Source organism: Eubalaena glacialis, chromosome 17 (assembly GCF_028564815.1).
Source record: "Eubalaena glacialis isolate mEubGla1 chromosome 17, mEubGla1.1.hap2.+ XY, whole genome shotgun sequence".
In the NCBI taxonomy this organism is placed as follows: domain Eukaryota; kingdom Metazoa; phylum Chordata; class Mammalia; order Artiodactyla; family Balaenidae; genus Eubalaena; species Eubalaena glacialis.
Window position 1 is genome coordinate 84,814,754 of NC_083732.1, and position 576,716 is coordinate 85,391,469.

A 576,716-nucleotide genomic window follows, 5' to 3' on the forward strand; every position below is an offset into this window, starting at 1 on the left:
GCTCTCCTTTCTCTCCTGACTCCTCTGAAGCTGGTTTCTACACCGTCCATAATTCTTTCTCCTGCCCTCTTCTTTATTCTTCCTACAGGAAAGAATCCAAAATGCTCTAACTGGTGAGTCACATCAAATCTCATGAATTCAACTACAGTCTTCACACCAATAACTCTTGTATTTCTATCTCCAACCCAGATCTCTCCCAACGTCCACAGACTCCATGGGTATCTCATAACGAGACACCATATTGCAGCTCTAAAAACTTGTCTTGGTCCTTCATTTTTCTATGTTTGCAAGTAGCATCACTATTCATCCTGTCACCCAAACTAGAATCCCAGAGTCATCATCCAAGATTCCACATGCTTCCTGAACACCCAAAGCCAATCCGTCACCAAGATCTGTCGATCTGAAACCCACAATAGTTCTAGAATTCGCCTGCTCTCTTCTCCACTGTCCCAGCCTTAGTTCAGATCCCACCATTTCTTATCTGGAAAACAGAATACTGAAAACACAAAATGATGATGAGGAAATGAAGCAACAGGAACTCTCATTCATTGCTGGCGGGAATGCAAAATGGTACAGTCACTTTGGAAGACTATCTGGTAGTATTTTATGAAACTAAGCATACTCTTACCATACAATCCAGCAATCCCGCTCCTTGGTATTTACTCAATGAGCTGAAAACTTATGCCCACACAAAAACCTACACACTGATGTTTATATTTATAGCATCTTTATTCATAATTACCAAAACTTGTAATCAACCAAGATGTCCTTCAGTAGGTGAATAAATTCGTAAAGTATGGTATATCCAGACAATGGAATATTATTCAGTACTAAAAAAAAAGCTATCAAGTCATCAAAAGACATGGAGGAACCTTAAATGTATATTATTAAGTGAAAGAAGCCAATCTGAGAAGGCCACATATTGTGTGATTTCAACTATACGACATTCTGGAAAAGTCAAAATTATGGAGACAGTAAAAAAGGTCAGTGGTTGCCAGGGGTTAGTGGGAGAGAGGGATGAATAGACAGAACGTGGAGCATTTTTAGGGCAGTGGAACTATTCTGTATGACTGTAAAATGGTATTTTGTCATGTCATAATAAATTTGATACATGTCATTATAAATTTGTCCAAACCCACAGAATGCACAATACCAAGAGTGAACCCTGATGTAAAATATGGACTTTCGGTGTTAATGATGTGTCAATGTAGGTTTATCAGTTGTAGCCAATGTACCACTGTAGTACAGGATGTTGATACTAGGGGAGGTCGTGCAGGTGTGGGGCAGGGAATATATGGGAACTCTATACGCTCCACTCAATTTTTCTGTGAACTTAAAACTGCTCTAAAAATACAGTCTATTAAAAATAAACAACAAACAAACAGCCTCCCATCTAGTTATGTGGGCCCATCGTGGCCCTATCTCATCAATCCACCACAGCCTAGAAGTTATTTCTAAACAGAAAATCTGATCAAGGTATCCACTACCAAAAAACCCTCCCAGGCTTTTCAACAGCTCACAAATTAAAGGGCTCTGGGCAAAGTGTTAGAAAATGTCTTTCCCTTCCTGCGTTAAGAATCTGACCACCAGATAAACTTTCTAAGTCTGTTTCCCTGGAAACAGATAAGGATGGCGTGTGTGCGAACTGTATTGCTAAACAGTATTGCTTACTGTAAACTGACTTCTGCTGGGGAGACTGTCTCTGGACTGGGGGAGCTATAGGTATTGGATGGGGGTGCCTTGTTTTGGACTTCCCTGAACTTAGAGACTCCAGTGCTGAGCATGTGTTTTCAGGGGTCCTATGCCTATGGAGTTTCTACAAGACAGAAATGGTTCCTGAAAGGCATGAGGCTCTTAAGCCAGGGTGAAACCTCCATCATCCAATGTGGGTTGTTCCTCTTTGCACATAGGCTGGCTACTGCAAGTATTCCTGCTGCAGAGGAACACCTGTGGTTTCTGACGAGGCAGGTACCAAGCGTGGTGTATGGCTGTCCCATGAATCTGAATGTCTAGTTGGGACTAAGAAGACACCCTGGTCGCTCCTTGCCTCTCTTTCAAGCATCACATCCTACTCCCCCCTTCTACCCTCCTTTAATAGAAGAAATTATTTACATTTGCCAGTAAGTATCGTGTGATCTCTCTCCTCCAAGCCATCTCACATGTCCTACTTCTTCTTTGTCATCTACCATGTTCTTCCTTCAGTCCCTCCCCATAGTCACCTCCTCTAGGAAAGCCTACCCAGACCATGTCCCACAGTGGGTAAGAGCTCCGTCCTGTGGCTCCCACATCACTCCTAGCCTTCCTCACTCTATCTTATTATCATCTGTTTGCCTACCTGTTTTTTCACTTTGAGCCCTCCTTGAAGGTCGTGGTTGCAAGATCTGCCACTTGATAGCTGCCAAAGCCATTTCTGTAAACATAAGCTGATCGCATCACTCCCAGTGGCAGGTATTTCTGGTTTCTTATCCAAAAAACATCGTCCCTTTCTCTCTAAATGGAACCTTGACTTAATCTGGCTCAGCCGCATAGCAAAATAGGCACCTCTCCAGATACCCTTTTGGTCAGTAGTGGTCACAAGAGCTAGTTGAGACCAAGAAGATGTTAGTGAAAGCCTGTTGGATGGGATTATGAGAAAGCCACCTTTTCTTTAACAAAAAGAGATAAACTTGGTTGCCATAAGTCTTTCACTCTTCACCCTTCCTGCTTCCTATACATCTGAAATACGGACACCATGCCTGATGGTAGAGGAAAGATTTCACGCCATGAATCTGAAAAAGAGAGCCACATGCTAAAGATGGCTGAGCAGGAAGCTTGGGCAGAGCATCAAGCTGTGTTCTTGATGACTTTCTGCAACCAATGGTAGAAGCCAGACCTGTCATTACAAGAGAAAAATAAAACTCCATTTGGATAACCTACTGTCGTTAGGTTTCTATTATTATAGCTAAGCCCAGTTTGAGCTGACACGCAACTATATGTAATTCATCCTCCAACAGGATAAAATCTCAGCCCATTGCCATGACACCTCTTTCCATCCCAGAGCCTGCATACCTTATCACTCTCACCTCCCACGACCTCCTCATCACCACATGCTCTCTGAGTCCCAATCATTCTAACTGGTCCGTTAGCAAGTCCCCTGAAAAACCCATCTTTCTACAGGTCCTTGTCTTTTCACAAGTCCTTCTGACTTAGAATGGCTGTTCCCCACCAGCTTCACCCAGAGACGTATAACTGGTCTACGAAGCCTGGAGTACACATCACCTCCTCTATAAAGTCTTCCTTGATTCCATCCATAGTTCCTCCGTTCCCTGACCTTCCAGAGAGCACCCCATGGCTGATCTATGCTACAGCAATTAGTGAATTACTTTCAAATTATTAGTGTAATCATCTGCCTCCTCCTCCAAAACATGAAACCTGGAGAGCAGTGATCTCGCCTTATCAACCATTCAACACATGTTTAAGGGTGCCTCTAAATCCACGGCCTCCACCTACTGAAGCTGTGACCTTGAGCTTCTCTAAGTTATTTATTAAAATAATGTAGAAAGATAAATAAAGTAAAGATAGCCCTAGGGCCATCATATAACCCAACTCCAAAGGATTCTGTATTCCAACAAGTGTCCCATCCTCAGGTGTGTGCAGAATAAAATGCTAATGGCATCCCTGGATTTGAGCACTTTACAGATTAAAAGCAATAATGTATGAAAAGTGCTGCTAAATAAGTTCAATAAATATTACCTATTGGGGGGGCTTCCCTGGTGGCGCAGTGGTTAAGAACCCACCTGCCAATGCAGGGGACACGGGTTCTATCCCTGGTCCGGGAAGATCCCACATGCTGCAGAGCAGCTAAGCCCGTGAGCCACAACTACTGAGCCTGCACTCTAGAGTCCGCGAGCCACAACTACTGAGCCCGCGAGCCACAACTACTGAAGCCCGTGCACCTAGAGCCCGTGCTCCGCAACAAGAGAAGCCACCGCAATGAGAGGCCCGCACACCCCAATGAAGAGTAGCCCCCGCTCGCCGCAACTAGAGAAAGCCCGCGCACAGCAACAAAGACCCAATGCAACAAAAATAAAAATTCAAAGAAAAAGTTATCTATTTGGGATGATAATGATTGTATCTTTGCATCCTCAGCCCTGGACTTGGCCCAAGGTAAGTGCTCAGTAATATTTCCTGGTTGTAGAAATAAAATGAAATCCAGGTTTATTCTTGGTTCTAAATTATAAAGCACTCTGAAGTCCCAGCCTAAAATAATACAAAAATCATAATGGCATCCCTTGGTATCTAATATTTCCCACCAAAATATATCCTGATATTTATCCTCTGGAGCTTACCCCATTAGGCAGACTCAGTGCCTGCCTGAGACAGTCTGTTCCCAAGCACAGTGAGACCGTGGGGCAGGAACTTTCTGAGGAGGCTCTCGGTGGAATCAATTGTGCTGGAAGGACCGGGATAACAATAAACAAGGCTAAACAATGTGGCTAGTCGTTGGAACTGGACGTCCTTGGGCCTCTGGGAGTTTGGCTCTGGATCTACCATTCTTGAGAATTTAATCTTCCTGTGCAACTTCCATGGGGGCTCTCCAGACAAGTGAGGGCTGGAGAGAAGTGAATGGCCATTCACAGTCAGTGCCGAGCTCAGGGGAGCCTGGCTGGGTGAGAAGCTCTCAGCCTGTGCTGGTGGCTCAGAGGGAACCTCAGAGCTTCCGTAATTCTGATCCAACTTGTTCCAAAACATTTGCACCTTGACATAATAAGATCACGCTATTTCTGTGGGTTATTGCACTAGGTTGTAAAATAAAATCCTAATCGAATGATTAAATGATATAAGCATTTAATATATACCTATGGTATGAAAGCATTGAGGAGAGAGATGGACTATGAAATAGATTCAGTCTTCACGCTGCGCACAGTCTAAAGGGAAAGAAAATCATGTATGCAAATGCCTCTACTAAAAGAAAATATAAATAAAGCATATAGGAAAGAAATAAGGGGAAAAAACAAGAGAGGGTCTGAGAAGGAACAAATTTAAAGGAAACTTGAAATTATCTGAGTGGAAGAAAGCTCAACAGAAATAACATTGGGAATTATCTCTTCATCCCTTCTTACTTTAAAAATAGGGAAACTGCAGCCACTATGGAGAACAGTATGGAAGTTCCTTACAAAGCTAAAAATAGTTACCGTATGATCCAGTGATCCCACTCCTGGGCACATATCCAGAAAAGATGAGAACTCGAAAAGATACATGCACCCCAATGTTCATAGCAGCACTATTTACAATAGCCAAGACATGGAAGCAACCTAAATGTCCATGGATAGATGAATAAATAAAGAAGATGTGGTATATACATACAATGGAATATTACTTACTCAGCCATAAAAAAGAATGAAATATTGCCATTTGCAGCAACATGGATGGACCTAGAGATTATCGTACTGAGTGAAGTCAGACAGAGAAAGACAAATATCCTATGATATCATTATATGTGGAATCCAAAAAAATGATACAAATGAACTTATTTACAAAACAGAAATAGACTCACAGACATAGAAAACAAACTTATGGTTACCAAAGGGGAGGGGGGGGGAGGAATAAATCAGGAGCTTGGGATTAACAGATACACACTACTGTATATAAAGTAGATAAACAAGGACCTACTGTATAGCACAGAGAACTCTACTCAATATCTTATAATAACCCATAATGGAAAAGAACCTGAAAAAGAATATATATATATATATATATATATATATATATATATATATATATATATATATATATATAACTGAATCACTTTGCTGTACACCTGAAACTAATACAACATTGTAAATCAGCTATACTTCAATAAAAAATTGTTTGTTTGAATAAAATAAAATTTCCCCAATAAAAAATGGGGAAATTGAGTCTAAGAGAAGCAAGTCAATTTGTTCTTGTTCACATTGCTCTGTGAGTACTCTACCTGCATTTCTATTTCGTAACTCAGCCTCAGGAAAGAACTTCGAGTCAGAGCCCCCTAAGTTGGAATTTGGGTTCTGAGTCTGATCATCTGTGTAATTTTGGGCAAGCTACCCCATCTCTCTGAGCTTCAGAAACTTCATTTGTGAAAATGGCCTAGAAAGAATCCTTTTAGATCATAAAACTGTTGTGAAGATTCCACGAGAAAATCCACGTGCAGTGACTGGTTCAGGGAAAGCGTTCACATACTTGTTGAAGGCATGCATGCATGAATAAATGAATGAATGAGTGTTTAAGTGAACGGTCTGGAAGAAGGAGGAAAATAAAAAAAGAAACTACTGCCTGGTGGGTCTGGCGTCTCCCTACTCTACCCACTGGAAAAATATAAGTCCCAGGAGAGAAGGACCAAGTGTGTCTTGCTCTGAACAGGATCCCAGCATGATGCTTGGCACATAATATGTACTTGATTAAACTTCTTTTACTAATAAAATAGCTCTTCTTTCTCAATTCTTTTGCTCTGTGTCAGGCATTTTTCTAAGTCCTATGCCTGTAGTGGGTATATCATTTAATAGTCCAGGCCACCTATAAGAAAAGTGGCCTTACTACCTCTATTTGACAGATGAAGAAACAGATTCTGTCCCAAGAAAGAGACAGAGAAGGACTTAATGTTTGAAGTGCAGACAGTAACGTTTATTGGGTCTTGCAATATGCCAGATACCATTCTAAACACTTTACTTTTATTTGTTCTTTAATCCTCACAAAAACCTGAAAGAAGTACTATTTTATTTTTTTTTTTTGGCCACGCCGCTCAGCCTGTGGGACCTTAGTTTCTGGACCAGGGATCGAACCCGAGCCCCCTGCAGTGGAAGCGCGGAGTAAACCTCTGGACCACCAGGGAAGCCCAGATGTACTATTTTTTAATCCCGGTTTTATAAATGCATAAATCGAACTGCAGAGAGGATGAGTAATATGCCCACGGGCACACAGCTCAGCAGTAGCAGAGCTGGGTTTTGAACAGAGCGTCACTGTCACACTCAACAGCCTTGTAGGGTTTGATGCTGTGGTCAACATAAGTCAGGCTGATGTGGGAGGCCAGACAAGATGATGGATTCAACATCCAGAGGAGTGGGGCAAGGCTTTTCAAAACAGATGATGACTGAGGTGAATCTGAATCAAGGAAGAAGTTGCCCAGATGAGGATGTGGCAGGGGTGTGTGTGTGTGTGTGTGTGTGTGTGTGTGTGTGTGTGTCTGGAAGGGGCAGCAACACATTGTGCTAAAATTATAAATGGATCAACCAGCCCCCTCTTTGGGGACACCTCACTCTCCATCTCTCCGGCAACCACAATCAGGACCCCAAGATTTCCTGCAAAGGAAACCTCAAGCACAATGCACACTTCATTCCTGCCATGACTCACATTGTATGCCACTGGGAGCCAACTCAGCCTCAGTTTTAACTTGAAGTGAGAAGCATCTTAAAGCAACATATTGATTTTAAGTTTAGATGTATACAATACATTATATTAACATCCCAGAAGTTTTGACACGTACGTTAATCACTGAATTTCGAATGAGAATATCCAGGGGGCATGCGATTAAACCACACAAGCAAAGAAGAAAAGACAGATCTGCTATTTCAGTAAGTGTTTTTTCTTTCATTTTGGTTGGAGATAGACAATAAAGTACAAAGTGGAAAGGCAAACACTTGAAATTTGGACTGCTTACCTGAACAACTAGGGAAGACATAGACTGTCCTGGATTTCTTTTTTTTTTTCTTTCTTTCTTTTTTTTTTAAGCCCTCTAATTCCATAAAGTGTCTTTCAAAGTAAACACGCTGCAGTCTTTCACGCTTAATCCAGAATCAAAAGATGCTGGAAGCAGACCTGATATTAAGGGTCATCAAACAAACCCTCTCCTCACTCCCTTCATATTCCAAGTCAAACAGAAGCTCAATCCCATTTCCCAAGTTTAAACAGCTGAGTGGTTAAAAGCCAAATATTTTGACTGAGTAGAGTTTTTGACTTTATTTTTAGTCTTATACTTCGTTTTGTTTTTATCATCTCTAGCTGAATTTTAAATGCCCTCCACAAGGGACCCCTACAGGGTGGCTGAGAAGGAATAAGCTTTGGGATCAGACCAATCTGAGGGTCAAGTTCAGTCTTCCTCTCTTGCTGTCTGTGGAACTGTGAGCAAATTATTTCCCCTCTCTGTGCCTGGGTCTCCTCAGCTTTAAAGACCACTAGTAACACCTCCTGCGCGAAGGTTAAATCAAAGTATCACCAGGGAAAGTACTTACTGCAGTCACCAGCACATAGTAGGTACTTAGAAAGTGTTTCCTTTCCCTCTCATCTGTACTACACATAATTCAATCCCTGCCTGTCACTTCAAAAGGACTTATGATCATTTTTTGTTTACAATAAATGCATGCTTTTGGAAAGAAGGAGGAAAAGAGAAAAGCAAGGAAATCTCATTCTGATATTCAGAAGCAATTACATTAATATTCATTTTATTCTCCCAAATGGCTCACACCAGCCAGCATGTTAAAATATAGTGCTTGATGAATTCTACCTTGGGCACAAGATTCCAAAGATAATCTTATCTTTAAACATTTCCTCTAAGCAAACTAAAAAAGGCCATTTATTCTTCACGGCATTTTATATTCTGATTTAAAGTCAATAAGGTTTCACAAAAACCACCGTTCAGTCATCCCCTCTTTCCCTGTAGTAATACCTCAGTTATGATGGTGTGTGCTCAGAAATTAATTTTTGAGATAACTTATACCAAATCCTTTAAATACCAAATACTGTTATATTTAATTTTAGCAATTTTGATGTAACTCATTTTAGAAATTATACTCCCATGCCTTCTTTCAGCAGAGTTTACAGACTGTAATTTAGTTCTTCCTTGATGACTCACTGTCACACTTCTGAACATAAGTTATCGCTTAGTGCTATTCTGCCTTGATGCTCTCAAAGACCCCTGAAGCCTGAACAACTCCAAGTTCCTTCACTCAGGATCCAAAGGCTCCACCTAATGGATATCCCTTGGTCCACCCCATAGAGAGGTTCCATTCAAAGGAGAGTCTCATTCAGGTTCTTCAGTTTTCATAGTAGAATGTCAATCTCACTATCCTCTTAGTTGACATTAAAGTACACAGATGAGTCTTTAATCAGAATAAACTAATCATCTAGTATGTGGCAAGTATTGCAATAGATTGTGTTGAATTTGCTTTCTTTTTATTTTTTCATTTAATTTTCATTACAATTTTCTTATGGGTTGCCTATGATCGTTGTTTCAGAGTTAAAGAAACTAAGATCAATACAGGTAAAGTAACACACTGTATCCTAGAGAGAAGTTGAGATTATGACAGGGTTATCAGAAAAGTGTTGCTGAAATTGTATACCATAGACCCCATGTGGAGTTAGGAGGGGAGTTACAGAAAAAGAGGGCTAATTGATGGACCTAGAGATGATCATACTAAGGGAAGTAAGTCAGAAAAAGGAAGACAAATACCACATGATATCACTTATATGAGGAATCTAAAATATGACACAAATGAACTTATCTACGAAACAGACTCACAACATAGAGAACAGACTTGTGGACGCCAAGGGGGGGGGGCAGGGTAGGGATAGAGTGGGAGGTTGGGATTAGCAGATGCAAACTACGATATACAGGATGGATAAACAACAAGGTCCTACTGTAGAGCACAGGGAAATATATTCAATATCCTGTGATAAACTGTAATGGAAAAGAATATGAAAAAGAATATGTATATCTGAATCACTTTGCTGTACACCAGAAACTAACACAACACTGTAAATCAACTATACTCTAATTTAAAAAAGAGGGCAAATGGATTAAAAAAGGAGAGATCATTGACCAGAGATTTCTGTGAAGTCAAAGAATGGCATTAATCGGAAAATCTAGCAAGGAAGCTAAGAGAGGAAGCTGAGTTCAATAGATTATTTGGTGCATATATAACAAGTGTGATGCGTGAATGAATGTATGGCTGAGTAGAGAAGAGGAAAAGCTATCCCAGCTGAGAAGGTGAAAGCCAAGGTGCTGTAGGGGTCATTTAGCTGGGCTTGGAAGGCATCCAAGATAATGGCAGGACTTGGGGTGCGGAGGAAAACAAGACCCAGGTACCAGAATGACCAGTGCCTGGAGAGCAGTGTGTGGGCAAAAGACCAGTACATGACTGGTCAGGCCGGTAGGTACCAGTGTAGCTGGCACCCCATTGCAATTTTCCCTGACCAGTGATGCTTTTAAGAGATGAGCAGGAGAAGGTGTGGCTAAATGGGGAAGTGGATCCACAGCAAGGCTCCTTGGGTTCTAAGCATTACAAAGTTTGGGGAGATCCTTCTATAGTATGTTTTCATGACTCCCTTATGGGAACAGACATTCTCAGAGGATCAAAGGGTTGTATGGCTGAATGTCATAAGCCCCCAAGAAGCAGCTGTGGAGAAATTTGTTTGTCTTAAAGGAAGACTTGGAGGGGGCTCTAATCAAAATAAGTGGAAATATCAATTAGAATGTAGTGGATGCTACTGGCGCTTCACCCTGCTCCCCTCTATCAGGCTGGTGTGCCCATCACTGAGTTGCTGTGTTGGCTGATAACAACCCATCATTTCTCTGTTCTCCTAAGAATTTTCCTCAGCTGACAGGAGCCGCTTTGCCCAGAAATACTTGCGTGGATATACCTCTCAGAGTTGGAGCCACAGAAATGGCCTTGCTTCAAGGTGGAAAACACGTGTTCCCTAGAGCTCCCTGTGTGATCAGGCTGAGATTAGATGAAGCTGCACCCACACCTGTACCTATGCCTGTCTTCTTCCCTGTCTATTTCTGCTCTCCTCACTCCCTCTGAGGTTTCAACTGAAAGCACCCTCTCAGTCAATCACCTGTACAAGAGCCATCTCAGGATGTAAGAGGTAGGTCTACATCGCAGAACCTGAGACAGGAAGCAGGTAGGACCACTCCATGGGGCCAATTAACTGTCCAGGGTCACTTGACTAATAAATATCAGAACTAGGATAACCATCCAACCTGGTTTGTCTGGGACTGAGGGGGTTCAGTCTGAGAAGACTCTTCGTTTTCAAACTGGAACAGTCCCAGGAAAGAAAGAGAGAAGCTGCTCACTCTAGTCAGAACTGGGATTCAAACCCAAGTCTGCGGAATTACCTGGTGGTCCAGTGGTTAGGACTCCACACTTTCACTGCTGAGGGCCCGGGTTCAATCCCTAATCAGGGAACTAAAATCCCACAAGCCACACGGTGTGGCCAAAAAAACAAAAACAAAAACAAAACAACAACAACAAAAACAAACCCAAGTCTGTCACATTCTAAATGGCATCTTTCTCTAGACAGTGCTCTTTCATTTACATGAGTGTTGCCTCATGTATAACCTGGGCACCTGCTAGCTCAGGCACCACCAGAAAATACGTCACCACATGGTGCCCACAAAGGGATGTCTGTAGGCTCTGAGGCAGCCCCATCCCTCTCCTAGAAATTGTACTCTTAGTTGGGGTCCATGGGAGGGCTTCAGGTCATCTATAACCCCTCTCAAAGGGTTGTTCTTTCTTTTCCTTTTTTTTTTCTTTTTTTTTCTTGAAAATGACTGTAGATTTCATCAGATGGTCAACGTGATCCTCGACATAATTAAGGTTAAGAACCATCGTCCAAGAACACATAGCTCTTATTTCCAGATTAAGTTGAACAGTGGGGCGCTGTACTTCTGTCTCATACTTACTGGTCTCAAGCAGAGCTGTTTCCCAGTTCAATGGCCAAACACCCACCTCGCATTCACCAGAGCATAGTGGGTAGAAGACATCTACCTCAATCCTCAGGCTGTTCTCATCCTAGTCCTGGGAGGAAATTTTCTTTTTTTATTTAAACTGAAACTTGAAAGACATTTGTCAGGGTTGGCTGAAGAGACAGGAAGGGGAGGTTGTCTCAAGGAGTGGCTATAACAGGGACAAAGAAGCATGCTTCACCATGTCCCTAAACAGGACACCAACCTGCTGACCAGGAGCTCTAAATGGTACTTAAACAGGATTGTGGTTATTTGTTTTAACTGAAAAAGTGTTATTCTATTATTGAAGATTCCTGGCATTAATTCTTCTGTATGTGCTTTGATAAATATTGGTTGCATGCTCATTGAGTGCCAGGAAATCTTCTAAGTACTTGTGCAGCTATAAACATGACAAAGTCCCTGCACCATGGAGCTTACCATCCTGGAAAGGAGAGAATTAATTTTTTTTTTTAAAGTAAACCAATACATCTGTAATAATATTCAAACAGTTATATAGTGATGAATGCTATGGAGAAAAAGAAAGCAAGCTCTGAGGCTGGAGACCAGAGGGGGCTATTTGACTAGGGTAGCCCAGGGAGACCTCTACAAAGAAAAGACTTGGATGAGGGGAGGGAGGGAGCCATGGAAATATCAAGGGGTGACTTTCCTAGCCAGCAGTGTGAAAACAAAGCAAAAAGCCCTTAAGGAAAGAGGAAGCTATAGAGTGTGTGTTTTTGTATTGTTTGTTGTATTTTTTGAATGGGTTGAATGGGCAGCGCTATCGACCTTGTGAGTCTAAAAGAACATTTTTATTTCCTCATTCTATATATTTCCCTGGGGGTGATCATATCTACTCCCATGCTCCCAATTAGCATCTATGTGCTGATGATTTTCTAAGTTCAGATTCAGTCAAGAATTCCTTTCCGAGCTTGACTGATATCTCTAATTGCCTAAAATGTACATGGATTTCCTCAGAGACCTAAAAATCTACTTATTCAAAATAGAAGTCATCATTTCCCCCTCAAAATCTGTTCTTTTCCTTGTGTCCCCAGGCCAATGAACGGCAACAAGGCCAATCCATCAGACCAGGTCAGAAAACTAAGAGTCATCCTTGATATTTCTGCACTTTTAGATACTGTATGTTAAGTCATCCACACTTCCCACTGCTCAAGTGCCTCAATGTCTCAAGTTTGTTTTCCTTTCTTCATCCCTGTTACCTTAACCTTGGTTGGGACTATCACTACTTCCATACAGCCTGGGTTTCCTGCAGTAGCCTCCTATCATGTCTCCATGCTTTTTGGCTTGCTCCCCTCCCATGCATCCTCTCTAGTGCAGCCAGAATCCAAAATGACTATCTGTAGCTGTCATTTCCCACTTTAATATCCTCCCACTGCTGAACAAAGCTGGAGGCATCACATTTGCTGATTTCAAATTATATTACAAAGCTATAGTAATTAAAACAGCATGGTACTGGCATAAAAACAGATACACAGAATAATGGAATAGAAATAAACTCACACATATATAGTCAACTAATCTTTGACAAGGGTGTCAAGAATACACAATGAGAAAAGGATAGTCTCTTCAATAAATGGTGTTGGGAAAACTGGATACCCACATGCAAATAAGTAAAACTGAACCCTTATCTTACACCATGCACAAAAATAACTCAAAATGGAAAAATGACTTAAACATAAGATCTGAAACCAAAAACCTCCTGGAAGAATACACAGGGGGAAAAGCTCTTTGACATTAGTCTTGGCAATGCCTTTTTAGATATGACACCAAAAGCACAGGCAACAAAAGCAAAAATTAAATAAACGAGACTACATCAAACTAAAAGGCTCTGCACAGCAAAGGAAACAATCGACAAGAGTAAAAAGGCAACATACGAAATAGAAGAAAATATTTGGAAGCCATATATCTTATAAGGGGTTAATATCCAAAATATATAAGGAACTCATACAACTCAATAGCAAAAAAATAAAATAAAATAAAAAATAAGTGTTGGCAAGGATGTGGAGCCAAGGGAACTCTGGTGCACTGTTGGTGGGAAGGTAAATCAGTACAGTCATTATGGAAAACAGCATGAAAGTTTCTAAAAAAAATTTAAAGTAGACCTACCATATGACTCAGCAATCCCATTTCTGGGTATAGGTCCAAAAGAATTGAAATCAGGGTCTCAAAGAGATACCTGCAATCCCATGTTCACTGCAGCATTATTCACAATAGCCAAGACACAGAAATAACCTAAATGCCCAGCTATGGATGAATGACTAAAGAAAATGTGGTATATACATCCAATGGACTATTACTCAGTCTTAAAAAAAAAAGTAAGGAAATCCTGTCATTTGTGACAATATGAAAGGACCTGGAGAATATAATGCTAAGCAATATAGGCCAGACACAGAAATTCAAATATTGTATGATCTCACTTAAATGTGAAATCAAAGAGAGTCAAACTCATAGAAGCAGAGAGTAGAACAGTGGTTACCAGAGGCTGGGGGAGGGGCAAACAGGGACACAAGGGGTCAAAGGGTACAAAGTTTCAGTTCTGCAAGATGAGAAAGTTCTGGAGAGCTAATGCGTAGAATGGTGACTATAGGTAACAGTACTGTATTGCATACTTGAAATTTGCTAAGAGGGTAGATCCTAAGTGTTCTCATCATGTCTGATTTTAGTTTTACCAAGATCTCTCTAGCTGCCCTGCGTCAAGAAGCAGAGATGAGGCAGGGATGTCCATTCAGAGCCTAGTGCGCTAGTTCAGGTAGATGAAGGCGCTGAAACCAGAGTGAGTGTGGTCAAGCTGGAAAGAAACCCCTGAGTGTCACCCATGACCCCTCCCTCCTCTTAACCTACATCCATAGTCAAAAGTCCCTAGAGTGTTCCACTGATATTCTTCTGATAAAGGATGCAGTTTGTTCATTTATCTGACGCTTCTCCATCTCTCCCACCTTAGCATTCCTTCCGTTACTATTTCCTCTCCATCACTTCTCTTCATCTCAACTCTCCTTCTTGAATTCAAGACTCTTATCTGAAAAGTCTCCTGAGAGGCCATCATATTTAGTGCTTGAACCATCTTCTCAAATCCAACCTCTATTCTGAAGCGAGGGACAGTGTTCTGTCCAACTCTAAACCTTTCCATGGTTCCCAAGACCTTCAGGTTAGAGGACAAGCTACTTAGTCTGCCTCAAAAGACTCTCAAAGATGTGGCCCCTATTAACCTCCCCAGCCTCAAGAGATGCCACTTCACTTTTTGTGTTCCAGCCCTGCCCATTCACGTCCCTTCTTTGTTACCTCCTGAGTCCAGGGCTTTTGCATGTGACTTCCTCCTGCTGAGTGCCCTTCCCTCCACTTGGAAATTCCTGCAGATTTCTTTTAGGCCCTCTCTCTTTTCTGTGAAGCCTTCCTTGACAGCCCCTCCTAGGAAATGTATCAAACGTCTCTTCTCTTTGCTCTCCAGAACCCTGCCTTGCCTGATTCATTCTTCTGTTTCCATGCCTGATCCCTCTACTACAGGGGGCAGGGCTTTGCCTTGTTCACAGCTGAATCCCCTGCCCTGGTGTGATGAGTGACAAATGGCAGGCCACTGATTCAGATTTCCAGTCCTGGGCACACACAGCGCTTCTCCATCCACACCAGAGGTGGACGGCCACGGGAAAGAGCCCTGGTCCACAGAGCTCATTTCCTCTGTGATGCTAAAACCTCCCTCAGGAATCGCTCCTGAGATCAGTGTGCAGCCATCTAGAAATGATTCATGTTTGAACAGAGACATTTGACGTTGCTGAGCACCCAGAGTCTGGGAAGCTCAGTGAATATTAGAGATATCCGTGAATCCCCTCCAGCTCTTGCAGGTAAGACAGGGTTTCCTCCATACAGTTTCTTCTATTTTGAATGAAAGAGATCTTCCAGGATGGACAGAGCAGCAAAACCTCTTGCCTGAGGTCAGATAAGAAGTGGGGTGACACAAGGAGAGATAGCAGGGTGTATTCAACACCTGCCTAAGTCCCAGGGTCATCTTGGGGACTCTAGCCTTCTAGACTGGGGACAATTCTAAAAGAGGAGAAATATGGTGGGGAGGATATGGGTATATAGTGCATTGAAATGTAACGTTTAGACAAGTGATGAGTTTTGACCAAAAGGACAACCTGTAAGGCCACAGAGGTAACCTTGGCGAGGAGAAACGTTAATTAGCAGATGGAAGCACTGAAAACAGAGTGAGATGGGGCCATTGAAATCACCCAGACAGTTTATTGATGAAGAAACTGAGACCCATAAAGGTGAGGAGGCCAGGTCAACAGTCCTGTGAGCGGTTAGGTTCAGAGTTGGAGTGAGGACTCAGCCCCAGGATCTAAACCTTGAGCTTATTCTACTTTTTCCTGGTATCTCATGTGAAAAGAGGGTTCTCGGAAACTACCACTATCTTCTTATTAGTAATTTCTCTCTCTCTCTCTCTTCCTCCCTCCTTCCCTCCCTCTCCCTCCCTTCCTCAAAAAGGTAAGTGAAATAGAGGGATAAAGAGAGACAATGCATTTTGGGACATTTCCCAAAAAAGTTGGAAACTTCTATTATGGGCAATTATATCTGTCATTTGGAAATTACAGATATAATATATTATGTGTCGGGCATGACACTTTTCTTAACATATGTCTTCCCAACTCATCTTGAAAGGTAGCTGTCATTATAATGGTACGCAAAGAAGGCAAATGGCTGAGGGGGCAAAATGATGCACTGAAGGTCCCACAGAGCTAATAAGTGGAGGGGCCAGTACTACCAGCTCATCTTGTCTGATGCTGTGTAATTAGACGTAGAGATTTTGCTCATTTTCCAGGACAAAAAAAAAATTGAAAGAAATAATGTATTGGGTAGGGTAATTTACAGTTTATGAATTGCTTTTACTGCACAGCTTTCCATTCACTCCAAGCACTTGGCATCTCTGTGAGATGGGGATCACCATCCACATTTAACAAATGAGAAAACTGAGGCACAGGAAGACCAAGGGTCCTAGTCCTAGGTCCTCTTAGAACCAGGATTTCTCAATCCAGTCTACGTGTGTTTTCACTACATTGGAGCTGAAATCAAGGGAAAAAATGGAAGGGAAAGAAATACGTTTTCAGTTTAAAATACTCCATCAGATGTTTCCAGCAAATGTTATATGAAGGCCATTCAACACCAGATTACCATTATTCTAAAGTACCCACTTGAAACAAAATGAGCATTTTTAAGGCAAAATACGTTTGTTCTCCTTCTCTCTGCTTCAGTGGCTTGACCCTAAATAACACAAAACCACCCAGCAAGCATCCTTCAGGCTTCCTGCACAGGCTGAGATGGGGGAAGGCAGCTCGGCCAGCCTTTGTGCGGGCCTCTTCCAGTGCCAGTGGTTATGCTGCAGGTAAGGCTTGGGCACACATTCGACAACCACCCATCATGGCAATCACTATGCCAGGTGCAGGGGCCACAATCGCGGTAGAATAAAACCAAGTTCCTGTCCTCAGGAAGCATGAAATCTAGAGAGGGGGCAGCATGTATGCGAGCGATGACAACACGACCCAGCACAAACTGTCACGGAGCAGGTCCAAAGTGCTGTGGGAGCACAGGGGAGAGCCCAGGAAGGCTTCCCGTAGGAAGGGGCATTTGAATTGGGTCAGGAAGGGAAAAAGGAAGTGAGAAATGGTCATTCTAGGCAGAGGCCAGCATGAGCAGTATCAGGGGTAGAAAAGAGCAGGGAAGAGTATAAGACAGTGCAGCCATTCCATCAAGCTGTAAGCCTTCGGTCAAATCGGGCAAAAATTTGGTAAACACTTGGAATTACGGAGCACAGTTGGATGAAGGTGAATTTTGCCCCAAGGAGCTCACAATGTGTCTGATGTATCCATTTAACCAACATTTAAATGAGTCCCCTCCATGTACAAATCCCTTTTTACGCCTTAAAACGCTTAGTCCAGCTCCATGGTGAGCAGACCTCAGGGTCCCCAAACTAGATAAGTACCGCATTTGAGGTCAAAGCCCTTGACCTTCAACATCTGTAAGCAAGGATGACATGCTGTGTTTCCTCCGATAAAGCCCTCTTTATATTTCCCTGAGTGTATCTTGGACCAGACTACAGCATTTCAGCTATGAGTCACTGACCAATATTTCTACTCCCTTTTCATAGCTGATGCCCGTTGAATGATTTGCTGATCTGAGGAAGGGGTTTTCTTTAGAAAATGATGATAATCCCTTTTATTTGCACTAGACATTAGGTTTTGAAAAGTCCCTTCCCATCCATCCTCCCCATCATGCCCTGGCAAGCTGCAAGAATTGTTAGCATCCCATTCTACAGATGAGAGAAGGGAGTCTCAGTGAGGTGGGGGAACTCAAGGTCACACAGCAAGTGTATGAAGGAATCAGAGCTCACATCCATGTTTGACTCCCAAATCATGTCCTCCTTTCTCTACCCCTTACCATCTGCCTGGAATACAATAATATCATCCTCATTATGACACAAATCCCAAATGAAATGCTGGTCAAATCACATCCCCTCAGGCAACACAACTACAGCATAAATTAAAAACTCAATTAAAGAACATGGCCTCTTAACTAGGGGTTATCACTGTTCCCTGAGGCCAGAGTATAGAGAGAGGGCCTATAAAAGTCAATGGCTGCCCATCTCGGATATTACCCAGAGACCCACTTACCCATATGCAAGAGACTTTAGACCCAAATTATTCACCTAACTTTATCTCCCTCCTGTACGGTCTTCTGAAGCCCTGGCCCCTGCCGAGCTGGGTTTGGAATCATGCCCAAACCTTTGCCCCTCTCTCTGGCCTGTAGACGAGGTTAACAGTCCATCACTCTGTGGGAACAGCACTGGTGCCTCTCAGCTGTGACACATCCCTTAATATCAGGAACCTCAGAACCTGATGGAAAAACAATGCCTCCCTAGTTCAAAAAGAGAACTGAAGCTGAATTCTCTGGCTGTTTGAAAGTGGGATGGTTTGCCAATGGCTGGCGTCCCCTTTGGCCAAGGGGACAAAGAGTGTTGTTATAATGCATGAAAGTTTTGTTTTGCTGACAATAGTTGGGGGGTGGCTAGAAGTGAGTTAAGGAAATAAAGAGGGGGGATTTTTGGCTCTTAGTTTATAATTTTGTGTCTATTCTCACTCCACCCCTTATAGCCAAAGGCAATAATGTGATAAACTTGAGGGATACCCCTGGGTTCAAAAATGGTGATAGTTACTACTGCCCTTGTCTAAATATCCCTTCCAGTTGCTGGGTTTAAAGCTGACTTTACAAAGCAAGACATGTTGTGTGCTCTGGTCCCTTTCCATGTCAAATGTCCCCCACCCTTGTCCCCAGCCAAGCCACAGGGTCAGCCTGGACCACAGAGAATCGCTACCACTGCCCCATTTCACCCCAACATGGTCTTCTCCCCAGCCTGCTCTGGGTCAAGGGCTCAGAGAACCTGCTTGCAGAAGGGTCTGGATGTGCCCTCTCAGCCTCCACCTGGGACTTCTGCAGGGACCACCCCATTAACCCAGCGTCTCCCCACCAATCACATCAGATTTCCCTTCTTGTCCTCTCAAGACGTGCCCAGATGTGCCTTGAGACTAGAGGACAGAGAGATTGGGGGAGACAGAAGGAGATAAACCACATTTCGCGGCAGAATCCCTGTTAAGTAATAGAAAGCCATCCAACTAGCAACCACGCTTCCAGAAACGTCACTGCCACAGAGGAGAGAGTTTTGCAGCTGCCGACCCCGGAGTGCTCTCACCTACCTGTCTCCCACTGCAGAGCTCCCCTCTCTCTCCTCCTGGGCCACTGCTCCTGGGTCCCTCACTCTGCTCTTTTTTGCCTTCTCCAGCCGCCAACACTTGCCGCGGCAGTGGGCGGACCGCGGAGTCCGGGCACCTGCGAGCTGGGTCTCGGGTCCCCGCAGCAAGGCTGCCTGGAGGAGGAGCGAGAGGATGCTGCCCGCGCCGCCGCCGCCGCCGCCGCCGCCGCGGTGGTGCCGACGAGGTTGCTATGGTTATGGAACTCCGCAGCTGCCCCCTCTCGGCGCAACAGCTGCCCGGCCGCGGCCTCCTCTGGGCAGCCCCAGGGAAGCGGGCCGGGTGGCAAGGCTGTCAACACGGTGAAAGGGACTCACCGCCACCCCTGAAAAAGGGAAAAGACCGAGTGCCTGCGCCCGCGCCTCTCAGCTCGCGCCCGCTGGCTCTGCTCACCTCCGCGCCCTTGCTCCTCTCCTTCCCTCGCCGGGACGCGGCCAGAGCCCGGCGCACGGCGCGCAGCGCGCCCTCGCGGCCTGGAGAGCCCTTCCTGCCGCCGCCGGCTGGCCCGGCTCCCCGCAGCCCTGCGCAGCGCCCTGAGGCTGCGCGTCCGGCTGGGAGGCGCGGCGCCCGCTTCCCCAGCCTCAGCCCTCCCCGCGGCGAGTCGGCGGCGACGGGAGCCCGGGGGCCAAACCCCGCCCGGCCTGCGGGGGCGCCAGCAGCCCGACCCGACGCCCACCGGCCCTCGCCGCCAGTCCTGGCCGCGAGCATGCTCAGTCTCCGCGTCGGAGGTGCCCTCCCGAATTGGAAGACGGGGATGCAGGAGAAATAAAAAGGTCCTCTCCAGACCTTATCCCCGGGGGGGCGGGGGGGGGGGACAGATGACCGGGGATGAGGGGGGTCGGTGGCGGTAAACTTTGAAGAGGGACCCAGAGGCAACACAGTAGATGCCTGAGAAAGGGTTAATGCCCTAAGCAATCAATATCTTCAGTATGGTCAGCCGTGGCTGTCAACGAACGGACTGACGCATCATTTGCTAGTCACCTACTTCATGCTGGACACTGAGGGTTCAGAGATGTCTAAGATTCGGTCCATCGAGGAGGGGAGAAAGAAGATTGTGGCGGGTTAAACCGACCCCCATCTACTGAGCATCCTTCACCAGGCACTACACACGGAGAGGTCTCTAATTCTCGCCACCACTATGTTAGGCAGGGCCCCTGGCACTCATGATGAAGTTGAGAGCCTCAGAGACAAAAGCCAAAATTGAGACTTCGGAGACCAGTGCTTCCTCCACTACACTGGGCTGCACTAACTCTCGGTCCAAGAAGAGATGTGGATTGTAACCCAGCAATTACAACCGGGGTGACTACCATCTAACTAGTTAGGGAGGGTGGGAGGGGAGGCAATCAGGGAAAGGCATCTGAAAGAAGAGGCAAATGGAGAGAAGGAGAAGGGGGTAGAATGTTCCCTGCAAAATGAGAAGACCAAGTATGCAAAGGCCTGGCGGCAAGACAGCCAGGACTGGGTTTTGAGCCCCACTAGGGATCCAGGAGAGCTGAAACTGAGTGTGCCAGGACAGGGGAAGCAAGTAATGAGGTTGGAAGAGAAGGAGCTGCACATCGAGGGCCTTGGAACCCAAGAGAGGGGGTTGGAATTTGACCCTAAGGACAATAGGGAGCCATTGCAGGAAATTAAGCAGGGGAAAGGCTGGGTCATCGTGTTGGGACGTTCTCTGTTGTTAAAGGGTATGTGGCGGGGTAAGGTGGGTATTGAGGCTACAAGAAGGAGTGTCACGAGTTGCGTGTTGCTGCAGCCTGGCCAGGGCAGAGGAAGGATGCATTCTTCTGCCGTTTGTCCTCCCCACAGCACCCAGCCAAGCCCCGGACAATGCATGTTCTCAACGTCTGCTGAATGGCAAACACATGAATGTTTAGTTCTCCATAGAGAAAAGGGGTACCTGTCTTTCACAATTTTGGTTCTTAAAATGTGGTTTAAATCACGTGACATCCTTTTGCTACGAACATTCCATTTTTATGCAGTCTTATTTGTGAAAGGCAGTGCGAGTCTCCACTATTTCCTCTGAGTCCCCAGCAGGGAAGACATCCCAGTAGCACAGGGTTTTCTTGTACTGGGATGTGTTTCCATTGCCCTGAGAGAAGATCCCTGGGATATACTGTGAAGTGAAAGAGCAAAGTGCAGAATAGTGTTCATAATAACTCTTGTGAAAAAGAGAGGAGACACAAGGGTATATTTGTATTTGCTTATATTGGCATAAAATATACTGGAAGGCTATGTAAGAAACTTGTAGAAGTGGATATTAGCTATGGGGGCGGGGTTGGGTGCAGAACTGGGGGACAAAGGCTGAGTGGCAGTGAGACTTTCAATGCACTTTTATAAAACTTTTTGATTTTTGAATCAAAAATAAACTACATACACCTGTATGTGTATATATATAAAACATATATATAATATATATGCACATGATCTATATAATGTATTACCATCTGTGACTAGGATCTTCATGAACCTTGAGATAAACTTTCATGCAAGATACAACAAGTCCCAAATGAATGTGCCCCAAGACCTACTCTTCCCACCCACCCCCAATTCCCTATGTGGCAAAATAGCATTATGACTTATTACTGTGAAGTCTTCCTCCTCAATCCCTGCCCTGCTCATGGATTGGAGATAAGGAGAGAAGAGGAAGCACAGACATAGAAACTGAGGCCTCCGGGAGGCCAGGAGTAGGCAGCTGTGCGGACATGACCCATGTGTCAGGACCCAGGGGTCTCCCCCTAGACAACAATCACTGGTCCCTGGTGGCCAACATGGCACCCCAAAATCAGGCAGCTGGAGTGATGCTCTCTGGGCCCAGAGGTTCCCTCACCCAATGCCCTCCTGTGGACAGGCATTGGGTGCCCCACTCCAAACTGGTGCATTCTCAGCCCCACTGGGTGAAGCTCTGAACAGCCAGGGGACTGCAGGAGATCTGCAAGGAAAGCCCTGACCACTGCCCAGGGTGGGCTTAGGTGGAACCGACTGAAAAGCAGAAATAATCCTCCACTGTTATCCCCCCAGCCAGAAAATGACCCACCATCCATCAAATCACACAGACCTAACATCATCCTGGGCTCCTGGGCTCCCTGCCTCCTTCTCTCTACCCCCCTCATCCCACACACATCTACTTAAATACTAATGTTGGTCAATTCCACCAGGTAAACAGCTCTCCAAGTTGTCAATAGCAGGGGCTCCCCAGGAGATTTTTTTTTAACGTCCTTCAGCAAGAGGCTGTGAGTGATGGTGTCTAGAGAAATGGGTGTAATCTTAGCTTTATGTTTTGAGGTGATCCGCTCCAGATAGGACAGGAGGACATTGGTTCTGGGACAGAGGCAGAGCCTGATCCAGCCCCAGCTGGAAGATGACACCCTACGTGGAAGAGCTGAGAGACACAGCTCAGCATGGGGTGCTCCTGGCTGAGTCTGGCTCTGGGGGAAGGAGGTCGCCCTTCCTCACAGGGCCACAGGGGCTCGAGCCCCTTCAGAATGAGGGAAGAATCACAGCCGAGTGGACTGGCATTTTCTCACTTGGTTGCAGAAAGCAGGTTTTCAATGGTGACATCCTGTGGCATGAAGAAGCAACTGTCTTTCCATGTGCCTGTTGGTCATCTCTGTGTCTTCCTTGGAAAAGGAAGATCTTCTGTCTGTTCAGATCTTCTGCGCATTTTTTAATCCAGTGTTCATTATTATTATTATTGAGTTGTATGAGCTGTTTATATATTCTGAATATTAACCCCTTATCGGTCATATCACTTGCAAATATTTTCTCCCATTCAGTAGGCTGTCTTCATTTGGACAACAGTTTCCTTTGAGAAATGCAAATAAAAACTACAATGAGGTATCACCTCACACTGGTCAGAATGGCCATCATCAAAAAATCTACAAACAATAAATGCTGGAGAGGGTGTGGAGAAAAGGGAACCCTTGTGTACTGTTGGTAGGAATGTAGATTGGTGCAGCCACTATAGAAAACAGTATGGAGGTTCCTCAAAAAACTAAAAATAGAACTACCATATGATCCAGCAGTTCCACTCCTGGGTATATATCCAGAAAAAAACGAAAACACTATTTTGAAAAGATACATGCACCGCAATGTTCATAGCAGCATTATTTACAATAGCCAAGACATGGAAACAACCTGCGTCCATCAACGGATGGATAAATTAGATATGGTGTACACACACACACACACACACACACACACACACAATGAATACTACTCAGCCATAACAAAGAATGAAATTCTGCTATTTGCAACACCATGGATGGACCTAGAGAGTATTATGCTAAGTGAAATCAGGCAGATAGAGAAAGACAAATACTGTATGTTATCTCTTGTATGTGGAATCTAAAAAATAAAACAAATGAATGTATGTAACAAAACAGAAACAGACTCACAGATACAGAGAACAAACTAGTGGTTACCAGTGGGGAGAGGGAAGTGGGAGGGGCAAGATAGGAGTATGGGATTAAGAGAAACGAACTATTATGTATAAAATAGATAAGCAACAAGGATGTATTGTACAGCACAGGGAAATATAGCTATTATCTAGTAATAACTTTAAATGGAGTATAACCTGTAAAAATGTTGGATCGCTATGTGGTACACTTAAAACTAATATAATAGTATATATCAACTATAATTTAAAAAAAAAAAACAGAAGAAGCAACGGTCATGAGATGCTTATCGGACTCCATGCACTCCACGGGATGGGGAGGAAGCTGGGGAGCTGGAATAGCCTTCCCTTTTGACTGTATCAACCCCATTGTTTTAGGACAGTTTGGGGCGGGGGGGACATTTGCTAATAGAAGAACACAGACTGGGGCAGCTTGCCTGGCCTTGAAATCAGGCTTTGCTACTCTCTTTAACGTGTGTCCTTTAAGATGTAACTTGACCTAATTGTACCTTCAGTTCCTTTCTGTAAAACAGAAATGATAATAAATGTATCTCATATGGGTTTTTTTGGCGAGGATTAAGTGGATTAAAATTTAGATGGCTTTAAATGGATTAAAGCTTGGACCTCGTGCAGAGTCAGGGCTATGTACCTGTGAGCTAATTTTTTTTTAAATTTATTTATTTATCTATTTATTTTTGGCTGTGTTGGGTCTTCGTTGCTGCGCGCGGGCTTTCTCTAGTTGCGGCGAGCAGAGGCTACTCTTTGTTGCAGTGCGTGGGCTTCTTGTTGCGGAGCACGGGCTCTAGGCACACACGCTCAGTAGTTGTGGCACACACGCTCAGTAGCTGTGGTGCACAGGCTTAGTTGCTCCCGTGGGATCTTCCCAGACCAGGGGTCGAACCCGTGTCCCCTGTATTGGCAGGCAGATTCTTAACCACTGCGCCACCAGGGAAGTCCCTGCTATTATTATTTTTTAAATGTTGGAGTGAGTTGGGGAAATAGGAAAGGTGCTTGGGATGCCATATTTATCAGGCATACTCTCTTTTCTACCCACCACCTGTGCACAGATCATCCTGTTTCTTATCTAAAATACCAGAGTATGCAGAAAATTATAGGACACTGATGAAAGAAATTAAAGATGATACAAATAGATGGAGAGATATACCATGTTCTTGGATTGGAAGAATAAACATTGTGAAAATGACTCTGCTACCCAAAGCAATCTACAGATTCAATGCAATCCCTATCAAACTACCACTGGCATTTTTCACAGAACTAGAACAAAAAATTTCACAATTTGTATGGAAACACAAAAGACCCCGAATAGCCAAAGCAATCTTGAGAACGAAAAATGGAGCTGGAGGAATCAGGCTCCCTGACTTCAGACTATATTACAAAGCTACAGTAATCAAGACAGTTTGGTACTGGCACAAAAACAGAAATATAGATCAATGGAACAGGATAGAAAGCCCAGAGATAAGCCCACGCACATATGGTCACCTTATCTTTGATAAAGGAGGCAAGCATATACAGTGGAGAAAAGACAGCCTCTTCAATAAGTGGTGCTGGGAAAATTGGACAGGTACATGTAAAAGTATGAAATTAGAACACTCCCTAACACCATACACAAAAATAAACTCAAAATGGATTAAAGACCTAAGTGTAAGGCCAGACACTATCAAACTCTTAGAGGAAAACATAGGCAGAACACTGTATGACATAAGTCACAGCAAGATCCTTTTTGACCCAGGTCCTAGAGAAATGGAAATAAAAACACAAATAAACAAATGGGACCTAATGAAACTTAAAAGCTTTTGCACAGCAAAGGAAACCATAAACAAGACCAAAAGACAACCCTCAGAATGGGAGAAAATATTTGCAAATGAAGCAACGGACAAAGGATTAATCTCCAAGATTTACAAGCAGCTCATGCAGCTCAATAACAAAAAAACAAACAACCCAATCCAAAAATGGGCAGAAGACCTAAATAGACATTTCTCCAAAGAAGAGATACAGATTGCCAACAGACACATGAAAGAATGCTCAACATCTTTAATCATTAGAGAAATGCAAATCAAAACTACAATGAGGTATCATCTCACACCGGTCAGTATGGCCATCATCAAAAAATCTAGAAACAATAAATGCTGGAGAGGGTGTGGAGAAAAGGGAACACTCTTGCACTGTTGGTGGGAATGTAAACTGATACAGCCACTATGGAGAACAGTATGGAGGTTCCTTAAAAAACTAAAAATAGAACTACCATATGACCCAGCAATCCCACTACTGGGCATATACCCTGAGAAAACCATAATTCAGAAAGAGTCATGTACCAAAATATTCATTGCAGCTCTGTTTACAATAGCCAGGACATGGAAGCAACCTAGGTGTCCATCATCGGATGAATGGATAAAGAAGATGTGGCACATATATACAATGGAATATTACTCAGCCATAAAAAGAAATGAAATGGAGGTGTTTGTAATGAGGTGGATGGAGTTAGAGTCTGTCATACAGAGTGAAGTAAGTCAGAAAGAGAAAAACAAATACAGTATGCTAACACATATATATGGAATCTAAGGGAAAAAAAAAAAAAAGAGGTCATGAAGAACGTAGTGGCAAGATGGGAATAAAGACACAGACCTACTAGAGAACGGACTTGAGGATATGGGGAGGGGGAGGGGTGAGATGTGACAGGGTGAGAGAGTGTCATGGACATATATACACTACCAAATGTAAAATAGATAACTAGTGGGAAGCAGCCGCATAGCACAGGGAGATCAGCTCGGTGCTTTGTGACCACCTAGAGGGGTGGGATAGGGAGGGTGGGAGGGAGGGAGATGCAAGAGGGAAGAGATATGGCAACATATGTATATGTGTAACTGATTCACTTTGTTGTAAAGCAGAAGCTAGCACACCATTGTAAAGCAATTATACTTCAATAAAGATGTTTAAAAAAATAAATAAATAAATAAATAAATAAATAAAATAAAATACCAGAGTAATTTCTTAAATACCAGAGTAATTTCTTAACTCATCTCCCCAATTCCAGTTCCGTCCCCCTTACCCCATCTGCTGTACATGGCATACCGATCTTCTAAAAATGTAACTTGAGCCTATAACCCTGCCTCTTAAGATCCTTCAGGAGTGGTTCTAGACTCTCAGAATGAGTTTCAAGCTCCGTGGCCTGGCATTCAGGCCAGCTAAGGTCTGATTCCTGTTCATCATGAATCCTGGCTCCATTTGGCCCAAGCAATACCAACCACCTGTACTTCCCAGAAAGCTCCAGGATGTCAAGTACATCCACGAATGTGTCCTCATCCTTCAAACCTGTGTCTACATATTGCTGCCATATGAAGCCTGCTAAGATCTAACTTAGAGTTCATCACCTCCTCCTCTGAGCTGCCTCTGAACCCCACACATACTTGGAAAAGGCACTCAAAGCTTTGTGGTATAATTATTTACATCACAATGCATTTCCCACACTAGACTGAGGAGTCTTTGAAGAAAGTTCTTCCTTTTTCCCCTGAATAGCAAAAACAATCTTGAGAAAGAAGAGCAAAACTGGAGAAATCATGCTCCCTGATATCAAACTGTACTACAAAGCAACAGTAATCAAAACAATATGGTGCTGCCACAAAAAAAAAAAAAACAGGCATATAGATAAATAGAACAGAATAGAGAGCCCAGAAATGAACTCAAACCTATATGGACAATTAATCTATGACAAAGGAGAAGTCTTTGAAGAAAATTCTTAAGAAAGGGTCTATGTCTATCTTTCTCTACCCAACCCATAGCACAGCATCTGGAACATAGAGATGTTTGATACATCTTTAAAATTTATTTGAATAGATTTGGGGTTGATTTTCTTCTCATGTATTTGTCTTATCTTGTCCTGCCAACCAAAAATCAAAAGTTTGCTTTAAACATCTTTGCACTTATGATAGGTGCCCAATTACTATGTTCAGTTTGACTCACAGGGAAGTAATGTTCACCTAAGAGCCAGATCAATTGGCACTGGGGTGGGAGGGTCCTCAGGAGAAGGCCAACCTTGTTATGCCTTGGGATGGGTCTTCAAGGGAACGACTTCTCAGCAGCACAGCAGTTCAACCCACAGAGCGTCACGTTTTTATCTTATCTCATTCTCCTCTCATTGCGTTATTGGAGCACATGTAACTGTGATTGCAGCAAACCCATACGCAGTTGTGTTCTTACTAGGCACCAGGCACTATTCTAAACTCATTTTATCTTCACAACAACCCCATGATAACCCTCTTAGGAGGAAACGGAGGCAAAGTTGCAGAACTTCACTGAAATCACACAACTAAAGGGGGCTAAGCCTGGATTTGAATGGTCAATCCCAGCTCCTTATGACTAGGCAACACTGCCTATATGCTCTGTTATGACCATGGTTTACATTATCTCTGTCATTTATGTTTGTAAATTATATAGGGATCCTGCATCATCATCTAATGCAGAGTTCTCAACTTGGCATTATTGATATTTGGGGCCAGGTGATTGTCATGAGGGCTGCCCTGTGCATTATAGGATGTTCAACACCTTCCCTGACCCCTGCCCATTAGATGCCAGTAGCACCCTGCCCCCTACCAACACCCTCAATTTTGACAAACCAAATGATCTCCAGACATTGACAAATGTCCCTGGGCTGGGGGGAGGGTGGAGACAAAATTATCCTATATTGAGAACCACTGATCCAAAAATAGACTTAGGGTAAATTTTATAACAAATGATAATGAATGTAAACCCAATTTCAAATAAAATTACTGATATTTTTTAAAAATAGGCCATTATTTGTTAGGTATGATCAGATCAGCTTTGTTTTTACTCAAAGATTGGGCTGGCCAAAGCTTTCTTCTGGTCAAGGTGCTTGCTTGACCTTTTCTTCTTGTTCTCTCATATTTCCATTATAAGTACCTCTATCTTTAATCCATGTGCATGTATTTCAAAGGGGTCTTTTCAAGTTACTTGAGCAGTTTGTGAGGACCAGTTTAGTTGAAACACTTATATGATCATAATTCAATTAACTAAGCACCAATAGGCAGTAGCGTTTCCCATTACACTGAATGGAAGGGACCACTGTCAAGTACTACTTGCCGTGTGGTCCTCGGAACCCTCCTTCAGAATAGTGCAAGGCAGGTGCCCAGCAACACGTGGACTGAGGGCATCCTCATCCATCCTCATATTTAACATTAATGAAACAATCATTTTTTAAAGACAGAGTTCAATGTAGATGAACACTTCGATATATTCTGGCTGTACATTCTAAAATATGGATCATCTTGTACCTGCCCCCTCCCAACTTGGAGATCTGCAGTTTTTTAAAGAATCAATTAGGGACCCATTAGAATCAAAGAGATCCAGTGTGACCCCAACTTCTGCCACTTCCCACCTGTGTGACTTGGTGCATAGGACAGAATCTGCCTGATCATCAGTTCCCTCATCTGCAGGTTTACATGTATCTAATACATATAGGAAAAGGCTCTAACCTCTGACCAGTTATGGTAGCCATTCTAGTTCATTCTGATTCTTTGCAACCACCAAGCTGCATTTGTCAGCCCTCCTCGTAGCTGATGGAGTCCTCACCAAGTCAGATGAGCAGAAGTGATATGACTTCCTGCGGGAGGAAAAAGAGTGGGTATGAGTTACACACACACACACATTCACATAACCTTTCTTCTATCTGTGCAACTAAAAAAAAAACAAAAAACAAAAAAATGAATAAGCCCAAACAAGAAAATGGCCAATTTCAAAATGGAGACAGATCAAAGGTTGCCTCTGAAGCTCCTGATGGTGGTGGCCTGACCTGCATCAGACTGTGATGGGGCAAAAATTAACTTATGTACATCACTGAGATTTCAGAGTTAATCTGCTTATGTAGCACTGAGTAGCCAACGTTGGCTAACATGAGTAGAGAAACACGGATTTCCAAACCACTAGATAATCACCTCAAAAACCACACCAACAGTTCACATGGCCACACCAGGAGATGAGTGCTATTACTGCCCAATTTTTTCCCAGATTAGGAAACTAGACACAGGTAGCTGTCAACTGAAAAAAAAACGCACAACCTAAAAGTTGAAAATTATGTTTTACTTGGATTTTCTGAGGATGGAAGACCGCCTCTCAGGTCGCTCTGAGGGACCACTCCGAAGAGGTAAGAGAGGAGCCAGGATATATAAAAACCAGATAGTGGAGTTCCCTGGTGGCCAGTGGTTAGGACTCCGCGCTTTCACTGCCGAGGCCCGGGTTCAATCCCTGGTGGTGAAATTAAGATCCCGCAAGCCACGCGGTGTGGCCAAAACAAAACAAAACCAGATAGTGGGAACATTAGAAAATTACTGTTTATTAAAGAAAACCAAGTATCTCGAGTTAATGAATTTAGCGCTTTTCTAGAAATGGGAAGATGCAAGAGTCTGGGCTCACTGAGATCATTCCTTAACCATCTAGGGCCAGTATCCTGTTCTTTCCCACCCTGAGTCCCCTCGGGGTGCACCGCAGTGGCTGAGGGCTTGTCTGTCTCCATCCTGAGATCCCTCAGGGCTCATCGTTAGGGTGATGGTTTGATGGCAGAAGCATCCTTTGTTTGCTGATAAGGCAGGCAACATTTTTCCATCCACAGAGCTAACAGGACTTCTCTGAGCTACAAAGCAGCAGAGCCAGGGTTTGACCCTGATCAACCGGTTCTAGGGTCTACACACAGGGCTTCTACTCTGTTGGTTCGAAACCTGGGGAGCTTCCTGGGGTGAAATCTGAAATTGGCTCTCAGAAGATAAGGAGAGACCAAAGAAAAAGGCCACTCCAGATGGGTAGGTGGCAGGTTTAATAAGCAGGGGACTTACATCGGAGGCTTGTCTTGAGCAGCCACGACACAAGTAAATCTCCGAACACGCCAGCCCGGATCTCCAAAGTTTATAGAGAGGACTTAATGGGGTTCAGTCACATGTAACCATCCAGATGGTCCCAACTACTGTTGCGTTCTCAAGGCTGAGTCCTTGGAAAGGGCTCCCACTGTAGGAAAAGTGGGTGGAGCTTATATTCCAAGGACAGGGAGGGGGCGAGGAGCCTCCGATTGCCCTGGTCAGCTCTGGGATCAACTGGCAATCATGTCTTCTCCATGACCTCCTGCAACAAACTCTGGGACATCTCAAGAAAGTTTTGTGCGATGAATGACTGATGGACTGCCAGGCACGGATTGATGTTTACTTATCACATTTTAATGACGTTCATTACTTTACTGCTGTGGAAAGCTAGATTCACTACCAAAAAAAAAAGTTAGTTGGTAACAAATCATTAGTATCTTTCAGAAATCAGCAACTTTGAAAGAAAGGAGGGGGAGACTACTGAGTTGATAGTGAGGATGATGACATTAACAAATAAACACTCCTACTAAATTGTAAGGACACAGCTTTTCAACTCAATATGTAACCGAGCAGAACCCCCCTCCCCATATCCTCTGATTTAGCGCCTCTCTAAAGTACCTAGATAATAGTATCTCATGCATATTTCCTGTGTTTTTCAGATGCTAAAACCACCACCAAATGGAAGAAATTAACTACTTGATGATCTTGAGCATGTAGCCCCAGACCTTCTGGCGCCTAAGGATTGATCACCACCAACCAATCAGAGAATTGTGCCCGAGCTGATCACAAATCCTGGGACACCCCTCCCCCTCACCTGCAATAAACCTTTCTCTGCTCCCAACTCTGACATTTTGGTTTGTCTGGCCTCACTGTGCATCGGGCACACGAACTTGCCTTCTGCGACAAATAAAGGATATTTGTGTTTTATATATACATATTTTTTAAGTTGGTGAATCATTAAATTAAATGACTACAGTAGTACTGTGGGGACAAATTCTTCCTTTTAGAAAGGACACAGCCTTGAGAGGTGGCCAGGACCTTCTCACTTCTCATAATCGAAGTGTCTGGGACGTCAGTATCGTTCCTGTCTGCAGAAACCCCAGGCCCTGTTCCAAGGCCTTCCCTTGGTGAGTTATAAAGGGGAAGAATTTAACATGAGCCTGTCTCTATGAAGTAGGATATGAACGCTGCCCCTTGTGGGATGGTCCTAGGGATTGAAGGACCCCAGCATGGATCTGACACCTAAGGGGCCCCCAGTACGTCTTAGGCCCATTCCTCCCTGACTCCTTTGTACTCTTGTGTTGCCTTCCCAGACGCTAGGACTTGCAGCTCACCTTCATTCTCAGATGCCCTGTAAGGGATGGAAAAGACTCAGTGACCAGGTGATAACCTCCTAGGAATAATATAGCCAGGGAGCCATGAGCCTTGCTTCTAGTACTAGAATCTGCTACTAACCAGCTCAGTGACCTTGGGAAAGTTACTTTGACACTTTGAGCCTCGGTTTCCTCATCTTTATAATGGACAGGATTTACAAGAAGAGCACTAAGGTCCCTCCTAATTTGACGGTTGTGGGTCTCCAGACCTGCGCTCCATTCCCTCTATGCCTCTAATGGCTCGTGTGACAAAGTACCAGTTCAACCTGAAGCTCCTCTCAATACATTACTTTATTTGATATCAGTGTTTTCTCCCTTAACTGAATGTATTTCCTATTGTCTTAAGGTTTTTTCATTATGAAATAGATGAAACAGATAAAGTAATATGTTTATACATATATATTATACACACATAGAGAGTGAGCATACTCGTACATGTTCGTTAAAAATATTTTTTAAAAAACCAGGTGCAATCAATTCAGTTTAAGGAGAAGACCATGTCCACACCTCTGATTTGTCATGTGTGTCCTTTTTTTTTTTAACATCTTTATTGGAGTATAATTGCTTTACAATGGTGTGTTAGTTTCTGCTGTATAACAAAGTGCATCAGCTATATGTATACATATATCCCCAAATCCCCTCCCTCTTGCGTCTCCCTCTGACCCTCCCTATCCCACCCCTCTAGGTGGTCACAAAGCACCGAGCTGATCTCCCTGTGCTATGCGGCTGCTTCCCACTAGCTATCTATTTTACATTTGGTAGTGTATATATGTCCATGCTACTCCCTTACTTCGTCCCAGCATACCCTTCCCCCTCCCCATCTCCTCAAGTCCATTCTCTATGTCTGCATCTTTATTCCTGTTCTGCCCCTAGGTTTGTCAGAACCAATTGTTTTTTTTTTAGATTCCATATATATGTGTTAGCATGCGGTATTTGTTTTTCTCTTTCTGACTTACTTCACTCTGTATGACAGACTCTAGGTCCATCCACCTCACTACAAATAACTCAATTTCATTTCTTTTTATGGCTGAGTGATATTCCACTGTATATATGTACCACATCTTCTTTATCCATTCGTCTGTCAATGGGCATTTAGGTTGCTTCCATGACCTGGCTATTGTAAATAGAGCTGCAATGAACATTGTGGTACATGACTCTTTTTGAATTATGGTTTTCTCAGGGTATATGCCCAGTAGTGGGATTGCTGGGTCGTATGGTAGTTCTATTTTTAGTTTTATAAGGAAGCTCCATATTGTTCTCCATAGTGGCTGTATCAATTTACATTCCCACCAACAGTGCAAGAGGGTTCCCTTTTCTCCACACCCTCTCCAGCATCTTAGAGGAAATGGTTTCAGTTTTTCACCATTGAGAACGATGTTGGCTGTGGGTTTGTCATATATGGCCTTTATTATGTTGAGGTAGGTTCCCTCTATGCCTACTTTCTGGATGGGTGTTGAAATTTGTCAAAAGTTTTTCTGCATCTATTGAAATTATCATATATGTGTGTCCTTTCCTAATTCTGATTCCATTCTCTTGGCGTTTTCCCACTGGTTGGCATTATTGTGAATTTTGTGTTATTAAGCCCCATGCTTTCTTTTTATAATAATAGAAAGATGCATTGTTTAGTTATTTGGGTAAAAGGAATTAAATTGCATGTGTTCTTCTGAGACCTGTTTTTTTTCCCTCACATGTTTTTGAGAGTTAGTCATGTTAACTCAGGTAGGTGTAAATTCATTCATTTCTATTCCTGCATAATATTCCATTTAAGAATACAGTGGAACTCATGAAAGGAATTCTACTATTAAGGGATATTTGGATCATTTCTTCTGTGTGTATGTGTTCACTGTTTCTAATAAGGATGCTATGAATATTCATCTACCCATGAATAGCCATGAATATTCAGGTATGCACCTTCTGGTACACCTGTGCCAGTTTTTCTTTCTATTTAGAAGGACAATTGCTGAGTTATAGAGTACATGTGTTCCAATTTACTGGGTAGCACCACATTATTTTCCAAAACCAGCACATCACTTCAAACTTGTATCAACAGGGAACATGAGTTTCCATAGCTGTATATCTTTCCAACACCTGGAAGATCAGACTTTGATTTTGCCCATGTGATGGATTGGAAATGGCATCTCATTCAGAACAGGTTTTAATTTGCACATTTCTGATGACTAATAATGCTCAAATCTCTCTATATGTTTACTGACATTCACATTTCCTGTTCCCCGAAAATGCTTGTTTGGCTGATTTTTATTGTTGGATAATTTATCTGTTTCCTACGGGTTTATATGAATCTTTCATATGTTTATAGCATTTCTTAGGTTTGTGTGTTCAGATATTATCTCACAGCTTGCAGGTGTTGTTTATCCATGTCTGTGGTGTCTTTTGAGGAGTAAACTTCTTTGTATTAATGTCAATTTTACCCACTTTTCTCTTTTTTTAAAAAAATAAATTTATTTATTTTTGGCTGCATTGGGTCTTCGTTGCTGCCTGCGGGTTTTTCTCTAGTTGCAGTGAGCGGGGTCTACTCTTCGTTGCGGTGCGCGGGCTTCTCACTGCCATGGCCTCTCTTGTTGCGGAGCACGGGCTCTAGGCCCGCAGGCTTCAGTAGCTGTGGCACGCGGGCTCAGTAGTTGTGGCTCACGGGCTTAGTTGCTCCGCGGCATGTGGGATCTTCCCGGACCAGGGCTCGAACCCGGGTCCCCTGCACTGGCAGGTGGATTCTCAACCACTGCGCCACCAGGGAAGCCCCCCCACTTTTCTCTTTATCTTCGCTCTCTGCTGATGTGACATATTTAGGACCACTTCTTTATCTTGAGGACATTAAGATCCTCTGCTATACTATTATTTCTTAAATTGTAAGTCTTCGCTTTTTACCTTTAAGTCTTTCGACCAATTCCCTCCCACTGTTCATTGTCCAGAGCACCCTCCCCCCAGTAATCTTCAGCACCAACTCCGTCACACAGATGAGGCTGTCACCCATGGAGGGGACTGGCTCTGGATTCTCTATTTTGCTCCATTAATAGAGGGGTTTTTTTTCCTCTTTTATCAGCAATATGCCACTGTGTATCATGTTCTAGTTTTACAATGAATTTTTCTCTCCAGTAGGTTAATGCCACACACCTGGTACTTCTTCAGGTACATCTCAGCTATTCTTTGCAACAGGAGACTGTAGGAGTTTGGAAGGAATGGGACTAAAGTTTCTTTATTTACATTTTAGAGAAGGTTTTGTTAAGTTTCATGACATTTAGGTTTTTCTCTGAATCCATAGAGCAAACTGACATATTTATGAAAACAACTATACATGTATTTCAGTCTTCTAGTGCAATAAAATGTTATAATTTTCTACTTAAACTGCTTACATATATTTTGTTAGATTTAGACCTAGGTACCATTTATATATGTGTTATTAGTTTCAATGTATCCCTTTGAAAGTTGCTTTTCTAACCATGGGTAGCTAGAAATGCAGTTGACTACAGCATTGTTTGCTGGAGAGATCCCTCTAATTGCTTGCTAATTCTAATAATGTGTCTATAGATTCTTTTGGTTTCTTATGTAGAAGAACTTGTGTTATCTATGAATAATGAGAGTTGTAACTTTTACTTTTCATATTTTATACAAATTATTTCTCTTTCATGTCATAGTTCCCTGGCTGAGCTCTCCTGAAGAAGATAGACTAGAAGAAGCAATAGTGAGCGATCTTGCCTTGATCTTTTTTTTAAAGAGAGTGCTTTATAACAATTCAATATTGTTCCATTATTTTATCTGTAGATACTCATTAGTTACCAGTTCAAATAAGTTCTTTTTACTCGTATATACTAAACTTTTACGATAATGAACAGTTATTAAAATTTTATCAACTATTCTTTTCTATGTCTATTAAGATAAGGTGGTGTTTCTCTTCACTTCCGTGAATAGAGTAGATTACATTAATGTGTTCTATAATGTTGATGTGAATTTGCATTCCTGGAATAAACCCCAGTTGCTCACAATGTACCATCTTTTTGTATATACGCTCCTCTTCAGACTGCCAATATTTTATTTAGAATTGTTTCATTATGCTCATTAATGAGATTTGAATATAATTTTCCTTTCCTTTACTCCATCAAACCTTGTTTGGTGGTAGAATCAAGGCGACTCCACCCTCTTAAAATAAGTTGTATGGTAGCCTCTGTTTTTCACTTCTTTGAAAAAATTTATGCAATATTAGCAATAATCAGTTTCTTGAACATTTAACTCAACTGTAAAATCATTATGGGTCTAACGTTCTCTTTGTGGGAAGAGTTTCAATTATTGATTCAGTTACTAGATGGAAAATAGAGTTACTAGGGGGATCTCCAGGGATGGAGGAGGAATATTTGTTCAGGATTGAGCCTGTTTATAAACTGAGAGGAAAGAACCATCATGGGGGAGATTGCAGATAACAATTTGCAATTGTTAGGAAGGGATGGAAGTAGAGGGAGACCCGTGAAAGACTAGAGTAGGTAATTCCAATCTAACTGGGGGCTTGGGCAGGCCAGTGGAGCCAGCTCTGCTCTTAAGAGACAGGATGGAAATAAAAGACAGTGGAAAAAAAAAAAAAAAAAAAAGACAGTGGGATACATCTGAAGGTGAGAAAGGGCTGACGCAGAAGGAATACTTGTCTGGTGGGCTTTATTTTCTTTGGGAAGTAGAAAGTAGGCTTTCCTGCCTAGAGAGGAAGAGTTGGAATTAGGGCTTGAGGAAAATAGAAACATGGATCAGTGGAGGAGAAGAACAGGTGAGGAGGGACAGGTGTTGGCTTCATGTGATGTGAGAAGGGCAAGTCACTGGGCTGGAGCTTGAATTCCTGGGTCTATAGCAGGAACAAAGGGAGCTCAGGGGCTGTGAATTAAGGGCAATTACATGAAGTTGGTTGAAGAGATGGGTCATGATAGACTGAAAGAGAACAAGAGAACTGGGGAGTGGATGTCTGTGAAGTTAAAAAAGAAAAAAGAAGTGTAGTAGAAGAATGGGAGAGAAAGAGGGAGCAGAAAGACAGATGCTGTGATCAGAAATGACAGGTCAGAGGACTTCCCTGGTGGTCCAGTGGTTAAGACTCTGCGCTCCCATTGCAGTGGGCCCAGGTTCGATCCCCGGTCGGGGAACTAAGATCCCGCATGCCACGTGGCTTGGCCAAAAACAAAAGGACAGGTCAGAATTTATGCTGGTCAAGTTGGCATTTCCAGGTTTGGGGTTGGGTTAAGGATCAACCCAAAGACAATCCTAATGACACGATGGGAGGGAAATGGAAGGGGACTTCCAGGTAAGAGACAACAGAGCCAGGGCTGAAAGACCAACTGCAGTGATAGTCTTCCTTTATTCTGCCCTTACCATTCGCTGCAGAGTGTTAAGGAATTTACATAACATCATGTAATTTAATCCTCGCACAGCTAATGAGGGGAGTCCTGATACTATCTCCAATTTGCAGATGAAAAGCTGATGCTCAGTTAGGGCATTCCTCAGATGGCATTTGAATGAAGGTCTTTCTAATCCAAAAATCTTTACATTTAACGGATATCAACACTGTTAAAGAGGCCAAGAAGTGGGATGAGTCATTCCTGGGAAGTAAAATCTCACAGTAATAGCAGGACTTTTGGTGGAGAGAGCTTTTGAGTCAACAAACGCCAGAGTGAGAAGAGGTGAAGGGTGGGAAAATCAGGAACCCCGGGTCCTACGCCTTCTCATCCATCAAAAATGGGGGTTCCTGGGGCTTTGCAATGTTTATGGACACCGTGCAAGGCATAGTGGCATTTGTGGTCTATGAAGACGATCTTGATTTGCACAGTTACACAGATACAATTTAAGAGTCTCCCCTCCCCTTCCCTATTCTTCCTTTCTCCAAAACAAGCAAGCCTCCTGCTGACCCTTGGTGCCACATACTTCCCAAAATTGGCAAGAGAACCGAGTGAGGCATTTCACACTTAGCATCTTTCTTGATCCCTAGTGCCACCCTGGGAGTTAGATGTTATCATCCCCGTTTAACAAACAACAAAATTGAAGCACAGAGATTGAAATTTGGCTCGGTACAAATGTCCCTTGCAATTGCAGAGCTTTTTGAAAAAACAAATCATTTACTGTATGATTTTGTATCCATGTTCTCCTCTTGATTTTTGTTCTTGCCAAAATCTCCTGGAGGAGACAAGTCCTGTGATCCCCACTGGCAGAGAAGGAGTGCTTCTCCATCCAAGTCTCATAACCCATGAATGCTGCTGCCGGGACTAAGCCCTAGCCTCTTTTGTCTTGCTCTCCTGTGATCTTTGCAAGAGGATCATGGTACTTCTTCCAGAATCAGAGACAAAGGGCCAATCTCCAGACTCAAATGCCTGGTGAATTTCATCAGTTTGGCTCAGGGCTCCCTGAAGACCTTGCTGAGCCTGGCACTCATTAAAGCTCCCTTGTCCTAAATCATCTGGTCTTTAAGGGACAACTGAGGGACCACTAAAGCATTCTGCAGAAGTCAGAGCACAGGTCAGGGGAGTGAGTGCCGAGGCCCCTCATCCTAGATGTTGATCAGTTGGCCCAGCTCCAGGGTTGAATTATCTGTGTTAATTTCTAGTTTAGCCACTTACTAGCCGTACGCTCTTGAGTAGGGTCTGAACATCTCTGTACCTCAGTATCTCCATTTTTCAAAGCTCACAGCAATAGTCATACAATAGAGGATGGTGACAAACGATTCTCAAATATAAGCATTCTATAACAGTTTCCTATAATATTAATGATGATGATTATTATTGTTATTTAAACACATATGAAAACTGAGGCCCAGAGAATGCAAGAGAACTTCCAAGTTCCCACACTGAGCCAGAAGCCACAATTCTGTTTTGTTTTGTTTTTTTAACCTCAGCATCCTTCTTCCCTTACGAGGATGAATTGGGCTAATATGGGCAAAGTACCATTTCTGTCAGCTAGGGCTGCCATAACAAAGTACCTCAGACTTGGTGGTTTAAACAACAGAAATTTATTTTCTCTCCATTCTGGAAGCCTAAAGTCCTAGATCAAGGTGTTCATGGGGTTGACTTCTTATAAAGCTTCTCTTTGGCTTGTAGATGGCTGTTTTCTCCCTGTGTCTTCATAGGGTCTTCTCTCTTTGTGTGTCTGTGTCCTAATCTCCTCTTATTATAAGCAATATGGGATTAGGACCCATTCCAGTGATCTCATTTTAACTCCATTGCTTCTTTAAAGACCTTTTCTCCAAGTATAGTCACATTCTGAGGCTCTGGGGGGGAGGGGGGATTAGGACTTCAACACATGGATTTTGGAAAGGCGACATTCAACCCCTAATAGATGCCGATTACAGATTCTGACAGAGAAAAGTTACGCAGGAAATAGTAAGTGTTATTTTCACGGCATGGTTACTACTGTGCCTTATCTCCAGAGTTTGATGGAATTCCCACGTTGAAAATGTGTGATGTCCACAGAAAAGCCCCTCAAACAGCCCTTTGTATGTGCCCCACAGAGGAGTTCACACCGTTCCAGGAGGCTGCTGTGTGCCCACAGGACCCTTCTGAGGAAAGAGAACTCATGCAACTTTCTCTGCATAGAGTTGCTTTGGCTGGAGCCCATGAGCCCTGAGTGGATAAGCCCTACCTTCCTGCTCACCGGACCTCGGTCAGACATCAGTGCAAGTTCAATGCAACCACGGATGGGCCTGTGAACACTGACCCTCAGTGTCTGTGGTATGGGCTGGTACTCCAGCCAACGGTAAATGTTATATAGTTTGGTGGCTAGGAAACTTCTACTTGGGGACAAGTAGACAAACAAACCGGAATTGAGTTTGATCTCATGTGTACCCACTGCATGTAAAAAGAGAAATAGAGAGAGAGAGCGCCTCTGAAACACTTTGCTTTGTTTTCTCTTGAGTTTATAATTCACAATCCTTTCATTAGATAGAGTCTTTTTATCCCCTGTCATTTTCCAAGATCTTTCTTCACCCTCTTCTTCCCAAGCCAACCGTGTTCCTTTCCATGAAGTGCCCTTCTTACTCATAGCGAAAATAGAATTACAGATATCTCATTCAATCCAGAGAAAATGGGCTAGGTGTGAGGAGCTGGAGTTCCTCTTCAATACCAGAAGCATCTGTGGTCCCCTTTCTAGGACCAGGGACTTTGTAACACTGGGTGCACCTATGAACGAGGGGATTGCATAAACTATGTGTTAAGGTCCTTGCCGGCTCTTATGACCTGTGATGCAATATATGGTCCCAGCATCTTCTGGGGTGCGTACACCTCTGGCGGTCCCTTCTTCCCTCACACTATAGCAGAACCAAAGCCTCAGAAGGCAACTCTGGTCTCTGCCTCTGCAGGGAGAGAGACTGGGGATGATGGATGGAGAGGGATTTGACAGGTTGATTTCAGTGAGTGTGTGTGGGAGTGTGCATTTCAGCTTAAAGAACGCAGGAGGAAATACCACATCCATGCACTTGTTTATCCCTGTATCAAACAGCTATGCTCTGGCCTCTGCACTGTGGTCGACTCTGAAAACACAGGAGACCTCAGCATCTCGGAGACACCACCAACCCGTGTACAGATCATCAATCGAACACTACAGGAAACCCACCTGAGAGCAACTCACTGGGCCTGTGTTTCAGAATGAAGGGGCTTTGGTCATTTATTAGCTTGTAACCCTTAACAAATCCTTCACAAAGCACGGCTGGGAGAATCATGAGAGTTAAGGAAGAGCTCTATGAACTGTGGATTGCTTTACAACTGCTAATTATATTAGGAAGGTGATTGCCCTGGGACATGATCAAGTTCAAATTACTTAGTATGACAGCCAAGGTGGCTAAAACTCTGACTCGTGTTATGCCGCCCCTGCAATGTAGTCAATGCTCCAGATACATGGTGCAACTTGACATTTCTCAAATCATCTGCATCTTGTCATGCGTTCATGCCTTTGCTCCCCTCCTGCTTGCTGTTTGACAGATAATTGCTTATTTATCAGAATTAAAATCTCAGATCATCACCCCCACACACACATGCATACACACATGCACATAGACACAAACTAAGCACCATTAGCTATTCTCTCCTGGGCAAATTGTTTCATCTCAAGATAAGTCAGGAAAGACCAAATTCATTAAACAACCCTCAGTCCCCTTCTCAAGATGTCCCCAGATTCTGATAACCCAGCGGGTGTGAAAGAGCTCTAGCTAAGGTCTTCTTTTCCTGAGCTGACCTGTGAATTCTCAATCAGAGTGAAGCACAATGTAGTGAACTCGTAGATAACCTTTCTCCTGCAATACAAGGATGTCCATCCCTGCGTTGTTTGCATTAACACAAACTGGGGAAAACATTTTAATGGCTAACAATGGTGGGGACTGGTGGAATAAAATAAAAGATAATAAGCTATTAATCAATCATTAAAGTGATGCTTTATTTTAAAATAAAGGAAAATGTTCTATTACTTGGAAAAATCAATTTTATATGTTTTATGTTGTGATTCCATTTTTTGTACAAAACTAATAAGAAAAATAACACCCTGAAAGTGTGTAAAACCAAGATAGGCTCTGGGAGTTGGAAGTGCAGGTGATCGTAGTTCTCTCCACTGTGTTTTGCTACATTTTCTAAATATCCTATAAGAAATAATTGTTTATGTCATCAGGTAAAAATAAGTGTGGTTTAATTGTTTTTTTGGTTTGGGGTTTTTTTTTGGCCACCCCGCACGGCATGCGGGATCTTAGTTCCCCAACCAGGGATCAAACCCGCGCCCCCTGCAGGGAAGTCCCATGGTTTAGTTGTTTTAATCACTTGGATTCAAACAACACAAAATTTTGAATTTTAGACTTTTGCGTATTTTTAATAGTTGCCCATCCATCCACACTTCCATCCGTCCATCCATCTTTCCTTCCATCCATCCACCCTAGGAAAAAAAGGGACAGACTTGGAAAGGGCTTGATACATGTTAGTTCTTACTCACTGGCTCTGTGACCTCCAGGGAATTGCTCAAACCCTGTCTTCAGTTACAGCATCTGTAAGTGGGGCAGTGACCTCAGCATCACCTGCATTTCTGGGTTATTTTTAGCAACAAAAGGACTCACAGATGTGGAAGCCCATCCAAAGCTTCCACTCCCTACATGTGTGACCTGAGATTTTCAGTATTCAAGCAGGTTTCATGCTAGCCCACTTCAGTTTGCAGAAACCCAAACCATTCCACAAATAACAGTTTTCACATAAATGCATCTTTGGAAGCTCTAAAGGCTCCAAATAAGATTTTGATGTCTAAAAGAAAATGCATGCCATCCCTTCTGATGCAAAAGTAATTGACTTACTTCCTACACAAAGGATTCTTTTCATTTAAATGGAGAAGCAATCTTAATAATAGATGATTGCTTTATGAATATGAAAATTATATATTCGTTGCATAATCAACCGTTTAACTGACACATCATTGCAGCCCCTGTGGAGTGTGTGGAACAGATTTGAAACCACGTGACCGATTGTTCCAATTCTTCTTTTAGAAAACAAGAGGCCTGGTATTCAGCTCAGGGTATAAGGAAATAGCAGATTCAAATCTGCCGTTACTTATTAAGCACCTGCTGTGTGCAAAGAGTGACTGTTGCAAAGTTTACATTTTTCAGGAAGGTATCACGCCCCCCCCCCTCCATTGTGAAACTCAAAAATGAGATTACTGGGATTAGCAGAGGCAAACTATTATATACAGAGTGGATAAACAACAAGGTCCTACTGTATAGTGCAGGGAACTATATTCAATATCCCATGATAAACCATAATGGAAAAGAATATGAAAAAGAACATACATATATATAGGGCTTCCCTGGTGGCACAGTGGTTAAGAATCCACCTGCCAACGCAGGGGATGTGGGTTCTATCACTGGTCTGGGAAGATCCCACATGCCGCGGAGCAACTAAGCCCGTGCGCCACAACTACTGAGCCTGCGTGCCTAGAGCCCGCACACCACAACGAAGAGTAGCCCCCGCTAGCCACAACTAGAGAAAGCCCGCGCGCAGCAACAAAGACCCAACGCAGCCAAAAATAAATAAATAAATTTACAAGAAAAAAAAAAGATTCCAGGGCTTCCCTGGTGGCGCAGTGGTTGAGAGTCTGCCTGCCAATGCAGGGGACACGGGTTCGAACCCTGGTCTGGGAGGATCCCACATGCCGCGGAGCAACTAGGCCCGTGAGCCACAACTACTGAGCCTGCGCGTCTGGAGCCTGTGCTCCGCAACAAGAGAGGCCGCGATAGTGAGAGGCCCGCGCACCGCGATGAAGAGTGGTCCCCACTTGCCGCAACTAGAGAAAGCCCTCGTACAGAAACGAAGACCCAACACAGCCAAAAATAAATAAATAAATAAATAAAATTAAAAAAAAAAAAAACTGCTTTGTTTTAAAAAAAAAAAAAAAAGATTCCAAGTAGGAGCAACCTCAGAGTGCCAGGGCATTGATAAAGGCTCCCCAGAGCAAGAGGCATTCCAAGGGGACTGAAAAGGGACAAGGGCAATGGGATAGGGGTAAAGGGTAGTCCCCGTGGAGGCCGTGAGCATGAGATGAGGTCCCTGCATGGGTTAGTACATATAGAGATGCCTCAAAGGTGGCTGGGAAGCAGGTTATATAGCAAACCTTGGTAGCATGCACCTTTGGGGCAGGGAGCTCTGAAGCCCCGAGGAGGATGTAGCCGATGGCAGTTAAAGAAGAAGAGAACATCAAAGGGACTCCGAAGGAACCCCAGGATCCAGCCTTCTCGCCAGTGTAAGGTTGCCAGATCCAGCAAATGAAAAGAAGGATGTCCAGTTAAATTTGAATTTCAGGTAAACAACAAATAATTTTTGAGTAAAAGGATGTCTCAAGTAGTGCATGGGAAACACTTCTATTAAAAAGGTGTCTGAAATTCACACGTAACTGGGCATCCTGCCTTTTATCAGTTCATCCCGCCCAGAAGAACACACACTCTAAGGGTCCTAGTCAGTCTCCCTGCAGAACGGGCCCCCAGCCCTGCGGAACCAAAGCCCACGCCATCTGCAGCTGGCTGGTCTGCAGCGGGGGCTCCGGGGGTGCTGCGCAGACCCTCAATAGAGTACCTTGCAGCCAGCTTGCACAATCACTAAGGGCTCTTTCCAGAATCTGAGTGTCTGCCACGGGCCCGTGAGAAATACCAAAGAGAGGGCAGGCGTGGAGGAGAGCGGGAGTCAAGAAAGGGACAAAAAAACCGTGTAATCACTTGAGTTGTCTTCAAAGAAGGACACAGACACCAAAACTCTGGAAAGGAGAAGTCAATTTCCTTTTATCCTGGTGTTGCCTTCCCTTCCTCCCATTCAACAAATATGTATCGACTTCCTAGGATGTGCCGGGCACTGTGAACTGCAGTTATAAGATGAGTGAGTTATAGTAGGCTTGCACACTGGGTTTCAGACACTGGATTTCAAACGCTGGCTTTGCCACTTACAAGCCGACCGATGTTCCATTGATCCTCAGTTTCCTCATCTGGAAAATGGGTGTAACAGTGCAGCCAGGAAGATTGTTGTAAGGATTCATTTAAATGATGTAAGCACAAAGTAATACTCGCGAAAAGCCAGCTTCCTCTCCCTGACCTCATCCTCATTTTCTTATCACAGAGAAAGAGACATGATCTCATAATCACGAAGTAGTGAGCAAGTGATACCATGTTTTCAGAGCCCAGAGGAAAGAGCAAGTTCTTCACAGAGGAAGGCATTTGGCTGCATCCTGAAGAAGGAATGAGATGTGCTACACAGAAGCTTTCGAAATTTAAATCTGCCCAGGGTTCCTTCTTAGAGGAAACCACCCCTACCCCATCCTTAATCCCACTTGGTCCATGAGGTTTGCTTGGGGCTCCTCTTGTTCCCAGGGCTGGGCCATCAGAGTCCCCTTGTGTCTACTGCAAGAGCAATCAGCCCAGGCTCTTAGCCCTTCTCTGAGATCTGGAACCCCCAGAATTGCAGAAGCCTAAAGCCCCCGGAGCGTTCTGCAGTCACCCAGAGAATCACACCTGAGAGCAAAGGCAGGTCTGGTGACATAGTTCAAACATCTGCTCTATGTGTGAAGCCAGATCTGCCCGTGGCCTCACCCATCTCATTTACCAACAGAGGCTGCTTTTTGCTTAAACCAGTTTGGTTAGAGGCTTCATCACTAGTAATTAAATAGCTCCCATGCTGGGTGACATCTTACATTAATTTCTCAGATGCTCAGTGTTGCCTTTGCTACGTAATAAACCAGCTAAAAGCTATAGTTTAGAGAAAAGCAGTAACCAAACCCTATTAAAACGTGTGATCCTTTTATAGAGAAGTTGTTAGCTCACTATTGGGATCTGTATCACCGATGTTTATAAGGTGGGACGTCTCCATTTTGTTACCGAGTCCAAGCTCGCTCTGCTCGCCACACGACAGGCCAATGAGGCGGAGACGAGGTGTTGAGGAATATGACTTTATTGGGAAAGCCGGCAGACCGAGTAGACAGCAGACTAGTGTCTCTGAAAAACCATCTTCCCAGGGTTTGGATGCCAGTTTCTTTTATAGCACAGAGAGGGGGAGGAGATGAAGAAGTAAAGTAAAAAGACCATAAGTTTTGCAAATATCCCCTGGAATGGCCAGCCTCGGGGAGGAGATGTGTTAATTTCTTCTTTCTTGCAGCCATCCACAAGTGGACAGGGTCCGGATGTTTCCCTGAACAAAGGCACTTTGGTTTAACATTCAGGCAGAGGGGAGGGGTTCCCCGAGGCAGGCCATTATGTATACACAGTATCCTTTTAGTGAACAAAAGCAACGAGAAGCAAAGGTTAAAGTAAAAGAAACAGATGCAACATGTAGTCAGATTTGGCTCTTCCCTGTTACAATTTGAGTTTGATTTTGAAGGCGGAAACGTCTTCAGATATTGGAAAATAATAAAAAAGCAAACACCATGGTTACTTAAAATACAAATTAATTTCCATTTATGTACTTTAAGAAAGTATGAATAGTCCTACAGATAAAGGATAAGTTCTAGATTGTGGCAAAATGATAAGAAGACACTCTTGCCTGGACGAATATTTGTAGCCGCAAACTGAGCTTTTAATGCAGATTGCAATTCATGCTAAACTGTATCTTCTCCTTGCAGTCTTAAAACATCCCTGAGTTAGCTTCAGTACGATTTTTTTTTAATCCTAGGGTATGTTGGGGAGGGAAAAAATTTCCCTTGCACTTCTTGGTTCTTTGGACTGGTCTAATCATTAAATTGGCACAAGGCAGATTAACAAGAGAAAAAAAATAATTTCATGCATACAGAGGTCCCATAGATATGAGACCCAAGCAAACTGTTTGTATACCTTTTAGACAAAGAAACAATAAATTTGCGAAAAACTGACAAGACAGAGAAACTTAGGTTTGGGTAATAATTAATGAAGAAACTAAGCAGAGTGTGTTTACACAGTCTTTTGGGCCATGAATTCCCTGTTCTCGGTGATACGGACATCTCTCTACCTCTTGATTCAGGGAGGGTACCTTTCACGTGGGAGATTTATTCCCTGCTTTCAGGGTGACAGAGGAGAGTCAGAGTGTTCTTCTTGTACAAGCTGTTTCTCAAGTAACTTTAATTCAAAATAATTAATATGCAGAGTGGCACATTGTGGGGTGTCCTGCTCCGAACCCCATCAGGCACTTAATGTATTAGAAGTTCAACTTTCTTATTTTCTGGGAATTTTAGGAATAGTCAATACTTGCATTTACATAAGCATTTTTATAGCTTAATAAATCAATCAGAACAGAGTACCTTTAATTTGAGACTTTATTACCTAGTTTTTTAATACCATCTGCACGTCAGAAAATATCAGCCACTCGCATAATAATAGTTAAAGGCCTTTTTGAATAAAGACATACAGGGACTGAGAGTTTTGAATTCCAGTATTAGCCACAAACCAAGAGACACCGAAACGCAAAGCTCAAAGATCCAGAAATCAAGAGCAGGTCTCCTTTCCAATGGGCACAGAATTCTTTTTTTTTTAAAGTTTTATTTGTTTGTTTTTGTTTTTTTTCCATGGATTTTATTTATTTATTTATTTATTTATTTTTGGCTGTGTTGGGTCTTTGTTTCTGTGCGAGGGCTTTCTCTAGTTGTGGCAAGCGGGGGCCACTCTTCATCGCGGTGCGCGGGCCGCTCACTATCGCGGCCTCTCTTGTTGCGGAGCACAGGCTCCAGACGCGCAGGCTCAGTAGCTGTGGCTCACGGGCCCAGTTGCTCCGCGGCATGTGGGATCTTCCCAGACCAGGGCTCGAACCCGTGTCCCCTGCATTAGCAGGCAGACTCTCAACCACTGCGCCACCAGGGAAGCCCGGGCACAGAATTCTTAATTTGATCTGAGCCCAAGTAGATGAATAGACACACAAACAAACAAACAAACAAAAAGACTGAAAATTGGATTCTCTGTTGGCTCACAACCAACAAAGAATAGACTTTTATTCTCCAGCAGTCCTTTTACAGAGATCACCAAGTGGTCAGACCATGAACCCAAATCCCCAGTCACCACTGCCACAACCAAGAAATAACCTTATCAGCTATCAGTAAACCAAAACCAAAGAAAACACCATTAGAAGAGAAGAAATTAAAACAAAAGGGTGGGCAAAGCTCTATTGCTGCTGGGAACTCCCCTCTGTAAGCCAAGAAAAGATGCAACTGGGCCTAAGCTGTTCTCTTCCGGCAACACGGTTTACCTGCCTCTGTCCAGTGACTCCATGGGCAGCTCAGTGGATGACTTCCCGAATTTTATAAAAAGATACTATTCTTGAAAAGATAAACTCATCACTTTCATACAAATCTAAAGTCAGCATATGTCAAAAGATTTCATTTAATTTCTTAAAGAGTATATATGTGTAGGGGAGCCAAATTTGGCCACCCCAAAATGTGTCTCTTTGGCATGAGGATAATTTTGGGCTGATGATCTTTTTTTTTTTAACATCTTTACTGGAGTATGATTGCTTTACAATGGTGTGTTAGTTTCTGCTGTATAACAAAGTGAACCAGCTATACATATACACATATCCCCATATCCCCTCCCTCTTGCGCCTCCCTCCCACCCTCCCTATCCCACCCCTCTAGGTGGACACAAAGCACCGAGCTGATCTCCCTGTGCTATGCGGCTGCTTCCCACTAGCTATCGATTTTACATTTGGTAGTGTATGTATGTCCATGCCACTCTCTCACTTTGTCCCAGCTTCCCCTTCCCCCTCCCCGTGTCCTCAGGTCGATTCTCTACGTCTGCGTCTTTATTCCTGTCCTGCCCCTAGGTTCTTCAGAACCAGTTTTGTTTTTTTTTTTTTTTTTACATTCCATATATATGTCTTAACATACAGTATTGGTTTTTCTCTTTCTGACTTACTTCACTCTGTATGACAGACTCTAGGTCCATCCACCTCACTACAAATAACTCAATTTTGTTTCTTTTTATGGCTGAGTAATATTCCATTGTATATATGTGCCACATCTTTATCCATTCATCTGTCGATGGACACTTAGTTTGATTCCATGTCCTGGCTATTGTAAATAGAGCTGCAATGAACACTGTGGTACATGACTCTTTTTGAATTATGGTTTTCTCAGGATATATGTCCAGTAGTGGGATTGCTGGGTCATATAGTAGTTCTATTTTTAGTTTTATAAGGAACCTCCATATTGTTCTCCATAGTGGCTGTATCAATTTACATTCCCACCAACAGGGCAAGAGGGTTCCCTTTTCTCCACACCCTCTCCAGCATTTATTGTTTGTAGATTTTTTGATGATGGCCATTCTGACAGGTATGAGGTGATACCTCATTGTGGTTTTGATTTGCATTTCTCTAATGATTAGTGATTTTGAGCATCATTTCATGTATTTGTTGGCAATCTGTATATCTTCTTTGGAGAAATGTCTGTTTAGGTCTTCTGCCCATTTTTGGATTGGGTTGTTTGTTTTTTTGATATTGAGCTGCATGAGCTGCTTGTATATTTTGGAGATTGAACCTTTGTCAGTTGCTTCATTTGCAAATATTTTCTCCGATTCTGAGGGTTGTCTTTTCATCTTGTTCATGTTTTCCTTTGCTGTGCAAAAGCTTTTAACTTTCATTAAGACCCATTTGTTTATTTTTGTTTCTATTTCCATTTCTCTAGGAGGTGGGTCAAAAAGGATCTTGCTGTGATTTATGTCATAGAGTGTTCTTCCTATGTTTTCCTCTAAGAGTTTTATAGTGTCTGGCCTTCCATTTAGGTCTTTAATCCATTTTGAGTTTATTTTTTAATTATTTATTTATGTATTTATTTATTTATTTTTGGCTGTGTTGGGTCTTCGTTTCTGTGCGAGGGCTTTCTCTAGTTGTGGCAAGCAGGGGCCACTCTTCATCGTGGTGCGCGGGCCGCTCACTATCGCGGCCTCTCTTGTTGCGGAGCACAGGCTCCAGACGCGCAGGCTCAGTAATTGTGGCTCACGGGCCCAGTTGCTCCGCGGCATGTGGGATCTTCCCAGACCAGGGCTCGAACCCGTGTCCCCTGCATTGGCAGGCAGATTCTCAACCACTGTGCCACCAGGGAAGTCCATGGTGGGCACTTTAAGTGTTGCTTTACTTCAGGAATCTCCTGTGCCCTCCCTTCATTGTCATTGATGGGACACAAATTACCTGTACTCCTTCCACAGGTAATAATACCCCTTCTCTTTCTCTTGCAGCAGAAGCCACCTACTCTCTTTGTATTTCTGTGACTAAAAGAGAACATTCCAGAGATTTTTTGCAGCATGATGAAGATCTGATTCATCAACAAGATGTCTGACTCTTGTTGGGAAGTCACTGATGACTTACCTTAAAAAACACAACAATAGGCTCCTCATAAGTCCCCTCCCTCAGAGTATCCAGGAAAATTCAGACTTGCCAATAAACAATGCCCCAACCTCAAAAAAAAAAAAGCAAAACACTAAAAGAACCTGCCATACTTAGCATACTTAGCATCTTCTGTAAGAGTCAAAAGTCATTATTCCAAGTGCCCAACTTAAAATAAATGAAGAAAAAATTTTAAAAAATAACACTGCAAATAAATCAACTGGGAGGTATTGGCCCATGTAACTGGGAAGCCCCATATACAGCCAATCCCAGATAAAACTTAATTTTGGTTCTGTTCTGTTTGCCGCTACTTCACCACATTCATCAGAGAAACTTTCCCCATGTGCTGGGCAAAATGATCCCCAGGAAGTCCAGCCTGAAATAAACTGTCTGCAATAGAAATGAAACTGGTTAGTGTTCTACAGGGTACTAAAACCACAGCCCTTGAGGTTATCTTCTCTACTGGGCAGAAAGAATTTGCGTCATCACTAGAGAAAGCTGAGAAGTGAACGGGAAACGTCACACAGAAATGTCAAGTTTCAAAATGAAACAGAGGGAAATTCCCCTAGATAATTAAATAATCTTTGAATGTACGTGTTAAACAAAGCCCCACTGTGACATCATACGGATTCCCTGCTCTCTCTTGGTCTTATTTTCAAGTTTTGGGTATGTTTGTCTAATCAAATATAATGTTCCAACAGAGAAGTCAAAAACAATAAAATGTAATGATAGAAGAAATTATTCAATGTAGAAAAATAAGATTTTGTACTATTGTGTCAATAACCTTTACTTACTTTTTCCTAGCTTATTCTAATACTAGAAATAATGCTTTCAAATATTGTTCAATGTCATACAGGTCAATAAAATCTTAAGCTTTGTGGTTATTTTCCTTTCTAGGAAGAAATAATTTACATTTCTTCTGGACAAAAACCTACAAATTAATATTCAACTTTAGAGTCTAGACTTTAATTGGTAGTGAATAGTAAGTCAAAGAAAACATCCTTGGTGGTGCCTGATAGGCAACTTTCCCGTGTGACATTGAAAAGACGTGGGACTTCCCTGGTGGCACAGTGGTTAAGAATCCGCCTGCCAATGCAGGGGACACTGGTTCAAGCCCTGGTCCAGGAAGATCCCACATGCTGCAGAGCAACTAAGCCCGTGTGCCACAACTACTGAGCCTGCGCTCTAGAGCCCACGAGCCACAACTACTGAAGCCCGCAAGCCACAACTACTGAAGCCCGCGTGTGTAGAGCCCGTGGTCCGCAACAAGAGAAGCCACTGCAATGAGAAGCCTGCGCAGCCCCCGCTCGATGCAACTAGAGAAAGCCTGCGCGCAGCAAGGAAGACCCAACACAGCCAAAAGTAAATAAATAAAAAATAAGTTAAAAAAAAAAAGATGTGCCATCATTCTTTGCTTATTTCTAAGTATTGGAAAATTGTTTTCTTAATATTACTCTGGTTTGGATGAGCTTGAATTAATAGCATTTTATTATGCCAGGACTTCCTTTGAAGTCTATCCAGAAGGTTGTAACTGCTAACTTTAAAGGTACATTATGTTGCCATGTGTTCCCTTAATTTTCTAAGAAACTACAAGTAAATTTAGAATGCATGGCTAGGAAACTCAACTCCCTGCCATTATTTCTAATCAGACTCCTACCTCATACTCCCTTTTTGTCCATTTGCAAAGAATGCTTTTCAATTAAGCTGCTTCACTGTGTGAATGAAAATAGAAGCCCCTGGTTTGGCTGAAATTACATCACTCACCAGCCCCTCTATTTCTCTGAATAATGACTGGTCCAATCTTTGCTTGGTTGTCTGTTGCCCAAATTTCTTTTGAGAACAACAGCAAGTCGTGGCTATGTTTAAACACAATGAAGAAAGTGGAAAATTGACACAGTTATCCCAATCATTTGAGCTAAAAGGAAAACAATAATTGAGTGGGAAGTAAGACATCTTCCAGCAGACATGATACAAATGGGCTAGACTTATTAGTCAAATTCAACCTCCTAATGATTTATTTTATGGATTCTCTCTAGTGGGTTTCATAGAGAGTTTATTGTACATGACATGTGAGTCAGTTTGATATCTATTTGCTCATGAATAGATTCTGGTGAAATCTTTGCCATATTATCTGTGGAGTGAAAGAGAATGTGACTTAATTTGGACAGACCCAGTTGTAACCCCAGTTCCATTCTTTTTTTTAAATATTTATTTTATTTATTTATTTTCCTTTTTTTTTTTGGCTGCATCAGGTCTTAGTTGCGGCATATGGGATCTTTGTTGAGGATCTTTCGTTGTGGCACGCAGGTCTTCATTGCAGTGCGTGGGCTTCTCTCTAGCTGTGGCGCGTGGGCTCCAGGGCATGTGGGCTCTATAGTTTGCAGCACGTGGGCTCTCTCGTTGAGACTTGCAGGCTTAGATGCCCCGTGGCATGTGGGATCTTAGTTCCCTGACCAGGGATCAAACCCGCATACCCTGCATTGGAAGGCAGATTCTTTATCACTGGGCCAGCAGGGAAACCTCCAGCTTCACTCTTTACTAGAGATGTCACGAGGGCAGATGTCTGTACCTCCTCTCCCTGCTCCATCCAATGGAGGTAACAATGCTGACATTCCAGGTTACCATGAGGAGTAGATAAAACTGTCTATGAGGGTCCCCAGTAAATGCATCCCCACATCCCTGTCTCTTCCTCTTCTAGGAGGTTGTGTTGCAGGAAGATGGGGTCAGAGAGGGTAGGATATGGGTGCAGAGTATGGTCAGAAGTGTCCAAACTCTCCTGGCGCTAAGAAACCCTATGAGTACTTGTCAAAAATGTGAACGAGCTCCACCCCAGACCCTCTGAATTAGATTCTCCAGAGGAGAGGCTGGAGCTGAGGGGCTGCCCAGTCTACAGAATACTTCGTGGAAGAGATACTATTCAGTCTCTGAATTAAAGAGACTTTTATAATCTCAGAGCTGTAGGTAACCTGGACAATTGACATTTCAAACAACCTTATTTGTTTCCATTGCAGGACTCTTTCTTCAAACAAATCTAAACTGGAAGTAGAATATGGGAAACAGATGAAGTGGAGCTCTCTGGTTTGAGTCAGAGAATGAATGAGAGTTTCCTTTGGAATATATGTGCTGTGGTGGATAGAATAATGCCCCTCACACAGATGTCCACACCCTAAAACCCAGAACCTGTGGATAGGTTACCACTGATGGCAAAAGGGACATCGCAAACATGATTAAATTAAGGATGGGGGGATTATTTCAAATAATCTGCGTGGTACTCATGTAATCTAAGGGTCCCTAGAAGGAGGTAGCAGGATGATCAGAGCCAGAGAAGATGTTGTGATGGAAGGAGAGGTCAGATTGACGTGGGATCATGAGCTAAAAAATGCAGCTGATCTTTATTGACTAGAAAAAGCAAGGAAATAGATTCTTCCCTGGAGCCTCCAAAAGGAACACAGCTCTGCTGACTCATTTTGGACTCCGGCTTCCAGAACTATGGAATGGCTTCCAGAGAATGGATCTGTGTTGCCTTCAGCCACTGAGTTTGTGATAATTTGTTACAACAGCAATAGGAAACTAATACATAAGCTCACACACTCCTCTGACCTCAGCTAAAAGCCATTAAGATGGACAGTAGACGTTCTCTTAGGAAAAGGTCTGCTGAGATCAGATTCAATTAAGTGGAGGACAAAACTGACCAGGGTCACAATAGGTCATGGCATCAACATTGACACCCCAGCCAAACCTAGGAACCCCAAGTTCTAGGTCCACTCCACCACCCCCAATGCCCGAGGCAGTGTCAGCAATTGTTAACAGCAGGACAGCAATGACGAGAGCTCTCATCTACTCAGGGATGCTGCCTATGGCCACAGAGGTCATGACTTGCCCAGCTCTGGGGGACACATTTTACTCGGCCTGTAATAATGAGTGGCAACTGTTGGAGCTGAGCGGCCTTCAACTTCCATGACCTTTCATGGAAATCTTGGCACCAACATCAATGCTGTGCTAGGAACTAGGGATGCAAAGATGGGTAACAAACAGTTCCTGTCCCAGGGACTCAAAGAGCTAGTTGTCTATGTGTGTGTCACACCGACTAATTCTTGAGCTTCTAGATCTTATGCATGCCCAGCCTGGTCTTAGAGATGGGATATGCAGCCTAGAGTAAGCGGAAGGCCAGTGGACCCTCTCCACCATTGTGAAGACCTTGAGCTCCTTGAGAGGCACACAGGTGCGTTATTCACCACCAAGTTATCATTTAGCTCTTCTCTAAAGTGAAAACTGTTTCCAGCTCACATAGAGGTTGAGAGAAGACAATACAAAGCATGTAAACAATTCAGCCTGGAGGTTGGTGCAGTGAGCTCATCATGAAGAAAGGAAACAGCAAATACAAGGTGATATTTCTCCCCGTTAGACTCTCGGCACCCCCGGAGCAACAGCCTTACCTTCTTCAGGAAGCGGTTAAAATCCTTCTTGCCCTAAAAGTAAACTGCACCCCAGACCTATCTTGAAGACAAGTGGCCTGATTTGCTCCATGTGCCTGTATTCATAGGACAGTCAGAGCTCCTGATGGGCTGTTTGCTACGTTGCTTATTAAGCTTCCAGGAAACCTGGAGGCGAAAGCTCACACCCAGGAGGGGTGATTAGCCTTTGCAGACTCCTGCAGCCCTGTGCTTCACGTGATACTTCCTGCACCCAATTCTCCCTCAGGCTGACCTGACTCACGGCAGACTCTACAGTGAGTGAGGTGGGCCTTTGCAAGCCCTCAGGACCTGGTGAGCTGGAAAGGAGTTCTCTCTGCAGCTGTATTTTGGAGAAAGATTGGGTAGCTGTGTCTTGGTGTCAAAGGGCTAGGAAAGGACAGGAATGGAACCAAGAGAGGCACAAAGGGACATGTGTTGAAGACCTACTCTTGCTACAACGTGCTAAGTGACACACACACAAGACCTCCTTAACTCCTCCAGCATCCAATGGAAGTAGATCTCACCATACCCATTAACAGATGAGGAAACTAGTCTCAGGGAATGTGAGTGCCTGCCCAAGGCACCCAGACACTAAGGGTAGAATCTGTCTCTGTGGCCCCAAGGTTCTGAATCTTGCTACTATCACTGCCCTACATCTGAACTGCCTGAGGAATGAGTGTCTCGGCCAAAAGATATCTTCTCCATTAAATTATGTCCTCCTCTTCACACACAGAAACACAAGCTGGGAATGAGGAAGTAAAAACAGAAAACTGAAGAATCTCCAATATCAAATCTGGAAGTAATCTTGTTTAAGCTCGTTATTCCCCCCCAACATTTGGTAGGTGTTTAATGAGCATCTCTTATGTATCAGACACTGTGCTCTCCCAACCCTCCACAGTATTTATGGGCTGTGGTGCGAGATTTGAGAATTTTATTCTTAGTGTCACAGGAAGTCCTTGGAAGATGTTGAGCAGGTGAGTGACATGGTCTGGTTTATTTTTTATAAGGAGCACAGGTATGAAAAGTGAGTCCGAGTGGGATAAAGAGACTATCCTTGGGCAGCACAGGGAGTTAGAGCCAAACCCAGGTCAGAGGGCAAAGCAATTTCAAAAGGGGAAACAGAAAAAATAAATAAATAAATAAAAAGAAAAAACTGAAAAGGAGATTAGAGAAAATAAAATTAAATACATATATGAATGAATGAATAAAATAAATAAAGACAAGTCCAAGAGGGGTAGAGATGAAGTGAGTCCACTCTTAACCTTGCTGGGATACAGCTCCACAAGACGGTAGATCTTGCCTTTCTTGTTCATAATTATGTCCCCAAAGCCTACGCAGTGATATTCTATAAATACTTGTTCAAGAGTGGAAGTAAGGAAAGAAGGGATATTATAAAGTATTAAGAAAAAATGCAAATGCAGTTGCTGAGCTGATATCTGGAAAATCATGAAAAAGAGGAATGTCTAAAGGGCAGAGGTAGACGAAATATCATTTTGATTTGTAAAACGTCTGAAGAGGCAGATTCTACAAAACATATGCTGTGAGCCTGGCTTCACTTGTGTGTTAGGATTAGTTTCAGCTGTGAGTGAAGGAAAACCCAAAACCCAGTGGGTTATGACCGCCAAGATTATTTCCTTCTTGACTTCACGCGGTTGTGAGGGAAGCATTCCAGGGCTGTGGTCCTGCTCTGCTCCACAAAGACCTCAGGGATCCAGGCTCCTCCCAGCTCACGTTCCACCTTGGCTAAGGTGTGGTGTTGTCCACGTGGTCAAGAGGGTGGCCTTTGGAATGGACCCTGCCACTATGATTTCCACAATCTCGTCAGCTGGAGTTTTACTGCACGATCACATCCAGAGAGGAGCTGTCAAACAAAGGTAGGCTGGCGGCTTGTTCTTATAAATAAAGTTTTATTCGAACCCTGCAACCCCCATTCCTTCACGGATTGTCTATGGCTGCTTTGGCTACAGTGACAGCGTTGAGTAGTTACAATAGAGGCTGTGTGGCCCACAGAGCCTTACGGATTTACCCTCTGACTCTCTGAAGAAACAGTTCGCCAACCTCTTATACAGTAGAAGACAGAGAAGAAGGCCACCCGGGGATATCCCTGGTTGGTGCTATAGAACAAATCACCAAAGAGATGCAGGTTAAGGACCTAGAGGAGGACTATAATTTGGGGAGCCAGAAGGAGTTCACTGAAGGGGAAGAGGGTGGTCCTGGGGTCAGGAAAGCCCTACAAAGTGCTCTGTTTGCCAGTACATTTGCTTTGTAGGTGGCAGTTTCCTGTGCCTGTCTGAGTCACAACTTTCTCACTTATAAGAAGGCATCAGAAAAACATCTTTTTTTCTTTTTCTTTAATTTATTTTATTTATTTATTTTTGGCTGCTTTGGGCCTTCGTTGTTGCACATGGTCTTCCTTTAGTTGTGGTGAGCGGGGGCTACTCTTCGTTGCGGTGCATGGGCTTCTCATTGAGGTGGCTTCTCTTGTAGCGGAGCACGGGCTCTAGGCTCACGGGCTTCAGTAGTTGTGGTGCACAGGGGCTTCAGTTGTTGTGGTCATGGGCTCTAGAGCGCAGGCTCAGTAGTTGTGGCGCACGGGCTTAGTTGCTTCACAGCATGTGGGATCTTCCCGGACTAGGGCTCAAACCTGTGTCCCCTGCATTGGCAGGCAGATTCTTAACCACTGTGCCACCAGGGAAGTCCCAGAAAAACAGCTTTTAATGCAAGTTATGAGGATTACATGAGCTGAGGAGTCTGAAGTTTCTAGCACCCGGACTGGCACATAGCATATGTTCAAAGAACAGACAGTGTTAGGATTCCCAAGAGTAAGTCTTCACAGACCGACCTCACTTCCTTCCTTCCTCTATAGGATCTTTAGAGGGTGCACCAGTGGGCAGGTGACCTAACATTCTGGGTCTTAATGAGGTCTTGGAGACAAGCTCTGGCCAATGTGCATGTGTGTGTGTGTGTATAGGTTGTGTGTGTGAATGGGTTGTATGTGTGAGTGAGAAAGAGAGAGAGAGAGAGAGAGAGAGAGGGAGTGTGTATGGACTGAGCTACTTTCTTAGGCAACAAGGAAAACAATAAATTGAGGAATTATACTGAAAAGTTTGGGATTCACCTGGGTTGAATTACTCAATATTATAATAGCACTAGCCTCGTGCTTGGGATACCAGGCGAGACATTAAAAATAATTTTTTTAAAAGCTCTTTTGGAAAGATTTTCTATGTGAACGCTCTAAAATAGCAGCAGAATGAGAACACATGGGACTTCTTTCCATTAATTTGATGGCGTATTACTGTTTCTATTTTAATGCCATGTGAAGCAGTGTCACATTTTCAGTGCCTAGACCCTTCCCAGGTCTTTGTCCGGGGCTGTAGCGGGATGGATATCAATGCGGAGGATTCGGTGGCAACGTGCTGTGTAACCGAGTCAGTTCTTGGCAGATGTAGGCAAGGACCCCATAAAAAACAACCAAGATCACATTTAAAAGCTTCACATGTAAGACCAGCGGTCACATTCCCTCAGGAAGCAAACAAACAAACGACAATTAAAACCACACTGACGAGAACAAGCCTGGAGAGCGGTAGCTCTTATTATATCAGGGTTGAATCTCAGGAAGATCAGAAATGTGGAATCAAAGTGAAGGCTGCCCTAGGCTGCCTCCAGAGAGGCTCACATCAGTCTTGGCCTATGGGTCAGTGGTCACAGGACCCTGGAGAGTGAGTGTGACTGGGCCACCTGGCATGGAGGAAAGTGCAGCGGCTTTGCAACTGGCAGATTTGGGCTCTGGTAACAACTCTCCCCCTTAAGGGCCACGTGACACTGCACAGGTCACTTTGCCTCTCTCAGCCTTGATTGCTTCATCTATAAAATGGGGATGATGCGTATTTTGCAGGGCTGTTGACACAATAAATGAGTGGGTGTAAAGCGTTGGCTTCATACCTCGCCCACCGCAGGCACGGGAGGACCTTCTTATAGAGCATGTGAACATCCTGCTAAGTGAATCTAGTTCTCAGCTTTAAGGGAGCTCCAGGAGTCCCAGGGGACCCACACCACGGACCCTTAAGCGTGGGTTATGCTGAGCTTGCAGTGATGCACTTCCTTGTGAGGCTCAAAGTCATTCCCATGTGTGACCTTGATATTTACTAAAGGTACCTTTGAACAGTGAAAGTCTCTAAGGACAGGGACCACAGTGCTAGTCAGCAGTGCCCTGTTCTACTGCCTGTGGAAGGTAGACACTCCCAGCCTGTGTCAAGACAGGTGTCTGAGCCAAGCCACCAAGACTGGCTCACGCTTCACCGAGCACTTCCCTTGACTGTGTCATGCCGTTCACACAGCTGCCAACGTGCTAAGCATTCAACCCTTTACAACAGGGGAAAATGCATCATTATACATGAAAGAATGATGGACGGATAAATGAATGAAAGAATGAATACATGAATGAAATAAGACAAACGTCTGGATTCAAATTCTCATCCCGCAACTTCCAATTAGCTTCGTGACTCTGTCACTTGACTCCCGTGAACGCAGGTCTGTTCTCTATACACGTGTCTGTTGTAGAATTGGAGGAAGTCTTTAAAGATAACGCTTGGCATAGACCCTGGGACATGAGAAAGACTCCAAATAAGGTAGTTACTATGGTATTAAAAGAAGGTTAACTCCACAGGGACAGTGTGACTCAAACGAGATAAGATGAAGAACATCTATTATTCAGTGACAAATGCTAGTGATTAGAATTCTAGCTCTGAGTGGTGATGAATCTGTGGCAGGAAGGGGATTTATTTTCTTGGTAAAGGAGGTACAATCTTCAATGAGTCAGCCTAAGAACACCAAGCTAGAGGATCGTGCAGAAAATATTCGCTGTATACATCATAATAAGAAATCTTGCAGGGATTTCAATGGGCTTATTATTTGTTCCATTCCAAAAGCAATATATACTCATTTAAAAGGATTTGGAAATTATATTAAAGCAGGAAGAAGAAAATAAAATTACTCACCTACCAGCTAGAGACACACTCTATTAACATTGTAATATGTTTCCTTTTACCTTGGATTTTTCCTCTTTACAGATTTTAACAAGAAACTTCAGAGAATTTATTTTTTAACCCAGCGGTGAAAACAGAGGATACAAGATTTAGCATTTTATATTTTCTTCACTTTTCTTTATAAGATAAACCTTTTCTCCATCTTTGCTTAGGTTTGTGAATACAATCGTTACTGCCAGCAGAAGATCTCAAACGTATATGCCCGTTCTTCTTAATCTTCCCAGTTAAATGGTTTCCACTCTTTATTGCCCTCAGTAATGATGGGGTGAACATCTTCGCATGTAAAGTTTTCTTTTTAAACTTTAGAAAATCCTTTGCATTTGATCAACATTTTATTGGTTGCAAAGGTGGTTCATTTTACCCATCATTTGAGAAATATTTATTGAGCCTCTACCACTTGCTTGGCACTGTTCTAAGGACAAGGAGATTCAGCGTAGAGCAAGATGGTGGCAGATTCTAGAGAGACTGTGGACAGCAGCCCACCAGCCACTACATGAGCCCAGTGTCGCAGGCACTAACCACTATTACCATTTTAGGGTATGAGGAACTTGCAGGTTCAGCTGGCATAACTTGTCTGTGGCAGAATGATACTAAAATGGATTGTTCTGGAGGTAGGTCCAGAGTGCTTTCCTGCCTTCCCACCCCTCCACCCCTAACCTATACAAGGAGAAGTGATGGCTGGTCCTTTGCCTTTACTGCGGGGCCAGCAGCATAGCCTTGGGTTTCCATATGCATAGCTGTCAGCCCCCTGGACTCTGAGAGCTCAATAAACGCCAGCGTGTGGTCCTCACCTCTCTAGGTCCCCGCTGCTCAGCTCCCAAGATGGCATTCAAGAGATGTCTAATGGAAAACTTAATGATTTTGTCTTCTTTTCACCTTCCCAGTATCTATTATAATGAGGGTGCCCCATTCATCTGTCAGCAAACCCCATTTCCTAAGCCCAGCTGTGAGCATGTCACCTGTCCAAGACTTTGACTTTGCTCTCACCACTGGGTAGTACACTGGGGGGATGGCACTCAATCCCCCGGCGAGTTCCAGAGTGCTTCCCAGACTCAAGCTGTGTGCCCTCGTGGGGTCAGCAGTGAACGCCCCAGGAGGTGAGGGTGGGGGACCAATTCAAGCGAGGCTGCAGACAAGGGGAGCGGGGTTTGATGAGAACAGTGGGATACTTTCCATCTGGGCGTGAAATGGAGTTTTTTTCTGTGGTTAATGAGAACAGCCTGTTTCCAATTTGACTAATGTCTTCCATTAGAGCTTTGGCTCAGCCCAGCAGAGAGGCGCGATTGGGGGCTTTGCTGTCATTTCTTAAAAGCCAGAAACTGCTTTGTCATTCAAAACATTCCTTTGGTCTGCCCCAGAATTCTAAGGCAAGATTTATGGAGGCAGATTTGCAAAAGAGCCCTCTTCCCCACGTGCCTCTTGGCAAGGATGCCCCACCTCGCTGAGCTTCAGTTTCCTCTTCTGTAAAATGGGGGTGATGACACCTGTCCAGCCTGCTTCCCAGGTTCATTGTGAGGATCAGATTTTGAAACAACAAACAGCAATGACTACAACAATGTGTTAATCCCTTCATTTGCACCAGACACTCCAAGACGTGTTACCCTCAACATCTCGTTTGGTCCTCACAGCAATCCTGGAAGATGTGGTAGATAAAATAATGGTTCCCCCCAAAGATGGTCACATCCTAACCCCTTGAACCTGTGAATATGTTAAGATTACACAGCCGATGGGGAATTAAAGTTGCACATGGAATTATGGTTGTTAATCAGCTGACCTTAAAATAGGAAGATTTTCCAGGTAGGCCCAAAGTAAGCACAAGAGTTCTTAAAAGTGAAGGAGTCAGAGAAAGAGGCATCACCATGGACCCAAGGTCAGAGTGATCTGATGTAAGAAAGACTCCACCTGCAGTTGCTGGCTTTGAAGTTGTCGGAAGGGGCCATGAGCCAAGGAATGTTGGCAGCCTCTAAAAGCTGGAAAAGGCAAGAAAATGGATTTTCTTTTAGAGCCTCCAGAAGAAGAAAAGAAAAAACACAGCCTGCTCACATCTAGAGTTTAGCCCAGCGAGACCTGTGTTGGACTTCTAACCTACAGAAATGTGAGATGATAGACATGTGTTGTTTTAAGCTCCTAAATCTGAGGTCATTGGGCATGGCAGCCATGGAAAACAATACACTATTATTTTTCCTTTTCTTTCTGTTTATAACGAAGGAAGACACTGAAAATCAGGAAAATGAATGTTTTATTCATGATCTATCAACTATAACCAAGCAAAGACTGTGATTTTTAAATCAGTCTCTAAGGGCACAAAATGATTATTGGGCACAAACTTGCTTCCTGGTACCGGCTTAAATCACATTTTTGGGAACCTGTACATTTCTAGATGCGTAGTGCAGCTGCTGTCACCAAAGGCCAATATCTTTCTTTGAAAGGTCTAGTTATTATGGCCCCCTCCTTCTAACCTGCACTGGGAAATGAGCTCCTCCTTTTCTCCTCCACAATGGAAGGACTGCAATGGGATGGCGTATTACTTTTCTACTGTTGCATAGAAAACTACCAAAAACTTCGAGGCTTAAAATCACATTCATTAATCACCTCCCAGCTCATGGGTTAGTAGAATGGGCATAGCTCATATCCCATAAGACTGAAGTCAAGGCTGGGCTGCCTTCTCATCTGGAATGATCCACTTCCACATCCCTCAGGTTGTCGGGAGAATCCATTTCTTTGCAGCTGCAGAAGTCACGGAGGCTTGCTTCTTCAAGACTAACAAGAGAGCAAGTCTCTAACATCTAGACCTTCCTCTAAAGGTCTTACTCGATTGGGTCATGTGCACTCAGGATTATCTCCTTTTCAATTCACTTAAAGCTAACTGATTAGGGACTGTAATCTCATCTGTGAAACCCCTTTCCTTTTACCAAGAATGTGACACAGTCATGGGCATGTTATCTCATCACCTTTGCCATATTCTATGGGTTAGAATCAAGTTGCAGACCCCCTCTGCATTCAAGGGGAGGGGATTGCACAAGGCCATGGGTCTTAGGGTGGTCTTGGGGATGGGAATTCTGCCTACCACAAATGGAGTGGTACGGATGGGATGGGATATTCAAGCAGAGAGTCACTCTAGTGACCGTCTCATCCAATTCACTTCCTTTATAAATGAGGAAACTGGAGTCCAAAGAGGTAGAAGGAATGGCTTCTGGTTCATTCCACACATGGTTACTAAGGCCTCCTGATCCTGGAGCTGCTCTTGGTGCTAAAGATGCAGCAGTGACCAAACAGCAGACGAAACCAAATTCTGGGAGATGGGGAAAGACAATCACTGAAACAGTAAGAAAAAAGGCTGGGTGAGCCTTGGGGCTGGAGAAGGGACCCATGGGTGTAGATGGTGAATCATTCCTGGGGGAGGAAAGGTTTCCCCCCACGGGAGAGGCTCCTATATTACCGGAGCTCTAAGTTTCCGGGTGCTTTGCCCATTTCCACCTCACGGCAGCTGTGTGGAGTTTGTTGGGCGAGAGGTTGCCTGGAGACGCAGCCTAACCCAAATGCCAAGGAGGCAAGCGGGGTGGTGCCTGGGGGCAAAGGGCAGGCTGAGAGAGGGTGCCCATGAAGAACCTCGGGAGAGGACAGAAAAGAAGCAGAGGCAGAGGCAGGAAGGTGGCCCCAACTTCCCCAGGAATGTCTAAGGAAGACCATCATCCGCTGTGTCCTCCCTGGCTTTGCTCTCCCTGGCTCTCAGTATCTCTGTTTCTCGTTGCCCTCTTCCTCTCCGCCCCACTCTCCCTTACTTTCTTACTTCATCACCTCATTCTTCATGCCTCCTTTGCTACCTCTATTTTTTAACTGAAGTGTAGTTGATTTACAATATCATATTAGTCTCAGGTGTACAGCATAGTGATTCAGTTGTTTTTTTTTTTTTTACAGATTACACCCCATTAAAAATTATTACAAGATAATGGCTATAATTCCCTGTGCTGTAGAATACATCCTTGTTGCTTATCTCTTTTATACATAGCAGTCTGCATCTCTTAATCCCATACCCCAGTTTGTCCCTCCTCCCTTTCCTTTCTCTTTTGGAAACCACCAGTTTGATTTCGACGTCTGTGTCTGAGCCTGTTCTGTTTGGCACGTGCATTCATTTGTATTATTTTTGGATCGCCCATAGAATGATGTCACGCAGTACAACCGACAATCTCCCCGTCGTCTCCTCCCAGCTCTCTCGCCTCACTTCTCCTGCCCCTCTCCTAATCCTTGCCCGGCTCCTCACCCCCTTCTCGTCTCACTTCTCTCTCCCTTCCCCCGACCTCTTTCCCTCCTTGTGAAAGGCACATCCCACTTAAGTTCCTTCCAACATCTGGCCTGGAGCAACCACCTTCAGACTCTGAGATTCGATTTCCTCTTCCCCCGTTTGTAATAATTAAAGGAGAGAATGCGCTAATGCTTAATCATAAAAAACTTTCCATGACTGTCTGCTTCTCTTCCCTGATCTCCCTTCCTTTCATTACGCTCTCCCAGTGACTTCTCACTCTTTTACTCTTTTATTCTCTCCCCGCTCCCCTTTCCTACCTCCCTTCAGTTTGCGGGGGTGGGGGACATGAAATGACTTATTCCTGGCTGAAAATGTTTTCATTTCTGGTGTCCTGGCTCTTTCAGAAGATACACTGAAGTCTGAAGACAGTCTACTCCTTCTACCCCAGCTCACTGCGTGTGTTCTCCATTGCACCTACCGCCATGTGAATCGTCTGGCTTATTTCTTTGGTGACTGGTCCCCATCAGAATGCAAGTTCCCTGGGACAAAGATCTTGCCTCCCTGCTTCAAGGTTCCACTCACAGCCCTCGAGTGGGGTCTTGGCAGGAGAGGTCCTCCACAATTATTTGAGTTTATTAAGTGGATGAATAGATGAATGGATGGGCCAATAACTAGATGGATAAATGGAGGGATTTTTAATAAAACGAAATCAGGTCAGAGTCCTGGGAACATGTAATGGAGCAGTAAATATAAAGGGAGCCCACAGAGATGACCCCGATTGGAATTCTGGTAGCTGTAGCTGGCATACACTCCTGCTACTTGCCCCTGTGGGTATTTCTCCTACTAAAGTGCTTTAAAGACAGCGAATGCCTTCTGGAAAAGTGGTCAGCCTCCAGTACACTATCCAAGGGGCACAGTCTGAGTTCTGCGCTATAAAATGATCCCCACCTCCTCACTGGAGCAAAACTCACCTGAAGGAAGCCCCAGCCAGCCCACCTTCCCCGGGGGCGGGTTCTAACAGATTGAGTGCAGACAGGCTTGCATCCCTTTTGAGAAAAATGCTGGTTCCTGAGCCAGATATAGCCCTGGGGGATGTTTATAGACCTGCTAACTTGTTTCAGAGCCAAATTAATCAGAAACATAACAGGGGAGGGAGGTATTTTTCATTTCTCAAGTTAATGAACAAATGGATTTCCTATTCATTATTCATTGACTTTGAAGTTTAATGAATAGCTCAGGGACAACCACTAAATTTTGGTATTTATAGGAAATCAGCACAAGCCAGATTCACTACGCATCAAGTAGCAGTTTATCATACATAATGAGTTTCGCTTATTACTTTATCTGGTATTTATCAACTTTAAATTTTTAAGGTACAGAAAGCAATGAATTCATTAAGGATGCCCTCGCTCTTCACTCTCGTTTGGTTTTATTCCTTTGTGAGAACCAGATGAAAGTTTCCAAGAGCCTGCATTGCTTTTCATCTGTGTCTGTGTTCTAATATTTTTTCTGTTTCCAGGAGAACTAATCTTCCCCTTGACATTCATCAACTTTTTCCATTCATTTCTTCTTCTGCTGGTAAAATAATACCTTTCCTCCTCTTCTCTCCAGAAAAAAAAAAAAAAAAAAAATCAGGGATCTCACGTTTAATATTAGAGTAAATAGAAGAAAAGACATTTTAAGACTCATGCTGTGTGATAGCCTAAAACCAGCAGAAAATCTATAAGAAAAAGAATAAAACTCCATCTCAAAAGCCCACAGCCATTCCCCATAGTCTACAACCATAGACATTTGAAGAGAATAAACTTAGGGATGCTTTCAAAAGGAAAAAGTAAAGGGAATTCCCTGGCTGTCAAGTGGTTATGACCCTGCACCAAAAAAAAAAAAAAAAAAAGGGAAAAGGTAAGAGATCGATATTACCAAGCAGAGCCTCTTGATCATTTTTATCATAATCAATATCATAATCATTACGTCTTTATTTTAGGCCTAAATATGGTGGAGGCAGAAACAGAAAACTGTTTTACTTTTCCAGTAATGATCACCAGCTGTGATCTGTGAAAATCTCCCTTCCCATTGGAGAGTGGTTTTCTTTAACACCTAAGTCTGACCCAATGGTATTTTTAGTTATCTTCCATTTTTGAAGCCATCTTGCTTAAGTTACTAAGGCTCATGCGGTCATTTTCATACTTCTGTTCCATATCCAACTCAAGGTTCCCTGCATCCTGACCCTACCATCCCAATACTTGTGCAAGCTAATTGGTGCTTAATCAGTGGCCCTAGAAACCTGACAAAGTGAGCAGAGGATGTGGTGTTCTCTTCTCACCTCCTTCTTCCCAGCCCTACCCCCTGATTTGGGGGGAAAATAACACAGAGAAGGGAGCTCCGGAAGTGACTGCCTTTGATAAGGTTGATGATGATGGATGGGATCACCATGCCCCCTTTGCAAGGGACTCCCTCTCCATTGGGCCATGCCTTCCTGCTGACCTCTCAAGGCTGACCCTCATGATGTATTGTACTTCATTCTTCTGCTGCAAGAACGTCTTAGCTCCATGTGTGCGGGTCCTTGGCCAGTCCGAGTCTCCCAATCTCACACCACTGTGAACACAAACTCTGGGACCTGTGCATGGAGAGGGTCTATTTTTATAACTCTTGGGAATGGAAACATGAGGAATATGGTCTCCTTTTTCTGCATGAACGTGTTACCAGACTCACCTTCTCCAAAGCTCTGTTGCCTGCTCCAAGAAGATGAGCCAGGTCAGCAAGCCCAATGGATAAAGGACACCCAACTAGGGAATAATACAGGCTCCTCCTCTTACAGAACTTCCCGATTTATCCATAGTTTTATGAGTGGCTCTTTGGCGACCTCCATCCTTTGGTTTAGGTGAAGAAGAAACTTCTCTAGGTCCTCCATCCTACAGCCATACCCTTTACAATAAGACTTTGCAGTGGACACCTCCCATCTGGAGATGGTGGCTACTCCCCCACCCCTTCAATGAGGGCAGATCTTGCAACTTGCTTGGACCAACAGAATGAGGTGGAAATGATGTGCTACTTCTGAGCCTTGACCTTAAGAGACTGTGTGCACTCTTGTTTACTCTTGGAATTCTCCCCAGCACTTAAGTAACAGTTTGCAATTATATTATTATTTATGTAAAATTTTATCCAACCCCTAAAATGCATTGTCAATTTCGTGAGAACAGGAAACTTGCCTATTTTGTTCTTTACTGAATACTCATCTCCCAGGCCAGTGTCTGGCCTTCAATGGCACCCAAAAATATTTGTACTGGGGGAAGGATGAACCAAAGAAGAATTTCTGGATGGAAGATGCTCAAAGATAATATTTTAGAACTTAAATACCTACTTTGACTTTTTATGATGTATCAAACAATGTAGGCCTTTCCTGTCATCACTATAAACCTCCCCACCTCATATAGTCAGTAAAGTCAATTCCTCTGATAAAGTTTATTGTGTGTTTGAATTTTGTGTATTTTTGTTTCCTTGAGGAGACAGACGAAGGGATTAGAGTCACATCTGAATCAATGTGGTGAAGAATCAAGACCGAATGCAAGGAAACAGAACCCAGGGGAACATGAGATAAAAGAAATGAATGTCTTTCATAAATTTGGGGGAGATTTTTGGATTTCCATGGGCTGTGGAATTTGAAACACCAAGTCAATTTCACCAGGAAAATTGCAGAGATGCTCCATCTAATATCTGGATGAATGAAGGTGAATGAGATATGGTTCCTGACCTTGAAGAGTTTATGATCTGGTCATATCTGACCCTATGTGCACATTGAGTTTTCATGGTCAAGTATCTCCAAGGCTCAGCTCCTCCAAATGCTGTGCACATCGCAAGGGAGAGCATGGGTCACAGGGACGTCATTGAATGAGAAGCCAAAGGGCCTGAATGCTGACCTCGACTCTGGCACTGGGTCTCTGAGTGTGCCAGGCATGAGCCTTCCCCTCTCTGAGGCTCAGTTTGTGTGAGTCAAGGAAATACACTGGGAATACCTACTCTCCGTAAGTTGACTTGGATGGGGTGTGACCTTATGGAGTTGTGCTTTCCTTTACTTTTCCACCTGATGTATTATTCATTCTTCCCCCAGGGCCATTCACTGAACACTTTAGGAAGCAGAATCATCAACGCAGGAAGAGCACACATGGCAGAGATGAAATAAACTCAATCAGAGAGAGACTTGCTAATCAGTAACAGTCGCTGTGGCAGGATTTGCTTCCCTAATGAAAGCTGGAAAGAGGGACAGTGAGATCAAGGTCCTGAACCACTAAACCCTCCCTTTTCCTCAAGCAGGATGGAACGTGTGTTTTAGTGACTGGGTAATATTTGAGGGGAAAAAAAAATAGGATAGAAACGTCAATGGTTGCTAGGCACCCTGAAGACTTTGCAAAATAAATATATTAACGTCTAAAGGTCAATCTTTCTTAATATTATTTCTTTCCACCCTGGCAGGGCTGTGACTCTGGGGGATGCCAGGGCAGAGTTATTAGCAATCATGAACTCTGGTCATTTGGAAAAGGTTGACAACGAACAGATTTTTAAATCCTGTTTCAAGATGTTCCCCTCATTAAACCACACAAAAGGTAGTCACTCAATTTGAGAGTCAGTTAATACCCGCTGAGCGCTCTATGCTAGGCATGGAGCTGGACACTTTAACGTAGGTTGTCTTTATTTCATGCTCACCCAAACCCTTGAGATAGAAATGAGCAGGCCATCTGTAGATAATGCAGCCGAGGTCCAGGGAAACAAATTGAGTTGTTCAAGGACAGAATGGGGGCTGGAATCCCATTTTCCTGATGCCTGGTCCGATGCTCCCAGTCAAACTTTGTGTCCCAAGATATAATCCGAACAAAATGTGAAATTTTTTTAGTCTTAATCATCACAATGTGTTTCTTTTTTCTTTTTCCTATGTGTGAGGCATTGTACTTTGTGCTTTGTTGCATTATTTCATTTGATCATTGTCAAAAGCATTTGCGATAGAGATTATTGTAAACTATTTTACAGCTGAGACTCTCACGGAGATAAAATAAGTGGTCCGAGATCACTGAGCCAGAGGGTGGCAGAGCCAGGATAATGCAAGACTAGATCCATCTGCCTCCAGGGCCTGCCTGTCACTTTTGGGGCATGACACCCCCTAGAGCAGAGTTTATATCCCAAGTCCGTCTGCCCTTCTGAACATAGTGAGCTGTGCTAGATTTTATTTATTTATTTTATTTTTTAATTTTTCAAAATTTATTTATTTATTTATTTATTTATTTGTGGCTGTGTTGTGTCTTTGTTGCTGCGCGCGGGCTTTCTCTAATTGCGGCGAGCAGGGGTTACTCTTCGTTGTGGTGCACGGGCTTCTTATTGCAGTGGTTTCTCTTGTTGCAGAGCACAGGCTCTAGGCACCCAGGCTTCAGTAGTTGTGGCTCACAGGCTCTAGAGCGCAGGCTCAGTAGTTGTGGCGCACGGGCTTAGTTGCTCCGCGGCATGTGGGATCTTCCCGGACCAGGGCTTGAACCCGTGTCCCCTGCATTGGCAGGAGGATTCTTCTTTTTTTTTTTTTAAAGAGCTCCTGACTTATTTAATTTATTTATTTACTTTATTTTTTTGGCTGTGTTGGGTCTTTGTTTCTATGCGAGGGCTTTCTCTAGTTGTGGCAAGCGGGGGCCACTCTTCATCACGATGAGCGGGCCTTTCACTGTCGTGGCCTCTCTTGTTGCGGAGCACAGGCTCCAGATGTGCAGGCTCAGTAGTTGTGGCGCACGGGCCTAGTTGCTCCGCAGCATGTGGGATCTTCCCAGACCAGGGCTCGAACCCGTGTCCCCTGCATTGGCAGGCAGATTCTCAACCACTGTGCCACCAGGGAAGCCCCGGCAAGAGGATTCTTAACTACTGCACCACCAGGGAAGCCCTGTGCTAGATTTTAAACTAATGCCAAGCTCCCTTAAAATCCTTAAGTCCTTCCTGTTATTCACATTATCTGCAACTCTGACTTTTATCCTACGCCCTTATCCATTCCGTCAACAAATGCTGTTGGCTCCACTATCAAATGCGTCCACAAGCCCTCACTTCTCGCTGTCTGCAGGTCACCACCCTGGAATGAACACGTGCCCCCATCTCCCAGCTGGGTTATGACAATGGCCTCCTTTCTGGTCTCCCCACTCATGTCCTTGACCTCCCTGGATTCTATTTTATATACACAAACAGAGGGATTCCTGTAAAATGCAAACCAGAACACATCACTGCCGTCTCTCAGGCCTGCAGTAGCCTTGCATCTCATTACAATGAAATCCAGACTCCTTCCCATGGCCTTCAGGGCCCCGCGGAAGTGGCCTCCAGCTGCCCTTCTGGCTGGTGTCCTCCCCGTCTCCAGCCACAAAGGTCCCTTCACTGTTGCTGGAAAACAGGGGGTGCACCAGCCCCATCAGAGCCTTGGTATTGCTTGTTTTCCATTCCTGGAATGCTCCTCCCCTGCTCGGTGCTTCCCTCCTCATCCCATTCATTCAGGTTTCTGCTCAGAAGCCAACCCTTGATTCCATCCCCTGAGATACTTTGTTCTGCTTTATAGAATGTTTCACCCCTTGACATTATATTAAACAGTTTCCTTTCTTTCTCTCCTACTATAAACTCTATAAGGGCAGGGATCTTTATTTTTCTCACCAACATACTCCCTTCCCCATTGCCTACTATGTACCCTAGCACATAGTAGTTGCTCAATAAATTTTTTGAATGTATGAACAAAATCATGAGATTCCTTTCCCTTTTACTCAGAGCAATTCTAGAGAATTTGTCCTCTCTTCACTAGATTACAAGTTTTTCAGGAGCATGGACCCTGTTCTTCGTGCCCCCAGTTGTACAAGTCTCAAAGAAAATTGATTGAAATTAGTGGAATATGAGGAAAGCAGATCTAAATTGTCTATGTGGATAATAGCTATCTACCAACAACAAAACCAAGATGTTATGCTTCTAGGAGCACAAGAAACGTTCAGCTGACCAACTTTAAAATTCATTAATCAAAGTACATGCTGCCAATACAATAGAAATAGCTCACACTAAAGGAATTATTGTGTGTGTGTGTGTGTGTGTGTGTGTCTTTGTGGGTTTCTTTCTCTTTTATTTCTTTGTTATATTAGTGGGGCTTCTGGAAGGAACAGAAATAAACTCACATATTCAATCCTCATGGTCAACAAGAAGTCCATCACATTCTTCCCAATGTCCTTTGAAGCATCATTTAGATGGTTAATTAGTATTCCCAGCTCTTCAATCACTCTGCTTCCTAAACAAATGCTTCCTAATTTTTTCAAGTCTGAGGACCTCTTTTCAAAATCAAGTACTGTTAAGCTCCGGAATCCACTGATTGAGAAGCTGCATAAGAGACCAAGTTTCCTATGGGCTTAAACCTGTGCCTGGCAGAGAATTAATAGTGAATAGTCATGTATCAAAGTAAGTAATTAATTCGATATTTGTTGAATGAATCAATTCTGTAATCATCTCGAACTCATCTATATATTTGATATGAATCACAACATATACATATGTATCTGACATGATTGCTATAGTAGGGAACTATTGAGCGTAATGTGGAGTTTGCATTTGCTCATGTGTGATTTTGTTTGGGAGAGACACGAGGTGAGTGTAGAAAACTGCTCCCAGCGGAAGCCGGCCATGTAGGAGTACACAAAATACATACACCTCAAACCTCAAACCTCCAGGAGCTGCCTTCTGTCACTGGATGCGTTAGGGGCCACAGGCATCCACAGGTGGTATCACAGCCCTTCATCTCCTATTAGATAACCTTCTCTCGACCCCTCCCCAATAATTCACAAGCTGCAACCCTTCTGATGCCTGTGTTCACAAGCAAACCCCACGTCTTTTTCAACGTAAAACACCATATTTATTTTAGTAGTTAGGTATTATTTCATTCTTTTTTACGGCTGAGTAGTATTCCATTGTATACCTATAGATAATCATACTAAGTGCAGTAAGTCAGACAGAGAAAGACAAATATCGTATGATATCACTTATATGTGGAATCTAAAATATGATACAAATGAACTTATTTAGAAAACAGAAGCAGACTCTGAGACATAGAAAACAAACTTTTGGCCACCAAAGGGGAAAGAGATAAATTAGGAGTTTGGGATTAATATTACACACTACTATGTGTAAAATAGACAAACAGCAAGGTCCTACTGTATATCACAGGGAACTATATTCCAAAATCTTGTAATAAGCCATAATGGAAAAGAATATGAAAAAGAATATATATGTACATATATATGTATATGTATATATGTGTGTATATATATATATAACTGAATCACTTTGCTGTACACCAGAAACTAACACAACATTGTAAATCAACTATACTTCACTAAAAAAATAAGTTATGTATTTCTTAACAATTTTGCAGGTATAAAAGAATGCTACTGTTTTGATTGTTTTTTTTTTTAATGTGTCACTGATGACTTTTTTGAGTGCTGTACCCCAGCTCCATTTTCCCATAAGCCTGTTGGGTTTTGTTCCATGGTTGTAAATAGCTCAGTGATTTTTAGGAACATATATATTGCATTCTAGCAGAACTAACTATGCACGTATGTATAAAGTACATTAATTATTTAGTCTACTTTACCTTTTTATAAGCTCATGGATCTAGGCATGGTGTAAATGACAGTCTTAAAGCTAGAATGTAGTAATTTATTTGGTTTTGTTTTTTAACATTTCTGAATCAGGGACTTTGTGTCATTCAAGATTTGGCCAGAGAAGCAGAACGCCAATAAGTAATAGATAATAGGGATTCGTTGCAGAGATTAGACCTTAGACTGAGTGGTGCTGGTGGACAAGTTCATGCAGGGCTGTTGTCTCAATGACCGTCACTATAGCTCACTCGGGCAAATAGCTGGAGATGAAGACTAGGCCTGAAGTAGGACAGAATAGGGACAGACTGAATCTATGAGGACATCCCGTCCAAGTTTGATGATCCAATGACCTGCAGGAGAGCTTTGCCGAAGAGGTGCACGCATACCTGGTGAAGATGCAGAGGAGCTGAAGGGGAGCTCTGGGGGGATCTGAGGAAGTTATGGGCCTAGGTTCTGCCTCTAGAAATCTTTGAGGATGTGAACAAGCTGCCCAGGAGACCGGTGCCCCTGCCGACCTTCAGAGCATACCAACAGCTGCCGTTTCACTTCCTCCTTCCAATCGTGAAGAGGTTTGGCTTTTAAGAGAGTAAAAGTTGGTGCAGTCTTGCTCAAATTTGAGATCTCTCAGACCCATCAGAAGACATCTGCTTATGTCCAGAGATTCCCAGACCCTAATGGGAAAATACTGCCTTAGAAGCTAAATGCTAAGATTTAGGCAAATCCATATAAACATGAATACCAACACAAATGCAATCTCAGAAAATGATGGGTGTCGTTTCCTAAACCCAGGTGGCTCAGAATATGTTCCTGTTATTTTTAAATTAAATTTGAAATAAAACTTTTTAAACATCTTGTAGAGAACTTCTGGAACCCGGAATCTATAATCCTAACTTGAGAAACTCTACATGCAGTGGTCAAAAATTGGCTTGAGAACCAGAACTGCTTCTACCATTTGCTTTTGACTTTGGGCAAATGCCTTTAAATTCTCCGAGACTCAGATTCATCCCATATGAAGTGGGGCAAATAACAGTAATTATCCTGTCGTGAGGATTCAATAAGATATTAGGAGGTATTTAGAGGGGTGCGGGATGCCCAAAGTGTCAGGAGAGAATGTGAGCTCTTTCCTGGTTGTTCTCACAACTGTCGTCACCATCATCCTCATTAAAGTTATTATTTCTATTATTTAGCCAGTTCCCTCTGGGATAAATAGCAAGGTCTAATTATGTGAAAATTGGTCTCTGAGAAGTTGAAGGCAAATCTGAGCTTGATGCACCTGGATTCAGAATAAATGAAGACAGAAAACGGGTTCTATGACCCGAGGTGTCTCCTTCTGCACCAGTTATGTGTTCTCACTTGGCAGTGAGCACAGCTTTCATCGCCTGGGGAACGTGTTTAGAGAAACTATGTGATGTCTCACCACCAGTAGACCTGAGCCAAGCCTCTCTCTTCTTGGCCTCCGTCTGCATGAAAGATGGCAGAGGAGTTATTAAGTTAAAACCCGAGGTCAAAAACGGGTGCTCATAGGCCATATCTTTGACCCACAAGCATTTTGCAAAGCTTTTGATCAGAAATCAGAAACATACACATGAAGGCCTTGATTTTCTAAAAACAAACACACAAACAAAAAGATGGTGGGCAATCTGACCCTTCTACTTGCTACTCATCTGCTTCTGGTTGACGATGGCCTCCACAGGCCACCACCCCTCCCCCCACTACATCCCTGACCAGGGGCTGTCTCTTCATATTTGTCATTGTCTTTGAAGGGATGCTTTCCTTATAATACAGATATGTTTTTCTCCATCTGATTCAAACCAAACCAAGGGAGAAATCGAAAGATGGACCTCCAGGTCCTTGGATTTTGAGAAAAACGAGCTCGACCATATCTCTTTGTGACAGAGAAGTTTATTTCTGTAAGTTGGCATGCGGAGCCAATGTGTGTCAAAAGCTGCAACTTTGGATGTCATTGTAAAACAAGTCTTCGAGATTAAGACCACTAAACCATCTCCAGTGTTTGCTCTTCATTTCTCTGTTAATAGAAATGCCCAAGCTTTGGCTCAGGACACGGTAAACCCATAAGTGGAAGGGCATCTCTATTTCACATCATGTGTCGGGGAGGTCTACACCTCTGATGAGGCAGAGCAGCAATTTTTCAGGCTTTCCAACAGCAGGCCCAGTTGCGATGGAGCAATGTTTGAGGGTTTGTCTCCCAGCAAGATTGTGCTTTTATAATATTATTTGCTGAGTTTATAACTCGGCGTAGATGATGGGAAGGCAGGTCTGGGGCAGATGCCCCGATCCCCTGGATGTGGACTGCATGGTGAGGGTTAGTCCGGAGCTGAAACTCGGAGGTCCAGGAAGGATGCTGGCTCTTGGGAAATAAGTCTTGTCCACGCCCTCTCCCACTGTCTTTGTGTCTGTCCCCTCTGGGCAGCGCCCCAGGACGTGGGGTTCCAATCCACCACAAGTCCAGGGGATTTTGCCTCCTAAATATCTCTCGTGTCCACTTTCCATGAACTGCCACTGACCTCCACCACGCTGGTCTAACTTCCTTCCCCTTGAAGCCTGTGTTACTGAAACACACTGTTCTCCCTTCTCTGTTCTCCCAGCTTCAGTCTTAGTCTCTGCCCAATCCATTCTTCTAGCAGCAGCCAGAGCCAACTCTGTGAAATGCAAATTTGATCCCCTGTAAAACTTTCTAATGGTTTCTCACTGTTTTAGAACGAAATCGAAAAATCTAAGCAGGGCCTCCCATGGCTGGACTTTGCTTAGCTTGTCAGTCTCAGCACGGATCTCACCTCTGCCTTCTCTGCTCCCTCCAGGCATAGGTTAAGTCCCTCCAATGTGCTCCATCCTCTATAGGTCCATTGTGCATCTGTGTTCTCTAACTGTAATTCTTCTCCTCTCCTTTAACGCCTGCCCTAATCCTTTATACCCGTCCATCACTTCCCGGGGAGCCCTTTCTGTCCTCCTGACTCTTTCAACTCTCACCATCCAGTGCTCCCGTAGAAGCCCGCGTCTTCTCAGCACTTGACGCAGGTTGCACGTTTTTTATGTGATTCCTTAGTGAATGTCCCTGTGGTGGCCATGACCATGCACATCACCATCCTCTAACGACAGGGAACGGAACTGACAGGGGGTCCCAGGTCCTGGGCTTTGACCTCCATCCTTGTGTTTGCAATAAGGCCACTCCTCCCATGGGCCACTACCAGCCAGTGAACGAGCGCAGCAGGGACACCAAAGCAGACTTGTTTCCCAGAGACCGGGTTCTCCTTGGACAGCCAAGTTTGGCTGCAGGATTCCTAGTCGGTTTGTTTTTTTTTTAACATCTTTATTGGAGTATAATTGCTTTACAATGTTGTGTTAGTTTCTGCTGTATAACAAAGTGAATCAGCTATATGTATACATATATCCCCAGTTGGTTTTGAGAAACGTGCCTTAGACTACATGGCCGTCTGGGAAGCTTCTACAGCCATCTCTCCCTTTCCCTTTCCCTCAAGTTCATTCTTGCATCACATTCTGACTACTTTCCAACCCCTTCTGGCTCCCTCTCTTGCTTTTATTCAAACAAGCAATGCCCTAATTACCTTATATGCTTAGTTTAACACTGATGTTTTCCTTTGAGAGGACCTGGACTAATACAGTCCTTTTTCCTGACTATATGTTAAACTTCACGAGGGTAGAGAGGTCACATCCCTTTAGGACACCACTGGCCCCAGGACCTCACACAGTGTCTGACATACACAAAGTTGCCAACAAATTACCACTAAGTAAATGAAGAATTTTTGCTTTTGAGCACACCTTTTTCTCTCCTTGGAACACGCCCCTGTGGGTCTTAGCCACTCATCCATCGTAACTCACCCACCAGCCTATGAAACCTTCACCAATATCACGACTCAGTTATCTATTCCCACTCCAGTGCTCTCATTTAATATTTCACATTCTTCTATCACAGTGTTTGTCACTATCTGAATTTCTAAATCAGACTTTACCACTGATTTTGAGCCCCTTGAGTGCAGAGATACTATTTTGTATTTCTTCATTTGTTTCATTGTCATCTACAATGATTAATCCATTTTAGATGATCATTAAACATGGGAAGGAAGGATGGACGGAAGGAAGGAAGGGAGGGAGGAAAGGAGGGAGGGAGAGAGGAAGAGAAGAGAGGAGGGAGGGAGGAAAGAAAACTGGGAATACAGTTTAGTTTCAGTAATTATTCATTTCTTCATCTTTAAAAGGTTCCAGCTATCCCAAAATGTTTACAGGAAACACAAGAGAAAATAGACAGGCTTCATACATCCAAAATTACTTTTTAAATAGAAGCAATTCTAGAGGAGTTTGCCATCGTGGGAAGGACATGGACTCTCAAATCTCTCAGTTCTGGGTCCAAACCTCTGTGTATGGCATGCACCTCTGTGACCCTGGGAAAATCAGCTTCCTGCTCCCTCATTTCCCCCACCGTAAACCAGGATCCAGTAAATGTCATGAGGCAATGCCTGCAAAACCCTTGGCACATAGTAGGAGCTAGAGAATTAGGAGCCATTGTTTTCTTTAAACTTCAAGTCCCGGGGCGCAGCCTGAAACACATGACTGGGGTCAAGTTTTTAAAGAGAAGCAGCAACCCTACTGCAAAAGAATATATATTTGTGTCCTGGCAGCCAGAGTGATTTGAGCCTCACATCACAGACAATTGTCAGACCAAAATAATCTTCACCAGGATTTCAGCTTTAAAATATGTGTTTTTTAAAAATCTTGGCTCCACATGATTTGTCAAGCTCTAGTTTTATATTTTTATTGAGAAAAAAAAAAGCCCTGTCATTTCACACTTGCTTGTTACTGTTTGCTACCTTCTGACAGCTTTCACTGCTTGGATTGGAATTCTGAGTTTGTCATGGAAAGACGAGGTGAGACATTTTAAAGATGCCGATGTTCTCAGGGACCACAGATGGATTTACATAGCCTTGTGCTTTAATTTCCCACCTCACCAGTTCCACGTCCTGCAGCCCCACTAGCTCCTGGCGAAGGCTCCCTTGGGCCATGCTGTCACCAGCCTCCTCTTTAAATATCCTTAAATATTGTCACTTATGCCTAGAATACCTCCCTACCTCGCCTACCTTCTCTTACCTCATCACCTTCCTGAAGGTTTCCTTTACCCAGGCCGATCTGATCTCTCTCCTTGGCACCATCACTGAACATGACTTTCTCATCTTCTTTTGTGTGTTCACTTCAAACATTCATCCAGTGTCCACCATGTGGCAGATTCACAGAGAAGGACCGAGGGTACAAAAGTGAATAAAACGGACACGATCTTCCCCAAGTCCTGGAGCACATAATTTGGCTGAGGAAATGAATAATTGGATAATTATGAGCCTGTAAAGTGCCACAAAGTAGGCGGCTGTCCATGATGGTTTGACCAGTCAAAAGGGGTAGATGACATTGTAGTACCACCACCAATAACAACAACCCTATTTCAACATAACACAAGTAACATAACTATAATAGTTGTGTATTGCTGTGTTGTGAAATACCACAGACTAACAGTTTAAAGCAATACTAATGTATCACCACACTGAGTCTGTGGGCCAGGAGTCAGCATGCTTTAGCTGACACCTCTGTTCAAGGTCTCACAGGCTGTAACTGAGGTGTCATCCGGGGTCATGAACTCATCTGGAGGCTTGACTGGGAAGATCCGTCAGGTTGTTGGCAGAATTGATGTCCTGTGGTTGTAGGACTAGGGTCCACATTTTCTTGCTGGCTGTCAGCCAAGCCTACTCTCAGCTTCCAGAGGCCACTCTCTGGTCCTTGTCATGTGCCCCCCCCACCATACACCCTCTCATGCTTAGAATCATTCCCTTCAGGAAGGGTCCAGTCCCATTTAAGGGCTCACCTGATTAGGTCAGGCCCACCAAGGATAATCTCTCCTTTTATTAACTCAAACTGACCTGGGACTTTAGTCACATCTGCAAAATCCCTTCACAGCAGGCTTTACACCATTGTTTGATTGAATAAGTGGGAGAAGGTGTGTACACCAGGGGGCAGGAATCTTGGGGTAAGTATATGATGGCAGGTAGAGTTCTCTCTCACTTTACGAGTTGGTTGTGGGTCAGTGAGGCTGCTCTGCACGTCATAGTCAGCCGGGGACCCAGGCTGCAGATGCTCCGCCTCCATATGTCCCTCTGCGATCACCCCAAGAAGGGGGAGTCAGCAAGGCTAACCTCACATCCCCTCTGTGACATCAGGACTAAAATTAAGGCTCAACATTGCATGTGGCCTCGACATCTGGTGAAGCTGGGCAGGCCTTGAGCAAGCTCACCACGAGTCCCCCCACCTGTGGATAAGGTCTCCTTATCAGGGGGTCCACGTGCAGTTCCTGCTTATCCCCGAGTAGCAGGGTTTGGTCCCCTGGCAGTTTGCGGAAGTATTCAAATAAGGCAACCGCATCTTCCCACAGGAACCAAGGAGACACCCTGCCTTCTTGACACTACAAAGTTGGCCTCCTAGAGTATCTCCTTGTTCACTCTGTTCCCAAGTGCAACCCTGAAATGGAGCAGGGCCCTATGGTCCTCCCCCGACCTCCATGTCCTCCACCTGCCTTTTGTCTGTGGAAAAACTTTAGCTAAAGAATAAATTTAATCAGAGAAGTGAGAAAATGCAGAAACAAAGGAAAACAGTCCAACAAGACTAAATAATACTAATAATTTAGTCCTTAAGCATAGCGAAGGACCTTTAGTTCCTCCTCAAGGGCTATAGATCATATTCTGAACCCTATCCTGTAAGCTGTCTTGTAGATACTGAAACCGCCACCAGGTGAAAGAAGTTAACTCATGATGACCAGACTGTAGCCATGACATATGCTGCCGCGATTCCAAGAATAAGCCTCAAAGCAATGGGAACAAACTGACCCTGGAACTGAAGACTAACTGTACCTAAAACAATCAAGGTGATGCTGATCAGACCATCGCGTGAACAATTTCAAGATGACTGTCAGAGGTGACTGTGCTCTTTCTGCCTGTAGCCCCCTCCCTTCACCTATAAAAGCTCTTCTCCACTGATGGTCGGGGACTCCCTTTGGACAGGAGTCCACCCTCCCCCTCGGTTGCCCGCATCCAAAATAAAGCAAACTTTCCTTTCCACCAGGCTTGCCTCTTTATTGGCTTTTGAGCAGCCAGCAGCCGGACCCCACTTTCAGTTACAACCCCCCATGTTCCTGCATGGTGTGCAGTGTCCTCACCCGCCGGGGTGTGGACATCTGTAACTGATGAACTGCCGTTGATCTCATCTGTCTGGTGTCGCGTGCTGTGTGTATGGTCATCCCCAGACCTCTAGGGTGGGGATCCCTTGTTACCAATGGGGTACCAAGAGGCCATTAAAACACTGAAAATACCACCCCAGGAGTAACACGAGGTAATCCTGTTTATATTTCTTTGGCCAAAGAGAATCCTTAACTTCAAGGAATTTCAAAAAATTATAACCTGTGTTCAAAAAAAAGAAAAATCTGAAGTCTTTAGAGACAGCAGTTATGACCGCCCACCATGGTTAAGGATATAGACTCTGAAATCAGGCTCTTCCATTCGTGAGTTGTGGAATTTGAGGCAAGTTGCTTAATTTTTCTCTGCCTTTGTTTGCTCTTTTATTAGTAAAAAAAAAAAAAAAAAAAAAGACATTAACTTAGTGAAACCTAACTCAGAGGTTTTTCATGAAGATTAAGTTAATGAATGCGTGTCAAGTTTTAGATGTTTGGAACAATACCTGTTCTCATTACTCATTAGTTGTGTTAGATAATGAAGAATTCCTGACTCTGCTGCAGTACTTCCCGACTGATTGAGGACTTGTTAACCAGCATATGGGGAATCACTAAGTTATATATTCATCCTATGAATATTTGCTGAGCCCACATGTGCTCCAGAAAATGTTAGAGGCCCTGAAGATTACGCAGTGATCTCAACAGACAAAGTTCTGCCCCATGGAGTTTACATTCTAGAGAAGGGAGACAGACAACACTTGTGTTAGATGGTGTTAACTGCTATGGAGACCAAAAATAATAATAATAATAATAAGGTAAATAGGAATCTGAAATCAGGAAAGAGGGTCATTTGCATAAGATTCTCATGGAAAGGCACAAGACAAGTTGACATTTATGTAAAGACCAGAGAAAATGATACAGGGTCATTGAGCTACCCATGGCAAGAGGTTTACAAAGGAGACTGCATGTGCAAAGGTCCTGGGGCAGCAGCCTGCCTTGTATATCTGAGGCCCATTAAGGAACTAGTGTGGAAACAGAGTGAGCCAGAGTTGGGGGAAGTAGCTGGGGAGGTGGAGAGGAGCAGGGAGCGAGGATGGAGTAGGGGGGGTGCTAGTGTGGATGATGTAGGGTTCTACAACTCATTTAAGGAACCAGATTTTTAATATGAATGAGAAGGCAAGACAGTGGTGACTGGGATGGAGTTATTGCAGTATCTGACCTTTAAAGGATTTCTTAGGGTTTGGCGTCTTTTCTGAGTCTAGATAATAAAGCTCTGAGCTCTGGGCTGATGTATGGCTCTTGACTCTAAAATCTGGGCTTCTCTGACAGGCTGCCCTGCAGGGGTCTGGCATTCTACCTGTCTCCTGCTTCAAATCTCTTCCCCCACCTTGGTCCTGTTGCAGATGTTCTTTTATTGTTTTTGAACCGAGAGCTCTGGATGGATAGGGCGCTCAGGAATTTCCATTGGCCGTCCTCTCCTTGCTCACCCTGCTAGAGAGCATCCCCTCGGCTGGACCAAGGACAGCTCCCGGCCCGGTTTCTCAGCAGGGACTAGAAAAAGCCATGTAACCCCTCCACTCACATGGATGTGAAATATCACTTGGTCTTTACAACCAGGGCTGGTGTAGCGGATGATTGCATTTCTGAAGCGAACGCCATAGGTTATAATGAGCGCTGGGTGGGAAAAAAAAGAAACATTAACCATGATTCATGCCTCAGACTGAAGGTAGGACAAGTAGTTCTTGAACATCCTGATTAGATTTTCATCTTGTTTTAGCAGCAGCAGCTCAAGTTAATGTTTGCTCAGTGCAATCACGTCATGTGGATTGACACGTAGGTAATTATGCTATTTATCTTCTTACAAAACTCTCTCAACTGGGGAACTATGATAATTCAATGCTTGAGAAGGTTGGGGACAAAAGTCACTCCAGCAAGCGAGGGACAGCAAGAAGTCCTTGGTGATCGGGGATGGTGAAGCCTGAGAGGCGTCCTCCCAGTGGCAAAGGCGTCTCTTTCCCCTGGGTCCCCCCAGCACGCGCCCGCCTCCCCAGCTCTCATATCTCCAACTCAGGCCCCTCTTCCTGCTCTCAGGAGGCTCCCAATGGTCCTCTCCCCTCCATCCCGCCCCCAGGCTGCTGTCAGAGTGGCCTGCTCACCCTGCCTTTTTTCCCCTTTCCCATCTCTCGGGATTATTTCCTTACTAAAAAAAAAAAAAAAACTCAATCTCTCCCTCTCATTTAAGCAGTGGTACGTGGACCTAACATATAATGAACAACCAATTTTCTAAAACCCAGGCCAAATCACATCACTCATCATTTTTTAAAACTAAAAAATTTTTACTGGTTCCTTTTTACCTGCAGAATAAAAACCTCATACCGACCTGTATCAAGATGCTCCGTGATCAGCCCCCATTTACCTGTGAGGAGCCCCTCGCGGCCTCACTTTTCAAGAGACCTAAACTCTGTGCATCGTCCACTCACCCCCTTCTTCATTTTGCTGTGGCGCACGGACCAGGGCATGGGCGTGTGACAGGTCCTGCAAATATAGGAAGCCCTCATTCACCCTCACTGGTAAGAGCAAAACGGAGGGACAGGGCTTCCCTGGTGGCGCAGTGGTTGAGAATCTGCCTGCCAATGCAGGGGACACGGGTTTGAGCCCTGGTCTGGGAAGATCCCACATGCCGCGGAGCAACTGGGCCCGTGAGCCACAATTACTGAGCCTGCGCGTCTGGAGCCTGTGCTCTGCAACAAGAGAGGCCACGATAATGAGAGGCCCGCGCACCACGATGAAGAGTGGCCCCCACTTGCCACAACTAGAGAAAGTCCTCGCATAGAAACGAAGACCCAACACAGCCATAAATAAAAAATAAATATTAAAAAAAACAACAAAAAAAACCCGGAGGGACAGGCACCACATCTTGGGGAAAAAGTAAGGCTGGAAGCACTGAAGGAAGTGAAATTGGGCTCCTAGATCTTAGATGTAAATACTGCACTGGCCAAAAAGTTTGTTTGGGTTTTTCGTAGGATTTTACAAAAACCGGAATGAACTTTTTGGCCAACCCAATACATTTAAATTTATACATATAAATTTACAAATATAATTTAGATGTAAATATAATTTAGATAGATATAATTTAGATACAGATAAATATAATTTAAATGTATATAATTTAGACAGGTATATTTGGATGTATACTTACAGGTACAGGTAGAGATACAGATACAGATGCATCCAGGCCACATCCCTCTCTGCTCTTCTTCCCGGCAAAATTGCTCAAGGAGCTCTCTGTACTGACGTCTCTACACCCTCACTTCTGATGTGTCCCCAACCAACTGGGTTAGGCACTCAGACCCATCACTACTCTGAAATTGACCTGAACAACTCTACGAGTCACTTCCACCTGACTCCAGCCAAGAGCCCATCCTCTGTACTCACTTTACCTGGCCTTTCAGCAGCAGTGGGCATGCCTGACCCCCACTTCTTTATGAAAACTTCTATACTCTGGGCTTTCTTGACACGAACCAGGCTGGCTTTTGCTTACTTTACTGCCTCTTCCTCAAGCTTTCCTTGGACCCCTGCTTCTCTAGAAACTCTAGGAGTCTCAATACGCTGGACTCAGCTCTCTTCCTGGAGGGAAACGCACATGGAGAAGAGGGCGTGTTCATTGCTATAGTTGGAGATACCGTCTCTACATTAACGACTCTCAAAGTTATGTCTTTAGCTGCATCTCCTCTCTGAAATCCAGGTACATAATCCAGGCCCACTGCTGTCTCTTTTAGGAGTCTTCAGGCATCCCAAGTTAACCTTTGTAAAACAGAACCATTGGTCCCCCCACTGGATCGCTTCCCAAATTCTCCCACACTCATGATATCTTCGTTTCAGCCAATGTCTCTTTCACCAGCCAACACTTGAACCAAGGTATGAGTATCCCCTCCCTCACTCACACCTTGCATCAGTGATGTCCTTCAGCAGTGCCTCCAAAACATTCCCCAAATAGCCCCGGTTCCACCACCTCTACAGCTGCCACCATGCTCCCAGCCCATCCTCCTCACCTGGACTATTGCAACACCTCCTACCTGATCCCTCCCAACCCCCATCTTCCTCCCCTAAATTTGCCAAAGTGACATTTCTCAGGACCCTTGGTTTTTCATTACTCTTAGAGTAAAAGCCAAGCCCTCTATCCAGTCCCTGTAGGTCTTATTGAGCAGGTTCCTTCCTCTCTCTCTGATCCCAGCTCTTCATTCTCCTCCACAGACCCTCCATTCAGAATCCCTCAAACGTGGCATCCTGCTTCCTGCCACAGGACATTTGCACATACCTTCAGCTTGGGATTCCCTCTCCTCCATCCCAGACCTATGCTCAGTTGCCTCCTTTCAGCTCAAATGTAATCTTATTGGAGATTTTTCCTCCAATCTCCCTGAGACAGGTACTCTACCATATCACTCGTTCTATCTTATTTGTGGTTCTTTTCAATATCTTTATATAGCGTGTATGTGTGTGGCTGTGTGTGTCCTTCAGAGTTACGTTGTCTCTCTATATCCCCACTAGAATAAATCTTTCTGAAAGGCAGGAATAATTACCCTTTAACTCCTGTATCTCTCGTACCTAAAATGGTGCCTTGTGAAGTTACCAACTGCTCTTTGGTAAGTTATAGACCATAAATATATAGACGGAGCTGCAGCCCCAGGACATCATGCCTGGCTGTAACCCACAAAGCCAGTTGGAAAAACTCAGCCCAAATATATGTTCAGCAGTAACCACAGATCCATAAAGTAGTGTATCCTCTTTCTGTGCTACTGTCAAGTGTGAGTGGTTAAATGATTTTCAGTCACCATCAAATGTTGGGAAATAAATGAAAAATAAATTTAAGAGCAACACATTGCCTGCAGAGAAAAGTCATTCCGCCTCCATTTGAATCCTCTGCTGACTGGCCCTGTGGAAATGGGTAAAGTCCTTTCTTCTTTAACATCTAACATCTCTGAGCCCCAGTGTTACCATCTGTAAAACGGGGTGACAAGCACATCTATCCTGGGGCTTGACTATGAAAATTATATGTATGTACGTGGTTCAGTCGCAGGCGTGATTGCCTCTTGCCTTCACTTGTCCTCTGAAAGACGTGAGGTTTCTCTCTTTGGTCTTGAACTAGGAGGACCCAGGACACTGACCCCGTAAGAAAGCCCCGCCCCTCTGCCACCACCTTTGTGTCCTTTTCCCCAGAGGGCCCTTCCAGGAGGAGGTCAGGCAGCAGAACAGAGCTCAGAGCTTGTTTCAAAAGCAGTTTCACCCTCTACTGCTCCGCTCTGCTCCTAACAACTCCCAGAACCCACCACGGAAGAAAGCCCTCCTCTGGCATACACCTTGGGGAGGTGGATGTGTGGTCTGGAGAAGAGAAGGCTTCAGGGGGCCCCACCTGATCATGGCCCTCAGAGATCCGAAGACTGAAAGTAAAGGACTACCCCGGCCAGGGAGGTGGCCGGCCCGGAGGAGCCAGGCCGTGTGCATTAAACCCCAGCTCCACCACGTTCCGGCTTCCTCTTCTGCACAGTGTACGTGTGGCCTCGTGGAAGGGACGGTGTAACAGTGTCCCTAGTGTGACCGCGGGAAGGGTGGGCGGCGCAGCCCTTTAGCAAACAATTGTGCTGCTGGTGGCCAAGCACACACGTGGCTGCAGAGGGACATGCCGCTCAGACCTTCCCATGGGGGTGGAATCACACAGCCCAACATAGACAGGCCACTTGGGGTGGCTTCATCGTCTGTCCTCGTCTGGACTGCTAGATCCTCTACAGCAGAGACACAGTCTGAGATTCTCTAGGGCATGGCTCAGAGCTGGGCGGGGAGATGGAGCTCATTGGTCCACAGAGGGAAAAGTGGAGAGAGAAATTTCCCCCTGGCTTATCTCCTTATTTTCATCTGTCTTAAAATCAGTCCGCATCACCTTAGGTAAACAGGCTGTTCCACAAGGCAGAGCTGGTGATGTGACACACCGGGCAGGTAGGCATCTTCCCAGGAGCGGGGGCCGCCCTCCCTCCACCGGGTCCTAACAGAAAGCTCTGGACCAGAGCCAGACGCTTGGATCTGTTCCAGCTCCTTCTAGTCAGCGTTTGCTGCAGCCTCGGCAAGTCATTTCACCTTTTCAGCATCTCCATCCTGTACGAGTTTACAATGTGGCTGGAAGAATTAAATGAAGAGTGTTTGCAAAAGACTCCAGCAGAGTTGGGCAAATGCAGGGGCTGGGAGAAGGTTGGTGCCTGGAGGGTGCAGGTCACAGAGGGTTGTTAGGAAGTACTGTTCCCGGGAGTGGATTCTCCAGCATCATGGCTTCAGGATGAGCACGCTGGAGGCGGGAGGGGAGGACGGCTGGGGCGGGGAGACCAGAGAGATGACGCCGGTGCCCATACTGGCAGGAGATAGCCAAGACCGTGCAGAGCAGTGGTTTGGGATGGATGGAGGAGGAGGATGGGAGAGGTGTCTTTATTCTAGTACCTCAGATGTTTCCACATTTCCAAGGAGGACAATGTGTCCAGGAGATGACCATCACAGGCAGACCCCAACTGGTGGTGAGAGGAAGGGGCAGAAAAAGCCAGACAAGCCGTCAGGGTCTGGGGTGTAACTGATCTGAAGAGAAAGGACCTCAGTGGGAAGATCCCATCTTTGATCCACTTGCATCTTCTGTTTCTGGTTCCCCTTGGTCCCTCGGTGTTTGGTCAAGTGGCGCCAGGAAATGTTCTCTTCTCCCAGGAGTTTCAGGAAGTCCTGAAGAGGAACGCACTTCACTGTGGGCAGAGGTTGGGAATGGCACGCTCCCAGCTCCCAGGCTTGGGGAGGGGAGTGGAATTCAAGGAGGAGACCCTGCGGGGAGGGCAGAGCTCCAGGGAGACAGAGTAGAGACAGATTTTCACCAGCCCGCCCAGGGTGGGTCTCCATCAGAATCCGGGCGGTCAGGCAGCTTCGTGGGCACAGAAAGGCCACTGTCTGAGTGCACTCACTGGTGGTGCTTTACGATGGGTCTGTTTGGATCCTCAAGGAATAAGCACCCTGCTGGGGTAAATGAGAAAGGGTCTTGAAGACAGGCAAGCAGAGATGGCAGGCAGGGTGAAGGGGCATGCCCAGGGTGGTCAGAGCCCCAGCGGGTGAGGAGGGCAACCGTGTAGGGGGTGAGGGACAGGGCAGCTGGCTCGGGAGGCCAAAGCCGAGGCAGGTGGGGACCCTTGGTAGGGGGCTCCGGGGGACGGAGTGTCGGGGCTCCGGGGGACGGAGCCTCAGCGCCCCGGCGAGGTCAGGGACTTGACAGCAGTGGGATTGAGAACACACAGGGGGCTAATCAAATGAGTAAATAAATACATTAGGGACGAGGGTCCCACTCCTCAGTGCTGGAGGAGAGAGTTACAGGTGTGGAAAGAGAAAACTAGGGAGAACTGGGTGGTGCTGGACTGGAGCTGGCGGACGGGTTGGAAGTCGCTTTCCATCTGCAGATGTATAACAAATCAATACAGATGCAGCACGGCATGACGAATCACTCTCCTCCACGGTAAACAATACCGCTCAATGCCCAGGGGTCCCACGGTGCAGTGGGGATTTAGGGTCGCCTCCCCGATGTATTTAACCTGAGCCTGACTCGGCCCGAAGCTCCCCTGACTTAGAAGGGGACATGGAGCCAGGGCCCTGGTGGGCGGAGGCCACTCCCAGACTCTCACTAGCCCACCTCTCCCCCTGCGGCTCCCCTCAGCTCCATCCACAACCACCTCACCCCTGCCCCTCCTCTGGTCCCCCCTCCTCCTTGCTGGGCTCCTGGAGTCGGTTGTCCGCCAGCTGTCACTCCTCCCGGCCTCACTGCTGGGTGGAGGGAAGGGAGGCCCTGTGGGTCCTGGTGGAGGGACCAAGGGGAGCCTCCAGGGAAAGGTGCTCTGGCCTGAGGACTGGGGTCCACAGAGCAGCCAAGCACACACCCTCTGACCCACGCCCCACAGCGCATCGCCAGCACCTGTCATGACGGGTGGGGGGCGGGGGGGTGTGGCAGGGAAGGTAGGCGGCTGGCTCCTTGCAGCCTCCTGTTATATGCTGACAGCTAGCTGGCCTCAGGAGGAAGCAGGGAGGGCAGGGGACACAGAAAAGCTTTCCCGACGTGATGTTAATAATGCTACTGATGATGACACCAGCTTGTGGTTTTTGCATACTTAATATAGGCCAGATATTATTACAAGTACTTTTCATAGAATAATGTAATTAAATCCCTTCAGGGTCTTATCAAGGAGGCGCTGTGCTTGATCCCATCATAGCGAGGAGGAAACCAAAGCGGAGGATGCTTCTGAGACTTGCGGCAGCTGCACACGTGGGAAGCGGGGAGGGACTGGAGTCCGTGTGCATCCGCGTCGGGAGAGCCCGCCTCGCCGTGGGGTCAGCAACCCCTGCCGGCCTGAGCTTCCAGCCTCTCCCAGCGCCCCTGAGGGTGTGGCCGACTCCATGGCACTCCAGTGGAGGCTCCAGGCACCAGTGAAGCCTGAGTGGACCCTGAGGACAGGCTGGGGGGACCTGGTTGAGGGGGGAGAATGGAGTGGGCGATGCCGGGGTGTCCTGGCAGAGGGGCACCCTTTGCCGGCAACAGCAGGGCACTTGGGTCTCGAAGGTCTTGGGTGTGGCTACTGGGGAAGGCCTGGAAGTCTGTAATCCTCGGAGTTGGGGCCAGGGAGGCAGCGGAGGCCAGACCTCGACCGCCTGCCACGCCATCCAGAGGAGACCAGATGGCCGCACGAGTGGAAGAAGCCCTGCAGCTCCAGAATCCGGGAGTGTGCTCAGAAAATTCCGGACAAGGAGCCTGGGAGTTGCTGCAAGACAGAGCTCAGAAGGACAGGCCTCCTCACTGGGGGAGGGGGTGGCCTCAGAGAGGAGGAGGCTGGACCCACTCAAGATGGGGAGGAAGCCCCATCTGCGTCCCTCAGTCCTAAAGTGCTTGGAGAAGAAAATCAAGTCCATTAAAATTCCAGACGCAGAAGATGTGTCTGTGAATGACCAGCTTTGCGAGGCTCCCTAAGCAGAAGCGCTAACAAATGGATTCTAAACAGAGAAAAGCCCGTGACAAGCATGCACCCAATCAAAGGCAAGAGCCCCGCTTTCGCCTAGAGGGCAAGGAAGCACTCGCCTAACCCCGCAGCAGAACTAGCTCAGACTTCAGGGGGAAAAGCCAATCGTGCAGCCGCAGGCTGGAAAGGGATGTATTATGAATCTCACATCCTTGGGCGATGAACAAGAGGCCGTGGGGCAGGCCAGGTGTGGAGGGCTCAGGGGACTCCACACTCCTCCCCAGAGGAGAGCCTCTGCCTCGGGCTGGGAAAGCCCTTCCCCACCCCGCCCCCCCACAATGAATAAGCCCCTGGGCCATCGCCACCACCGCCCGGAAAGCTGAGGCTGTTTGGCTTGCATGCCAAGCATCCAGGAGTGGAAACTGGGCCCGGAAGCTGGACGCTTCCAAGATGGGCAGCCCTGGAGGAGCTTCAGAATGAGAGCAGGGGTGAGGGGAGGGGCGGGTGCTGGGGCTCAGAGGGGAGAGAGGCAGGGGGAGGAGAGAGAGAGGCAGGGGGAGGTGGGGGAGAAGAGTCCAGGGAGGGCTAAGCCAGCAGTCTCAAAAGTGCAAGACTGAAAAGGTATAAAATAGATGCAGGGAGACAGAGAAGGGCAGGGAGACAGAGAAGGGCAGAGAGACACCAAGAGAGGCGAAAAGGGAGGGAGACAGACTCTCGGATCGGAGGACAGAGGCGGGATTTGTCAGAGACAGGGGGAAGGACAGAGAGAGAGAAGGAAGACAGACAGAGCTGTCAAAGCCAATATCAGTCACTTACAAGGTGATCTGTAACTATCACTTCTCTCCTCTCCCCACCTCACCCTCATTCCTACCCAACTCTGACCTAGAAGATTCTTTCTGACACGGTCTTGTGAACTTTTCTTTCCAGTGTCTCTCCTGGTAACCTGTTTGGTACCTGCATCCTCTTCTCATTGTCCTCCCATAAGGAAGCCCCATCCCCAAACCCCAAGCCATGACTCCCACAAAGCCGGCACAGTTTTCCCATCTTGACCCCGGGCAGTGGTATGACCATCCCCCCGCACAGCACCTGGAAGATTCTCATCCTTCAGGACGGGGCCCCCTCTCCTTGGGCTGCTCTGTAGAAATGGTTTCATGGAGCCCAGGTGACCACCGTCATCTTCTAACTTGACTCATCCCTGCCTTTCTTCCATCTCCCTTCAGGCGCCTGGATTCAGCTGTGAGGCCCCTGCATTCTTCCCTCCAGGTGAAATGTCCCCAGTTCTTTGTACGTCACAGTTGAGGTCCAGACCGGTGTTCTCTGATGTGATGCTATGGCTCTCAATTCCTTCTGAGCGGCCCTCCCAGCCCCTCACTGTGGTCTGGCAGCTGGGGCGTCAGGTGGGGCTGTGTGTCCTGACTCCGCCCCGTGGGACCCACCTTCCCCAAGGGAACCCATGCCGGGAGGGGGCGGGTGTGTCTCTCCTGCAGGGCTCCTCACATCCTGAGGCGGCTCATCTCTACAGACTCCCGTCCAAACCATACAACTCTTGTTTCCTGAAATTTGATGAAAAGTAGAACCCAAGGGTCCCCAGTGTGGCTCAGGAAGAAGTGCCCGCTGGCTGAGAGAAAGAGTGAGGATAAAGAGGAATCTCCAGGGGCCCAGGCTCGCTGCACGTCTCGTCCCTTGGGGTGGCCGGTGAAGGGACAGGGACCCCACAGAGCCCATCTTCGCATCAGGACCTGCCTGCCTGCTGCCGTGTGACCTGGAGAGAGTCACCACACCTCCCTTGTCACTGTGTTCTCACCTGTAAAACGAGGCTAGAAACACCTGCCCCACAATGGTTGCGAGATAAACTGTGCAAGGCTCCAGGCGCACGGTGGGCAGGATCATTGGCAGATGATATTAGTTTTATTTTTATTGTGGAGCCTTCCACAATATCTACAGATTTCTCTTCCATAGCACGGATCAGATTAAATTGTAAGGCTCTGTTTCATGTGTGTCTGTCTCCCTATGTGTTGCCCAGAAATAGTGTCGTGGAGTTATTTATATACATATGATTATATATAATTATATTAAATCTCTCTAGACTGTGACCTCCATCCATGAGATGGGCCCGTGTCCTGTTCGGCTTGCTGTCCCCAGCGCCTGGCACCACGTCTGCTCGCTTAAACAAGCCAGCATCCCTCTGAGACTGGACACTGGTCCTCCAGCCCCGTCTCTGCCACGTCCTTTGTCTGTTGGGTTCCCACCCGCTCAGACCATTGGAGGCCTGTGCTGAGTGGCAGCTGGCTCAGTAATTCCTGCCAAGTTCTCCATTCTTCTCCGACTACAGGGAACATGCCAGAAGGGAACCAAGGTGAGACTGGGACAGACCACCTTACCGATGTCTCCATGGCAACAGCAACATTCCCGTTACACACAAAGGATCTTGGTTCATTATGTGGTCAAAGGTCAAGGCCTCCTTGCCACTGTGCCTTTCAGAACAGGGCTGGCCTCCTCGTTCACTCCCTCTCCCGAACCTCAGGGTTATAAGAGGTGAGGACAGGAGCCAATGATGCCTCAGGAGGAACGGTTGTCGAAACGTGAAATCGGCCTGGCAGCCATCTGTGTCTGGAATTGCCTTGTTTTATGCACTTTTCCAGGTCTCCAATGTCTTGATGACAGAAACACCCCTCGCTTCACGCTCTCTTTCCCTTCCCAGGTGAACCTCCCAGCCAGATCCATGGTTTTCAGTGGCTTTAATAACTTACTATATATAGGCACACACTCTGGCTTCATAAAATAGCACCACAAAAGGAAACTGAAGATAGATGTTCCCAGTGGAAAAGAAAAGTAGAGAAACAAAATGATTGCCCTGAAATAGCACCTCCCCAACCACAACAAGATGAGCCAGAAATGCCACCCGTCTCCTAATAATTGAACAAGTGGCATCTCCTTTCCCTCACGGAAGTGTTTTTTAAATGCACATTTGGAGCTCGCCTCTGCCTAGAGCCAGGAGAAAGCAGTTACTCATGAGAAAGCACCATGGGAAGCAGACAAGGCGACCCAGACCGAGGCTGCTGTTTGCCAGCTCCCTGGACGCCTTGGTGTGATCCCGCAGTGAGCTGGGGACGTGAGCTGTGTGTGTGACTTGGGGCAGGTGGGCTCAACCCTCTGCCACAGTTTCCAAATTACCATGGGGACAAAGAACCATGCCCCGCCCCTCACAGGTGTGTAACAAGGAATAAATGACAAAACCTAAGGGAACATGCTTTGAAAAACATGTAAAGCAAATATTTGGTTTGAAAGGAAGGGTTTCTCTACTTGGATTAGAGTAAACAAATAAGCAAAGTGGACTCAATCGCACTTAAAGGATGACAGAGATGTTGGAAAGGATGGATCCGTGTGCCCTGCATTTAGGTATTAACTCACCTTTTTCAGGTCATCATTTCACAACATATACATGCATCAAACCATTCTGTTGTACACCGTAAAATTATACCATTTTATATGTCAATTATATCTCAATAAAGCTGGAAGAAAAAAATGATCCTCATACAAATCCTGTGAAGTACATGTTAATTCCACTTCACAAAGGAGGAAACGGAAACGTAGGTTATTCAGTTATTCAGCTGACATCCTCAGGCTGGCACAGCTGCAGTGCAGAGGGCAGCAGGGGCCCTTCTCACCTGGATAGCTCATTAGGGACCAGAAGTGAAGGAGGCTAATTAACAGCTGACCAGGGGCAGCTCAGCCCTGCAGCTGCGCCGAACTCAATCCGGGGAAGTTCTTGCAAATCCTGGCTCACAGAAGCCAGGGGTTGAGGGCTGCTGATCAAGGAGCCTCCAACCTGCCTTCAGTATAAACCAGAGTTGTGCCCCGAGTGGAGGACAGAATGATTCTAAGCCAAGACCAGTACAGCAGAAGTCACTCCTTCCCCGGCCGCTGGCTGGAAGAGAGGTGAGTTTTTATTAGTGGTGCCACACAGGAGAAGCCCAGGTTCTCCGACACAGCCCGGAGTCTCTGGGAAGCCCGTGGTCTCAGTCATTGTTTAGCGAGCATCTACTGTGAGTCTCCAGAGCATCTGTGCCAGGACCAGGCCTTCTCCTTCTGGGGCCCAGAACCAACTCTCCTGCACCGCCCTCGGGGCATCCAGGAAAAGAACAGAAGCTTACAGAGATGGGTCCTCGGGCTGTAGCCGTTGGCAGGCAGAAAACAAGAGTTGGCTGGAAAATGCCAGAGACAGCAGGTTGAAGCCCAATTCTCTGGGCCACTTATGCACACTATCTGTCCCTTTCAAACACGCTGCAGCATCCTCAGACTCTAAGGAGGAAGCATCTCATCTTTGCAGGTCTTAAAATCTGCAGAAGCGTCGGAGTCTGGCCAAATTCTGGGTTTGCCTCAACTCTGAGCTCCTGGGCTTGGGCTGAAATAGATATTATTCTCAGGAAAAAGGGCAGCATGAGGCAACCGGGCTGCTCAGCCTGAACGAGGAAGCCAAGGATGGTTTGAGGGTAGGGCAGAGATTCCTGGGGGACAGCTTTTCAAAACATGTTAATACCATCCCCCAGAGATCCTGATTCAGTAATTCCGGACTAGACCCAAGAATCTATCAGGTTAAAAGCAAAGTTTCCCTGTAAAATTTGATCACGGAGCCTAAAGGGAACTCACTGAAGAAGTGAGGTGAGCCTTTGCACCCAAACACTGGGCCGCATAGTTTATGATCTTGGGAAAATCACTGTATCTTTCTGAGTCTCATTTTCCTGTTTGTGAAAAATAAATCAAGGTTTGGGCTACACCAGGGGTTCCCAGATGTGGGAATTATGAACTGGTAGTTGAAAAAACAAATCTTGGGAACCAATATGAAGATATTAGACCAGATCTTTATTTTGACAAGTCGGATTATAAAGAAACAAATATACAAATAAGTATTACTCCCCCTGACACACACACACACTCCTTCTCTCACAGTATGAGACATTTTAAACCCTAAAAAAATTAGCCAGACCTCAGTCTCAGAATGAAGGATCATCCTTCAAATGTGACGTTTCGGGTTTGCCCTTCTGCCCTGTTCACCCATCTCTAAGCCTCGGACCCACAGAGCCTGGACCAGAGAATACCTTGTCCTGGACCAGCAGTGGGAACCCCCGGGCTTGACCTTCTAAGGATGCTCCTGGTCCTTGTTTGGAATGCTCCCTCACACTGGAACATCACTGCCCTCTGTGTTTCAAAATGCCCCAGACAGGCTTAAACTCCACTCTCTCCGGGACCAGAGCCCTCCCTGCCACACCCCATGGCCCCAGGCAGCTCCCGTCTGGGAGACCAGAGCTACTGATCCCACCCAGGAGCCTACTGAGGAGCTTGTCCGTGGCCCCTTGTGCTGCGGTGTCCGCCTCTGTGGCCAGATGATAGTTCCTGGGGGCAGGAACTGGAACAGAGATGCACTGGAAGTTCCCTGAATCTGCTGGTGTTTCTATGATCTGGAACCCTCCGTCCCACTCTCCACCCACGCTGGGGTTTCTATTCGACCATCTCAGTTTAACGTTAACGGAAGTGACTTCGGTCTTCCCCTTCATTCACGCACTGGGGCTTCATCCACATGTTAGGTGAAACTGAAGCCAAGGGGCTCTCAGAGCCACGCCAAAGGAAGAAAAGCCCAGTGATGCTGTTGGGCCCTTTCACGGAGCTCTGCACCCTGACACCTAATACGTCACACTCGCCGCACGCGGCCTGGCCCCAACGACGCCTTCAGCATCCGAGGACCCAGGAGGCAGACTGGGCGTGGACCGTCAACTCAGAGACCCTGAACCCAACCTGACCTCGGCCCCTCCCGTGGGAGGCACGGACACCAGAGCCCCACGCAGTCACCCTGCTGAGGGATGCCCCCCCAACTGTGGCTTCTGGGTTTTATATTTCGGGAAACAGTACAACCAAAATGCAGCAGTAACCGCCCCTGAAGAGGTTGGGGGAGGAGACGAGACAGGTGCCCGCTGCCACCTGCTGACAAATTCTCAACAGGCCGCGAGAAAGAGGAAGAAACAAACATTCTCGAATTGAAAAGGGAGTTCCGATCTCAGAAGCAGAGACCTGGCAGAGTGTCCTGGAGGACGGTGGGGTGGGGAGAAAGGGATGCCCTGCTGTGTAGACCAATCCCCCACTTTCTCACCTGAGCTGCCCAGGATGACAGCTGCCTGTGTGGGATGCCCGGATCCCAGCGCCGTGACCTTACGTGAGGCTCCGCAAGGTGGTCAGGTGCAGGTGTGAGGTAAGAACCGGCTCCGGGGGCGGCTCCCTACCCTGCAGGCTGGGCAAGCAGCTTTCACCGTGAACCAGCCCCAACCTGGTAACAGCTGAGGGCAGGTGAGGGCGCCCCTACCCTGGTGGTCCTCAGGTACCTGGAAACGGCCCGCTGAGGTGCCCCCAACCAGAGCTGTAGACAGGGATCCTTCATGCCTCTCCCACGTTTGCTGCGAGCACGTGGGGCAGGCCCGTCCCCCTTGAGGCCCCAGGGTCCTTGTCCCCAGAAAATCTGCACCGGCTCTGAATCCCGTGTTCGCGAGGGCCCGTCTGCGGAGACCTGTCGCGGTGGGGTTTCCCTGAAGTGGAGCCTGATCCTGGGACGCGGGCACAGGTTGTTTGGGGGTCTGAGCCGGGAGCAGGGACAGCCATACCGACGCATCATCGAGCCTGTCCCCCTGCGGACGGTCTGAGCAGCCATACAGGTTGCACTTCAGAATGTTCTCTCCAAAGTAAGGGAGGACAGAGGCCTTTCTCCTGCGGTTCCCATACCCCACTGGCTGAGGGCCACCCCGAGGGGGCGTTAAGTCCCCTGCACTTCTGGGCAAAAAGCCCTCCAGGGCATTAGAGAGAGCCATGAGGCCAAAAAGCAGAGAAACTCCTCGAGGGATGCTCAAGGTGGACCCCTGTCCCCACACACAGGGCTGCCCACTCCAGGGAAGTGCCACAGGAATGCAGGGCGGGCATGGAAAGCATGTGCTACGTGCCCACTGCACAACAGGAGCAGTCTGAACTTCTCTGGCTGGGGGGCACTGGAGCCCACCCGTTTGCACCCCATCTCCTCCTGGCTACTGGCAGGGCCCCTCCAGAACCCCCCTAGGGCTCTCGGTGGTTTAAAAACACTGCTGTGATGTTTCTTTCAACCTGTGACTGACTTTCTCTAGTTCTCAGGCCAGACGCTATCAGCATCATCCGCGTGACCAACACATCCACCCTCAGAGCCCCTCCGGAACCAGGCCGCGGTCTTGGAGGCGCTTCCCCGGAGAAGGAGCTGCCCTGTCAAGGCAGATGGAAACCACAGCGCGCTGTCCTCTCGGTCCACTCCCACCCCCACACCCCTGCACTTCCCTGCCTATCATTTTCATGTATTTTAAGCTGGAAATTACCAAAATACTCAGTGCTGCTGAGGTAGTTGTCTTTATTTCCAGAAACCCATCAAGCTCTGTGCCTGGAAAGGACTCAGTACAGTCCACGAATTCCCCCAGCTGCCCACAAACGCGGCCACTCCCAAGCCACACGGGGAGCTGGATGACTCCAAGATCCTCAGGGAAGGAACGCCCCTGGCCCCTCTTAATACCCCACCCGAGGGTCTGAGAACCCCCATAATCAAAGAAGTCTGTGGACTCACCCAAATCATTCTTTCTCTTGTATAAAACCCTTCTTCTTGGTCCAGATGATGGACGGCTTAAAATACAGAAGCAAAATGAACTGTGAAGAGAAAAAAGATGCTCAGGGCATCAGAGAACTGGATTCTACACAAGGCTTTGCGCCCGAGACAGGCTCTCTCTGTGCCTCAGTTTCCCTCTAGACCAGAGCACTGTTCTTCTGACTGTAGGTTGCAACGCACTGGTGGCTCATGGCATCAACTCAGTAGGTTGTGATGAGCATCTTTGTAATGAAATAGAATAGTAAACGTTACAGGGCCTTGTGGTCAGGATAAATATCGTTATCACTAAGCTCTCCTAGTTTTATATTTAGGTATGCATACACTGACTCACAAAGAAATCGTATTCTTGCTGTGGGTCATGGTCAAATTTTTTTTAAGTCACTGGATTACAGGATATCTAAGGTCTTTGGGATTGTTTCTTCAAACAGAAAAGGATATTAGAATAACGCCCTTGTGTCTTTTACGGTTGTGTGAATAAACTGAGATGGTAGACGTGCAAAGACAGGAAGGAGGTCGTCTCATCCTGCACCGACAGGCATTGCTTCCCGAGGACCCTGACACCCACTGACCCCCAGATTCAGCTCCAACCAACTGGATGAGAGAAGTAGGTCTTGGATCCTATTTTTAAATTGTGGCAATAATATTTCTCTACATATGGAACCTTCTGACATCTTTGGATGTCTGTACTCCGGGTTCCTGAATTGATTAGAGGCATCTAGCACACAGGTGATAAAAAGGAGGTGCTGGATAAGTACGCTGTCCAGGAAGCGGCACGGTCACGCGCACTAGCTCACCCACGTGTGCACTCAGCACGGGCACTGGACCGTGGCTCTGGGCTGGGCCCCCCGGGGAAAATGATGCAACCCCGGCCTCGAGGGCTTTACGCAGGGGCAGACGCTGGCGATAAGAAAGGAATCGTCTCGGGAAACCGAAGAGAAGGAAACTTGGATTTATTGAGCACCTGTTCAAGCTGGGCATGTCATTTACACACACACACTCGATGCCATTTATTTCAGAGCCAGAAGCTGGAGGCACACATTTCCCAGCTCTGGCCAGCACCCCGGCCAATTGCTCACCATCAGGAAAACATACGGGAGTGGTCTCTGGACCCCGTTATTTCAAAATTAGAGTGAAACCAACAGTGAGGGGCAGGGAGGAGTTCTGTCCACGGCTCAGAAGCCAAATTAACACACAGGGCCTACTCTTTCCACACCGGCTCCCGCATTTTTGGTGCAGACGTGGGATTCCAGGAAGCTGCTGCCAGCCACGCGACAGTGTTTCACTTCCGCAGGTTTGAAACACTGAGATGCTGAGTTGGCTCCCAGAGGAGGGATTCTGTGCTCTTCTGCGTGCACTTTCCATCAGGAGGAGAGAATGTTCTTCGTGTCTGCAAATTCCTTCTCTTCCTGCTTTACTTATCTCTCCTGGGAAGTAGCGACTGGTGGATAATTTCTCCCTGGGCGACCTCTGGGCACAATCAAGAATAGAAGCCCATTGCCTCATTTTCTTAAAGTTTCCTTTTGAGGAAAGAGGTAAGTTTGGCAAGTGTCTGGTCGGGGTTTATAGCACCGAGAGTTTCCTTAAAACTGGCAGCTACGCTTCAAATGGGGGCTGTCAGAAGAACGAGAAACAAACAATCCCCTGCCCCACGAATCAAGTTTTCCCAACTTGAGAGGAGAGGGGAAAAACTCGAAAAGCATTACCATATGAAATAATAATAATAATTAACAACAACAACAATAATAATAATAATCTGACCGACCGGCAGCATCTGTTGGTTTTAATAATGTTGAGGTCTCTCAAGAAAATAAGACAAAAACAAATGATAAAAGAAAGAAAGAAAAAAAATACAAGGCTGAAATGTCTCAAGACCTCTGCTTCCCATCGGGCTCTGCGTTCAAGTTTCAGAAATCCACCGCCGTCTCCTGGCATTCGGGACTCTTCTAGGGGCCCTTCACATTACCAGGTCTAGCAGCAGCGAGGTTGGCGAAGTAGGCACACTGGGAGGGGTCACACTGGCCAGGGGGGCCGGGGGGTCCTGGGGGGCCAGGGTGTCCAGCTGGTCCTGTCTCCCCTTGAGGACCGGGACCCCCGGGCAGCCCATCTTTAGCATAGCCAGGTTCCCCGGGTTGACCTGGCCCAAGGAGCAAAAGAGACAGAAGGTGGTTCAAGTTCGTTCTGCAGCAAATGAGCCCTGATCTCGCTACTTCCATTCAGTATGAACTGAAGACTCAACAACCTCAGAACACCCCATGGTCTGGGCGCCCTGCCTGGAGAGATCAGAATGGTCCACACGGACACCAGGTAGCAGGAAATGTGGACACCTTGCTTTGCAGGACAAGGGTTGCCTTAACGGTTTGGATTAGGACAGTACTCAGGGTGCCAGAGGAGAGAAATAAGCAAGGGGAGAGGGAGGCCAGGTAGGGAACGCATCCTCTGTTACAAGGAAAAGAGAAACCGGACCGTCTGTGTCTGGTTCTAGGAGATGCATCTGAGTTGGGACACCAAGTCCTCACCATTAACCATCAGCCGCAATTCAAGTACCCTTGGAGATACCTCGTCACATTCCGTTAGCCAATATCTAAATGGTGCCATTTATTCTGTAGTTTCTAGGCTTTATCTATATGTTAAATTTGAACCACATACATGGACTCCATTAAACTACTCTGCAAATCAGAGTCAAAGACAATGTAAGTAGGAAGTAAGTAACTGACAGCCCAAAATTTAGATACAGAAAATACTACCTAAGACAAACTTTCTCTTTTTGTTGGTTAAATCTTTTTTTTTCTTTAACTTTTAATTTTATATTGGAGTACAGTTGATTAATAATGTTGTGTTAGTTTCAGGTATAGAGCAAAGTGATTCAGTTATACATATACGTGTATCATTTTTCAAATTCTTTTCCCATTTAGGTTGTTTACTTAAAACAAACTTCTATGCCTCCATTTTATTAAGCATCATAATATCATAGGTAATCAATCTCCCTTTTTGCTTTGGCAACTGGGAAGCTCAGTGCTAAGTGTCGTAGTTAACCTTAACAGTGATATTCTTCCTTAAGTCTTAGTAATCACCTTGTTAGAAAATCTGAGTCCCTCCATAAAATAAACAAAAAGTAAACTTTTCCCTTTAAATGATCTTTGGACATTGCAAGAATTCTGTTCATGCTTTAGTAGCAGTTATTTAATTTATTGTATTCCTGCCTCGACTGAGTTTTGAGCCAGCGGTGTTGTTCATTCCTTCAGGTGGGAACCACTGAAATCTAGTCATCATCTCAGCCTCACGATGGTACAATTATCTCCCCCATCACAATGTTTTCTGTTCGGCCTTGTAATCTTTATTTGGAATTGCCTTATTTTTAAAGTATTCTTAATATTTTAAGCTATTGAAAAGTAGGCAAGCTATCACAAATATGTATAATGTATGTCTAGTTATCTTCTCTCATGAGAATAACAATACATTTCCACCATAGGAACTTTGGAAAATCAAGCAGATATAAGCACTAAAAATAAAATGACCTGCAGGCCTAATATTCAGAAATGACCACGGGGAATCATATAAAGTAAAATTAAATAAAAATAGAAGCCTCAATGAGGTGGAGTTTGATAACAATTCAGTCTGAGTTCTTCCACACCTCATCTTGGAATGCGATACTGCTGTGTTCTAGAGTTAGTCCCATACAGCCATTAGGTAGGGTGGCCAGCTTGTTCAGGTTTTAAAACTCAAAGGGCCATGTCCCAGGAACCCCATAGCCCCAGAAAGGCCAGGACGGCTGGCCACCCTGCCACGTGGCCAGCATTCTCCAAAATGTGTTCTGAGAATAGTAACAGGGTATTAAATTACATAGTGAAAGAAAAAGCATTCTACATTCAAGTGAGTTTGGAAAATGTTGGTTTAACTGAAATAAACATTATTTTTTTATGCAAGGTCCCTTAGCACTGCACCAAAGAAGTTAATTTGTACTAGGAATGTCTGAAAGAGAAGCACGGCTCCCAGCACTGTCCTGACTTATTTAAGGCCAAATCAGTTTTCTTCAGGACCATTTCACAGGACTTTTAATTCACGGGATACACCTCAAGAACTCATGGGATATACTACAGTTTGCATAGTGAGCCAAGAAGCTGACGTTTTAGAAAGATGTAATAAAACAAATCTGGGTTCCGCCTCGTCAGTAGTTAAGCCAGCCCTTTCTCCCAGCTGCTCCCAAGGCCCCTGGCGATGCAGGATGGAGGGCTGCCCCATGCGGCTCACTCCCTGCTGGAGGGCCCTCCCCCACCTGAGAGCCCAGCGCCGGCTCCTACCTGGGATCCCGGCGGGTCCCACCTCGCCTCGGAGGCCAACTCCAGGTTCACCTGGGTCACCTTTGGCTCCTCGCTCACCTGGTGAGAGAAACATGCATCTTTGATGGTAGAGACCCAGGATGGTGGCAGAGAGAGGGAGCCCCGCCATGCGGGGGGCAGGGCTAGCACTGCTGGTGTGCTTTCCATGGCTTGCACGCCCCTCACACTCGGACCCCTAGCTCCCGTTCACACACTCACATGCACACTCAAGCACACACTCGCACCCCTAGCTCCTGTTCACACACTCACACGCACACACCCGCACTCAAACACACACTAGGACCCCTAGCTCTCGTTCACACACTCACACCCACACTCAAGCACACACTTGCATTCAGAAAGACGCCCATGTGAACACCAAAATAATTGGACACTCCCTCCAAACATTTGCTCAAATACACATATATACACGTAAACATTCACTCAAGTGCGTAACTACCCAATTACACATACACATATGTACATTCACACATATATTAGCAAAAATATGCATACACTGATAAACACATCAAACACAGGCACCCAAATGCTCACACCCACACTCTCTTGTATACACATATTTCCATACACATCCACTCACATATGCCTACTCTTCACCATGTTCTAAAAGCATTTTACTTGAACCTTTATCAAGGAGGAGCTGGGTGACAAACAAACCTGCATGTACATAAGACACAGCTCTACTCTCAAGAAGCTTGAATTCTAATAAGACAGATGAAGCAGGGCACAAAGAACATTCTAATGTGAAGCAGAATCAGATAAGTCCTAATAATCATAGGAATTTAAAATCCTAATAGATGTTCAGAAGAAAGAGGGTCCATTCCCCCAGGAGGATATTTGACATTATATTTGGGTTAATACTATACAAACTTGATTAAACTGTCTCTCTCAACTTGTTTTTCATCATTCCTTTTTTTTTTTTTTCTATGTTGCTTCCAGAATATTTCCTGTATGCAACATATGATATTTTCTTTTGTAATCCAAATTGAAATTTTGCTAGTTCATGGAGATTTTAGGCCACTCTTATTTATTGTTATGATTACTACATTTGGTCAGTCTTTTGTCATAGTCTGATGTTTTCTATGCTTTATGTTTTCTTGTTGACATTGATTTCATGTATTTTGTTTTACGAACCAAAAGAAGTAGGACTTGGACACAAACTTAACAAAAAGTTCAGTAGGAGAAACATTACAAGGAATAAATCGATGAATAAAGAATTAAGAGGGAATTCCCTGGTGGTCCAGTGGTTAGGACTCTGAGCTTTCACTGCCTAGGGCGTGGGTTCAATCCCTGGTCGGGGAACTAAGATCCCGCAAACCTTGCAGCAACCAAAAAAAAAAAAGAATTAAGGAATGGAAGATTGAAAGAGGAAGATGTTAGGGGCATGCATTCCCCCCGCCTCAGTCACCAAGTGGCAGCTGAGATCACAGCACCGCTTCTTCCCCACCCCATGCTTACTCCTTGCCAGAGAGAAAGGGTGAATGATCAGGTTGGTGAGTTTGGGCTCACGTCCTTTCCTGCCCTTTCACATCTGTCTGCCTGCAAAGAGAGTGCCTTCCGACCCGCTTCCACAGTGCGCTGTGTTAAGTGGGGCAGGCGCTGCCCCTTGAAGGAGAGACTCCCTGTTGCTGGGAGCAGCTGTGTCCGGGTAAGGCACCTCTCTGAGAGCAGGAGGGTTGGCAGCCATGCCCAGCTTTAGCGCAAACCACTTTATTCACATGTAAAGCTGGTGTTTAATGCCCATTTGCCTGGAGACTAAATGTCTTATTCCTCACTGACTTCCCAACTCGAAAGGGGAAAAAGAAGGCATTTTGTGCTACTCCCTGGAACTTGCGCAGTGGAGACAGAGAGAGAAAAGACAGTAGGAGGAAACAGACTCAATCCTCCTGGCAGAAGCATCATTTTGCAAAAATGTCAAGTATGAAAACCTCTTCTGCATATGAAGAAATTACATGATGCCACAATGCAGGGTGTTGGCAGGCTGCAGGAGAGAAGAACAGGCTGAATCATGCATATTCAGTGGCACGCATGCCACGCACCCTGGTTCCTTCTCAGCCCTCGTGTCGTGTACAAAGCACATCTTCCTGGGTCCTCACTCACCTTTGGGACCTATGGGCCCAGAGGGTCCCTCCAGACCCCCCTGCCCTGGCCGTCCTGGCTCCCCCATGGGGCCTTCCCGACCTGGAAGCCCATCTTTTCCAGGGGGCCCTGGGGGCCCGGGTCTGCCTTGAGAGGCCTTGGTGTGCGCTGAGGGCATCTGGGCCAGGAGGTAGGCGAGTTTGGCTGTGGAGTAGGAAAAACAGAGAGACACTTCATGAAGGAGGGATAAAGGACCAAAGACAGGATGGCAGCTCACTGCCAAGCTCAGCCCTGGGGAGACAGTAACAGCTGCAAAACAAGAGCAAGAGAAACTACATCAAGAGCACACTGCACGGCACCTGTACATACAGCCACGGCACCTGTACATACAGCCACGGCCTCTGGAGCCAGGCAGCCTGGGCTGGGGTCCCAAGGCAGCCACTGCCGGCTGCGTGGCCCTGGGCGAGCTACTTGACCTCTCTTAGCCTTCGTTGCCTTTTCTGCAAAATGGATGCAATGAAATAACCGCTACCCCACTGGGCTGGTGTGAGGATGGCGCAGATGAGACAAGGCGTTGAAACTGCTCCTGGAACAAGCTAAGTGCTGCGTGGACATCGCTGCTGTGATCGAGGTGCCACTGACAGCAGTAATAGCAGCAGCAGCAGTTGTTGTTGTTGTAATTGTCAGTTTGGGGAAACTGAGGCCGGTGGGGGTGGGTGGGATTTAAGTGGCTTACACAGAGCAGCTTAGGGACTCCTCCTCTCTAAGCGTTGAATTCCTCATCTATAAATGAAGGGCTGGGTATGACATCACTAATGATCCTTAGGCGTCTGAAACGTGAAGATTACAGAATTGATTCAAAACCCCCAGAGGTCCAACTGCCGGCCGCCACGCCCTTCCTCTGCACTGGGCATACAGAGCCCACCCGAGGGCCACCAAGGGCTTCTGCTTTGTTGGCCATACGGTCCAGACAATCAGGCCAAGCCCTTCATCTTGCAGGGCGTGTGACCCAGCCCAGAGAGGCATGCTGACACCCTCCCGGTACCTTGGTGGCAGAACCAAGGCAGAGTCGGGGGGCTTCTGACAGCCCGCTGGGCTGGCTTCCCACGGCAGCCCCTCCCCGGCGTCTCACACACGGGTGTGGGAGGGTTGTGCTCTAGCGCTGAGAGCTGGCCTCGCGCTTCACTTCTCTGAGCCTTGATTCTCTCATCTTGAAAGTGGAGCTGATGTTTCCTCCTCAAAAGAGTATTTGGAAGAAAGGACTCAGCCCAGCAGACGCTCCAGTTAAACTAGTTCAAAACAGGGCTTGTCTCTGCCCAAGGGCTGGAAACTCCTCACAGGCGGAGGCCCTTCTTGTCACCGATTAATCCAACCCTCGGAAGGCAGAACGTGGGGATCGCCACGCGGGAGCCCTCAGGACCCACCCCGCCGGGTGGGAGTCACCATGCCAGCCTTTGGTTTCCTTTCCACCGACCCCAGCTCTGTGCTGTCCACTCCGGGGCATCGTCTTTGGTTCTCCTGCGTAGGGAGACAGACCATGCTCACCTGGACACCCCAAGAGGGCAGGGAAGAGGGTCATCTTGTTCAGTGCTGCGTCCCCTACCCCACTTAGAGTCTGGCATGTGCCAGGTGCAGAGTAACTGTCTGAGACACCACCCCATGAATAAACACGTCCTTCCCGTTTGTCCATCCGTGCCTGGGAATAGCAGTGGGTTTCCGATCTTCCTTACTACAGAGTTGTCTGTGACTTTCTTCCCCTAACAGTTTCCCACACAGAGGGCAGTGGGGATGGTCACTGGTCGAGAGAAAGTGACGGTTAAGAGCCTGGATTCTGCAGCTCGGTTGCCTGCATGCAAACCCTGGTCAGACACTTACCAGCTCTTGGGCCTCGGTTAAGTTCCTTAGCATCTCTGATCCTAACAATCATACACGCCTCACAGGCTCACCGAGGCTTCTACAAGTTAACATGCGTGAGTGCTGAGGACTCCACCCGACATAGGGCCGGCCTTGCATGCTGGTGTTATTACTATTACCTTCCCATCTCTCTCCCTTCCTGAGCACCTGCTGTGTATGGGGCTCAGGCAAGACTGGGATTTCACAGTAAATCCAGTGCAGTAGGATTAAGAGGATTCTAGTTCCTTGAAGGCACTGTGTGTTCAGGCCCCCCTCAGGGTCTCTGCACATGCTGTTCCAAAGGCCTGGGATCTTGTCCCTGCTTTCAGCTCACATGGCCCCTCCTCCGGGAAGCCCTTCCTCACCTATCCGCCCCCTGAGCTATCCTAGGTACTTTCATCCGTCCTCTTCAACACCCCCTGTGCCAAATTATACCACAGGAATTTCTCACTGTACTGAAGCCGCCTTGTCTGTTTATGTCTCTGTCTCTTCCCCGGGCTGTGAGTTCTAAGAGGCCCATTGCAGGCCTGTCGAAGCTGCTTCCTCATTAGATAAACAACTGAGTGCACAGAAGAAATGATCATGAGAAGCTTGTTCTGTAGATGGTGAGCTTCCTAGAGGTAATCAAGCAGCGGCAATTCAAGCTTCCCTGAAGAGAAGCTTGGAGCAGGATCTGTGCCAGATGAGGCTGGCTGGAGCCTGCAAGGTGCGCCTCGACCCTGATTGCTACTGGAGCCGCTCTTAAGCTGCCTTTTCCAACCAGGCTGCAGAAGTCCTGAAGGACTGCTTCCTGGGGCTCTTAAAAGCACCCAGGACCCAACCTACAGGGCTGTGATAAAGCCCAGCTACTCACTTTCCAGCTGCTTCCTGGGGCTCTTAAAAGCACCCAGGACATGACCTACAGGGCTGTGATAAAGCCCAGCTACTCACTTTCCAGCTGCTTCTCCACTTCCTCTCGGATGAGCCGCCGCAGGATGTCCATGGATGGAGACTCCCCCTAGGAGGGAGGGAAGGCGGAGTTGTTCATCTTCCCAGGAACCCTCGCCTCCTGAGACCTCCGATGGCTCGGGAAGCCACGACGGTCACAGCTCCCTACACCACAGCTCCCTAGTTCAATCCCTTTTACACCCAGAACCACCTCCCCGCTCCCCGCCATGCAGGCGGCGTTATCCCGTCATGTACGGTGACCTGGACCCCTTTCTCTCTGAGGCCCCCGCTCCCCCTCCTTCCTGCACAAACCCCTTCCCCAGCTCTGGTCCCGGGAGGTCTGCTCTGAATCTCTCCCTGCCAAAGCGCCATCTTCCTGCAGGACCCGCTCACAGGCTGCCTCCTGCGTGAAATCGTGTTTGATTTTCTCCCACTGGTCACTTGGCTGCTCTGGTCCCCAGGGTCTGGCTTGCCCTGCTCTGGTCACAGAAACTGATGGGTCAGGGGTCAGAGAAGGCAGGCGCCACCTCCAGGCGCCCATGGCGACGTGCGATTCTTAGACGGATCCACGAGCAGACCTGCTGCCACACCGGGCTCCCCCCTCGTCATCAGAGCCCTTCAGGGCGGTGTCCACCCCCAAGGCTGGGGGCCGTACTGTGCTCATCTCTGCAGCCCCAGCGTCTGGCACAGCGTGAGATGGGTTCCGTGTCCTTATTCTCGTTTGCCTTTCTGGCCAATAATCTTTTAGGTTAGTCCCAGAATGTCCACCGCTACCCACAGCAGCAGGAGAACTTGGCAAAGACTCAGAGGAGGGGTGGCGGGCTTCTGGAAGCCCACTGAGTCCGCCAGCACCCACACTTGGCCGAGGGACAGGATCTGGCTGCCTGGCCTCTTTCACGGTGGTGGAAGCTCAGGCTGGCCACAGGCGCCCTGGCAGGGACAGTGACACAGAAGCTCAGAGCAGGCGGGGGCACTGAAGACCATGTAAGCCTGTGCTCTGAGGAACCGGAGGGTCCCCCGAGGGCAACGCGGGCTGCAGAGGTGGGGTGGGGAGGTCACGGGGACCTGGCAACCAGCCCCCACTGACACGTTCACCAAGCTCTGCCTTTATCTCTCTACAGCCAGTGTGTGCCGATGCTACAAGTCTGTGAAAAATAAGAGGTCTGCCACGAGAATACAATACGTTCAAAGAAAGAAAACTGCTCTAAACAAGCCTTTCCTTTTACATTTGGGAAAAGCTAGACCCAAAGGGAAGAACGAGTACCCCAGACAGGCAGACAGGAGAGAGGCAGACCCGGGCACCGGATGGACAGCCAGCTGTCCCCGCGGGAAGCTCTGGTCACTGAGATCTGGCTGCATCTTCTCAGTGGCCTGCGGCACCAGGTCCTGGGGCAGAAGAGCGCGACAGCCCGAGGAGTGGAGCCTTGGGGATGTAGGACACTGAGAGAGAGGGACGCTACGCTGGAGCCCTTCGTAAGCCATGCACGTTATCTCCTTTAACCATCACAGTGGACCGTCGGGAGGGAGGTTCTCCTCACCCCTTTCAGCAGATGCGGAAGGGCAGGCTCAGGGAGGAGAAGTAACCTGCCCCGGGTCACGCAGGTTACTGGGATCTGTAACCTGGTCCCTCTGAAGCCCACACACCTCGCGGGCTTCCCCTTCAGTCCCAAGGAGCCCCAAGTTTGAGGCATCACCAATATCCTTACCCTCAGTCCTGGAAATCCTGGCTGGCCCGGGGGCCCCGGCGGCCCGGCCGGCCCGTTCTCCCCAGGTAGTCCCTGGGGGCCCATTAGGCCTGTGTGACCTTTGTGGCCTGGGATCCCAGGGTCTCCAGGCTGGCCCTTCCCACCGGGAGGTCCTTTGTCACCTTTGATGCCGGGATCTCCCTAGGGGAGGAAAGAAGCGCTTCAGTGAGCAAAGGCCTAGGAGGTGCCCCCAGGCCAGACAAGACGTGCGGCTGCAGAAGGGACTCTCCCGGCCCTTTGCCTCCTCAGCGTGGAAAGGAGACCTCGGCCCTGGCAGGCCCATGACTCAAGTCTGATGGCACAGACCAGGACACGAGGGCCCAGAGAGACAAAGCTACCTGCCCACATCACACTGGTGGTCTGCAGAGGACAAGACACGAGCTCTGATTTCCAAATCCCAATCCCGTGCTCCGTCCCCGTAGCGCAGCTCCACCTGCCTGGCTAGAGAAGGCCAGCCGCTGAGCCCGACTGCCGGAGCTGCTGGCCCACTTCAGGCCCAGTTTTGTTCTCCGTCAGCTGGAGGGATGGTGGCACTCGTCAGCCAGAGGTGTCTCACCCACAGGGAATCTGCCCCCTCCTCTCAGCCCTAGGGGGCCCGCAGAGGATGACACTGCCTGGGACCCCTTTCTCCCCATCGCTGGCCCAAGGACTGAAGTCCTCGATCAATGATCTGGGAGCCATGGCAACCACGGGACGGTCCAGTCCTCTGCCCTATCTGCTACTGGGTGTCTGACGAGCCAGCCTCAGTGGTCGGAGAGTCTGAAAATACGGCGGCCACGCTAACAGCCTCAGGGTGTAAAAACTCCACCGCTTGGAGGCAGCAGAGGGGGGGAAACAGCAGGATAAAGACGAGCCACAGATGGTAACCGGACATGGGACATGGCTATGGGTGTGACCTAGAGCCACGGAAAAGGAAGACGGTGCAGTTATGAGACCATCTGCCGCATACACGCACGAAAAATGAAAAACAAAAAGAGCAAAACAGTGGGAAAAGTCTGATATGTTGCAGGGGATCTAGTAATACGCATGTTGACACGCACACCCAGTGGTTCTGCGCGCACGGACTAGGGCAAGATACAGAGGACGTGTACAGCGACCGACCTGGGGAGGGGACGGGGACCAGAGGGCCTGGTGGAAGGGCACCGAGTCTTCACTGCAGCCACTTTTCTGCAATTTGTATTGTTTAAATACATGTCTGTATTGCTTTTTCAACAGTAACAGAAAGAGCAGTGAATTAAAAAAGGCATTTAGCCAGATTTGAGGGGGTCACCTAAATTTCTCAAAGGTGATGCATTTCATGGGGACATTGCCATCGTGGGTAATCTCAAATTTAGGGGTCTAGGAGAGTCCTGGTGCTTCGTGCACCTCAATGCCAAGGCCTGTGGTACGGCATTTCCTATTCTTTAAATGTTTCAACATCCCTTTGCCGTGAGAGGACTTGTCCCATATTTCAAATGTTCTCTGGAGTCCAAGGCACGGGGAACCTGACCGCTATCTGGCAACGTTCCACGAAACAGGGGAAGGCAACTTAACCGGGGAAGGCAACTCGCCATTACTGACTCGGTGTTGGAGAAGATTCTATGTACTGATTCGGTATTCCAGAAGATTCATACTTGCCGTCTGAATTCCCCGGCTCCCAACCAAAACTCCAGCCACGCCCCGCACACAGCAGCTCCCGGGGGACAGCTGGCCAGCTGCTGGGTGGCAAGACCCTCAGTGCCTTCCCACCTACAGCCCCTCCCCTGGCTCCACGCTCAGGAACCAGCAGCCATGGGAGTGAAAGTCACTGGGAAGGGAGGAGGGAGAGAGATCTGGGGGGGATGAGAATCCCTGACACTCTCTGCTTCCATTTTGCTCTGGCCTGCAGGCAAAGCCAGCTCCTAACCCATCCAACGTGCAAGGAAAGCAGAGAGAAATTCTTTGCAGGACCACAGAAAACAAACGGAGGGTCGGAGTGGGGTAACGGTGCCGTCCGTGTCGGGCAACAGTGGGACGGAGTGACGGCTGACCAAGTGCAGGACTCTGGGCAGACGAGATGTCTAATTTCCCTGGAGGGAACAGCAGCTGTCAGCGGTGAGAGAACGCCCCCTCCCCTCACCGGCGTTTTTTCCAAAAAAAAAAAAAAAAAAAAAAAGTGATTTTTTTTTTTTTCCCCTGTTGTTTTTTGGAGGAATGCAATGTAAAGAAAGGCTTTCTGAGCGCAGCGCCAAGGCGATTTATTATGGGAAAATCTGTTCCCTTGTCACCTCCAGGAACAAATCTGGCTCCTGGCAAATTGGCACTTTGGGCTCCAAGCGTGTCACACACAGGCATTCGCACACGGAGAGGAGAGACGGAAATCTGTCAAAGTCTGGGCATGCTTGCCTTTGAATTCGTAATTGCGGTGACTTTACTCCTTAAAATAACAACCAAAAAACCATGACAAAAGCCAACATCACTGACTACAACCTCGGGGAAAAGCCTCCCGCTGGGGGCTCACAAATTTCCGGGGGGAACAGAGAGCAGAGAAGCCACCACAGGAGCCGCTCCCCAGGCCAGGCTGCTTCCCAAAGCCTTGGACACAGTTCCCCTGCCCCACTTACCCTTTCTCCTCTGGGTCCCGGCTCTCCCGGCTTCCCAGGGGCCCCCTGCAAGGAAACCAAAGGAGGGTGGTCACTCAACCAGGGCCATCCCATCTGCGCGGGCATCTCTCTCTCTGCCCTTCTCGGTTCTTCTCGGATCCTGTGTGCTGAGGGCAAGGTGTCCTGGAGAAGGCAGGTCCTCCAAGAGTCCTGCTCCGGCCCTGGTCACGCCCTCCCGCTGTCTACACGCCAGTCACCCTGGCCTGGTGGCTCCTGAAACGTGCCTTCCCACGCCTTCTCCTGCTCATCCTGAGGTCTGGAAGTGACCAGGGCCGCAGCATCTCTGTTGACAGAGCCAGGGGAGGACAGAGCCGAGGCTTGAACTAGAAACTGACATGATCTCACGTTTGTTCTACGAAGGTCACTCTGGCTGGTGAGTGGGGAAGGAGTGGGGCGGGGGGGCAGGCTGGACACAAGGAAGCCAGTTAGGAGGTCACTGCAAACGTCCAGGTGAGAGATGATGACGGTCTGGGTTAGGGTCCAGCGTGAGAGATGGAGAGAGACGGACCGAGCTGGGAGGTATCGTGGAGTCAGAATGGACAGGACTTGTTGATGGAGTGGGTGCGGAGAGCTACAGACAAGTGAGAGACATAACACGATGGCACCCCTGGACCGGCTTCCTAACTGGTGGGCCCTATGCAAAGTGAAAACGTGGACCCTCATTCAGAAAGCATTAGGATTTCCGGACAGCAACAGCGGAACACAGAAGCGAGTGTGGGAGCCCTGCTAGGCCCAGCGCCCCGTGACACAGCACGTGTGGCCCGCCCGTGAAGTGAGCCTGTGTCTCCCACAGGAAAGGTCACCAAGAGAGGGGTGCACGGTACTTGCCTCCTTGCCTGGGACTCCCTTCTCTCCCGGCTCACCCTACGACACAGAACAAAATATCAGTGAGCTCTGCCGCATCGGCACGTTGCAGATAACACGACTGTCTTGAAAACACACATTTTCACCCGAGTCACGCTCCAGCAGGGACAGCGATCAATGGGCCAGCCGGGGATATGCCCCAACAGGGTTCTATGCTCACCTGCGGCCCACTGGGACCCAGGAAGCCAGGGAGCCCTGGGCTGCCGTCTTCTCCTCTGGTTCCCTTCTGGCCCTGCAGAGGGAAAGCAGGGCATTAATTTTTCAAGGTCAAGTGCCAACTCAAGAAGATTCAGAAAGATTCAGAAACCTCCTAACCCCTCTGTACTCTGAAGGCCTGGCACGTGAACAAAACAGAAGACGACCCCTTTCCTGTAACGGAGGGGCTGGGTTAGGGAGAGACAGGGGATACCGTGAATACCCCATGGGGTGCAGGAGAATCTCCTGTAAACAGTCAATGGCTCTCCCATTCAAAGCGACAGAAACAAAATGGGACAAACATTAAACAAAACACCTTGCTGTGTATGGGGCCCCTCCAAGTAACCTCCTGAAGAGGCAGTGTCCCTCTTCCCCATCGGCCAGCAAGTCTTATGGTCTGGCAGGCTCACTTTTGGGGAAAGGTGTTTGGGAATTTTAGTTTTAACCTTTCTGGGCAGCCACCATATGTGGGTCAGCTCTTCTGGGGTCAGCTCTGCACTGGGGATGGATCAGCCTCAGGACCCAATCCTGTCCTGTCTGTGACGTCTCAGCAGAGGTGACAAGACTCCCACGATGGTTCCTAAGGAACGTCACTACGTGTGCTGAGGAGTCAGATGCCTTAACACGGCTGTCCCTGGTCCAACAGGAAGATGGGGTTCTATCAGGACCACCAGATGCTCTGTTTGCCTGGGAATGATGGGTTTCCCAGGATGCAGGATTTTCAGTGCTACAACCAGGAAGGTTCCTGGGAAATCAAGGCTGACTGGTCACCCTCATTTCCACAGTGACAACAGTCAGCTGGCCAGACTGTTCTGCCCATTACCCCACGTACCTGTTGCTTGAACAACACACCATAAAGGTGGCCTTCTCAACAGGGTTGCCAATTTTACCAAATAAATATACGGTGAGGCTGGGCTGGGAGGAGACTAGCGGACAGGCTTTCACTTATCCACCCCTAGACCCCATCAAGGACCAATCTTCCCCCCCATGTCTCCCCATCTACCAGACCTGAGCCCCAAATCCTGAACCTGCTACCCAGTGACCAGGACTCTGCTGATTACTCATGCCACCCTCTTTCTACTACCTACCCACTGTTAGCTCTTGCTATCACCTCCTCACCAGCAGGAGGACCCTCTTCAGCCGAACCTGTGTTACACGCGTCCCCACGATGCACCCTTACCCTGTCTGAGATGGTAAGGGTCAGTCAGCCTGACCTTGTCCTTCCATCATCTAAAAACATCAATCAACTACCATGCAACCTTACTACACATTTGTTTTTTAGTCTTCAATAGTTTTGTCCTGTTGGATGTCTATGGTTGTAGACAACAGAGAGCCAAGTGCATAATCATGTATATTTTAAACTTTGAGAGACGTCCTTCACGGCTCCTCTTGCCTCCAGCCTATTCCTGCCATCCAAACACCACATTTTCCCACTGAGGCTTCTGGAAACAGAGACCAGACAGTCTGTGATGTACACCACACACCCTTTCAAAGCCTGCTCTGATTCCATCACAGCAGTGGGACAGTACTCACGGGCTTGCCTGGAGTGCCGTGGTCTCCTGGAGATCCAGGCGATCCGTTCTTACCCTGGCGGAAGAAACAGAAGAGAGGATTCTGCCAGGATGCTCTGCCAGGACCTCACAGAGCAGGACAGTGGAACAGAGAGACTGCTGGATGTGGAGGGCCTGCTTTCACACATAGAGCTGTTACTCAGAGCAGCGTGGCTCCAAAGCCATTACTTAGAGGATGTTTCTCGGCTTGTAAAAGGAGCTTGGGATATTTAACTCGTAATAAATAATAAGTAATTAAATGAGTTCGTGCGCGTGAAAAATCCTGGGCTGGTGATTGATGCCCAGAGCCCAGGCACAGTAAAGAATCATGACCACATCGTTCACTTATCCATTCATCCTCCCCACTCAGATGCTGACTTAAGGAACAAACAAAAGCGCTCACATCACCGCGGGCTGTTCTCAGCTTGGGATGCACATCCCTACCCTTATCCCATCCTCCTCCTCCATGATGGTCACCACTGGGTTGAACAGATAAAGATATCGAGACACAGAAAAGTGGCTGGTGCAGAATCACACGGCTGCTGGGTGGAAGGTCCACTCACTCCAGATTCCAGGACAGACTCACATCCATAACACTCTCTAACTTGATGGGTATTTTGTGCCCATTTGTAATTTGAATAAATACATTTAACCAGTAAGATCCTTGGTAGCATAAAAATCAGAAAGTTCGAGAATGCTCCTAAGCTACAGACAAATTCCTAGTAAGCCCAAAACCCACAGGTCAGCTTCAGCCGAGCTGGTCACGCCCCCGCCCTCACTTTCCTCCCGCTCAGGACCTTCCCTGCCGGACGGCTGTGTCTTTCGCTGGTTCTCTTCCCTGCCTTGTCTGTGTCCATGCCCAGCATCTGGCACGTGTCACCCACACACAGGAGGCGGGCGCTCTGCTAGATGAATGAACCAAGAACGTCACAGGAGACCACGCTGCACTGATCCCTGAACCACCAGGCACCAACGTCCTATAATCTGTGAAGCACACGTTTACAGATGAGCTGGCTTCCTGGAAACAGGTGACAGTAAAAAGTCGCTAACACTGCCGGGCGCTTCCTACGTGCCAGGCTCCACACGCATTAACTCACTCACTGCTCACGACAGAGCAGACATCGCCATTTTACACATGGGGAAACTGAGGCACAGAAATGCTGAACAACCTCCCTGAGATAGAAAGGAAGGGGCTGAGGTTTGAACCCTGGCGGCACCGCCCCCACCCCATGTTCATTAAAGGTATGGCTTGCTGGGGATCATAAACAGTGACCATAAACAGGGCTTCCTCCTTGTGCCTAAAACGTGCACGTGTGATCGTGGGTGATTCACGTGCCTCATCTCACCAGACCCTGCAGGAATCGTGCAGCGTGCACGGATGCCTTTACATCACAGATGAGGAAACCGAGGGTCGGAGAAAGCACACGACCTGCCTGGGATCGCAGGGCTAGGGAGTGCTGAAATCGGAGAGGCCAGTCGGTGTCTGTGACTGCGCGTGATGTCCGTCCAGGCACAATGGCGCTGCCCTGCACCTCCCCGCACCCACCCAGCAGCCCATCTGCGTCGCGCTAAAAATATGTGCTCTGGCTCATCCCGATGGCAATTATATCTCTCCTCCTCCTCCCTCTGGTCCTCTGTTCGCCTAGAGAATAAGGGCCAAGACACATTAACACGGTGCCAACACAGGCGGCCGTGCACAGAGGGAGGGGCGGCTCTGGGCAGGCAACTGTCACCTGTCAGTGCGCTAGCGGCTGACTGGGGCTGAGACCTGCTCCCTCCTGGGCCACAGGCCTCCTCACGTCCCATCTGTCCTCATGAAGCCCCTTTGGTGTCTGTGCCACTCAGAAATGGAGGCCACAGCTTTCCCTCCCCAACGGCTCTGAGCTCCAAACTCCTGCCCACTCCTTGCCACCAGGTGACCTTCCTGCTGAGGGACTCCAGCACACACGGGCCAGGCGGCCTCAAGCTGCGGCTCTTGGACCAGACTGCTGAGTCCAAATGCTGGCTGTGTCGCTCACTTGCCGTGTGGCCTTGGGAAGGCGCTCGACCTCCCTGCGCCTCCTTCTCTCCTCTGTGGGCAGGACGTCAGAGTGCCGGGCCCAGGGTTTGGGGAGCTCAGGCAGTGAATTATGGCCATGGACTGGACTCCGCCCACACTTCCTGGAGGCCCTCCACACGCACTCAGGGCACTCAGGGTCTGGTTCAAGGCCGTGTGAACTGGCTGAGGTGGCCAGGAACCTTCTCTTCGCTCAGGAAAGCATGTCGGCTTCAGGTGAGTGAGAGTGACTGTCAGGGAAATAACCTGGAACCTGGTCGTACGTGTCCAAGAACACACGCATTTGGGAAACTTCAGCAGCTGACTGCTGGTTACGGATGCCTTGGGAGGTTCCTCAGGATTGAGGGGAGCAAGTTAGAAAACCACAAACCTGCCTTTGGGGGCCTCAGGCCTTCAGGGCCAAGCCCGCCTCCTGCAGGCTATGCCTGAGGCTGTTCGCGGCCTCACCTGGGCTGCGACCGGCCTCCTGTCCTGCCGCACTCACTGTTCCCAAACGCCGCTCCCCTCCCCCTCCCATCTGCATTCATCGGGGTTTACTCTGCGCCCTCTCGGAGGGAGGCCAGAGCCAAGAGCCAGACGCCCCCTCCAGAAACAGGGCCGCGCAAGGCCCGGTGATGGTCACCTCCCGGGCGCACCCTGAGTGCTGGACACGGTCCTGTCGCTTCACTGGATTAACTCGCCGGTGCTCACAACTTCCCCCACTTTACAGATGAGGAAACTGAGGCCTGGAGAGGTGAAGAAACACCCAGTGCACGTGACAAGCAGGAGGACAGCCAGAAACCGAGCCCAGGGGGCTTCACTCCAGCCAGAGCCCAGATGTGGACGCCGCTCCCTGGTGGCTTCTCCACCCTTCTGTTGTCAGCGCTCCCGCCCAGGTGCCCACTCACAGTTCTTCCCTAACTGCTCCATTTGAATTTAACGCCACCGCCATACCATGTATCTACTTCTGTTCCATATGCATATCTGTGCTTGACACTAAAAAGTAGGAGCTTTCGGCACCCCAAGAACCAACATTTGTCCCCTTGGGGCAAAAGCACCCACACTGGGGACGCACGCCCCAGAGGGCCTGGGCTTTGGGGTTTTTGTCACGGCCGAGGGGCCCAGCTGGGGGCCGGTCTCCTGTGTGTGCCTACGGGGATGGCATGATGCCCCCAGGGAGTCCCCGGGTTGCCCTCACTCAGCGGGAGAATGGATACAGGGCACCGGCCATCTCCTTGCTCTGCGCTGATCCCACTGCCTGCTCGCTGAATGAACAAACACCACTTCCTAGGAAGAGGAGAGGGCATGTCAGACAGTGAGCTGCTGCTGGAGAGTAGAAAGTATGAAGCCAAGCGGGTGGGCACTCCTGAGCAGGGATGCTACCCTGAGGCGACGGACAAGTGGCCAGGCCCCCAGTGCACTCGGCTTCCATCACTATGCAGACCACAGGCGGGTCACCTGCCCAGAGGACCGGAGGCCCAGGACAGCACAGGGCCACCGGGCAGCACAGGCCCTGCGCCCTGATCAGAAGGCTGTCCGCGCCCTTCCTCTGGCCACTGGGGATCACAGACCGCGGGCACGGAGGGCACCCTGAACCCTCACAGGCCGCCGACTCAGGATGGGAGGCTGGATTTGAGTCATTATGGCCCCATCAGGGAAGAGTGGGGCTCCCCCTGGCGAGTCAAACACATGTGACCTGCCCCCCACGTTCCTTCCGTAGGAGCCTGAAGACAAAGCTCACGGCCACGAGAGGTGGAGAACATCGGATATGATGTCAGAAAGTCCTGGGTTTAAATCCCCCCCCGGAAGCTCTTGCCAGCTGCGTAACCTAGACCCAGGAAGCCCATATATCTGCCTTACAGGTTTACTCACTCATTCATTGATTCCATTACTCATTCAAAATATACGCACATGCACACAAGCTACGCAAAATAAGCAAGTTGCAAAGATGAAGTGTGTAACAAGCGTGCATTCTGTCTATACGCTAGTAGGTGTATTGAAAATATTTTCAAAGATACACAAGATGCTATTAACAGTGGCTCCCTCTGGAGTGTGGGATGAGGGGATAAAGAGGGAATTTTCTCTTTACTTTGTAACATTCCATCCTGTATGAGTCCTCGCACCATTATCATGGGTCACATTTATGCTCATATATACAGGCATATATTATACACTACAGCAGCCCCTATGATAAGGGCCCTGGGTTAAATGGGATTAGGCAGGTGCTTCCTTTGGCACAGAATCAGGAATGTAAGTATCTATCTTCCACATCCTTCTCCCATATTCGCTCAGGCTGCTCTTGGATAAGAGAAAAGATTCACTTAAGTACATGTAAGGGCAGAGATAATACTCAAAATATTTATTAACCACATGGCGTGTTATGAGTTAAATTGTGTCCTCCCACCGCCAATCCATATGTTGAAGTCCTAATCCTCAGTGTGTCAGAACCTGAACGTATTTGGAAATAGGGTCCTTGCATACGTAATTAATTAAGATGAGGTCATACTGGAGTAGGATGGGCCCCTTATCCAATATGACTGGTATCTTTACAAAAAGGGGACATTTGGACCAGAGACACGTCCTCAGGGAGAATACCATGTGAAGATGAGGGCAGAGGCTGGGGTGATGCTTCTACGAGCCAGGGATGCCAGAGATTGCTTGCAAACCACCAGAGGCTAAGAGAGGACGATTCTCCCTTACAGCCCTCAGAAGGAACCAATTCTGCTGGCACTTTGATCTTGGACTCCTAGCTTACAGAACAGTGAGACAATAAATATCTTGTATTTCTAGCCTCCATACCTGAGAGACAATAAATTTCCGTTGTTTAAGCCACTGCGCTTGTGGTTCTTTGCAATGACAGCTCTAGTGAACTCACACAGAGCATGCCCTGAATGCCAGAATGCCCTAAAGCTAGAGCATGATTGGAGGGGAAGTCCTACAGCGCTCCTGCCATGCCGAGTGGCACCTTTTAAGTTTCTGGGTTGTGGGTAGGCGGTCCCAGAAAAGAGTCTGGAGAGTGTGCCCTAGGCCACTCGGGGGGCTTAGGGCAGTGGCTATTTACCAACTGCTAAGACATTCTGTCATTTTTTTAACAACACATAGGGCTGTACCAGGATGAACCAACCAAATATTACCATGGTAGCAGGTCCTGCCAAAGCATGGAGCAGGTTAGTCTCAAAGCAGAACTCACCGGTAAGCCCCTCAGTCCTCGGGGACCTTGTGGCCCTGTGGGTCCAATGTCACCCTGGAACAGAGAGAGATCACATTATCCAGAGTCGCTGCATGAAGACGGCAGAGACACAGTTTCAAATGTGGACCAAACTTCACCCAGTTACCCAAGAGGACCAACAAATGGTACCCAAGCCGTCTCATCATCAGTCACCAGTTATTCTGAATACGGACAAACTCACTTCCTGCAGCTGAATAAATCCCTGTCCCCACGGGGATTTCGGGGGGCTCCATCTGGAACTAAGGCAGGTAACAGGGAAGAGAACTTCTCTTGGTGTCCTCTCCCTGAGTCACTGGACAGTCACCTGGGGCCACTCCTGCCTCAGTCCTCACAGTAAGAAAAACTCCACCTGGAAGGTGTAGAGAACCTTCCAGGGTGCCAAGCAGTGGGGATTCGCCACCACCACCTACGTGGTCTTCCAGGCAGCCTCCGGACAGGGCTGTAATTCTCCCCGTGTAATGAATGAAAAAAACAGAAACTTGGCCATGCTCCTACACAAATTAGACTGTAGAACACCCCAGAAGATGGAGTTTTTAAATTACAAGTCAGAGAGCTGAGAAGGGGGGAAGAAGGCATTTGCACCACGGGCTGGCATCCTGGGCTCCTGTCCCAGCTGCAGCCTGACCTGCTGGGTGAGCTGAATCCCAACCACCCCCCTGCCTGGGGAGCTCCCCTCGTGCCCTGTACTGTAAACTGAAGTGAGCAGGGTTGGCAAGACCAGGATTTTCAAGCTGCCCTTCCGCGCCTGAGAGGCATCTTTGGGGGACAGGCTGGGGCGAGGCCTTGCTTGGGGTCAGTGCAGCTCTTCCGCTTTGAACTTAGTGCAGGGCCTACACACACGAGGCTGGGGTCGGTGACCTGGATCCCGCTCAGGAAAAGCACGAGAACGAGATCGGATTTCTGCTAAGACCCTTCCCTGCTCCATCGTCTCATGACAACAGATCAGCCAAGGAGACAACACAGGACAAGAACCAGGGGGCAGAGGGCACTTCGCCAGGGGTAAAAGGCAGGTCCTGAAGGATGCAAGGGGGCGGGCATGGGGCCGCCTTGGACCTGAGGACCGTATGCCCGTGCTCCTGACCCAGCACCCACTCCCGGGAGGCCAAGCTGTGTCCGCACATGTCAGATGGCCCTGCAGGCTGTCACGTCCCAAGGCCAGTGCCCTGTGGGGATGCGGAGCTGGCAGATCTGGACTCCACACTGCTTCCTCCTGCCTCTGACTCTGCGTGACCATGAGGAAGTCTCCTGACCTCTCTGGGTCTTAGTTTTTCTATTTGTATGACTGGGGTAAAAGATGGTTCGTCCCACCCTGACTTGACCCTGAGTCAGTGAGAGCAGGTGAGGGGTACACAGCGGTGCCGTGATGGATCCATGAGGCTACAGAACACTGGAGATGGAGAAATAATCTGGGGAGACTCTGAAACGCCACTTGAGTCCACGTAAGGCCAGATCCAACCCGCGCATCATTGAGGTCAACAGACAAATCGTGACGGATTCAGCAGAGCCTCCTTATCTGTCATATGGCATGGGCACCAACCCTTTTAGCCGGAAGCCCAGACCCGGGGCCTCCTCGGGACCCCAAGGAGAACTCATGCAGCCCGTGGTGCTGGAAGGTGAGGCATCACCAGCAGATTCCTAGAATTCGCCGTGACTCTCTCCACAGTGGCACCAGCCCCCCAGTCCAGTTCCTGGGCATCTCTTGGTCCTTCAGTGACGCACGTCCTCTACACCTCCTCCTCCCACAGGCCCAGGCCCCACAGGACACCCACACTCACATCTTTTCCTGGTGACCCTTCCCGGCCAGGGGGCCCCATGGCCCCAGGCTCTCCCTAGAAGGGGAAGCAGAAACAAAATAGCTGCCGTTAGGGAGAGAGATGCAGAACGCCTGCTGTCCCAGCCGCAGTGGTCTCGGAGCATCTGGGAGGGGGAGAGGAGGACGGCCCACCCGAAAGCACCCTACTGAGTCCCGGCCCCAAGCGGGGTCTGCAGTGTCCCCAAGGCCAGCTTCGAGTCCTGGGCCTGCTCTGCCACTCTGAGCTGCAGGGAAGCACCTCCTGACAGATCGGGCAAACCGCTGGGGATTCTGTCTCCTCACCTGCGGACCCACCGGACCCTCTCTGCACCTCAGCTTTCTCCTTGCTGTACAGAGCAGTGGGGTTAACTGGTGGCCCCCTGAGGGTCCTTCTGTTTGGGGCACTTGGAAGAGATGGGGGAAGGTAAAGGATAGGAAGACAGGGCCCAGGGTCTTCCATCTGGGCTAAGCCGAAGCTTTCCACATGTTAGCTCTGGGACCTCGGGAAAACCACCCACATCCTCTGGGCCTCAGTTCCCTCCTCTGGAAAGTAGACCTAACGACAGCACTCGCCTCCCCGGACCCAGGACAGCACAGTCTGTGGGCGGCACAGCCGGCAGTGACCACACCTGACTTCAGGCTGTCTTGGTCAAACTGGTTGTACATCAGCGTCTGGCCCCCAGAAGAAATGTCTAGAAACACCTGACCGAGGAGGGATGATGCTTCCAATGCTGTCACTGTCCTCTCTCAGGTGACACGGCACTGCCCTGCCTGCAGGGCCCGGGAGCCCTCCACCTAGAAGTGCCAGCTCAGCTGCACGGGGACGACCTGATGGCGACATGTCCACTTACCCGGGGGCCAGGGTGGCCAGAGTCGCCTGTGTGTCCCTTGAAGCCCTAGAAGAAAGAGAATGAAGTTATCCCACCAAAAGGAGCAGGCTGGTAACGCAGGGCAGGGCAGACTCCAGGGAGACGGTCCAGCACACCCTGACCCCTCTCTCTGTCTCACCCGATGATAGGTCCTGGGGCCCTATCCTGCTGCACGTCCCGCCCCACCTGTGGCTCCTGCGGCCGGCCTCACGTGTTCACTGCTGTTCCCTCCTGCTGGTGCGCACTTGCCCGTCGGATAAATCCCTCCCCGTTACAGGCCTTGCTCTCGGCCAGCCTCCCATCCCAACTCCAGCATCTCACCCGCCCCTCCCACTGTCACCATCTACCGCCTTCCGGGCACCTTCCTCTCTGTGCGTCACCGCCTCACGTCATCGCTGCCAGAGCACTGCTCTGAGTGTCCTGCTCGACTGAGTCCCCAGCCAGTGGCTGACACAGAGCGATGCCCTTGTACGAGGGCTGATGCCTGTGCACAGAGGTCAAGGTCAGAGGGTCTGGGGAGCACCTGGGATGGGGCCTTGAATTTAATTTCACTTGTCAACACAAGCCCCACCGACAGGGGCTGCACAGCACAGGAAATCGTGCCCATCTCCGAGCAGTGAGGCGGCGGCCTCACAGTGAGCGGTGAGGTCCTGTCCCAGCCTCTCACTCGCTGTAAGGAAGGAACGAGGCGGGGAGAGAGGAGCAGGAATGCAGCAGGGGAAAGAGAGGAAAACCCCATCTGCAGAGCCCCTACTGCGTATGTGCTGCAGCCATGGGACACGCTCCCATTTCAGTGCAATGAAGTCCTGTAAGATGGGATTTATTTTCCCCACTTTATAGAAAAGCAGCTCAGGCCGATCTATCACACAGAGAGTAAGCGGTAGAGCCATGATTCAAACTGCATGATTCAAAGCCTCTCCAGTGCCACACTCAACTCTGGGAGGCAGCAGTGTGTGGCCAAATAGGGCCCTCTGCGGCCAAGGCCAAATGCCTCCCAGCTGACGCCACCAGGCCCTTCTCAGACCTTATCTCCTGAGTTTATCTCCTGGTTTCAAAAAGCAAGTGAAGATGCTACTGGGGAGAAGACAGCCCTCTGGCCTGGCCATCTGATGAGAGCTATGGCCTAGCAGCCCCACTGCTGTGTAGTTGTGCTTGGTACCCTGGCAACGCTTTCTCTTTCCTGTTCCTCACCACTTGGGGGATAAGAATGGGTGGCCTTAGGAGGGAGGCTCTGAAGGTCACTTCCCAGGCCGCAGGGTGGTGCAACAGAAAGGGAAGCTCTCAGAGCCTGGGAGGAGCGGGGACGGCAGGAGGAGGAGGAGATGAAGTCGCCTAGATCTGACTCCAGATTGAACCACTGTGACCTCGGAAAAGTCAACTTACCCCTTGGAGTCCTAACATCACCATCTATGAAATGATGATAATAAAAACACCCACCTGGCAGAGCTTTGCAGGATTAATCTATGGAAAGGGGCTTTCCATGTTATTAAGTATGATGGAGCAGGGCTGACTTTGGGGTCAGGCCTGGAACTGAACCATGGCTCCCCACTTTCTAGCTGTGGGTCTTGGGTGCTTTACTTCTCTTCACTGGGAGTCAGTTTCCACATCTGTAAAGTGAGGGTAGAACCCGCTTCTGCAGAGTTGCCGTAAGGATTGAAAAAGAGATAAACAGTGCTCTCCACTGTTCAAAATAGGCCAGTTCCCTTTCCCTGGGGAGGGACAGGGCCTCCTGGGGCCCAGCATCTTCCCCAAATCCAGCCAGCGCAGAGGCAGGGACCCTGGTTGCTCTCCTCCCAAATAATCATGGACAAAAGCACCAGCTAAGGGAGCCACACACAATGTCCCAGACACTTGGCTGGGAATTTTACATGTTTTATCTTCTCCTTTAGTACTCACAACCACCCTATAGAAGTGGGAGCTATTCTGATGCCCATTTCATAAAAGAAGAAACAGAGGTTCAGAACGGTCCCCTGACCCAGGTCACAAAGTTAATAAATGACAAAGTGAAAGCTGAGCCCAGGTCTGTCTTATTTCCAAGCTCACGCCGTGCCAGCCAGAGGAGGTGGTGTTCTTTCAACTGCCTGGGTCTCTAACCTCTGTCCCTGCACTGAAGGAGGATTCCTTACAACTCTCTGTTGAGAGGTGGCTCTTGCCCCAGCACACTTCCCAGCAAATGGATCTCCGTGGCTGAAAAAAGAAAAAAAAAAAAAAAAAACCCTCCCTCCAATAAACCAGAAACGACCTTAAAAAACAAATCACTAATTCTGTGTTTTAATCCCTGTAAGAGGTGGTAGTCCCCATCCTTAGGTTTCTTCTCCTGATGCAAGCAGGTGAAAAGCAAGGAGAGCTGGGAAAAAGGAAAGTATTTTTTGTGTTTTATTTCCTCCTTATTGAATACTAGCCAGGTGAGTTATTGATTTTTTTTTTTTAACAGAAAAACACATTAAGGAAATAGAACTAGCATTTTGATCTCCTACTTCTTGCCAGATAATTGGATTTTAAGATTTTCATTGAACATCATATTCGTTTCCAAAGAAAATTTAAGGAATTTTGTAAACAATTTTGAAATTATAAAGGAGTAAAGCATTTAGCGAAAAAAACCCAACAACCCCAAAATACATAGAGTTCATTTTTATAGGTAGGAGAGAGTGAAGACATGCACTGAAGGCTCTGTCAAGCACGAGCCTTTTCAACAGGCTGTGGAGAAGCTTTAAAACACTGACGATCAAGGCAACCTCTTAGGCCCTATTTTGGGATTCCTCTAATTACCATCTAAAAGCTAAAAAGTAGGAAGTCTCTTCTTTTTCTCATGGAGTTTATAAAGTTATGAAGTCTCTTCTCTCTCTTGTGGGCTTGCTTATCTTCTTTCATAGATCGCTCTAAGTCCAACTCCTTTACTTGCAAGGTATGTTTCTTTCCTGTTCTGCTCTGTTGTGGATCTTTTATGCATATATACAAATAACAGTATACCCCTCCCTACCTCGACATCCCTTCAACATATCCACTGCTAACTGCTCATGCAATCTAAGCCATTGGCATTGGGCTGGCCATCCTGACATTAAAATGGGATCCAAGTTGTTGAGTCTTGTTTTAGACCCCTGTAGAAAACCATGGGGCTTAAAATGAAATGATGATGTGGGTTACATGTGTATATCTATTTGTCCAAATGATACAGTTAAGATTTTTTGATGTATGTAAATTTTATATCAAAAAACTTGAAAAGTATTGAGTAGGGGATAGGAAATGAGTAGAGGTAGACATGAAGCAGAATAATGATGATTGAAGCTGAGTGACTGGCACATGGGAGTTCATTTCACTATTCTGTTTACTTTGTGTATGTTTGAAATTTTATATAATAAAAAGATGAAATGGTGGTTCTTAAAAAAAAAAAAGAAAAGGTGTCTGTATATATGTATAATAAATAGCTCGACAGCTAGATACAGATTTAGATATATAAATGATAGATGTAGATTTAGATATATAAATGTTGGGTTTCGTACATAGAAAAAAAGACTAAAAAAGCATACTAGAACGTTAACAGAGCTTTACTTCTGTGTTGTAGAATTATAAGTAACTCTATTTTCTTCTCTATAACATTACTTTTCTTATTCTTTCTCTTTTATTACCATCATCATTTGTTATTGTTATACAATGAGAATGAGTTACTGTTATAACTGGGGAAAAACCCTTTAGCTGTGAAAAGGGTTCAGAATGAAAATTGAGACTCATTTTTAGGTTCTATCATCCAGAGGAAGTCCATTAAAATTATAATAAATAGGATAAGAACAAAGAAAACTTACAACAACAAGTAACAATGGGTGCAAGTTTGAAAATAAATTTTACAGCAATGGCATGTGAAAGGCCTGGATTTACTGCACAGAAGTACCAAGGTCTTGGAAGAGAGGTACTTCTGGAATCCATGGCCAGGCAGTCTCAGAGGACCCTACCCACGGTGTCACAGCCAAGTGACTGATGGCTTTATTCTACTGTGGACAACACACACACACACACACACACACACATACACACACACACTCAGCACTTACAGGGGGACCGCGGGCACCCTCCGGTCCTGGCAGACCTGGCTCTCCTGTTTTGCCCTGAGAATAAAGAATAAAAGAAGAACTTGAGGACAACATTTGCAGGATCTTCCTATTCTCAGCTGCCGGAGCTTCATAGCATCATATTTCCACCAGCCAGTCTCTGCTCCCTGCCAACCCTACCCTCTGGTACTGTGGTCCATTTTAGTCCGTAGAAATCTGCACAGTGTAGCCCTGCCTATTATGTTCTTGGCTTTCCTGGGACGGTGCTGGTTACACAGGTTTCATCTTTGAAACACCCGTTCACAGTGCCCCTTCTCATCCTTGGAAGTGTTCTGGTCTGGATGAGAAATTATGTAGACGCCCAAGTTAGAAACTGCTTTATACCTACTCACAAAACCACCCCGAGGCAGCTAGTAACGATTGCATGGTACAAATGGGGACCTGAGGCTCAAAGAAGTTATGGTTTCATTGAGTTAACAAACAGCCAAGCCAGACTGGACCCCAGCAACACCCGAAAGGAGGCTCTCCTCAGCCTGGCAGCAGTGCCTGCTGACAGGGGGCCTGCAGTTTACTGCTGAAGTCCAGATAAAGTGGTGAGAGGTGAGGGAGGGTTAGGGTGAGCCGGGAGAGTGGGTGAAGGGGCACGTGTGCTTGATGTGGAGATGGGCAGCATGCTGGCCCTGCCTCCATGGTAACAGGAGGGCCTACTCCCCCAAGTCCCCCTTCATTTTCACAGCTTATAAACCTGGAGGGCCAGAAGGGGTCCATGGCGGGGCATGGGAGAGGGAGAAGAGCACCCGTGGATTCAGAGTGAAAATTACAGGGGAAGGAGGATGGGGCACCAAGCTCTGATTGCCCAGTTTGTTTCTTCTTCTGTCCCAGCTCGTCTAAGTCTAGCCGTGTGACCTTGGGGGTCATTACCCTTCCCTGGATCTGTTTCTCAGTTGTAAATTCAGGACAGCCTCCCAGACGTAGGTCTTTGTGAGCGAGCCTGGCTCCTGCCCCACAGTCAAGTGGGGCAGCCATCACTGGCCCAAGCTGCCAGCAGGCAAAGGGTAACCACCAGCCACTGCTGAGGGTTGTCCACGCGCCAGGCACAATGCCAGCGCTTCACACAACAGTGTCGAGTCCTCACTATAACCCATGAGGGAGGCACTTTGGTTCTGCCCCAGGCAAAACTCCAAGGCACAGAGAGGTTAAGCGACCTGCTCAAGGTCACACAGCTGGGGTTCTAATGCAGGCGTTTTGGCTCCAGAGCCTCTGTACTTCACCCTACACTGTAACTAACACTCCAATGCCTCCTATTAAAAATGACGAAACGGGCAACTCTAAAAGCTGCATATCTACCCATCTATCTGTGTATCTATCCACACATCCGTCATCTGTCTGTCTACTGTCTGTCCATCCATGTCCCCAATGTATAGGGACTTAAAGGAATAAGTCAAAGTAGAAATTAACCACCCACTGCCAGTAGCCAGTGCTGCTGTTTCCCAGCCACCCCCGCTGGCTCCCCGGGAGGGCTCCTGTCACTCTGTTGATCAGCCCCCACTCAGGCAGAAGGCCGTGCCCAGAACAGCCTTTGGGGCACTTGACTCCGAGGTGTTGAAGGCCCGAGTGTGTGGGAGTTCACGCCCCAACAAGCAACCCCCAGGCAGAAAGGCTGAAGTTGATGCAGAATAAGAATACCCCAGCCTCCTGCTCCCCGGCACGGGTGGGACCGGGGAGGCCACGTGTGCTCCTCACACATTCTCAGCTGGTCTCCGGGGGAGTGGACCCGAGGTGCCCACTGGACCGTCTGCCCACTGGCCTGCCAGCAGCTTTCCTTCTTTCCTCGTTCCATTTCCTCACTCTGTCCGTGCTCCTGGGATCTCCTCCAAATACCCTACCCGCCCCCCATCCTGGTCTCCAGGTCTGCTCTCTGGGGACCTCTGGTGCCCCCATTCCTCTGCCAATCTCCTCCCAAGCAGCTCAGAGTGATAAAGGTCAGGATGGCCACAGGCTGAGACCCCGGAACGAACTGACAGGTGAGCTCTGGACCACGTGCTGGGGAGAGCTGCCGAGCCCCCTGTGCTTCCAGCAGAACCGGCCTTGCCTTCCATGCACTGACTTAGCCACTGCTTACCCAGGGCAGACCTGGCCTTCCATACGTCCACACCCAGCGCCTGGCACAGGCCTATCTGGAAAAGGCATTCCACAAACAGACTGAGTGAAGACCAAGGGCCTCGGTTATCCTGTACTGTCAGTGACAGCCTCTCAGGATAATACACTTTCTGCAAAAAAGCTGATTGCCTGCTCTGCGTTGACTGAGCTCTGGGGTCAGCCTTCAGGGTGCGGGTCCCGGATGCTTCATTTACCAGCGGTGTGACCTCGGCCAGCCTATCTAACCTCTCTGTGCCTTAGTTTCCTCATCTGGGCCAATAATGATACCCACACCCCACAGAGGTTTCCTGGGGCTTACACTGGAAAATGTAATGAGGCGCTCAGTACCCCCTCGGTGTGCACACGGCAGCTGTCAGCCACGGTGGCGACACCTGTCCTTCTCGCTCCCTTGCCACGTCCTCAGCCTGGCTAACCGCCGCTTGCCCACCAGGGCTGCGCTGCCGGACATCAGCCTTCAGCAGCTTAGATGAGTTGTTTACTTTGCTCGCTGCCCTAAGCTCTTACTTTCCCCTCAGCAGTGAGTCCTGGTCTCAGCATCCGGCAAGCAGTGAAAAGTGATAAAGAAGGTACTTCTGGCAGGTTGCGTAAGACGCGGAATGAGTCCTAACAGTTGCGGCCGCACAAATTAAATGGAGCACAAGCCTTGCTCTGGAGACGGTTATGTAACTCCACTTACTGGTTCTCAAGGCTCTGAGGTTCTAACCTCACCAGGAGTTAAAACTAGAGCAGTTGGAAAAGTAACTTACTAAATTAATTAACAGTTAGAGAAGCCTGATGCATTTAACCAATTTCTCACCGCATCTGATTCTCCAGCAACTCCAGCAAGTTGCTACTATTATTCTCATTCTATTTGAAATGAAACTGAAGCCGGGAGATGCTCTTTGACTCAAGCCAGGTCGCAAAGCCTGTAGGGAGTGAAGCCAGCATCTGAAGCCAGTTTCTTCTTCTGGTTGTGGTTGTAATTTTGGCATAAAATATTTTAATTTAATTTTATCAGTAAGCACTGCACACACGGCTCCAAAAATTAAAAAGATAATAAAATAACATACTACGGACCAAAAATTGACGTCCCATCCCTCTGTCCCTTCTACTCAGAATCACCCGTCCTCACTTCCCTCCATGGATGGAAACTACTTCTCTTGGTGTTTCTGGAGTCTCCCAGAGTCCCTTTATGTAAATGCTAGATAAATATACACAGACCCATTTTCATACAAAATAGGGCAGGCTAAACACACTGCTCTGCGCCCTTGCTTTTTTACTCAACAATGTATCTTGGAGAAGTCCCATGTCAGTATCTAGAAAACATCCGCAGTCTTCTGCACAGCTGCTTGGTATTTACTGGGTGCACCCCATCCCCATCATTAACTGTCTCCTGCTGGTGGGCGTCGGGAGAACCAGGTCTCTAAGCCCCAGGGGCCACCTGCCATCTTCCCCTGGGTGTTGAGGCTGTGGAAGGGCTTTGTGAAGATAAAACTGCTGCTAGGAAATGAAGCTTCAGCATCATCCCTGAGCCCAGATCCACACTCAAGAGGGGCTGACCGTCCTAAGGAAGGACAACTCTGAGGTCATGGAGGCGGGTCTGAAGAAATCACTGCACACTTCCAGCCAATAGCTGCTGGGGCCACAGAGACGGACGTCCTCAGCAGCACACAGCCCATCTCACTGTGTGGCCCGGCAGCTGACATTAAAGATAAAGGAAAAAAAAAAACTCTATGCCAATGTCGAAGAAAGGGCAAACTCACATCCCCTAGAGAAGGCAGGTGAAGCTCAGGTTTTCAGGGGTTTAACAGGCTTTTCGGATGTCAGGTTTCTACTCCAGCCAATGCTCACCTGCCCAGTTCCCTTCCACATCAATAGGATGGAGGCTGCAGAGGCAGTTAAAAAAAAAAAAAAAAAAAAAAGGCAGAAAGGGAGGGACAGGAGCCCCAGGATAGAGTTCACTCCCCGAGACTCAGTTTCCTCAGCTGTAAAATGGGGACAGTGGTGTTTACCTTGCAGGGGTCTCAGGAGAAGTAAATGAAGAAATGCACAACAAATAACTCTCACTGTGCCCGGTTCATAGTAGCTCTGGACACAGAGTAGTTGCTTCTGAGAAATGGCTGATCTGGCGTGTAAGTGATAAGAACCTTAGAGTCCCTTACCGGCTCTCCAGGGGGCCCTGGTTTTCCATCTCTGCCTTCTTTGCCTTCTTCTCCCTGCAACGTAAACTCAAATTGGTTATCTGTATGAAGATGCTAAGAGGGAGGAAAGGACAGACGCCTTTTTGCCTGGTGTACAGCTACATTCACACACACCAGGCAGAACTGGCTTCATTTTTCATGGTTTCTCCCCCAACACCACGCTTCTGGCTTGGATCTCTGGTTGGCAGTGCCTGGCACACAGCGCAAAAGCAATAAATTGCATTATTATTGCTATAGATTGAAAGAAGCCCCTACTGGACATTTTCATGAAGTCAAACTTCGGACAATATGGGCTCATCTCTGGGCCTCCTGGGTTGACCATGGCGAGGGGGAGGCGAGGAGGCGGCTTCTGAGGAAGGTGACAAGGACCCCGAGGGGCCTGCAGCGGAGCACCTAGCTCCTGCAACACAAGCGGGCGAGGTGAACGACAGCCAGGGCCATGTCCGGGCTACAGGAAGGCCACGAACACGTCACGTTTCTTTCCATGAAATCAAGCTACAATCCCCCACCTGCTCCCCACCTCCTACTAGCCCACCTCCTGCTCTCAGTGAGACACTATAAGCCTCATGTTTCATCTAAGAGACCATTCTTCTTCAGGAATCTCTGCAGATCAGGACAATGATTACAGCATCACACAGACTTAGGTTCCAATCCTGGGTCACCTGGGATCAGGACAATGATTACAGCATCACATAGACTTAGGTTCCAATCCTGGGTCACCTGGGCTGGGCGGGTTCTGGGGAAAGAAAGCAACCGGCAGCAAGGCAGAGGGGAACCTGAGTCACACCGGGCAAGGTTTGAATCCCACTTGCACCAACTATGCCTATGATCTTGGGTGAGTTATTGACATTCTCAGCTCGCAGCGGCCCCTCTCCTAAACACAGATGACAAAACCTGTCTGGCAGAGTCACGAGGGGGCTCAGAATCAACGCCACCACCTGCAACGTTTAGCAAACCAGGCATCGGTAAACGGCGCCAGCAGTGTGGCTGCTCCCGCTGCGGCCGACACGCACGAGATGGTGCATCGTTCCTCATCAGTGCCTTTACCGTCAGTGCCCGGGCGCTGGCAGGAAGCACTGAGGACAGTAATCTAAGTTTACTGACCATCCGGGCCGCTAGCCGATGCTCCACGTGCGCCCGTAACTCGTTAAGACCCTGCTCCTGGCATAACCATGGTAACGCCAGGTACGCCAGCTTGGCTGACTCGGAGGCCCCGCAGTACTGATCCTCTTTTCAATTAAGAGTTTAACTCCAGAAACCGTTTCTCCCATGCACGGAGCAGCGGGGGGAGGGTCAAGAGACCCACGCACAGAAGAGAAAGCCAACGTACCCAGGTGAGACATGCACAGAAAGGAGAGCAGCCGAGGCCGGAGGCTGGCAGGAGACCCCAGGGGACGCCTGGGGCAGACACCTGGTTCCGGGAAGCAGCAGGAGCGCCACTTCAGACAACGCCGGAGAGGGCTGAGTGTGGCCTATTGAATCACCTGAGAAGGAAATGTGGCTTCCAAGAGAGAAAGACCGCTCTTGCTGACTGCATTGCTGAGCAATCCGTGAGCTTCTCAGAGCCTCACTTCTTCACCTTTAATAAGTTAAAGGGATGTTGACACTTACACTGCAGGCGGAGGAGCTGTAAGGCATATATGAAGGGTCTTTCTTGCAGTGCACGGCACAGAGCTGGCCCTTAATCACGGGAAGTTTTATAATTTTATTTCATGGAAGTCGAATGTCGGTGCTCAAAGAGTGTTAGTGAAATGTTACACTGTATCCCTCACAGCCCCTACCGGACATGGAAGCCACTTCACATTTTAACGTGTCTTACAGTCGGTCAGTGTAAGTAAACAGACCCATGTCTTTTTGCAGGTTGCTCCTTCTACCTGAAATACCTTCTTTGTGACCCCACTCAACTTCCTCTGCCTGGATAACTTGACCTTGAATACTCATCTATGAGTGTCACCTACCCCAGGCACCCTTCCAGGCCTGGCTTTCCCATTTATCTATCACACTATGCATCACGCTCTGTGTCAATGGTTTCTCCCTTTTTTTGTTTGGCTTCTCCATGAGACCCTTCCCCTGCCAAAAAAAAACCACTCCGCGCTGGTTGGGTACATCCGGTTCCTCAAATGCCGGCATACATAGGTCAGAAGCGTGCTGTTCATTCATGGATCACTCATCCCTCCTGCCCTGCACTCAGCCCAGATTTAGGAAACACCGACTTGCCTCTGTGATGGGGGAGGGGGTGGGTGGAGGTGGACAGAAAACCAACAGGTATTTATGATTGTAAATCCCAAGTGCTGCAAGGGGTTATGAAGGAAGTGCTCTTAGAGCACAGCTCTGATTCCCACCTAACCCCACTGCGGAGGTTCAAGGACGTCTCCCTGGAGAAGATGATGTCTAGCCGAGACCTCGGGATGAACAGAGGAGTGGGGTATGGTGAGGATTATGCATATTAACACGTGGAAAGCTCTCTGCACTGAGCCCGCCCTGCGGTTAGCACAATGTGCATGAAAGCTGTGATGATTCCTATTGCCCGGGCAGAGGGAGAGGAAGAGTTTTCTACATAGGGATGACGTGGAGGAAGGCAAAGCTGTTTAGAGTGGCTGGGAGGAAGCGGTGTGCAGCAAGACTGGAGTGTACAGGGACAGGGCTGAGACAGAGACAGAGAGGAAAACAGGGTGAGTTCACGAGGTGCCAGGGAGGTCGATGCCTCGGCTTTCCTCTGAGGATAAGAGGGAGCAGGGGTTTGCACTGGAGGGAAAGAAGGAAGGAAAGAGGGAAGGTGGGAGAGAGGAGGGATACTACTAAGAAAATCGCATACTCGTATCTCAGGTCATTTCTCTCTTCTCCAGTACCCTAGGACTTTGATCATAAGGGTCTGGCAGAAAATTCAAACTGGAATTTTCTCTCCTTAGCTTTATTATTCCTGGAATTAAATCAAGTATTTCCTAGCTGCTATGACACACTAGGCTACAGCGTTGCAGTTTATACCAACCGGGGTTTCACATCCCAGCCTGTCTTTTAAGATCTGTGCGCCCTGGACAGGTTACTTAACCTCCGGGGTTGGGTGGTTGCAGTGACGGCTACTGGTGATGCCCCAGAAATGCCTGCTCGACCCACAGTAGCACTTATCAGACACTCAAGGAGGAAGGGCTCTAGGAAAACAATTCACACATCCACATACTTATTTAAGTAATATTTGCCGTGTGCCCACCACGTGTGGGGAACAAAAGCCTGGTCCCATAGAACCCACAACCCGGAACATAACCCCATGATTACCAGGCACTCTTCTGTTAGGTCCCCAGATCCAGCACCCAGTAGGTGCCTAATCAGTGCGTGCTGAATGAGCAAATCAATTAGTGAATAATGGTGGAGGTGGTCACTAATCAAACCATTACGCAAATAAACATGTGACTACCAGCTGAGACAGGCACTTAGGAAGAAAAGAAAAAGAGACTAAGAGAGCCTATCCTAGCCTGGGGGGCAGAGGAAACTTCTAGGAAGTGATGCCTGGGATGAGCTGGAAAAGATCAAAGGCATCAAATAGTGAAAGAGTGACAAGAGGGCATTCTGGGTGGACAGAAAGGCATGTGCAAAAGCCCTGTGGCCTAGAGAGGAAAGGGTGCAGAGTGTTCCAGAAACCAAAAGGAAGCCAGTATGGTTGGAACAAAAGGATGCCCCGTGGAGGGCAGGGGTGGGGCTGTGTCCAGGAGACGTCCCAGCTACAGGCACACGCCAGACGAGGAGCCACACAAGGATTTATTCTCAATGAAGAAGGCAGCACATGGCCTCTCTGGACCAGCCTTATTACTAACATACTGGAGAGTCTGACCCTATTGAGAAGTATATTAAATTAAAAAGTCTGGAACAACATTTGTGGAAAGTAATTTTGCAGTATGTATCAAGAACCTTAGATATTATTGTGCTCTGACCAGTAGACTCCACTTTTGGGCACCATCCTATAGAAATAAAATAATCATCTAATGTAAAACAGTAATCTAATGTAAAATAATAACCTAATGTAAAATAATCTATTGTAGATTTTTAAAATAGTTATAAGACTTATGAGGCAATAGAAGAATAATCATATATATTATGGTACATTTATTGGGTAGAATGTATGTAAAATTTATGAGCATTTAATACCAGTGTGGAAAATAGAAAATGTTTATATTATCACAATTATCACAGTTATGTATGTATGTGTCTGCTGATTGATGTGTGTGTGGAGAGAGAGAGAGATGAAAATTTTATTTACATAAGTAAACAACAACAAATACATAAAGGAAGAATGAGACTAAAATTGGCTTTGGTTAGTATTATTTTTCTTCTAATTTTCTATAATGCCGAAAATTTCCCTAGTAAACATGCTTTGTGTCAACAATGGTGGAATATAGTTTTCTTTGCTTATTTTTGTAGTAGAGAAACTAGATTTTTAAAAAAATGCCACTTACTGGGATTCCGGGTAATCCAGATGGGCCTTGGGGGCCAGGAGGACCTTCTTTCCCCTAAAAGATCCAAGACACGAAACACCATTAAATTTCTCGGATTGGCTTTTCTGGAGGTAAATGATCTCACCCAGAATTGCCTTCGTGGGTTGGAAGGAGTCTTTAGTGAGGAGCAATGGATGCCTCTGCATCTGCCTCATCCACCTGGTTCCTTTCCAGGTGCTGCTTCCCTGCAGGGCAGGGAGGGGCCCTGGACAGAGCACAATCATGCAGGTTGGTGTGCAGACCGGAACTCATTTTGGCCTTATTACATAGACTCGGGGAATTAGTGCTTGGAAGGCGTACTGGGAAGAAGTTTAGGGGTCCACAAGACCTGGGTCCAGATCCAACTCTGCACTTTGTCCCCAGACCGCCTCACAGCACAGACCATAGCACCCGCAGGGCTTCTGCATACAGCACTCAAGACAAGTAAAGAACTGACCAGCTGACCAGGGGCACAGTAACAGATGGTTTTGTTACTGCCACCGTCTTATCCAGAGGTCCCCCAACTCTTTACCATCAGTGCTTGCTTTTAGTATCCCTTTCCCCCATGAAACAGACCTTGAAAGATTGTGTTTACCAAGGTGCATTAATACTTCCTTTCTCATTTTACTCAGCAAAAATACACATCACTGTCAACTAGAGTTTCTAAATCAGATGAGGTAATCAGTGTTATCATTTTTATTCTAATGTGCATATTTATATCATCCTGCATCTCTACCATGAGTAGTTTGAAAGTCCTGATAACTTTATAATTTCCTGCTAGTGTTTCCTTTGCAATAAAACACTGATGTCTGGCTTTACACTCTGATCCACATTCCACAAAAAATGAAATATTCTTAAAGGTTGTGATGTTATCCCCTTGGAAGAAAAGCAAAAGCAAAAATATTTTGATATTTATTTCAGATTCATAGAGATTTAATATACTGTCATGTAAAGTGTTCAATGAGGGGACCAAAGCACACTTTCTTTAGTAAGTACTAGTTAAACTCAATAAAAACTCAATAACTGACTTTCATTTCCAAATCTGAAGAAAATGAAAGATACCAGTGTCACATCATTAAGATACTGAGGGACTTCCCTGGTGATGCAGTGGTTAAGAATCTGCCTGCCAATGCAGGGGACACAGGTTCGAGCCCTGGTCTGGGAAGATCCCACATGCCGCGGAGCAACTAAGCCCGTGTGCCACAACTACTGAGCCTGTGCTCTAGAGCCCACGAGCCACAACTACTGAGCCTGCACACCGCAACGAAGAGTAGCCCCCACTCGCCGCAACTAGAGAAAGCCTGCGCGCAGCAACGAAGCCCCAACACAGCCAAAAATAAAATAAATAAATAAATTTATTAAAAAAAAAAGATATTGAGAATTTTTTTTCCTAGACCTTCGGGAACTAGTGAAGAATGAACAATGTTTTAGGTTCACTACTGGTTTGTTAAAACCTATTCTCGAAAGTATTTACACTCAAAAAAAAAAAAAGTATCTACACTCTACCTATTCATGATGGGAGGTTACTCTTAGCTCTTAAAAAATGAAATGCTATGTTTACACATTTGCATTGATAACAATTTGGCATGACCTGCATCTCTGTAAACTTATGTTGCGTGATATTTTAGACTGTCTAGACATATCACCACTTACACCAATGCAAAATAATAACAATAAAACAAAAAAAACATTCACCCCCTCCCCATATCACGACACCTACAAACATTAACAAATAAAGTGGGTGTTTTGGTCAGCTTGGGCCAAATATTCACCCTAGTTAGGTATTTTTACATATTGATAACAGAGCTTCCTGGATTCCTTCTTGGACGCTTATTATTCCCAAGACCCTGCTATGAAAGCACTAGTGATCTAGGACAGGAGTCAGCAAGCTCCCGCCCTCTGCTTGTTGCTGCAAATAAAGTCTCATCCGAACGCAGTCTCACTGCTAGTTTACATAATGTCTGTGGCTGATCTCACCTGACCGTGGCAGAGTTGAGGATTTGCAACAGACACCGTATGGCCCTCAAGACTAAAATATCTACTATTTAGGGTCTTTCTGCTCCAATCAGGTGAGTCGAAGACTCAGTAAGGAGTCAGTATGGTTGTTCCCAAGCCTGTTTTCACCACTTGTTGTTTGCTATGGAAATTACACAATTTAATTGTTCATTAGGTTACCCAATGAAATTTAGGTGGAAAAAGAAAAAGAATGATCTTTTTCGCAAATTAAGATGTTGAAAATATTTGATAAAGATGAGACATTCACTGTCTAAATATATAGCTGATAGCTGTACCACAAGATAGCTATAAAAGATGTGCAAAAAATCCTAACAAACTAGGATCCTACATTCAACTTGCTTCACAGGTGTTGTTATACACCCAAACCACTTTTTAAAAAATAAATTTATTTATTTTTTATTTATTTATTTTTGGCTGCATTGGGTCTTCGTTGCTGTGTGCAGGCTTCCTCTAGTTGCGGCAAGCGGGGGCTACTCTTCGTTGCGGTGCGCGGGCTTCTCGTTGCGGTGGCTTCTCTTGCTGAAGTGCACGGGCTCTAGGTGCACGGGCTTCAGTAGTTGCAGCACGTGGGCTCAGTAGTTGTGGCTCATGGGCTCTAGAGCCCTAGACTCAGTAGTTGTGGCTCACGGGCTTAGGTGCTCCTCAGCATGTGGGATCTTCCCGGACCAGGGCTCAAACCCGTGTCCCCTGCATTGGCAGGCGGATTCTTAACAGGGAAGTCCCTCAAACCACTTTTTAAAAAGGCAACAAATAGTAAATGGGTGGATGTTCTTTCTACAATATAATGACAAGAGACTCTATTCAGGGGAACAGAAATAAAAATGAGGGCCTTCATCCCATGTCAAAAAGATTGGCAAATGGTTTATATGTTTTAACTCAAAATGCAATAGAAATGTTTTAGATTTCTCTGTGTGTATATATATATTTTTAACTATTCCCTATTTAACTTTCTTTATTTCTGTTTTTTACTACCAATACTCATTATTTGTGCTAAGAAAACTTCAGCTGTTTTCTGGTTTGATGTTTATGTGGAAATACCAAGACCACGGGCAACTTCAAGCACAGGTATAACTTGCCAGGACAGAATCAATATCTCATTTAATGTAGTTTAATTTCTAGGATTTACATCTGGGACCCACATCTTATTCTCCTCAGGCAAATAGTCCATTAGTTTTTATGGGGGAAATCTTTTTCTGTCTGAGAATCAATAAAAAGCTTCCTGCAGTATGGTTCATATTTTATTCATCCTGGGACTTCTCGGTGGGCTGCTTCAAAAGGATTAGCTAGATGATGATCATAAAAAGAACCATGTGGCTCTTATTTTTCAATCTCGACATCCCTCCTGCCCCTACCCCGACCATCCCACACAGTGGGTCAGCGTGGAGTAATAGAAAGAATGCTGAAATGGGTATTTTCAAACTGACTTAATTCCCAACTTGGACATTAATTTCCTGTATGACCTTGGATGAGTGACATCACCCCACTGGGCTTTGTCTTCCTCATCTGAGGAGGAAGTGCTCCTGGCACCAGAGTCCAGAGGTACCAGGGCAGGGTTGACCTGCTTGCTAGCAATAGCCCTACCTGGAACATGACACTGAGATTTCTGTAGAGTGGGGTTTGCACCCAGCTCTGAAATTTCCTCACCATGTGACCCTGAACTGGTAGTTTTACTTCTCTTATGCCCACTTTCCTTACTTATAAAATGGAGACAATGATTCCTATTGATAGGGCAGTCAGATGAGATAAGGGTATCAAGGGACCGTAATTTCCTTTAAGTGAATATACATGTAGTGACTACGAGGACAGTGCCTGCTAAACGGAGGTTCACCTTTGCTTTATGGTGTTGAAACCAAGAATGGTCCCGGCAGCTTCATGCAATGAATATAATGCTGGTGTTTGAGACAAAAGTCTTGGATTCCAACTACCTCCACCTGTGTAGTTTTAGGACCTTGACCTGTGACTTCCGCTTTCTTAATTTCACTCTGCTTTTTGAACAACTGGATAACAGTAGCTACCTCCTGCCTGACATACCACCTGGCTCATACCACAGGCTCAGGACGGGGTAGCTCCAAGGCTTTCTCCTCCCCTGTGCCTCTTCCAAATAGAAACCAAGCCGAAAAGGAATAGAGAGATGGGGCTAAACCTTGAACTAGTTTGAATTGGTTGTAAGCTGAATTCTGGAATCACAGATTGCCAGGTCATTTCATCCAAACCCTTAATTTAGAGGCGAGGTAACCAGGGTTCTAACATAAAGCAATTCCTCCTGTGGTCGACCAGTAGTGAACAGACCTTTGGAATGTGAGCCACAGGAGTTAAGGAGGACCCGGGCAGGGCTGGCAAACACTTGGGGTTCTGGGAAAGTCCAAACACAAACTGAAGGCACATCCTCTCCAACGAGGAACTTACCGGGGATCCTTGGATTCCTGGTGGTCCCGCAGCTCCGGCAATTCCATCTGCCCCCTAAGGGTGGTAAAGCAGAAAGCCAGTTTGCTGTGTATCTGAACAGAGGTCATCAGCACCTCCTCTTCGTGCATGAGGCAATGCACAGACCTTAGATCCTGTGCCCCTTCCCAGCTGTCTGAACTGTAAGTGTTTCAGAGGTGCTTCTGCCTTCCCCATCAGGCTGGGATAGCCTCTGGGAATACAAAGATGTCGGGAGGACAGCAGCCGCATTTCAGGAGAGGCCAAAGCATTCACCAGCTAATTATCCATAAGATGAGAGTAAATGGTCTCACTTCAGAGTGGACATTTTCAGCTAACATCAGGGAACATTTCAGGACAAAAGACAAGAAATAAACAATTGGATTTATCTTCCAGAGAGCTAAGGAAGGCAATTGCCTGTATCGACAATCCAAGGATGAGGAGATGCATAGATGGATAAAGGGAAGGGGAGCTGTACACAGGTAAGTGGTGCAGAGTGAACCCCAGACAGGCTTCTGCCCTAGGGTTACTGCACGTGCTGTCCCTTCCGCCTGCAGTCCAAACCCCCATGTGTCAGAGCTCAGAACCTGCCCTCCTCCACACCTTGGCTCAAGTATCAGCTTCTCAGTGAGACATTTTCAGCCTACCAGATCCAAAATTGCAAGTCCCTGCTCCTCACCACCCCTTTTCTGTTTTTATTTTTCTCCAGCCTTTGCGTCCATCTGACATCTTAGTGTTTATCGCCTTGTTTACTGGGAATGAAAACAGTGCCTTGGAGATAGCAGACACTCAATAGTTCTTGAATAAATGAATGAATTAGGAGCTGGGCTGGCTGGGTGATAAAGGTAGAGGTTCTTTAGACTAATCGATGCATTGCTTCTTACTGGCTTTGATGCTTCAGTTTCCTTATCCGCAGAAGGCAGAAAGTGATATTGCCCATGCCATAGGGAGGTGAGGAGTCAATGAGGCAATGTTTACAACGTGCTCAGCACAGAACTGAGGGTACCAGTTAGGAGTGCACCCTCTCAGAGCCAGAGTTCCTGGGTCCATGTCCTGGCTCCCCACTGACGAGCTGTATGGGAAGTTACTTTACCTCTCTGCATCTCAGTTCCTTTGTAAAATGGAGAAAAAGGAAAAAAAAGAAAAAGACAGCACTGACTTAACTTGAGTTGTTGAGAGAACTGAGTAAGGTGATACGTATAAAGAGTTAGCCAGCCAGCACCAGGTACATACTAAGAGATCTCCATAAAGGGCTCTCTGTTATCAGAAGTCTGATGAGAGTGGTCTTCTTCTGTGCATGTCTGTTGGCCAACCCAAGACCAGGAGTACTGCAGGTAATAACTAAGCATGGGATAACAAATAAGCAAGGGCTCACAGTACTTTACTGACACCTTTCCAGCAGTCTTTATTTAGTCCTTTTGCATACATTTATTGGGTGCCTATGTCGTACCAGGTGTTGGCAAAGTTTTAGGGATACAGAAATGGCCACACCATGGTCTTGGACCTCAAGGAAATCTGACACAGTTGTAGAAGGTGTGTCTTATTTTCCGTGTAAGACAAATCCTGGAGACAAGCTGCAGTCTGATTTGTCTCCACGTCTTTCACCAGGTGAGGACCCCGTAAATGTTCACGAAATAAAAAGATGTTGATAATATTTAGATAAACAGCCTAAGGTTCATGCTCCCCTGCATCTGGGCTGCTTCAGGGGAAAATTACACATCTAACAGAATAACTGCGTTTCTACTCCAAATTTGGATTCTTCTACATAATTTTGCTGAAAGCTTTTGGCATCCTAGACTCTGGAATCTAGCTAAGCTAGCAGGTTGGGAACAGGGTAAGGGTTTTACTGGAAGAAGAATGCTAACAGAGCACCAGAAAATAAACTGTAAAAGTAAAGAGCTTTGTCTTCTTGGTATCTATATATAACATCATGAACACTCAAAAAACAATGCAGGATCGACCAGGAGGGTTGGCTGCCTGCTCTTGAGTTTCTGCTGCATGACTGGCCCCTAAACCTGAATGGGCAGCTGGCTCAGCATCCATTCCCAAAGGCAATGAACAGTCCAAGCCACGGCACAAAGTGGAGGCTTAATAAACACCTGCATGGTGCTGGATAAACTCACAAATCAGCTGGAGACAGACAAGCAACCTAGACCAAAGGGAGGTAAATTTGCCAAGAAGAGCATCAGTCAATGTTAGCACCACAGCTACTGGAAGAGCAAGGAGAACATCTGTTTGGAGGGGGAGGAGGGTCAATGGGAAAAAATGGGATGATATTAAAGGCTGTTGCTATAGCTAGACCGATAACAAGTGCCTTAGAATGACAACGAATGAACTGTTGAAAATAGTAATAATACATAGTAATAACTTGCAGTTATTATTATCGTTATCAATTACAGTAAATCCAAGAAAGTCTGGGTTTGCACAGACACTCTGTGATTCCCTGAGCCTCTCACCATGGGACAGTTTCCTACGGAAGAGGGAAAGTTGCTTCTATAATACATTTCTTACTTAAGAGCCTAACCTTGGAATTATCCCAGGCTTCCCACAACCCGAGCTGGATGAAAAACGCTAAGTGGAGCCTGTGCATCCCTGCCAATGGCCCCTGTCCCAAGAGCATTCTGACTACACTGTCCCTCAACGTAGCCAAGCCCCTCTGAGCTCACCCCAGATGCCGCCGCGACCTACATTTCACTTCACCCCAGACACCTTTGGTGTCAGCCCACTCTTTAAAATAAGCGGTCTGTCCATGTGATACCACCTCCAGGGAGTATGGAAGTATGCACAAATGACAAGGCCAGACGAGGAGGAGATTCAAAATAATTACTTACCGGTGGCCCAGGGTTCCCTGGGGGCCCCATGAAACCTGGAACTCCTGGATGACCCTAGGAAAACACAAGGCAATTATTTTAAATGATTCCCAAAAAGTTGCACTTCATGCAACTACCGAATTTCAGACAATAAGCTAGAATCCATCTTCTAACTCAGATAAAAATTCTGGATATAGATATACATATATGAACATATTTATATATATATAAATAGGTGGTTGAGGGAGTATCTAATAATATTTACAAAAACAAATCTATCCTGTAACTGGATTTGCTTCAAAATAATGTGAAGGAAGAAAGATATAGATGAAAACAAGAGTGGCCAAATAGCTGGAAGATATTATGACCAGGTGATAAATACAATGGGGTAATTTTTATTATATGCTCTTATTTTGATGTATGTTTGAAGTATCCCATAATAAAAATTTAAAAACAAATAAATACATATACACACAACTTATACCCACAATGGAAATAGCTAGATTAACTGAATTATGGCATCTATGACAGTATTACAGTCATTTTAAGACAGAGATTCACGTCGCCATGTGGCGAGGAGTCCATGTGTATTATAGAATGAGCTAAACCGGTTATGGTGCCAAGTGTATTGCATCAACATTTATTTAGTACAGCAATGTTATCAAACCAAACAAACCACCGTGAACGAAATGATCTCCCTGCCCTCCTCCTTCACCTCCTCCCACAGGAAAACACAAACTGTAACATTCGGTGTAGAGATCACTGCCATTGACAACTCATAAGAATAATCCAAAAAAATCTTGTCTTTCAAGATACAAGTGGAATTTTCGCTGAGTATGTCATTCAGACCTTTAGTATAGCTCTTATCTCACCGCTTCTGGATTCTTTGCTCACATGCCTCACCCTGTCGCTGAATGAAAAGCCCTGTGAGGTTAGGGATTTGCCCATCACTCATCCTGTATCTCAGAGCCTGGTGCGGGGCCTGGCACGGAGCTGGTTTACGATGAGTAGTGACCGAGAGACGGACAGAAGACTTAGAAGGAAAGGGGAAGGGCAGGAGGGAGAGAAAACAGGAAAAGAGGGAAAAGAGTGACAGCAGCAAGGCACAAGCAGAATAGCCAGTTTAAATGGCTTAAAGGTTGTTCGAGGCTGAGGACTTGAGAGTGCAGGGCGAGCTGGTAGCCCTGGATAGGAGACGAATGGGAGACAGCGTTCAGATCCACATGGACACACCCTTACAATGCATTCGGAGCAGTGGCCCAGCAGGGCTGGATGGGCCCTGAGCAGAGAAGGGGTGTCTATGAAGCATTTTAGCTCACACAGTGAGAGTCATACAACAGAAGTGGTGGGTGGGCAGGAAGAAAGGAGGGGGCGTTTTGCATTTTGTAATGAATGACTACCAGTTCAGTGAGCAAGAAGCACTAAAAGTAAACGAGTACAAAATTTTAAAATACGTGTTTTTAAAGAAAAGAGAAGGTAGGCTCTTCGGATAATCGGGGAAGGGGAGTGTGAATGAACCCAGGTGGAAACCATGGAAACATGATGTAGAAGAAAATCCTACCAAAGGCAAAGAAGAGACAAGAAATGACTGCAGAAACGGTGGAATGACAGTTACCTAGGAAAAATAGTGATGTTTCTTCAGGGCGAATGTTTCACTGTAAAATAAGTTTTTACCTGATCACCTTTCTGTCCAGTCTCACCATCTGCACCACGGTCTCCTTTATTTCCCTTAGGAGAAAAAAAAAAAAAAGAAAATCACTGAAAATTTTGCTAGCGCTACGTTGCAAAAGAAAAATTTTGCAATGCATTCATTCTTTCATTCTTCATCAATTTCTTATCAAGTTTGTGCTGCAGGCCCAAACTAGCTGTGGGACCTTGAGCAGGTCATTTAAACTCTGAGTTGTAGTTTTTTTAATCTACAAAATAGAGTAATGATTGCCCCCCTCATGAAATGTTGGGAGAATAAAATCAAATAATACATGGAAAACACTTAGCATAGAGCTCAGGATATAGTAAGAGTGCAATAAATATAATTATTATTTTTTACTATTTTGTATTTGAATCCTGGCTTTGTCATTTACTAATTGTGTGTCTTTGGGCAAGTTGTTTCAACTCTCTGTTTCCTACTTCTAAAATGAGGATAACAGCAGACTCATGGGGTTGTTGTGAGGATTACATGAACTGAAATCTACCAAGTAGACTAGCGATGGGTTCAGTGTTAGCTCTCAGTAAACATCAGCTATCATCATTCTCATCGTAATTATCACTATGATCATTATCACCATTATCACCACTGTCGCCATCACTGTTGCTGTCATTATGACATCATCACCATCACAACCACTATCTTCTCCTCAAATCAATCATCATCATCATCACCACCGTCACTGCAACGTTCACTCCTGGCACCTCCATCATTCTCCTCCTCCTCCTCCCTCACATCACCATCATCTTCATTATCATGGTCACCAAGACATAGCCTGCGACCTACCAAAAATATAGTTTTACAAACTAATCCTGAAAGTAACATTCAAAGGTTCCAATCTCTCTTAACTGTCACCTCTTTGGCCCTGTGTTTAGAATGTTAACAAGTATATTCCAGTAAAATGTTATTAAACAAAAACATTTCAGTTCCTTTAGAAGAATGTATTATGCAGTAAAAGAAGTCGTTGGCAATTAGTCAATCTTGGCTGTGTTTCCAGGCCTGTCCTCCCTTATCTTTGCATCTTTCAGAAGATCATGTCCCTTCTTTGCTCTGTTTATTCATTCAGTAAATGAAGGATGCGAGGGGGCAGGTCAATCTACGAGGGTCCAGGTCCAGAACCCTACAACTCTCTCACTGAAACATCACGCCCAGTCGTCTTCCTCTCCAGACTGTTGTACCACATCAGCAGTTCATTGATGACAATAACTACCTAATAACACCCTGGCTGCCTCCCTTGGGTATATTGGGAGGGTTACGTGATCTAATGCCTGTAAAGTGCCAAATGCTTTTGGGTAGAGGAAAAAAAAATAGGTTCAGAGGGGAAGAGCATTTGTTCCAACATTTTTGCATGTAATTATGTCTACTGTTTTAAAATCTATAAAGCCAGCACTGTCTGCAGGCCACTTTATAACCTCAATGAAAAGAAGTGACGGAATAGCACACCGCTTCTCCAACATTTAGGACGACTGCCTTAAAAGTAAATGGTTTCCTTTCAATTTCCAGTCCTCAGTCTGGGCTTAGAATGGTTTCAACCCTCATCTCACAGCAACTAAATGGCAGCAGCTCAAGGATCTCCACAGTTGTCCTTGTCTCCTTCTCCGCCGCAGCTGGGGATCAAAGCAAACACAGCCACCCCCAAGCCTGACTCACTTTCTTCCAGGAAAGAGGACTGACATTTACAGAGCCCCTACTCTGCCGGGTGCTCTTCCAGGGCGTCCACATGAGATCCCACTTCACGCATTTCTTTGTGTATATCCTGAGCTGATGCAAAACAGTATTTAATATGTCTACATTATCTAATTTAGCCAGGAAAACCACTCAGTGAGGTAGGGGTTATTACCAGAGCGTAGAGATAAGAAATCTGAAGACCAGAGAGGTGAAGTGATTCGCCTGAGGTCACACAGGTAATGAGAAACAAGATTTGGCATCTAATCCAGATCTGTCTGTATCCAAACTGCCTCCTCCTGACCAAGTTACTTTCCTGGTTATTTTCCTAGGTCGTGTTGCCTTGTCCCATTGGTTTTATAATGTCAAGAGCACTAGATTTATAGTCTAGAAGCCCGACTGACCTTGCCGACCATGTTCTGGGAACCTTTCTATGCACCGAGAATACAGCAATCAAAAAAACAGATTAGAAACAAAACAAAACCAAAACACCACCTGCCCACCTGGAGTTTACATTCCAGGGACATTATGAGTTTACTTCTTTGCTAGCTCAGCTCTCTTCAGTACATGTTTATTGAGGGTCCAATGGAAGGGTTTCATTTTTCCTGTTGAAAAGAAGGGAAGAAACTCCCACCACAACCCCTTTTATTAGAGCATTCACTTCAGAAAACTTGACACTGTGAATTCTTTCTCTGTCTCTTTGAAATGTATGTAAGTCCTTTTCAAAGCTGAATAAGCCTTTTGCCAGCTCTAGGACCCAGGAAAGTCTTTCTCAAGGACCTGGGAACACCCGTTTGAAATGTAATCAACAAGGAAAATAAAGCCCCATCTCCCAGGTTCTAAAGGAAAGTAGGAGTCTAACTTCGCGGTCCCTTGTTCCAAGCTGCAAAGAGAAGTTTGATTTTCTTTTGTACAAAACTAATTCACTAAAGCAGAAGATCACTCCGATCACCAGGTGAGTTAGGATGAACATGACAAATGGTGCTACTTGGTCCTCTTACACGAGAACTAGTTATTGCTCATCCTGAGGACGCACACATCATGGGTCATAGCTGCTTGGCCATAGAAAAGGGTGAGATTTCTTTGTCTTTACAATCTCTTAGCAAAACTGCCTGTGATGCCTTATAATACTCTGGCTTAATGCTTGTACAAAAATAAAATTACTTCCCTTCTTTTCTTTGTGGACAGGTTTTCTGGTTTGGGAGAAGATTCTGTTTAGTTTTTAATTATATTTCCTCAACACCATCATTTGCTAAGTGCATAATGTAACAATTATTTAGAGGTTATGTTCCTAGCAGAGGCTGCTCTAAGGATGCTGGCTTTTGTGAATCCATCAAACAGGTAATTCTCTCCAGGAGTTTACAAACTGTTGAGAGCAGGGCCTAAACTTTCTCAAATTAGTTAAGTCTCTGCTATTCTCAGAATAAGCCCTGTCCCTGAAATTTTGCCTGCTGTTTCTCTGCCTAGAAAACTCTTCCCCAAGAATGCCTGGCAAAGCACTGCCTAACTTTCCAATGCAACTAAAATCCCACCTCCTGCTGCAGGTGGCCTTCACAGGTGACCTCTGCCCCATGGCATTATTTTCCTTAAAATCATTTAACTCTTCTCATGGAAATTTGTTACAGTTGTTATTAACTCAGATGGAGGAACAATTATGAGGACCTCCCACAGTTACACGCATCTCACATTTCCTACGTGCTGGGCACCATGCCTGGTGCTTTGTAAATGTTTCCTTGTTTTAATTGTCACATCCTCTCTGTGAGATGAGCCACTAGTTTTTCTTTTACAGATGAGGGACCCCAGGTTCAGAAGAGTCAAAGTTGCCCAAGTCTTACCATTAGTAAGCACAATTCACTCAGCTACTAAGAGGCAGAACTGGGTTGGAGAACCCCTGACCTCTCACTGCTCTCGGTGGCCTCGGCCCCAGTCTGATTTTTCTAAGAGTCATGACCCTGTAGATCTTTCTTCTCCAACACATCAGGCCTTAGAAGGCATGGCCCATTTCTGACCTACCTCTTCCTCCTGACTTGGAAGGGAGCTGTTTAAGGGCATGTGTGGTGAGAATCTTTCAGGATTGAGGCAGCTGTGGGTGAAAAGAGACCTCTCCTGAAGACAGCAGGGACTAAATGGCTCTGGGTTGCCTTCTGGGAAGAATGGGATTCCAGGGCCTTTTCTGGCAGTTCTAGTAACAGCAGAGGAGGTATTATCCCTGCTCCCAGAATCGTCCAGAACCTCCAAGGCAGTGGGGGGATGGGGGTGGGCAGCTTCTGCTCACTTAGCATCTCCAATCCCTGCAGTTCCCATTACATGATTGGTGGACACGTGGACGAGAAGAAAACCATGTTTTTCACGAAGGATAGAATAAGCGGCACTTCCAAACTGGAAGGCGCTATTGCATCTGACTCTGCAGAAAACCTCGTTTCCAGAAAATCATGTTCTGATTACCATCTCGCTCCTTTTTCCTCTACATGGTCTGTAATCATAACAACAGCCACTGTATCTCCAGACCCTACCCCTTAGAGTCAGTGTCTTAGGCAGTTCGAAAGCTCCAGACAATGAAGCTCTGGATTTGACGGTGTCATTAACCTCCCCAGACCCAGCAGCCAAAGAGAGCAGCTGCAAATCTGCGAGAAAAATCCTGGGGAGGCTGATTTCCCAGACGCTGGATCACCATTGCACGCAATGAAGCAAATCAAACCTTCTTGATGACGCACGTGACCAGTGAACGCCCAGGGCCTTTGGTTACAGAAGGACGCTAACAATGTCCAGAAAGGCTCCACTGTGGGCAGCATTTTCAATTTATAAATTCATCCTGGTGTCCACAGGTCTGGCAGAGATCCTGTTTGATAACTGCGGCTCAACAGAAAGGAAATGAAACAATCCTCTGTTCTGTTTTCTGGAGAGTGGCGTGGGATGAAGAGCACAGAGACAGGCTTGAATTTGAAGCCAAGAACCAGGGCAAGCCTGTGAGTCCTCAGATGAGATATGTAAATCCTCTGCAACTCAGCTTCCCAGCAGTAGGTGGTGGCAGGGGGAAGCTATTACAGGGGCGGTACCGGAGACAGTGTAGGTAGAAGCTAGGCTCCCCCGTGGGGAGCTGTCCTTGGTGCTGCCGGTGGTGGTAGCATTACTGGGGGTATAACGGCATACTAACTAGTGCGGGTCCTGGAGTTGGACGAGCAGGGATTCACCTTGGCTATACCACCTACTAGTTTTGTAATACTGGCATTTAATCTCGCTCAACCTTAGTTTCCTACTCTGTAAAGTGGAACAACACCTCTACTTCCTAGGACGACGCTCACCATCGCAGGAGACAATATTGTCAAGCGGGTAAGCTGGCTCTTGGCCCTTAACACAGCAGGTACACTGTCTCCTGCAGTCCCTGGGAGTAGCTCATTCTGTAGTGCGGACCCTGAGAACTTCTCACAGTCACCATGGACTTCCAAGGGGGGCAAAAAAACCCCGTCTTTCAGAGGCAGCACTAATTTCTGTCCTTTTTCTGGGTGGAAGCTTTCTTTGGCTTTCTCTGACTCTGTAAAGGAACAAACCCTCCCTTGAAGGGAATTATAAAAGAACAAAGGCAGAGCACTTGTCCCAAGACACCAACACTTCAGGAGCAGTTGGGCTGATAGAGAAAACAATTCCTACTCAGTGGAGGGAACTCCTATCTGTTTCATTGATTGGCTTTTGTTTCTCTGAATAAAGGTCATTCCATGGCAGAGGTAGCACCCAGCAGCTGGCAAGATGACAACAAGGGCCGCATAGTGAGGATCAGCTGAAACTACCCACCGCAGAATCCTCCAGGCGACGAGTTAGCCACTGTTTATGACCCCAGAAAAGAAGGGTAATCCTCAGCAAATAGCGCAGAGGATGCTAGGCTGTGCTGGTGTCTCTTAACCTAACACTGCTCCCGGGCAGAATCTCTTGTTCCATCTACACTGAGACCTGACATCTATAGTTCCTGAAGCAGGAGTCTTAGGTTTGTCAAAACCCTATAAAACTTCAATGTCTCTGGATAACAACTAGATGTCTAACCTGCCAGCCAGGGCCTGGGAGATCTGGCTGTTTTCCATCCTGATACCCCACAGGCCCCTGGCTTTGTTGTCACACCACCATATTTCTGTTTGCTTCCTTGCCTTTTAATGGTAATAATAATACCTCCAACCCCATTTTCCAGGGCTGTGCCTAGGGTGAGGGAAGTGAGCACTCACCTGGGGGGCAAAATGTAAGGGGCCCCGGGAAACCTCAGGATCCAAGATAAACAATATTTTAGGGCCATATTTTTATAAGTCAAAATTAATGCAAAATAATCCAAGATGAACAAAATATGAACATGTAATAAATACAGGGCTCCAAAGGGGCAAGGATTAGGGGGAGGCAAGGAAAGTGAGGGATTCATGTGTAGGCTGGGTCTCGTCTTTTTTTTTTATATAAATTTATTAATTTTATTTATTTATTTTTGGCTACATTGGGTCTTCGTTGCTGCGCACAGGCTTTCTCTAGTTGCGGCGAGCAGGGGCTACTCTTTGTTGCAGTGCGCGGGCTTCTCATTGCGGTGGCTTCTCTTGTTGTGGAGCACGGGCTCTAGACGCCCAGGCTTCAGTAGTTGTGGCACATGGGCTTCAGTAGTTGTGGCGCACGGGCTTAGTTGCTCTGCAGTATGTGGGATCTTCCCGGATCAGGGCTTGAACCCGTGTCCCCTGCACTGGCAGGTGGATTCTTAACCACTGAGCCACCAGGGAAGCCCTGGGTCTCGTCTTTATTTAACATTTTGATATTTTGTTCCTTATGTATCTACTGCACTCATTTTAAACATTTCATAATACCGCATTAGAGTCTCATTTATCTGGGTTATGGAGGATTTTGGCTTCCCCTTACGTTTTCCAGCCAAGTCCTCACCCCAATCCTGGCCCAGGGGCTGACAGAGCATGAGGGCTAAGATTGACAGATGGCTTACAATGTGACAGGCTCTGGTGGGGGCATCTCATGAGCGGCCGTCAGGGCCAGAGCCTGTAAGGTCTCTGCTCTCACACTCTCTAGGGTACCAGGAGGAAAGGGAAGGGCAGAGAGGTAAGAAGCTAGCCCAAGGTCACTGCTGAGACTGGATTCCAACCCCAAAGGGCTTGCTCCTGTGGTCTCTCTCCTACTGACAATTTCCTGCTGCATCTCCCATCAGATGAGCCACACCGTGTTCCAGCCAGGTCACAAGAAGAGACACAGTGACACATGTCCCTGAATGTTGGGGCAGAGCAGTGCGTAGAGTTTCCAGCAGCACAGAGGTGACAAGGGGGTCAGAGAGAGCCCCCAGGGCAGCATCGATGTCAGGGGAAGTGGAATAAGGCTGGGAAGGTCAGAGCTCACCCGCTCCCTGCCTGTACGCCGCACTCACACACTCTCTTCCCCTTAGAGGTAAATACTGTCACCACCCAGAGCCCAAACAGCCACAGCCCAGACACTTGTTCTGGCAGCCAGAGCTTCGCAGCCTGTTCTACAGCTGCCATCCCAGCTCCTTCCTCCCAGGCCAGTCTCCCTGGCTTTGTGAAACTACAAGCTATCCTGCCCGTTTTAGATGGGTGTCTTGTCATTCATGTGAGAGTTAATGATACTCACTTGCGTTTGTATAGCTCCTTCCTAATATTTTTATTGAGTGCCAAGTTCTTTTTATGTATGATATTGTGCAACTCTTCCCTCTCTCTGAAGTTGTTTTTATTTACATCGTTAGTGGGTGGAGAAATTGAGGCCCAGAGAGGTCAAGAATTTTGCCTAAGGTTACACAGCTCCAAAGACTCAACTCAGGGGTGGGACTCGAGTTCGGAGCTATCTGACCCCAAAGCTCATGTCTTAACCAGCACTACACATTCCTATCTGGTAGCTCATCTATACTTTCAGCCACTCGAGTATTTGTCTATGAGCAATCTGAGACTCAACAAGTTCACGGGCCCCTTCCCATGGTCACTGAGACAGTCAGTGCTAAGGAGAGAACCTGAACTTGGATTTTCTGATTTTAAAATCATTGTTCCTTTCCACTGGACGTCACTCTTCCTCAAACGTCGGTTCACCAGTGAGATGAGAATAAACGCACATGATTTTTATGAAAGCTCACTGACCTGTGGTCCGTCTATTCCTGGGGGCCCTGGGAGGCCTCTGGGCCCAGCATCTCCCTGCAGCAGGAATAACGGGGAAAAAACAAAACAAAACAAAACAGTAAGAATGAGTGTCTGGAGCCCATGCCCACAGTCATCGGCAAGCCATCCTCTTACACAGGCACTCACTGACTTCCCACCGGCTTCCCTGTCCCCTGCCCCACCCTACTGCGTGTCTGAGCAAAGGGTGTAGGTGGGCGGCGGTGCATTCATGGCCGTCACCCACCACCAATGTGGCAGCTGGTATGAGAGCCAGTCCCCAAGGGCCCCCATGGCCCTACCTCCCGCTTCTGTGCCCTTGCGTAGAATCCCCCCTTGTGTCCCCGAGACGCGGTGCTGAGATCTCCCAGGTGATGTATTCCATTACAGTGACAAAAACTGTTTCCCCTTTTCTCCTTACCTTTTTCCCTTCTGTGCCTTCTCTCCCTGGCTTTCCCGGGAGACCTTTGTCCCCTTTAAAACCTGGCAGACCATGGAGGCCTGGGGGACCTGGGGGACAGTCACTGCACACATCCTGAGAAAAAGAGCAAAAACAGTACAGTTACTTATAAAACAAAAGGTGGCCCATGGCTCCTACCTTTCCAGACAGGAAGAAGCCAGCAAATGATGAAAAGGAAACAGGTGGATTGAGTCACTACCCACATAGCTTGTGTCAAACTTTGCATTTTTCTCTCTTGGTCTTAAATTAGATTTCAGCACTGATACATCTGATATATCTGGATTATTACCGCATTTCTCCCTACTTCTGACCAGACTGCTGAAATGTAGCCCAAGATGAAGATGTCGAAAGCGAAGATGTACCAATGTCTGTGAGCGTCTAAAAACATTCACAGTACAGATTTAAGGCAAACATTTAGTACTGTTAAAGATAGCATGCTCTGTCCCTAAGACTAGAGACAAGACAGAGCTGGGAACTGCATTCTCTGTCTGGTGGGTTTGCCCAAGAGGTTTCTGAACAAAGCAGCAAAAAAAAAAGAAAGCAACAGGCACCCACCCTTGGGACTCTCTTGCTGTGACACACACCAAATCTCACCATGCCTGGCATTATTCTTTGTTCAAAGTAGGCATTTAATAACTGTTCCCCAGCATGGAGCTTTGCTCCACTCCTTTGAGGCAGGTAAGTGCTGTCCCTGGCGTGAATGTAAAGTTCTCAGCCCAGAGGACAGGTTCTCTAGCTTGTCTGCGTCCTCCCCAGATCTTACATTTTGGAGCACAGTGAACACCAAATAAAATTCACAGGCTTGACCACACTCTCATCCACGTCACACCCCAGGGTCTTGAGTTGCTCCTTCCACGCCCTTCTCTCTAATCCTCACTCTCTTCCTGCCCTATTCTCTCCCTGCTATAAGGGTTAAATGAGATAAAACAAAGAGGTCTCTCAGAAGAGTGGCAGATCATTCCCAGTGCTTTTGGCTATTATGAATTCATATATCTACCCAGCAGCTCCCTCGCTGTTAGGCACTGCTTTTCTGCTTTGAGACCACAGCGAGCACACGTCTTGAAGGGCTCATGGTTCCATGTACCAACTGACACAAACGCACGCATTAACTAGGGCTTCTGGGATGCTCCACTGGAGAGATCGGCAAAGACTTGTTCATATTCAATGAGGTGATGCTTCAGGTGGCTTGGCATTCAAATCGGTCTCTAATTCAGGATGGAAGGGGTTTCGTCATCAAAAAAGCAACTCTGAACAGTCCACCTTCCTTTTAGGTACTTACTCCTACTCAATATTTGAAGATTCTTTAGAAGTGTCCTACTCCAAGAAGCCTTCCTGATGGCTTCACACTGGGGATATGTTTCTGCTCCCACGGACCCAGGAATTCCTGCTATGGAAGCACCTGTCTCACTATTGAGGAGATCTGTTTATAGCTCCAAGCCCTCCCCACTAAGCAAAAAAGTGTTAGCTCTCCGAGAACAGAGGTAGAGTTGCTCTATCTTTGGATGTCCACTTCGTAGCAAATAACCTTCCGCAGAGCATGAGTTCCATAAATGAGGGAACCAGCCGACCCGACCAACCACCAACCAACTGGCCACTGACCTTCTGGCACCCAGTGTCATCTTCCTTTAGTGGTGGTTTCAGATGCTGGTTGAATGTTTTTGGAGGATGAGGAGTACCAAATGTTGGGCTACATGAAGAAATGGCAGATGAGAGAAGCTGAAGGATACCGTTTCCAGTTGTTGTTTTTTGTTTGGAAGAGTGGCAGACTTGGGAGGAACTCATCTATCTCGTCTATTCCTAGACCTTCTCTATAGTTCGTTAAAATGAGATACAGCCATCAAACATGGCAACAATGCACACAGGATGAGATGTTTTGGACTTGGTGGGTGCAAGAGTGATTCGGAACCATTCTTCGCAGCAGGATCCACAGCATAAAGAAATTGTATCTGAGCAATACAAAATGTCACTACTTTCCAATTTCTTTTCCATTTGTGGCATGGGTAACTCAGCCTGGGTCTGTCTTAGTCGCATATTCTGTGTAGGATTGTTCCCTGATGACCAGAGCAGCCCCCAGCAGCCCCCAGACTTGCCAGTGAGGGGGCTGGATCAGGTCCTGGAATCCAGTGAGCACAGGGCAAGACCAGCCCCCCACCTGCGGTCCTAACAATGCTCACTTTGGCTCCTGTGCTCCTGGGGCCCCCAGCCCCTGCTGACCTCGGCTACCGGAAATGCCTTGACACTAGTGCTGGGGCCCAGGGTGGGCTGCCCCAAAATGTCTCAATAGCATATAATTTTGAACTAAAGATATGTAAGAAATGGCCAGTGCAAGAGGGACACTGGCCCTTCTCTCTGTCTCCCTGAAAGCAAGAAATAAACCTCTAATGTGAAAAGTACCCTCCCTGCATTTGGAGGTAGAAGAGCACCTTTATCCCCGGAAACAGGGATTTCAAGGCGGAGAAGCCTGTATAAACCTTTTTAAATTTACTACCCTAAGTCCAAGCTCTGTTTAGGTTCTTCACTAATTAAGGACCCAAAGCCTAAGTTTCTTTGCCCTGTCAATTCCTCACAAATGTATTGCTTCTTTACCCAAAAAGTATAAAAGCTGCCTGTTTTGGCCACATCTTAGGTCCCATTTCTATGAGACCTCCATGTGCACAAATTAAAATGTATTTATTTTTCTTCTGTTAATGTTGTGTGTCAATTTTATTATTAGTCTGGCCACAAGAACTCGAGAGGGATTATAGGGGGAAATTTCTCCCTCCCCGCCACTAGCCAGGGTTCTGCTTCCGGCTAGACGGGCTTGCCCAGACCACACCAAAGCCTCTGCCCACTTGGGATCACAGCTTCATCTCTCCAAGCCTCAGTCCCTTATCTGTGAGATGAGAACCTCAGAGTCTGGGGAGAAATACATGAGATAATGAATGGAAAATGCCTGATGCCATGCCTGGCACACAGTGACAGCACAGGAATTTCAGCTGCTACATGTGTCACTGTGGTTTCAGTTGTTATTTTCCTCCCTAAATCTGTTGCTTTGTCCCACTGGCAGATCAGATGCCCCTGATCATCAATACTGACTCCCAACTTTTCCACTTAACTGAGTCATCTCAGGCAAGTCACTTAGTCCCTTTGAGTCTATTTCCATTATCTGTTAACAAGGATCGTTCTCCTACCTTAGGAGAGGGATGTGAAACTGAAATAACACATGTGAAGCATCTAGCACGTTGCAGGGTTCCAATCTGTAAGTACAGACTCCCTCTGGCCTCCATCCCCTTCCTTTTTCCTGAGACATTTTCAGCAAACCCAGCTGGCTGTGTCACTGTATTTGGTGCGGGACCGTATATCAAGCAAGCGCTCAATCAAATGTGTACAACTGGAGGAGTGCTGCAGTCTCTGCCAGGCATAGGAATCACCTCCAGATCAGCTCATGCAAGTTCTTGCTGGATTCCTGAATCCTCACTGCATACTCCTACCGAAGGGTTGTGGAGCCTACATTTCAAACCTCTAGGTGACAGGCAAGAAACTCACTACCTGCCTGTCCTTCGTCAGGTAGCTGTCAGGAAGCTCGGACGCATGCGAAGATGAAGTCGGAGAGCAGAGGGGCTAAGAGCACAAGGGCGTGGAGTCGGTCACACTGGGTTTGCGTCTTCGCTCTGCCGCCATCCAGCTCTGTTGCCTTGAACGAGTGACTGACCCCTCTGTGCCCAATCTCCTGCTCCGTAAAATCCAGCACATAATAGTACCCACCTGCTGGGTTGTTGGTGAGGATAGGATGAAGTAATATTTATCCCAGGGAATCATCTAATGGAGAGGCCCTGAGGATGACCTCCCTGGGCACAGGTCCAACTATGGAAGTTCATTAAACAGGAACTCTTAGAAGACAAACTTTCTAACCAGGCAGTTTTCCAGCTATCAGAATGAGGCAAATTTTCTGTAATAAAAGATACCTTCTTAGCAAGAGAGGGTCCTGTCACCAGCCCACCTGGACCAGATCATCATTAAGATGGCAGCAGGTGATTATAAAACAGGGAGCTAGGATAGCTGACTTCACAGACCTGGGCAAACCCACAGAGCCCAGGCTCTTGTCCACAGGGTTTCCAGGCAAAGAACAGCTCTGTAGGGCCAGGGAGTCTCAGGTGCTTCCCTGAATGTAGGTGCTCACATTCTCTCTGCGGTTCCTGGGTGCTCTGAGGAACACAGCTGCATCCTTTAGCAGCTAGGAAGTATCGATTTGACTAAATACCTGTCTTAATGCTGTAGCCGTAAAGCATTAACCCATGCAGCATTCACCCCTATTATCATTGCCATCAGGACTGGGACACCTTGAGGTTGAAATCCTTGGTGGGGCTGTGGGGTGGGGAAGACAGGGGCCGATGCAAACCCAGGGCCTTCCAGCGGGACGCAGTTAGGAAAAAATGATCAAGAACGTAACGCCTGTAATAAACAAGGCTGGAATCAATAGATAATGAATTCTTGCCATGTCCTTGTTGTAAAAAAAAAACAAAACAAAATACCCTCTTGTCAATGAAAATCAGGAAAGATTGCTCTATTACTACTCATTTTCCAGTAAAATGTATACTTTTCCATCAAGGCATCTCAATGTATAAAGAGATGAAAAGGCCCAGGCTTCTGAGAAGGATTTCTTTTCCCTTTTGTTCTCCTCCCTTGCTCTCGTGCAAGAACCAGGTATTTTCCGACACCTCCCAAGTGGTTTTTAGAATACAGGAAGTGAGGGAGAGGGTGGTCACACAAAATCCAAGGCCAAGCTTCACCCGAAGTTAAGACAAAAGCTTGGAACAGAGGCAGCAAAGGGTCCTCCACACGCACGGCCGCAGGACTGCTCTTCCTGAAACACAAATCTTATCCTGCCTCTGTCTTGCTCACAGCCTTCCCCAGTTCTTCTCTTTAGGAGCCGAGGTCCCTGGCCAGGCTCCTGGGCATCCAGCTTTCCGTGCCCTATCTCGGCAGAGCTGTGCTGAACTCGCGTCTTCTGCCGCTCGTGGAGAAGGTGCACGTGGTTCGGACCAGGAGCGCAGCGCGTGCTCCCATCTGGACTCAGCCTGGCTAAGGGCCCGGCAGCCGGCTCCACCTCCCTGCACCTGCACTCTGGACCTCGCACCAGAAGAAACCCCACCCGGCCTGTCTGACTCTGCCCATGCGTCCTCTCAGAACTCCAGGATGCTCTCCTGTGTGGGGTCAGAGGTCAGCCTCTGGAATCAGTGAGGCGTGGACTCTAGTCCCATAAAGTCACTGACCCTCACAGTGACTCAGGTTTCTAACAAGCAAAACAAGAACATAAATAGTACCAACATCAGAGAGTGATCGGGGATATAAAACAAGAGACACGCGGGAAGCATTTCGCGTAGCACTGCCTGGGAGGATTTCCTGTGGTGATGGATCTCACTGTCCAATAAGATAGCCACTAGCCACAGGTGGCGAGTAAGTACCTGGAATGTGGCTAGTGTGACCAAGGACCGGAATTGCTAATTGCATTTAATTTTAATTAACTTACATTTAAATTGACACACGTGGCCAGTGGCTGCCACACTGAACAGCGGATTTTAGCACACTGCTGGCACACAGTGAATTCTCAACAAATGTTGCTATCACTGTTACTATTATAACATAGTTGTTCAGACAAAAAGAAAAGCACATATTATTGAGATCTCCAATCCCCCCATCACCATTTTCAAAACGCATGCACATTTATTTTATGCTCTTACCTTAACCAAGAGATTTATGTCCCCTGGAGACAGTAGTGGAGAGGGGCCCTGTCAAAATAAAAATCAATAAATACAGACATACACACATGCATGCACACTGCATACTCCATGCTTCTTTAGACAGCACGCAGCCTTCAAAATGTAAGCTGTAACACATGACGAAGCTGTGCCAGGCACAGGATGCCAGGCGCCCTGCCTACGCCCCACGCTTGGGAGCCATAGAAAGACTTGGCAGCCCAAGTGCACGGGCTGTCAGTCCTGAGTCTGACTGACATCAGCCTTTCTGGTCCCCGGTCTCCTTCTTCTGGCCCTTTCTCTTCTCCTGGTGGCCTCTCCTCCCCACTTCCATCAAAACCAATAGGTCCCATGGGTACTGTGGAAGACAAAGGGGCGGACGGCCCTTTACTCCCCAGATGGGTAGTAGCTGTCACTATCATTCACAATCTAGCATTATTTTAAAGCAATTTCCTCAGCTTTTGTAGGTGAAATAGCATTTTAAACCTCATTCGTCACTATGAGTTGGAAGTCTCTAACTTCAGGAAGATTTCAGAAATTGGGAGTAATTACGAAGCCTCTGAAGGTGTGTAGGAGACTGTGGGACACTGACTTCACATTCAAACCCATGGTGAGTTGGAACATGGCATGTGATGATTGTGGTCAGCCCGGAGCCCAAGTGGAGCAGAGGCGGGGTTCACACTGGGGTTCAAGGAACATGAAGCTGGGAAGGAAACGGAAGCTCAAAGGCAGACACCAAAGTGAGGAAGGGATTCTTAGGAAAGAATTGGGAGACTGGTGTGCTACTTTGCAAACTTCTAAATTTTGCAGTGGAAAAGCAGTACCAGAGAATCCACTCTCCAGAGGGAAGGTGGCAGATTTTCCTCTAGATTTTCCACAGATTTTCCTCTGTGGCCACAATCGGACTTGTGGTGGCTGATTCCTTCTGATTAAGTTTGACTTTGGGTTTATAAATTATGAATCCAGTCTAGCCTCTTAATGAGACAATTTCCCTGGCTACCACCTCCTCTCCCTGGCCCCATGGGGTTTCTGCCACATCCTGTGGCTACAGAAAGCCATGTGACAGTAGCATCATATATGTTTGCATAGGATAATCTTGGCAGTGGCTGGGCGTATGCCTGTGTTTTCTGAGTTGAAATGCTCAAGTATTCTATCAACGCTCTGGTCTATTTCAAGAGGACACCCGAGAGAGATTGGGGTTGGACTGACTCAGATTTGGAGGTTTTGAAGGAACTACTAGCCTGCAGGGAGAGCTCACGTGGGTGGCATCTGCTGAACAAAGCCGAGAACGTCCTTAGTTTCCTGAGACGGACCCTCACGAGGAAGGCCAACTTGTGCCACGTTAATTAAAGCTTTAAAAGGGGGAGAGGGGTTTTATTTTGATGCCTTATATTTTCCCCTGGGAAGTTAATAACCTAAGATTCCTATTGTTCAAATTGGGACATTTTCACACTGCTGGCCTTGTATTCTTTGGAATATTTTTCTGCTGTCATTTGAGCCCCTTGTAGAGTTAGAATGAGCTCTATTAGACAGCATGGCTGGGCATCAGTTAGAAAAGGAGAGAGAACAAGGAGTGAGTTTTCTGTCTAGGTACAGCGTGGCCTTGGGGATAATTCAGTTAATGTCCTGTTGTGGCCCATTTCTGTGGGTCTCACAAGATAGGTCTGAATACACAGGAGAAAGGCCGTTGTGGGGTGGTGGCCTCCTGAAGGTGGACACAGGACGCATCAGAGATTGCCATGTTCGCTCTGGAGGAATTGGTTGTTGATGGGATGAGAGAACAGGAGTGGGAAGTGCTGGGGTATAGGAGACATAGTCTGTGCCCTGCTTAGACCCTCCTTCCCTCCTGGTGTGCCCAACCACCAGCTGCCAGGACGCTGGCTGGAAGGTCACACAGAGACGTTACACAGTCAATGATAAGCTGACATGGAGGTGAGTAAGTGCGGCCTCCTGACTCGAGACGGGCCAGCTCTGCGGCGCTGCTCGCTCCCCGTAGGATCAGCATGAGCCTAGATTCCAGCTGAGCCCACGACTTTGACTGCCTTTTCCCCACCACGCCCCGCTTTCTTCAATCCTGGCAGGTTTCACCTCAATCAGTTGGCACAAGAATCCTCACCAGAGGCTCTGCTCCCAGAGAACCCAAGGCTAGACAGAGGGATTCCCAGGACAGGGATTCTGGGGGTGCAGCGCTGGAGAAACACTGCAGGCCCCGCTCTCCACCCCCTGAGGGATGATGACTGTAGGAAAGGCTTAGCTCAGCAGGCCTGGGTTGTCCAAAGCCTGCACATTCCAAAGGGCCGCCCCTGGCTGGCTCCTGGGAGATAACTTCTAAGTCCTTGCAATGCCCTGCCTGATAAGAGTGCCTTTGTTTACCTAGGGTCTTGGGCCATGCAGATAACTTATGCTAACCATGTGACCTATGGTGGGGTCCTTGGGCCACGTGGGAGGGCTGGAGATGGTGGAGTAACCAAGACCAGCCAGGGAGGCACACCACACCTACAAGGCCTGGACACCAAGGTTTGCCTGAGCGTCCCTCAGTGGCAACACCTGCTGCATTTCAGAGCACTCATGGTCACCCACGTGCCCTCTGATTACACACGACTGCTGGGAACACTGAGTGCTGGGAGGGGACACCTGGAATCCCAAGCCTCGTCTCTCAGGGACCCTGCCCTGTGCATCTCCTCCCTGCGCTGCTCTTAATCTGTATCCTTCCCTGTAATAAACCATCAATCATCGTGAGCCTAACAGCTTTCCCGAGTTCTGGGAGTCCTTCTGGTGAATCACTGAACCAGAGGGGAGTCTTGGGGACCCCTGAAAACATGAGTCATCTGATGAGCGAGATCACAGAGACCAACAGCTACCCAGTGGTACTTGGGACCACCTGGCGGGGGGTGTGTTCGGTGAATTTAAAGGCAGTCAAAAAGAGACCCATCCTCTCTCAGTCTCTCTCTCTGCTCTGCCGCTGACCAGCCGTGGATGTCACAGTCAGTCCACCTTGTCAGCTAGACTCTGCTGACGTAATTTTCTCTGCAGACGTGTCAAGGTCTGGATTTGGGAGAGGTCATCTGAACCCCCTTCAGCCTTTGGCCTGAACCGTGCTCTTTCACCCACTTCACCTGGGACTTGCACTTGGGTACTGGGGTGGCTTCTGTGCGGTTTATTTGGCTGCTGTAACTCTGACTCCATGGAGGAGGAGGAGCTTGTGAATAAGCCCCCCTCTAACCTCCAGCAAGACTCTTCACTCATCCCACTGGCAGGGCTTCAGTGAAAAGTTCCTGGACCCTTCTAGGCAGACCAGGTACCCCTCCAGATCTCTGCTGTGCCCAGCAGCCCGGATTCGTCAGGGACAGATGTCCACGCCCTCAGGGGCCTCCAGGCCTTGGGTCCTTGCCTGAAACTTGTAGCAGGTCAGGCTCACAGAGGAGAAAGATGGCCTCTCCGACCCATCCTGAGGGGCAGCTCCTGCCCAGGGGAGCTTACTGGTGTCTGACACCAGCCCTGAGGCCTGAGATTCCCCAGTTGCAGCTGCCACTGGTTCTTCCATCTTGGGTAGTATCTTTCGATGGACTCATTTCTCCTGCATCTTCACCGCTGTCGCCCCACTCACCCAGACCTGCTCATCTTCACTGCTCCTTCCCTGGAGGGCCCACTCGTGGCCTGGTTAATTGGCTAAGCCTTTGGGGCTCCTCTGGCATTGGTAGCTTAATTGAGAGGGGGTTCGCCAGAAGGTGAATATACAGCCCATGAAGGAAGCCTGCAGGAGCCTTGGGCTGGAGTGCGGATACACAGCCCAGGACCAGACGCTCAGGACTGTCCACTTCTGCTCAACCTCCTCTCGCTGTGAGAGAGGAAAGGAAGTTTCTTCTACTCCTAAAAGGGGGAAGCCAGGAGGTACTGACGTTACTGAACACAAGGGCAGGACACGGGCCAGTGAGGAACTTGCCGTGAATGCGGCTCTTGTCCGTTTGCTCACCCCCAAATCACCGTTCATCCTTCTCTGTCCTGCTCCAGGCCCGGGAGGCTGCACCCTGGGGATGTGTCGGGGGACTCACCTGCCTGCTGGCTCTCGGGTGAGCTGGACCAATAGGAGGCACATTAGGAAACTGGAGTGGGGGGGCGGAGGCACTGCTCCCTCCTTGCCTCTGGCCAGGCTTCCTGGCAGTGGCTTTGAACCCACAAGGACAGCCCCCATCTTCCCCACCAGCCTCGCTTTCTCTTGGCTCTGAAGAGAAGCACAAGGTGGTACTGGCTTCCCTCTGTGCTTTATCTCTGGGTGCCACAGCATCTCTGCTTAGTTCCCTCTGCCCACAGCTTTGTAAAAAGCCCCTCCTTCAAGTCTCTCGAACCATATGAGTTGCATTTTATTCTGCCCGAACCCCTGACTGATGATCAAGATTCATCCAGAACAGTTAGATGACATACTGGTTTGCCAGGAGGCCCCCTTTCTCCTGGGTTTCCAGGTACACCCTAAGAGCAGAGAGAAGGAAAACATTAGTTCTGCTAAGCACACAATCCCGATCTGCCCTGCACACCCTCTCCCCCAGCCTCTACAATCTGCCAAGTGTAACTCAGTAGAAAAAAAAAATCACCCAACCGTAAGACTGGCACCAATGAAAATTCATGGTTTCCAATCTCAGCTGAATACCCTAAGCTTCTCAGGAAATATTCAACTGTGACAAATGTTCAAAACAGTAAACTACCTCTCCTATAACTCCTTTCCAAAACACGAAACTGAAAACCACTCATGCATGCAAAGTGTGTACGTGTGTGTGCACGTGTACACACACACACACACACACACACCCCTATCTTAAATTTCTGCCATCCTTTTCCAAACAGAGGCGGAAGGACCAGCTTTGAAAAAGAGGAAGGCTCTTCTACTGAACTGACTTTAAGGATGTAATATTGAGAATGGAGCAGATACAATAAATTCAAGTATTTGGAGACAGGAATGAGAGGGTAACTTTCTTCTCTGAAACAGAACCCAAGGAAGGGAAGAGGAGGGTGATTTATCGTTCCTGCTTATAGTGAACCAAAACTACAGACATGGAAAGATGCGGGTCTAAGCAATAAGTCTAGCACTACTGGTTAATGGTGCTAGACCTCTGCTCCAAGAACTCATGGTTGTCTTTTATCCATTTGGTCAGTAAGTCTGTATCGAGTAACATTTATGTGCCTGTCATCCTGTTAGGCATCAAAGACCTAGAGATGCATAAGACACATGGTTCCTACCTTCTTGGAGCTCAGATCTATCTGAACGAAAGTCAGATCACAGAGATAAGAGACGATTATCATTGTCACAAAGTGGGAAGAGATACAGCCTCAAAGAGTATTAGGTAAGTCTGTAGAATTCCCTTGAAGGGAGAAAGCCATTACATGGATGAGTTAGGAACAAGTCCATGGAGAAGATGATACCTGATTTGGGCAGAACTGACCAGCTAGGTACAAAAGAAAATTGACAAAACAATAGGAGGCATTGTATGGGATAACCAGGAGCTTACAAGTTTCTGAAAGCATCACACAAAAGCAAAAGAAGTGAAACTAGACAATGCAAGCTTACAGGGCACAGGGAATAGAGGAGCAAAAAACATTAAAAATGTTCATGGGGGAGGGGGGGCTAGTGAAGATGACCAGCTCCCATGGGGGCATCCTGGTCAAGGGAGGCCGGGAGAGGCTGGAGAAGGGTTCGGGAGACAGAGCCGGCACCCTTTGCCTTTACTTACATCTTGGCCAGCTGGTCCTTGGGGACCGGGGAATCCAGGTGGGCCTCGAGATCCCTGAAGAAAAAGAAAAGACATCCCGCCCACAGTTTAAGCAAAATAAAGTCCCCCTTTCCTGGGGTCGGTTCTCCTTGTATAAAAGGCCTGGTGCTCTGAGGACTCTCTGATGGAACGTGGGTGCCTGACAGCCGCCTGCTCAGAGCTTACGCATTTCACTGCGCTCGTGGAGGTGGATGCATTAAATACACACAGAAAGGATGCTCGGAAAATCTTCCCTGTGAGCCTGACTGCCCAGGCCCCCCTCGCAGGCCCCTTTCTTGAGTGGACAGGGCAGCTCCTGCAGTGAGACGGGCCTGAGCTCACCCCGGGTGCCGTGTGGATAACCAGCCCCGGGTGCTGGCCGGCTGGGTAGATTGCCCTGTGAGAGGCCCAGCTCAGAGCCCAGCACTCAGGTGACCATCACTATTTTTTATTGGAAAGTCATTCCCATTCTGCTGAAAATTCCTAGACAGTATCAGGAATCAGCACAAATCATCTCTCAAGATGGATCTCACTTCCTGTAGGAATTTTCCTGTGTCTTCCACCCATCTTACAGATTATGAGAGAGCCCTCACTTGCTCAGGGCTATGTGGCCGGGGGTGTGAAGCCAGGATTCAAAATTAGTTCCTCTGGCAATTTGATTAAATTTGTTAAACCACGGCTGTCCTTTTGGGAAGCAGAGACAGCAGAAAGCAAAGGCAGCGTCAGTCTGCCCAACGATCACCCGTGCTCACTGCACTGGACAATGCCCCACCCCCTCCTACTCCACCATTCCATAGGTCAGTGCTTATATCTTGGAGAGTTTGCACTGTTTAACATTAAAGATTTTTTGAAACTATTTTATTTTCTGGCTCCTGCAATTTGAAATTGCTTTGATTGCATAATTTCTCCCATCAAAACCCAACCCTTTATTTAAATCATACTGTACCTGAGGCCCTTTTTCTCCTGGTGGTCCAGAGGGGCCCTAAGAAACAAACAAACAAACAAGCTAATGAGAAGTGAAATGTTTATTTAAACATGCTGTGGTGTTTATTTCTAAGCTAGGTCTTTAACTGTCCTGAAACGAGAAGCTGACTTCCCCCATCTTTAAGACATAGTGTCTCACCCTCTCACACCACCACTATCGTTGCACGTGGGAATATTCCTGGAACCTTCTCCATTTGCCCCTGAACTAGTGCCACCCCATCCTGGCACCCACTGGATGTCTGACACTTGAGCCCATCTCTAGCTCTGGTGTGGAGTGGAGCCAGCATCCCAGCATCCTCATGCTGAGCCCCCTTCCTGCTCGGGCAGCACAGGCCTTGGAGGGGTGGGTACATCCACAGCCAGAATCCCCAGAGTGGCCTGCTTGGCTGATGCTGCAGTGGTGTCCCTCCTCACTCCTACAGGTGCGTGTGCGTACACACACACACACGGGTCTGCCATCCTGCAAGTGTGACCAGCCTAGAATCTGGCTTCCCATGTTGCACTGAAGATGCGTCCCTTGCTTGAGGCATTAGTGTCTACTTTCAGGTCCTGCAGTGAGCAGAACTGTCCCTCAGCCCTGAGAAGACTCTGCCCTGCCTTTCTGCCTGGACATATTCTTGCCACACGCTGGTTTTCAGTTTAGATGTCAGCACCCTTGGAAACCTTCCCTGGCTTCTCCCAGGAGGCTTGTTAGAAGTGGTCCCCAGCCCCTGGGTGCATCCCGTTTCAGACGTGTGGCCTAGTGCTGTCATCGCTTCGGGGCCCGTCTGTCCTCTCTACTGAAAGGACTGTGTGCTGTCTTGGGGGCGCTCGGCACGCTCTCGCCAGCGCTCAGCACGGCCCCGGGTGTGGTCAGGACACAGCAGAACACAGCACACGGCACTCTGCTAAAATTAACATTTTATGGTATGAGGAGAACTGGAAAATCATGTGTTATCATCCTTTTCATTGACGATCAAACTAAGGCCCAGAAGAGACAAAGAACCAGCCCAAGCCACATCGGGAGTCACTCGCCAGGTGGGTTGAGTCCTACCGCCTGTTCTCAGTCCCGTGCACCTGTGCACCCCTGCAGCAGCGCCCATGAGAACTTCCAAGATATCCCAAGAGGGAGAAGAGACTTCACTCAGAGGCATAGGTTTCTGGCAGTATGACAGACCAGGTAACCTAAAAGCCTGCCCACCAAATATGTCCCAGAACTGCCTGATAAAATAAAGTAAGCATCATTTTAAGTGCAGAATTGAGCACTAAAGGAAGTAGGGGAAATCTCCAGAGACCTAAGCCAAGAGGGCAAGTTGAGCAGGTAAGACAATGGACTCAGAATCCCACCTGGGGTCTACCTGACTCACAGGTCATTCTCCCTTCATTAGCTCTCACTGCTGTCAAGCTGTAGGTCAATGGTACACATGGACCAATATATACACATCCAAATTTCGTTCCTTTCAAAGTAGTTCCTTACTGAGACTGCACACTTATTCTTCAAGGAAAGGGGTTAGGGACAGTTTATTACTGGCCTGGGGAATGCTGTCAGATTTTAGAGGCACCTTTTGTTTCCAAATTAAACTCCATGATCCACCTCAAGCATTTGACTTGTCCATTAGACTAAGCTCCGAATTCCTCTCTTCCATCATTTAATATGAAATCTACATTTGAAGCACGGATTTTGTCATCAAAAAGGTCTTCATTTCAAATCTCAGCTTTATCAATTATTAGTCGTTTGACCTTGAGCATGTTACTTAGTTTATCTGAGCTTTAGACTCCTCAACACAAATACAAAGCTAGGTGATCACCTTGCCTTGTGTGATCAGAAACAGAAGATCCTCTAAGTAGAGAACCAGACCGGTGCCTGGCCCATAACAGGCATTCCCACGCTATCTTGCTAGTATACTTTTTTTTTTTAATTAACACTGTTGTATGTTATTTATTTATTTATTTATTTATGGCTGTGTTGGGTCTTCGTTTCTGTGCGAGGGCTTTCTCTAGTTGCGGCAAGTGGGGGCCACTCTTCATCACGGTGCGCGGGCCTCTCATTATCACGGCCTCTCCTGTTGCGGAGCACAGACTCCAGACACACAGGCTCAGTAATTGTGGCTCACGGGCCTCATTGCTCCACGGCATGTGGGATCTTCCCAGACCAGGGCTCGAACCCGTGTCCCCTGCATTGGCAGGCAGATTCTCAACCACTGCGCCACCAGGGAAGCCCGCTAGTATACTTTTAAGAAACAGAAAAGCATGTTGTGGAGGAGGGATTGTATCATGACTTCCCAATGTCATTCCTAAATCTGAAGCCTAAACGTGTTCAACAATGACCCTCTTTTCCGAGATTATGCTCTCTGATGGGTTTGTTCAAGAGTCACTTTACCCAAAATACATATTTTGGCCTTTGACACCATTTTTCCAGTAAAAGGAACTCCAGCTCCTTGGAGAAATGACTGATCCCAGATCTGGGTAAGGAGTATGTACAAATCTGGAACATCCTGTCATTCCAAAGAGCAAGGAAACTACCAAAGACTGCAGGGTCAACTTGAATAGTCTCCTATTTGCATAAAATAAGACCATTTGAACAGCAAAAGGAAGAATAACTGCAATACATTAAAACAAGTCAAATGTGTTTAAATCCATGGGTTCAAAATTATTGATAAAAAAACAAAAACACCTCATTGATCATCTCTGCAAGATGCTAGGGAACCAAGTCATTATTTGAAAATGATTAAAGGGAAAGCATTTATATTCTGCCTTCCATGTGAGCTCTTCCACTGGGTATCCGAATTGTGAACGAGGGAACATCTCTTCATACAGAAGTATTCTAGCTAACACATAAAAGAGGACTGACTGAACCAGAATAGCACCAATTTGCAAGCCCTGATGTGCTAACTGATCTACACCTTGGCTATCAAAGGGTGTGAATGTCACAGCAAGACACCACTGGGCATCGCATGCCTCCTGATGGCCGCGCACACCACCTGTGAAGTCTTGCCAGAAAGATCAAACCTGAATCTGCTCCAGCCTTGACGCCCAAGTACGGGCGTATAGGAAACACAGGGACGGAGCAGTGCGAAACTGTTCTATGAGCAAAGTCCAGACGGTGGGAAGTTCTGAGACCAAACAATAAACCTTGTCTCATCAATTAAAACACTGCCATTTATATTTATATAAATTTGAAATTTGACCCCCTCTCCCTCCCTCCGCCCACAGATGTCTATTTGAAAACACAGCACATTTTATTCTCCATCATCTTTTATCTGAAGGGCTCATGGGTACCAGGCTGGGTGCTGGGCTTGCCTTTCATCAGCCCGGTGAGCCAGGCACACTGTCTGAAGCTCTCTGAGCCTCAGTTTCCTCATCTGTAAGCTGGGAACAATCATAGTTCAGGCTCCCAGGACCACTACAAAGACCGAGGAGGGTAGTGCACGTAAAGGGCCTCCCACTGGAGCCTGGCCCACTGTATGAGTGCTCAGTATGCCTTAGGAATCGTTACTAGGAACAACAAAAAGCCTTGTTGAGATTAGAAAGGAGAGTTTTCAACCAGAAGTGAGAGTAGAAATTTATTTAAAACCTTTTTTTTTTTTTTCCCATCAAGAGAAGAATCCCCTGAGACAGTGATCTAAAAAGCCAAGATTGGGATATTCAGCTCCTGGTTATACAGGGAGCCCTGGGGTCTGGGGCGGTGCATTGTCGGTAGGGACCCTCCCCAACCCCTCCTCTTCTGCCCACGGGACCTTGCTCCACGCACAGTGCAAGACGAGAGCGCGTGGCCGGGAATGAAGCCCTGCAGAGCCTGTCCTGGGTGTCGGCTTTCAGGTACCTCTCAAGAAATGCCTGGTGTCCCCAAGTAGCAGCCGGGCAGATGGGGCTTCCTGGCTGCACATGCTCGTTTCGAGGGGCCACAAGCCAGTCTAACTCTAGGACAACAGGAGTGGCTCTGTGGTTCTTAGAACCAAAGGAATTGGACTAAACCAGCAGATACGACATACGAACAGAAACAACTGCTAGACTTGCAAGTCAATAGTTCGGAAGCAGTAACGTACGTGAGAAGACCCTGGCACAGGAAGAGACAATGTAAATGTGAACTTCTGTTCCACCACTGCCCTGCTTGGGCATCTGCTTGGAGCTGGAATGCTGGCATCCAATCCCAGTTCTACCACATCCTAACTGTGACTTCAGGCAAGTGTCACATCTCTTAAGTGGTTTCCTTTATTTGTAAAATGAAAGGGAGAACAAGGTCTGCCTGGAAGGGTGGCTGGGAGGATTGAATGAGAAGTTGTCCACGAGATAAATGAGAGGATGGGTGTGGGTGCCCTGCTCATGCTGGACCCTGCCAGTAGGCAGGCCACGTGAGCTGCGGTTATGACTGCTCTAGCTTTTAGTGGCTTTCATTTCTATTCTTATTATATTACTCCCTGGAAGAGGGGGAGCAGAAAAAAAAAAACCACCTTCCAGTTAGGACACTTGACATATGTTTTTGCACACAATCAGCTCCATGCTTCCTTCCCCTATCACACTGTTGGTCTATTAAGGGCTGTTGAGCTAGTTTTCTTTGTATGTGACCCTCAGCGCATGGGCAAACAGGCGTCAGAACAAGTGACTCCAGAGAGGGAAAACTGAAGATGTAGAGAACGGAGACGCAATTTCAGGCAGCGAAGGCTGAGAAAGACGCCTGGGAAAGGTTTTTATGACCCCGAAAGGTCCAAGGCAAGGTTCCAAGTGTTATTACCAATACACCACGTTGTAATCCGCCCAGCACCCCTGATCCATAAGGAAACTACTGCTCAGCACGGAGTCTTGGGGTGCGGGCTGCCAGCGGGAATCCCGCCCTTGCAGGCCTCAGGCACCGAGGCTCAGTGAGGTTCAAGAGCACTTTGATCTGCCCTCAGACCCTGCAAAAGGAAGATCAGAGGCAACCGGAAGATTAAAGGAATTTTTTTGGTTAATGTCATGAAGGGAGAAGCCAAGACCCCAAACAACCGGCTCCCCATCCACCCCCCCCCCCGCCCCACGATGTGCAGAGGTCGGCAGAGAAAGTCCCGGGCTCCTTCCAGGGGTCAGCGCTGCTCCTGGACGCCAAAGGCCTTGGAGCTCAGTGCCACGGAAGGAAGGACGAGAGGAATCCAGCCTTCACGTGAGCACGTAATGGAAGCGAACAACCCTGCCCACCCTGCCAAAGCCACAGGAGAGCTGAAGCAGAGGAAGAGAATTGGCTTTGGAGGATGTGGCAGTGATCTGCACCCTGGCCCTGGCCCTGGACTAGCTGCTTGACATTGGCCAAGTCACCTCACCTCCTGAGCCTCAGACTGATTACCTGGAAAACACTGATGAAGCAGGCACCTTCCGGGCCCCTCTCCAAACCCCCTGGGCACGCACCCACCTGGCAGCTCCTCGTTGCAGGTGCCTGCCCCGGGCGCGTCTGTAGCCATAAGGGGATGCTCGGCCCGAGTGCAGGGCAGCTCCCTGGGAGCAGCCTTCCACCAGAGCCCAACAGGAGTCGGTCTGCAAACACCCCGTACCCCATGGTCTCCGAGGGCTTGTTAGTGGAGGCTGCCACTCCCTAAAGGGTGATTTCCGAGACAATTTCCCAAATAAACTCCTTGCCCTTGAACCCTGTTCTAAGGAGATGCTTCTGCAGAATCCCAGCCTTCACCAAGGGATAAACCAGCTTTCACGGGACTGAAGGGCTGAGGATGTGGCCGCTTCTGGACTCAGCCCAGGACCAGACATGGACCACTCAGCCAACGGCAGGGCTCCTGTAAAGCACAGGCGTGTGAGGGGTGAACTCGAAGCCTGTCAGCACCCCTGCTCCACCCTCTCCGCACACCCGCTCTCAACACACCCCTGAACCCTCATCACAGACAGCCAGGCCATTAGGAAGGAGCGTCAGCCAAAGACAGCATTTATGAAAATTCAGTAACGTTTCACCCACCACGGAAGCTTTTAATAAGTCGAAGTGGAGGAAGGACACTGAATAGTTGATTTTCGGCCTCTTGGCTGGAAGCAGCCAATTACTTTTCAGGTGGAATCACTTGGGTAGTAACGATTTCCTGGGCGATTTCATGGCTCTGAAGCGGGAGGTGGGGCGAAGAGTGCCCGCCTCTGCTGCCTGGCTTTCTGATTAAGGGCTTGATATGATGAACCCTGGGGAGTGGACGGGGCATGGAGAGACCCGTGAAATGACGGAGGAACCACCCAGGTTACAGCCCTGCAGTTCCTCTTTCAGTCCGTTTCTCTCCTAAGGGGCTAATTCCTGCATGATTCAGAATCCTAACTCTAACAGAGCAGGCCCTGTGAAAAGCAGGATTGCAGAAATAAGGAAGCCTGAGCTGCTATGTTTCTTCAATACATCTTTTGCCATGTTGTTCCTTCTGGTCACCAGCAGATGAAAAAAAATAGCCAAAGACAAAAGATAAAACTGATGTAATAGAGGGTTTTGTTCATCAGAAATTTTAGCAGAGAATCTCTTCTAAGAAAAACAGACTAAAACTGGACATTTCCCAGAGGATACCACCTGCCTTCTCCCTGGTTTCCGGGGACCTTTAGGAAGACACAAGGCCACTGGTCTTCCTACCACCTTGAAGGTAGCCCCGTTGCTGGGGGGTGGAGTGGAAGTGAGGTGGTCATTTCTGGTACGAGGCACACTTGGGAAGGGGTGGTCAGAGAAGAGAGTGCCCCGGGGAATTTCAGGGACAAAGTGAGAGGCCCAAGACCAGCCCTGGGGTGTAAGAGCACCACCGGGGGGAGAAAAGGGGATTTTAATTTAAAAGTGGTATTGTGGGTAATACACTGGATTTCCTCTCAAATTCTTTGAGAGACAAATGAGGAATGAATGGAATTACTTTATTTCTTGAATGCAAAACCAAGCAGAGACTGGGTCATGTACTGCTCCAGTTTATATTCAGATTATATTTAATGGGGGTGAAGTTAGATTGTGCTTCTGGGTTACGATAATAATGATAACAACAATATCAACAATGATACATGGGCAGTTTGGATATTAAGAGGCTTAGCAACAGTATCTGAAAACCACTGGGTATTGGAGCTTCCTTTAAATAACAGTAAGACAAGTGCTACAGACTGCATGTTTGTGTCTCCCCAAAATTCATACATAGAAACCTTAACCCCCAATGCGATGGTATTTGGAAATAGGCGTTTGGGGTGATTAGGTCATGAGGGTGAAGCCCTCATGAATGGAATTAGTCTTTCTAAAGAAACCTCAGAAAGCCCCCTGACCCCTTCCACCCACCACATGAGGACATACCAAAAATAGTCATCTATGAACCAGAAAGCAGGCCCTCACCAGACACTGAATCTGCCAGCACCTTGATCTTGGACTTCTTAGCCTCTAGTACTGTGAAAAGTAAATTTCTGTTGTTTTTAAGCCACCCAGTCTAAGGAATTTTTGTTACAGCAGCCCAAACAGACGAAGACAACATGGCTGCCAAAAAACCAGTAAATGGGGGCTTCCCTGGTGGCGCAGTGGTTGAGATTCTGCCTGCCAATGCTGGGGACACGGGTTCGAGCCCTGGTCTGGGAAGATCCCACATGTCGCGGAGCAACTAGGCCCGTGAGCCACAACTACTGAGCCTGCGCGTCTGGAGCCTGTGCTCTGCAACAAAAGAGGCCGCGATAGTGAAGAGGCCCGCGCACCGCGATGAAGAGTGGCCCCCGCTTGCCGCAACTAGAGGAGGCCCTCGCACAGAAACGAAGACCCAACACAGCCAAAAATAAAAATAAATAAATAAATAAATTAAAAAAACAACCAAAAAACCCCAAAAAACACCAGTAAATGCAATTTTAAGGCACATGAATAAGGTACTGTGTCTTTAGCAAAGAAGGGACTAAACAGAAGATAAAACCCCAGGATTGAAAACTGGTCTTAAGTTCTGAAACTCATCATTCAGTAAAAGGGGTGCGGATGCAGGGAGGAGGTGGGCTCTTTGTGGTACAAAGGGAAGAATTAGAAGCAACGGTAGAAGATACAGACAACCATAATCCTACACTCTCTGGAAAGAAATTCCTAAAAAATGTCTACTCTCTACAGAAATACTGTCCAAATATCAAATCCAGATGTACTAGCTTTGAAAGAAGCGTCTTCTATTTCTGGAGGTCTTCAGGGTGTGCTGGCTGAAGACGTTCACAGCAATCCTCAACTTGGATGGGGCCTGGGGGTCATGGATCCTCATGAGCTCTCACAGCTCTAAGGTTTCACAGTTCTTACAGTTACCACCTCCAGGGAGCCTGCCAGCTCACACCCGGAGACCGATGCGGATTATTCATCAAAACCACCAATCCAAAGACCACTTCCTAGATTTTATTTTGGAGATAAAAACCTTCTTGATTCCACTTACGTTCTCACCTGTATGTTAATTGGAGGAAGAGGGGTAATGAACCCATTTTTGCCTGAAATACATGAAAGCATGCTGTTTCTCCCACATCACACCCCTTTCCCAACCAATTCACTTTCACTGGCTATACCTCAGTTTTTGCAAAGTTTGGCCAGTGAGCACTTTTTTTTCCTTTTTATTTTTTAGTGAGTTTTGTTCTCTCACTCCTCTTTGAATGAGACAAGTCTTGGTCTCCCCAGAAAAGCCTTATTCCTATAAGAAATACACCAAGTGTTAGAAACAGTGTCAGTCACGGCGGACAGACCTACAGCCTGGCTGGCCCAGGCAACAACGACCCACTACCAGGTTAGCCGGGAAAGGCGCGTCCCTGCTGCAGGGCCTGAGCCGCACAGTCTCCTGGGAGCCAGCAGGGGCCGGCTGTGTGCCAGGGAGCAGGGGTGTGCTGGGTAGATGAGGACTCACAGGAGGGCCAGTGACCCCAATGCCCGGGTCTCCGTGGTTGCCAGGAGAGCCGGAGATCCCAGGTGCACCACGGTCCCCCTGGAAAGAGAAAACACAAGGTCAAGAGGTCAGCTCTGGGCAAGAGAGAGCCAGGGTGCAGGAGAATTATGCTCCTCCCACTGTCCGATCACACTCTCCAGCCAGCACTTCTGCCCCAACCCGGATTCCGAGTGCCCCCCGAAGTTCATCCAAGCTGCCATCATCCCACCTAGTCCAGCACACGTGGACCACAGCCACTGACCGTGACCATGCACCTTTCAGGGCTGACCATGCCCCAACCCTGACCATGGCTCCAGATGTGATTATAACAATATGACACCCACCCCCCGCAACGTGACCACAATTCCAAGTTTTACGGTGCTTTCTCCAGACTTCACCTTGCCCCCATCCTGGACACATGACCATGTACCCACATTTCAGCTTAATCCCCACATCACCAATACATTAATCCATCATTTCACCAATAATTTGCCAAGTACCTACATTTTGTGGGTCACTTTTCCAGGGGGTGGGAGCGGGGAGAATGACTGAGATATAACCTTTGCTTTCATGCATGGTGGTTAATATAGTGTATGTTTACGTTCTGCCTTCAGCACTTAGTCACTGCTTGCTTAAGAGGGCGACACGTTTCCTGAGCTTTAGTCCTTCATTTACGAAGGGCAGGTAATAGCAGGAGCTGCCAGGCCTGCAGATGCCGTGCCTATCAGGAGATCGTGCCTGCATGGTGCCTGGTAGAGCAGTCAGTGCACGTTAGCTGCCATGGTCGCTGCTGTTCTCAGGTGCCTGTCACGCTGGACGCTGATTGGAAGAGTCGAAGGGGAAGGAAAGAAGAAGAGGGAAGAAGTTCTGCTGGCCACTTTCCGTAGAAGGACGCTGAGACAGTCATGCCTTCTTCTGCATAATTTCAAAATCCTCCACCTCTGAAGACAAGTGCTTATCCTAACTCAGATGGCAGCCAAAGCTGACTTGTACTGACACAGGCTATTTACAGTCTTTAGACATCTCGTTTTGCATGGATGCTTACACATTTCTGTTACATCAATATTAATGAGTCTGATGAGGAAAGCTGCCCCACACACCACAGTAAATGCAATATATGTTGCTTGCAAATTATTACCTTTCTAAATTCCAAAATAAATTCAATCCAAAGCACACAGGGCCCCCAGGATTTTGTGTAAGAAACTGTGCACCTCTGTTAGGTCAGCAGACGGCAGCCAAGCCTGATACTGAAATGGGGGGTGACCCCGTTGAAACCACTTAACATCTCCAGGATGAGTTAACTTGTATGACAAATGGAAACAGCCTTAGGAGGTCATTATGAAGAGCCGATGAGATAATGTGCAGCACATTTATTTCAGGTAGAACCTGGCGTTGCTAGGCAACACTGCTTTATTAAGGTTTATGTTTTTAAGCATTAAAGGAAAATCCTATTAATCATCAGCTTATCCTGTAACCACCATCTCAATTTGAAAACTTTACATTTTGGACCTTTAAGAAAAGTCACGCTTCAAGATGATTTGTTTTTCTTGCAGTATGACTGTTCCTTGGATGAGTATATAAGTTATATACTCGTTCAACTAATGTTGGTTGTTTTTTCATTGCAAACCGCAGTCCAGACTCCAAGACCAAAGATGACTCAATCATGAGCCCATTTTCAATACTCCGTGTTAAATTCAGAAGAGAAATCTAAACAGCGCTTGTGAAGTTCTCACAAAAGAGATGAACCACAATCCAAACCTCTCACTAAACTCTGGTAACACTGTCTCTTTCTCTCCTCCCTCCAGGTGGACGGTGGCGACGTGTCCTGAGAGCCGCGGCATCCCGCTGCCCCGCCCTCACTTCTGTAAACAGTCCCCAAGAAATCCTCTTCAGAGCCCCAGATGGTGCATTCTGTTTCTTTAGAATAATATGATATGGCTGATTCTGGGAAGTACAAGGTGCTTGGGACTGCCAGGAGATCTGATTTGTATGCATGGGGAAGGCGGGGAAGGGAGGAAGTCAAGAAATAAAGCAAATATGGGAAAAGTGTAATGAACTAAGAATGAATATGATCAGTGCCGTGTCCCTCACCAGCACGTTGTAACAGTGAGAGGATGAGGCAGAAGAGGTCAAACTGGCCGTCAGGTGATGACAAGTCCAGTCTTAGGACTGAAACCGAGCTCCCCTAAAATCTAGTTCCCCTGTGAGTTGATGGCTAACCTCTCTATCCAAAACTTTATTCCCGTTCTTGTCCTGCCCCTGTGCCTCTCAGGACTGAAGAGTATCAAAGGAAAGGCGGGACTGAAACTGAACAGGACCCTGTACCTTCCCCGGGACAACCCCCTCCAGGTCGTGTCCTCGCTTCTTTGGCCTTCACTGAGTTCCAAAGAGCAGACTCAAGCAGTTACCAATTAGGGAAGAGAGGGAAAGCAGACACAAAGGAACAGCAGTTAAGCAAGAAAAGCTATGGTAACCTAAACAATAACTGAGCAATAAATCAGAGTCTCAGCACTCCTAGCTCCTCCTCAAGGGATATGCGTAACAATCTGACACGTACCTTCGAGCTGTTCTGCAGAAATGAAGACCCCCACCCACTAGAGGATGCTGACCACGAGCATGTAGGCCCCAGACTGGTTGGAACCAGAAGGGTGATGACTGAGATTCCCAAACATCACCCTGTCACCTCACCACCAGCCGATCAGAAAAATGTCCGCGAGCTGATCACACACCCTACGACCCTCACCTTAACGCTGCTTTTAAACCCTTGTCTGAAAGCCATCAGGGGTTCAGGTCTCACTAGCCGCCCATCCTCTTTGCTTGGCCCGGCAACAAACACTACTTTCCTTCACCACAACCCAGTGTCTGTAGACAGGCTTTGCCGCGAATCAGGCAAGTGCGCCCGAGCTCCGTTCGTAACAGAACGATGTCAATCTGGTCCTGTGACTTTGCATAAAATCCCATAACCTCTCTGGCACCTTAAGACCCTCATCAATTAGGAAAAAAAAGAACATTCTACCAAATTCCCATGTATCTTCTGTAGACTCATTTACAAGGTAAGAAACTATATAACATCGAGTATTATATATATATAATTATATTTCATCAGCCGAATCAGGAGACAGAAAATAAACTAAGCACACATAAATGTCAGAAAAATCCATGTTGTTTTGCACCACAGTTTCTCTTTAAAGTGGTTAATGTACATCTTCTTCCTATTACTTTGTTTCATCGTGGCTTCCCTCTTCTTCCCAAGGCTCTATTTCATGCGCAGCACAAAACCCTAACCACTGAAAGCTAAATCACACCAACGGTGGAATCTGTATTTTTCCATGCTGTCTGTTCACACCCCTGCTTCTTGCACCAGCTGTTCCCCTCATGGGGATGTTGTTTGATCCAGGTTCTAAGCTTCCAAACACTTACCCACCAATTAAGACTCAGCCCAATCATTCCATTTCCATAAACCCACCTCTGCCTGCCCTCCTCTCTGCCTTCTGGAAGATATTCGAATATATCTTCATTAATCTTAACACACTGTCCTCCCATTTTGTCTGTCTGACCCTCTGACCTCTGTGTGTCTTAAAGGAAGAAGAAAACTATCCATTCATTCCTTTAACCATTAATCCAACAAATATTTGTAAAGTACCAAAAATGAGTCAGACCCTATGTTGGGTACAATATCTACACACTTTCGCATCCACAATGGCCAGTGTAGGGCCTGGAATAGCCCTTTAATAGCAAATCCCTGAATGCCCGAATGAATGAATCTCTCATCACTCACATTTTGTCCGGTACTAAATTTTGCTTTTGACCAAAATCAACTTTTTACCCAGGAGGGAACATGATGAAAGACCTTTCCCAGCCCAGCCCAGATCTGAGTCACTGATTGATCTCTGCTGCAGGGTAGCCAGGCCTGGCCCTGGTATGTTTATGGCCCTTTGTGATGCTAACATTTACCCCAAGCAACTACACATCACAGCTTAATGGACTGAAACTTTGAGAAAGTGGCTTCAAGAAAAGGGCAGAAGACCTTAAAGCTCGGTCAGCAAAAGCAAGAAGGCTCCTGATTGAGAAAAAAGGGGCATGTGAGCTATAATCTGTAATACTGACTGGAGTATCTGTTTTGGCTGCAAAACATTCTGGGCCAGTTCAACAGTGTTCAGGGAAGAAATGTGTGAGGTCATGAAAGGAGAATGACATTTACTGAACATCTATGTGCTGTGAGATCACTTATCCACAGGAGCCCTTTGGGGGTTAACTATGCTTTACTCCTTTATACAGAAAAGGAAGAGAGTCTCTGAAAGAATAAGCCATTTGCCCTTAAGTCATCTATCTTGCAAGTAGCTAAGTTGGGATCCTAACCCAGTTCTGTATGAAGGCAAAGTCTGTTCATTTCGCTAGAAATAAGTCCACCCAAGAGAAGGAAAGGCATCTTTAAGAGTCTTCCTGTAGTTGTAAGTAATTAGGAAGGGTGGAGGAGGTGCCCAGGAAACCCCTTATACACTACAGCACCCACCCTTAAATCCCCAGGGGTTTTCAGTCAGCACCAGGAACCAGGGACAGCGCCTGGGCAAGGCACAGGGCTGAACACTCCCTGCTCCCTCTCTCTCTCTCTCTCTCTCTCTCTCTCTCTCTCTGTGTCCCCTTCCTCCCTCCTCGTCCTCCCCATGGGCCCCCCATTCTACAACTAAAGACCTCTCTGAATTCCAACTTACCTTCCCAGCTGACTAGGGAAACCTTCATTCTAAACTACATTCTAACTTACAAATATATATTATACAATATTAATTAACACTGAAAGGGTCATCTGTATATGCATCTCACATTTGAAATAGGAGGATGTGTTTGGCCAAAGGGACAGCACGACTTACCATGGGTCCCATGGAGTTGAAACTGGCTGGTCGACTGGGCCCCAGGGCAAGGCCCCCTGCACTCCTCACGCCCCGGGGTCTCAGCCTTCCTCTCTACTCCTCACTGCTGCCTCTCCCACTTCCACTTGGGCTCTCTCTCCAGCAACTTGCCTACAGGTCCCCCACCTTCGTGCTGCAGCCCTGAAGCAGACTCCGCAGGGCGATCTAATGATAAGAGTCACTAACATCTATAGAGCATGTACCTGTGACAAGCAGAGGCAGACAACTATTTTTATTTGCATTATATCATTTTTCCCCAAACTGCATGGGAGATAGATTTTATCAACCTCATAAATATCACAGATTTTATCAACCTCGTAAATATCACAGAGAAAAGGACATCTTAAGCCATTTTCCCCATCTCCCATTTCTGGTGCCCTTTCCGGTGCCCTTGCCTTCCTTCCAAGAGGCAATCAATTTCTTCCAGGTCCTGAAGGTCCTCCTCTAGGGGGGGAACTGAGAGCACAGGAGCGCTGCCAGTCAGACGCTGGGCTCACAGCATCACACCACAGCATCACAGCATCACACTCATCCTTCAGTTGGCTGTTAATTCACAGGGCGTCCAGAGTCTCGTCCTGCTTCCTGCTCCTTTCCGCACACTCCCACTGCCCCAGGCACAAGGAACTGTCTTATATGCCCTCAAATTCAGGCAAAGTTGTTTCCAACTTTTATTTTTCTTCAGAAACTGGGGAGTTGCCGAATATTTGCTCAGATCACTCAAAGAACTCTCTCGTTTTTTCCCCTTTGATCACGAACTACAAAATCACTATTAGGGGAATGCACATTAGCCTACTATGACCTCAATCAGTGCAAGCTTAGTACAATTACAGAGGTCACCTGCCTGAATAGCAGAAAAAATCACGAAGCAAGAAAGTTTAACGTAGACACCGCAATTATTCCTGAGGCCTCAAATTCCCTGTCCTGGTTATTACTGTAAACAAGCCTCTTACACATAATAAATACAACATACTCTGTGGTTATGTTCCTCAGATCCCAAAGACACAACTATAGAATAAAAGGAAAAAAAAAAAAAAAAAAAAAAAAGAATGGGTATCTGGGCCTTGAGATAAAACTTCCAGTAAGAGCAGCATATATGGGTTCCCAATGTGTTATATCTTCAATAAGTTGACTGGGATGGATGGTGGCGTGATTTAGGAAAGTGCTAGCTGACTCAGAAAGCGGGTCTAGGGATGATAGGCCATGACACCAAAGGCACGTGAAAAGAATTTTTAAAACTTTGTTTTCATAAATATATGTAAGTGGATAAAAATATCATAATTATACAGTAATTCTTTAATTTATGTGATTTTGAATATATGTTAAACTAAAGCAAAAAATAAACATTCTAATGTCTATCGTTGACTATGTCACATACGTTCTTTTTGTACATAAGTTCTAAACTTTACTGTATTTTATTTAATTTTTTACTTATTAAATTTTATTTAACTATTTACAGAATCACTTAGCCAAAAAACATGGAACGCTTCACGAATTTGTGTGTCATCCTTGCGCAGGGGCCACGCTAATCTTCTCTGTATCGTCCCAGTTTTAGTATATGTGCTGCCGAAGCGAGCCCTGTCACACGCATTCTTAAGTTTATACATTTGAGCTGGTCAAATGACTGCTCATTGGCTGTGGGTACATTTACAGCACACGCTCTACTCTGAACACATTCTATCTCACGCTCCCATGGCCTTCTCCCACGTTAGTACCCTGCAGAGAACTCCTTCCTCATCTTCCCCTTCCAGTGGCTACATGCACTTTAAAGTCAGGAGAAACATCACCTCCTCCAAGAAGCCTTCCACAGTCAAACGAGGCTGGGTCGGGAAGCTCCTCTGAGCTCACTTGTGCCTCAGCCTCCCTGTATCCCAGCACTTGTGAGTCTGCTTCTCCCCCGGCTCCTGAGCTGTTAGAGGGCTGGGAACACGTGACACCCATCCCTGTCACCCCACAGCCCACCTCCAGGTCCGACACGCGGCAGAGGCTCAGTGGATATGCAATGGAGGAAATAAGAAGCGTATTGTTAATTGATGCATTTGACTCAATGAACGACTGTTTCGGTGTGAAAATAACTCCAGGAAAACTTCCCTAATCACTCAGGAAAGTTCTCTTAAGAACACTCCCTGATGGGCAAAGTCATCTTTTCTGAGCTGTGGCTGCAAGTGCACTGAACAAGAGATGCCTGCTGTTTGCCAAAGTGTCTGCCTTCCCTCCCAGGGCCCAGCTAGAGGACAACCGCCCCTCCCCCGTAGTGTCAGGAGTTTGGTGGAAATGAGTGATCACCTCCAGGCCTGGCCCACAAAATCCTTCCACAAGATCCTCTACCGTCTCTTCCCTCATTTGCCACCGCATACGGAGGCTCTGGGAGAAGACACTGAAGTCCCAGAGGAAGGGATGGCACTGGCCTGGAGGAACGTGGGTCCCTGGATGGCTGTGTGGACGAGGACTCCTCACCCACCACAGCCACCAGCATGCTCGCTGTGAATGAGGAATAAACTTTTACTGTGTTCATCATCTGAAATTTGGGGATCGTTTGTGTCCACAATTAAACTAATAATACAAGATAGATCTGTTGTTCTGCCGGTTGAAAGCATCTTTTGCAACTTGATTTCACTGCAAACATTTACTAAGCAACAATTATGTGGCAACTACTTTAATGTCACAGTTCAGAGTCACAGAGCCTTTAGTTAAGTGGAAAGTGATGAACATGCAAGTAAACTGAGGTGACCAGAGATGCTGACAATTAAATTTTGTTTGGCCCCTAAGTGCAACCCATGGCATCCACAGTTCGCTAGATAAACCTACCTTAGTTCCTGGAGGTCCAGGTGGTCCAGGTGGTCCAGGAAGTCCCTGGGAAAATGAATGGCACAAAGATAACCATGGGACCATGAGTGAGCATTTACCCATCTACCCTGTGCCGTGGGGGGCCACAGGTGGACGGGACGCTCATCGTGACCTGTCTTGTACAAAGGAAAGGTCCCTGTGTCCTCATGTAGTGTTAAGGGCTGAAAGCCACTGAGATTTCGGGGTTCTTCATTACTGCAGCAAAATTTACTAATACATCTCACTTCGTGTCCGTGACACTCTAACATGTTTGTAAGTCCCCATGCACACAACGCCCTCATGCGTTTCCACATACAGTTTACCTGTCTGGAACACCCTCTCTGTGCTGTTCTGCCTAAAAAATAATTTCTTCCAACTTTCACATTTCGCACAAATGCCACTTCCTGTGCAAGGTTTCCCCAGACTTACACACACCAAGAAGCCCTTCTTCAGGATGTGCACTCCAGGACTGCCTGAGCTACGGTTACGTTTGCCCGGCTGTCTCATGAGCATCTCAACAGCACAGGCGCGAACCCACCTCCGTGTCTCCAGCGTCCGGCCTGGAGCCTGGTACGTGGCCAGCAGTCCCCGGGGGACTCTGCTGCACTGGCCTGAAGTGGGCAGGAGCAAGGCGCTTCCCCCGCCCAAGACCCCTTCCCCAGCCCACCTGCTTTCACTGGCTATGACTCCGCTGCTGCAAAGCTTGACCAGTGAGCCTTTTTTTTTTTTTCTCTTCTAATTCCAGCCTGATCGTCATGGGCACAGAAAGCCTGGACCCGACACTTACCGGTTCTCCATCTTTCCCTCTTGCGGGCGGCCCCGGGAGCCCAGGGGCACCAGGATCGCCCCTGGGGCCACCTGGCCCTGGCCTTCCTTCTTCTCCCACCGCTCCCTGGAAGGAAAAGTGGACAGTGTCCAGGATCAGTGACATGCGGAGAGTAAGCTTTTCAGTGGTGAGCCAACCTGAAGGGGGTTGGTGGGCTTCCTGGTGATGCCCTGCTTCAGAAAGCCCACCCCTTCTGAGGGCATAGAAAGACGGGCTGTATAATGTGTCCCCCAAAATTCATATGCTGAAGCCCTAACCCCAGTACCTCAATTTAGAAATAGAGTCTTTGCAGATGTAATTAGTTAAGATGCAGCCATACTAGGGTAGCACGGACCCTAATCCAGTATGAACTGGTGTCCTCACGAGAAGGGGACATTTGGACACAGACATGTGGAGAGGGAAGTCAACGTGAAGATGCGGGGAGAAGACAGCCATCAGTAATCCAAGGAGAGGGGCCTGGAAGAGATCCTTCCCTCACAGCCCCCAGGCGGAGCCAATCCTGCTGACACCTTGATTTAGGACTTCCTGACACGGTGAGAATGGCGAGACGGTAAGTTTCTGTTGTTTAAGGCACCCAGTTTGTGATACGCTGTTCCAGCGGCCTTAGCAAACTGTACAACGCGGAACATGGGAATAGGAAGGATATAGTAGTCTTCTAGTCCAACTTTTCTCCCACTGCAGGAAACCATCATGTGTGCCTCTTCCAGGCAGTCCTCCCATTTCTGTTTGGACTCCTTTGAGAGCAGGGAGCTCACCACCTTCTCAGGCTGTTCATCCCTTTATTGGGCAGTTCCATTACATAGTGTGCCTTTATATTCAGCCAACCCTCTCTGAAATCTTCCAGATGTTTGGCATTCAACCTTGGAGCTCTACAGATGAAATCCAATCCCTCTTCACATGACAGACTTTCAGTGATGTGAACACAGCCTGGGGCTCCAAAGTGGGGAGAGAGAGAGACAGACAGCCAGGATCTAATGAGGGAGCTGGGCTTGGAGTTTGCTCACCCTTTCTGACCACAAAGCCAGGAGCCCCGAAGCAGCCCCGGCTGTGGAACGCTGGGGGGGAACCACGTGAGCGGCAGGAACTCCCTTTCCCAGGCAGGGCTCTCTCAGGCCTAGGCTGCAATCTGACTGCCCCTGACATTTGATGCAGAGGTGAGGTGAGGTACGATGTCCCAAGGAGGGGCAAAGCAAGGGATGGAGAGGACCTGTCTCCAGGCCCAGGGCGGGATCAGCTTCCGCAAGCCTCAGGACAGCCACTGGACAGTGAGAGAGAGAAAGCACATCCTGCTGTCCGGGATTTTTACCACTTCGCAGAGCACCGGAGGGAAGTCCCCTTCCTAATGCAGCCCTGGGTCTTGGACCTCAGCCCAGGCTTCTGCTCAGACAAGCAGAAGTGTTTGGCTCCCCCTTGAGGCTGAATGAGCCAACAGCTCTCAGGTTTTCTCATCTTTGCTCAACTGGTCCTCAGAAACCTCTTCTAATCCCCTTCTAAGCTCCTTCTCAGTTGTCAGTGCCCCACTTAAGTCCCCGAATAGAGCCTAATCCTTCAGACGTGGTGTAATCAAGGAAAACCCGACGGGCCAGGTTGTTTTCCCTCGCTTAAGGATATTTTCCACAGGTGGGTGGATCATTTTTCTCTGCAATAAATCATTTTCCTCTCTAAAGTACGTGTTTTAAAACCGAGCCTTCCCACCAAAGTGTAAAAGTTTGTTATTTATCCTTGTTACATTTTGCCAAAATAGAAAAGATAAAATGATCACTCCTTTCAAAGGTCCCAGGTGGAGTGGACGTGAAGGGACTTGCATCAAGTTCAGACACTGGAGTGCCGGAAGGGGGCCTCTGAGGAGGAGGCATCGGGAGCCGGGGAGACGCTGAGACACGAGAAGCCTCACGTGGCGGCTCGGCGCAGCGAAGCGCCGTCAGCCCTCCTTGCCGGCCCTCTGCCGCATCAGTGCTTCGGCTTCTCCTCACCACCTGCGGTCAGCGTAGGCTTGTCTCCATTTTACAGACGAGAACACGCAGGTGTCAGAGGGTGCCTGCAGTCCGGGCTTCTCAGCTCTGGCGCTGCTGACATTCGGGGCAGGTGATCTGTGTTGAGAAGGGGGTGCTGTCGTGCGACAGTTTAGCAGAATCCCTGGTCTCCACCCACTAGATGCCAGTACAGTAGAAGTCAGGAGTACACCTCGGAGACGCTTCCTAAAACGCAAGGTCAGGAAACGTGGCGTGGGATCTCGAACGTCCATGGGACCTCCTTCTCTGCCCCCGGGGTGTTGGCGTTTTGGGGGGACACCGTGTCTCTCTTCTTCCTAATAAACAAAGCTCTTTCTCGTAACTCAGGAAGGTTTAACTGTGCACACAAAGGTGTGGGAGGGCTAAGTTGGTGCGCTGAACTGAGAGAAAATGGACTTAGAGTCAGACTGACCAGCTCTGTGGCTCACCAGCTCACGGGATGTAGGAGAGCTGAATTAATCTCTCAGAGCCTCGGTCCCCACCTCTGTCAAATGGGGATCCCCCTCCCCTATGGGTCCGCCGTGAGGGTTAAATGAGACAACTGCAGGGCTCCTGCCGCCCCTCTGTTTAGGATCCTGGGTCCTAAACCAGGTCTGAGCAGAGCGGGCTCCTGCTTCCCTGCTTCTTAAGAAGCTGAGAACAGCTGCTGTGTGCAGAGATCACACTGCATCTTACCTTCTCACCGCGCTCCCCGTGTTTCCCAGGGGGGCCTCTGGTGCCCGGGGGGCCCTGAAGAAAGAGGGGTTATTGACAAGGTGAAGTTCAAGAGGGCCCGCAGCCCCCAGAGAAGGGCGATCAGCCCCCTTTCAGTTAATGATTACAGCTCTGTCCCCACTCATTCCCCCCCCGACTTAAATTCCTCGCCGCCATCTCCCCCCCGCCTGCCTTAGCTGCTCCTCCCCTGGTCTGTCACTCAGCCCTGAACACGAGACCTCTAACCACGCAGGCATGTGTTTCCTGATGCCCTGCCTGCCTTGGGCTGCAGCTCTCAGAGGGGACCTCGGGGAGGACGAGGGTGACCTAAGAACACAGCCTTGGCATCATTGACCTGCTCCACCTGTGTCTTCAGAGTCCCCCAGAGGTTGACTTTTTGAGAGAAGGCTCAGGTGCAGGTGCTCCACGGAGGCACCAGTAGGGACGTGAGAAAGAGGAGGATAGGCAGGTAGTGACACGTTCGTGTAACTGGAGCTCGGTCCTGCTGGGGGCTCTGGGGGCCAACGCGGGACACACATTCAGAGTGGCTCCACCAGGAGTGGAGAAGCTGGGCCATTTATACACCCATCAACCGGGGATGCTTCTGCTGGTGGTGGCGCTGCTGGCCACGTGTCAGGTGGCTGCACAGTGAGGTCTCTAAAAGCCACAGAAAACCCTCAGACAAAGGAATGCAAGGTTGGCTCCTGGAAGTCTGTGGCTGGCACTGCAGTGGGGAGGGTGACATGATACAGGCAAGGGTCCAGCAGTATCCATGGCAACCACTAACCACATGACTCAGTCTCCCTGTGCCTCGGTCTCCTCCTGCATAAAGTGGGGGCTATACTAATATCCACCTCCCAGGGTCCCGAGGAGTCAATGAGCGAACTCGTGTAAAGCACTTACAACAGTGCCTGGCACACATACATGCCCACATTTGTCCTCTGAACTGCTATGATTATTAACAGAAAGGTTGGTGACTGAACGGGACTGGCCTCAAACTCTAACAGTAACAGTTAGTCAAGTAACTGTAACAGTTCTCTGTTACCCTTGACTAGATGCCATTGGGTGTTTCATTGCACACGTTGCAGCTGAAAGCAACGTTCAGGTGGACTTTAAAGCTGGGGTCCTTAAAGCAGACCCCTGGGGCCCCCACAGGGGAGGCTGTCTCCCTAAGTCAAGTGCAGCAGGAGGTTAAGGGTGAACCTGCACAGCCCGCGCTCTCCATCTTGAAGATGAAAAAGCAGAGGCCTCCAGGAGCCCCTCACAGAGGCCTGACAGCCGGTTAGTGGCAGAGCTGTGGCCAGACCCTGGGCAGCCCAAAAGTCAGGGCCTCCTCCACTTCTGTAGGTTCATTTTGTTTCTTCTAAGGCAAATTCTGACGCTGACTCCAACATCAGTGATGCTCACAGCTTTCTGCAGTTAAAACAGTGTCATTTACCACCCGGAGATCTCACGAGTTACCGAGAACCTCAGGTTGGTAACTTTCTAGGTGACTTTGTTGGAACATCAAGTTCTTCCATCTGTGAAATGGGAGTAAGGATGCCTACACCCCTGAGTTTCGTGGAGGGTAAATGAGTTAACTCGGGAGATGGGCACTGTGGAGCCACAACCAGTGTTGGTGTCCCTGCCCTCTCCCCCAACCCCGATTACTCACTGCACTTCCTGGGGGGCCACGGGAACCAGGGGGACCTACAGGTCCAGGAGCGCCCTATTCAGAGATGGAAGAAGGTTAGAAAGGCCCAGGGTATTGATTATAAGCAGCTCCCCCAGTTTCCCTCCAAACCTGCCTTCTACTCAATCCTCCCTGATTTGCTGGAAACGTTTCTAACCTGAAACTCCCTGCACAGATAAGATGAACCTCCCGCCCGGGTGCACCCCAACTCGCCAAGCCTCCAATGAGTGGGACTGCGGCACAGAGGTGGGAGACAGGAGGACAGAAGCAGCCTAGGACCTTCCTTGAGACCACGGCACGGAGGCGGCAGAGGTGGGAGTGTGCTGGGCGGGGTGGGGTGGGCAGAAAGGAAGGCCAGGTCCAAACATGCACGTGTCTCGGGTGGGGTTTGGCCTCTATCCTCAGAGCATGGGGGAAAGGGAACCCCGAAAATGGGACAAACTCTTCAGACCTGCGTCGCAGAGAAGCATGCTCTGGTATAACGCAGGCCGACCGTAAGGGCATGAGCAAGCCTCGGGGACCAGAGAGAGGACACGTGAAGCAGCCGTGGGTTGGACAGAAAGAGGCATCCCTGGAGAAGGTGCCAGGAGGGACGACCTGGGCTTGGCGACCGACCGCTGGTGGAGGGCCGAGGGGGAGTTCGCGGTGCGGACGGTGGCAGAAGCCTCGGCCACGCTGCTCTCGGTCTGGCTCCCTCTGAAGGTGCCGGTGCTGTTCACGGAACAGGGGCACCGAGGGGGGAAGCCTGCGTGTGTGTGTGCGTGCGTGGGTGTGCCGGTGTTGCACCTGACTGGCCAATCAGGGCATGTTTCCCGGAGGAAGTGGATTTGAACACCGATGGCTGGACGAGTGCATGGCGGGGGAGGTGGGTGAGGACACTCCAGCTGGGGCACCACCCGGGAGACGGGGACCCGGGGACTCCCAGTACTGGAGCCTCCTCACACTCCTTCTGCCCCCACGCCCCTACACTCGGCCTCCCCCCCCCCAGGCTGCGCTCGGGCGGGTCTCCCTCCAGGAGCAAGGAGGACTGGCCGCGAGCCCCTGCTCTGCGACATCCACGCCGCCAGCTCCCGGGGCCGACCCCGTTCCCGCTAAGTCCCAGGCGCGGCGGGCTGGGCGGTGCGAGCAGACTACAGCCGGGCACATGGGGCCTGCGGTCCTGCCCGCCTGGCACTGCTCCTGCTCTGATGCCACCGCCTCTCCTGGGAGTCCCCGCGGGAGTCGGCCTTGTCCTGCGTCCCGCCAGCTCCCCGGAGAAGCCTGGGCTTGGGGCTCCGCTCCGGTAGACACAACGCTAGTCAGAGCTCAGGGGCACGAGGGCCGACCCACGGAGATTCTGGGCCTGAGGGAGGCGAGTCAGGAGCAGCGAGCGCGTGAGGGTACACGTGTGCTTGTCTTCCTGGAGTTGCTGGAACTGCATTTATACGTGTGCACGTCCTTATATGGGGTGTGCATCTCGGTTTCCAAACGTGTGGATGTGGATGTGCACGTGGGCGTGCTTCTCAGAGTGACAAACTCGTCTGCGTGTGTCCATGTGTGCGCCACCCACGTGTGTGCAGAAGGAGATTCCTTTCGGGGCTGGCATGTGGACGAAGCCCTGGGATGCTGGGGACGTGGCAGAGGTCGGCACGTCTCCGGTCCTGGCTGCTCAGGCGGCTCCAGCCCCGGCCAGGCCCCCAGCGTGGACGGCGCTTTCCCGGCCCCCTCCCCACACTCTGCTGAGAGCTGGGAGCCCGCCCAGACCCACTCCTGTGGGGCCCGGGAGGACTCACGGGGCTCCCAGTTGCTCCGGGCGGCCCCTGCGCGCCTTCCTGCCCCTTGGCACCCTGCATGGGAAACAAAACCGGGAGGTGAGAAGCCACAGGCAACGCCGTCCTCGGCCCCACGCGGGGACGTCAGGGCACCTTCATCCTCAGAATTAGGTGATCCGAACTGAAGGACCGGGAGCGGGTCTAAAGGTGCAGAGATGGCAGCTCCTGGCCTCCGCCATCGTACTCCGTCCTCACCACCCCGGGACAGCAGCACCCACCCTTTATCTTGACGCAAACAACGTTCAGAGGGACAGGCCAGCCCAGGGCACACAGCCAGCCGCGGCCCGTGGCATCCGAGCCCAGACAGGCCGCTCCCACGGAACTCTCCGAGAACACGGACAACTGCCCAACAGAGAGCCAGTTAAGAAGCCGAACCTGAGGGAAATGCGATCAAAATGCTACCACACACCAGGTGTCATGTCACCTGGAGCCGCCAATCGGGGCTGGGAGGGAGGAGGGGACCTCCCGCAGCTGAAAAGCCTCGGGGACCCCTGGTCCCCAGCACGGCTGCCGGCTGCACAGAGTTGGGGAGGGAGAGCGTGGCGGGAGCCCAGCTCACCGACACCGACACTTCAGCCACAGAGCAGCGACATCCTGGGCCCCAGAGGTGGGGCCCGCCCCCGGGGGCTGCATTTTGGGGCGCTTTGTGAGGTCCTCTCTGCCCCAGGGCACTGTGGCAGTGCCCCCTGGTGGACACTCCCGGAATGCCAGGTGAGAGGGGCCAGCGAGGGACGGAGGCGCTGGCGGGGCTTTCGGGTCTAGGAGCCAACAGGTGGACAGACGGTTTTCTTACCGGTGGTCCAATGGGTCCCCGAGGCCCCAGTTCTCCAGGATGACCCTGTGATCCCTGAAATGAAACAACCTATCAAGGGACTAGGTCACACCCCTGCTCCGGGCAGATGGGGGAGGTGTGGGCAAGTGCAATGGGCATAATTTGAGATCCACGGAGGGGCGTCCTTGGACCCCTAAGGGAGGAGGAAGGGGCCACATTCAGTTCAGGGGGCTCCTGTGCGCAGTTCAGAGCTGCAGCCGCTCAGCCCTCAGACGTCCCATCTAACCAGCCGCCCAGAGTGAGGGGCAGGGGCAGGGGCAGGGGCGCGGGGTGCAGAGCCCAGGGCACTCACCGCTTCCCCAGGTGCGCCGGGATTGCCCTTCTCTCCTTTGGGCCCTTGTTCTCCCTGTCGGTGGAGAAGCAGAGAACAGCAGACATGCTCAGCCCACCCTCAGGTCAGACCGCACTGACCTGCCTGTCCTGCACACGCCCCTTTCGTTGGAGGAGAAGCCAGCACAGCCAGCAACTGCCCTTTGCAGGTTCCACGCTGCTTTCTACTCACGCATGGGCAGATTTTGGAGACCCTGCCCCCGAGGCTCCTGCCTGCCCTCCCCCAAGCTCATCACTGATCCCCGAGTTAGTGTCTGCACGGCCCTGGGCTGGGGGCGCCACTCCCTCTGCATCAGCTGTTGAGTGGAATCGGCACAGTACACCTCGGAGAGCCTGGATTAAATGAGGTTGCTCTTGCAAAGAGGTTTTCAACAGATGCAAGCTCATTCCTTCTAGAATCTCCATTTCCCACCAGCTCAGAAGAACGCACTCTGGCTCCAGTCACCAGACAACAATACCCTTATTTCTAGCATGGTTTCCTCCTACAAAATTTCCCGTGGGGGGCTGGGGGATTTGCAAAATTCTTTTGTCTGGTCCACAAGTCACTGGAGATACAATGTGCAAAGATGAAAGGGCTTATGGCATGGATTCAGGTGATGCACAGGGAAGGAGTCTGCACACGCTTTCTACCAGCTGGGGGAAGGAAAAGTGCGTGGCAGGAAGCGGGCTCAGGAACCAGGAGTGGTCAGGTCAGGACAGAGGAGAGACCCTGGGGACTCACAGGCAAGATGCTCAAGGCATTTCTACCCAGGGCCTGAGAGCCAGGAGGCAGAGTCTTCACTGCAGGGGTGCACACTAGGTGCCCATCAGTAGCTGCTGAATGCTGAATGCAGGAGCGTCGTTCTCCCCCAAATGCCCCCTTGGTGATGTCAGCCAAGCCAAATCCCTTCTCTGGGCTCAGCAAACGCAGGGCGCTGGCTGGGCGTCTGGGAATCCTTTGCAGGCTGAGGGGGTGGAGTCAGGCTGCCTTCCCGAGGTGGCTGCTTCTAAACCAGTTACAAAGCCTCACTTAAGTTCTTAACGGCAATGTCTCCAAGCCTGAGGCTGCCTGGCCCTCCCTCCTCCAGCTAAGGAATGGGCTCCCTTCTCCTCTCTGACATCTCCAGACCTGCTCACCATCTAACAGCCCCTGCTCTGTTCTCCACAAACTGCCATCACCACGCTACCTCGAGGCCTCCCCAGCTGGGGTCCCTGACGTCCCCAGAAGGTTTCTCAATCCTGGAGCAGGAGGAAGAGGGGCTTCCCTTCCAGCCCTCCTCCCCCTCTTTATTCCCCTTCTTAATCACGCTGCAAACTTTGCCGCCCCTCCGAATTTTGCAGCCCCTCCCCGTGTGCACACAGCTGAGAGCAAGGAGAAATCAAACAGAAGAACATCTTTCAAAACCATCAATACAACACGGTTACCATGGCAATGTGGCAGCCCCAGAGGGATTCATGCAACAATACACAATGAATCTTTTTTTTTTTTTTTCATGGACACAGATTCCTTGATTTGCATCTGAAAGTGACTTCCTGGTTTCTGCACAGCTCAGACCCTGCAGGAAGGTGGCACCACTGGGATTCAAAGAGGAGGCTGGGCAGACCTCTGGCTCTCTCTCAGTCCCTTCCCATGGGCGCACCTTGGAAATCATCTTTTATGGAGCAATTCCTTTAAGCAGAGGCTGGATATGCAGGTCTGCCTCAAGATTTGGGGACTCAGGGTGGGTGTGAGGGAGGGAGACCCAGATGCATTGGGTAGGTGGATGTGGTCCTGGAAGAGGAAGACGGTGGGGCTCGGCCAGGGCCTCATGGCTGACAACCAAGCCTCAATTGCTAAGTCCAGGAAGGCCCTTTGCAAGGTGCTTCACTCCTCCAAGCCATGGGCCATCCCTGGGCACAGGGACGGTCACAGCGACGCCTGCATTGCACCTGCCGCGTTCGGGGCTCTGCTGCCTTGTCCCTTTGAGCCCTTCCTTTGAGAGAGGAGAGGACCCAGCCGGAGGCCCAGCCTGCTCTTCCCCCGCGTCTCCCAGCACTTCTGCAGCCCGCACTGCCCCGTGACGGCCCTCCCGCCCTCGCTTCCTCCCTGTTCCTCCTCCAAAGCAGCTCAGAATCCTCCTCCTCCTTCCGCAATGATTCCGGTGCCGACTCAGCCTCTCTCTCTCTACTCTGTTCTTTTCCATCAGATACAGGGTCCTTTTGAGCTTCTTAAGTCATAGCTACTTAAGAGTGGAAACAGGGAGGTGGATCCTCCACACAAGCCCCTCCGCCGCCGTGCGTGGTGCAGCGGGTCAAATCCTAACAGCGGGAGAACCACGTCCCTGAGAGCAAAGGAACCAGAGGAGGCCATTTGCTGACCTCAGGGCAGGAAGAGACCCTGAACACGCTCATTTCCACGGGGGCTGCTCATGGAAAGAGGAGGGAAAGGTTCCTGGAGGCTGCGGCCATGGTGAGCATCCTTTTCGGTCAAGTGTTTTCATCTTCACAAGAAGCCACAAGCTGTCCCCCTACCAGCCACACCTCCACGCAGGCCGGGTCCCCTCCGCCCTCCGAACTGCCCCTCACAACCTGTCCCTTCGAGGCCCTCCAGGCCCGGGGCCCCTCACTGCGGACACCCACTGAACTGCCTGCTCTGCCCTTTGGTCTTCTGTCAGCCCACATGACTCTGTCCTGCTCAGAACCACCGGTCACTCCCTGTGTAGTGAGGAGGTAACTTTACCCAAAGAGAGGGCTGGCCTTCGCCCTTGGCTACTGGCAGGCAGCCTCCAGGCCCCTGGAACCTCCTGTCCGACCCTGGAGCTGGTTCCTCGCAGGGGCCGTCCCCACTGGCTGCCAGGACAAGGTCAGGAAGCCCAGATGCCTGGCAGCGACCGGGACGCAGGGGCTGAGAGTTAGGACACAGCCCGGGCCCAGCTCCCAGAGCCCCCGGGGATATCGCGAGCCAGGCTGGGGGACACCGTGCAGCACCGAGGAGTCGCTGCTACTTACTGGCATCCCTGGGTGCGGTGTGAACAGGGACGTCTGACAAGGAAACCACAGAAATGAGAAGGACGTGAATCGACGTTAACAACCTGCCTCTGACAGATTTACCGAGCAAGAGAATACAGCCCCGAGGCCTCCTTTAACGATGACGATGACTAGTTTTGACAGTTAGGATCCCACTCTCCTTTCAAGTCCCCGAGCGGGTATTAAGTCTGGAAAGCACAGTGGTTAGCTGTGGGCACGCTGGAGTCCCGCAGCCTGAGCTCAAAGCCTGTCACCTCCACCTTAAACTGTGTGACCTCGGACACCCGCCAGCTTCTCTGCTCTCATCGGTGATATGGGCTGACACATTCTCCTCTCAGGGTACGGCGGGGCCGAACCGGAAGAATCCATGCGAGTAATCAGAGCTGTGCCTGGACCGCTGGATCCCTCCAGCAGACTCCGCTCCTCACCGCCAGTGGCTACTGGCAGTGATGCAGGTGACAAGGAAGCCAGGCTGTGGGACTCGGCTCTGGGCCCAGGGAGCCCAGCTGATGCAAACTCTCTGTCCCAGCAGCTGAGGACCCCACAGACTGGCCCCCGCACGGCCGTCCCTCTGCGTTGCATGAATACTTCCCAGGCGGCCTGCTTTCTCCCATCTCAAAGCTGCCGCACCCGCCGCTGCCCTGGCCTGGAACGCGCTTCCCTTCTCCTTTACCTGACTGACCGAGCCCACCCTTCAGAGCTCGTGTTTGAACGTCCTGTCTTCAAAGATCTGCCCCCCGTCCCCACTCAAATATAAATGAGGCCCCCTTGCTATGTACCCTGCTCTTTGCCTTGACAGCATTTACTATGATCTGCAGGATCTGTGTGTCTGGGCCGCCATGTGACTAGAGTTTATCTCCCTGACGAGGCAGTTTAAGGTCCACAGCAGCCAAACTCTGCCAACATCTGGCTCACAGCAGGTGCTCAAATATAAGTGAGTGGACAAAAGGACATCGTGGACGCTAGTCCAAAAATGCAATGAATTCAACAAGGAAGGAAAAAAAGGAGACTTCCTACGCCGTGCCCTCCATGTCTCCAAATCCCAGTCTCGTCCCCAAAAGAAACCACTGTTTTTCAGTTTAGCATATTTTAGACCCATTTGTATCTATTTGCAATTGCAATTATGAACGTATAGGAATGCACAACTTTGCACGAGAGTTATACAAATAAGAACAGCAAGCATTGTTATTTATGGTTGTTGATATGTATTAACTCATATATTCCTCACAGTAAAAGAAGCAGTTTTATCTGCTTTTGCCCTGCTTTTATACGTAAGAAGATTGAAGGACAGAGAAAGAAACTTCTTAATGAAGTTCACACAGCCAGTGAATGCTGGACATCACGTAGGTGGGCTGCAGAGTCCGTGTTAGCCTTCACACATGCTGTAATTCATAAATTAGTTTTTCTACTTAACTTTGCTTGAATATTCGCATCTTTTTAAAGCCATATGCGTAGTGCATGTGTGTGTGTTTAATTTTTATGAAGTAGGATTCCATGATACACATATTCCGTGGTTTAGTTAATTCTCTGCCTCTGGTCATGTAGGTTGCCTGTAATTTTTCATTATAAGCAACACCACGATGTAAATCCTTGTACGTGATTTTTTAAATACACACAATGCAAATAATTCTTCAGGCTAGATGCCTAGGAATGGAATCTCTAATCTAATGGTTAGACAGACACTTTATGATATGTTAAGACCAAGTAACCTCTCAAATAAGTGTTACCAATATGCCTCCCACCAAAAGGCAGTGCTCATTCCCTGCAAACCTGCCTACATTAAATATTACCAGTCTTAAACAACAATTTTACACGGCCAGTTCTGACTCTAAATTTGATTCTGAAATACTTGCTGCGTCTCATTTTGAGGGGCAGGTGTGTGGGGAGAAAACAGTGGTAGCATCATGATGTAACATACAGAAGACCACGGAGGACGCATCTTTGTCACACTGCAAATGGGATTTCTGGGTGTCCAGGCTCTCTCATCTCCTGCCCTCCATATGAGGCAGTCCCCTGTTGTAGCTATAAATGACCAATCCCTACGTGCCCCGCCATGGCCAGCATCTGGAGCCATGTTCACCTCCCCCGAAATCATCCAATCAAAGCACAGAATATCAAGGCTGGGAAGAAACATTCACATGAAAAAAAAATGCAAACTATATTCCCATATTTATATAGCCTTCGTTTTTTTTTATTTATTTAGTATTTATTATGTACCAGAAACTGTGCAATGTACCTTGTATTACTTCAGTTAATTTTCACTACAAATGTACAAGATAGCTAGGTATAACATTTTTTCTTAACAGATGAGAAGACCAAGTCTTTTTGTCATTAAATAACGTGTCTAAGACCGCAGTGCTGGTGAATGGCACAGCCAGGATTCAAACCCACTTTTTTTCTGGCTCCAAAGCCCATGCTGTTACTCACTACTCATCCCGAACTCACAACGCCCATCCTCAGACATGCGAAGGGTAGAAGCATGAGTCATGGCTGTATATCTGTGTTGTAGTCTTACCCTGGACAAACTGCTTCTTGTCTCTGGACCTCTGTTTTCCCCACAGGCAAGAGGTGGATATGGATGCTCAGTGTCTAGCCGGTGTTCTAATAAACAGTGACTGTGCTTGCTGAATAAAATAAATCAATAAGCACAAGGTGGTTCCTAGTGAAGCTTATGCATTTTTGGATTACAGGACCTAGGGATAAGTCTGGCTATTGACAAACTCCCTTAAAAAGATATTTATAACTAAGTGGTATGTGTGCAGAAGGAGAAAGGGTTAGAAACAGAGTAACTTACAGTTCCAGGTAATCCCGGGGGGCCTGCTGGACCCGTTTCACCCTGGATGAAGAAATGGAAAATAAATTACCATTAACCCTCTGCCAACTCTGCCTATCCTGGGATACCTTTCCCAAGACAACAGAATCACCCACCCCACATCTACCTTGATAGATAGATAGATAGATAGATTCCAAATTATAAAATACTTCAGACATATCAGAACTTTATCTTGAGGAGTATCTATGCTGGTATGTGTAGCTGTAGATCGTTTATATCACTATATACTATTCCATGGTGCACATGGAAGTAAAGTGATCCATGATCCATCTTTTCTTTAAAGTATAAAATACTTCTTTTTTATTTAAACATTTAACAGATAACCAATTGTTTAAAGCAAAAACAATAACAATGTACTATAGGTGTTAAAACACAGGTAGAAGTAAAATGTATGGCAACAATGGCACAAAAGCTAAAAGGGAGAAATGAAGGTATACTGTTACATGGTTCGTATATTTATATATGAAGTGGTATAATAGCACTTAAAGATTTAATTGTGGTAAGTTAAAGATGTCTACTATAAACTTTAAAGCAATCACTAAAATAAAACAAAGGAGAGATAGAACTAATAAACCAATGAAGGTAATAAAATGGACACGATCCATCTTCCTGTTGATGACATTTACGTGATTTCCCACCTGCTGCAGCCATAACCGTGCTGCAGCAAACCTCTCCACGCTGTGCGCTGGAGCCCAAGGGCTTGAGCGCCCTTAGAAACTCCCCTGGGCCCTGCCCCACCCTCTTCGAAGGGGACAGGCTCTTTTCAGGGGCCTGACGGGTGACTATAACATTCCTGTAAACAGCACAGGCTTGGGAGCTGAATCACCTGAGCTTGAAACCTAATTCTACCATTTTATATATGTTATTTTACTTAACATCGGCTCGTCTTCCTCTGTGCAAAATAATGACGATAGTACATCCAGCTCACAGCATCATCTGGGGGCTGACTGAGATCGTCAGCGAGGGCCCACTGAGGAGGATATTGTTATTACATTTGCCCCGAGGAAAAGAGGTCACTGGCTACTCCACCAGGAGGTGCGGTCCCCAAAGCCCGTCATTGCATGTGAGCCACGATGGTGTCAGGACACGGATGTCGAGGACCAGGTGTGTTCCAAGCAGCCCAGGGTCAGGCCTGTGGCAGGCCTGGGTCCACTCATGGTTATTAGCGGACAAATGAATGAATAAAGTTGGCTTAGAGAGAGGCAAGGCTGCTCTTAATAACAACAATAATATGATAATAAAATGTAGTTATACTGTCTTCTACGATTATTTCTATGGTTATATAGGATTTAACTGCAGGTACGACTTACTTTTCTACAGGCATTAACGCCTCTAATCTCCGCCTAAATGCCTGTTAACAGAGATGCTTCCGTATTCCCATTCCACGAAAGCAACCACACTCATTCACCTGCCCAAAGTCACACAGCCAGCAAATGGCTCAGGCTGGTTTTAAACTCAGAATCCAAGCCCTGAACTACTCACTGTGCAGCATTTCCCTGACTAAAGTTCCAGACGCTTCAGAGAGAAAAACCCTTTCTCAGCGCTATTTGCATTATCCGAGTTTACCCGATTCTCTTCTTTTTTTATAAATTTATTTATTTATTTATTTATGGCTGTGTTGGGTCTTCGTTTCTGTGCGAGGGCTCTCTCCGGTTGCGGCGAGCGGGGGCCACTCCTCATCGCGGTGCGCAGCCCTCTCACTGCCGCGGCCTCTCCCGTCGTGGAACACAGGCTCCAGACACGCAAGCTCAGCAGTTGTGGCCCACGGGCCCAGCCGCTCCGCGGCATGTGGGATCCTCCCAGACCAGGGCTCGAACCCGTGTCCCCCGCATTGGCAGGCGGACTCCCAACCACTGTGCCACCAGGGAAGCCCCGATTCTCTTCTTGACACTGTCGACCTCGTGCTCCAAAACCAATCTCATCCAAACCAATTTACCCTCCATTAAAAAGTCCAAATGACCAAAGCTGAGCGTGTCCCAGTGGAACGTATGAATAGACATAAACAAGAAGAGGGTTGGAGGGCGTCTCGAACCCCGAGAGCCTCAAGGCCACCTTTCTGGAAAAGCCTCCCCCACCCCCAGGGCTGCAGGGTGAAGGAAGGGCCAGTGGGCCAGTGGGGCAGAGCCCAGGCAGCTCTCTGACTTAGAGGAAGATGCTTGGCTGGAGAAGGGTCTTTGAGTTTTGTAGTTAATGTGACCGGCCTGGGTTCCCATCCTAGCTTCTCCATAGTTTAACTCTCTGAGCCCTAGCTGACACAGAGGCATTATCACTCTACTTTCCAAGATGCCCTGCGGTCAAAATTCTCACAGTGGCTGGTGGGGAGAAAGTGGACCAGAGAATTGAGGCAGGGATGCTCAAGGCACAGTCAGAAGGGGGCAATGTTGCCTGAATGTCTTATTTTAGATTTTTTTTTGACCAGAATTGTCTGTTATTACATATTTCTCTAGGGGAAAGAAAAGCAGGCCAGACTGTTCGGAAGCTTGAATGTGATTCTGCTGAGGCCCTGGCAATTCTGCCAAATCAATAAAACGGGCTTAATGGTCTCGCTGAGTCCTCTGCATCCTGGAAATGAGTTTCTCAAATAAAAACTGCATTTCTGAAAAATCCAGGAGAGCAGCAGGCCTGAATGGCTTACCTACCAAAGCTCTTTCCATTCCAGGATCTCTATTTATAGATCGCAGGTCTGTCCAGAACAAAGCCCTCAGCCTTCAGCCCGAGAGAGGGGGATGGGAGTTGAGAAAGGTCGATAGCAGGACCTTGGAGGGGAAGAGCGTGCAAACTTGGGAGAACAAGGTGACAGCACCGTGCCGGAGAGGGGCACCAGGGCCCCTTGGGGGTCGTGGCCACTCCTCAGGTTCCCCTCGGGCCAGGCTGGTGTGAGGTGTGGACCTGGTCAGAGCCAGGACGCAGGGTCCAGACTGAGGTCAGGTCTTGACTCCACCGCCCTCCATTCACGCAGCCCTGGGAAAGCGGCTTGGCCTTTCTGTGCCTCAGTTTCCTCCTTTATAAACTGGGGGTGTTGCTGATAACATGATCCCTCTCCGGTTGTCACGAGTGTCACCTAAGTCACTACATGTGCAGTGCTTCCCACGATCCTGGCGCACAGCGGGCCCCGACCCCCGCGGGCAGGCTCCTGAAGGCTGACTGTATTCATTATTCTCCACCATTTCGTAGAACAGACTCGAGCATCCACCGATTTCGGTATCCGTGAGGGCTCCTGGTACCACCTGCCCACGGATTCGGCTTGTGTCAGCATCACACAAGGGAGGCAGCAAGGCGGCCAGCAAGGAAGGCACAAGGAGGTCAGAGAAGATGCTCAGAACCACACACCGTGTAGAACCAGGACTGTAAGCCAGGCCACCACTTTGACTCCAAGGAGTTGCCCTCTCCACTGAACTGCAGGCGACGCACATCAACTACAGAGGGAGGTTCTGCGACTCATGGACCGGACGACCAGGACAACAGCAGAAGCTCCTACCTTTGCACCTCGGTCACCTTTCGGTCCCGGGAGTCCCAGTTCCCCTTTCTCTCCCTGCAGAGAAAGACAAAAGTAGGAAACATTAGCGCTCGCCTGAGGGTAATGGCCGCCTCTTCCAGGCGAGAGCAAGGGGACCTTGGGCAAAGTATTGTTTATTTCTTCCCAACCTGCCCTGCCGTGGTGAAGACCAAGTTCAAGGACAGCCTGTCAGTTGCGTGTGAAGCACCGAATTCTGCACCTGACAGATAACAGCCCCAACCGTTCCCATGAATTTCATCTGAAGCTGCTCCACTCTTTTCAGAGAGATCCCGCAGCCACTGTCCTTTTGTTCCAGCCCACGGACCAGAGCGGCCTGATCCCCTTCCTTTTCTCTTCCATACACACCGAGGAAATACGCTCTAATCCCAGCCTGAATCACCACCCATCCCCCAAGGGTCAAAGACTGCAAAGGGGGCTTCCCTCCTCGGGCACAGGCACGTGGCCCTGTGGGAAGACAAGGCCGCCACTCACCTGTTCTCCTTTCTCTCCTGTCACGCCTGGGAGCCCTGCCTCTCCCTGTGGAAAGAACACGGCGTCCCTGTTCAGTGGGCTCTCAGCAAGGGGGCTCTCCCGTGGTCCAGGGTGAGGGAACTGTGCTCTCTACTGCCTGCCGTCCGGCCCCCCAGACACCTCGGCTTAGTGGGGGTAACGTGGAAAGCAAGTTCTAGAGAGTCTGCTCATGGGGAGTCCCCACGTGGTCCGCACTTCGCTACTCTCTCTCCCGGGAACCCTTGTTTCGCCTCTCTTGCTGTCCGACTCCTCATTCCTTTGGATCAGCCACGATGTCACCTCCTGGCCACCTCTCCCGACATGCCCCAAGTCTGAGCGAGAGGACCCCTCTGCCCCCCCTCACCTGCATGGCACCCCTCGCTGCACCTGTTCAACTGCTCTTGGTCAGTGGTGGTGACCCCAGTACCCACCACAGCGACAGATGCGTAGGACATGCCGACCGTCATGGGGTAAGTAAATGAGTGCACGACGGGAACGTCGTGAGCTCCAGGGAGACAACTGACTGACACAAGGCATAGCGCATACTAACAAACGAACGCACTGAATGAATGGAGGTAGAACAGACCTTCTCTCCAGGTCGGCCTGCCAGGCCCTGCTCCCCAGCTTCACCCTGGAGATAAAATAACAGACACCCCATCATTTTCCACTCGCATTACAGAGATGGCTGTCGTCCCAGCTGGTCCCACACCCTCAGAGCCCCCGTCAGCCACAACCCTTGATTCTCACACAAGCAGGACAAGCGTCACAGGCTTTGAAGACCCGAGTGGTTAGCATTTCTGGAAAGAGGGCGTCCACACTCCCGCACATTGTCTTTTGCTTCCCTCAAAAGAAACAGCTTCCGGAGTCGCCCTGACAGCATTTCAACAGGTTGAATCCACTCGTCCTGAATCTAAACACTCACAGTTCAAAACAACGAGGAGCTGAAATCTGTGAGTCCCAGAGGCCCCCCCGACTCTGAGCTCTGTGGCCCTTCAGGGAAACCCAGAGCCCAGGCCGGGTCCAGTGATGGAGAAGCCGTTGACGAACCTGTCCGAGCTGACGGGCCGTTCCGAGGTTGTCGTGCAGACTCACTGGTAAACAGAGGCGCCCGAGGAGGAGCCCACGGGCAGGTGCGAGGTCTATTTCCCTCTCGCATGGTGTGTTACAATGAAGGCCAGTCTTGGGTGAAATGCTGTTAAACATGCAAACTTATATCGAAAGCAAGCCCCCAGCAGGGATACACCGGTTCCAGTAGCGTGGATGAAGTTTTGTTCCCGACGAGCATTTTGTGGTCACGGTGAAGGAGGAGGGTGCAGGACCAGAGAGGCCTGTTCCCTGACACCACGGCACCAGGCTGCTGTGCTTACCAGGTCCTGTAAGTCACTGGTGCGAAGAGGCAGCTGTTGAGTGGGTGGGTGGAGGGCCTGCAATTTCTAACCAGCCATGTGTCTTAAGAAACACTACCTTCTTGAATGACAGTTTCTTCCTAAAATTATTATGGTACTCAGCGAAACCTTTATGTAGGTTTCCATAAGGAAATGTGGTTTTCTGGTAAGTAAATGGACACATGAACGAATGAACAAATGAATGAACGGGTATGTACACACATAAAGATTTTCCCTGCAGCTATGCCAGATTCCACTGGTAGTGAAGGCTGTACCACATATCAAAGAGGAAAAAGAAAGAAAAGAAAGCAAAGAAACTAAAAGCACTGTTTAGCATGAAGCACACATTCTATCCTGTAGCTCTGGTGCCACCGGGGTAACTGGTGTCTGGAGTCAGTGCAAATAGAAATTCTAGACGCACTCCAGTTTTCCCATCAATTCCCAGTGTTTACAAGCACAATTAGTAAGAACTGTTCTAACCGGAATTGTGCAAATACTTGCTATGGAAATTGTCACTTTAAATCTGCTAGGACGGTCACACCTTTGCAGTGGGAAAGGCGCTGGGGGGCTGAGTTTGGGTAGAAAGCGTTTTGAAGGCCATCTGAAGTGCTTCCTGAATCCTAAGCCAAAGCACAGCCCATGGAGAGCCGGGCAGCATCCGGAATTCTTGACACGAGCCAAAGAGGTGATGCATCCGCTCAACCCACAACCAGTCCATTCTCTGGGCAGACTCAAGACCCGCCGTCCAGGACGTAGCCATAATCTTCTTCCAAGATATTTATCTTTAGCTGGCATATTGTCAAGATAAAGTAACTAGGACTCCTGCCAGGTCTCCTTTAAACTACAAAGTATGTTCTACAAGCATCATCACCGCAGAAATTCACAATTTTGAACTTTCTAGAGAAATTTTTTTAAAGTACCGCACTAGAAATCGTACAAAAATGACACGTGAGCTGTAGTAACAGACCTCTCTGAACCTTTCAGCCATGAGGGGTGAATGTAAATACAAAACATGGAGAAGGAAAGACGAAAGAAACCCCCGAGGGCACCTCAGTTTCACCCCGATACTTCTGACTGATCACCTTCATCCACAGAATCGTGCACAGGGAACTCGATGGGAACAGATTCTTCTGAAGACTATTGAACGGAACGTGGAAATTCACACGGTGTAAGCCCAGAAGGGTGTGGCAACTCAGAGATTTGAGGAAACACAGCTCTAAGGTACAGGTGACTCCATAAAACCCACGGAGTCCAAAAAGGAGAGTAACAGGGAGTGATGGAAATGCTGCAAGTTATTCTGGGAAATGCCTGAATTTCAGCCAATCACTCAGACCCTGGAAGGTGGCCTTGCTGCTTATAAGACCACGTGATTCACCCCTAACCGGCACCTCAGGGCAGGGCATGCCTGTTTTTTCCATGCTGTGACAAAACACAGCAAGTCACACATCATTACATTTCAATCACTGGGGATCATTATACATGTTTTTTTAAAACACGAATGTTGAGTCTTAAAACACGAAGGGCCGCTGCGCTCGCAGGTGGCAGCGGCGGCTCGCTGTGTGCCGATGGGGGCAGGGGCCAATAATCAGAATCTGGGGTCCAGGGCGGGCGGGAGGCTCCTGGTGGGCACTCTTTGCACACGGAGTCCAGCCGGCGTCCTTGAGACAGCTGCGGTGCATTATAGCCTGTGGTTTCCACCTGGTCTGAAGAATGCTTGCTCCTTGAAAAAGCGAGGCAGCAGGGAACCCAGGGCCCCGGGATTTGCCAATCAGCCCTTCACTGGCCAGCGAGGTGAGTCCAGGCCACAGCTGTGCCCTCGCTGGGCAGTTTGTGACCCACCCTCCGTCCAGTGAGCCCTCGCCGAGAGTCCGCCAGGTGCCTGCCCGTGGGCCGGGGGTGGGAGCTGGTGGCCGAGAGCGGGTCACCGTCTTAGCTAGTGCTTAACCCAGTAGACTCGGAGGCCCTGTGACCGGAGGGAGAGGGCTCCCCATGCGCTCTCCTGTGTGGACACACGCCTCTCCGGAAGCAAGGCGCTGTGCACACGCACACACCGTGTACACACCCCCACCACACACGCACACACACCCCATATACACAGATACACATGCACACACATACGTACACCACACACATGCTACACCACATATACATACAGATACACACACACGCACATACGTACACCACACACACACGCCACACCACATATACACACGCACACACACCCCATATACACAGATACACATGCACACACATACGTACACCACACACACGCTACACCACATATACATACAGATACACACACACGCACACACGTACACCACACACACACGCCACACCACATATACACACATACACACACACGCACATACGTTCACCACACACACGCACATACACACACGCCACACCACATACATACATACAGATACACACACACGCACATACGTTCACCACACTCACACACACACATACATACACGCGCACGCAGAGTCCAGCCCTCTCTCTTCTGTACCCACTGCACTCTGAGCCCAGGCCACATCTGAGATGCTGAACTCTACAGATGAGCCCAGCCGAGCTTCCTTGCTTCTGTAGGGGTCAGGGGTCAGGGAGCATCGGAGGGAGGGAAAAGCTTAGGGGACAGGAGAGAGAGAGAGGAGGGGGTACTGACCGCCTCGCCTCTTCCCTCCCAGGACGAGCCAGACAGCGATGCTGGCCTTCTTCCCAAGGCTCCCGCTCTCTCGGGGGCTCTCTCCTCCAGCTGCACGGCTCCCGGGCTCCAGGAACGCACTGTCCCCTTTGCTCCTCTGCCCCAGGGGTGGCATCCGTTGTCGCCAGTCCAGGGTGTGTCCCCACGGACCCCCCGACCCTGCCCTCGGCCTTTCAAACAGCCCCTCTGCAATGACCCCGGCTGTTTCCTGCCACACCCCAGCTCATACAGACGCTGGGCCCTGACAGCTGAGGTTCACACACAGCCCCAAACACACCGTTTAGAATGACAGACGTGATGGGGAAGGAGTCCCTACCCGCGGGCCAGGCTGTCCGGGCAAACCGTCTGCCCCTCTGTCTCCCCGGTCTCCCTGTAAGGAACACAAACAGGAGTAAACAGGAGGGGCTGGTCTTGGAGGAAACAGCCTCAGGACTAGGTCCAGGCTGGAAGGAAGAAAACTGCTGGGACTTAAGTGTTACTGAACCTCTTCAATTCTGTGTGACCAGAAACAGCAGCTCAAACCACCTCCTAGATGCCATATTCAACGGCTCTGCTTTTGATTTATAAAGACATAAGTGAATGGAAATGAGGGATGTAGAGTAGGGAAGATATCGCCTAAGTGCTTTTGAGACTACAAAATACTTGGCTAGTCCTTATCTTTTGTCTTGAAAGATGAGAGAGGAGGATGGAGAATATTTACATGAAATGCCCATAAAATTAAGTTGAATCCATACTTATTCTATATCTTGTCATGAAAAAGTTAAGCTTCTAAGTCTGCTTATGGAAAAGGATGATGAATTTTCCTATAATATCCAAAAGTTGCCTTTCGAGGGCTGTTGACATTCACCCTTGAGCTTAATGCCTGTTATGAAAAGGTGAAGTTCACTTGTTAAAATTTTGGCTGTATGCTTTTTTAATTGTCCATCTGAAGTGGGTAAACTGTGAACTTGCTTCCCAATTTTATGATAGTTAACGTCTGACTCTTTTCTTAATGATCTTACTGTAATGAGCCCCACCAGAGTATTTTTTAAACTGAAGTCTCTTATTATGTAAGAGTATCTGAAAGGTTTTTCTCCTTGCAAATAAAATACATACATATTTCTAACAGAATAATTTTAAAGTCCTAGGCCTCCAAATCTTTCCCCAGTTACCTATGTAGGAATAAGGGGCTCGCCCATATCTGACCTTGGAAATCCAAACATTTCTGAGCCCGGCATGACTCGGAATCCAAATGTGATCCAAGGCCCAGGCAACCAACAATCAAAAATCTCTTTGGCTTCTGTATTTTGGGTTCCCAACTCACACCAACCTTGGGTCCTGGCAGGCCTGGGGGTCCGTTCAGCCCATCCTTTCCAGGAGGTCCCTGGGCCAAGAGGGAAAAAAACAGACCAACATGAAAGGCACGGTTAGGGAAGCGCTGCACTGAGTTGCTGCCAGCCAGGAGCAGCTTCTGCAGCCAGAAGCTGGTCGGCCTGGTAGGCGAGACACGCAGGACTGGTCCTGTGTTCCAGCTCTCCGGCAGCGCTCTCGCTGCTGTAAAGTGTTTGTGGGTGAAACTGTGTGGACCACGTGTTCAGGAACGTCTGTGGGTGACAGTTAACCATGCGTTCCAGGTTTGGACCCGTTCGCCTGAGAGTGGACGTCATGGCCCTGAATTTACGTCGAGAGCCTTAGGCCTGGTACCTGGAGCTCAACAGGGCCGAGCATGCTGGCATCCAGCAATCACGTCCCTTCATCTACAGCCACCAATGGATCTGTGGTCCAGTGACAAGGGGACAACCACCGTGTGCTGCACAGTCGGATTTCCCTCTGTCACCCTTTCTCCAGCGTCCTGACCCCCGTCAGCTCTGTGGGTCGCACAGGCTTTCTGTATCCACAGCCTTCCCCTCCTCTGTTGGCCCCATCAGAGAACCAGCGTAAGGAAATCCCTTCCGGACGAGCCGAAGCCTCCTGAGGGCCGTCACCGGACCTGTGACGGCCCATCACGGTCACAGGCCACCCCTACCATCCTGCCCTGAAGAGCTACAGGCCAAAACGGCAGGCGACACCCAGCTTCAAGCTGCACCCGCTTCCTTGTGTGGAGACATTAAGGTTCAATGAGCTCTACCCTCAGGACTTAAAAGGAATGAGAAGGCCCAGATCCCTAGGATCTTTTGGTTGGGAAAGAAGAAACACAATCAGCATAGTGACGGGAAGAGCTCTGCCACATCCTGGACCATGTCTCACGTCTCCTCCTCCATCACTTCTGTGACCCTCTGTCAGTGTCCCTACAGACGAGAAGCCACACTTTAAACAGCAAAGGACTTTCGAATGTCCCTTTGAGGTACAAGAGCACAGGTGGTGGCCTAGGGAGAGGGTGCTCCAGTCTGCATTCTGGCTGGGGCCATGGGGGAGTGGCCCCAGGAGACAGGGCACATACGCGACAGGCACCACGGAAGGAAGAAGGCAGGCTGGGTACCAGGGCCTTGGTCCCCGCTGACAGGGAGGAAAGGGCATGGAGCGTCACTCGCTGGAAAGCGGCCTGGGTGGCAGCTGAAAGGGCCCGGCCACTCCCGTCACAGAGGATGGGAGAGACGGGACAGTGCAGGGAGGGATGCTCTGGTCACTCACCGCCTGCCCAGGGTGCCCAGGTTTTCCTGGGAAGCCGATCTCTCCAGGCAAACCCTGAAAAGGGAACCAGAGGGGAACCTTCAGTCTGACCTCTTCCGAGCATCAGCTCCCTTCTCCCAGCACCTTTCCTGGCAGGAGCCCAGGTCTCCAGCTCTGACAAGGGCACCCAGGGGTGGATACCCCTCGGGGGCATCTGGCTGTCCTTGATGTGGGCCACGGTGAGACGTGGAATCGTCACACCTCCAAGGCTGGCCGGCGCAGGGTTCGTCTGGTCTGCAGTCAGGGCCACCGGCACCTTCATTCCCGCCTGGAGGGATGGGTGGAAACGCCTCCTTCTGCCCCACCCAGCGGGACCCCACCCCTCCGCTTGGCCTACAGGGAACTTTCCCAGAGGGCTCCTGAAATGCGGGAGGGGAGACAAACCACACGCTCCTGAAAGACCTCAAAAGGACGACCCCAGCCCAGTGTGCCCCTCCCCCTGCGTCTCTAGGAGCAGCCAACAATGCGCTGTGTGAGCTCAGATGCTACTTCCAATCGAAGGGGCTCCAGGGCTGGCTGCTGGTGGGGCCCTCCTTGCTCACGCCTTTGCTCTGCTCTCGGACAAAGAGCGAACACGTGGCTCTGCACCATGATGTCCCTGGCTCCCAGGGCCACGAACCCTCCATCTAAGTGCCCTGGGGAGGGAAAATCAAAACCAATCTCACCGGGGGGCCTCCGGGTCCAGGGGGGCCTGGGACGCCAGGTGGTCCTGGGGGGCCCTGCAGAGAAAGAGCACAGCCTGGGTTACAAACGCGCGTGGAACAGCCTCCTGGTGACACTGTCCTCTGAGAGGGGAGAGGGATGGGGACCAGTGAAGGGGGGCGCTGCCGCTTTACTTGAAATACCGTATGTTTTCAACAAAAAGGAACGAGAGCAAAAAGAAAAGGTCTGAAGTAAAATCTGCAAAATGGTACCATGTGTACTATCTGGGTGGTGGGATAATATAACTGTCTGTTATATTATCTATTCCAATATATATTTAAAATATTTGAGCAATTAAAATAAATACGTACGCGCATGAACACACATACACACGATGGGTTAACCCGTTAACAAAAATCTTCTAGAACAGTGGTTCCCAAGCATTATTCAGCATCGAATCACCTGGGGTCAATCAAGAGATCTGTTCAAACCCTCTCTCTCTCCACTACACACGTTCTAGGAGATGCACCTCTGGCCTTTGCTTGTCCAGGTGTCTCTCCAAATATGCCCTCCCTCCCCTGTCTCCCTGCTCGGATGGATGTCTCCACCTTTCTGAAATTTTCGGCAATTCCCCATGCAGAATTAATCGCTCCCTCCCCCAAGCCGAAGGCCAGTGTAACAGTTCTCATCTGACCCCCGAGCCCCCGAAGGCAGAGCCCCCCCTCTTGCATCCCCCCGCATCTCATCTCGCACAGCAACAAGCCCAGGGCTTGGAATAGAGCAGGTGCTCAGTAAGTGTTTGAAGAAGCCAACTGCATTGAACACAGCTGAGGAGAGCGCTGTGCATTCCGAGAGAACATCACATCGCCACTGGAGGGCGATAAATGCTAAAAAATGGCCAAGTTTGCCGCTTCCGCGGACAGTTCCCTTTTCTCCCTCTGGGGGCGCTGGTGAGTCAACAAAGGGCAGAGAAAGGCGACGTTTACAGAAGAGAACTTTTTGGTGGCACCTGGACCTAGTTTTCTACGTAGCTCACTCCGTGCTGGAGAGCCTTTGGGGATAACGTCTACTTTTATTAGGAGACATCTGCTTGGAGCTGGAGTAACTGAATGGCCAGGCAGAGCTGGACAGTGGCCTGGGTGGGTACCGATGCAGGGTCCCCCTAATGGATGAGGACGGAGGTGGGGGAGGGCACCAAAGAAGGCTGGTGACCTCACCCCTATCGTGGCTCAGTCCTGCTCCACCCGCATCTGCTCCAGCTCAGCTCCGCTCACCTCCCGGCAAAGCAGGAGCCCTGCAGGTGGCACTCCCAGGACCCACCCCTCCATAAGGCATGTTCCAGGTGACCTTTTTACATCATCCTGACCTCTGAGGCTCTCACAGCAACCTCAACCCCACGGAACTCATCCAAGGCCCCTTCTCACCTCATGCAGCTCTCTCTCTCTGATAGCGAATGGGATACACTTAGCTTTCGTCCCTCCTTACGTTCCCTGTGATGCTGACGGCCCCTGGAATGCGCTGGCCTCTTTCAAAGTGATCGTTCCAGGAAGCTGGCCTCCTGACCTGCTCATTACTCTGACCTTGTTTCCCCTTCCTCCTCCGTCTCCTGCAAACGTCCCTGCGGGCTGCTGCTGTTTGCTTGTTTCACTCTCACAGCACGTTAGGGGAGACAGATCTTTAGGGATCCTCTACTGGAAATGAAACTTCCTTGTTTAACAATAAAGAAAACTGAGGCTCAGAGAGGGTAAGGGCTCCATCTGAGGTCACAGAGCCATCGTCTCCAGTGGATCCTGAGCAGTCCAGCTGCTGCAGAACCACCTGGAAAGCTCGTCGTAAATACAGGTAAACAGGTCCCTTGATTGGACTCTAAGGCACAGGTCTGGGACAAATTTGAGGGGCCAGTGACTTCGGAACACTCCCCAGGTACCTGTGGAGAGCAGCCAGGTCTGGGAATTACCTGTGTGGACCAACTCCATGCAGCACCCTAACTACCATCCTCACTGCTGGTAATACTACAAGCCCAGGGTTCCAGCAGGGACCCCTGAAAGGAGGGAGCAGGAAACACAGATGTAGGAGAAGGCCGAGGGGGCGGCACCCTCCATTTAGGGTTCACTCTGCCCTGAGCTACGTGCATTTCACCTCATCTTAATCCTCACGCTAATCCTTTCAGGCGGGCCCTGTTCATCCCGTTTTGAAGATGAGGAACTGGAACCTGGAGGAAAGTGAACCGGCATTAGACACGGTGGCACCCGGCACAATGTCCCTGGTCCTTCAGCCCCTCCCTTGTGAAGCGTCTGCCAAGCTCCCCGCCCGTCACAGCCAATCCACCCTTAAACAGCCTGATCTCCTGAAAGACTGTCTGTGCATTAAATGAACTTGGGGCTTTCAAGCCCAGCTCTGTGATCTCCGAGTCCACCACCTTCGTAGGACCACAGCACCTGGGTCGTTTCTCTGCATGCGGTACGGGTTAATAACTATCTGCCTGTTTGATGCTACCAGCTCAGGACCGAGAGCAGAATCCCACACGGTCATCAAATAACCACCACAAGGGCCTTACAAAGAGGAGCTGGAGGGGGCAGGACAGCCGCTCCAGACACGGCCACACGAGGGGCTGGCCAGTGGCCTGCGGCTTCCTTTCCAGCCGGCCGGGGGCGACCTGCAAGTCCCAGCGGGAAATGTTGGGGTGAGGGGTGGACAGCAGTCAGGACTCAATTCCAGCCAGCCTGCCCTGTGGACGCTGCCCCGGGGCCACACTGTGCCGTGTGACGGCCACACAGGGACACGGAGCGGCCGCCTCCCAGGAAGGCTGCGTCCAGCCCTGCCAGGTCAGAGGGGGCTCAGCTCCAGCGAAACTGTGTGCTTCTGATACCACCGCCTCTGCCAGCCGGGGGCAGGGAGTGCTGGGAGGATGTGGGTGCACAGGCCCATCAGCCATCTGCACCTGGCGCCCTCAGCCGGGAGGGAGCAAACGTGACTCTTAGGGCGCCTGCCACACGCTTGGCCTTCTCCGAGGTCTCTACACACGGGGCGCCATGACCTCGGTGGTCCCTGACTCCCTGGCTGCGAGCCCCGGCACTCAGGGTCCACACGCTGCCGCAGCTGATGGTCAAGGACGCGAGTGGAACCCCAGGTCTGCTGCCTCCTATCCACGTGGCGAGCTCCTGGCCTTGCGGAGGTCCACTTCCCCGGGCTCTGCAACGGGGGGTAGGAATCCTACAGCCCCAAGATTGAACATGATGATGCAGCAGGACAAGAGGTCCGGGCCTGGTTGCTGAGGGAACAGAGCAGTGGGGTGCATGCCCCATGAGGTGCACCCCAATTGTCCCAGGCTACGTGGCAGCCTCCGTCCTCTCACGGCCTGCATGTGAGAATGTTCTAGAGAATGTTCTCCCTCCCCCAGGAGGCTTCAGAGGCAAGGAAACCTCGCATCTGTCACCCCCAGCCAAAGTGCAGCGTGTTCATGAGTGAGAAGCATCATGGAGTCTGGGGGCACAGGAGCCCCGGGTGGAAGATGAGGTGTCGGTGGGTGACGGGATGCTGGCAGCACCCGCTGATGCCATGGAGGGGAGCGGGGAGCGAGCAGGCAGAAGCTTTGGTCCTTACATCAGAGGCCTCTGCAAAGTCCTGGGGTCTCTGGAGAAGCGGCTCCTGGAGGCCAGGATGGCAGGGGTGGAGGTCCTCCCTCCAGTCTACAAGTATCGGGCACCTTCCGTGTTCCCTCCGGATCTCCAGGTGACCCACCCTCCCTTCCAGAAGACTGCAGTCTTGCAGAGTAAATAAAATGCAAGCCCGTGACCTCCTGGGAAAGCCGTGGGCTTGGCATCAAAGGCAGATGGTTAAATTCCGAACAGCTGTTTGACTCGAGGCAAAGTATCTGGTTTATCCAAAGCCTGGTTTCTAAACATACAGAGTAGTAGGTACAATAATACTTTCTTTTCATAGTTTTTGTAGCAAACCCCTGGGTCCTGGCACATGGAAGAACTCATGAGATATTTGTTGAATCTAATTAAAAATACAGAAAATGAAAACAAAGAAGAAAGATGCTCTAAATGCACAGAAATCAAGTAAAGGCATAGTGGGGAAATCAGGGATGCATCTCAGAGGGTAGGGTGAGTTTGGTCTTCAAGGGCCAAGTGGGGCCTTGGCAAATGAAGGGGGGTCGAAGAGGGCGGGCACCACATGTGGACGGAACAGGATAAACGGGAACAGGCAGCTCGGCATGACTGGGGTGCCCAGTAAGAACAGGAAGCAGAGGCCCCTAAAACGAGGCAGCAAGTCTGGGGTCTGAAAAGTCCGGCTTTGTCTTTGAGGCAGCTCAAAATAACAGAGGTGTTCTAGAAGACAGACACAGTCAGATCTGTGCTTAGGAAGATATTCTGCTGTCCTTAGGATCACTAGGGAGAAGGAATCCTGGAAGAGACAGACCAGGAGACAGTGAAACCACGGTGCAGGCAAGACGCCAGTGAGGCTGGGCCCCGTGTAAGTGGATGGCGGGGAGGGATGCAGACCAGGGGATGGTCTGCACGGCAGTTCAGCGGTGACAGGTGAGCATCTGGCGGGGGTTGGATGCTACCTGAGACAGTAAAAGGAGGAGAGGCTTTTCCAGGAAATCGACTCTGCAGGGGAAGGAAGAGTTGTGGGGTTGGCGTGGGGGGATGGGTTAGTCTGGGATGTGAGTTACAGGCCCTTCAGAGCCTCAACTAGAGAGAGATTCCTATGGGGTAGCTGGGGGCGTGAAGAGAGTGCCGGAACCCAGTGATGCCACTGGTGGAAGGCTCTGGTGAGGCGTTTACCTCCCGGATCCTAGCGCAGTCCACAGAGCTGAGCATAACATCAGCTGTCTTGGATGGTGCATATGGCACTTCAGAATCTTCCAGTGGCCTTGGGGACCTTACCAGTGACGGGCAACAACTACTGTTGAGACTGGACTAATCCCCCCGCCCAGACTTCTGGTGGACTTTAATTAGTACCCTCACTTTATCTTCTCTTTCTCCTGAAAATAAGTTAAACAAAACCCCAAACAGAAAGGCCATCTGAGTCACTTAGTTGGTAAGTTTCCAAATGAAACTAGATGGCTCATTACTAAATCAATTTATGAATTTTCTATTTTGTTCTGCACATACTGGCATTGGGATTTTTAGGCACAAAGAAGCTGCCTTCCTCCCACCAAAAAAAAACAAAACAAAAACAAAAACAAAACCCTGCTTGCTACAAGCTTCACTATTCACAACAGCCATGACATGGAAACAACCTAAATGTCCATCAACAGATGAATGGATAATGAAGATGTGGTACATACATACAATGGAATATTACTCAGTCATAAAAAGGAATGAAATAATACCATTTGCAACAACATGGATGGACCTAGAAATTATCATACTAAATGAAGTAAGTCAGACAAAGACAACTATATGGTATCACTTACATGTGGAATCTAAAAAAAATGATACGAATGAACTTATTTACAAAACAGAAACAGACTCACAGACATGGAAAACAGACGTGTAGTTGCCAAGGTGGGGGGAGGACGCAGTGGGAGTTTGGGGCGAGCAGATGCAAACTATTACGTACAGGATGGATAAACAACAAGGTCCTAGCACAGGGAGCTGCAGTCAGTAGCCCGGGATAAACCATAGTGGAAAAGAATATGAAAAAGAATGTGTATACACATAACTGAGTCCCTTTGCTGTACAGCAGAAATTAACACAACATTGTAAATCAACTCTACTTCAATAAAATAAATTTTTTTAAAAAGCTGCTTGAAAGCCAAAGACTCTCTGCACTATTATGCCTCTTTCGTAGGTGAGGATATTGGGGTTTCAGGAAAGAAACGTGGCTAAAGGAAAGTCAAGACTGAAAGGCAAGTCTCCGGGTGGCCAGGGACTCTCCGAGGAGCCGGAGGCAAGTCACCCTCCCCTCGTCACTGACGCGGATGTTGTGCGCGGACCAGGCGGAAACCAGGGTTCCAGGGACTGGCGTTCGGAGGCACGTCCTGTGTGCGTGTTTTGAGGGAGACTCTCCTGAGCTCCCACCTTTATGTCAACCAGGGGAGCTTTGCATTTGTCTAGTTCATACGTGTGGCTTTTATTTTTAAAAAGCAGCTGTAAAAATTGGACAAACTGACTGCTAAATTTTCTCCCAAGCTTTAGGGATAAAGTATGAAGAGTGGGAAATAACTTCAGAAAACAGAAACAGGGAGTGTCCAGCATTTTCCCACTGGATTTTAAGGCCCAGGAGGGCAGAGACCGTGTCTGGTTTCGTTCACCATTTTATTCCCAGGGCACAGGGACGATGTTCAATCACCGATTACCGAGGGAAGAATATTAGGAGCGGAGGTAGAAACGAGGAGGAGGGAGATGGCGGGGGGCAGGGGGGATCCTCAAGTCCTGGGCCACTGCCCGCTCTGGGCAGGGCGCTCCCACAAGCCAGGATGCAGGATGTGGCTTGTCGGGCCCTGGAGGCGTTAGAAGCTGGTGAGGGGGCTGGGAGGACAGAGAGAACAAGTGTGGAAGCAAGGAAGGCACAACTTTGGGGACCGGAAGTCCTAGGGATGAAGTCACCGTGACTGTAACTGAGGGGCCGTCCTAGCTGGGGCTGGTCCAGGCAGGCCCCGCAGAAGGGGCCACGCTGAAGCTGAGAACTGAGTGGCCAGGGAGTCCGGGGAAGGGAGAACAGTGGGTTCAGGGGCCTGAGATTGGACGGACCGCCGTGCATTGGCAGGACTGACGGGGTCAGTGTGAAGGAGTAAAGTGAGCAGGGGACGGGGACAGGGCCCCGGGGAAAGTGGTGGGGTGCCGCGGTGGGAGGGGCAGCTGGGAGGCGGGTGCGCTGCTTCAGGGCTGGGGGCCAGGATGGCTGGGACCTGGGCTTCACAATCGGGACAGCGAGAGCCGGTCTGACTTGGTTGTATTTGGAAGGAGAAGTGCACAAGGCTTCACAGCAGGTCGGGTGTGTGGAGCGAAGGGACGAGGACGACCCTGAAGGACTGGATAGGTGATGGGGCCCTTTGCCGAGGCGGGGACACTGCGGGGGGGGGAGCGCACCTGGACGGGGTGGGCACCAGCCGTCCTGCTGAAGAAGGCTGAGTGCTCGATGCGAGTGTCTGAGGCACCGGGTGGAGCTGCCCAGGGGCTGGAGCTTGGGGAAGGGCTGCTGCAGAATTAAACGCAGACGGGAGAGAGTGATAAAAAAAGAGGGGTGGCCTCGTATGGCTGGATTAACGAAGGTGTGCGTGACACCAGCTCAGCTCATGGGAGGTTTTCACCCTCTTCTCTTTTGATCATCAATAAAAATACCTAAATAACCCATTCATCTAATTATGAAAGAGAGTGACAAATGAGCCAATAGATCTAAATGTTAACAACAAAATAACTGCTTTAATTATTACTAATAAAAAAACTAAGTAATGACTCTATCAATTAACCAATAAGTCTAACTATTAATAGAACGTTTGATCCTTCTTAATACGATGGTGACTAAACAGCTATTTAATGTGCTCAGTGATTACAGTGATGATGTATAAATAACCAATTAACCCAATTATCATTATTAATAACGGAATGGCAAATAACTATTCCTAATAAACACCAAGCTCCAATTGCAGTAGATTTATAAAACTGGATGGAATTTGAAGATGAATGAAAATTACTCGCATAAATTAGCACGGCAATCACACTCCCTGCGTGACTTGGTGATGTTGGTTTTTTTCGCAAGTTGTTCCTAATTGTGAGTCCTCCTCTCAGTATGTAACTCCAGGGGCACAATGACTGGCCCCCTCAGGAGGGCTCCTGTGTAGAGGCCCAGGACCTCGAACCCACTCAGCCTTCTGGGGTTGGCCCCTTCCCTGGCTGTGTTCCCACCAACTCAAGAGGCTTCCTGCCATCCTGACTGCAGCACTGTCTTTGCATAAACAGTTGCCCAGACCAGACACAGATTTCCACTTTTCCTAAAAGGCTGCCAGGATACAGGAGCCACCACGTAGAATGTGTATACTGAGTCTAAAACATTCCAGCGGGTTAGAATTTCCATCTTGAAAAAGAGGCACCGAAAGCATCTTCTAGAATGCCAGCCGCCCTGGGGTTTGGCTCACTCTGAGGTTGCGGTGCTGGCTCTTCCGTTACAAGCAAAGCTAATTAAACTCTGAGCTCAATTTCTTTAGATTGTAAATGGGCTAAGCATTGCTTTCTCACAGGTGGTTATTACAGGTGGTTATATACACGATTATATACGAACACCAAGGACAGTGTTTGACAAGCGCAGAAACTAAACATATGTGCCCTCTGCCCTCTTCTCATCAGAGCAGGAGACCATGTGACTTAGCTTCTGCTGCAACAGAGCCAACCCTGATTTTCCAGATCAGCGTAGGGACCCTACTCTGGGCCCGAGAGAGGCAGATGACCTCTCCCCCAGAACCAGAGCTCTGATTACCCCTCTCCCAGCACTCAGCTCAGAGGACTGTCAGACTCTATGTGCATCTCTTTCTGCCCCATTACATCCGGCTCCTCTGGGCACGGACAGTGGCTGCCAGGTTTCCCATCGCCAGAGCTGCATCTGCACACAGTGGGTATTCAGCAAATACCTGCTGAATGAGTGAACCAGTGAACAAATGGACAAATGCACGGATGGCAAGCAGGAGAAAACCGTGGCCAGGCCCAGGGAAGGTGAGTGTTCAGATGTGTCAGGAAGGGTGAATCACAGCGATGGGCAGTGACCCACCAGGGAGACACCGCTCTCAGTGTGGGCGTGGTGGGCTTGAGTGCAGCTCTGTGTCCCTCGGGTGGTGATCCAATGCGGGGCGCCAGGTAGGACATACTATACACTCTACGTTGGTTCTGAACCACTGAGGTCCCCGAATATATCGGGCGCCCTATTTCTGGCAAAACCCCTGCTGTGGGAAAGCTGATCGCGTTTTCATCCACAGCACCCAGCTCAATGCCTGGCATTCAGCAAAGATTTGCTGAAGGAAAATGGTTTCAAAATTAAAAACGAAAGAAAGGAATATATTTTCCAAAGTAGTCAACAAAAAGTTATAGGGAAAAAATCTGTAACTTAAAGCGATTTGATGGAGCTGGGTTTACGGTGAATTTTTGAAACACACAAGCTTTGCTCACTGGAAAGCAAGGTCATAAAACAAATGCAAAAACACTCTATCTTTCACTATGAACATCAAAATGCCACAGTGAATGTGGAATCTTTAGAAGACCGTGAATAATGGCTGATTTTACAGTCCCTTATCCCGGGCTGTAGCCTGACCCCAATGCGAGGGACTGAAATGAAGCCCGAGATTTGCGTGCGGGGTGCCCATCACACACCTCCTATGTCAGCGTGGGAAAAGTGGGTTTTGCAAGTGCAGTGAGCAGTGTCCTCTGGGGGGTGCCTCCCCGACAATGTCAAAGGACAGTGCAGTCAACACCATGGGACTCGGGCGTGGAGGTGGAGACGGCCCGGGACAGGCGGGCGCCAGAGCCGACCATTTACCGCAGCGCGCGGGGGGGGGGCCCGTGGCCGAGCCCTGAGTGATCCCACCTGCCTGCCTGCCTGCGGCCACCACACCCAGGAGGACAGGACAGCACCCCGCCCGGTGCTCTCTGTGCCTCCGGGACCCCCCATCACCCGGGTCACATCCCCTCATCTTCTCTCCGAATCGCCCTCCCCTTTTACTTTTCTTGGTATTTGTTAAAAATGATGAGGCTGAAGTTGAGAAGGTAAAGTGACTTGTCCGAGATGCCACAGCCGGAAAGGGGCCGAGGGCCGGAACTCTAACCTCCTAACATCCCCCCCGGCACACTGCCTCCCCCCCGGCACACTGCTCTCCCCCGGCACACTGCCTCCCCCCCGGCACACTGCCTCCCCCCCGGCACACTGCCTCCCCCCTCCCCCCGGCACACTGCCTCCCCCCCGGCACACTGCTCTCCCCCGGCACACTGCCTCCCCCCCGGCACACTGCCTCCCCCCTCCCCCCGGCACACTGGCTCCCCCCCGGCACACTGCCTCCCCCCTCCCCCCGGCACACTGCTCCCCCCGGCACACTGCCTCCCCCCTCCCCCCGGCACACTGGCTCCCCCCCGGCACACTGCCTCCCCCCGGCACACTGCCTCCCCCCTCCCCCCGGCACACTGCTCCCCCCGGCACACTGCCTCCCCCCGGCACACTGCCTCCCCCCCAGCACACTGCCTCCCCCCTCCCCCCGGCACACTGGCTCCCCCCCAGCACACTGCTCCCCCCCAGCACACTGCCTCCCCAGGAATTTACCGACCCTGCTCCAGGGGAGGCTGGGGTGGGGACTGGGTGGCGAGCTTTGGTGCAGGGGGCAAAGGGAGAATGAAGGGAGGTCTGGACACCCTCCAGTGCCAGGCGCCTTGCTCTGTCCACACTAAGGCGTGTGTGTCGGGGGCAGGGGGTGCTCACAGTGACACACACTCACAGATAAGGGGGCCTGGGAGGGAGGGAGGGAGGGAGGTGTCTGCTGAGCGGCGTGTGGCCCTGAGCGAGTCTCTGTGCATCTGGGAGGCTCACCCCTCGTCTGTGAAATGAGGATGGTGACCCCGAGCCTGCCCACCTGGCGGGGTGGCTGTGGAGGTCCACAGGGGGCCACAGGGACAGCACACGTGAGGCTGTGTGGGAGTGGGGAGCTGGACGAAGCCTGGGGCCAGAGGACATTACACCAGAGCTGAGTCTGAAAGCGGAGGGGGAGGAAGGCGAGGAGGGGGAGGGGGAGGAGATGAGGGTCTGCCCTCCTCCAGGCCTAAACCCCTCCAGGAGACCAAATGGCCATTCTCCCAGCACCTGAGATGGGAGGCAGGGGGAGCAAGGGACAGAGGGAGGGCAAGTGTCCCACCGAGCATTCTTTTTAATGCTCTGGTGCGGTGACCATGCAAGATTCTGGGTACAACCTGAGAATCGTTACCCCATCATTTATTTAACCAGAGCAAGCAGTGTTGCTAAGGAAGAGGATTTAAAGATAGTAGTTACCTGCTGCCCCAGCAATCCAGGGATTCCAGGAGGGCCGGTCTCACCTTTCTTTCCCTGAGGACAAAAGAAGCAGCCAAAATTAACAGGCAGGCAGCGCCCGGAGCCCGTCTAATGGCACGTCTGGGGCAGACTCCCTGATAACAGCCCGTCCCCCTCGGGATGCCCTACGGGGAAGCAGTGTGGGATTGGGAAGAAGTCTGGAGTCAGGGAGGTTCCCCTTTGGATGCCGGCTCTGTAACTTGGATGATTTTGGTAACACACGGCCCCAAATTCAAAAAGTACAGCAAGGTTTACCCGAGAAAAATGTCCTTATCCTGTCCCCTGCCACTCAGTCCCTTTCCTTGAAAGCAACTAATCCTACCAGATGTTGGCTAATCTTTCCAGAGGCATTTTATGTTTAGGTAAGCTTTGCACACACACACACACACACACACACATTCTCTCCCTCTCCCCCTTTTTTTCTTTACAAACTGTAGCATATCATTCAATCTACTGATAAACTTGGCTTTTTTTCACTTAACAATTTAACCTGGACGCATCCTGTATCAGCATGTGGAGAGCCACTCCATTCTTTTCCTCAGCTACATAGTTTTCACTGTAAGGATGAAACGTGATACATTTCAACTCTGGGCAGGTAGGTCATTTGGACCATTTCTGCTCTTCTGCTGTTAGACTCCACACTGCTGTGCCATCCTGTGGGAGTGACCTGTCCCACTAAGCCTCAGAGTCTACCCCTTTGAACAGGGGTGAGGTGTGTGCTGGTCAGCTACACAGCACACGGCGTACATTATATTACAGGGGTATGTGAATGATGGAAGGCCCGTCTGTTTGCTTTCTTGCTCACAGCTGTTCTCATGAGGTCAAAGCACTGCAATCAGAAATGAAAAGTAAAACAAGACTCTGAATAAGAATCGTATTCCTTGAGTACCTGTTTTGTGTCAAACGCTCTTTTGGGGTTTCCCACATTTTCCTTACATCTTTACTCTGCAGGACGCCCCTGTGATGCAGGTGTTCTCAGTCCCACTGGGAGGTGTGGAAACTGAGGTTCAGCGTCAAGTCTCTCACGTGACATAGCTAGAATGTGATGGGGTTAAGATTCAGCCCCAGATCTGTGTGTGCTGGAGCCTGTACATGTGACTCTTACCTCCCAGGGCTCTGAAGATGACTAAAGGATATAAGTTCTACAAAATATCTCTGATAGTCTAGACCGCTAGATTATAGGAGCTGGACGACGTCAGCTTCTTCTCTCTTTCTGAAACCCTGGCCCTCTCCTGTCTCTGCCACTGGACACTCTGGTTTGTCCCCGTGTGCTCCCCCACCCCCAGAGGGAAGGTGTCTTTACGACCTTGGACTGTGCCAGCCCAGCCCTCTGGGGTCCTGTGGATCCCACCTTTCTCCCTCCCCTCCCCGCCACCACGTTTCGGGAGCGCGTAGTCAGTGCTGAGCCCAGGGAGCGGTCCCGGGGCACCTCCACCCACAACCTGCCCCAAGAGGCCCCTTCCAGGTGCTTCTGCCTGGAATGCTGGTTCCACATGGCTCCATCCCTCAATTCCATCTCGTCTCTGCCAGACGTCCCCCTCACCCGAATGCCTTCTCTGACCGTGGTCCCCATCCCACCCTCTCTCCTCGCCCCGCTGTATTTCCCTTTGTTTCTATCACCACCACATACACCGTTGACGTTCATGTCTACCAACTGCCCGTCTACCCACTGGGATGCTCATCTGAAAATGAGGACTGGCTCTACTTTTCTTCAGTGCTATATCCACAGGCCCAGAACAAGGCCTGCCGCATGGTGGAGACTCAATAAACATTCGCGGGCTGGATACGTAACTTGTCCCTTCGGGACTGATGTGGTCCTGAGCCAGGACAGTGGCAGTGGGAACAGCAATGAGAGGGTAGAGAGACGGGCCGTTAGGGAGGAAAGCCGTTGGCAGACTTGCAGAGAGAGAGAGGTGGTCTGATTTAGAGGCCCCTGGATCTGCACCCCTTGAGTTGGAGCACATCAGCCTGGAAGGTGCGATCAGGTCTAGGTCAGAATGAGTTCCTCGACACTTGTCAGGTAAAATTCAAAATGCAGTCACAGATACCTTCAGAAGGGAGCCGAGCCTAGGAGGAGTCCTGTCTGTGCCTCCGTCCTGCTCTGATTACTGAAAACATCAGGGAGCTGACCATGAGAGAGCTGAGAATGGCCAGCTCCCCTTCCTCAGGAAATGGAAACCAGGCATCTTCAATTTTCTATCTAGATAGACACCCCCTCCACTTGCTTCCAAGTTATGCCACAGCGTTATTTACAAGATGGATAAACCACTTCCCTTCGAGGTCAGCAGAACGGCCTGGTGAGTAGTCATCAGAATTCAGAACCCAGGCCAGAGACGTTTGGAGGAAAGGCTGAAAGAAATGAAGGGCTAGAACACTTAATGGTTGATAAGCAAGGATCAGATGGAAGAGGAAGGGATGAGAAGGTCTGGGCTGTGACTGAGCAGTATTACTAATTACAATGCCAGTTTGCTTGGGGATGCAGCTTCAGTTTCCCTCTTCCAGAGGCTCCACCACTGTTCGAGGGATATGTGAGCTCTCAGCAGCTCCTCGCTTTGCTGGAGCGTGGGGATTGTATGCAATGACATACTAATGCTCAGAAGATGAACACCGAAGACGATAAGGAAATGTGCAGAGGGCATGGAGTCAGGAGGTTCTCCAATGCCAGGGAAGTCAGTAAAATTGACCTGAAAAAGGAGAATTACGGGCAGGTCGGAGAGGTGTGGTAGGAGATACAGAAATGCAAAGCAGTGCATCCAGAGGAGCAGACATCCCGAGTGTTAGATTTTCAGCAAGAAGGAAAAAAGCAAGATGATGGCAAGAGGCCAGAGGAAGAAAAAAGCATCAGAGATTTGTGATCGCAGCAGTGTCACGAGGCAGCCTCTCCCCCAAGAAAGGCATAGGGTTCGTGGACCATCCATAAAGGGGCATCACCCGGAGAAACATCATGGTAACGGCTCTGTCCGGCTCCAGCACCTGCGTTCACATCTCCTCTACCCACAGTGTCCGGAGCTGCCCCGGTGCCTCTCAAAGCTCTCCTCCCTCCCCTCCTGCAGCCACAGCCATGAGAGCTGACCCTGTCCACGTGCCCTGCCCCTTCCCTCCAGACTTTTCTAAGCCAACCTGTGCTGGCAGGTTATTCTTCCACAAGGAGGAAAGAAGCTCTGTCCAAGTTACTTGCCACCTCCTTATCTAAAAGACGTAACGTCCGCGTTTTATTTGGAAATTGACAGACCACGTGATTCTGACATGCCTTTTCAGTCTAGCATCCAGTGGCCATGCTCCCAACCCTAAGCAACAGCTCACGTGGGCTGCTTAGCCTGGCCCCAAAGACCCCAAGGACTCCTGGCCTCTGGAACTTGGCCCACCAAGCCACCTGTCTGTAGGACGCATGCTCCATCTCACCTTGTCAAAGTCCTAGCCCAGCCCAGTGCCACCTCCTCCATGAAGTCCCAGCAATGATGAGAAATAATGGCAAAATAGGGCAAAAGCATATTTGTAGACGCATTCCCTGGTGTCACCCAAGAGCTCATGAGTTAGAATCGCCAGGGATGGGGCATAAAGCTCTAAGTAAGTAGTTGCAAGGACTTGGCCACTCATTGTGATCAAAGGGATTCTCTATGTTCTTTTCCCAACCCCTTTCCTCTACATTATAAGAAAAAGAGTTCTAAATCTGAGGTGGAGGAGGACGGGCAAGCCATTTAAAACTTGCTGAATCTTAGTTTCCTCATGTGGAAAATTATAATCATTGTAATTATCTGAAAAGACAGTAGCAGAAGAAATAATTCAATATTTGAGGAAGTGATTTAAAAAGCATAACAAAGCATCATGCAAATGTAATAGATAGTTATGAGAATGAGAAGGAAGATGATGGAGACTCTGATGAAGAAGAAATGGTAATAGCAGAATTCTGGCTCTTCTGAGTCCCTGGCATGGGTGAGAGACCGCATGTCAAGCAGAGTTGGTTTCAAAACCACTACCTCCCAGCAGTGCCATGGAGGTTAAATAAGATAATGTCCACAAAGTGCTTAGCACAGGATCTGACATTAAGAAACATGTAGTGGTGATGGTGGTGATGGTGGTGGTAGAGGTAATGGTGGCGGTGGAGGTGATAGTGATGGTGGTAGTGATGGTGGAGGTGTTGATGTGTTGATGGTGGTGATTATGGTGGTGATGGTGGTGGTGGTGATGGTGGTGGTAGAGGTAATGGTGGCGGTGGAGGTGATAGTGATGGTGGTAGTGATGGTGGAGGTGTTGATGTGTTGATGGTGGTGATTATGGTGGTGATGGTGGTGGTGGTGATGGTGCTGATGGTGGTGGTGGTGATGGTGGTGGTAGAGGTAATGGTGGCGGTGGAGGTGATAGTGATGGTGGTAGTGATGGTGGAGGTGTTGATGTGTTGATGGTGGTGATTATGGTGGTGATGGTGGTGGTGGTGATGGTGGTGGTAGAGGTAATGGTGGCGGTGGAGGTGATAGTGATGGTGGTAGTGATGGTGGAGGTGTTGATGTGTTGATGGTGGTGATTATGGTGGTGATGGTGGTGGTGGTGATGGTGCTGATGGTGGTGGTGATGGTGGTGGTGGTGATGGTGGTGGTAGAGATAATGGTGGCGGTGGAGGTGATAGTGATGGTGGTGATGGTGCTGATGGTGGTGGTGGAGGTGATAGTGATGGTGGTGATGGTGCAGGTGCTGATGGTGGTGGTGGTGATGGTGGTGGTAGAGGTAATGGTGGCGGTGGAGGTGATAGTGATGGTGGTAGTGATGGTGGAGGTGTTGTGTTGATGGTGGTGATTATGGTGGTGATGGTGGTGGTGGTGATGGTGGTGGTAGAGGTAATGGTGGCGGTGGAGGTGATAGTGATGGTGGTAGTGATGGTGGAGGTGTTGATGTGTTGATGGTGGTGATTATGGTGGTGATGGTGGTGGTGGGGATGGTGCTGATGGTGGTGGTGGTGATGGTGGTGGTGGTGATGGTGGTGGTAGAGGTAATGGTGGTGGTGGAGGTGATAGTGATGGTGGTAGTGATGGTGGAGGTGTTGATGTGTTGATGGTGGTGATTATGGTGGTGATGGCGCAGGTGCTGGTGGTGGTGATGGTGGAGTTGATGATGGTGCTGATGGTGATGGTACTGGTGATGGAAGTGGTGCTGATGGTAATGGTGGTGGTGGTGATGATGACAATGTTACTGGTGGTGATGGTAAGGTTACTGGTGGAGTAGCAGCAGCTGTGCACCCTCTGCGTTTGCACCTGTACTTGGTTGTGGGGATTTGAGATGCGCTGCCCAGCGCCAAGTTCGGCAGCAATAAAGAACTGTTTATTAACAATAAGCCTGTTCCTTGTCGTTTTCCTTTTCTTCTCTTTTAAATTGCTACCCAACACAATGTCTGGATAAACGTTTGTAATTTATCACGAGGGCAGCTTTTTCAAGCCATTCTGGATGCCAGGATGCTGAGCAAGACCAATATTTCTGAGGCTGCCTGTCTGTCTGTGGAGAAGAGGGGAACCTATAAATTCAAAGGAGCAATTCCCTCCCAGCCAGGACAAGTTAACACAGCCATGTGAGGGGCCATCATCTGATGAAAGGACTGCTTGTGCAAGTGGTTCTAATATGAGCCGTATGGTCTTTTTGCTCAGTCCCTGTTCTCCGTGCCTCCAAATGTCAAAAGAGATTATTTTCTACCGGTTAGAGCTGAAACCAGGTGCTCAGAGAAAACCTAGAGGGTCCTGAAATAAGCCTGGCTGCACGCCACGAAAGGCATCCAACAGTGGCCTGCGATCCAAATGATGCCATTACCATCTGGCAGAGCAGAGGAAGGCGAGGAAAAAGGCTTTACATGTTGAAAAGTAAAACAAATTCAACCCAGGCTGCCACTTACAGAAGACCGCTGGTGTTTCCCTCTCTCAAATCTACTAGAAATCAGGGCTGATGGGCCTGATCGCTTTCAGCCATGTGAGACCCTCGGCTCCAAGGGCAGAAGCCAGAGATTAAAGCGACAGGCGTTCAGGGCATCCTTCAGAACAGGCACTGGCAGTTATAAGGGGTCCTAGACCTCTCCAAGGCTCCTGCCGAAAGGACTGCTAGTGTCCAGTTTAGAATTCTGGTGTGTAAGTGGACACAAACACACCATTCTAAAGCAAAAACAGGAAAGGTTTGGAGCCAGGACAACCTGAGTTCTAATCCCTGCCTCACCATTTATAATCTGTGTGACGCTGGATAATCTGATTTATACCTTCAAGTCTTGGTTTCCTCATTTGCAGAATGGGATTAAAACTGCCAGACTTCATAGGATCCTTGTGAGAATTACGTGAGAAACATGCGTGCAAAAAAACACACAAAAAAACAAAAGAAAACACCTAAGTGCCTGCTATGCAATGACAATTCAACCAATATTATTTCCTTCCTACCTTACATTAGTTCTACACGTGTAGAGGTTCTGTTTTTAACATATGTTTTTAAAGCAACTGACACCATCGGGCCCACCAAGAGACATTTGGGGATCACTCTGTCTCTAGGAAGAAGAGGAGCAGCATATTTGATAGTGTCACTTCTTCCGTTCTCACCTCTTGATAAGAGAGAAGAAAAGGCAGAAGATACTAAGAAAATGATCACAGGAACCAAAGAGACTTTCCCCAGCTTGTGGGAGGGGCAGTGACAAAGCCCTGAGCGACCTTGAGCAGTTAGGTCATTTAATATTTCTGGACATTAAATTTCTCACTGTCGATCTCAGAGATTCCTTCCACCATGACGATTCTCTAGCTTAAACATTCCAAATTTTACACTGTTTAAATGTCTGACAACACAGAATTTTCTTAAGCAAAACTTTTTTTCCCCTCCTTTTTGTCCAGAGAGGAAAGAAGATATCTAGATTATTTTAGGTGTGACTAGGACCACAGAGCAAGATAAAGGCCAAGTAAAAGGAAAGGTACAGAAGAAACCAAGTTTTCTTCTTTAAAACTGAGCATTCTAGACGTCCAGATGACCAACAGGTACATGAAGAGATGCTCAACATCCCTAATCATCAGGGAGATGCAAATCAAAACCACAATTAGATGTAACCTCACACGTGTTAGAGTGGCTATTACCAAAAGACAAGGAATAACAAGTGCTGGAGAGGGTGTGGAGAAGAGGGAAGTCCTGTGCACCATTGGGGGGAATGTAAATTAGTGCAGCCACGATGGAGAACAGTATGGAGGTTGGTCAAAAAAAAAAAAAAAAAGGAACTACCACATGATCCAGCAACCCCAATGCTGGGTATTTACCCAAGGAAAATGAAAACACTACCTTGAAAAGACACATGCACCCCCATGTTCACTGCAGCATTATTTACAATAGACAAGCCATGGAAGGCCCCTAAGGACCCCGGGATGCAACAATGGATAAAGAAATAATGGTACACATACAAGAGAATAGTAGACAGCTATAAAAAGAAGGAAACTGTGCCATATGCCACAAGGATGAACCTCGAGGGCATCATGCTAAGTGCAATACGTCAGACAGAGAAAGACACATACCGTATAATCTCATTTATGATATGGGATCTAAAAAAAACTGAGCTCATAGGTAGAGAGAACAGATTGGTGGTTGACAGAGGAGACAGGGGTAGGAGGTGGATGAAATGGGTAAAGGTGGTGAAAACGTTAAAAAAACAAGTTGGACGTTCTCTGTCACGGGTCAGAACCCAGGTGGCCAGATGTCCAGTCCTGGGTCCTGTTCTCCCCACACCACCCCAGTGTGTCAGCCCCCAGAGAGCAGACTCAGGTGTTATCCATTCATTCTTGCACCCTCATTGTATCTGATGCTCATGAACGACACTATACCTTTATGCATATTTTACATGCTTATACATATTTTCATATTTATTTTAATGCACATATAAAAACATATGTTTTTATAAATGTGAGGCACTCCTCTAAGTGCTGCAAATACAAAAATAATGTTCTCACAGACTTAACATTTTAGTGGTGGTAACAAAAATAAACAAATTCTCAAATAAGAAAAATATAAGTCCTCTACAGAAAATTAAAATAGGCTGGTGTGAGAGTGACAGGATGTCTATTTTGGGGTGGATGATTAGGGCACAAGAGATTTTTTTTTTTTTAAATCAACCTCGTGCAAGCTTTTGAGTGTCCAAGCGCCTCAGTGTCCTGGAGCCAGGCTGGTTCTGCTTTGGATCATTCAGGGTTCAGATGCACTTGTAGCAGTGCCCGCTCCAGCCGAGAGACAGCACTCCCGGACCCCAACGCCCCGCTCAGACAAGCAGGAGGAAATCTGAACCTCAGGAAGGCTTGAGTACCTTCTCTACCTCCGTCTAAAGCAGGAAGCAGCCGGGCAATGAGTGCCTAACATCCCCCTCAGGGGGAAGCAACCATCTCCCAGGGCTATGGGCTCTGCAGGATGGGGATGAGGATGGGGATGGGGAAGGGGGTGGGGAAGGGGAAGGGGGTGGGGATGGGGAAGGGGAAGGGGATGGGGAAGGGGGTGGGGATGGGGATGGGGAAGGGGTGGGGATGGGGAAGGGGAAGGGGGTGGGGATGGGGAAGGGGAAGGGGGTGGTGATGGGGATGGGGGTGGGGAAGGGGGTGGGGATGGGGATGGGGGTGGGGAAGGGGGTGGGGATGGGGATGGGGGTGGGGGTGGGGGTGGGGATGGGGGTGGGGAAGGGGGTGGGGATGGGGATGGGGGTGGGGAAGGGGGTGGGGGTGGGGATGGGGGTGGGAAGGGGGTGGGGGTGGGGATGGGGGTGGGGAACGGGGTGGGGGTGGGGATGGGGGTGGGGAAGGGGGTGGGGGTGGGGATGGGGGTGGGGAAGGGGGTGGGGGTGGGGGTGGGGAAGGGGGTGGGGATGGGGGTGGGGAAGGGGGTGGGGGTGGGGGTGGGGAAGGGGGTGGGGATGGGGGTGGGGAAGGGGGTGGGGATGGGGGTGGGATGGGGAAGAGGGTGCCTGGCTCCTGACTCTCCCCTTTCACTATGTCATTGTCGAAAAATACCAGCTTTGTCCAAAATGAATGCATTCACCTCGCCACAGATTACACTGTCTGCCGGTTGCTAATCTCTAAAATAAAGGGCCCAGACCCCTTTCCCCACCCCGTGCTTTAGTCTCAGTATCTCAGTTCCCAGGTCCCTGTGGCTTGTCACTGTCTCATCTCTTCTCTTGTCACAGCCTGAGCGCTGACATTAGCAGCTCTCAGAGTGACGTTTCAATTGAAGCAGGAAGCGGCAGGTCACCGTGTGGGAAGGAGAGGGATCCTGTTTTGAGTCAGTCATCATCCTGTCTCAGGCCTTCCTGACTCAGCCACAGGCTGACTGAACAGGAAGCTGCCCCCAGCCCACGCCACCATCACCGTTTGTCGTCGTCCGTCCACAGGTAAAGCCACTGAGGAGCAACACCCCCGGGATGGCGCAGCTCAAGTCAGGGGATCACCAAGGACACCGGAGGGACGGGGTCCCCAAGGACACGCTTGGCCATCGCACCCCATTCACTCGAGGATGCAGGACGCGGGAGGAGCCCTCCTCTGCCCCGGCACACCCTCTGTTAACACCTTCACCCCCCCGCCTTGCAAATCTCGGCTCACCCTCCCCTGCTAGACACTGGGTCTCTCAGGCCACGGGCTCTGCCTCTGTTCCAGCGTCCCGCCTGCCTGGCAGACCACCTGGCCCAGGACGGGTGCTCCTCCCAGCCACACCCACACCCCCCCACCCCGTCTGGGCCACGCCCTCTTCCCTTTCTCTTTTGGTCACTGCCATCATCTCCCTCCCAGTCGGTCTCCTCCTGCTGCGGTCTGTTCTCAACACGGTGGCCAGATGGATGCGTTTAGAATGTAACCTGGGCCACGCCACGCCTGCACCCCAAATCCTGAATGAACAAATTGCAACCAGAAATGTATGAGACAGTCCAGGAAACGGTGAACCCAAAATGAATACACGAAGAAGCTTTTTCATAGATTTAGGTGGGATGACGGTATTGTTTTGTTTCTTTTACGTACGTGCTGAAATATTTAGAGACACAATGTGATGCTGTTTGAAATTGCTTCAAACTAACCCAGCAGTGGGTGGAGGTGGGTGAGGTGGGCGAGTCACCCACTGGCCAGTGACTTGGTAAGTGTTGAAATGGGCTTGGGGGATAAGGGGGTTTACTTCACTTTTCTTTCTATTTTTGTATATGTTTAATTTTTTTCATAATAAAACATTTTTGAACACACTCAATAGCCCCACATCACTCACGGTAAAAGCCAAGATCCTCACAATGGCCCACGAGGCCTGACATGAACCTGCTCCCAGTTTTAGGACTTCGCCTCCTCCACGCTGGGCCCTTGCTCGCTCTGGCCACATAGGTCTCTGTGCTGACACACAAGCATCCGCCTGCCACAGGGCCTCAGCTCTAGCTGTTTCCTCTGCCTGCTCTGCTCTCCCCCCAGCTACCCGTACAGCCAACTCCCTCACCTCCTGAGAACCCGCCAAAACAGGACTTTCTCCATGGGTCTTCCAGTATTGTTTATTTAAATGCTAATTAGTATGATTCTTTTCCTTGCCTACCAGAATGTAAGCATCTTGAAGGCAGGGATCTTTATTCTTCTCACTGAAGGATCCCACTTGCCTAGAACAATGCCCATCACCCAGTAAATGATGAAGAAATATTTGCTGAATGAATGAATTTGTGGAAGGAAGGAAAAGGGAGCAAAGAAGATGCAGGGATGGGAGAAGGGCTAGTAGAAGAAAAATGGCAGAGATGGGAAAGGACAAGAGAAACAGAAAAAGAAGAGATATCAGTCCAGGGTCCTCGTAGGATGCTGGCAGAGGTTGAAGTAAAAGCCACGTCCGTGGCCCTTTTACTTACAGATGCCCTTCCGAGCTGGAGACCAGGGAGCCCGGATAAAAGCAGATGGACATGAGCAAGTGTCCAGAGGCAGGACGTCCTCTCGGGCGGAGGGGGGACTCCCTGTGTCTGAATTACTCTCTTCAGTGTCCCCATCTGTTCCTGCTGAAATCCGCTCACTGCTGCGAGGCTGCCTCAAATACCACGCTCCCTGTTCCCAGCCCCATGGCCTCTCTCCACTGAGCTCCCTCTGTCCTCTCTACACTTATAGTCCTTATTGGTCCCCACGGAGGCATCTGGCTTCCCTGTTCATGTGTCTCAAGTCCCACAGGCTGTGAGCTCCGGGGGAGGAGACCATAATCTCTTCAGGGATCCCAAAGCATTTAGCACAGCACCTGTGCTTGGTCAGGGCACTCGTGGGCTTTGCTGGCTGACTGATGCATGGAAGGAAGAAGGGAGGAAAGAAGAAGAAGGCCCTAGAGACACACGGTCCTGTGTGTGCGTCCCTGAGAGGCACTGGTGGCTGAGCCTGCTGTTCGTCCGTGGCCAGAGGGACGGCAGCCCCTCCCCAGCAGTGTCAGGAGGCCTGGTGCTTAGACGGAGCTCAGCGACTCAGTACGTGCGTCCCTACCCCCGTCCTACCCTGACTGCTTCTCCTAGACAGAGCTCAGCGACTCAGTACATGCGCCCCTACCCCAGTCCCACCCTGACTGCTTCTCTTAGACGGAGCTCAGTGACTCAGTATTTGCGCCCCTACCCCAGTCCTACCCTGATTGCTTCTCTGGGTCCCCCTCTTTTACTCCTCAAATCCCCACTCTTGGGGCACACGTCCAATCCCCAAGGCCCCTGGCCGGTGTTAGGTTTGGACCAGGCCCTGCCCCGCTGCACGGGCGGCTGGTACTATCACTCTCAGGGGTTAGAGGTGTTTCTGGGAAGGACAGCAACCGTCCCTGGGCAGCACATGAACACTTTCTGGGGTGCCAGGAAGTCATGGCCAAGGAAGCGTGGCCTAGACAAGCAAGTCCAGGCAAGATTTGTCCCCTCTCCCCTTAATAAGAGCCAATTAAATAAAGATATAGATTTAAAAAAAAACACAACACCTTCGCAGTCATCCTTGCATCAAGAGTTCCACTCACCGTCTAACACTGTATTAGGAAAAGTAACACTTGGAGCACTTCAAGGCAAGATGAGGTAAGGGTCATCTAAACGTCAGTCACAGAAGGCACAGGATTGCTGTTTTCTCCTAAGACTGTGCATGAGTGTGTCAGGAGAACAAGCGCCGTGACAGCTGCCACATCCTGCTGCCCACAAAGGGCCCCATGCTGGGCACTTTTCTCACAACAACTCAGCCGGCTGGGTTGCCTTCCCACCATAACAAAGTAAACAGGCTCAGAGAGGTTGGGTGTCTTAAAGGGTCACACAGCTGCTGAGAAGTAGAGCTGAGCTTCAAACCCAGGTGCATCTTGCTGTAAAGTCCAGGATCCTCACTCCATACAGAGGCAAAGGCAACCCAGCTTTGACCCAGCTGACAGTGAAACAGGCCAGGGCTGGTGACGTTGAGTGGGAGGTGACATATCCAAGGTGTTCTAGTAGGATAAGTGACTTCTCCCACCCGCCCTACCTTCATGACACCCTGCCATGCTTCAGAGCTAGCCTTCACAATAAGCTCCTCTTAGAATCTTGAGATTTCAAGATTGTTACAGGATGCAGAGGTGCCTGGAAACCAAAAGAGGAAGTTCACTGGTGGGTAAGGACAGGCTGGAGTCCGTGCTGAGTCACAGGAACAGGTCAGCCCACTTCAGAACTGAGGCGGTACAGTGTCATCAGTGGGCCCAACCACCTTAGACAGAGTGAATCCCAGCACACCTGTGACACCATCCACTTCACTGAGCTACGGGATCTCCAGGCCATATGTGAAGCCATACACGGGACTGCGACACCTCTGCCAGGTGCCAGGACCCTCATTTCCACCCATCTGTCAGGTCACCTGGCCTCTGAACTAAAACCTCCAAGGGCAATGAGCTCACTACCACCAGGGGCTGCCTCACGGTCTCTGGATGCTTGTGCCCTGGGGCTGTTTTCTTAAGTGAACCAGTAAAAGATGCTACAAGCTTCACTATTCACAATAGCCAAGACATGGAAACAACCTAAATCTCCACTGACAGATAAACGGATAAAGATGTGGTGTATACATACAATGGAATATTACACAGCCATAAAAAAGAATGAAATAATGCCATTTGCAGCAACATGGATGGACCTAGAGATTATCATACTAAGTGAAGTGAGTCAGAAAGAGAAGTACAAATATCATATGATAGCATTTATATGTGGAATCTAAAATATGACACAAGCGGCTTCCCTGGTGGCACAGTGGTTAAGAATCTGCCTGCCAATGCAGGGGACATGGGTTTGAGCCCTGGTCTAGGAAGATCCCACATGCCCCAGAGCAACTAAGCCTGTGCACCACAACTACTGAGCCTGTGCTCTAGAGCCCGTGAGCCACAACTACTGAGCCCACGTGCCACAACTACTGAAGCCCACGCGCCTAGAGCCCGTGCTCTGCACAAGAGAAGCCACCGCAGTGAGAAGCCCGCGCACTGCAATGAAGAGTAGCCCCTGCTCGCTGTGACTAGAGAAAGCCCGCGCACAGCAACCGAGACCCAATGCAGCCAAAAATAAATAAATAAAATAAATTTATTACAAAAATAAATAAAATAAAATATGACACAAATGAACTTATCTACGAAACAGACCCACAGACAAAGAGAACAGACTTGTGGTTGCCAAGGGGGAGGAGGGCGGGGAGGGGATGGAGTGGGAGTTTGGGGTTAGCACATGCAAACTAGTATATATAGAGTGGATAACAACAAGGTCCTACTGTAGAGCACAGGGAATTATATTCAGTATTCTGTGATAAACCATAATGGACAAGAAAATAAAAAAGAATGTATATATATGGATAACTGAATCACTTTGTTGTACAGCAAAAATTAACGTTGTAAATCAACTATACGTGAATAAAACAAACTAAAAAAATATGTTACAAGCTTAAGGGCTCGAGGTCAGGAAATGTGAGTTGAGTCCTTACTCTGTGCCAGGCACCTGCTGGGAACTGAGGACAGAGCTGAGGTCAGTCCCAGTTTGCTGTGAGGGCACTGAGCAGAGAGATGCCACACCCTCTACCTTAAAACAGTGTCAGGAGCTGTGCTGACTGGTGGATTCAAACCCATAAGATGTGCACCGTCTGGATAAAAAGACAAGGGCTAAATGAAATGAAATGAAATGAAATACCATAAGAAATTATGATATGGCATTCAAAAATAATGTAGATGTTTAGACTGGAGTAGCTAATAGCCTACTGGCAGACCTCTATTCTTTCACTGCTGTTTTTTCTTATTCTTTCCTTAAGACTTAGCTCAAACATTACCACTTTCAGGAAGCCCTGACTGGCCCCCAGGTTGGGTCAGTTGCCCCTTCCCTGTGTTCTCTCAGTACTGGGCGTCCTTCTACTGGGGCTCTGATCACATAGAGACGTGAGTTTCTATATACATGACTCATGGCAGACCACAGACTCATCTGCATGAGATGACCCAGGACCCAACTCAAGGCTGAACATGTAGCCCATCCTCAACCACTGTTGATGAACTCAGTCTAACCCTTCAATCTGCTTCCAATATTCATTCCAAGCTCCCAAGACTGGGGCCATCTCCTCTGTCTGAGCAGCTAAAATGGGGGGTGGGGGCAGTGTGGCTGAGTTGGGGCACCAGAAAGGAAAGACAGTTTACTTACTCGGAGACCTGGCAAACCAGGAGGTCCATCCTTGCCTTCTGGACCCATCAGACCCTTTAGAAGGAGGAGAAAGGGGAAAAAACACGAGAGACAGACCATGGTAAATACCGAGTAAAGACCACAGGATATACTTCGCCCTGTCACTCTCATTGGATAGGAAAATACCATCCCATTCCAGTGGGGAAACTGGGAGGTTAGAAGGGAAAAAAACATCCTATTCCCTCAAATCTATAACACTTAAAATATGTGCATCTATCTGATGTAATTAAGTGTGATTAACAACCAAGATGTAGGCACCATCATTCACACTTTAAAGATGAGTACAATAAGGACCAAAGGCCTTGCATCAGTGCTTTGTAAAAAGTGCACACAAAAGAGGTGCCTGGAATCCAGGTGTCTTTAGCTCTAAGCCTGGTGCCTTTGCCCCTGTATCTTGCTAGTTCGGCAATAACTGGCTTGGGTTATCTGACTCTCCATCAACTGCGATATGCAAAATGACAGTCTGGATAAATAAATGAAATCATCTGAGAAAGATCAATTTCCACAAAGCAAAAAAACACAAACAAACAAAAAACAAAAAACAAACTGGTGCAGGAAGAGGTCATACTGACCTAAGTAAAATCCTGCCCCCTAACACCTCACTAGGTACCTGCTGCCTGACCTCAGACAAGTCACTGGGCACCTGTGGACCTCAGTTAGCGCATCTCCAACGTGAGGATAATAAACTTTCCTACCGAGTGGTTGTTAGGACCACATGAAGGATGGGTACAAAAGCCCTGACAAAGCACCTCCTGACAGTACCCTGATTTATACCCAAATGTATAATGAGGTCACGTAGAATACGGCATGAAATGTGAATGGGAAAATGAAAACTTCAGCTCTAACTGTGACTCTTATCACCAACTTTACGGGTGAATTTGGGCCAGAAATTCCCTCTCTGTGCTTCAATTTCCTCATCTTCAATAATATGATTATCATGCAAACAGCTACTATTGCCACATTTTGCGTAACTATTAAGTGACGGAATTGTATTTAGGTCTGAGGTCTTTTCCCTTAATAACACCATAAAAATGAATACATGAATGGACAAACCATAGTAATTAAAGGTTTAAATCTCTCTTCCTCACAAGGATTATTGCAGTGAGCTCAGGGCACACATCAAGGGAAGGAAGACCCTGCAGAAGTGAGTTTTCATTAAGCATCAAGAAATGTCTCACATTTGGTCTGCCCAGCTGGCCCTTCTTTATTACACTTAACCAAACATTGCTAAAACTACCAGAACTGTTTCATCTTGGGGAAAGAATCAAAGATGCAAGCCTCCTCAACAAGGATGGAGAATGCTGCACACTTTCCATTTAGAGAATGGGATACATTTTCCTCTTTCTGGGATTGCTAAACACAAACTCAAAATTTTCCATTCTCAGCAGAAGTCACTGAAGCCAGGTTCTCGATTTGATTCAATCCAAAGAATACTTAGGGAGCAACTGCTCTGAGGAAGGCCCTGGGCTAGGTGCTGGTGGGGATTCAAAAAAGACAGAAGTAACAACTGATATCAGTATTGGGCTTAATAAGGCTTCACAGAACAGTGCTTCCTACATTAACTCACTTAACCCTCACAGCACATTTATGTAGGAAATGATGTCGATGACGATGATTTCCAACTTAGGAAAGCAGAAGAGGATAAGAGGGGTAGAGTTCAAAAACCCAAAGCTACTTGGTGGATGAATTGGGACATGAAACCAGATGCTCTGGCTCCTAACCCCAAGTGCCTTCCATGGCCACATTGCTCCTTGTGAGCTCAGACTGCAATCAGGTCCCACTCTGATGTCCCTCTTGAATATCTGTCATGGGGGTCACTCCTTCATAAGCATGTATTAAGTTCCCACCATGTGATAAACATGTGGATTTAGAGACAGGAGAGATATTGGCTGTGGCCTTAAGAACCTCCCACTCCTGGTCTCTCATCACTGCTCCCCACTTTTCACAAGGTCTTTAGGTAGGCTGTTGGGTTTCTGAACTCCTTCCAAGGGAATTTCATCACCAACACCATGCACTGTACTCAATCCCATTCTATCAAGAGTATCTAGCCCAGAGGACCTCTTCAGGACCCTGGACAGCTCCACGGGGCTGCAGGATTGAGGTATTCTGGTGTTTGCAAGTACTGAGGGTTCAGGACCCTCTCCTTGTCCTATACAATGGGTCACAGGAATGACACATGCAGAGAATTCTCATTAATCATCTAGAGATTGCAAGTGTTTACTCTCAATTATTTCTTTTTCACACTCCTTTCACGTGGATCAGTCCACGTGCTTTCATCCCTATATCTCCAGCCTTAATATTTCGATTGATATAAAATAAAGTACGTGACCACAAGTGTTTGAGGTTTCTTCCTTCTCTCCCTCCCTCATTTACCATAACAAAGTTTACATGAGGGGGAAGGACTGCCCATTATTACATCCCAGATCCCAGAGTGAGAGATCAAGAAGGCTGCCTCATGAATTAAGCAGGGCTGAGCACTCTTAGCTTCTTATCCCTTAGTGGGAGCCACTAAGTAAAGGAATTCTCCTTTGTGCATCTCAGAGGATATATTGCTGCATTGTGCACTCAGGAGTGAAAAGAGCATGGACTAGTCTGTCAGACAGATCTGGGTTCAAAGCTCAGTTCTGCTTCTTAGCTGTATAACTTTGTGCAAGCTACTTAGTATCTCTGTACCAATGTCTTCATTGGTAACAGTAGAAAAATAACTTCACCCTTGCAAACTTAATATGCATATGTTTGCATGTAAAATATACTACAGTACAGATGGTCAGTACTTGCCAATTATGATCTGAAATATATGTGCATATATGCACAGAGAGCTGAATACTGAGAGCATACTGCATTACCTGCATTATCTACTTTAAATCTCTCAACAGTTATAACAATGGTGGAGAGCTCTGGAAACCAAGCCTTGGAAAGGTTAAGCAAGGTATCTAAGGTTATAGAGACAGAAGGGAGCTTTTCTGACCTGAACTTTTCGATATGAAATTGTTCTAATTATACTGGAATTAAAAACATCTTCTAAGTTTCTTCTAGTTTTGTCCCAGCAAAAACATATACATTTATCCTAATGAGGAATGGGCCTTATTATAAATCCAATTATAAATCTGATTTATGGACATTTCAAGATAAGAGTTGTTTTATTTCCTTCAGTAAAACAGTCACTTGAAAGAAGCAACAGCATGTTACCAGGAGGAGCGAGTTTCAATCACTGACCTGTGGAATTTACTGTATTCTTATTAATTATCCTTAGTACCTGAACTCACATCAAAAATGATCACAGAGTCCCTTTGAATGGCCTCTTCCCAAATGGTTATTTACACATCATTAAATTCTTAACAGAGGGAGAAACCGAAGGCTGAAGTGTTCCAAACCACTGCAAAGTCAGTATTAATCAGAAACATGCGAAAAGCAAATGTGCACTGGAAATGATTCAACTGGCACTGAAGTGTCCAATGTTTTTATTCCACTTTATCTGAAAGGAAACTAAAACAGCAGACTGAACACCAGAAACCCCAATCCTGGCATGTTTGGGACTGGGGGCTCTGAAGGCAGGCTGCCTGGGCTTCACGTCCAGTTCCACACTTGCTAACTGCATGATCCGTGCCCAGTGACTTCAGTCTTCAAGGCCCAGTTTCCTCCTGTGCTAGATGCTGACAACAACCCCTATCACTCAGGGTGATGGGATGAGCTTCTGAAATAACGCAGAGCTCGGAAGCGAGAATGGCTATGATTTTCCAGACCTAGAGGTGTGGACCCCGGGCTGGGGAGGGATGACTTACCGGAGCGCCTGGTGGGCCAGGAGGGCCCTGATGACCTCGTGGTCCCGGGGCTCCCTGGTAACACAAGTCAAACTAGAATTAGCCATGACTCCCCGTCCTTATGCCCCGGGCCACCACCCATGACCCTTTGCTGACTCAGAGTTTTCTTCCCAAGTTCCCAAAGGGGACCCAGAGACACAGGGTGGGAATCTGCATTCTTGGCAGAGTCAACTTGACCTGTCTCTGAAGGGCTCCACCTGAGCTCAGCAAGCAGTGTCACCCCACGCCAGTGGCCTTCCTATTTCTGCCACCACCTAAAGCCCCACGATGAGAGGACCCACATCCCTCTTACCTGCTCGCCCTTCAGGCCCTCTCTCTGCACCTGAGGGACAAACCAGATGTCAGCAAAGCTGGTGGCACTTTCTTAATAGTCACCCTCACTCCACTTCATGGTGTGTAGGCACACAGCATGCCGGAAGGCAGCAATTTCTGACTTGTCTCTGATTTTACCCCATTTTCAGTGGGCAAAGCCTTGTATCCAGCTCATGTCATCAGAACAGTTCTGCCTCATTCTCAGAGGCAACGACTCTCCCAACTACACAATCCTATCAGTGTCTGAGTCCGTGATTCCAACCACTGGTGACTGCATCACTTACCACCGACCCCGGTACCCCGGGAGGTCCAGCAGGCCCCATGGCACCCTGCGGAGAAATGACAAACGTTCCAACAGAGGGTACTTTGTTCCCTTTGTGCATATACATACACATACATACACACACACGTGTGTGTGTGTACGTATATATAGATACACTTTCTTTTTCAGATTCTTTTCCATTATGGGTTATTACAAGATATTGAGTATAGTTCCCTGTACTATACAGTAGGCCCTGTTGTTTACCTATTTTATAGATAGTAGTGTGTATCTGTTAAGCCCAAACTGTTAATTTATCTCTCCCCCCTTTCCCCTTTGGTAACCATAAGTTTGTTTCCTGTATCCGTGAGTCAATTTCTGTTTTGTAAATAAGTTCATTTGTATCATTTTTTTTTAGATTCCACAAATGTGTGGTATCATATGATATCTGTCTTTCTCTCTCTGACTTACTTCACTTAATATGATAATCTCCAGCAATCCCACTCCTGGGCATATATCCAGACAAAACTCTAATCCAAAAAGATACATGCACCCCAATGTTCATAGCAGCACTATTTATAACAGCCAAGACGTGGAAGCAACCTAAATGTCCATCGACAGATGAATGGATAAGGAAGATGTGGCACATACATACAGTGGAACAGGACTCAGCCATAAAGAGAATGAAATAATGCCGTCCGCAGAACACGGATGGACCTAGAGAGGATCACATTAACAGAGGGTACTTTCTGCCACCTGCTCCTGCTGGTCCCCACACCCCCAAGGCCCCCGCTTACCCATGCACGTCCTCAGGACCACCTCCTTCTCTGTGCTCCAGCACACACGCCATCATGTGGGCTGACTGACTTAACAATCTCAAGTGTTCTGTCTCATTCATACCTCTGCATCAAGGTTGCAGGAGCCTTGCTCTCACTTAGGTACCCAGTGCCTACATCTGGCTGGCGCTCTTCCCACCACTTTCCTGCTCAACAGCATCCCTTGCTCCACTGTTCAGTGAGCACCTGCTCGCAGCAGGCTCTGCATTACACACATCAAGAGAGTGATTACACCCTATGGTGCGTCCTCTGCGCCCAGTCACGGGTTCAGCACATGGTCAGCGCTCAGTAAATACTTAGCAAGTAATAACTACCACAGATGCTGTGATGAGGCCTGTCCATTTTCACCAGATCATGATGTACAGAAGTTTTGTTTTCTGCCTCCTTCTGCCTTACCGCCAGGCTCTGATGGCTGTGGCTAGGTCAGGTTTTCCAGAGCGTGGGCTACATCTTGGTTCTACATGGGGCGTATCTGTCGACAGAAAAACCTTCACTGTTATTACCCTAGTGCTCTATAGCTAAAACGAGGACACTGTTTGTAGCTAATATTCCCACATGTAGCTTGGAGATATGACTGCATTTTCCCTAGAGGCTTGCTCAGGGAGCACAGGAAGCCTTGAAAAACTACTGTTGAATAAGTTGGCAAACAGTAAATGAGTTGCTGGATAAATAGGAAAGCATCTATTAAATCCTAAGGCCGAGGATTAAGAATGAAGGACTCAGGGCACGTCTGTCACCCTTCATTGCATTTGAGGTTCTATCTTATGGACAGGACCTGTTTTCTCTGACTGGTGCAGTTACAATTCTGATGGTCCCACTGCTTTCTAAGACTTGGAAAAAATCACATCTCTTTACATAGCATCAGGTGTTTTTCTAAAATCTCAATTAAGAATGTCTTTTTAAAACAGACTATTTTTAGAGCAGTTTTTAGCCACACAGTAAAGTTGCATGGCAAGTACAGAGTTAATGAGGAGTGTCGATTTGCCTTGCTGTACCTGCCTTTCTGTCTCTCACATGCAATAACCGAGTCCTGCCTCAGAAACGTGTTTCCATTCTCGCTTTTCCTTTCCATGACACCACCACCCACATACACACGGGTGCACACACATGATCACACACGGCACTCTTTATCACCCTATATCCTCTCGACACACTTGCACGACCTGGACGCAAGCCCAGCTGCACGCAATCAGAACCCAGCTCGGGTGTGTCTTCTCCATTCCCCCATGAGCCTTCTTTAACTCTCCCAAGCAGAAGTCTTTTTTCCCTACACGCCCCCAAACCTTATTACTATTTTGCCAATATGATTGTTAGAAGACATTCTGAACTATACTGTAATACTTTTGTGTGGCTGTCTTAAATGTACAAAAATATAATATATATAAATATTGATATATATAAAATATATACATAAATATACATTATATATAAATGAGAGAGAGAGAGAGCTTTATGTGGCTGAATAATGAATCTTTTGAGGTTCATAACTGTATCTTTCTTCTTTTATTTACACCCTACCTCATTATTACATTTATTTTTGTCTTCATTGTTGCATTTCTCATCATCATTACACCACAAAAGTGAACTTCAATGATAGTTATGAAATCAATTAATCAACACATGTTTTCTCACTTGCATAGGTAATGTTACAGACTATGAGATCAAATGTATTAAATCATTATTAAGGAAAACTAAGATCCTATGGTCCATCCATAAGAATTGTGTATGTATAGCTAATAGATATCGGATCCTTTTTAAACGCCTGGCCTTGTTCCAAGGACTTGACATGAAGTAAATCTTGTCCTCTCAGATACTACCCTACCTTAGAGATGAGGACGCTGAAGCACAGAGATGTTCAAGGTCAAAAAAGCTCGTCTGTCCTTGAATCACTTTCTTTCCACCACGTGGGTGCCATGGTTTCCAAAGATCTATTTTATCCCTGGGGGCAGTCAGCCTCCAAGATGGCCCCCGCCTCCCGGGATTCACATCCTGCGCAGGACCACACTGCACCACTGCTCATCTATGTGGCCAGTAACGCGCAGCAGAAGTCAGAGGTACTGCTGCAGGATGAGGTTATAAGACATGACTGTGGATTCCCCCTGCCAAACCCCAGTCTCAGAGCGCTCACAACGCACTCTAGGGAAGTGATTTTCACTTCTGTGAGCAGCCCTAGGGAGAGGCCCGTGTAATGAGGCCAATGGCCACCAAGGAACCGAGGCTTCCAACCACCCTGTGAGTGAGCTTGGAAGTGGATTCCTCAGATGACATAACTACACCCTGGCGACAGCTCGGCCTCCTGGGAGACCCTGAGCCAGAGTAGCCCAGCCGTGCTGCTCCTAGATTCCTGGCCCTCAGAAACTGGGCGAGACCACACTTCTCAGGTTCAGGATGATTTGTTATGCAGCAGAAGATAACTAATATAACCATGGAGTCAATCCATTAAAACTCTTAATACAGAATAGGTAGAGCATCCCCTGATATTGAGGTCTGTGGTGCATCATCGTATGGGCAGGTAGATCTATACACCTTGGTCTGTAGCCACTGTGGCGTCTTGAACAAGACACCCTACTTCTCTGGGCCTCTGTTTTCTCATCTGTAAAGTTAGGGAGTTTAAAAGATCAGCTCTATGGTTCCAATGACTTTCTCAAATTGTAAAGCAGCTAAGATTTGTCCCAGTGATGTTCTCTCAGAATGAGCTGAGACACATTCTATCACCTGAGAACCACTGGTTTCTCGACTCTTCCAATGAATGCCCCATATCATATCATGACCCTTGACCGTGTCTTCCCATTTCTGCTGCATTCATCATAATAAGCAATGTACAACTCAGCTGCTTACCAATCAGGAGGGGCCAAACACCTCTATAAATGAAGTGGAAGGTTGGAATTTATAACACACACAGACACACACACACACACACACACACACACAGTATTGGGAAAGAGTTGTCACCTAGATCCAAACTTTAAGACACATTCTCTCTTCAGGACTTGAAATAAACTATTTATTTTAGGATTTAGCATCCCCTATCAAGGAACTGCAAGAATACATTAAAACCCTGACACTAGGATAACATAACAATGTAAATCTCTCAACTCTAAAAATACTTCGAGAGAGAATAATTAACTCAGCTAGAATTGAAGCCCAAGTGAGCAAGTTTGGAAGAGATCAATATTCTCCAGCCACCTTTCCTAAACAGAGGCTTTTTTAGCTTGTATATCTTTTTATTTATTTATAACTACACCCTGTCTGCTTCGGTAAAGAGTCAGAGCAGCCTTTTTCTTTTCCTTTATTTTCAGCATGTGCTGAGAACTCGTCTGGATCGGGCAGTGACATTCACCTGAACTCTGCAGTGTGACACTGAGAAATGCTGCATCCCTGGTCTCACCCTCCTTGGTTTAGCTGGATTCCTCCTGCTGCCCATCTCTCTCCTAGCTGTTCTCAGACCCAAAGTCTGATGTATTTCCTAAGGGCCTAAGATCTGGAAGAAAATCTTTCTCTTGTACTCAAATGCAGGGCTGTATTTCATCACTCCTCCCACTATAATCCAGAACACAGCACACCTTCTTAGTTTCCCTCTGTGACCCTGAATGCCTGGGAAGGTTATTATCTTCATACAGTTTCAGAGCACTTCACAGTTTACAAGGAAATTTTACATGCAGTTCTTTCTGTTGAGATACAGAAATCCTAAGCAGCAAATGCACTGAGTTAAGCCTTGTTGTGAAAATGTTCTAAAATAGATGACCAGCAGGATGAGATAAAACCTTATTTTATTTATGAAATATCTAGCACATTTTCAGGAGTATAATTCTGGTTAAAAAAGAAAAAACAACTAAATGTTGCAGAGGAGAGAGAAGGAGAAAAGGAGAAAGAGGAAAAGGTGTCTGTGAGGATTTTTTTTGCATTTGTTCATATTCTGCGTTAGTCCAAAAAGCCATTTAAGGGCAGCACAATATTTTAATATGTCCGGATGTTATATAATAGGGATTTTCGTTTGTTTTTTAAATAGATTTTTATTCCTAAGAGTAGAAAAAAATGTTTAAATACAATAACCAGAAATTTCTTGTAGGCTGAGTTCTAATGCCTGACTCACCACCTTTGTCTGCACTTTGTTCCCAGAACTCCAGCCTGGGCCCTCCAACACACACACCCCAGGCCCTGATTTGTTCAGCTCACACACCTGCTTGTCAAGAGCCATCTGTCACCCCAGGGCCTGGCTTACCTTTTCTCCCTGGGGCCCTGGCACGCCAGGAGGGCCGGGTCTTCCCTGGAGGAAAGAAGGAAAGGAAGGCCGTCAGGGGCAGCAGTGGAGAAGGAAGAGGCTGAGGGCAATGCGCCTCCAAATCTGTACCTGGCCTTTTCCCCAGAAGGCACCGGTCCCCCTCGACAAGGCTTCCCAGACTGCACTTATTGCTAGAAAGTTCTTCCTCAACTAACCCAATGCCACATCTCCATGTGGTCCCCTTGGGACTCATAGATGCATCTTCCCACACCATCCTACACTTGCCTTTATTTTCCACTTAACAGTGTATCTCAGAGAATATCATATCAGGACATTAGAAGCTCTATTAATTTCCACATTAATTTTATATTATTCTCCTGTATCTATTGATGAGCATTAGGGCTGTTAGTAATCTTTTACTCTCGGGGACAGGACTGCAATGAATACAGCACTTTGAACACGTGTGCGTCGCCCATGGCCTTTACGTTAATGATCACGTGTCGTATTGCTGAGGTGAGAATGGATTTAACGTGGTGCGCTCTCTGGAATCCCTCCACTCTGGCGTGGAGGAGTCCACGTGTGGCCGTAAGCTGGGGGCTGGTCGCTAACCCTCCTGGAATCCCCAGCCGAGCAGGACAAAGGCCACAGTCCCCAGGCCCTACGAGCTCTGCACAGGTCCCAGCCCCGTACAGCCCCCGGAGCCAATGTCTGCCTACCTGCTTTCCAGTGTCCCCGTGCTTCCCGGGGAATCCATCCAGGCCTCTCTCCCCCTGGCAAAAGAAGGAAAGAGGAGAAATGAAGAACAGAGGGACATCCCCAGGGTCAATGTCATAAAAAAGGAAAGGCAAGCAAAGGCCCTTAGTTCCCGAGCATGCTCTGTTCTCCACGAGGCACCAGGAGAGCCAAACACACACACACAGCAGCCTAGAGTTTACGTGTATTGGGGGTCAAGGAGCATAAGTTAAAGGTCAGGGAAACCACATTCCCATCTCTGCTTCTCATCTAAATCTGTGACCAAGTGAAGACCACACAGCCTCTTGGAACCACACAGACTCCTTATCTCATGGGTCTACATGGGGGTCAAAAACAATAATAAATGCATGGGGCTTGTAATGCAGCTCATAAAACTGTGGACACATTTTACACGTCATTCATCCCTCCAGGAAGTACGTATAAACGTCCACTGTTTGCAGTGCATGGTACAGACCTAAGAGTTAATTGCTGGATCACAGTGGGCTACCATCCACACAACCTCCACCCATCAGCTTATGTTCACACAGGTGCGAATCTCTTAATAGCTCTGGAATCTTGGGCAAGTTGCTTCACCTCTCTGAGATGTTTCCGTTGACTGTGTTTCCTGGGGATGAAAATTGTCCCTTCTTTGAAAGATACGGATGACTAAGGAATGAGATGACTTATCTAGAACACCTGCTTATGCCAGCCAGTGGATAAATACCAATGTTCTCCTCCAAGCCATGCCCGTGATGCTGGTGTGTTCCCCTCATGGCTGAATCCTCGGGTCCAGTGTTCCTTGCTGGTGTCCTTCTCCCAGCTGGGCCCTAAGAGCTCGGTTGATGGAGAGAGATCACTCCAAAAGGTGGGTTCATGCTGGTATCAACAGCCTATGACACAGCTTCCAGCAGCCCAGGCTCCTTCTTTGAGGGCCTCAATTACAGCAACTTCTCTCGTTTCCAAGGGCTATGCTTGCCTTTCTCTCTGCTGGCTCCTCGGTGCCCTCAGGGCTCATGTAAATGTCACCTCTTTGGCCTTTTAGTCCGGATTCGATGTCCTGTTCTTCCCCAGCATGGTCTCATATGTGTCTCCCTCACAGCTCTGAATCCAATTTGCATTTATTCTCCACGTGACCACCCTTCTCTCCCCTCCCCCAGGAGGACCGGGCTGGGTTCACTCTTTTCATTGTTGTGTCCCCGGAGCCCCGCCTGGAGACGCGCAGTGTGGCCCCAGCTGACACTACTGAATGGCTGCAGCACTGCACAAGAGAAGGATTCTGAGCTCTCCTTCTACCTCCCTGTAACTTTATTTCTTAAGTTATTTCTTTCCTTCTTTGTTGTTTTACGGTTGGTGTGTCTTCCAGGATGGTGTCTTCCTTTGCATAACTGAGGAGTCTTGGTTTTCTGCACATTTTTGCTCTGCCAGTCCGGGGTGCCTGCCTGCGGATGCTGACTCTGTGCACCCGGCCCACCCCTGGTGACTGCAGGGTAAGGGGGGGGGCTTCTTTCTCTCAATCTGGGGGCAAAAACTGATGCTCCCCACTGGACAGTTCAAGCAGAGGTCAGGGGAGGAGATGCCCAGCTCTGCCGCTCTAAGGGCGGGGCCTCAGTGAGTCACTGACAACCGTCCCCGGATCCCTTGGCTCCCCACGTCCACTGACTTAGACTGCGGATCGTCCCAGCGCCTCTCCCCGCTCCGCAGGCTGCACTGTAGTTTCTCTCCACTTTGCATCTACGTAGACTGAACCATGTATATTTCCTATCCTTCAGAGATGATTTTAAAATCCTGGAACAATGATGTACGCGTTTCTATTTCCAAGCACTCATATATTAACTCTTTTAAAGTCTTTCCATCACATGAAGTTCGGGCTGAACAGAGAGGAGAGCTGCCTGCAGTGTCTCTCTCTGCCAAGTGATTCCACGTGTGCTACTGCATCTTCTTTTCCTCCAAACGCTATGGGGTTGGCAGGTTTGAGGATGACCCTGATGGGGAAATGGAGGCCCTGATGTAAGCCACTTACCCCAGTGAGGTGTGACTGCATTGGCACCAGCACCTGGATTCTCCTGACCCTCAATCTTCTACGTCTACCACCCCGTGTGGTCTGAGCAGAGGCCCCTGGAGGACCACAAGCATCTCTTCCATTGATTCCCAGAGCAGGTGATCTGGCAAGAACGCCAACCCCCTCATTTTACAGGTGAGGAAACTGACAACCTTAGGAGGTATAGCTTGTCCAAGGTCACACAGAAACTTAGCGATGGAGCCAGGACTGAAGTCAAGGCCTCCTGACTTCCATTCCAGAGCTCTCCTCGTGGCAGGCCAGCCTACTGAACGTCCCCCGGGGCACTTCCACAGGGCTCAGCAAAGGAAGGAGTGTTGACCACAAGTCCTACCTCGCAGCCCAAGTCCCTATTTCTTAACAGCCTTGCACTTACTCATCAAGGTCAGTGGAGCCCGGAAGCAAGACTTCTCCCAGCTGCCACTCAGGACAGCTGCAGGGTGCAGGGCTCGGGCTCGGCTGGACGTGGCATCCGCGGTCTCTCTCCCTGGTCAGCACACAGAGAGTGGGGCAGGAGGGATGCGACTGGGGTGCTGATAGGTGTGTGTCTCCATGAGCAGGGGATGAGAGAGGGAGGGAATGAGCAGGAGAGGACGGATGAGGGGCAGAGATGAGCCGAGGGACAGCAGAGACAGGGACAAAGAGGCAGAGAGATGTGGACAGGGACAGAGCCGGAAGACAGAAGACGGCATTCTGAGAGCGGGTCTTTAACTGCAACACCTTCCGAGCCCTACTGGGACAGGAGGCGGGGCGGAAGTCACAGGGAAGAATGGGGTCAGCGTTCAAACTAGCGCGAGCACGGCCCACCAGAAGCCTGGAATATGCAAATCAAAGCAGACTCAATCCGCGTCTGTAGCATCTTCTGGGTACCAGGAGCTGAACACACACTATCCCATTTAAAATTCACATCAATCCTATGACACACTGTCCCTGCTTTCAGTAAAGGAAACTGAGTCTCAGAGATTAAGTGTGCCATCCTGGCTCACACAGCTCAAGAGAAGATCTGGTATTCACTGTCTCAGTCCTGGGGGCTTGCAGTGAAGGCAGGGGGCGGGGGGGCTCCCCCAGGCCAGGTCCACTTGCTGTTCTAGGTCTCCGACAGCAGAGGGCACACACAACCCGCTTAAAGCACAAAACCCGCACACAGCCCCTGCCATCTAGGCTGCCTAGTCTGGAGGACCCTGAAATGTCCGTGTTCCTGTGCACATTTAATGCGGGAGGGGGTGTGTGGTGTGCTTCCCCACTGGGCACTTGCTCCATAAAGATTTAACCACACGCACCCAGCACACAGGAGAAAGTCAACAAATACTCATCCCAGTAACACCTGGTGGGCAACGCTGCCAGCCCTTCCAGAGCCACGTGGATTGAAGGCCATGGTCTTACTGACGACTCAGCGTAAGACAGAGTCGGGGGCTGGTGTGGGCGGGATGCACCATGGCCACAGTCCCTTCAAAACTCCCACTCCCTTTCGTTAAACGTTCAGGGGGTGCCTACCGGGTGCTAAGTCCTGTAGTTGCTTTCACAACTAATTTCATCGGATCCTCAGGGTCACTTCCTGAGACAGATGGTGTTACCTCTAGATGTTAGATAAGGACACAGGTCAGAGAGACTAGAAGCTGGTGTGAGGTCCCAGGGCTGACAGAGGCAGGGCCAGGGTGAGACTCTGGTCCTGCTGATTCCAAAGCTGGTGCTCTGACCGTTTCACTCCACCCCCAAGGCCTGGGCTTCCCTAGTCCCAAACCAGGGCGGGCAGGACCCCTGGGACGTCCTCCCTGGGGCCTCAGGAGCTCGACTGCCACACCCACCCGAAGTTGTGTGGGGAGCACGGTTTTCCAGATAGAAGAGCTGGGGCCGCCGCGTCCAACTTCTGGCCCCTAGGGAGTGGACTCCTCTCTTTGTGACTAACTAGATACACTGTACCATTCGCCGACTGTCCCAAGCCTAAAAGCCCCTGGACAACCCATTCGGGCCTCACTGCCCCTCAATCACTAGGAGGTCCTTGTGCCTACAGAGCCTCCACACCTCGCTGCGCCTGCAAGGCACCTTCTGGAAGATGCTTGAGGCAAGGGCTAACTCCCGGCCCCCGCCTCCCAGAGAAGGCCCTGCCAGGTGGCTGGCGGAGGTGGCCTCAGTGATGCATGGCCACTGGCTCTCTCTGGCCCAGCTCCACGTCTGGCCAAGCCAAGCAGCGGGATGCGCCTGTCTCAAGGGGAAATGGAAACTTCCTTCTTGCTGATTTAAGAAATCTGAGAGGTTCACGAGAAAATAAGCTGTTTTAAGTACTCATCAGATATAAGAACTGGAAAGGAGCCTAAGAGATCATGCAGCCCAGGCTTCTTGTTTGACAGATGGGAAAACAGAGGTGCAAAGAAGGAACCAGCTCTCCCCAGAGTCACCGAGAAAAGTTGGCAAGGGAGCCAGAGCTCAGACCCAAAGCTGAGCTCGCAGGGCTCAGGTTAGGCACGCCCCCATCTTTCTCTGTCCTGCTGTTTCTATACTCTCCCTCCCTCCATCTCGCTCTCTGACCCCCACCCTCCATAAATGTGGCATATGTTGCCCGGCACTGCTCTAAGCGTTTTGCAGATGCTCACTGAATCCTCACGGTAGCCTCACACAGTAGATATTTACCCTCAGCACTGAGGAAACCCGAGACTCAGAGGGTAACTAAACTCTCCAAAGGTCACACTGCTTGCAGGTCCCAGAACTAGGGTTGAAAACGCAGGCAGGCTGGCTCCAGAATCACTGTGCGGGGCTTCCTCTATGCCACGATGCTGCTGCCTGGTGCAGCCTGGGGAGACTGACGCTGATGGGTCACCAGCTGGACTTCCTCTCCTGGGGCTCCCCTGCAGGTGACCCCCCACTCCCCGAGCTTCCCTGCAAGGTGGCGCCTGCAGCGGGCAGGGCTGTGGCCTGTCTGAAGAAACAGTCCCCAGGGAATGTCGACTGTTCAGCCCCGTGTGTCCTGCGGGGAAAGCCCAGATGGGGAGCGAGACGTTTCCAGCACCTGCTCTCCTTACAACGGGCCGCATCAGGAAACACATCGCCTCTGGGCTCAGTTTCCCCCTCTGGACAATAACGGGAGATCTCCAGGGTTATCTATGGTCCTTTCTAGATCTGATAATTAGAATTTTGACAGGAATGTATTTCTTGGCTGGAAGAAAAGTCTTAAGACTCCAAAAGCTTAATGGACAAGCCGCCCAGCATTACACGGGAAAAGGCTGTTACTTCAAAACAGGACTTTGGGAAGAACCAAGCACTGAGTGTGCAGACTGAGTTTCCCCCTGAAACACAGGTGGGAAAGGACACGGATGTCTGTGGATGTGTCAGTTATGTGCTGGACACTTTGATTCTGTGGTCTTATCCAAGGTTCCAACAGGATTCAGGGAGGCTGTGCATGTTTCCATTCCGCAGACGAGAACCTGAGGCTCTGGTACAGCAAGTGGCCGGCCCAGCTCCTCTGGGGCAGAGCTGGCTCCCCCTAGGCCCGTGAAGCGTCCTCAGCTCTGTACTTCAGTCTCGACTGAAACCCTGGGAAATGCAAATTCCTCAGCAGCTCAGCTTAGACTGCCGCAACCAGGGAGCTTAGGGGACCGTCTTTCGTCGGTGCAGGGCTCCTGCTCTGCTTTCTGTCGGTGACATTTCCTGGCTTCCGTGACGTGGTCCATGCAGCTTCCTGTTCACCATTTCATCCACTCCGGAGGCTGCACTGAAGCCTAAGTGCTAAGATGCATCTTCTAAATCCATCCTACGCATCTCTAAAAAAGTCCAAGTTCACACACCTGTTACTGAAGGTCCTCTGTAACCTGAGTCCGATCTTGGCTCCTGCATCACTTCTCACCTGGTGCCCAGCGCATCGGTAGATGAGGCCTGGCCAGGTGCTCCGTGTCAGGTACCACCCCAGGGCGTGAGGCCCCAGAGGTGTGTAAGGTGAACAGGGTGTGAGAGCCGTGCTCAAGTTGCCAGGGGGCTACAGGTGTGTGTGCGGGGCTGGGGGTGAAAGGCAAACAAATGTGATACACGTGACCCATGAGGGTGAAAACCACAGGGGCTCCAGGGGCACGGACGTGCAAGCTCTGGGACAGGCCTGGGGACCGAGGAAGACTTCTGAGGAAGTGGCGCTTGAGCAGAGAGTTGAAGGAGGTCGCACAAATATTTAAAATATTTGTAGCTGGGCGCTGGGGGGTGGGTACGTGACTGGGGAATGAATGGATGAATAAACTAATGGATGAATCAACTTAACTTTTCACAAGCTCCCAGTCCGACTGCAGGCTTCTTAAGGACTGAAGTTATGCTTTTACTTTTTTGGGTTCTTTCCAGCATATTAAAAAAAAAAAAAAGCACTTAAAACATAGCTTCAACTGGGAGGATTCCTTCCATATTCTTTCATGAGGCAGAAGACACTTGTGGGAGGTGCGTCCGGAAACCCCAGGCACTGAGTGTGAACCAGATGATGGGCAAGGGCTGGGGCCAGGCGCCTCACCAGCTTCTGGCTCAATCCAGAGCCCACCGCGATTTTATAATGCAGGGGACTGAGGCCCAGTAAGGAGGCGTCTTTCCTTTCCTAATTTCCTTTTGCACACTCCGGATCAGTGCTGCGCGGCATGAGCCCACATCTCCCGGACCCCAGGGCGTTTGGTGGCACGTGGTCCCCACATGAAGCAAAGCAGAGTCCTCTGTGGGCGGGGGACCCTCACGAGCTCCTGCCCGTGGGTCCTCAGATGCCGTGACTGCAGGCCTGGCCCAGCCCCGGGCCTCAGGCAAGTGGCAAAGCCACAGCCTTGACCCCTCTGTGTGGGGAGCCCTTCCCAGGGGATCAAGCGTTGGGTGTCCGCGCCCTGCAGTGCTGTGTCAGTACGGCACCTGGATCTGATGGCCAAGGTCCCGGAGCTACCGGGGGGCTGCACCCACCTCCTGTCCTTACACGACCAGCCGTGTCCACGCTACTGTCCTTTGCTTCGGTTCCCACACCTTCGATTCACCAGTTATCATTCTTATGGGGGTCTGGTCTGAGGACACAGGACTCACCTGTTATTCGCTGACTGGTCTGCCCAAGGCCTACGGAGGGCTATCCACGCTCCAGGCTGTACACTGGGCACTGCGCACCTCACAGGACCACGAAGCGAGTTGACCCTGTGAATCCCTGTGGCCCACTCAACTCCTGGGGCCTCGAAAGCAGGGCCTGTCCTCAGTCTTTGCTGGCGCTGCCACCGTCAGCGCAGGACATGAGGCACCGGGCACTCAGTAGTGGCTGGCGGGACACTGAAGGCCTGGAGGCCAGGGCACGGGCCTGGGTCTCTGATCGTGCCCACAGGTGACAGCCAGGGGGATGTCTACACACCTGGGCCTTTGGCCACGGAGTCTCAGGGTCCCTCTTGCTGGTCTGGAGCTCAGCCCTACTGCCGGGTCCGTTCCCCAAACCCTGCCTGCTCCCACGGGGGCTTTCAAATGAGACCCTTGTTCCCTCGTGCACCAGAGCTGCCCATCAAGCCCTGTTCCTGGATTCTCAGTTATCCCAAGTGTCACTTTCAAGACTCTACCTTATAAAGGGAAGGAGCAGAGGGCCACAGAGAGGCGCTCTACCTGTAACCAAATACACGGAGCCACATGAAATCTCTCGAAAGAACCAAGAGACACAACTCATAATGACCACGGGGTAAGTAAGGTATTTCACTTTTTAAGCTACAGTGATTAAAATTTAATATCCAAACAAACAGAAACCATGCTTTGGAGCTGAGGTGGGGCGTTATGCTAGCCTCTGCCCCCTCTTTCCTTCTGAGGAGCCTTCTGGGAAGCCACGGGGCCACGTGTTTCCAGAGCCACACAACACATCCGTTTCCTTTGACTGGAGCCTCCCTTCTGGGGGAGCAGCCTAAGGAAACCATCCTAAATTTGAAAAATAAATAAATAAAGCTATCGGTGCAAAATTGGTCACCAAAGCAGTGTTTTTAATCATGAAAAACTGGAAACAACCCTAAGTGATCAATAATAGGGGAACGGGCACATAAATCACGGTCTAGTCACACAATGGAACGCTGTGCAGCCATTTAAGATAAATCATAAAAGTCTACGGCAGCATGGGGGGAGAGGCTCCACGCAGGAACAAGAGACAAGACGGGATGCAAAGCAGAACATGTCACGTGTGACTACACAGGAAGACACGGGACACACAAGAACAAGTCCTACAGGGAACGTGCCAAAGTGGCCACCGCAGTCGTAGCAGGATGGTGGAATTAGAGGCTGGTTTTTCACTATTTTCCAAATATACTGAAATAAAATTAAGTTCCTTAATAATTTAGACATTCCCTATAAAACTAGAGTAACATGTACTCTAGGAAGATGGAACAGGGTAGCTGCTGAAAACGGAACATGGCCAATTTCTAGCTCTTGATCTGAAGGAGCCCCATGAACAGATGGGCCTGGGATTTCTGAGAATTCGACGCCAGCTGCTGTCTGGAGAGGTCAGGGAGGATATGCGGTCCTTACCCCCACCCAGCAGAACCCCGAGCCTTCTACGGCCTTAGCACCCATAGAAGGATCTGGTCTGAGGATTACCTGTGACCCGGCAGCCTCGCTACGAAGGCACGGCCAGCCTCAGCCCGCCCTGACCACGTCACCTCGGTGGCAATGTGCGTTTACGAGTCTCAGCTGAGGTCAGGTCACACCACTTGATGCATGAGGCTAAACGTGGGTCCCCAAGGCCACGACTGTCACCACGCTCCCTCCCTCCGTGGGAGAGTCAGGTAATCGAGGTGTGGAGAACTTGTGCAACTTGCCGAGGGAGATGTGAGTCCATGGCAGCAACTGGAACTGAGTCCGGATCCAAAGGCTCTTTCAAAACCTCTCTGGCCAGGAAACCCGAAACCCTGTCTCTGCGAGGGGACTACAGCCCCCGCAGGTACTGAGCCCACAGCCTTCTGGGCCCAGAGCTTACTTTCAGAAGGCTGGGAAACTAATGCCTCCTCTGCACCGGCCTTCACCTGCCAGCGCGCACACGCATGCACGCACACACACGTGCACACACACATTGTCTATGGAAAGCTGCACTGATTGACTGAAGCAGATTGGAAATACCTTTTCTCCTCGGGCTCCCTTTTCACCTCGTTCTCCATGGAGACCCTGGAGAAGAGGGGAAGATGAGTAACAGGACAGCCCCGTCCAGCTTCTCTGGGCTGAGTCTGAGGCCCGTGGGCAGCCTGCCTGCCTGGGATGGTGGTGAAGGTCTGTCTCCCGTGCAGCCTCACTCCGCACAGCGGCCTGCACTCCCCCCTCAGGCCTGGGTGGCGAGCTGGGTCCCCCCCTGTGTGAGACGTGAGCTCCTGGGGCTGGTCCCCCCGCCTGGATCATCCAGGTCCTCCCTGTTAAGACTCGAACCCACCCTGGTCCCTGAGCTCATCTGGTCAAGCGCAGGAAGGTGGCCTTGGAATCAGTCCCCGCTGCCACCCAGAGCCTGTGATGCCGTCTGATCATGGAATGGCGGAGCAGCCCAACCCTGAACCTGAGACTCTGGTCCCCTTTAAGCCACATTCCTCCACCTCCCCCAGGGACAGGGCCGCTGCCCCTCCCTCCATCCACCCCACCGTCCTCAGGAGCAACACCTAGAACCTGCACTAAGGACTCCCTCCCCTCTGTGAGCAGACGTGATGGAAACGCCAGCCAAGGTGTTGGCTTCTCTGACCACAGGATTCAAATTACAGTCCCTGCCCCTCCCGCCTACCGTCCATCCTCTTCACCAGGCTTCACTTTCCTTGAGCACTCAGCCCCACAGGACACATCCTTGGCCTCCCCCAAGCAGAATGCCAGCCCCATGAGGGCAGTGCCTCCTTTCCTTCAATACCGTACCCCACGGTCTGGAAGAGCAGCTGCCACTTGATGTCCATAAACACTTGTTGAATAAGTGAGCCAATGAATGGCTACACAGATCCCTTGGTTTGCACAAGAATCTTGTAGAAGTTCTACCTGAAGCCTACTGCCCCACATTACAGTGCAGAGATCAGAACGTACGTGTGTCTGCTCCTCTGAGATGTGTAGGGTGTGCAGTGAGCTGCCGGGTCACCAGCACCCCAGCTGGTGGAAGCACGGCTTCTCCCGGGCAGGAATGCAGCTTGGTGCATGGCCCTGCTGGAGAGGCCTGAGTATGTCCTGTGTTACTAGGTGAATGCCCTGTGTCCCCTCTCTCTCCACTCCCTTCCTGGAGAAGGGACCCTTGGACGCTCTATGAAAAAGATGTTAAAGGGGGAAGAGACTACCCAGGCCTGCTTGTGGATTCCAGGAATAATACATACATCTTTGGTGCCTGGAGAAGAGGCACAGGGCCAGAGCACAGGATGCTCTCCCAGAAGGCAGAGGGTCTGCGGACCACTTAGGCCTTCGGAGGCAGCTGGATATACAGGCCATTCTAATTCCATCCAAATATTTTGGCCAGATACACAGAGATCAGAGGTTCTGAATGCCCCTGAAGCAATGCAGGCTGCCTTGTTTGAAAACGACCTTTAACACTGCTTCTTTCATTTGGAGATCATCTCAAATCTTTCTTAACAAGAACCAAGAACAAGGTTAGAGGCCCAAGAAGACACTTTGCTCCAATATACCATATCTACTTCTTCATCGCTTTATTCATGGGGCACTTGGTCACTAAACATCCCATGTGTCTGGCACTGTTCTAGGGGCTGGGAATTTATAATAAAGACTCCAGCCCCTTCTGGGGCGGCTGACTAGACAGGTTGGTAAAAATGGCTTCTTTAGGTCAAGTGTCAGAAATACTTGGGCTGCTGGGTAAAAATGCAGAGTCCTGGGCTCCACACAAACCTGTTGCTTTAGCTGGGAATGGGGCCCTGGGAACGTGCATTTAAACGTGATCTCCAAGAGATCCTTTAAGTACCATAACGTGTAAGCATTTCTGGTCTAAGAAGAGTCACCCATGCTTCACTGCCATGTCCTCCGTGTACAGACGTGGGATGGGGACCTGTCAAGAGTCTGGGTCCCAGTCCCTGGAAGAGGCGACAGAGCCCCTTCCGCACAGCTGCCTCTACTTACAGGAGCTCCGATGGGGCCGGGAGGTCCGGGAAGTCCAGGAGGTCCTTGGGGTCCCTGCAGAAGAGTGTTCACAAAAAAAAGGTTGGGAATGGCAAGAAGAGGCAGGAGCAGAGGCCACACTCAGTCAGCAACCATGTTCAGGGCTGAGAGGGCTGCTTCTCACCCACCACGTGCCACCGTGCTGCCCGCACAAGGTCTCCCCGAGAGACCCCTCCACCTCCGCTGCTCCCCGCCCCACGCAGAGCTCATGCCATCCCCTGCCTGGTGGAACCAGGATTCACACGCAACTCTGCTCGACTTCGAGGAACAGGAAACAGCGTGCTGCCTCTGAGCCATCGTAAGGCCAGTGCGGCCGTCTCGCTTCCACGTGCCCCGCGGCCCGCGGCCATGCCACGATCTGGCCAGGACGTGTGCACAGCTCCCGGTCACATGACTGATTCCCTCAGCGCATCACTCACACTTTGCCGTGGGGCCGGCACAGCCGAGACGAGTCCTGACAAAGCCCAACAGGAGTCTGCAGGGCCTGGAGGCCCCTCTGCTGCCTGGACCATGGGCTGCTATGGTTTCTAGGCTACTAAATGGGCAATATGTGTTAAAATCTATTAAAATTAAAATGTTCTTTTCCTCAGCCAAAGGTATCCCAATTTTTGTCATCTAGCCTACTGAAATAAAAATACAGTATACGTAAGAGAAACGTGTGCACGTGCACACACGTGTGTACATTTATTGATTTTAGTGAAAAACAGATGAAATTAGAAATAACCTTGAGGGCCACAAATAAGAGGAAAAGTTAGTAAATTACGACACATCCATATCATGGAATAATATGCACTGATTAAGAGAATAGGTGGTATCGATCTGTACTGGTGTGGAAAGATGTGTCTCTTGTTAAAAAAGATAAATGGCAGAGTACTGTATGATTCATTTTCTGTAAGACTTTAGGAAACATCATGGATGTGTGGACATACACACATGAGCCTGGGTGTGGTGCATGAGGAGCGTAGGTAGGGAACCCATTTGGGCATCACCTCTACACCTAAGGAGATGTTACCCAAAAAGTTCGTTTTGCATCAAGATCTGTGCACCAGGAACATGAGGGGAATAACTCGAAGCAACACTTACCCGCATGCCCACCTCCCCAGGCAGCCCCGGCTCTCCTGGCTCTCCTGGCTCCCCCTGCACACACAGAATAGCATGTGGTCACAACCCGGGGGACACAGGCCCAGGCACCCGGGGCATCTCTTCCTGGAACTAGAACTCGGCACGGAAACGATGTAACCACTGGTGAGCGGAGACCCAGCTCCCCCAGAGACTCTTTCTACAAGCAAAGGAGCTGATCTTCACTGCGGGTGTTCATCACCTCAACCCCCATCCACTCCTGCTGCTGGTCCAACAAAACTCAGCTGAGACAGAACAGTGGAGCAAGCATAGCGGCTCGCGTGCCCATCAGGCGCCGCCAAGAACCCGAGCCGACTTCCGTTTGGGTTCTTGCTGGAGAAGAGGACCCCTTTATCCTGGATCAGACTGACCCGCCTGAGCTGAGATCACTTTTTGCCTGAGGTCCTAGAGTGTGTTCCAACTCAGAGGCTGCGGGTGCAGAGGTGGAGTCGGCGTGCCCCCCAGAGGGAGGCCGGCTGGCCATTCAGGCTGCTGCTGGGGTCTCACCGACTCCTTGAGCTGTGAACTGGGGACTTGGGAACCGAGTCCCTCAGCTTGGACCTCGACTTGGTTCCAGGTCTAGGCACTGGACAAGACCTCCCATGCAGGACTGCTTGTCAACTAAGTGAGAAAACAGCTCTCAGGGACACACAGGTGATGCCTGGTGGCAACGGCTGCTGCTGGTGATGTTATAATTATCAGGCTGGCCTCCGGGGACCTGGGAAGATCCTGGTACAAACAAGCCCCAGCTCAGGCCTGGCCCTGGCAAAGGCCACCCCACTCGAGGACAGGGGCCTCTGATCAGGAGGTCCCCAGCCCGGTGCTGCCCCGTGGGAACAGACGTACCCGCATGCCTTTGCTGCCGTCTCTCCCAGGGGGACCCGGCAGGCCCAGGGATCCCTAGGACGAGAGAAAGAGAACAGCAATTAGGACAGGGTGAGGACAGCACTGGAGACAGGCTCTCAGGATGCTGGTGCAGCGGAGAAAGTGCCAGACACGACCTGTGGCCAAGATACCACTACTCAGAGGGCAATTCACAGACCTGCAGCCTGGGCGCCTCCTGGGAGAGGGTGAGAAATGCAGATTCTCAGGCTTCACTGGAGGCCTGTTGTATCAGGGTCCATGTATTAACAAGACCCCTCAGGGGGTACGTATGCACCTGACAGTGGGAGTGAGACGCCCTGCCCCGCCCTCCCCTAACTCGCCGTGTGGCTGACCCCCTCCAGGACCGGGGTCACACGTGTCAGCACAGCAGCAGGCCGGAACAGGGTTCTTGAGCTGGGCCCCATCAGCACTGGGCTGATGATTCTTTGTTCGGGGGTGGGGAGGCTGCCTTGGGTGTTGCAGGATGTCCTGCAGCATCCTGAGGTGCCAGTAGCACTCCCCAGGTGTGACAACCCAAAATGCCTCCAGATACTGCCAAACGTCCCCTGGGAGGTAAAAATCACACCAGTTGAGAACCACCGGGCTAGACCAGGTATTAAAAATGTTTCTTAAGCTGGGGCAAACTCCATTCTAATGAACTGTGCAGAAGCATGTGACAGGCACGCTCATGGAGCAGCTGTGGGGACCCGCTCGTCCCCCCCAACCATGCCTCCTGGAGATGGACTGGGGGCAACTCAACAACAGGGAAACCCAGGAGCCCTCCGCTCCTGTCCAGCTCCCACACCACCTGATTCAAATCAAAGGATTCCACCACGACCTTCATCCCAGCTGCCCCCTCCCCATCAATTTTCCGTGGGACACTGAGCAAGTCAGTGCCTCTTTCTGGGCTTTTCCATCTGTGAAATGACGATGCTGGACATTCAATGAATGACTGAACTGATGAATCTATAAGTATATTTAGAAAACACTAAGGGCTGGACCCTGTAGGATGTCTTCATACATTGTGTTATTTAGTACTCATAATAAGCCCTTGAGACAGGTCTTATTTTCTGAAAGACACAACACACATTATACATTTCTAGTTTTTATCTATAAATTAAAATGCAACCGTGTATGTATGTATGTACACACACACACACACACACACACACACACACTTTTAAAACTTCTACAAAGTGCCTTCCATGGTCTCAACGTTCTAAGTTGTGATATTGGAGAGAAAAACAGACAGACAGACATCTCTGGCCCAGCTCTGCACCTTTCTAGCTGCGTGACCCCAAAGGCAGCCACTCTGAAAGGTTGTGTGGTGCTCGCCCCTTGTCCAAGTGTGGAGGGTGACACCAGCAGGGTCGCTGGGAGGATGAGGTGGGGCTGGGGCAGTAAAGCACACCCCTGCTGGGGGGACACCTCTACCCCCGGCACGCTGTCATCATGGCCACACGAGGTGCCCTCTCCTGCCGTCACCCAGCAATTTAATGGTGCCCACAGGGTGACTGTGCTCCCACGGAACACTGATCTGCTGGGAAGTGGTTTCTGGTTCTTAAGCTTGGGGCCAGGAGCGTCTAGTCCTGGACACTAAGGAGATCAGTTAACCTGAGTGGAACCTTCCAGAGGGGACGTCGCAGGCAAGGCAGCCTGGGGGGCGGGACTTCAGGGTGTTGGCAGGCTGAGTGCAACCTTGGTGCTCCTGCAACCGTCCCTTAGAGAAGGGTGGGCCAGTTTGGACAAATTACTTGATCTCAGAGTCTCGGTCTCACTTTCTGTAAAAACGGAAACAACTACAGACACCGTGGAGCTTGCGTAAGTATGAAGTGTCTCCGCGGGGGTTCGTATAACATTTCCAAAGCTGGTCTGGACGATACCTGTTTGATTTGTAGTTAACGTGTGACGGGGTGGGGGGAAGACTGCCGGGTTCTTGGGTCAAATAAGCTTGTGAACTGCAGTTAAATAAAGTTAAACAGGCTCCTTCACGGCAGGTTGTCTTGAAGCCTTAAACTTGCTCTGTGGGTGGCGGTTCTGCACAGTGTCCTTGCCCGCCTGACCTGCCCCTGGGGCGCGTGCGGGGACCCTGCACCTCCTCGGGGGCAAAACCGAGTCCTTCACCCACGTGCGTCCAGGGGACCAGGCTGCCATCAGCAGGGGTTCAAAAGCGTTAAAAGGGAGTTAGTTATTGAGTAAGAAGAAGAAAGAGGGAGACAGTCTCTGATTGGCAAGCCTTGTACTCAGGTGGGATTTCCGAAGCGGAGAGACTTTCTCGTTGGTCTTAGGGAACGTCTGACTCTCCCTGGCTGGACACAAAGGCAGGCGAACAGTCTGGGTATTTTCACAGAGGAAGGATTGTTCGATATCGAGGGCCCAGGGTTCTCTGCAGTGGCCGTTTCCTCAGAACAGGTGGGAGTTGATGAGGTGCTTTCTGGGGTCCAACTGTCCCCACTGTCCCTGTAAGGGCGGGGCAGCTGTGGCCGGAGATTTCTCAGCCTCTGTTTCCACACCCACACAGCAGGCATGAATGCCCTGCCTGCCTGTGCCTCTATCTGACTATTGTGAAACTCAACCGAGGTTGAAAGAGGCAACCAGTACAGATGCAAGTGATTTCTGCAATACAGAGTGACAACCAGACACCAACTAGCATCGCTATCGTTAGCGCTAATGGCAGAACCAGCAGTAATATTAACGGGATACTAAAGATAACGTTAAGGAAATATTACAGACGTGCTGCTGGCGGCCAGTCTTCGCTGCACGTTCACGACCTGCCAGGTTCTGAGCTCTTTACCCTCATCGGTGCACTCGACCCGTCCTCACAACAATTCCACAGGGAGATGCAACTGCTACCTACGTTTCAGAGTTTACGACATGGAAACACAGGGATTCAGTACTCTGCAAAGTTCCAGCGTGTGTAGTGGGAGATCAGACTTGGGGGCCCCGAGTCTGCCTCGTCGTCTGCACAGCACTTGGCACTTGCACGCACGGCCCTGCTTGGATGCTCGGCAACCCTGTGGGCTAAGCGTTCCATGCTGTCTTCACATGCAGCCCGTGAGCACAGAGGGACCCTGACTTTCTGGCGGCTACCCAGCAGCTCCATGGCCTGGTGAGCAGCTTGGGGCGGCTGAGGCCTGGGCGCCCAGCCTTGCTCTCCCTCCCCAGGGATCAAGGTCAGCCCCACTCAGCCTCAGCCAGCCGTCCTTCCCTGGGAAAGCATCAGAGCGTCCCCAAAGGCCTCGCAGGAGGCAGGAGCTCTGCCTCAAGCCAGGATGCCGGGGGTCAGGGACAGAGTGGGCTCAGCTCCCCAGACACCCTGTCTCCAAGGCCACGTTTTATCTCCTGCCCCATCCTGCTCTGATCTTAGCAAAAGGCTGTGTGTTTCCAGATGGCAGGGACCAGCCTACTTAACTCTGCTTCCTTACAACACTAGGGATAAATTCACAACTTCCCAAAAGGAAACGCTTCCCATAGTGCCCTCCTCTAGGATCAGCCCTCCTGGGGTGACGCGGTGCGGAGCTTGCCCCAGGGGTGGGTTACCCAGTCCTTGAAAGGCCAGCCCGTCTTCTGGCTGCTGCAGGTGGGGGGTCCCGCAGCTGCAGGCAGGGAAGGGGGGTCTAGGTGGGCTCCTGCCTCAGGAATACAGCGGGGAAAGCAGCAGGGCACGGAGTTTCCAGGACCATCTAATAAAGGAAGCCAGGGAGAAGACCAGAGACAATGCCAGAGGGAACTCCAGAGAGTTCTGGAACCTCCCGTGCCCACAGCTGTCACATGTCCAGCTCTGTTGGCACTTTCCAGTAGATGCCCAACAAGTATCTGTGTGAGTCTGTCTCATCACAAGACGGGAGCTCCATGAGATGGGAATCAGGGCTCCGTCACCTCCGTGTGAGCCGCGCCCACGTGGCCCCAGGCCCCACAAGTGTTCCCTGTGCTCTAACTCCTTCCCCAGAGCCCTGTGGGAATGAGCCCTGGGGGTATGAAACCCCCAGGGACAAAGGGAACAGCAAGCTCTTATAGGAAAACAACAGTCTCAAGAGCCAGTAAGTTGCAGCTTCAAATCCTGCTCCGTCGCTCAGTACTAATGGCCTGGGTCAAGTTAGCGAAACACTGTGAGTCTCAGTTTACATCTGTAAACTGTAGGCGTCATAAACTTCCTGCAGGATTTGTGCTTCCCAAGGACGGGGACAGCTTGGCAAGTTGGCTTTAGAGCACTGGTAGTCAAACAAACTGAGCCTCTTTAGAGATGAATATTTTCTTTGTCTGAGAAGGTAACATCTTTTTTCTTTTTTTAATCTTATTTGAATCATGGTTAGGATAACCAAGCTGGCACTGCAAACAGACACATTCTGAGAAATTTCCACTTTCAAGTCATGATGCGGTCCAGGCATTCCATTAGATGGGTTCCTGCCCTTGAAAACTGTGTCCCCAAGGAAAAGTCAACATGACCCGCATATTTCATGTTTCAGTGTCACCTCATCTTAACATCACAGAACACCACCATGCCCCCGTGACACACTTTCCAGAGTCCTCTACCTGGACTCAGCTGCCTGCAGATGTTCTGAAGAGAGAGAGTTACAGCCCTAAGCCGTCCGCTGACATCCCAGCAGGAAAGTCATGCTGCCACTCTGAACCTCAGTTTCATCTTTCCTAAGATAGAGGTTCATGCTGCTTCCAGATGAGAAAATGAGTGTGGATATAACTGGTAGACTATAAAATATTATTAAAATGCCCATTGTTTATATTCTGTTGAGAACTAAGAACACTTTCGCAAGTCCATAAGGTGGGTCAAAGAAAGGAGTGGGGAACAGACTGGAGGTTGCCCTGGAACTGGAAAGGTCGGGCACAGGGAGATCTTTAAAGGGAATATGTGTAGCTCAGGATCCACAGTAAAGTACAAAAAAACAGGAAAGTGGAGGGAGGGAGGGAGGAAGGTAGGTAGGTAGGAAGGAAAAAAAGGAAGGAAGGGAGGAAAGAAAGGAGAGAGGGAGGGAGGCAAGAGAGAAAGAGAAAGAGAAAGATGAGAGAGAGGGGGAGGAGAGGAGAGGAGAGGAGAGGAGAGGAGAGGACCAGACTGGAGAGGAGGGTCTGGATTCGCGTGAAGCCTCTGCTGCCCGTTAGCTGAGCAGAACAAGTGACTTCCCCTCCTGGGTCTCAGCTTCATCGTCCATAAACAGGGTGATGCAAGGAGTAATAGTACCTCTGGCCCAAGGTGGTTTGTAAGATGCTTTGAGACAATGCTTTGGAAAATGCTTTGTACACAGGGAAATTTGAAAGAAGCATCAAGTTCTGTTAGTTGGAGTAAACTATCTGGAACCTCTGTTCTTCACCTGTAAAAAGGAAATCACTCAGCTTAAGAAGATGACCATATACATATATACAATGGAACACTACTTAGCCATAAAAAATAACAAAATAATGCCATTTGCAGCAATGTGGATGCAACTAGAGATTATCATACTAAATGAAGTAAGAAAGAGAAAGACAAATACCGTATGATATCACTTATATGTGGAATCTAAAATATGACACCAATGAGCCTATCTACGAAACAGAAACAGACTCACAGACCTAGAGAACAGACTGGTAGTTACCAAAGGGGGGGGGGTGGTGGGGGAGGGATGGAGTGGGAGTTTGAGGTTAGCAGACGCAAACTATTACATATAGAATGGACAAACAACAAGGTCCTACTGCACAGCACAGGGAACTATGTTCAATATCCTGGGATAAACCATAATGGAAAAGAACATAAAAAAGAATGTATATATGTGTATAACTAAGTCCCTTTGCTGTACAGTAGAAATTAACACAACGTTGTAAATCAACTACACTTCAATAAAAAAATTTTTTTAAATAAACAAAATACATTTTGTTTCATCTTTATGATATATCACAGTCATTATGGAATTGAATTAATAAAATCTGGATGAAAAACTTAAAAAAAAGAAAATGACCATAGATAATGCATGTGAAACCCATTACAGACGAAAACCAGGGCTCGGGGAAGAGAGGCTTTCCCCCAGTTCACACTGGCAGCTGTGACTCAAAATCGGGGCCCTGATTCCAAGCCAAGGCTCTGACCTCTCTTCTGGCCACCCCCTCATGCACACACACATTGCCTCAGTAATCTCACTGGGAGCCCCCGGTGGGTACCACGTGGCAGGAAATTATCCACCCATATGCCCACATGTCAGAACCAGAGCTCTACGAATTACCTGGTTACTTCACTGGGCAAAACAGACAAGAGAGAACAGATTATTTCCCCTGTTCTTTCGATTAATTAAATATCAGAGCTTTCCCCCGAAATACTGACGAAGACATTGCTTCGCTGAGAGAGGTGCCATGTTAGTACCCCTCTCCTTCCACTGGTAGAGCCGGAGCAGGCCCTAGGGTGGGGCTGAGGAGTCCTCTGGGCAGTGGTCCTCTGGGTGTGGTTCCCGGGCCAGAAGCGTCAGCATCACCTGCGCCTTGTCAGAAGGGCAGATTCTCTGGCCTCACCACAGCCCCACTGAGTCAGACCGACCGGGAGCGGGGCCTGGCACAGTGGTTTAACAAGCCCTCAAGGGGGTTTGGGCGCCTGGTCAAGTTTGAGAACCACTTCTCTGTGATGTCAGAATACATGAGCTCACTTCCTGGCTTGGCCACACAGAAAGAGAAAGTCACTTGCACCTGGTCACACGGTTAATAGGCCTGTAAAATGAGGACAACCATCTCTACCCCAAAACTGAGTAGCTTGTGTGTGAGTCAGTCCTGGCAGACAGTAGTAGTTGTAAATATGGGGGACCGTTATTATTCTTAGATGCTCTGCAAATTATTTTGGATGAACTGAAGAAAGGAAAAGATACCTTACACCTCTACGGCAGCCCACCTGGAACATGCTTTCTAATAACACTCCCCAGGCTCCCTGAGGCTTTGGGAGTTACAAGTCCTCCTTGGGGGAGGCAGGGAACACTGACATTTCCCAGCTGTCAGCCGGCCCTGGGGATAAGACCTCATTGATGCAGAGGACGCAGAAGATGTCACTTGGTGTAAAAGGTGGAAAACTATGCTGGTATCACGGTAATTATACTTAACATTTATGAGCACTTCTTACAAATGTAAGTCATTTATTTTCATTAGTTCATTTCATCCTCGTTGTAATCCTCTGAGGCCAGTAGAATTATAGTCGCCAATTTATAGGTGAGGAAAGCACGGGTTGCAGGGGTTGAGTAACTGACTTGCCCAGTGTCCACAGTTGCTAAGTGGCCGAGCTGGGATCTGAGTCCAGCCGGTCGGTGTCTAGGGTGCATGCCCTTGGCCTCCCCTGCCCTCCCAGCCCAGCTGCCTAGCAGTCCAGCATTTACCCTCCCATAAATGCTCTCCCCTCCTGTATGAAGCCCTTGGCCCTGTGGCTGGGCCACGAAACTTGGCAAGAGCCTGAGTGTCAGACAGGGCTGGAGAAAGTGCAGACTTTCCTATTCCAGCTCTGCCTGGGGCCGTGAGAACCCGTGAACTCAAAACTTCCCCAACGTGTCCTGCAGCACCACGGACAGGGTCTGCGGCATCTTTATTCTAACTCCCAGCATTTTGCCCCAACCTACAAGGCTATTTGAGGGCACATAAGCAGCTGAACCTATTTTCCCCTAAACCCTTTAATTATGATAAAAATAGAAGGCACTCGACCACAGTTATCCAAGTCGATAACCATGAATAATGCACATTAAGGCACAGGCTAAGAATAGGAGTTGGGGGCGCTGATTAAGCCAGCTGTGAAAAAAGAGAATGAGACCCAGAGCCAGAGGCAAATGGCATAAATTCATCTTAGAGGTTTCACACATACAAGCACACACATATAATTTATACTTTATGGCTCAGAGGCTCTATAATGTAGTCATTGCATAAAATAAGTCGATTCCTACAAGGTACATGGGTTTCGAGGGTCAAGAATTCTCAGATAAAAGCATCCCTTTTGGGGGAGGGCAGGGAACCGGCATTGTCCAGTGCAGTGGTTAGGAATGGGGGGTGTAGGGTCGGACAGACACAACCTCAGCCCCTCACCCACCACTTTGTGCCCTTGGGCATGCTCCAGACTCCTTCAAGGAGCTGCAGGAGGCTGATACTCATAAAGTGAACAGCTGGCAGATATCAAGTGGTCAATAAAAGGCTGATGTCATGATTCTTTCCACTGCAAGGCACCTTCTTTGAGACAAAGTCACTCGACTGTTGCAGACAAAATCACCAAGTGCTGGCCACAGAATTCTCCATGGCTGCCACTGCTAACGCCCTCACCCATCCCTTCAGACAGAATCTGCGAAGTAAGTGTGTCCATCATCCCCTGCAACGGCACACGTCTCACCTACACCAGAACCCCGTGCTATGTAGAAGCACCTTACGCTTTCTGAGGGCGTTTCTTGGTCACTGCTCTGGAAAGGAGGCACTGGGAAGAAAATCCGTATGTAGCAGACCCCGCGCTTCACTCCCCACCCACCTGTACGGTCCATCTCCACCTCCACGAAACCCTCTCATCTCGCAATTTCAAGTACAGCCTGCCGTTGAAAGACACCAAAGAAAGAACTAACTCAGGTGGGAAGGACTCAGTCTTTCACACTGTGGATGGCACAAGGTGTGTCTGTCACGTTGAGATCAGAGAAGTCTCACTGTGAGAGCAGGTCTGACTGTCCCATGAAGTGGGACATGCACTGCGGTGATGCTTCACAGGAAGGGCTCTCAGCCAGCTCAGACCTCAGGCCGCGGGCTAATCAGGACCACGGGAGCGGGAGCGTCCCCGCCAGCCACCTCTCTGCCCTGTGAGCTCTGCAGTGATGCAGGTATTTTTCTAGACGCTCTTCACCCTCCACCCCTCCACCCGCCTTGACTCTCAGTGCAGATGGCCGGATTAATCCTACTCCGAAGCTCATGTCCGTCATTCTGCTGTCCTTCTCCAGCCCTCCAGCACAGGACTAGATCTAAATTGGGTAGGTGTTACACTTTTGAACAAACCAGAGCTCACTATAAACTACTTCGTCCTCTTCCTATAGCTTCTACAGTGAAAACGTTGATGTGTAGGAGCATTTTCCTAAGTCTTAGCACGCTTTTCCATGACGCGATGATGGTGACACCCTCCACCTGCCCTCACTGGGAGGCCCGGGTAAGACAACGACTGTGGAGCCACCTGGCTCCCGGCTTGACGCCCCGAAGGTTACTGCATCAGAAGCCTCTCCAGGATTCCACAGGAGAAGGGAGCGGTGGACGTGCGAGGAGAAGGAATCAAGGCCGGGGAGGTGGAAACACGGACCCAGAGATGGACCCAGAATTGGCAGGAGACGGAGATGGGGCAGGGTCGCTCGGGGCCAACACGCAGGGGACTTGACCCTCCAAGTACCACAGAGCGGCTGAGCAGGGGTCTGTAGGGAATGCTGTGACCACAGCAGCATTTAAAAATCAAACGCAAATTCACGTGCATTTGCATGTTTCAAATAGGACAGCGAGAATGAACCAAAGGAAGCCATCTGGAGCTGAGGGATCCCAGGCGCCCTGGCCCACCACGGGGCACATGAGTCCCCAGCGCTCTTCAAGCCACTGCCTTTCCTGAGAGGCTGGACCTTCAGGTCCACAGCAATGCCGGGGAGACTGCTTTGTCCAATTTCAAATCACCAGAGAACAGGAGGCACCGGGCTTCTCGGGGGCCTGGTTTGGAATACGCATGTGGGGAACCTACTTTTCTCAGACCTGGGGACCAGCCCACCTCAGCTGACAGCTCCGAACCTGGCCTTCTAACAACCCTCCTTAGTTCCATCAAGATGGCGGTGGCCTCTTTCCTCGGTTTTCCAATCGGCACCTTATTTGTTTAACTTCATGGTGAACCAACCCATAAGGACTTCCCCCATGATGACCTGCACTCGGCTCCGGCATCCGCTGCAGGACATTTGGCTGAAGTTTCTAGAGACAGCATCCCAGGAAGTCAGAACAGCCTCTGCTATTTGTCTGGCTCAGATTCCTCTTTCCCCGTCAGGTTTATGGTCCCCATAAAAATGGAAGAAAGCCATAAAAGACAAGGAACCGATGTTTGCGTGACCTAAAATTCTGTCTGCTACTGAGTCAACCAGCCCAATAAAATTCAGCTGAGTTCCTTCTATTTGCTCGCATAGTTTTTCTGGGGCACCGCACTGTGAAATCCGAGCACAAAATCCATACAAAGTTTTATATACTGCCATACGGATTTCTGTGAAAGTGCTGAAGAAAGGACTTTTTGGTGGTGGTTGTTTTGGTTTCTTCCCCCCCTCTACCAAGTGCTGAGTACACAGTTGCTGACCCAAGCATGGCTTTACGGGACACTTTGCCACAATTCCATCCCCTGTGGCTCCCAAGGGCCCCCACCATCTACAAGGTGTGAGCCAGACTTGATGAGGGGCTGCAAGCCCTCTCCCTGCCCTGTCCTCTGTTACTCTCCACTCGAGGGAAACGGGGGGCAGGGGAGTCTCCTCAGCACCAGGTCTAGGCAGGTCTCTACCTGAGGGCCGCCTTCTACATCCTATCCCAACTCTAAATTCGAATATTAATACCAGCAGCTGCTCGTAAAGAAAGCAAAGAGCCCCGGTAGGAAATGCATTGCCCTGTGTATCTGAGCAGTGGGCGATGCTGGCTTAGGGGAGCCGGGACTCCGCTCTGCAACGTCATCTACAAGGGTCCACGCTGGGCCCAACCTGTGTGTGTCACCTTTGCCTTACCCCACCTGGCTCATTGCATGGCTGCAGTGATATCCGGGCTCTCACCGCACAGCCCCAGGCCCTGGGGGAAAGAACACCGTCCCCGGGCTTCTAAGTGAAAGTACTGAGTCTGTCGTTCTGTTTGGACTAATGTAGATAATGTGTCCGAATTGACCATCACGCTCAGAGAATCCAGTGCCCGGGTGGCTTAGACCTGATTCCCGCTAATGCTTTCTGATCTGCCAGGTGCTCTGCTAAGTTCTTTCCGTGGATGCAATCACTTAACCCTCACTTCAGTCTTACAAGAGCCTATTATTGTTACTATTATCTTCAGTGTACATATGAGAAAACAGGCACCGAGAACTGTAATGACCTTTCCAAGGTCACACAGCAGGACAGGGGCAGTGCCAGGTTCCCAAAGCCTGACCCTCAGCCGCTGCCATGTTCTGTCATCTGGGACCAGCTGTCACAGCGTCCAGGACTCAGCAAATGCCCCATGCTGGGAGAGAGGGCTCTTCCCTCCAAAATAATACTGCTTTTGGATTTCATGCATGAACAACTGTAAATATACTATTATTTTTTATTTTTTCATCATATTAAGTTTAAGCTCTAGTTGTTAGTTAAATGTTTATGTTTTGCAAAAGTACTAATGTTATAGCAACATAAAGAGCAACTAACAAGGCATGAAATATCCCAAATCCCACTACCCCAGTGCACTGGCTATTCTCGCTGCACACGCATTTTGTGTGTGAGCGCATATGGCTTCCTATTCTACCATTTCATTTACGCCATGTTGCATGCACATCTACATATATAAGGGCTTCCTAATTTTCACTTATGTCCTTCTGGTTGAAGAAATGCAGTTTTCCATCAGGTTGTTTCCATTTTTTGCTGCGGTTGGTCATTGTTAAGAGTACTTATAAAGAACAGAGTCAGCTTGAGGTCGTTTTGTTTCTGTTTTTCCCTTCATTGGAACTCTGCTTACGATAACTTCCTAGGTATTTTTTAGTTTCATTCTCTAAGCACCCCCAGCAGTACAACACCGAGTGTCCTGGGAAACCCTCAAGGTGCTGATGTGACCGGTGTCCTAGGCAGGGTCTCCTGACAGCGTCGTCACCCTCTGAGTGTGTAACAGGGTGGAGGATGGAGGTGGCACAACAGACTCGATTAAGGACCAGGAAGAAGAAGAAACACTCATGATTAAATAACCACGTGACCAGAATGTGTGTGCATGTCTCCTCTGCTGAATTGGTGAGTGAGCCTCTGGGGGAGGCCCAAGCCATGTTTTACAGCTCTGTGAACCCACCACTCTCCCACGTACTAGGTACTTGAATGCTGTTTACTGAAGAAGCACATCTGTCACTCTTTTATGGATTTTAGCAATAGCTTCTAGCAGACAAAAGAAAGGAATAAAGATAAGGGACAGATTTTTACATGCACTACCACGTGCCAGGGACTAAGCCAGGTGCTGTCACAGGCACTGCCAACCTCCTATAAGCCCCACAACAGCCCTAAGGGGTGGGCATCAATGGCCCCACTTTACAGATGAGGAAGCTGAGGCTCAGAGAGACACCACCCAACGCTCACCCAGCCACTGCAGAGCTGGGATCCAAACCAGGTCTGCCCAACTCCCCGAACCTGCTTTCTTTCCATCACCTGAGCCCACATTTGAGCACAAAACGAAAGCTCTCTTTGCCCTCGTCCCCCCAGGTGCTAGATTCCTAAAGGAAAGAGGAACGCCCCCAAAGGGCAGAGATCTCCCCAGTATCACACGGACCCCTGCAGAGGAAAACTGGAGCGACGCTCTGGCTTCCAGACACCAGAGGGCGCTGTGGGTCCAGGAAAGGACGACAACGCAGCCTCTCTGTGGGGTTCCTCCCCTGAAGGCTCTGGTCCCCCAGAGCAGAAGGGCCCTCGGGATGCGAAAGGAAGCTCACTGGACACCACGCACTTTGGCCTTGTTTTTGTTGTTTCTGAATTTTTTTCTACCGTGGGGCTCATGGACCACATCTCCATGGAAAAGACTCAGTGTCCAGCCATAGGAAACCTTATACCAACATCTTCACTGTGCTTATTAATTTATTTTGTCAACATGGAAGGACCAAGGGTGGGAAGGGCACGGAAGTCATCACCCCTCCCTGCTCCCCGACTCCCCCCAAAACTGGTCTGAACCAGCCCATCAGCATTGGTCCAAACCAGCCCATCCGCATTGGTCCAAACCATGATGATGCTGATGATGATACCCTCTCCTCCTCCTCCTCTATCATCATCCTCATCACCAAGACAGCACTGCCAACGATGATGGGGCGACAAGAACAGCAGCACCACCCATCATGAGGGCTTGCTACGTGGGGCACTGGGTTAACCTTCCCAGCAACCTCACATGGTAGGAACTACTATCATTCCCTTTCTCACTCTTACAGAAAAGGAACCTGAGGCTCCACATGAAGTGGAGCCAGAATTTGAAGCTGAACCTTTCTGACTGCAGAGTCCGTGACCATTCTACTGGCTCTTGGTCCTGGATGATGGAGGTCCACACTCCATCCATCCATTCACTCATTAGGCAGGCATTTATTTAGTGCCAGCTGTCTTCCAGACGCTGTGAAGGAGGGTCCATGCCTATCTCTCTCTCCTTCCGTGCCCCCAACACCTGGGCTATGTGCAGATCTTTTCAGGCAGCCCCTAAAAGCCTGCTTCCCCCTTTCCCTAAGCCCGATTTCATACATATTAAAACACTGAGGGAGCTTTGTCCCAAGAACCCGTGGTGAATGTGGGGTGGAACAGGAACCAGAGAGAAGGCTAGCTTCCAAAACGAGGGGCAGAGGCAGCCCAGGAACAAAGCACCACACAATGGTCTTGGGCATTTGGTGGGGGGCGCTGGGAAAGTCAGGAGGCCAAGAGCTCTGGCAGTGTTTCAGCTGTGTGACACTGGGCCAGTCACTCACCTTCTCTGAGCCTCAGTTTCCTCAGCTGCAGGAAAAGGAGTAATTCAATCAGCCTTCCAGCTTCCCTTCACGAGTGATTGTGTTTTCTAGCCATCTTACTAACTGTGACCTTGGGCAGGTCACTTGACCTCTAAGCTATGTTCTCTCATCTGTGAAAAGGGCATAGCCGTGCCTTCCCTGAAGCACTGTCTTAATAATGAGACATAAAGCATGGACACAGCTTACACGGTGCCTGGCCCTCAGACAGGCCAATGCACGTTGTCACAGTGGCTGATTACATCACCAAAAATTAAAAAAAACAACAACAAACCACAGCAAGATTCAGCATCACATGATTTCTGGACACATCGGGCTCCAGTCCGTCCAATCCCCTTGGTGCTCTGCGACTGCTTTCGAGAGAACATTCAAGCAAAAAAGCCAGTTTGTTAAGCTCTGTCCAAGTGCATGAGTCACCAGTGGCCTCCTCCCTTCTGTGGATCCTGTTGTCCCCTTGACTCTCCCTGGCCTCGCTGCATCGTGGAGGGGAAGCAGAGACTCCAAGTTACAGAAGACAGCCCCAGGGACTCAGGCTGGGGGTGGGCTGACGACCAAGTCTCAGAACTGCCACCTGCAAGGTCCCTTATGCATCATCACATCCCACCCCTTCGTTTCTACAGATGAGGGAGCAGAGACCCAGAGACGGAGGTGACTCATCCCGAATCACATAGCTCAGATGTGGCACAATCTAGACTCAGACTTTGCTAAAAATGCCCAACCGCAGGAGAATGTCAACCAAAGACAGAGACAGGAGTGTCGGAGTCGATCCAGCTACGCGTCTCTCCTGCCAGCACCGGATGTGTGAGGGGGTCTCCCGGCTGGGACTGCGGCCCGGCAGCTTCAGGTCCTGAGCGTAGCACTGCAGCCTGGGCTTTGGGGGCACCGGGGAGGTGCCTCCAGAAGCAGAAGGCCGCCTGCCCTGAGCTCAACCAGAACAGACGGGGCAGAGACGCAGCTGCTGCTCATGCTCATGGGAGAAAGGCGGCCTGCCCGTTGCTCCTGGTGGCACCAGCACGTGAGGACAGCACGCCACTCAGAGGACGAGCCGGCCCAGGGGCTGCACGTTGGTCTTGCCTGGGAAGCACGGCCCAGGCTGAGCACCCTGACTTCAAGGACTCTGACAGCCCCAGTCCTGAACCCGAGGAACACGTGGGTGTCCTGTTAATACCCTGTGCCCGGGTTCTGGGCTCTTAGGAACCGAACATGTTGCCAACTATCAAAGCTGAGCGCCTAGGTTCCAGGCGCTGTGCTTTGAGACCACACAGGAATCGTGGAAGATGGTGGCGCCGGTCCTGCTGTAGGGAGCGGGAGACCCAGACTCAGATGGCAGAGCTTGGGAACAGCCTCGACTGACCCAGGTCTGCCTGGGGCAAAGCTCCTGTTACGCTGTGTGTCACACTGTCTCTCAAATGGCTTTGTATTCCTGTGCAGTAGTTACTACGTGTGCGTGTGTGTGCCTGTGCTTTTAACAGAGGTTAAAAAAGAGAAGTTCATTGTGGAATAAAGGAAGACACAAAGAAAAGTAAGGGAAAAAATAAATACTCTCATAGTTTTGCCACCCACAGACAACCAGTGGTTAACAATGGGGGTTTGGCCCCAGCATCAGCCTCCCTCTCTGAGTCTCACACACACACACATAAACACAACCGGGGTCATACTGTATAGATATTTTGCAATGTGTTTTAATTAAAAATTAACAAAATGCTATCTTCATTTTCTGGGTCATTAATTATCCTTCTAAATGTGATTCTGTGTCCCTAAATGCCATTGTATTATTTAGCTGTACAATAACTCATGTTACCTTTTGCCCACTGCAGAGCATTACAGTTGTTTCCAGGCTGGCTTATAAATCACGCTGTAATTACGAAACGTGTGGGTATGTACTTGTGCACAGCCTTGATTTATCTCCTTAGAGTAAATCTCTAGACATGAACGGACTAAATAAAAGGTGCTACACGGAGAGAACGAGCTGGGCACATGAAAGCTCTGTTTCCATAGTAACTTGACAGAGTGGCACCTGCTTTATACCATCAGCCCTACGCAAGGGGTTGATGTGAGCCCCCCTCTGAGTAACGATATCCTTCTGGGGTCCAATGCCCTGCATTCTGAGTCTACGAGTACCTAGACTCCGGCAAAATAACCAACATAAATGTATGTTACAAAGTATTGTGGCTGCCTCTCCTGGGAAATGGGAGATGTACTTTTAATCTCTGGTGTGAGTGGAAAATGGCATTTTTAGTGACTGCTTTTTATTTCTCCTTCTAGGCTGACACCTTAAGAAAGCTTTCCTCTTTAGAAGGAATCCCCTCTTTCCCAGGATCTGTCGAGCTTGTACATCATCATCACGACTGATGAAGGCTAAAGAAGATGCAACATTCATATCCAGGGAGAATGTGAATAGGCCTCCATTCCTCTGCCTGTCTAGTCCTGCGGCCACCCTTGACTCTGTCCCTCATCATCTTGCCTTCGTACTTCTGCAACAATCTCCCGACTATTCCCCAAGTTCCTCTGGTCTGCCCCGCTCTCACGTCTATCGGCACCTGCTATCCGAACCTTCTCAGCATGTCTGATCACGCACAGACCGTCCAAGGCCTTCCCATCACTGCAAACAAGGCCTGAACACATTTTGATATTGAATGCCCCGCATGTTGGTCCTCAAACCACGTCTGCAGCTCTGCATCCCAACTTCCATGAGCGCCATTAAGTACCCTCTGCTCTAAGCACTGTGAACCATCCACGTCCTAAACAAGCCCTTCCCTCCCACTTCACACACTGAGGCACTCAGCCCAGGAAACCTCTTTCCCTCCCACCCAAATTCTTACCAGGCAGCACCACGGCAGCACATAACTCTCCCGAACCCCAGTCCCCCATCCTGTTCCCGGGCCACATCCACGGCCCTTGGAGGAGTCAGACAGCAGGGAGGTGCTTACCTTTTCACCCTTTTCTCCTTGGACAAAAGGTCCTCTGCCCTGGAAAAGCAAAGCAGAAGGCAAAGGTTTTCTACGAAGTATCTCCACGGCATGACATCACCCATGGCAGATGTGCCCTGGGATTCAAAATGGTGGGCTGCTTTCTCATGAGCCCTGCCAAGGAGCCTCTAAAAGACACTATCATTTACTGAGGGTAGATTCTCGTCAGTTTTATCTCATTTAATTTTCCCAACAACTCAATATTATGGTACTATTCTTTCTTCCACATCAGCTTTATTGAGATATAATCTACAGAGCACATAATTCACCTATTTAAAGTGTAGGACTTCCCTGGTGGCACAGTGGTTAACAATCCGCCTGCCAATGCAGGGGACGCGGGTTCGAGCCCTGGTCCGGGAAGATCCCACATGCCGCGGAGCAACTAAGTCCACGAGCCACAACTACTGAAGCCCGTGCGCCTAGGGCCTGCGCTCCACAGGAAGAGAAGCTGCCGCAATGAGGAGCCTGCACACATCCGCAACCAGAGAAAGCCCGTGTGCAGCAACGAAGACCCAACGCAGCCAAAAATAAATAAATTAACTAAAAATAAAGAGTACAATTCAATGGCTTTTTAGTACATTTACTAAATGTACTAAATGTGGTGGTGCAACACCAGCACAATCAACTTTAAAATGTTTTCATCACCCCAAAAGAACCCCAAACCCATTGTGGTCACTCCCCTTTTCCCCCCACCCCCCTGCTCTGGGCAAACATAAATCGGTTTTCTGTTTCCATAAATTCACCTATTCTAGACATTTTATATATATGAAATCATATATGTGGGCTTTTATGACTGGCTTCATAGCCCGTGTTTTCTTAGCAAACTGTTTTCAAGGTTCACCCACCTTGCAGCATGTATCAATACCTCATTTTATTACAGAATACTATGCCATTGTATGGCTATGACACACATTTTATTTATCCGTTCATCACGTGATGAACATTTAGATTGCTTCTACTTTTCCGTTATTATGAATAATGCTGCTATGAACATCCATGAACAAGTTTTTGTATGAACACGTGTTTTCATTTCTTTCAGTTACACACCTAGGAGTGGAATTGCTGGGTCATATAATTCTGTGTTTAACCCTTTAAGGACCACCAGACTGTTTTTCAAAGCAGCTGCATTTTACACCAGCAATGTATGAGTTACGATTTCTCCACATTCCTAGTTGTTCTACACACTATTAAAGTGGGGTGTTAAGTCTCTCATTTCAATTCTCAATGTTTGCTTCATATATCTGGGGGCTCTGTTAGGTGCACATATGTTTATAATTGTTACATATTTTTAAAGGATCGACACTTTTATCATTATAAAATGTTCCTCTTTATTTCTATAAACTTTTTTTAAAGCCTGTTTTGTCTGATACTGTTATAGTCACTCCAATTTCTAATGTTTTCTATTTGTAGAATGTGCATTGTCCGTCTTTTACTTTCAACGTATTTATATATTTGAATCTGAAGTGTGTCTCCTATAGACACAATACAGTTGGATCTTGTTTTTATGTCCAGGCTGAAAATCTCTGCTGTTCAACTGATTTGTTTCATACATTTACAGGCAATGCTATTTTTGATGTAGGTAGATTTACATATGCCATTTAACTTTTTGTTTTCTATGTCTCCTGAACATTTTCTGTTCCTTTATTCCTCCTTTACTGCTCTTTTTTGCATTACATGAGTTCTTTTCAGTGCAACATTTTAACCTCTTTAAGGATATTTTCACCATATAGTTTTGAATTATTTTCTTGGAGGTTGCTTGAGGTTTACCATATACATCTTATCAGGATCTACTTAAGATTTACCCTAACTTACTTCCAGTGAGATTTAGAAACATACTCCTACGTGATCTATTCCTTCTTCCCCATTTTTGTGCTATTGTTGTTACAAATATTTCTTAAATACCCAATGATACACTGTCATAATTATTACTTTGAACTTGTCACTCCACTGCATTCTGGCCTCAATTATTTTTGGTGATGAGTCAGCTGATAATCTTATTGGGTTTTCCTTGTACATCAGGAATCATTTTTCTTTTTCTGCTTTCGATTTTTTTGCTTTGTCTGTTAGCATTTTTTACTATGATTTTTCTAAGGATGGACCTCCTTTTGTTTTTCTTGATTGGACTTCCTGAGGCTTCTTGAACGTGTAGATTACTGCTCTTCATCAAAGTCGGGATGTCTTCAGCCATGATCTCTCTGAATACTTTCTCTGCTCCTTTCTCTCCGCTCCTGGTACCCCCGTTATGTGCGCACTGACGCACTTCACGGGCCCTCACACTTCTCTGAGGCTCTGCTCATTTTACTTCATTATTGCTTCTCTCTGGTCTTCAGATTACATGATCACTACTGATCTGTTTTCAAGAATGCTGGCTCTTTCTTCAGCAGTTCAAACCTACCATCATGCCTCTCGAGTGATTTTCCTTTTCATTTCAGTGACTGTACTTTAAAATTTCCATTTAGTTCTAGAATTTCCATTTGGTTCTTTTTAACAATTTCTACCTCTTTATGTTCTATATTTGATGAGATAATGTCACGATACTCCCCTCTATTTCCTTCCGAATGGCTTCCTTTAGTTCTCTGGATATAATTACAATGGCTACTTTGCAGGCTTTGTCTGTGAGATCCGACATCTGTGCCCTCTCACAGGCAGTTTCTGTAGCCTGGTTTTTTCCTGTGTATCAGTAAAATGGGTGTTTCGCTAGCCTTCACCTCACAACATTGATCTGAGGGTTAAATGAGCCAGAAATCTGTAAAACATATAGCACAGATCCCGGCACACCATGAATGCTGTTTAAATATCAGCCTCTCTTCCTAGTTCCATGTTATTTTGCACAGAGCAGGTGCTTCCTACCTCTGCACAGGAGGCAGGTGTGTATGGTGTGGGTGAAAGGTGTAGCTCAGCAAGTGAGCACAAGACTCAGATGAAAATAGATTCAAATCCTGCCTCTGCCACACACAGGCAGAGCACCTGATGTGATCACGAGCGCATCACGCAAGTCTGAAAATTCTGTATGCTTCCCATCCGTGAGTGATGAGCCTAAGTTTAAGAAGCTGTTCTAAGGAGCGAGGAGGGACCCACGTGAAGCCCCTGTGAAGAAGGGCAGGCGGTGTAGCTACAACCATGAACTCTCAGATGATGGCACGGGGTATCTGCCAGGCTAGCTCTTCTAGGGGAGCGGCTCCGTCTTGTCGTTGGGTTTCCCCTGAGCACTGAGAACCTAAAAGGAACTGATTATACTCACTCTCATTCACTGACCTCCTACCGCGGGCCAGGCATTTTATAGACAAAGTTGTTCTTTTCTTTATTCTGCTAATGGAGCAAACGAGGTTTTCAGAGAGGTTAAGAAACCTGCTCACAGTCACACAGCTAATGAAGACTGGAGCCAGGGACGATTACTGAGGTCCACCTGACTCCGAACTGGTGCTATTGGTGCTACAAGATGCAGTTTGAAGGATGGGTTTAGTGCTTCCTCCAGCCCAGGTAACAATAGAGGAACGATAGCATTTACTTTGCTTCCGCACTGTTACAAACTGTTTACATGTGTTAACTCGTTTAATCCTCATCATGCAACTCGACAGTTAATTTTATCCTCCCCACTTTACAGATGAGGAAACTGAGGACAGAAAGGTTAAGTATCTTGGTGGAGCCAGCCTTTGCTTCCCAGCCATGTGGCTCCTAAGCCCTGCTCTGCACCATGAATCGTTTATCTCTGTAATTCTTCCCTGACCCACCATCCACTGTGCTCGCTCATCAACCGAAGGATCCATGAACACAGTCTGTGCTGGGCCAGATGCTGGGGATGCTGGACCGACAAACCGCAAACCAAGGTATCAGGGAGTCAGCTGATGCGGGGACTGACAGGCACCAGGGATGTGGGAGCACTGAGGGGGTGTGTGAGCCAGACCTGGGGTCGCAAAGATACCCTGGAGAACTATGCCTGGTTGAGTCTGAAAGGTGCGAAAACGTGAGCCAGGCAGGAAGGGGAGGTGAGGGGCAAACGGGGGTGGACAGAGGGCAAAATGATTCCCGGTAGAGGAAAAACCATATGCAACGGCCAGGGTGAGATATGACCAGTTGGGGGAGTCACCACTGCCAACCTGGAGCACAGAATTCGGGGGGTGAGGGTGGGGTGGTGCAGGGCGAGGCTGGAGCGGCCGGCAGGCCTCCTGTGCCCGTGCAGAGGGGTCCCCCACGCTGGCCACGCGGAGGGGCCTTCACTCACCGTATCTCCTTTCTCTCCCTTGGGTCCAGGAGCTCCAGCCGGCCCAGGGGCTCCCATGTCCCCCTGAGGGGTGGAAACCAGAGACAAGCGTTGGGTCGGGTCCTCCGACCAACCTCTCCCACACCAGCTTCCCGTGGCCCACCTTGCCCCAGTTTTCTGGAAGCAGCCGATTTTGTCATTGCCAACTGCACCATGAGGCCAAGCCTCCCACCCCCGGAGAGGGAAGGAGCATCTGAATAATTTTCTCAAACTCCTAAATCCCGGAACGAAGGACACCTGGAGAAAGCAAGTGGGTGACAGCATCGCACGCTTGACCCTGGGAATGGGAACGGAAGCTCCTATGCATCCTACTGGACCCAGCTAGGGCGGGGCCTCCCAGGCATCCTGGAGCCTCCCCAGGAAGCTTCAGGGCCCCCCTCCCAGTCCCGCTCCCCCCAACCCAGTGTCCCACCCCCTGTCATGCCTCTTCCTGCTGGCTCTGAGTCCGGGGATATGGCTCCCTGGTATGTCCCTGCATCCAGAACAGGCCTGGGCACCCAGGATCCACCAGGCCATGCCTATGGATGTGACCTGAGTTACCTCTAGGTAAACGGAGCCACTGGAATCAAGGTGTTTACCCAGCATCTTAACCACGAATGGGCTGGGACACTGGCTAAAGGGCCAGGACTGCCAATCAGCCACGGGGCAGCCAGGCTTATCTGCAGGTGGTGGGACCTGTTTCCCTCCCTAGAATCCCCTCCCTCCCACCTCATCTTCTCTCCCAGGGTCAGGGGTCGGGTTCTGCCGTCCGCACAACCCCAGATCTGTCCGACCACAACACAGCTCGGTCGCTCCGCGAACGGCCACTGCTTCAGACAAACGTTTTCTACTTAGAGGTTCACAAACCCCCAAACAGCTTTGCTCTCTTCTTCCATCTGACAGCCCAGGAGCTGAGGTTACAGCCCAGGGGCTGCTCAGCAAGGCAGAAGCCCCTGCTCTCTTTCTCGCAGCGAACACCTGGCACCCTGGACCTCCTGTGTGTGTGCGTGTGTCTGTCTGTCTATTCTCCCCATCCTAGCACACTGGGGACAGAGGGGAGAAGGGCGAGAGAAGGGGAAGATGAAGGAGGTACACACAGAGGAAGGAAAAAGGGAGAAGACAAAAGGGACCTTAGGAGATGTTCAATGGTGATGCACTGAATGAATGTGAACGTAAGTAATACAGGTGAGAGGGAGGGGGAGAAAGAGGGAGAGAGGGCGGGACAGAGGCAGGGGGAGGGGGAGAGGGAGGAGGGGGGACGGAAGGGAAGGGGATGCAGTCATCGCTAGGTGTCTGCACCATCACACTCAGTCCCTTTCGAACACCAGACCAGGTCATGGCCACTGGGCAACGCTGACCTCTTCCCTCAGCCTCTGTGTGACCCCGGGCAATGCACACCTCTCTGGGTCTCAGCTTTCCGGGACCGAAACAATGATGCGAGACGACAGCCCTGTCCAGCTCCGTAAATGCCATAAACCTGGGCAATGGTGGACAGAGAAAAGGCTGGTCCACGGCTGAGGAGGGAGGAGCCCACAAGGAGGCACCTGGCCTTGAGCAATTCGTGAGTTTGGAAAACGTGTACAAAAAGAATTTCACGCACGTCAAGCAAACAGATCGTGCGTCCTGAACAAATAGACTCTTTAAAGCGCAACCCCCGAAGTTTCTGGAATATAGAGGCCTGAAAGGATTGATGCAGAGTTAGCTGACCACGGAGGGCCGAGCCTGTTGGAGCGAACAGCACCTGAGCCCGGGCATGCGTGTTCTCCTTTTCGATCACACGCTCAGGCTGAGAAATGGACGCTCTGAACCGTGAAGGGACTCAGAGGTTACGGACTTTATGCCACTTGCTCTAGCCTTCCATCTCAACAAGCTCAGAAGCAAAACCCCGCAGCACAGTAATCTAACACACCATTGTTTGGGAGTTTTTTCCTCCTTCTTACAAAGAGAGCAAATCAAAGGACCTCACGCTCTAAAGGGCTTCTCTGCTGGCTCCGGTACTGACCTTTGGGCCGGGGAGTCCCACTGGACCATCAAAGCCCTTTTCACCCTAAAGGAAGAAAGACAAAAGAAATGAGTAAGGTTCTGTTTTAATTTCCCCCTTTCTCTCTTTACTACTTGGTTATCCCCTCCACCTGCTCATAAGCCAGTCCCTTAGTAAGCCACGTGCCGATCAATAAGTTGGACAAAGTTCACTGGAGCTGAGCACCCGTTCTCACACTGCCAACCTACATGGGGAACTCGGATGTGGCCTCCAAATACAGCCACTGGTGGAAAGATCATCCATCAATTTATAAATGCCAGCCTCAAACTCTGGGTGGCATCACCCAATAAGCCATTCCATCCATCCTTCATACCCTGGGTCCACTTATCCATCAATTCAACCATTATTTCATATAGTGGCTGAAAATACAGACATGGAAAGATTCAGTCTTCACCATCTGGAATTTATGAGCTTATGGAAGTAAAGACAAGTAGGCAGTTTTAATCCAATGTGGTAATTGTTATGGTCGATGGAAGAAGAGGAAAAGAAAGGGTCATAATGTCCCAAATAGCAGGGGCTAAATGAGTAGGTATTGAATGGATGGATGTGAAGAATGGAAAGAAAGGAAGGAAGGCAGGCAGGGAGGAAGGGAGGCGGGAGATCATACAGACAATAATAATGGGATCAGAAAAGGATTCTTTGCGGATGTCTTGAAAGAAGAACAGGCATTAGCAGATTAAAAGGGGTGGCGGGAGGGAAAAGATGTTTTAGGCAGAAGATGCTACATATGCAAATTCCAGAAGGCAAGAAAGATCATGACCTCGCAGAGGAACAGGACATTCCTGCCTGCCTAGAAATTGGGAGGGGAAAGGGGAGTGAGATGAGGCTAGAAGGGCAACTAGGACCCACCAGGGGCCACACAGAGTGGGGACAGGTTGGGGAGGGGATCTGTGAGCCAAGCTCAGGAGGTCAGTGGCGATCCAGCAGGTGTTTGTGAGTTGGAGAGTGAGAAGGTGGGCGGGAAGAGAGGATGGAGGCCTGCTTGACCCCAGACTTCCTCCCGAGGGGCCCCGCCAGGGCAGGGCTCCAGGGAGACCATGAACTGGGCAGAGCTAGCATCGGCCGCCCTCCCTGGCACAGTCTGCAGGCTAGTGGGCCAAGCCCCACGCTGCTGCAGTTACCCTTTCCGTTTGGGGTTTTCAATGGAAAACAAGAATTCAAAAGGATTTGGGTTTGGACAGTTGCTTTCGTTATGACATTGATGGGTGAGAACCGGATCAACACGCTGTCTGTGGACCGCCTGAGCCTGCCAGGGGCGCGGATGAGGATCCCTGCCCAGCGCCCTGGGTGCACCCACCCTGGCTCCCTCTCTGGCTTCTCCCAATCCTAACCCAGCACCAGGCCGGAAGCCCCTAACTTCACCGACGCCCCAGACAAAGCCTCAGCTCGCAGCATGACAGAGCTGGCTCCTCGTGGCCTCCCAGCCAGCTGGGCCATGGTTGGACAACCCCACTTGACTGAGAGCTCCTTGGGAGGGGGTCTCTGGGTGGAAAGAAGAAAGGAGCATGTGAAGGAGAACAGAGGAGAGGGAAGAAGGGAGGGAGGAGAGGCTGCCAGGACAGGCGGTTTATTGACACAAAACTGTTAGGAAATTCTTAAAGTGTGTCCACCCCAATGAACGTGAACCACGATTTCGTATCTTTGTCTGTGTCTCCCAAGGCCCTTGCAAAGCTGGGGAGCACCTCCTGTGTGCCGGCCCTGAGCTGGGAGGGGCAGGCAGAGCGATGGATACACTGAATGCTGTAGACCGAGGGCCCTGGGGCTACCAGTCGAGCAGATCTTCACGGAGACCATCTCGATTTCGTCATCCTCACATATCTGTTTATTCTGCTCAAACAGTGGAAACTTGTTTCTTGTTAAGAGGGCTGTTCGTCCACAGAAAAACAGATGAAGGCCTCAGGCACTTGAGGAGACATTTCATCTAGGCTAAAGGGCGGTGGTGGCAGTCAGAAACATACTAGGTTTTAAAATTAGTAACAAGAGGCATTCAACTCTACTCATATATGCATTTAGATTATATAGTCCAGCTAATTACAGGGAACATTGAGAAGAAAGGGATGAGGGTGCGTCCCGCAGAGCACACCTAAACCCTCAGCCGCTGCCCATGCAGAGTCTTATTCTCGAAGCAAATCTGGCTGGTTTAGTCACACACGAGTGAAGAGGAGACCGGGAGGAGCCAGAAGCGCCTTGGGAAGACATTATGAACTTCAGGAAGATGTGCATCACAGCTGGGTCTGAGCAGCTCCCCTCCCAACGTGCACAGAAATCAAGAAGGGAGAAGCCCAAGGAGCAAGGACAGTCCCCTGACCGGAGAGTCACCTGGAGCCTGGGGCCACCCTGCCCTGGCAGCCCACGTGCATGATGGGAAATTCCCACCTCCACTGCCGGTTCTGCTGACCACCCTGCCCCACTCAGCTCTGGGGCCCTGGGCTGGCGGCTGAGGGTGGACCGTGGATGGTACCTTTTCTCCAGCTGGGCAGGAGCAATTGATAGTCTTCAAAAACCCGATCTGTTCACTGCCGGAGGTGGGAGGCGGCTGGGGCGGGGGTGAGGGCTCCGTCAGCACGGTCACCTGGCACTGGAAGGAAAGCACAGTGGTCAGAACCTGGCTTCTTGCCCAGCACCGCTCCCTGGAGCTTCCCTGCACAGGCAAAGGGGAGCCAGGAACCCTGAGGACACTGGAGCCTGAGCAGGGAGGGCAAGTAGCGTCTGACCGCAGGTCCTGGCACCCTGAGGCCTTGGAGTCAGACTGGCGTGGGCCAACGGTCTCAGCCACTTCACTGGCCTCTCAGCAGCCTGTGGGAACCACTTAACCCCCCTGAGCCTCGGTGCTAACCTCTGCAGAATGGGGACAAGGGCATTTCCATCAAAATGCAGTGAGGAGGAGTTAGTGGGACAGGAAGAAAGCATCCAGTTCAGAGTCTGGCACGCAGGAACCCAGCAGGTGTGCCCGTAATGACTTATTTCCTTACCCTCGCCAGCCCCCTCCCTCCCTTCTTTCTTCCCTTCCTCTCCCCGCCTCCTTCTTTCCCTTTATTCTCTCCTGCTCTTACCCGTCTCCTTCCCTTTCCTTTCTCTCCTCTCTCTCAACAGTCAGGCTCAGCTGACTCCGAAGCCCCAGCCCTGGTAACGACCACCCCGGGTGCCTGTGCCCCCGCCTTGTCCTGACACAGGACACGCTGACCGAGTGCTCACTGCGTCCGGGGCCCGCGCCCGCCAAGTCCATGGATTTCAGCCTTCAACTCTGGGCGGCAGGACTATGGAAGCACCCTTGGAACTGGTATTTGGTAAATGGAGGGGGAGGGACCTGGACCGAGGCGGAGGTGGGGAGGCCCTGGGAGAGGCAGAACTGCGCCGGGGGCCCAGGAGCCTCTGCCCGCCGTTCCTGACCCCGTGTTGCCTCCTCCTGTCTTGCTGAGCAGCGCAGAGCATGGCGGCCTCCCCACTCTGAGCGCTGGCAGCAGGGATGCCATTCCCTCCTGCCAGCCTCTGCCCCGTGCTCCCCAGAGCTGGGCCTCATCGCTCAGCTGCAGCCCCGGGGGCTGTAGACCAAGGCTGGGACAGACCTGCATGACCCGCTCCCCCAACCCACGCCCGCCAGACCAGGAAATGGAACCCTAGCGATGACCACCGGGCTCCCTCCCAGGGCGCACTGTGATGGCGGGTGTCCCCTGATCCCACCCCGGGGCCCAGGACGTCCCCTCCCTCGGGAAGCCAAGGACCCATTCCCCCCCCCCCCCACCAACCCCTCCATGCAGAGTCTCTGCTCACCGGGCCCGAGGGGATGTCACAGCACGTCTCCAGTTCCGAGTGTCGGGAGTCACAGTAAATCACGATCCGCTGTAGGTCAAACTGGGAGGGAAAGCGAGGACAGAGAGTGAGTTTTGGGGGCTTTGGAACCCAGATCCTCCCTGGTTTCAGGTAGGCCCTGCTCAGGGATCAGGCCCACTTCCTCCTCAGGGTCCTGTGTGGTCTGACCCTGAGCTGAACTTCAGAGGGAGCCTAAGTCTCATCTACAGACATCCCGTCCCTCTCCCTCCAAAAGTGCGAGCCCCAAGCGCAAGGTGACTCAGCACAGACTGGGGGCAGCGTTTTCTCCTGCTCTGAATGTGCTACAGCTCAAGCCTCTCACACGCCTCCTCCCGTCCACAATCCGTGGCCACTGCATTCACTAAAGCCCCTGCCATGGTGCTGCCACCAGCAGTCTCCAAAGGTTCAGAGTATCCCTGTTTTCAACTCTCTCATGTCCATGTGGTGGCTTAAGTGAACTTTTTTATATTAAAAATTTGCTTCTATCAAATAAAAGCAAAAATAAACAAATGGGACGTAATTAAACTTATATGCTTTTGCACAGCAAATGAAACCACGGATTGTCACGTCCATGCCTCTGCACGTGGTCTCTCTTCTAGGAAAACCCCTGAAAACTAGCAACCACGCTGAGGCATCCCCTCAGGAGTTGTTGTAAAAATACACCCACAGATCTTTTGATGCTCCTCCAAGAGGTGGAGCTTCATTCCCCTCCACACCCCCAAGTGTAGGAGGGACCTGGTCACTGGCTTCTAAGGAACAGAACATGGCAGAAGTGATGGCGTGTCACTTCAAGATCAGTTATAGAAAGACTGGCTTCTTTGTGTGTGCGCACACGGTCTCTCTCTCTCTCTCACATCACGCAGCCTGGGGGTCATCAGCTGGCACGCAGGGAGCTGCCCCACGGAGAAGCCCACATAGGGAGGAACCAGGGCCGCTGTCAGCAATCCAACAGCAAGGAACTGAGGCCCTCGGTCCAACAGCCCACGGGAGGCTGCCAGCAACCACCTGCATGAGCTTGGAGGTGGTCTTTCAGCCCTGTTCTAACTTCAAGATCACAGCAATAGCCAACAGCTTGACAGCAACGTTATGAGAAACTCTGAGCAAGACCCACCCAGCTCAGCCCCTCCCAGATTCCTGAACCACAGAAACTATGAGACAATAAGTGTTTGTTGTTTTCATCCCTCTTTTTTGGGCAGGGGTGGGGGGGATATTTGTTATGCAGCAACTGATAACTGATACACATCCTCTACTGTCAAGAAGAGTTCACGGGGTCTCTTCTCCACCACTTGGCTCCTTGTACATACAGCTAATACTGAATATACCAGCCTGCATGGTAATTATACATTTGTGTGTCCATCTTCCCCCTGGGCTCCCCATCCTGACCCACAGCCCTCAAACACACTGAGCTCTCTTTTCCCAGCTGCTTTTCCCTCCTGCTCCTCACAAGGCTGGCTCCTCTCACCTTTCACCTCTGTAACCACCCATCAGAGCCCAGGCCCTCCCTGTCACTTGTCATCCTGTACATCCTCATAAAAGCAATGACTACAATGCCTCCTTTGTGTGCATTTCTCAGTTTACTTTTTAAACTGTGTTTCTCCGATTAGAACAGCAGTTCTGTGAGGCAGGCCTCTCCTATCTCTTGTGTTTCTCTGTACCCCCAGCCCCAGAGCACTTCCTGACATAGCAGATGTCCCGAGGCATAGAATGAATGGTTCAGTGGATACATGCATGCACCACGCATGGACAAACATTTATCGAATGGAAATTGAGCTAAATCAACGGATGCTTATTTTATTAACACCAATGTTGAATGCTCCCAGCCTTGCACCTCCCCTGTGCCCTTCTGCGGTCTGTGCTGCATTCGAAGGCCCTGAGCAAGCTGGCCAGGCAGCTTGACCTCACTCTCCTGGCTTTGGGACAGGCCCCGGCAGGTGTAAGCCCTCACCCCACAGACTCGACTCAGCAGAAACAGTAACAATTCCAGTTGTCTGTCTGTTGTATTTCCTGTAGAGACACCAGCCCACAGACAGGAGAAAATGACAAAACACAAAATCACGCTTTGGAACAAGGCCTATTTTAAAGAGAGGGTCCTGCTTTCTACATTAGCAAGCGTACATGCTCAGCGACTGGGTCTGTCTGGCAAGGCCGCAGGGACAGAGGTGGAGAAGGCAAGGTCAGGGTCAGGGAGGAGCACAGGTGGCCTGGGGCCTGCACAGGTGCACTCACGGTGGGCGGCAGGGCCTGGGAGCCAGGAGGGGTCCCTTCCAACTGCCTGGAATCCCACCATTCCCTGTCCCACCTTCTTCCCTCTCCCCTCCCTCCACCATGTCAGGGAGCCCACCTCCTGATGCCCCTCTGCCCCCACCCCCTGGGATCTCTGCTCCCGTTTACACCCTCAGCAATTCCAGGCTGAACTACTGCAGGGTCCTCTCTCCAGCCCCAGTTTCCCTCCGTGTCCACCATATGCAGCTTGGTGACCCTTTCCTGGCTACAGTGTGGAAACCAATCAGGGTGCAGAGAGCTTAGGATCTGAGATCAGCTGGGCCCGGGTCTGAGCCTCAGCCCTGCTCTTCTCTCAGAGCAGCTGGTCAAGGCACCCAATGCCCTGAGCCTCGGTCTCCTCTTCTGTCAGATGGAGATGCTGCCATGACTCCTAGGGCACCGTGAAGACCAGGTGAGGCCAGACACAGGCGTCCATGGCAGGTGGAGCTGCAGGGTGCCGTGGTCTCTCCCCACCGTGTTCAAGCCTGAGCTACGTGGTCACAAGTGCCCCAGCCTACGCTTCTGGAAGGTTTACGAAGGGGTGCAGGGTTCATTGATCCTCCCTCCGTGTAGTTCATCAGGATTCATTTTTAATCTAGAAACCCAGCACGAAACAGGAAGGGGGCACAGTATTCCTCTGACAAACGTCAGGTTCTGGGATTCCCTGGCACTGGGTACAACGTGGACCCTCAGCTAATGGCAACGGGCCAGAGGAGGAGAGAGTGGGAGCCAGCCCAGACCCCAGACTCCACACTGTGGGTTAAAAGGGCCCAGTTAAGGGCCCAATGTGACCATCGAATCTGAGAGGCAGCGCGGGACAGGACCTGGAGGCCCAGACTCACAGTACGGGCAGAACTTCCAAGCAGACGGTGAGGTCTGCATCCCCGTCTGCTAGTTCTGCCACTTTGAGTGAGTGAGTCAGTCTCTGTGCTGAACGTCCTTACAGAATGGGGACAGTGCGGTGAGTGAGGTCACAGCCTGCAACGTGGAGGAACTAGTCAGCCCGTGAGAACTTCTGGGAACACGGTGGGTGGCACAGAGCAAGGCGCTGGTTGGCGCCTGCGGCTCTGACACCCACCGGCGCCCCCTGCTCAGACTCTGGGTGGGCTCTGCGCCTGCCCCCCGCCACTACCGGGGCGGAAGGAGGGCAAACGCGGCCCCAGCCCCCTTCTGCCCAGTCGAGCCTGAATGCTCTTGTCTCTGGAGGACTCTTCTTTACCCAAAACTGAATTGCGGCTTTGGGGCTGGTGCAGAGCAGCGAAGCAGGCAGCCCACCAGCTCCAGGGCACTGAGCAGTGGAAGGGGCGCCGCTCTGGGTCTGTGCTGCTCAAAGCGAGAGAGTGGGGGCTGGTCCCGAGCGCGAGAACCAGCCACGCAATGAACCCAGAGTGCTGGAGGGCATCAGAAATTAATCTCTCTGGTTCCTGAGAGGGGTTATGGCTTCTCAGCGACCAGCTCCATCCCCTGGGATTTGGAGCTGGGCAGGCCTGGGACACAGGAGCGGGAAACGGAGGGAAGGCTGGCAGGGCCTCCGGGGAGTCACGTGGGAGGGGTCCCAGCATGGCAGGTCCCAGACCAGCTTGACCCCCAGAGCCCAGGAGCACCCCTTCCCGGCCCCGGGCCCCAAGGGTTTGAGTCTCCTCTCCCCGCAGCTCGGAGACGGGCTCCCTGCCCATCAGCCTAGATGCCCATTGACTTCCCTGGCCATTTCTCTTGCACGTTCCTCAGCAGAGAGTCACCCGGGAGCCAGGATCCCCAGGCCAGCCCCCAGCCCTGCCCCCTTTCCCAGCCCAGGCCCTGGCCTCTCACCTCCTTCCCTAACAGGGCTCACCCGCCTTCTCCTTCCATCCACCCTGCTCTCTGCAGCCCCAGGGAACGTCCTCCAGTACAGCCCTGAGCTCTCCCCACCCTCCTCAACCTTTGCTGCCCCTTCACCTACAGGTGGAGCCCAGGCCCTGTGCACTAGAAAGGCCTGGCCCTGCCTCCTGCCCCGCCCCCCCCACCCCCCCACCGTGCTTCAGCTCCCGCCACCTCCCATCTTGCGTGCGCACAGACAAATCCAATTCATCCTTCCAGGCTCATCCCAGAAGTCACTTGCCTCCAGGAAGCCACCCCTGCCCACCCCCTCCTGTCTTCCCCCATCCGCCTACCCTGTTCGTCTAGGTCGGATGCCTTTCCTCTGGGTCCCGTAATACCTGATGCTTACTGTTATCAAAAAAGTAATTCAAAGAGACTGAAAAGATCTCAGTGTGATCCTTTCCTTTTATATGAGACCATAAGTGGCTTAAAGTCAGAGTCTTAAAGTCTTTCTCTATTCATTAAACATAGTGTTGAGACACAAGACGGAAAGAGCAGTCACCACCCACTGGGGCGCTCCTATCCACCCGGGACACTCAGGCAGCACCCGCTTGATCACATGAACCCCACAGCACAACACGAGGCACTGGCATGAGCCCCACGGACGCTGCCCACACGGACCGGAAGGGCCAGGCCGCAGGTTTGGGGCAGCCGGTGCGCATTTACCGCTTTCCATCCCTGGCATATACATGTGACAGAACTCATCAAAATACGTACTTAAGATCTGTGCATTTCACTATATATGATTAGGCCTCAATAAAGAATAAAATGAAATATGTGTTTATTGAGTGAATTAATTTAGCCTCACTGAACCAAAGCTTATTTAAAAATAGGAACAGTCTACAAATTTCACGGGTGTTATGAGAATCAAATTAGGTTCTATTTTTAGTACCTGGACCACAGTAGGTGTGCATATAATTAATATAATGAACAGTGTTATTCTATAATTAAATATGCATAACTAAAGTACAATAGTAATACTACTTACTAACATTTATTAAGTACTTATTGTGCATATGGGCTATTTGAAATGTTTTACTCTTCCTATATCTCTTAATCCTCTTAATAATAAATTTCCTCTAAGCAGTAACATTTCACAGACAGGAGACTGAAACTCCCAGGCTCCGCCCTTGCCAAGGTCACCCAGCCCATGAGCCTGGCTGACCACAGAGCAGACACTCAGATCCCCTGCCCTGCACTCATTCATCCCCTCCCTCCCCCCAGCCAGTTTCTCAGAGGTCACCCCCAGCTCAGGATGAGCTGATCTCTGTGCATTAATTCACCCAAAACAAGGCCAGGTCTGGTGAGTCGCCCTCCCAGGAAAACCCTCTATCCCGAACTGTGAAGCCCCTGCACTCAACTCGCCTCCGTTCTACATGCCCCCAGGTGCAGGCACTTGACTGTCTAAGCCCACGTTGTCTTCCTGGAAAAAGTTTCAGGGGAACATCGCTTCCACACAATAACTGAGACTCCAAGGCACAGAGCATGCAATCCACCGGATGCTCAGCAAACCAGAACAAAATGACCCGTGGCGGGTCCAGACCAAGGTCAGAAGAAGACTCGGCACAGAAGCTGCAGAGAGCAGGTGAGAGGGGCCGAGCTCCGCATCAGGGGGACCTGCAGGAGGAGGAGTGGGGGGGGAAAGGGCCAGGTCACGGGGCTCTGCAGAGGAGCCCAGAGCACAGCAGCCCCAGTGATGCCTGCGTGGGCACCTGTGCCCTCGGCCCACCCCTAGACCGTATGATCTCTGAAGCACTGGCCACCTCTTCACCCTCACTTTCCGAATAGCTGATACTCTTCACAGGCTTAACATGTGCCGACACTGTGCTGAGCTCCTGACGAGGATCACTCCGTCCCATCCTCACAGCCTCCATGTCACCGGGTGCCATCACTGCTTGCAGGGTGGCCATCATCCCGTTAGAGTCAGGGAGATACTCAGCATCTTTAACAACCAGTAAGCACAGGCCCTGCAATCAGAAGGGCCCTGACGCTGCCTGCTTCAGGCCCTTCCTTACCCTTCACTTGCTAGAGAATGGGCCACCTGGGGCGCCCCAGGGAAGGATAAGCGCCAGCAGCTGAGATGGAGACAGGGTACTGGGTGTGTGTGGGGGGCTTGGGCAGCTGCTATTTACCAACCAGCATGAGACTATTTCAGTATTTTAGCAACCAGCGTTAACTACACTCATGCACACAAGCTGCAGTGCAATCCTGGTTACAAAACCACCACCACAACAAAACCTGAGGGTTTGACATGTAAATGACATTTCCAAGGACACACAGACACAGAACAAGGATCTGAACCCAGGCAGGCTGGCTCCAGAGCCCACCTTCCTAATCACTGGGCTCTATTGCCTTTAACAGGCCTGAGAACTCCCCACGTGCCAGGCACCATTAGCTGCTCTCTATGCATTAGTTATCGCACCCAGTCCTCACAACCACATCGACAGGGGTGAGTCATGGTCTCCATCCTACAGAAGAGAAAACAGAGGCACAGACAGCTGCAGTCACTGGCCCAGATGTTTTAGTTTCGTTTGGTTTAGCAGACCCAGACACCTTTATTCAAGTGAAAGTAGTAAGTTTGTTTTGTTTATTTATTTGGGAAGTACTAGTACCAGAGTTGGGAAATGAGTTAGTCAGCAAAGGGTTATTATCAAGGACACTAACACTGTGGGCAAGTGCAATTTAAACCTGCCGGGGAGCTCTGAGGGAGCCAATGGATAAAATGCAACTTAGGGTGCTGAGAGGTGTGGGAGCCGGGGTATTGATACCCCAACTGCCACCAGCCCTTGGCTGAGGGCTGCTCCTGGGGTGTGGATAGCTGCTTGGTGTGGGCAGTGCTGTGTCTGGCCTGGGGGGTGTAGGTGGGGCGATGACCACTTCTCCTACCAGGGCTAAGTGTGTGGTGAGAGACGGTGTTTACAAGGAACCCAAGTCTGATCCCTGATCCCCTGCTTAGCACTCAGCTATATAACACAGATGGGTGCCTTAGAGGGTGTGGAATCTAATCACTTTCCTGCTTAGAAAAGATCCCAGTACCACCAAGATAGCGTAATGGTGACGGTGGTGACCATGTTCCTGATGATGACTACCTCTTACTGAAAACCTGCAATATCATAATACCATTTCTTGAATCTTGATGTAGTCAAACTTACTCATTTTTTTTAGTTTATGGTTTGTCCTTGACAGATCAGGAAACAATATTTGCAACACATATACTAAATATATTATATAATAACTATGCAATTAGTATCCAGAGTATATAAGGATTATCTAGAAATAATTAAGAAAAGAAAAACAGCATCGGGACTTCCCTGGTGGTCCAGTGGTTAAGACTTCACCTTCCAATGCAGGGGGTGCAGGTTCGATGGAGCCAGGGGGTTTGGGTTTTTGGCCAAAAAACCAAAACATAAAACGGAAGCAATACTGTAACAAATTCAGTAAAGACTTTAAAAAAAATGGTCCACATTAAAAAAAAAAAATCTAAAAAAAAAAAGAAAGAAAAACAGCATCATTGTAAAAACAGGCAGATGCTATGAACTGGCATTCACCAAAGTGGAAATCAAGTAGGCGATCAAGAAACACACAGAAGTATTTCTGAGCTCAGTGGCAATCAGGGAACTGCAGACAGAACCACAACAAAATACCATCGTATGCCCATCAGATTAGCAAAACAACAACAAAAACGTTAAAAAAAAAAGTCTATCAATGTGTTGGTGAGGATCTAAGAAAATGGGTCTTTCATACATTGCTGGTAGACACATAAATGTTCTGTCACTTTGTTGAGAAGTTAAAATATGCTGGAAAGTCAAAAATTGTTTACCCTACAATCTAATCATTGAATGCCCCAGAGAAACTCTCCCAACTGGTATATATCTCCAGCCTCAAAGGCACGTGTTACCCTATTTTCTTCATGAGGAAAGCACATCTGGAGATGTGCCAGCACGTTCAAGACCCAAGACTTGCTGGTTATGATGGTGAAACATCAAAACAATCTAAATATTCACTAACAGGAGAACAAATAAGCAAAATGCACAATAAAATGAAGTATTATGCAGCAGCTAAAAGAAATAAAAGCTTAGACACATAATTTTGAGAGACAAAAAGCAAGACGTGACTATACGTGCTGTACATTATTTACATAAATTTCAAAATACCCAGCACACATCCAACAATCCTATATTTGATAACAGAAATACATATATGTGTAAATAATAAACGAAATGGTTTTGGAAAGAGCTATCCCAGATCATGATTTGGTTACTTCTCGAGAAGCAGGGGACGCTCCCAGTCGGAAGGATCAAGCTGACTTCAGTTTGAAGACAGCACATAAGTGTACATGTGCTACGTGTGCGCATATTCATGGTGTGTGTGTCTGTGTATATAGATGTGGGAATGCATTTGTAGAGGAAAGAAAGATACATTAAAGGAAAGTGAAAAAAAAGAAAAAAGAATTAAGGAGGAAAAAGAAAGGATAAAGAAGGAAAGAACGCTGATGGATGGAATGGTGATGGAAGGACAGCTATTACCAGCCACTGAGTCTTCCCCAGTTAATATCCCTGGTTGGTGAAATGAGGATGATTTTTACTTATTTTCCATATACTTTCCTATATTTTCCAATTTTTTTACAATCAGAGAAGAAGGGAAAAGAGTCTAAATTTACAGGGAACTGTGTAACTAATTTCTCTGCCCATCAATTTGTCTACATATACATGTAGATATATGTCCCGTGTCCCCAGTGCAAAGCACAGTGCCTGGCACACAGTAGGTGCTCAATATATATATGGTAAATGATTAAGTGGCTAAATAATTAAATGAATGAGTGATGGTGATATGGCAGTTTTCTGAGTCAGGGTCCTCCCTCCTAAGACAGTGCGAGGTGACGGCTTGATAAATGACACAGGCAGGTGTAGGGGACGTCAGGAGCACCTGGCTCCTGAGGCTTCTCCCTGGTGAGCCCAGGACCTGGGCTGCGGAAGGCCCGCCAGTACTCACGTCGATGGGCACGCTGTCATAGAGGCGCTTGCCGATCACGGTCTTCCCCTGGATGTCGATGTTCTCCCTCTCCTCGATGGGCAGTGTCTGCACCAGCGCACAGTCTATGTACAGGGAGACGTTCTGGGCCTGGATGCTCAGGGCCAACTTGTGCCAGTCCCGGTTGAAAAGGTCATGGACCCGCGGACCTCGGAAGACCACCCTGACGGCATCCGTCATGGCACCCACAGCGTTGTACTCCACGGCCTTGTTCTCGCCGTCCAGCCGGATGGACACCTGGGGAGGAGAGGACCAGAGGCCCCTTGAGCTGCATGGGACCAAGGGAGGAGAGGGCAACTGGGGAGGGGAGATCGCAGAGTCAGACCCGATAAACCTGAGTCAGATCCTGGCCGTGACCCTCACCAGCTGGTCAGCCTTGGGCAAATCACTTCCCATCCCTAAGCCCTGGTGTCCTCCTCACTACAGTGGTGTTACCGACATCTACCTTACAGGCTGTTCTAAACCCTGTATTAAATGGAAGATCTGAGCTCACACGTTAATCCAGGGGTCAAAATCTCAAGTACCCGAGGGGCCATGCAGGTAAGAGCACCTTTGTGAAACTACAAGGGGACTGGTGAGGAGGGGCTTGATCTGTGAGACCGACCAGAAACCCTGACTGGTTTCAGCTTCTTTTAAAACCGCAGGCGGCAAAACAGAATCCGTCTGTGTCTAGATACCAGGTGCCAGTCTGAGACCCCATCCACTAACCCAAACTCTCTCTCACCTGGAAGATAAAATTGAAGCCCTGGTAGAATAAAGCAATTCGGTGGCAGGGACCTTGGCTGTCTTGTTCACTGGATTACCCTCCAGCCCTTTGCAAAATGTCTTGAAAACTCTGGAAGAAAGTTTTACTTTCCTCTGCGTTTTAAGAATGAATGAGGGGCTTCCCTGGTGGTGCAGTGGTTAAGAATCCGCCTGCCAATGCAGGGGACACGGGTTTGAGTCCTGGTCCGGGAAGATCCCACATGCCGCGGAGCAACTAAGCCCGTGCGCCGCAACTACTGAGCCTGTGCTCTAGTGCCTGTGAGCCACAACTACTGAGTCCCTGTGCCACAACTACTGAAGCCCGCACGCCTAGAGCCTGTGCTTCGCAACAAGAGAAGCCACCGCAATGAGAAGCCCGTGCACCGCAACGAAGAGTAGCCCCCGCTCGCCGCAACTAGAGAAAGCCTGCACGCGGCAGTGAAGACCCAACGCAGCCAAAAAGTAAAATAAATTAAATAAATAAATTTTTTAAAAAAATGAATGAAGTAATGAATGAATGTATGCTCATCCATGTGCTTATTTTTTCATCCCTTGCACGATACTCACTGAACATCCTCTGTGACAGGCAAGCAACCTGCTAGGTGCCAGGAGTGCAGGAGTGGGCAAGATCAATACTCCCTCAGCGCACGGAGGTGGGGGACATAACGTGGCATAGAAAATAGGTATTCACTGAGCGAATGGATGGATGGGCATATTCTTGTCCAGTCTCCATGGGGTTAGTCTCCATCTGCCCTGATATCCACGCTCCACCTCTCTCTACCTGGATCTGGACTCCCAGACTCTGACCTTTGACTTCTTGACCTGGGCTCCGATGCCCTTTGGCTTCCAGTTAGTCTGGCCCACGGGAGTGGAAATCCAAGAGCAGGAAGAGAGAGGGGTCTGGTATTGACTCTCCTGCCCTCCCAGCTTCCCTGCGGCTCCAGATGGCCATGTTCCTCCACGTGCCAGGGCCCTTTGGGAGCTCTCCCTCCTCCACGACTCCAGAACACAACGTCTCCGCTAACCACCACCCTCTCCCTGCCCAGGCCATCCAGGCCCTGGGCAGGAGCTTTCTGCTGTTGCTAATCCCAGGACACCACGATATCTTTCATTGGTTTCCTTAACCCTGACCCTTAACCTCATCAGCTCCCTTACCCTGAGACACTTTACTAAAACACTCTTCAACAATTTGGGTTGTCTATTGCTTGCCCACACCCAAACTGGCAAGTCACTTTTAAGCTGTGTGACCTCGGGCAGGTTTTTTAACCCCTCTGTGCTGTTTCCTCATTTGTAAAATGGCACTGACGATAGTGCCTACTTGATAGAGTTGTTATGAGAATTAAATGAATTTATAGATATGTAAAACACTTACACATCAGGCACTGTTCTAAATATTATCTATAATAAATGAAGCAAGTTCAAAGACATCACCGCAGTGAAGCCTTCTCTGACACACACGTGTAACTGGATTCTAACCTGGTCATTTGCTCTCACATCCTCAGGCATGTGGATTTATTTATTTTTTCATAGCATTTCGGGTCAGTGTATGAAAGCATTTTGGGTCATTTATTTCATCCACCCGTTTCTTGCCTGCCCCACCCCATCCTTTTAAGCAGGCACCCTGTCTCTACTGCTCATCTCTTTAACCCCAGTGGCTAGGACAACACATGCCATATAGTAGGACTCAACAGAAAGGGAATGAATGAATGAATGAATGAATGAGAGCCCCGAGGTTAAAGGAAGGAGCCCACTGCCCTGCAGGAAACCAGCCACAGTGTTTATGACACCACCCAGGTGTTCTGGTTTCTCTGTCTCGGGTCTCCACATGGCTTCAGCACAGCCAAGGGGAACCTAAAATTTATTTTTAACTGCATTGTCTGCTGGTATGTTACGGTTAGGATGAAAAACAAAACTATGAACCCCTGACTAATAACCTGAAACTTCTCGTAAGCATAATCTAATAATCATGATTAAACCTGGTCTCTTTCTTGAAATTAGTTTCACCTGTTTGAGCCCTGTACCCCTGAGCCACCTGGGGAGCTTCATGAGGACATGGGTTTTTCTCCAATGTTTCTATTTCTCCCAGCACCATACAGAGCAGAGGAAGGCCCGGCAGGCCCGAGTCCAAGCTGGGGGGGCCTCAGGAGGGCACTCCATGGCTCAGATCCATCAGCAAACCCTGTTGGTTCTATTTTCAAACTACATATCCAGAATCCCATCATTTCTCCCCAGTTCCCTATGACTACTTGGTCTCAGTATCACCCTTTGCCAGGAGGACCACATCGGTCTCCCAGGCTCCCTGTGCCAGGCCTGCCCACCTCGCAGAGCCTACTCTCCAGTCCCTGCACTGGCCTCCACCCTGTTCCGAGTGTCACCTCTACCCCTCCACCCTGCTCCAGGACTAGCCTCCTCCTGGCCCTTTATCAGAGCTGGAATGAGTGCCCCTCAGTTTCTCCAAATGACACACGGGGAAAATGCCAACGGTCAGGGTGGTTGTGAATTCTCTGTGGGGTCATGGATGTAAAAATCTAGATCCTGTTATTACAGGGCTACGGGACAAAGAGCACGTGAGAAGGTGGCTCACACCAGTCTGCTCACAGGCCATCTTCTACGTGGCCTCTGTCCCTTTCTCCTGTGTCCAGTCAGGACTTCCCCGAGGCGTGGGGCGGCCTCCACGTCATTTTCAGTGACGGGCACGCCCCAAAGCTTGTCCGGTGCAATGGGACAGCCAGGTGCCTCTCTGAAAAGGCAGGCTCTGTAGGATTCCAGCCCAGGGCTCATTCCGGCAGAAGGAGGGGAGGAGGCCGACACGGCCCTGCAAACGCCATGGAGGAAGAGGACCCAGACTGAGGGGTGGTGTGGGCTCGCCCCATAGGACTGCCGTGGCAGGTGCCCAGGCCCACGGCACAGGACCCCGGGAGACTGGAGACGTGCGCGTCTGCAGTGGAGGTGGGTGAGGGTCACGACAAGCTGCCTGCTCTCTGGAGAAGAGTCTCACCTCCTCCAGTCGGCCTCCCACACTCAGGAAATCAGGCCACTGGGCAGTCAAGCCTGACCATGGTTCTGCATCTCAGTTTGACCAGGGATGCTGCGGGAGTGTCAATCGACAGGACTAATGGATGGGGACCAGAGCCAGCGGGGCACAGTGGTCAAAAGACAGACTTGGAGCTTGACTGCCTGGGTTCAAATCCCACCTCTCCCCCTCACGACCTATGAAAACACGGGCAGAGGTCTAAAGCTTGCTGTGGATCAGTCTCCTCTCTGTAAGACGGTGACAGGAGAACCTACCCATAGGGTTGTTAGGACTGAGTTAAGATTTGTGAAGCACTCGGGACAGTCCTTGGCTCCTACTGACCGCGTGTGAGTGTGGATAAGACGTGCCCTCGGGGTCAGGGTCCAGCTTCAACCATGGGAAGTGAGTTCACTGCCACGGAGGAAGTCGCCTCTGAGGGAGGAGCCCATGAGTGTGGCTACCGCAGTCCAATGGCTTGAGCATGCTTTTATTTTATTTCAACCCTAAGTGAAAATATAGTCAGCGTCCCCCAGCTGAAGATGAGTAATGTCTCTACACAGTTCATTCTTCAAGAGAGGACAAGGGTAAACGACAGATACGGTTGGTCCATGAACTCTGAGAACAAGCAGATCGGGATTTGCATCTCAAGTAAGTGTATGGTGTTGATGGCGTGGGTCTGAGATAGGTCTTCCCTCACTCGGCTGCGTGCTGTTCATAGGTGGTCCTACCTTCATAGGGACTGAGAGCCAGAATGCACCAGACATCGGCAAAGACGAGCTGCAGAGCTCCATTCAAGGTAAAACCAAAGACTACCATAAAAAATTGTATCACACATCAGGCAGCGTTCTAGGTGCTTTAGAGACATCATTCCACATGGTGCTTCCACTAACCATTCCTGGGAGGTTTTCTGTTTTCCATTTTCCAGCTAAGAACATCAAGACTCAGAAAGCAAACGTGGAGATTGGTTCAAGATGGCAGAGGAGAAGGACGTGCGCTCACTCCCTCTTGCGAGGGCACCGGAATCACAACTAACTGCTGAACAACCATTGACAGGAAGACAATGGAACTCACCAAAAAAGATACCCAAAGATATCCAAAGACAAAGGAGAAGCCGCAGTGAGACGGTAGGAGGGGCGCAGTCACAGTCAAATCAAATCCCGTAACCGCTGGGTGGGTGACTCACAAACTGGAGAACGATTATACCACAGAAGTCCACCCACTGGAATAAAGGTTCTGAGCCCCACGTCAGGCTTCCCAACCTGGAGGTCCGGCATCAGGAGGAGGAATTCCCATAGAATCAGACTTTGAAGGCTAGCGGGATTTGACTGCAGGACTTCAACAGGACTGGGGGAAACAGAGACTCCACTCTTGGAGGGCACACACAAAGTAGTGTGTGCATCGGGACCCAGGGGAAGGAGCAGTGACCCCAAGGGAGACTGACCCAGACCTACCTGCTAGTGTTGGAGGGTCTCCTGCAGAGGCGGGGGTGTGGCTGTGTCTCACCGTGAGGACAAGGACACCAGCAGCAGAAGTTCTGGGAAGTACTCCTTGGCATGAGCCCTCCTGGAGTCTGCCATCAGCCCCATCAAAGAGCCCCGGTAGGCTCCAGTGCTGGGTTGCCTCAGGCCAAACAATCAACAGGGAGGGAACCCAGCCCCACCCATCAGCAGACAAGCAGATTAAAGTTTTACTGAGCTCTGCCCACCAAAGCAACAGCAAGCTCTACCCACGACCAGTCCCTCCCATCAGGAAACTTGCACAAGCCTCTTAGATAGCCTCATCCACCAGAGGGCAGACAGCAGAGGCAAGAAGAATTACAATCCTGTAGCCTATGGAACAAAAACCACATTCACAGAAAGACAGACAAAATGAAAAGGCAGAGGACTATGTACCAGATGAAAGAACAAGATAAAACCCCAGAAAAACAATTAAATGAAGTGGAGATAGGCAACCTTCCAGAAAAAGAATTCAGAATAATGATAGGGAAGATGATCCAGGACCTCGGAAAAAGAATGGAGGCAAAGATCCAGAAGATGCAAGAAATGTTTAACAAAGACCTAGAAGAATTAAAGAACAAACACCTAGAAGAATTAAAGAACAAACAAACAGAGATGAACAAAACATAACTGAAATGAATAACTGAAATGAAAAATACACTAGAAGGAATCAATAGCAGAATAGCTGAGGCAGAAGAACGGATAAGTGACCTGGAAGACAGAATGGTGGAATTCACTGTCGCAGAACAGAATAAAGAAAAAAGTATGAGAAGAAATGAAGACAGCCTAAGAGACCTCGGGGACAACATTAAACACACCAACATTCACATTATAGGGGTCCCAGAAGGAGAAGAGAGAGAGAAGGGACCTGAGAAGATATCTGAAGAGATTATAGTCAAAAACTTCCCTAACATGGAAAAGGAAATAGCCCACCAAGTCCAGGAAGTGCAGAGAGTCCCAGGCAGGATAAAACCCAAGGAGAAACACGCCAAGACACATAGTAACCAAACTGACAAAAATTAAAGACAAACAAAAATTAAAAGCTACAAGGGAATAACATACATAAGGTTAACAGCTGATTTCTCAGCAGAAACTCTACAAGTCAGAAGGGAGTGGCATAATATATTTAAAGTGATGAAAGGGAAGAACCTACAAGAAAGATTACTCTACCCGGCAAGGATCGCATTCAGACTCAACGTAGAAATCAAAAGCTTTACAGACAAGCAAAAGCAGAGAATTCAGCACCACCAAACCAGCTCTACAACAAATGCTAAAGGAACTTCTCTAAGTGGGAAACACAAGAGAAGAAAAGGACCTACAAAAACAAAAACAAAACAATTAAGAAAATGGTAATAGGAACATACATATCGATAATTACCTTAAATGTGAATGAATTAAATGCTCCAACCAAAAGACACAGGCTTGCTGAATGGATACAAAAACAAGACCCATCTATATGTTGTCTACAAGAGACCCACTTCAGACCTAGGGACACATTCAGACTGAAAGTGAGGGGATGGAAAAAGATATTCCATGCAAATGGAAATCAAAAGAAAGCTGCAGTAGTAATACTCATATCAGATAAAATGGACTTTAAAACAAAGAATGTTACAAGAGACAAGGAAGGACACTACATAATGATCAAGGGATCAATCCAAGAAGAAGAGGTAACAATTATAAAAATATATGTACCCAACACAGGAGCACCTCAATACATAAGGCAACTGCTAACAGCTCTAAAAGAGGAAATCTATGGTAACACAATAATAGTGGGGGACTTTAACACCTCACTTACACCAATGGACAGATCATCCAGACAGAAAATTAATAAGGAAACACAAGCTTTAAATGGCACAACAGACCAGATAGATTTAATTGATATGTATAGGACATTCCATCCGAAAACAGCAGATTACACTTTCTTCTCAAGTGCATACAGAACATTCTCCAGGATAGTTCACATCTTGGGTCAAAAAGCAAGCCTCAGTTAATTTAAGAAAACTGAAATCATATCAAGCATCTTTTCCAACCACAACGCTATGAGATTAGAAATCAATTACAGGGAAAAAAATGTAAAAAACACAAACACACAGAGGCTAAACAATACTAAATAAACAAGAGATCACTGAAGAAATCATAGAGGAAATAAAAAAATACCTAGAGACAAATGACAATGAAAACATGACGATCCAAAACCTATGGGATGCTGCAAAAGCAGTTCTAAGAGGGAAGTTTATAGCAATACAGTCCTACCTCAAGAAACAAGAAAAATCTCAAATAAACAATCTAACCTTACGCCTAAAGGAACTAGAGAAAGAACAAACAAAACCCAAAGTTAGTAGAAGGAAAGAAATCATAAAGATGAGAGCAGAAATAAATGAAATAGAAACAAAGAAAACAGTAGCAAAGATCAATAAAACTAAAAGCTGGTTCTTCGAGAAGATAAACAAAACTGATAAACTGTTAGCCAGACTCATCAAGAAAAAGAGGGAGAGGACTCAAATCAATAAAATTAGAAATGAAAAAGGAGAAGTTACAACGGACACTGCAGAAATACAAAGCATCATAACAGACTACTGCAAGCAACTCTATGCCAATAAAATGGACAACCTGGAAGAAATGGACAAATTCTTAGAAAGGTATAATCGTCCAAGACTGAACCTGGAAGAAATAGAAAATATGAACAGACCAATCACAAGTAATGAAATTGAAACTGTGATTAAAAATCTTCCAGCAAACAAAAGTCCAGGACCAGATGGCTTCACAGGTGAATTCTATCAAACATTTAGAGAAGAGCTAACACCCATCCTTCTCAAACTCTTCCAAAAAACTGCAGAGGAAGGAACAGTCTCAAACTCATTCTATGAGGTCACCATCATCTGATACCAAAACCAAAGATACTACAAAAAAAGAAAATTACCAACCAATATCACTGATGAATATTGAGATGCAAAAATCCTCAACAAAATACTAGCAAACAGGACCCAACAACACATTAAAAGGATCATACACCATGATCAAGTGGGATTTATGCCAGGGATGCAAGGATTCTTCAATATACGCAAATAAATCAATGTGATACACCATATTAACAAACTGAAGAATAAAAACCATATGATCAACTCAATAGATGCAAAAAAAGCTTTTGACAAAATTCAACACTGATTTATGATAAAAACTCTCCAGAAAGTGGGCATAGAGGGAACCTACCTCAACATAATAAAGGCCATATATGACAAACCCACAGCAAACATCATTCTCAATGGTGAAAAACTGAAAGCATTTCCTCTAAGATCAGGAACAAGACAAGGATGTCCACTCTCACCACTATTATTCAACATAGTTTTGGAAGTCCTAGCCACGACAACCAGAGAAGAAAAAGAAATAAAAGGAATCCAAATCGGAAGAGAAGTAAAACTGTCACTGTTTACAGATAACATATTATACATAGATAATCCTAAAGATGTCACCAGAAAACTACTAGAGCTAATCAATGAACTTGGTAAAGTTGCAGGATACAAAATTAATGCACAGAAATCTCTTGCATTCCTATACACTAACAATGAAAGATCAGAAAGAGAAATTAAGGAAACAATCCCATTCACCATTGCAACAAGAAGAATAAAATACCTAGGAATAAACCTACCTAAGGAGGTCAGAGACCTGTACTCAGAAAACTATATGACACTGATGAAAGAAATCAAAGATGACACAAACAGATGGAGAGATATACCATGTTCTTGGATTGGAAGAATCAATATTGTGAAAATGACTGTAATACCCAAAGCAATCCACAGATTCAATGCAATCCCTATCAAATCACCAATGGCAGTTTTTACAGAATTAGAACAAAAAGTCTTAAAATTTGTATGGAGACACAAAAGACCTTGAATAGCCAAAGCAATCTTGAGGGAAAAAAACGGAGCTGGAGGAATCAGACTCCCTGACTTCAGACTATACTACAAAGCTACAGTAATCAAGACAATATGGTACGGGCACAAAAACAGAAATACAGATCAATGGAACAGGATAGAAAGCCCAGAGATAAACCCACGCACGTATGGTCAACAAATCTATGACAAAAGAGGCAAGGATATACAATGGAGAAAAGACAGTCTCTTCAATAAGTGGTGCTGGGAAAACTGGACAGCTACATGTAAAAGAATGAAATTAGAACATTCCCTAACACCATACACAAAAATAAACTCAAAATGGATTAAAGACCTAAATGTAAGACTGGACACTATAAAACGCTTAGAGGAAAACATAGGAAGAACACTCTTTGACATAAATCACAGCAAGATCTTTTTGACCCACCTCCTAGAGTAATGGAAATAAAAACAAAAATAAACAAATGGGACCTAATGAAACTTAAAAGCTTTTGCACAGCAAAGGAAACTATAAACAAGATGAAAAAACAACCCTCAGAATGGGAGAAAGTATTTGCAAACGAATCAATGGACAAAGGATTAATCTCCAAAATATATAAACAGCTCATGCAGCTCAATATGAAAAAAAAAACCCAATTAAAAAATGGGCAGAAGACCTAATTAGACATTTCTCCAAAGAAGACATACAGATGACCAAGAGGCACATGAAAAGCTGCTCAACCTCACTAATCATTACAGAAATGCAACTCAAAACTACAATGAGGTATCACCTCACACTGGTCAGAATGGGCATCATCAGAAAATCTACAAACAACAAATGCTGGAGAGGGTGTGGAGAAAAGGGAACCCTCCTGCACTGTTGGTGGGAATGTAAATTGATACAGCTGCTATGGAGAACATTATGGAGGTTCCTTAAAAAACTAAAAATAGAACTACCATATGACCCAGCAATCCCACTACTGGGTATACAACCAGAGAAAACCATAAATCAAAAAGACACACGCACCCCAATATTCACTGCAGCACTATTTACAATAGCCAGGTCATGGAAGCAACCTAAATACCCATCAACAGACGAACGGATAAAGAAGATATGGTACATATATACAATGGAATATTACTCAGCCATAAAAATGAACGAAATTGGGTCATTTTTAGAGACGTGGATGGACCTAGAGACTGTCATACAGAGTGAAGTAAGTCAGAAAGAGAAAAACAAATATCGTATATTAACGCATATATGTGGAATCTAGAAAAATGGTACAGATGGACCGGTTTGCAGGGCAGAAATAGAGACACAGACGTAGAGAACAAACGTATGGACACCAAGGAGGGAAAGTAGGGGGGCGGGGGGTTGTGGTGTGATGAATTGGGGGATTGGGATTGACATGTATACACTGATGGGTATAAAATAGATAACTAATAAGAACCTGCTGTATAAAGTGTAAATAAATAAAATTAAAAAAAAAAAAAGAAGAAAGTGAACGTGTCTCAGAGCCCACACCAAGAAAGGACTAGACACGAGGTCTGAACCCAGGTCGTGCTGACTCTGAGCCAGTTTCCTCCACTACATCATGAACGTGCTGCTAAGAGAGCATGTGCCATAGGACAGCAGCACTGGCTGCCACCTCCCTGGCTGGGCTGAGGGTCCCTGAGACAGGAACTGGGCGTTCTGCCCCACCAGTTGACAGGCGCTTGACCGTCCAGGGAGAAGTGCAGCCCTCTGGCGGTCTGCCAGCCCCTGCAGCTGCCCTGCGCCTCTATGGACACCAGACCCTCCATCTCCCAGGACCAGGACAGAGGGCCCAGGACAGAGACCCCAGGAGAAAACACGGTGGTTGATGCCAAGCCCACGAGAAGGAGAAAGAAATCTGCACTGAGACAAGGCGTGCTGCTCCCACCTGCGGGATGCCGTACTGGTCGATGACCTGCCAGATATACCAGTCTTCTTTCCGAGACATCTTCCGGAGCCGGAAGGTGGTGACAAAGGCGTACTCATCAGGCAAGCCTTGCGGGAACACATCCCTGGAGGGAGACAGAGACAGATGGCGCCGGGCTGAGAGAAGAGGCTGCAAAGGAAGCCCACGCACGCCGGGGTCACGAAGTCCTGCCACTCTGACCTCCTAGGGTTCTGACGTCCACCTGCTCGCCTGCCTTCACTGCCTCTTCCTTCAGTCAGGGCCTCCACACAACCCTCTGCTGACCCTCGCCGTGGCCCCTTCACTGTCCCGCTGGACCCACCCTCAGCCCCGTCAAATCCACCCCGCAGTGCTCGTCTGCTTCCATCTCTCCAAAATCAATGATAAATGCTAAACTGCCACCCCGCCGCGCGGTCAAATGCGGCTGAGTGCTGCAGCCCTCACCTCTCCCTGCCTGCTGCCCCTCAGCAAGGCCACACTGTCACATCTTAGCCCGCTTGGTCCCTGCCCCACGTGCCAGGACAGCCTCCGTCTCCACAGAGCACTGGTTTCCTGAGCTCGGGGGACCAGCCCCTCCAATGGGGGGATCCCTCGACCCCTGCAGCTCCAGCCCAGACAGCCCTGCACTGCCCTTCCCCCCTACAAATTCAGCATGCACGTTGTTCCTCGACAGAAGCTACGGGTGTACGGTGTTGTGAGGCCCCCGCCCTAGCTGGGGCGGCCAGGCTCTCACGGGGTGACTCCTGCACCCCGCTGCTCAGCGGTCGAGCAGAGGCTCCCCTGCAGACAGCGGCGGGTCTCCAGAGCTCTCCTCTTAACCGCCAGCTGTTGCCTGGCACACCCGCTCACGGCGGGCCAAACCCTGCTCTGGGGGCAAAGAATGCAAGGCGCTGCCTTCTGCACTGGAGGAGTAGGAAACTGTCTGGCCAGAGAGCCAGGAAGGGAAATGAGGAGGCTTCTGCGTTTCTGGTTCTCGGACTCGTGGACCCTCAGGGACCCTTCGTTTGGCTGTAGAACCTGTGAGCCAAGACTGGTCCTCCCTCTGTGATCTCGGTTCACAGATCCGAGCCGGGAGTTGGTCCAGCCGTTCAGAGTCGTTCTCTGAGCTGGGATTTCACCCAGGATCACATCCAGGCACTGGGAACGGTGCCCTTTACTCCCTCAGGCCTTCCCAGGATTCAGGGACGTCCTAGGTCACTGCCACACAGGAGGGATACGGGGTTCCCCACCGCTCTGCACGGACACAGGCTGTGGAGCCTCAGATGGACACTGCCCTTCAATTTTTTTTCTTCTTACTGCATTAATGAGGCCATCTATGCCGCTGTTGTTTTCTAAACACACTTACTTCTCAACGCACATGTATGTATAATATACAAATATGCTATGTATCTAAACACACCATATCTATATATTGATCACTATATTTATATTTATATCTCTATCTACAGGCACACCTCGTTTTGTTGTGCTTTAGCTTTACTGTGCTTCACAGATACTGTGTTTTTTTTAAAAATTGAAGGTTTGTGGCAGCCCTGTACCAAGCAAGTCCATCAGTGCCAATGATATGTACACTGTTTTTTAAGACGTAATGCTGTTGCAAACTTAAAAGACTACAGTATGGTGTAAACATAACTTTTATACACACTGGGAAACCAAAAAATGTGACTCTCTTCGTTTTGATATTCACTTTATTGCAGTAGTCTGGAACCAAACCCACAATATCTCCGGGGTGTGCCTCTATCTCTCTCTCTCTCTATCGAGAGACTAATACTTTTTCTTAGGCTGTGTATATATACAGATATACAGGAGAGGGTAAAGGGATTGGAGCTGAAGGACCTGAGTTTGAGGCCAACCTCTGCTTCCCGGGAACTATGAGATTTTGAACAGGTCACTGTCCCATTTTGAGCCTCAAATGTCGCACCAGATAAATGCTGAGAATAATCCAAGCCTTGCTCCCCCCATTTTACTGTGGTGAGAAATAAGTTAGATAAGGTGTGTAAACTGCCCTTTAAATGTTTAGCAAGTAAGAAAAATACAAATATTGAAAGTGACACCCCTTTTCATTATGAACAAAATTAACCCGTACATTAAAAATTATACGTGTATGTATGTATCTGCGTAAATTGCATTAGAAATGAAAGGGATGCTATTCTCACTCAACACGTCAGAGCTCTGTCAGTTTGATTGTTTCTGGTGTTTTGCCATTAAAACAAACTCGAAACCATGCAGAAATTCCTTCTCAGGACGACTCAGCATAACATGAGCCCAAATCCATTTCCCAGAAACACTTCAGCCCCACGTCCAGAGAGCAGAGTCCAAAGCCATTGTGCTGCTTGCTCCAAATGTCCTGATAGAAAGACGGCATCCTCAGCAAGTGGGAGGCCTCTGCTGGGCTCCCCACCACATTTGCGTAACGTGTGCTTTCCTCCCTCTGTTTTGTTCTTTCTCTATTACACGTTTGCTTTATTATGATGATGATGATGATGATTTTTGGCCGTGCAGCTTGCAGAATCTTAGTTCCCCCACCAGGAATCAAACCTGGGCCCCCTGTGGTGGGAGTGTGGAGTCCTAACTGCCAAGGAATCCCCTTGTACGTTTGTTTTAAAGTGAAGTTGCGTGTGATTTTTTTTTTTCTGTTTCTAAGTGGTATGGATGAATTGGACAAGTTAGGCCAAAGAAGGGGAGTTAAGTGGGAAATGGAACCTGGATTCGGTTCATCCCTGTGTGGCCCCCAAATAAAAATGGGACCAGGTGATTAAGATCACCCAGCATCTGTATCTCAGCCCCTGTGTGGACAGAACAACACCCACAGTCAGGAAGGCATGCCTCCCTTAACGGTCTGCTGACTGTGATAATGGTCTCCATCACAGGGTGAGGAAACAGGACCCAGAGAGAGAAACTGACCTGGCGTTTCCTCTTCTGAACCAGCACTCTCCTGGGATGCTGGCACTGTGAGCCATGGAGGACGTTAGGGCCCGATACAGTCCTGGTGCAAGGCTGGCACTCAGAGAACGCCCACCGAGCTGGAGAAACGATTGCATGCCTGCAAAATGCAAGCTCTGAGGCCTGATGTGCCAAGCCCACCTTTGCCAGGCTAGTATCTAACAGAGGCTTCTCACTGATCGTGGACTGATTCATCCCCTCCTCCAGGCAGGGCTCAGCTCCACGCTCGGACTCAGCAGAGACCAGACTCAGGCCCTTCCAGGAGCTTCTCCCAGAGCAGGGGAGACAGTCTGCAAATGACTCATTGCACAAGCGAGTCGCTGGCTTCAATGTTGCTACATTTTATGCAGGAGGACAGATTGTGAGGAGAGAGAATAAGGGGAGGCCTGGCTTAACCTCAGAGTTCGGGGGAGGCATCCTTGAAAGCAGGACAGACGAGCTGTACTCTGAAGGACAAGCAGGGTCCCAGGTAGAGGGCAGTGTGGACAGTGACAGGCCAGGGCGAACCTGACGCCAGAAAGGCAGCACGGGGCTAGATCACACACAGGGTCTTCCCAGCCCCTTGGCTTAAGAACACTCAGAAGTAATTAAAGAGTTTTAAGAGGAAGGATAATGTCAAGATAAAATATCACTTTTCATTTTCAGAAGATCATTCTGCCTGGGAGGAGCAGAGTGGAGCATTTATTCTGGTGTCATCGTTAGCCCTTGACTCGAGACCCCACAGGTGTCAGACCCTGGACTAATCTTTGCATCATGATCCTCTCAAACGATGTTGCAAGGCGGACACATTCATCTCAGGTGAAACAGATGCCATGACTGGGGCACAGGGACCTCCAATGACTTGTGTAAGGCCAGGCACCCAGCAAACACCGACCTGGGTCTCCACTGGCCAAAGCGACTACATGGCTCTGGGTGGTGCTCTGCCTGCGTGTCATGCAGTGGCTGGTCCACAATAGGTGCCGTGGATCTAAGCCATAAATGACAGATGTTTGTCGCTTACTGAACTAATAGAAAAATGCAGGCATGAATGGATGGAGGATGAAGACCACACCTGTACGGATAGGTGAGTGTAGAAGGACCAGGGGACCAATAGCGTCAACGGTAATACATGGTTAAGAAACAGGCTGAATTCCTGGGTCAGTGATTCGGCTGCTTCCTTTCAGGGCGACCCCACCAGGCACTCTGTGGGCGAAATCCCTGCCCAGTGCTCAGTGAGCAACCGTGCTGAGCAGCGCCTTCCCACCCTTGCAGAGGCGTCCCGGGCAGCTCTAGAAGGAGAAGCAACCACTCACTCAGTCCTTTGCACCACAGGGAAGGATCCCATCCGGACGTAGGAACTCTGCGCCCCGTTCTCTCTCTCCCCCAAGATCGCCTTCACACTGAACAAATCCATCAGGTCAAAACCTGTCCAGAGAGAAGAGCCAGGAGTGAGTTTGGCCAGAGGAGCCCGGGAGACAGAGGAAAAGCACATCTGCTCTCTGGGAAGGTGGCCAGCCCGGCCTGCCCTGGGGGAGCGGGTGTGGGATTTAAGCGGAGGGAACTGTGCAAATACATCTCCCAGGTGAAAACAGAAACAACAGAGGGAGGAGATGGACAGCTTCTGTGTCCATGGCCAATTGCAGGAAACAGGCAGAGACGCTGGGGTTTCCGATGAAACATGAGCCTTCGTGAAAGTCCTGGATCACAGGCAAGCATGAAGTAAGCAGTCGGCCACCATTCTGGCCGTGTGACTAGCATTCAGGGAGCCCACGTGGGGACCCCCGGCTCACACAGGCTGGCTCTGCAGGCAAAGTGGCAACTTCGGCTTTCCTTCTTGCAGCCACATTTCCACAATTCATTTGGACTTTGCTTGAGTTATAATTTAGCAGCATTTAAAGTGCATGATTTTAAAGAGCGAAACATCAGAGAGAAGAAGACTGTTCGTGATACTGCATTAATGGAAAGGCGTATTTCGTTTTGTTTTGGCTCTGAGAGAGGACCTTGCTCATTGGCCACACGAAGTAATGGAAAAGACACGAACTTTGGGCTCAGGGGAGCTGGCGGGACAGGGGGTCATCCAGCTCAGTCACATATTTGTGTGATGCTGAGCGGGTTACAGAACCCGCAAGAGGCTCAGTACTTGGTTGTGACAGAAGGCTTGACACCCGCCACCTTGGCTGTCAAGAGAATCCCAGGCGGTCGCTCAGCCGTGGTAGGAAACCGACTCAGCAGGTCAGTTATTCACTCAGGATTCTCCACCATCAACAGCACACACTTATCCATGACCCCCTACGAAACCACCTGGACCGGTCTGGGGGGGCTGCCTTGAGTCCTGCAGCTGGGGTCCTCAGAGGAGCCCGACCACGATGCCCACACGGAGGCAACGGTGGGAGGTACCGGCCTGACACTGCGTCCCTGGGGAAGAGGAACCTCGCGGCAGGTGAGAGGAAGCCGCCTGCGGGTGGGCACCAGGCCTCACTTGTCCTCGCATCCCCGGGCTAACACACCACTCGGCATCAGTGGCACCTAACTCACGAGACTTCAGGAAGGTCCTTGCTGTCTCCAACATTCTGAGATGCTGCCATGGAAAACAGGAAACGAACTTGCAGGGCTCACATTAAGATGATTAAAACATCTTCTAACTAGATTCTGTCCTAAGAGATGATTTAGTCATTCAACTTGTATTTTGAGAGCCTCTCTGTTCCAAGCCCTGTGTAAGATGCTGCAAGGACAGAAAGGAATTAGCATCAATTGAGAGTTTCAGCAGCAGAGTCAGACAGGCCTGGGCTGTGTTCCTGACCACCAGGTCCTAGCTGTGTGACCTTAGGCAGGTTGCCTGACATCTCTGAGCACCAATTTCTTCATCTGTAAAAAGCGGATTGTCTTTGCACCTCATAGGATTGTGGTGAAGCTTGAATATGATACAAAGCTCTTCGTACAGAGCCTGACATAGAGCGGAAGACCCACAAAATAATTTTCTTACTAATTATTTCCCTTTACAATGATTACAGCCTCTTCTCCCACTAGATTCTATCCATGGATATCATTTATGCATTCAATACATATTTTTTGAGATCCTGCTCTGTGCCAAGCATGTATGAGCACTGGAGACGCAGCTGGGAGAACTGGTGCCCTAGTGGGAGACCAATAATAAGCAAATGTAAAGGACAATTTCAGGCAGTGAGGAATAATTAAACAGGATTTGATGGGAGGTGAGCAGGGGTGACCGGGCAGGCCTCAGGGGGCGGGCCACCTGAGCAGGGGCTGTTCCAGGCCTGGGGCAGGGCCCGCGATGGTCTGGGAAGGGATTCCACACAGAGCAAGGCTGTGCTGAGATTGAGGCCCTGGGGGACTTTAGGCACCGGCCCCTCCCCAGCCCCTGCCATTCTGAGGTTGCCTAGTTCTCAGAAAATGACTAAGAGTTGCCATCATGTCATTTCTAAACAGCATCTCACACACCAGCGAATTAACAGAATTCTCGGCACAACGTTAAATGAGACTTGGTCCTTAAGGTAGAAAACATGTGCCCAGAAGCTCCCATGGATGAAGACGGCATACCTTGGAACAGTGTGCACACTGAGGCAAGCGATCTAGCCTCCCCAGAGATGGTGGGGCCCCCCCAAGGGGCAGGCACCCCCAACGTCATCACTGGCAGCTCTGGGTTTAAGGCCTCACAGAGCCCGGCAGGTCCAGCGGGATCAGCTGGTGGAACGCACTGGGCCACACGAGGAGGGATCTCGTGAAGATCCAAAGGGCCGCCCGTGCACTGGGGCCCTGGACCTGGAAGTGACCCGTGGGGCTGGGAAGCAGAGGACAGTGGGAGGGGCTGGTGCCTGGGAATGGGGTGACTGGCCCACAAGGGTTCCATGGAAGGGACACAAGCGGTAAAAGGCCCGTTTAGGCTCAGATTCTGTTCCCAGGAAAGGCAGAAGAGGCGGGCGCAGGTTTTGGAGCCACTCTGCCCTGGGTGTGAAAGCCGGCCCAGCGCCGGCCGGGGCATAGCCCGCATCCTCGCGTCTCCTTCAGCAACGAGGCAAGGGTAAGGTCCCGACTTGCAGGCTCGACGCCTCGGGGCCTCGGGGCGTCCCTGCCATCTCCCCCTGCGGGAGCAACTGGGTCCCGGCGGGCTCTCCCGTTTGTCAGCACTCAGAGGCTCTCAGCGGCCTGGGAGCAAAACCCCTGGAGCGGTAACTGCCTGGACATGGGGTGGGCTGTCGCTCCAGGGAAGCAGCCACTTTCATTTAAGGAGGGAAAATGGGGACCGGAGAGCATCTCAGTGAGACACACCTGGGCCCTCCCTGCTCCGTGGACTCCGCAGCTCCACGACTCTGGTGCAACTACTCAGCCCCCGCAAACTCCCACTTCACGGGGCTGCCCAAGGTCCACAGGGATGCGCGGGCCCCGGGGGCTCCCACTGAGTGCTGGCTCTGACTCAGAGAGCGGGCTCAAGATCCGGCGGGCACGGGCCCGATGCCACCCACTAAGGTGTCAGGCAGAACGGCAAAGAGGCCTGCTCCCCCACTTCACAGCTCCATCCCTGTCACTGGAAACCACCACCTTAAGCTGGGCTTCCTTGTAGCAGTTATATGTGGGAGAATAAAAAATAGTTTTAAAAAAGCAAACATATGCTCTACTTTCTAGTTCCACTTTCATTGGCGTCCATGGATAAAAACAAAGACTTAAACACCACAAAACTCCGAACAACAAGCAATTAACTAGGAGGCAGCAAAGGGCACCGAGAGAAAGATGAATTGCCTGCAATAAATAAAGGCCGGGAAGGAAAATGAAAAATGTTCCCGAGGTAAGTGGACCCTGATGCGAGCGAGGCACCACGAGATAAAGCGGCGATTGTTTAATGTAGAAACTGCAAGGGTGCACCTCCCCGAAGTCACGGACTCAGCTGAACCAGGTGGTGTCGGGGACACCGTGACGATCGCCCAGAGTCCTTCAAAGGTCCGTGCTAGACGAAGCTTTGCCGGACCCCCAGGCACGGAAGTTACTCCCGGGTCTTTCGTGGGTCTGGCCAAGGTGCACACGGTTTATGTGTCCCCAGGAGAAGGTGAGCAATTTGAAGGATGGGACCTGATCTGACTCATGTTTCCATCCCTAAAAAAGTAAGAGCTCTGGTTGTCGTTCTTAACTGAGGCACCGTCAGTGGAAAGAGGGAAGGAGAGAAGAAAGGAATTCACTAAACCATTAAGGGCCTCCTCCATCTTAGATGCCCTGTTGGCTGCTCCAATGATCAACAGGACAAAATCCCAGCCCCAACCCCCAAAAGTTTAGTGTCTACAGGGAAACAGGCACAGAGAGAAGCTGTGCTGGTATCACGGGTAAATGAGAAGGAGGGGGAATGGCTGGGCTTGTATAACAGCACATGGAATATTTTCCCTGCCCAGCTGAGGAGTAATCAGGGAAGGCTTCCCAGAGGAGGCAAGGCCTGGCCTGAATTTAAAGAACAAATAAAATCTGGGCAGACACAGATGCAGGGAAGAGCATCCAAGGTAACCGGATGTGCAAAGGTCACCGGACCTGAGTCACCGAGGTTCTTTCTGAGAATCCCACTATTTTGGGATGTCAGGAGCCATGGTTAGGGGAGTGAGCTAGGCAGGGGCAGATCAGGCTGGGCTCTGTCGGCCACGTGAGGTGGTTTGAGTTTCTTTCTACAGGCAGTGGGGAGCCACGGAAGGGCTGTAAAGCAAGGGAGAAACACAATCTTGTTTCTATGCTCAAAGACCATTCTGGCAGTGGGGATGGAGGATCGGGGAGACTGGTGAGGACTAGACTTGGAAACACAGGCCTGGGGAGGAGGGAGGGAAGGAGCACTGAGCTGAGACCATCTGAGATGCTCGTGACGTGGCAACAGTTATCTGGAGGTGGGAACCCAGGTAGGAGGAGAGAGACATTAGGATGTCTGTGGCCAAATCTCAGAGCTGGACCGTGGCCAGCACTTTCTTTCAGCCTGAAATAGCTGACCCCCCAGGAATGCTGTATAACACCTTTAGTCACTAGAATTTGCAGAACATTCCATTTTTAGAGCCGGGAGGGGTCCTCAGAGAGATCATGTTGGATGTATTGTTGCGTAAGTGGGGAAACTGAATCTCAGAGAGTCGGGTGATGGACCCAGGCCGCCTGGCTGGGGAGCAGCAGGGCCAGACCCACGCCTCCAAACTGCTTTGTCTGTTCTGTTCCCCGTCCTCACTGTTCCAGCCCAGATAAGCCCTAAAAATAGCTGGAGTCATTTAAGGAACCGCCTGGAGGTGAGGCTTTGGGGAACTGCATTTTTTACAAAAGCTGCTCCGATTACCCGACCGCGTTTAAGTTGGCAAGTATGCGGCGCCATCTCTCCCTAACTCCGGTCTCGGCTCCAGCTGGCAGGAGCCTTTTTTCTGGTCTGGTTATAATTAGAGGAGACGATAGATGCCGCAGGCTCTCTGCTCTCAGAGCTGCACAAGCAGGGCATCTGCACCGCGTGCTGATGGATGCCCACCCAGCACTGTGATTTACTTCCTGGGGGCCTCGGAGCCCACCAAGGGGAGGCGAGGTTCCAGGCTCCACTGGCAGCAGATCTACACAGCGGATTCCGCACAGAGGGTCCCGTTTCTATCCAATCACCACAGGACTCCTCAGCGGGATCCTCACATGCCAGAGCCAAAAGGATTTGTTCCCAGCTTGCATAAGCACACATGTGCGCACACAGACGTGCACGCACGCACACGCATGCACACACACATACACACACACATTCTGAATCTTCCCAGCCAGCATCAGTTATTCTTCAGTGGAAAAAAATACTGGGGGCTCTTCACTCCGTAGAACGAGAGGAAAGCTCATTCTGATTCACAGACGATAAGGCAGATGAAATGGTGTTCATTTGTGCCTCCTCCCTCCTTCCCTCTCTTCCTTCCGATGGGCTGGATGTGAGCCCTGACTCCGCCACAAACTCAGGCAAATTACTTCATGTGTCTGTACCTGTTTCCCCAGCTACAAAAGACACAATGGTGCTGGTCTCCTACACTGTAAGGGTTACATGAGAAAATAAGTGCAAATCCCTTGGCATGCAAGGACGTGGTAAGCATGTAAGTGCTGGTAAGCGTCAATCATTACTATTTCTGTTATTAATGGTATTACTGTCATAACTTCCCTTCTATGCACAGACACACTGGATAATGAATTATTTAGGGGAGATGCCGTTACGAAGGATTCATCGCTCAGGAAGCCTGATATAGATAATGCAGCAAGGTAAAGATCTGCTTTCCAGAGGACTTCAGTGGAAGTTACCCCGGGGCAGAACCGGCAGGCCCAGCCAGACTCGAGGGATGGAGAATAGATTATCCAGAGCCAGAGCTCCGCTGGGTATTACCGAGGCAATCAGTGGGGACATTTGTGCTCCCAGCAGTTTTGCCCTTTGGACGGTGACTCAGCTATAAATATTTTCACCTCAAGGTAGCTGCATTAATGCAGTGACTAGGATGGAAGTCGTCTTGCTCTCAGGAGTTAGACAAAGACATCCTGATAGAGAGAGCACCTCACTGAGCACTGACTACAGCCCAGGCGCTCCCCCCAGAAGTGCTAGCTTATCTGGGAGACGCTCGATCGAGGAGAAGGCACAGCAGAGAGGGAGGCACGGCAGCTGATGAGGAGAGCGGCACCAAGCCGGCTGCCCCCGCGGGGATGTGCTGGGAAGTGGGTCAAGGAGCCGGGTGTTTCTTACCGACGCTCACTGGTTGAGGGCTGGGTCACTCCCGAGGAGTGTTAACCCCCTGGCACATTTCACCTGCCGTGCACACAGGGAGCATAGCCTTCTGCTGTTCTAGAAACATCCCTCAGGCGCCAGGGTGCAGATGCTGGCGTGTTCGCATGGGCAGGCAAACCCGGGCAGGGTCCCTGGGGAAGGGCAAGGCACTGCAGCACCTATAAGACACCGGGTTCTGATGGCCCGGGGCTCACTGCCTTGGATGGGAGACTGACTGCACTGCTTAGAAATGGACCCGAGATGCTTTGGGGTGGAGAGACGGGGCTCCTGACCCGGCCGGCGTTGGTGAGGAGAGCAGGGCTGGTGTCCTGGAGGGGGAGGAAAACTTCCCTGAGATCCTGCACTTGAAGTGTTCAGCTGGACGCCTGGCCACAGGGAGTAGTCAACGGATGCTCATCACCATCAGGACGAGGAGGAAGCCGGCTCAGCCACCCCCCACGCACCCCAGTTACCCCGTTGTGGTCGTGTACAGAGACAGCCTCTGCGGAGTTTATTTCTGCTGCTGGCTCCGCAGTCGTGTGTCTCTGTGTTCCCTCATCCATTGATTCACTCATGTATTTATGACTCTGATTCACTCCCAAATGCATTTATTTATTCACCCTTTGCCCGGCTGACAATCACTCACTCACCATGTCGCTCACTCCACTGCATTCTCTACCGACCCTACAGCATCACCACCCGCTCCCAGAGGGAACACGTGAACCGTCTTCCCTGTTGACGGTTCGTTGACGGGAGCTGCGACCTGCACAGTTCAGACCATCCTATTAGGACTTTGGTGAAGGACAGGAATGAGGACAGCACCAGCAAGGCTACCCTTGAATCAAGGAGGGTCATGGTCAAGTCCAGCAAAAAGCACAGCAAAGCAAGCCGTGTAGGGTGGCTGTTACTCTCTTACCTGTGATTTCCTTGGTTTCGCCATTGGTGTGCTTAAAGCGATCTCCTTCTACACGAACGCTGGGGCAGAGCACGTCTGAGAAAAGCAAGAGGAAACAGAGGTTGATGAGCAAACGCAGCCCACGGTTCCTCCATGGCACGTGATGTCATCGGGACCCCGCGCCAACCCCCCAGCATGCAGGACGTCCAGCATGGGGCAGACACAGAGGCAGTGCCACACTGACGGAGTGTTTCATTTACTCCCAAATGTACTTGTTAAGCATCGGCTCTGCCAATACTGTGCTCGTACAGGGATAAGAACAGGCATGGTCCCCACCCACAAGGAGCTCACAGTCGTCCATCAGAGGGAGTCAGACACGGAAAGCCACATGATCAATGGGGTCATAAGTGACAGAAATGGGTCTGGGTTGCTAGGGCACTCAGGACACAGATCCAACACCTAGCCCAGCCTGGGGAGGTCGGGGAAGCTTTCCTGGAAAGGTGATGTTTGAGGTTTCCCTTAAAGGAACAGTAAGACTCAGCCAGATGGACAAAAGACCAAAAGGCAATACAGGCAGAGGGAACTTCATTCATAAAGGCAGGAACTTATAGATGAAAATCCCAAGCCAGCGGGGTGTCAATGAAACAGGAAACGTGCTGGGGGCCCACCTGCAAGGTGTCTGTTATGCCGCCCCAGGGAGCTTTAGGTGCAATTCCAGAAGCAGGCATAATCCCAGAAGAAGCAAGACTGCTCAGTTACACAAAGGCAATGGAGTCAGTCACACAGTGAAAAATACTTCATTATACGATATTACATAAATGTCTTATTATACGATATTACATAAATGCCTTATTATATGATATTACATAAAAGTCTTATCTGAATGTCTTCATGATTTCTCACTTTAAAAAAAAAGTTGGAAGGAAAAGGGATTCTTTAAGTTGCCCTAAAATTCCCAGAAAGAAACTTACGGTTTCTTTCAAAGGGGAACGGGTAGGGGAGGGATAAATTAGGAGTTTGGGATTAGCAGATACAAACTACTATATATAAAATAGATAAACAACAAGGACCTACTGTATAGCACAGGGAACTATATTTAATATCTTATAATAACCTAACATGGAAAAGAATCTGAAAAAGAATGTGTGTGTGTGTGTGCGTGTGTGTGTAACTTAATCACTTTGCTGTACACCTGAAACTAACACAACATTGTAAATCAATTATACTTCAATTTTTAAGAATCCCAGAAAGAGCACCAACTGCCAGCGTTAAGGTTCCAGGCCCAAGTGTTGGCTCCATTGCAAGTTTCCTCATCTCTCTGTCGGTGTCAGTATGTGTGACATGGGACACCTTACAAAATACACACTTGTTGCAGGGCTGCTTGGAGGACGGAGCAAGATCAAGCCATAACAGGACTTCATTGTGGCACCGGAGGCAACTTAGTACAAATACTGCCCTGCCCTTGAAGCAGTCTGGTTACTATATACATTATTGTAATAATCACACGTTATTAGGCAGTTCTGTCATCCCATCAATTCCATGTGCAGTAATCTCTTTTCATACGTTTTCACATATGTTTCACTGCGGGACCAGTTTGAGGCCCCTTTTCCGATCAGCAGTGAGGGGAAAGAATCAGATCCTCCCTGATTTGGGAGGAGGTATTTTTAGTGTTTATCCCAAAGGCACCAGAGGTCTGACAAGCCCCAAGGAAGGAGTTATTTTGGAAACAGCACGGAGTTGTCTGTCTAGAACCAGATATGCAACAGGATGCCAGCAGTGCGCAGTGTTTAGACGGTGCCGCCCAGGACAGCGGCAGCTGCGGGTGACGGCCAAGTGCTTTAAGGTTGGCAGGCCGCCAGAGGGACTGGCTGCGACCGTGCGTCATTTAAAATGAGTTGACTCAGAAGGTTGTAGCCTTGATTATGAGCAAACCTCTGGAGGCTGACGGCTGGAGCTCAGGGCAGGCAAAGCTACTGAGCCTTGTCTCTGCAAATATCCCAAGGGGACGCCCTGATTCCCAAACCGGGATGGTGAAAGATAGTCCGAAAGCCATGACCACAGAAAAGATTGAAACGTTTCAAAGACGGTAGCACTTGCCCAAACTGCTTCAAGAAATCAGTCCCCAAACCACCTGCCAATCCCCTTTTGGGGCCATCACTAAGCCTCATATACTCCAAAGCCTCAAGGGGGAATTTATAGCTGACTTAGTAAGTCAGGACAAATGGCTCCCAAAATACCCCCTGCAGCCAGGCTCCCCAGGGAAGAGGGGGCCCCAGAGGTTCACCTCTTGGCAGGGAGGGAGGGTTAGCATCCAAAGTCCCTCTCAGCCCGTAACTACATCCCTTTGGCCAAGATACGCCTACATCTTGGATAATGATCTATTTATTTCCACGTTAACTCATTTATTCGAACTAAAATACTTACAGAGCTCCAGACACATTCCAGGCACTGAGCTAGTTCCAGGGACACATAAGTGGGATAATAGATAAGACACCGTCCCTATCTTCAGGGCGCTCGTGGGCTGTGACGAGGACTGGGAACAGGTAAGCTCAAGAAAGCGTCAGCGCTGCCGTGGCGTCCTGTGTCCCCCTGCTTCACGGGCTCCTCCTCCTCAACCCTTGCTTCCACTCACCCTAGCCTGGGTAAGGACCCCTCGGCAGGGCCCCGTGTCCTAGAGCTGATGGCCCCATGCTGAAGGCGCTGACTGGCATGGCTGGACACCCGGCTGAGCCTCAGTCCAGCTGTAGGTCCACTGCCTTCACGGCTCCAGGCACAGAACAGGCCTCGAGTCCATGCTGAACAGAACGACCAGTGACGCCTGAGCCAAGAAGTAAAGGCTGAGTGGCGGCCTGGACGCCTCTCGGGCGTGGGCTGCATCATGATGTTGACAACCCGGTGAGAAGACCGCACAGGCTCCAGGACTCCTGCCACTGAGGTGTCGCACACACTGTTAGTTGCCACCCGAATACCCATCCCCACTCCTTCCTTGCTAAAAGAGCGTCACTTTTATGCAGAATGGCAGCATTTTCAGCCTATGGAAAAAGCTGTGGCTGGTCGGTCTAAGCCAATTATGGTGATTCTGTTCCCCACCTTTCCAGCCGCCCTTCCAGCGAGGGATGGACCTGTGACCCAGTTCTGGCCACGGACATAAATACCAGAAGCGTGCTTGGTTGAGGAGGCGTGGTGTCTTAAAAAGCTTTTGCTTTTCCCAATGTAAGGGGACAGATAGGTAGAAGGGATTGGCAGGTGTACTTTCCCTTCTTCCTCCTTCAAACGTGGGACATAACATCTGCAGGACTGTCTAGAATTGAGGAGAGAGGAACTCCAGCTACCCCCAAGCCTAGGTGAAAAGCGTAAGAAAAAGAAACTCATTTTCCCGGTAAAGAAGCTACTGACAAACTGGATTACCTTCACTTAACCAATCAATACAGATTTATAGGTAATCATTCAGGATCAACATAAAAAGTAGTTCTGGAATTAAGGATAAGGGTAAGTTCTCAGGAATCAAAACGTGTGTTTAATTAGCTCTTGGTTAGTTGGTTGATTTTCCTTCTTGAAAGTGTGAAAACACAAAATAGACATGGCTGATTACAAAGCCCCTGTTCCCCTGGAGTTCATTTACTGTCACCCACTGCCATTCGTATTCCCTCAGCTTTCAGGAAGGCAGAACATTCTAGACTTCTGGAGAGCAACAAGATCTCTTTCCACAGTATGAGTTCTTTTTCACCAGAAGCCTTCAACAGAGGCCAAGTCTTGGTTGATCAGGGCTGCTGCTCCCAGGGGGACACACCATGAATTCACTGCAGTTTCCCGGGAAAAACGCTTCAAGTTGCCCTCAGTTTACCAAATGGCAAAAGGGTAGAGTGTGTCTGAGCATCAGGGGAGGAGGGTTTGCACAAGGTGGTCTCTGCCGTCCTTCTGCTTCATGCTGAACACCCATGGTTCTGTCTAGAGAATATGTGCCATGCTGTCCCCTGGCTCCCTGTCCCCTGGCTCTCAGCCAAGAGTTTCTCCAGTTGGGAAAAAAAGGGTGCTGGCAATTATTGAGTGCCTACTGTGTGCCATCCACCCACCTGGAAATGTTACCCACAACAACCATTCGAGGAGGTAGACTTTGTTTCCATTACACGGATGTTAAGAACTGAGGCTAAGAGAGGTTAAGAAACTCCCCAGATAGGAGGAGTATCTGGGTTTGAATGAAGGTCTACCTGTGTCTAGAATGTCGGAGGGGAGACGGTTCCCCGGCCTAGTTAAGCAGCACCAGGAGAAGCAAGGAGCAGAGCGCCGCGGGAGGAAGCAATCACTGCCCATCCATCACCGCCTGGCAGTCGCTGCGGAGTGCAGCTCACCACAGATGGGATGATGACATTCCAAGTGGGCAGGGGAAGAGGCAGAGGAGGAGAGAGATGAATCAGACCCCCAGCAGACTCACGGCACAGTTCCTCAGCGGCTCCGAGGCCAGCCAGGAAATCGTCCACACACCCCCACTGTGGAGAGCCAGGCCCCAAGGCCCCAGGGTCGATACGAATAATTAGGATCGTAAGGGCTTCCAAGACTGCGTGCCCACACGTCCAGGTACTGTGCTGGGTGCACGATGTGGACAGTTTCTGCTCTGCCGGGGGATGGAGTTATCCCCGTGGTCAGGAGACAGATGTAGAGGGCTTGCTCTGCACAGACCTTGTGCTAGGCATGTCGAATCCATCAGCACGTTGACTGAGCTCCCCCTACAGCTTTACGGGACAGGTGCTGCCGTTTGCAGATGTGGAAAGAAAGGCACACAGAAGTCAGCAAGACGTCCAAGGCCACAGAGCTAGCAAATGGCAAAGTCAGCATGCTGGCCCCAGCCTCTGGCTCTGGACCACTACAGCATGCACTCTCTCCAAGGTCACCTGCCGAAGGCCACCCAGCACAAAGGCGCCCAAGTCTGTCTCCAAAGCCTGCAGGGACAGCCAGCCAGCATGCTACTTCCTGAGGCAGCCCTTCTGCCTCTGGACACCCCTGACAAGTACAAGGGGCTTCTGCACCCAGAGGTTTCACGTGCTCTCCGAGTTCTGCCCATCGGGTCCGTCTGCTTGTGCCCACTTACACCTGGCTCTGGGCAGGGCACTGGGGAACCTGGGGTGGGCAGACGGCAAGACCCTGCCCTTGAGTGTGTCCTCTGCTGGCACCAAATCCAGAACAGGTCCCGTGTCTCTCACAAAAGCCGGCTAGATGTTTCAAGACAGTCAGCGTCCTCCTCTCTCCAATCTTCTCCAGCTGAGCATCCCTGGCTCCCTGGCAGCTCCCTCACCCGGAGGAGAAAGAGCAGAAAGAATAAGATCCCAACGGGGGCAGTTAAGAATCTAAGCGCACACGCACTGTAGACTCACAGCTCCCGAGGGCACGGCTAAGGCATGTTCCCGCTGACAGATGCCAGTGTTTAGCATCCTGACACATGTCAGTGTAGTTATCATGCCCATTTTTCAGATGAGAAAACTGAGTCTAAGAGAGCTTAGATGACCTGCTCAAAGCACACCCCTAGTTAGTGGTGGAAACAGAATTCAAACTCAGTATGACTCCAGCACTCTCGTACTCGCTACGACAAACTGACGTATATACACAGGGGTCTGGAAGAACATATATGACACTTAAACTAACTGTGGTTACCTCTGGGGGGCAGAACTTGAAGTGGTTTTTATTTCCTTTTTCCCTTTCTGCATTTTCAAATTTGTTTTAAAGGTCTGAACATGATTCACTAGTACAGTGTTTGTAGGTTATCAGTGTCATTCTTTTTTTTTAATAGTAGGCCTGAGCCTTGCCCTGGGGCTCTCGTTGCTGATGCAGCAGGAGGCTCTAGGGGAGGGGGCAGCGGGATGGCCAGGGACGGGCAGGCAGCCATGAGGGCTGTTTCCAGAGGTGAACTGGAGCCCCGGAGGACAGCTGGTGCAGACATCCCCAGGAGGTCTGGGGGATGGCAGGGGCCTTGTGGGGCTCAATATGCACTTCTGGACCCAAGAGCTGCCAGTCAGGGGGACAGGCCCCCATTTTCAAGGGAGCCACCGTGGAGACAGACAGACAGACAGCAGGACAGATGGGAGAGAGCTCTGTGCCACGGCCAGCAAATACCTGCAGATGCTGGGAGGGTTCACTGGTGGGGGCCGAGGACACAGGGACACCCTAACCAGCAACGAGCACGTTCTTTGGAGTCACTAAAACGCTGGCGCATGTCATGAGCTCCCTGCAGCTCTCAGCAAGGGCAGGCCGGGGCCTCTCTCCACCCATTTGCGAAATGGTGAGGAAGAAAAGGGAAGTGCTGGACCTGCCCTGTGCACCACCTACCAGCTACTTTAAACAGTTATGTGCTCTGATTTCACAGCAACCCTGCAATACGGGCATGATGATGCATGGGGAAGCCAAAGCTCAGAGAGGTTAAGTAATTTATCCAACATCACTCAGCCAGTAAGTGGCAGAGGCAGGAATCAAGCCAGGTAGTGAGGCTTGGACATCGAGCGCTGGACCACTATTCTACACACACATCTGAGCATTAGAAAGCACCCTGGGTATGAGTATAATAACAAACAGGCAGTCATCGGATAGCTCCACTGCCTCGAGGTCACACACAGGGTCTCATCCAATGCTCTCACAGGGCAGATATTAGCATCCGTTCTTTACAGGTAAACAAGGAGCTTTCCACATTTTTTAAAAAAAACACACAAAAAAACAACAAAAAAACAAAAAAAAACACCTAAAGATTGTTATTAGCTGCATCCCAGGGCCATGGTGTGGACTGTGTGAGGAGCAAAGAGGACAACCCAGGGTCCAGGTTCCACCTCCACCTCCTATTCTAGAACTTTCTGGAGATTCCCGGCCTGCATTTCCCTTCTAGGTCAAAGTGAATTGGCACTTGCTGCCTCCCCAGAGGCCCCAGATCCCCTCGCTTGTCGAGGCCCACCTCCCAGGTCCCTTAGGCTGGAGGGAGGGTGTGGTCAGGGTGCCCAGTCTATGGGGGAATGAAGGCTAAGTGTTTTAGAGGCAGCCTGGTGGTAAGAGACAAAGTACTGCTAGAAAGAAACCCCCACCCCGGGCCTGCTGACAGCAGGATCACCGGGTCCGGGAGACCAGGGCCACCCATCCTCTGTCTCAGGAAGAGCACGTACAGCGTGAGAACGGTGAGGAGGAGAGGCTACCGGGCGCCCTCCCGCCCGAGCACACGCCTGCCTGCTGGGGTACAGTGAAGCGGGGACGGGGCCAGAGGGGGAAGTGCTCCCCAAGGCTGGCGAGGGGCAAGGTCTGGAGCCTGCAGACACCCACCACCCACGTCAGTTTCTCCTTCTGTGTCTGTTTCCAGACCCAGAAACAGGCGTAAAAGTTTGTGGGGTTTTTCCCCATCCAAGATCATCCTGAAGACTAAATGGACCAGTGGATGAGGAGTTCACGGCCTGATGCCTGGCACCCAATACGAGCTTGTTCGTTCCTTCACTCATTCAGCCAACACGTATTTGCACAGCTCCTGACCCATACGTCCTGCCATAAGGAGCAAACGTGTAAACACGCAGGAGGGGGCCCCGCCCTGTTGGAGTGATGAGCCAGACAGAGGAGAGGGCAGAGAGGAAACGCAGAGACAGACACAGGGAAGCGAGCCAGCTGCCACGAGTGATCAGTGCCGCTGGGGACACGTCGGTGACGTGGGAGCCAGGATGCACGTGGGGTGCGCCGGCCTGAGAAGACCTCCTGGCTGGGTGAGCTCTGGGCTGAGAGCTAAGAAGGGCGTGAGCAGCCACGGGAAGCGCAAAGGGAAGAAGGTCCCAGCGAGGGCAGAGCCCTGAGGAGGAAGGGGCTCGGCGGGCCCAGAGGTGGGAGGGGGACCGAGCCCTGCAGCACAGCCCAGGGCGTGGAGAGAGGAGAGGTGGGTCAGGGGAAGCCTCCTAACCCCAGGGCAGGGAAGAGATGGCTCTGCCCAGATACAAGGGGGCCGTGATCCAGGCCAGGGGCAGTGAGACTCCTGCGAAGAGGGCGTGGTTTCGATTGTCCTGGGCTACTTGGACCTCTTTCCCTCCTTGGGACTGTCCCGTGGGCAGAGCACCAGTAGGTGTCACCAGAGACTGCGAGGACCTCCTGTAGGACTGGCAAGAGGAGCCTGGCGCAGTGGGACGGCAGGAGGTAGGCAGAGCCCTCGGCCAGCCTGAAGAGGTGCCAGGGCCCAGCTCAGCCTAGCAGTGACCTTTGGCACCTGGTGTCTGAGAAGCACCTAAATGCAAACCTCCTTCCCTTCGCGCCACGTCCGACGAGTGCCTGCCACGCACCTGGCGCTGAGCCGAGCCAGGGCACACGCTAAGGGGCCCGCGGAGCTCAGGGAGCTGCCGTCCAGCAGACAAGATGGAAACTGGTCAAGTAAGGCCTTGATGTCTCCAAGAACTCTGTGATTATAACCCCTGAAAGGTACTGAGGCCAGTGGGGGGATGAAAACAGTGGGATCAAAGGGTGTCTCCACTGAGATTTGAGGGATGAGTCAGAGGCAAGTAGGTGAGAGCGGGAGGAGGGTGACCCATCAGGGGTGCAGGCCAGGGCCCGAGGGTCGGGGAGCATGGACACCACGGCCAGAATGGCAGACAGGGAGACGAGGTGGAGCAGGGGGCGGGGACGGGAGGGGTTGGGGGTGATGGGTCCTGGCAGGAGGTGCCCCTCTGCCTGGGGGCCTGACGCTGGCGGGCAGGGGTGGAGGTGGACGGACCGGTGAGGAGGCTACCGCAGTGGACACTGGCAGCTTCGAGCCATGCGGCGGGGGCGAAGCAGGGAGGGGTGCTCAGACCCCGGTCTCTCTGGAAAGCAGAGTGGGCAGGCTGGTGGCCGAATGGGTGAGGAGTGTCCCAGAGAGAAAGAATGTTCTGTCCTGAGCACCTGGAACCCTGCAGGAAGAACCCATTTGGAACCAGAAAACACAAGTCCAGTTTCCGACGCTTCAAGTTTGAGATGTCTCTTAGACACCTAGCAAGCAACCAGATCTGTGAGCCTGGCTTTCAGACTCCAAAACAAAGCTCCTGGCTTTTGATTTGGGAGTTGCTCCTTTGTAGACAGGCTTTAAAGCGCTGGGAGTGGAAGAGATGGTTCAGAGATGGAGACAGAGGAGAGAAGAGGTCCCAGGGTAGGTCCCGGCCTCCAGCTTTACATGTTGGGACATGAGAACTGACCAGCAAAGGAGGCTGAGAAGGGGACGCTGGTGGGGCAGGAGGGGCAGAGAGGAGGCCCGGAGGTCCAGAGGAGGGAGCGTTTCAGGTTACAGGATTAAGAGACCGGCCCGCCGAGTAACAGAGTTCATAACCAGGGACCCAGAGCTCAAGCCCAGGCGCGTCTCACTCCAGCATCACCCCGCTTTGCACTACAGCAGCTGCCGTGTGGACGGCCAAGGGGGAAAGGCCTCGTGGGGGTGAACCTGCGCTTTCTGTGCGTGGCACCGTCTTTTCCAACCCTCTGAGGCTTGTTTGCTCCATTCTAGAACTGAATCCGCACTCTCAGTATCTACCCTTCAGGGTCCTGACAGGCACTGGACAAGAGAAAGTACACGAAGCGCCAGACTCGGTGCCAAGGCTGCCGTGATCTCACCCACTCACGTCCTCCTCCTCCTGACCACTCACCCCAGGACCCGGGTGCTGAGTGAAGCATCACCCGAACCCAGCCTGCCGTCCTTCCCAGGAACCCGGAGCTTCCGCTGGACCAGAGGTGGGGAGGGGCATCCCCAAGGCTTTCTCCCATGGCGCAGGGTCCCGAGGGAGCGGGCTGCTGAGCAGGGAAGAGAAACAAGGCAAAGCAACACCCTCCCTCCTCCTACGTGGGTTCGGAGTAGATGGAGAAATATAAAACCAAATAAGTGGCAAAATGGGAATTTATCACATGAACGCACGGAAGGGTTGACGAGACTTCCCTGTGGCCCGTGGAGAGGAGCTGAGACCTTCTGCTGGGAAGGCACGGGGAGAAGGGGAGCCCACGGCGGGAAGAGGCCTCAGGAGCCCCGGCTCCGGGGGCAGCGCTGACCTGCGTGTGCCCAGGACTGACCACCTCTCCCCTCCGTCTCAGGAAAGCACAGGACTGGCCAAGGGAGCCCCACGTCTCCGCACAGGCACATCCCCGGCCCCTGCAGTGTCTGTGCTTCTCACGGGAAATGGGCAAACAACATGCGGCGCTATTTACTCTGTGTACTTGAGGCCACGTCCTCTCCATCAGCATGTGGCCTGGGTCAGACCGTGCCCAGACTCAGGATCGTGTCCTCAGAATCAGAGCTCCGGTGACCGAGGCAGGCCACAGGGACAGGAGTCCCCAGAGGCAGCGGGGCCGAGCTCAGCCGTCCTGAGTCAGGCCCCTGAACGCCTGTGGGAGCAGGCAGCAAGGTGGGGACCTCTTCACCAGGTCCCAGGCCACTGGACAGGGGTGGAACTAGCCAGCCCTGATGCTCCTTTGCTCCTGGCCCCTCTGCCCGAGGGCTGGTGGAGGTGGGCTCCTGGGACGGCCACTGGCTGCGTTCCTGCGGGGACCCGGGGGAGGCTGCTGGGACATCACGGCCAGACGGCAACGCGCGGCAGCGGTGTGGCCTGCCCCCACCCCCCCCCACCCCCCCCACCCCCCCGGCAAGTCCAGCGGTGAAGGCAGAGCTGTAACTGGAGACGGGGCTGAGGCCTGGAGCAAGGGTGGGGACGTCCAGCGCACACACTCCAGATGGGGCATCGCCCACGCGCTCTCCCATCCCCACCCCGGGCGCCCACAGCACACGGCCGCCTCCTCTGGGGGTCCCCAGCTGTGGATCCCCACCCGCGGCCCGGGCTCTGCTTCCCCTGCCGACGCCACACCTGGAGAGTGAAGCTGCTGTGCTCCCTCTCCTCCCAGCTGGCCTCAGCGGCTGCCCAGCCCACCAGGCCCTGCTCCTCACGAGAGCATCACTGCGTGCTGGGCCCTCCGTTCAACTCCACTCACTTTCCCCTAACTTCCAGCCTCCCTCCCACCCACCCCACGCCTGCCCTCAGACCCCTTTCTCAGGGACGCCCACCCCACCTGCCCGGGCCCTGGGCTGCGGCTCCAGCTCACGTTCCCTCTCCACCTTGATCCTGGTGGCGGTCATCTGTTCTGGGGCGTAAGGCGGCGTCACCTCAACCTCCGCTCTGCGGCAGGGCTGGGAAGAGGACAAGGCCAGCAAGGGCCCGGGGCCCACGCCTAACGAGCCGCACCCCAGCTGCCCGGCTGGAGGGCCAGGACCTCGAGAGCGAGTCTCCTTAAACCCGGAGCCTCACCGGCCTCATCCGCATCCCACCCTGTTTCTCTGGGTCTCCAGCTCTTTCTCTGGATTTTCTACATTTATGACCTCGAAGCCACTGAAAACACGACGAGCTCAAAACAAGGACACACTGGCTCCTGCCGTCCCATTGCTCCATCAGTGTCCCCGACTCCCTAAGTGCCTCCCCGGCCACGTGCCCGGGAAATAGCTCTGAACCCCTTCCCTTCGGCCCACACCCCTGTGCTCTTTCTCTAAAGGTAGCCTGTTCTGGGAACTTCCCTCCATCCCCACTGCCTGCCCCTGGGCCCCGCCCGTCACCGCTGGTGGCCCCCCTGCAGGACGCCTCCTGGGCCAGACACACATGAAGCACCCCCGGACTCCCCCAGCTCAGCTGCCGGCCCACCCCCCGCACTGCCTGTTCGGCAGAGACCCCCAGCCCCTCCTGCTCCTCCTCAGGGTGTCCATCACCCCTGCTGGGACAGCAGCCTGACCTGGGAGGTGAGGCCTCCGCTTCCCACTGCCGCCTCAGACGAGGCTCTCGGGACCTGGGATCTGGCTTCCCCACCACACAGAACTCAGAGGAGTGAACGCCCTGGGGATGAAATTTCACCAGCAGAGACAGGCAAGAGCCAGCAAATGAATTCTCCACCCCTCCCTGCCCCATCAATTATTCTGAGGGTGCGGATTCCACAAGGGCCTTTCTGCCAACATCCTTCCTGACTCACCCCAAGCTCTGGGTCGGGTGCAGCCGCTGGCACCTCAGTAATGCACCAGCCCCTCCCCTCCCGAGCCTCCCTCCTCCCCTTCCCCACACTCCTGCAGCCCTGGGATGCAGCGCCCAGGATGAGAATCTAAATTCTGCCCCAGGTCACCCTGGACTCCTCCCACTGCCCCTGCTTTCTCTGTCCCCTCGTTGCATCCGTCCTCCACCCAACAGCTCCGGTGAATGGAACTCATGAACAGGTAGCACCGTGCTCTGGACAGAAGGGTACATGCCGTGTGTCAACATTCACCAAGCTGGACACTTCAGATGCGCCTTTCGGAAGGTTGCCTATGTCTCACTATTAAATGTAAAATGAAACAAAGTCTTCAACGGCTTGGCATTCAACTCAGAATAAAACTCCCAACACCTCCCACAGACACACGACTCCATCCAGGAGCTGGCCTCTGCCCCCAGTCTCATCCTGTCCCTCCCCGACCTGCTCCAGGGCGCAGGCTCCCTGGTTTCTCGGTTCCTTTATATAATCCCGATCCCGTTCCTTTATAGAAAGTTTCCTCTGCCTGGAATTCTCTTTCCGGGCCTTTTTCCTGGTGTGTCCTCAGAGGGCCCCCAAACCACCAGACCTACAGCAAATTTCCCTCTTTCTTGTTTGTTCTTAGCCTCCCTGGTTATGTCTGACAGGGCACTTACTAAAATTTCCTGCTAGAATTTTCACTTATGTTTCAGTGCTTTTTCTATGGTTTTGTTCTCCCCTGAGATAGAGGGTATGTTTATCCCACGAACTCCCAGACGCCCCTGACCTGCAGTCACAGTTTCCAGCTCACAGACAGCATTTCATCAAGATTTCCTGGACCAAAAAAAAAAAAAAAATTTCCTGGACCCACGAGTAAAGTGCTGTAACAAGGCTACCAAGTGGGTTTTCTCATCCCCATGTTTCAGACAAGGACACTGAGAGTCAGAGCACCCAGATGCTTCCTCAAGGACAAGTGTCCGGCACCTGCTCTGTACCAGGCGCTGCAGGAAGCACTTTCATACTTTAACATATTTAATTTTCATGGGAGAAGGTGGGACTGGTGCACCCATTCTACAGATGAGGAAACCAAGCACAGAAGTAGCAAGTAAAGAGATGAAAATGGCAAACGCAGGACTTCAAGCCAAGGTCCATCAGCCTAAACATCCAAGCATTGACCTATGATACAAACTGCTGGGCCTCAGAAGTTGAGATGAAAAAGGAGAAAAAAAAAAAAGAGAGGGAGAGGGAGGGAGGGAGGAAGGGAGGGAAAGAGGAAGAAAATTCTCTAAAGCTCAGAATTTTAAAAGATCCGCACGTTCACTACAGCTTTACTGGCTCCTTTTTTTTTTCCTATGCTCAAGGCCCTTTGTGGCCTCCAACCAACAACAGTCTCATGGACATCATGCTGGACACCACTGGCCAGGCCCTGCTCATCCGCCCAGTGACAATGGAAAATGCTGCAGAGGCTGACTGTTTGACACTGGAATCCTCAGTTGCTGAGCCAGGGATCCTAATTAGACGTTTCTGGTCATCCCTCCCTCAAGGTGGGCTACGGTGTCAAGTTCATGCAGAGCAAGGAGGAGGGGGAGAAGCGGACTCCGGGTGTCAATCCAGACCCCAGCCGGCCTGGGCCGCTCTCCCTGTGACCCCAGCACCTCTTCAGCGCTGGTGTCTGGGGTCTGGTCTCAATGCATCAAGGTCACTGCAGTCCATCTTACCTCTAAGTTCCAGTGTGCAAAGAAACAGTGCTGAACTGGTTATTTTCACTTTCTAGGCCTAGATTTTTGCATCTGGGACAGGGAGGAGGTGTGAGACCGTGGGAGTGGGCACCGGGGCTGGCTGGGCTGGACTCCGAAAGGCGGCTTTGCTTTCTCCGGGCTCTGGCCGAGGCCTCTCTGAAGTGGGGCACATGGGGACCAGGCCTAGACTTAACTCGGGTCTCAGGATCCATAGACAGTTGCGGACTCTTTGCCACGTGCCCATGGGGGAGATGTGTCCTGCCCACATCCACACAGCCGGTGGACAGCAGAGCTGGGTTTACAACCCAGGCCTGCTGTATTTCAGAAAGCATATTCTTTCAACCCCATTTTGTTGCCTCCCTGACAAAAAGGAGACAAAGAGAAAACAGAGGGGGAGGACAGGCCAAGGGACCACACCCACTCAGACCCCATGCTCCTCTTCTAAGCCACTCTGGACTTTCTTGCCCAAGCAGCCCACTTCCACTTCCAGAGGTACAGCGGTTGCCCACCCGCTCTCCCGAGTGGATCATGCAATCCCCGGGCCCAGGGGCTGTGAGGGGCAACCGTATGTGGGGTTTGTGGACAGAGCTTGACCTCGTATCCTGGGGTGTCCTTGCCCCCATGAGGCCCCCATGAGTCAAGCCCAAGTGAATAGGACGTGTGAAGAGAAGGGGGCTGGATGGACTGGGGCCAGGGTGTGACCCTCCCGGGCCGCTGTGTCCTGGATGCCACTGGAAGGGGAGGTACCACCCGTCTCCCAGGCCCACGCTAGGGGGATGGGACGTGTTTCCCGGGACAGTTTTTACACTTGATGGGTGGCTTATAAACACAGACTGCACAGCAGGCAGGCTTCCTTTTGCCCTCCTGCCCCAGGCTCATGGGTCAGCGCTGCCCCCGTGCCGCGCAAGGTTCCGTCAAGGCGAGCAGAGGTCACTGGAGGTGATCAGCCCTGCATCCCGACCTCCTGTAACTGAGGGTTCCATTCCCTCCGCCAGTACAGGCTGCTCTGGCCCATGGGTGCCTCGTGGGCAGCCGAACCCGAGCACAGGGCAGAATCTGGGGCCCAAGGCAGACGCGGGTGCAGCAGGAAACACCCAGGCCGAGCACGCGCTGAGGGACGCCGGGCCTGCCCTGCAGGGGAGCTGGAGTCCCCACCGGCCTGGCCCCCTCAGGGACCCTCCAAGAGCACCAGTTATCACTGTCCCCTCTTTGGTCACTTATCCTTACACTTATCCTGGTTGTTAGACTGATTCAAGGAACAGGAGCCTTTACTGAAAACAAGCAAACAAAAACGCACTATGTGTCCGTTACTAGATCAAGCAAAATTGGCTACTTCCAGAAAATAAGAGTAGGTGTTTCACAAGTGCAGACAGACACTCAAAAGGCACTGATTTTTAATACAGCTATATTTTTCTAAGCAGCTGCATGTAGCCTGTTCCAGGGTGAAGGGCAGGAGGGAGGGGTTTTTGCTGTGCTGACCGCCCTGTCTAGGTTCACGCGCGTGTGTGTGTGTATGTGGGGGGAGGGGCACATGCGTACACCCATGTGTATGTATGAGTGGGCATGGGTGTGTCTGTGTGCCTGTGTGTGCGTGACTTTGTGTGTGTTTCTGCTTGTGTTTGTATGTGGATAAACGCAAAGGAACCAGAGTCTGTGTAATTAAAAGGACAAAGACAGACACATTTTACAGCAAAACAAGTCACGGAAAACATACTGCTTTGACAACTGTTTTCCTTCAGGCTTCCACGAAGCGTGAGGCTGTATCAGAAGCATCGCAATTAATCAGCCACACTTCCTGGAAAGCCCCAGACATCGTGTAAGCCCCGTGCCCCGCTCGCCCTCTCGCAAGTGTGAATCCAGTTCGGCCAGGACAAGGTTCACTGCAGGATGTGAGAGACACTCAGAAATGCAGAATTTCTGCATGTATTTAACTATATAGATGCATATTTATATACAGACTGTGTATACGTGTGTATACATTTTGCAAGTGCCAATTTCACTGTGGCCACTATATTTTATCCCTTTATCAACTCAAAACGAAAGCCACTGTGGGAAATGCACAGTCGAACCTCCCTGAGCTGGAATTCCTGGCATGACGATACCAGTAAACGAGACGGTCATGCCTACGTGGATGAATTCTCTGCCTGGGATGCTACCAGGCACAAAGAATGCCGTGGCGGGCACCGGCCCCACAGCCGGGCAGTGGCAAAGGGAGGACACACGTTCACAGCTGAACTTTAAAGTCCTTTCTAGTCCCACTCTGCGCATGAATCCTCGTCCAAGACCTGGGATGGTAGGAGGACTTTCTAGGATACATGGGTCGCCCCTAAAACTGACAAGATGAGAAGGCACCCGTAATGCAATGGCACACGGACGGGGGAGGGGATTACGCAGGACGGTGATGGAGACACAGAAGGGAAGGGGCCTCCAGGAGGGTCCCCACCCACCCCACTCAGCACTCCATGGGACACCCTCTCCAGGGTCACCCCAGGAGTTAGTGGCAGCGACTTCAGATTCCCAGCCATCACGTCAGAACCCACTATCAGGGGTCGGCAATCTTCTTCTCTAAAGAGCCAGACGGCAGATACTTCAGATCTTGTGGGCCACGTGGTCTCTGTCACAACTACTCAGCCTGCGGTTGTGCCGACAGAGCCACAGACGACGTGTAAAGAAGCTGACGTGAAGTTCATCTTCCAATAAAACTCAGTGTGTAAAATGTTCTGCCTGGTGGGATGTGGCCTGTGGGGAGGGGTTTGGCACCCCGTGCACTAGATCAAGGACAGTCTCGCCTTCCTGGACAGGCCAGTTTCCTTTACAGAACTCACAGCAGATGAACTTCTAGACTCTGCTTGATTCCCTCCTGTGATGGGGAGCTCAGATCCAGTCATGTCATGTCTGGGAACTTTGGTTTTTGACAATTTTTATACAGATTTGCCATAAAAATATTAAGTATGATAATAATAGCACAATAAAAACAGTAAGAACCACAGTCAATTATTCACGAGATTGGTAAATACCACAATTTTACAGATAAGGAGACCAAGGCTCAGACAGGTGCACACTCCAGCCCAGGGACCCCTAGCTGGCAGACGGCAGAGTTGGGATTCCATCCAGCCCCCGTGCCACAGATCAGAGGTCCTGGCAGTGCTGTGCCTGAATTATGATGGGCACTAACTCTGTGCCAGGCTACAAAGGGAGCCTTTTATGTGTGTGTTCTCTTGGCTCTAGAAAGCAGGTAGTCATATTACTGTCTTCATTTACAGGGAAAACTAAAGCTTAAAAAAGTAATCTGTCAAACAGAGAAACCTGTATTTAACTGGGGCTTTTAGACCTCAGTCCATCTGCTGAACCCTGATGCTGCATCATCGCAGCTCCCGAGGGACAGAGGGCAGGATATGAACTCAGGCCTTCCCTGAATTCTCATCCTGTAATCCTCTCACATGCCCGAAATTATGCATTCTCAAAGGGGGTAATATTGCCTCCAAGGAGGTAAAACTGGCTTTGAGGGAGCGGGTAAAAAAAAACCTTAGCGATTTCAACGGTCTGCGGCTCTCCAAAGTTCAACCTTACCCAACAGCATAAACAGATCGACAGTTAGGTGTGGTATTACAATTCCAGAGAAGGAGGCAATTAGAGGGAAAAAAACACTTATACAGCAAGTCCCCTACAGTAAACCTTCAAGTTGCGAACTTTCAAAGATGCAAACGCGCATCTGGTTCCAGCAAGGAGCCAGAACCTGTGCCATCAGCATCATGCGTGAGTGAAATTGCAGCTTGCCCTCCACCTCCTATCACTGACGATCCTTCAGCTCTACCATCTCCCACCTCCTCTCCCTCCTCCAGTCAGTAACTCTTCTGGCCTGTTCACCCGATGATGCCAGCCCCTGTATGCCAGCTGCTGTACTGTACTACTGTACTTTTCCAGGTACTGTACTGTAAGATTAACAATGTTTTACCTTTTGTGTTTGTTCGTTTTTATGTATTATTTGTGTGAAAAGTATTATAAACCTATTACAGTACGGTACTATATAGCCGATTGTGTTAGTTGGGTACCTAGCCTAACTTTGTTGGACTTACGAACAAACTGGACTTAAGAACGCGCTCTCGGAACGGAACCTGTTTGTATGCAGGAGACTTACTGTATAGGTTCCCTCAAAAGGAGGTCGAGAAATACTGCCTTAAGTGAAGCGTATAAACTCAGTCACCTTTCTGAAAAGTAATATATACATACACATATACACATACAGATAGAGACAGATGAAAATATAGACATACATAAAAATCACACACACCCACAAAGGTACATGGTAGGAGCAGACAGTTGTAGAGCGTGTGCTCAGGGCCACCACTGTGCTAAGCATTTTCCACGTCCCAACCCTTAGATCTTCACAACACTCTACAAGGTGGAAATGTCACCATCATCCTCTTTGCACCAATGAACATGCAAGGCAGAAAGAGGTCAGGGAACTGGCCTGAGGCTTCACCCAGGGTGAGGAGGCAGGGCTGGGCCGCTGCCGGCGCTGGGGCCGAACCAGCACGCGCCACGGCCTCCGCCGCCAGCCCACAGGCTGCACTGTGGGAATCACGGTGCACGTGCAAACCTCCTCTGGGAATCTACCTGCCGGGACAAATCCACACGGAGCTCGGTACTAAAAGTGCTGCCGCCATGAGAAACCAGAAGCCAGAAGCAGAGAGAGCGACGGGCAGGCTGGGGAGAAGTCAGGACACGAGGGTGCCTGCCCCGCACGTGGAGCGGGACACACGGATTAGAAAGTGTGGACGAGATGAGCCGCGTCCCCTGGACCAGCGGAGGCTGGAGGCAGAAGAGCTGGGGTTTTTACAGGGGGTCACGCAGATGCAGCCGAGAAAGGAGTCAGGCAGGGGCCTCGTCAGGCTTGGGCCTGGCCGGGCAGAGCTGGGAGACTATTTCTTCTTCCTTGATGTACACAAATGAAAAATTAACGATGGGTGGGGTTTAGTTTTCCATCACTTTCAGTAATTTTCTAATAAAATTCCCCAGCACATAATCAGAATTAAGTAACCCGATGACTATTTCCAGGGGGTGACCTCAGTCATGACAAGTTTACCCGGGAGGCGCTCCCAGTGACCTCTGGGCCAAGGGCGGGGCCCCAGCCGTGCTTCCCAAGGCTGGTGTGGCCCCGAGAGCCAGGCCACAGGCATCCGCGTGGCAGCTCCTAACCCACAGCTGAGGCAGCCGCTGATTCTGCCCGGGCTTCAGGCCCACCCAGAGGACAAGCTGGGCGGGTCGCCTCGTGGGAACACGTGCTCCCAGACACGTGTGTGTGTGTGTGAGAGGGTATGTACGATTTATGGGGGTGTGTGTGTGTGGTGTATATGCAGGGGTATATTACCTGTGTATGTCGTGTCGTCTACGGGGGGTGTGTGTGTAAGTGGTGTCTGTGTTGTGTATGTGGGGTGTGTGTGTGTGTGTGTGTGCATGTGAGAGGGTATGTACGATTTATGGGGGTGTGTGTGTGTGGTGTATATGCAGGGGTATATTACCTGTGTATGTTGTGTCGTCTGCGGGGGGTGTGTGTGTAAGTGGTGTCTGTGTTGTGTATGTGGTGTGTGTGTGTGTGTGCGTGTGAGAGGGTATGTACGATTTATGGGGGTGTGTGTGTGTGGTGTATATGCAGGGGTATATTACCTGTGTATGTTGTGTCGTCTGCGGGGGGTGTGTGTGTAAGTGGTGTCTGTGTTGTGTATGTGGTGTGTGTGTGTGTGTGCGTGTGAGAGGGTATGTACGATTTATGGGGGTGTGTGTGTGTGGTGTATATGCAGGGGTATATTACCTGTGTATGTTGTGTCGTCTGCGGGGGGTGTGTGTGTAAGTGGTGTCTGTGTTGTGTATGGGGGGTGTGTGTGTGCGTGTGAGAGGGTATGTACGATTTATGGGGGGGTGTGTGTGTGGTGTATATGCAGGGGTATATTACCTGTGTATGTTGTGTCGTCTGCGGGGGGTGTGTGTGTAAGTGGTGTCTGTGTTGTGTATGTGGGGTGTGTGTGTGTGCGTGTGTGTGTGGTATATGTGCATAGGCACGCACGCACGTTATGTGTGTGCTGAGTTCACCTCTGAGTCTCCAGGCCACGCAGAAGGACGTGCGGATGGAGACAGGGGTGGGGACAGGAGGACTTGGTCACTGGGGACAAGGCCACCAGCAGGGCTGTCCCCTCTCTGATGACTACGAGACTCAGGTCCTGAGGGAGACGGCCCCAAAGAAACTCCCAGGCTGGACACGCCACCCAGACATGCCAACAGCCAGCCCCAGGCCCCCCGTGGGTGTTATCTCTGGGCCGTCGAGGGGACAGACTATTCCGGGGGTGGAGGTGCGCTCTGCCTCTGGCTGGTTCCTGGCCTCCTCCTGGCATGTGGACTTGGGAGAGTTGAACTGCAGAGCTAAGCCCTCGACATGTGCCCCCGACAGTGGGGGTGGTAACAACGCTCCCCTCGTGGGCACTGTCACCGCCTCTGCCCCAGCCTGGCCCCCAGCACCTGCTCCTCCAGCATCAGGACCACGCCTCCTGCAGGCCCTTGGCTTTGGCACTTGCCTCTCCCTGGAACTCTGGGCCCATGGATCTTTTCCTGGATCAACTCAGGCCTTCCTAAACCTCCCACCTGAGACCCTTTGTCACATGGCCCTGCTCTACTCCCTTCAAAGCACTTACCACGCTATGAAATCACCTTCCCGCTTGGTTTTTTTTTTTCTCCATCTCCCTTCCTTTCTGGAAAGTATTGCCCTAAAAGCAGGATCGCAGTTGAATCATTCACCATCGTGATCCCCTCGCCTCACAACAATGTCTGGGAGATAAGAGGGGAACAAACAATCTGTGCTGAAGAAAGAGCGCCAACAGTGCAGTAAAGACCCCTGAGACCTGCACCGCTGTGAGCTGGTGTCCTGCAAGGTCTATCTAGCCTGGTCTCAGTGACACAAATAAGTTGTGTTATTTACTCAAACTGTTTTCTGCTACAAGAAGAAAAAAGCATAGAACAAATTTTCAAGTGAACCTAACGATTTCCTCATCTGAAGGTGCAGTGGTCTGTGACAGCCACGGTCAAAAGCAAGAAAGAGCCTCTCAAGGAATCTCGGCACCCGCCTGCAGACTGACCTCACTTACGATCACAGCGGCTGAATCTGTGAGCGGGTCTAACCAGTACAGGAAGCTGAGACTCTCCTCGGAGTGGCAGGGGACACACGCAGAGTCACGCACTCTCAAAATGCGCAGCTGGGGTAGAGATGCTGACGTTTTTCCAGTGTGAACTGCAGGAGAACAATAAAATCCATCCCCGCCTCACACCAAACAAGCCTCTCTCTCTCCCTCTCTCTCTCTCTCTGTGTCGTCATGGAAAGTATTGCATCCAGTAGACAAAACTCACTGGAACAGCACATGGACACACAACACACAGAGAGAGAGGGAGGCTTTGTGTCCTGAACCAGAGAGGCACAAGGGGCCGCTTCTGTGCCCTCATCCACACTAACACCCAAGGGCTAAAGGGCAGGCAGAGGGGAGTCAGGGCCACAAACAGTGTCCCCAAAATAGAAGTAGGCAGAGGCTCCCCCAGCTGCGGCCACTGGCATGCCACAAGCTCACTGACAGCCACACCATCAGCTATATAAAGGTTGTTTCGTGGCCACGACTGAGCCTGGGGTAAAGAAAGCTCTTAATTACAGATGAGGCTCTGGGGCTGGGCCTCCGCCCCACGCTCTGCGGGAAGCCAGGCTGAGGTCCAGTCCCCTGGGAACCTCATCAGGTCACAGAGGGGCAGGAACTGATGCCGTGACACGGAGGTGCTTCCCTGGATGAGCCCAAGGCCAGGGGGACAGTGAGCCACGGGCCAGAGCAGATCTCAGGGGAGGCCACTGGGTGAGGCCACGGAAGTCGCGATGCTAGAAAATGCATCTCTGATAACACTGCCATGCATGACTGCTGCTGCTGCTGTCATTATTCCACTCCTAGGTGTGCACATGATCTTTCATTTATGGAACAGGGATGATGATTTCTTCAAGTACAGTGAGCTTCATTTGTCATTTCAACAAACAGCCACTGGTCACCGTGCGTGAGCCAGGCCTGCGCCAGGCACTGGGAGGGCTCAATAATTAGACATCCAATAGGATTACGGAAGGATAGCTTGAAAAAACTCAGACTCGCAGGCAGCAGATTCTGAGCTATGTGAAGAGCTGAAAGCCTGGTTCCCTGTGATCCCGGAGAAGCCCCTCAGCCCCTCAGTGCCATCAGCAACAGAAGAGGAAAAAGCAGAAAACTGATTTAGGGGGCTGGGGTGAGGCTTCAGTGCCATGGTGGATTTAAACGTGCTTCCTAAACGTCCACGGTGACCAGAAAGAGCTCAGGCCCTGCGCTCAAACAGAATGGGGTTAAACTCAGGCCCTGCGCTCAAACAGAGTGGGGCTAAACTCCCAGCTCTGCTCCCTGCCGGCGGGGCCTCCTCGGGGAGGGAGCCTAAGCAGCCACCTCACCGACCAATCAGGAGTGGCTAAGGTATCAACGCCAACCTAAGTGTTGTGCACATTAATTCTGAGAACGGATGGACACACAGGGTAAGCCATAAATGTGTTAGAAAAAAATCAACTGGTAGCACTAAGTTATCCTATTTGCAGCTATGACTTAGGAAGCAGGATATGCCCAGGAATTCTGCTCTAAGCAGTGGTGAACGACGGCATCCTGAGGCCTGAGAAAAAGGACAGGTCAGGTCCACGGGTGGTCCAGGAGCAATCTGGACAAAGAGAAGCTTCCGCAATGGCCACCCTGAAGAAGCGCTGCCCAATCCCAGGCCTGGTCCTGTCCCCACGTCACCCCTCCTCTGCTCACACGGTCACTCCCAGCTGGGCTTCCAGGCCAGACCAGCCACTGCCTCCAGACCCCAGCCTGTGCTGCCTTAGGAGCGGGGCCGCCACACTGGCCCCTCGCTTCCTGTGCACTGACCTGGGACTCAGCTTCCCCTCTGTCCCCCAGAACTGCCCTTCCTCCCTTCTGTAAAGCATGGGCTCTAGAAGTGATCAAACCTCAGTTTTCCGTCTGCAGCACCAGCATCACAGAAGAAGAAAAACGGAAAAGGAGGAGGAAGCAGAGGAGGAGAAGAGCCTCACAGGTAAGCGTCATAGGTAAAGCTAGATCTTCTAGGAGCTGCAATTTTTAAAAAGTAAAAAGAACCAGGTGAGATTGATTTTAGGAATATATTGTATAAACCCTAAATTTCCAAAATATTATCATTTAAATATGTAATCAATATATATAAAAAATATGCATGAGATGCTTTACTCTCTTTTTCATGCCACGCCCACAAAATCTGGTATGTATGTCACTCACAGCACTTCTCAGTTCAGACCAGCCCCAGATTGGTCAGTGCCCACATGCGATGGCCGGCACGGGTCTAGAGCACTGGTGGCTTCCCCACGTGCAAAACGCCAGCAGGGACACCCGCCCCCTGGCCCCGCCAACCGGGCTGGGTGGGGAAAGAGCAAGAGTGTAACGCAAAGACCCTCATCAGCCTTCAGAGCGTTTGGTGCCCAGAGAACAGCAGACTCTCTCAGTGCTGTTTACCGCCCAGGGAGCCGGGTCAGGGCCCTCTTCCTCCGCATCTGTCCTGTCATGGGAAGATTCAGCCCATCCCGGCCTGCCTCCTCCAGACCCTCACCAGCCTTCAAATCCAAACAGACATTTCTCCAAAGAAGATGTACAGATTGCCAACACACACATGAAAGGATGCTCAACATCACTAATCATTAGAGAAATGCAAGTCAAAACTACAACGAGGCATCACCTCACACCAGTCAGAATGGCCATCATCAAAAAAGCTACAAACAATAATTGCTGGAGAGGGTGTGGAGAAAAGGGAACCCTCTTGCACTGTTGGTGGGAATGTAAATTGATACAGCCACTATGGAGAACAGTATGGAGCTTCCTTAAAACACTAAAAATAGAACTACCATACGACCCAGCAATCCCACTACTGGGCATATATCCTGAGAAAACCATAATTCAAAAAGAGTCATGTACCACAGTGTTCATTGCAGCACTATTTACAATAGCTAGGACATGGAAGCAACCTAAGTGTCCATCGACAGATGAATGGATAAAGAAGATGTGGCACATATGTACAATGGAATATTACTCAGCCATAAAAAGAAATGAAATCCAGTTATTTGTAGTGAGGTGGACAGACCTAGAGTCTGTCATACAGAGTGAAGTAAGTCAGAAAGAGAAAAAGAAATACGTATGCTAACACATATATATGGAATCTTAAAAAAAAAAAAAAAAAGAAGGTTCTGAAGAACCATTGCAGGACAGGGATAAAGACACAGACGCAGAGAATGGACTTGAGGACACGGGGAGGGGGAAGGGTAAGCTGGGATGAAGTGAGAGAGTGGCATGGACATATATACACTACCAAATATAAAACAGATAGCTAGTGGGAAGCAGCCACAAAGCACAGGGAGATCAGCTTGGTGCTTTGTGACCACCTAGAGGGGTGGGATAGGGAGGGTGGGAGGGAGATGCAAGAGAGAGGAGATATGGGGATATATGTATATGTATAGCTGATTCACTTTCTTATAAAGCAGAAACTAACACACCATTGTAAAGCAATTATATTCCAATAAAGATGTTTAAAAAAATAAAATAAAGGTTTTGTTTTTAAAAGGAAAAAAAAAAATCCAACCGTTTGTCTCTGCTTACCAAAATACGCACAAGTGAAATACTCAGTTATTGCTGGCTATGAGTTCAGATTTGCTGAATACTCTTATTCTTTGCATTTGGGAGGCAGTAGATCATTGCGTGAGTGCTTCTGATGTGCACAGCACGACAAGTACAATAGCAAGCACAGAACTAACTGCCCGGTCGCTGCTCTTGATTTCTTTTAAACAATATTTAGGCAGCTCCTCCTACATACCAGGCTCTGTTTCAGGCACTGGCACCGCAAGAAACAGACTTTCCCTCGTGAAGCTTACATTCTTATATGTGAAGGCAGCTCCTAGGCAGATAAACTAACAGAAATTTCCAGTGGCAGGTGGTAACCAGCGTGCACAGTCCATGGTGTAATAATCTGTCACTTTCCTGCTGCCTCCAGTAGATAAAAGCTTCTCAAGGACAAAAGAAGATCAGATCCATCACTGCATCCTGGGCACCTGGCGTGTGCCCAGCAGAGGACTCACTCATGTGTGATTGCTGAATGAATGAGCGAATGAACGAATGGATGGATGGATGGACTGAACTGAACCAATGCTTACAACACGTGGTTGGGTTGAAGTTGAATGAATGAATGGATTAGCGTGAATCCACTATGGCTGTTGAATGAATGAATGAGGGGGTTGGGTGGACTGATCATGACACCAAAACCCCACATTGTTAGTTTACGATTTCCCAGATCATCAGCGTGAAGCCCCTGTCAGAACAGCTCTGATTCAGGCCGTGAAGTCACCCATAGGTACCCTCCCTGTGCCAAAAGATTTCTAGCTGTTTGGATGCTGTGATGCTCCTTGATTTAATCTACTACGTGCTTTCCACTATGTTACTGTTAGCTCTTTTATTTGTTTTGCTTTGTTTCTAATTGAAGCAATTGTGCAGAGATTTTGCTTCGTCTGTCCCCAGAACAGAGCAGACCCTCTCAGCCTACAGCTGTATTTACAAAACGGATTCCCTTTAGATGACTAAGAATAACTTGAATCTTCCATCTATTCAGGCATTTGGAGAAGCCTGTCTAGAGAGAATCGTGGGTTTCTCCTAATGTTATCACGGTGGATGTGTGGCGTGCTGGGTGGGCTTGCAGCCCTTTCCCCGTGGGTATAGCTGCCGGTGTTTCTGCCTGGGTCAGACCCCTTTCCTTGAGGGAGGAGAGGTGGTAATTAACTCCACTCCCCAGCATCAAACAGGGTCCTGTGGTTTAGGCCCCAGATAGTCAGCCTGTTTCCACTCGGAGGCCACAGCGATGGGCTGGGAACAGTCGCAGGGCCTACAGGCGTCCAGTCAGACTGAACCCGGGCCTGTGGGTCACCCTCTCCTCTCCTGGGTCCAAAGACTCTCGCGACTCCGAGGTCACTCAGAGCTGTCTTGTGCTGGCAGCTCCTTTTCCCTCCCACACCCCTGCTCTCCTTCTCTGTCTTGCTCTGAGCCCAGGAGGCTGGCCCCTGTCACCGTATCACCTGACCCCTTTGTTGACCGGTGTCGGATGAGGTCAGGCCAACGGGAAGTGCCAGCCAAGCGGGCAGGGAGTGAGGCAGGGGTTCCTTTCCCACTCCCTCTGGGTCAGGGTTGAGTGGGCAGCCGTGTTCCTCCCTGAGGTGAGGAGACTACAGCTAATGACGGGCAGCCCCTCCCCACCCACGGGCCCCAGCATCATTTCCATCCCTGCTACCAGCTGGCTTCTCCTGCTGCTGGTTCCCAGTGCCTCGGCATCCCTCGGTGACCTCAATCTTCCCTAAAGAGAACCCCCATCAGCATCTCTTCAGTCAACACTGGTCACTGCCGGGACCCCGACACACAAATCAGCCAAGACCAGAATTAACACCAAGAAAGAAGAGCCTAGCAACAGGGAGAGTGAGAGGGCCTGGTCTCACCGCTCGAGGCTGCCTGACCTCTGGCCTCTTCATCCTGTGTGACGTCAGTTTGCTTTACGCTTTAAGCAAGTTAGAGTGGGGTTTTCTGTTACCTGTGATCATCGTCCCTGACTCAGACACAAGGTCAGTGGTGCTGAAATCTGTGTTCTGGGGGCACAGGGGGATGAGGCCAGCATGCGGAGGCTGAAGGCCCGGACCCTGTGCCCAGCCCCGCTGTTGTATTAACTGGGCAATGTGACCCAGTGACCTGACCTCTCCAGGGTTGTCGGAACCAGTCCCAAAACCATCCCCTGGGCACAGAAGTTCTTCAAAATCTAGATTCTGCTCTGCCAAGATGCAGAACCAGTTTGAACCCAGGCTGGCAGGATGACGAAATGCCAGAGGGTAGGGTCTAGAAGCAGCCTTGCTTCCTAGGTCCCTGGATCAAGGCTCTGGGATGGCAGTTGGGCGCTCATGGACCCTGAGCCACCATGTTGGATGTCTGCCCCTTGGCTAGGCCCATGACCTAGCGTCGGGCCCTTGTCAGCCTGGATTTCTTGAGCATATGCACCTAGATCAAGCCTTCGCCTGGCCCTGCCTGGGCTGTTCCCTCTGCCTTCCTCCTCTTCCCCAGTGTGGCCCCGTCACCTCTCCGGCCTACCGCTGAGGGCCCAGAAGCCCATGACCTCAGCATTCTAAATGCCCTCAGCAGCAAAAAGACGAGCATCTGTATCTTAGGAGGTTGTAATGAGGGTCAAATGAAGTCACTAAGGATGTCTATGGCCAATGAATTGCACACTGTAGAGTAGGTGACTGTCTCTCAGCCCTCTGGGCATCAATTTCCTCATCTGTAAAATGGGCCTCGGCATCAATGTGCCATCCACCCCAGCACCATTCTCTGAATTTCCCCAGCAGTCTTGTGAAGGGGCTCCCTTTTGCTTGCTGTCCTGCCAGCATTCCATTCTGCATAATGATCTGACCATGTCACGCCCTGTGAAGAACCCTCCAACGCCTCGCCTTGCACACAAGGCCCTCCTTTATCTAGGCCTTGACAATCACACAAAGCCACCATCCTCCACTCTGCTCCTTTCCTCTGGCCATTTCCAGTTCATTGACTAAGTATGGCCACCTCATCCTGAAGCTCGCGCTCTGTCTTCTAAACCGTCTAAGTGTCACCTCCTCCAGGAAGCCCTCCGTCTTCTCAGGGTCACCATCCACCAAAACCACAGCAGGACCCCACCCGTCACATTCCTTTTTTGGTGTCTTTTCCGCCATCTAGACTAGGAAAGCCTTGAGGGCAGGTGCTGTGTCTTATCTTTTTCTATAGGCTCAGAAGTCAGGCCACACAAACATTAGACCCCCAGTAAGTATCTGTGAATAAGTAAGTAGAGAAAAAGCCGCAGAGTGGTAAAGAAACCGAGGGCATCCAGTCTCAGATATGAGTCAGCTGCAAGCCCGGCCCATCCCTGGGACAAGGCCCCTGCCTCTCTGGCCAGCTGCTCTCACTGCCCGTCCCTCTTCCACTGCCCCAGGCCCCTGCCCCTGCCCAGGTGCGACCCTCTGGGCTGCCCCACCCAGGGCGCAGTCCCCCAGAGAAGTCAGCAAGACAGAGGCTGACACTCTGCTCCCTGCCCCAGTCTGGGCCCTGGAGGCAGAAGTTACCCGGCAAGGAGGAAATATCACCCCAGTGAAGCAGGCAGAGGCTGAACCTAGAGAAAGGCTGGCACAAGAGAAACTCACTTCACCCCTCCTGTCCTGGAGAGGGGGCTGGCCTCAGAATGACCCCACTACGGTCCTGGAGGTCAGCCGTCCAGGTCAGAGCCCCAGGGGCCACTGGATCTCTGCCCGTTGTCTGCCCCCTCCGCCCACATACTCCTTCCTCTCCCATCCTCCATCCCCAGCCACAGTCAAGATTCCAGGCAAATAACTCGGAGGCCTCGGGTGATCTCAGGGGGCACCAGGTCAAGAGCCCTTGGCCTCTGGGACCAGCAGTGGGCTCCTCGGACTCCGCTGTCCTGCCGGCATTCCATTCTGCACAAAGATCTGACCATGTCACGCCCTGCCCAGACTGACTCGGGCAGTTCCCAAAGGCGGTCTGTGCCCCCGTTCTTCCATGATCTCTCACTGCGACCCCTCAGGAGAGAAGCAGGACCCGACATCTCTCAGCTCTGCGTGCAGATATTCTGGCGAGGCCTCTGCAGGCACCTGCTCTGACTTAACAGCCCTGGGAGGCCAGTGGATGGTCCCCATTGCAGACATGAAGCTGCAACTCAAGAGACGTAACCAGTCTCCGAGTATCTCAGACTGGGCGGGGTTCAGGACCCAGCTCTTTAATTTTCTTTCCACCTCTGCCTCCCTGGACGCGGGGCCCATGGGGCAGGACCCTGGGTGATGGGCCCGGACTGGGGGTGGGGAGTTCTCAGTTACTGAGCTGGCCGGGTGGCCTCGAGCCCCCCTCTGCGGTGCAGCCGGGTCCCGCCCCGCCCCGCCCCGCGCGTCGGTCCCTACTCACTCTCGCACAGGCGGCGCCGCAGCTTGCCCCAGATCTTGTCGATGGCGTCGAAGTCCGACACGTGGAAGACGTGCGCGGCCCTGGGCTCGGAGGCGATCTCCTCCAGCTCCTCCCGCAGCGCCTCGCCCACGCCCACGGCGAAGATGCGGATGCCCACGCGGTGCGCGGCAGCGGCGGCGGGCAGCACCAGGTCCTGGCTGCGGCCGTCGGTCAGCAGGATGGCCACCTGCTTGAAGGCGCGGTCCCCGGGGCGGCCGCCGGCCCATGGCGCGAAGCTGTGCCGCGTGACGTAGCGCAGCGCGTCGCCCGTGTGCGTGTGGCCGCCGTGGTAGGCCAGCTGCCGCGCCGCCGCCTTGACCTCGGCCCGTGAGCCGAAGCGGCCCAGCTCGAAGGCAGTGGTTGGCCGGTCGCTGTAGTGCACGACGCCCACGCGGGTGCGGTCCGGGCCCACCTCGAACGTGTCCACCAGGTTGGCCACCCACTGCCGGACCTTCTCGAAGTTCTCCTTGCCCACGCTCGAGGAGGCGTCCAGGAGGAAGACCAGGTCGTAGTGGACGCTTTTGCAACCTGCAGGGGCGACAAGAAGGGCCACGGGGGCCGCTGGGTCGAGGGAAGGGCACGGTCCTTGGGGGCGGGAGGCGTGGTCATCCGGGTCTCGCAGACCTGCCTCCAGGCCCCGCCCACTCGGCCTCGCGCGGGGGCGGGGGCGGGGCCTCGACTGCTGCCTTAAAGCCCCAACCGCTGGTCCCCAAAGGTCACGTGACCAGGAGTCTCCCCGAGGCTGCTGTGAGGTTCAGCTGCCTATAGATATAGTTAACATATATATTTATATATATAGCTAATACATATATTTATACAAGTGGATACCATATATAATTGTATATAATATAAAATATACTAATATAGAACTATATAATTATATATGGTTTATATATATTTCTAAAAGTGAATAACATATACAATTATATATAATATACTATGTAATGATATATAAAATATATCATATACATAATTATATATAATTATATATGTATATAAGTGAATAATACATATATAATTATATATTATATATTATATAGACGTTATATAAATATATATAATTATATATATAGTTTATATATATAATTATATAAGACAGTAACAATCATGGAATACTACCGTACCCGTTTCTTTATTCCCATTATTTTCGTTCGAAAGTGACTTCGTTATCTTTCAAACCTACTATAAATAATGCACGCCCATTTCAGAAAAAGCAGAAAAGGCAATAAAAAAATCTTTAAACGCTCGTATTTCCATCTGCTCAGAGATAACTACTGCTAGCCCACGGTGTATTTATTTATGTTCTGTTTCCATATAGTTATCGATGGAAGTGGGCCTGTACCAGACGCACTGATATATAAGCTGGTTTTACCGCATCCAGCGATGCTCTGGGAGCCCATTTCCAGTGCGATAATGCCGGTTTCTATGGCTGCAGAGATTCCACTGCAGGGATGACCATAATTTATTTAGCCAGTCCTCTCTTGTCAGATAGTTAAACAGTTCAAAGTATTTCACTATTAGAAATCATATAAGATAGACTGCATTCATATATTTTAGAAGCTCTATAGTGCTCTATAAAAAATATGCTTATATTTTTACAAATATAAATTTTATATAAGCTATGTGATGCTTTTGATTAAACAAAATGCGGCACTATATAATTTATTTCTGATCCTCAGGGCAGCCCTCTGCAGAGAGCTTGCTCGTCCCCATTTCACAGTTAGATAATATGAGGAAAAGTGTCTTCTAAACTCCAAAGTGCTGCACAAATATACAGGGGAACCATCAAAATGCCCTTGTCTCGATTTTTCTGGAATCTGAGTCTTGGCCATGCCAACAGCAGCAGCTGATCAGGCTTTGGGAACACCTGGCACAAACATCTGATTAGTGAAAATAAAATAAAAACAAACCAAAAAAAGAAAAAGAATCCCACTTTGTTAAACTGTCCAACTGGCAAAAGTCAGAAAGACCGTGGTAGCCAGTGAGAGCGTAAGGAGAGTGCCTTTGTGGGCTCAAGAAGTGGCCATGGGGTTTGTCACCCCATTGTCAGGGTCCTAAAAGCCTTTTGCAGAAGAGGGTATCTTTGGATCCACCAATTCCAGATTCAGTGATTTAACTGAAGCAAACTAGCAGATAAATGGAAGGGGAAAAAAATAAAGATGTATAAGGAAGTTCATGGCAGCAATGCCAAGCAAAATTCTGGAGACCACCTCCATGATCACCCATAGGGAACTACTTAAATAATACTCCTCCTGTGCTCATTCAGTGGGATGCCAGGAAGCCACCACAGCCACGGCCGGGCCCTACAGGAACCCTTATTTACCAATGTGGATACATTTTCCACTCTGTTGTTGGGTATGAAAAGCATGTGTGTCTCTGTGTACAACTGTGTATTCAGGAGAGAAGCTACAAAAAGAAACATGGCTTATTTCTGGCAAGCAGAACCATGAGTGAATTGTGTTCCTTTGTACTTCTGATTTTGTGTTTACAAGCAATGCATTATGTTCAAAAAACAGAAAAACAATAAAGCTAGGTATATTTATACACACACACACAAATACTTCTTATCCTGCCCTGAGCCAGTGCCTCCCTTGAATTTTCCACATCTACCTTCTCCTCTAGTTTTTAAAATCCAAGTCCGATCCGCTGAGGAGCTGAGATGAATCCCTGCCTTCGCAGGATTGATCCCCTAACAGGATTAGAGTTTTAGAAGTGTGTCCGCCCAGATGTGTGGACTCAGAGATAATTCCTGGGGAGTGTTTCTCCTTGACACAAAAGGTCATCCTTTTGTCTTTGGGACAATGATGTCCCAGCCTGATCAGAATAATTGCTGCTGAGGGCCAGGGAGGGCCCGCCCTGCGGCTGTAATCCTCTAGGCTGCAGAAGGTTCCTATGTGCAAGAGGCCTCGCCAAGGGGCCACTTTCTCCTGGAGGCCAGGGTACAGGCTGGGTCTTGCGCAGGTGAGAATGAAGAGAGATGTGGTGGGAACGGTCCTGGCTTCTGGCCTCGGCTCTGCCACAGGCAAGGGCCCTGTGACCCGGCAGGTGACTGCTTCCCCTGGGCCGCAACTCTGTGAAATGAGGGCACGGACAGAAGGTCCTTGGGCCTTCCCACTTCTGAATTTGATAATCCTGGGTATCGCCTGGGCACGTGGGGTCATCCCAGGGGACACAGAAAGCTCCTAGGAAGCCCCACATTCCTCCCATGAAAACCAGGACGCCCACACTCATCACTGTCTTTCTAGACAGCCGGGCTTTGTGAGGCTCAGGCAAAGCAGAACTTTGTAAAACGATGGAGAAACGCAAGCCTCTGGGATCTGTTGTTTGTTTTTCATCTTCTTTGGAGGCCCCGGATAAAGGGCTTGGCTCTGGCTCAGCACTTCTTGTGTCCCCCAGCCTCACGGGGATGGGGGTAGGGGGATAGGAGCCTCTCTTTTTTTTTTTCCCAACACTTTTTTAAATTGAAGTATAGTCCATTTACAATATTGTGTTAGTTTCAGGTGTATAGCAAAGTGATTCGGTTATGCATATAGATGTATATATCTATATTCTTTTTTTAAATTCTTTTCCATTATAGATTATTACAAGATATCGAATATAGTTCCCTGTGCTATAAGTAGGTCCTTGTTGTTTACCTATTTTATATACAGCAGTGGGCATCTGTTACCTCAGTTCCTCATCTGTAAAATGGGGGCAGCATTTTACACCAGCCGTATAGTATACCAGCCGTATACCAGCCGTATAGTGACAGGTGCTCTCCCTGAGATCTGGTCCAGCTGTGTGCCGTGGACACAGTGCGTGGGCTCTGGGCTGGGTGCTGTGATACAGACCAGACCAGCTCAGGTCCCTGACCCCTTCCCCATGTCCCCCACTGACAGTGACTCCTCCCAGGAGGCCCTCAGACAGGTGGGCAAACCCTCCTGTCACTTCTCACCCCCTCCCGCCCGGGCCTTCTCTGCTACAGTAACTTCCTCACTTCCCGTCCACTCACTGTCCCAGCCGCCTCTTCCGGCTGGACTCCAGCGCATCCAACGCCCCCCAGGATGTGGTCCAACGTCCTCACAGAGCCAGACAACGCAGCAGGGCACTAACCTGCCCACCGCCCCCAAACCCTGTATGCGCTCAACAGAGACACACCCCCAACACATTCTATGATTGACACAAGATGTGTGTTGAAGCAACCTAAGTGTCCATCAACAGAGGAATGGATAAAGAAGATGGGGTACATATATACAATGGAGTATTACTCAGCCATAAAAAGGAACGAAATAGTGCCATTTGTAGAGATGTGGATAGACCTAGAGACTCTCATACAGAGTGAAGTCAGAAAGAGAAAAACAACCATCATATAATATCACTTATATGTGGAATCTAGAAAAATGGTACAGATGAACTAATTTGCAAAGCAGAAATAGAGACACAGGTATAAAGAACAGACTTAAGGATACCAAGAGGGGAAGGAGGGGGGATGCGATGAATTGGGAGATTGGGATTGACATACACACACTACTGTGTATAAAATAGATAACTAATGAGAAGCTACTTTATAGCACAGGGAACTCTACTCAATGCTCTGTGGTGACCTAAATGGGAAGGAAATCTAAAAAAGAGGGGATATATGTATACGTATAGCTGATTCACTTTGCCGCACAGCAGAAACTAACACAACATTGCAAAGCAACTATACTCCAATAAAAATTAAAAAAAACAAAAAAAGGCGTGTGTTCACTCTCACACACATACACACACATGCACACACCCCAGCTGCACGACTGATTATGACACACGCCAGCTGGGGGACAGCTGACACCTCCCCTGTGATGACCCGCACTCTCTCACACACAGGCGCTAGCCCACCCCGAGGCCCACACCCACACACGCACGGACGCGCACACGGACGGCTCTGTCTTCAGCCTGGCACAGCCTCCAGCCCCACCTGCCCTCTGGGCCTGACAGCTGCTGTCCCCACTCCAGAGTAGCAGCATCCAGAGGAGATGGGCCACGATGCTCCCTTGCAGGCTGCCCATGGCTCTCTCGTGCTTGGGAACAAGCGTTTCTGGGCCAGGAAGAGACGCCGTTAGGGTCTACTGGAACATGTCCTGTGTGGAGAAAGACACGCCTTTAGAGGAGGGCCCTTGAGCTGAGAAGCTGCAGGAAGTAACCTCTGGGCCTCACGTGGGAGGAATTCCCCAGACCCAGCCTCCCCCGCCTCTTCACTGCTCAGACTCCACTCTTCAGACAGCCAAAGGTGTGACTTTCTAAGAGCAAAGCCCAGTGTTACCTCCCGGTCACTGATTCATCCATCCCTCCCCCCACATCCATCCATCAGCAAATTCGTGTTAAGAACCTGCCAGGCTCCACGTTATCGGCTCCCTAAGGCTATGGCCTGTTACAGTAACATCATTATTCTGATCGTATTTTCTACTTTTAGACATTAATAGGCTGTTTTATTTGTTTAACATGTCACAAGAGGACATCTTTGTACCTAAGTCTTTGCCCCTATTTAATTATTTTCTTACAGTAGGTTTGTGGGAAAATACTTAGGGTGTCCTATGGGTTTTGAAAGGACCCTGATATGAATTGTCAACATGCTTTTCAAAAAGGTTGTACCATTTCCGCTGCCTCAAGCAGTGTGGGAGTGTGTGTGAGTGCCCCTCTCACCACATACCTGGCAGCACAGAAGTAGCATCATTCCTTTGATCTTTGCTAACTCAGTTGGACAGACACCGCTTCTTGCTTTCTATGCATTTCTTTGATCCGTGAGGTTTATTAGCTAAATTATTTCCCCTCCTGTATATTTTATTTTCATGTGGATGGCCATTTCAAAAAGTGTTTGTCATTGCTCACTCCAAGATGCAGGAAAAGGAAACAGCTTATAGATTTGACCATTGATTGATTCATTCACAAAGATTTACCAGTGGCCCTCATGTGCCAGGTTCTGAGGGCAGGCAGATGAATGACACCAAACCCTCCCTCACTGACACCTGGGAGACAGGTAAGACACAGGCCAGGGCAAAGTAGGATAAAATGACACCGGTAGAGGGAAATGGCGAGGGTTATGGGAGCATGGGGACAGTAGGGGGATTGCCGTGTGACCATTTCAGGAGAAGGTCAGATGACATGTTCCTATATATAGAAAACCCTAAAAATTACAAAAGCTATTAGAACCAATAAACGAATTCAGCAAAGTTGCAGAATGAAAAATCAACATTTAAAAATCCATTGCATTTCTGTCCACTAGCAGTGAACAATCCATAGAGAAATTAAGAAGAATAATTCTACTTACGATAGCATCAAAAAATAGCCTAAAATACTTAGGAATAAATTGAACCAAGGAGGTGCAAGACTTGTACACTGAAAACTGCAAATCACTGCTGAAAGAAATTAAAGAATACCTAAATACATGGAAAGACATCTTCTGTTATTGCTTAATGATTACAGAGTTTCTGTCTGGGGTGATGAAAATGTTCTGGAAATAGTGCTGATGGTTACACAACATCTGAATGGAATTAATGCTACTGAATCACACACTTAAAATGGTAAATTTTATGTTATTTACTTTTTACCACAATAAACCCAATAAAAGATGTCCATATCCTAATCTCTGTGAATATGTTACGTTACATGGCAAGGAAGAATTAAAGTTACAGGTGGAATTAAGATTACTAATCACTTGACCTTAAAATATGGAGGTTAACTTGGAGTATCTGGGCGGGCTCAGTGTAATCACAAGGGTCCTTACAAATGGAAGAGTCTGGGTCAGAACCAGAGTGATGGCAACCTAAGAAAGACTTGATTGGCCATTGTTGGCTTTGAAGATGGAGGAAGGGACCACAAGCTAAGGAATGCAGGTGACTTCTAGAAGCTGGACAAGGCAAGGAAAGGGATTCTCCCCTAGGGACTTCTAAGGGAACAACCCTGCCAACCCCTTGATTTTAGCCCAGTGAGACCCATTTTGGAATTCAATTCAATTGAGAACTTTACGATAATAAATCTGTGTTGTTCTAAGCCACTAAGTTTGGGGTGATTTGTCATAGCATCCACAGAATACTGAATGGTGATGAGAGTTGAGGGGAATGGAGGACCCAGTGGATGCTAGGGGCGTGGTGAGTGGTCCCTCCTGGCAATCTCCCACCCACCCCCCTTCTCTTTGCCTGCCTCCTACAAATGTATGTTCAGGCCCTTTTCTCTGGACTAAATTATGTCCCCCAAATTCATATGTTGAAACCCTATCCCTCAGTGTGATGGCATTTGGTGGTGGGGCCTTTGGGAGGTGATCAGGTTTAGATGAGGTCATGAGAGTGTGGCCCCGTAATGGGATTAGTGCCCTTATAAGAAGAAGAGGGACTTCCCTGGTGGTCCAGTGGTTAAGACTCTGCGCTCCCAATGCAGGGGGTCCGGGTTCGATCCCTGGTCAGGGAACTAGATCCCACATGCGTGTCACACGAAAGAGCCCGCATACCACAACTAAAGAGCCGGTGCAGCCAAATAAATAAATAAATATTTTTTAAAAAAAGAAGAAGAAGAGATGTCAGGAGCTCCTCCCTCTACTGAAGGCGGACCGGTTGGCCTGACCACAGAAACAGGCAGCGGATTCTGTAATAGCTCAGGAGCATCCCCACACCTGGGCTGAGGCCGGCCCAACCCCACATCCCGGGCGGCAGCACAGCACGCTCAGCCCTCTCGCATCTCCATCACCCACCAGCGCCAAAAAGACAGAAGCAGCTTCCGTCGGTTCCAGTGTAGATGGGGTCAAAGCTCGCCGGGTGGTCAGGAGGGTGGAGCCTCAAACCAGAGTGCCTGGTGGTACAAATCCCGGTCATTCACCAGCTCATTCATTCATTCAGCGATCTCAGAGAGACACCTAATGTCTCTGTGCCTTAGCGTCCTCACTTGAGGAGTGGAGAGAATAACAAAACCTACCGTAGCAGGTTGTCGCGAGGGGGTCATTGTAGAGATTAAATAATATCAATAAAACTGCAGGTAAAGCCTTAGCCCAACCTTAAGGCCACATCACTGATGTGAGCCAGAGCTGGCACTCCAACCCATACCTGCTTCCTCAGCCCACCCGCCGTCCATGGGTGCCTGGTACCTGGGGTAAAACCCGGCGTCACTGGAGGGCCTCCACACTGTAGACGCCACACATCCCATCTCTATTACAACCCCGCCAGCAAGCTGGGGCCGAGAAGGGGGGGAGGTGCCCCCAGCACACCCTGCTGGTGAAGGGCAGAGCTGCGTGTGAAAGCAGATCCACGGGACTCAGAAATATTCTTAATTGGAAGCTCCTGCCCCCCAGAAAAAGCAGGTGTGGGCTCCTGCTTAATTGGGAGCTCCCCTAGGGCCAGTCTGTGCCCACCACTGTCCCAGTGAATATTTGCGGAGTTGAAAATCCACAGTCCTGATGTCAGGTTCTCCAGAGAAAAGGCTGGGGAAACACGTGTGTGCCGTGAGCCAGGCAACTTTTAGCAACATCTCTGCAAGTCAGTACTGCTGGCGCCACCCTCCTGAAAATGAACCTGGGATCAGGGAGCACAGACAACTCCGCTAGGCACCTAGGCCAGCAAAGATGGAGCTGGACCTGCCATCAGGCCTGAATGACGCCAAAGTTCACGCTCTTTCCAGCACTAACCTTTAACACATATCGCATGCTTACGAAGCTCCAGGAGCTATTCCCAGGGCTTTATACATAATATCTCATTTAATCTGAAAGACAGGTATCATGAGACCCATTTTACAGGGTAAGAAACCGAGGCACAAAGGGCTTAGGAAACTGCTCGTGACCTCACACCTAGTAGCCGGGATTCAGCCCCAGGTAATCACAGGCCCACACTTGTAATCAAACAACAACATGGCTTCTTGGGAATCTGGCTGGAGCAACACTTATTTCTTAAGCACAGACACAACGTGGGAAACAAGCAAAGGATATAGTCAAAAACCAAGCCATGCATCCCCCAGAGGAAAGAGAATGGCCTTCTTCACCCGTTGGTGTGATGGAGTCCATTAAGTGATTTTCAAACTTTGAACCAGCCTTGCATACCTAGATCCCGCCTACTGGGCCGTGGCCTAGAATTCTTTTTATACATTGTCTTATTTGATTCGCTAATATTTTGCTGAGGGTTTTCGCATTTTTGTTCATGAGAGATATTGGTCAGTCATTTTCTTTTCTCGGAATGCCTTTGTTTGATTTGGGATTAGGGTGATGCTGGCATCACAGAATGAGATAAGAAGTGTTCCCTGTGTTTCTACCTTCTGGAAGATATTGTAGAGAAGAGAATAACTGGAGTGTTCATAACAAAATGCCCACTGAGGAGGCAGGCCTGGTATGGAATTCTGTTCGTTAGCCACATAAATGAGCATCCCATCCCCGTAAGATGGGGAGGATCACTACCCCATAGGGGATGCCGTGAGGGTTACACGAAATAACTTCTACAAAGCATGCAGCGCAGATGCTGGCCCAGAGCAGGTGCACAGCAAGTGTGAGATCTGTGTCAGTCAGCTTCCCCGCCCACTCCAAACCACCTCAGGCTGCAGTCCCCACAAGCATGGGTCCCATGATTCCATTTCTCTCTCACCAGCTCTTTCCAGGGTCTGGCTGCCAAGCTGGCACGAAGCAGGCCACACCCTGTCCCTGGAGGCACGGCTCTGCCATTAGTCTCCAAAAGTCCAGCAATTAATTTACTGAGCTGAGTTCCTTCCACAAGCCGGCCCATCGCCATAGTAACCAGCCTTCCCTATTCAGGAACTCAGAGGTAGGGGAGAAAAGACACTGAGCAGAAAGCAATTTAGAGGGAGGAAATGAGATTTGGCACATTGCGAGGGCAGCCTGGGCAGAGTGCGAGCTCTGTCTGCTTCAGAGGGTCTGGCCGCTGCCCACTGGGGGTGGGGACTGCGTGGAATGAGGCACCACTGATGTGTTGCTGCGGCGACGGGTGATGCTCTGGGCAGGAATCTGGTGGAGACATAAAAGCCTGGTGTGCTGTGTCCAGGCCACTGAGCTGGGTCCTTCTGAGCCTCTGCTGTGCTGTCTGTGAGGCAAACTGCACTTGCTGGTCAAGAGAGGCAGAGGGAGCTGGGTAGCTCCTGTCTCTATGGAAGCTCTAGAGCCCAGCTGCCTGGGAAGTGCTGCAGAGCCCACCTCCTGGATTCAAACCCCTGCCCCGTGTGACCTGGAACAAGCCCTCTTCGGTCACCAAACCTGTACCCAGGTCCCGCACAGACGTTGACTGCTCCCGGGGTGGCTGGCACAACGATGAAGCTTCTATATCAGAACCCCTGTGTTCAAAGTCCAGTTCTGCCTGTGACTCGCTGTGTAAACCAGGGGAAGTCACTTAACCTCTCTGGACCTCAGCCCTTTCATGTACGAGTGGGGATAACATCTATGTCACTGGCTATTGGGAGAGTTAAGCACATCACTACAGGTAAAAAAGCTTAGAACACTGTCTGATCACAGCGGGTCTTACGGCATACTATTTTTGTGATTTTCCAATCCTTTGTTTCCTCACCTATAAAATGGGAACAATAGTCCCTACTTCATAGATCTGTGGGAGAGATTACGTGAGGCAATGGGAGTGATAATCCTTTACAAAGTAAAATGTTGACCATTATTGCCGTTATCACATCAAGGGGAGAATTGTCAGTTTGAGCTACTCAGAGAACTCAGCTGATGTTGACTGCATAGGGGTACCACGGCCTTCATGTTTTATTCCCTAATTCAATCATGCCCTGAATGCATGTCAAGTACTTACTAAGTGCCAGGCACATGGACTAGGACACTTTGTCCAAGGAGCTTGAGACCTAATGGTGGAGACAGACAAGCAAGTAGACCATTTCCATGTGGTCAGTGTTCTGATAGAGGGAAGGACTTGACTCAGGCCTGACAATCAGGGAAGGCTTCCTGGAGGAGGGAACGCCTGATCCCAGCCAGGAAAGATGGGTGGAGAGGAGGCTGGGGGACAAGAGTTGCCTTCACCAGGAGCAGCCTGCCTCCCTTCCAGTATCACTGTGGGATGAGCAAAAAATAAATTATTTAGAGAAGGAGGTGAAAGGAATGGTGAAAATTCAGGCTGGAGCAGAAGGCAGGAATTCATGTTAATAAAGGCAGTTGAGGGACTTGTACAGTGACCCAGGAAAAGGGGTCAGATTTTGCCCCTGGGACCAGTGGATGTCCTCATGCATGGGAGTGGCCTACACTGATGTGATTTAGAAAACCCTGTTGAGAAGGATGGATGGAGTAGAGGGACCAATGAGAAGGTTAGTGCAACATCCAAAAACAGATGCTGACAACCTTTCCTAAGACAGTAGCAGGTCAAGTGGTCCAGCTGCAGACTCCATGACACCAGGTGACTGGCAGGAAGTGGAAGGACAGAGGGAGGAGAGAGTCTGGAAGGAAGCCCAGATTTCCAGTTTGAGCATCTGGGAGCCAGTCACTGAGTGGAGTGGGGATGATGAGCTCAGGCAGGTCATAGTGAGTGAGTCTGAGACACCTGGAAGACAGCCAGGTGGAGAAGTCAAAGACAGACAGACATCTGAGTCTAGAGCTCAGAAGAGAAATTGGGGCTGGAGATCTCCCTGGAAAAGTGAAGAGGGAGTGGACGACAGAGCCCTGAGGGGAAGCAGTGTGCAGCCAGAGTCGGGGCAGGGAGAGAAGTCAAGGGTCTCCCTTGACATATTGGGGTCGGCCTCACTTTCAATTACTACCACTTAGTCATAGAAGTGCACATGCTGTAGTACTTCTGTACCTTTGGTTTCTTCCCCTGATCCAATGTTTTCCTGTGACTTTTACGGTGGAGGATTCTCTGAGGTATACTTTTAGCTAAAAATGAACAAACAAAACCTTCAAGAGATTAAAAAGATAAGCCATAGAGCAGGAGAAAACATTTGCAAAAGATACATCTGATAAAGAACTGATGTTATCCAAATATTTTGGTGTTATCCAAAATACACCATAAACTCTTAAAACTCAACAATAAGAAAACAAACAACCTGATTTTTAAAATGGGCCTATCATCTCAACAGACATCTCACCAAAGAAGATACACAGATGGAAAATAAGCATATGAAAAGATGCTCCACATCACCTGTCATCAGGGAAACGCAAATTACAACAGCAACGAGATACCGTGACACCCCTATTAGAATGGCCAAAATCCAGAACACTGACAACACCAAATGCTGGTGAGGGTGTGGAGCAACAGGAACTCTCATTCACTGCTGGTGGGAACGCAGAATGGTGCAGCCACTTTGGAAGATAGTTTGGTGCTTTCTTACAAAACTAAACATATTCTTACCATATGATCCAGCAATCACGCTCCTTGGTATTTATCTAAAGGAGTTGAAAACTTATGTCCACACAAAAAACCTGCACATGGATGTTTATGGTGCCTTTATGCATAATTGCCAAAACTTGGAAGCAACCAAGATATTCTTCAGGAGGTGAATCAAGAAACTGTGGAATGGAATACACATTCCATTGTATGTATGTATGTATTCCAGACAATGGAATATTATTCAGTGCTAAAAAGAAATGAGCTATATCAAACCATGAAAAGACATGGAGGAGCCTTAAATGCATATTATTAAGTGAAAGAAGCCAATCTGAAAAGGCTACATACAGTATGATTCCAACAATATGACATTCTGGAAAAGGCAAAACTATGGAGACAAGAAAAAGATCCGTGGTTTCCAGGAGTGTTGGGGGGAGGGAGGGATGAACAGGAAGAGCACAGAGGGTTTTTAGGGCAGTGAAAATACATGTCCAAACCCACAGAATGGCAGCTGATCCAGCAGGATGTGCAGTAACAGATATGGTGAACATACAAAGGCACAAATGATACAAATGGTAGCCAGAGCCACGCTGTGCTTTCATTTGAATGGTTTTCTCTCTTCAGAGCAAGCTGACAAAATGGTTATCACAACTGAGGAATCTCAAGGTCAGGAAGGTTAAGAAACATGTCCCAAATCATACACCCAGGAAGTTATAGAACTGGAATTTAGTCCTAGGCCACTACCATCCTAAATCCTGTGTCCTTTCAACTTAACCACGGAGGACTGGTCTCTGTCCTCTATAGAATGGAAGAACTTGCTTGGCTGTCTCACAGAAGAGGAGGGAAGAAAAGAGCTCGGGCCTTTAGGAGGCTTTGGTCCTAATAACCAGGAAGAACACCCATCCAGTCCTCGCATCCTCTCCATTCAGACGTCACAGATTTAAATGGAATCAACTTAAGCCCCGCGCTGCCAAAACGCAGGATTAACTTGATTGAAGGAGATGGAAATAGAGTGAGAAATGTGTTTTCCTAACCTCCTTCTGCATGCTATGGAATTCAAAAATATTTCCTATCAGTTCTTTTTTTCCCTTAGAAGAGGCCAGATGCCAGTCGTGTTTCTCTGCCAGTTGCTAAAAACTGTGAATGAAACTCAAGCCCTATCTCCTCTTGAAACAAAGGAGATTTCTTAAACTGGCCCCCAAAAGGACTTGAAAGGCCCATCTTCCTCCTGAAGCCATTGCCCGCTCCTTCACCCTTCCCCACAGCCTGATTAACTAATCCAACATTTATCCATCGAGTCCTAGACTAGACAGCAGGCGTTGTTTTAATCACTGAGTGTGGCGACATCTCTGCCTCCTTGGAGCTGACTTTCTAGGGAGGGAAGAGAGAAGCTAAACCAAGAAACGAACAAATACCCATATGGTTTCCGAGAGTAATAACTGATTTGAACACAACAGGGTTATGGGATAGAAGGGGACGTGGTGGGCAGGACAGTTTCTACACTTTGTAAAAGGAAAGTCTCTGCTGCGTTGGGGACATCTGAACTGAGATCTGACTAATGAGGCGGAGCCGGCCACTCAGAAAGACGGGTGGGGTGAGGAGGAAAAGCCTCTATCAAGTCTCGGATTTCTGCCACCAACAGCCTTGGGAGTGGCCTCCAGACCTCAGGCCGGCCCCTGACCTCAGCATCTGCACGTCCTCCTAAGAACCAAATGAGGCTCCCGATGCACAAATGTGATCTTTAGACTCGTGGGTGCAGTGGCCCCTCACTGCCTGTGACAGAGCTCAGGGTCCTCATCACAGACCTTCAGGCACCGGCTGGTACCCACCTCTCCGGCCTCCCCTCTGTCACCTGCTTGCATGTCTGCTTGGCCCTCTGTGAACAGGGGAGAAGATAGTGGGAGAGCTGCCAGTGCCGGGGCAGGGGAGGGGCAGCCCGCACTCCCAGGACGCTGTGTGGCGAGGATGAGGGAGTTTCCCATGAGCCAAACGAACATCACAAAAGGAAGCTGGGTTTGGGTTATTGGGCTGGCACCCAACCAAGAGAGCTGTTTGCACAACAAGGAGACTCCAGCAGGTACGCAGCCACAGAGAGCACTGCCGGGGCAGAAGTGGAAGGGGCAGGGGAGAGATCTCCCAGGGTGGGGGGCTCCAAGCTGAGGAGGCGCCATTAGAGAACCACCACTTGGGTACCTGAAACACAGTGAAGCGTGAGTGGCAAGGACAGCCAGGAAAGGGCTCCCCTGCAGCCACTGAAGTGGGGCCTGCTGCCCCCCAACCTCCCCTTTCATCTTCACCCCGACCCTCCAGAGACAGAGGAAGAAGGAGCGAAAGAGCCCACTGCCCCCTTCCCCACTCAGGTCCCTCAGGACAACGCTTAGCATCAGCGGTGACGGGAGGGCGGAGAGCTTTACTGTGAATACAGGATGAAACTCTGTGAATGTGAACATGAATACAGGATGAAACTCTGTGAATTTCATAATGTGAATGTGAATGTGAATACAGGATGAAACTCTGACACTGGAACAGACTGGACTAGCCCTTGCAGCCCCTGAAAGTGAACAAATAGTTGTGTGATTTGGTCAAGATTGGTTAAGGGACAAGACAAAGGGTGTTGACCTAACAGGGCTGGAAGCATGGATGGGGAAACATAAAACCGTTCCACGGTCCTGAGCTTTCGAGCGTCAGAAGTCCGGGTGGTTACCTGAGCATTACTGCTATTAATCACCCCCTGCGTGTGACCGTCAGGCCTGACGGGGGAATAAGAAACATGTTCCCTACCGCTAATCCACTCAAGGCTGGTGGCCCTCCCAGTCAGAACGGATGTGTGCGTGAACCCAATGAAGAGTCACCAAACATCAATCACACAGCAGGTGCAGAGTCAGGATATTTATCTTCTCAGCCACAAGGAATCCCCACGGTGGCCTGATGTGCTCAGAGTTACTGCTCCCTTTCACGGACTGGAAACCTGAGGCCAGGGCATCGCTCAAGGCCACGCAGTTATAAAGTGGCGGAGGCTCATTTGCAGCAACATGGATGGACCTAGAGATGATCATACTAAGTGAAGTAAGCAGGACAGAGAAAGACAAATACCATATGATATCGCTTATATGTGGAATCTAAAAAATGATACAAATGAACCTAATTACAAAACAGAAATGGACTCACAGACATAGAAAACAAACTTATGGTTCCCAAAGGGGAAGGGTGGGGGGGAGGGATAGATTGGGAGGTTGGGATTAACATATACACATCCTACCATATATAAAATAGATAATCAACAAGTTATATACATAACTGAAACACTTTGCTGTACACCTGAAACTAACACAACACTGTAAATCAACTATACTTCAAGTTAAAAAATCCAAATAAATAAATAAATAAAATGGCAGAGGCTGGATTCACTTTCTGGGCCACCCAACTCCTGGGGTTGCTGGCTGCCTCCTAAAGGGAAGCAGGGTGTAAGTGCAAACAGGAGTCTAGGACAGACTGTGGGCCTTTGAATGTCAGTGGTCTGAGTTCTGTGCTTCAAGTAACATGTAGCAAAACACTCCTCAATTTTGAATCGTATGTGAGTTCCACAAAGGCGGAGACTAATGAGCTTTACGTGGAGTTGGGAGCGAAGGGCCGTATAACTTGGGCCCGTGTGGATCCCAGAAATGGAGACCCTGTCCGTGTGGTCCCCTCTGAGTCCCCGCACACCAGTGAGAGTCTCCTGCCTGGTCCCACTGTTGCCTACGCCTTCCAAGACTCCCTTCTCCAGGCAGAAGAATCCGTATCTTGTTTTGGTGAGAAGGTCTCTCTTACCCTTGGTCAATGTGGTTCACGTGAGGGGACCCCATGGCCCGGCGAGTGGGGTGGTGGGTGGCAGGAGACCAGACCAGGCCAACTTGAACTCCACATCCCTACTAGATACTGGAATTTGACAAGGGACAAGCATATAATCCAAGCTGGGCCTATTAGGGCCATCCCTGGGAACTCTGCTGGAGTTTCGGGGAAGAGAGGTGCATTTCTGGGGAGTCGCTAAGTTTAGAGATGCGGAAGGCCGTTTGTCATGACATGGGGGGATCCTGATGGAGAGGAAGGCCACCCATTGAGGGGAACGAGACAAGCTTTGTCACTCGAGCACCTTAGCCCAGTGTTGCCCAAAGTCCAGAAAGCACCCAGAGCTTTTGTGTTGGGGATAAATATTTCCCCAGCCCCATTTTCTAAACCTAAGCCAATCTGAGCTGGGATTCTTTCATTTGCAAACCACAGGCAGGCCTTGTACTTTACAAGGCCCAGCGGATACAGCTCCATCTCTGGAGCTCACCCAGCCTCTCCCACGTGGCCCCTGGTTCCTTACTCTCCTTCCTTGTTCTGTATCTTGTCTCCTCTTCCTCTCCTTTCTTCTTTGATTGACAGCTCAGCTTAGACTGGCTTTCCCAGAATCACCCTGCCCACCCTCTCCTTCCAAGGGCTGACTTCCAAAATCCATCCAGATAGCCCACGCCTGCACCCTTCCTGGGCCAAGGGGGCAGTGGCACAGACAGGGGGGCCCCCTCCCTTTAGACAGCCCCACCACCAGCACCAGAAAACGCTCATTGCCCTGCATTGTTCTATGAGTCTATGCAGACATCTGAGAGCTGTCATAACCCCATTCATATTTCTTTCATTTTCAGTATTGAATTCTTCCTGATTTTGTTCTTCTTTCTTTTCTCCCCCCTCCCCGACCCCAAATAGACTGTCTCAGTTCATTTCACAAGAGACGGTCTCAGATTACAGGGTCCTGAGGACACAGAAAGATATTTCTGTTTAACATATTTTGAGTAGCGTCTGGTCCGATGAAGCAATGCATATAAATAGTGCCAGAGCACCCACACTGATTTGGGGGGTGCCGACTCAGAAAGGCTCCCCTTTTCCTGGGGGGGGATAATAAGGAGCCATAAGCAGCGCCTCCCCCGTGAGATTTGAGACAGGACAGTAGACGGAGCGCTGTGGGCCAGACGGGCTGTAGTCTGGTTCCTGTCTTCAGCACCGTGTGATCTCAGCTACTGTCTCTGAGCTTCAGCGCCTCGTCTGTAACAAGGGGATTAACCCAGCCTCACCAGCTGGTTGCAAGGATTAGGGTCCCTACCACAGAGGCTGGCTGCCTAGTCAATGGCAGCCATAAAAAGATTTAAAACTTTAAAAAGGTACAAGCACTCAATTAAAGGAAGTTATTGCTATCAGAGAATCCTTTTTGGCATTTATTTCATGCTGGCAGTACTTTCTGTACCACCACATAACCCAGTTCAGAGACCTCTCTATCTGAGAGAGTGGTCCACCCCAAAACTCCCCCATCACCCCATGCCTGAATCCCCTCTCGGCCCCTCTCATGCCTTCATTTAGGTCTCGGTGTCCCCAGTAACCAGGCTCTGGCAACTCTGCAAGGTGCCAAGTGTATCTCAGAATTCTACACTGTTGGAGCAGGAGGGAGCTTGAGAGATGTTAACCGTCTTCAGATAAGGGAGCTGAAGGAAGGATCAGGCCCTGGATTCCCCTTCCCAGTCAGAGCAGTTTCACACAGGCAGCCCCCTCGGCGACTGGACCATTTGGACCCCCTACCTTAAGAGACCCTGTAGTCTCAAATCCAAGCTCCCCACTCAGCCCTGAGGGCGCGCACCTCCCAGAACCCCTGAAGACACTTTCCCTTTTGAGGGCGAGACTCTGACATCTGTACCAGATTGTCAACCCCGTGTGTTATATTCTGTGAGTTTGCAAAGGGCCTTGCTCACCCAGAGCACAGATGTCATCAGAGGAGACAGGTCTGTTCACATCATTTCCCAGCTGAAAGCCTTCTCCTTAGGCCTTTTTCAGTCTGGTACCAATCTCCTTTTCCACGTTCATGGTCTCCACCCACTCCTCACGAACCTAATTCTCCAACCTCAGCGACTTCCCTCTCTTTCTGCAACACCCCAGCATTTTCTTTTCCTAAATCCTAGCCATTGCCTCTGTTGTTACCTCTGAGGTGATGTCTTTTCCTTGCCAGGCAGACTCCTACTCATCCTTCAAAACCCAGCGTTTGTGCCTTCTCCCCTGTGAAGGCTTCTCTGATTCCCCACTGTCTTCTTCAGGCTCCCACAGACCCCCGGTTTTTCTCACCGTACAAGTGATATTAAAACCGAACTACTTATCCGTCTGTCTTCTCCACGGAGCTCCTCAGACTTAGGGGTTATGTCTCTGGTCTCTCTTCCTCAGCACCTGGAACAGTGATAGGCACAGAGCAGGCGCTCCTCATATCAGCATAACAATAGGTGAGTGTCTCAACTAACTTAACTCTATATTTAACTTAGGTAATAAAAGGGGGTTCTCTTTTATTTTTTCTAAAAAAACATTAAAAAAAATAATCTTGAAACTTCTACTTCCTGAGAACAGAGGAAGCATGTGCGTTATGAGCACAGGAGTTACTGCCTCTGCTTAGTCACGAAGGGTGTTTCTTTTCTTCTAAGAAATCTCCTCAGATCCTACCAGGACCCCGTCGCTCTGCAGGCAGGAGCAGGCGGGGAGGTCAGGGATGCGTGGGGAGGGACCAGGAACGGAGGCTCTGCAGGATGAGTTTTCTTCCCAGGAATCGATTCACAAATGTGCCCGGCACAGTGGGACAAGAGAGATTCATGAGCCATCTCGACCCGGGGCCCCAGCTCCCTGCCCAAGGGAGCCTACGCCTCTGGCGTCACTGTCCCTCTCCAAGGGGGAGAGGAGGCTCCGGGAATTTCTCCCATCAAGGGGGGCCCCCTGTGGGAGGGACCTCTGCTCATGCCCTCTGTGGTTTGCTGTGTCGAGTAAAGTCGGGTTATCTAAACCCCATCTGAGCATTTATTGGTGGGAGAATTCCACAGAAGGAACAGAAGAAAAGCCTCTTGAAAGGTTCTGTCTGAGGAAAGAATCACTGCAACCCCATCCTCCTTCCTTTTCACCTGAAGAACCACCCAGACACAGCTGATCGACACTTGCTAACGCCCTCATGCCTTTATCCAGCCAGGGACTTGCTCTCTCACTCACTGCTTCGTGAATCGGCTCCCTTGCCTGTCCCTCCAGGCAGCCGCGCATTTCTGCACCCACGCCCTCCCTCCCTGACTCAGCACCCACCCACTCACCTACACAGATGCTCACTCACGCGCAGGCACGGCACCCCTCCCCAGTCCCACCCAGGTCTACACCGGGGCTGCGGGGATGGAGATAAACAAGGCAGAGTTTCTGCCTTCAGAACGGTACACGGTAGCTGGACAGCCCCCAGGAGGAACAAGGCATTTAAACATAGTGTGGGGAATTCTCTGCTTTCCTGCAAGACTCAGCATTACCCCTCCAGGAAGCCTTACGGGAAAGCCCAGCCTTAGCACACAGCACTGTGACACAGGGAAGGAAAGGAAGCATAGAGGAAAGAGGCTTCTGCCCTTATCTGGCCATTTGTCCTTAGCTGGCCACTTAACTCTCTAGGTCTCTCCTCATCCATGAAGTGATTACTAACTACCTGTAGGATTGCTGCAAAAGTTACCTGGGGGGAGTGTGTAAGCACGCAGGGCCAATGTCTGCATTCTGGTAAGTGTTGCTGCACGGTGAGCGGTTGGCTGGGGAGTCCTCCACGGCACAGAGCACCGAACCCTCACCTGAACACCGTGAGCAGCTTGGCCTCTGGGCTGCGGGGTGTCTGCCCCTTGATTCCCTAAGCACACCTGACCCGCAGCAGGCATTCAGAGCGTGTTAAATGGACGACCGGATACACCCCTGGGGGAACTGACCAACCAAAGAGACAAGGGATTATAGGTATTTGTGTACAGCCAGTGCATCACTTGAAGGAGAGGGTGATCAGGTGGGTCGAGGCACTTTCTTTTCCAGCGCAGGAACAGTCAGTCTGGTGTGGCTGACAGGGAATCCTGGGGCCTGTATGACCTTTGAAAGGTCCTAGAAAATTGACCTACCAGGCATTAAGGATGTCAGACCAACTCACTGACCAGAGGTTCCCAGGCCCTGAACTGACCCATATCATGTTTTCTCCAGTGATTCCTGGACTCGAGCACAGAGATGCTCTAAAAGGCACTGAACCACACAGCTAGCCAAAGAAGGGCCAAATTCAGACCCAAGCCAGACTTATACACACCAACACGGCCCCGTCCATGAATCCAGGCCCCCTGAGCTCAGTGGGGCCCCCAACAATGCCCAAGGTCCAGAGCTGCCTGGTCATCACTCAGAACCCCCCTACTGATGGGGAAGGAGAAGCATCCATCACGCGTGTCTGTAGGTGGAATGCTGTGCCAGACCTCGTAAATATCAGTACCGCTTTTCCAATTTTGATATTTCATTATTTTATTGTGATTTAAACCAAGTTGTAATTTCGTTAATCCAATACTACATGCCAGGCACTTGATTATCACCATTTTGAAATTACTTCCTTCCACAAAGATTTCTGGAGTTCCTACTGTGTCCAGCATTGTACAGACACTGGTAGTTCAGAGATAAGAAATATAAAACCCATGAACTCCAGGAACTCATTGCCTAGTGGCAGAAACAGACCAGCCCACGGTGGATTACAGCAGCTGATGATGTGGAGCTGTCGCAGCAATGGGGTGCTGGGGGCGAAGCACGCCAGGCAACCCGAGATGCAAGGAGAGCCCACGCTGACTTGCCCACAGCAACTCAGGAGCAAGGGAAAAAGCTGGGATGCCATTAGGTGTTTCTTCAGAGGCCTGGAAACATCCCATCCAGGGTCCCATCCCGCCCATCAGCTTTGCTGAAGGCAAATGGGGACCATGGCACCACTGCCCAGTGGCCTCACAGCAAGCATTAGATCAGGCAAAACATACCTAAATTCAACCTTGCAATTATAAACAGAGTACTTCCTATGAGCCAGACACTGCACTAGGTAAACATGTTTTAGTATTCATTGTGATTGTCCCCCAACTGTTCAAATGCTGAATTTTGATTGATGTGAATGTTTGGATATAAAATTCTGGAAGGGTATTTGCCAGAGTGTTACTATTGGGTAAGCTGGGGGGATGAGAACACAGGGCTGTTGCCAACATTGTTGCCCTTGTAAAAATACGCTTCCATTACTTTTATAATTTAAAACATTCTAATGAGAAATATTTTTTAAAAAGAACAAAGATTGTCTAAATGGTGTATTTGCCTCTTTGGATAAATTCTATACCTTTACCTTATACACTAAGGCCATGTGGAATTTTGGTTCAGGGTATGAGTTTTGCACTAAGACATGGGTTTGAATCCCAGTTCTGCGGCTTACTAACTGTGGGACTGAATATCCATAAGCCTCAGTGTATCCATCTGTACAGGGGGTAGCAGCATAGCTGATTCACAGGAGTAAGTGATGTGAGAATGCATAGTATACAGCCTGGCACCCTCTGGCATCCAATCTCAGGCTCAGGGTCACATTATTTTTGTTTCTACAGATGTCAAAAAATGTCATGGGAAAAGGGATTTCAATTATTCTAAGTACCTCCAAAAACATGAATTAAGGGCTGGCAGACGGAGGTGGCAGGGAGAGAGCTTTCGTCTTAACGAGGTATCTAATGATGTACCGGACTCCCTTAGGAGGTGGTGATTCCTCTGTCCCTGGACAGAAGAAGGTGGGCAAATGCTGGGGGACATGATTCAGTCACTGGATAAGGAGATTGGGCAAGGCCGTGACGGTCATCTTACAGCCTTCAGATGCAAGAGCCTATAACGGGAATCCCCCAGCCACTCGGCTGCCGGGCAGTCAAGGCCAGCTCCAACTGGCTCAGATCTGCCAGGATGCAGTTAAAGGAAAGGTTTCTCCTTAGAGAGAGTTCCAACTAAAGGACGGTGTAAATTGCTATTTTTTTTCTCAAAATTGTATTATGAACCAAACTTTAAAACATGAAAATGATATTCTCATCTCTACCAGAACGTAGACAGAATTAGCTAGAAGTAGTGAGCATCCAGTAACTGGGAGGGTCCAAGCAAAGGCAAGTGGGCAGCAGGAGGGAACTTAACCACCAGATGGGGTTTGTCCCCGAGGGTTCTGACAATGTCCACGACCACGGCGGGCTGGTGGCTCCGTGCATTCCCTGGGTCTCGGCCAAGACTTCCCTTTGTCTGGGCCACGATGTTACTCGGCTTTCAGCCTCTCATGAATGCTCAGTCCCAAACCTCCTGAGAGCCATTAAAATGGCCATGCCCTTTGACCCAGAAATCCTATTCCTTGGGAATAATCTGCCAGACCACATCAAAAAGGGCCGAAGTCACGTGCAGAAAGATGCTAGCTGCGGTGGCCAGCGAGAACGGTGAGCACGTCATGGCTCATCCACTTGAAGGGATTCTAAGAAGCAATAAAAAATGGTGCTTACTAAAACCACAAAGAAAGTGACCGATTTTGCTAAATAATAGAGCTGAGGAATGGTACATGTCACAACATTCATTCATTCAACTCTGCATTCATGTGGTCATTTACTCATTGCAAAGCGCAAGGCGGAGAGGTCAGTGTGGCCGCCTGGCCTCGGTCTGGTCTTCTCAGACACCAACCCCACCTCCAACACACACCACACACACACACACACAGAGGCATGCATGCATGCACCCACAATGCCGAGTCCTGGGCGGGAAGACCAAAGGGCCAACCTCTCTATGCCCAGGTACCTCTCGGTAGACCTGTGTTTGAGACCCACCGCTGTCTCTAACCACAAAGCAGGCAAGTCACTCACATTCTCCTGGACTCTGTTCCCTCATCTGTAAAATGGGGGAATTATACTTTTCCCGTCTTGCCATATCCCTCTTCCTTGATTTTTTTTGTTATTTTCTTTTTATTCACAAAAATATTCTTGTTATTTTAATTTTATTTAATAAAAATTATTAAAAATTAAAGTTATTTTTGTCAGGCAACCTGCCATGTCTTCAATTCTTGAGTAAGAGGTTTGGCTAGATACCCTCAGGGACAATTCCCAGCCTAAAAAAATCCCCATGGGCCTGTCTCATTCTGGTTCTCCCTGGCCGGCCTGCCTTAGTAATGATGGCTCCTTCTGCTGATGTGACAAGGGTTTTGATCTCCCAGACGTAGTTCTGAATCCTGACTCTTGTATTCTCTCTACCTGCCCTCAGGTAAGTCATTCAAACTCTCTCCTTCCGTTTCTTTGTTCACAAAACCGAGATATGAATGATCCACATAGAGTTCACCGTCCTGACCCAAGTGACCACACAACCTGTGTTGGCCTCTATCAGCAGCAGCACTGAAGAAGCGAAGGGGGCAGAAGGGAATCAGCAGAATTCTAGGGCTGGAAAGGAAGCACTTAGGAAGGGTAGGATCTCAAGCTGGGAAAAGACCTTAAATGTTCACCTGGCCATCAAAGTTCAGATTAGCCCCTCACCAGCACTGCGAAATGGCCATCCAACCTCAGTTTAAACCCCTCCGGCACTTGGGGCCCACCCCCCAGTGAGCGGATCCAGGGGGGGTGGATCTGCCCCAATCTTCCTACTGGACTGGAATCCAGTGTCCAATGAAACTTCGCCCACTGGTCCTCCTTCCACCCTCTGGGGACCAAGAGATCAGATCAGCCACCTCTTCTCCACAGCATCCCTCCAGATTCCCGTGGCCACACGTTTTCTTTCCTCCACACCACAGCATCTTTCTTACGGTCGCACTGACCTTTCCTTGTGAGCCACGCCTCTGTTCCCAGGACATCCTGCTTTCTCTCCTCTGAAAGTGCCTTCACTTATCTGTAACCCTCTTAGAATGGAATCAGACCGAGAGAGATAACCTGAATCATCCAGTCCAGAGCCAGCAAACCCCCTGCAGGTCACACAGACAACCGCGCATGACCAGAGGGCACATGCCTGGCTGAAGTGGGCGGCTCCTCGGAAGGCCTCCCGGGGACACAAGCCAAAAGCTGTCCCATCTTCTCATTTTTCAAGAGAAGCCAGAGATTAAGATGCGTACATGACATCTCCTGAACATTTTATGTTGGCGAGTAATTAAAACAAATGTAAAATAACCTAAGAAGCATTGAAACTGTCTGTGGGCTGGACCATCCTGTGGGCCACTTCCTTAACCGTTTTGTTAATATGAAAAAACTTTTGAGAATCTGATGAAACTTTGAAGAAGCCCCATAAAAAAACAGTTACAAACAAATTTCTGCTCCCATTTGAAAGGCCCCATGGATCCCCCGGAGGCACTCCTGGATCCCCAGGAAAGGAAACCCTCATCTCTTCCAGCCTCTTGCCAGACCTGGGAGGCCCAACAAACACAAGGTGACAATTTCCCGAAGTCACACAGCTGGCCCCTGAGTAGCAGCGTGACAAGGAGATCTAGGGTGGGGTGAGGGTGTTTCCTCCCCACAACCACTGATGCCATCCCCTCCCCAGACCTGGGAAGCAGAGCAAACTAAGATGCACCGCATGCCAGCGAGGTCCTAGGCACTCACAGAGCTCTTCTTGCGTCATTTCATCATCTCCACTAGGCAGATGAGGAAACTGAAGCTCACTGGGTACAGTCCCCCCAGCTCAGGGCAGCCAGAGAAAGCGACTGAGTTAGGACCAGAAGGCCAGACGAGCAGCAAAGCTCCTGCCCTTCACCTGCATCTACGCCAGCTGGCCAGCACACCCCACTCGGCCTGCCTCTAGCAATGCACAAGCCCTGGAGCTTAGAACTTTCCCGGAACAACTCATGAACTAAACTAGAAAGGGCCTGAAGATGCGGCCCATCACCGGGGTTGGGGGGGGGGCTCTCACAGCTCAAGTCTGGCCTCCTAGGATTTTGCCGGGTGTACATCCTCAATGAGACACAGACAGACTGGGGCCTGAATGACCTGTGCAGAGACAGGGGTGCCGTACATGGTTCTGGAAGATGACAAGTAATGAAGTTCTGGGGAGGGAGACGGGGCACGGAGCGTCAGGACGAGGCCCGTTGGGCTGCCTCCGTCAGGACATGCCTGATAAGCGTGTCCCCTGTCTGTCATCTCTGAGTCTGGACTTGAGTGGGGAGAGGGAAGGGCACATTTTCCAATAAGGTGACTAATTCCAGTTACACTCTATAACCTGGTACAAGAAACCCGGGTCTGCTACAGAGGATGGATTTGCAGAAAAAGAACAAAAACACCTTCCTGGGCCAGAGGAAGTTGGGAGAGGCGAAATCCACTGCTCAGAGAGGAAAGAGATTTAAATTTAGACCAACATGCAAAGTTCCTGGACAGTAAATACAAAACCAAAGGGAAGCTATTCTTCCCCCACTTCACTCTCTTCGTGATTTTCTTTGTTTGTCCTGTTTTTTGTTTTTTTCAATCTTTCTGGCTCTTACTCCAAATTTCTTACTGGAAAGTTGAAAGAAGCTGGGATATCTCAACAACTCTAAAAGCAGCAATCAGAAACAAGCCCGGCATCTGACACGCTGCCCTCAGCCCTGTGCTCCTGCCTCCTGGGGCTGCTCTACTACAATCCAACAGGTGCCTTCTCACCGACTTTGCTCTTTTCTAGTAGAAAGCTCAGGCAAAGCACAGACCCACCTCGCAGGACCGAGGTCGCTCCCTGACGAGCTCAGCGTGTTCTGGCTCCAGAAGGAAACAGATCCTAGTTAGGAGAGGGCACTGTCCCCAGGGCGCACGCCCCCAGGACTCTCCCCTCCTGGTCATGGGGAGATGGGGGGGAAGCCTGAAGCCCCGTGACCTCCTGCAGCCCCCAACGGAGAAGAGAAGCCGGCCTTACCTGGCGGGGGGAGAAGCTCAGAGGGATGTCAGCTAGGGTCCCAGTCCTGGCGGATCCACAGGAAGCAGTGTCTGGAGAAGACGCCAGCCCCAGGCAGCCCCCTTCTGAGGGTCACCTGCCAGCGACCCCCCCCACCCTTCCCCCAAATCTAGCAAACTGACTCTCCAGATAAGACTTGTAATAGGTCTGGGGGCCCCCCCGCAGGCCAGGGGTCCGGAGAGAGAGCTAGTTTTCAAACAGATAACTAAATAAATACAGTAAAAAGGTAAGGCTTGGCACTTAGAGAATAAAATAGAAAGTGTGTGAGAAACAGAAAAATAGGGAAAGGGGAGACACTTCTTTGGGGAGAAATGCAGCAGCGGCAGCCAGCCCAGCTGCTGCGCAAGAACAAAGCTGCTCGGTCCCCCCCGGGGGCGAAGGGGCCGGAGCGGTGGGATCCCCAGCCGGGAGCGCGGGGGGCGGAGCCCGGCTATGGGCGGGGCGAGGAGGGGCGGGGCGAGGGGGCGGGGGGAGCGGAGAAGGAGACGCTTGGTGCCCCGGAGCGGGAGGGGCCGGAGGGGCGGGAGGCCTCCCGGAAGAAAGAGGAGGCAGCGAGGCTGCGTGCCTGCGGGGGACGGGGGCAGGGGCCTGGGGAGGGGTCAGGGGAGCCGGAACGGCGTCGGGCTCCAGGCGGTAAAGAGGAAGCCCAGGACAGAGCCGGACGACGCTCCGTCCAGTTATAGACTTCAGCGGATATTTTGGTCCCTCTTACAGCCGGGTCTGAAATAGCCCCCTCCCTGGGCAGCTGCCTGCAAGTTTGGAAAGTTTGGAGGGGCAGGGGGACGGAGGTTTGGGGCTTTGCTTTTGTCCCGCACAGGGAGTCCCACTCCTGTCCCAGCACCTACCTGTCTCTTCCTGCAGGCGGCTCCCTTTACTGGCTCGCAGGACATCCTGGGGGAGGGGTGGATTGATGTCCTTACTCTGAGATGAGGACTGTGAAAGTTCAGAGGGAGCCACTGTCACCTGCCAGGGCCCCTGGGCAGAGCAGGGATGGGGGCTCAGGTGGGTCTGATGAGAACACTTTCCTTCCTAAAGGGCTTCCCAGACTCCAAAAGCAGAGAAGGAACAGGTGCTGGCCCTGGGGGCTCTTCTACTTTTTCTTGCTGACTTCTGTTCCTAAAAATGGGCCAGGCATGGGTATTTTGAACTAGATGAGAACATGGCTTAATTTGTATGACCTCCCTCACCCCTCTTCCACTCCCAATCAGGCTCCTAAACTCTGGGGCGTCTTTATTTGGCCGCCTGCTGGGTAGCAGGGATTTAATAAACAGGCAGTATGGGGCTCATCTGTGACCCAGGGAATCCTTGGCCACTGGCCCCTTCCTTCCTCTCCTCCTAATTTCCCACTACCCCACGACAGTTCATTCCACGCATGGTTGCTGAGGGTGCACTTGGTACCAGGCACAGTGTCAGGTGCCAGCTAAATGGAACGCAGGAGGCGTGCTGGGGAGGGCAGGCCCTGCTGTGGGATGGCAACGCACTGAGACAGGTGCCCTGGCTATCAGAGTCACAGGTAGGGTGGGGAGGCGGGGAAGAGAGTGATCGCACCTGCGTGAGAAGGCTGCAGGGCGCAGTCACTTAACACATGGGCATCACGGGCCCAGTGAGTGCCCAGGCGCGGGTAGCGGGGTGAGCCAAGGAGGGGTTGCCTAGGCGCATCCTCACAGGGAGACAGACAGAAAACAGGGAAGCCAACCATCACGTTGACTGACCATGTTATCCTAAGTGCAAAGGACACAGAGAAGAGGGACGAGTCAGAGAATGAATGGGGGGGGGGGGGGTAGACTCTAGATTCCGCACGAGGAGGCCGAGACTAGAGATGGGCGCATCCCCTGCCCCACCCTGTGCGAAGGAGGGGGCCAGGGCTAGCAGGGTGCCCAGAGCTCACGGGACATGGGGGCCGTCCAGGCAGAGTGAAGGACTCAAGCGTGGAGTTGAGGACCCTTGTGGCCGGGGGCCAGGCTGGAGAGGGGAGCAGGGCACAGGTGATTGACGGGCACTGGGGAGGCCTGCAGGAGAGCGTGGACTCGAGCCGGATGACCAGGAGTCTCTGAAGTGCTTAGGGAGGCAGGGGCATGGCCAGTGTGGGGGGGCATCATAGAGCCCATGGGCAGTGGCAGGGAGATGAGCTGGGAAACCATTCAGTCTCAGAGAGAGAGAGCATACTAGGCTCACTAGAACAGCAAGTGCCAAGCCCCGCAGTGAAAACGAGCTTGCACATTGGAGGGAGAGCCCAGTGGGGTCCCCGGAATAGCCTCTCCCTTCTGACGACCCCTGAGACCTAGTGAGGGAGGTCTGGCCCACGGGGACAGAATGCCCCCTCCACCACTGGGAATGTCTCTGGGTCCCTGCCCTGCAGCTGTCCTGCCACCCAGCGCTCTCCCCCTGCTCCAGGCCCCAGGCCTCGCCGTGACTGAATTTGTCCTCACCATCGACAGTGAACAGTGTCCTCCCTGCCACACCCTAACCCTCAACCTCCCACCTTCCCTTCTGCTGCTGTCACTGTGAAACTGTGATAAAACCCTCCTTGGGTTGGAGAAGCCCCTGGAGACCAGAGGCCTCCCAATGCAGCTCTCCCTTCTCGCCTGAGCGCCCAAAATACCAGAGAAGAGGCCAGAGCCTGGCCCACCTCAGCGGCCCGCCTTCCAGCCCCTCCTCCAAACCAAATCTGTTCACGAAAACGGATCCATGTTTTCACAAGGTCATGCTCTGCCTCCAAGAAGTGGACGCTAGGATTCGCTTTGTTCCTCCACCTCTGCAAAGAGAGGCCATGAGGCTGAAGGGGTGAGCAGAGAGCTCTGGAAAGACAATTCCAGAAAGTGCTCTGTCTCACCTCCTTCCCCTTCTGGACTCTTTCTCTGCCAGGATGACAAATTGTTCACATTTCTGAGATGTATTAAACAGAAATAGAAAACATGAACATCATTATACACACAAAAATATATGGCTATGCATTAGACAAAGAGTTAGAAAATGTCCCCGTGACTTAACTTCTTCTCATTTCTACCACCCATTTTATCACGGTGATAATTAACACCACAGGTAAACATACACAATAACTTTAAGGCCATTGCCAGCCACAATTCATATTTCTGTGTGGAAATATCATGGGATCGTCTGCTCAGGGTTTCCCAAAGCTGCAATCCAGGTGCTGAAGGCCACATTTCCTCCTGAAGTTTCTGGGTAGGAGTCAGCTGCCGACCTCATTTGAGTTGTTGGCCTTTGTTCCTTCCTTGCCTTGTAGCACGGAGATCCCTGTTTTCTCGCTCCCTGTCAGCACCAAGGGTGGCCCCCAGCATCCCTTTGGGAGGCTGGCGCTCTCCATCAGTAGCTCCCAAGGTAGCTGTTTGCTTCTTCCTGGTCCAGCCCAGCTGGAGCACGGTCCTCTCGTGTCTTTTTCTACCTTCTTTTGCCACCAGCCAGAGAAAGTCTCATGATTTCAGGAGGTCATGGGATTAGATGAGGCTCCCCCAGATAATCTCAGATAACCTCCCTTTATTCATGTCAATTGGGCCCCATAACATAACACAGTCACTGGAGTGATATCTCATCACATGCTGACATTCCAGGGGTCAGGGAGGGACATTTTGCTGGGAGTTATCGTTCTGACCTACCACGCCCTTTTTTCAAAATTCTGCACTTACTGAAATTTGTAATTATTCTTTTTGTTTGTTTCCTGCATTTTTATTTGACTCCAATCTCTATGAGGACAGTAAATGTATCTTCTTGTTCACTGCCATGTCCTCAAGTCTAGCACAGTGCTTGGCATATAACAGGTATGAACGATATTTGTGAAATGCATGAATGAGTGAAGGAATGAATGAATGATGGTCTAAATGACTCGCACAGGGCCAGGTGGTAAGTTTTAAATCAGAGTGACATGTTAGGATGCACAAGACTGAAAGGTTAAAAAAGATGAAAGTCACAGAAAAGTGATGGGGCCAAATTGGTGTAGTTGGAAGGGTGCCTGGGGGCAGTGGGGCATGTTTGGAATGGATTCTGGGCAGACTTCTTCCTCCACCCACCAGCCTCCAGAGGGATCCTTTGAAAATTAAATCCAATGTCTTTATCTCTGCTGCAAACCCTTCTGTGGGGCTTCCCCTTATGCTTAGAATCAATTCCGAAACCCCAGGCCACCATGGTCCTTCATACACTGCCCAGACCCCTGTTCTCCCCGCCTTCTACCTCTGGACCCTTACCACGGAGCTCCAGCCACAATGGCCTCCCTGCCTTCCCTCCAAGCCGGAGCCCCACTTCACGTTCAGGACTTTCTCGTGGCTGTCCCTCCCACGAGAGCCCTCCTCAATGGTCACATTCTCGTCCACGGAGGGCTCAGATCAGAGGCCCCCTCCTCAGCGAGGCCTTCACACCACCTCATCTATGTTTATTGCCGGATTGAGCATGATATCCAAGGTACAGAAACAACCTAAATGTCCACTGATGGATGGATGGATGGTTGGATAAAGAGAGTGTGGTACTTACATACGATGGAATATCATTCAGCCTTGAAAAGGAAGGAAATCCCACCACATGTGACAGCACGGATGGATCTTCAGGACATTCTGCTCAGTGGAACAGGCAAGTTGCAGAAGGACAAACCACTGTATGATTCCACTGATCTGAGGTACCTAGAATAGTCAGATACATAGAAGGTGGGCACAGAATGGTGGTTGCCATGACCTGGGGGAGGACGAAATGGGCAGTGCTGTTCAGTGGGTATAAAGTTTCACTGAAGCAAGATGAATCAGTTTTAGAGTCTGTATAACAATGTGCACAATATGGTATCACGATGACACACTTAAACATGTGTCTAAGAGGGGAGATCTCATGTTAAGTGTCCTGACCATAATAAAATTAAAAAAAAAAAATCCAGACCAGCCCCGCATCTCTCTCTGCTCCCCACTTGGTTTTGTGATTCTCCAAGGCCCCTAGTGCTTTCTGACAGTGTATTTTATGTCTGTGTGTTTCCTCTTTGACTCCCCAACCAGAAACAAGATCCAAGAGGCTGGGAAGTTCTGTTGCATCCTTCGTGCTCAGGACAGCGACGGGCCTAGAGCAGGGAGGAGCTGATCAGTGAATGGACTCAGTCGTGAGCCTGATGCTTCCTCCTGAGACACCCTAACTTCTCCAGGAGAGAGAGCAAATAATAATAACAACTAAACAACAACGACGTCAGTCACCACGACCATGGATTAGGTACCCGTGGGCTACATACACTTCCAGATGCTTGTGTGTCACTTCTGAGCCCAGCTGGCAGGGTGACGGGCTCAGTCTCCTCTCGCGAATACAGAAACGGAGGCTTGGTTGTTGAGAAACTTGCCAGAGTCGTTCACCTGACTTCAAATCTAGGTCTGTCTTCTTCTAGAAACTTGTGTTTTCTTCTGCATATCCCAGCCTGAAACACGACTTTAAAAGTTTCTTTTTTAGCGTGAAAATGCTCCAATTTCTGAAAAGTGGGTTGCAATTCTCTGCTGAGAAATCAAATGCTGGTGTCCTTGCGACTCAGAATCTCCTTCCTCCTGGGTCTTGCCCTGTGTTCCACTCAGGGTAATTCAGCCAAAGAGACTGTGTCACTAGCTAATGGTGTGATCCTGCCAAAGCCACTTAACCAATTCCTGAGTCAGTTTCTTGCCCTGGGTGTGAACCCCAGGCCCCAGGCTTCCCTGTTTTCGAAGTTGGGTCAGTTACACCAACATCAGTAATTCCTGCCCTCTGTGGAGTCCCCTCCTAAGATTCCTGAGCACCCCAGGGTGATGTGATGGCCCACACATCACAGGGACCTTCCCTGACGGCACTCATCTTCTTGGTTGGCAGCATCTCAAGCTATATACTCCTATTTTCCAGGTGAGGGAAGCGAGCTTCAGAGGTTAACTTGTTCTGTCTCAGAGCGTGTAAAGGTTGAACCATTCCCTGATTGTGAAGTCAATTAAATGATGTGCAGTGGATCAAAGACGACCAGAAGTAATATCATTAAACATGGCAGCAATTATACTTCCAGGAATGTATTCCTCATCAGCAAAGATGTATTCCCAAGAATGTTCAGATCAGCACTGTTTACAAAAGAATTGGCAATAGTCAAAATGTCCAACACTAGGGGATCGGATGAAACAAATGATGGAAAGTCATTCAAGTGGTGATATAGAGTTATGCTCATTACCATGTAGAGACACCCAGGCTGTACTGTTCAATGGGAAAAAAAAAAAATAAAGCAGATTAGCAAAGCAGGGCTCCCCGCTTCTGTTTCCAAAAATCTTTATTGAAGAAATGATTTTGTAGCTTTCACAATATCTTCTGTTCATTCAAGTATATTCTGTCGGGTACAGACCCAGACACATCCTATTCTGTAAAATGAGAACATACTCCTTACACATACCATTCTGTAGCTTGATGTTTGTCACCTAACACTGTGTCTTGGGCACCTGTCAATGTCCGTTCCTTTAGATCGACCTTATTCTGTTCATGGCCCCCTTGCTTTCCATCTGTTCTCTAATTCCACACACATTAGATGCCCATCACATGCCAGGAAGAGCTTCACTAAGCTTGATGAATGGAAGGATAGTAATTTCCATCATGATACCGCAACGGACAGATGGCTATTCCCACTTTTTTATTCACTTTTAGCGTGCTGCGATAAGCATCTTTGTATGTATATCTCATTCTGTTCTCTACCTGTTTGTGAATTAGGCAAGAGGGGTCCTAGAAGTGGCCCCAGGTGGTTAAGGATGTGTACCACTTATTTTCTGATAGATATATTTTTCTTGGATATCTTAAATGTTAGAGCCCAATAAAGAAATACGGACTTTACCCTGTACAGGGCAAGAGCCACAGGGGGGCTTTGGAGATGGGAGGCTGATTTATAAACCGGAGTTTTAGGAAAGAGGGAAAAGTCAGGGAGTTGCATGTGTGGAGTGTCTAGTATCTGCTCAGCACTTCCAGAGCTGGTTATGCCCAGCCCATGGTGACAGGTGCTCCATGAATATGCTTGATGTGAATGAATGAATGACGATACAGAGTGTCCTGTCATCCCCATTGTAAAGATGAGAAAACAAACGGGTTTACGACTTCCTCCACACCCCGCTGCCGGGGAGTGCTTGCTGCCGCTCAGAGGTCAATCTGCATCCACACGTGGGCAGCTGGGAGTGGGAGGGCACCAGGGCCAGGAGCCCAGTGAGGATGGACCGCTCACAGAGTTGCCATCTGGTGATGGATGCCTGTGGAGCGAGAGCTCGAAACGCAGGACAGAGGAGTAATGCCCGTCTGAACTTTCCAGAGACAGTCCTGGCTGCATGGAATGGCATTATCTGTCCCAGTTGTTCAAGAAAAACAAATCCACTTTCCTAAATTACACGGCTGTTTGTATTATAGGGATTACACATCCTCCCCCATCTGCTCGGCAAGCATCCATTGTGCTGGGCCTGCGGCTTTGCAGCATCAATTATGCTGACAAACTGCCTGTGTTCACATGCCCAGCCTGGCTTTGCGCTCACCCACCTTTGCTGGGAGTGAGAAGGGTGCCGACAAATATTTACAGAGTGAAAGTAAACTGGGCGGGAGCTTGAACAACGGATTGGCCTGGCCCTCAGGCTATCTGGACAAGGAAAGGGTTGGCAGGGGCCCCCTTTTGTCTGCAAGGGTTGGGGAGGGGGCCCCATACATGGTCTTGGAGGGAGGCCTTGAAGTCCGAGCATCATGCCCGGCAAGGACACAGGGCAGAGTTGGGAGACTTCACTTTGAATCCCTGTTCTGCTACGTACTTGGCTGCATGACCCTGGATGACACACCCATCATCCCCTAGGTCCTGTATTGTGATACCTGCACCGTGGGTTAAAGGATGTAGTTCAAGGGTGACTAAAATGTAGTTTCCTAACATAAATGCGATCCCTTCTGTGAAATTAGCCACAAGTGCCAGCACTTAGTAGGTGCTCAGAGAAGCTAGCCATTGTCCTCTGCTGAGCCACATGGTCTTAGGAGAGTGGTCTGCATGTGGGGTACGGGCAGCACTGAGAGTGAACAAGGAGAGGCGTGTGGGTACAGCAGAAATGCAGGCAGCCCCAGGCTAACACGCGTGATCAGTGATTGGTGCCCACTCTCGGCCCTGCTCTCAGGTAAGACACCTGCAATTTTCACCCTCTGCGGGGTCAGGGTTAGTTAGGTGAGCGCTGGGAAACTGCCTGCCTCTTGGCGTTTCAGAATTTCTCTGTTCTCATTCAATTGCATAAGACGTACATTTCACTATCTATTTTTGCTTTATTGTGACATTTCAGACCACTTAAAACACTGCTTTTCTTTAACGTTGCTTTTTCAGGACCCCATATTTTATGTGGTCAAATTTGGGGGACCCCTACTTATCTCCTTACTGTAGATTTTTAATTGTGTTTCACTTTCTGTTTATTTTTTAATGACTTTGTTTTTTAAAAGAGCAGTTTTAGGTTCCCAGCAAAATTGAGAGGAAGGTACAGAGATTTCCCATATACCTCCTGCCCCACACATGCACAGCCTCCCCATTACCAACATCTCCACCAGAGTGGTGTTTTGTTATAATTAATGGACCTGCTTGGACATATAAGATCACCCAAAGTCCACAGTTTATATTAGGGTTTACTCTTGGTATTGCATGTGCTATGAGTTTGGATATATGTATAATGGTGTCTATCCATAATTATAACATCATACAGTGTTTTCTCTGCCCTAAGAATCTTCTGTGTCCCACCTATTCATCTCCCGCCACACTGCTACCAACCACTGATCTTTTTATCTGGCTCCATGGTTATGCCTTTTCCAGAGTGTCATGTAGTTGGAATCATACAGTATGTAACCTTTTCAGATTGGCTTCTTTCACTTAGTAATACGCATTTAAGCTTCCTCCGTGCCTTTTCATGGCTTGATAGCTCATTTCTTTTTAGTGATGAATAATATTCCATTGTCTGGATGGACCACAGTTTATTTATCCATTCACCTACTAAAGGACATCTTGGTTGCTTCTAAGTATTGGCAATTATGAATAAAGGTACTACAAACATTAATGTGTAGTTTTTTGTGTGGACATAAGCTTTCGGCTCCTTTGGGTAAATACCAAGGTGTGCAGTTGTTGGACCGTATGGTAAGAGTATATTTAGTTTAGTAAGAAACCACCAAACTATCTTCCAAAGTGGCTTTACCATTCTGCATTCCCACCAGCAATGAATGAGAGTTCCTGTTGCTCCACACCCTCACCAGCATTTGGTGTTGTCAGGGTTCTGGTATGATAGGTATATAGTGGTATCTCATTGTTGTTTTAATTTGCATTTCCCTGATGACAGATGATGTGAAGCATCTTTTCGTATGCTTATTTTCCCTCTATATATCTTCTTTGGTGAGGTGTCTGTTAAGATCTTTGGCCCATTTTTTAATCAGGTTGTTTGTTTTCTTGATGTTGGGTTTTATGAGTTCTTTGTATATTCTAGATAACGGTCATTTATCAGATGTATCTTTGGCAAGTATTTCCTCCCACTCTATGGCTTGTCTTCTCATTCTCTTGTCATTGTCTTTTGCAGAGCAGAAGTTTTTAATTTTAACAAAGTCCAGCTTATCAATTATCTCTTTCATGGATCGTGTCTTTGGTGTTGTATCTAAAAATGCATCACCCTACCCAAGATCATCTTGGTTTGCCCCTATATTATCTTTTAGGAGTTTTATAGTTTTGCAGTTTACATTTATGTGCATGATCCATTTTGAGTTAATTTTTATGAAGGGTGTGAGATTCATTTTTTTGCATGTGAATGTCCAGTTGTTCCAGCACCAATCATTGAAAAGACTATGATCGACCCATTCTCTTGTCTTCTGTCAAAGATCAGTTGACTATATTTATGGGTCTATTTCTGGGCTCTCTATTCTGTTCCAGTGGTCTATTTATCTATTCTTTCACCAGTACCACACTGTTTTGATTACTGTAGCTTTATAGTAAGTCTTAAAGTTGGGTAGTGTCAATCCTCCAGTTTTATTATTCTTCAGTATCGTGTTGTCTCTTCTGGGTCTTTTGCCTCTCTACATAAACTTTAGGTCAGTTTATTTTTATAATAACCTTAAAAGTTTTATGTGGGGGTATGTCTTATAATATTTAAAATACATTAGTAATCAGAGACACACCCATACATAATTTATAAAATAAAATACACTAATGAGATATATGCTCCATTTTTCATGAATGAGGTGCCTTTTGGAGAACACCGTTCTGGAATATCAGACCTAGAAAAGGCCACAGCAAATTTAGGCAACTCACTTTCCAATTTTAATGAGCTTCAGTTTTGGCTGACACACCCCAGAGGTTCAGGCTCCAAGATTTGGGGTAAAACCCGTCACCTGCTTTTCGGCAAATCCTTGCATGAATCTGATGGATGATTTCTTGCACCACACTTGGAAGACCCATGCACCAGTTTATCCCTTGCCTTTATAGAGGCAGAAGCAGATGTTGGAAGGGGGAGTGCCCTGTCTGAGGCCACAGGGCTAGGAGGTAGCAGGTGACACTGGGACCCAGGGCTCGGAGTCTGAGTTTGCAAAGATACGGTCCAAGTACCTCGTCCCTTCTCTTAGCTCTGTGGCCCTGGCACATCCTTCAGGCTGCCTACCCAACCGTCCTCACTGCTTTTTGCCCCTGTGGAATCTCTTCTTTGCTTACAGCGTTAGTGGATCACAAAGGATCAGATGGCTTTTCCTCCTGGATAACTATTGTTTTTGTAAGAGACGCCTTCTGAGAATCAAAGATCTCATTATAAGGAATTATGTCCCCACCCCGACCCTCCCTTGAGCTTCTGTGCTATTTGTCTGTGGATTTCTTTTAACAGTGGCATCTGGTCTTCAGAATCACCTGGGAAAATTGAAATGAGATTCAAAGCCCCCAGCTCCCACAATTCCAATTTAGAAGGTCTGCTTCACTTAATCCTCACACCCTCCTTGAGAGTTAGGAGAAACTGGAGGCTCAGAGAGGTTGAGTCACTTACCCCAGTTCTCACAGCTGGAGAATAGCAGGCCCAGAATCGAGCCTGAGTCTGAGTTCTTTTACACATCAGGAGGCCAGCACACACAGCCAGCCTCCTGAGGAAGGAGTCTCACTTTTAAGAAGAAGTGGCTACAAAACACATATTGTAGGTGAGGCCCAAGGTCAGCACCAGAATAGCCAGGAAGACTGAGTTCTGTCACGAAGGTTAGCATGAAGGGTCAGCTGGTGTTAAGACCCCTCCTGTCTCCAGTTAGGAGCAGACTCAGGGCTTGGTCTGAGTTGAGGTTGCAGGTGGAGGTCGGGGACCAGGGAAGGGAGAGCTGAAGGGGCTGGAGCCAGGTGGCTGGATGTGACGGTGGAGACCTTCCTTGCTGTCCTGACTCAGCCAAGAATGGGAGGCTGGTGAGATGGGGACATGGAATCAGGGGGTGCAATTTTAAGGCACGACCAGATTTGGTTAGGGGTAGAACCAATGAAACGCTTCCAACCTGGGAGGAAAAGTGCTGTCAGGAAAGACTTTTCTAATGACAGGTCAGCTGCTCTGCTCCAAAACCCAGGCCCCTCAGAGCACTTCCGAGGCCTGCTGCCCTCCCAACCCCAACGTGCTCCACCACCAAAGCCCAGCCCAGCCCAGCTTTCTACACCCACAGCCCTGTCCCCTCTGTGACATAAGCACCTTTCCTCTCCACTGATGCAAGATGACCTGATCAGGTCAACCTGGGAAATGACCTTCAGATTCAAAGCCAGTAGGATGAGGCCAAAGCCGGGTGGGAGTTGCCGTGGGAAAGTGGAGGCCCCATGAACCAGAGGGTGGGCACTGACTCCATGCTCCAGGCAAGAAGTGCCCCCTCTTTTCTCCATACTTGAAGGCGCCCTTCTTCCTCTGTGTACAATACAGTGAATAAGCCCGGGATTCCAGGCCGGGCAGGGCACTCATGCTTTGTGTCGGCCATAATGAGAGGTTTTCAGTGGGCCACGGGCCTCACAGCACGGGGTTCACGTGGCTAAAGACACTGTTGGGGAGGGGGCAGAGGTTTCTGGGACTTTCTCAGAAAACAGTTCAACAGGGAGCCTGTGCCCTTAAAGAAGGCCAGCCTGGCTGGGGCCCCTGGCAGTTTCCCAGAAGAGTCCGTGTCCCGGGTGGCTGGTGAGCCCCGCTGAAGCTGAGCAGGACCTGTGTGGGCCAGGGGCTGGGGCTGGATGGGGCAGGAGAACTGAGCTGCATCCTCGCTTTCACACCAACTCACTGCTCTGGCCTCTGTCTCCACACCTGTAAAAGGAGAGTTAGAAGAAAATCCTCCCAATTCCCTTTCAACTTTAAAACATGCTGTTCAGGGCTTCCCTGGTGGCACAGTGGTTGAGAATCTGCCTGCCAATGCAGGGGACACGGGTTTGAGCCCTGGTCTGGGAAGATCCCACATGCCGCGGAGCAGCTAGGCCCGTGAGCCACAACTACTGAGCCTGCGTGTCTGAAGCCTGTGCTCCACAACAAGAGAGGTCGCGATAGTGAGAGGCCTGCGCACCGCGATGAAGAGTGGCCCCCGCTTGCCGCAACTGGAGAAAGCCCTCGCTCAGAAACGAAGACCCAACACGGCCAAAAATAAATAAATAAATAAATAAATAATAATTAAAAAGCTCTTTGTGTCTTTAAAAAAAAAAACAAAAAAACCAAAACCAAACAAACAAAAAACATGCTGTTCAGGATTGGCTATATTTTATGCAGGATCTAGCTCAAAATGAAAATGTAGGGAGCCTTTTTCAAACAGCAGGAAAAAAATGCTGTCAAAGGTACGACTATCAATTTTTTTTCTTTCTTTTATGATCTCTCTCTTGAGTTATTTTTGTGGGTTTTATTTGCTATTTAATGTCACCCTAAATAAAGAAAAATAAAATTGTATATCGCTAGTGTGAATTTTACCAGCCATCTTTATACTGTGCAATGCCAGTTTTAAATGCAAATGTAAGAGCGTTTAAATCATGTACAGAATTACCGAAATTACAATTCATATTTCGTAGCTTGTGACATGCATATATATTTTGATCTTACCAGATGATGGAAATGCTGCACAAAAGTAACTTAACCGGGGACTTCCGTGGTGGTGCAGTGGTTAAGAATCTGCTTGCCAATGCAGGAGACACGGGTTTGAGCCCTGGTCCAGGAAGATCCCGCATACCGTGGAACAACTAAGCCCGTGCACCACAACTACTGAGCCTGCACTCTAGAGCCCGCGAGCCACAACTACTGAAGCCCGCGCGCCTAGAGCCCGTGCTCCGCAACAAGAGAAGCCACCGCAATGAGAAGCCCACGCACCTCAACGAAGAGTAGCCTCCTCTCGCCACAACTAGAGAAAGCCCGCGCACAGCAACGCGGACCCAACGCAGCCAAAAATAAATAAGTAAATAAATAAATAAGTTTAAAAAAAGAATCACTATATAAAAAAAGTTACTTAACCATTTTTATTTCACGCGTTGGCATGTGCACGTTTTACAACACGCTCTGGCTTCTGCTTACTGATGAGGAAGAAGGACTAAAGGAAAAGGAACTCTGGTTTGCCCTCTCTCTTCTGTGTCTTCTAGTTCGTCACTTTCAGCCTAGTGGTTGACTTGAACAGGGAAGTAACAGGAGTAGGAAGGCTGAGATAGTCTCCTGTCGTTCATGTTTCTTAGAATGGCCACTGCATCCCTCTGTGTTGAAGTGGGGTCTGTGTCTCCCCTTACCCAGTATAGATGGAACACACGGACCCTATGCTCCCTGGGAGTCCACTGAGCTCCAATAGCTTGTGTGTCCTCTGCAATTCTGTGCTCCTGGGGCATTGAAGAGCGATATGCACGTGGGACGGGGGGCGCACTTTGTGCTCGTCTTCTGTGTTCACACACGTGCTCCATTGTCCCCCCAGACTTCACTTACAAAACCAAGTTCAAAGATAAAATTGCAAAAAGTTCCAAGATGGCAACAGCAGGGCCAAACCAAGTATGAGGCCATATTAGGGTTCTCTAGAGAAATAGAACCAAAAAATTATATCTTTTCATCAAACTATCTATCTATCAATCAAGGAACTGGCTTACAATTATGGAGGCTGAGAAGTCTCACGACCTACTCTCTGAAGTTGGATGCCGCCCCAGGAAACCCAGTGGTGCAATTCCAGTCCAAGGGCAGGAGGAGACCCACGCTCCAGCTCAAGGAGTCAGGCAAAGAGAGGATTCTCCCACCTTCTACCTTTTCGTTCCAATCAGGCCCTTAGTGGATTGGATGATGCTCATCCACCTCTGAGAGGGCGCTCTTACTCCACCGATTCAGATGTTAATGTCTTCTAGAAACACCCTCCCAGACACACCCAGAATAACCTATAACCAGATAGCAGGGCGTCTCAAAGTCCAATTAGGGTGATACAGAAAATTAACCATCGCGAGGTCCTTCTGAGTGTGGGGTCCTATGTGTCTGCGCGGGTCCCCTGCATGAAGCTGGCCTGGCCACTGTTGCCAGTCACTGCCACTCCTCTGGAGGATTTATCTGGCTCCGCTTGTATTAAAACCTTCCACACAGGCTGATAAAACAGAGACACACATATCCACCTTGTGCTGGGAGACCTTAGGAAAATGTCTTTCACACTCTGAGCCTCATCTTCCTTCTCATCTGTATGATGGGGATACTGATACTATTGCATCAGTTGTGAGAAGTACATGCACAAGTGGCTGGACCTCTCTTTTTTTAAAATTAATTTTTATTGAAGTGTAGTTGATTTCCAGTGTTGTACAGCAAAGTGAATCTATTATGCATATACATATATCCACTCTTTTTTAGCTTCTGTTCCCCTATAGGTCATTACAGAGTATTGAGTAGAGTTCCCCATGCTCTACAGTAGGTTCTTATTAGGTATCTATTTCTATATATAGTAGTGTGTATATGTCAATCCCAATCTCCCAAGTGGCTGAACCTCTCTCAGCTTCAGTTTCCTCATCTGGAAAACATTCTTTTTTGTTATTAGGGTTAAATTAAATTAGACGACACATGTAAAATATCTGGCACATACTGCAGCCCTATTTTAATAATTATCGTAAATAAGAGCATCTCCCCAGGTGTGTGGGGAGCAACAGCAAGGGCCCACGGTCTGTAGGGATTCTCAGAGTCAGCAGGACAGAGGTGTGGTCCCAAATACTTGGTCTGGGGCAGGATCAGAGAGTTGTTGGAGTTCAAGGGGACCACTGGCTCGCAGGATCGCAGCCGAGCTCTCTGGATCCCAGGACTGGCCTCCAGCCCTGGACAGGAGCTAAGGTCCTGGACAGGAAACTGAGGCAGAAATGCAGTTTCTTGACCAGATGGAGGTTGTAGGCCATGGATTTGGGATGCAGATGCCCAAGGCTCCCCCAGCCCCACCGCAGGGAGCATCGGATACTAAGCACGAGGGGGTAATTGGTTTCGAGACTCCTTACAGACGAGAGTGTGTTTCTCTCTCCAGCCCTGGTCCCTGTCAGGACTGGCTTAGAGGAATATTTCTCTGTCTTCTTTGAGATGCAAATACACATTTCAGGAAAAAGAAGGAGGAGGAGGAGGACGTGGAGGAGGAGAAGAAGAAGAAGAAGAAGACGAAGAAGAAGGAGGAGGAGGAGGAGGAGGGGGAGGGGGTGGGGGAGGGGGAGGGGGAGGGGAGGGGGAGGGGGAGGGGAGGGGGAGGGGGAGGGGGGAGGAGGAGGAGGAGGGGGAGGAGGAGGAGGAGGAGGAGGGGAAGGAGAAGGGGAAGGGGAAGGGGAAAGGAGGGGGAGGGGCGGGGAGGAGAAAGAATAGTAACAACAAAAACAACATGATGATTTCGGAAATACCAAGTTAAACAAATTTCAACCAATTCTTTTTTTTTTTAATAATTTACATAAGTTTTTAATTACTAGTTGTTTCTTTTTGAGTTTTTTTTAAAAAATTAATTAATTAATTAAATTTTGGCTGTGCTGGGTCTTCGTTTCTGTGCGAGGGCTTTCTCCAGTTGCAGCGAGTGGGGGCCACTCTTCATCGCGGTGCGCGGGCCTCCCACTGTCGCGGCCTCTCCCGTTGCAGAGCACAGGCTCCAGACGCGCAGGCTCAGCAATTGTGGCTCACGGGCCCAGCAGCTCCGCGGCATGTGGGATCTTCCCAGACCAGGGCTCGAACCCGTGTCCCCTGCATTGGCAGGCAGATTCTCAACCACTGCGCCACCAGGGAAGCCCTCAACCAATTCTTTATATGAGAACCCACAGCATCATTAATAGACCCCAAGGTTTGTGAATCTCCGGCAGCGTGTCCCAGACCCATTTGCACAGGCACTATTTTCCAGAAAGCGCTTTGCAGAGCACAGTTAGGCGATTCCAATACCACAGAGATCTGGTGAGGCTGGAGCCGCTGGTGGGGAACGTCTGGGCCCGCCAGGCAGAGGAGCAGGGGTGGGGCGGGGGCCCCTTCTGAACATCCCTTGGAGGGACCCAGAGTTTTGAAACCATGAGAAAAAAAAGGCAGGATGCTAAGAGACGTGCATGCCGCTGTTCCGGGGAGGATGCTGGTGTGGGCGCCACATCTGATTGCTGCAGGGTTGCAGGTGGTCATTAACCTTCCACAGAAGCCAGCCTGGCGGGGACATCAAACACAAGAGGCAGTAGAGCATTTCTGGGAGGGCCACGTCTAATTCCCATGCCAGCCTGACAGACTCGCCACCGCCCAAGCCCAGCCACATCTCCCCCTCAGGTCTCCGGGCTCCTCCCCTGAGACCTGGCTGGCTCTGCTTCTCCAGAAGCCCGATGCCTTCTCCTCCCAGGGCAAAGTCCCACAGCATCCCACAGCTGGCCTCCCCAAATCTCTCCTTGTTCCTAGCAATAGGTGCATGACTCACCTGTCCCACCCCAAATTTCTCTGGGAAGGTGCTGTTATCGACAAGAGGAACCCAACAAGGGTTGCATCTGAGGAAAGTGACGGGTCACTCGGCAGCACTGTTATTTGCCCACTGCCTCTAAGAAACTCTGCCTTTTCCTCCCTTGGAGCCCAGGGAACTGCTCAGTGGATGAGAATTCAGTGCTCTATATTCAAGTCCAGAACTTGGGGAGATTTAGTAAGATTGCTGCCCCTCGGTGAGCCTCAGATTCTCAGAAAACAAAAGTGCTGGAAGCCACCTTCCACGTTCATCACATAAATAAGGAGCTAATTGATACAGAAGAACGTTGGCCTGGGCCCTTTGGTTTGGTTCCCAAGGGGAGAACTTGAACCTGTGACTGGAAGTGCAGGGAGAAGGGCATCCGCTCAGAGGGAAGCACGTTCAATCCCGACGCACAGGGAAGCGTCTGAACAAAGTATCACACAGGCCACTGCACAAATCCTGGCAAATCTCTATCTGAATTGCAGCTTTCTCACTTCCCTAACCCTGTGACCAAGGGCAACTTCCTCAACAAGGTAAACCTCAGGTTCTTGTCTGTAGAATGTAGATACAATCAATTACTGTGCTAATCATCGGCCATTCATCCATCATCACTAACCAGACAGCACCGAAGCAGGACAGCAGCACCTGCGAGGGGTAAAGCAGTTGAGGTCAGAGTTTATTCATGTGATGGAGCTGCTTCTGGATGCACTGAGCTGCCCCAAGAAAGCGGGTGAGCACTGAGAAGGGAAGTGCAGGGGAAAGGGTCCTGCTGGGTCCTCTGGGCCCCGCTTGGTCACTCAGGGGCTCAGGCCAGTCTAGGACTGTGACCCCGGTCTGGCCCCTGGAGTGGAGCTCTTCCTGTGGGCTCATAAGAGATGCCAATTCAGTGCAAGAGGGGACGGATGGGCTAAGAGAGGGGGCAGCAGGGGAAAGATCCGTCCAAGAGGCAGCTAAAGGGAACATGTGCAGGACGAGGGGGAAGCAATGCTTCCGCCAGGGCTGATTCCCGACAGGAGTGTGCCCCCTGGTGGGTTATGGGGGTAATGACCCCACCGAGGGCTAAGGCCCCTTTCTGAGTCGGCCCGGTCCCATCTGGTTGGGGCTGTCTGGTGTGGTCTTAAACACCAAAGCACAGGCCTTATTAGGAATGGCGGGAAAGCTGGAATGAATTGTGGAGGGGAGGCGGTTAATTTGCTATATTTGGAAGACCCAAACGTACTCCCATCCCAAGAACTTCGGAGTGAACTCTTCCCAGAAATCCACCCTCCACTCCCAGGCCACCTCACCCCCTCCATTGCTCACGAGGACGTCCTGCCCTCTCGCACTCTGGGCTCTGGTTCTTATGCTAAAGACTGAGTCATGCTCAGACTCAGGGCTCCTACAGCCCCAAAACAGCAGATCTGGTGAATGGCTCACTCCCTTTGACATGGCTTTGTAGCATGATTCCTGATGATGGGCACATTGTTTTAACAGGATGAGGCCAGTGGTGAATTAGTGCCCTTAGGAGCTGGCAGTCACTTTCTTTCTGAGCATTCCCAACACCAGCTGGTTTCCATGGCACTCAGGACTCTGTGCTCTTGCTGGCACCTGCCCCCTTCAGGGACAGTTGCTGCTCATGGGCCATGCTGAGCGGGAAGTACCCACCATAAGCACCACCCACACCACACTCACTGACTAGGACGGACACTTCAACTGGCTGTGGCCATTCCTAGGATGCCCGTGACCTATGGTCCATGCGGCTGACACCACAGATACCCAGCCAATTAGCTTCTCTCTCTCGGGAACCCAGCGGGGACTAAGCAACGGGCTCCTGGTACCAGTACTGAAGGGCCATGTACAGAGAGGGGGCTATGCACGAGGCCAGAGGGTGGGGAGATGGACTTGTTTATATTTCTGGCTTGTGATGGTTAACTTTGCATCAGCTTGGCTGGACCACGGTGCCCGGATATGTGGTCAAACATTCTGAATATTTCTGTGAGGGTGTTTGGGGATGAGACCTACATTTAAGTTGGTGGAAATCTGAGGGAAGCAGATTGTCCTCCATCCCATGGGTGGGCCTTGTATAATCAGTTGAAGGCCTGAATAGAACAAAAGACTGATCTCCTCCAAGCAAGAGGGAATTCTGCTGCAGACGGTCTTTGGACTTGAGCTGCAACATCAGCTCTTCCTGGATGTCCAGCCTGCCAGGCCACATTGCAGGCTTTGGACTTGCCAGCCTCCACACATACATGAACCAATTCCTTTATATTCTCTCTCTCTCTCTCTCTCTATATATATATATGTGTGTGTGTGTGTGTGTATATAAATAATATATATATCTCATGATACATATATATTTCCTATCGGCTCTGTTTCTTTGGAGAACCATGACCAATACACCGGCTGACATGTCTCTTCTATTTCTTTGTCACTAAACTTTGAGAAAACAATATTCCTTCTTCTCCTTTTTCTTCCTCCATAAAATCTGCTAGTAATCAACTTCATTTAACACATAATTTTTATGATTATAATATCAGTTTCAGGTTTTTACAGGATTATTAAGCCAATGATGATAACATTTAATAGGTTGTGTTATTTGGGACATTGTTATTGTTTCTCATAACGTCTCTGTATTGTTATTGTTTCTCGTAACGTCTCTGTCAAGATCATTGTATAAGATGGGTATGAGAGTGGTATTTGGAGGCTCAGGCAGACAGGGGGAGGCGTTTTCTCTACTGTGGCATGGAAAGCTTTGGTCCTTCCTCCTTATCCATCACAGTCTGAGTTTTCAGCAATGTATTTGCAGAGTATTGTGATTAATGGTGTTTTCTTGTGCTCTTCTAACTGCCAGGATGACAGTTGGGCTGTTCACACATGTGTGGATGTGTGCATGTGTGCAAACACATATGTGATGTTGGTATAGTCATTTGTCCAGGGATAAAATTAAAACCTGAGTTCCAAACTTGCCTGTGAACCCACTGATCTGGTGACTACTGGCCACCTGAATGCCTCAGTTTGGGAGTCTCGAGCAACCTCATGCTAGGTAGGATTTGGATTGTGTTTATCTTTTCATCCCCAGCCCCTAACATGGGGACTGGGCACACAGGGGGCCATGGGGAATAATTCATTCAGTGAGTATGCATTGAGCACCTATTATCTGCTAGGCGGTGTTCTAACGGGACTTTCCCTTAAGCTGATAGAAGTCAATGATGGGTAAATAAATGACCAGGGTAATTTCTCACAGTTGCACCAGTTAGAAGTAGAGTGGTGACCTAGGGTAAGTCAGGACAGGTGTCCTGGGGAGTAGTGTTAGCACAGGTCCCTGGGTGCCTGTAGTCACGTGGCTTTATAGAGTGTTTTTCTGCAGGAAAATAGCTTGCTTCCTGCACATGTCAAATCTGATGATATTCACCAGGTGTCATTTAGAGACAATGAAAGGAAGTCAGCAAGCCGAATGTAGAAGGTATTTTGTGTGACCAACACAGTGTGAGACACAGGTCCCAAAATCTACCTCAGTTCTCTCGGACACCAGTCCCATTTTGTAGTTAAGAAATTTAATTATTTCATACTTATATTTACTTGTAAGTCTTTTTCAGGAGTGTATTATTGAATTTATATTTATGAATACATTTATAAATTTATAATTTATAAATAAATGTATATTTATAAATAAATTCCAGAAGAAATCCAGGAATTTGCGGAGACTCAAGGAAGACGTTTGCTTTCAGTTTTCTCATATGTGTACACTTCTAATTTTTCTCTTCCTACAAAACAGATGCCATAGAAAATGTGTAGTCAACTAAAATGTTTACAGTTAAAATCTTCCCAAACTTTAACCTCACAAATATTCACTATGAACAATTTGTTGTATTTTCTGAGACTTTTTTTAAATTAAGAAAAAGTTGTTTTGAACATTATTGAGAATATATAGGAAGTGTCCAACTATATCATGGTTTGATCACTTAATTTTATAAGTATTGGCCAACATCATTACAAACACATCCTAAATATTATTTCAAATTCCTGTACCAAGTCCCATAACATGAATAATATAAATATTATTTAGGTTGTAAACAATATAATCATCTTAGTAAATCATTTTCCACCTACTGAGCATTTTGGTTGATTTCCAGTATTATGGAAAAATATTGCAAACTCATTGCATCATCTGACTGCTTTTCCTTCAGCTAAGGCTTAAACCAAAGGACAAGGCTCTTTTCCCCTCGGAGCCTGGAGGTAAGTGGTCCAGCTTCATGGCCTAGGTCCCCTCGGCTGCTTTCTCTGCCTACCTCTCAGCCCCGAGATTGGATGAAACCAGTGTCAAGGCCCTATTTAGTCCTCTAAGGCCAGGCAACTACAAACTTGATAATGTCACACGAGGAGGCTCTGACTTGTGGTCTGGATGTCTGACAATGGCCTTTAAATTTCACTTCATTGAGATTTCCTTTGTCATTATTATAATAGTTCCCTTCCTTTCTTGCGCTGTAAGAAATGGGCATTAAATCTGACTTCAAACCCTCAAGATAACCAATTTGTTAAGCCAGTGTGGGAGGGTGATTCAGCAGTGCCCATAAATCTGAGGCTCTGACTCCCCTTGATAAGTTCATCTTGCACCAACCCCCTGGAGATGTGGCCTTGGTATGTCCTCAACACCTACTATGTGCTGGGCGCTACTCTAAGCTCTGTGGGCACATAGAGGAAGAGACATGGTCCCTGTCGTCAAAAAAGCTCAGCAAACAGAAGAGACAGAAGAACGGTGATCATTAAGATGTAGAAGGTCAAGATATTGGCTAAAAGAAGCATCAGATGATTTGAAAATGTCCTGCAGGTGCTTTTTATCCAGGCTGGGAGTACCCATAAAGCTTACTCGAGACTAAGCTGAATCTTTAAATGGTGAGGTTGGGGTAAGGAGATAGGTACAAAGATGTATCAGGGAACAAGTGCCAGCATCTGCAGAAGTCCATCACGTCAGTAGCAACTCGTGCTAATTTAATGATTTCTCTGCCACACAGTGGCAGGACAGGAAAGCAGAGATAAATCCCTTTGAGTCATACGAATCCTTCACAGAGTGCACTGCAGAGACCCCCTCCCCCTGAAGGCTGACAGTGGGACAGTTGTCCTCCAAAGATAGAATACAGGGAAAGAGAGCGGATAGAAATCCCTCTGAAGTAGCCCAAGCCTTTGCTGAGTGCGGTAACTGCAGGGTTCCCTGAAGGCTGAGGTCAGGGTCATAAGGCAGAGGGAGATCCCCTGAGGTATAGAAATCCAGGGATGGGACTGGAGGAAGAAAATAACTCCCAGGGACCCCAAAAGCTCATATCTGAGGTGAGGAAGAGATTAAGAGAGAGAGACAGAAGGAGACCTACCACAGTCAAAAAGCTGGCAGCTATACTATAAACATAAAGAGATCACTAGAGTTTTTGCAGTGCACACCTCAAGGAAATGCCTTCTTACCTTTTTAAAAATAACTGAAGCCAATTGTTCAGCAAATCTAAACGGCAGTGCAGAAATCGCGGTGTAAATACGGATTAACTTCACTGGGTACCACCTCCCACCCTTCCTCTCGGCCTAGCAGCCTATCGGGAAGAGTACGCTATTTCCTGGCGGTGAATATTTTTTAGTTAAATCTCTGCTACTCATCTATACACAATGTTTGACGTAAAATCAAGAGTTATAAAATTTAAAAAGAGGTAAGAAACTGTGACCCATAGTATAGAAAGGAAGCACTGCTTTTCTAAGTAGCCCATCGTGAAAAAAAGAAGTGAAAAGAAATCACAATGGAAATTAGAAAAGAGTTCTCACAGAGTTTTAAGGAAAATACAACATGAAAAACATCACTGACTTAGGTGGTGATTGTTTCTCAATATACAGACCTATATCAAACCGCTATGTTGTACACCTGAAACTAATACAGTGATATAGGTCAATTATACCTCTATAAAAATGTTTTCATTAAAAAATTAAAAATTATTTTATAAGACCACTGGAAACTTTTTTTAAAAATCAGAGATAGGAAAAAATTGTGGTGTGTAGCTAAAGGGGTGCTTAGAGGAAATCGTTCAGCTTTAATGCAAATATTAGGGGAAAATTGTAAAATCAATAACCCAAGCTTCCACGTTAAGAAACTCAAAAACTCAGAGCAAACTGAATATTAAGTCAATTTTAAAAATGAAATAAAAATAAGAGCAACAATCAACAAGCTACAGAAAGGGTGAAGAGAGAGAGAAGGGGCCACACAAAGTCTCAGTGAGTGAGGGGCAGGGCCAGGGCTGACCACACACCCGCCGGGGCTGGAATGGGGGGTCACTCCTTCCTCCACGACTCTCTCAGCAGCCTGGAAGGAAGCAGAGCTGCAAGTGGGAGGGGGGCAGGCCTCAGGGATGGGGATGCGGGAAGGAAGGGCCATGCAGAGGCCAGCATCATCGTGTCCTTAGATTATCTGAGACTCTCAATTCTCTCAGCCATCAAGGAAGTAACTCGTTCTGGCAGCTCTGCTAGTTAAAAATTGTGTTTCCTTGGGCAAAGCATTAGCCTCTCCGCACTTAATTTCACCCCCTGTAAGATAGGGGCGGGGCGCGGAGCCGGCAGTGCCCGGTCTGCCTGGCTGCCCTGAGGACTGACGAGGGGAACGTGGGTTACGGACCCGACATGGAGCGGGCACGCCACCCGGGGGACTGTCGTCTGAAGGGGGAGAGCTGGTGGCTGAGGCCGGGCCACCCGTACGTCCTTCCTCCAGCCCGCCTCTCCTGGCTCTCCTGTGCCTTCTCCTCCCGACCCGGTCCCTGTTGGCCGCCAGGGCCACCCGCACGCTGAGCCCGAGGCTGCCTTTCTGAGCTTGAGCGGCGCAAAGGGAACGCGTGCAAGACCTGTAACTGGCAGCGAGCCAAGAGCCAGGCGCTCTCTGGGGCCAACCCAAGTGACAGCTAAGCCGCAGCAGCATGAAGGCCAGTTGAACACAGGGACGGCCAGGACCTTATGAGCTCCAGGCAACACCGTCTCAATTCCCAGGGAGCGCGCTCTCTCTCTCTGTGTCTGTCTCTCTCTCTCTGCGTCTCTGTCTTTCTGTCTCTATATCTCTATCTCTGTGTCTCTGTCCATCTCTCTGTCTCTCTCTGTTTCTGTCTCTCTCCATCTCTGTGTGTGTCTCTCTCTTTCTGTCTCTCTGTGTCTCTTTGTCTTTCTGTCTCTATACTTCTGTCTCTCTCTGCGTCTCTGTTCCTCTCCAGTGGAAAGCTAAATGACAGCATCAGCTAAACCACTTCAGGCTGCATTTCCTCCCCCTCCCTCCCCCCCAGTGAGCTCCCTCAGTTTCAGGAGGCCGGGGGCTCAGAATGCAGATCCCCAAAAGGAGGGCAGCACAGCCACACACCCACCAAAATCCCCTGCACCTTGTGTCCGTGACCCTGGGCTGCGCACACACACACACACACACACACACACACACACACACACACACACACACACACACACACACAGCCCTGCTGGCCCCTCTGCACTCTCCCCCTGGCCCCTGCCCTAGCCTGCTCCCCACACTGCCTTGGCCTGAGGGGGCTGCTCTCAGCAGCTCTGATTCTACCACCCCAGCCCTGGGCTTCAGCTGCACTGGGCACTGGGGCTGGGCTGCACCCGGGGCCCGCTCCCCTCCCCGTGCACCTCGCCAGCCAGCTGGGGCCCTGCCCCACTCCCACCCCCAGACCTGGCCCTCCATCTCCTGCTCCCCAGACCCTCCAGCACACAGACCCACACCCGGATCATCACATGTGTGTGACAGCAGCTCAGACCAAGGCTTGCTGTTGCCCAGGGGATGGGACCAGAGATGACTGCCTTCTCAGAAAGGGAAGGCCGAGCTGGAGAAGGCCTTTTACAAATGCTCCCGATAAAGCTGCCCTGGAAGGCACATAGATGAGCAAAAACCAAATACCTGAATACGTGCCTCCTGCTGATGCAATGGTACAGAGCCGGGACAGGCCCGCTTGCGGGGAGCCCATGTCAGTTTCTCCAGGGCAGAAGGACAGAACTCGTGGCCTTCAGGTCAGACTTGACCTTTAAGATTTTCATTCTCATTGTTGTTATTATTATTATTACCTGTGTGGTACTGAAAAACAATCTGAATTCATTATCGCATCTCGAAATTTCACATTCAAGCTCCTGTAGGCAGCTTCTCGGTGAGGCCACACTGTTCCCGCAGGGCAGGACGGCCTGGAGCCGAGGGCCCCCCACCCTCAGAAGGAGGGGCGTGTCATGGTTTGTCACAGTTAGCGCCCCCGCCCCCGTCTCTCCGTCCTCAGGCAGCATCTGGCCTACCTGTATGATTGCGTTTACAACATCTGCTTTGAAACATCCCCTGCTGCGTCAGATGAGGAAGATGAGCCCCTGGTGGGGAAGGTGAGGAAGGGTCTTGCCAAGTCGTCATCTGAGCTGGATCTGGAGCAGCTGCCCACGCCAGAGACCTCTGACTCTGTGGTACTGTGTGCCTCGAGAGCCAGCTCCAATTCCACATCCCACATCCAGAAGCCACTCGGGCCATCACAGCCCTGTTGTCTCTAAATCCCAGACCCCGTGCTGTCTTTGCTACCCTCTCAGTAATGACTCATCCACTACCATTTACATTCTGCGAGTATTTATTGATGCCCCATATATGCTGGATGCTATGCTAGGTCCCAGGAGGGATAACAATATGAATCACGCATAACCCTGCCATTCAGGGGCTGACCGGTGTAGAAGAAAGAGCCCAGGATTTGAATTCTGCTATGATTCTGCCCAGCTTTGGGGGGTTGAATGAGTTGAATGAGCGTGTCATTCAACAGCTCTGAGCCTCAGTTTCCTCTTGCGTGATGTGAGGACTGTGATTCCTTCCCCTCGGGGTTGTGAGAGCACGCGTGTGACTGCAGGGCACAGCTGTGACCTGTTTGCTCTCGCATCCGTCCACCCCTGCATACTCTCCCGTGCATGGCGGGGACCTGCATTCTGCAGGCGTCCTGGTTCCTGACTTTCCAGTGGGGAAGGCCAGCAGGATGCCAAGAGCAAGACTGGAGGGCAGCTGGAAGAGGTGAGGCCGGGTATTTCTCCCCTTCCTCTTGCTTTGAGCACAGTCTGGCCATGCTGTCTCCTCTACTGTCCCAGGGCATCTACCATGGCTTTAGTTGCTGCCAGAAAACCCTGGTTCCCAGGATCTGCTGGCATACCTTTGGTTTGTAGAAATACCCTTACAGTTTAATTTTCTATCCGGCCTCTGGGGAAAATTCAGAGAATGTATGCACACAACAAGCTCGCCACCAAAGGGGGGCCTATGTCCACAGCTGCAAAGAACAGTCCATAAATTCACCGTCCAGTTCTCTGCTTTGTGTTTCATTGTGAAGCACAGTTTCTGGTTTCCTTAAGAAAAAGTGTCTCTTTGTCATACTGGACTTTGCAATGCTTGTGTTTTCCAAAAGGAAATTATGAAAACAGCTGGCTTTACTACCATAAACAGCGGACGAATTCCAATCTTAACTCGGGCAGAAGACAGGGCCTGCTGAGATATGTAAGACCCAGGAGGCTCGGACAAACCCAGGGACGTCTGCATATTGTCTTAGGATCCCAGGATGCAGGAATGATGAGGGGCCTTGGGGGTCATCCGCTTCAACCTGCACCCCTTCCTTGGGGTCCTGCTCCTCAGCATCCTTTTCTGGGCGGCTTCGGCTTGGATGCCTCCAGTAGCGGAGAACTCAGTACTTTCCTTGACAGCCTTTCACTTGCTGGGACAACTTGAGCTGCCAGAAGATGATGCATCCTATTGGAGAGGGCGGATCCTCTGCGGTTTCACCCACGGAGCCTTCTCCTTCCCAGCTGTGTGTGCTCTCCACGATGCCCATCTCCGTTTGAAGTCAGGACCCTCCCAGCATGCTGTCACTACCCATGCCTCCAGGTTTCCAATGGGCCTGTGACCTTGGGTGAGTCATGTAACCTCTCTGAGCCTCGCTCAGAAGGTAAGGATAAGAATAGCTCTTGCCTCGATTCAGATACTCAAGGGAGGTACATGTGTGGAGTGGCTGGAAGGCCCCGGGAACACGGCACTCTGCACACCTGTGGGTCAGCGTTACTATCCTGCTGTCGGGACTTCCGCTATTAATAATAGTCACGGGCAGCCCCATTCCCCTGACAGCTGCTTGTTTTATTAAGGCTGCAAAGTGCTGATTCTTCACATCACCCTCCACTGAAATCACCCCTCTCTGAGCTTCACTTTCCTGGAGATAAAATTAGAACCACTATACGTGCTCAAAGATCTGAGGCCAAGGTTTAATGATTTAATGTGTGGGAAAGTGCTGACATGACTCTAGATTCAAAGTACCTTGACGTCCTTCCTCCTTCCTTCTTAGATATAAGTGCTTACTCCAGGGTAGACCAAAAAAAATAAAAATAAATAAAAATCGCGAGCCTAATACACAGCCTGAACATCAAAGGAATTGATCTATTTTATTGGTGTATAATCCATATACCATAAAATTCACCATTTTAAAGTGTGTATTTCAGGGTTTTGAGATATGAACAGAGTTGTATGACATCACCCCTCTCTAATTCCAGAATAGTTTCATCACCCCCAAAAGAAACCCATCCCCGTCAGCAGTCACTCCCCTCCCCCACCCTGTCTAGCCCCTATGACCACTAATCTCCTTTCTGTCCCCATAGATTTGCCTACTCTGGGTGTTTCATATAAGTGGCATCATTGAGTGTGTCACCTTTTGTGGCTGATTTCTTCCACTTAACGTAATGTTTCCAAGGTTCATCCATGTCGTAGCGCTGGATTTTGGAAGGGAATTCACCGTCATAACCAGAGTACTGTTCCCACCTTGGAAATGGGAGGCCTAAGACATGAGCTGGTTTACTCAAGGCCGCCTGGAAAAGTGCAACAGCTTCTCTGACTCTTAGCCTGCAGTCAGACCGATCCAGACTGAAGCTGCTCTACGGAAACATTTTCCCTCCCCCTCCTGCCACCTTGCCCTCCAGGGTGCCTTCCCCAGAGACTTCCTGATGGTAATTTGGAGTGACTTAGTTGCAGGTTTGAAACCAGCTCACAATGTGTTGATTGTGTGCAAATACTGAGAGCCCGGAGCCTCGGTTTGTTCATCTGTGAAATGAAGATCCTAATAGCACCTTCCTCATGGGGCTCTTGTGAGTATTAAATGAGGTAGTACCTGTCTAGCGCTTAGTGCGATACCCTTGGATGTTGAATGACCCACAAATTTTGGTGGTGCTGTCATCTGTAAAATGGGGTGAGTGAAATTCAGCTCGCAGCTATATCTGGAGATGGGAGTAGAGGCAATTCCGACAGGCTGGCACGGAGCTGGCCATGTGCCGGCTGCTCTTATTACTGTCCTCATTAGAATCATTTTTCTCTAAAGCTCTAGCTACGGCGCTGCCTCCCTCCATCCTGGACGTCCAAGCCATGTGCAGGCCATTGCATAAGTGCAGGTGATGCTCTTCCAGCCAAGTTTTGAAGTCAATTCTAGAGAGGGGCTAAGGTCTGGCCTAGCGGGAGCCCAGAGCCGGTCACATCTGCCGGCTCCCGGTGGCCACTTTGGCTGCCTGTTCCGCTGGCTCTCGCCGGCCTCCTACACTGCCTCAAGACACTCAGGGCAAGAAGGCCTGGGGGAGGGGGAGGGGGGGTGGAGAGCCCAGCCACAGCGACTGTACCCTCCCAGCAGTCTGCATTTAGATGATGCGGTATTCAGACCAAACTCTGTTGTCATCTTTCCCAGCACAAAGCTCAGGGGTGCCAGGCACTGCTTGCGTCCCTGGGCAGGCTGCCAGGGTCACACTGCAGCACTGGTGACATTTGCTTGCTGTGGGTTTTGAACCAACCTGACACTCTGTTCCTCCCCACGCCCTCCAGGTGGTCTGTCTTCTCCCGGTCAGCACCATCCAACATGCAAGAGTCTCAGATTCCATTATCCTTATAAACAGCACCCCCTCAATGGATCCAAGGCTCAGTGGTCCCTTCATTAACCACAGACAGAATGACTCCCTTTCATCTCCATTCAGAACATTTTCACAGTTCACTGTAATCATTTGTTTACTTTTCTGCCTTTGCCAACCCAGAGGGCAGAAGATGATCTGATGTCAACTCTCTATGACAGCTAACCGGGCTCTCTGGGCCCAGAGCAGGGAGAGCTAAGGGCTGCAGGTGTCAAGGAAAGCTCCACAGCAGGGATGAGCTCTAATCCAGGCCTGGGAGCATGGGGACAATTTGTACAGCTGCTGAATGGAAGAGGTATTCCAGGAGGGAGCACTGACGTGGACAAACGAACAAAGGAATATTTGGGAAAGGCCTTCGTAGAGTTTAACTCTTTAGAGTTGGAGGGTCGGAGAGGATCCTAGGGGCAGACCAGAGGGCAGACCAGCAAATGCTTGAGATGCCTGGCCAAGAGGTCGAACAGATCCTATTTGTCAAAGCGGCAGAGAAGGAAGGGAACTTTCATTGCTTGCATGAAACTGTCCCGAAATTGTCCGAAAAACTTTTAAATAGAGCTTTATATACAACGTCACCACTGTACAGAATGAGAAAAATTTAGGTTCAAAAAGCCTAATTGATATCACCCAACTAGAAATCGGCCAAAGTAATTGTAATTAATTAATCATAAAACACCAGATCTGGTAACATCAAAAATTCTTGAACTTTTCGTTGTGTCGATATTTATCTATAAGAAGATGATGTCACATATATGTGTAGATATAGATATATAGCTATAACCTTTCTCATTTTATAATGACTTTCCCTAGTGTTATTCTTGAGCAACTTTAAATAACTTACCTGGCAAGACATAAATCATGGCAAATTTAAAATGACTTTATTTTTTTCCTCTTGAATGCCAACCCCACAGCCCTGTTTGCAGGGCTAAAAAGAGTAAGGAGAGATATTCAAGCCCTGTTCCTCTTGGCTAACTGGGGATTTATTACTGGTTCGTTTGCTCACAATGGCAGGGGGCAGACCCATCCTTCTGTTTCTGGGCTGTGAGCTTCTAATTGGAATGTGCGTTGTGTAATGAGGTTTACTATTTACGAGCTGCTTCATGAAAGGGCAAACTCCAAAGACAAAATGGTATTTTCATATATTTATTATTTTATCTGTGGCATGAGATGGAATAGAAGGGCAAAATCAAGGTGAGCTTTTAGAAGTGTCTCCATACCAGGGGTTTGGTCTTCACTCATTCCCACGCCTTCATTTCTCCGTAAGGATTCGCTGACTTCTTCAGGAAATACTGAGGAAGAAGTGATTCCTTCTTAAGGCGAATTCCAGAGAAGGCTCTGTGGAGGAGGTGACATTTGAATTGGGCCCTGGAGGATGAGAATTCTGATGCATTGAGTTGGGGACAGAAAGGCAAAGAAGGAGAAGAGAACATTTTCTGGTTAAGCTGGGAGAGCCATGGGTCAATTCACCCACCAATCAATCATCTGAAACATGTGTGTGGGCACCGGTATCCGCCAGGCGCTGCTCTAGGTAGACATGATGCAATGAGTTAGAACCAGAAGCAGCTTCTACGTTCAGAGGAGGGAACCTGGGGGAGGACAGTGGCAAGGGGCACACAGCGTGCAGGACCACCAGGCCTCTACCTTGGCTCGTAAGGGATAATCACGTTAGCAGAATAAATAAGTAAAATAAAAGAGGAATCGTCCCTCTCACTGTCTCATGGTCCTGCTTGCCACTTGCTTCCTCTGACATTGTTTCACCATGACCTTAACCATCACATCTGTCATTCTTTTTTTTTTTTTTTTTTTTGGTCCTTGCCGCGCTGACTGTGGGATCTTAGTTCTGGACCTCCGGGGAAGTCCCTTGTAACTTAAACACGGAGGGGCCTCCACGTGGAGGCTGGTTGTATGGGGGCAGCTCTCCTCCAGGAAAGCCTGTGCCCCCGAAAGTTCTTAGTTTTCAGTGGGACACAGCAAGGTGGATACAGGAAGAAATGGAACACAGGTGTTACCAACCCCAGCAAGGGTCCTTCTTCCTGGTGTCATTGGAGCCAGTAGAACGAGACCAAGTTGGGTTCAGAAGCGAAGGAAAGCCCCGTTCTTCGATCAGAGAAGGGAGAGGCACGGATGATGCTCTAGGGCGCATGCTCTCCCACCACCCCCAGGCCGTGGGCGGGGCTGCTTCTGGGGATCTGGCAAGGGAGGGGGCGGGGTTCTCGCGGGGCGGGCGGGCGCAGGCGCAGCTGCACGGCTCCCCGTTCCAGCTGGCAGTGCCACGTGCGGTGCCTCTACGTGCGGTGCCTCTACGTGCGGTGCGTCTACGTGCGGTGCGTCTACGTGCGGTGCCTCTACGTGCGGTGCCTCTACGTGCGGTGCCTTTGCGCACGGCCCGCTGCCGCCGCTGCCATCTTGGACTGAAGGTAGGGTGCAGCGTCTCTGCACACGGCGGGAGAGCTGGAGTGTGGGCTCAGCCATTTTGCACCAGGATCTCTAGTCTGAAGCGTCCAGTGCGCGGCCTCTGGCTGCGACCCCCCTGAGAGTGAGTGAAACTAGACTAAGCGCAAAGGAAAAGAAAAGGTTAGACTTTATTTTACTACTCAGACGCTATTTTTATTCCCTGGGAATTGCTCCTGGGTTTTGCCGGTGGCACAGGGTGGGAAGAGGTGGGGAGAGCTTTGTTCTGGGTGCCGTGAACGCAGAGAGAAAAGCCTGAGAACTCTTCTCTGACCTGCCAGTCATAGCTCACCTGGGATGAGGGGGAAGGAAAGGTCTCTGATGAGACCTCGGTCCATGCCCTCCAGCCAGTCCCCGCCAGGAATGCACCTGCAATGAACGAGGGGGCTTGGTTACCTTCCGGTGGGGGAGTCACTGTCAGAGTGTGCTGGAAGAGACTCACGTAGGGTTGGGGTCTGTGTTAGGTGGTATGGGAAGGAGTTAAGGAAGTGGGCTTTGCTCTGGATTGGATTCAGGGGAAAAGCAGGTAATCCTAGTTTTGGGTATCCTACCTATATCTTACCTGTAGGGAGATCTCCCCTATGGAAGGGAGATTGGAGTGAGGCTGTGTTATCTCAATGGGTCCTTTGCCCAGAGTTGCAAATGTCAATCGAACTAAACCGGGTTGGGTGTAGCAGAGCAGAAACTTTATTCATCGATCAAGGAATGGAGGAGGGAGAGCGCGTGCTCTAAAAACACCTTCTCCCCGAGGGAAGGGGAGTGAGGGAATTTTAAGGGGTAGGAGGCAGGCATGTCATCAGGGAACTAGGAAAGGGGCAGAGATTTCCAGGGACAGCCAGAGCATGTGAAGTCTTCCCTGCTTCTCTGCACAAGGCACGAATTGTGCCTACCAGAGTACACATCCCCCCACTGGGCAGAGATCTTAGCATAATGATGAAGCAAAGGTAGCTTCCGGACAGCTCGAGGTCTCTTCTGCGTAGGCTGGCTCCTATGGTCAGGTCGGAGTAGGTTCAGGCACATGTCTCTTAAAGCACAGCTGCAAAACATCTGTCAAACCCCAGGTGTTTTTTATTTTTAAAGATTTATTTTATTATTTACTTATTTAATTTATTTTTGGCTGTGTCGGGTCTTAGTTGTAGCATGCGGGCTCTTTGTTGCGGCACACGGGCTTCCCTCTAGTGGCGTGCGGGTTTTCTCTCTCTCGTGTGGCGCGCAGGCTCCAGGGCACGTGGGCTCTGTAGTTTGCGGCACGCAGGCTCTCTAGTTGAGGCGCGCGAGCTCAGTTGTTGTGGCGTGCGGGCTTAGTTGTTGTGGCGTGCGGGCTTAGTTGCCCTGTGACATGTGGGATCTTAGTTCCCTGACCAGAGATCAAACCCACATCTCCTGCATTGTAAGGCGGATTCTTTACCACTGCACCACCAGGGAGGTCTCAACCCCAGGTGCTTTTGAAACAAACGTAGAGATAAATCAAGGCAAGGATCCTTCAGCTCTCAGGGGAAGGTAGGGGTGACAGCTACAGCTGTGATTCCAAAGAAGCAGCAGTCACTCCGTCAACCACGATGGGGGATGTTTGGACATTTTTGTGGTTTGGATAAAGTTCTTGTTCATGATTATGCAATGGTCTTGTTTGTCTTGATCTGTCACGGGCAGAGTGGCCTTATCTGGTGTTGATATTCTGTGAAATGTTTGGATTCAGCAAGAGGACACCAGGCCAGCTGCCAGATGCCAGGGGTTGCCTTCTAGTTCTTAGCTCTGAGGTCACACCTAGACTTTGGGAGTTGTTAGTTTGCTGGCTTGAGTAGAGAGACGGCATATGCATAGACTCGGCAGGGAGAGAGCAGTGACCATCCGGGGAAGCACAGGGGCTCAGCGGCTTGAAGCAGGAGTGAGCTTGGGGTGAGAGGGTGGTAGGTGCTGGGCAGGTTGGAAGGAGCAAGTCACGAGGGTCTGGCTTAGGCACTTGGACTTGGGGCTACAAACGAAGCAGGGAGCTAGGAAGAAGAGTCACATGGTCTGATTTGCCTTTTATACAAGTCACTTGCTACACTGGAGGTGGATGCAGGGAAATCTGAATGTTCAAGTTGAGGGGCAAAAGGTGCTGAGAAAACGGGGTCAGAGACCTTGATCTGCTCCACTCGACCATGTCATACTTGAGAGCACACAGAGGCCCCACCTGCCCAGGTAGATGGTCTCCCCACTACCTTTAAAATAAGCAGCCAAAGAGGCTCTTGAGAAGAAGAATTTAAGCTGATAACCAAAGCCCAGTGTAGTCTGACCTCCTTCAGTTCACAGAAGGGTCTTTGTCAAAACTGCCTCCGGACAGGACTTCTTGTCTGGTAGAGATGGCATTTATCCTTTGGGTATAACAGCCTGCCTTCCTCCCTCCCTCCTTCCCTCCCTTCCTTCTTTACTTCCTTTCCTTTCCTTTCCTTTCCTTTCTTTCCTTCTTTCTTTCTTCTTAAGATATTCTTCAAATATCATAATGACTAAAATACCTTTCCTAAAGTTCAGTAATTTAGTCCAAATGTCATTCCAGTGTAGGTACTCTCTCTTCTCTCGAGTTGTCTGTTTAGATCTTATCTTTGCTGTTGACATTACTCAATATCACGACATTGGGTCCAGATGTGATTTTCTGTGTATTTATCTGTGTTGGGACTTGCATGCCTTCTGAGTCTGAGTGTTTACGTCCTCCGGCAGTTCTGGGAAATTCTCAATTTTTCTGGTCATTACCTCATTACATATTGACCCCATTGTTATCTTGTTCCTATTAGATGTATGTCATGCCTCCTTTTCCCATGATCCCTGTAAATTTACATTTCATATTTTTCTGTCTCTATCTCTCTGGATTATGTTTAGAGTAATATCGAAGTGTTATCACAGCTAATATCTAGAACACCTTATTATATCATCATCTTTTTCAAATGTCACTTTTGCCCATTCTTTAACTTTATTTAAAATTTCAATGACTGCATTTTTCTTTCTCGGTGTTCTATTTGCCTGCTGTTCTGTTCCTAGTATATTACTGTTTTCTCACGGTTTTGAGTCCATCTCTCATTTCTTTCTTTATTTTAAATGTACTTAAAAAAATTTATTTATTTATTTATTTATTTTTGGCTGCGTTGGGTCTTCGTTGCTGCACGCAGGCTTTCTCTAGTTGCGGTGAGCAGGGGCTACTCTTAGTTGTGGTGCACGGGCTTCTCACTGCGGTGGCTTCTCTTGTTGCAGAGCACGGGCTCTAGGCCCGCGGGCTTCAGTAGCTGTGGCGCCCAGGCTTCCATAAACTCTAAGTATTATTTATCTGAAGTTCTTAGAAGTCTTAGTAATTGTGTACCTATCTACTCTACCTTCTTGTTTATGCAATATTCATATGTATCGAGCATTGTATTGTGCTTATATATTACCAATGACACGTTGTTTCTCTATGCATTTGGTCAATTTAGATGTTCAGACTGAACTGGACCTGGATTGTAGCTCACCCTAGATCAGCTTGGCCCCTTCTGCCCCCCTCCTTCCAGCTCTTAGCCACACATCTTGTTTCCTTACAAATGTGCCCTGGCGATGTCTTGTGTCCTTCGTGCTGTTGGAAAGGTCTCGTCAAAGCTGCCACAGTACAAGTTCCCACAGGCCTGGGAGCCCTGACGTGCACCATCACCTGATGAGGGAGAAATTGTACGCATGGGTGGGACTGGACCGCCAGAGGCTTCTGCTCCCCAGAGGCTTCCTGCAGGGTCTAGATGACAATCCCAGGAGACTGAGGGACCTAATGAACTGTCGAGTGTACTCCGTCCGGTGGAGAAAGGAGACCGGGATGAGCCCGCAGGTAAATCTCCCACCCTTCCTCCTCCTTGAAGATAAAGTGCTTCCATGTGGCCCTTCCCCACTGGGCTTTGTTTGAAGCAGTGTCTAGCTCGGAAGTGCATCCTCTTGAAATTTCTGTGCACAGGGAAGAGTGTGTCCCCTAACACCACGGGCATTTGGGGTTGTGAGGTAGTTTTGACAGTGTTCATAACGTACATTCCTGTACAAGTTTTCTTATCTGAGTTTTGGGTGTCATTTGTGTGAATAATGATACATTGTGTGAATAAAGATTTGCATTGTAGGACAGTGAGTAACTTAGCCTAGTTACAAGAATAACATATATTATTAGACACCGTCCCCTACCCCAACCGAGATGAAAAGTAATCTCGAAGAGCAGATGTGCAGAAGCTGCCTTCTGTGAATCCGGATTCTCTTTTTCCTTTGGGCAGTTTATGGTGGGAGGCGCTTCTCAGAGGAAATCACATCGGTTGGTGTCCAGAGGCCAGGATTTGATCTCAGCTTTGTCCTTACTGATTCTATGACCCTGGGCTAGTTAATTAACCCTCCTCTTGTATTTTTTTTCTTGTTTGGAAATTGGGAACTACGAGTCGTATGTGGTAGGGTTGTTGTGAGGCCTGGGGTCGTAGGAAGGCAGGTTGCCTGGCACTGTCCCTGGCAGTTAGGGTGGCCTCTGTAAATGGGAGCTGTTGTGGTGGACCGTTCCCTACTGCAGCCCTGATGTGGAAGCCTCGGCATTCAAGTCCCTTTGCAAATCAGTCATTTCAGTGCAACAGACTTTCGCCAAGCCCTGTCTGCTTGGCTCACAGTATAGGCTCTGGGGATTATACAAATGAAGAAGACTGCTCGGCAGTGGGGGAAAAAAATTCCACTAAAATTAGAGCCTAGATCTCTTTGAGTTAAGAGCAAAATGTCACTTATTTCTAAGCGTCGTTTCCAGGGAGCAGGTAACAGAAACTTTGTGGAGACGTTTGTGAAAACAGACAGAGGACTTGCTGTCTGGTACCTTTGGGCAAAGTATACAACGACATTCCTTCTAGAGAGATTCAGGAAATGGCACCATCTTCAGGTGGACAAATTAGACAGGTGACCCCCGATGGGTGGACACCACTCGGTCAGGGTGTTGCTCGGTGAGCAGAGCATAGGCAGGGTTTCAGTGGCCACATGCTTGGTCCGGTTGGGGACCTCTGCGCAGTGCACAGATCGGGAGCTGGGTTCCTTCCAGAGGCCCTGGGGGAGAATGTGTTCTTGCCCTTTCCAGTTCCTGGAGGCTGCCTGCACCCCTTTGCTCGTGACCCTTATCCTCCATCTTCACACCCAGCCACAGTCTGACCCCTCGTGCGTTCTCACATTTCTTTGTAACGATAACCAGGAGAAGTTCCCCACTTTTAAAGATCCACATGATTAGACTGGGCCCACCTGGTTAATCCAGGTACCTGCCCCCCACACCCCCCGTCTCAAGGTCCTTAGCTGTAATCACATGTGCAAAGTTTCTTTTTCCACGTAAGAGCATATATTCACAGGTTCTAGGTATGACGTCATGGACATCTTTGGGGGGCCATTATTTTGCCTCCTCCAGTACCTCCAGCCAGGAAGGAACTGAGGCCCTCAGACCAAAGTCCAGAAGAAGCTGAAGGCTGCCAGCAGCCACATGGACCAGGAACAGACCCTTCCCCAGACCAGCCTCAGATGAGCCCAGCCCCAGTTGAGACCTTATCTGAACTAAGAATGCCTGGACCCCTGACCCACATGGATGGAGATAATACATGTGTGTCATTTGAAGCACCAAAGATTGTGATAATATTATTCTACAGCAGTAGTTGACTAATACATTATACAAAAACCTATTGCCTGTTTCTCCAAACCCATCTACCATTGCCCTCCCCTCAATTTATACATGTTTACATTCGCAGAAACACACACACACACACACACACAACCACCTACAATAACTATACACTTTTAGTTCTTTACACAAAACACAGGGTTTCACGCCTCTGTGCTGTGAAATTAAATGAAGATTTCCCAAATGAAAGTAAGCAAAGGCTATTTACTTTGAACTTGCTCTAGCAAGGGAGTCACCCACCATCATGGGCGTTTGGCAGAGAATCCAAAGCTGGCAGAGGAGTGGGAAAGCTTTATAGTGTCGAAAAAACAAAGGCCTCCAGGGTGCCCTGATTGGAGGCTGTTGGCCTGGAGAAGCTGGAGGTGGACTAACCACCTCCAGTGGGGCATGTGACTGTTTAGAGGTGAATATTATTTTTATTCCAGTTGGTCCTAAGCTAGAAATGGGGGCAAAAATTAGGGAGGCTGTCAGTTATTAACCAAGACCTGGCCATTTGGGGCTCATTGTTATAAGGGTTATTGGTTGGCTTCCAGGGTTGGTTGCTGCAAATTGCGGATTGGAGTTACCTTTCATATACACACACACACACACGCACACACATGCACCCCCCACACGCGCACACATGCACACGTGCGCACGCACACACATGCGCGCATAAACACGCACACCCCCCCCCCGCACGCACGCACGCGCACACACACACACTCACACACACACGTGTTTGTCCGTTTGTATATTGAGTCTCACAGCAGTTTTTCATGTACGGTTCTCTCTACCCAGAGCGCCCATCCCTACCCAGCTGCCAAACTCACATGCAACTTTCAGAACTCTGCTTCAGTGTAACGACTTCCGGGAGGCCTGCTGCGATCACTCTGCCTTCTATCATCTCTCTGTAGTATGTCCACATCAGCATCAAGTGTTCCACACCGCATTATTTTATTGGCATATGTTTTTCTCCCCAACTTGATTATGAGGTCTGTTTCTCCAGTGTCCAGCCCATGGCCTTGTACCTAGGTGCTCAGTAAAGGCCTGTTAAATAGTTATAAAAATAGGGCCAGTGACAAAGCGAATATTCCTATATTCTCCATCCAATCCAATGGTTTCATTTCCCTGTTAACCTGAAACCATGGAGTCATGCGGTCTTGAAATCGGAAGGTATCCAGCTCATCTTAGCCTACTGCCAGGAAAAAGGAGAGGAGTGACAGAGATTCTGGCCCAAATTCCCACAGGGGGAAGAGTCCAAAGCCTAGGTTCTTTCTGGTTTTCCGTGCATCCTAGAGACCTATGGATGCTGGAGGGCTAGAGCCAGAGTGCAGGGGTCAGGAGCCTCTCAGTGAGTAAAACAGATGCTGGCACATAGGGGCTGTTGTTTACATACAAGAATGCACTCATGAATAAGGGAAAATCACTCATCATCTAGCAACTGCTATGATTCACACTTTCCAAGGAATTAATAGCATAATCCAGGAAGGCACTGGACAAAAGGCTGGCACTGCAGAAGTATGTGAGTGCACTGCTTTTCTCTGTCCGCGTTCTCATTAGTCCCCTGTTATGAAAACACAGTTATAAATATTCAAAGTGGTATGTATAAATCTGTTTTCATATAAGGAACCCGATAGGAAATGTAGGCCCACAGCTGTTATTTCTTTGACTTCTTTGATCCTTAACCCAGGTGAGCAGGCATGTTCTGAACTTTTCTTTCTTTTTGATTCAGTTCAAGTCCCTGTACGGTTAATTAAAAACAACGGCATCATCTCTGCTGTGATGGAGCAGTCCCATCGCAGCAATCCATCGTGCTGATTAGCAAAGGGAAGAGGGATTTGTCTGTTTCCAAATTGTCTATTCTAAAACTGGTATAATTCAGAGGAGATGCACCAAGCAAAATCCAAAATTTTGTTTGGAAAATGATACGTTATGAATTTTGAACTGTAACTTGGATTTCTTCAGATTTGGGCCTCTTGCATTATTATTGTTGCTGCAAAGTAATAATTAATAACCTAATATTTATGTTAGCAATAATAATAGTAATAATAATAATAGTAGGTAGCATTTTGGAATGTGTATTCTGTCCTACATCGTCATTTCTCCAAGTGTGTTCATACAACACTAGTTCTTTTTTTTTTAAAGAATTTGTTTATTTATTTATTTATGGCTGTGTTGGGTCTTCGTTTCTGTGCGAGGGCTTTCTCCAGTTGCGGCGAGCGGGGGCCACTCTTCATTGCGGTGCGCGGGCCTCTCACTGTCGCGACATCTCCCGTTGTGGAGCACAGGCTCCAGACGCGCAGGCTCAGTAGTTGTGGCTCACGGACCTAGTTGCTCCACGGCATGTGGGATCTTCCCAGACCAGGGCTCGAACCCGTGTCCCCTGCATTGGCAGGCAGATTCTTAACCACTGCGCCACCAGCGAAGCCCGACCTTAACTTTTTATGTTTGTGAGAGTTATTCATGTTTTTTGTGTAATTATTCCAGTTACTATGGCTGCATAATAAGTCATCCCAAAATTCAGTAACATAAAACAACCATCTATTGTACTTATAGGTTCAGAACTTTGGACAGAGCACAGTACGGTGGGCTTGTCTACACCCCACTATACCTGAGGCCTCAGCTGACAGAGTCAGTCTTCTACATTCTCTTGTCTGGGGGTGGATTCTAGTTGCCAGCTGAGACCTTAGCTCCTACACATGGGGTCTCCATGTGAGTTGGGCTTCTCATAATACAGTGTCTGAGTTTCAAAACTGAGGGTTCTGAGAGGGTAAGAGAGCAAAGCAGAAGTTGTACCTAATTTTACTACCTAGCTTCCAAGTTTGAAGTCACATAGCATCACCTTTACTGTATTATGTTGGTCAAGGCAACTACATAGTTTTGCCCAGGATCAAAAAAAGGGGGGAAAACCCCCCTCACTTCTCAATGGAAGAGGGTTAACATCTTGCTGTAAGAAAAACATGTGGGATGGAATATATATATTGATGATTGCTGATGTACATTTGAGTTGTTTCTAGATTAGGTATTATAACTAAATCTACAGAAAACATCTTTGTGTATATATTTTGATACACGTATGCATTTATTTCTATTGAGTATATTGACTGGAATTGCCCAGTCATAGAGTACGGGCATACCATTTTTAGCAATTAGAACTAAAAATTTTCCATAGTGTTTGGGCAAATCTATGTGTATATTGGCAAAATATGAATACTGTAGTTGCTCCACATCCTTATCATTACAAGTGAAATGGGCTGGTAAGCAAGTTGTGGATGGATTTTAGGGAGCCCTGCCTCCAGGCCTTAGGGTTCAGACTTTTCCCTCAAAGCCAGGGGTTTTAAGCTGGAGGTTTTCCATGCAAAACCTGTGGTGTTGCCGAGGCTGCTGTTGCTTTTAACTGACTTTGGATAACTTTAGAAAGGGCATAATTCACTCTCCAGTGTTCTAAGATAGTTACTATTCTGTAATTTCTCACCGCGTTCCATCCCAGAATTATTCACTTTACTCCTGAAAGCATTTATTTTAAAAGTCCCCAAATAAGCAAAATTAAGCACAGTATTGTTGGGGAAAAAATATAACATATAAAGTAAACATATTTTTAAAAGAGCAAGAGGATAATAAATTTAAACTTCAGAATGAAACTTAACCTTTGCAGGGAGGTGGAGGATGGGACAGATGGTAGCACCCAGGTTGAGTCAGTGCTATATTAATTTGGGTAGTAGGTTCATGGGTAATTTTTTCTTTTTGCTTTGTCATTTACATATATTACATATATTGTTTGTACTTATTTTTGTACCTGTATATGCATTTATTAATTCAATCATTGTATCAGACAGTGGTCTTCGGTATAAATTATTATATGATAAAAAATTAAGCCCAGGAGAAAACCATAATTTGAAAAGAGGTATGGTACCCCAGTGTTCACTGCAGCAATATTTACAATAGCCAAGACGTGAAGCAAAATAAATGTCCATTGACAGATGAATGGATAAAGAAGACGTGGTACATCTATACAATGGAATATTACTCAGCCATAAAATAGAATGGAATAATGCCATTTGTAGCAACATGGATGGGCCTAGAGATTATTATATTAAGTGAAGTAAGCTAGACAGAGAAAGACAAATATCATAGGATATTGCTTATATGTGGAATCTAAAAAGAATGATACAGGGCTTCCCTGGTGGCGCAGTGGTTGAGAGTCTGCCTGCTAATGCAGGGGACACGGGTTCGAGCCCTGGTCTGGGAAGATCCCACATGCCGCGGAGCAACTAGGCCCGTGAGCCACAACTACTGAGCCTGCGCGTCTGGAGCTTGTGCTCCACAACAAGAGAGGCCGCGATAGCGAGAGGCCCGCGCACCGCGATGAAGAGTGGCCCCCGCTTGCCACAACTAGAGAAAGCCCTCGCACAGAAACGAAGACCCAACACACCCAAAAATAAATAAATAAATTAATTAATTAAAAAAAAAAAACTGGCCAAAAAAAAAAAAAGTAAAAAAAAAAAGATAAGGTTCAGCTGACCCTGAATTTCTACACTTACCATTTAAAAAAAAAAAAAAAAAAAGAATGATACAAATGAACTTATATACAAAACAGAAATAGACCCACAGGCACAGAAAACAAACTTATGGTTACCAAAGGGGAAAGGGGAGAGGGATAAAAAAATTAAGCCCTATATTTCATAAAATTTGGGCATGTGTATAGTGATATTTATGGGAGGAAATCTGTGAATATGAGAGGCATAATAAGATAAAAAGAAGAGAGATACATAAGCCTTCTTGTAGTAAAAATGGGAATATTCTGTCTTTTCCTTAACACAAACTGGGCTGGTTATTTAATTAAACATGGATTTCTTCCAAAATGAAATATTTGAAGACAAAATATTTAAGGGTGTTGGATGCTGGAAATGTGCCCAGATCTGGTTGAAAGCAGCCCAGAAAAAGGGTGAAAGCAGGGAAGAGAGGGAGCAGTGGTGGCTGAGGGGAGATTTACACAGGGAGGCAATTTCCTGCTCTGATATTTTTCACAAAGGCCCATTCCCAAATGGAGACTCCTACTTTGAACACTGGGTGTTGTCATTTTCTACAGAGAACTTGAAGCTAATAGTTATTGTAGACTCGTTATAACCATGAACCACAGGCTTTTTCAATCCATTTCTGCTTTCACTCAGCAGATGCTCAATATTTACTGAACAGAAGTCAGGTGTCATTGGATTTAAAGTCTGTGAAGTCTGTGCTAGTGTCCATATTTTACAGACGGGAAAACTGAGGCTCAGAGATGTGAAGTAGCTTCGTGGTGGGGCAGCTTGTATTCAGTAGTTTCCAAACGTGGGTCATAACAAAGTTCACATGCTCTTCTGACCATGTGACCCACCACTGCCCCATCAGGAGGAGCGTGTATCCCCTCTCCTTGAAACCTGGTGGATCTCAGTGACTGCTGGGACCAATGCAGTGTAGCAGAAGTGACCCCGTGTGACTTAGGGTCATGAAAGGAAATAAAGTTTCTTCCTGACTCTTTCTTGAGGCACTTGCTCTTAGAACCCAGCCACCTTGCCTTGAGGAAGCCCATGCTACGTGGAGAGCCCTGCTGACAATCCCAGCTGAGGTCGTAGCCAATAACCAGCACCAACCGACGGACACAGGAGTGAGAAAGCCTTCAGCAAGGCTCCATCTCAGCCACATCTGATTGCAACTGGGTGAGAGACCTCGAGTGAGGGCCTTTAACTGAGTCCAGTCGACCCCCAGACCACAAGAAGAAGTGGTAGTAGTAGTAGTTGTAATAAAATTGGGTTTTTTAAATTGCACTAAGTTTGGGGTGGTTTGTCGCCCAGTGAAACTATGGCCATTAAGCCCCATGCTCAGAAGCTTACACTCATTCATATTATAAAAGATGCCATTAGTACCTCTAGAAAATGGCCATGTTCTTGCTTACAATTCCTTACAATTCCACTGATATTCCTAAGATTTTTGTTCATCAGATTTCATCTTCTTTTCATGTCTGAAATGCTAGGACCTGTTGACCCAGGTTGAATAATAATTAACACCATTCTATCTCAGGGAACTCAGAGTCTGACGAAACAGACTCACACATAGATGAATCATTAGAAAGCAACATGGGAATGGCAGGGTCATGGCAGATGGTGGTGGGACAAGCTATAGGGAGGGACACCAAGGAGGGGCAACATCAGGATGAGGGCAGTTGACCAGAAAGAAAGCTTCCTGAAGAAGAGGTCAGCTAAGCAAAACCTTGAAGAAATAAATTAAGTTGAAGGCAAGGGAAAGAACTCCCAAAAGGATGACACAAATCTTGCAGAGACAGAGAAGCAAAAACTAGTTTAGTGCATGAAAGAACAAATATCTCAGCATTACTTTAATGGCCTCGGAGGCCGGGTGTGGCAGGGGAGCTGGCCTGGCAGTCAGGCAGTCCGGTGCTACTTTCTAAAGTGCCTTCCTCAGGACTGGGTTTTCAGGAGTACTGCATAAGGGGTAGGGAGTGCAGCGAAAAGACAGTTTGTCCTGCATGTGAATCATCTACTACAATACAGTTCCCCAAGCCCTGTCCTCCAGTGTTCTCATTCTGTAATTCTGGGTCGGGATCTAAGAATTCTGATTAAAGAGGGGGAAAAAAAAGCTTCACCCAGTGAAGCTTTTTTCATTCAGTTTGAAACTGCTTGAGTCAGTGGGATCCACTGAGGGATTTTAGGAGGAGGACAGAGTCGTGTGTTGGAAATGACGGTTCATTGAGCAGTTTGGAGCGCAGAGTGGGAAGAGGTGGGGTCTGGGGGCAGGAGAGCAGTCAAGTCGACAGGCCAGGTGAGAGCCGGGGAGCAGCAAACCAGGGCAGCGATGCTGGGGGGAGAGGAGATGGCGTCAGTCACGGTCAGACCACGCAGCTGGCAGGGCTGGTGGTGGGCAGCCGGTGGAGGGAGCTAAGGCCGTCAAGGAGGATGTGCAGTCTGGGCTCAGGTGAGACGGGACACACTGGGGCTGTCAACTAGGATGAAGGGTGACAGAACAGGGAACAAGAATTGTTCTTATAACATGAAAAATAATGATTCCTAATTTTTAAAAAAAGTTAAATTAATGACAGGCCAGGAAAAGTTTTTTTCCAGCTTCCAAAATGAACACATGATTTATATCAGTAATAAAGAATAAAATTCCTGAAAATAAAATATAAAAGACACTAAATGGAGTAGAAATATGAGCTGAGGCTATAAATAGGCCACTGACAGATGGGGAAGTCAAAATTACTAACATGTTTATTAAAAACGTTCAGACTCAGTAATTTAAAAATGCTAATTTAAACAAAGGTACAACTTTTTATCCTGACAACAATGGCAAGGAGGTACAATTCAGGGGGTACAATTCAAGGGGTACTGATGACCTGCCGGGATGGGCAGGCTGGACGGGTCCAGCCCTGCTGGAGGGAATACAGGCGGAATCAGTGGAAATAAAAAGGCGCGTAGCCAGTGATGCAGCAAGGAGCTGCTCTGCAGGGAACAGATATACGGAGGCGCATCTCAGCTTTGTCTGTGAGAGCAGGCGTTAGAAGAAGCCCAGCTGCCCTTCAGTGGAGAAAGAGACAGACAAGCTGTGTGAACGCACTAGGGACATGAAGCAGTCAGAAGCAGCAAACCAGAGGAACATGCCGCCCCACGGCTCCATCTTAAAAGCGCTGAGCGAACTCTCAGCATGATGTCATTGACACACATTCAGACTACGTACCCAGAAAACAACATTACACATTTTCCAAGGATACCCCCATATTCAGGGAATGACACCACACATAGCAGTCACCTGCTGGGGAGGCAGGGGGTGTAATTGAGGAAGGAGTGGGGGAAGAATCAGAACACAGAGAGAGAGGGAGGGAGAAGAGAGAAGAGAGGCGAGGGCAAGCCTGAAGTGACTTTTGTGCCGACGTTGGCATGTCATGAACTTAGGGATACAATCACGTGAGGTTTCTGCAGCCTCGAAGATCAGAGCCAAGAGAAGGTCTAGCAGAGAAGCTATTGATGACGTTGAGTTTGACGTGACTATGGGACCCGCGGCTGTTGAAATTCAGGAAGCACGTGGAGAGGTACAACTGGAGATCACGAGAGGCGAAGAATCTGGAGAGAAAGCCGGACACGGTCCAAGAAGAATCCACGAGGAAGAGTGAGATACCCCTGGGAGGGGTCATAGGGTAAGCTGGCGAGTCCAGGAGCTGGGAGCACCTGTCATCAATGGGCAGGACGCAGATGGGGGTCTTCCCAGGAGACCAGAAGGCCGCGGTGTGAGGACACTAGGGGGAGGGAAGAGTGGCTGGTGGGACAAGCATTTCCGGGGGGCTGAGGGAGCAGCATTGGAGGCAGCGTGCAGGCCCTGTGAGATACGGGCTGAAACCATCTTCTGCACTGGTCCAGGACCTATTGCTTTTATCACTAGGCAGGTGGTACATGGGTTTGAGTGGGTGGGATTAGGGGCTGTGGTGCAAAGGAGAGGTACAGAGGAGCAAGGAGGGGTCCCTCTCCCTCTTCTGCCACTGACAAGGTGTGTGAGTCATCCTTCAAGTCATTTCTCATCTCTGGATCTCAGTTTTGTGGAGATGAAGCATAGGTAATTCTTGCTTTGTGCACCATCCTTCTATGGCTTCTATTAGATGGCATATATGGAAGTCCTTTTATACTTCATGTTGCTCTGAGCATAACTCTGACAACTACTGCTCTACTTTCTGTCTTTGGATTTTTCTTTTCTGGACGTTTTATATAAATGGAAGCAAACACTATGTGTTCCTTTGTGACTGGCTTCTTTCACTTGGTGCAGTTTTTTTTCAAGTTCCTTTCATTCCTTTGTTAATTTATCCTCAAATATCTCTCAAGTGTTTACTATGTCCGGGTTGGGATGTTTTGAAGAAAGCTAATCGTCTTAGTCTCTGACCACTTGGGGAATTGGACCACAGATATTTCAGAATCAATGGGTTCCTCAGAATGTCTGGTTCACCTCTGTCAATCTACAGATGAGGATGCAGAGGGCAAGAGAAGCACAGTGACCCCCCCGAAGTCTCAGAGTGAGGGAGGGGCAGAGACAGGGCGGGGGCCAGCCCTCCTGATTCTCTGAGCATCCCTGATGGCCGCCTGCAAGTCACACAGAACGGCAGGGGTCTTCTCATTGCAAATCTTTTGCAGTTCTCCCCAACATTTAGTTCTCAGAAAGAGCGGCCATATACATTATCTGAGGGCAAAAGCAAGGACAGTGTGGGATAATGGAAAATATCTGAACTCAGGGCCAAAATAAGCATTTTCCAGTTCCATCATTCCTGCGACTCACTGTGTGAGGAAGTTACTCTCCCTCTCTGGCGTCAGGAAAACACAAGAATCTCTCTAAGATCCCTCCCATCTCTAGTATTCGGCAATTGAGGTAGTGCAAAGAACCTATTCTCCAAGCTCACAGAATGCTTTTAGCTCTCTGACATCAATTCATGGGAACTAAGCGATACTGTCGCCCCTTCTCATTTCCATTGAGAAGCCAGTGGGGTGTCCACCGAGCTTCGGGGAGAGGAAATGGGTTTGGACTGCTTGCCTTGGAGGTACATGGGATCCATGAAATGGGGCGGGGCCTGGCTCCACACGTGGGGCTCCCTTCAGTCTATGGAGAAGCACAGGCAGCAAATCGCAGAACCCTTTCCTCCGGCAAGACGGACCCACCTACCTTCTGATGACAATGTGCACGGCTCCTTCGGCCTTTGGCTGTTGCCTCCTGTGGGTCTTCCAGGCTCCCCCTTCTCCGTGGTGTAGGATTTGGAATTCCAAGCTTTGTAACAAGACAGGGAGCTGGATTTTGACTTCATTGGGAAAAACATTAGGGCAGATTCATTCAACACTTGCTCCATACTGTATGGTGCCTTGTTAACTGCTTTTTACTCATTTTGTTTAATGCCTACAACAGCACCATAGCCCCATGTTACAGATCAGGAAAGAGCTGGAAGTTGAAGCATGATACCTCAGGCCGCACCCAGGCACGGGGTGGAGGCAGGGCTCCAAACTAGTCTGACACCAGAGCCCGAGCTCTGATCTGCCACATGAAAGGACACCTTCCACTGTGATCTGGGAAGGATGCTCACCAAATGCCAAGCCGGCCAGTCATCCGATTTCCCGAATCAGCATCTACAGAAGATGAGAGGGGAAGACAAGCGAACTTCTAATGCATGTTTAAATTTCGACAATCTGTGCTCCCAAGTGGTGGGGCTGGGTTTAAAACTCAGGATTTTGACTGCATGGTGCAGTGATGGCACCACTGATGCAGCCTGCGCCTCAGCACGACCTTCATCCATCCAGGCAGGTGGTAGGAGCTGCCCTGGGAAGCAGAGCACACTTTGTCACTTCAAATATACATATATATTTCAAGGGTTTGGCAATGAATTTTATAAAAGCCACCCCACCCCACCCCTGAAATCAGTTCGACATTTTTCTTGGACTCTAGAGGAGTGTGTCAGCTGCGGTCTTTCCCTAAATCCGGTGGAACTGATAGTAATAACTCCATGGCTTGCCAGTTCCCACGGCATCACCGAGCAGCTGACCCTGCTCGTGCCCACTGCAGAGGTGCACCTTCCTGCCATTCTCTGATGGCATGCAACATCTGGGAGCACCATGGAGCCTGATTTGGCAGTTCTAGAGGTTCTGTATCATGGTCTGGCTTGCTGGAAAGGGTTAATTGCAGAGATTCGGCTTAGCAAGAACTGACCCGTTCAGTTAATGGTAGGAAATTATTCACCTATCTATTAATTCCCTCCCACCTTTTCCGTGCCAGAGACCGAAGGCAATGGTGAGCAGAGGCAGAGTCGGTGTCTGTACCCAACGGGGCTCCCCCAACAAGCTCACTGGCAAAATCATGTGACACACCAGGAGCTGGTGACAGGTGAGGGGTTGTATTAGGGACAGGGGGGTCTGATGCAGGTGGACTAGAGCATTTATCTTTGAGAAGGAGGTAACATAGGTCAAGAAGACCTGAGAGTGAGCTTCTGGGCCAGGAAAAATGTTGTTCTGAGTCCTAAAATCACTGAAAACCCAAACAAAAGGTTTTAAGCAGGAGTGAGGATGGGAGATATGATCAGATGTATGTTGTGAAATAAGGTACCCAAAAAAGTTTGTGGAACAAACACAACTTGGAAGCTGGGATACGTGCAGATTCCTGGGTCCAGAATGACCAGGATCTGAGTTAGTGCTAAGGTCTCATCCACATCATCACGCCCCAGGCGGGGAGAACTCGGGATGCTGGGTTCCAACAGTGATATAGCACATGCACCCTGCCTTGGTATCTTTGAGAGGACACATTCTTTTTCTTTTCTTTTCTTTTTTTTTTGAGGATACATTTTTTGTAAGTAACAGAAATTCCAAATCAAACTGGCCTAGACAATAATAGAGAATGGGATTTAGGACCAGTTGAATAGCACTACCTCTGTGTCTCTGCAATTCCCTTTATTCTGCCCATCTCTGCATGTCTGCTTTCTTCTCGTGTTGCCTTTTCTCATAGTGGGGAAACAATGGCAGTTGGTCAAGTTCCAAATTTTGCATTTTTAGACCCTAAATAGGATCCTGTTTCTCAGAATTCCCTGCAAAATCCTGAGTTCATAAACCACTCTCTGTGGCTGGGAGAAAAATCAGGCATCTACTGGCCTATGCTAATCAACACAGCAAAGAGGATAGAATTAATCTTTCTGGTTAAATGCCCCTGGAGCTTAGGGTGGGGTCGCAAACTCACCCCAAATCCCAATGGCAAAGTGGGTTGGGAATTGGAAGGGCAAACACAATGTCCTGAACGGTGAACGTCTATACTTCTGCTCTCACTATCAGCTAATCAAAGAAGGAATCTGACTGTTTCAGCTATGCACCATCACCCTTGTTTGCAGCTCTTCCACCAAGATGCACCGTTGCCTACGACCAGCCTGATGCTTGAATGTCCCTGAGGAAGGGCCCTTCCCTGGTTGAGGCTGCTTTGACTCAGATTGTAGGGAGTCACATTGTAAAGATCATGAACACCCCAGCTCGGGGCTGCAGTCTGAGATGTCTTCAGCAGAAGTTATGGGTGTGGCAGGCACCCAGAACAAACGGATCTTTAATATAGTGGGGGCCAATCTTGACCGTCCCAGGAGAGAAGGTTCGTTTCCTGCACAGGGGGAGCTTCCTTCATTAAAGGGCTTCAGGGCAAAGCTGGATGACCACTAGGTGGCGCTGTTGAGGATCATCAAATTGTCAGCCGGCGTGGGACCAGATTACCTCCTTGTTACTTTGAATCTGTAACTACAGTATTATTTAATGATTCCCCTTATTTTGTTGAAGATGCCCTCTGTGAGATCAGTATTTCTCATTCCATTAATTGTTTCGATATTGTCTTCTGGGAAAAAGACTTGGCAGCATTTCAGAACTCAGGAGCAATCAAAACAGAATTTTCTTTTTTCCCGCAATTGTCTTGCTTATGTCAGATTTTTACTTAAAGTCACAGGATGTGAAAGTCAAAGTGCTCCTTTGAGATGTGGAGGCTGAGACACAGAGAAGGGAAGGGATTTAGCGATGAAGACACAGGGATTAGGGGAAAGAGCAAGTCGGGAGCCCAGGTGTTGTGACCACCAGGGTGAGTCCTTTTCCTCCTCACCATGCGTCTCCTCAGTGCCTGTCGCACGTGAGGCTACATCCTTCCCCGTGCTTGCCACTTGTTGGCCGTCTCTGGCCATGCCCGGCCCTTTGCCTGATGCATGTCCCCACCAACCTCTCAGAACTCCTTCCGGGAGTCAGCCACTCTGCAAGGCTTCCCTGACCCCTAGCATCCGAGACTGGACCCCTCCCCACGTGTTCTCTGTTACTCTGTGCAGTCTTCCCTCCCGACCTCGTGAAACTTGATAGGACGTGGTCATGCACAGTGCACCCTTTCTCTGGAATGCTGCTTCTTAAGGACAAGGACCCTTCACTGATTCATATTTCTGTGAATGCCTAGAGTTTTAGGCATTGTAGTGGCTCAAACAGTGCTTGCTGGATGGCTGAATAAGTGAATGATTAAAAACTGAAATAAGCAAATTGAACTCATACACACACTGTCATTTCAATGAACATCCCTCTGCAAAGATGAATGAAAACAGAGCAATGCTGTTGAAAAGAACCGTGTGTGTGAGGGACTTCCCTGGTGGCTCAGTGGTTAAGAATCTGCCAGCCAATGCAGGGGACACGGGTTCGAGCCCTGGTCCGGGGAGATTCCCACATGCCGTGGAGCAACTAAGCCCGTGCGCCACAACTACTGAGCCTGCGCTCTAGAGCCCGCGAGCCACAACCACTGAGCTCGTGTGCCACAACTACTGAAGCCCGTGCATCTAGAACCTGCGTTCTGCAACAAGAGAAGCCACCGCAATGAGAAGCCTGTGCACCGCAACGAAGAGTAGCCCCCGCTCGCCACAACTAGAGAAAGCCTACACACAGCAACGAAGACCCAACGCAGCCAAAAATAAATAAATAAATTTATTTTTTTTAAAAAAGAACCGTGTGTGATCTCTAGACACTGAGAAGTGAAGATGTCCAAACCATTAACTGAATGATGTGTCAGAGAGTATATGTAGAAAGATCCTACCCTTCTCAAACAAGAAGGAATTATATCTGCAATAAAATGTATGTGTGGATGAATATATATCTATTTTAGTATAAGCATGTGTTATGTGTGAGTCTATATTTAACCATATTTTAAATTATGAATCAGACTCTGAAGTTTTTGCTTAAAACTTTGCAGTGACTTTCTTCTGCACTTAGACTATTATCTAATTGACTGGCTGAGGCTCTGTGTGACATGGACCCCAGTTCCCCTGTACCTCACTCCTCCCATCCCCACTCTCCACACTCCAGCCACTCTGCTTGGGGGCTGAATGCACTAAGCTTGATCTTTTTCAGGGCCTTTGCTTTTTCTCCCCAGCTCACTCTTACCTCGTGCTTTAAAATATCTGATTCTTTTGTATTATTTGGATCTCAATTTCTGAGACAGACAGGCTCTGATCACCCTTTCCAGGACAGCCCTCTTCCCAGGCACTGTCCTCCATCTCTACCTGTGGGATGGATGCTGCTGTTGATTCATTCATTTACTTCTTGTCTGCCTTCATCACTGGGATATAAAGTCCATGGAAGGAGAGACCTTGCCTGTCTTGTTGTCTTATCCTGGTATCTAGCAGAGAATTCCAGCACACAGTAGGACATCAGTGAGCATACGCAGAAGGAATAAAGCATAGATATAATGTAAGTCCATAACAATTGTGAGAATTATATATTAAACTCTTTATAGTGGTTATCTCTGGGAATGGAAGGAGAAGGAAATTATAGTGTTTTTATTATACCTGACAATGCCTAACAAATATTACACATGAACACATTTGGATTTGGTGAGAATAAATTTTTTTTAAATGTTTCATTTTGGTTTTTACTTCTTTTTTACATTAAGCTATTATTTTCCCCCAGAATTGTAATCTAGATATGGTCTGATAAACTTTTAAGCATAAATAGAAAAGGTCCTCTGATGATGTAACGTGGATCATGTCCTTGACATCCTTGAAAGCTTTCACAGGCACATGAAAGGAAAAAATAGAATCATGATGCTGGAAGGGACCCGCTGTTAACCTAATCCAGCTCCCTTACTTTACTAATGAGGGAACTGAATCTCTAAAATGCAGGTACTTCAAAAGTAGAAAGATAAATGTATGGTAAGTTGGAGTTCTGACTGTGTAACTAATTACTGGGTAACCTTGGACTGGTCCTCTGTCTCCTCTGAGCCAGTTTTCTATACTTTTAATATATGAGTGTGTGGGGGGGGGGACTTCCAGTGGAGGTCCAGTGGTTAAGACTCCGTGCTCCCAGTGCAGGGGGCACTGGTTTGATCCCTGGTCGAACTAAGATCCCACATGCTGTAGGACACGGCCTAAAAAAATTTTTTTTGTAATTAAAAAGAAAATATGAGGGGGAGGGGTTGTCTTGCTGACCTCTAAGGATCTGTTCTGTTCTACCAACCCATGTTCCTACTGATGACTTAATAAAACAAGTCCTACATGACAAATTCAGACTATCCATTTCTAAATATCTGAAAATGTAACGAAGATTAATTTCCTAAGTTATTGGTTACAGACAGGACACACTACTTCTGAATTTAAGGGAGGTAAAGAAAGGAAGATAAGGATGTGACCACTTTGAGCACACCTCCCAGGTAGGATGTAGGAAATCTCAAGAGACAGTTCCCACTACCCTAAAAACCAAGAACAAGCTGAATAAACAAAGCGATTTTAATTGTTTAAAGATCAGAGATCTACACATGCAGAATGAAATAAATGCTAGAGAGGGATGAATGCTTCCTAGGAGAGTCCCCACCTGTTTTCACTTCTGGGGGTAGGGAAGAAGGAAGAGTGAACCTGACATGGAAGGTGGTAAAAAGAAATCACAAATTTTAATGGACACTTAATGGCCACATGTCAGCTGATATGATGGGCTGGAATTCCTAGGTGCCCCCATCACTAAGCTTGTGGTAGCCCCCTGCCACTGTTTTCCCACACAACTCTCACCAAGGGCACATAGTGGTATGCGGAAGTCTGGAGACGGGTAGGAGAGCCAAGAGACATCTTCTAGGTAAGACGAAAGCTTTCCTGCATACAAATGCTTGCTTTGGATGGAGGCAGGGCAGGAGAGTGAGAGATTACCACCAGGCATGTAAGGCTTTCACTGAGTATAAGGTAGCAGGTGGCTGAAGGTTGGGGGCAAAGAAGCAGAATGGAGATGGATCTCCCCAGAAGCAAAAGGCTGGAAGCAGGATGGTAGAATAAAGGGGCTCTAAAATCTAGTGGCCAAGCTTTTTGATCAGAGAGAAAGCTGCTTTGACTCAGAAAATTGGCAGATAGGTAGAAAAGCATAAAGAGGTCTTTGGAGTTCTACCAGTAGTTGCATCCTAAGAACTGAATATATTCTGAGGACAATTATTATTTTTTAACCTACTGTTTGTGTGCATATAATAAAAAATTAATATTATGACATATAAAGAGTCAAACCAACCCAAATCAGGTAACACAACATTGAATAGAAGCAGACCCATAGATAGCCCAGAGGTTGGACTTAGCAGATGGGACTTTAACATAGCTGTGAAAAATATGTGAAAAAAATCTAGTGGACAAGGTAGAGAAAAGACACCTAATGGAAATTCAGATCTACAGGAAAAATAAGAGAATATCAGACACTATAAATATGTACATAAATATATGAAAAATCTTATTCTGTACATTTTTCATTAAAACAATGACTGTAGAAAGCAAAAATAACAAAGTATTGTGTGGTTTGTAAAATCTGTAAGTGAAGTATAGAGCACAAAATCAGGAAAGAAGGAATGGAATATATATGCAAAAATTCATAACAAAATATTAGTAAAATGAGTCTAATGACCAAGTGAAGTTTATCTCAGAACTGTAAGGTGTGTTCAGCATTTGGGAATCAATCAATGTAATTCACCAAATTGAGTATCAATCAATTATACTTCAGTTAAAAGAAGAGTATCCAGATTTCCCTGGTGGTCCAGAGGTTAGGACTTGGCGCTTTCACTGACGCAGGCCTGGGTTCTATCCCTGGTTGGGGAACTAAGATACTGCAAACCACATGGTGCGACCAAAAAAAAAGAGTATCAACGAGAAAGATCATATGACCATTTTAATGAAAGAATGAAAATTATTTTATATAATTTAATAACTATTCATGATGACAGTCAACGTCAATCAGAAATAGAAGGTAGAGAGGGAGGGGCAAGATGGCGGAAGAGTAAGACGCGGAGATCACCTTCCTCCCCACAGATACATGAGAAATACATCTACACGTGGAACTGCTCCTACAGAACACCCACTGAACGCTGGCAGAAGACGTCAGACCTCCCAAAAGGCAAGAAAATCCCCACGTACTTGGGTAGGGCAAAAGAAAAAAGAAATAACAGAGGCAAAAGAATAGGGACGGGGCCTGCACCAGTGGGAGGGAGCTGTGAAGGAGGAAAGGTTTCCACACACTAGGAAGCCCCTTCGTGGGCAGAGACTGCGGGTGGCAGAGGGGGGAAGCTTCGGAGCCACGGAGGAGAGCGCAGCCACAGTGGTGCGGAGGGCAAAGCGGAGATTCCCGCACAGAGGATTGGCGCCGAGCAGCACTCACCAGCCCGAGAGGCTTGTCTGCTCCCCTGCCGGGGCGGGCGGGGCCTGGGAGCTGGGGCTCAGGCTTCGGTGCTAGCCGGGAGGGAGTCCGGGAAAAAGACTGCAGCTGCCGAAGAGGCAAGAGAATTTTTCTTGCCTCTTTGTTTCGCGGCGCGCAAGGAGAGGGGATTCAGAGCGCCGCCTAAACGAGCTCCAGAGACGGGCGCGAGCCGCGGCTATCAGCGCGGATCCCACAGCAACAGGGACGCAGAGGGAAAAACGGAGAGATTCCCGCACAGAGGCTCGGCGCCGAGCAGCACTCACCAGCCCGAGAGGCTTGTCTGCTCACCCGCCGGGGCGGGCGGGGGCTGGGAGCTGAGGCGCGGGCTTCGGTCGGATCCCAGGGAGAGGACTGGGGTTGGCTGCGTGAACACAGCCTGAAGGGGCTAGCGCACCACAGCTAGCCGGGAGGGAGCCCGAGAAAAAGTCTGCAGCTACTGAAGGGGCAGGAGACTTTTTCTTGCCTCTTTGTTTCGCGGCCTGCAAGGAGAGGGGATTCAGAGCGCCACTTAAACGAACTCCAGAGACGGGCGCGAGCCGCGGCTATCAGCGCGGACCCCAGAGACGGGCATGAGACGCTAAGGCTGCTGCTGCCGCCACCAAACAGCCTGTGGGCGAGCACAGGTCATTCTCCACACCGCCCCTCCCGGGAGCCTGTGCAGCCCGCCACGGCCAGGCTCCCGTAATCCGGGGACAACTTCCCCGGGAGAGTGCACGGCGTGCCTCAGGCTGCTGCAACGTCACTCCGGCCTCTGCCGCCGCAGGCTCGCCCCGCCTCCTCCGTACCGCTCCCTCCCCCCCGGCCTGACTGAGCCAGAGCCCCCGAATCAGCTGCTCCTTTAACCCCGTTCTGTCTGGGCGGGGAACAGACGCCCTCAGGGGACCTACATGCAGAGGCGGGTCCAAATCCAAAGCTGAACCCCGGGAGCTGTACGAACAAAGAAGAGAAAGGGAAATCTCTCCCAGCAGCCTCAGAAGCAGCGGATTAAAGCTCCACAAACAACTTGATGTGCCTGCATCTGTTGAATACCTGAATAGACAACGAATCATCCCAAATTTAGGAGATGGACTTTGGGAGCAGGATATATTAACTTTTCCCCTTTTCCTTTTTTTTGTGAGTGTAGATGTGTATGCTTCTGGGTGAGATTTTGTCTGTATAGCTTTGCTCTCACCCTTAGTCCTAGGGTTAGGTCCGTCCGTTTTTTTTTTTTTTTTGGCTTAAAAAAATTTTTTTCCCCTAATGTTTTCTTAATAATTTTTTCCTTATTTTCTATTTTTAAAAAAATTTTGAATAAGTTTTTTCATATTTTTTATTTTAAAAAATTAAAAAATTTTTTTTCTTAATAAATTTTTTCTAAATAATTTTTTTCTTATTTTTAGTATAAAAAATTAATAAATCTATTTTTAAAAATTAAAAAAAAATTTTTTTTTCTTAATAAATTTACTCTTAATAATTTTTTTTCTTATTTTTTATTATAATTGCTTTATTTTATTTTATTTTATCCTCTTTTTTTCTTTCTTTCCATTTTTTCTCCCTTTTATTCTGAGCCGTGTGGATGAAAGGCTCTTGGTGCTCCAGCCAGGCATCAGGGCTGTGCCTCTGAGGTGGGAGAGCCAACTTCAGGACACTGGTCCACAAGAGACCTCCCAGCTCCACGTAATACCAAACGGCAAAAATCTCTCACAGATCTCCATCTCAACATCAAGACCCAGCTTCACTCAACGACCAGCAAGCTACAGTGCTGGACACCCTATGCCAAACAACTAGCAAGAGAGGAACACAGCCCCATCCATTAACAGAGAGGCTGCCTAAAATCATAATAAGGCCACAGACACCCCAAAACACACCACCAGACGTGGACGAACCCACCAGAAAGACAACATCCAGCCTCATCCACCAGAACACAGGCACTAGTTCCCTCCACCAGGAAACCTACACAACCCACTGAACCAACCTTAGCCACTGGGGACAGATACCAAAAACAACGGGAACTACGAACCTGCAGCCTGTGAAAAGGAGACCCCAAACACAGTAAGATAAGCAAAATGAGAAGACAGAAAAACACACAGCAGATGAAGGAGCAGGGTCAAAACACACCAGACCTAACAAATGAAGAGGAAATAGGTAGTCTACCTGAAAAAGAATTCAGAATAATGATAGTAAGGATGATCCAAAGTCTTGGAAATAGAATAGACAAAATGCAAGAAACATTTAACAAGGACGTAGAAGAACTAAAGAGGAACCAAGAAATGATGACAAGCACAATAAATGAAATTAAAAATACTCTAGATGGGATCAATAGCAGAATAACTGAGGCAGAAGAACGGATAAGTGACCTGGAAGATAAAATGGTGGAAATAACTACTGCAGACCAGAATAAAGAAAAAAGAATGAAAAGAACTGAGGACAGTCTCAGAGACCTCTGGGACAACATTAAACGCACCAACATTCGAATTATAGGGGTCCCAGAAGAAGAAGAGAAAAAGAAAGGGACTGAGAAAATATTTGAAGAGATTATAGTTGAAAACTTCCCTAATATGGGAAAGGAAATAGTTAATCAAGTCCTGGAAGCACAGAGAGTCCCATACAGGATAAATCCAAGGAGAAACACACCAAGACACATATTAATCAAACTATCAAAAATTAAATATAAAGAAAACATATTAAAAGCAGCAAGGGAAAAACAACAGATAACACACAAGGGCATCCCCATAAGGTTAACAGCTGATCTTTCAGCAGAAACGCTGCAAGCCAGAAGGGAGTGGCAGGATATACTTAAAGTGATGAAGGAGAAAAACCTACAACCAAGATTACTCTACCCAGCAAGGATCTCATTCAGATTTGATGGAGAAATTAAAACCTTTACAGACAAGCAAAAGCTGAGAGAGTTCAGCACCACCAAACCAGCTTTACAACAAATGCTAAAGGAACTTCTCTAGGCAAGAAACACAAGAGAAGGAAAACACCTACAATAACAAACCCAAAACATTTAAGAAAATGGGAATAGGAACATACATATCGATAATTACCTTAAATGTAAATGGATTAAATGCTCCCACCAAAAGACACAGACTGGCTGAATGGATACAAAAACAAGACCCATATATATGCTGTCTACAAGAGACCCACTTCAGACCTAGAGACACATACAGACTGAAAGTGAGGGGATGGAAAAAGATATTCCATGCAAATGGAAATCAAAAGAAAGCTGGAGTAGCAATTCTCATATCAGACAAAATAGACTTTAAAATAAAGACAATTACAAGAGACAAAGACGGACACTATATAATGATCAAGGGATCGATCCAAGAGGAAGGTATAACAATTGTAAATATTTATGCACCCAACATAGGAGCACCTCAATACATAAGGGAAATACTAACAGCCATAAAAGGGGAAATCGACAGTAACACAATCATAGTAGGGGACTTTAACACCCCACTTTCACCAATGGACAGATCATCCAAAATGAAAATAAATAAGGAAACACAAGCTTTAAATGATACATTAAACAAGATGGACTTAATTGATATTTATAGGACATTCCACCCAAAAACAACAGAATACACATTTTTCTCAAGTGCTCATGGAACATTCTCCAGGATAGATCATATCTTGGGTCACAAATCAAGCCTTGGTAAATTTAAAAAAATTGAAATCGTATCAAGTATCTTTTCCGACCACAACGCTATGAGACTAGATATCAATTACAGGAAAAGATCTGCAAAAAATACAAACACATGGAGGCTACACAATACACTACTTAATAACGAAGTGATCACTGAAGAAATCAAAGGGGAAATCAAAAAATACCTAGAAACAAATGACAATGGAGACACGACGATCCAAAACCTATGGGATGCAGCAAAAGCAGTTCTAAGAGGGAAGTTTATAGCAATACAAGCCTACATCAAGAAACAGGAAACATCTCGAATAAACAACCTAACCTTGCACCTAAAGCAATTAGAGAAAGAAGAACAAAAAAACCCCAAAGCTAGCAGAAGGAAAGAAATCATAAAGATCAGATCAGAAATAAATGAAAAAGAAATGAAGGAAACAATAGCAAAAATCAATGAAACTAAAAGCTGGTTCTTTGAGAAGATAAACAAAATTGATAAACCATTAGCCAGACTCATCAAGAGAAAAAAGGAGAAGACTCAAATTAATAGAATTAGAAATGAAAGAGGAGAAGTAACCACTGACACTGCAGAAATACAAACGATCATAAGAGATTACTACAAGCAACTCTATGCTAATAAAATGGACAACCTGGAAGAAATGGACAGATTCTTAGAAATGCACAACCTGCCGAGACTGAACCAGGAAGAAATAGAAAATATGAACAGACCAATCACAAGCACTGAAATTGAAACTGTGATTAAAAATCTTCCAACACACAAAAGCCCAGGACCAGATGGCTTCACAGGCGAATTCTATCAAACATTTAGAGAAGAGCTAACACCTATCCTTCTCAAACTCTTCCAAAATATTGCAGAGGGAGGAACACTCCCCAACTCATTCTACGAGGCCACCATCACCCTGATACCAAAACCAGGCAAAGATGTCACAAAGAAAGAAAACTACAGGCCAATATCACTGATGAACATAGATGCAAAAATCCTCAACAAAATACTAGCAAACAGAATCCAACAGCACATTAAAAGGATCATACACCATGATCAAGTGGGGTTTATTCCAGGAATGCAAGGATTCTTCAATATACGCAAATCAATCAACGTGATACATCATATTAACAAATTGAAGGAGAAAAACCATATGATCATCTCAATAGATGCAGAGAAAGCTTTCGACAAAATTCAACACCCATTTATGATAAAAGTCCTGCAGAAAGTAGGCATAGAGGGAACTTTCCTCAACATAATAAAGGCCGTATATGACAAACCCACAGCCAACATTGTCCTCAATGGTGAAAAACTGAAACCATTTCCACTAAGATCAGGAACAAGACAAGGTTGCCCACTCTCACCACTATTATTCAACATAGTTTTGGAAGTGTTAGCCACAGCAATCAGAGACGAAAAAGAAATAAAAGGAATCCAAATCGGAAAAGAAGAAGTAAAGCTGTCACTGTTTGCAGATGACATGATACTATACATAGAGAATCCCAAAGATGCTACCAGAAAACTACTAGAGCTAATCAATGAATTTGGTAAAGTAGCAGGATACAAAATTAATGCACAGAAATCTCTTGCATTCCTGTATACTAATGATGAAAAATCTGAAAGTGAAATTAAGAAAACACTCCCGTTTACCATTGCAACAAAAAGAATAAAATACCTAGGAATAAACCTACCTAAGGAGACAAAAGACCTGTATGCAGAAAATTATAGGACACTGATGAAAGAAATTAAAGATGATACAAATAGATGGAGAGATATACCATGTTCTTGGATTGGAAGAATAAACATTGTGAAAATGACTCTGCTACCCAAAGCAATCTACAGATTCAATGCAATCCCTATCAAACTACCACTGGCATTTTTCACAGAACTAGAACAAAAAATTTCACAATTTGTATGGAAACACAAAAGACCCCGAATAGCCAAAGCAATCTTGAGAACGAAAAATGGAGCTGGAGGAATCAGGCTCCCTGACTTCAGACTATATTACAAAGCTACAGTAATCAAGACAGTTTGGTACTGGCACAAAAACAGAAATATAGATCAATGGAACAGGATAGAAAGCCCAGAGATAAGCCCACGCACATATGGTCACCTTATCTTTGATAAAGGAGGCAAGCATATACAGTGGAGAAAAGACAGCCTCTTCAATAAGTGGTGCTGGGAAAATTGGACAGGTACATGTAAAAGTATGAAATTAGAACACTCCCTAACACCATACACAAAAATAAACTCAAAATGGATTAAAGACCTAAGTGTAAGGCCAGACACTATCAAACTCTTAGAGGAAAACATAGGCAGAACACTGTATGACATAAGTCACAGCAAGATCCTTTTTGACCCAGGTCCTAGAGAAATGGAAATAAAAACACAAATAAACAAATGGGACCTAATGAAACTTAAAAGCTTTTGCACAGCAAAGGAAACCATAAACAAGACCAAAAGACAACCCTCAGAATGGGAGAAAATATTTGCAAATGAAGCAACGGACAAAGGATTAATCTCCAAGATTTACAAGCAGCTCATGCAGCTCAATAACAAAAAAACAAACAACCCAATCCAAAAATGGGCAGAAGACCTAAAGAGACATTTCTCCAAAGAAGAGATACAGATTGCCAACAGACACATGAAAGAATGCTCAACATCATTAATCATTAGAGAAATGCAAATCAAAACTACAATGAGGTATCATCTCACACCGGTCAGAATGGCCATCATCAAAAAATCTAGAAACAATAAATGCTGGAGAGGGTGTGGAGAAAAGGGAACACTCTTGCACTGTTGGTGGGAATGTAAACTGATACAGCCACTATGGAGAACAGTATGGAGGTTCCTTAAAAAACTAAAAATAGAACTACCATATGACCCAGCAATCCCACTACTGGGCATATACCCTGAGAAAACCATAATTCAGAAAGAGTCATGTACCAAAATATTCATTGCAGCTCTGTTTACAATAGCCAGGACATGGAAGCAACCTAGATGTCCATCATCGGATCAATGGATAAAGAAGATGTGGCACATATATACAATGGAATATTACTCAGCCATAAAAAGAAATGAAATGGAGGTGTTTGTAATGAGGTGGATGGAGTTAGAGTCTGTCATACAGAGTGAAGTAAGTCAGAAAGAGAAAAACAAATTCAGTATGCTAACACATATATATGGAATCTAAGGGAAAAAAAAAAAAAAAAAAGAGGTCATGAAGAACCTAGTGGCAAGATGGGAATAAAGACACAGACCTACTAGAGAATGGACTTGAGGATATGGGGAGGGGGAGGGGTGAGATGTGACAGGGTGAGAGAGTGTCATGGACATATATACACTACCAAATGTGAAATAGATAGCTAGTGGGAAGCAGCCGCATAGCACAGGGAGATCAGCTCGGTGCTATGTGACCACCTAGAGGGGTGGGATAGGGAGGGTGGGAGGGAGGGAGATGCAAGAGGGAAGAGATATGGCAACATATGTATATGTGTAACTGATTCACTTTGTTGTAAAGCAGAAGCTAGCACACCATTGTAAAGCAATTATACTTCAATAAAGATGTTTAAAAAAAAAAAAAAAAAAGAAATAGAAGGTAACATGTTCAATCTGATAATGGACGTCTACAAAAATCACAACAATTATTATACCTAAAAGTAAAATATTGAATGCTTTCCTTCCATCACTGAGTATCAGGCAAGGACACCCATTGTCACCTTTTATATGCAACCTTGAACTGGAAGTCTTAGAGCAATAGGCAAGAGATGGGGAGAAGACAAACATTACAAAGGAGGAATTCAAACTCTTCATTCTCAAGGACATGATTGTATATACATAAAACTCTAGGGACTCTAAAAAAGAAAAGTAGAACAGAGAAGTGAATTTCACAAGGTCAACTTGCTAAACGATTGAGTATCCACATGAAGAAAAAAAAAACCCCTAAATCTCTGCTTCAGTCATATAGACACACTATTGAGTGTAAATTTGAAAAGAATCATAGACTAAATTTTAAAAGCTAGAGCCATAAAACTTGTAAAAGAACACATATCATACGTATGCAACCTTCATGTAGGCATAGATATCTGAGGACACAAAAGCACCAACCCTAAAAAAAAAGTTAAGAGAAAAATTGGGCTTCAACAGATTGTTGTTTCAATGTGATCATCAAATGACATCTGTAAGTAAATTAATAGGTAAGCTGCAGACTGGGAAAAAAGTCTTGCAATGCCTATGTGACAAAAGACTTAAATCCACACTATAAAAGAACATTTAAAAAATCAATGATGAAAAGGCAGACCACAGACACTTCCTGACAGCTCTTTTGTACAGAACAAAAGTGCTGAGTGAACTCCCGTGGCTTCAGAGAAGGCCCTAAGGCAGACAACAAAAAGACTCCAAGGTGGTTGCTATTCACAAGTCTTACAGGTGTGGTTGAAATCAGAGCCTGAGCAAAAGCCACCTGGGGCACCAAAAGCATCCTTGATAGACAAGTTCAACTCCCATATACACTCCTGTGGCGCTCACAGAATTAAGCTGAATGAAACTGCTGCCAATGTATTTTCTGAGTTTAAATCTTCCTTAAGAATATGGGGGACTAATAAGGAAGAGAGAGAGAAAAGCACAGCAGAAGGGCAGGAGCTGGGCCACGAGATCAGGATCCTAAATAACTAAGAGGAATATACCACCGCAAATAGGAGGATAAAGATATTTCTGTTGACTTTTTAGTAAGACTAAACAGAGGCACTGTAAACTTATGTAGAATGAGCTAGACTGGATCAAAATCATCTCTTTAGCAAAACATCTCACAAACAACAAACAAATAAATGAAGTTCACCAAAGCGAAGAGAGAGGGCCAACAAAATCAATAATATAAACAAAAATTGCCCATGCCAGTTATTTATATGGGACAGTGCAAAAATAATTTTAAATGAGAATATTTAGGATGCTGTACACTACAATTTAGGTTTAAAAATAAAAACAATGACTACAATGATGGGGGAAGGGTGTTCAGTGAGAAGTTGAAATGTTCAAATGTCCTTAGGAGGATAGGAATTAACATAGAAATATTTAATAGTAACTGAGATTTAATTAAAATACATTTAGATATTTATTTTAAAATAAGGGTATTTACTACACGAAGAGATGCACAATAGGTTCCAAACATCAGAGAATAAGGGAATTACAGGCTCCTTTGTCTCTGAGGAAAAGAGAGAAGAATTATCTCAACGTTTCCTCGGGCCAGCGTGGCTTCGCTGGATGCTTCTGGCTCTGGGTCCCCCAGGAGGTAGCCCTCAAGCCCACGGCTGCCATCAGCTCAAATTCCAAGTTCACGTGGCTGTTGGACTGAGACCTCAGGTACTGGCCACGTGGACTGTGCAGTGTCCTCAAGACACGGCAGCTGGCTGGCCGCACGTGGGTAATCTGGGAGAATGAGGGAGAGTGGGTGAGAATAGCCCGAATGGAAGCCGCGGTCTGTGTATGAGCTAGTCTCAGACGCACCATCATTTCTGCTGTAATCTGTTTATTGGAAGTGCGTCACTAGAGCCAACCCATACTCAGCACGGAGGGATTACACAGGGTGTGTGTACCAGGAGGAGATCACGGGGCGGGGGAGACCAAATAAAACCACAAACCCAAGCTTAGGTAGGGAGAGACTCTCCCTAAGGATTATTGCAAGAAGGGAAAGAACTGTTGCAGTACAGAGATGAACCACGAAAGCTGCAAGCATCTCAAAAATCAGACAAAAAGGGTTTTTGGTTTTTGTTTTATAGGGAAAAGCAAAGGAGTCTAGAAGAACCGGTGTTTGGGAAGGTTTTCCCTAGGGCCAGCTTATCCTCAGGAGGGTCCTAAAGGGAGGCTCCAGCTGAGGGTGGGTCAAAGTTCAGGAACTGGGGAAGGAGAGAAATTGCACTGAACTTTGGTTAAAGAGGACTTGGTCTCATTGATCTGTGCGGACAAGCAGCTCGGCAAATCATTGTGGGGCGAATAATGGGGACGTGGAGGGTGTGTGTTTGGCCTTGGGAGGGTAAGCATCGGGCATCCAGGGGTCTCATCTAAGTCTTATGGGGAGGGGGTTTCTTGCAGTGAGCTGGTTCCTGGAGCTGGTGGGGAGGGTGAATTCTTTAACTGTCTCTGTTTTCCAGGATCACAGACTCGGTAAAATTCACCGTTGTCAGTGACAGAGACATAGTTTGGTCTCACGGAAAGCTAACTGACACTGTCATGGGTCTTGAGAGATGGTTAGAATTTCAGTAGATTTAGAGACCCCAGGTTTAAGTAGCTTTGGATGTGCTCAGCTGCTAGTATAACAACATCTACTTCACGGGGGCTTAAGCAAGAGGAAGTGAAATCACCGCACTGAACAAGAAGTGTGCAGGTGGGCATTGCCAGCCTTGCTCCAGAGGCTGGGCCATACCTGGATTCTGGGTGGGTCTCTGCCATCCTCTTGACCTTTTCTTCAACATTGTAAGGTCATTGCTGCTCTGAGCACCTGCCCTCATGCAGAAGTTTCTCAAGAAGGAGAGAAGTAGGTCAGACAAAAAAGGGGCTTTGCTTTTGTCAAAGAGAAAAAGCTGTCACAAAACAGACATCACAGGCTTCCTTGCCATCCCCTGACCACCTTAGTGTGAGCATCCAGGAAGGTGAGGGATGTGAGCGTCAGATAAGGGAGAATGGCATGGCTGGGACTCACCTAAATCGTGAGACCCATCCTCTGGCTGCCTCCCCCCAAATCAGGGTCACTATCACCTGAAGGAACAAAGAGTTTTGTTAGCAGGAATGGAATGGTGAAGGGTGGGCACGAATGGCCAAGCAAAATCAACGTCTGCCCCAGGGCACTTCAGACAGAGGCCCTTCTGCGTGATTCAGAACATCTGGAGAAGCACTGACACAGGCTGCCGGCCCCGCTCGGGGCTGCTGGCTCAGTGGCTCTGAGATGGGGTCCCAGCATGTGCAGTTCTGGAATGTTCCCAGGAGATGCTGATGTGCTGATCTGGGAAGAAGCCTTTGAGAACCACTGGTTGTAGGCCAAGCTTGCAGCCCGGAAATTGCTGTTTCAAATGTGGAGAATATGGATTAATTAGGGGCTGAATGTGTGGGATCCGTCCACGTTCCGTGCACCCCACAGAACGGCGAGTCCGATGGCCAGTGGAGAAGTTTAGAATTTACCCTCACTATGATCTAGATCACCTTGTCCAATGGAAGTATAATGTGAGCCACAGGGTAATTTTAAATTTTCTTGTAGACACATTTAAAAAATAAGAAAATGTGAAATTAATTTTAATATTTTATCGAACCTATTTAAAATGCAATTAATGTAAAATTATTAATGAGATACTTTACATTTTTTAAATTAAGTCTTTAAAATCCATGTGTATTTTCTAACGTGTTTCAGTTCCTACAATTTCTACTAGCAACACATTTCAAGTGCTCTGTAGTCACATGTAGCTAGTGGCTACAGTATTAAACACTAGGTATGTATTGCATGAATTTATATAGAGGTTTTCCTTGACCCCCCAGCTTAAGGTCCTTCCCACAACACTGCCACCCCAAGGACTACGGGGTGGGGGTCCAGAAGACCGTTTGCAGTGGTTTTGGTAAGAGGGCCTGAAGCCCTGGGAGTCACAGCTTTGGCGAGCAGAAGATAACTGGTTTTGTTACATGAACTCCTGCCGTTTCTATTACATTATCTCTCACGTCAGTCCCCTCATTAGCTGACCCTGTTAAAAGTGTTCTTGGTCTTAAATATGCAAAAATAAACAAAGACCACCCAAATGAGAACAATCAGAGGCTATCTACTCATAACTTGCGATGGCAAAAGATTCAGCTACTCTCACTTGTATGTGACAGAGACTCAAAGGCGTGCAGAGGAGTGGGGAAGCTTTATAAGCCTTGATCGGTGGTGGCTGGGACCGGGAAGCTAGTAGGTCGACTAGAAATGGGTGTCTTGTGGTTGGTTTAGGTGCGTATTTGGCTTTTTCTGGTTGGTCCTGGGTTAAAAGTAGGGGCAAAAAATGGAGAAGCTGGTGGTGATCGACCAAGTCCTGGCTGTTTTGGAAGGGTTCTGCAGAGATGGCCTCCTAGCCGGATGTTGCCAAGGTCGTGGGACAGAGCTCCATCGTCATGTAAGGTTGGCCATTGTCCATTGGTATGTTTCATCTCTCTGCTGTAAGCCAGAACCTCAATTTTATTGTAGCTGATCATCACTGAAGTGTTGCAACCCAGTTGTCAAGAGTTGTCTTCCTGGAAGTGCGGGGGCTCCAGGCTTTGTCACGTCCTGTTGTTTTCTTAAACCACCGCCTGAAGGGGCACCATGGTGTAATGAGAAGGGCGTGCATGCTGGGCCCAGCTCTGCGATATATAATTTGTGGACTTTGGGGAAGTCTGTTCACCCTCTGGGCCTCAATTCCCTCATCCGTAAAATGGTACAAAATTATAGTAGCCCTGCATCCCCCCAAATGAGATAACTTTTAGTCTAAATGGCTGGACATTTTTTGTTATTGCTACAGACATAAAGGTGAATGAAACATAGGCCTGCTTTCAAGGAGTTCCTAAATCTAAGAACTGAACTAGACCTGAGAGCACAGATGATGACAGCAGTCATGTTGATCTTGACGACGGTGATGATGATAATGGGGATGAGGACCATCATGGGAATGACAATAATGGTGATGATGATGATGATGGTGTTGATGATTATGAGGACGATGGGGTTGAAAATGAGGGTGATGAGGACGATGATGGTGATAATGAGGGTGATGGTGATAAGATGATGACCATCATGAGAATGACAGTGATGTTGATGATGATGATGGTGTTAATCATGCTGATGATGGGGATGATGGGGATGATGATAATGATACTGTTGATGGTGATCATGGTGCTGCTGCTATCGATAGAGATGATGACGTCTTGGTAATGATGATGGTGATGTTGATGATGACAGTGGCTAGGCATTGAGCATAGCTTCTGTGCCAGGCACTGTGCTTAGATATTTACATGTTTTGCTGCATTTTCTTCAAACGTCTTAGAACAGCTACCATAATTATCTGCATGTTTATGAAGAGGGAGCTGAGATTTAGAGAGATTATGGAAATTGCTCAAAATCACATTCCTAGCTGGCTGTGAAATCTGGATTTTAATGTTAGCACTTTTGTTCCAGAGTGGGATCTAATAACCACTTTGCTCACCTGCCTCATTCTGTGCTGTTTTCTAAAACGTGATGTGCTCTTACAGAAGTATGTGAATGGGGGAACACAAGGAGGCAGGCAATTCTACAGAGCAGGATGAGTCTGAAAAAGCATCATGGATGTGTGCATTTAACATAACCTTCAAACATCCAAGAGAAATAGAAGTGGGGGGATGGTCATTCCCAGCAGAGCCAACTGGAAATATACTACGGTGAGGGGCCGTGGTCCTAACTGGGACAATTTGAAACAATTATGGCTGAGATGGGAAATAAAGCCTTTTTTTTTTTTTTTAATAAATTTATTTATTTTTGACTGCATTGGGTCTTCGTTGCTGAGCGCGGGCTTTCTCTAATTGCGGCGAGCGGGGGCTACTCTTCGTTGCGGTGCATGGGCTTCTCACTGCGGTGGCTTCTCTTGTTGCGGAGCACGGGCTCTAGGCACACGGGCTTCAGTGGTTGTGGCTCGCAGGCTCAGTAGTTGTGGCTCGCGGGCTCTAGGGCGCAAGCTCAGTAGTTGTGGTACACGGGCTTAGTTGCTCCACGGCATGTGGGATCTTCCCCGGACCAGGGCTCGAACCCGTGTCCCCTGCATTGGCAGGCGGATTCTTAACCACTGCGCCACCAGGGAAGTCCCAGAAATAAAGATTTGAAGATTGTTTTGGGCCAGGTGGTTATGAGCACTGAGTTCCTGTTAAGAGACTTAGAGTCTATGGTGCCTCTAATCTGTGGGGTCCAGTTTAAGGTTAGGGCCAGTTCATGATTAAAAATTTTACATGCCTTGATTTAAGACCTTAGACACCACCCGACACACTGCTCTGGTGCTTGGCCAGAAAAAGCACCGCACAGAGCTTTTGTGTTCCTTTGTCTAAATTCCTCCTCCAGCACAGAGCTTTTGTGTTCCTTTGTCTAAGTTCCTCCTCCAGCACAGTGTGGTGAATCTTAAGCATATTGGTTTTTTTCCTGGGGCCTCAAGATCTCACCTCACAACTCGTTTTGTGAGAAGCCACGCAACCCTGTAAGAACACGAAGTAAGTTCGGGCCTATGGCTGTCCACCCCATGCAGACAAAAGTGCCTTTGCTCCAACCGAAGCAGCAAAGTCTTCAGGAATTCTTCCACATCCAATTACCGCTTCCAGTGAGTTCCTATAACGAAGCAGAACACGTCCTTTTTCATTTTGTCTCAGAGAACTCATTTGGGTTACTTTGCTGAATTAAAATTTTTTTCCCAAGGCGTGAGGATAAGAAATTCTCTACAAGTGCAACACCATGTACTATATTTTCTAGAACAAAGTTTAGTCTGCCTTAAAAATGATCAATTTGGTCTGCTCTTAGGATATAGAAATGACTTACATTTTTTAAAGAACAGTCTCCTATCTTCAAAATTTTATAATCCAGTCTAAGCAAGGGCACCCTATTGCATGAACAACCTTAAACATAGTTTGGGGGAAAAAAGTAAAGTTTTGTATTTACATGCATGAGTGTATATTCCGGATGTCTGGGTCTGATTTAGGGCACGGTGGGAGTCCTTTCACCCCAGGAGCTGTTTGTTGTTCACTGTGGCTGAGGTAGAGGGTATTCTTCCTGGGGCGAGGTGGGTGGAGGAAGCTGGGTGACCTCTGTGGATGACCACACACTGATTCCTCTGATGGTCATTTCTCTTCGTGTCTCTTCCCCGTGAGGTAATGGGAAGGTTCTAGATGGGAGGAAACTGGTCTCATTCCCTCATGTGGCCTCGTCCTACATCCGGCCCTGTGGTTGGTATTCCATAGAAAGAAATAGAAAAGAAAGGGAGGAAGGGGGACAAAGGTGAGAGGAGAAGAAAAAAGAGTGGATGGAAATAAGTGGGAGAAGGAAGAGGAAGTGGTGGGCCCAGGGAGGCATGATCTGGGCCCTCCAGCAGGCGCCTTGGAAACCTGGCACCGTCCATCCAAAGGGGACCAGGCCCCTTAGCCAATTGCATTCCTTTCTATAATGTTAAGTCAAAACCCCACCATCATCTAAGCTGCACTGTCCTATGGACCCAAGAGTGCCAGAGAATAGTAATAATAACTAACATCCAGTATTGCATACGAAGCCCTATGTGTGCAACACTACACTTTTCAAAGAATGGGCACCTCTTTTTCCCATTGAATCATGGGCTACTTCAACTTCCCACTAATGTTCTTTCTAAATATCAATGTTCACAGCAACCTCCAAATACAAGTATCATCATTACCTCCTTGAAATTTTTCGTTTAAGCAAACTGAAGATCAGAGAGCTTAGGTAATTTGCTTAGAGTCACAGAGCTGAGACCTTAGAGCATGTTCCCCTCGTTACAAATCCTGAGAGTCAACCTGCAGGGGTCCTGCAGGAGGCCTCCCCTCACATCCCCCCATCAGGTCAGCCTGCCTGAATCAGGTGTCCTGGGCTTCACTCAGTACAGTTAAAGTACTGTGAACTGAAATTTGAACCACGTGTCAGAGACTAGCATTATTTAACTAAACGCTGGTAATGGATTTATGCATATTGAAACTGCGTGAAACAAGACCTGCCTTACTTTACTGGAGTTTCCTGAGCCAGACAACTTGTCTCAAGGGGCCTAATATCAAAAAGAAAACAAGCAGAATGTCACAGTGGCTCCGCCCCTGGTCTGTAACCCCTGAGTCTTCCCCCACCCTCTCATCCTATAGGTGAGGAAACTGAGGCCTGGAGGGGTCAAAGTGCTGGCTCTGGTCATCCCGTGGCTTGTTGCCTGACGGCACAAGGCAACAAAGCTCAAGTGTATTTGTAAGTCTCTCCGGAACATTTGTGAAAAATCTGCTCAGTGATTGTAAATTATCTCCTCCTCCATCTCCGGGCTGTGCCACTGACCTGGCTCCAAAGGGCTGCTGGCCAGGAAGGCCCCCATGGTCCTCATGTTTCCAGATCTCTACCCCTCGGTGTAGGAAGATGAAGCCCAAATGCAAGGACTGCCTCAGATTGTCACAGATCACAAGCCAGTGGAGGTTTCTGCCTTGTGTGTGTGTGTGTGTGTGTATGTATATGTGTGTGTGTTTAGTGAATAATTTTCCCTTTATCACATGTAAAATGGTTTCTACAACACAGAGTTGTTTCATATTCTAACTGTAAAAATAAGCACTTACAAGTCATGTCTCATCATTCATATATGACATATATATATATAATTTACTTATTAAATCCTGATCTAAAACCTTTTGAGGGAGTTATAATTGCATTCATTTTGCAGATGAAAATTATGTAATCTTTTCAGAAAATAATAATAACAACAACATTAACTGGCATCCTTGGATAAGAACCCAGTTAGGGACACTGGGCAATAAATCCTAATGAAAACAAGACTGGAATCCTAATGCCCACTTCCCCCTGTGAGGCAGGCAGCCTGCTGTCCGGGTGGAAGGGGAGGCCGGCGGGCACTCAGGGACCAGCAGCAGGGAGCCTGCTGTGCAGGAGGCGCCCTGGGCCCTGCATTGCTGAGAGACCTTGGCTGGGGCGCGGGTGTGAGGAGAGGGAGAGAGCTGGGAACCGCGTGGGGGGAAGGCTTAGGGCACAGAGGCGACACATGAGGGCTGGGCGTGAGGTTCCTAAGCCACTGACCTACCCAGTGCTGCAGGACAGGGGAGGGAGAGGGAAGGGCTTGGGGCTGGGACCCGGCTCAGAAATATCCCCAGCATCCCTTGGAGGTGACGGTCCAGTGACCTGGGCCTAGCAAGACACAGCACCAGCCTCTCTGAGGAAGAAACTAGTCCCACTGGGCAACCCTTTCCTACTGCGAGCCGGGGAGGGAAAGTGGAGGAGGGGGAGGGGAGGGAGAAGAGTGGGTGCTGGGGGCCGGCAGCCGTGGAGTCTGCGACGGGGCCCCTCCTCTGCCAGGCAGAGGGCAAGGACCTGTGATGAGAGGTGCGGAGACCCAGTCGTGGCTCTGGAGGTTCTGGAAATGGAAGCCGCAGGTCATCCCCTCGCCAATTCCACTCTCATTTCAAGGCGATGATGGTATCACCCGAGGTGAAGTCACTTTTTCAGCATTTAATCTGGGCCATTTGGGACCACCCAGGTCGGTGTGGTGGGAAGGGGAGGAGCTCTGAGAGGCTGTTGCCTGATGCTCGGCAGGTCAGTGGCCCTTAAAACAGCTGCAGTGAGGACCATGGTGAGTGATGACAGACTGCATTAATTGACCAACATCGTCTTAATCAAGCTCCACAGAACCCTCCTCAATTAAGTAGTAATTAATCACTAAGAGAGATGCTCAGATTGACGATGGGGCAGGATGGCAGTTGCAGGAGGGACAGAGCTGACAGGTGAAGCCCCTTTGTCTGGGTCCCAAATGTGTATGGAACGTGATTTCTCTAAACTGGCCTGATAATAAAAATCAACAGAGGCACTTATTAAAGTTACAGATGCTAGGGTCCCTCAACTGGGCATTCTGAGATTCAAGTTTGGAAAACGTTACAGTAAACTAAACTGCATCAGGAGAACCCTGTGCTAGACAATATCCTGGGAATCCCTGGGCTGAAATCCCGCGGACGGGGTGGTACACAGCTGGTTTGTAGGCTCCCTTATAGCTGCCGACGGCCGGCAGGGGGCAGCAAAGAGCTTCCACGTGTTGAAATGCGTCCGCGTCCTGTGGCTGCGATGAGAGCCTGTGAAGGCGTCACCGGGGGAGTTTCCCGGGGTGGCGCTGGAGCATCGGCAGCTCGGCCCGAGGTTGGTCGGTAGGCAGGGCACAGGTGGGCCTTGCACCTACGGAAGATGCGGGGTTCCTAAACAGTTTCAACTGGGGAAGCAATAGGTCTCCTGTGTTTTCGGAAGCTCAGTGGGGCGGCTGCAGTGCAGGTTCTGGCAATACAATGGCGGGGGTGCCGGCAGGGGCGTATTAGGGAGGGTCTTCACCTCCTGTTGCGCGTGCAGCACCGGGCAGGCAGCTTAAGCTTCAGGCTGCTGTTTAATGTGCAAAATGGGAGGAATGATAGGATCCACTTAATACGGTTGTTACTAAATGAATTTATCCACTTAAACTGCTTAGTGTGATGTCTGCCAAGTGCTTAACTACTGATTAAATGTTAACGGTTAGTAATATCTTTATTGTAATTACAGAGACTTCTGTGGTCTCATTCACAGGACGTGGCGAGAGGCTGGCTGTGAGGTGGGAGTGGGGTGGAGGCCAGACGTGGAGCAGGTTTTCAGGGGGGCAGTCAGACCCAGCTGGGGCCCCGTCCCCGTGAGGATGGAGTTACTGGGGGTCTGAGAGTTGACAGTGACAAGAGGAGACTGTGTCCAGGGGGCATCACAGTCTCCCAGAGAGATGACCAAACAAACGATTGAATGTCAGGTTAGAATAAACTTGGAAAAGAGGAGGAAAGTGAGATCGGAACTGCCATTCAAGGGTTTAAGGCTACTCGGCAGGTATGGGGAGGGCAGGTGAGCCTAGGCAGGTGTGAGGGGGACCTCCCATCGCACTGTGATTTGTTTATAAGTAGACATAGGAAACTTACACATAATAAAATTAATAGCAGCTAATGTTCATTGCTGGTAAGCCATCAGTCACTGTTCCAGGCACTCTGTCTGCGTCATCTCCTCTTCCCCTGCAGTCACCCTGCAAATGGGTATCATCCCCACTTTGCAACAAGGAACATGGAGCGCAGGTTGTTGAAGCAGCTTCTTTAAGGTGTCACAGCTAGTGAGGGCTCAAACCCAGCTGATCTGAGTCCAATTCCCACCTTCAGAGATATCTGGGCAGGGCTCTGCTTTAGGAATTGGAATTTTAACAACAGCCTTATTGAGGTACACCTGGTATTCATAAACTGTGCATATTTAATGTTACAGTCTGATGAGCTTGCCCATATGTGTACACCCGAGAAACCATCGCCACAATCATGGTTATAAGCATATCCATTACCTCCAGAAGTGTCTTTGTGCCCCTTGGGTATTTTTGTTTGTTTTTATGTTAAGACCGTGTAACACAAGATCCACACTCTTGACAACTATTTTAAGTGCTCCATACATTGTTGTTAACTACAGGCGCTGTGTTGCACAGCAGGTCTCTAGAACTTTTTCATCGTGCATCACTGAAAGGTTAGCCCGTCAGTGGAGTGTGGAGGGCGGACTGGAGGAGGGGAGAGACCAGTAGGAGGGGCGGGCGTGAGGGTGAGGGCCTGCTGCAGGGGAACTTAGAGACCAAATCTCCAGAAACTCTGATCAATGAAGAAGGCAGAGACGTAGCAACAGTAGCTTCTTTTACTGTGCTTTACCTGAAAGCCTCCCATAATTACACCCCAAAACCCTCACCCCTAAACAACATCTTCTTTTGTCTTTCACTGGAGGTGGTGTTTAAGGTGTGGATGGACCATTTTAACAAGTTGCTCAGTTTTCCTGCCTCTCTCCCATGTATTGAATATGTAGGAGGGATACATGTTACTAAGCTTCTGTTTGCTTTTCTCCTGTTAGTGTGTCTTTTATGGGATTCTCAGCCGAAAACCTAGAAGGGTGGAGGGAAATGAGTTTTCCTCCCCTTATATACTGGTATTTTAGAGACAGTTGTTGGGCAGGAATACATGTTTAAGTTCCTTAATCCTGTTAAGTTACTCATTGCTTTCCTCTTCTTTAGGATGTAAATGTGTTGAATCTCATTACTAGATTTTTTGAAATTGAGCCATCTTTTCTTTTTTGCAGATATATGTTACCCTTTCAAATAGATCACTCATAAATGCCAGTGACCTTAACGCTCTAACGGAGCTTTAGGTTAGAGTCTGCCAGGAGAAGTGTTTTGTAGGAGCTGTCACGTATCTTTAGGATAAAACCACATTCCTAATTATCTAATTCTCCTCTTTATAATTCTTCGGTGCCTCTCTTTTGTTCTCTGAATTTCAAGCTCTTCTGAGTATATCCAGGGCCCTTCACACTTTACGATCTCATCCCTTATCTGTCTTCTCTTCTAAGCCTCTCATATGCGGCCAATCACTATAGCTTGATAATTGTCATCTTTAAATGTTTCTTTAATCCAATCCCTATTTTCCATATTTAGAATCCTTGCTTCAGTTCAAGCCTCAAAGCCTTTATCACAGCACCATTCTAAATGGGTTCAAGAATCATTGTTGTAAGACAGAGACGGGAGTCTATCTCTTAATTGTTCAAAATCCTAAAGTGGGTCTCCTTCCCCCCACAAGATAAGAACAAACTCGTCAATACAGCACAGCCATGACCAGGTTCCTGTCCGTGGGACACATTTCCCTGGGAAGACCGTCTGGGTGACAATTTGCAGTGCACAGCTATGGCTGCATTGTGAAGCCCGTTCTTAAAGGGAGCTCACTTCCCTCTCCGTGAAGGGGATCTGGGTCTGTGAACTGACTCCTACCTGGGAATCTGGCAAAAGGCCACACATCCCTCACCCCACGCCCCCACTGCCACTCTGGTATCTCAAATCAAGCATATGTCTGCCAGGTCTGAAATGTTCCTGTATATATTGCAGTGTAAGAGGCTGAACATGTAGTTAAGTCCAAGTATGTCTGTGACCAGGTCGCCGTCATTGCGTTGTCCCACCTGTAAAATCAGGCCTCATCTTGCTTCCCCTAGCTTACTGTGGAAATCATGCCTCCCGTTCACGAGGGCAGTGCCCTCATAACCCAGTCACCTTCCAGAGGCTCCATCTCCTAACAGCATCGCATTGGGGGTTAGGTTCCAACACCTGACTTTGGGGGCGGGGGAGACACAAACATTCAGGTCATAGCAGTCAAGCTGGCACAATCCAGTGTTGTATTCACCTTCCACCATCTAATGCCCTCAGAGCACTTTGCCATTCATGTGGCTTCGGCTGTGTCAACAAACACTGGAAAGATTCGGTAACAGTTGGTGTGTTACACCTACTCCTGCGGCAAGGCCTCTATTTCCACACCTTGGCTTTGCTGGAATAAAACTCTTGTTATCAGTCCGAAGCACAGGGTGCCCATGGGTGGGCGGAGTCTGGAGGAGAGTCGACAGCCCCCTGTGAATCAACCACCCTGTGTGACGCCAACAGAGTTCTTTATAAATACATCTTTAAATGCAGGGAGAGGCTGGTTTCTCTACACTTGAGAGAGGGTTGCTTTCACTGCAAGGAATGACGAGAGGGATTTGAGAGTTCAAGGTCCTCAGCTTGTATGTGCCTGCCCCGATGTGCCGTCCCTTGGGGTCCCCTCTCTCCCCATCAGTTCCGGTTCCCTTAACTTGGCACAAGAGACCAAAGAGAATTATCATCTAATGGTCACTATAATTCAGTGGTCCTTACAGACTCTCTGTTTGACCCACATTCACCTGCAGCCGCAGGGCATAAGGGCTGCTTTCGGAACTGCCGTAGACACCTTTTGATTTTCTACCTGCAGCCTGAGTTGAGAATTCAAGGCTTTGAAGCTGCCAACCCATGTTTCAGTATTTCTAATCAGCATTGTCAACTCAGCTCCTAAGTGGCATACAGTAATTAATTACTGAATCAACAACTTGCTCTCTACGTGCACCCACCAAGCCAGCTGCAGAGGAAATCCCCTACACACAGCACTTATCAGTGTCCCATTTCTCCTTGGTGAAAGATTATATATTCACGTGTTAAATAGGGGGCCCAGCAGCACGCTCCCTTCTGGCCACCAGAGCCATGTGTATGCTCTAGTGGTGCCTCCGGACGTGGGCTATGTGGACCCTTCCGTTACGGCGGGGACAACTGCCGTGGGTGTGCAGGTAGGTGGGGCTGGCCCCTGGCCAGCTGGCTGTCTGTCTTTGCCTCTTTCGGTGACTGCCAGCCCACTAGTGGGCAAGGCCAGGTCCCAGGGCAGCTGGCCATGGGGCCCTTGGAGCCGGAGGCTGGTGGCAGCCCATTGGTGGACAGGTGAGCCCCTGGCACTGATAGGCTAGAGAGAGGACTCCAAAATGGCACCTGCCAGCACCAGTGCCCTTGTGGTAGAGTGAGCTCCCTAATGGGAGGCCCCAGTAGCCTCCTGCCTCTTCAGGAGGCTCTCAAGATGAACAGATGGGTCTGACTCAGGCTCCTTTCAAACTACTGCTTTTGTGCTGGGACTCAGAGCATGTGAGATTTTGTGCAGGCCCTTTAACAGCAGATTCTGTTTCCTGCAGCCCTCCAGATCTTCCATACGCAAATCCCGCCGGCCTTCACAGCCGGGTATTCTGGGGACTCATCTTCCTTGTTCAGGACCCCTGGGTTGGGAGCCCAGTGTGGCTGCTTGAGACCCCTCACTCCTCGGGGAGAACCTCTGCAATTTTGATTATCCTCCTGCTTGTGGGTCGCCTACCCAAGATGTGGGTCTTGAGTATACTGCGTCTCCTGCCTGTCTCGTGGATCCTTCTGTGTATCTTCAGTTGTGGAAAATCTTTTCTGCTAGTCTTCGGGTTGTTCTTATAGATAGTTGCTCTGTAATTACAACTGTAAACCGTTGTAATTTTGGTGTGCCTGGGGAGGAGGGGAACTCAGGGTCTTCCTACTCTGCCATTCGGCCACACTCAATGATCATACATTTAATAACTAAAAAGCATTCTAAAAATAAACTTTCTTTTATTTGAGCCAAAAAATCAGGCCTCAAAGTGTCCAAATAAAAAATGTACAGCCGGATGAGTTTTCACAAAGTAAAAATTGACCAAGTCTCCACCACTCCGTTAAGGACAAAAATAAAAACAGTAACGTTGCCCCTCACGGCTCCTCTGGATTCCCTTCCAGTCACAACACTTACCCCCAAAGATACCCACGACCCTGGTTTCTGCCATCAAAGATGAATTTTTCCTGTATTTAAAATACACGTGCACACACGTACATGCATGCCCAATGTGCACATACACACACGTGCACAATACACATGCACACACACGCAATACACATATACGCTCACACACATACAATACAGTGTGTACCTCATTGTGTCTGGGTTTGCTCATTCAGCATTATCTTTCTGAGATTTATCTCTGCTGCCTATATCAAAAAAATCTGTGTCTGTATCATAGCATTAAGCCATTCTTCAAGTTACCTTTTAGAATTTATAACAATTTTCCTTTTAAATTTAGATCTATAATCTATCTGGAATGAATTTTATGTATCCAATGAAGAAGGAATCAATATTCATAGTTTTAAAATATGGATATCCAGTTTATCCGGAATAATTCATTTATTTTATTGCATTTATGTGTGTGTGTGTTTAGCGGAAATTTTTATTCCATTCCATTCCTCTATTTGCGTATTTCTGCACCTATTAGTGTACTGTCTTAATTATTTAACTTTATATAAATCTTAATATTTGGTAGTGAAAATTCTCCATGTTTGTTCTACTTCTTCAAGATTGTCTTGGCTATTTTTGGCTATGTGTATTTACATAAAAATGACTCAGATAAAGGAAGCACTATCCAATTTGATTTTGGATTCACCTCATTTTGTTTTTAATTTCTCTAAGATTTTTGTCCCCAAATTCTAATTTCCTTGACAGATTATCTATGCCAATAAGTAAACAAATACACACACATATCCAATGCACTGTGCTTCCTGGAACACACGCACTTTTGTAGTCTCCTGTCACATTGACTACTGCCTTGGCTTGGCCACGAGGCTAACTTTTAGCTCCTGAAACAGCAAAATCATGGATACTGAGGCTTGATCTCCGGGAAGACTTGCTTTTGGGATGCTTCCTTTTCGAACCTAGGTACAATGCTGTGAGAAGCTCAACCTAGCCACCTGGAGAGGCCATGCTGGGAACTGAAGACTTGGCTAAGATCCCAGCCAACAGCCCGCGCTAACTTGCCCGCGCTAACTTGTCCGCCACGGGAGGAAGCCTTCCTGGAAGTAGAACCTCCAGCCCTCTTTGAGCTTCCCCAGCTGGAGCCACATCCCCAGTTGAAGGAGCTCGAGAAAATGAATGATTTTGGTTAGATTAGGCCTCTAAATTTGGGGGTAGTTCTTTATACACTCATGGAATATATGTATGTGTTTGTGTGTGTGTGTGCAAATTTTGGGTGATTTATTACACATTTATAGAATTGTGATGTGCAGTGAAATTATATATAAACTCTTCTAGTTATTCTTGGAAGGAGTGTTGGCCTAACACTTTTTCACAGTCAGAGGTGCAAATATAATTGAAGAACAGTTTTCTATAGTGAATGGCATAGAATAGAAATAGGATTGAAGCATTGTGAATAATTGGATACTATGCCCCATTAATCCAATTCATTCAATAAAGACAGGGCAGGCTAGACCGTATAAAATGCATTACTGTAATGGTAGTTTTGCTGATAGTACAAGGATTGTGATTGTTCTCAGGCACTTATATGGTTGGTGAATAACAAGCCCTTGGAGTCACTGAGTTGCAAATTGTGTAAATATATGTTGTATGTCATGTTTCTCATTTCCATTATATAATGGGAGGAGAACCTAAGAGAATATATGCAGATGATCCTACAAGTGAATTATATTTTTTAGGTAATTATACTCTTAGAATTGACACATTTACATTTTAGAAATGTTTGTCAGGAACGTAGCAGGTCATATATGTTCCAGTTAAATGATCTTTTCTCCCCTTCTCCTGGTAAACACAGTGAGGATTCTTTGATGTACCTCAAATGATTTAGACGCGTGCCACAAGCAATCTGAGACTAATAACCGTTAACATGCTGAGGTTTGCAAATTATAGACTTTATAAATAACTTAGAGCAATTCAAGGTTATCTCTGTAAAATTCTACTTGATTGCATTTTGATGTCTCCTTCAAATTGTGTGCTGTACATTTTCTATCCACCACCCTCCCCCCACCCACCATGCTCTCTACTCTTTCCACTTTGCTCCAAGCTCACAGGGGAGCATTGGCAAGAGATCTGAGGGAAGGGAGGTGGTAAAGTCAGGGTCTTGATTCTTTTGATTCTCCCTGCAAGATCTCTGCAGGTTGACTGTGTCCTTGACAACCACAGTGCATCTTAGATGCTGTTCCCCACACAGGGTCCCCTCCCTCTGGGATCTAGTAACTGTACCTCCACTAACCCTGCAGGCTTAGGGGTGCCGTGTCTCACCGTTGTCACCAGATTCCGGATGGGACCTTCCCTCCTGACCCCCTAAATCCTGCCCACAGGATGAAATGGTTCCTTTTACAAATCGTTCCCATGTAAATTCTCCTTAAATATATGTATGCTGTCTCTTTTCTGCCAGGGTGTTAAGGAAAGTTAAGATGATTTATTTCTCAGCATAGTTTACTTACAAATCTGGGTTAACTTGTGGGATTGGTGTCTGAACTTGACTTCATCCATCATGAGCCAAGCACTGGTCTAAAAAACAAAGTTCAACCTCTGAATTGAGTCCCGTGCAGCCCTTCAGAAGTAACAAATTATAACAATGACATCTGTCTATTGTAATAAATAGTGGGTCCTAGAATTTCTGAATGTCCACTCTGGAAAGAGACTCAGAGCTCATCTGACCTCACTCCTTTCTTTATGTGGGAAAACTAAGGTCCAGAAAGCGGGCATCCCTTTCCCAGTGTCATGGTGTGAGTGGGTCTAAATGCTACCAGCAGGAAGGCTGCATGTTGAGAAGAGACATTCGTGGACTGAGAATCTGGAGTTTGGTTTCTACCAATTCACTCAAGTGAACATCAAGCAGCAAATACAAGCGCCTCGTTCTAGAAGTGAGCAAGGCAGACATCATTCCTGCCCTCAGGCAACTTCCATCCTTACAGGGAAGGCGGAAAGTTAAAAGATACCCAGATCATTATAATTTGTCATTACGACTGTGAGTGAGACAAATAAGCAACAGCAGAGACACCTCCTTTAGGAAGCAGTTGGGGAAGACCTTTTTGCTGCAAAGGTGATATTTAAGCACATACCCAAATGGCTCAGTGAGGTCACCACCTGCATGTTCTCATGGAGCGCCTACTGTGTACCAAGCTCTGTGCTGTGTGCTGGGACTTAGAACCACCAGGCATTGTATCTTAGTAGAAGAAAGAGACGATCCATTTTAAAGATTGAGGCTCTGAAATGACAAGGGTTATGATGGCCACCGACAGGACACATTGAACATCCACAAAGGGGTGTTCGGTGTACTTGGGAGGTCAGGGCAGGATCCCCGAGAAAGTCTGGCTTACGGCTGGGTAGCAATCGAGTGAAAGAATAGGGGAAAAAATAGCATTCTGGGACCCAAAGCAAAACCAAAGCAAAAGCACGTGGGTGTGCCAAGGTCCCACGGGAGGCACGTGGAGGCTTCAAGGACCAAAAGGTCCAGGGGTTACAAGCTCAGAGCGTAAAGGAAAGCCTGGGGCAAGGTGAGGCTGGAGAGAGGTGGGGGGCCAGCAACACAGGGTTTTCCAGGTCCTGTTAACGAATTTTGCTGTTAACCTTAGAGCACTGGGAGGTACTAAACCTCCTTAGGGGTGTGTGTGTGTATTTATGTGTATGCATGTGTATTTGTGTGTATGTGGGCATGCACTCCGACACAATGATTACTCTGCCTTTAACATGGGTGAAAAGAAGATAATTATGTGAAGAACCGAGGCGGTGGGGAGAACACTGGCCAGGCAGTCAGAACATCATGTGCAAAGGCCCTGAGATCAGAAGAGCTTTGCACATTTCTTTGAGGAATTGAAAGAAGACCAATTGGTTGGAGCATCAGGAATGAGGTAGAGAGTTTCGAGATGTTCGGGATTATGCAGGGGCCAGACCATGCTGAGCCTGTGGGCTCTGACAAGTGCTTTCATTGATGCCCTGGGAGGCACTGATGCAGTCTCATTTCATCATTTACTGGCTGTGTGACTGGAAAAGCCCCTGGTCCTCTCAGAGCCTCGGTATCCTCATCTGTCAAATTGGGCAAACACAGCCACCGTTGTAGGGCTGCCAGGAAGACTAAATGCGGTACAACATACATGGGTGCTGTTGTCACCACCATCTCCAGTATGTCTCCTCATTTCCGTCTGCCAAATGTCAGCACTGAACTAGGCCAGTGACTACTAAACTGTATGCATTAAATGCTACCCAGGAACTAAAAACACCACCCTCCCCCCTGGTTCAAACCCAAGTCCACTGACCTAGAATTTGCAGGGACAGCGCCTGGGAACCTATACTTTCAAACAAACACACCAAGTGCCTGGCATTTGGAAGCCACTTGACAAGATGTTCTCAGCAGGCCCTTAGACACCAAACATTCCTTGAGTCGGTGCCCCCAACTCCGGCTCGGGGGCCCATGTTGAATGTGACCCTCTGGAGGTCAACTCCGCGGCCAGTTTCTTACTCCAGGCTCTGCCAGAGACTTTGCAGATTATGTTGGATGCCTTCTCTCCCTCCCTGTTTCATAATCTAATTATCCTAGAAACCAGATGTGACAGCCTCCCTCCCAAACCCATTTAAACATCTCAAAGGGCACCGTTCAGGACCCAGCGTTTTATCCTTCGCCAGGCCTTGACCCAAGAAGCCTGGAAGATCTCTTCGTGCTAATTAGCAATGAAATGTCCTTCTGCCACAATAATCCGATTATTGGGCCCAGGAGCAGCTGCGGACTGTCACAGTCAAACCCACATGGAGAGAACATATCACGGGGGTCAGCCCCCTGGAATAGCACACCCTCTCCCTACAAGCACGTCTAGTGTCTGTATCTCTCTCTGTGTGCGTTTTTGAAAATGTGATGAATATAAAGGTGCCTTTCCCCAGGAAATTAAATGCATATTCGCAAAATGATCTACCCCTTTACAGAGCTGTGGGCCACGTCAGTCCCTTGGTGCCTCGTCTAGTGGCTGACATGAGCCAGCCATGCCGGTCACTCACTGAGCACAGCTTACTGTGTTTCCTTCTAGACCTTTTCAGGTAATGCTTTTCTTTCTAGACACATGGGATTATACTGTAGATATTGTTCCTCAATCTTTGAATGGATGGATAAATATAGGAAAAAGAGCCCAGAATTGGAGATGGAAGATCTGAACTCATATTCCAGCTCTACCTACCTGCTATCTAAACTCGGAAATATTACTCTTTGAGATCCAGTGCCCTGCCGACCACCTGTGGGAATTGGAGGAGATGCCAGAGAGCTTCTTGCCTTGAGTCCGATCAGTTTACAGGAAGGCTCTGTGTAATTGTTCGCTGTTGGCCGCTGTAACAATGTTGATGAGGATGGCATTTGTTGAGTACTGACTGTATTCCAGCTATTGTACTACTGGCTTGAAATGCATTAATTAATGTGATCTCAAAATGACTCTTAAGGTAGGTAAAAAGTCCAAGGATTTTGTAAGTAATTTGGTAGAAAAGCATGGCTAGAAATGGCGTGATATTATTTATAGTTTTCATTTATTTTGTTCTTATGAATATTCACGTCTCCCCGCAAAAACAGTAATGAGTTTTATTAGAGCCATGCCCTTGACCCTTTCTGGCCCTTTCACAAAGTTAGAAACAGGCATGGTATTATATTAAACGTCTAAACTTTGAAAATATCCTGAATTCTGAAACATTTCTGGGCCCAAAGATTTTGGATAAGGGATTTGGGCTTGCCTATATTATACTCATTTTAACGTTGATCAAACTGAGACTCAGAAGGGTTTAAGTACTTTCCCCAAATCAGTTGGTAAGTAAGCAGGCTGCGACTTGAACCAAGAGCTGTCGGACACCATAGACCATTCTGTTTCCACTAGATTATGCATGTTAAAAGTGATCTGAAAATTAGACAAAGTGACCCCTGCATGTTCTTTCTGCCTCTGATTTCTGTGGATCTCAGGCTAAAGCACCTCTTATTTATAGTCTGTGTCTCCAGGGCAGCTATGTTTCATCTTAGCTTTTATGTAACAAACTTATCGCCTAATTTGGAATCCAGGAGCAAATAATCATTAAGTTTTTCTAATATGCTTTGGGTAAGGCACCTACCTGTCAGGGTCAGCACTATATTTAGGAAACTGAATTACATTTACAGGGTTCAACTGAATACCCTGCAAGGAAGGAAATATTTACAGAAGTGAGGGAAGCATTAAGAGAACTGCGACAGGATGTAGGGTGCCCAAGACAAGCAACCCTGGGATGCAGTTTCCACCCCTAGCTGTGAAGGGGCAAGGGGGGAATGAAGAGAGATCAGACCCCAGATGGAGTTGCAGTTTGGAGGAGAACCACTCAGCAAGGGCCACGTGGGGAGAGAGGCAGTCACTGCTGGACCGTGGCCCAGTCAGTCTTTTATCCTGCCCTCCGGTTGTCTACTCGTGCTGCCCGACGGCCAAACCCAAGTAAGAGTGAGAGGGCAAGGAGCGCAGCAGATGTAATTCATAAGGGTTCAGCCTCACACAGCCCAGCAAGTGGTAGTGAAGTGTGGACAGTGGACCTTTGGGCAGAGAATATCCAGAGCAGGTCCTGTTGTAGGATGGCGTTGTATGTGGTCAGGTGTGTGAGCTCTGTGTGAGCTGCTGTAACAAAATACCATAGACCGGGTGGCTTAAACAACAGACATTTAAAAGACAATTATTGAAGTGTAGTTGTTTTACAATGAACAACAGACATTTTTTTTCCTCACAGTTCCGGAGGTTGAAAGTCCAAGATCAGGGAGCAAGCATGGCTGAGTTCTCTTCCTGGCTTGCAGATGGCCACCAGATGGTGGAGATGTCCTCACTTGGTGGAGAGAGAGCTTTGGTGTCTCTTCCTCTCCTTATAAGGACACTAATCCCATCATGAGGACCCCACCCTCATCTAAACCTAATTCCTTCCCAAAGGTCCCCACCTCCAAATACCATCACATTGGGAGTTAGGGCTTCAGCAATGAATGGGGGTGGGTACAATTCAGTCCATAGCACCTTGGTTGACTTGAAATTCCCTCATGACACTCATGAATTCACTCATTCATTTAGAAATTGTTTTTGGCATTTTAATTATCCTCATCCTCCTTTTCTATCTCTTTCTTCTAAGCAGCACTGAACAGTGGGTGCCGCACATTTTACATCGTTCATTCATACTAATCACTTTATGAATGAGGCATCTGAGGCATTTTACTACTAACTCATTGAATCAAGACTGAGAAAATTTTTCTTGTGAAGAGGGCATTGTGTTTACTCAGGAGAAATATTTTTATGAGTTTCCTGGGGTAGAAGTGAAATCACAAAAATGTTCTGGGATAGAGCCTTCCAAGGAGGGAGTTTCCTCTGTACATCCCTTATTTGAAGAGTATCTCATGGGCTGAGTCAATAATGGAAGTAGAATTTCATTAATGTGGAGGGATTTGAAGATGGGTTTGGGGCTGGAATCTGGAAAGAAAGGAGAGCTGGAATCAGTATCCATGAGGAGACAGGTGGAAAGAGGAACAAGGGAAAAATAAAGACAACCAACCAGCCAGTTAGAGGCACGGGTGAGAAGGGAGTTTGAGGGTTGTTTGCCCATTTTTGTGAGTTGTTTATGTATGGGGGATGCAGTGTAAACCTTCCTCCACTTGCACACTTCAGGAGAGTCTGCTGTGCTCACCGAGGCTTCAGTGCAGATGGGTTATTTCAGGGACGTCTAAGAGGATGAGTTCTGTTCCAGGTTAGCAGGGAGTGAAAACTGCTTCAGCACATGTCAGCAAGAGAGCAGAGGGGCATCTGTGTAGCCTCTATTTTATGGACAAGCACCTTGAGGTTTGGCAAGTACCTTGTCTAAAGCTATATTACTTGTAAGTGATAGAGCTTATTCAAGTAGAATTTAGATTTGTCTGCTTTCAATGGCTGAATTATTTACACTCTTCTGTACTGTTTCTACAGCGATCAACGTTGTGATAATTGCAATAAGGTGGTACCGTAGGTGAATCATGAACAAATGCTTTCCTTAAAGAGTTATATTGTGCCCATCCCATTTCTACTTGAAAAATCAAAGGTGACAGAAAGCTCACTGCCTCCCAAGGAGCCGGTTAGATTTTTTCTTTTAATTCCCTGGGGGTGAAACTTACTCTATAAAATAAAAAGAATTCCACTTTCAATATGAAAGTGAAGATTTCACTTTGAATCTCTTAGCCCTCATTCAAAATTTTGAGGTAGCATCAAAGAAGTATTCCCTCCGAATTATCAGAAAGTCTTTCCAGCTCTTAGAGGGGAAGTCACAGTTGACCCTTTTCTCCCGGAGGCTAAGGAACCACAATGTTGTGAATGAATGGTTTCTATGACAGCAATTCCAAGTTCCTTCTCCAAAGGTCGCCTAGTCCCATGAATGCTCACCCTTCAAGAATATATAAGCATTATTTGAAATGAGTACAACTTAAAAAAAATTTTATTAATATATGCACAGGATATTAGTCACCAACAGCTTGCCTTCTACTGAGCCAGAGACATGTTGGGAGAGACCTGGGGAGGGCTGTGGGTTGCCAGCTGATGGAGCAGTGGAATACAAACCACCATCTGCTAAGTGGAAGAGAGGACCTGAGAAGTAGCTGGAGAAAGCTGGGTCTGCTTCTCACACAATCAAGAGAGGAGACAAATCACGTAGGAAAGCCTGTCCCTAGGAAGGAACCAGGCACCCGTGGGAAATGGCAGCGCCCCAGGCAGCGCTGGGATTCCCAGGGTCACGGACATTGGCTGGCATGAGCCAGGGAGGAATGAATGGAGGCACCATCACCATCTCTTTCATTTCCTGGCTGTGGTCCCTTCACTGCCAAGGCCCACGTCATACTGAATCATTGTCAAAGGGCTGTCAGGTCCCCTGCCAAGGAGCATAAGGAGAGGCTGTGGCCAAGGACCAAGCAGGACACAGAAGAGGGACGAGTGACAGCTGTGGCTGTGGAATGGCCCCTGGCAGATTTCTAGACAATTCAGCAAAAGAGCCAGAAGGTGCAACCCAGGACTCCAAGACCCACTGCAAATAGTTTAAGTTTCCACACCGGAAGAAGAGGCATTGGGTCGGTGAGATGTTGGCAGTTGAGGACGGTGATCCTAGTTGTGGAGATTTGATTATGGAATCAAGTAAAAGTTCTAAATTTTCTTATATCCTTAGAAATGTTCATGTTTTTTACTTTTGGATGTGTACAAAGAAAACAAACTACACTGATGAAGGTGGGTGTGCTGTAGACTGATTTTCAAGAAGGGCTTTGAATGAAATCAGATATATTGATTAATGTCTACTTTGACTGTATCTCCACTTCTTCTCTTTGATACCATTAAAACATTATGTGTCATGTGAGCAACAACAAACATATGAACTACCCAGTGATAAACTCAAAGACACTATTTGGAAACAAATAAAAGTTTAAAAATAAATGGAGAGCCATACCATGTTCCTGGAGAGCTTCACTCAATCTTCTGAAAATTAAAATTTGTCCCAAATTGTTGTATAACTTAAACATAGTTCTACCTAAATCTTAATGTGATGTTATACTAGTTGGCAAAGGGATTCTAAAGGAATTCTAAACATAAACATAGGATAATATCCAAAAGGATTTTAAAAAAGAAGGCCAGTGGAGGGGGCTGTCACCTGTTATATGGCACATTTACTGTAAACATAAAATAATTTAACTCCTGGTGCTGGTATAGGAGAGAGAAGATGTAATAGAAAGAGACATAATCTATTATTTAAACTCTAATGTATGAAAGGGTAGTGGTTCAAATTTGAAATTAAAATGATTATTTGGTTACTTGTTAAATAGTATTTTGAAATTTGGCTGAGGGAAAAATCAGATATATACTCCTCTGACATGTAAAACTGCTTGCAGAGACAGTAAAGCTTGACTATAAAAAGTGTGGTAATAACAAGAAAGTATAAACATATAAAAACCGGTTTGAGTAAAATTTATAAGAATAGAATAGATATTTGAAAATTGTAAATAAAAAGATGGATGGATTTACTTAATGAAATGTTTTTCATATACACATGTATGCATATGCATATGTATGTGTATGACAATGTAAGTGATTAACAGAATAACACAGAACTACTTGTATGATATGAAGAAAATTCCCTAATGAATAATTATAGAGGTAGAATAAGTAATTGGAAAAGTTATGAACAAGAAATGTCTTTACTTCATGTCCAGTAAGCATAGTTAGTGTGACTGGAGGATGACACATCAAGATCTTTAATGGTATTATTGCAGGACTGATTGAAAAATGATACTTGGGCTTCCCTGGTGGCACAGTGGTTAAGAATCCGCCTGCCAATGCAGGGGACATGGGTTCGAGCCCTGGTCCGGGAAGATCCCACATGCCCCGGAGCAACTAAGCCCGTGTGCCACAAGTACTGAGCCTAAACTCTAGAGCCCGCGAGCCACAACTACTGAAGCCCACGCGCCTAGAGCCCGTGCTTTGCAGCAAGAGAAGCCACCGCAATGAAGAGTAGCCCCTGCTCGCCGCAACTAGAGAAAGCCCGCGTGCAGCAACAAAGACCCAACGCAGCCAAATAAACAAACAAACAAATAAATAAATAATAAAAAGAAAGAAAAATGATCCTTCTGGTCTATTAAATGATAGACCAGAAAATAGACACTTGGTAGATTAAATGTGCATTTTAATTGCATGTTTGAATTCCCAATTTTGTTTCATTATGAGGAGCTGATCTTTTTAAAAAAACATCTTCATTTAGTTGAACCAGAAATCAAAAGACAATCAGCTAGTAAACACAAAGAAATATCTACCCCATAAATCCAGAGGCAAAACAAAAGCACCGTTGATTTTTTTAAAATCGTTTTTATCCCTTGGAAATCTAAGTCAGAATATATTTAGTTTTACATGGTCAAAGTTGGCATTTCTGTATCTATGGTTTGCCCAATTTGATTTTGACATTTCAGATGAAAATGTGTGTTTACACTGATTTATTGCCATAATTAAAAATATATATATAAGCATTCTGGATCACCTTATATTCATTACAATCATGCATTATAAGCCCCAGATACAGGTGTATGTTTATGACACTACTGGCAAAATGTCCAGTTATGTTGATTTAGTTTTTTCAGATTAATGAGAAAATTAAAAAGGAAATCTTAATATGTAAGCAACGTGTTGTGTCTGGTCAAGTAGAGCAAAACTGTTATGGTGAGTTACCATCCATGAGTGTTTATTTTTTCCATGTTAGGAATGAGAAAAGTGGTGAGGAAATAAAATCATATGGTGCAAAGCAGTAGAACACGTCAAAATGGAAATAACTCTCCGGGTTAGAGGCCGTGGAGAGGCCTGGTTACTATGTTCATATAATGTTTCAAGCAAGCTTTTCTTTTATTCTAGCAAAACAATTTTTATGTTTCTCATTAATGTTGTTTATTTAAATTTTATTTGCTTCATGGTCTTATTTATGCTTCTATTATAAATTTTATTTGGTTTTATAGTTGATTCACGAAGCTCGTGCTTAATTTCCTGCACAAAGGATAATAGAGCTTTCAAATTTCCTGCGCCTTTGAATATAACCCATTGGAATGAATGCTGGATTATACCTCAGGATACCTGAGATGAGACCCCATGTCCTGGCTGGTGTCATAGGCCAGTTCCTTCCGCCTTGAGGGCCTCAGTTTCCCATATGAAAAATGAGAGGTTTGAACATGAACTGTGGTCCTCAGATTTTTGGAGCATAAGAATCCCTGGAGGAGCTTGATGAATGCACACGTTCAAGGTTTCCAGCTTCAGAGAATCCGACTTAGCAGTTTGGTGGCCCCGGAGACCCTGCCTTTGAACACACATTCTGGACCATCCTGACGTAGGTGTGTTCTGGGCACACATTCAGAAGTGCCATCCTTAGACAGTGGTTCTTATGCTGGAGGCACGGCAGAATCACCCAGGAGCTTTGAAATCATACGGATGTCTCTGGCTAAACCTAGACCAGTGTAGACTTGCCCATGTACAGGTTTTGGTTAAGAAGCTCCCTTGGTGACTCTAGGTGTAGTCAGGATTGAAAACCACTGCGCTCAAGAGATGATTTGGATCCTTTACAGTGTGAACCCATTACGTGAGCCGGTAGCTCTGGGTCTGTTTTGCACAGTCTCAGCTTATTGACGCTGATGCTGTCGTACAGAAATGCCTGTGGGCGCTCACCTGGGCCCCACTAAGCAGCGGCACTAAGGCAGTCGTCCCCACAGGCGTTTCCCTGACCAGAGCCAATGCTGTGGCTGGTCCAGCACTTCTGGTTATTATGATTTCAAGATGCACCTCAGCATCAACCATCAGGGAACTTTGAAAAAACCAAAAACAAAGAACAAGGTTTATTACTCACAGGTCCTGGAGGGTACAATGCCCAGGTGCGTTGAGGCAGGGAGGTTGCAAGTAGAGAGAGCATGGACCTGGGTTCTGTCTTGATTGTGATCAAGGGTGCGGTGCCTAGGGTTTTGCAGGTTCACTCTTTATTGGCGAACAACATCTGAGCAAGAATTAAAGTGCGGGAAGGAAGAAACAAGTGGTCAAATGGTCAGTTATGTGAGTCAACCAGAGCTCTCTAAGAAAAAGGACTTGATGGGTGGGGCAGCCTGGCCCTTTATCTAGTTGTGTAGCTGCAGTATGTTTCTTCGAGATGGGTGTCTTTGAAGTGGATGTCTTGGCAATCAAAAACTTAATGCACCACTATCAAAAAATCCAGCTGTCAGGTGCTTACACAACAGGGTTATAAAGTAAGCCAGGAGAGAGGGGTAAGTGGTGGTGGTACCAGATCCCATGTAACAGAACAAGGAAGAACACGGGAAAGGTGGGAATAGATGCAAGATGGAAGGGAAACTGATTCCTTTACCATATTCACGTCATCTCAGTCAATCCTAGGAGTTAGTGTTATTTTCTTATCCCATAGAACAGAGGACGGAAACATTCTCATAGAAGTGACATGACTTATTTCAGATCTCACAGACAAAAAGTGGCAGAACCAGGATTTGAACTCATGTCTGTTCCACCCCAAAGCCCACCGATCACATTGCACTGGAAATCAGAAATTAGTGGGGAGGTTCCCTCACTCTTTCTGGCCCACTTTGTCCATATGCCTGAAGGGTAAATGATGTTCTAGTAGTTTCCCCTAATGACTCTGGGATAGAAAAAAATAAAACACAAACTAACTATAAAACAAGATCAGGACTTCCCTGGTGGTGCAGTGGTTAAGAATCTGCCTGCCAGTTCAGGGAACATGGGTTCAATCCCTGGTCCAGGAAGATCCCACATGCTGCGGAGCAACTAAGCCCGTGTGCCACAACTCCTGAGCCTGCGCTCTACAGCCCGCCAGCCACAACTACTGAGCCCGCGTGCCACAACTACTGAACCCCATGTGTCTAGAGCCCGTACTCTGCAACAGGAGAAGCCACCGCAATGAGAAGCCCGCTCACTGCAACGAAGAGTAGCCCCCGCTCGCTGCAACTAGAGAAAGCCCTCGCGCAGCAACGAAGACCCAATGCAGCCATAAATAAATAAATAAATAAATAAAAATTGAAATAAATAAAAACAGTAAACTGCTTTAAAAAAAAAATAAAACGAGATCAGCTTACCGACAAAAGATATTTTGTATTTTTGTAAAATCATAGTCCTTTCAGTGGCCATATAACCCCTGCTTTAATACTCAATCTCCATGGGTTTGGGGTAGCTCCAGGGAAGACTCTACATTCTATTTCCTTGTGAGACATACACCTGTACCCAAACCAACAAGGGATGTCGTAGTTAACATACTTCCATAGACCTACTCCACTTTTACAAAAACTCCAAGAACTTTTAAAGAGAAGGAAAGCAAATAGTACCACAGGCTTTCTCTTTTGATGTGATATTTAGAAAACTATTCACCAGCATGCAGGTCACTGAAAATCGGAGGAAGTATATAGAGGATCCAGGATTCTGGCAATTTCCCAATTAGACACGGGAAATGTGGCTCCCACTCAAGCCACATGTTAGAACCCAGGAAGGGAGAGACAGCTGCTCTGCATGTGCTCTAATTTGCCTGTGTGTCTGTGTGGGCACGTGAGAGAGAGTTTTGTGTGTGTGTGTTTTAACTGTGCTGGAAAGGAGTTACTCCATCAGGCATCACCCTGACTGCTAATGGTGCGTCTTAGTCACGTCGCTGAGAACCTGCCACGGGCCACTGTTGGGCAGCTGGCAGGCAGGGTCACCTGAGCTCCTTAAGGATTGTTCAAGGGCCTGCAGACACTTCTGCTTGGGTTTCAGGATGTATAATATGATTCATTATATACAGCTGGGTGGGGGAGAATTACTAAAATCTATGTTTACACAATAGCCTTGTATACATTTGTCCTGTATTTGCATGTAGAATGGTGGGGAGAGTAGGGTAAAAATATAGTGGTTATCTCTTTGTGTTGGGATTTCAGTCAACACAACTGTCCCCCTCTCCTTCCTCTTCCTCCTACTTTACTTCCTCCTCTTTCTCCTCCTTCTCATTGCTTTTCTTTCTTTGCTGACCTGGATTTTCCATACTAGCCATTATCTATGTGCACCTGGCTTCCTCCTTCTTGTTTTCCAGGTCTCTGCCTTTCCTGTGGGAGGCCTTCCTGGAGATGCCAAACTAAGGTTGTCTTCCTGCTTTGTCCTCTCCTAGCCCCCAGACCTCCTTTGCCAGAACTGTCATCCAATTTATGGCACCTAACTGTTAAATTGTCTGTGTATCCCACTAGAATGTAAGCCCCCGAGAGCAGAGACTGTGCTCCCATCCTAGTGCCTAATACAGCGTGCACCCGGAGCTGCCACCCAGTACCTGTTTGTTGAAATAACGGCTCTGAGACAGGGAGGCCACTGCACTGCACATCCTGGATGACAGAGGAGCATTTGATAAAGTCACAGCCCAGGTCCAAATCCTGGATCCACAATTACTAACTTGGTGAATAAAATTAGTTATTTAAATTTGTGTTCCAGTTTCTTTACCTGTAAAAATGAGGACACTAATGTGAACTCTACAGGATGCACGTAGGGGGTAAATAAGATGACATATGCACCATACTTCCCAAGCTAAGATGTGAGGCACAATCCGTGGAAAATGTAAGAAATGCCCAATAAACATAATTTGAGTCCAAGCATCTGATCTGAAACAGTGAATGAACAAGTAAACCAACCTGAATTTGACTAGATAATATCCCAGTTACAAGATTTGATCATTCTTTCATTTATATGCTAAGAATTTATTGACGTCTTTTATGCACCAAGACTGTGCTAGGTACTGGGGATATATAGATAAATATATATATATACACACACACATACACAGAGTCTGTCCTCTCAGAGAGCTCTCGGACAAACGAATGGATGATTACAACACTGTGTAGAAGCTGTTATAAGGGAGTAGAAGATTGTATGAACAAGAGCCTGTATAAGTCAGGCATCAGGATGACCAGGAAGTCTTCATGGAGAAAAGCATACTTGAGCTTCGTCTTGAAGGAGAAGTAGGGATTACCCATTTTATGGAAATGGACTGTAGCATATCCAGGCTGTTGTGGACAAGGCCCTGCCTCTTAGGCCCTATGACCCAGCAGACCCAGTATTACTGGGCAAGTATTGTGGCCCGGAAGCTATCTTTAACCTCTGAAAAGCCCTGTGGGTTTGGTAATCAAGTCTTATTCTTCTTCCTTAACCTTTTTTCTTTATTTGAGAAGAAGCTCCTGGTTTGCCTCTGGGTTCTGATGAAGGCTTCACCACGAGATGGTACATGTGGGTATTTCAACTGATTTAAATGTGGAAGGGGACTAGTGAGAATCCCAAGGAAATAATTACACTCATAATCAAATGAGTATAATCTGATCCAAAGAGCCATAGAATTGGATGTACACAGTAGGGTGGGGCTAGTGTGCATATGGACTTCTAGGGGATGTTTCCACCAACTTGAAATAGACAGGGCCCTTGAACACTACTCTGCTGGCCCTGAAATCTTCCAGGTGTGGAGAACTGGGGTGGAAGGAAAGGTGGTCCGAGGTGTGGATCCACACAGACTCTCGGGCACAGGCGCACAAGCGGACCCTCTGATCAAGGGCTGTTCAAGTCGGGAAGGCATGCCAGAGAGGGACACTGATGGACCCCCTCAGAATATGGATTCCTGTCTGCCTATCTGAAGGACAAAGTCTGAGTGCCTTAGCTAACAATGCACAATGCCATGTGTAATTTGTTCTCAGATTACCTGATGTCAAACTCACCACTCTGCCACACACACACTAGGTCATCATGGGCCTGAAATTCTCTATGGTTTTTGAAATGAAACACTCTTTGAGAATTATTCTTTGCACATGTGCTTCCTCCGTTGTTGTCATGACTCCTTCTCTTGGAAAACTTCTTACTCTTAAGAATCAGGCCAATGCCTTCTATTTCTCGCCCAAGAAATTAACTGATTTGCATTTTGCATTGTCATTACATTTATCCATGGCTCTGCTAAAGCTCTTACTGGATCTTTTACATGTCTGTGTTCCTGATAGACTGTGAGCATCCCTATGGAAAGAAATCAGACTTAATAGCCATCACCCAGCACCATCAAAGATGAGCAGTAAATAATACTTGTTAAAAAAAAATGGGTGATAATGCAAAACAAAACAAACAATGAAAATATAAGATTATGCAGCCATAAGGAGAAGATCAACTCAGGATACACACACTGTAGATAACCTGAACTCACTTGGGAAGATTTGGTGAAGAGAATGTTTAAGAAGTACCCTGGCTCCCTCCCTGTAGGGGTGGCATCGTGTGATCTGGCTGAGTCCTCCACCTGTGACCCCAGTTTCTCTTTAGGTGGTCCTATACACATGACCTCCTCCTTATGGGTTCTTGTTACCACTCTCCTTGGAACCCTGCAGACACAGGTACGATAAAGGACTCCCATAGTCACTAGCTCGAAGGTATAACACTAGTTTTTGTGGGTTCCCTGTACCCTGCCAACATTTTTGTAAATTGTCCCCTGTTTCAAATTATCCAATTTGAGTGTGCCATCTCTTTCCTGCCATGAACATAGCACAGTGCTTTCTGTATCATAGGTATTGATGTATTCATTTGTACAATTTTTTAATGATAAGTTTGAGGGCATGACCCATGTATGTTATTCTCTATTATTTCCCATGGTTCTTTTATCCCATTATATAGTTTTTATGAAATATTTAACAAGTACGCATGGAGGACCTTTGATCAAGGATCTGTCAAGGTGTGGGGAGTACAAAGCTTTATAAGCCAGATTTTCGGTCTAAAATGTACCATAGTCTTATTAGTGTGAGAGAACTAAGCCGGCATATATGCTACTCATTATACTACACTATAAAAAGTGCTAGATTAGAAATATGTAGGTACAAATACTACTGGAACTTGGGGGTAACTAGAAAGTCTACCTCTGTCAGGGGATATTCAGTAACATTTTTCAGAGTATGACCGTGGAGCTGGAGATTCGGATTGGGTGTGTTGAAGTTGGCTTCCATGGGAGAGCATTTATTTAGAGGAAGCAGAGCCAAGGAACAAACCTGGGACCCAGAGAATAGCCAAGAAGCACAAATACAGTGCAGTGTTGATGACAATTGTATTCAAGTTTGGGCAGATACACAGACCCAAGAGGGGAGGTGCGAAGCGTCTGGTCTGACGGAGGAGACATGGCCAAGGCTGATTACAAGATCAGAAGGGAAGCATCACCTATGGTGTAGGGTGCTTGCAGGGCAACCCTCTGAGATATGGTGGCAAACAAGTGACAATAGTACGCAGTCACAGGAAAAAAGTTTCATTAGGGGGAAATTTCCAAAGCCAATATCGATTGAGCTGCTGAAGTTGAGGCAGTAGAATATAAGACAGTGTTCCTTAACAGAGCTAAGCAGAAGGAATGAAGACTGGAAATCTGATATTCCCAGAGAGTTAGATTTTTGGGGCTCCTAGCTGATAGTATCACTAGAACACAGATAAATACTTCGTAAATAATTGCATACAATGAATTTTGCATCTTCCCTTTGTAGTCAAGAGCAAGTGAATGTTAGCATGTTGAAAATTATTTTGTCAAGTAGTTAATTGAAATTCAGGAAACTGTTTTGATCTATATTTTTTCCAAATGAATTTTTCAACTATAATTAGAAGCTATGTTCGTTGTAAGCCAGATATCTCGTCTCTTACATAGTCACAAAATGCTCACTGAAAACAAACTGTGGTACCACCGAAGAGAACAGAGAATTAGGCAGTAGCCTGAGAGATTTTCTGAAGGAACATCTTCTGCCTGATGAGTCTAATCTTCCATGACAGAGTAATGGGGCTTAGAGATGGGAAGATGATGACAGGTGTAATATATCTTGACTTGAGCAAAGCTATGGATTCTTCATTGCATGACACATCTGTTTCATGTTAAAAAGATATTCTTAATGACAACCACTAGGTATGTACCCAGTCATGTTTTCTTGGATAATATTTTGTGGATAAAAGCTTGTCTATACCAAGTATAAAGAAGGGTTTTCTAAAAAGATGGACTGAAATGTTGGAGTTGTAAAACTCAAAAGTCATCTTCAACTGCTCCATCACTCTGACCCATCTCACTCATCCGGCCCTCATATCCTGCCAATTCTACCACCAGGGACTCCAATGGAACTTCATACAGTGTAGACACGGTGTCTTCATGGCAACAGAATCAGAAAAACAAACTTCTGACTTGAATCTGAATACCCTATAAATGTATCTCTAAGTATGGTACCAGAAGGAAAAAATTTTTTTTAACTTTTTCTTTTATATTGGAGTATAGTTGATCAACGATGCTGTGCTAGCCTCAGCCGTACAAGAAAGTGACTCAATTGTACATCTACATGTATCTATTCTTTTTCAAATTCTTTTCCCAATTAGGTTGTTACACAATACTGAGCAGAGTTCCCTGTGCTATACAGTCGGTCCCTGTTGGTTATCCATTTTAAATATAGCAGTGTGCACATGTCAATCCCACACTCCCTAGCTCTCCCTCCCCCCGCTCCCCACCCTGGTAACCATAAGTTCATTCTCTAAGTCTGTGAGCCAGAAGGAAAAATTCTAAAGATGTTGTAATGATTTTCATTTGCAGAGAAACAGAGAGGGGAGAATTCCCGGATATTGCATCTAATCACCTACTTCTCTGCACCCCAACTGCCACTGCTTTAGTTTAGAATACCAGTGTCTATTTCCAGAGATATTGTAATAGCTTCTCAACCATGTAGTAGATAACCAAGGCTCAAATTCCTGGTGTCATCAATGACTCCTCCTCACATTTTGTACAGATTTTCAATTGCATGTTCATCACCACTGGACATCATCCCTTACCTGTACTGCTGGGGAAGAACCCTCACTGGAATCTCCGCACTATTTCAGCTAACATTCTGCTCTCAGATTACCTTTTACAGTTCTGGTAACGTGATTCCTCTGTGGGAAAAAAGTCTCTGTGGTTCCTATTGCACACCAAAATTAGTCCAGAATATGTTAATGTCCTGTTACAATCTAGCTTAAATTTACTCTTTTGTTTTTAACCTCCTGGTAAATCACTCATCAGTCAATAGTCATTTTCTTAAAAATTCATGAGCACTATAGTTCTTTTTTGTGCCTCTGTATGTACTTTTTACCCTGAATGCTCATACTTTCCAATATTTATGCCTCTCTCAGAATGTGCCATGCTAAGAGAAAAGCCAAGGGCTCCCTTTTTTTTAAGTTTTTTTTTTTTTTTTTGGCCGTGCCACACAGCACGTGGAATCCTAGTTCCCCAACCAGGGATCGAACCCGCACCCTCTGCATTGGAAGCGTGGAGTCCTAACCACTGGACCTCAGGGAAATCCCTAAGTACTCCCTTTTTTACATAAAGCCTTCTCTAACTCTCTGTTGGAAAAAAAGTTTTTTCATTGCAATTTTAAAATCTCATTCTTTCTTATGGCAATCTTAAACCATTGAAGGAACCTGGATTTTTATTCAGAACATTTGCAAGTTTGAACAGATGCATAACAGTCTTTCATATTTTATTAGCAATACTCATGCAACTTTTTGAGAGTAGACAACAAGGATCAAGGACAAAAGGATAAAGAGTAGATAGTACGCTATTGCAATGAGGTGGAGAGACAGAGTCTGTGCTTGGTGAGTAGCAGTAGAGGTGGTAGAAATGATCAGATTCTGGATATATTTTAAAGATGGTGCGAAGAGAATTTGCTGCCATACGAGACACGGGGTGTAAGAGAAAGGAAATAATTTAAAATGACTCCAAGGTTATTGGTATGAGCAACCAGAAAATTGGAATTTGCATTAACTGAGATGGGGAAAACATGGAAACCCAGTATTTAGGGTGGAGATCAGGAGTTCAGATTTAGAGTTGTGATGTATGAGTTAACTAGTAAATATAGAATTGGAAATTTTGAGTAGGTCATTTTATATAGAAGTCTGTTATTCAGGAGGGATGTCTGGTCTGGAAATAAAATGATCTGGATAAAAAATTGGGGAGCTTCCAGTGTTATGTGATATTTGAAGCCTGTGACTCCGTAAGATCACACAAGGAGTGAATGGAGAGGAGAGAGACTCGAAACTGATCTCTGTTGTACTCTGGTGTTTGTAAGTTGGGGAATGAGGATTATACAGAAAAGGAGGCTGAGACGTAGTTAGGAGAAAGACAACAGGCATGTGGCAACCTGGAAGCTAAGCACAGAAGATGTTAAGAAGAGAGGACCCATTGCAAATACTTCTGAAAGATAAAATTAGGTGTGGATTGGAACATGTCCATCAGGTTTCACAACATGGCAGCCCTGGGTGACTTTACAGGAACAGTTTGGTGGAGTAAGGTTGAAATCTTATTAAATTGAGTTTAGAGAAGGGCAGAGAGGAATTGGTGACAAGGGGATAGATTTTTTTAAGCATAATTTTAATGTATGGGAAAGATGAGCAAATTACTGGACATTTCCTTTCATATGGGCCTTAAATCCTTATAAGTAATATGTCTTGTAACATGTAGGTATTTGATGCATTTTGTTCATGCCCTAATATTGAAAAAAAAAGAAGTAAATATGCAGATATTGACATAGATGACCATGATATTATATGGGGAAGAAGCAACTAATAGAATGTCCGTATATTATGATATCATTTGTATTTTAAAGCACCAACACTGCGTGTGTGTTCATAAATACAAAAAAAACACAAACAGTATCTGGAAGAATGCACAATGAATTATTCGTAAGAATTTTATTCAGTTAGAGAACTGGGGTTGGGTGTATGAAATAAAAAGATAATTTCCATTTTTATTATATATAGAAAATTTTTAATATGAAAAATATTAGAAAAATTAAAAAGGGGATGTATAACATGGAGGGGATATGATTCCTTAGTAAGTTGATAACAGTAAATAGAATTCATGCTTGCTCAGTTTAATGGAAGTTTGGAGTTGATGATTGGTACCGCAGCTCAGTTATGGGAAATTTGTCTAATTGTATGGTGTCCCTATCTGTCTTTTAGGGGCCTCAGTGTTCTCAAAGACACAGTGAAGGATAGGAATGAGATGGCATCTAAGCTTCTTTCTCATTCTGCATACCTATATTCTTTGACCTCAGTGTTGGGAAGTATACTGGTGATTGAGACCAGAAGTTTGCATTCTAATACTTCTTTGATCCTAAGTCATGGAGTAATTTTTGGAAATTTCTCTTTTCTGAATCTAGTCTTTGTCTTGCTGTTGGGAAAATGAGGAGCTTGAATTACATCAGTGGTTTTCAGCTTGAACCTCCCACTGCCATGGCCAGCAGTTACCTTGGGTGAGTCATCTTTATAAGCCTCAAGTTCTCATGTTTCAAAAAGATAGAAAGAACAGTGATTTCTTTGCAGGATTGTTGGATAACTATCATTCATGAAGATAACCTTTCATAAAACATTTCATAACGTTTCACGAAAATAAGTGAAGTGTTATTTATAACATTTATAAAAGCATAAAGGATAATATTGTCCCTGAGCAAATCCAAACCTATGGAGTTCCAGGATTACAGCAGAAGTCAGCCTGATGAATGTTTTTGCTTCTTTCACATCCCCACCTAGCTTCCCTTTGAGGATGTGACACTTTACCCAGGTCTCCATTGTTGAGGGACTTCTTACTGCAGGAGGAAGATACGCAGACATTTCAGAGGAAGACAACATATAAACTGTTATGCAAGAGAAGCTTCAAATTTCAGTTGATTTCAATGCCAAAATCTTCCTTCTAGATGAGTGCAGACCCAAATTTGAAACCAGACATGAAGAGTTTAAAGGTCAAAGCTGCTTCATCATTTCTTTTTTTAATAAGCAAATCCTGATTAAACAAATCCTTGAATAATGCAAAGCCATAAGTCATCGATGGGTCCTTAGCGTGATAGAAAAAGCTGACTTTCAGATTGTTGAACTTAGAAGACGTAATGATTAGGAAAGCAGGGATGTAAAATGCATTCCTCTTTACCCTAAATGAGCCCAGTTATTTTTCCTTAGCTCAGACTTATAAGCATTTTAGGTTTCCATTATAATTTTTACTACCCTATTAGGAGACAGTCATTCATGACAGGGAATTTGAGTGAATTATGCAATCTCTGAAGATACACCAATATCTCATAGTCACGTGTGTGTTTGATGAGCTCACCTCCTGAAGCCATCAATAAATGCTTTAAATGCAGCCTTGACTATAGCCTTGCAATTTCCTGGAAACTGTCTCTGATGTGTTCTAATGCATGAGGAGAGAGAGTAATGCATTCCTAATCTTTGTTCTGGGTGGCAATAGTAAGAGCCAAAGGCAAGAAGAGACAGGCATTCTAAACAGAGGAACCAGCACAGGAAATGTATGGAGGAATAAATGCACAAACAGGGCATGTTTAGAAGATAGTACCTTGACTGAATTGTTTTACCTTGGTATGTTGATTGTTTCATAGATTAATACAGAATGAAGGAGAACTCAGAAAATCTCTCAAGGTCACTTCTCTTTATCTGTAATTCACACAAAGGCCTAAAGGTCTCCACTAAAATAAATAAGAGTCAAACCTCAAAAGTTAAACCATTGGAGGGGTCCGTTTCACTGGGATACAACCATGTGCTGGCTATAAAGATGGGCACGAAAGACATGGCCCCTGTCTTTGTGGAGTTTGGACCCTGGTGAGGGTCCTAAGAAGAGTCCTCAAGTAAATATCACCCAAGATCAGTGCATGAACTTCCTACTGCTGCTCTAACGAATTACCACAAACTTAGCGGCTTATAACACATTTACTTTCTTACGGTTCTGGAGGTCAGAAGTCAGACCTGGGTTTCACTGGACTGCAGTTGATGTGTCAGCAGGGCTGTGTTCCTTCTGGGGGGCTCTAAGGGAGAACGCATTTCCTTGCCTTTTCCTGCTTCCAGAGACCACCTACATTTCTAGGCCTGTGGTCCTTTTCTCCATTCTCACAGCCAGTAGTGTAGCATTGTCAAGTCTCTCTCTGACTTTCCTGCCTCCCAGTTTCACTTATAAGGACCCCTGTGGTTAGTTTTGACCCACTGTAACAACTTCCCATCTAAGATCCTCTATTTAATCTTATCTTCAATATCCTTTCTACATGCAAGGTAACATATTCATAGGTTCTATGGGTTAGGGCACGGGCATCTTTGGAAGGCTACTATTCTGCAAAACTAGGGAATATTTCTCTGAGCTGAGCCTTGAAGTTTGGGTAAGATCTGAATAGACCAAATTTCCTTTCTTTTTTTTCCCCTTGCTTCCTCCCTCTCTCCCTGCCTTCCTTCCTTCCTTCCTTCGTTCCTCAGTTAATTTAGTCCAAAAGTCACTGGGAAGACCAAAGTGAATCAGTAACAGTATCCTATAGGATGGCATCAGAAACAGACCACAGAGCCATTCCAGTGGTGACTGAAATGGTAGTCTGAAATTCAGTATCAGAACAGGGTAAAAGAGGCATAGATTGGCATACAGGAATTTGAGCACGTAAGTAAGTATGTTGGGAATGGGAGCCAGCTTTTCAGTGACAAGAAGGGAGGTAGAAATACGGAAAGACGCCTTATGGTAACATCTCATGTATTATTCCATAAATAGATGAGTAGGTAGTTATAGATATAAAATAATTAGATTTAAGTTGTGTGTGTTCATGCATACGTTTCCACTGAGAGGGACTGGGGACAATAACACTAGGGTAGCAATTAGCACACATTACATTTAGATCTTGGTCTCTAAATACCATGAAGGTGGAATGCACTATCCAAGGAGCCCAGGGATTGTCAAAAGAGAAACATTTCAGTACCCCAGACAGCTCCCTGGACAGCTCTCTGAGGGCATACTTCCTTCCAACACATCAATGTGACATCCGGCTGCAGGTCTGAGTCAGGTCCACAGAGCAGGTCGCTTCAGCACGCCAAGAGAAGCACTTCGTACCCACACTACCTGCTGCTAAAAGTGCATCCAGAAAAAAATCACATCACTCAATGATGACTAAAGAGAACATTATTTCATCTATGAAGTATAATTGCATTTCAATGGGAATTAAACTGCTTGGCTTTTCGAAAATTCAAGAAGGCAGAGCCTCTGTGAAATGGAGCAGAAAACCACAAGGTAAGCAAAATCTAAGACAAAAAGCCAACAGGATGAAGTAGAAAAGGAAGTTAGACAAAAAGGGAAAAGTCACACTGGGGACTAAAAAACATGGAGATGTAAAATTCCATAGACTCAAATAAGCAATATAGACAACAAATATGCAAAAATACCTCCAGGTTCCAGAGGAAAATAACTGAGATTAAAACCATTACTAATTTCAAGGGAGGGGCCTATAATAATGATTCAGAGATTAAAATGTACAAATTTTAAAATTATGGAGAAATGTGTTTTCAAATTTGTTAATGAAATTTAAAATTGTTAAAAACAATCATTATATATTATTAAAAACATAAATGGCCACAAAAAAGCCTATGGCTATTCATCAGGGTAACCATGCACCAGAAAAAGGGAAATTCCCAGACCTTCTATTAGATACAGGCTCTATCTCTAGTCCTGGGCACCCAAAACATCACTGAATACTATTAGTTGGTTTGGGATTAGGACAGTGAGATGACAGATTTTGATTTACCTCTGTCTAATAGTTGAGTAAGTGCTCTACCACATTAGTGAACTTTCTGGGTGCCAGAGTGCAGGGCAAGTCGAAATAATCCTTTTAAAAGTAGAGAGAATTTGCTTCACCTTACATCACTCTGAAGAACAGGATAGGATACTTTGTGGATCTCTCTGGATTTTGGAGGTAACCATATACCACATTTGGGAATATTGTTCAAATCCATTTACCCATAGGGTAACCCGTAGGCTGCAAGTTTTCAAATGGACTCTGCACAAAAGAAGGCTCTGTTTTAGGTCTAGACTCTAGTTTAAACTGCTACCTGGATCTTTCAAACCAGATAATGGTAAAGGAAGGGTGTGTGTCAGGCCACAGTGCAGGAAGAACCTTCTGGTAGACCCAGATGGAAGATCTCAGTGCATGTTTCCAGGTATTTGAAGTAAGGTCATGCTCTCTTCTTTTGACTACTATTTCTTATCTAGGTTTTTTGTTGTATATATTTTTTATTTTTTGTTTTGTTTTGTTTTTTTGTAGGATTCTGTTTTATACAGATACCAAGACGAGAGGTCTGTAAGAGGCTTTCGGTTATCTACCTTGACATGATAGAAGAATTTTGTGGAGTCAACAAAAAATAAATAACCATCTACAATTTTATACTATTTTAATATTTTCCAATTGCTTTATAGACATTGTATCATGTATGCCTCACAATAACCCTATGCAGTGTGTTATCATCTTTATTTATTTCACAGGTGGGCAAACTAAGGTTCAGTGAACTGATTTGTCCCAGGCACAGAGGTAGGAGGTAGCTGGGTCACCCAATGTCCTTGGGGAAATCCGTATGACACACAGACTAGGCATTATCTAGAAGAACCTTCCACAGATAATTCAGGTTATCGTGATGCTACTCATGCTAACACATCACAGTACTTTCAAACTCTGCTTAGTGTGTAGGTTGTTACAAAGTTTTTGAAGGTGAGTGATCCAAAGAATGTCAATATAATTGAATTCCCACCTGAAACTTGAGATGTTGGCACCACCAGTGCTGTTTTATATAAAGTAGTAGGGGGAAGAAAAAGGGGGTTAAATTAATTAACCAAACGTGTGTTCTGGTTACCTTTTCTTTAGATAATTGAGGGAATAATTTAATAAATTGAAGCCTTCTTCTACCACCCCCATCTCATGTTTCCCATTCCCTCTGACAGCCTCTCAGTTAATTGAAATTTTCTTCCTGATGGTGTCATGGATGCCTTTATTCCCACAGGATTCATATCCTTACTGGATCTTTTCTTATTGGATTGCCAAAATTTCCTTTTGACTGATATTTGTGGGCTTAAGATGTCTAAGAAATAGTGCCTTTCTTGGATTTCACACACTGTCTTTCTTGACAATGTGTTTCTTTACAGTGGTGTTTTAGTAACAGAATTCGCCCTTGGTAATCAGAATCAACCACCTCAGCAAATACAAGAAGCTCTTCTTGGTGTGGTGATGTAGCAACATAAGGAGATCAAATGCTTAAGGGGGAGTTTCCGATTCTGATTTGACAAAAGTTTTACGTATAGCCTGGTCAGTAGGCATCCTTTGGGCACTAGACATCTGAACCCCCTGAGCACGAGGCTGCTTGTGTGGGAAACAAAAGGACATAGTGAGGTCGGGGTCCTAAGCTCCGGCCAGGGGGTAAGGCGCTTACAGATTTGTATCCCCCGTGGGTGATCTGTCTTAGTTTTAGTGATTCTGCCTGCTCTACAGATCTGTCATCATTGTATTCTTTTTCTTAACTTTTATTTTTTTAGCTACATTTTATTTATTTTAAAAGTTTTTATTTAAGTATAGTTTACAATGTTGTTAATTTACAATTTACAACATTATAATTTACAGTGTTGTTAACTTCAGGTGTAAAGCACAGTTATTCAGTTTTATATATATATTCTTTTTCAGATTCTTTTCCCTTATAGGTTATTACAAAATACTGAGTATAGTTCCCTGTGCTATATAGTAGGTCCATCATTATATTCTTTAGAGTTCTCTTTGTCCCTTGATGGGTCATCTCCTATTCTAGTAATTCTTGAATAATTCTTTATATTAAACGTTTCATTTTCAAAGTACTTCGTAGTTTCTGTCTCCTGTTTGGATCCTAACTGAAACAAATAGCTGTTGGTGTAAGGGACTCATCTCATTTCGTGGGACAGCACCCCAAACTTTCACGGAGTTACCTCAAATCTGTCCTGAGTCTCAGAAGCCCATTCCATCTGTTTGTCAAGCCAGTGACTTTGTTTTATAAGGCACAGGGTGAAAAATTAATTTGTAGGTTTTAGCTCATTACAAATTCTCCTTCACAGTAAAATGATTTCCTCAGTTAGTGTCGATGCAAAGTGGAATACTATGGTGATGAATTCCACAAGTCACTGAATGATAATGGTTCTGTTAGAAGTATTTCCTGCAGGGAAGACAAATCTGCACCTAGAATATGTATGTGCTTCTGTTGGAATAAATTGCTGCCCACTCCACTATAGAAAGGAAAAAAAGTACTACACCTACCACCTGGTAGCAGGATGATTGCATTTGGGGGTGGTGCTGTATCAGCAGAGTGGCCATAAAATTGACTTTCTCAAGTAGGACACCTTTGAGAATGAAAAGAGGAGCTAATGGGACATCAGGACAAAAGGGATAAACCAAGACTCTAGGGGCAAAAGTGAACGCACAATTACTGTGCATGCTGGGTACTTAGCATTAGTCACTGCTAAAGACACCATCAGTACTTGGCAATAGCAGTGTCCAGCTCAGCTTGGTGAAGGATGTCCAGCTTGTAGAGCCCATGCATCGTCTTCATTCCTGATGCCACAGAATCTTTGTGCCCGCAGAGAAAATGCCAGGCTTCCTGGAGAAAGAGGCTGATGGACGTCCACATATGTTCACCTTGTCCACCTGGTTACTGAGTGTTTTCCAAATGGGTTATGTCTCCTGGTGTTTATTTAGTTTTATCATAAATGTTTTCATTCACCATGCCCTTTCTAAGAGGTCCATCCACACATCACTCCTCTATATGACACCTAATTTCCAATAGTTATTTTTTGGAAAAAAAAATATGAGCTGCCAACCAATCCATTTGCAATCACTATACAGGTTCTGTCTTTTCCATTGTATAACGAACGTATAGAAATACTACCCAAATTCTTCATTGCATAACTTTATTTTGTAACTGTCCACTGGGGCACCCTTGGGGGGCTCTCTTGCAGCTGCCATTCACTTCCAGTGATGACAGCACACTGTGCAGATTTTGAAAGAGACCCTTGCTTCTTTCCCGTTGTGTTGGCTGCCATCAGAGAGCTGCACATGATTCTGTAGGTGAGAGTTGATGGAGAAGTAGTATAGTAGTATGTATTAGTCAGCTTGTGCTGATGTAACAAAATATCATAGATTGTGTGGCTGAAACAACAGAAATTTATTTTCTCACAGTTCTGGAGGCTGGAAGTCCAAGGTCAGGGTGAAGGTGTGGGTAGGTCCTAGAGGGAGTTCTCTTCCTGTCTTGCAGATGGTCACCTTCTTGCTGTGTCCTCACAAGGCATGGGGGTCAGGAGAGTGAGAGCAAGAGAGGGAGAGAGTTTCCTCTTCTTATAAGCCCACAGGCCGTAGTCCTATCAGATTATGGCTCTACTCTTATGACTTTATCTAACGTTAACTCCCGAAGACCTTATCTCTAGATACAGTCACAATGGAGGTTAGGGCTTCAACATGGGAATTTCAGAGAGACACAATTCATTGTACAGCACAGTCAGAGAGGGTAACTTTGGAATGTGCACCGCATTCTCCTGCAGGTTACCTGTGCCTCTGAATTGGCTTTGGTCTCATTTAAATAACTTCCATTTTTTTTTCAACATCTTTATTGGAGTATAATTGCTTTACAATGGTGTGTTAGTTTCTGCTTTATAACAAAGTGAATCAATTATACATATACATATGTTCCCATATCTCTTCCCTCTTGCATCTCCCTCCCTCCCACCCTCCCTATCCCACCCCTCTGGGTGGTCACAAATCACCGAGCTGATCTCCCTGTGCTATGCGGTTGCTTCCCACTAGCTATCTGTTTTACGTTTGGTAGTGTGTATATGTCCATGCCACTCTCTCACTTTGTCACAGCTTACCCTTCCCCCTCCCCATATCCTCAAGTCCATTCTCTAGTAGGTCTGTGTCTTTATTCCCGTCTTACCACTAGGTTCTTCATGACCTTTTTTTTTTTTTTTCCTTAGATTCCATATATATGTGTTAGCATACTGTATTTGTTTTTCTCTTTCTGACTTACTTCGCTCTGTATGACAGACTCTAACTCCATCCACCTCACTACAAATAACTCCATTTCGTTTCTTGTTATGGCTGAGTAATATTCCATTGTACATATGTGCCACATCTTCTTTATCCATTCATCCAATGATGGACACTTAGGTTGCTTCCATGTCCTGGCTATTGTAAATAGAGCTGCAATGAACATTTTGGTACATGACTCTTTTTGAATTATGGTTTTCTCAGGGTATACGCCCAGTAGTGGGATTGCTGGGTCGTATGGTAGTTCTATTTTTAGTTTTTTAAGGAACCTCCATACTGTTCTCCATAGTGGCTGTATCAATTTACATTCCCACCAACAGTGCAAGAGTGTTCCCTTTTCTCCACACCCTCTCCAGCATTTATTGTTTCTAGATTTTTTGATGATGGCCATTCTGACCGGTGTGAGATGATATCTCATTGTAGCTTTGATTTGCATTTCTCTAATGATTAATGATGTTGAGCATTCTTTCATGTGTTTGTTGGCAATCTGTATGTCTTCTTTGGAGAAATGTCTGTTTAGGTCTTCTGCCCATTTTTGGATTGGGTTGTTTGTTTTTTTGTTATTGAGCTGCATGAGCTGCTTGTAAATTTTGGAGATTAATCGTTTGTCAGTTGCTTCATTTGCAAATATTTTCTCCCATTCTGAGGGTTGTCTTTTGGTCTTGTTTATGGTTTCCTTTGCTGTGCAAAAGCATTTAAGTTTCATTAGGTCCCATTTGTTTATTTTTGTTTTTATTTCCATTTCTCTAGGAGCTGGGTCAAAAAGGATCTTGCTGTGATTTATGTCATAGAGTGTTCTGCCTATGTTTTCCTCTAAGAAAATAACTTCCATTTAATCAAACAACCATTTTTTATGATTTGCCAGCTCAAGTACCATTCAGCCAATAAAAGTAAACTGAAGTTGCTGACTCACATGGTGTCCTGAGGCATTCAATAGCTATCAGGGCCCAGGAAACCAGAGGTGCTTTTCAAAAGAAGAATCATTGTCTCAGAAGAGGTGACGGTTTTACTCCAAAGTCCTCAATGTCTCTGCTGAGATTCATCAGTGGAGGACTTCCCAGAGGACCCATGAGTATCCCTGTCTGCCTTAGATGCTTCTAGTATCATTAGATCTACAGGAACTTAAGGCTGAAGCAGCAGAATGCCTGAATCTGCTGCAGAGCCCTTTCTGGCTACAGGCTCCCAATAAAACTTAGGCTTATGGGTCACTCAATACATGTATCAGAACATCATGTCCAAAGGTAGTGTATCTTACCACCAAAAATCAAAGAGAGTTACCGCATTGCTTATTTTTCTTGGTTGCAAAGTGCAAACATAGCAAACTGCATCTATCTCTTTTTAAAGGAATATCCTTATACACCCCAGAACATGGGGCCATAGGAACCTTACCCATGTGGCAGACCACTGGTCTTCTGCTGGTTTTCACACCCATCCTTGGACACATATGCCTCGCTAAATTGCTTAGCGTGTCCACTATAACCTGCTCAGCAGGGACATGTAGAATAATGTCATCAATTGACATGACCAGTAGATCCACTGTGGGATATCAAAGTGGGTGTCTGAAAGCAGAGTGTGTAGAAACAAAGCTGAGATAGAAAATCAGTACGTAAACTGAAGAAAGGAGAAGGCAAGACGGGCAGAGGAAGAAGCTGACTGGCAGTGAGGTGGGACACGGGCCTCAGCCAATCCTATGGGAGCTCTGGATCTGGGACGGCCCCTCAGCTGGGTGTTTGCATTTCTCTGTCAGTCAGTCATCAGTCTTAGCTGCTTCCTGGAAGGTATATTAGTCAGGGTTCTCCAGGGAAACAGAACTAATAGGATACATATAGATATACAAGAGAAGCTTATTAGGGGCATTGGCTCATCTGATCATGAAGGCTGAGGAGTCCCCCGATCTTCTGCCGTCAAGCTGGAGAACCAGGAAAGCTGTGATATAATTCAGTCCCAGTCTGACGGCCTGAGAGCTAGGGGCTACTGATGTAAGTCCGGGAGTCCTAAGGCCTGAGAACCAGGAACCCCAGTGTCTCAGGGCAGAGAAGATGCAAGTCCCAACTCAAGAAGAGAGAGACAGAATTCACCCTCCCTCTGTGTTTTCGTTCTATTTCGGGCCCTCAATGGATGGGATGATGCCCACCCACCTTGGGAAGGGTGGATGTTCTTTACTCAGTCTACTGAATCAAGTGCTAATCTCTTCTGCAAACACCCTCACAGAACGCCCAGAATTAATGCTTTACCAACTATCTGGGCATCACTTAGCCTGGTCAAATTCACACCTAAAATTAACCATTGCAGAGAGCATCACTTTAGCTGGGGCAGTTCTCTATTGCTGAGGACAATTCCAGTGAGGGACACTTCTTTGACTCTTCAGCAACCAATAGCTATGGGATGGTAACATCAGGCTTGAAGGAAAATTCAGGGCAGAGTACCGCTCTATCCACTATAAGTAGGATGATGGGGAATTGCATTGTTAGATAATATCATTAAAATATAATGATGTTGAACAGTGTGGAGGTTCCTTAAAAAACTAAAAATAGAGTTACTGTATGATTTTGCAATCCCACTCCTGGGCATGTATCCAGAGAAAACTTTTAATTCAAAAAGATACATGCACCCCAATGTTCATAGCAGCACTATTTACAATAGCCAAGACATGGAAGTAACCTAAGTGTCCATCAATGGATGAATGGATAAAGAAGATGTAGTGTGTGTGTGTGTGTGTATATATATATATATATATATATATGGAATGGAATATTGCTCAGTCATAAAAAAGAATGAAATAATGCCATTAGCAGCAACATGGATGGACCCAGAGATTATCATACTAAGTGAAGTAAGTCAGACAGAGAAAGACAAATATCTTATGATATAACTTATACTTGGAATCTAAAATATGACACAAATGAACATATCTATGAAACAGAAACAGAGTCACAGATATAGAGAACAGACTTGTGGTTACCAAAGGGAATAGCGGGGATGGTGGGGGAGTGATAAATTAGGAGTTTGGGATTAACATATGCACAGTACTATATATAACATAGGTAAACAACAAGGTATGCTATGTATAGCATAGGGAACTATGCTCAATATCTTGTAATAAACTATAATGGAAAAGAATCTGAAAAAGTATACACATATATATGTGCATATAACTGAATCATTTTTCTGTATACTTGAAACTAACACAACATTGTAAAGTAACTCTACTTCAATTAAAAAAATCAGAAAATAAAATATGCTGATGTCGGAATAGTAACTGAATATATAATCTCAGAGTGTTAATGTGAAGAAAACGTAGCCAATCATAAAGTTAAATTTCATGTGTATACCACATCAATGTTTATGTCTATTTCCAATCATAATATTCCACTCAAATATTATACAAGTACTACATTATAGTTAAATCACTGTGAGAACAGTGCAAAACAGTGCACATATATTTTAAAAGTTAAGTACCAGTATTTCAAGGTTAGTGAAATGACAAGAGTGAGCCTACAATGGAAGATGGAAGCCCATGACCAATTTTATTACATCCTGATTTGTGTAATCATGAGGTCTCCTATATTAACAAAAGCTTCCATTTATTAAGAACTTGCTGTGGGGCAGACCTGTGTCAGTGCTTTTCGTGAATTATCTTATGTAATTCTCTTATCAGATTTATCAGTCCCATTTTACATCAGAGGAACTTGACTCAAAGAAAGATTAATTAACATGCCCAAGGTCATGTAGCTGGTAAATAGAGACATAGATTTTATCCCAGGAATTCTTATACAGAGACCAAGACTGAAATGTCTAATTTGTCCAGTCAAGATATAAGGAAGACATAATAACCTACCCTATAACAGGTGGGATTATTGATGGATAAATTATTTGAAAAGCACTAAGAGTTTGGCAGAAGGATCATTAGTATGCAAAGCCAGCTGTCACTGCCAGTGGCAAAGGTCAGGTGCAAGTACCCGAAGTCTCCTTAGCAAGGACCCCAGGCAATTGGCTAATTTGCAGTTGGCTAATTTACTGGATAAATTCTGCCCTGGAAGTCAAGAAATCATCTTCAAAGATAAGCTAGAAGACTTTTTCCAACATTTTGCAGAACTGACCAAATGGCAGAGTTTTTCTTGTGCTCATTTGCGTTCCAGGGATAGTCAGGCTTACCAAAACATATGCTTATTGTTTAACATATGCTTTATTCCTCTCACCACGTGCTTCAGAAATAAATTTTAACCTTGTGTATCAGTACAAGATACATAATTGTATGGTGCTCTGGGAAGAGTCCAGGATTTAGAGAAGTATTCGAAACATACAATGTTTCAAAGATTGTTGTGAAATGGAATTAAGCAGATGGGGTAAACTGTAGGACCCCTTCCAACAGCTTGAGGAATAAAAAGTCACTCCTTTTTTCTCCTTTTCACACCCAGATCCCAGAAAATCCCATATTCCATTCTTATCCAGAAACTTCAAGGACATCCTCAGTCTAAAGATACCAGATCTACTTCCAAATACCAGATGAAGATAATGCAGAGTAGCCCAATTACTCCCCAAGGAAGTTTCATTTTCTGGCTCTATAGGTTTTGTTGCAGACTGGGGGGTGGGCTGCACAGTGTGTTCTTGTCCATAGCTTCTGGGATGCTCTTATGGGTTGCATTGTGTCCCCCCAAAAGATATGTTGAATTCCCAACACTTGGTACCTGTGGATATGAACTTATTTGGGAAGGGGGGTGGTCTTTCTAGATATAATCAGGTTAAGATGAGTTCACACTGAGTTAGAGTGAGTCCTAATCCAAATCGATGGGTGTTCCTATAAGAACAGGAGAAAAGACTCAGAGACACAAAGAGAAGAATACGATGTGATGACAAAGGCAGATTGAAGTGATGCATCTACAAGCAAGGAACACTAAAGATGGCGACAACGCCAGAAACTACGAGAAAAACATGGATTCGATCCTCCCGGAGAGCTTTCAGAGTGAGCGCGGCCCTGCTGACTCCCTGATTTCAGACTTCTAGCCTCCAGAATGTGAGAGAAGACCTTTCTGTGGCTTTAAGCCCGCCAGCTGTGGCACTTTGTTACAGGAGCCCTGGAAAAATGATCCAGATACTTTACTGTTCTGATTCAGCACAAACTGAGATTGAGGTGTTTTGGGGTTTGGTTTTGTATTTTTTCCTGGAGATAATCCCACTCTCTCCAACATTACCCGGGGCACAGCCCTGCATCCTTGAGCTATTTAGTTTACACTCACATTCTCAACACAACACCCGCCCCCCCAAAAAAACCAGCCCTTCCTGTGCTGGGAGCTGCGTTAGTGTGGGGCAAGGATGGAGGAAGGGGTTTCCTACCAAGGCAAGAGTGAGCCATTACATGCTGGTCGGAGCAGCCTCCCTCTACGACTTTGTAGTTGTAGTAGTTCCATAGGCCCCATTTGATGTGCCTGCAGTAAATGGGGGTGTTTGATGAGCATCCTGATTCCCAGGCTTCACCCCAGACCCCCAGATCCAGCCTTGGACCTCCCAGGAACTGCTGAAGCCTATAGCAGACTGTCCATGGGGCACACTTGCAGGAACAATCCTCTCAGCTTTGTGGACGAGCTCGGTGTGCTTGCCCGGACTTTTCTGTTAGCCAGGCCTCTGCCACAGCTGACTGATGGGGTGCATGCCTTCGTCACCCAGTGAGTCTGAGAACAGGAAGCACATGGCAGCACGTGCGCAGGTATGGGACTGTCTCTAGGGAGGGGGCACACACTTCTCCGATCCAGGCGGTGGCAGTCAGGAAGTGAAGGCACTGTGTCGTCAGTTTTTTAAAAATTGGGTAATCAGCACTTACAGCACCATGGTGCACGTTCCATGTATTAATTAGCTGGCTTATATTTCTTTTTTACTATATAAAACTGAGAATCTTAGTTTCTGGTCAGCACCGTACGTCTGATGTGCAGAAAGATCTGTCACTATTCAAAGAGGCTAAGACCACAGCCCCAGGTAACCTGCACCTTGACTAACTATTGGATGCATAGCATCCACCTAAATATCAATTCCCATCCTATTCTTCATAAGTGAGTTTGGGCTAATCACTGTAGCCAGCTTATTTCCTCCACAGCTAGAAGAAAGTATTTAAACACCTCCATGCTCACCGTCCATTCTTTGGGTATTAATAACAATTCTGGGCTTCAGCTTTTGATGGGAAAAGATAAAAAGTATTGTGGCTGTTTCTGCAATATGCTACACCTTCCGAAATGTAATAGAAAGCAGGCTGAGACACCCATGAACATAAATACCTATATTAAAATGCATAAACAAAATGCAGCATTAAAAAGTATAAGAAGGTATGAGAGTGGCATACATTTCAATAACCGGGGGGAGCCATAGAGACATTCTTGATGTATGTGGTCATTTCTGAACTTTGTCTTGAAGGATGATTGTATTAAGGATAATATATTTGATATTCCAGTCGAGGGAAGAAGGTGAAAAGGGGCACGTGGGTGATCAAAAATCATTGGCTGTTGTGCAGTTGTGGCAGGGAAAAGAGAGGAAGAGGTGAGCAGGAAGATGAGGTAGGGAACCAAATGATGAAGGACCTTGAGAGCCCATGGGAAGGTCAGTTTGGATTCGGAAGGTGATGCTAAGCCCAGGAAGGAAAAGTGGTGCGATCAACACAATGTCTAGAAGGCAACCAGGAAGTTCTCCTTCATTCGGGGGAAAATGAATCAGAAATAGTGCAAGCAATGAGGAAGCTTTGGAACTGGTCCATGACAATGACAAAGAGAAACTGAACTAGCACTGCAGTGACGGAGAGAAGGCGAAGGGAAGATAGATAGTTGGGGAAAGAATCAGAAAAAGCAATTTTCAACAATTGGGTAATATAAACCCCCTTGGTATCTGTTTCTTCCAGACCAGGCTGCAGAAGTAAAGAATATGAATAATAGATGAAGGATATATTGATGATGCAAGTTAATAAGAATATTTTAACAGTGTGCTTAAATGAAAATTCCAGGGTTGGAGAACCAGTTAGGAGTGAGTGTGACTAGCGGTTCAGCCCTAAGCATCATTGTTCTGTGGTTGCTTTTTAGTGATGGTTCCAGTGATGGTGAAGGGGATGGTACTGGAATACGTGGTAACAGAGTATCCGTGACACATCAGGCATTGGGAATATATCTTATAGGGCAGAGGCTCTGTTCTTGCCAAGCACTATTCTAGACCCTTGTGATACCCTAAGAAATAAACAGACAGAGAAAACCTGCGTTCTTCAAGTAGACACCTGTATCTGTCATCTTCCTTCCTGAGAACTTGCACCAAGCAGTCTAACACTACTCCCAAGCATCCTAAGTGCTAGGACAGAGAAATGAATATCTCACCCTTAATAGCAGCAAGAGGAGCTTTGGACATTGAGTGTAAAATCATAACTCTTGCTTTCTAGAACTCTTGGGTTCTCGCCCTGTCCCATGCACAGAGTAACAGCTCTCCACACACTGTCTCATCCAGTGGGCACAGCAACTTCAGCCCTGATGGCATGGGGAGCGGTAGGAGAGCTAAGGCCGGTCTGGCACAGCACCCAGGAGGTGCTGTCCAGGAGCCGGAGATCAACAGGATATGCACTTCTGAGCTCCCCAACCGAGACATCTTGTTTTTGTTCTCTCCGTGAATTATTGTTGATGTGCCATCCAGGTAAGCAGTCTAGGATCATTACACTGTCATCAATAGAAGCTATAAAAACAAAGTCATCAAAGAGGAATTTTGCGTGTCTTGTACTAATACGAGAGGGGAAGTAGACTGCTGGCTCAGACAATGGACTCAGTGAACTCAAACTCTGGTCCACAGAGGTATATATTCAAAGAACAGAACTTACAGGTTCTCCAAGAGTTTATCTCACTCTGCACAATGACTCATACTGACCACGCTCGTGACATGAAATTCAGCAGCAGTTTATTCATTTCCATGGGGAGACGGAGCTGCCAAAATAATCAGTTCATTCTCTCACGCTGGGAAAATCCACTGGGGAGACCACATCATGAAAAATTAAATGGCGAAAGTTGATGTCTAGCACGGGGTGCTAGACATTTTATGTATCTTACCACATTTCATTCTAATAAAGTGTCTATGAGCTGAAATACCAGAAGCTTATGGAGTTTCAATACCTTTTCCAGAGCTGGTATATGGCAGAACCAGAACTTGGACCCACTTCTGTCTGTCCCCAAAGGTATTCTCACAGTACTCCACTTCTGAAAAGTTAAAATATTCCTGGAATTAATGAATTTCGATGCTGCATTTTATTGTAGGATACTTTTCCTTCTTTTAAATTTATTTATTTATTTTTGGCTGTGTTGGGTCTTCATTTCTGTGTGAGGGCTTTCTCTAGTTGTGGCAAGCGGGGGCCACTCTTCATCGCGATGCGCGGGCCTCTCACTATCGTGGCCTCTCTTGTTGCGGAGCACAGGCTCCAGACGCGCAGGCTCAGTAGTTGTGGCTCACGGGCCTAGTTGCTCCGCGGCATGTGGGATCTTCCCAGACCAGGGCTCGAACCCGTGTCCCCTGCATTAGCAGGCAGATTCTCAACCACTGCGCCACCAGGGAAGCCCCTCCTTCTTTTAGAGTTGGGGACAGAAATGCATGGTGACTGAAAACGTGGCGTCTGAAGTTAGACTCCTGTGGTTCTCATCTTGCTTTGCTTCCTGCGTGGTTGGTATGGGGCAAGTTATGTGAGTTCAGTTCTCTGAGAAGTCGTCTTTAACTATAAAAATGAGGGAAATTAGAGCCAAGTGTCTGGCATGTAGAAAGCACTCAATAAAAATTAATTATTATTTGATTTTAAACGTCTGTGTTTAGGTTTTTGTGCGGACCTAAGTATCAAGTCACTTGGAAAAATAACTAGGAGAACAAGTGCTGAATCATAAGACTGTTTAGCTTTGTAAAAAACTGCCAAACTGTCTTCCAAAATGGCTGTACCGTTTTGCATTTCCACCAACAGTGAATGAGAGTTCCTTTTGCTTTGCATCCCTGTCAGCATTTGGTATTGTCAGTTTTTAAAATTTTAGCCATTCAAATATGTTTGTAGTGGTATCTCGTTGTTTTCCTTTGCAATTTCCTAATGCCATATGATATTTAGCATCTTTTTTTATATGCTTATTTGCCATCTGTATATCATCTTTGGTAAGGTGTCTGTTCAGATCTTGGCCAATTATTTTTTAACTTGGGTGTTTGCTTATCTTCTCCCAAACTGTGGCTTGGTTTTTAATTCTCTTAATGAATCTTCCTTTTTTGAATTTTGATAATTTTCATATATGAAATTAAAATACTTTTCTAAGGGAAGTAAGGCTGAAGTGCCATGCTCTCCTCTGCAGTTTAATTGCTCTCCCTCATTCCTCAAAGTGGCTATTACTATGAATCTGTCTCCTACTCCTGCTTTAAATTCAAATCAGTGTCACCTCCTCCCAGAAGCTACCACAATGACCTCTTTTTCCTCCAAGGCATAAGACAGTAATGGATTCCCCTGCCTATGCTCCTCTACGTTCCTCTAACACCTTGTGAATCATCCTCCTGTCCCACGGCCCCCACTTCCTCCCTCTCTCTGAGATCATCAGTTGTGTTATGGTTTTCTCTTCATGACTCAGTTTTACCTCCTACAATGGAAGATCTCTCTTGGCAGGTTATTTTTCTTGTTCAATTTTGACCATCACCACCTGATACAGGGTGAGCACACAATAAAAAGGTTTGGCCAATATTGTTGAATACATAAATTTGTTTAAAATAGTGAATATATTAAATAAGCCCTTGATATATACTCAGAATAAAAGACTAGGCATTCTGCTACTGCAGACCACTTTTAGGACACATTCAGGGATTTTTTTCTTTTTAATTTTTTTAACATCTTTATTGGAGTATAATTGCTTTACAATGTTGTGTTAGTTTCTGCTGTATAACAAAGTGAATCAGCCATACGTATACACATATCCCCATACCCCCTCCTTCTTGTGTCTCCCTCCCACCCTCCCTATCCCACCCCTCTAGGTAGTCACAAAGCACTGAGCTGATCTCCCTGTGCTATGCAGCTGCTTCCCACTAGCTATCTATTTTACATTTGGTAGTGTATATATCTCAATGTTACTCTCCCACTTCGTCCCAGCTTACACTTCCCTCTTCCTGTGTCCTCAAGTCCATTCTCTATGTCTGCATCTTTATTCCTGTCCTGCCCCTATGTTCATCAGAACCTTTTTTTTTTTTTTTAGATTCCATATATATGTGTTAGCATACGGTATTTGTTTTTCTCTTTCTGACTTACTTCACTCTGTATGACAGACTCTAGATCCATTCACCTCACAACAAATAGTTCAATTTCGTTTCTCTTTATGGCTGAGTAATATTCCACTGTATATATATGCCACATCTTCTTTATCCATTCATCTGTCAATGGACGCTTAGGTTGCTTCCATGTCCTGGCTATTGTAAATAGTGCTGCAATAAACATTGTGGTACAGGTCTCTTTTTGAATATTGGTTTTCTCAGAGTATATGCCCAGTAGTGGGATTGCTGGGTCATATGGTAGATCTATTTTTAGTTTTTTAAGGAATCTCCGTACTGTTCTCCAGAGTGGCTGTATCAATTTACATTCCCACCAACAGTGCAAGAGGGTTCCCTTTTTTCCATACCCTCTCCAGCATTTATTGTTTGTGGATTTTTTGATGATGGCCATTCTGACCGGTGTGAGGTGATACCTTATTGTAGTTTTGATTTGCATTTCCCTAATGATTAGTGATGTTGAGCATCCTTTCATGTGTTTGTTGGCAATGTGTATATCTTCTTTGGAGAAATGTCTATTTAGGTCTTCTGCCCATTTTTGGATTGGGTTGTTTGTTTTGTTGACATTGAGCTGCATGAGCTGCTTGTATATTTTGGAGATTAATCCTTTGTCAGTTGCTTCATTTACGAATATTTTCTCCCATTCTGAGGGTTGTCTTTTGGTCTTGTTTATGGTTTCCTTTGCTGTGCAAAAGATTTTAACTTTCATTAGGTCCTATTTGTTTATTTTTGTTTTTATTTCCATTTCTCTAGGAGCTGGGTCAAAAAGGATCTTGCTGTGATTTATGTCATAGAGTGTTCTGCCTATGTTTTCCTCTAAGAGTTTGATAGTGTCTGACCTTACACTTAGGTCTTTAATCCATTTTGAGTTTATTTTTGTGTATGGTGTTAGGGAGTGTTCTAATTTCATTCTTTTGCATATAGCTGTTCAGTTTTCCCAGCACCACTTATTGAAGAGGCTGTCTTTCCTCCATTGTATATTCTTGCCTCCTTTATCAAAGATAAGGTGACCATATGTGCGTGGGTTTATCTCTGGGCTTTCTATCCTGTTCCATTGATCTGTATGTCTGTTTTTGTGCCAGGACCATACTGTCTTGATTACTGGAGCTTTGTAGTATAGTCTGAAGTCAGGAAGCCTGATTCCTCCAGCTCCGTTTTCCTTTCTCAAGGTTGCTTTGGCTATTCGGGGTCTTTTGTGTTTCCATACAAATTGTGAAATTTTTTGTTCTAGTTCTGTGAAAAATGCCATTGGTAGTTTGATAAGGATTGCACTGAATCTGTAGATTGCTTGGGGTAGTATAGTCATTTTCACAATGTTGATTCTTTCAATCCAGGAACATGGTATATCTCTCCATCTGTTTGTATCATCTTTAATTTCTTTCATCAGTGTCTTATAATTTTCTTTTTTTTGTCTTTTGTCTCCTTAGGTAGGTTTATTCCTAGGTATTTTATTCTTTTTGTTGCAGTGGTAAATAGGTCTTTTGTCAGGTCTTTTGTCTCTTTAGGTAGGTTTATTCCTAGGTATTTTATTACACTTATTATTATTATTTTGTTACAATGGTAAATGGGAGTGTTTCCTTAATTTCTCTTTCAGATTTTTCATCTTTAGTGCATATAATGCAAGAGATTTCTGTGCATTAATTTTGTATCGTGCTACTTTACCAAATTCATTGATTAGCTCTAGTAGTTTTCTGGTAAGAGTCTTTAGGATTCTCTATGTATAGTATCATGTCATCTGCAAACAGTGACAGTTTTACTTCTTCTTTTCCGATTTGGATTCCTTTTATTTCTTTTTCTTTGATTGCTGTGGCTAAAACTTCCAAAACTATGTTGAATAATAGTGGTGAGAGTGGGCAACCTTGTCTTGTTCCTGATCTTAGTGGAAATGGTTTCAGTTTTTCACCATTGAGAATGATGTTGGCCGTGGGTTTGTCATATATGGCCTTTATTATGTTGAGGTAAGTTCCCTCTGTGCCTACTTTCTGGAGAGTTTTTATCATAAATGGGTGTTGACTTTTGTCGAAAACTTTTTCTGCATCTATTGAGATGATCATATGGTTTTTATTCTTTAATTTGTAATATGGTGTATCACATTGATTGATTTGCATATATTGGAGAATCCTTGCATTCCTGGGATAAACCCCATTGATCATGGTGTATGATCCTTTTAATGTGCTGTTGGATTCTGTTTGCTAGTGTTTTGTTGAGGAGTTTTGCATCTATGTTCATCAGTGATATTGGCCTGTAGTTTTCTTTTTTTGTGGCATTTCTGTCTGGTTTTGGTATCAGGGTGATGGTGGCCTCATAGAATGAGTTTGGGAGTGTTCTTCCCTCTGCTATATTTTGGAAGAGTTTGAGAAGGATACGTGTTAACTCTTCTCTGAATGCTTGGTAGAATTTGCCTGTGAAGCCATCTGGTCCTGGGCTTTTGTTTGTTGGAAGATTTTTAATCACAGTTCCAATTTAAGTGCTTGTGATTGGTCTGTTTATATTTTCTATTTCTTCCTGGTTCAGTCTCGGAAGGTTCTGCTTTTCTAAGAATGTGTCCATTTCTTCCAGGTTGTCCATTTTATTGGCATAGAGTTGCTTGTAGTAATCTCTCATGATCCTCTGTATTTCTGCAGTGTCAGTTGTTACTTCTCCTTTTTCATATCTAATTCTGTTGATTTGAGTCTTCTCCCTTTTTTTCTTGATGAGTCTGGCTAGTGGTTTATCAATTTTGTTTATGTTCTCAAAGAACCATCTTTTAGTTTCATTGATCTTTGCTATTGTTTCCTTCATTTCTTTTTCATTTATTTCTGATCTGATCTTTATGATTTCTTTCCTTCTGCTAACTTTGGGGTTTTTTTGTTCATCTTTCTCTAATTGCTTTAGGTGTAAGGTTAGGTTGTTTGAGATTTTTCTTGTTTCTTGAGGTAGGATTGTATTGCTATAAACTTCCCTCTTAGAACTGCTCTTGCTCCATCCCATAGGTTTTGGGTCATCGTGCTTTCGTTGTCATTTGTTTCTAGGTATTTTTTGATTTCCTCTTTAATTTCTTCAGTAATCTCTTGGTTATTTAGTAGCATATTGTTTAGCCTCCATGTGTTTGTATTTTTTACATGTTTTTTTTCTGTAATTGATATGTAGTCTCATAGCATTGTGGTCAGAAAAGATACTTGATAGGATTTCAATTTTCTTAAATTTACCAAGGCTTGATTTGTGACCCAAGATATGATCTATCCTAGAGAATGTTCCATGAGCAATTGAGAAGTGTATTCTCTTTTGTTTTTGGATGGAATGTCCTATAAATATCAAGTCCATCTTGTTTAATGTGTCATTTAAAGCTTGTGTTTCCTTATTTATTTTCATTTTGGATGATCTGTCCATTGGTGAAAGTGGGGTGTTAAAGTCCCCAACTATTATTGTGTTACTGTCGATTTCCCCTTTTATGGCTGTTAGCATTTGCCTTATGTATTGAGGTGCTCCTATGTTGGGTGCATAAATATTTACAATTGTTATATATTCTTGGATTGATCCCTTGATCGTTAACATAGTGTCCTTCTTTGTCTCTTGTAATAGTCTTTATTTTAAAGTTTATTTTGTCTGATATGACAATTGCTACTGCAGCTTTCTTTTGATTTCCATGTGCATGGAATATCTTTTTCCATCCCCTCACTTTCATTCTGTATGTGTCCCTAGGTCTGAAGTGCGTCTCTTGTAGACAGCATATATACGGGTCTTGTTTTTGTATCCATTCAGCCAGTCTTTGTCTTTTGGTTGGAGCATTTAATCCATTTAAATTTAAGGTAATTATCGATATGTATGTTCCTATTACCATTTTCTTAATTGTTTTGGGTTTGTTTTTGTAGGTCTTTTCCTTCTCTGTGTTTCCTGCCTAGAGAAGTTCCTTTAGCATTTGTTGTGAAGCTGGTTTGGTGGTGCTGAATTCTCTTAACTTTTGCTTGTCTGTAAAGGTTTTAATTTCTCTGTCAAATCTGAATGAGATCCTTGCTGGGTAGAGTCATCTTGGTTGTAGGTTTTTCCCTTTCATTACTTTATATATGTCTTGCTACTCCCTTCTGGCTTGCCGAGTTTCTGCTAAAAAGATCAGCTGTTAACCTTATGGGGATTCCCTTGTATGTTATTTGTTGCTTTTCCCTTGCTGCTTTTAATATTTTTTCTTTGTATTTAATTTTTGATAGTTTGATTAATATGTGTCTTGGCATGTTTCTCCTTGGATTTATCCTGTATGGGACTCTCTGCACTTCCTGGACTTGATTGTCTATTTCCTTTCCCATGTTTGGTAAGTTTTCAACTATAATCTCTTCAAATATTTTCTCAGACCCTTTTTTTCTCTTCTTCTTCTGGGACCCCTATTATTTGAATATTGGTGCATTTAGTGTTGTTCCAGAGGTCTCTGAGACTGTCCTCAATTCTTTTTTTTTTTTTTTTTTTTTAATATTAACTTGAGACATTTGTTCTTATAGTAATCTTTTTATTTTTATTTATTTATTTATTTATTTTTATATTTATTTTTGGCTGTGTTGGGTCTTCGTTTCTGTGCGAGGGCTTTCTCTAGTCACGGCAAGCGGGGGCCACTCTTCATCACGGTGCGCAGGCCTCTTTACTATCGCGGCCTCTCTTGTTGCGGAGCATAGGCTCCAGACACGCAGGCTCAGTAGTTGTGGCTCACGGGCCCAGCCGCTCCACGGCATGTGGGATCTTCCCAGACCAGGGCTCGAACCCGTGTCCCCTGCATTAGCAGGCAGATTCTCAACCACTGCGCCACCAGGGAAGCCCTGTCCTCAATTCTTTTCATTCTTTTTTCTTTATTCTGGTCTGCAGTAGTTATTTCCCCTATTTTATCTTCCAGGTCACTCGTCCGTTTTTCTGCCTCAGTTATCCTGCTATTGATTCCTTCTAGAGAATTTTTAATTTCATTTATTGTGTTGTTCATCACTGTTTGTTTGCTCTTTAGTTCTTCTAGGTCCTTGTTAAATGTTTCTGTTATTTTCTCCATTCTATTTCCAAAATTTTGCATCATCTTTACTATCATTACTCTGAGTTCTTTTTCAGGTAGGCTGCCTATTTCCTCTTCATTTGTTTGGTCTGGTGGGTTTTTACCTTGCTCCTTCATCTGCTGTGTATTTCTCTGTCCTCTCATTTTGTTTAACTTACTGTGTTTGGGGTCTCCTTTTTGCAGGCTGAAGGTTCGTAGTTCCTGTTGTTTTTGGTGTCTGCCCACAGTGGGTGAGGTTGGTTCAGTGGCTTATGTAGGCTTCCTGGTGGAGGGGACTGGTACCTGTGTTCTGGTTGGTGGGGCTGTATCTTGTCTTTCTTGTGGGCAGGGCCGTGTCCAGTGGTGTGTTTTGGGGTGTCTGTGAACTTATTATGATTTTAGGCAGCCTCTCTGCTAATGGGTGGGGTTGTGTCCCTATCTTGCTAGTTGATTGGCATGGGGCATCCAGCACTGGAGCTTGCTGGCCATTGGGTGGACCTGGGTCTTGGCGTTGAGATGGAAATCTCTGGGAGAGCTCTCGTCAATTGATATTACATGGAGCTGGGAGGTCTCTGGTGGTCTAATATCCTGAACTTGGCTCTCCCACCTCAGAGGCTCAGGCTGACACCAGGCCAGAGCACCAAGACCCTGTCAGCCCCATGGCCAGGTACATGGGGTTTTCTTGCCTTTTGGGAAGTCTGAGGTCTTCTGCCAGCGTTCAGTAGGTGTTCTGTAGCAGTTGTCCACATGTAGATGTATTTTTGATGTATTTGTGGGGAGGAAGGTGATCTCCACGTCTTATTCCTCTGCCATCTTGAAGGTCCTCTCATTCAGGGTTTTAAATTCTTCTCTCAGACTGACACAACTTAATAAAATATAAAATATACAAAAAGGATAGTGCATTAGTATACCTAATCTAAAAATTATTTTTTATATGCATATGAATCATTTGGAATTTTGACCAGGTACTAGATCACAAATCTCAACAAGTTTGAAATATCCAAGATACAGCTTATAGGTTCTGATCACAATGAATTAAATCAAACACCAGTAATAAAATATAAAGGAACAAAATAACCTGTAGAGATAAAACAAAGCAAAACTACTCACAACTAAATGACTTAGAAGTTTAAGCAATATTCACACCTATGCTAATCATAGGATAAAGTAACCGAAAGTTAATCAGTGCTTCTTTTTTTAAAATAACTTACTGAAGATGGTGTATAGTCAATTCACCTAATTTATGAATTATTGTAAATAACATTTTTTCAGCTTGTTACATTTATAAGAAGATTTGGAACATCTCAGAAGCTTTCAAACTTTATTTCTTGGAGCCCTGATGTTCTTCAAAGGTGCCTTGGGGGCCCACAGGAGGGGCAGCAGCAGGCAGGTGCCCAAGAGAGTTCTTCCTTAGTGAGGATGATCTGGATTTCATGTAAGTAGACTCCTAACTCCTAAATTTAACATCAAAGAAATGTACTACTCTGTATACTATAATTTTAAGTCCAAAAGTAATGTGGGACTTTATAGTTGCTTGATTCAGTGACTCAATGAGATCATAGAAAACTAGTGTATTTTTTTTTTTTCTCTCTTCACGTTGCCATGAGCTCCATGGCTTCACTCTTAGCCTCAGAGAAAATCTGCTGCAACAATTCCATGGGTCACATACGAACACTAGGTCCAGCGGAAGAAGGGATAGTGCCTCATATTAGGTTTCTCTCCTAGAAGGAAAGAAACTTTCCCCAGAAGCCTCCATCCACCCTCCCTATGTGAACTGGTCAACTCCCTGAAGACAACATGGGATTAACCTCCCACCAAGGCACTTTGCCATTAGCTCAGGCTGAGTCATTGATGGGCAGTTTACCTACAATTCACATGCAAGTATGTGAGTTAGTGAGGTAGTGTGTAGGTGTATCCACATCAGGTTTCATTTGGGAAAAAAAAAGTTCTATTGAAAAAAATATTTAAGTTAGGAAACTACTGGCTTTAACTACCTCAAAGATTATTCTCAATTACCAGTCTGCAATGCATGACTCTACATACCCCAGGGGTGTAAGAGACCACACATTTAAGGCTCCATCTACGGGCTGGCACTAGATAAATAGTGGGCGATTCTCAGTTGGTTTCGAGGTGCCTGTGGCTCAGTTGGAACCTTACTTACTCCCTGTGCCGTTCCTTCTGGGGTTCCTAGCAAAAGAGAGCATTTCCCTCTCCACTGGGGAAGTTGCAAGCCAATAAGACAAAGGGTGTAACCGTGGGGTGGGAAATCAGGAGAGCAGAGCGCAGGGTGACCCAGATGGCAGGGAGAAAGACAAGGAGCTGGGGAAGGGGCGGGGTTAGAATGGGCCCCATCCAAGGTCATGTGCCTCTCAGTCATATTTGGGTCTCTAGCCTGGGCAGGGCTATAAATAATGGCTATGCTTCAAGCAAGTAGCCCATCTGTAAGGGTTTCTCACCTTCTTTAAAAAATAAATGTTTCTATTTGGCCCTTTTTAAAAATTTTTTTATTGGCCACGCCACACGGCTTGCAGGATCTTAGTTCCCCGATCAGGGATCGAACCTGTGCCCCCTGTAGTGGAAGTGGGGAGTCTTAACTACTGGACCGCCAGGGAATTCAATGTTTCTATTTGGAATGATGAAAATATTCTAAAATTAGATTATGATGATGATTGCACAATTCTGTAAATATACTAAAAACCATCAAATTGTACACTTTAAATAGATGAGCTTTATGGTAAGTAAATTATATCTCAGTAAAGTTCTTTAAAACAAACAAAAAATGTACAATTTTATAAAGCATATGGTCTACAGTCCTAGTACCTAGGGTTATCGTTCATCTGGGCAATCCCTCTGTCCTACTAATTCCTCATTTTCCAAACAATGAGCGAGAAACATTCCTCATTACTCTCATTTTTTATTTATATTTATGAAGGAGAGTGAAATTGACATTAATCATCTGTGATTATGAAATTTCAAATACTCATAGGATTTAACAGCAGGAATTAGGGAACCTTCGAAATCATATAGCCCAGATTTTCATTCTACACATGAGGAGTCTGAGGTCAGTGAGTCTGAGTGACTTATGAAAATGCAGTGCTACTCACTCTAGTAGCCAAGACTAGAATCGGTGATTCCTGATTCTCAATCCAGGACTGTAGTCACCTCCTCTTATATTGCACTGGGTTCACACCGTCAGCCAGAGACCCTGTGACATTTTAGCTTCTCCAACTGACACTCCAAGTCACTTCTTAATCCAGGACCCTCGTGGGCTAATCCAGAGATTCCAGCCTGGATTTGGTAAGCATGGAAAACTTCGTAAAGGAAGTCAAGTTAAGCAAAGGCTTGAAATATGTGTGTCAATAAATATGAGGTTAGAGAGAAAGGATATCCCATCCAGAATAAACTGCTTGAATCAAATGCCCCAAAGGAAAACAGCTTATGAAAATTCAGCTACTTTAGTATGACTGGAGTGTAGGGCAGAAGGAAGGGTAGTAAGATCAAAATGTTCCTGAATGAATGATTTTGGTCAAAATGTACCACATCACATTCAACCTAAATTATCCTTAAGGTTTCTTTACAAAATCATTTTGCCAAGTGTAGAGTGACCCTTAAAATTCTGAATGAGTCATTTTTAAATTCTGGGGACACTAGGCAGATGAGCTTAAACAAAAGTATGGAATATTAAGATCCACAACGCTGTTATTATTTCAAATGTACTATATATCACCCTCCACAGACATGTACTTACAACCCTCAAAGTAATCTTCTATAATTACTCACCTTTACAATAATACATTTTTGAGCTGGGACAAATACAGTACATCCAAAAGGACGAGGAGAATGGAAGATGGTAATTAACAAAGAAGAAACTTGAACTATGCAAGTAACCTCGAGCCATTGTATCTCACTTCCCGCTCTTGCTCTCTCGCAGGTTCTGACCAACATAGTGAAGGTCACATGACTGTCTAGCTTAAGTACCAAGAAGGCCAGAGGGGTCCAAGGGGCAGTCACTGGGAGGTGAGGCTCAGATGAATGGTCCAGTGTGGAATTCGCCCTAGAGCATCCAGTAATAAAAGCATCTGGTGGACGCCATTATTTGGGCTTGTGGTTTCCAAGGTGAGTCATGCTGTACCTGGAGGTTGGAGCCAAGGACTCAGTGTGCTCGTGAGTGGGTGCTGTGCTCATGAACCATGTTGAGATTGATATTTTATGGATGCCTTCTCAACCAAGACGTTAATTACATGCGTACCCTTCTCTCCTGTGGGAATATATGTTTGTCCCTTGTGCTCCACAGATGCCCTCAGTCCATTCCTAAATCTCCTGAGAGAGCAATGGATTCATATGCCCACATCCTATTCTGACCAGATTCAGGCTAAATTGTGAGGACAAGCCCTCATAATTTTAAGACATCCCTACGTGTTAGGAGGAATAGAGGCTAGAATACGTTAAACGCACATCAACTCTGTTTGGTGATGGCTTTCAAGAGCAGGAAGCAACATTTCCTGGAGTTTTGGTAGCAGGTTCTTCCCTTGTGTCTTATATTCTTAAACATACATGTGGCCTGTCTTGTGATGATGCCAGGGCCATCATGGCAGCCCAGGGAAGGTGATGCAGAGCCCTCTCCCAGCAGTTATGTCCTCTGGGTCCTCAGTTCTATCTTCCAAGTCTCGTGGAGACTTAAAACACCCTCCTCATAGCCTAGACAGCAGGACATATCATGTGAGATGTGATGTCTGGGTGAAGTAAGGTTGCAGTGTTTCAGGGGCCAAACACCAGCAGAACTGGGATGGCCAATGAGGTGTGACCATTCACCTCCTTTCAACAGAACAAACATATGCATCCAACAGGGGGTGAGAAGTATCAGTGGCAGCGTACCCTAGGTGTCCAGGTAGAGGAACAAATTCTAGGGTAGGTAACCTGTGATCGTACTATTTCCTGGATGGACCTATGCTCTTGCGTAGTGACTCCTTTGGATCAATGAAATCATACAGCCAAAGAAAACAGCTTTCAATGTCAACTGTCACATAGGGAATACGATGGTAAAAGATGAAAAAGTAGCCTAATCTCAACACCTTAATAAAAGCAAATTAAAAATAAAATTCATCATCAGTGGTGTTATACAAAACCACAAACCTATCAAGCCAATTTCTCACAAGAAATTGTTAAATTTAAGTTTCATGGGTATATTTCTTTTACTAACAAGGTGCACGTGATGTGAATTGAAAAGCGTAGGATTTTGTTAATAGTTTTGAAGAGTTAGAGCATATTTTAAAGGTAATTCTCCAACGGCGATTGACGTTTTAGGACCACTCAGAGAATTTAATCACTGTACAGTGTGACCGTATAACACCATCAAATGCTGTCAACTCAGTGAGGCCAAGTTCATACACAACTCCACAAATTAAGGTTTTTCCTGTGAAATTGAGGTGATATTCTTTGCCCTTTTAGTCCCCAGGTGCTATGCAAAGGATGACCCTCTCTTCATCGGTTCTATAAATGAGCCACCAATGGCAAGGTCTTCATACTGAGATAAACTGCTCAACTATTGAGACCTATTCCCCCGCCTCCCTCTCCACATGGACCCAGGTGCTGGAAGAAAGATCCTCTGAGCTTCTGGAAGGCCCCCGCTGCCCGCAGCAGAGGGAGGGCGAGGACCACGCCCCGGCCCAGGCAGGTATTGTTACTGTTAATTGCGGGGGAGGAGCAGAGGGTACATAAGGGGAAGCGGGAGGCGCCCCCTTGCTCATTTTGCTAGTCGGGGCTGTGAGGGTGGCTGCGTTGCTGATGTGGGCTGGGCCGGGCCGGGCCGGGCCGGTGGGGGGGCGGGTAGGACTTTTTCTTTAGGGCAAAGTCCCTGCTTTTTCTTCTTTCTCTGGCTCTCTCCTCCCTAAGCCCGTTCTCACTACAAGACTCTCTTGCTCTCCCATCTTACTCTGGGCGGCGAGGGGGGGGAAGGGGGGGAAAGGGGGGTGATGCAGAGGCTTCTCGCTGGTCTCCCCGAGGTGCCTTGGTTCTGTTTCTGGAGGGTCTGCTGTTGTCCTCACAGAAAGCCTCCTTTCTTCTGAAGCCCCCCTCTATCTTAAGCAAAAGGACCTTGAGAAGCGCACGTCCTCAGAGGGCCAGGGTGAAGCTTACGTTGCTTTACAGAAAAGAACAAGGCAGAGAGCACCCAGTCCCTCCTAACCTTCTAGGGCAACAGGCTAAGGTCTCCAGAAGCCTCAATTTGCTGTGGAAACAAAGGAGGGGGGATGGTGGATGCGGAGCGGGCACAAAAGGCTGCCCCAGAGCTTGTGAAACAAGTATGCAGGGAGTTCCAGGGAAGGACGCTCCGGAGGAGCTCTTCTCTCCTTTTCTTTAGCGAAGAAGCAAGCAGGGCTGGGCTGTCACTAAAAACTATAGACCTAGAAGGAAACCAGTAACGCTGACCTCCTTAACCAGACTCTTACTTCACGTTCTCCTTTTCTGCATGGTAAGGTGGTAGTTGCCATCCCAGCACCCAGGTGTGGTCTGTCTTTAAGTGACACCTGTTTGAAGTTAAGGATTAAAAGCTTGGGCACTGGAACTTTCTCTAACCCCTTACAAAGTCTTGTATTAATAAGGCCCAAGGAGATGAGGGTCAGCCATCAAAGGGGCAGCCAATCAGCTGTGAGAACTAAACGGGCCTTTAATGTGGCAGCTGCAGGGTTCTTTGAGGATGGTGGTCCTTAATTCAAAACAGGTGCCTTAAGTATCTCCTTACAAATGAGAGCACACAGACTACCAATGGGGGCGAGTTCTGAGGGCCACCTGTGGGTGTGTGGGTGGTGTCTAGAGTTTGCTATTCCCTCAGACTCTCTCAACGAACATCTTCCACAAAACATTAAAAAGAATGGTAAATTCACTGTCACTCCAGCTCAGCCTGGGACCCAAATTCCCACAGTCCCACTGCCAAATTCATTTTAATGTTAGAGTTGGCCAGCATTTCATCCTGTAATTTTAGTAACGCTTCTTACTCCTATGAGACTGTGGAGTATACTACATTTGGGGCACATGTTGCGTGAGGACCGTGGCCTCTGTGTGGGTGAGGGACATTGCTTCTCCCTGACGCCCTGCTTCCCTCTGCAGGGGGGAGCAGCTATCCCCAAGGTCCTGGGGAAGCTGTGAGGTCCGGCTGCTGACGGAGGGACGGTTAGGGCCCAGGAGCGTCCGGGCAGGGGAGACAAGGCTCCCCTCTAGACCTGAGCTGATAAATTAATGTCGTGACAACTTGGACTTGAGGATGGGGTGAACATACTTGGTTTGGCACCTGTGACAACCCTGGGTCATGGGGTCCAGAGGGCCTATGCGGCTGTCCTGGGTCAGTCAGCTTGAAATCTCCTTGATTCCCACCCCCCCTTTTCTGTCTAACAACCGTGATTATTGCAGGGAGCTATGGGTTTCAGGTTAGGAAGGTGACCCAGGATTATCTGGGTGGGCTCCAGAATCACAGGAGCCCCAGAGAAAAAGCCAAGGGGTGGAAAAGGACAGAGGCAGCAATGACAAAGACTCAGCCTGTGCTTTCTGTGGGCCCAGCAGAGGCGAGCTGCCCCACTGTGGGGGGCGCCGGGGGCCAGCTCTTCTAGTATTTCCCCTGCTGGACAACGGTGTGGGCTTCTCGCCTGTACCCTTCTGGGTGCTGACTCTCACCATCTTAATGTAAAAAGCCTAAGTATGGGGCCTCAGTAGCTAAAGCCACCAACATTTTTTGTTCCAAAGACCTAATAGAATTTTCTTGACCTCTTACAGTCCTTTATTTAGGGGCTTCCCCTGACATCCTTTCTGCCATTCTGGTGGCTAGTGTCCTGTAGTTCCTGGAGGCCTAATCCACCTTTTCTGACTTTAGGCTTTAAGTAAAGGTGGTCCCTGTACCTTTTGGACCTGAATGACCTAAATACTCTCCTCAGGGTTCCCTGGGTTCATCCCCCTTGCTGGGCGGTCTACACCTAAGATACACCCTCTACTCACCATAATATCCTTACATGGAATTTTCTTCCCTTCTCTGGCATCTATGAAACATCTCCCTAGATTTTTCTGTAAGGATTTATGACCCTGCAGATCAGGGTAACTGGAATATCTTATTTAATGCTCCCCTGAAGGGGGCAGCCTTCCAGGTGAGCATCACCGAGGCCCCTGGTATACAGCCTGAAGTACTAAAATCATTGAAAGGATAGCTTCAAGGTCTCCCATCTCCCTCACCCTACAGATCCTAGGGTGTGTCTTTCTGGCCTCAGAATTTGGCTTTCTCTGCAATCTTGGGATGAATTTGCCCTGGGAGGATGGTCATCTATGTCCAGTCCTCAGATGTTCTCACCTAGAAACCATCCCAATAAGTCACACTCTGACCCACAGATATATGGCTGCTTCTCCTATCCTGTAACTGGAGGGCTTGGTTATTGTGACTTCAGGCTTTCTACATATTTTGTCTTGTAGCTACCCTACATTCTGTATAAAAGTAGAGTTTGAATACTATCTCCCAGACTTTCCATTGACTGCCTGATGTGAAAATGTTCTCAAGGTAATTTGCCTATAAAAATGCAGCAAAATGCGGGGAACAGAAGGTGGCTGCATCAACAATCTTTTATAAGCCCTGCTTTCACTGGTCTCCTCGGTTCCTTTCAGGGATAACTCGTGCCCTTCGTGGTACCCATTGCCATGGCATCAACTGCCCCTTGCAATCGCATATTGCCCTCTGACCTACATCTCTAGTGGGACCCTTCTGATATCTGGGCCATATATTTGAACTCAAGTCTAGACAGCCTGAATTCCAAGACCCAGTGAGATAGACATTGGGAGTACCTGGTAGGTGTCTAAACTTGCTGCATTCCTCTCTTCCCAGTCTTTGTGATAATGGCAATTGGAAGAAATGTTAGAAGAAATGGGATGTTAAGTGTCTTCATTTCCTAGACTTAAAAGATGAGCCAGGTCATCAAACTATGAATCCAAGCCTTAAGGATGAGATAAGCCCTTTCCATTAGTCCTAGAAAAGGTCACTTTGCCTTATTTTAACAGGCGGACCCTGCCTACCCCATAATATGCCCTCAGGTTGACTTGCATTAAGTCTACTCAAACGATCTGAGGTATCCCAACTCTGGAAACTGTCTTCACTCATCTCGTGATCGCAGAGGGTTAGAAAAGGCTCATGTTTGCATTAAAAATAAGTGAGGGAATTGAGGTCAGTGGTCCAACCTTGCTCTCCCCTCTCTGCTACAGCACACAGGGATGTGTTAGCAGGCAGAGAATGAGGGATAGACGGATGAGGTTGGTGATGGGGTTTACCAGGATGGTTACAAGTGTAAAGTACTGTAAAAAGTTTTCGACCACGTGCTGTGTTGGGTTAGGAGATAATTGCTTCTGATGAAGAGAGATGGAGAAGGGAACAACACATCCTGGGTAGTGGCAGGGCATGTCATCTTGAGGGATAATCTTTCCTGGAAGCATCTAGCCTACTGTCTTAATCCCAAATTCTAAGAATTCTTCCTGAAACTCCAGTTACTTGCTTCTCCCAGCAGTACCATGAGGTTCCTCCAAGAAAATTCCTGAGAATCATGTGTCTGGAATTGAACCTCACAGTTGATCTTCAGTTTTACAAATCTGTCTTCAGATTATTCTAGGGAATGATTTGGGGTGACCTATACTTGTGCACTTTTTTATCCATGCATTTAAATGTAATGGTCATCTCCTGCAGTCTTTCTAAAAGATGGACTGACTCGAATCTCCTCAGGCAATATTGTCCCAATTCAATGCCAAGAGGCCTGGCTGCCCAGGAGTTTGTTCTACCCAAAGGTGTAGATTCTCTAGACATGGACAAAGACTGGGTGTCCTCTAGTCCTGTGGGTTGTGTTGGACCTGGTGCCAGATGAGAGCACAGTAGAGCCCCAGAACTCCCCTGGCTACATCACAGTACCTTAGAAGAAGCCAAACTTTTAATATCAAGTCCTGGCTTCTGGTGACACCAGGTATACTTTTAGGAATTGGTTAATTGGGGTTGACTATGATGAATCTGGACCAGGGCATGAGGCTTATTTGTAGTAGACTTCATTTAAAGTTAAAATGCAAATAGTTCTTGCTGAAGGCAAAAGTTAATATGCATCTTAGCTTCAAGAAACTGCTGCTGTTACATTGAATATTGCGTCTATCCTAACCTCTTCCTTCTGAAACCACAATTGCATGCAGGTTAGACACACCTGCATCCCACATTGCCTATGCTACTTCTGGATCTTCTGTTTTTCTCTTGACACTTACCTCACTGATTGCATCTCCTGCTTTAATTCAATTCACTGAGTTAGTAAGTTGGCAGGAAGTTTCTTGGATCCTGGCTAGCAACATGGTACAGCCCACCTCCAGGACAAAGGTGGTGCCAGGTCAAAGGGATGGGAGATGTTGGAAGCTTGCAGAACCCCAGAAACTAGACCAGATCCACACACACACCCTAGGAGGAAATAACACCCCAACAGCTCGTGATTGCCACTGGGGCAGGTGTAAGTCCAAGTGCCGTTAAACACTTAAAGCTACAAAGTTGCAGGACCAACAGCCCTCAGGGGCAGTATATCCGCAGCATGTATAGAGCAGGGGAGAGTCAGCAGAGGGGAGCTCATGAGTCGTCCTGGGAGTTCAAAGCAGGAAAGTAGTTCTACCTAAAACCCTGCAGGTCTAATTGGTGGTCAAGATGTTTCCCACAAACCAAGTAGGGAGCAAGAAACTGGGCTTCCGCCGATAAAGGTATGGCACAAGATCTGCAAAGTAACTAGGGACTCTGGAGCCCTGACCTGAACTTATTGCTGCCAGAAACTACTTAGGAGGCTCTATCTTAGAGGACAGATGCATGGAAAAGCATCTCGTTGGCCACAGTTCTTGGGAGGGAACCTGTAAAGATAATGAAGTTTCTGCCCACCAGAAAGACAAGATCCAGCCCCACCAACCAGAACACAGGTACCCCTCCACCAGGAAGCCTACACAAGCCACTGAACCAACTTGACCCACTGGGGGAAGACACCAAAAACAATGGGAACTATGAACCTGCAGCTGCAAAAAGGAGACCCCAAACACAGTAAGTTAAGCAAAATGAGAAAACAGAGAAATATACAGCAGATGAAGGAGCAAGGTAAAAACCCACCAGACCAAACAAATGAAGAGGAAATAGGCAGCCTACTTGAAAAAGAATTCAGAGTAATGATAGTAAAGATGATCCAAAATCGTGGAAATAGAATGGAGAAAATAAAACGTTTAACAAGGACCTAGAAGAACTAAAGAGCAAACAAACAGTGATGAACAACACAATAAATGAAATTAAAAATTCTCTAGAAGGAATCAATAGCAGAATAACTGAGGCAGAAGAATGGATAAGTGACCTGGAAGATAAAATAGGGGAAATAACTACCACAAACCAGAATAAAGAAAAAAGAATGAAAAGAATTGAGGAAAGTCTCAGAGACCTCTGGAACAACCCTAAATGCACCAACATTTGAATTATAGGGGTCCCAGAAGAAGAAGAGAAAAAAAGGGTCTGAGAAAATATTTGAAGAGATTATAGTTGAAAACTTACCAAACATGGGGAAGGAAATAGACAATCAAGTCCAGGAAGCACAGAGTCCCATACAGGATAAATCCAAGGAGAAACATGCCAAGACACATATTAATCAAACTATCAAAAATTAAATACAAAGAAAATATTAAAAGCAACAAGGGAAAAGCAACAAATAACATACAAGGGAATTCCCATAAGGTTAACAGCTGATCTTTCAGCAGAAACTCTGCAAGCCAGAAGGGAATGGCAGGACATATATAAAGTGATGAAAGGGAAAAACCAACCAAGATGACTCTACCCAGCAAGGATCTCATTCAGATTTGACAGAGAAATTAAAACCTTTACAGAGAAGCAAAAGTTAAGAGAATTCAGCACCACCAAACCAGCTTTACAACAAATGCTAAAGGAACTTCCCTAGGCAGGAAACACAAGAGAAGGAAAAGACCTACAAAAACAAACCCAAAACAATTAAGAAAATAGGAACATACATGTCGATATTTAGTTACCTTAAATGTAAACAGATTAAAAAGACACAGACTCTATCCAAAAGACAAAGACTGGCTGAATGGATACAAAAACAAGACCCGTATATATGCTGTCTACAAGAGACCCACTTCAGACCTAGGGATACATACAGACTGAAAGTGAGGGGATGGAAAAAGATATTCCATGCACATGGAAATCAAAAGAAAGCTGCAGTAGCAATTCTCTTATCAGACAAAATAGACTTTAAAATAAAGACTATTACAAGAGACAAAGAAGGACACTGCATAACGATCAAGGGATCAATCCAAGAATATATAACAATTGTAAATATTTATGCACCCAACATAGGAGCACCTCAATACATAAGGCAAATGCTAACAGCCATAAAAGGGGAAATCGACAGTAACACAATAATAGTTGGGGACTTTAACACCCCACTTTCACCAATGGACAGATCATCCAAAATGAAAATAAATAAGGAAACACAAGCTTTAAATGACACATTAAACAAGATGGACTTGATATTTATAGGACATTCCATCCAAAAACAAAAGAGAATACACTTCTCAATTGCTCATGGAACATTCTCTAGGATAGATCATATCTTGGGTCACAAATCAAGCCTTGGTAAATTTAAGAAAATTGAAATCCTATCAAGTATCTTTTCTGACCACAATGCTATGAGACTAGATATCAATTACAGAAAAAAAAACATGTAAAAAATACAAACACATGGAGGCTAAACAATATGCTACTAAATAACCAAGAGATTACTGAAGAAATTAAAGAGGAAATCAAAAAATACCTAGAAACAAATGACAATGAAAGCACGATGACCCAAAACCTATGGGATGGAGCAAAAGCAGTTCTAAGAGGGAAGTTTATAGCAATACAATCCTACCTCAAGAAACAAGAAAAATCTCAAACAACCTAACCTTACACCTAAAGCAATTAGAGAAAGATGAACAAAAAAAACCCCAAAGTTAGCAGAAGGAAAGAAATCATAAAGATCAGATCAGAAATAAATGAAAAAGAAATGAAGGAAACAATAGCAAAGATCAATGAAACTAAAAGATGGTTCTTTGAGAACATAAACAAAATTGATAAACCACTAGCCAGACTCATCAAGAAAAAAAGGGAGAAGACTCAAATCAACAGAATTAGATATGAAAAAGGAGAAGTAACAACTGACACTGCAGAAATACAGAGGATCATGAGAGATTACTACAAGCAACTCTATGCCAATAAAATGGACAACCTGGAAGAAATGGACACATTCTTAGAAAAGCAGAACCTTCCGAGACTGAGCCAGGAAGAAATAGAAAATATAAACAGACCAATCACAAGCACTGAAATTGAAACTGTGATTAAAAATCTTCCAACGAACAAAAGCCCAGGACCAGATGGCTTCACAGGCATATCCTATTAAACATTTAGAGAAGAGCTAACACCTGTTCTTCTCAAACTCTTCCAATATATTGCAGAGGGAGGAACACTCCCAAACTCATTCTGCGAGGCCACCATCACCCTGATACCAAAACCAGGCAAAGATGTCACAAAAAAAGAATATTACAGACCAATATCACTGAATATAGATGCAAAAATCCTCAACAAAATACTAGGAAACAGAATCCAACAGCACAGTAAAAGGATCATACACCATGATCAAGTGGAGTTTATCCCAGGAATGCAAGGATTTTTCAACATACACAAATCGATCAATGTGATACACCATATTAACAAACTGAAGGATAAAAACCATATGATCATCTCAATAGATGCAGAAAATACAGAAAAAGCTTTTGACAAAAGTCAACACCCATTTATGATAAAAACTCTCCAGAAAGTAGACATAGAGGGAACTTACCTCAACATAATAAAGGCCATATATGACAAACCCACAGCCAACATCATTCTCAATGGTGAAAAACTGAAACCACTTCCTCTAAAATCAGGAACAAGACAAGGATGCCCACTCTCACCACTATTATTCGACATAGTTTTGGAAGTTTTAGCCACAGCAATCAAAGAAAAAGAAATAAAAGGAATCCAAATCGGAAGAGAAGTAAAACTCTCACTGTTTGCAGATGTAATGATACTATACATAGAGAATCCTAAAAACTCTACCAGAAATCTACTAGAGCTAATCAATGAATTTGGTAAAGTTGCAGGATACAAAATTAATGCACAGAAATCTCTTGCATTCCTATACACTAGTGACGAAAAAACTGAAAGGGAAATTAAGGAAATACTCCCATTTACCATTGCAACAAAAAGAATAAAATACCTAGGAGTAAACCTACCTAAGGAGACAAAAGACCTGTATGCAGAAGACTGTAAGACACTGATGAAAGAAATTAAAGACGATACAAACAGATGGAGAGATATACCATGTTCTTGGATTGGAAGAATCAACATTGTGAAAATGACTATATTACCCAAAGCAATCTACAGATTCAGTGCAATCCCTATCAAACTACCACTGGCATTTTTCACAGAACTAGAACAAAAAATTTCACAATTTGTATGGAAACACAAAAGACCTGAATAGCCAAAGCAATCTTGAGAAAGAAAAATGGAGCTGGAGGAATCAGGCTTCCGGACTTCAGACTATATAGTACAAAGCTCCAGTAATTAAGACAGTATGGTCCTGGCACAAAAATAGAAATATAGATCAATGGAATAGGATAGAAAGCCCAGAGATAAACCCACGCACATATGGTCACCTTATCTTTGATAAAGGAGGCAAGAATATACAATGGAGGAAAGACAGCCTCTTCAATAAGTGATGCTGGGAAAGCTGGACAGCTACATGTAAAAGAATGAAATTAGAACATTCCCTAACACCATACGCAAAAATAAACTCAAAATGGATTAGAGACCTAAATTTAAGGTCAGACACTATAAAACTCTTAGAGGAAAACATAGGCAGAACACTCTATGACATAAATCACAGTAAGATCCTTTTTGACCCACCTCCTAGAGAAATGGAAATAAAAACAAAAATAAACAAATGGGACCTAATGAAACTTCAAAGCTTTTGCACAGCAAAGGAAAACATAAACAAGGCGAAAAGACAACCCTCAGAATGGGAGAAAATATTTGCAAGAGAAGCAACTGACAAAAGATTAATCTCCAAAATATAGAAGCAGCTCATGCAGCTCAATATCAAAAAACAAACAACCCAATCCAAAAATGGGCAGAAGACCTAAATAGACATTTCTCCAAAGAAGATATACAGATTGCCAACAAACACATGAAAGGATGCTCCACGTCACTAATCATTAGAGAAATGCAAATGAAAACTACAACGAGGTATCATCTCACACTGGTCAGAATGGCCATCATCAAAAAGTCTACAAACAACAAATGCTGGAGAGGGTGTGGAGAAAAGGAAACCCTCTTGCACTGTTGGTGGGAACGTAAATTGATACAGCCACTATGGAGAACAGTATGGAGGTTCCTTAAAAAACTAAAAATAGAACTACTATATGACCCAGCAATCCCACTACTGGGCATATGCCCTAAGAAAACCGTAATTCAAAAAGAGTCATGTACCACAATGTTCATTGCAGCACTATTTACAATAGCCAAGACATAGAAGCAACCTAGTTGTCTGTCGACAGATGAATGGATAAAGAAGATGTGGCACATATATACAATGGAATATTACTCAGCCGTAAAGAGAAACGAAATTGAACTATTTGTAGTGAGGTGGATGGATCTAGAGTCTGTCATACAGAGTGAAGTAAGTCAGAAAGAGAAAAACAAATACCATACACTAACATATATATGCAAAAAAATGGTTCTGATGAACCTAGGGGCAGGACAGGAATAAAGACGCAGACATAGAGAATGGACTTGAGGACACAGGGAGGGGGACGTGTAAGCTGGGACCCAGTGGGAGAGTTGCATTGACATATATACACTACCATTGTAAAATAGATAGATAGTGGGAAGCAGCTACATAGCACAGGGAGATCAGCTCAGTGCTTTGTGACCACCTAGAGGGGTGGGATAAGGAGGGTGGGAGGGAATATGGGGATATATGTATAAACATAGCTGATTCACTTTGTTATACAGCAGAAACTAACAACATTGTAAAGCAATTATACTCCAATAAAGATGTTAAAATAAAAAAAAAATGTCACTTTAGAAGAACAGACTGAACCTTGGAACTGTGCATAGAAAGCCTGGCTTGTAAGGTTTCCAGAACTGAGAGGGGCTCCCTGGGTTGGCTTTGTCTGCTTCCACATCAGGAGATAGGTTCCAATGTAGCAGTTTCAGGAGAAACTGGATCACTCTTGATATAATACAAAGGGGGTTACAACCTCATGTTACAGGATCTTCAGTTCAGTTTGGCAATCCAGGTAAGTGAAAGACAAAACTTAGAGCTGGCATCAATTCCAGTATTCCTGATCTCAGAGTATATATCCCGTTGAGATGCTATCGGTATTGAGGATCGGTTATCATCCACTGAATTGTAACTACTAAAATTCTCATGGGTAGTGAGAAAACAGACTGCACAATTTAGGAATAACTTTGGAATCATTGATTTTTTTTTTTTTTTTTTTTTTAGAACATGTATGAGCTCTTTGAAGTAAAACAGCTCAGACAATTGGCTAAGGACTTCAGTATGTAGTGGGAAACTTGATTTATAATTCTGGAGTCTCCTTAGGCTCAGGAAATAGTTCTCATAGAATGTCCTATGAACAGAATAGCCTCTTACTGCACAGAATCATGCCATCATTGTCTTAGACTGTTGCTTATTCTAAACCCTTTGAGGATGTTAATGATAACTTGAGAGCCTGTTGATAGACATCTTAAGGGAATGTCAAATTGGTGTCAGTATCTTTTTCTCAATTTCCAGCCACGACCTGAGCACCATGATTTTAAAGGGATATAATGCCTTCCTGTGCCTGTATCCCTAGTTGGTGGGGACTATGGTTGAGGTTGCTAACATTGCCTGTTCTGGTCCTGAGAACACAAGTGCTAGGAAATCAGGTGAGGGAGCTCATCGCAGAGCAGGTACACATCACCCAAAGCAGACGCGTTCAGCCTCTTCACTCATGGGCTCCAAGTGGGACAGGGGATACGACTGCCTCCTGACACTGAGGAAGTGAGACTTTCACATAAGAAAGATGAGTATATATAGGGCAGTAGAGAAAGATCATATTGAAAATAAGAGTAATAGACACAAAGTCAAATGGAAAATAGTAGGTTTGAAAGACAATTTTATAAAACCGGAAGTGTTGGGAAAACAAGGAGTAAAGGTAATGAATGACTTGGCAAGTAGGAATCTAGCCTGATGAGTTAGGAAACATAAAAGCTCAAGTTTGGAGATGGAAGATGGACATTTAGATAAGAGACCTGGAATCAAAGAAATCCATGAGGCAGAAAGGGAAGCTGTGGGTTGAGTGGGGCCCAGGAGGAACCCAGAGCCCTAGCACTGGGCTCTGGGACATTAAAGTCATCAGGTGGATTTAAGATGTCCTTTACCTCAACCCACCTTAAGGATACAGAGGCCCGCTGGGTTTCGTGACCAGAGAAGGCCTGAAAATGGATGCGACTTCCAGGAGGCCAGGATTGTATGCGTCAGCCTAAATTCCTTTTTCTACTAACTTAGAATTTCAGGCTATCTGTTAGTTTTTAATAAGGAAGAGCTGGAAATAGGGATAATAAAAGAAGGAACATTGCAGTCCAGGATGGAACCTGTGACTTTGATATGGGAGAGACTTCTTCTGATAATCACTGCCCTTTTTATCTCAAGGTCTAAATCCTATGGAGCTAGTTCTCCCGCTGTCTCTTCCTCCGGGCAGTTCGTGCAAGAGTCTCCGGTACCACAGAAAACCTAACAGCTCACTTGGGCACATGTGGTAACTGCCTCTTGAATGTCCTTTAAAACTTCAAATCTCTAAAGTCTAGACAAATTGAGAGTGGTAAAAGTTAGTGAATAGTGTATGCCTATCCTGTAGCTTGATCATGAAAGAAGCTTTACAAAACTAAACTTTCAGAAGGTCATCGCCATACATGGTAACATTGATAGTAGATCCCCAAGGGTGGGGTGGAAGGACTTTTAAGGTGTCTACCTGCCATAGAGCTGGTGTCTGCCAAAGATGCTGGGGGGGTGGGTGGCAATTTTAAGAGAAAAGTGGGAGAAGAGCTTCTAGAAGGTATAGAGGGGCAATAATGTCCTGACATTTCTCCAGGAACAAACTCAGAGGTTGTGATTACATTTTTCAGACAACCTGGAATTAAGGTAACACCCTGGTTCAAGGAGTTAGCTTGTTTATATGAAGAACAATTTCAAGTTTACAAAGATTGTTATTACACCAATGGAAAGTCACATAGCTTGATAATCCAGGATGTATCTTTCAAAGTTAACACTTGAAAAGGAGGGAGGGACTTCCCTCGTGGCGCAGTGGTTAAGAATCCACCTGACAATGCAGGGGACACAGGTTCGAGCCCTGGTCCAGGAAGATCCCACATGCCACGGAGCAACTAAGTCCATGCACCACAACTACGGAGCCTGCACTCTAGAGCCCGTGAACCACAACTACTGAGCCCGTGTGCCACAACTACTGAAGCCCGCATGCCTAGAGCCCGTGCTCTGCAGCAAGAGAAGCCACTGCAATGAGAAGCCCGCGCACCGCAACGAAGAGTAGCCCCCCTGGCCACAACAAGAAGGCCCGCACTCAGCAACGAAGACCCAACGCAGCCAAAAATAAATTAATTTAAAAAAAAAAGGGAGGAGACAGATGAAAGAAGACCACCAAGAGGCTTAGACAACTTACACTTCATAAAACACGAGGAAAGATGGTGGGTAAACAGGTGTGCCCATACATCCAAAGATGCTACAACTATGGAAAGAGCCAGATTCATACTGTCCTGAGTGATTTCTTGGAGTTGCTACCATACCTTCCTCTGCTATTTTCTGTATGTTTTAATGCTCCAAGATTGAAAGATTCCACAATATTATGGACTTAACCTTTGAATTAACCATTGATAGATGAAGAAAGGAGCTGCTTCCATTGCCAGGTCCGATACTCACAGCAGGGATGCAAACATGTTCCTGGACTCCCATGTTCAAGACATGGAGCACCCCCCTCTTCTATACACCAGCCTAACTTCAGGCTTGACTTCTGATCTTGCCAGAAGGGAAACCCGTGCGGATGAGTCCTTAGACCTATGATTGGTTCTGGTTTCAGTTCTGGGGTTGTCCAGATGGCTGAGGTGTGGTGATGGCAGGGAGGGGGTGATGTGTGTCCTGAGAATGCTCTGGTTCATTCAGTCTTCAGGGAGGGTGTCCACTGCCTGGTACCCATGGTGGCTCTAGAGGCCATCTGAGCTTGGCAACAATCAGGGAGGCGAGAAAGAGCCACCTACAGGACAAAGGAAGCACTCCCTCTGGGTTTCTAAGTGATGGCTGTTTCTTGCCTTTGTCTTGGTCCCCAACATGCTGGGTTTCCTTGTTCCTTTGTCAGTCTGGCTCTGCATCCCAGGAAAAGAGGCCTAAAAGGGTGGGGAGAAAGCTGATGCCCTTCTGTTCAAGCTGAGGCCCTAGTGAGCTCTGCAGTTTGTTGAGAGAAGCCTGAAATTCTCCTTGCTGGGGGGATACCTCCAGTGGTCCTGGAAAGTCCTCTTCTTGCCATTCCTCACGCAGAAGAGAGACGATGCCTCTTCCTGGGTCTTCGTGGTTGACAGGAGACCATCTAAGGGGCTTAATTCAAGTTTCTGCAGACGCTGGTGCCGTTGGAAAAGGGTAGGGGGTCTGTGGGGAGAGACACCTTGCTAAGTGGCGCCAGAGAAGATCAATGAAGTGACTTTCTGAGACTGTCTGCTTTACCCTTGTTCACTGGAAAGGCTCAGGTGACAGACACCGGGCAGCTGTCAGTAAGCAGCAGAGAGACTGGCGTGGGTATGAGAAGGGCAGGTGTGGCAAACCCAGAGGAACGTGGCTCTCTGTGTCTGGAGAGGCAAAAGTCTCTTCTCACACTGACTCATTAAGAATACAGGGAGACATAAACAAGGATTTACTGTATAGCACATGGAACTATAGTCACTATCTCGTAATAACCTACACCGGAAAAGAATCTGAAGCTGTACACCTGAAACTAACACCATATTGTAAGTCAACCATAGTTTAATATATAAAAACAAAAAATTACAGAGTATAGGGAGTGATGGTGATTTTACAAGAAGGGTGGGGAAGATGTGTAGTCACATGTCAAATCAGAAGACAGTAAGACCTGATGCGAAGGAAGGACCTGTCACTCTTGGGTCGTTGGCCCCTGCCAGTGGTGAATGTTCCCAAGATAAAATCCATATGCTGGATCCAGAGCCAGCACTGGATCTCCCGAACTACCAGTCGGGGCACATCCGGAGAGTTCGGAAATCTGAGGTGTTGAAGTTTAACTAGGAACGAGAATCTTTACAGAGACGGGGACCTCGAATTTTGGGCTGGCGTTAATTGAAGCATGGCACTCGGGACTCAGTGCAAGAGCATGGTTGTGGCTCGGAGCCACTTCAGAGCTGGATGTTGCTCTGGGGAAGTCATGTGTACCCATGGCTTGGTTGTCTTCGGACCTCACGCTGTGCCTGCTTGGCCCGAATGTTGATCTTTGCTCTTCCGTGATTGGAGGTGTTTCTGGGCCTGCAGACTAGTCTCAGCTTCTTGGACAGGAAGCTGTTTTGCTCAAGGCAGCGAGCTAGAGCTGATGTCCAAGCATCCCTCTCAGAATGAAAGGCAGTTTTAGAACTGTCTGTCCACAGAGAATATTCCCCCATAAAGTACCATTACCTAGGACCAAGTTGACCATTATTCCACCAGTGCCCAGTGCTGTCCAAAATATAAAGGTGGCTATTAGAAACAGACCTCTATACTAGATGGGGCTTTCTGTGGAGAAACTTCTTGACCTAAAACGGACTTTGCTTCCCTGGACCCCCTAGAAACTCGGGGGGCATCCTATCAGATGCTGACGTATCACTGTTTGGCATTTTACGTACTCCTCTCGACCGGGATACGTGATTCCTGCAGAGAGGCCTGATGATGGTATCCTGATCTAAAGTAAACTCCCTGAAGCCAAGAGCCAGGCCAAATGTGAGGTCCACACAGGGTCTAGATGCAAGGTGGCCTGTGGCTAGAGACACCTAGGACTAATTGTAAAGTCAAGAAGAAAGTTCACTGGCTCTGAGGACAGGACAGGGCACTGAGGTTGCATGTACACATGCAGGTCAGGAGATTTGAAGCCAGAAAGTATAAAAGTCTAGAAGTGTGCAGTCTCTGCTCCTAGAAGCCTTTGTTCCTTTCGAGAAAAAGCCTTTTTTGTCATCCTTCCTGGTCACTTAGAAACAGTGAATGATTTTTTTCATCTTAGTCAAGTTGTATAGGCCCCACTTCCCTGGTTCTCATGTACAGTGTGTGTAAACTGGTTTCTAGAACCTTCAGACTTCGGATCTTGTCCTCGTTCTCTGTGATCTGCACTGGCATGCCTTTGACCTTCCTCGACTGTGTGAGGATGTCTGAGTATGAGACAAGAAAAGTGGGAGGAGAGAGTCACAGGAAGGCTTGTTTTATATCCATATGGAGCTTGGCCTTTCTGACTTCATGGACTCGGGAGGCTGGGTACCACAGTGGGGAGCCCACCTTGTGCCCTCAACGAATGAACGCTTGTGCTCGGGGTCAATGTCTAATGGTCTTGAGGTGATTTGATCAAACCACCTTCTTGAAAAGATGAAAACTGGAGTTATGGAAATGGCGGTCTAGAGGGCTGGCCCAGAATTTCTCCCCTTTCCTTATTAACATTTAGCTTCTTTTGGGTCATAAAAACCAGCTTCCGCTGCAGATTTACAATTTGAGTTGTGTCAGCAGGAGTGAGTCTTGAGTAGGAGAGCATTTGAGGTTCTGGAGGCCAGAAGGCAAGAGAACTCTCTCCCACCTTAGTCTCTTCCCTGGCAGAGCAAACTCCATCACTGGAGGATAGGCCTGTTGGACAGGGGCCTTGTCTCACCCATGACACCAACTGGAAGGTGAATTAGCTGAGACGTGGCTGAGGTTTTCCTCGCTGTGCTGGACATTCAGCACATCTATGGAATTCTTGTTATAGTGTTGTGACTAGAGGGTCAGCCAGGTCCTTGTCACTGTGGGGTGCAAACTGTCCTACAGGCTCTTTGGGTACACTGCAGTGTACATGAGCCATGCCCCATGTTACCCCATGTAAAGCCCCCGGCTCCTACATGCATAGACTCATTCCAGAACAGCAGGCACGCTCTGGGCTAAGTACAGGTGATGCATTAATGATGCCTTAAACGATTAAATTTTCTCATAGCCTCTAAGACTTCTGAGTTATAGAATATGCCCTGTGGAGAAGCCTGTGAGCTTTTGCTCCTGGCTTCACTTTCAAAAGCTATTAATGTTGACTAGAATGTTTTATTCATGTGAGTCCTGGTTTCTTTGCAAGATTGAGGGAATGATTTGTTCTCACCTAGGTCCTATTTTGCCACGTAATAAAAGTGATGGGACAGGAGGACGGAGATCAAGGACAGCTTAACAAGGTCTAGTTTTCCAGAAGGGATTTGGGTGAGTCACCCACTGGATGTCTGCTCTGATGGGGATGAATTTTGTTAACTTCTTAAGGCCATGACAACCAGGATGGCTGAGGATGGGTCTCGGGTATCCATGATGACGGAAGTCCTGGCTGGTAGTAGACACTTCCTTTCCCTGATAGCCACCATGACCAGTTGTAGCCTCCTGAGTGGTCCAGAGAGGGCAGCCGGGCCTGGCCTCCATGCTGCCTTGTTTCTGGGGATCTCAGTGCTTAGCAGACAGATCAGGGACAGACGAGCAGAACGGAACTGTGATTGAGAAGGAGCAGGATTGAAGTCCGGAGGGAAATCTCTGCCCATAAACACAAGCAAGGTGCTTTCCATCAGTCTTAGACAAGCAGGGGTTCATGTAACTGCAGGCCACCGACACAAGTCTATAGAATCTGTTTTCTTTCTGGAACTGAGACCCTCGGGAGTGAGGAATGAGCCTCCCTGAGAGAGACTATATCATAGACTAAAACTGTAGTTGCACAGATAGGATGCCCACAACATCACTTTCTCCGGACAAATCGGATGTTTATCCGCTGTGGTCACTTTAAGAGTGGGGTGTTGAATCCAGCGCTTCCTTTTTAGGGCTCACTCAGGTTTGCATGTTCAGGTCTAAAGGCTCAGGGCTTATATGGGGCCAGCTCTCCCCTCCACTCCGATGTGCTTCTTCCCGATGGGCAGAATGAGGTCAGAGGGCAAAGAGGCCCTTTCCTGACTACACAGGGACCAGGATGCGGGAACTGCAGACAATGTGGGGAGAGAAACTTCAGGAAGGGATGAGATGATTGAGTCGCATCTGCCTAAGCAGGAATGTGCACCAGCTGCTCTGCCGCTGGGCGAGCGTGGGGAGGGGCGACACTCGGCAGCCTTTGTGGAAACGAGGCATATTGGACTAAGTGCTAGTAACATGAAGAAATGCAAAAGTGGTGACGTCCATTGTCCGGGACAGGTCTCTGCAAGTTTAAGCCGTTAACATGGGATTTCCTCCATATAAAGTTCTGGTAAGATACTCCTCAGGTCCGGGTTGACCAGACCTTCCTCACAAAACACGCTGGACTCTACCTGCTCTCAGTGTGCTTCTCCAAGCTGCAGAGTTCAGCTCAGTGTAGAGCTCGGTGTGCACTCCACCGCAGTCCTGTGTCCCATGCACGTGAGGCCAAAGGAAGCCGCGTGCTTGGGAAACTCTTGGGTCCCCAATGAGATGAAGACATCGTAGATGCATCTTTTGTTATGATCCTCCTACGAAGCCACAAAGTATTAGTTTGAAGCCTGTTATGTCTTGAGTGGCCAATTTGACCCTTTCACCACAGCTGTGCTGGTGTAAGATTCCCCCATCCCAGGACGGGGAGGGCAGCTGGTGGAAGTTATCGCATTTCCTGTATCAGAGGTCCTGGCTATGTGAGCAGTAACTGTCTTCACTTGCCCCTGATTAGATACAGAGGTCAGGACTGGGTTAGCATCCTTTCTCCCTCCAGGTGCCTAAGGGTAGGAGAGCCTTGCCTGTCTTTGCTCCATCTAGGCTCAGATTCCTGCAGCAGGAGGGGTAGCAGCGTGCTAGGAAGAATGCAGATTCCTGTCTGGTCCTGCATTTATATCCCTTCTGATGATTTTGCGACAGCTGCAGCCTTTCACTGGGTCTCCTGAAGGGTCTCTAGCTGGACCAGTCCTTGGAGAACACGAGGAATCCTGAGTTCACCGAAGGAATGACAGTGAGGATATGGGCCCAGCTGCGGCTTTTGGTGACTGAGTTGCAGCTTAATTGCACACTTATTCCTCAAAGTGGCTTCAGGAAACTCCCAGCTTTCAAATCTGGAGTCACATGGGCACCTACAGAAGGCAGACTAACCAGGACTTCTGTCCTAGCGAGGATAACACTTTAGAGGGGCCCGAGGTTTGGAGGCGCTGAAGGGCTGCCTTGACTCCCCCCACCCTCCATCCTCTGCCAGATGAACCACAAGGTTGGCATAACTCGCCTGAATTTGGAAATATCACGAAGTTTTTCCATAGTAAGAAAATGAGAAGAGCTCTCCCTGGCCTCTGCCACTGTGAGGCGTATATGTGGTGCCCATTGTATTCTGGGGTAGTGTGTAGCAGTCTGGCAGGATGGACAGACTCTGGAGGAGGGTCCTTGTTTGTGACTTGGGGATTTTAAGCCATATGATGAGGGGAAAACGAATCCCTCATCTGGTGATCAGAGTCTCATCACAGAATCTTCAAAACTATCCCGCCTATGAAGTATTCATGGGCTAGGGGACATTTAGACTTTCCCCAAATGTGCCCAGGAGATAGGTCCTAACCTAGCCATCGCAGTTGTAAAACCTCACAGCAGGAATTGCCATCTCAGTGGTCATGGTTGAGAAGAAACGGCCCCTCCTCCTGTGTGACTTTTTTGGGGGCTAGAATATAATACTTGTATTTGAGGATTGATTGCCTTAAGCTGAGAGGTGGATGGTTTCCATGAAGTCTTACAAGGGACCTCCCTTTCTGGGAGGCCAGACTGCAGGGAATCAATTGTAGACAAGTTAACTTTTGCCTCATTTCCTCTGCACAAGACTTAAAATTGTTAGTTGATCATTCATGATTATTTCTTCCCAAAATGTAGAGTCATTCTCCTGGGCTTCCTTCCAGGAACTTTTAAAAATCTGTATTCCATTCTAAAAGATGGAGCTGTCATAGGTACCAAAGCTGTTCACTTGTTTCCATTTGTTTGGGGTTGTACAGTATTCTGTTTCCTTCATTTTGAAAATTTCCCCTCTCTTCCCAACCTGTGAGTTCCCACAGGACTTTATCAGGAAGTCCTGGATGAACGTGATGACTTTGACATTTTGGTAACTATGCTCTCATAGGTGGTGGCAGCATGGCCGGGTGCTTTCCTGAAAGAAATGATCCCAAGAGAGGAGAGCAGCTAGCAAACACGGGACCCTTTCCTCCCTCCCTGTCAGAGGCCAGCTGTTAGGAAATTGGTGTTTTAAGATATTCCTCAGCCATGATGATCCCAACCTGAGGATAGTTAGAGGAGGAGCCATAGTTCACAGGAGACCCAGGCGTGAAACTTTCTACATGGTCAAGATTGAGAGGAAAAATGTCCCCAGGGTTCAGGACACCTCTTAAAAATAGGGACTCTAGGCATGGCTGAGGGTCTCCCGCTCAAGCAGAAAGACTACATAGCATTTCTCTGGCTTCTATTTGACTGTTCCAAGGAGAATCTGTGACCTCAGTGCCTTGCCTTAGTAGCCAGGAGCCTTGTCACTAGAAATTGGGAGTCTGTCCAGGTGTCAGGCTGTGCAGTAGAGATTTGCTCAGGAACTTGACACTCATGGGTGTTGAAAGCTCTGTCACTGTGCCATGCTACTTACCTGCCTTCAGGAAAAAATAATGAAAGGACCCTTCTTATTGATATGGCCTTGGAGGGCCCCCATCTCTAAATGTCTGCCCTGTCATGGATTCTACATTGTGACTGTCATAAAAGCTGCCCAAAGGTGTTAACTGCCGCCTCAACCTCTATCAAAGATCAGAACTGTAGAATTGGAAACAGGGTATGTGAATGGCAATAAAGTGGTTAAGCCATACTTTTATGGCTTAACCACCAGAGTGGATGTGCATAAACCAATGAAATTAATTTCAGGGCCTCTCTCAGCCAACAGAATTGTCCTGCTTCTACTTTTCCAAATCCTACATTGACCAGGGTGTTGGGGGTTCCTCTGTCCAAATAGACGGTCCACACCCCAGGGTCAGAACTAGTTATTTGAGGGGCAATGTAAGTAGTTTCCAAAGTGAAAAGAGTTGTCTCTAGAAATACACTGATTATATTGAACCCTGAAGAATGCTGTTGTGTGGCTGCCTTCTGAGGATTTTGCACTTCTGCCTAAAATGCCTTGGGCTCCAGGACATCTTTCTGCTACTCCTAGTGCTTTATGGAGTATTCTTTCTACTCTCATATTTTGTGTTCCTTTTGTTCTTATTCTGAGTTAACTAAATAATTCATATCACTCATTTCTTCCCCTCTCCTCTCTTACCTTGTTGGATAAACCACTGAACAGTGAAAGAATATCTTCGGACGACTATAACCTGCATTCTTGGAATACTGAGGTCTAATATAAGCATTTTCTTTCATGAGTGGGAATGTAAGGGTCCTAGAGCACTAACTCCTTACCTCCCTCCTGACTTATGTGCTCTATTATTCTGCTCAGAGTAAAAATACCACATACAAAATACCAAATACCACATACAAAATACCACAAATTGGGCGGCTTAAACAACAAATGTATTTTCTCAGTTCTAGAGGCTAGAAGCCAAGTTCACGGTTCTGGCTAATTTGGTTTCTGGTAAGACTCTTCCTGGCTCACAGATGGTCGCCTCCTCACTCTGTCCTCACATGACAGAATGAGCTCTCTGGTGTCCCTTCTTACAGGGACTCTCACTTTATCAGACCAGAGGTCCACCATTATAACCTAATATAACCCTATTACTTCCTTCAAGGTCCCATCTCCAAATACAGCCACACTGGTTCTCAACATATGAATTTGAGTGGGACACAAACATCCAGTCCATAACATGTGCTCTTACAGCTCTGAATCTGAATTCTCTGAATGTTTAGATGACTGAAGACATTAGTTAGATGTGGATTTCTGGGTGTTCCACAATGTGGGAACAGCATGTGCAGATGCTCAGAGGACTAAGATGTCTGCATATGTAAGGAACTGTATCCCATTCAGAGTTTCTGAAAATGAGGCAGGAAAGTTTGGGTGATGGTGTGGGTGTGTGGTCACACACAGCCTTGGGCATCTCTCAGTCATGGGAGTCACTGAGCCAGGAAAACGTTTATTGGTCAGATAACCTGCTCTAACTTCTGTTTTAGGAAGCTGGTTCTATCCTAACCCTTCTAGAACATCCTCCCTTCCACTGTCAAGCAAACCACTTCCGACCCTTGCCTACTCTTCCAGCGCAAGTCACCGTGTTATCTTGCCTGGGTTGTAGTGATGGTTTTCTGTCTCTCTGCTTCAACTTTGCTTCTGAGGCTTTGCCTATTCATTTTCCTGCATGATGCTACTTCCCAAGTGGAGTGTTCCTCTCCCAGGAAGCCTCAGTAACAAAACAAGCTAAAATTGCTGATTCCCAGGTGCCACAAAGTCAGAGCTGCCAGGAACGAGGCGTGAGAAGCTATATAGATCTATGGCAGGGGTCCGCAACCTCCGGAATCTAATGCCTGATGATCTGAGGTGGAGCTGATGTAATAATAATAGAAATAAAGTGCACAATTAATGTAATGAGCTTGAATCATCGCGAAAGCATCCCCCTCTCCCTGGTCCGTGGAAAAATTGTCTGCCACAAAACAGGTCCCTAGAGCCAAAAAGGTTGGGAACCGCTGATACGAATTTTAAGTCTCCCCAGGTGACTGTGATAATTGGCATGATTGCAGAAATAGTGATCTTAGATTGCAGATAAATTAGAGACCAGTGTCAAACCTGGCACATGAGTAAATGGTTATGGTGGGATTAACCCACCGGGAGAGGCAGTAAAGTGTCTAAGTGACATGCCCCAGACCTCACTGTGGATGTCAAGGCGAATTGAACCCAGGCGTGCCTGACCCCAAGGTCTCTGTTCCTCACAAAGCCTCACCCTGCCTGTCCAGGGGGAAATAGCCTGTCCTCAGGGGCCCCACAGGACCTGCCCCCTTCTGCTTTGCACTGTGGACATGTACGCACCTGTGCTCTCCCTGGCTTCTCAGCTCCTGCCAGATGAGCACTTCCTGCCCTCTTCCCCAAGGACGCCACCCACACCTGGCACAAAGGAGATGCTCAGTCCATGGTGCCAGATTGAATCAGTTAATCAGTCTGCTCAAGTCCCGTTACAAGTTACATTTAAGATTCTTTTCCAGAAAATGTGAAAGGAAAGTGCAGTCATCTGGTGCAGTAATCTTAAAGTTCTGAGTAAATACTTATATGGCTATAGAGTTTCATGGAAACCTAAGCAATTATCAGTGCATGCTTCTCTACTTTCCTGTGTAACATGAGTAATACAAGTTTCCAAGTTCAAGATTGACATTTTGCTGAGATGAGGAAGAGAAAGCCACTTAATCTCGCTGAGTCTTTGAATTATAATTCAGGTGGAATTACTTTATTTCTAAAAGTAGAAATAAAGGGGAAAATGCTGTGAGAGCCACCTGTAAATGATAATAAATGATTATGCAAATAGACAACAATGAAAAGGAGCATCATAATGACAGACAAAGAAAGGATTGTAGTGTTATTTTGGCCCCTTTGGGTTCCTGTAGTGTAACCCAGCACAGACTTGGTATCACTCATTACCTGGATCTGAAACTCTGGTCAGCCTCTTACTTGTATAAACCGAGATGAATTTTTAAATTTCTAAGTTTGAGTTTCATCAGTAAAATGGGAATGATAGGGACAAGTTTAATCTCACAGGATTATTGTGAAGATTCAATGAAAAGGTAATGCATGTGTTATGGACTGAATATCTGTATCCTCATCCCCCAAACTCACGTTGAAGCCCTAACCTCCAATGTGATAGTGTTAGGAGAATGGGGCTTTGGAGAGGTGATTAGGTTTAGATGAGGTCATGAGGGTGGGACCTCATGATGGGATTAGTGCCCTTAGAAGAGGAAGAGCCACCATGTGAGGATACAGCAAGGAAGAGGCCCTCCGCCAGCCAGGAGAGGGCTCTCACCAGAACCTGACCATGCTGGCACCTTGATCTTGGAGCTGTGAGAAATTCCTGTTTCAGCCATGCAGGCTGTGGCATTTCATTACAGCATCCCAGACTGGCTAAGACAGCATGCAAAGTGCTTAGCTGTTTGGGCACATAATACAAAATTGTAAGGATAGTAACCCTACTTGTGGAAGTCATAACATTAATGATGGAATGTGTTAATTTTGGTCTCCTTGGATTCCTAGAGTTGGCTGTGGTGATCTGTTATATGTTACTTAAAGCAAGCTTTGCAAAAATAACTGTTTTGAGGCTGAGGAATATATTCCTTGCCTTTTTTTCTTGTTTAACCAAACATTTTGTGGGGTAGCAGCTTAATCTGTGACTTCTTATGAGGGTATGCTTTATCATACCAGCCTGACGGCATGCTAAATGGAGTTGATAGTTCAAAAGCAGCCTGTCTGCACGTAGAAAATGGAGGCCTGGAAATTCAAAGCAGCACCTCCTAAGCCGGGGGAGTTCACGTGGTCGAGAGAGGGGGCATGTTAGCAAATTGCTTGCATGAGAGGGTCTGAGCTGCCCCATCTTTTGCTTGGTCCCCGTTCTTCATGCCTTTAAAAGTCAAAAAGCACTGTGTTCCGCTAGTTAGAGCAGAATCCAGGCACGCAGACTCATGGGGCATCCTGACATAAAGTCCAGCGCCGTATCACCAAGTGCCTCAGACCTACACATTCCAGGCTATGCTGTTACTGTCTGGAGCAGGAAAAGAGAGCAGAGGGCTAAACACTGAAGAAGTAAAACAATCCCAGCCTAGGCTGCCACTGGCAAGACTCCCATGACCCTCCCTGGGTGTGGAGGGTCCCATTGTTGAAAGCCACCAGCCCTGGCGGCTCTCCCTGTTAGTGCACAGGGGGGCGTGAGGTAGAGATGAAACCATCATGACCCTAGGGTGCCACAGGGCCTTGCCAGTGACCAGCCAGTCCCAGATCCCTCCAGGGAATCCAAGCACCACCGATCCCCTCCAGCTAGAGTTTGGGTGTGCAAGAAACACACTTTAACGGAGCTGGTGGCCCGTAGCAGAAAGGTTTTCGGTCCAGCAGAGCCAAGTTTTAACATCAGCACCTCCACTTACCCATTGTAGATGAAACAGGGCGATCGCTTTACTTCCCTGATTCTGTCTCCTCGCCAGCAGAACTGGATCAGTAATGCCCACTTCATAGCACCCTTGGAGTCAATGAGATGATGTTGCAAAAACCAACTTGCAGAGTATGACACACTCAAATGTTAGGGTCCTTAATTCTTATTGGCTCTATACTATATAGGTAGGTTCTATTTAAACAGGGCAACTTTGGGGGAACTTAAAAATTTTTAAACACTTTAAAACATTGAAGAGCCAGCTTCAGTTCTCATGTATAAACTGGGGGATAATAACACACCCTGAATGGTTATAAGGGTGGTATAAAAGCACAGTAGTATAAAGAACAAAGACCCTTGAGATACAACCGAATCCCGTATGATTAGTGTTCTTATAAGAGACACCAGAGAGCTCACTTCTGCTCTCTTACGTGAGGACACAGTGAAAAGTTTGGGTGTCTGCAAGCCAGGTAGAGCACCTTCACCAAGAACCAAATCAGCTGGCACCTTGGGCTTAGACTTGGACTTCCCATCCTCCAGTGTACACCATCTTGTTATATAGCAGCCTATGCAGACTAAGAGACACTGGGATACATCAATTAACTTAAATGTAAATGCCGTAAAGACACCAATTAAAAGATAGAAATTTTCAGTGGATTTAAAGAGAGGTCCAAGTAAGTTGTCTACATGAAGCGAACATTTTAAATATAAAGATACTGAAAGGCTAAAAGTAAAGGGATGAAGAAAAACCATGCTAACAGTACTCAAAAGAAAGCTAGAATAGCTATACTTCAGTCAAAGCAGATTTCAGAACACGAAAAATTTAGCAGGGATAAAAGCAGGCATTACACAATGATAAAAGGTCAATTCTTCATGAAGTCATAATTTTAAATACATTTGCCTAATGAAGAGAACCTGGACATTCCTCAGACAAGGAACTGAAAGGAAAAACAAAGCAGCAGAAAGCCAGTAAGTTTAAAGTTGGCCTGAACAGCACTATCAATCAACTTGTCTAATCGACATCTATGGAATATTCCAACAGCAAAAGAATACACTTTTCTCAAGCTTGCATGGTACATTCACCAGAATATACCGCATTCTGGGTATAGAATACACCTTAAATTTAAAAGAGCAAATCATAAAAGAATGTTCTCACACCATGATAAAATTAAGCTAGAAATCAATAACAAAGATACATGGAGAATCTCCAAACACTTGCAAATTAAACATACTTCTAAACACATGGTTCAAAGAAGTATCAAGATAAGCTTTAAAATCTTGAACTAAGTTCTACATATCAACTGTGGGATGAAGCAAAAGCCATGCTTAGAGGAAAACTTATAGCATTAAATAAACATATTAGAAAAGAATAAGAGTCTAAAGTCAATAACCTGAACTTATGCGTTAAACTAGAGGAATAAGATCAAATTAAAACTAAAATAATAGAGCAAAAATCAACAAATTGAAATTAGGAAAGCAGAAATTCAAACCCAAAGCAAGTTACTTGAAAAGTGAACTTCTAGCCAGACTAATAAAGAAGACAAGACAGAAATTATCAGTATCAGATGAAACAGGGGTAATCACTACTGAACCCATAGACGCTAAAAGGATAATATAAAAATGACTAACAATGCTAGGCCCACAGTTATGGTAACTTAGATGAACTTTACCAAATTCCTTGAAAGACAAACTACTAAAACTCAGAAAAGGAAAAATTGATAACCTGAATAGCCCTACATCTATTAAATAGAACCAATAATTAAAACCTAAGTGTACCAGACCCAGATTGCTTTGAATTCTTGTAAACATTTCAGGGAGAAATGGTATTGATTCACCAGTCTATTCCAGAAATTAGAAGCAGCGGTAACACTTAATTCATGCTATAAGGCTAGAATTACTGGCCAGATAAATATCAAAACCAGAGAAAGGCAGAATAGATGAAGCTCTGGGGATATGGTGCAATAGCAATTATTCTGTATCATATGTACTGGTGAATATAAGATATTATGCTTTAAGTTTCTTTTGGGCATTTGACAAATGCATAAAAGACTAAACCTTAATGTTCAAGACTTAGAAAAAAATATTTAGGAGTTTGGGAGATCCCAGGATCAAATTCAGTTCAGAATGTGATGAAAGAATATAAATGTATTGCACAAGTATGAATTTCACTAAGAGGGGGCAGGGGAATAAAATCCCAAACTAAGTAACTGAGTGGAGTCTGTAAGGCTAAAGGCAAAAGGAAATGTACGTAAGCACTGTGCTCTAGTTGATAAAGTTGTTTGCCATGAGTTGTACATGGTAACAACTAACTAGGGTCAGTTTCATTATGACCAGACTGGGGTAATGCTAATAATGTTCAAAGAATAGCAGAATTATTTATCAAAGCAGCTGCAAAGATATGACCCAAATGTACTGTTAGGAACTGGGAGAGTATACCTGAGAACAGATCTTCAGGGTCCTCGAGAAGAGAAAGGTGAAAAGATGAATGAGTGTTGACATGGGGCATTCTCCCATGGCTTGGGATTTAATGCCTTGGCAAGGGTCCTTGGAGGCAGTTCTACTACGTGCTAGGAGGGATTATGAAAGCTATGAGGAAAAAAATCGCAAATGAAGAGTTGCTAAAACTGTCTTCAGGAAGCGATGGAAAGGCTTGGGCAAGAAGGCATACTAGGAAGAATCTACTGTATGAGACCAGAGAGCCCCTCCGCCCGTAGCATTCTCTGGAACCTCCTAGAGAACAGGTTTCAGTTGACTGTGCTGGGGGAGGGCCCTGGCATTGAGCCGAGCTGTCCGTTCTCAGAGGAGGGTGATGTTAGGAGATGCTGGGTCCCCTAGTGTCAATCAGCTGATAGGATTACAGAAGAGCACAGGCCATGGAGGGACCACGACCAGTGAGCAAAATCAAGGATCAAATAATTGAGTAGATGGCACGATTGTAATGACAACCGGGGGCCTTTACCCGTAGGAATCCAGCGGGCCACGGAGTTCATTAGGACAAGATGAATAGGCAGCTGACAAAGGAATTGTGTGTAAATATATGTAAATATAATACAAGATAGGCAGCCAACAAATAATTGTATATGTATGTATGTGTGAAAATGCACACGTGTGCATCAAGAGAAAGGGAGAGTGAGCAGAGGTCCATGGAAAGTCTTGATCCCTCAGTTTTCACAACCGAGTCAGTTCTGAGGACATATTTATTGAGAGAGAAATAGGTTCACCTTCAGAATGGATCTAGCAATGCGTTAACACCTGGAGTTAAACAAAATCTGAGGTCACCTATAGTGATTTTTCAGTTCTTCCTCGGAGGATCCTGTAATCTTTCCAAATAATTGGACAGTGGGGAAAGACCTACTTACTTCTAGGGATTCTGGATGTAAGAGTGAACTGACATGATTCCAGGGGTCCCAAAGCCCCCCCATGAGAGTAAGGACTTCTGGAGGTCGGGGGATGAATGGATCTGACCCAGCTCTGACCAATAATAGAGTTGAATGGTCCACTGCCCCATCTGTTAGTCATGTCCCCAGTTACCAAATGCATAATCAGGATGAACAAAGCAACTGGCCAAATGCTTACTAGTTTCTTGACCAGTGGGTTAGAAGCTATCACAGCAGGAAGGGCCCAATGGAAAGCATAAAATAGTCCCCACTCCTAGCCAAGCCTCCTGTGGAATGGAAGAGGTGATTGGTGCGCTCAGAGATGGAGGAGTTGCTGGGTCCATCACAGCTCCAGATTGACCTCTTCAAAAGCCAAGTGGGTCACTACATATGATGGTGGGCATCCTCACCGTGAATGCTGGGCTACCTGGGCTGCTCTGATTATATCACAGGTAGCTAGAAGTGCCTGGAAGTTTACATCTCCCTGGGGTGCTCATAGCCAGTGACTGACTTGTGCTGGAGGTTGAAAGCCCCCTCACTTTCAGGAGGGTGTCACATCCTCTTGGCTAGTTTTGCTCTAGCCATTGTGTGGCAATCTCACCTTTCTGCAAAGGGGCTTTCCTGCCCCCAGGATGGGAAAGAGAAGAGTCCGATACACGTTGATGAGTTCACTTGATTCTGAAATGGAGCAATAGCATCTCCCACTTAGAGGTCAGGAGATAAGGAAACCAAGGTGCAGAGAACTACGTGACCTACTCAAAGTCCCATCGCTAGTCAGTTGTGAGGCCAGAATATTTTTTCTTGAATACTTTCATTCCCATTATGTAGGAGATAACTGATCACTATGAAAATGTATCTGTGGAGGTAATCTAATGCTGCACAAAATTGTGGGCAGCCCAGTATTTGGATCTGTGCTTCCCACCTCATCCAGGTAAAAACCTGAGTCCTGTGCCCTTGTCTGTAAAGTCATCCACTGGGCAGCCTGGGGTCAGTCACCTGGGCCTTCTATGCCTCAGCCTTCTCACCTGTAAAAATGGAGGGGATTTGGGTAGATGAGCTGTAAGGTGCCTACCATTTTTCTATATTTTGTGGCCTTTAAGATTTTTCCCTTCTCTCAGAAGGAGTTAACAGGAGCATTTCTAAAACTACTTATTTTAATAACTCTCCCAGGAAAATAAGCCTCACTTACCCCACACTCCCATCCTTGCCCGTTTTTTATGATGCGTTGATTCATTTGTTTCCTAAATAGTAGGAGCGATGTGAAATAAGTGAGGGGAAGTGGTTAGATTGTATTTAGACACATGCCCGAAGTACACAGGCACGCGCACACCCTCAACAGCAGTAACAGGAAACCTAGCTTCAGGTGAAACCCTGTCTGGATTTACCACCACCTTGCCCTGTCGGTTCATAGGTGGAGTACATCATAATCCTGATACAAGTTTGCAGGCATATCCTGTGTCTTCCGGTTTAAGAGCTATTTTTAAAACAGTAACATAAAACAGCAACGGAAACCCAGGAGAGAGAAGCATTGCTCCCCCAGAGATGAGTGGGAGGGAGGGAGTTTAGGAGGATAACAGCCTTCAGTCCTCAGTCCTGAGCTGAGGTTTTCAGCAGGTACAGACAATATTTATTTATAACGTATATCCTGTCTCCTTCCAGAAAGTGTCAGAAGCAGCCTTTTCTTTTTCCTTTCCTTTCAGGAGGTGCTGGGATTAGTCTGAGTCAGGCAGTGACCTTCACCTGAGCTCTGCATTGTGATGCTGAGTAACAGTGACGTGCCTCTGGTCTCACCTGTCTTAGTTGACCTGGATTCTTCCTGCTCCGAGTTCCCTTCCATCTTCCAAACTATCCTCTAACCTACGGTGCTGAATCTCTCCTTAAGTGCCTATGAACCTGGGTGAAAAATCATTCTTTTGTACTCAGACACAGGTCTGCATCTCACCACCCATTCCCGTTATGATACTGAGCACGATATTATACCTTCTTATTGCCCCGTTCTCTTGAAAATCAAGATTACTTAGGAATTCCAGAATGCTTACGAATGCCCCTGTATTTTCAGGTGTTCATTGTCAACCCACTGGCGTGGTCCTTTACAGGGTGCAAACGATTTTTATATGCAGTTATCTTAGCCGAGGTTCAGAACCTTTAGGTAGCTAATTCATTAACTTATCTCTTAAGTGAAATGTGCTAAAATATATGAACAGTATGAATATTTTCTTGAGTTCACTAAGGAGTGAGTAGGGTTTTAGAGTTAACATCCTGGGTGATCACTTTTCAAACCCTGGTCTGGCAGGAGGTGGAGGAGGAATAGGAGAGAATGAGCTGCCATTTCCTCATTTGTAACGTGAGCTTGAAAGAGTCTTGCTTGCCTCATGGATTTTTGTATGGATCAAAGGAAGTAACCCATGAGTCAGATTTATGATTTGTAAAATTCTACGCACAGTCAAAGGCTTTTTAGCTAACAGTTAGCCATTCACTCAATATGCAAAAAAATAATTGGATGGGGGTATACATTCCGATGGAGCCAGAGCTGGTCTTCCATTGCGGTCCTCACCTACTAGCTGAACAATTTACTTTCTGAGTTTAGTTTTTTCATAGATGAGAGGTTGGCCTATCAGGATAAGTCACTGCCCCTTCTACGGTGGACGGAGCCCAGTGTAGCCCGCTTACCTCCAAGTTGGGCTCCTAGAGTAATGGCGTTATTCCAGGGCCTCGGCTTTGGTCCCTGTCAGAGGTTCAAAGTAGTTAAATCAACCTTGGTAAGTGGGAGCCCATGCTGTTTGGCCGGTGCATAACTTCCATCCCTGTCTCCATGGTCATTTGGTTTGTGTGCTCTTCATGTCAGCAGTGGGGTGGCCAGTGACAGGGGGTGGCTTATGTCAATCGGCCAAGTCTTTATTCCACCAATTCAAATGCTAATCTCTTGGACTAGAGTTGGGAGACCTCAGTATTCGCTCTAGTTGGGTCAGTCCCTGGCCCCGCCAGAGCAGTCCCCCATCTCTGAACCTCAGCTTCCTCTTTGCACAGCAAGGAAGTTGGGTTATAAGATTGCTATGGTATCACTGATTTCTAACATCTTATGATTGATAGGAAGCTCGGTATTTGTGCAGTAAACTAAAATGAATTCCTGTGCCTTGAGCACCTGCCAGGTGCCAGCTCCTAAACTAGCAGTGTGCATGCATTATTTAATTCTTACAGCAATCTTGTGAAGAATAAGTCCTATTTTTACAGAAAAAGGAAACTGACAGAATTGGAACGATCGATCCTGGCTCTGCCTCTTCCCAACTGTGTGGACTTGAACGCACTTCTTAACCCTTCTGAGCCTCAGACTGGAGGCCAGTGAGCGATGGTTCTAGTGCTGTCCACCAGCAGAGGTCCAGTAAGTCTGCTGGCTGAATCTTTGACTCCCTCAGTAGAGGGAGCTCACAGGTCACTTGGAGCAATCAGCTTTGGTGCCTGCATACAAGATGCACATTGCTGCATTTTTCCCCATGTTTCTGAATTTGGGATGCGTCCTATGATCTGAACATCTATTGTGTGAGCCTCCTGTGCGTGTACGAGCAAGGGTCATGCCTGTATGTGAGCATGATGCGTGAGGGGGTCTGTGTGCCTGTTTCTCCACCTTCCCTACCACGTACAAGCCCGTGTTAATAAAACTCAGGAATTTGACAACCATCAGCATGTTAGTGAAGACATGCCTTACATCTTCCCCACTGTGGGTTGGGAAAAACTTCTTCTACCCTCTTATGTCAGTTTAATTCTTAGAACCTAAGACAGAGTAACAGGAGAAAAACATGCAAATTTAATATCTTTACACATACATGGGAGTCTTCAGAAGGAAAATGAACACCCGAAGAAGCTGTTAGTCCAGAAACCTTTCACATCTTTTTACACACAGAATGATTGTGGGGATGTGAGCAGACAAAGGGGCTTGGTCTTAGGGCAGCAAAATGTGGGCAACAGGCAGGAAATATACGGGGGAAAGAAATGGAAGATGAGGGTTATCTTAGTAGGTTGGTTTATATAGGCTCATTTTGGTGTTGTCGCCCTATCTCTGGTGATAAGAATGTTCTTTTCCTGCTGTAGTGCAGGTACCTTTCTCCGGAAAACTTTGTGACCTGCATTTAGGGCAGAAAGGGGTAGGTCAGTAGCCCTTCCTGCATCTGCATTTAGGGCAGAAAGGGGTAGGTCAGTAGCCCTTCCTGCATCTGCTATTTCTCAAGTGCTTGCAGCTCAAAATAATATGCTAAGGTGGCATATGTTGGGGTGGCATGTTCTGAACCCCTTCACCAGAAATCAGCTGCACTCACCCTCATCCTAACTGAGGCTTTATGGCACAGGAAAGCACGTCTGGTCCTCTTGCTTCTCTTTATAAGGTCTGACAATCCAGCTTAAATCATTGCTGCTATGTCTCTTTACCTCCAATGGTCTCTCCGTCTTCTGTTTCAGCTATTCCTCTTCTACAATCAGTGGCTCCCCACTGCCTACAAGATAAAGTCCAGACTCTCCAGCTGGCAGTGAGGGTCCTCTTGGGCTCCGTACACACCTTCTCCTCCTCACCCACTATGCCTCCATCGGATGTTGGTGCCCTCCATCCATCAAACACATCCTGCCTCCCTGCCTGGCCATGTCCATTTTCAACTTTAGTATCAGCCAACCATAACTGGTAGGCAGCACAGTACTGAGAGGAGAGTTTGAGGTGGGGATGGATTAACCTTGTTTCAAATTCTATGAGGTCCGTAGTGATATTGACAAACTGCTAACATCTTGAGCTATTTTTACTCGTAAAATGAGAGTCATGTGTGTAGCTACTTGAGAGTTTGGGGGTCAGAATTTATAAGCTACCATAGGAAAATTGCCAGGTGTGTAATAGATAACAGTGCATGGTGTGTATATATAATTATTATAACCCAATTCAACTGCCATTATAAAGATGGCCCAGATCTCCTATTCTATCTCTCATCTCATCCAAAATAATCTCTCTTAAAACCCAATAACTTTATCTGTTCTTCCCCCAGGTCTCAGTTCTCTCTACCCTGCACTTGGCATGTCTGGCCTTCTCTATTAGACTGTGAGCACAATTCTCATTTGATTCAATTTTATATTCTCCAGAGGGCTTGGCAGACAGGAAAGGCTCAATGAACACTCAAGAGATGAACAAATAAATGGATTGCTTTGGCTGATTCCATTACAACTATGGGATTGTCATTCCACAAGCATAGCTTGAGCAACAATTCTGCTCAGAATTCTCTGGGGTTACAATAATGACTCAGAGACAGCTCAATCAGCAGAGCCCACACAGACCCAATTACAGTCCCACACTACAAAACAAGAAATCTGTGCCCTTTCCAGGTGGTCTAAGGATGAACCCAAAGGGTTCTTTCGGAAGAAGTAGTTGTGTTACCTAAAGTTAACCTTGGTTAGTCTTGCTCTCCAAATGTCACCAAACATCCATGTCCAGGACCAGCGCCCTCCAAATAATGGCATGGTGTCATAAAAAAAGCTTTGTTATTCTCAGCGGAAGTTGTAAACAAGCCACTTTATAAAAGTGATCTTTCATGAATATATAGCCAGAATTTCACAACTCGGCATTTGAGAGCTCAAGTTATTAACAATCTTCTTGGTTCTTGAGATGTGAAATCCACAGCTGAAGAGGGGGGATCTCCCTAGACTCTCCCCATTGTTTACGATGGTGGGTTCTGGGTCAGCAAGTATTTAATAAATGGATGAGTGAATGTGTCTCCTCAGCACCCAGCCCCTCACCCAGGAAGGGTTGCTTAATAAATGCGGATTGAACTAAGACTCATTTGAAATCCCTGCCATGACTCAGAATTGTTGTTTGGATGTGAAGGCCCTTCTGATGAGCTATGACAGTTAGAATCAAACTGGGAAAGATGCGGGTGACCCCACACCGGTCGGATGGATCATGAGTGCAGTCCCTTCAAACCTGACTGCTGCTTGTTGAATTCTTATGACGCGTCTACCAGGTGCCAGCTGTTATTTTCATTCATTTATTTAATCCTCAGAACATCTCTAAGAGGTTAGTATTCTCCCTAATTTTGAGGTGGGAGACTAGACATACTAAGAATGTTTGAACAATCTAAGATCTAGTAAGCGGTAAAGTCAAGGCAGGAGTCCAGGTTTGGACTTGAAAGCCAATGCTCTTAGCGTTTTCCTGGAACTTCCTATCAAGTATAGGAAGGAACTTCCCAAAACCTGATTCCTATTACCTGAAATTCCTATCACCAAGTCATATGCAGAACACTTCAGAAAATCTCGTTTCTTGTAAAACTGACTACTCACCAACCAGCAAAACTTTTTTGGACAGAATGTATTTTCCTAGACAGAGTAGAGACTTGAGCATACAACTTCTAGCCCGACTAATGAATAGACTGTTCATTGTGATACCAGCCACACTTGAATTCACAGTTAGCTTTTGTGGTATTTCAAATCTATCGGCTGACGCAGTCTATTGTCCTCTAGGCCACCTGCCATGCTCTAGTCCCTCAAATCAGGATCACCTGTTCCAAAGAGCCCCCTGCCCCTCTAGCTGTGTCCAGGGCTGCATCTTTTTAAAGAGCCTGACACATGAGCTGGGCTCTGTTCCCTTTGCTACAAACATCTGGAAATGCTGTAGGAGTTCAGAACCCGCCATCCCAAAATATGTCTCTCTGGCACGTTGAGTGTTTGGAGTTAAAGGCGCTTGAGGAAGCACATGCAAGAAAAATACTGGCTTTTTCTTCAGAGCAAGAAAATCACACGTGAAATAGATCCTCCCTATTCTAGTCTCCTCATTTGACAGATGGGGAAACTGAGGTAGAGTGGGAAATGGCTCTCCTTGGATCACAGGGCACACCAAGTGCACAGCTGAGGGTGTGTGCAGATCTGATGCAGCCAGAGCTCCTGCTCTGTGTCACTATGATGTGTCTAACCCTAACCCTGCTGCCCAAGGTGCAGGCTGGGAGTGTCCTAACCTGGAGATGCCCACGTGCAGTCGGGGCCACTGACCAGGTCCCCCGCAGTGGACCACAAACAGGCATGGTGTTCTACTGCACACATTTCCTGGCTTCCCCAGTCCCAGAGGGAGTCTGGGCTTCCCTAGAACCACTGTGGGGCCTGAGGCCAAATGTAGAAAATAAACATACTGGGCTTCTCAAGTGCATTTGGGGACGGCAGAGGAGGTACACGGGTCTGAGGGGACAGATGACCTTGGGGCCGATCTAACGCTTCATGCTCTGGCCATAGAAGGCGAGCAGGATGTTCTGGGCTTCAGTTCCTCCATCTCTAAAATGTGGGATTCTTATTGGATTGTCTTTAACATCCCTATCAGGTCTATCGTGCTCTGATGTGTGGCTTCAAGGTAAAATTTTGGCTTTGCCAATTAATTACGTATGCATAGACTCAATTCCTGCTGAAGGACAAGAGGGGAGATAGAAGGAATATATATTGAACTGTCATCATGTACTAGACACATGCAGGTGTCACCCAGCTCTTCCTTCAGTGAAGAACTGGTGACTTCAGCTCCTAGAAATCCTGCCAGCAACAGCCTTCAGCTGTCATCTCCTTCAGGATTTTCTTGAGCTGCTGAAACCCAAATGGTCTGTCACGTTACAGGCCTCTTCCCTAATCCTGACACCTTTGGTTCCTCCTCCTTGCCATATGGGTCTGGTTCCAAGATGTTAAACATCGCACACGTGCTAACCATTCAACTGTTACCCGCTTGTTAACATGATGACACTTAGCAAGGGTTGCCGTGTGGCAGGCACTGTGCTGAGCTCTGGGGACTTCAGACGTGGCCCCTACAAGCATTTGTGACATTTCCTTTGAGGATGTCAGTTCCTCCCACTGAGTCATTAGGCCCTGAGGGCAGGGCTTGTGCCTCAGGAACAGGGGCTACTCGTGACCGGGTACTGACCACCGGGGCCGGGTGCTCAGCAGACACATCCCAGACTGAGTGATTCGGCCCCGGTGACACACACCAGGCTAGGGGCTGAGCCTGCACCTTCGGACGGTGGCCGCCATCTAACTCCTCGTTCCCAGCCTTTCTCTTCCACCTGGTACGTGAATCACACCTGAGCACCACACCTGTAGACCCTGGATCTCAGCCCTCCTCTTGACTCTCCGTAACCCACCAGTTCCCCAAACCCGGGTCACGACTGAGCACGAGGCTTGAATCCCTTCCCGACTATACTTGGACCCCACGTCTGTGCAGTCAGTCGAGGCTGCCTTGTGCCTGAATCTCCAGGGACGCCTAATACCACTTGGAGGTCTCCACATGTAAAGAAGAACATAGGACTTAGGAAATGATAACTAGGAAGCAAGTGTATACATAAAGGTGGCCAGTCTCCCATACAGAGAAATCCAAATCCAAACAAGGAGGGTTTTCTGCTTGTTAAAGTATCAGTGGCTGAAGGAGAAAATAAAACACAAAATTGCTGGAGTTAGGGTAAAACTCTCCTTGTCCCTCTTTTATTGTAATGACTGTTTGGGAAAGCAATTTGGCAAAGACTTCCAGACACAAAGAAATATTCATATTCTTTGACCCAATAATTCACTTCTGGGAACTGAGCCTGAGGATGTAATTCCTTGTCTGAGAAAGAAAGCAACATCTATGTATAAATATATTCCCTGAGGCATTTTTAATGGGGAGAAACTAGAAAGAGCCTTAAATAATCAATAACAGGGAAATAGGTATATAAATTATAGTATATACACTCAGCTCCTTTAAATGAGTTAAGAAAACTCTAAAATAACATGGAAAGATACTTATACCATGATGTAAGCAGGAAAAAATGGGATAAAAAAATACACAGTATGATTTTATCTATGTAAAAGTTGAAATATATAAGAATGTCCTGAGGCCACTGCAAAGAATATAAGCATTGTGATGGCGGGGGGGTAGGGGAAGGATGTTGTAGGCTAGTCTCTGGTTTTCAAGTATCTAACGTGCAGCTGTATTACTTTAAAATGGTAAAAATCCTTGTAATTAAATTTAGAAATACGTATTGAGGGATGACTGAGTTAAGGGGATAAGAGGAAAGTTTTACACCCTGGAGAAACATCTGGACATTTCAATGACCATCCTTCTTAGAGAAGATTTGGCGTTAGCTACGCAGGAAGACCCATGTCTTGGCTAAAATTTGTCTCTAAGAAAAAGTCCTGCCTAACCTCCTTGTGGTAAGACTCGGCCAGAAAGTTGTTTAAAAAAGTAACTTCCATTGCATTTCCTTGAGCAATAGCGAGAAGCTATTTTTAGAGCTAGATGCCTGACCTTCCATACCTGTTTCAGTGCTTGTTAAAAGAGCTAAGACAGCAGACCACTCTGGAAGCAGAAAATTCCCATCACGACCCTCCTGGTACATGTCTATCAGCTTAGAGTCCACAGAGCACTTTTACCTCCAATGACCTACAAATATTCTGTCAGAGAAAACAGTTTCTCAGTCTTTATACTACTGGGGACACTACAACTGTGAGAGAGCAAGTGACCCATCCAAGGTCACTCAACTTTCAAGTGAGTAAGTTAAGAAGGAATGAAAAGTGAGCCTAAGTTCAGTGAGAAATTGGGGTGAGTAGACTATATTTTCACTTCCCCTCTACAATGTATTAACTGTGTGTTTGTTAAATTAGTGGCTTCATCTCTTTTCCTCAGGTTGTTTGTTTATTAACCAGAGATAATAGAATGTATTTCTTCATTTTTATCTTGGCAACCAGGCGAAGTAGATATGACTGTCAGTTGATGTTATAGCATCTTTAGTTCACTTATACTTCATCATAAACAGTCATAAATATGTGCACTGGTGAGTTTACACTGAAATTCGAAGGGAAATTATTGCTTTAAGGAAATCACATCTCCGAGTTGGTTGAGAAGCATTCCAATCAGAAAACACCTCCAGGTGTGGGTACTTGGGAAGCTCTACCTTTGATCAATACTAAGTGTTTTTCTAATTAACGTGTTAGATATGGGAAATAGACCCTCTTATGAAATCGGTGGGATCCGTGATGTATAGCCAAAGATGTTCTAAATAGTTATCCACGCTGCACAAGCCCAGTTAAAGAACTTAAAACACTCTCTAGCTTGAATCCTTAGGGGGGGCAACTAAAGTTTGATCCCTAAGTGACTGTCATGGGTTGATTTAAGGCCCTGAAAATACATGTTCAAATCCTAATCTCTAGTACTTGTGAATGTAACCCTATTTGGAAATAAGATCTCTTCAAATGCAATCTCATTAGGATGAGGGCCTGTTGGATTCAGTGAACTAGGTTCAAGGTTTTAGTTTGATGGCCGTTTTCCTTGCAGAAGAAGGGAACTTGGACACAGACCCTGAGATACATCGGGACGAAAACCATGTGAAGATGGCTGCAGAGATTGGAGGGGATCGTGTAAAAGCCAAGGACCGGCAACAACTACCAGCAGCTGGGAGAGGGGCATGGAAGAGACCCTTCCTCGGGGCCTCCAGAAGGAGCCAAGTCTGCTGACACCTTGATTTCCAACTTCCAGCCTCCAGAACCGTGATTCAATTTTTTGAGTCACCCAGTTTGTGGCAATTTGTTATGGCACCTTCAAGAACTAATGCAATGACCCTGTGTCCGGTGTGGGGTAGAAGAATTCTCACTGTCTGATGCTGACCAAAAGGGTAACATAGGTGTATTTCCGGAATGTTGTTTTGACTTCCAGTTAACCTTTCACGCAAGGCATGGCTGGATCAGTTAACACGACGAACAACTAGGGCCACCCAGCACACACGTGTCCAAGCCACCCACTGCACTAGAGAGCCTAGCGGTGGCTTCAGTGATGGGCTGGCAGTGACAGTGGCCACCCGGCCATTTCTATGAGCCAGTAACCAGGAAGCTCAGGTCCCCAAGGCTTTTTTTTTTTTTTTTTTTAAACCAGAAGAAACAAAGGAGGTTTATTTCTATACAAAACTGTTGAATCAGGTTTGAAGAAAACTTTTATCAACATTTGACAAATTCCATATAAAAACTTTTATAGCAATATTAGTCCTTACTTAAGAAATAAGAAAATAACAATATATTTTAAAGTCACTTTTGTAATAATGTAATTCTTCCAGCAGTTCTTACTACCCCAGGCTTTTAGGGAGCTTCTGGTCTATGCCTTGTCTGCGTCTGCTTGTGTTGAGAATTGAGGAAACCAAGGCACAGTTAGTCAGGAACTTTGTCCACGTCCAGTGGGAAGTCGGCCGCAGAGACACCCCTGGGCCCCAGCCTGGGCTCTGCGGACACCATCCTCCACATTCTCGGACATTCTTTCCAGGAGCCACTGTGGAGCCTCAGCCCCACTGGGCCCTCACCCCCCTTCCTCACGCTGGTCTCTGGTCTGGTGTCCCCTGACTGTATTCTCCAATACAGGGCCTTGAGCAGCTCCGCCTGGAGCCTGCTGCCCGGGACCTAAGTACAGGAGATCAGGAGCGCGCGTCCCTCCTGGCCTGCAATGCAAGGATGCAAGACACACACACGGGAGGTGCTCTGACAAGCAGTCGACATAGCCGTGGCTCACAGCTCCTCCCGGGCAGGTGCCCACAGGCCGGGCTGCCAGCAGGCGCCGACCCTGCGGGAGAGGTGTGAACACCACCGGCTGCGGTGAGCTTGGGGAGGGGGGTGGGGGAGCGGACATCCTCACCCCCCCGCTTCCCCTGTGTATCGGGGCGGGGGGGCAGTGTCTTAAAAAAGGAGGCAGAGCCTGCCCAGGCCTGCTTCTTGGCTCCAGGAGATGATGCTCGTATCCCGAGGTTTCAGGTTTTTCTGTCACTCTCGAGTGCGATGCGGCTCAGCTTAAACACCTTTTGAAACAGCCGATGCAGCCCCTGACCAGGAGATGAAAGGGAATGAACACTTAGTGGGCAGCTGCCCTGTACTACCCTCCCCACCATGTGGCATTTTCTACTCCCGGCCCCACTGCAGGTATATTACCCTCCCCGTGTTCTAACGTGGGGAGGAGGGAGCTCAGAGAACAAGTGAGTTCACCAAGGATGCCGTGACTCAGTCATTCAGTAAACATCGAGCATACACCACGTGCTAAATACTGTTCGGTACTGTCACCGGGACAGTTTAACTGAAACACTGGACTTAGAAATCAGGTCCTCCTGCATTCGAATTCAGGCTTGGCCCACCTCTTACTTGCTGTAACGCCTAGTGGGAGTTCCTTCATCTTCCTAAGCCTTTGTTGTCACCTCTGTTCATTGGGGACACCGATGCCTCGAATGAGACTAGGGTGACACATCATCTCAGGCCAGCCGCGTATGAGTGGCGCAGCAAGTACTAGGAAGTAATCAAGTAGAATAAAGGACATCGGTCTTCCTGAAAGTTGTTGCAGGGAGAAGGCGTTGAGAGGAAGGACGTTTGAGAAAAACCCGACGTGATGGGCTGTATTTACTCAGAAGCGCTAAATGGAACTGATGGTGTTTCTCAAAACAGCGCAGGAAGATGCTGGCGAGCTTTTAAAAAGCAGATCCCAGGCTCCACTCCAGAGATGCTCAAGTATCTTGTATGTACCAAGGAATCAGTAGTTTCGTAAGCATCTGAAATCATTCTTTGGGGATGATGAGCCTATAGACTATCCTCTGAGAAATCCTGGTGGAGAGACGTGCATTCAGAACAACTGTGTTCAATCTGGAGCTCTAACCTTCCACCTCCGTGCCCCTGGGCAGGTCGCTTCAGGTCTCTGAGTTTCAGACTCAATAAAACTTGGCTTACCATTGTTTTCAGACGATCATTATTAGGGACTGTAAAGCACATTGTAAAAATGTTAGCTGTTTCCATAGAGGGTGAGTCATGGCTCCATCTCCCTGTTGGAAACAGGTCTGAACAGACCCCTTCAGCTGGGGGCAGAAGGAAGGGCCTCGGGGGGTGCTGCATGACCACATTAGTCATGGCTGATGGCAAGGATTGTGGCTTAGACAGATACTTTGAACGCAAATCTTTCACTTAACGGTGTTGTCTGACTGACTCACGGTGTGGTTAATTTAAAAAGTACCTAACTGCTCTGAATCTGAAGAGATTAGGTGAGTGGAATAAGTCACTCGGCCTCCCAAATCTCAGGTTTATACCTGTAACAAGGGAGTTAGTGATGTTTCCAGACTTTGCTTGTGAAAATGTTTTGGATACTGACCTAAGTGACACTGGGCATTGCTCTTAAGGGGAGGATTCTGGGCCCGCATTTTCTCTTCTGTAAAACAGAAATCAGTATTTCGAATGTAGCTTACTACTGAGGTTAAGAGGATGGAACCAGATAATGAATGTGAAATGCTCTGAAAACTAAAGAGTTGGGTAAGTGTATAGGAAAACACTTCCATTAATTCCAGGGATAATGGAGGCTCCCATAGCCTCTTCATTGAGATTGCCTGGCCTTTCCAGACACCTTCTGGTTCTGAGATGCCGTCCAAAAATTCCCCCCACTGTTCCCCCTGTGGAGGGCTTACATCAAGGAAGAAATTCACCAGCCACCCCACTTCTCAGCACCTGGGGGTCCAAGGACTGCCTGAACCAAAGGGGCAAGACCTAGAAAAGTCAGGTGAAGACTTCTTGGTGTCTTTCAGTTTATTATCAGTTTTCATTATTGAATTTTCATGAAGAAATTGCTTTGTTATTGGTATGCAGTTACATTATTATGCTAGAATCTGTTTCATCTGTTTGGAAGAAGATACAAACAGTCTTGAGTGGCAATTTGTGCAGATGTGAAGGTCCTCCGCTTGGTAAGTTCTGGGTAACAAAGCTTTGACAGCACAGCACTGACAGCCAGCTCAGGATCTGACCCCAGATCTTCCTTACTATCTGGAGAGCTAATACTACTTGCCTCGGGTCACCTAGTTACCAATTCCTAGCTTGCTCATCTGTAGAATGCAATATCTACCTTATGGAGTCCTACGAAGATTAAAGTCATGAATATATGTATATGTATGTAATCAGACAGTAAATGCTAAGAAATAGTATTATTAGTTGTAAAGTAAATGACTGTGGAGGAAAGAGGATTAGACATACGTACAATGAGCCAAGGAGTGATGTGCTTCTAAAACACCCCGAGTAAAGCATATTTTCTAACAGGATTTTCCAAACTGGGATTTTTCAAGCTTTAGTGAACATGTAAATTACCTGCGGGAACTAGTTAAAAGGCAGATTCTGATTCGATAGATCTGAGGTGGATCCTGAGATGCTGCAGTTCTAATAAGCTCCCAGGTGATGCCAAGGCTCCTGGTCCATGGCCCGTACTTTGAATAGTGAGGGCATTTTAACAAGAGACCCATGCAGTTTGTATGCCCATTGAGAAGCTCTGTGCTACATCTCAAGAAGCTGTGGGCATTATAATAGAAGGAATCCTTAGGGTGACTCTAAGAGCTAGGACTTGGTCAGCTGTGGGCCAGCCTCTGGGAATAAAATGCGTTGACTCGGAGGGTACAGACGATGCCCTTAGGTGTACATAAATGTCAGTAGTTCTCCAGGGTCAGCACAACTAGAGTTCATCTTGAGTGTTTCCATATGGGATAATCCTTTATTTAATCCTCACATTAACACCAAGGCAGGAACAATTATAATGGCCAACCTACAGATGATGAAACCAAGGCTTACGGGGTTATGGTCTCATGGGCTCCACAGCTGGGTTTGGATAAATATGTTCAAAGTCCACAGGCTCAGGCTGCCCTGCTGTGCCTCCTGGTTCAGCACCCTGACAACCACGAGGGAAGCGGAGGGGCCTGCGTACTGGGGTGTGATGGCCAGTGACCTTGACCTGGCCTCAGCCCTGGGCACCTCTGGGTCATCTCTCTGTGCCCTGCACTTGAAACTGAAGCATGGAGCCCAGCTGCCCCTGGGGGCCTGGCCCTAGTCCCTTGGCAAAAGCACCTGAGCATCAGACAGAGCTGGAGGAAAAATGCAGACTGTCCTATTCCTCCTCTGCCTGGGGCCGTGAGATCCTGAACTGAAAACTCCATGGCCTTCATCACGGTGGACAGGCCTAGGGCACCTGTGAAACTTTAATTCCCAGCATTTTGCCCCAACCCTGAAAGGCTATGTGAGGGCACGTAGCAGCTAAACTTATTTTCCCCTAAACCCTTTAATTCTGATAAAAATAGAAGGCTCTCAACCACAGTCATCCAACTTGATAACCATGGATAATGTACATTAATGCATAGGCTAAGGATAGGAGTCGGGGGCGCTGATTAAGCCAGCCGTGAGCAACCAGGATCGGGGTAAACTGTATGTGTGGGACTTCTACGATATTTATCCGAACACACATCACCCGTATCTTCAGATGCTGTTGCCACATAACACATCAAATAGGCTGGACCAGCGCCATCACCTGGAGTGAACCTCCTGTGGGGGCGGGGCGTGGGGAAGCCCAGCAGTCTGCTTTACCAAGTCCTCCAGGAGATTCTGATGTTCTAAGAGTCACGGTTTTATTTCAAATGCTGACTTCACATGTCAGCGATTTCACCAGACCTTAAAATACCTGGGGAATGGGAGGAAACAGTATTGGCTATCACAGGGGTTAGGAGTGGGAGATTTGGGGTCAAGACAGTCCCACTCATGTCACCTGCTAGTTGTGTGGCCTTGGGCAAGTCACATCTTGTCTAGAGCTGTTGGGAGCTCAGGAGAAGCTCTGCTGATGCTCAGGTCGGAATGTCATGTAGTAATAGCTCCATGACAGTTACTGTCTCCATGCAATGCCTCCTTTTAAGCAAGAAATCACTATTTTCTCCCACGTAACATCAAAGTGTTGGCCAACCAATTCTTGATGGTCCACAAGTCTTTGTCCTGCTGTTGCCAATGCCTCTGTTGTGTGCCTTCAGAAAGAATGGGTGAAACAGGATGTGTCACTTGTCCCTGTCATACCATTTATTTTGCCTGTACTGTTACCCAGGGAAGTATAAGTCCTCTTCCGGTGTCTGGAGCCCAAACAAATTCACCGCTGAGGGGCAGAGAGGGTCTTTGAGGAAAAGACTGTTGTCTGAGCTCCTCCCTTCCCTCCACCACCCACCCATATAATGGACCAGATAGCCTCCACGGTCGACTTCTGGCTCCCAAACTTCTTTGAATCTCAGAATTTCAAACATAACTTCACTTTGAACCAGAACCTGGATTTTTCTGTTTTTCAAAGTCGCTTTGCTCACATGCTGTTCACACTGTAAATGGAAGCCCATGTCACGTTGAAATCAGAGACGTTGATGTCATAGAGCCATGTAGCCACGTGGGACTTGCAGGAAGCCCCAGGGGTCGCTACGGCTGTTCTGGAGGAAAGCCACCTCAGGCAGGATCAGACCAGTGACTGGCCCGAGACCTCCTGCCTGATTTGATGCTGAGTTGAGTGGGGACATCACCGCTAGCTACTGCCTCTGCCAGGTGAGCCTCATGGCAGGATGACCTCTAAAACCTCACAAGGACTCCCTACAAATAAAACTGAGTTCTGTTTTCTAGACACTTTCCCACCTGCTTTCATGGAGCTCCATCAGTGGTTCTCAGTGGGAGGGGGGACACTGGGCAATGTCTAAAGACATTTTTGGTTTTCACAACTGGGTAGAGGTCAGGGATGCTGCTAAACATCCTACAATGCACAGGACAGCCCCCTGCAACAAAGATTTATCCAGTCGAAAATGTCAATACTGCTGAAATTGAGAAACCCTGAGCTTAACTTCTACTGAGCTAAAGTGTTGCCTCTTCCAGGAAGAATCTGGGCCTGCCTCTCCTTCCCCAAGGGGATGTACGTGCTCTTGCTCTGGGCTTCCATTGAGGCTGTCAGAGCACTCACCCTGTTTCATCCATTAAACTGTAGCTCCTGGTCACTGTTTCCTCTTATAGATGGGGAGGTCCTTCCAGGAAAGAACTAGGATCAGGTCATTTTCCTTTTTTTTTTTTTTAACCTCAGGTGCAGAGTGTTGAGTTAATCATATCAACTAGTTAGTAGAACTTATCCTCCTTGGTCTACACAGCATCTAACAAAGGTTTGGCACCAAGTAGACAATATTCATCCAATCAATGATTCATCTGGAGATGGTAACTCCAAAGATTGTAACACTTGTTTTCCTGTTGCAACTACTTGGCATGAAAAACAATGTTCAAAAAGACATCTGGTGCCCTGAAAACTGCAGGGCTCTCCCCTGCTGTGGGGCATGGATTTGGGGCAGGGCTGAGGCAGGTACTGGTTCAGGCTCTCAGGTACCGGCTTCTACTTAAACCAGTGGCTGAACTTGGGTCACCACACCTCTGCAAGATCACCTGCCTCGAAGTCCGTGACAGCGTGGGAAGGATCCTTTTTTGCTTCTCATAACTTGAAGATTTCGAAGCAACACTTGAGATGGACAAAGCAGTGTTAGGCACCTCGGGAGACCTGGATTTAGAACCAGACTTGCCTGAGGTCCCGGTAGTGGCCCCACACATGCTCAGTTGGTGGATATGGATCCATGTCTTGCACAGCCTTCCTAATTTGAGCCTTGGGTTCTCTTTCCTGATCATCTATTGGGTTGGCCAAAAAGTTCGTTCAGGTTGGTCCATAGCATACGGAAAACCCGAATGAACTTTTTGGCCAGCCCATACGTAGCCCCTTACCTGTGTGGCGAGCCATTGCACTGGGCCTTGGTGCTTGCTTGTAGAACACACATATGCTGATTCCTGATGCACCAGACATCTGGGACTCTGTTTTGGAGCACTCGGAAAAGCCATAGGAGTAGCTGCCTCTGAACGTAGAACATCCTTGGCTATTGTCTCAGCTTGGAGACTCCCCTTTCCCCACTCTCATCCCCTGCCATGTTTATGGTCCTATAAAGGAAAATGAACTTAGGGATGTGCAATCCAACTAACTCAGTTAGTTGCTGAGTCAACTAACTCAATAAAATTCAGCTGAATTTCTTTTATTTGCTTACTGAACTTTTTCCAGCCTCACAAGCGTGAAATTGGAGCATAAAATCCATATGAGGTTTTATTTATTGCTCCATGAAGTTCAGTGAAGATGCTGAAGAAATGGCTTCTTGGTAATGCTGCTCCCAGCCACATCTGAGTTTCTGATGGCTTACATAAGCATGTCTCTAGGGGACATGCTGCCTTCTGTCCCCACAACTTCCCTGTGAATCTCAAAGGTCTCTATGGGATAAAATCCGGGCACTCGGGTACTTACACACCTCCCAGACCTGCTCCGTAACATCACCTATTACTGTCTACTCCGTGGAAATTGGGACTGGTTAAAAGCTAACGCTGTCCCATATCCAAGCCTTTTCAGTCTGTAAAGTCTCTCCTAGCCCTCACTCGACTCAAACTACATGACGATGGTGATGAGAAAATTATGGTGATGATACTAAGACATCAGATAACGCTAACTCTACATAATAAGCTCTTTCCATATATAATATTAACTTCCGTAAGCTTCACAAGAACCATTTAAGTCAGGTCCTATTATGATCTAACAGTACCAAGAAGGACGCTGAGTCACAAGGGCTTAAGTATTGCTGAAAGTTGAACAGCAAACCAGGTGTGGACTTGAATCTAGGCATTTGGGCTCCAAAGCCTATGTTCTTAATCCGTGGGCTGTTCCATCTCCAGGGATGACTATAGCTTTTCTACTTTCATTATTCAGGGAACGTGTCACCAGCTCCGAGATGGCAGCACAAACCACCCAACCCAGAAGGGGTCTGTCACCATTCTGAAGTTACATCACATTCTGTCCTAACTCTTGCACAACTGAGAATAAACTGTAAATTATTCACTTTGTATTAGGATTAGGATCTTTACATAAAATTTGTATGCATCTTTATATAAAAGTACGATCCTCATTTTTTATAATGTTAGTACAAGACCATGTCCCAAATCACATTATCCTAATACATTAGTTTCTTTCATTGTATATACATGCTTTTTAGGTGTAAATATGTGCAACTTCATAGTCTGCTCTTATTTGTATTTAATTGCATACATATTTCTTTCAGTGTCTTCCTGATTCTAACTTTGTATGGCTGCGTAATAGTCCCTCTGACTGATGTAATTCTATTTACCATTAGATTATGTCCATCTTTTTGTGTCCTTTACCAGGTGCTGTGAACAACATCCTCTGTATGTGACTTTAATTTCTTTTAAAAATTTTTATCAAAATTATTTGCTTAGAATAATTTCTTGGGAGTGTAATACTGGGTCAAAGGCCATGGCAGACTTAATTTAATTCCCTAATTGTTCTTTTCAAGATGCAGTGGATTCAAGTTAACCCCTAAGGGATTTTGCTTGTGTGACTATTGCTGCCACCTCCCTCCCATAGGTACCCTATGGACCGGGTATGGTTATTAGAACTATTAACTCCTCTTCCATCTCTGAAGCAAGGATGGGACTATAATGAGAACACAGCCCAGCTAGCTTAACGATACATTAAGGTTAACTTTCACGCAACCATCTTAAAAACAAAGTTATTTTCTTGCACAGCTCTTTCTCTCCATCAGGTTTATGAGCTCCCGTGGGAGCAGGTTTTAGAGATCTGTGAACCCATCACTCTTCAGCACTTAGCTAACATCTATGGAAAGATTGAGACTTTTTTCTGGACTGTAGCAATTTCATCTAGCTGAGAAAGGAAAATGTTGAAGTCAAGGTAACCAGTTGTTTGATGTGAATCTACTGGGTGTTAGGAATTGCTCAGGGTGCTTCCACATGCATTATCTGTCCTCTTTAATCTCACAACACAATTCCGAGGAAACTGAGACTCAAAGAGCCCAGGCAAATAATTGTGGATCATCCAGCAAGTTGATGGTACAGCCCAGATCGATTACATGAGGCCACATTTGAGTACAACGAGAGGGCTCCCCTTGTGCTCCTTCCCTCGTAGATCTCCAGGCTCCCAAGGGAAGCAGGACAGCCCAGAGGATGGCGGAAATCTCAGGAGCCTCCCTTCAGCCGCAACACCTGCACAAAGGAAGCGGAGTGAACACTTGGGCTCTAAGCCACCAGAGGGCGCTGCATGCCCAGGAAGCAGCAGCCACGGGCATTCCCCTCCTGCGTTCTTCCATCAAGTCTGGCTCTGGTCTCTAGAGCAGAGGGTCTCTCAGGATTCACTGAAATAGAACTCAGTGGAAATAGCACAATTTAGAAAAGGCAACAAAACCACCCACGTCCTTGTCTACTCACAGATTGCATAGCCTGGTGGAATCCTCCCCCCACATCGCTGTAACCCCGATGAGTCAGCTGCCCCCAGAAGGCAGGCTTCCACCAACGTCCGCCTCTGCTTATGCGGTTGTATTTCTGAAGGTCAAAGACTAGACATCTGGAGAGGGTCTAGTGCAGGCCAGTGCAGCCCCTGGCCCCTCTCCCAGCCCCTCTGACGGACTCAGCCCCTCTGACGGACTCAGGCCAGGACTATTGACCAGATTTAATCACTGTCATCATGATACTGAAAATCCTAGTCACAGAATAACATACACAAGAGCTAACGTTTATCTTCCCAACAATCATATTGGTAAGAACGATTATTATCCTCTTTTAGAGAAAAGGAAACAGGCTCAAAAGAGTTGAGCCACTAACATGAGTCAAAGCCAGCATTTGAAGTCAAGTCTGTCTGGTGCTAATCTGCGGTCTTTATACTGAATGGAGCTGCCTTTTGGTCCTCAGCTCACAATCTGGATATATGGAAGTTGGGATTCTTTGTCATTTGCTCATTTATTCAACAAATTGTTTATTTGCTTTATTGAGGTATGCCTGATATACAAAAAACTGCGTACATCTAATGTGTACATCTTGATGAGTTTGGACATATGGTTACACCTGTGATACCCTCACCATGACCAAAGTACTAACATGTTCCTCACCTCCAAAGATGTCCTTGTGTTCTTTTGTGCGTTTTGGTTTTGCTCTGGTGAGAACACTTAATATGAGATCTCTCCTCTAAACATATTTTAAAGCATACGTATTTTTAAAGTGCACCTACTTTTAACCTGTGGTTATTGTTAACTAAAGTTACTGTGCTGTACAGTGGGTCTCTAGGATTTATTCATCTCACATAACAAAAACTTTATACCCATTGAAAACAATCCCCCCTCCCCCCACCACTCTATTCTCATAGTGTTCTCTTATTGTCCTTTGTATTTCTGTGGCATCTGTTCTAATGTCTCCTGTTTCATTTCTAAATTTATTTATGTGAATCAATTTTTTCTTGATTTTATCATTTTTTAAAAAACCAGCTCTTATTTTCATTGATCTCTTCTATTGTTCTAGCCTTTATTTCATTTATTTCTGCTCTAATCTTATTTCTTCCTTCTGCTAACTTTGGGCTTAGTTTGTTCTTTCTCTAGTTCCTTGAGGTATAAAGTTAGCTTGTTTATGTGATATCTTTCTTAATGTAGGCCTTTATGGCTATAACTTTCCTCTTAGTACTGCTTTTGTTAGCACCTACTATACGCCCATTTACTCTGAATATACAGACAATATAATCTGACGTGGAGTCTGATCTGAACTATGGCGAATCTCACACCAAGTTTGTTCCAAGTACTCTAGTTGGGAACCAAGAAGACAGAGTAACTCCCACAGACAGGCGATGAGGGCAAGGGAGGTGACCAGTAATAACAAGATATGAAAAAACAAACAAGCAAAACAAACACCTGGCGCTTGCTTTGCAGGTACTCAGGAAAGCAGCCTGCCTCTGCTTCCTCCCTCTCACCAAGGCCGCCTGGATCCACACCCTCCTCTTCTCTGCTTCCACATCCCCAGCTCAGGCTGCAAGTCTCTCTTTAGGGATCAGTCCCTGATCTTGCTATTGAGGCAGATTTCTCCTATGAAACCTTGTAATGATGGATGGACATGCCTACATCTGTGGACACCACTGAACATAGTGGAGGCTAGTTTCTAAAACGAGGGGCAGAGGCCCAGTGACATGGCCTCAAGCAATAGTCTCAGAGCACGTGATGAAAGATGCCAAGATGCCAAGGAGAGGCAGCATCCTTCCTGGATCTGGAAGAGCAGGTCTCAAATGTGAGAACCTCAGACCTCTTACTCACCATCTTGAAACCTCAGTTTCCTCACTTGTAATAGGAAAAAAATGGGCTTTAGAAAGAGTTAAAGCTTATTTCAATAATAATCATCAACTGCACTTTACAGCCCACTTACTGGCTGTATTGACAGCTGGCCATCTCTAAATCTCTCAATCCCCTCTCTAAAGTAAATATCCTCTTCCTTGAAATGAGGATAACATTAATATTCCTGAAGCATTGACGTAGGAATTAGATAAAAATAGTAGCATGCCTTGCCCTTGGTTAGCATAGAGTGGGGATCCCATACATGATACTCATAGCTGAAATTAGCAAAATAAAGGTTGATAACAGAAAACTAAAATCAGAAATATAATTTCTTGGGGAGTCAGACTCCACGCTGATGAATTTCCTTGGCAGAGAGAACTTCTGACTCTTCAGCAAAGGGGGGCCCCCTCCATACTCATGAGTCACCACTACCTCTCCCGGCCTGGGATGCTCCAGCCCCCACTTTCCTGGCAGAGGGGTGAGGGTGGGCCAAGGCTGATCAATGGGGCTGCAGAGTGATGGGGCTGGGGGCAGAGTGACTGTTCACCTGACGAGACGAGGAGTTTAGACAAGATGATGCATAAAGGCCCTGCCAGGTGGGGAGATCTGAGACTCGGCAGAGGCCAAGCCCAGGGAAGTGACTCACCCCAAATCATCAGCGAAGACTAGGCAGAGCTTGAGTTTAAACGTTGTTTAAATAGATGCCCAGCTGCGAGAGAGGGTTGCTGAGGACTGGGCTGGAAGTCAGAGGGAGTCCAAATGCCAGTCCTGCCAGGACCTGGATCAGAATATGTGCTTCCTGTGCGGGGGTTTCAGAGGTGGCGCCATGTTTGCGTTTCTGGGTTTTGCATGTGGTGATAAGGTAAGGTCTGAGGTCCTCGGGGAGTTGTCCCCAGGAATGGAGAATGGGTGAGAGCAGAGACCACCCTTCCGGCTGAAGGAGAAACGATGCCCGCCTATCTCGACTCAGGTCATCATCGTCATCATCATCGTGCACAGGAAAGAACTTTCAGAGCAGGAGAGGCTGGTTCACAGAGCACACAGGGAAAGCAGAGCTGTAGAGGCCAACGGTGGCCCTGCCAGCAGGTGCTGCCCCGGGCCTCGGTGTCCCAAGCCCTGGGACCCCAGCAGCCTCACACCCTGGGGCCAGGCCACCCAATCAGCATCCTTCGCTATGAGTCACAAGTCACATCTGCATGAGTCCCTGCAGAGAAGAAAACTGGAATATTATCGTGGTTCTCTAACAATAATAACAGCTCCCTATTTGAGCATTAATGATGTGCTAAGGGCTTTTGCACTTTATCTCACAAAAATTGTGTAAGGGAGTTCTCATGATCCCCCATTTTTGAATAAACAGAACTCAAAGAATGGTGAACTGCCTTTTAAAATCTAAGATCTGAGAGTTAAAAATTGGCAGAGTGTTGATTTAAACAAGGTCTGCCTCGTTTTAAGTGTTTTTTCTAGGATACTCTGCTGTCTCAAATTTTTTCAATATCCTTTTGTCATATTTTAATATGAAATGTGTAAACATGCATTTTATAAAGTATAAAAGTATAAACATATAAACATATACTTCCTATAAGTATAAACATATGTTCATTGTGGAATAAGTAGAAAATTAAAATAATATAAGGACCGTCGCTCTGGGATAAATAATGTTAAAAATTTCAGGTATTTTCCCCCAGTTGCTCTCTCTCCCCTGCCCGCCCTCACACATTCAATGCTGATACAGACTTTCCAGTCTGCTTTGTAAGATGAAAATATTTTCTGCATTTTATCTATCATTACCTATTTTACCAAATATAAATTGAAATCATTGCAGGGTATAACGACTATTTGGTTAGACCACAATTTTACCACTTCCCCCACTGCAAGACATTTTCATGGTTTCCAGTTTCACTCACAAATTACACCGTAAGAAACATTTGTGCCTGCAAATATTTGTGTGCACGTATCTGATTGTTTCCTGAATTCATAATTCTACTTCTATGGATTTGTTCAAAGGTTCTCAGTATTTCGGCAGCTTTCTCCCTCTCCACCTACAGGGAGAAAATGGGCTTGTCACACTAACATGAGTCTGCCAGTGTGAAGGGCTGTTTTTCACTGTAACGTAATAAAGTGGATTTGGTTCACGTACCCACTCCTGTGTGGTTAGCTAATGTGAGCGCCCCTCTGAGACAAAACACAGCCCCTGTGGGCTGTTGAAACCGTCTCTGTGAACCTGCAAGTCCCTGGAGGCTGGAGAATTAATCACGTGACTGCTCCCTCGCAAGGCTTCCTGCCTGCCAGGCTCTCCTGAGAAGATGCACATTCATCAGGCAATTGCTTTCAGACTCGAACCATTGTCTCAAAGGAAAGCAATTGCTGATTGATGAGAAAGGAGAAATGGCCTTCTGAGTGTGCGTCTGCCTTTTATAAACTCCATGGACACAAATCCAGGCAGTTCCTTCCCTTGCAGGAGGAGTTACGTGCACCCTAAGACCCACATGAGTCACGGATGGTGCGGCGTGAAGCTCAGGAAAAACTTACAGGAGCCCCAAGGTCCCATCCACTTCTCCCTTCCTACCCAGTCCTGCTGTTGGCCCCCTGAAATACATCTTTGCAAACTCTCGAAACCCTGTGTTAACCTCATGACTTTCCCAAATTCTTCCAGCCTCACCCATCTCAGTTCTGATGGTGAAGTGCCCAGTGGGTCTCTCTGCTAAAAGAACTATTCCCAGAAAATCCAGTTTTGGTCAAACTCTTTTGGTTGCTTCTGATTTTGGGGGAAAAGCCCGGACGCTGCCTTGTTGTTCATGGTCCTTCAATGTGGATGATGGACCACTTCTCCGGTGTAATTTCCTGCTCCTTACAAGGGCCATTGGGAAGTACCAGCTTCTCCATTCATTTTGAACTATCCTGTTCCCAACTCAGTTCTCACCATTTCTCCTCGCCTCATTTGATGTATGGTTTTTACTCCACATACCTCTTGTAGCTCCTTTTGTGGAGCTGCCCAATGACTTGCCTGTATCAGCTCTGTTTCTGGACTTCATCAGAAATGCCACCTGCTGTACCGAAATCTCTCCTGAGAACTTCTGCTTCCAGCCATGAAGGAGTGGCTGGAAACGGAGCAGTGAACAAGCCAGGAACAAATAGAAAATCCAGATAGGATGCCGAAAGGTCTGCTCAAAGGTGGCAGACAGCTACAGCAGCATTCAGGATCGAAGAGCAAGATTTTTGCAAGCAGGGAACTGCAGAAAAATAAGCCCACCTTCTGTACCTGCCTCTCCCTCTGTGTATTTGCTGATTCATACTTCAGGGTGAGCAGATGAGAATCCCATATGCAAGAACCGGCAGAGGGTTGCTGCTAGAAGGCAGAGAAGCCAGCAGAAAGGGAAATCTCATGGGGCAGGAGAGACAAAAGAAAAAATGGAATTTGGGGCTGTCGAGGCAGCCAGGACTTAGGATCCAGAGAGCAGTGGGCCCAACACTCATCTGGTTTCTCTAAAAGTGTTGATGTTCTCAAAGCGAACAGGCAAGGGTCTACGAAGTGCAGAATAAGCCACTGAAGAAATGGGATAACATTAAGCGTGATCTCAAGGTGCTGAGAAGACAAAGCTTGGAGTTCACAGCCCACGACGGAGGATGGGTCCTAATAAAATCACCAGATCATCAGCTGAAACCCATGAGTCAGGATGAATCTAAGGTTGAACTAGCCTTACAAGCACTAGAGAGAAATCTCAGGTGATTTGACCTCACTTGGTCTACCTGGTAAAGGTGACACCCTCAGAGGCTCCATGACATTCCGTACGCACAGGCAGACAGTTACTGTGAAACATCACCAGGCGTGTCAACAAACAGCATCAAAAGGGAAAAGAAGGACAATAGGAACAGACTCTGGTGACTTTGCTGGAGTCCCCGGGGACAAGGTCTTCAAAGGAACTGTAATCATTATGGGTAAGAAAACACACGACAAGGTGGGGAATTTCACCAGACAATTAGACGGAATAAAAAGAATAAACCTGAAATTTGGCAATTACAAGAATTCGGCCTTGAAAAAGAAGGAAATCCTTCCATTAGTGACAACATGGGTGAATCTGGAACACGTGACGCTGAGTGAAATAAGCCAGGCACACAAGGACAAAAATGCATGATTCCACTTATAAGAGGAATCTAAAGTAGAGTCATAGAAGCAGAATACAATGGTGGTGACCAGCGGCTGGGGGCAGGAGGAGTTGCTGTCCAATGGGTATACATTTTCATTCGTGCAAGATAAATAAGTTCCAGAGATTTGCCAACGCAGTGCCTGCAGTTAATAACACAATTCTGTGCATCTCAAAATTAAGAGGGTAGATCTGTTACGTGTGCTTCCAAAAAACCAACCAAACAAACAATAAAAAAGGATGCAAGGAAACTTGGGGAGGTGTTAGTATGTGTATTACCTTGATTGTCATGACAGTATCATGGATATTTATACTTGTTCAAACTCAGATTGTACATATTTAATGTGAGCAGTTCTACAGATATCAATTAAGCTGTAAATATATAAAGAAAATAGACATGTTCAAAGGCACATTCAGTGAGAAAAATAAATGACACAGAAGCCACGTAACTTCCATTTCTCTCTAGGAAGGCATGAGGGGGAAATGAAGAAGTTGAGCTTGCCAACAAATTTTGGGCAGTCACTGGTGGAGGTCATGGGTCAGGGTCAAGGCCATGCTACTCTGTCAGGGTGTCTCCTGTTAACATTTATTTGCATATGAGAATTGGCCATAGGAGCAAAATGACAATCTGTGGTTTTCCTTCCTACCACTTTCCTTTTCTTTTTCTATTTTTTTTAATTCATTTGAATTTTTCTTATTATTTGGCAGAGTTTAAGGGTCATTCTTTTATATTAAACAGAAGAACTGTGCTCACAGGTCTGCATAAAATGAAAGATAATTAAAAAAAATTTTAACAGAGGACATGATGTGCGTTGGGAGAGTGGAGTAATTGAAGCTGCATAGTCTTTGGGGAGGTTGGCAAGGAGTTTGAATGCAAGCACTGTCTCCTCCGAGCTGGGGGGAGTGGCCTGGTTACATAACACAACCGAGCTGGCTGGACCATTGCGATGTGGGGCTGAGGATGCCTACCTCCCAGGGCTGTCGGGAGATTCCATTGAAATAAGGTACATAAAGCACATAACGTCACACAACAAGTCAAAACTGCATTGCTTTTCTTATGATTGTACCTTCCTGTCATCATCGTTACTCCCCTCACATCTGATGGTGCTGCAAAATCTGCCAGACCAGTCCTGACCTTCCCAGGGCGGGGGGTGGGCAGGCTGCCCTTGAACAAGCTGAAGTTCATTCAGCTTTGTCTCCTGAGTGCTTCCTCCCCACGAAACCCCCTTAGACGCTGTTTGTAGTTTAGAGGGCACTTGGTGAGACCTTTGAGACATATTATTTTGCAGTGAAATGTACCCTTTTCGGTGGACAGTTCCGGGAGGTTGCTCTAAGGCGCAGGGCTCATGTTGCGCTCTGTGTGAGAAATGGGGGGCCGGCAGCAGCTGTGTCTAGCGTCGGGGTGAAAAGATGGAGCACTGGAGTCAGGTGTGGGTTGTGGTCCGTGCCCATTACTTCATATCTGTGTTAACTCAGGTGAGTCCCCAGACTCTGAGCCTCAGTTTCCTCATCTGGAAAATGGGAGAAATAGTGATATGAAACTCATAGGATTGTTATGAAGCTGAAGTCGGATGACACACACAAATCCCTTTATGTAGTGCCTGAGACTTAGTTAATAGCCAATAAATCATAGTTTAAGAATGATTATTTTACTATTCTCAATATCACTGTCATTTTCACATAAGGAAGTATTTGCGAATGCTAAATTCCAACCAAGACATCATTCTTTTGCTTTCTTATTCACCAGATATTTCTGAGTGCCCACCGTGGAGATGAAGTGGGCAGCAGGACAAAGTCCCTGCTTTCATGGAATGTTTAGAATTTATTGGGGGGAGACCAGTAGTGAACATGGTAAAAAAACAAAACAAAAATACATATGTAATTTCAAGCAGGGACAAGAGCCACATCAGTCAGTGGGAGTGGGGTTTGCAGATCGATCAGGTGAGAATGATCAGACGGTCAGGTGGACCTGACTGGGGAGGGAGCTTTGGACAGAGGCCTAAACCTCTCAGGAACAGGTCAAGTGATGGTTCCCAGAAGAGTGTTCAGGGCAGAGGGATGTGAAGCTGCTGGGGAATCGCAGACTGGAGCCTGTAGGGCCCCTCCCAGTCTATTATCTGATTCTCTGAAAATAACTATACGGAATCCTTTCAAATAATCTTTTTTTCCCAGATTTTTCTGTTTTTCAGATGGAACTTATTACATCACGTTAAATAACTTTGCGACCTTCAGAGACCCCAAACAAAACAAAACGGGGGCTGAGTTAATTTCCTTACAGATCTGGGTGTAAACACATCCCAGGCCCCTGCCTGTGGGCACGAGGATCACGAAGCAGGGGCCCCTTCCTTTCACACCCCCAGTGAACGGACTAGAAATCCCTACCTTAGGCTGATTTTTTCCCTCAACATTTTCATGGAGAGGAGAAGAAAAGGTATTAAAAAAAAAAAAAGCTGTATTTCTAGTATCTCTTACCATAAATTTTTTTTAAGCTGTGCTTCCTGGATACCGAATAAAAAAGTAAACTTAAACATGAAAAACTTTGAACAACAAGCAATTAACGAGGTGGCAGCAAAGGGCACAGAGAGAAAGATGAATTGTCTGAAATAAATAAGGGCCAGGAAGGAAAATGAAAAATGTTCCTGATTTGAGGCAGCGCGAGATAAAGAGGCAATTGTTTAACGCAGAAACGATGAGAAGGCGTCTCACTCAAGCCCCAAAGTCACCAAATCACGTAGCTTCGAGACCTGTTGGGGGATGTTTAACTGCTTGTTGATGGGTAGCATCTCCTCTGTGACCGGCACCACCGTGTGCTTCTCCGCTCATCCTGGAAGGTCCTCATGGAGACGGTCTTTCCCGACTCCCCACAGGGGTAGTTGCTTCAAATCTGTAACAACTCAGGGTGTACAGAAACATCACTGGTCATTTCTCTCCCTCTCACTAGATGGTAAGCTGGAAGGGGGTTTCATTCGCTCCTAAAAGTGTACATTTTTGTTTGTTTAGGCACTCTTGTTCAAAGAAAATTGGGAAGACAGGGCAGGTGGAGACAGAAGAAAGGAATCCAATGGATATTCATCCACTAATGCCTTCTACTCCGGGCACACCTCAGACAACTCGGCTCGAGTTCCAAAGCACCACAAGTGCTTGTCACATGGGACTTCCCCAGAGGCGCAGTGGTTAAGAATCCGCCTGCCAATGCAGGGGACACGGGTTCGAGCCCTGGTCCGGGAAGATCCCACATGCCGCGGAGCAACTAAGCCCGTGTGCCACAACTACCGAGCCTGCGCTCTAGAGCCCGTGAAGCACAACTACTGAGCCCGCATGCCACAACTACTGAAGCCTGGTCGTCTAGACCCCGTGCTCCACAACAAGAGAAGCCACCGCAATGAGAAGCCCGCGCACCACAGCGAAGAGTAGCCCCCGCTCGCTGCAACTAGAGAAAGACCGCGTGTAGCAACGAAGACCCAACGCAGACCAAAAAAAAAAAAAAAAAAAGCGAGTCACATGAATGTTTTGGTTTCCCGGTGCATATAAAAATTATGTTTGCTCTATACTGAAGTCTGTTAAGTGTGCAATAGCATTATGTCTAAAAAAAGTTGTTTAAAAATGCATTATTGCTAAAAAATGCTAACCATCCTTTGTTCCTTCAGTGAGTCATAATCTTTTTGCAAAAGTAACATCAAACATCACTGATCACGGATCACCATCGCAAATACAATAATGAAAAAGTTTGAAATATTGTGAGAATTCCCAAAATGGGACAAAGAGGTACAAAGTGAGCAAATGCTATTGGAAAAATCAGGCCAACAGACTTGTTCAACACAGGGCTGCCACAAAACTTCCAAGTTGTAAAAAACAAAACAGAATGAAAAACAAAAACACACAAAACACCACAGTATTGCAAAGCACCGTAAAGCGAAGTGCAGTAAAATGAGGTCTGCCTGTATTAGCTCATATTCCAATAGTTAACAAGACAAAAATCTGTTTTCCATGAGTTCAATATCTAGAGAGAAAAACAAATACATAAATCCATCATTTCGGTGTAATGGGGAAATGATTAGCTGGGGATGTCCAAGATGCTATAGGAGCACATGGGTTATTTTCCTCACCCAGCTGAGAAATCAAGGAGGGCGTCCAGGAGGAGTAAAGGCCTGATCTGAATTTGGAAGAATCGGTCAAAGCTGATCAGGTAAAGGGGAATGCTACGTAGCTGTGTGAGCAAAGGTCCCAGGGCCTGAGTGGGTCAGGTTCCTTCTGTAAATAGCAGCTGTTTCTGGATGGCAAGAACTCACGGCAGGTGTGCAAGGGCCGGCAGAACCACCTGGGGATGATGTGGAGGAGGGGCCAGATGGGGGTGTTTGACTCCCACCCTCTGCAGGCAGTGGGGAGCCATGGGAAGATTTTAAGCTTGTGGAGGGCAGGAGGCATGATCAGAGCCACATTGTAGGATGTCATTCTGCCAGCTGGGTATGGCGTGAGCAAGGCAAGACTGGAAACAGACCATTAGGAGACCATCGAACAAGCTCCTGTGAAATAACGGTGACTTTCTCCTGGGCAGTGGCCAGGGCAGTGGTATCAAGTAGTTGGCTTGGAGAGAGATCAAAGGGTAGAATGAATTAGAATCCATGGGATGTGGGGTTGAGGGTAAGAAGGATCCAGGATGTGTGTGGTTAAGTTTAAGACTTGCACCATATATACATTTGTAATTAAACTTGAAATAATTAGCATTCCAGACCAGTTGTGTGAGATGTTTACTAACTAAAAGTCTTAGAACTGTGAATAGTTCGAGTGGAATCTTTTAACCTGACCCCCTATTTGTATGAGGAGCAGGGCTAGCTACGTCATTTTCAGGGTCCAATACAAAAAGAAAATATGGGGCCCCTTGTCTAAAAAAAAAAAAAAACTGGAAAAAAGTGCCAATCAACATACTAAAATGAAGCTTTTTTCCCCTCTGAGTTTCCTCCTGTTATGGTGTTTGTTACTTGCTTTTTATGTCATTCCAGGTAAATAAAAACTAAAACTGTAAGCTATTAGCATGAATTTTACTCTTTTTGTAATGTGCGATGCTAGTTTTAAATGCCAGTATCAGAGCATTTAACTCATAGGCAGAATCACCAAAGTGACACAATTGATATTGCATAGCTTGTAGATGCTTATGTATTTCATTCTTACCAGTGTCAACTGAAAAAAAAAAAAGCACAACCTAAAAGGTGAGAGTTATGTTTTATTCAGCAGAAAAAACTGAGGACTTAAGCCGGGACCCAGCATCTCAGAGAGCTCTGAGGGATTGCTCTAGATAGGCAAGGTGGGGAGCCAGGATCTTCAGGAGTTTCTGCAACAAAGACCAGGTAGTTGGAACATCAAAAGATTACTGTGAAAGAAAACCGGTATCTCAATTTAAGGTATTTAGGGCTTTTCTATATATGGGAAGATGCAAGAGTCTGGGCTCACTGAAGTCATTCCTTTGATATTCCTCTCAGCCATCTGGGGCCAGTATCCTGTGCTTTCTCATCCTGAGTTCCCTCGGGGCTCACTGTGGAGGGCAGGCAGCTGTAATGTGATGGCTTGATGGCTGCAGCATCCTTTGTTTAACTGATGTGGCAGGCAACATTCTTGGTCCACACCAGCATAATGAAAACACTGCATAAAATGAACTCACCTGTTTTTATTTCTCTCCTTCACGGGCACACACTTAAAACACTCTCTAGTTTTGTTTTATCAATGAGTTAGGAAGGATTGGAAGGAAAAGGGACTGTGGATTGTCTTCTTTCCCTTTCCATCCATGTCCTCATTTTCGGTATAAGTGGTTGACTAACACAGGAAAGTCACTTGAATAAGAAAGGAGCTGGTAGGGTTCCTTGGTTCTTCCTGGGTGTTGGAACACCACGGCCTTCTCTGGCATTCCAAACAAGTTCTGGTCCCAGGGGAAGGCGTGGCTTCTCCAGGCTGCCAGCGTCAGGTTCCGCAGTGGGAGATGGGACACGCTTTCCTTGTGCTGGTTTGATTCTCACTGAGGTCTCCCCCATGCAGGGCCCACCGGCGTTCTGCGCCCGTGGGGCACTGTGGACACCGTGTGCCCATGGGGCAGCGAGGAGAGTGGGCAGACATGTTGCGTAAATCTCCTCTACTGACTCCCATGCCCCCTTGTCCCATCAGACTTCAGTTACAAGACACAAGTTCAGAGAACATATCAAGAAGACAAGAGCAGGGTGTTAAACCAGGCACAGGCCCTTCTGAGCACGCAAAAGCTCGCACGCCCACGGAGTCAGCCCCGGCAGTAGGGAAACTGTGGCCTGTTGCCCTCATATGATCAATTGAAGCCCCGTCCCATAGCTGGTGAGCAGCAGGGCCCACTCTAAGGTCCGTTTCTCCAAGTTCCCAGGTCTGGCATTTTTCTCCTACAGTAGGCAGACTCCCATCTTTACATTCCAGGCCACAGGAATTCTAATAATAGCCTCAACTATTTACTGGAAACACCTAAATGTGAATGCTTCCGGGGACTGAATTCCATTCACTGGAGAAAAGCTGCCCCTGTTAGCAATTGTATTTAAATTGACAGGAAGAGGCTTTCATTCCTTGGTCCAGGCCCCAACCTGGGTGGAAACTTTCTCTCGTCCAGGGGTCCCCAACCCCAGGGCCGAGGACGGGTACCAGGTCCGTGGCCTGTTAGGACCCGGGCCGCACGGCAGGAGGTGAGCAGTGGGTGAGTGGGCCAGGCTTCATCTGCCGCTCCCCACCGCTCCCCATCACGCCCCATCGCTCGCATTACTGCCTGGACCACTCACCCCCCTCCCCGGTCCATGGAAAAATCGTCTTCCATGAAACCGGTCCCTGGTGCCAAAAAGGTTGGGGACCGCTGCTCTAGTCGGATTGTAATTAGAGTATGTGGTGGACCAGACAGGCCCTTTGTGTGCCTGGAGCTGTACAGACGGGGCTCCCTCTTCATGCGCTGATGGAGGCCCACTAGCTTTGTGATTTATTTCCTGGGAGCTTCAGTGCTCTTGGACGGGAGGGAGGCTTCTGGGTTCATCTGGCTGGCCCATCCGCACAGTGGATTTTGAATACTAGAGCCCCATTCTATCCAGTCACCACATAGACTCTTCATCGGGGCCTCTTCACACCCTGGCGCTATGTTCAAAATCTAGGAAAAGAATGATAGGGAATCTGAACAGTTTGAAACCTAGAAATGCAGCAGACAACTACATATATTCTTTCATTTACTCGTGCTTATATTTATTCCTATGTCGTCCTTTCATCATTCGTCCACGTTTTTATATATTGATTCATGCACGTATTCAGTAAACATTTCTGAAGTACCAGATACTCTGCCAGGCCTCCAGTTCAGAGAAGAATGCATGTAGCTGAGTAGATGCTACTCTTGAGCATCTTATATGCTGGATGAGGAGACAGATGGGGAAGTGAATAATCATGATATGGTGGGATCAGGGTTATTAAGTGGGTAGCATTTGAGCTGGGCTTTGAGGGATGAGTAGGAGTTCACCGGCTGAACAAGGCGAGGAAGTACACAGAGATCACAGTGAATACAATAAACAAAATCAGGTATCACTCCTTTTGGCCTCAGTAGGCGTTGCACTGCTGCCAAACACACGATGTTTTAGCAGAGGTAGGACCTTTCTGCTGGGCTGGGAACCGTGATGAGCATGATGGTAAGAGGTCTGGTCAGTTAGGAGAGAGCTTTGTGATAAATCAGCGTTTGAGGAAAACCACTCTAGTGGCAGGTCTGCAAGAAGGAAGGTAGGGAGGCGGGCTGTGCTCGAAGGGTCTAACGGCTTTGCAGGTGAGAAACTGCAGAACTAAGGTTACCTCCTTCATCTCGCCGATGCCATCGTCCTTGTGTATTTCCCCAGCTCAGTGAGGGGCACCAGGATGGACTTTGTCTTCTAAAAGTCAGAAGCCTAGACTCTTCCCTGGGGATCAATACATCCCCCACTTTTATATCCTGGCTCAGCTGCATTCCATTCTATATTCTGCTTACGTGTTTTTTCCCAAAGAGTTTACAAGTTGTTTTCTAAAGAGCTCTTCCTCCGTAAATCTCTATCTCAGGCTCTGCTTCTAGAGGATGAAACCCAGGATGGCTGTACCAGGAGAGACCCCAAGAGGCAGACTGAGATGGGCTTCTGGCGGTGGGGTCACCCACCACTGAGATGGCACGAGGACCCGTCAGGCCAGTGAGGAGTACGGTTCTTGGCATGCTATGCAGTAGGGGCGCAGATGCTAAGAGTCTCACCTGTGGTGAGATGGGATGGAATGCGGGCGGACAGGTGTGTACCGGCTGGGACAAATAATCAGGAACGAAACAGTTAAAGTGCATGGCTGGTGCAGGGAGCAACTGAGGCATCAAAGAGCAAGGAACAGGCTTGGGTCAGTTAACAACCAGCTTAAAGCAGAGCGGGAGAGTCAGAGGCATTCTTGGCAGCATCTGAAGACCCATCCATCGCTTTGCAGCGGGAGGGCAGACGGAGCTGGTGCTCAGGCACGGGATTTAATTCAAGCTTCTCTCTGTCATCATCATAATCAGCCTAGACAATTCTATGACAACGGGGGGCCCTGATGGGGAAGGGGTTAGGGTTGAGATTGAGACGTGGGGACATCTGGGCAGATGTACTGAAAACCCTGAGTTCCCAGAACCTCTAAACACTCTGTCCCTGAAGAAATGGCCCAACTGTGCCAGAGACTCAAAGAAGGCAGAGCCCCCTGTGGGACGATGTTTGCTCTCCAGGCTGGTCCCACCACTGCTCCCAGCCACCAGACCCGCATCTAGGGTGGAGCCTACGGCACAGCCCACCAGGGCTGATGGATGAGAAGAATTATATTACTCCAAAGGGGCTGCGGAGCGTGGCTCTCGCGTATCAGCAGGAGCCCTGAAGACACGCCTGGGAGTGCTGGATGGAGAGGCACAGATAATAAGGCTACTTAAGAAAGAATTTGTCAACACAGGATGTAACCCCGTTGTGGGGGACTTGGGACATGATTCTAATATCCTACTGGAGTGCCACGGGGAAGCTTGGAAGCACCGATAGCCCACCTAAATGAAGCAGAGACACCAAAACTGCTGTGACGGATGAAGAGGAAAAGATCAAAGGCTCGGAGAAGTGGGTATGATGGAAGGGATGGGTCCCGCGAGACTTGGAAATCCGCAGGCTGGCAATTTTCCTGAGGGGGCGTCAGGCCCCTGTCATTAACAAGGCAAGGGGGGAAGTGAAGGATCCCAGCTCAAGACCTGGGTGATGCCGTCCACTGTAGGCTGGGGTGACAGTAGGGGATGCTGGTACAGAGCCAGGCTTCCTGTGGCAATAGAGATGAGAGGATCCCAGGGCAGCAGAGGCCGGGGGCCGCATCAGCCTTCAGAAGTCAGCTGGGCATCATTGTCTTAAAGGGCCGTGAGGCTGGAAATGTATAAGGCCGCCTAACCTGCAGGAAGCTATGAAGATGGCTCTAAGGATATATGATCTTGGTGGCCAGAGAGATGGGCCACTAGCAGAACTATTGTTTAATATATTTTATCACAAAAGGTCAAGGATGGATGAGCTTAAGACTGGGGTTAGCCACCCTCATGGAAAGTCAAAATCTCTTGCCCAGTTTTTACACCCGAGACAATTCAAAGACCCAAAACACATCAACTACAGGAGAGGCCAGGTCTCATGAAGAAAGGTCCTGCAATGCCAGGTCAAGTAGTTGCAGTAATGATTTCTCCATCCTTTCCCAAAGTGAACTGTGGTCAATTGCTTGGTGACCATACTCCACTCTGGGTACAGAATCCACGCTGACCCCGATACCAGTGGCCTGAAGCACCATCAAGGCTCCCTGCAGAGTAGGGGCACCTGGGAAAATCCAACCTAAGACAAAAACCTTCTATAGAATTCTGAACAGAAAATGTGACCTGTGCTTACCCTAAGATGGTCCACTGGAGTGAGTTAAAGCCCGCACAGAAAAGTACTTATGGTTTTATAATTACTTCTGACAAAGGCAAAGATGAGAAAAGGATTATTGATGCTAAATCCAGGTAAAATTAACGTCAGAATCAGGAAAAATATATACAGAGGTAAATGATACGTGAATTGTTGATTCTTACCTGTGCTTTCCCTGGTTTCTCCACCAGCATGCTGAAAGAGGTCCACCCACATGCCGAGGAAAGCATACCTGGGAAAAGTAAGAGGAAACCGGCAGATCAATGAACAAAAGTCACTCACTGTCACCTTGAGAACGGCACCCCCAGCATACAGTGTGAGGGCCATTCTATTCCTACAGCAAAGGCAGAGGGAGCTGACAGGCCTATGTTTATCCATCCTCTTCCTTTTTCATGCATTTGCTAAACATTGACTGTGGCGTCTCTGGGGGTAAAATATGAACAGGGAATAGGCTACCCACCAGGAGCTCATAGACTAGCTGTGTTTTGGGGTCCCCAAGACCACCCTCAGTCACAGTGTTTCACTAGAAGGACTCACCGACTTCAGCAAAGCCATTACTGTAACTCAGGGTTACAATTTAATACAGTTACTAATTGTAACTCAGAGTTACAATTTGGTACAGTGAAAAAATATAGATTAAAATCAGCAGTGGAAAAGACGTGTAGGGCAGAGTCCAGGAGATTCCAGGACTAGTCTCCAGGTGTCTTCTCCCAGTGGAGTTGTGTGGACAGCATTTAATTCTCAGTGGCGAGGCATGACAACCCACATGGAATCTAGCCCACCAGCAAAGCTCACCCTGGCTTTGATGCCCAGGGTTTTTACTGGGGAGTCAATCCAGATGTAGGCATGGCTGACCAGCCCCTCCAGAAACTAAGATGTTATCACATGGCTAAGGCCCCACCATAAATCACATTGTTACCATAGACTCTCTGGTATGGCCCTAGGGTCCCAGGTAAGCAAAAATGTTCTTATTAGGCAAGACATTCCGAGGGCTTACAGGTGACCTCCCAGGAGTCAGGCAAAGGTCTGACTTTGGAAAGTGCAGGATGCAGACACCTGCTCAGTTAATTCTTTACTGAACAGTTTCCACCAGGGCTTTCCTGGGTCTACGGCTTGCAGACAGCCCATCTTGAGACATCTCAGCCTCCATAATCATGTGAGCCAATACCTTATAATACCTTAAAATAGATCCCTTTCTTTCTTTCTACCAATACCTATTTGTTTAAATCACTGAAGTTGAGACGTCTGTTTCTGGCAGTTGAATAGCTTTGTAGTCTTGTGACCCTTTACTTCCAAGGCCATTGAATGGATCTGGGTGCTGGCTTTCCTCCCAGATTTCTAGAACCAGTTAATGAGAGTCTGGTAAAAATAAATGCCTTGGGCTTCCTTGGTGGCGCAGTGGTTGAGAATCTGCCTGCCAATGCAGGGGACACGGGTTCGAGCCCTGGTCTGGGAGGATCCCACATGCCGCGGAGCAACTGGGCCCGTGAGCCACAACTACTGGGCCTGCGCGTCTGGAGCCTGTGCTCCGCAACAAGAGAGGCCGCGACAGTGAGAGGCCCGCGCACCGCGATGAAGAGTGGCCCCCGCTCGCCACAACCAAAGGAAGCCCTCGCACAGAAACGAAGACCCAACACAGCCAAAAATAAATAAATAAATAAATAAATTAAAAAAAAAAAAAGCCTTGTTTTCTGGTAAAGGAGAAAGGAACTGACTAGAATATTGTTGTCATCCAATAGTCTCAGGTCCAGCTGGCGATCATTTAGGATCAATCAGAGAAATAATCCTTTTACCAAGAGAAAGATGAGTTATCAGGATTCAGGATTGTATCTAATTAGTTTTTGGTGGGTTGAATTTTCTCCTTCGAATATGAGGGATAAAAGGGAAGTATCTGCTTACCATGAGCTTGGCCACTAGGAAGCATCCTTTTCTAGGGCCATAGTTTTCTACCCATTTACTTTAGTTTCCATAGTTTTCTCTACCCATTTACTTTATTTTCCCTCAGATCTTGTATGACTAAAACCCTCCTGGAATCCCGGAGGAGAAAAAGACGCCTCCACTCAGGAGTGAGCTCCCCTTTACTAGAAGCAATCAAGCAGATGTCAGGTACCTTTTGTTCACAGCTGCTGCTCTGAGGAAAATTCTATTGTAGCTGTGAAGCACGGCTCTCCTACAGCATATGGCGTCAACCGTGTGACCTGTAGCAAGCCATTTTACCTGGGACTCATTTTCCTTGGTGGCAAAACGGGAGGGTGCATGTTGTGTAGGTGGGAGGATGCACGGCATTGCACAGGGTGTCTCTGAAGACCATCTACCTTCAGTCATCCTTAGACAGTCTTTCTGCAGAGCAGACAAACACACCCAGCCTCTGGTCTGTCCTTTGCCCCCATTTCTGAGTTGCCTGGATATTCCTCTAACAGTCACATGGCAGTGCCAGCACTGAGAGGGTGTCCTCTGAGCACTGGGATGGGTACTTTCCAGACAACAGCCATCACAGGGGTAGATTTCTTTTCTCATTGCACAAATTAAAAAAAAAAAAGTTTGGAGGTTAAACAGTAGAGAATTAGGTAAATTCTGCCAAGTGGAAAGTCATATTTTAAAATTCAGGCGCATTCAACACGCAGGCTGGAGACCAGGCAGGGGATCAACAGGACCAGTAGAAACTCAGGAAGGATGCCCAGAAGGCCCTGCTGGGTACCAGACAGGAAGCAATCACTGCCCATCCATCACCTCCCGGCAGTCGCTGCTGAGTGCAGCTCACCACAGATGAGATGATGACATTCCAAGTGGGCAGGGGAAGAGGCGGAGGAGGAGAGAGATGAATCAGACCCCCGGCAGACTCACGGCACAGTTCCTCCGCAGCTATGAGGCCAGCCAACCAACACCGGGATTGGCAGGAGGGTCAGAAGAGATGATGATCACAGTAGCCACACGATGGCTACCAGGGACTGGGGCTCAGAGATGATCGCCGTCTGACAGTACAGTACAGATGGGAAAGCAGAGGCTCCAAGGCTCCGAAGCAGGGGCTTCCTGACGTCACACAGCGGGCACGGGCAGCCCCTGAACACAAGTTTGTCTGCCTGCCATTCCTGCCTTGAACAGCTCTGCCGTGGACCAAGATCTTTGAGAACTTGAACCTGACCTTCCACTCCTTTAGAGTTTTTCATCTAATACTACTCTCAGAATTAATCTGTTCATTTGTTCAATCATTCATTTCTTCACCAAACAAACATTTCTTGGATGCTTGCCACGCATCGGGTACCACACTGAGAATGGGAGGGCAAGTTTGCCCCCTTTTGCTTACAAAAGTCGTTGACAGGGATTAAAAGAGTCCCCTTTTCTTCAGGCTAAGCTTCCCTCACCCAGGTAGACCTGCAGAATGACAAGTAATGTGAAGGGTCAAATCCAAATTTGATAAACAATTCACACGCACACACACACCCTACACCTTAGTCTTCAGCACGATGTCTGGCATTTAATAGTGGCTCAGACAATATTCTGAATGGATGCATCTCTGCACATCTGTGCTGGCTTTTACTGAGCTCTCACTAACCAGCACTTTACCTGTATCATCCATTTCCTTTGCTGTCAGGGTCCCCGTATTGCAGACAGACAGGAACACCTCGTTTTATTGCACTTCACAGATGTTGCATTTTTGTTTTACAAATTGAAGTTTTGTGGCAACCCTGCGTGGAGCAAGCCCACCAGCGCCATTTTTCCAATAGCATTTGCTCACCTCATGTTTCTGTGTCACATTTTGGGAATTCTTTCAATAGTTCAACCTTTTTCATTATTATATTTGTTCTGGTGATCTGTGATCAGCAATCTTTGTTTCTACCGCAACTCACTGAAGGCTCAGATGATGGTCAGCATTTTTAGCAATAAAGTATTTTTTGATTGAGGTATATACGTTGTTTTCTTAAATAATGCTATTGCACACTCAATAGACTGCAATATAATAGAAACAAAACTTGTATAGGCACTGGGAAACCAAAAAAATTTGTGTGACTTGCTTTATTGCAGTGGTCTGGAAGCGGACCCGTAATATCTCCGAGATACACTGTACTAACACTGTCATTTTGAGGTAAGAAAATTGAGGCTGAGAACGAGGCTTACTCAAGGTCAACAGCTAGTAAGTGGTTGGAACAGGATTCAAACTCAGTGTAGCTCCAGAAGTCTCCTTCATATCACCACACCACTCCACTTACAGGGAACTTCTAAAATAAGTCCGGAAGAATACACTTGAAGATGTCGACAGTGGTGGCCCTTGGGGTGATTTTTACCTTCTTTTTGCTAATCTGCATTCTCAAGTTTGCTCAAAAAGCATCGCTCACGGGCTTAAATCTCTTATACAAGTATACTACTCATAGTTTCTAACCTGACACGTGTAAGTGCCCAAGAAATGGGCATAATGATCACAATTTGCCAAATTTTGGGGAAATTAAGGTAAAGTACATGGTGATCTGCCACAGAGCTTGGTTTTGTTGCAGACGCTTTCTGATGACTTTTCTTTCTATTGCTAAGAAAGGAGAGACAACGTCCTAGCTCAGAATTTTCTCAGCAGCAAATACCAGAGCCCTGGCTTTGGGGAAACGTTTTTGGAGACAGCCCCGCCCCCGCCATGGTGTTGGAACAGAGGAGAACCTGTCAGCTGGACATCACATGTCCCACTGCCCGCATGTATGGCAGACCCGTCAGCAGGACCCTGGAGATGGGAGGAAGTTAGGGCCAGGCAGGGGGTCCGGGACTGGCCGTGCGGGGGCTGCCTGCTGACAGCTCCGCCTCCTCCCACCCATGTACACAGCGTGGTCCAGCTGCAGATGCACACGACACGTGAAGAACGAACGCTTCTCTGGTGAGTGGATGAAGCCCCGGAACCCCACCCCGCTGAGAGAGAGAATGTCAAGACCCCAAATTATCACTATGTGCCTTCGGCTTCTCAAAGCCCTTTGGTGTGAATCAAAAGAGAAGGAAGAGAAAAGAGAGTTGCAGAACATTTCCCTGGATGAAGAGGGCTCTGGGCAGCCATCCCAGGCAGCCCTCAGAAAGATCCAGGCAGCCTGGGGTCGGAGCCTGGGAGACAGGGAAAGTGAAGAGAAGTCACATTTTTCAGTACCAAGGTGTGATTCGCCGGCTGCGAATTCAGGTGCTTTAGCCCTCCCACCCCCGCTTGGTTCAACTGATTTTCACAGCAGCTCTGTAAGTTTAGTGATCTTCCACCTACGAAATGAGAGGCCCAGAGAGGTGAAGTCATTTATCCACTATCACACAGCTGAAGTAGAAGAGGAGTGTTTGCACCAGGTTCCTGGCTTTAGAGCTGGCTCCTTTCTGATAAGTGTCTGGTTAATGGTTGTCTAGTGATGCAGACACTGAATTTAATCCTCACATACCAGAGAGGGAGATGAAATAATTAGTTTTTTTTGATGTTTGGGGAAAACTGATGCCCAGAAAATGGAAGCGAGTTGGCCATGGTCACAGCCCCCGGACAAGACAGAATTGGGTTCAGAACCAGGACCCCTGAGTCATGTGCAGACCTCTTTCCACACAGGTGATGGCACACAATTCAACATTCTTTTTTTTTTTTGGATAGGGAGATGGGGAGGGGCATTGCAGGGGAGAGAAAGATTTTCCTTAAACAAAACCTTTCTCCAAGTCCAAAATGTAGAACAGACAAGGGGCAGGGGCATGGTCTTGCCCACCGCAGTCTCTAAGGAGCATCCTGGAGCTCATTTTAAAAGCCACCCTCTGGTCGCTTAGCACGCAGACTCAAACTTGGAAAGCCCATGAGCAGCACTTGATTATCAGCTTCCAGTTGTCAATCAGCTACGCATGCCAGCTACCCAGGACCGCACGCGATACCCATATTACGTTATTGAACCCTCACGACAATCCCACAAAGCAGTTCTGATAAATGTGGACGGGTGTGCACTGGATTTGCCTCTGATCTAGGGAACGCATGACGCCGGGGAGTGGCATCTAGGCAGTAACCCTTGACCAATAGACTAGACAGAAGGGTGTAAGAGGCTGGTGAGAAAACGAGGCCGGAGCTTCTCTGCCCCGGGGGAACCCCCCCTCCCAGCTTTCTTCCCAGACACGCCCAAATGGGTGAGGGGCGGAAGGAAACTGTACTTGGCTAGCTGCTGGGCCTTGGATGGATGGAGATGCTGCATCTCCTGTCTGTGTCCCTCACTGTGGCTAAGTGATGAAAGTCTAAGTTTGCAAACCGGCATTCACTATGTGTCAACACAAGAGCAGAAAAATGGGTCCCTGCCCTCGTGGGGCTCACATTCTAGTGCGAGAGACAGACGTAACTAGGACCTGCCATCGGCCCATGACTTTGTTCATTTCTTGAGCTGATGGCCGCTGTTGGGAACTAAGGAGAGTGATGCAGGGGCGGGCTTGGGGCAGAGGCCACACACTGGGGCAGCCCTGCGGGGAGGTGGCTTGTGAACAGAGACCCTAGGATGGAAAGGAGGATAAGAATGTCCAAGGCAGAAGGACCAGTAAGGGCCTCCATGGGTCCCAGAACAGAGAGTGCATGGAGGAAGGGGCCCAGGTAAGAGGACACTGACAGAGGCCAGGCCACGTGGGGTCTTGTCACCGAGGTGCTCAGCTTGGATTCATCCTAAGCTAAAGGGAAACCAAGGGCAGGCTTTGAGCCAGCAGGCCTTTTACCTCCTGTTTGTCTTCTCAGATATTCTCCCAGCTGCTGAATTGCAGAGTGGTCCGTGGGGTGCACAAGCGGTAGCAGAAGGCCATCCCAGCGGTGGGTGAGCGATGCAGCCATGGGGGGCGCTGTCCTTATTAACTGTAATACTGGGGTGTCATAAGCTCCAGCTCCCAACACCCTGCGATTCCAGAAGTCTCAGGGTTTCCTCCTCCCCATGGACCAGGCACCAACCAGTAGGTGTCACCAGAGACAAAGTCTTCGCCATTGGTGCAGATGGTGGAGAGGGTCTTGCGGGATTCGTAGTGTATCCCGGGGATCATTAGACATTGTTAGCTCCAACAAATGTGCAAAGCAAGTACCTCCATTATTCCAAGGAGAAAACAGGCTCAGTGAGGTTTCATGAGTCACCCAAAGGTAACAAAGCTCTGCATTGGTGGGCTCAGGATTCGAGCTGGTGTTTGACTGATGCCCAAGCCCCATCTTCCCAGCACGTGGAGCATTTATGCAGAAGGAGAAACCCCACGCCAATGTGGGGGGAAGGGGCCACCTCTTCTGACAGGCTACCGTCAGGGGGAGCTTCTGGGGGGGCTCCGTGAATCATCCCTGCTAAGCGGAATTTGTGGTACTCTGATAACAGCCAGGGGTGGTGGCAGCCATGTATCAATCACAGACTAGCAGGATTCAGAGGTGGTGCCCATCAGGACCCTAGACATTCATGTTCATGTTCATTCACGTTGGGATGTGGCAATGGTTAAGGTGATAATAAATATCAGCTCATTTGCTCTCTATTCTTTAACAAGACTCAAACCCACCCCATGCTGGCTCATGCCTCACTGGATCCCTTTGTTCACAAAATATTTATCCAACTTCCACCATAAGCAGCCCTCCTCCTGACTGCTAGGAAAAGAGCAGCGAACAGAAGACAGCAAGCCCTGCCCTCTTGAGGGTCACTTTCCACCTGCTGGATTTAGTTTAATTTTTTCAACTTCCCCAGGTGGGTATAATTACCCTCATTTTACAGATGGGCAAACTGAGGCTGAGAGATTTAACAGCCCACCCAAGACACACAGCTAGGAGGTGGCAGAGACAGGATTCAAACGCCGATCTGGCTGACTGTTGGGGGCTTGTTTCTACCCTCAGTCACGACAGCCCCCTGGGAAGGGCGGTGGGCAGCAATGAGCCCTGGGGAGCCTGAGCTCATTTGAGCCCCAGGGAACAGAAGTTCTACTGCTTGCACATGGGCCTGTCTGTATGAACTGGTGTCTGTTACTCCCCTACAATGCACTGGGTACTTTAACAGGTGCGTCATATACCCCACTGTCTACAGGTTTGACCATCCTATGAGCTACATCCCCATCTTGCTTAAGAAGGAGGTGATGCTCAGAGAGGATTAAGCCATTGCCCACAGCCATAGAAGTAGGGTTGCAACACAAAACCCTCTATCTGTGTCCCCTAGCTCTGCCTCTCAGGGAAGGAAAGACCACAGGAGGAAGGACACATCTTGATGGCAGGCACTGTGCTAAGTGTTTCTCCATTGAGCATTCGTGGACTTGAACCTGGAGAGTGTGGGTTCCAACCCACCTGGACTACTTGTTGGCTGTGTCTCAGCCATTTAGCCTCTATGTGAAGTGGGTACTATGCTAATATCTACCCAATTTCCTCCTTGGGTGATTGGCTGGTGAGTAACTATCACACAAAGGGAGGCTTTTCCATCAAGCATACAGCATCATGTGAGTGGTGCTGAAGTCTGAGATGCTTGCGGAAGGTGTGGGCAGATCTGGGCTCCGAGGGCCCTCAGCGGCTGCTCCTCCGGGGCCCTACTACACCCACCTTTCTGATGGCACTTGGGAGGGGTCACAGCAACCACCATGCAACTCCAACCTGGGGGGGTGCTCTTTGGAGCATCACCATCATGGCTTCTCCCTGGAGTCAGAAGCATCCTGGCTCACAGGCTATGGGGGAGGGGAGGGGAGGGGAGGGGAGGGGAGGGGAGGGGAGGGGAGGGGAGGGGAGGGGAGGGGCTTTCCCCGCAGGGCCCCCGTTCATGCAGGTGCTCTGGGTCCTTTCTGAAGAGTTCCACCTGCTGGAACTTCTCCAGGTCCTTTTGGCCCGTGCTGGCAGAGACAGGTGTAAGATGAGGACCACGTTGCAGTGGAATTTTGCTACCAGAAGGCAGAGGAGAAGGAAGATTCAGGACAAACGTGTTGTGCAGTGAGGAATGAAGCTGAAAGGCACCCGCTTCGGGGTCAGAGAACTAGTTTAAGTGCCTTCGCTGCCTCGCATTAGCCGGGTCAAGTACCTGCTCTCCTGGAACCTCGGCTTCCCCCGCCGTTGTACGACACGTGGGGAAGATAATGGCCCGCAGGCAGAGATGCTGAAAATGTCAAAGGATAATAAGCATTTACTGGGCGCCCATTAGGCACTTTAAATAATGTTGGTGTTGGTTGTTCTTGTGAAATTGCCTTTTTCTTGTTACAACAAATACGTTGGCCATCAGAAGAGTCTGAAGAAACAGGCAAGATAAAAAGTTCACCCACTTATCCAGAAACAATCAATGCGAATATAAAAATACGTGTAATTTCAGATCATTTTCTACTTGAATATGATTACTCACCAAAAGAATGGAATCATAGCATACATACCTATTTATAACCTGCTTTTTTCTCCACTTAACAATCTATCATAACCATTTTCCCAGCTCAGTAAACGCATTTCTACTATGGCCTTACTGTGACCACAGGTGTTTTATTACATGGATGGATGTCATCAACATTATTGAGCTGATTCCTAGGTGTTGAAAATTAAGTGGTTTCCAATGCTTCTGTAAGAATGAGCATTACATTAAAAAGCATTCTCTTCTTTATTCCCAATACTCACACGACAATCTTGTGAGGTGGGCATAATCACATTCATTTTTTAAATTATATAATATTGGAAAGCGTGTTATAAGACATCACAGAGATATGGCATCAAAGGTTTGTTATGAAGAGGCCCCAGCCTCACCTTTTCTTGGGCATGATAATACCCATAACAGCAGCTGAAAGCCTCTGGAAACACCTTGCAAAAGCTCTCTCTCTCTCTCACACACACACACACACACACACACACACACACACACACACACACACACACTGAAACAATATAGTAATATACCCAATTAGCAAAGATCAAAAGTCTAAGGATATTCATGATGAGTGAGGATATGAGAACACTGGTATTCACATGCTCTACCAGAAAGGCGTGTCAGCTGCCACAGTCTTTGGGGAGGTTGTAAAAGTCCTTATGAGAAGGGTGTTTTCCCTTTGAACAATTCCAAGTCTTATGATTTATACTAAAGAAAACAAAAGGAAAAAAGCAGACATAAGAATGTTCACTACAATACTGCTAAGGACAAAAATTTAAAATATGAAAAAGCCCAAATAACCATCCATATGGCAATGGGAATGGTTAAATGCACACACACACATATACATATACAGTGGAATTCCAGGCAGCTCTTAAAATGGTGGCTATAAAAATGTATTTATATTTATCAATATGAGAAAATGTTTCCAAAATATTGTTGACTGAAAGCCTTATGTGTAATATGATAATCTTCTTAGTAAGAAAAACATACTTGTGTATCTATGTAAGCATATATGTGATAATGCTTGGAAGAATATGCTTGAGAAACAATAGTGCTCAAATCTAGAGAGATAAGATCATAAAGAATATTTTCGTATTCTCTGGCATTTTCTAAATACATTGTGTGAATAATTTATTAACTTTAAAAAGGAAAAATCAGCAAAGCTTTGAACACACAATGCATGCATGTATGTGTGTGTATCGACTTTCAAATCTGATCTTGGGCCCGTTTTACTCTTCATTCTTTCCCCCCTGCATCTTTCTGTTTTGCTTTTATTTCTTAACAGCTTTATTGAGGTATAATTTGCAACAAATAAAGTTCACTAATTTTGTAATTCTACACTTTGGTGAGATTTGGCAATATATACACAGTCATGAAACTACCATCACGGTCATGATATAGAACATTTCCACCACCACCAAGAATTCCCTCTGATCTTTTCTGTCACTACGCATTTACAGTATTTATCAGTATGGTTTGGTTAAAATCTACTGTCTTGCTATTCATTTTCTACTTGTTCCGTCTGTTTTCTATCACTTTTTTCCTTTTCCTGCCTTCTTTTGGATCAATTTTTTATTTCATTTTATTTCCACTAATGTCTCAGCTATACCTCTTAGTTTTACTTTTTTTTAAAGTGGGCATTCTAGGGTTTCAAATAATATTAAATCTCTTCATATATTCGCACTTCACATAACTTTAAAACGCTGACAGTATGTCTCCGATATCCTTTCCTGGCCTTCACGCTCTAGTTCTTATACATTTAACTGCTATGTTTGGTTTAAATCCCACAATTGAAATTACGTTTGCTTTAAACATTCAATTATCTGTGAAAGGTGCTGAAAATAAGATATATCTTATCTTCACTCAAATATTTACCATTTATGGTCCTTTCATAAGGACCTTTGTGTGAAGGGTATAATATGCCTTTTTTCTTTGGGTGCTTTAAGATTTTTATCACTGGTTTCCAACAATTTGATTATAAGATGTCCTGATAGTTTAAAATTTTTTCTTGCTTGTTGTATGTGAACTCTCTTTTTTGGATTTATGGTTTTTACCATTTGGAAAATTTCCAGACATTATTTTACACACTTATTTTTGGCCTCTCTCTTCTAAGGACTGCAACTGCGTGTATGTTAAATAAATTGATATTATGAAGACGGCCCCTGATTCTCTACTCATTACTTTCCTCCTTTTTTCTTCCCTGTGCTTTGTTTTGAACAGTTGCTATGTGTTCAGCTTCCTGATAGTTTCTTCAAGTGTATTCTGTTGTTAATTCCAACCAATATTTTTCGTTTCTGATACTGTATTTTTTATCTCTAGAAGCATTTTTAAGATATTGTAATATTTTCCATTTCTCTCTATCATATTTGTTATTATCTATCTTCTTAATATATGGCACAGATTTATAATAGCATTTTAATGGCCTTATCTGATCATCTCTGTTAGTCCTATGTCAGTTTCTATTGATTGATTTTTCTTCTGGTTCTCAGTTGTATTTTCCTGCTTCTTTGCCTACTTGATAGGTTTGATCGAATTCCAGACATTGCATTGGTGCTGGATTTTGTAGTATTTCTTTAAATAGTGTAGGCTTGGTTCTGGCATGCAGTTAAGTTTTTGAGGTCGGTCATCCGTTTGAGGCTTGCTTTTCAGCTTTGTAAGGGCAAGTCCTAACAGCCTTTAGACTAGAGCAGATTTAGCCACCTTACTAAAGCAATGCCATCCTGTATACTCTACCGAATGCCTGAGCAATACAAAGTCAGACCAGTCACCAGCCAAACACTAATGAGGCTTCCTCTGAAGATCTCAAGGGCTCTCTCTCTGAAGCGCTCTTCTCTTTCGATATTTTGCTCCACAAATTCTGGCCCCTTGACCACCCCACCACTTCTTATTCCTATCTTCTCAACTTAACGTAACTGCTGGGCTCTTCTTGGTTCACCCCTCTCTTCACTGCAGCCTGGAAGCTGCCATTAGGTTATAAACTCAGAATTGCAGGGTTCACTTTGCTCTCCTTTATTCACATCTTCAGGGAACTCAGTCCTGTGCTTCATGTTTCCAATGTCTAAGACTCATTACATGTATATATAGCATGTGTATACTCATTAGGGGTATATTACTCTATATAATATATATATATATACCCAAATGAAATATATATTCAGTTTTCTAATTGTTTAAAGTGGAAAATAAATTTGGACCCTTTTACTCTCTCCTGGTCATAAATGGAAGTCTCCTAGATTTCTTTCAAATCCATGTCAAAATCTGTATGCTGCTGATCTGAGCGAAATCCCTGCCTTGGCAGAATTGGTCACTAATAGAATAAAAGCATTTTGAGTGTGTTTGCCCAATTGTTAGACCGAGAGATCTTTCTTGGGAGCTTTTCTTCTTGACACAGAAGCCTGTCCTTTTGTCTTGAGGGCAATGGCGTCTCCAGCGCCTTCAGGATAATTGTGGCCCAGGGCCAGGCAGGGCTCAGTCTCGGGGGGCTTTAATCCTACAGCAAATTTGTTTTAAGGCTGCAAAGGGTTTATGAGTTCAGGAGGCCTCACCAAAGAGCCCTTTGTAGCTTTTAAAAATTGTCTCCTAAAGGCCCAGGAATGGACTAAATTGTGAGTATGTGAGAATAAAGTGTGATGTGGCAGAAACATTTCTAAAAGAAGCCATCAAGTGTCCTGGCTTCTGGCCCCTGTGACTTTGGACGACTCACCACATCCCTCTGGGACTCCATTTCCTCCACTATGTGAATACAAGTTTGAGTACGACCATTTCGACAGTCCTTAGAACTGTGTGAAACTGCACCTGTGCATCCAAGTGTGAAGGTGGGGTTCTCTCAGTTGGCTTGTAAAACTATATACTGAACCTCATTTTGCACACATGTTAAAGGGGGCATTGTAGATGGAATTGTATCCCCACCAAATTGATATGTTGAAGGCTTAACTTCCAGTAGCTCAGAATATGACCTTGACTGAAAGTAGGATTATTGCTGATGTAATTAGTAAAGTTAAGCTGAGGTTATACTGGAGTCGGGGGCCCCTTAATCCAGTGTCATTAAAAAGGGGAACTTTAGGCACAGACATGCATGCACGTAGAACCCTGTGTGAAAGGAAAAGCAGAGCTGAGGATAATGTTTCTACAAGTCAAGGAACTCCAAAGATTGCCACAAAACCAGGAGAAGCTGAGGGTTCCTTCACAGCCTCAGAAGGAACCAACCCGGCCCGCACCTTGATCTTAGACTTCCAGCCTTCAGAACGATGAGATAATACATTTCTGTTTTTTAAGTCACCCATTTCGTGGTAGGCAGCCCTCACAAACTAATAAAGGCAGAAATCCATGACATAACTTAGAGTTCACTGTCTAGACTCCTGTAAGGCTCCAGCCAAAGTCGTCATCATCACCACCAACAGAAAATGTTATAAATTGTAAAAGGTACATAAATGTGAGGACTTTGTATTTTATTTTGAGGTTCAAGTGAACTAGTTTGAACTTGGAGAAGGCTTACCCTGGGTTCTTTACCCAGTTTACTGCGTGCCTTTGTGTAAATTACTGAACATCTCTGTACTTCAGGAGAACAGGGGAAACAATCTCAGAGTATTAGCGTTGTGACAGATTCTTAGGAAATGGCCCCAATGACCATGCCTCCCTCAGTACCCACATTTGTGCAGGTTTCTCACATGGTGAATCAGGCTGTCTTTCTGGACCAGTGGAACACAGTGGGTAGGATATTATGCAACTTCCAGAGCGTAGGCTGGAAGAGGTGTTGCAGCTTTTTGCTTTTGCTGTTTGGGAACTCGGCCCTGACAGCACCTTGTAAGGAAGCCAGTTTAGCCTACAGGAGGATGGGCCGCCACACGGAGGAGAAATGAGATGCCCAGCCAACAGCCAGCACCAGGTGCCGGACCTGCCAGGCCAGCCAGCCTCCCAGCTGAGGCAGCCACGTGAGGGAGCACAGCCAAAACCACAGAGGAGACACCTCGCCAACCCACAGAACTGTGGGAAACAAAAACCCTTGCTATTTGTTTTAAGCCCTGTGTGTAGAAGTGTTTTGTTACACAGCCATAGCTAGCTTAAACAAGTATGAAGATTAAATGAGAAAAAAAATGTATATATAATATATGTATATATAGGTATGTAAAATCTAGGTGTATATAAGATGTATACATAATGTATATGTATATAATATATGTATACATATATGTATACATAATATGTGTGTATATAATATATGTTATATATGTATATATATGTGTGTGTAATCTACGTATATGTAATCTGCATATTTGTATAGGTATATATGTAACATCTATGTATGTATCTATGTACTAAGAGATATCTGTCTATAGGTAGGTAGATAGATAATCTCCTAATACAGTTCCTAACACATAGAAGGCTCTCACTTAATAGCAGCTACCACAATGCAAAAAAAAGAAAAATATGGAATGTTCAGTTTTAAGAGTTCAGCTGTTGCGACAGGGCTCCAGGTAATTTCTCTGACCTTCATTGGCGCTACAGTAATAGCAGTAGGAGTGGGACAGGCCTGCATGGAAACCTCCTGACAAGGAGGCAGGACGGGGCCTGACCACCCCAGGAGTCCAGAGGTGCAAACCACCATCACAAACAGCCCCAAAGCCCGAGCGCCAAGCGAGCCCAGGAGTGTCACATGGTCAGTGCAGGGCCCACCGACGTCGGGAGAGGCGTAGAAAGCTAGAGCTCACACTCGCTTGCTGGCTGTGCAACCTTGAGTAGTTACCCCACACCCCTGAATCCCACTTGTCTCCTGAGTGAGTGAAGATGCTGAGGTGAGGATGGTGGTGATTTCCTCATCTCTGACAAGATCCAGAGGTGGACGGGGTTAGATGGCATCCCCTTAACCTCACGGCCCCGGGCAGAGAGTCCTCTGCAAACACGCCAACCCCAAGGTCCACACCTGTGGCTGAGCGGATCCCTCCAGCGACAGGGAGTTGGGGGTGTCCTTGTTGAAAACTCCCAGCTGTTAGGGAGTTCTTTTTGAATTGAGCTGAAGTTAATCTCTCGGTTCCTAGTTCTCTCTCTGGAAGCAAATTCAGAGCCACAAATGCTGGCCACCCCTGGAGTCTTGCCACACCTGGTCATCACTTAAACACTAGGACAGCACTTAGCAAGTCGCGTGCCATGGTGACATGGTGACACAGCCCCCTTCCCCTCCAAGGAGCGGCAGCCAGAGGGTGTCCCACCCTCTCTGTGTCCACCTCACTGAGCACATACATGCCTGATGCACATTACATGCTTCTACAACATTACCGGCCCCTTCCATACAAGAGTCCCTTGTGTGGAAGCGGGTAGTCAGGGAAGGCTTTCCAGGTGAGGAGACCCCGGAGCCAGGTATTCCCTGGAGTTTTGAGGGGAAGCTTTGTCATCTACGCCACCCACAGTGGCCCCTGAAGACGGAGTCCCAGCCTGGGTGTCTCTGTACCTGCAGCTCCAATCAGGGCATCTTGCTCGGAGCCACGAATCATTCCGAATCATTTGAAAGATTCAGAGAATGATGTTTTAAGTGATCTCAAAGCCCTACATTTCCACAAGGGCAGGAATGTAATTTGGAGGAAAGAAAAAATTTACAATCTCTGAATATTATTTTACTTTAAAATATATCTTATAATACACCTACAATCTTTTTGGAGGATTTTCAGAAACAGAAAAATATTAAGTGGTTGACAAGGGATTAAGTTAAGAGCAAATTTCATCTATCTAACAGGTCTCTGATAAAGTACTGAATATCAGGCAGGCATGCAAAATCATCCTGGGGGGGTGGAGAGGTAGGCAAAGTGATACATGACCAAGGGACACTGAGAGTTAGCACATTGCAGCCTGGGGGCTCGCACACCACATGTTACCCTGGGCCAGGGCCTTGCGATGATGAAAACCATGGGCAGAAGCAAGGAGCTTACGGATGTGTGTGTGTGTGTTTTCTTCCTGCAATATTTTCCCGAATCATATATGTTACATCAATGAATCATTAGGTGTTTTTTAAAATTTAATAGCTTTATTGAGGTATAATTTATGTAACATAAAATTCACATGTTTTACAAGCACAATTAAATGATTTTATTATATTTACAGAGTTGCGCAACTCTCTCCATCATCCAGTTTTAGATCATTTCTATCAGCCCATCAGGATCCTTCGCAACCAATTGTAATCACTTCTCATTTCCATCCCCAGACCTAGGCAAATATTAATCTACTTTCTGTCTCTGTAGATTTTTGACATTTCATATAAATAGCACCATATAATAAGCCTTTGCATATCGCTTCTTTCACTTGGCATAATGTTTTTGAAGTTCATCCTGCAGCACGTATCAATACTTTATTCCTTTTTCTTGCTGAATAGTATGGCATTGTATGAATGTACCACATTTTCTTTATCCATTTAGCCCTTGGTGGACATTCGGATTATTTTCACCTTTTGGATTCAAGGAGTAATGCTGCTATGAACATTCCTGTCTAACTCTTTGTGTAGACATGTCTCAATTCCTCTTGGGTAGATACCCAGGAGTAGAACTGCTGGGTCATATGGTAAATCTACACTTAGCTTTTTAAGAGACTGTCAAACTGTTTTCCAAAGTGGCTGCACTGTTTCACATTCTACCCGTGGAGTAAGAGAATTCTGGTCTCCCCACATCTTCACCAGCACTTGTTTTTACGTGTCTTTTTGATTATTGCCACCCAAGTGGGTGTTAAGTCACATATCATTGGGGTTTTAATCTTCATTCCCTTAATTAATAGTGATGTTCGGTATCTCTTCATGAGTCAGTAGATTTTTGCTACAGTAATGAACTATCTCAAAACTTAGTAGATTAAGACAACTACTGTTCATTTATCCTAAAATTTGGGTTGGGTTACACTGGTGTCCCTTCTGCTTTCAGCTCTACTGAGACATGTCTCTATAGCGGTTGCACTTTGCCTGGGGCTGGCCGGTCCACGATGGCCTCAGCTGGATTAGCTGGTATCTGCGCTGTGGTCCCTCTTCTCCAGCACTGTCCAGGGTTTGTTCACACGGCCACTGGGCCTGCCCCTAAGAGAATGAACAGAAATGTGCAAGTTCTCTCCAGTCCCGGGCTCCGGGGCACTCTGCCCCTTCTACGTGCAAATCAAGCAAGTACTTGGCAAGTCACTGGACCTCTCTGTGTCTCAGCTCCCTCACCTGTTAAACAGAGATAACAATAGAGACTTCATAGGGTTGTCAGAGGAATTATATGAGGTATCACATGACAAGAACTTAGACAGTGCCCAGCACCCCTAAGTGTGCAATCCCTGCTATTTTTCTTATTTTTCAATCCTCAGTTTCTTCACCTGTTAAGTGCAGTCGATAACCCCTACCTCACAAGTTTGCAAGGATCACGTGAGATAAATGGAGGTGGGGATGTTTTACAAAGTGAAATTCACGATGTGATGTTTGCTGTCCTTGTATTTATAACAGAACACTATGGAGAAGGATATCAGTCTGAGCTACAGCATTGACACAGGTGGTGGTACTGGGGATTTCATTGTCCTTTTTGCTTTCACTCATTCATTCATGGGCTAACTATGGGCTGGGCATTCATTGTGTGCTGGGCACACTGTCTAAAGCACGGCCTGCATTGAGCTTGAAGTCCAGTGATGGAGGCAGAAAAAGATCATTAAATATGATGGAGTCAGTGTACGGAGCCCAAGATGAGGGTTATCAAACCTAGTCTAGGGAGAAGAGGAAAAGTTTCCTGGAAGAGGGGATGCCTGAACTGAGCTCAGAAGGATGGCTGGGGAGTGGGCAGGTGGGCAAGGTTGTGCACCAGTAATAACATTCTCCTCTTCCTAAATCCCTCACAGGACGAGCGAGAGCACGTGGCGTATTCTAGAGGGAAGCCGAGTGTCTCAGAATTGGAAGGTGATGGGCTGGCGAGAGCTCAGGCTGGAGAGGTAAGGTGGGATTCACAGGGAGAGAAGGCTTTCACATTTGAAGAAAGGCATCTACTAAGGCAGCCCGAGCCTTCCTTTGTGACTTAGAGAAGGAGCTCGTGCTTTACCAGGAAGGCCTCTGGGGACCAGGGCAAGTCTGCAGGCACGGAGGCTTCCTTTGATTTGCTTCCAGGCAGAGATCCACAGCAACGTTAGAGAGCACTGGCTAGAACAGAGG

General features: G+C 47.6%; 1 protein-coding gene and 1 non-coding gene across 2 annotated transcripts; both read right to left on the reverse strand.

The window, feature by feature from the left end:
- Positions 1-98,249: 98,249 nt before the first annotated feature.
- On the reverse strand, positions 98,250-346,233 carry COL22A1 (collagen type XXII alpha 1 chain). Its single transcript, XM_061171582.1, has 63 exons — positions 346,075-346,233; positions 341,100-341,666; positions 312,329-312,403; positions 304,994-305,105; positions 300,741-300,864; positions 289,658-289,933; positions 280,508-280,588; positions 279,198-279,314; positions 276,698-276,742; positions 274,678-274,740; positions 270,417-270,455; positions 253,806-253,859; positions 252,924-252,977; positions 251,802-251,855; positions 249,840-249,884; positions 240,697-240,750; positions 239,981-240,025; positions 234,948-234,992; positions 234,644-234,673; positions 234,313-234,366; positions 230,492-230,545; positions 215,848-215,901; positions 204,897-204,950; positions 204,193-204,246; positions 202,892-202,945; positions 201,899-201,952; positions 198,080-198,124; positions 197,476-197,520; positions 196,966-197,019; positions 193,449-193,490; positions 190,637-190,669; positions 187,632-187,685; positions 187,301-187,354; positions 186,469-186,522; positions 184,679-184,732; positions 183,007-183,060; positions 180,281-180,385; positions 179,476-179,520; positions 171,746-171,823; positions 162,913-162,948; positions 161,949-162,002; positions 160,648-160,692; positions 156,211-156,258; positions 150,452-150,565; positions 150,016-150,069; positions 142,213-142,266; positions 140,560-140,613; positions 137,714-137,767; positions 133,274-133,327; positions 128,787-128,840; positions 124,489-124,542; positions 120,425-120,469; positions 119,557-119,610; positions 117,743-117,796; positions 112,501-112,554; positions 110,933-111,004; positions 110,737-110,772; positions 109,870-109,914; positions 107,249-107,428; positions 105,546-105,612; positions 102,744-102,926; positions 100,605-100,682; positions 98,250-98,440 (listed from the first exon to the last, which is right to left on the reverse strand). The coding sequence occupies exons 1-63, from the start codon at positions 346,163-346,165 to the stop codon at positions 98,250-98,252; spliced, it is 4,800 nt and encodes a 1,599-aa protein (XP_061027565.1). The 5' UTR covers positions 346,166-346,233.
- Positions 178,140-178,246, reverse strand: LOC133077480 (U6 spliceosomal RNA). The gene has a single exon (XR_009697754.1). It is a non-coding gene; the product is annotated as a U6 spliceosomal RNA (small nuclear RNA).
- Positions 346,234-576,716: the final 230,483 nt, after the last annotated feature.

Coding starts and splice junctions, on each gene's coding strand:
- COL22A1 (XM_061171582.1), bottom strand. CDS start 346,165: ATGGGCAGCCTGCAAGGGAGCATCGTGGCCCATCTCCTCTGGATGCTG. Junction 279,315..280,507: donor GTGACATCCCCTCGGGCCCG/GTGAGCAGAGAC, acceptor CTTTCCTTCCAG/TGCCAGGTGACCGTGCTGAC. Junction 240,026..240,696: donor ACGGGGACACTGGAAAGCAG/GTAGGCAGACAT, acceptor TCTTTCCTCCAG/GGAAGACCCGGCCCTCCTGG.